The sequence below is a fragment of the Myotis daubentonii genome, chromosome 2, assembly GCF_963259705.1.
Source record: "Myotis daubentonii chromosome 2, mMyoDau2.1, whole genome shotgun sequence".
Taxonomy (NCBI): Eukaryota; Metazoa; Chordata; class Mammalia; order Chiroptera; family Vespertilionidae; genus Myotis; species Myotis daubentonii.
Window position 1 is genome coordinate 38261857 of NC_081841.1, and position 576716 is coordinate 38838572.

General features: G+C 40.7%; 3 protein-coding genes and 1 pseudogene across 5 annotated transcripts; all 4 read right to left on the bottom strand.

The window, feature by feature from the left end:
* Window positions 1-1109: 1109 nt before the first annotated feature.
* On the bottom strand, window positions 1110-40183 carry ERGIC2 (ERGIC and golgi 2). The gene is made up of 14 exons (XM_059682469.1): window positions 40034-40183; window positions 32320-32459; window positions 29855-29963; window positions 27953-27999; window positions 24357-24427; window positions 20797-20837; window positions 19202-19300; window positions 17024-17119; window positions 14021-14076; window positions 13089-13187; window positions 7962-8059; window positions 3593-3755; window positions 2488-2570; window positions 1110-2323 (listed from the first exon to the last, which is right to left on the bottom strand). Exons 2-14 carry the CDS (start codon window positions 32423-32425, stop codon window positions 2261-2263), a joined length of 1131 nt encoding a protein of 376 aa, XP_059538452.1. The 5' UTR covers window positions 32426-32459; window positions 40034-40183; the 3' UTR covers window positions 1110-2260.
* Window positions 40184-70694: 30511 nt separating this feature from the next.
* OVCH1 (ovochymase 1) lies at window positions 70695-118606 on the bottom strand. Its single transcript, XM_059681135.1, is given in 21 exon segments — window positions 70695-70758; window positions 71607-71742; window positions 73512-73567; window positions 73843-73912; window positions 80793-81052; window positions 84762-84855; window positions 85143-85196; window positions 85199-85298; window positions 88914-89068; window positions 93324-93519; window positions 93935-94007; window positions 98427-98564; window positions 102509-102623; window positions 107598-107798; window positions 108151-108163; window positions 108928-109055; window positions 109687-109778; window positions 115916-116092; window positions 117243-117340; window positions 117614-117732; window positions 118585-118606. Coding segments are annotated over 21 exon segments (2361 nt in total).
* A 7291-nt stretch (window positions 118607-125897) lies between these two features.
* TMTC1 (transmembrane O-mannosyltransferase targeting cadherins 1) lies at window positions 125898-367752 on the bottom strand. 3 transcript variants are annotated; one of them, XM_059682470.1, is made up of 20 exons: window positions 366959-367263; window positions 347155-347332; window positions 338658-338731; window positions 335981-336157; window positions 331817-332020; window positions 248941-249022; window positions 248563-248666; window positions 238085-238274; window positions 213655-213776; window positions 203886-204053; window positions 193510-193623; window positions 175452-175595; window positions 156526-156634; window positions 141117-141219; window positions 138397-138532; window positions 137303-137447; window positions 136260-136397; window positions 134258-134380; window positions 131781-131858; window positions 125898-127733 (listed from the first exon to the last, which is right to left on the bottom strand). In XM_059682470.1, exons 1-20 carry the CDS (start codon window positions 367261-367263, stop codon window positions 127593-127595), a joined length of 2835 nt encoding a protein of 944 aa, XP_059538453.1. In that variant the 3' UTR covers window positions 125898-127592. The 3 variants fall into 3 exon arrangements, with proteins under 3 accessions (XP_059538453.1, XP_059538454.1, XP_059538455.1); XM_059682471.1 differs by lacking the exon at window positions 347155-347332 and having other exon boundaries at window positions 366959-367750; XM_059682472.1 differs by lacking the exons at window positions 331817-332020; window positions 347155-347332 and having other exon boundaries at window positions 366959-367752.
* Window positions 367753-369518: 1766 nt separating this feature from the next.
* Window positions 369519-370747, bottom strand: LOC132226517 (keratin, type I cytoskeletal 18-like; annotated as a pseudogene).
* Between the last annotated feature and the right edge of the window lie 205969 nt (window positions 370748-576716).

Genomic DNA, 576716 nt, shown 5'->3' on the forward strand with positions numbered 1-576716 from the left:
ATGAGAGGATAAAAAAGCTGTGGTACATTTATAACATGAAATACTATGCAGCAGTAAAAAGGAAGATCACTTACCCTTTGAGATGGCATGGAGGGACCTGGAAAGTATTATACTAAGCAAAATAAGCCAGTCAGAGAAATACAAATATCACAATTATGTGGAATCTAATGAACAAAATAAACTGATGAACAAATAGATCCAGGTACATAGAAGCATAGAACAGACTGCAGAACCTCAGAGGGAAGGCAGGGGAAGGTGGATGGGTGGGAAGTGATCATCCAAAAACTTATATGCATATATAGATGTATAACCCATGGTCACAGACAATAGGGTGGTGAAGGCCTGGGGCAGGGGGGCAGGCTAGAAGGGGTTATTGGGGGAGAAAAGGGAACATGTGTAATACTTTCAACAATGAAGATTTAAAAATTTTAAGAGATAGTTAACTGCTATAATCCTATAAGAAAGAAAATAATTTTAAATGGTTATTGTCTTTCCTCCCATTAAAAAACAAAACCCCTGAAATTTGATGGAATTCTCTGACAAGCAGACTCATAGAACCAACAGTCTAATAAAAATAGCTAAAATTCTAATTCTCTCCAGTTAAAATTCCTTTTGAGAGATGCTCTATTAGTTTCTAGTCTTTCATTGGAAATATCTGAAGAAATAAAAAACATATTCATTATTTGGAATTTTCTGGATTCAAATGTTTCAAAGCCTGTTATGTCACCTGTATTAATCAGTTAACTTTGTGGCTTTTAATGATAAAATGCATTTTAAACATTGATGCTTGTTATTTTCTGCAAAATACCATTCAACATAAGCTTTACTGCAAAGTTTTTTCAGTATTTCTCCTCTCCATTACATTACTGTCCAAACTGTTTTCAAGAAACCATTTTACTTTTTAAAAAAATCCATTTGAAAAACTACAACTTGTGACAGCCTGTCCTCTAAAAACCATGATTTTTAAATCTAGCTTTTTAGCCTTGGCCTTGGTACTTACCAGGAATTTTTGTTTCCCTATTTCCCTAAGTGATTTACACCATGGGGACCGGTTGAAGATTCTTCTACTAACATTAAGTATTACAAAAGGAAACTGATGTTGGCACACATATTCCAAATAAGTTTTTAATGGTACCTGAATGATATCTCCCTCTCATTTTTAATCTTTTTATAGTCTGAAAATTTTAAATCAAGTCTTAAATAGTAAGAAGAACATCACAATCTAATACAGAATCAACCACATTCAGAACATTCTGAATGCAAATACCCCTTTCATCCAGTTTGATAGTTTAACGGAAATCATTTAATGATAACCTCTCAGATATGACATCTTGTTTTACTTAAATAGCTGCCTCACACTTTTATTTTATTTAAAGTTACCCTGTCGCCTACTCACCACAGCATGTATAAAATATTCTACTTTTCTTAATATTTTACAAACTGATAATTTTCATTATCAGTAGTGTATCTTTTTATTACTCACCCCCTGCTCCCACAGTATACCAACCATATGATCAGATTAGAAAATTTAGCATCTTTTAAAAACATGTGCTTTCTTTTCCCTGTATAAGTGCCCACCATCCAATTTGTGAATGATTCCTGTTACATATTATAGCACCTATGTATCTGCCCCTGTAAGAATTCACCTTAGTCTTTGAATTCACCTGCCTTCAATAGTTAAAAAAGTCAATAGCCAGAGGTTAAAGAAAAGCAGTTACCTTCAAAAGACCAAACTATGGGATAAATGGTCTTGTCATTATGGCTTAACATTAATATGGCTATGGCATGTGAACCCATCCCTGTTTACCTTTATTAACAAGGTGACCTGATCACAACTTTTTAAAGTTTAGACTAGTTTTCCATATTTTATTCTGACATCATATTTTAAAAACAAAAGGACGCAGACATTAGCACTATTAATGCCTTTTTCTTTAGATGTGGTTTGACCTCTTTCCTTCAGCCTCTTCAAGGACCGATTTCGACACTGCCCATTTGCTGTGAAAATATCAGAAGGGGTCATCTTCGAAGCAATATTCCAGTTGGACTTATTCACTGATTAGCTGCGTAATTTCTTCTAAGACATTTGTAACAGACACAACATATATAGGATTTCAGTTTGGGTTTTTTCTTTTTTTTCTAGGTATGATTCCTGCTTTCCATTCATGTTTTTTTGTTCTTTTGAATATATTGCACAATATTTTATTATTAAAAAAGGTTTGATGTCTCAGGCAAAAAGTTTTTCTCCTTCACCTAGGAGGTGCTAATGTGTACTATTTTCTAAAAGAGGTAAGTGGTTGTCTGTGTGGCCATCCGCAAAGGGAACCTAGGGAGAAAAAGACCAGAGCATCAGTTTTACTCATTACACTAGTTCCTCCAGACACAAGGCTTTATTGGGGACAATTTTTTCTGGGCATCAAAAGATACTGTTGAGATTTAACAATAGTACTACGAGTTAGAGATCAGTACCATTTATACTATACCACTTACAGAACTGACGGGTTTATAGGATCCAAGTCTGAAACGACAGCAAATTATTTCAACTATAAATTTTCCAATTCCATGTAACATGCCTGCAATAAAAAAATGTTCTAATTAAATTATGCTATAATGTAATTATTTCTTAAATAATATAAAACTGAACTATAATGGTATATATAGATTAAGGAAGGAAAGAAAACAGTCAGCTTTACTCCCACAGTTAAAAGTAATGACAGTTAAATTTTAAAACAAATGAATTTATTTTCAAAATCACAAGATCCAATGATTCCTGAACTTGACAAAGTAATCTTTTCAAGAGTGCTTAATACATCTTCCACCCACATAATTTTAAAAAATAAATACCAGCACCACAAATTTAAATGCATTTAAATGAAACAATGACAAAGACTTTTATAAGAAAAGCTAGTCATTTATCTAAAAAATATAATTCAAAGTATATAAACTACTCAATCCATGTAATACTCAATATGGGTTGGGGATAAAGAACGAACTATTTCCTTTCTCTATTTATTGTACTTAGTTAACTCTTACAATTCTGCAAGTAATTATCTTTGAGAGAACCCCATAATATCAGGGCAAAAAGGTCAAAATCATAAAAACATTGACTGTACTATCACATAGTTCCAAGTACCATTAGATATTATTTTACATATCATACAATTAAAAATACTTTAAAACAAATAGAAAATTTACATTCAAGTGTCTAATATTTCTAGGCATTTTCTCATCTAATTCTACAACACACTTGCAAGTTAGGAACCATTATTCCCTTTTTTATAGATGAGAAAACAATTTCTGAAAAGGTAGGCGATTTATACAAGGCTATCACTATGTAAATGGGAGAACTTGGATTCACTTCCAGGATCTGTCTAGCTCACTAAGTAATCTCCCTTAAATCACTGAATGCAGTGAGTTTAGGTATGCTTAATCCATTAATTTTGGAGATTTGGAATGAAGTCTTAAAAGAAAAAGTTCTTTAAATATCAAAACATGAAAAAGTGTGTATATTTTTTGCCCCTTTTAAGTACAAACATCCTAATTTCAGTGTCAGCAACAGTTTTAGAAATTAGACAAAAAAGGAATGAATCTTAACCTGTTGTTGAAAAGATTCCTCCAATGATACCACAGAGTCTTACAAAAAACTGCCAGAATGGCATATGTTCTTCAGTAACTGTCACCATAAGAGAACTGAGATCATATTTCATAAATATCCCAGAGAATCCATGGCTGCCTGCAGCATGGTTAATGACACGTTCCTAAAGGAAGGCAGAGGAAGGGGAGAGAGAGGAGGAGAAGCAAAACAGGACTTATGTCAGCTGGTTACTTACATACAGTCACTATGAAGCCCTACACCCTTACTGTGGGAGAGGGACATCCAAACCTCTGCACGAATTGCCCCACTAGTCTAGGGTCTTAAGAGACAATCAAATTGTTCTGTATTCTTTGAGTGGTTAGCTTTAGAAGCAATCTAAAGGAGAAAATTATTCTTTCTGATTTTCTCTTAAAGGTCACTTAACATACAAATTTTCTATTGAGCTCAAGAGCTTATAACTATGTGGGACATTCTTCATTGACCAAATCAATGAAAAATAAATTCTTATTTTGACATATTTTTTATATTTCTTTGCTAAGCACTTACAAAATAATCATTTACTTCCTGTTATTTAAATGATCAGATTTAAAAACAATTTCACTCTCTGCTGTTCATTTTAAACATGAGATATAATATAGGAAAAAAATAGTGCATTAACTTTAAAGATATCAATATTTGGTTTAAACTGGTTCAGTGTTTAAAAATTTGTTTTCTTGAAAGAAATGAAACTAAAATTATAAACCTACCACACTGCACACTAAGAAAATATTCTACTTCATTCCTTCTGTTTACACTTCAAAATCAAGTTTGCAAACTTTCTAAAACATTTATATTATAGCTTAAAACAACTATACTATCACAATGCTTTGTTATGACTTTTATTGTCAGGCCCTACCTATTTTGACTCAGCTACAATTGAACTGCAAGCTTTAGAATACAAATAACAAAGTAAGTTAAAACAATTTTATTTGGACATTATAAAACCCGTCCCCCTATTAACACAATAGAGCCTTATAAAGCCACTAGAGGCCCGGTGCACAAAAATTTGTGCACTCGGGGGAGGGGGGGAAGGGGGGGTCCCTCAGCCCGGCCTGTGCCCTCTCGCGGTCTGGGACCCTTTGGGAGATAACGACCTGCTGGCTTAGGCCTGCTCCCGGGTGGCAGAGGGCAGGCCCAATCCCTAGGTGCAGCCCCTGGTTGGGCTCAGAGCAGGGCCAATTGGGGAGTTGGGGCACCGCCCCCTGTCATGCACAGAGCAGGGCGGATTGGGAGGTTGTGATGCCACCCTCAGTCACGCTCAGGGTAGGGCCGATCAGGGGGTTGGGGCGCCGCCACAGTCACACTCAGGGCAGGGCCGATGGGGAGGTTATGGCTCTACCCCATCACACACAGAGCAGGGCCTGTGGGGGGAGGGGGGTTGGGGCGCCGCCCTCTATCACCCACAGAGCAGGACCGATCAGGGGGTTGGGACACCTTCACCTGTCGTGAACAGAGCAGGGCCGATAGAGAGGTTGTGGCCCTGCCCCCTGTCACACACAGAGCCACAGGGCAATCAGGGGGTTTGGGCCCTGCCCCCTGTCACACCGATCCCGGTGCCGGGAGGCCTCTCAGCTCTGCTGATCCCGGTGCTGGGAGGCATATTACCCTTTTACTATATAGAATAGAGGCCTGGTGCATGGGTGGGGGCTGGCTGGTTTGCCCTGAAGGGTGTCCTGGATCAGGGTGGGAGGCCCCACTGGGGTGCCTGGCCAGCCTGGGTGAGGGGATGATGGCTGTTTGCAGCTGGTCACACACCCTTCAGGTGGGGGTCCCCACTGGGGTGCCTCTCCAGATGGGTGAGGGGCTGAGGGCTGTTTTCAGGCTGGGACTGAAGCTCCCAACTGCTGCTTTTTTTCTTTTTCTTTTTTATTCTGGGCCAGCTTTAGCTCTGAGGCTCCAGCTCTTAGGCCTCCGCTGCTGAAAGCAGGTATCTGGTTTGTTTCGGTTCTCGAAATTCCGTATCAACTCCAGCTCTGAGATCCTAGCCGGCTGAAAGCTGGTTTCTGGGCGTCTATATTTGTTACAATGTTTGAAACTGCAGGCTCAGAGGCCTGCAGCGGCCGGCGGGGAACGTTGGAGTCCTCTGTCACTGAAGCAAGCAAGCCTCATGTTAGTTTCAAGCTGCCTGGCTGCCAGCCGCCATCTTGGCTGACAGTTAATTTGCATATTGCCCTGATTAGCCAATGGGAAGGGTAATGGTCGTACGCCAATTACCATGTTTCTCTTTTATTAGTGTAGATTGTTCAAGATTCCAATAAAGTGACTTCATCTTAAAGCCCTGATAAGTTCAGCCATGCCAAAATATGCTCTCACCACCTCTATGGATGAAAGATGTTTCAGGGATCAATCAGAATATCCATGGAACAAAAGACTAATAATGATCCCCTTTGGGTTGCAGGACCAATGAAGGCCAGTCCTCCCAATTTCTGTCCCCCTCATCTTCCACTTTACCAACTCCAGGTACTCCTTTTGTGTTTTTTGTTTCTTAAATGAAACACAACTGTTTTAGTCACCTTATTGGCACAAAATACTCTGCAATGGTCAAATGCTCTGGGATTCTATTTTTTATTTTATTTAATTCTTTAAAATAGAGGCCTGGTGCACAAAATTTCATGCACTGGAGTGTGTGGTGTGTGTGTGTGTGTGTGTGTGTGTGTGTGTGTGTGTGTGTGTCCCTCTGCCTGGCCTATGCCCGCTCGCAGTCCAAGACTCCTTGGGGGATATCTGCCTGCCGGCTTAAGTGGGCCTAAGCCGGTAGGCGGACATCCCTTTTGCACTCCAGGACACCTCACTCCTTACCGCCCGCCTGCAGCAGAGGTGGGAGAGGCTCCTGACACTGCCCTGCGCTCGCCAGCCATGAGCCCAGCTTCTGGTTGAGCGGCACTCCCCCTATGGGAACACACTGACCACCAGGGGCAGCTCCTGCATTGAGCGTCTGACCCCTGGTGGTCAGTGCATGTCATAGCGACCAGTCGTTCTGCCATTTGGTTGATTTGCATATTAGGGTTTTATTATATAGGATATATCATGAAGATAATTTCATATTGGTATATAGTTATATATTTTCTCTCTTTTTTTAAAGTTGCATGTTCCTCAATTGTGGATGTACCACTTAAGTTGTTTCTAGTATTCTATAAATAACACAAAGAATACCCTCATACACACATCACTGTGATATTTTCTCTACTTTTATCCTTGTATTCAACTCCTAGAACTGGGATTACTGAGTTATTGTATAGATACTGCTAGATTCCCTTCCTTAGAGACTATGCTGTTTTGCATTGCCATAGCAATGATGTGTGCCTGTTTTCCCCAAAGCTTGGCCACTATGTAGACCGACATCAGGTGGTGCCAATCTTAGTGAGAAATGGTGTCTCCCTACCCATACAGAAATGCAGAAAAGCACAATATATACTTATGTACACTTTACCTAGTTACACACACACACAGTTATTATACCAGTACATACTTGATTCCCCTGCTGAGCCATGTGAAAAGTTTTAAACACATGACACTTCACCCCTAAAATATTTAGTATTTAATCTAAGAATAAGGAAAATTCTATAAGCATTAAGGACAAAGCCATCACAAAGTATAAGACTATTAAAAGAAAACTCCATCTCAAGCAAATTTTTAAATACTTAAATTTGCCTTAGAATTCTTCTGAACACTATTTTTGAATATTTACCATTCTTAAACACAGTAAGAAAACATGACCCCAGAATAGATGAGAAATATTAAACTGTCCAATTCCAGCATTCTGATCCTGTCATATTTATTTATAAGGCCAATGCACCTTAAGGTTGCAGAACACTTGTCCTCTTAAGTAGACAAAGCACAAGTCAGAAGACAAACCCTCAAAATCTGTTATCTGAGCCACAATAAGCATGCATGACCAAGGCTAGATACATTAGTTAAAAAAGAAGTAACACAGCAATCAGAGAATCTGCCAGCAAATAAGAAAACTGTTTATACCAATACATGAGAAAACATTACAAAATTAAGATATTAAGACTAAAATAATTAATGCCATCAATTTAATAACTTTGAGTTAATTGAATACAAAACCTTCCAGATTAAAAAATATATATATATACTACTTCTTTCCTTTCACTAGAACATATTAACACCCATTTCTCTACTTCTTTTCTTTCACTAGAACATATTAACACCCATTTCTGGTATTTTATTGTATTAAAATATTAATGCATTTCAATTTTTCAACAAATTAAATGGGGGAGGGCACCAACTGAAAGTACAACCTTATTGTGTAGCAGGAGGAATATAAAATGCTAAAAAAAAATCATTTTATTAATTGGATTTAACTTACCCTTTCTGTCACAGAAAACTGATGGGTGTCTGCTGAAATTTTGTATGTATGCAGTTTTGTTGGCACAACTGTAATAAAATATTGGAACATCTGGTTGTCTAGAATAAAAACAAATTGTGTTTTCCATCAATCCAATAGCAACAAAACTACTGCCAAACATATCCTCCTTCTATTAAATACACTAATAGAAATGTAATGCTTGTGACTAAACATCTAACAAAAAGTAATTTTAAAAGACTAAATGAAATCAATATAATACTTGATAAAATAATTTCTCAGTAAGCATATTTCAAATAGTCACATACGTATCTTTTATAAGATATTTAAAAGGATGAACTAGTCACTTAGATATCTTTGTAATCATTACCATCCTTATATCAAATATGGAAAATAAAAGTAGCATTCCTTTACAGTACAAAAACTAGTAAGAGAAAAGTTACAATACTCTAACCATCACAGGACATATTTTCAGTTTCTACTAATATCTTAAAATATGTAAGTAAACCAACACTGAATTAGCCACCCTTTGGTTAAATGTAAGGAAATTGATACCACAGCAGAAACTAACTAAAGGAACTATTCAATGATGGCTTGGGTTATTGTGTAATCAAAAAGATCATATTTATAGTCACTAGAGGCTCAGTGCATGAATTTGTGCACGGGTGGGGTCCCTCGGCCTGGCAGGTGATCGGGCTGCGGGAGGTTGGCCAGCCAGGGGGAGTGGCCCTAGAAGGTTGGCTGTGGGAGCACAATGACCACCAGGGGGCAGCTCCTGTGTTAAGCGTCTGTGCCCTGGTGGTCAGTGTGCGTCATAGTGACAAGTCGTTCGGTTGTTCAGGCTTTTATATATAAAAATTAGGCATGTCTAGGTTTAGAACAAGTCATAAATACCATTATATTATTAATTTTTGATTCTAAACAATTAACAGTTTACATAGTACAAAACATTAATTCTCTAGGTCTATCCTATATAATAATAGCGTAATATGCTAATTAGACCAGACAGCCGAACGACCTTCCGGAAAAAGCCAGGGCTACGAGGGAAGCCCAGGTCCCGGGTTCCGGGTCCCGGGTCCCTGCCGGCAGCCAGAGGGAAGCCAGCCCGGGTACTGGGTGCCTGCTGGAGGGAAGCTCGGGTCCCAGGTGCCAGAGGGAAGCTGGTGCCGGCAGCCAAGGGAAGGAAGGCCTACTCTTGCACAAGTTTCGTGCATCAAGCCTCTAGTATTTTATGAAATTCATGGATTAGTTTTGCCTATTCTAGAATTTCATATAAATGGAAGTAAACGGTATATACTTTTGGGTGTCTAGTTGTTTCCTTTGCTTAGCATAAATGAATTTTTATTTCTACCAATCCAATGTCTGTCTCCTATCTCAGTCTAATTCTAAATAGGAGAGGGAAGGGTTTTGAATAGGGGAAGGAAGGGTGAAACTGTAGATATGAGGCAGAGAGGTATGTATAATGGTTTCTTCACACAATAGCATTAAACAAGTTTCTAACATAATAAATCAAAGCTTGTTTCAATATCATCACTTATTTCTCTTACTACTTGTACCACACTAACTTTAAAAAATAAAGTTTTTTACCAGTTCTCCCATTATTAATTTCAACTTAATATCCTAAATATTATCATAGACAATATTAGGGTGAGAGGGTGTCAACTTTGTCTACCACCAGTACATAGCATATCAATTGTGGGTGGTCTTCAGTTTCATCCCTTAGCTTGTTCTTTGATGTAAGGTGAGTTGCTCATTCTGTGCTTAGATTTAGGTGTTTTACAAATAAACTCTATCACAGTGATGGCGAACCTTTTGAGCTCGGCATGTCAGCATTTTGAAAAACCCTAACCTAACTCTGGTGCTGTGTCACATATAGAAATATTTTGATATTTGCAACCATAGTAAAACAAAGATTTATATTTTTGATATTTATTTTATATATTTAAATGCCATTTAACAAAGAAAAATCAACCAAAAAAATGAGTTCATAGGTTCGCCATCACTGCTCTATCATGTCATAGAGAGAGCAAGCTGAAAGTGATAGGAGAAAAGGTGTTTAGGCTTTAAGTATTTATGACAAAAGTTGAAACTGAGAGTGGTGAGGCAATAACCAATTATCTCACTCACATATAGGTGAGATAATTAGACTTGTGGGTAAAAATGAAGGACAAAAGGAATCTCTCCACAAGCTGGAGTGAAGTTTCAATGCAATAAATAACAAATCATGGTCAAAGAAATATGACAGGAAAAACTAGAATCCTTTTATCCTGTGGCCAGACAACTACTGAAGATCTATTTGTCTAATGTTAATTCAAGAAAGGGCTATATGTTTGTTAAATAACTTAATTGCCAGTCTGGGGGGTGGGAGGCAGGTGGGGTGCAGTTGAATGAAATGTTGCTGCAAGCTACAAATTGTTCCAAAGATTTTAGATATGTTCAAATCTGCATAGTTTTAAAGGTGTATCTGTTAAGTAATCCCCTCAAAATTTCTGGAGAACATTAAGGAGAAGGTGGTTATCTGAACACAGTAGATTTCTAATGCTAACTTTTTATCCTTTTTGTAAAGAGGCCCAAGAGAATGTATGTTAGGAGGAGAGGAGTATATCTGCTTTAAAGCTTTGAATAACTTACTGACATTCATCTAGTGGCATTTTATAACGTAACTCTAAATACCTACTAGTCTTTTGAATTTAGGAACAAGTAGACTTTTAAAAAGCCTTTTGAAAATTAATATTTATATTTAGAACCACTTCTGTGCAGAAATTAATAGTTCATTTTAGCATCATGAAACATAGTATTAGCCAACTTGTTTTCAAATGAACATTTCTAAAGTAATATTTAATGCATTTTGGTATACAATGAACATATACTTAGATTAAAAATTAGATTATAAGAGTTTATAATTTCTACTCAGACATTTCTAAATTCAGTACACTCAAGTGTCCTTAAGTGAAAACATTCTCATACAAACACAAAATACTCGGAAGGTAAGTCAGTATTTTAAGTAAAACATCTTTAATGTATCTGATTATAACACTATACTAGAGGCCCAGTGCATGAAATTTGTGCACAGGGGGAGGGGGTCCCCTCAGCCCAGACTGCATCCTCTCCAATCCGGGACATCCCTCTCACAATCTGGGACCGTTGGCTCCTAACTGCTCACCTGACTGCCTGCCTGATTGCCCTAACTACTCCCCCACAACCCCCGCTGCTGGCCTGCTCACCCCTTACTTCCTCCCCTCTGCTGGCCTGGTCACCCCTAACTGCCCCCTGATGCTGGCCTGGTTGCCCCTCACTGCCCCCCATGCCGGCCTAGTCGCCCCCAACTGCCCCTCTGCTGGCCTGGTCGCCCCCAACTGCCCCCCTGCTGACCTGGTCACCCCCAACTGCCCCCCCGCTGGCCTGGTCGCCCCCAACTGCCCCCTTGCTGATCTGGTTGCCCCCAATTGCCCCCACACCGGCCTGGTCGCCCCCAATTTCCCCCCCTGCCGGCCTGTTCACCCCATGCAGCCTGCTATTCAGTCAATTGGTCGTCCCTCACTAAACCCCCTGCTGGCCTGGTCGCCCCACGCGGCCTGCTGTTCAGTCGTTTGGTCACCCCTCACAAACACCCCTGCCAGCCTTGTCGCCCCATGCAACCTGCTGTTCAGTCGTCTGTCCAGTTGTTTTGGTCATGATGGCCCCTGGCTTTTTATATATTAGGATACTAAAAGAATAAGATACTGAAAACAATATTAATAAAGCTCTTTTATTAAAAAATGAAATCCTTAATTTCAGTTTTGTAAAGATTTGAATCCCCGCTAGTATAGGAAGCTTTAGATGTCCTTAAAAGGTCCTAAAAGTGGGACATGTCATACAATATGACTATTTAAGAAGAGGAAAGGGAACCAAAACCATCAGGAAGCTCAAGAGATTACTTGCTACAAAAGTTAAAAACATAATAATAATCCACCCATATCTAAATAAACTTAAATTTTAAGTGGAATAGAAGGGTAAAAGAGAAACAAAAGGTATCTGTGTTATAATGTACAACAAGCATGTCAAACTTGCGGCCCACATGCGGCCCAGCCTATATAACGGTATGTAAGAAATGTTTTAATAAAAATTTTGTAACTTAATTTTTACAAGATCCTGTTATACTATTAATAATGAACTGTTTGCTAATAATTACTATAAACATGTTGCATTCATTTCCCTTACGCGCCTTACGTGCAGGCACACCATTTCTCTCCACTAAAACTAGCAGCAAATATTTTAGCAGCCGATTGCCACGTCATTAGTCTTGGACTAACTTGTTTGGTGTGCTCAACAGGAAATATTTCGCTTTCAGAGAGCAAGAAAAATAGGCTTATTTGCATTACACTTATTAATTTGTGCAGTTATTCAGTGTCTGGTAAATTAATGTTCAAGAAAAAATATTTTTATTAAAACGGTCTATTATTTTATGTTAACGATTGCTCATTCATTTCAGCTCTTTGTATTCAGCATGTCTCTATTGAAATAAACCTATGTTTCTATGAAAATTGAAGTATTTGTTTTTCTGCGACCCACATAAACTTAAATCTTGTTTATTTGGCTCATATTATTAGCTTTTCAATTTGACATGCTTGATGTACAACTTCTATCTGTGTTGATAACCAAACCATTCTAGAATAACTGTAGGTTTCTGATGCTTGCAAAATTCTGCAGAGAGGTTTCCATAGTGGTAAATACGCATTTTAGAACTATGAATCTATACCAAAAAGAAAATTCTTCTTAGAATGTTGAAACTTCCTTCTGTTCTCATTCTTTTTTTAGTGACTATAGGAAAGCAGTTATGCCCTATTAACACATTAATCTTTCATACATTTAGAGAGTTTTTAAGTTCTACTCCTCCAGCCTACATTAAATTCTAATATTTTACTCTGCTCTATGGTTCATTTTTTTAACATTTTAAATATTATCCACTGGTAGGACAAAGTCTTTCCACACACATCTCCACTTAAAGTTTATTAACCACTTAAACTACTTAAAGATTTATATGCTTATCTGTTACAAGGGGGTTAAGAGGATTATTAAAAATGTATTAATATTAAAGATATAAAAAAATTGCCTACATGCAAATTCCAACAATAAGTATTAAGTACTTACAATCTATAGCAATTTTTTCCGTTCCATCTAAAGGATTAATGATTCCTGGAACAAGCTCTCCAAAAGACAAATGATCTATTCTGTGAGAAAAGTTGTATGCTAAGGCAAAAAAAAAGCAACAAAAAAAACCAATTAAGTGGAGAATTATTATTATTCAAAACACATATTACAGGTGGCTTCACATTTTTATCTACTTTCAGATGAAAACATCTAAAATCTGCAGGTGTAATAAAATAGTATTTAAAACCATATTAACTTTGAGAAAAATGAATATACATATCTGGGAATTAAATGCATAAAGGTAAGTAAATTCTGATAAAATGCTGTATGTCTGAGAAATAATATTACATCTAAGCCTGATAACCCCAAAAATAAGTCTTTCCTGGTCCAATCACCACCTAGTAATAGGATTATGTTGTTGAAACCACCAGGATGATGTCCATGAATCCAAATAATTAACTGGTCAGGTATATTTTTAATACCCTGCTATATAGGACCAAACAGATTTTATGGACTTTATTACTTTTGTTCTCTAAAGCAGACTTTAAAAACTAAGTTTTATGACAATCATTACAAGGAACTAACTTGAATACTATATATGTCCATATTTAGATATTAAAATAAACTTGAAATATGTTTCCTTCATTATCTATAGAAATTAGCAGAAATGTGCACAAAGTAATATAAAGCACACTAGGCTGTCCTCCCTAACCTGGGCAACTTCTGAGCCATGCCTAAACAGAAGACAGGCGCTTAAGGACAGGAGAATATGGATTAGAGTCAGTAAATTTAATCATTTATTTTCTCCTATAAATATGTTTTCAAAACAGTCCACTTTCAAAGCCCTATCTTGCACCTGCACTAAACAAAACAAATAAAACACTTTTCTTTCAAGGACCTCTTCATGGAAAAGTATTTCAGAAACTGCTTACAGTCATGGTTGACTAGTGCTGCCAAATGTGCATGACCTCGGGGATGTGGAATTGCCCTGAAAGGAGGAAAAAAGATTAAAGAAACTAAAATAATTAGTTAAATACATAACTAAATTAAAATCTGAAGAGGGATCTTATCTTTTCTAAGTTATATAATTTTCTTAACATTGGCCTATGATTTGTTAGTCTACTCATCTCAACAATTTAATAAACTGAGGGTTGGCAAACATTTTCTGTAAAGATTCAGATAGTAAATATTTTAAGCTTTGTGGACCAAGATACAAAATTGAAGATATTATATAGTTAGGTACATAAATAAACTTTCAACTTCAAATGAGCATGGCTAACGTTTTATAGTAAAACTTTATTTTTGGATACTGAAATTTGAATTTTATCTGTTTTTCATGTGCTATGATATATTACCATGTAAATTTCCATGAAGGAATGGTTATTGAAAATCAGAGGGCACTGGGGGGAGGCATTTTCAGTTGTCACAATCATTGGGGAGAAGCTCTATTGGCATTTAGTGGACAGAGGCCAAGGAAGCAAGGCATCCTGCAAGGCAATGACAGTCTCACACAAAATAAAATTGTCCCACATCATGCAAAACTGTCCCACATCTTGCATGACACTCTAAAAGGCATTTACATAGGTGAAAAACCTATGTATAATGACCTGAGTCTAGAACTTAACTCCATTTATCTAAAAAAAGTACTTTGTTGTAGTTTCAATATACACTAAATTTCCCAGGAAACAGATGTAATGTTATTTTTGTTTTGTTCATAGTATTACAAAAGCTGTTCACTATTTCAGAGTATCAGTTCAACAATAGAAATACCATTCATGATGCCCTAACCGGTTTGGCTCAGTGGATGGAGCGTCGGCCTGCAGACTGAAGGGTCCCAGGTTCGATTCTGGTCAAGGGCATGTACCTTGGTTGCGGGCACATCCCCAGTAGGGTGTGTGCAGGAGGTAGCTGATCAATGTTTCTCTCTCATTGATGTTTCTCACTCTCTATCCCTCTCCCTTCCTCTCTGTAAAAAATCAATAAAATATATTTAAAAAAAAAAGAAATACCATTCATGATATTTGAGTGGCCAACACATCTGTTTGCATTTGCAGCTGTTGTAATGAGACATATAAGCGGCAAACATCTGCCTACTTCACTGCCTTATCTAATGTAGTCATGCTCAACAATCTGCATATTGAAATAGTTCTCCTTTATAATACAGTTGAAAATGATACTGTGCCTGAGAGGTAATGTGAGCTCTTAAAAAAAAAAAAAAATCAATATTGAATTTGACAAACCTATTATCAAAAAATTAGGAGTGGTTTATAGGATACTTCAGAGATGATAAGGATAAGATGCAAACCAGATGCTTTTCAATTTGGCCTCTCTTATTGCTGGAATAAGTTTTCACATGAAGAGATAGGTAAAACTAGGAACGAAGACTATAATTATGGATGCTCATACAGTATTTGTTAACAGAGTTTTGCCCTTTCACAGGTAGCTCTGGAGTAGGATACTGTTTGTTAGGTTTGAAGTAGGATATTGTTTGTTTCCAAAAATATAATAAAACCTTCTATATTTCTCTGAGCCAACTAGTATTTGCCTGTATGACACCAAGAAATTCTAAGATTCCCAGCTATAGGTTGGGAATGAAGAGAATGAGTGGTGACAACAGTAATAAAACAACAAAAAATATAGCCTGGCCCGTGTGGCTCAGTAGTTGAGTGTCAACCTGTGAACCAGGAGGTCACAGTTCAATTGCAGGTCAGGGCACATGCCTGGGTTGCCCTCGGTCCCCAATAGGGGGTGTGCAGGAGGCAGCTAATCAATGATTCTCTTTCACCATAGATATTTCTATCTCTCTTCTCCCTTTGAAATCAATACATATTTTAAAAAAAGAATGTTACAAAGAATTGGACAACAAAGACAAAGTAACGTTTGATCTGATCACTATAAATACTGAAATAATTTTGCATAAAATTCTCATGCTGTCTCTCAATATATATACAATCTTCAGCTGCTCTCTTTCCTGCTTTGTTACCTTTCCCTGAGCATAGATGCCTTTCTCTCCTTTATCTATAAAACTGCTAATCATCCACTAGTTTGAACAGTTATGGTTATCCTCAATAAAGCCTCTGCTGACAAGCAAAGTAAGTCAGGTACCTTGTTATATAGTTTCTTATCAATCATACTTCTCCTTTTTAGGTTCAATGCAACTATAATTATATAGTTATTAGTTCAATTAACTGTTTAAAGTTTGGATTCTCTCAGTCAGTACCAAAAGGATAAAAACTCCCTTTTTTCACTGTTTCATTCTTAGTATCTAGCATGTTACTTTCCATATAACAAGTACTCAAAAACTGTATTTTACAATGAAGAATTGTTCAGTTCTGCAACTCAAGATGAAGAGAGGAAGGAAGGGAGAGAGGATCAGAGAATCCATTCAGAAATTTACCAACTATTCATTGCATAACAGTTTCTGTGCAGGGTGCTGCTTATGAAGGCTGATGAGCTAATATTTTTCCTTAACTGTTATCTAATTTAACTTTTCCCCAGACACTACTAATTTCTAACTATATCAAAATACCTGTCTCAAATTAGTTAGGATTTACATTTTGGTGATAATCACCAAACAGAAAAACAACAACACCATCCAACAAAATGAGCAAATTAATGAAATGTCTACGTAAGAACTTCCAGGCTACTAAAACTTGGTAAGTAGGTTTTAATTCATATTGTACCTACAGCTCATTTACTTTAACATATAAAATATGACATGACTGTTTAACTTTATTTTGAAGTAGTATTAAAGTTAGTAGTCTTCTCTATCCTGAAATTAAAGCCCGGACAAATCTCAAGTCATCAAATACAGATACAAAACATTTTAAGCTGTCTTTTAGTAGTTAATCATATATTGTTATTTTAGCAAAGAATTTATTTTTAACAAACTGACAATTTGTCTAAAGTATTTTCAGTAGGTGAAAAGAACATACTTGCCCACAGTTATGTGAAAATTCCCCGCTACTTTATTGACATATAGATGACCATGAATTCTGCAAGCATCAGGAGGCTGTGATAAATCATCTTCCCTATTATAACAAGACATGCTAGGATTACTTACAGCACATACAATATTATCACCAATACTGATCTGTAAGGATCAATTTTCAGGTAATGTTCTAAATGTCAAAAGTGGAAAAGCAGTTTTTGGAAGTCTGTACATTTATAAAAAAGCATATAGCTACGAAATAGAAAAAAATTACATAATTATTATTTACATATTACACTTACACAAATCTAAAATTCCATGGTTCTTCAAATCTAACCAAAGGAGTAAGTCCCATGATAGAAGAAAGATTAAAAGTAAAGAATCAGCCCAACAAAGACATACTTTCATCATCTATTTTTGTTACTTAAGAGCAGGGGTCCTCAAACTTTTTAAACAGGGGGCCAGTTCACTGTCCCTCAGACCATTGGAGGGCCGGACTATAGTTTTAAAAAATACTATGAACAAATTCCTATGCACACTGCACATATCTTATTTTGAAGTAAAAAAACAAAACAGGAACAAATACAGTATTTGTATTTGCATGTGGCCCACGGGCCGTAGTTTGAGGACCCCTGCTTAAGAGGGTAGGGCAGGATGGGACTATAAATGAGGTAAGAGAAAGGCATGCCATCTAAGTTCAAATAGACAATGACATTTTCTTTCTAAGCAAATGTAAAACCTCTTCAATAGTTTTAGATTTAAATGATCATTTCATGATTATAACATTTTCAACTATCAGTTATTCTAATCTAAAAAAAAGTAAGTAAAATAAAAACACAAAATTCCTAATCAAAATTCATACATCCTCATAATAGGAAATACAATTAATTTGTTCTTAAAACATAACAATTTTATATAGAGGTATACCATACACACATAAAAGAGAAAAAACTAAATAAACTAAAATACAGTGAACACTTAAAAACGCAAGTGTTAGGATTACTGAAATTCACATATAACTTTTGATTCCACCAAAACTTAATACAGTTGTCCCTTAGTATCTGTAGGGCATTGGTTCTAGGACTCGAGGGTACCAAAATTCGGGAATGCTCAAATCCCATGTATAAAATGGCAAAGCATACAGTTGGCCCTCCACACCTGTGGGGTCCCAACCACGGATGGAAAACAGTACAGATAAGTTATTGAAATAAATTTATATGTAAGTGGACCTGAGCAGTTCAAACCAATGTAGTTCAAGGATCAACTATATTTGTGATAATCCTGATCAGTATCACAGACTATAACTTTAAGAGTAAAAGGACACCTTAATCATACAGAATGATTACATTTTCTCTGAGAAATATGAAATCCAGAGAACTAAATCAATACTAAAATGATGTCAAAGTAAGTACATTAATAAATAGTTGCACATTTAAAATATACACCTCACCTTAGTGGGAGTGCTGTTGAACTATTAAAAGCATCAACAAAATGAAGACAACCCACTGAATGGAAGAACATATTCACCAATACATCTGATAAGGGCTTAATATCCAAAATGTATAAGGAACTTATAAAACTCAACAACAACAAAAAAAACACAATCCAATTGAGAAATGGGCAAAGAACCTGAATAGACACTTCTCCAAAGAGGACAGACATACAGATGACCAATAGACATATGAAAGGATGCTCAATGTCACTAATCATCAGGGAGATGCAAATTAACTACAACGAGGTACCACCTCACACCTGTCAGAATGGCTATCATCAATAAATCAACTAACGAGTGTTGGTGAGGATGTAGAGAAAAGGAAACCCTAGTGTACTGTTGGTGGGAATGCAAATTGGTGCAGGTACTGTGGAAAGCAGAAAGGAGTTACCTCAAAAAATTAAAAATGGAACTGCCTTATGACCTAGCAATTCCACTTCTGGGAATATATCTGAAAAACCCCCAAAACATTAATTCAAAAGAATATAAGCACCCCTACATAATGCAGCATTATTTACAATAGCCAACATTTGGAAGGAGCCCAAATGCCCATCAGTAGATGAGTGGATAAAAAAGCTGTGTTACATCTACCCAATTACTCAGCAGTAAAAAAAAAAAAAAAAGAAAAGAAAAAAAGAAATCTGACCTTTTGTAACATCATAGGGTGGACCTGGAGAGTATACAACTCACCTTGATGGAAGGGGAATTGGACTTTTAATAGCACTTTTAAATAGCACATCTTGAAGTGAATGTTCTTCTTGTAGTCTACTCTGAATCAGCTGCAGCATCCTAAATATAACACAAACAATAGCTTATAAATACAGTAAGGTACACAAAGGAAGCCAATCCTTTTTAAATAATCATAATAATTAGATGACTTAGCTAAGCCATACATTTATTATTATAAGACTAATATAAAGTACCAAGTTTTCTTTGATCATTTTCCTTGAAAGCAGGAAGAGTGAGGTAGGGTGGCTATAGGTCTTATAACTGGGCTCCACAATAAAACTATCTTGATTTCATCAATAATGGACATGCAGTCTCAGTCACCAATAAGTAGCTTTTGCTCATCTGAATATCTCAATTCATGCATGCATGCAATTATAACATTCTTACTTTTTGTCAGGCATTAAATAAATTGTTATAAATACAAAAGAAATTAGACAAATAAGAGGCCACACAATAGATCTGATATACTTAAAGTGGGCGTATAAAGCCAGAACACAAGTATCAATTTCTCATTTCAACCCAGGCCACTGTGCCATTTAATATCACCTGGTATCTCCTTTTCTGAAGAAACCTGAACTTTATTCTATTTCAAGACCATTCAAAGGAAAGTATTATATTCTACCTGTAACTTTTACAAAGAATATCAACATATAAGGCAGTGGATTATAAAAAACAAAGTTACATTCAAGAACCCACGAGCAGATTTTCTTTTTAAATATATCTAGCCACCAAGAATAAATTGGTTGCTTAAAGATTTTTTGAACAAAATTTGTATGTTCACACTAAGTTATGAAATTATTCCAAACAACAAAACCAAAAATAAAAATTTTCCTCTAATATTTCTACCTTTGGGCCATATTATCTCCTACCATTTTCAGCAATAACTTTGTATCTTCAAAGTTATTTTACCTTCTTTAATTTTCACTGAGCACTGTTTCAATATTAGAATCTTGCAAGCAACCTATCCATCAATAACGATCCGATTAGGTATAGTTTATTTATAAAACAGACTACTATATGTACTTAAATAGGAAGTTGTACAAAATACCACTGATGAAAAAAAGCAAGTTAATGAACACACATGAAATGATCCCGTAGGAATAACATACATATGCAAACATATAGAACATTATATATGAAGAGAAAATTTCTAGAAGGCTACACAAGAAGTCTGGTTATTACTGCTAGTCATTAGTACTAGGTTTATGGAATGCCGAGGAGGCTTTTACTTTTACTTTATATCTTTTCTGTCCAAAGTGAATGTTAAACAATGATCAAATATCGCTTTTAAAAATTTTTTAATGGTTAATAAAATTTAAAATGAAACCTACAGTATATTATGATCCAAAGTACATTAGAAATAGGATTAACATGACTTTCTTAAGATCTGGTAAAATTTTTGAAAGTGTAAAGATTACATTATATACTATATTCTGCTAATATTTCATCCAGAGAAATGCCTAGACAAATATGCCAATCTATGAAGTCACAATAAACAAAATAGACAAAATGGGATCGAGATTTCTTTGGACCACAATACTTTGTTTACTTATTACCTCTGCCACTCTTTTTGCTGTGGAGAAAGATCAAACATTACCTAAAATAAAGAAAAACATAATCACCAACATTGTCAATTTCTCTTGGCTTTTATATAATAACTAGAGGCCCGGTGCACAAAAATTTGTGCACTCGGGGGGAAGGGGGGTCCCTCAGCCCGGCCTGTGCCCTCTCGCAGTCTGGGACCCCACGGGAGATAACGACCTGCTGGCTTAGTCCTGCTCCCGGGTGGCAGAGGGCAGGCCCAATCCCTAGGTGCAGCCCCTGGTCGAGCTCAGAGCAGGGCCGATTGGGGAGTTGGGGCGCCACCCCCTGTCATGCACAGAGCAGGGCGATCGGGAGGTTGTGATGCCACCCTCAGTAACGCTCAGGGCAGGGCCGATTGGGGGGTTGGGGCACTGTCCCGTCACACTCAAGGCAGGGTCGATGGGGAGGTTGCGGCGCCACCCCGTCACGCACAGAGCAGGGCCAATCAGGGGGTTGGGGCACTGCCCCCTTTCACTCACAGAGCACGGCCCATCAGGGGGGTTGGAGCTCCGTACCCTGTCACGCACAGAGCAGGGCCCATCAGGGGGTTGGGGCGCCGCCCTCTATCACCCACAGAGCAGGGCGGATCAGGGGGTTGGGGCACCGCCACTGTCACACTCAGGGCAGGGCCGATGGGGAGGTTATGGATCTACCCCGTTACACGCAGAGCAGGGCCCGTGGGGGCGGGGGGATTGGGGCGCCACACCCTGTCACACACATAGCCGCAGGGCGATCAGGGGGTTGGGGAGCTCCCCCCTATCAGGCACAGAGCAGGGCGGATAGGGAGGTTGTGGCCCCGCCCCCTGTCACACACAGAGCCGCAGGGCGATCAGGGGGTTTGGGCGCTGCCCTCTGTCACGCTGATCCCGGTGCCAGGAGGCCTCTCAGCTCCGCTGATCCTGGTGCTGGGAGGCATATTACCCTTTTACTATATAGGGTAGAGGCCTGGTGCACGGGTGGGTGCCAGCTGGTTTGCCCTGAAGGGTGTCCTGGATCAGGGTGGGGGTCCCCATTGGGGTGCCTGGCCAGCCTGGGTGAGGGGATGATGGCTGTTTGCAGCTGGTCACACATCCTTCAGGGTAGGGGTCCCCACTGGGGTGCCTGGCCAGCCTGGATGAGGGGATGATGGCTGTTTGCAGCTGGTCACACATCCTTCAGGGTGGGGGTCCCCACTGGGGTGCCTGGCCAGCCTGGGTGAGGGGATGATGGCTGTTTGCAGCTGGTCACACACCCTTCAGGGTGGGGGTCCCCACTGGGGTGCCTCTCCAGTCTGGGTGAGGGGCTGAGGGTTGTTTTCAGGCTGGGGATGACTGAAGCTCCCAACCGCTCCTTTTTTTCTTTTTTCTTTTTTTATTCTGGGCCAGCTTTAGCTTTGAGGCTTGGCTCCAGCTCTTAGGCCTCCGCTGCTGAAAGTAGGTTTCTGGCCTTTGCTTACAATGTTGCAATCCTGCTGGCTGAAGCCCGGCAGGTTTCTGGGGTTTTGTTTAGCTTCTATGTTTATTACATAGTTGCTTAGAGTTGCAGCTCAGAGGCCTGCAGCGGCAGGCGGGGAAGGCAGGCGGGGAACGTTGTAGTCCTCCGTCACTGAAGCAAGCAAGCCTCATGTTAGTTTCACGCTGCCTGGCTGCCGGCCGCCATCTTGGCTGGCAGTTAAATTGCATATTGCCCTGATTAGCCAATGGGAAGGGTAGCAGTCGTACGCCAATTACCATGTTTCTCTTTTATTAGATAGGACTAGAAGCCAGGTGCACAAAATTCGTACATTTGGGGGGACGGGATTCCCCAGCCTGGCCTGTGCCCTCTCACAGCGCGGGAGCCCCACTATCTATCTCCCCAAAGAGGTAGGCCCCGCCCACCCATCCAGGGCTCCTTGATGGATTGCCTCCTGGTGATGGATTGTTACGGTGTGAGGGTGTGATGACCACATAGGCTTTTATTAGTATAGATTTTTTAAAATGTTCTTTGAACAGGAAACAAATTTATAGTGTTGTAAAGAAGTATTCATGTTTATATTGAATCTTCTATAAGTCAACCTAAAAAATTTAAATAATTTTCATTTAAAAATAGTGTAAAGAAATGTTATTAATCATTTAAATAATGCCAGTATAAAACTTTAAGTATTTAAAAAGGAAAAACATAAAAAAATCATACAGCTTAAGTGTAATATTCAATCTTCCAAAGCCCATATTCTTGCTGGGATAATACCATGATGAAATCAACATTTTTTTAAATGAGCTAAAAAAGAGCATTCTAATTCTTAAATGTGTTAATCATTAAAGAATAATTCAAGAAATTTTATTCAGGCATTACCTTCGTCAATTCAAAATCAGACTTGGCTACTTAAATAGAGTAAAATATGCAAGCTTCTCATGGTTTGATACAATATCCTCAATTTAATTCACAACAAAAAGTCCACTTTTGATTTTCATAAAGGTAATTGATAGTAAAGCATATTAATTCTACTTTTTAATTTATTAACATTATTAGTTATCCTCCATAATCAGGCCCTAATCTACTATTCTCTCTTTACAAATAGTTGCTTTTTAATACAAGTAGAACAATCCCTCATTCTATCGAACAGTTCTGCCTCTGTGCCTTTGGATATTTAATTATACCAACTGGAACATCCTTCTCCTGTAATTTTGACCCTATTTCTTTCTAAACTCTATAAATCATGTACGCCAAGTTAAATTGTCCCATCTTTCTGATTTCAATGAATTTATTCTGATTTCTCCTCCTGCTGAACTTGTCTGCAGTATGATTCCCAACTCTTTTCACATCATTGCACATAAGGATAATGCTAATATCTGAAAATCACCATGCGACTTCTCCCCAGTTACCTTGTGAATTAGAGTAGGGACAGAAAAAAATGGAGTGATCTGCAAAATCTTAAAGGTAGAAAATATAATCACTAAATTTTAAATCATAATGAGGGCACTGAAAAGAAGATTGGTCCTTTTGGATCAAGATAATCTCCCAGAACTCAGAGGCAAAGTTCAAAATATGTATTTAATGTGAGAATTAATAAAGATACTGCGAACCACTCCACAAAATTCAACATCATATGATCATTTGAAACAGAGGTAAAAGCATTGCTCTGAATATCATTAAAGCAAACAAGCAAAAACACTTAAAAATTAAGATCTCCAAGCAAAACAAACAAAAACTAAAGGAGATACACACTTGGATATAAAGGATAAATATTTGATTTCAAAAGTAAAAGGGAAAAAAAGCATAGAAACTCTAAGAAAAAACTATGAGAAAACATTAACAAAAATATAAAATATGAATAAAGTTATAAAACAGACATTAAAGGCTTATTAAAAATACTAACAATGGTTATCTCAAGATTTTATTATTAGATAAAACGTTCCCCCCCTAAATTTTTACAAAGAATATGGATAACTTTTTGTATTAAGAAAACATATTTTAAAAACTAGCTGAAACAAAACCAAAAGAAAATATTAAAACCATTTTTAACTGGCAATTTCTAAAAGCATATTATTTTAAAAAACATATGAATCAAACTTACTGGTTCATAAACTAGACCATCTGCAGATGCAACCATTGTTTCTGCTAAATCCAATACATCTGCTCCAATATCTGCATTTAAAAAAAATTAAAAGATTTACATTCAATGCTAAGAGTCAAACTGTATCTGATATAAAGTAAACAAATTAAGATGACTACCAGAAAACTCACTTTCCTATACTGCTTATTTAAAAGTTAAAACAGTGCATTATATAGATTTGATAGAATTTAAAAAAATAATGCTTTTTCTACTTTTTACACAGTAAAAAAAAGAAAATGACTCAGCATCTCATGGTAAAACATATAAATTTGCCCTAACCGGTTTGGCTCAGTGGATAGAGCGTTGGACTTCGGACTGAAAGGTCCCAGATTCGATTCCAGCTAAGGGCATGTACCTTGGTTGCGGGCACATCCCCAGTAGGAGGTGTGCAGGAAAAAGCTGATCAATGTTTCTCTCTCATTGATGTTTCTAACTCTCTATCCCTCTCCCTTCCTCTCTGTGAAAAATCAATAATAATAATAATAATAATAATAATATATATATATATATATATATATATATATACACACACACACACACACACACACTAGAGGCCCAGTGCACAAAAAATTGTGCACTCAGGGGGGGAGGGGGGTCCCTCAGCCCGGCCTGTGCCCTCTCGCAGTCTAGGACCCCTCTGGAGATAACGACCTGCTGGCTTAGGCCTGCTCCCAGGTGGCAGAGGGCAAGCTCAATCCCTAGGTGCAGCCCCTGGTCGGGCTCAGAGCAGGGCCGATTGGGGAGTTGGGGCGCCGCCCCCTGTCATGCACAGAGCAGGGCAGATTGGGAGGTTGCGATGCCACCCTCAGTCACGCTCAGGGTAGGGCCGACTGGGGGGTTAGGGCACCGCCCCCTGTCACACTCAAGGCAGGGTCGATGGGGAGGTTGCGGCACCACCCCGTCACGCACAGAGCAGGGCCAATCAGGGGGTTGGGGCGCTGCCCCCTGTCATGCACAGAGCAGGGCCCATCAGGGGGTTGGGGAGCTACCCCCTGTCACGCACAGAGCAGGGCCCATCAGGGGGTTGAGGAGCTCCCCCCTGTCACTCACAGAGTAGGGCCGATAGGGGAGTTGGTGCACCGCCCCATCACACACAGAGCAGGGCGGATCAGGGGGTTGGGGCGCCGCCCTCTATCACCCACAGAGCAGGGCGGATCAGGGGGTTGGGGTGCTGCCACTCTCACACTCAGGGCAGGGTCGATGGGGAGGTTATGGATCTACCCCGTCACACACAGAGCAGGGCCCGTGGGGTGGGGGGTTTGGGGCGCTGCACCCTGTCACACACAGAGCAGGGCAGATCAGGGGGTTGGGGCACTGCATCCTGTCACACACAGAGCGGCAGGGTGATCAGGGGATTGGGGAGCTCCCCCCATCAGGCACAGAGCAGGGCCGATCAGGGGGTTGGGGCGCCTTCCCCTGTTATAAACAGAGCAGGGCAGATAGGGAGGTTGTGGCCCCGCCCCGTCACACACAGAGCCACAGGGCGATCAGGGGGTTTGGGAGCTGCCCCGTCACGCTGATCCCGGTGCTGGGAGGCCTCGCAGCTCCGCTGAAACCGGTGCTGGGAGGCATATTACCCTTTTACTATAAAGGGTAGAGGCCTGGTGCATGGGTGGGGGCTGGCTGGTTTGTCCTGAAGGGTGTCCTGGATCAGGGTGGGGGTCCCCACTGGGGTGCCTGGCCAGCCTGGATGAGGGGATGATGGCTGTTTGCAGGTGGTCACACACCCTTCAGGGTGGGGGTCCCCATTGGGGTGCCTGGCCAGCCTGGGTGAGAGGCTGAGGGCTGTTTTCAGGCTGGGACTGAAGCTCCAAACTACTCCTTTTTTTCTTTTCTTTTTTTATTCTGGGCCAGCTTTAGCTCTGAGGCTTGGCTCCAGCTCTGAGGCCTCAGCTGCTGAAAGAAGGTATCTGGTTTGTTTAGGTTCTATAATCGAAACTCTGTATCAACTCCAGCTCTGAGATCCCAGCCCGCTAAAAGCTGGTTTCTGGGGTTTTGTTTAGCTTCTATATTTGTTACAAAGTTTCTTAAACTGCAAGCTCAGAGGCCGGCAAGGCAGGTGGGGAACGTTGCAGTCCTCCGTCACTGAAGCAAGCAAGCCTCATGTTCAGTTTAAGCTGCCTGGCTGCCAGCCGCGATCTTGGCTGGCAGTTATTTTGCATATTGCCCTGATTAGCCAATGGGAAGGGTAGCGGTCGTATGCCAATTACCATGTTTCTCTTTTATTAGACAGGATATGAACATATAAACTTTATTGAAGAGCTTTGCAAAAATTGGCAACCTAATTACAAGTACTAAATGGCTGCTATACAAACTATTAATTACAAGGATTATTTTTAACAATTAAAAGAAATCTTAAGGCAAAGCTACTGATGACTTTTTAAATATCAATAGAAAGTTTATCTTGAAAAGGCTAAAATTCTAATGGTATTCAAATACCTAAAATAAGGTAAAATGATATATTCAGCATTAATACTAGCTCAAAATTTGGATACAAAGTTTTTCCCTTAAAACCACAATGTAAGGAAAAATAAATGGGAAAGGAAAAGAAATTTAAGGCTGTTCTGAGATAAAATCTCCCTAAAATTAATTTCCTTAATTGGGTAATACTATTTAACACTTTAAAAAATTTTATCTGAACTACTGAATTCTTGTCTCTACTTTTCAAGTGGTACTTTAAAAGTCAACTTTCATTCAAAAGCATCCTCATTTTTTAAGAGCACTACTGATTCAAACATTATCTAAAATACATATTAACTTTTTTTTTTTAACTTCTACCAGTATAATCAAGTAAAGTCTGAAGAAAACAGAAAAGAAATCACTATTAACTTAAAGTACTTGGATCTGTATTTTAATATGCAAGAGTAAAAGTAAAGGGTGGCAAGTTAAAAGAGTAAAACAGGCCCTAACCGGTTTGGCTCAGTGGATAGAGCATTGACCTGTGGACTGAAAGGTCCCAGGTTCAATTCTGGTCAAGGGCATGTACCTTGGTTTTGGGCACATCCCCAATAGGAGGTGTGCAGGAGGCAGCTGATCGATGTTCCTCTCTCATCGATGTTTCTAACTCTCTATCCCTATCCCTTCCTCTCTGCAAAAAATCAATAAAAATATATTTTTTAAAAAAAGAGTGAAACAGGATATTCTTGAGGAACATTGGTATAAAAACTTGTAGTCCACACAAAAAATAAATAAAGGATGTACCTAAACTAAAACTCTGATTCAGATAGATCTCTCTCTCCCACTCCCTTCCTTGTTCTGAACTTAATTATAAAAACACACACACACATATTTTAAAACTTGGATTCACAAAAATTTCCATCTATTTCTTTTAATTATATGAATGTGAAAGTTAAATCTCTTCTCTTTCTGGATAATAAATTTAAAGAATATAATTTGGGGAGAAAAACAACACACATTATTAAATAGCACTACAAAAACATGTTAAGATATCATAAAAGAAAAATAAAGTTAAAACACAATGAGTGGTTTTCACTTTTTACTAGCAATTGTTTAACCCACAACTATATATGGGTTCATCAAGTTCAAGGTATACTTACACTGACACTTCATGGCAACAGTAATATCTATATTGATTCTCAATTTGCTAAAAAACAAAAAGGAAACATTAGTACCTACCAAGTAATCAACAAAACACGAGAAATATAAATCAATTTTATGAAAAACTTGGATTTCAAAAATGTCGATTAGAACCTGGATAGTATTTTTTATGGCCAAAGCAAAGTTGCTTTAAAAGTTTCTATTTTGCAATTATTCCAAAAGACTTTCTGATTTCACAGGTTTTTAATATAGTACCCTGCAATTTAATTTTACTCAATTAAATAACTCCAAGAAACTCAGAAAAATAAGTTTCAAACTTTATTTACATAAACCTTATGTAGAATATTCCTTTAAAACTTTTAAAATCAAGAGTTAGGAATTGCAAGTCTTTCTCCTCTATTTATCCAATAAATACTATACATCAGGCATTATGCCTGAATCCTTATATTATCTCCTTTATTCTTTATCATGGATATGTAAATTGGGTAGCTTCACAGTTCTGTAGGTAAGACAATGGTGTTCAGGGCAGTATAAATAAATGCCTGGCTTAAAATTACATACTCACTGAAATGGCCTATCAAAAACTAGGTCTGTGTGACTTGATAAATGCAACCAAATTGCCAGAGAAAGCCTCTCATGCTTCAAGTTTTGCATGGTCTTCCTAAAAGGTTCAACTAATGCTTTATTTCCAAATGATGAATTCAAATTGAATTAATTTTTAAATATTAGAATCAATTAAGCACCATGAATAACAGAATGAGTACCATCAATATCAATTTTCCCTGGGCTATCAAAACTTTCTTCATTCTAATAATTTACATCTGGTTTCAATAGAAATTTTTAGGGCTTCAAAAGATTTTTCAATACATTTTTAGAGCTTCACAGTCTTCAAGTTGTCTAGATTCAAGCTGTGCTCCAGTAACCCTGGGGTTTAGGCACAAGAGATACTGTAGGAACCAGAGGAGAGGACCAATTAGAAAAGCTTCTGGGCATACCCACTACACTTCTGTGGTGAGCTATATAGGACTCCACTTGGAAAAAATAAAGTGATTCATTGGTGCTAAAAACAAACAAAGAAAAATAACAAATCCCTTAAAAACCTATGTTATCAAGAATAATACACAAGACATAGATAAACTGAGGCCCAAAAGAAGTCAATTGTGTGACTTACCCAAGGTTACACAGCAATTTATAAATGTTGATTTACTTCTCACTAGTGTCATGAGGAAGGTACTATAATTATTATCCCCATTTAATAGAAAAAGAAACTGAAGCACATGCATATACAGATTTAGTAACTTCCATAGCTAGTAAATACAGAGCTGGGACTGAAATTGAAAAGTAAATGTCTCTCCTACCTAGTACAATCTTAATAATATAAATCTGTTATCTTCGATCAATTAAAATCCAAATACTACAAATAAAATAAGGTATACTTTGTCTCCTTACTAAGGTGCTATATTTTCAAAGTTTTAAGTGATGTTATTTACATTAAAGTTTAATTTAGATGTAATTTATAAAAATCAAGTTACAAGCATAAATAACGTATATTTAAACAATATATTTCCCAAATTACACAGATCAGTATCTATTTTAAATTCTAAAGAGTAAACAATTTTAAAACATTAAATAATTGCTACCAGTTCAACACATTAAAATAAAAACATATTCTCCTAATCTTTTTATACAGTGCATACTAAATCAGAGAACCTCCCTTTTACACTTTAACCAGTATTCAAATTATTCTAAAATGACTCTAAAGCATTAGTTATGAGAATTTATCAGAACTATTTCTTCAGAACTAAAATAAGCCATATATAAAAGTTAGGCATTTTTTAAAAAGGTATGTTATCTTTAAAACAGTTTGAATCTAAAGGTATTTCAAGAAAAAAAAAAGTTACCTAGAAAAATCCTTGTCTACTTCATATTCATACTTCATCCATGTATCCTGATATACTGAAAATTCCATTATGGTTAATAAAGCCATAGTGGTAAATGCTATTAGAGAAACTGAGAAATCAAACAAAAAAACGAATAAGAGAATTAAAACAGTTTTGTAAAACAATTTTGTTTTAATTTATTACAAAATTTTAATAAATGTTTTAATAAAAATTTTAATTTTATTACAAAATAATAAACAATTTTATTTTAAGTGAAATTAAATATATCACAGAATGCCTTAATGCATGTCATGTGAATTATTACAATAAAAAGTTTTTCTTACAATGTCCAGTATAGATTTTTTTCTAAAACAGCTCAAAAAATATTTAACACAAAAATTAATTCAAATATTTGTATTATTGAGAAAGCGTTTTATTGCTTCAATATTAAAAGACATCAAACTTTTACTTTCTTGTGTCATCCTAATTAATAAAAGCCAAATATGCTAAGTGTCCGACCATTCTTTCGACCATTTGACCAGTTGCTATGACGCGCACTGACACCCAGGGGGCAAATGCTCCGACTGGTAGGTAAGCTGGCTGCTGGGGTCTGGCCGATCAGGACTGGGCGAAATGGGCCAGACCCACCCTGGAGCCCTCCCACGGTACCTCCCCAGGCCCCATCATGCACCGGTGGGGTCCCTCAGCCTGACCTGTGCCCTCTCGCATTCTGGGATCCCTCAGGGGATGTCAGAGAGCCAGTTTTGGCCTTATCCCCAAAGGCCAGGCCAAGAGACCCCACCAGTGCACGAATTTGTGCACCAGGCCTCTAGTCATAGACATAATAAACAAATATTTTAGAATACAAATTTGAAAATAATCCCCTCATAATTAAAAATGGATCCATGCCTGCAGCCCAATTAAAAAAAATAACATATATCTCAAATCTCTCATAACACTCTCATGTAGTTTGGAATCTCCTAAACAAACCACTTCATTTATAAAAGCAACTCAAAGGTGAGAAAAAGGAAAGAACTATCATATACTATGACAAAACATACTTAAAATTTATTGTGCCACAAGAACTTGCACTATTTTTTGTTAACAAAAGTTAATCACAAAAGATTAAAAATAGCAAGCAACTTAGTACACATTTACCAAATGAAATGTCAATCTTATGTGAAACATATTATCTTATTAGCTCTTCAAAGGAAAAGAAATAATAGTAAATACTGTTATAGTTCCATATTTTTCTTATATATTCCATTATTTATTTATTTTACTCAACAAATACTTCTATCTGTACCAGGTACTATTCTAAGCATTTTATAAATATTAACTTATTTAATCATTACAGCAACCCTACTACGTAAATACTGATATCATCCCCATTTCATGGATGAAGAAACTAAAGCAGAGGCATTTGATTAACTTCCTCAAAGTCATTTAGTTAGGAAAGGGAAGAAGTGGGATTTAAATCTATACAATCTGGTTCTAAAGTCTAAACTCTTAACTATTACCCTACGCTGCCTCTCTCCAGTAAAGTGAAATTTAAGAATTTTTATTATCACATATAAATTGATTTATTCTTAACCAAAAAGGCACTGAGGCAGTTTCACATCATTAAATAACTTCTTTGAAGTTAAATTATATTTGTATATAATCATCCTATTAATATTATTATGCATAACTCACCAGCAATAAAGCAGTAAAATTGGATTAACTTATTCCATAATGTTTTAATGAATACTGCTAAATGCTCAGACTACACTGAGTTAGTTGCCAAAGAGAATATCTATAATAAAAGCGTAATATGCTAATTAGACAGGACAACTAAACAACCTCCCGGACATCCTTCAGGACGAAGCCGCAGTGGCGGGGTGGATGCAGAGTGGTTACGGGCGATCAGGCAGGCAGGCAGAGTGGTTAGGGGTGATCAGGCAGGCAGGCCAGTGGTTACGAGCTATCAGGCAGGCAGGCAGAGTGATTAGGGGCGATCAAGCAGGCAGGGGAGTGGTTAGGGGCAATCAGGCAGGCAGAGTGGTTATGGGTGATCAGGCAGGCAGGTCAGTGGTTAGGGGTTATCAGGCAGGCAGCAGAGTGGTTAGGGGCGATCAGGCAGGCCGGCCAGCAGTTAGGAGCCAGTGGTCCTGGATTGCGAGAGGGATGTTCCACTGCCGATTTAGGGATCCCTACAGGATCGGGCCTAAACTGGCATTCGGACATCCCCTGAGGGGTCCTGGACTGTGAGAGGGTGCAGGCCGGGCTGAGGGACCCATCCTCCATACCCCGTGCTCGAATTTCATGCACTGGGCTTCTAATATGTATAATAAAATTATAGCAAAACAGTATCACATTAAGGACAGACCAGTTACAAAGTTATATGTTGATGAGTTCTTCCTCATGACTCTATTTCTGTATGTTGTTAATTGGATCACTCAGAAATTGCATTTAGTGTAGGAGTTTTAATTTGAATTGATACTCACCTGTCCCCCCACTAGCTGAAGTCTCTACATAGCTCTCAGGAACCTTTGGAAAGGCATCCAACTCTTTCACCAAACTTAAGGTTTTTTTTCGATTCAGCCGCCTCATCTTCAGGAAAACCTTCTCCTTTCATATAGTCATGCTAAGGAATAAACAATGAATAAATGTAACCTCGAAAAAGATAAAAAGGTTTACTTTTTTTAAAAAAACTGATAAATGTCCTTGGAAGAACTTAATATTTTCAAACCTCCTTGAGAAAAACTTAACATTTATTCACATCTTTCCTTTTTTCCATTCCCACCCTGACAAAAAATACTAATGAAAGGCAATTTCTACACACAAACACATAAAGTAGGGCAAAAAAAAAAAAAAGGATAGTGAAAAGTAGTCTGAAAAGTAGTCAATCATATTTGTAATATTTAAATATATAAATCAAAATACATATTTCTATTAAATTTACAAATATAGGCTATCCCCAAAATATGTATACACACTTTAACAGCTGATAACTGACTTAATTTTCATTCCTTTTCAAGTTCAACTGATTTGAAAAAAGGGATGAAGCCAGACTAGTCTTTGAACAAAGAAAATTTATCGTAAAGTGCCACTAGACTTTTTTTTTATGGTGATACATAAAAGATAAAGTTTACGGCATAAAACTGGCAACAGTGGCCAAATTGAGGGCACACAAATACTGAAATAAATGATTCTAGATGTTTGTGATTCCATTGCTTCGAGTTATCAGCAGTGCCTGGACCAGAGCAATCATCAGCTTGAAAGCAGGCATTAATAAACAAAAAAAATTTCAATTTTGTGAATTCCTTTACATTTTGAAAATGAACTGTATGTTAATAAACACTGGCTTTATAATCATTGAAAGTGAGTATACATTTTGGGGGGACATCCTGTGTAGAAAAAATAATACATTCTCACTAGTAAATGACAATGAAGTAAAATAGGCATGCTCATACATTGCTAATGAGACTATAACTATATACCATTCCCCTTTTGACTAATTTCGTTTTTAGAAACTTATCTTAAGGCAACAATCTGAGTTATGCACAAAACTTGGGTCATAGGGATATTTCTCATATTGAAGAGAGAAACAAACTCGTGGTATCCAATATACGTATACACCAAAATGTTAAAAGTAGATCATGGGAGGATTTTAATTATTTTATTTAAAAAATGTTGGACTTACCAAATTATCTATTTTTACTATAAAAATATTTGAAAATTGATAGCTATTCTTTTTATCAGTATGCCAACTACATACAGTATGTTACAAAGCCATAAAATAACTGAATTCTCAAATATTTATGTAATTTTTATGACTGACTTATAGAAATAATATAGGTGATACTATAAAGCATTACCAGAAATCAGAGCTATATTAATACAATAAACACTTAACTGAGAATAAATCAAATGGTTGCAGAAGCCATTAAAAAGAAAAGAATGTCTCTAGAAAAAAAAAGAAGATTTGTCTAAAATCTAATGGGTGGGGTTAATATAGAAAGAATAAGCCATAGAAAGGGCATTCTTAGAGGAAAAGGAGAGTTAGAGAAATAAAAAGTGGCAGCAATCATGAATATTATCCAAAAGAGAGCAGGCGTAACTAGGGACACTACTAATTGGTCCAGGAGGGCGCTACTGCCCTAGAGTGAAGCTGGATGAATGTACTAGCATAGGTTGATTTCATTTGCCATTAGAAACATCCAACTAACTCCCCTTGCAGATTGCATGCTCACAAAGTGGCCTTCGGGTTATAATTATGATTCTCATGTATATGGTTTTTCTAAGAAAAAAAGAACATGTAGACAAAATAGATGACATTTTCTAATTCTCAGGAAAGTCTTAAAACTGGTATTTTCATTTGTAAATTAAGCTTCTGAGTGTTTGTTAGGCATTAAGCAGACTCCTGCTCCCTAAAATAGTTCAACTGAGAAAATAATCAAATTTATTTTCTGTACCTGCTTAGTAGTAACTGCACCAAGACCGATCTTCCTTCAATCTTTCAATTCCTATTCATTGTCTCCTCCTGGAGTTACATATTAAATATGTTCAATCTTCTTATCTTTAAAACTCTCCACTAAAGCTCAAGTCCAACTCCAACTACTGATCTCTGTCTGCATACCTATAGGCAAACTTAAAAGAGTAAGTTGTCACCCTAGCCGGTTTGGCTCAGTAGACAGAGTATTTGGCTCAGTGGATAGGGTATCCACCTGTGGGCGAAAGGGTCCAGGGTTCAATTATGGTCAAGGACAAGTACCTTGGTTGCAGGCTCCTCCCTGGTTTGGCGCTAGTTGGGGCGGGTGCAGGAGGCAACCAATCAATGTGTTTCTCTCACATGGATATTTCTCTCTGTCTTTCCCTCTCCCACTCTCTCTAAAAATCAATGGAAAAATATCCTGGGAGAGTATTAAAAAACAAGAGAGTAAATTGTCCCCATTCATCCACTGTGACTACTTCTCAGCACAGGTTCATTTAAGTACATTTCTCTCAGCAAGGTCACTAGCAACTTCCTTCGTACTAAATCCAGTGGGCAGGTTCAGTCTTTACCTAATTTTGCCTATGAGAAGAAAATACACAACCGTTCCTTTTTCTTCTAGAAACACTCTTCCCTTGGCATAAGTGATAGTATACTCCTGATTTTCATTCTACCTCTAAGACTTCTTTGGCTGACTTTGCAGATTCTTCTGCCTCACAATTCTACACTAGGCCTTCCTCCCAACCTCCACACTTTCCCCAAGTGATCTCCCGTCCCTTCGTTGTCCATCTACATGATTCCACTCAAATCTTTAGTCCCAGTCCAAAGCTCTCTGCAGACATGTATTATCTTGTTGCCTCTATTACATTTTCATGGGGGCATTCCAAATACATTTCAGACTCAAGAAGTCCAAAAATGAAAACTTCACTTTACCAAACTTGTTTCTCCTGTGTCCCTACCATAATTAATGATGACACCATGTACCCAAAAACACAAGGCAAAAACACAAGGTAGAAACATGAGTTACATCCTTAAACTTAAGTTCTTCCTAAATTTCTTTCAAATCTGTTTTCTCTTTTCCAGGCTCACTGAGAAGTTCCTTATTAGGACCTTGGTCCCAATGGCCACAATCTATCGCTGCATTGCTTCAAAAACGTTTACTCATCAATCTTTCAGTTCACTCTCCATACTACAACCAATAATCTTTTTAATACATAAAAGTGAGTATATGCATTTTCTTTTAAAATCTTTGTAGAGGTTCATACCTATTACATTTGAAAAGTTTGCATTCTATCCTAACAAAGTTTAAAAAGCCCTCAAAAACCAGGTCCTGCCCAGCCAGTATGGCTCAGTAGTTGAGTATTGACCCATGCAACAGGAGGTCACCAGTTTAATTCCTGGTCAGGGAACAGGCCCTGGTTGCAGGCTTGTCCCCACCAGGAGGCCTGCAGGAGGCAGCAGTTCCATCTGATGTTTCTCTCATTGATACTTAGATGTCTCTCCTCTCCCTTCCTCTTTCTAAAATCAATAAAAACATATTAAAACAAACAAAAACAACAAAAAAAAACAGGTCCTGCTTATCTCTTCAAACCCAATCCATCAATGTCTAAATTCTAGCCAAACCAAATCACTTTCTAGTCCTTTAACATGTTCTTTCTGCCAGCCATAGCCTTTCTCCCTCTACCAAACCTCTATATTTGGCTAACTCCCACTTATCTTTAAGTCTCAGTCTAGACATCTCTTTTTTGAAGGGGAAAGAAACCTATGACCTCATACAAAGTACTAGTTATAGTAAGTGCTCCAAGAGCACTGTTTCTAATTGCCTGTTTAATTTTCTGTTTTTGCCATTATAATATTACAGCAGGAATCATGTCAACCTATCTTTGTATCTCCAATACCTGGCACAGTAAGTGTTTGATAAACATTTGTTGAAGGGAAAAAATAAGGAAGGTGGGAAATTTCCCCAGAAACACCCATGATTGTACAGCTTTCCAAGAGAAACAAGTTATCATTTTTAGATAAATACACACACACACACACACACATACACACACACACACACAGTGGCCAGATTATTATGACCGGCCAGATTATTATGATCACCCCATCAGTACAATGAAGTGAATTGGTTATGCAAATAATAATAAAACCTTGAGAGTATTTGCTTAGGAAGTTTTCAATATTCAGTATTTTTGTAAGTGTCAATGAAGTACTGATGGGGTGGTCATAATAATCTGGCCACTCAGTGTATATGATCCACAAAGAGAAGGATTTTTCTGTTTTATTCACTACCGTATATCACAAGTACCTAGAACAATGATTGGCACACAGCAGGTGGCATTATTGGGCAAATAAATAAAACTGTAAATATTAGTTCCTAAATTGTCTATACTTTTACAAGCTTTAAAGATGCTTTCTTTAAATTATCTGTAATACAAAGATATGTAAAAGTTAGTTTTACAAAGCCTCTAACAATTCATATAGCCTATTCAGCTCTCCTCCCTTAAAAGTCTAGCTAGTCTATCCCACTTGGCTGCTTCTCAGTCTTTAGCTTCTTCCATTCCTATTTTCCATGATTACTATTCTAGAATGGAGTACCTTGTCACTCTACTGCTACTCCTGCCCCATTCCTGTTAACTCAGCACCAACCTACATCCAAGAAACTCACTGCATTTCCAGTACTTGTCACTATTCTACAGAGCCACTGTTCTTTTTTTTTTTTAAATTGATTTCAGAAAGGAAGGAGGAGAGAGAGAGATATCAATGATGAGAGAGAATCATCCATCGTCTCCTGCACACCCCTACTGGGAATAGACCCTGCAAAAACCGTGAGTTGACACTCAACCACAGAACCACACTGGCAGGGCACCACTCTTCTGATCTGAACAAGTTATCCGTAACTCCTAATTTTACTAAAAATAATCCTTCTACCATCTCTCAATATGAAAACCTAACCATCAACTGGTGGTAATTCCTTTAAATCCTTACTTTATTTCTGAGACTCAAAGGGTAAAATATTAGCATGTCTCATCATGATTTCTCAACCGCCTCTTCCCTTTTCAAGTCTATCTTCTAGTAATAAACTCATATACTACATAGAATTATGGCCTAATTTTCATATTATGTGCTAGATAGTATGAGGACTTTATATATTAATTTAATCCTCTAAGCGGCTCTATGAAGTAGATACTACTTTTATCTCATTTATATATAAGGATACTGAGGCACAGAAAAGTCAAGTAATTTTTGTAAGGCCACTCAACAGGTGGAATAACCTAGATTTGATCCCAAGCAGCCTGACTCCAGAGTTCACGCTCCAAAACATAGTGTACACTCTCAGTTTAATACTTATTATTGTTTTCTCCATCTGGATATATTTATAATTTTCAGGGGGGGATGCAGGTTGATAGAAGGAGACTTGACTTGGAGTAGCGAACTCATAATAAAATATACAGATGATGTATTATAGAGCTGCACACCTGAAACATATATAATGTTATTAACCAATGTCAACCAATACATTCAATATTCAAAGTAAAAAAATTTGTTTAAAAAGACAAAAATTTCCTTAATGACTTCAGCATCTGGATCTCTTGATTTGCTTCTCTTCTTCCCCATTCCATCACCATCCTTTGGAACTCACAACCTGATGACCCTCATCCTACGGCAGTCGCTCACAATTATAACCCTTTTACCATGCAAACCTAACAGGTCTTCTCCAGCGACCCCCATTTAATTCTACTCAAAGCCTCACAGAAGCAGGGCCATGTTTTGGCTCCTCTTAATTTTTAAACCGCTCCACCTCTAAAATCTAAGAGACTAACTTTCCTCTCTAAGCCTAACCAATTATCCTTCCAGCTCCTTAATGCCTGACTAGGACAGAATCTGGTCTTCATTTTCCCTGTGTTTTCAATCTCTTGGACTCCTCTGTTATCCAGTTCTATTGCTCCCCTTCCCACTCTATTTGTCTCTCCATCCAGGTAGTCCGACACATTTTATGAGTTAACTTCTATTTTAAAAATAAAATGAAGAGTGCTTCAGCAATTTAGGGGTCTGTAAGAAATTTAAGAAAAAAATTTTTTTTTAAAAAAAGGTCTTCTTCAGTCTGTATTTTGACTAAATACCAAAGCAACATTTTGTGAGTAACCACAGAAGTTAGAAAACAAAAATTTAAAAATAACAAGAGCTAATACTTTATGTTTACTGTATGCCAGGCACTGTTCTAAGTGCTTTGCATGTTTTAACTCATTTAATCCTCATCAATCACCACATGAGTTATTACTTATTCCCATTTTGCAGATAAGGAAACTAAGGCACAAAGAGTTTAATTTGCCTATCATGACATTTAAGAGACAATTAACAACACTGAAAAACTGTTAACTAGGATTAGTAGCAGGAAGAGACTGCCTAAAAGTAACTCTATTAGAAATAAAACCACTATTTCTTCCAATTAAATCACTAACCCCCAAAGAAAATAAATTCGTTTTTCCCCCTAATTCTTTTGTTGTTGTTGTTCCAGAGATGGCCTGCTTTCCTTCGAGAGATCTTTCAAGCTTGATATATTTTATGATCTGTACCCTCCAGCCATTACCAATACTCAGAGTTGACTGGTAAACTTTATTCCCTAAAAGAAACTCCTTACCCACCCCCCACCCCACCCCTAAACCCCAAATCATGGAATTTCTTTTTCTCGTATTTCCTCTAAGAGAGTTGGAATAATTGCGTCAACTTAAAGATTTCAATAAGCAAGTCCAGTAAGCCCATATATATCCTGAATTCCTCAAGAAGTGAACGAGCTTGTGATTTCTATCTTTATAATGGCTGTATAATGGCTGGAGTTCAAAGTATCAGGCTAAGCAATCACCTGGAGTAAGTACTTCAAGTACAACTTCAAACGCATGAACAAATCCTGCTTTTAATCGTATTTTAATGGTTTCTGAAAGCCAGCCTTGCAACATTTTCACAGATACGTAACTCTGCGTAGTCCCCAGGGCACTAAGTCCTACATATTTTAACTTAAAGATATTTTCTCCAATGCTGATCTTTCAACCCTATGCACCACCTTTGACCCAAGGCTCTTTATTCGCTACCACGAGCTGGCGAGTTGCTTTCCGCGGGCTTCTCGATCCGAGAAGGGTTTGAGAAAAGCAGGGACCGGGGACCTGTCTCTCCTGTGACATCTCACCTGCCCTGCCCCTTCCTCATCTCCCCCACGAGGTGCGAAAGTCCCCTTCCAGGCGAGGCCGCGACCGCAGTGGTTCTTAAAAAGAGCGAGCAACCCGCTGCCGAGCATCTGGTATTTGTCTGAACCGTGGTGGGAGCCCGACCCCCGGGGGGATCGGGGCAGGACCCGACGGTCTTCACCAGGCGGGACCCTCCGCGCCCGCGGACGGGAGGTGCCCCGGAGCACCGGGCACCGCGCGAAGCAATGGGTGCGCGTCAGCCGCGATCGGGGCAGCACCCGAACTCCTTCCCGTTGCAAGTCAGCGCAGGGAAACCGAGCCGGGGAGAGGGGAGCGCCCGGGCTAGCGCTGCCCAGGGTCCTGCCAGTAACGCCCCCGGGGGAAGTGCAGCGGCTCCCCGGTCCGGCCCGCTCTCCAGAGGAGAGCGAGGACGGCAGGAAGCCAACTCCATGGCCGCCGCTCAACCCCCTCAACTACATTCACGCCCGGAACCACTCGGGAACAACCGCGAGAACAGCACCAGGCAGGGTTTCGGCGTTTTACCTTGTATGTCGGTCCCAGCCGACCGCCATGTTTCACAGAAGCCCGGGTCGCTCGGGTTCCCGTTTGCCCGGAAATATCGCGAGAGCCAAGGCGACTCCCACCGCTGGAAACAGCGAAGGGAGACAATGTGGAGTTCTCGCGAGAAGTCCTTTGCTGACGAAGTGTGTTGTGAATCGAGAGGCGTGGTCAGGATGAGAGGGGCGTGACTAAACCGAAAGGAGGTTGCAACTTATTTTAGGTGTAAGCACGTGGCCAGAAGGAATCCGCTTCTCCAGGAAGGGTGCAGGTTTACCTTCTGACTGACCCTTGGAGGCCACAGAAAGAATCTCTCGCAGCTCCTGCTACTGTACTGCATTTCTGATGAAAGGCTTGGGCGCAGGATTTATCATTTGCAATCCTAATTAATGCATATTACTTCTCAATCTCTGCACCACGCTCCCTGTCTTTGCCTCCTCATTTCCCCTCATTGGGAATAGTTAAGCTTCCTTGTCCAGGCTTAGGTAACGCTTTTAATTATTTGCTCAGTGTTTTTGTCTTCCGGATAGTATGCTCCTTAAGAAAGCACATCTTTCTCACCCTTTTGTTGCCAATACGTATTTTGCAGTCAAATATTTCTTGAGAAAGTACTTCATCTTTTCCTAACACTTCACAGTAGAAGAGGTAATAGAAGGGACTTTGGAAAGAAAGGTTAAATGGGGACTATTTGAGAGTAAGCACATCTGTTATATTTTCCAATCAAATATTGAGGTTTTAATTTTCTGATTGATTGACCAGAAAAGTCTTACAAAGGCATATTAACAACTAATACTTAAGCATTGTTTTCCCAGTGAGATCTGCCTTGGTTGCTTTACTTGACTTATCTCATTTAACGGTGTAGGGTTATACTATTATTTACCTGTTTCATAAATCAGGAAATTGAGTCAAGTGGCCGTTAAGTGATTTACCCAAAGTCAGATAATTAGGAGAGGCAGGGACATAATGACCACAACACTAGACTACCCTTTTATTTGGTGAATTAACATTTATTGAAATACTAAATTTTACTATCCTAGAATATAAGGACAAATAGTTTCCACTGATGCCATTTCATTTCTAGACTTTCCTGTCAGGATTAGTCCAAAAATGTTAAATCAACCTTAAGTTGCTTTATTTCTACTTCCCTCACATTTTTTAAGAAGCAGCATAGTGTACTGGTTAACACCATAGACTTAGTTACTTGCTCCCTAGTTCTTGGCTACAACTTAGAGAAAGAGGTACAGGTAAATTAAATGTTTTGTAAATAATTGAAATGTCCTAAAATTTTAACTAAAAATTTAAAAATCAAGTGATAAGCCTGATAAATAATTTCTTCAATGTCCATTCCTCATTGAAATTGTGAAACTTACAGGGACCTTTCCTATCTGACTGTGCACAGGGTATTGTTCTGTGTGAATAAAATTAATAATTTTATGGGCTTAATAACATTTCCAATATTTACCAAACTAGAAAAAAATAGTAAAAGTGTATATTTTAGTATTCAACTATGGTATATACATGATCCACTAGATATGAACTTCATGATATTGCAGATACTACTAAATTCTCAGGAGGCATGAAGCAACATTAAATTTCTGCGACTGATGTTTATTACTGAATGTATGAAACACACCAAATCCAAGTTCCTCAATGTAAGGGTTGGGAGAAGTGACGGTGAGTTTTTTAGTACCGACAGGAGAGTTATTTTCCAAGTATACTGTTATAACACAGTTCCACGTCGTTGCTGTCTCAGCGATCATGCTTCTCCACCAGTGACAGATGTGATCCAGTCCCTGGAGGCAGAAATTCTGGTGAAGACCTTTGATGCAGTAGGATGGTAATTACTACTTCCCCAGGTCACAGTACCGATGAGCTTGCACTGGCCATCCTGGGCGCATTGCAGTGGTCCTCCACTCTCCCTGCAACCAGCAAAGACAGAAGTTCTCCTGGCTGCATGATCTATAGTTGAGGCTAATCCCGAATGCACAGGATGATCAGACAAGGCATAAGTCACTCTTGCATCTCTTATTTCTACCCACAACAGCGTAGAGAACCAAAGCCACTCAGGTAGTTGGCAGATGTTACAGATATCTGAATCATATCAAAATCCATATTTTCAAGGAGAGGCTAAAAGATTCAGTGAGTATGAATTAATTCAATACTGACAATAAAGTGTGCAGTGCAGAAAACTTCAAGCATCTACTAAATACAATGGCTAAATGATAGTTTTGAATTACACGAAAACCTCTTTATATCTTTAGTGCTACTTGAAGTAGGCACTTTGAGCTACCTAATTCAGCTATGAAATCAAACCATAAGAAATTATTATTTTTTTAAGGTCCAAAACAGTTGGATATTACCAACTTCACATAGTTCAACTAAGCAAATGAATAATTCCTTCTGAGAATTGAATTAACTTCAAGTATTAAATTAATAATCACAGCACATCAATTTAGCAATGTACTTATTCTTTTCACTTTTCATTTTAAAATTACCATAACTTTATACCTCTTTATTGTCAGCAAACACCCATTCATGAGATACACTGAAGAAAACTCCTACACTCATCAATGCAATCCTTGAATTACCACGCATGAAGATGATCCTGCAGCCCCACCACAGATATCGGTGTTTTTAATGTCCAGTCCCCAGTAGCTTCGATAAAATGTACTACTGATCAATGGTACCTCTGTCAGCTGCACAATTTTAGAAAATTCATCTTCTAGTACAAAAGGAATAGAAACATATATAACAACCTAGATAAATGCTTTTAAGTGATAAATAAAAACAGCCCCTATATATATATATATACTAGGGGCCGAGTGCACGAAATTCGTGCACTGGGTGTGTGTGTGTGGGGGGGGGAGTGTCCCTCAGCCCAGCCTGCCCCCTCTCACATACTGGGAGCCCTCAGGCGTTGACCCCCATCACCATCCAATCGCAGGATCGGCCCCTTGCCCAGGCCTGACGCCTCTGACAGACCCTCATTTCCCCCCATCACTGGTTCTGCCCCCAGCCCAGTCCTGATGCCTCTGGCCCAGGCATCAGGCCTGGGCAGGGGACCCCCAGACCCCTCCGATTGCTGGCTCTGCTCCTTGCCCAGGCCTGATGCCTCAGCCAGAGGCGTAGACCCCCATCACCCTCTGATCACCTGATCGGCCCCTTGCCCAGGCCTGACGCCTCCGCCAGAGGTGTCAGGCTTGGACAGGGGACCCCCATCTCCCCCGATCACTGGCTCTGGCCCCCGACAGGCCTGAGACCTCTGGCCCAGGAATCATGCCTGGGCAGGGGACCCCCATCTCCCTCTGATCGCTTGCTCCACCCCCCGCCCAAGCCTGACGCCTCTGACCCAGGCTTCAGGCCTGGGCAAAGGGACCATCATATCCCCCCAATCCCCGGCTCAGCCCCCCGCCCAGGCCTGATGCCTCGGCCAGAGGAGTTGACCCTCATCACCCTCCGATCACCAATCACCGGATCGGCCCCTTGACCAGGCCTGAGGCCTCTGGCAGAGGTGTCAGGCCTGGGCAGGGGACCCCCAGCTCCCCGCAGTTGCAGGCTCCGCCCCTGCCCAGGCCTAACGCCTCTGGCTGAGGCGTCTGACTCGGGCAGTGGGGACCCGCAGCTGCAGCGGCCCCGGGATCGTGGGCTCCGCTTTAGGCCCAGGCAAGGGACCCCTAGCTCCCGGGACTGCCAGCTTCGACCGTGCCCAGCTCCCATCGCTGGCTCCACCCCTACTTCCTGCTATCACTGGCCAGGGCGGCAAAGGCACCTGATTCTCCAATCATGGCTGGGGGGCAGGGCAAAGGCGGCCCCAGGGCCGCCTTTGCCCTGCCCCCCAGCTCTTAGCTCCCCCCTGGGTTTCTGATCACTGTCAGTGGCAGGGGGCTTCTTCCTGCTTTCCCTTTCGCCTCCCTGCATTGTGCCTACATATGCAAATTAACCGCCATCTTGTTGGCAGTTAACTGCCAATCTTAGTTGGCAGTTAACTGCCAATCATAGTTGGCAGTTAATTTGCATATAGCCCTGATTAGCCAATGAAAAGGGTATCGTCGTACGACAATTACCATTTTTCTCTTTTATTAGTGTAGATTAAGGCTATATATATATTAGGGCTATTTTATATTTCAAAGGTTAAGGACCCTTATTCTTTCCTTTCAGCAATGTAATGATACTGTTAGATAATTTGTTTAAACACACACACACACACACACACACACACACACACACACACACAGAAGCAAACTGATATTATTACTCCACAGTGGCTTTTACAACAGAAATAACAACAAAAAATTTTATGTGGGTCTTTTGCCTTTAGTACAGTCCTAAGAAGATAGGAAAACAAATATCATTTTATAAAAGGAAAAAGACAAAGTTTACACCCAAATCAGTTGTTGACAATACAAACAATACAAAATTCATATATCCAAGTTAAATCCATACTTTCTTCCATTGCTTTCAAGGTTCTCTCATTCTTTTGACCTGAATTTTGTTTAACAGATAATATGTTTAAGTGCTGACTATCTGGAAGCTGACAAGTTAAATTGCATTGTGACTTTGTCTTTAGTTCATCGAATATTTACTTGTAACTTGTTAATTCAGTTGCAGAATACAGTGGAAATGAGACCAGAGTTATGGGTTTGATCTTTACACAGGCTAGTTATTGTCACATAATCTTTATACCCATTTACCATTTTATCAGGCTATCATTTCAGAAAAATGTCTCACATCTTTGGAAATAGGCTTGTATTTTCCAAGTATGGCATTTCACTGGCGTTATGAAAACAATTTTGTGTGTGAGTGCGTGTGTTCACAGTGCAATTAGAGAGTAATTATATATAAATTAGACACACAAATATTTATTAAGTAATAAAACCACTAGAAATTCTCCACCACAAGTTTTTACAAGTATCAATGAACTACTATCAGTGAACTAACATCAATAAATATGATGGCCTAAAACCTAATCAGTCACCTTTAGATCCATTATGAAAAAGACTTTTTTCTACTACAATTTTTATTAAAAATACAGAAAAATTGAAAATGAATAGACAAAATACTCAGACTATGCATATATTTGTTTGGATTCTAATGTTGGAAGAGGTGGTGAATATACTCACAATGTGGTTCAGTTAGTCCCCATCCAGCAGTCACACATTTGGAAAGTACATTTATTTTATTGTCTTTTCCTGGCAAACAGATTGGAGAAACAAACTCTCCTAATCAAAAAGATGAGAAAGAGGCAAATATCATTTGGTCCATAGGATTGATGTTAACATTGTTTGCTTTTCAGTGATGATTCTAGAAATATCTACTCTGATCTACAGTACCCTTTTTAACTCTGTAATTTAATAAGTCTCCCAGAAGATATCTATTAATTACCTAGAAGGCATCATCCCAGTTGACATGTTGCTCCTTTGCTCCAGGTAGTTCCACATCCTCCCAGGACACTAGAAACACATGCCCCACCCTGGAATGTGGGGCTCCTGGTTTCTCATCCACAACAGTTTTTAAAAATCTGTCTGCCTTTTTGTCCACGTACTTCCAGGACATCACCTGATTGAATTTGAGATGATACTGGAGGAGAATATAATTATCTTCTCTTTTCAGCTATACAACAGGAGTGGGGGAAACCACATTTGTAGCAATTTAAACCTTTTATGCATCCTATAGCTAACTAAAGGCCTGGTGCACGGATTAATGCACCGGTGGGGTCCCTCAGCCTGGCCTGTGGGGATCGGGCCAAAACCAGCTCTCCCATATTCCTCGAGGGGTCCCAGATTACGAGTGGGTGGTTTTCCAGTGATGCACCCTGGAATCAGGCTTGACACCCGAGAACCACAGCTACCAAGTCACCGCAGCTCAGCAGCTCCTGCGTTGAGCATCTGTTCCCTGTTGGTCAGTACACGTCATAGCTACTGGTCAGACAGTTGAAGGGTCGGCCAGTCAGCTGGTCACTTAGGCTTTTATATATATAGTTAAGTAGTTATATTTAATTTTATATTTAATAAAGGCATGCTACAAACTATATTTATACATTATACGTTCAAACATTCCCTCTTTTTCTTACGAAATTTGGGTACACATAAATATTGTGCATTTATATGTGTGTCTCTGTGGTTACACACTACATACACAGAACACCAAATGCAGTGCTCCTGGTTTGTTGCCCATGTTGTGGTTTACTGTTGTTCCCTTTCTATGAATGATAAAGCCATGGTTCAGAACAATTACATCACCTGCCCAAGGCTGCCTGACTACTAGGTCATAGGGCCAGGTTAACACTTTTATGGTAGCTTTGGTTTAAATAAACATTTTAAAAGGACAAAATGTTAGTAAGTCATGAAGGGACAGAAAATTGAACATATAATGGTTCAAATTCCTCTTCTAAGTTTTTGGGTTAACCTCATAGTATACAACAGTCTCAGAAGATTAAATAGAATAAAGTAAAAATGTATAGCTTTGACATCTTCTCTAGACTTCCATTAATTAACAATGCATAAAAGAAAAAAGGTTTAGGTAGGTGTTTCAGCTTTTACAGAAAAATATATTTGAATATAAAAAAGTTCTGAAATTATTTAACTTCAACAGTACATACAGAACTTTTAAACAAGATGAAGGACATAAACTATATGGCAAACTTTAAAATATGGGAAAGAATTAATCATACTGACCTAGTTCAAGAGGCTTTTCCAGACGCAACAAGGATAGGTCATCATTAGGAGGAAATTGTGAGAAGCCAGAGTGAGTATATACAGCTTTCACTGGCACCAAATCACTATTTCCTACGTTTGAGAGGTAACTTCTTCCTAATACTAGGTTGTCCATGACAGTGCTTGTCATAAGAAAAGGAGTGGGAGAATAGATACCACTTTTAATGATGCCATAATTTTTCAAAATTACTAAAAATAAATTCTTTAACATTTCTCTTTTTTTCCTTTTTCGTGAATTTATTGGGGTGACACTGGTTAACAAAAGTATACTGGTTTCAGGTGCACAGCTGTACAACACATCATCTGTACACTCTATTGTGTGTTCACCACCACAATTCAAGTCTCTGTCCATCACCATTTATCCCTCCACACCCTCCTCCACCTGCACTCTCCCCCAGACAATTTCCAATTACATTAAAATCTTTATTATCTTGAATTCTTAGAAAGTAGGTATTTCTCATTAAATCCTTGAGAGAAAAATTTAAGTATCTACTTTCTTGCCTTTATAACATTAAATGAAATGATGTAGTATTTCTTTGACAATCAAGATTTATGATGCCTTAAGGTAATTCTACATATTATTATAATCATAATATTATGCATTATATTATATGTCTATCTAATGGTCACAGAAAGCTATTCTGAAAGCTATAGTTACTCTACTCCCTAGTACAATGTTTCTTAAAGAAATATCTGAGGACTACATGTATTCAATCTGGCATGTACATTTAATTATTAATTCATTATTTTTCTCTTTATTAGGCAAATAATTTATTAAGTTCACAGTAAGTACACAAAAATGATCTCTGGTAATGTATGCCAACACAAAATAAACAATCCTACATAATAAAAGCCTAATATGCAAATTGTTCCACTGGGAGTTCAACCAGGAGTTTGACCGCTCACTATGACATGTGCTAACACCAGGGGGCAGCGTGGAACATGGCGGGCATAAGTGACATGGCACTGGCAATGGTCAGCAATGGAGGCGCTGCTGGCACTGATGGGCCCCAACGAGAGCGGGACCACAGCAGGATGGAGGAACAAGAGAGCGGATGATGCCAGGCCAAGGCAGGTGCGAGTGGGGGCCCAATTGCCCCACTGATTGCCTTGTAGACAGTGACCAGCAGCAGCAGTGGGGGGTCGGGCCACTGCTTCGCTCCCAGGCACTGAGGGAGCCAGGTAGGGGGGGAGGGGGGCGTTCGGTCACCCCGCAGGTGGGATGGTGGAGCAGGTGAGGGGGAGGTGCCAGGCCACAGCGGAGTGCCAGGTGGGGCTGCGGGGCTGTGAGGCTGGGGGCACAAGCTGGGGCCCAATCCCTGCAGGCCACCCTGAGGGACCCCACCCATGCACGAATTTGTGCACTGGGCCTCTAGTCATATATAAATTATAGAAAGAGAACATATGGCACAGTTTTCTTTCCATAACATGTTAAAAGTTTTGAGGTATAACTCAGTTGGCTATACTGTTGAATATAAAGCTAAAAAGTGATAGGTTAAAGTCAGTTTCTTTTTATCAATAAAACTTCACAGAAGCATCAACTAAATTTTTATAAAATAAAAGTTGCTGTTATTTCCCTTACCCTTCTAAAGACATTTTCAGAATTTAGATTAGGGAACTAATAAGTTACAGAAAAGACAAGTTAATCTCTGCTCAGAAAATGCAAGTGCAGCCCATAAAACTAGGTCTGCTGGTGGGATGGTTCTCCTTGCTCCTGTGCTTTAAGTTTCATACCACCCATCCCTCCACATGCAGTCCTCAGGCCTTGAGAGTTTAGCTCCTGGTTCACTATCACCATTTCCTTCTTTACTCCTGTCATAATTCTTGGTGACTTTAATATCCACTTAGATAATCCTTTCTAGCATAGTTTCTATAGTGTCCAGATACCAATACTCCTACAAACCCTAAAGATCCTGTAAGCCTTTGCTGTTATAGATTTTCCCTGTTCTTTGACCTCATTATACCACTATCTTTACCCTCTATCCCTCAATTCCTCTTTTTAAAAATGTTTTTTTCACTTACCGTTTACATTCAATATCATTTTCTGTTAGTTTCAGGTATACAGTATACAGTGGGGCCTTGACTTATGAGCGTCCCAACTAACGAGTTTTTTGAGATACCAGCTGTCTCTCCGACGATTTTTTTGCATTGAGTTGACAGAGTAATTTGAGTTAACGAGCTCCTTAATGAGCTCCTTAACGAGCTCCGTCTCGGAACCAATTAAACTCGTAAGTCAAGGCCCCACTGTATGGTTAAATAATCATATACTATTGCAATCACCCATCTGGCACTGCATGCAGGTATTACAATATTGTTGACTATAATTTCTATGCTGTTTTTTACATCCTTGTGACTATTTTGTAACTACCAATCTGTACTTCTTAATCCCTTCAATTTTTTCACCCAACGCCCAATACCCTTCCCTCTGGCAAACCATCTGTCTCTTCTCTGTACCTGAGTCTGTTTCTATTGTCTTTGTTCATTTGTTTTGCTCTTTAGATTCCACATATAAGTGAAATCATATGATATTTGTATCTTTCTGTCTTATTACCTACCATAATGCCCTTCCATGGCATGTGCATTTAAAATGCAGAATCCCATTGCAGCCTGCATGGCTCTGTGGTTGAGAATCAACCTATGAACCAAGAAGTCATTATTCAATTCCTGGTCAAGGCACATGCCTGGGTTGTGGGCTCAATTCCCAGTGCAGGGCATGTAGGAGGCAGCCAATCAACGATTCTCTCTCATCATTGATATTCCTATCTCTTTCTCCCTCTCCTTTCCTCTCTGAAATCAATAAAAATATATTTTTAAAAAATGCAGAATCCCAGACATAACTCATGAAATAAAAATTCAGCATTAAGATTCTAAGACTCCATTTATAGCAAACTCCCCAGGTAATTTTGAGCACATGGAAGTCTGAAATCTGCCTTAATAAGGATGCCTTCTTATGACTTAAGTGCAAGAGTTGGGGGTGGTAAAGGAAATGAGTTTTTGATTTGTTGAAGGTTCCTGCTCTTCAAGTTATCTGAGCAGATACTTTTATTATAAAGCCCATTTTAGAGACACAGAAGACATTACATCTACTCACTTAGCTATAGGACACTGTGATGGTGTCAACTATCAACACTTCTGGGAGACCATATGAAAAACATCAAGCTAACACTTCTGAGGAAGAAGTCTTTAGCTATTTCCACATCACACTGAGACCAAGACTCAGATAAAAGTAAAAGGCTGTTTCTTTTAAAGGACATTCTTTAAGTAATAATGGAACTAACATTTGATCCAGCAATCCGACCCTGGGTAATTATCCACAGGAAAAAGAAAAAATTAATTCCAAAAAATATCTGCATCCCCATGTTTACTGCAGTATGCACAACAGCCAAGATAAGGAAATAACCTGAGTGTCAATAGATGAGTGAACAAAGAAAATATAGTGTATGTAAAATAGAATATTATTCAGCCATAACAAAGAATGAAATCTTGCCATTTGTGACAACATGGATAGACCTCGAGGACATTATGCTAAGTGAAATAAGTCAGACAGGGAAAAACAAATACCAAGTAATCTTTCATATATGTAGAATCTAATACACACACACACACACACACACACACACACTATAAAACAAAAACAAAAAACTTAACAGATACAGAGAACAGATCGGTGGGTGCCAGAGGCAAGGATTGAGGTTGCAAAAATAGGTAAGCCTTTTATTTATTTATTTTTTTAGTTTAAAACCTGAAAAAAAAAGAGGGCATTTAAAAAATTCTTTGAAACTTTAGATATCTATTTGGGGAGTGGGTATAATGATCAGACAGCTTAGAACAAGAGAGCTTGAAAAAAAGAAACCCACATTTGTGCAACCCTTATCCTCTCGGTATGGGCTTAAAAGACTGATGAGAAAATATTAAGACATCATTATCTCCATTTTATAGAGGCAAGAGAAGAAAGTGTTGTTAGTTGTTTATTAACTAAATTACACCTAGAAGCAGGAACCGACTTTTACAATTAAAAGCTATTAGTACTACATGTATTAAGGAAGCCCCGAAAGAGTCATCAGCCTTATGCAGTATGTCCATTCATTGGCAAGAGGGAGCTTGATGCTTAAAGTTCCTTGTGACAGGAAGAGAGCAGGTCCACCCACGGCAGGACCCCCAGAGCTCCAGCACCCCTGCACCACACAGGCACTCAGCTAAAGGCACAGTGTGCCGCTGTCAGTTGGCCTTCTTTCTGTATTGTGTTCTAGTGTCATTCCTCAGGAAAGTAACAGCAAAACATGAGCTAGAAATACTTATGAAAATCTCAGAATCAAGGTGTTTTCTTTCTTTTGTCGGCTCAAACTAGAATTCTTAAAATGAGCAAAAATCAGTAAAGTTAACGGAAGCATTGATACACACATCTTTAGACAAACTGGAGCACAAATCAATTTAAAATAAAAATTTAAATATTGCATTTAACTACGAAATTACTGGACATTGTCCTTTCTGTGGCATTATTTGTGTTATCCCAGTATAACAAACCAAAATACTTTATACTAAATGTATTCAAATACAATGTATACATAAAGGAAATGCGTAAGGAAAATGTCTACTCCATTCTCAGTTTTAAAAATAATCCACTAGGAAATTTTTAAAAGGCTTATTTAAGTATTTCCTTAAATATCAAGAAAGTTAAGCTTCTCCATAGCCATATAATTTAAGAATTATAAAATGTGCTCACTTGTTAGATTCCTTACTTGAAATTTATTTTTTATACCAGAAATCCATTTAAAACAAAAAGTTTCTAGTGGATTTATTTATTCAACACTTGTAGCAAAAACTCATTTCAACTTTCTTTTCAGATATGTATAAAAATGGATCCTTCCTCCTTTTAGATACATATTCTAAAAATTATGCAAACTTCAAAATTAAGCTATCTTAGTCTTACGGCAAAAAAAAAACCCTACAAAAGATATTTATTCAAAAATGGTTTTGTCCATTAAGGTTTTCTGTCTTACTGCATGTTTTTACTGCATTTATAAGCCACATTGTATGTGGTAATATGTAGTAAGTCTTATAACTTTGGGCTGTTTGTATACATATACCATATCAATATTTTATTAGTATTCAAATTACTTCCAAAAAAGGAATAGTTAAAAAAGGAAATGAGGCAGCCAAAATATTTTTACTGTGAGACTAAAGGTTCAGTTTAGACATGTCGAGATGGAAAGATAAAAGCAATGGAGACAGAAGCATCAATTAGGCGAGCATCTAAACAATAAAAAAGCACACCTGTGGAATAGTGAAGTTCAGTCCCCTATAGCTCAAATCAAGGACTCTTCCAAGAGCTCATTCACTTCCCTTATCATAATAAAGTCAAAGTGACATAAAAAAGAACTTCGCATTGCAAGTTGATTAGAATTCTTCCCAGAATTACACTCCAATCAAAATAATCTCTTAATAACACATTCATTAGGTTTTTAAATCTTAAGCACAACTAATGGAATTCTTGATTAAAGTAGATTGGGTCAGCCCTGATCGGTTTGGCTCAGTGGATAGCCCATCGGCCTGCGGACTCAAGGGTCCCAGGTTCGATTCTGGCTAAGGGCATGTACCTTGGTTGCGGGCACATCCCCAGTGGGGAGTGTGCAGGAGGCAGCTGATCAATGTTTCTCTCTCACTGATGTTTCTAACTCTCTATCCCTCTCCCTTCCTCTCTGTAAAAAATCAATAAAATATATATATTTTTTTAAAAAGTAGATTGGGTCAATACAAAAATCATTAAATTTGTTTCTATTTTATGCAGATAAGTTTGTATATGTTCAATTAACATATTCTCTTGGGGCCTTTATAGAAATGGGGTGCAGTTACTTAATAAAAGAGACATGGTAACAGACATGGAAACACACTGAACTCTACTTTTGTTTTAGCTTGAATAGTCCTCACTGGATCTTTTAAGTAGCAACTGACTTGTATGTTTATCATTATTTCTTAAATAAAAATCACACACACCAATTAATTTTGTTACCTGAGACCAAATTTTCATGCATTAAGAAATGGTTTGACAATCCAATCAAAAAATGGGCAAAGGACCTAAATAGACACCTTTCAAAAGAGGACATTCAGAAAGCCAAGAGACATATGAAAACATGCTCAAAGTCACTAATCATCCAAGAGATGCAAATCAAAACAGCAATGAGGTACCATCTCACACCTGTCAGACTGGCTATCATCAACAAATCAACAAACGACAAGTGCTGGAGAGGATGTGGAGAAAAAGGAACACTTGTGCACTGCTGGTGGGAATGCAGACTGGTGCAGCCACTATGGAAGACAGTAAAAAACTGAAAATGGAACTCCCATTTGACCCTGTGATCCCACTTCTAGGAATATATCCCAAGAAACCAGAAACACCAATCAGAAAGGATATATGCACCCCTATGTTCATAGCAGCACAATTCACCATAGCTAAGATCTGGAAACAGCCTAAGTGCCCATCAGTAGATGAATGGATTAGAAAACTGTGGTACATCTACACGATGGAATACTATGCTGCTGTAAAAAGGAAGGAACTCTTACCATTTGCAACGTCATGGATGGAACTGGAGAGCATTATGCTAAGTGAAATAAGCCAGTCAATAAAGGAAAAATACCACATGATCTCACTCATTCATGGACAATAGAGACCATTATAAACTTTTGAACAATAATAGATACAGAGGCAGAGCTGCCTCAAACAGATTGTCAAACTGCAGCGGGAAGGCCGGGGAGGGTTGGGGGGCAGGAGGTAGGGGGGTAAGAGATCAACTAAAGGACTTGTATGCATGCATATAAGCATAACCAATGGACATAAGACACTGGGGGATAGGGGAGGCTAGGGGACTGTCTAGGGCGGGGGGATAAAAAGGACACATATGTAATACCCTTTGTAATACTTTAAGCAATAAAAAAAATTAAAAAAAAAAGAAATGGTTTGAAACGAAAGTATCTGTAAGTGACCTTTAAACTAGCGTTCCTTCAAGACCTATGTGGTATCTGATTTAATAAACATTTTTAAAACAATTATTTACCATTGGTAGGCAATTTGGTCCCAGTATTGCTTTTCTGAATCATATCTTCCAAAATAAGTTTAAAAACCTCTTTTTCCCATAGACTCATAAGAGTTAAACTGCACCATCAGGTAAGCACCACTGGATATCAAGACACATTCTTTTTTGGAACCACATAAATGAGCTGCACTGTGAGAAATACTCAATAATTAAAAGACAATAGAGAGGAGATATTGAATTCTAAATGCTAATATTGACAAAAAAATGATTATGAACAATATAAGATCAAGATTTGTAGGATGGAATTCATGATTTGATTGCAACAATGGAAGGGTAGAGATTTTAAAAGGTCAAGGGGGAAAGGCTGGGTTAGCAATTGATATGAAATGATGTAGGATTGTGTACCAATCTGTGACTGTGAAAAATAAGAAAAGAAGCATTTTGGTGAAAGTAAGTGTACAGAGAAACAGTGTATGGGCCAAATGTTTTGTGTCTTCCCCCCACATACCCTGAAATTTGTATGTTGAAATCCTAAGCCCCAATGTGATGGTATTAGGAGATGAGATTGTCAGAGGTAATTAGGTCATGGGAGTAGAGCCCTCATGAATGGAATTAGTCTCCTTGTGAAAGAGACCCCAGAGAGCTACCTTGTCCCTTTTTTGCCATGAGAGGGTATAGCAAAAAGACAGATGCCTATGACGTAGGAAGCCAGTTCTCACTAGATACCAAATCTAGGAGTTTAGAGGCTCCAGAACTCAGAAATAAATGGTTGTTATTTAAACCACCCACACTATGGCATTTTTGTTATAGAAGCTCAAACTAAGATATACAGGTTGCCCAAATATGGTATAATGAGGATCCTTTCCTAATTCAGAAACATGAAAGTTGGCACAAAGGTGGTTCTGATAATGACAGGACATTTGATGTAATTCATCTGTACATGCTATAATTCAAATTCTCCTGAATTAAAACAATGGCACACTATTGATTTGTCTTAAAGACAATGTTATCTCAGAAATCTGAGAAAGAAATATGGGGAATAAGGGAACAGTTATACTCTACATTATTCTTAACTTCAAAGAAACTGTACGGTGAATTAGAAGTGATGGGGAACTTTGGGGATATACCATGTCAAATAAGGGGCTTCGGGGTGGAAACAACAAAAAACCCCAGACATTTTAAAATAATGGAAATGGGAAAATGTTTCTCTGTTTAAAAAGGAATTTGGGGGGTTTGGGGGTGGGTAAGAGACAGAGAAACCAGAGCTGTAGGGGATATCCAAGGTCATATATCAGTGAAGTAATGCAGCTCAGTGTTTACAGGCAGCTTCCATCTACCACCTGCCAGTCCGAACCAGTGCTGCAGTTTATTAACTATGTGGTCCTGGGTAAATTACTTAAACTCTTTCTGTGCCTCAAATTTCTCATCTGCATAATGGAGATACAAATAATACTACTCACATGGGGTTAAGTAAATTGGAATTTATAAAGTATTGTGTTTGTTAAGTAAAAATAGACCTCAGGAAAATTGTACAGCTAATTATTAGACAGATGGTTTCTGGACACTTGGAGAAGGACTCAGCGGTCACGTGAAATCAGCATGGAATCCTTAACATGTCACATTAAATTAACCTGATTTAATTTTTGAAAGAGATAATTAGATGGTGGCTCGGAGAAATGAGATAAACTTAATGAATCTTGGTTTTAGTGAAGCACTTAATAAAGTGTCTTATGATGTCCCTGTGAACAGATATGGAATATAAGTGGATAATTATGTGGCTAAGAAGTTTCACTGCTGATTAAATAACCAAACAGTGTTAACCTGGAGGGAAAGTTTTAATGGTATGGAAATGGTTCTATCCTTGGTTCTTCCAAATACAGCATTGCTACTAACGATTAGTAATACAGAAATCACAGTCTTTAGGTTTAAGATGGGTGGTAGCTAGATGAGAAGGGACTGGATTAAATATAGAACTTAGAGACCATTTAGTTTACGGTAATATGTCATCTAACATTGAGTTCCTTTTAAAATAACCCTGGACATATGATTACTAGCCTTGAAAATAGGACGTGGGACATTGTGAGCATTTCCTCCTTTTGTACAGTCCTAACTGCTAGACTGTTCTTTCTCATGTTAAATCAAAAGGCATCAAAGTAATGACTGCCATTAGCATAATGGCCAAGAATGTAGGTGTTTAAATCAGAATGCTAAATCAGAATGCTTGGGTTAAATTCTACTTTCTCTACCTATTATGTCACTGAAAACAATTTATTCAATCTTTTTTGTGACTTGGTTTCCTTTTATTTAAGATGAGACTAACATAAATACTTCTGTAGGATTTTTAAGAAGATTAAGAGAGCTATAAATTCTTAGGATTATGCCTGAATAATGGTAAATACTCAATAACTATTAGGAATTATTACACAGAACAAGTGTCATACATGGCTTCGATGATAATTCCATAAATATTTATAAAGAAGAATTATGATCCTCTGTCTTCTCTTTCCTCTAAGATAAACATATGCCCGAGTGTCCACACCCTATAACATCCTGGTCATTTTGCTCTATGCATATGTTCTAGTTTGTCAATGAGCCTTAAAACTGATGCTTGACCAAGAACAAAATAACCATTAAAACAGAAAAACAGCCCATATGATTGGAATTGGTGAATATTTGTGAGACTGAGGATGCCAGCTAGCTGGCAACACTAAATTTGACCATACAATAGAACTACCATTCCTTTTATTTTTTAATTCTTTACTAACACTGGTCTGGAAAGTTGTAATCATTTGACACCTCTGAAATTTTTATTTTGAACACCCACTTTCTAAATCACTACCTTCAATTCTATTAGTATTTCCCTGCTGTAATGACCATCTAGCCATTGATGCCATAACCTTTCTAAATCCATCAGCCCCTAAGTGGGAGAGTTCACTGTAAAATGAAGCAGGATACTGAGGCAACAGTTATATTTCTTGTTTGACTTTCTTTTAAATGATGGGCAATACTAGACCATATTTGAAACCGATGAGAATGATAGAGGAGACTGATGATGTGGGAGAGAGGATAACTAAAGGAAATGTGTGAGAAGCAACCTAATAACTCTCAAACTTATATTTTTAGCCTACACTTTTCCTGTAGCTCAGGAGTTCTACCTCTAGCTAACTATTGCCAACTCCATCTGGGTATAGCATAGGATTAAAAATTTAACATGTCCCTAACTGATTTCTTCCAACCAATGCATTTTGCTCTCTAGTACTTCCCATCTCTAGAAATACCACCTCCAATATCTCATCCTTGACTTGCGTGTTTAATTCCATATCCAAGCCATCAGGAAACCCTACCAGTTCTGTTTCTAGATCTGTCCACTTCACTTGTCCCCTATTGTTGCCATCCTCTTGTAAGGTAAGGTAATCTATTATTTAAAACTAGTAATAGAACTTTCTGCAGTGATGCAAAGTTCTATATCAGTGTGTCCAGTATGGTAGTCAATCACTACATGTAGCAACTGAGCACATTTTATTTCATTTAAACAAATTTAAATTTAAATAGCAACACTGATTGGACAATGCAGGTCTAGGCTACTACCATATCTTCATAGCTGTTGATATAATCAACCCTGTTGTCCTAAAATCTACTCCTCCACACAGCAGCCAGAACAGCCCTCAAATGTTGCTCTTGCTAAGTGTTCATGCTCAATACGCTAGAGATACATCAATGAAGCAAAGAGACCAAGTACTGTTCTCAGGAAATTTTCATTCTGGTGGAAGGAGAAAGATTTTAGCCAAATAAATATATATTTGCCAGGTCATGATAAATGCTAAGAAGAAAAAGTAGAAAGGGGCTGTTAGGATTATGGGATAGAAGAGGTCTTGGAGAGGTATTGTTAAATAGTATTATGTTTTCTTTATTATCTGTCTTCCTAAGGGAAGGTGGTAGTGATCATCTGACTTGTGTACCATTGTGTCTCCAATGTGCCTAACACATCAGGAAATGAATGAATTTAACCTGTAATTTAATATGGTGTTTAATAATTACTGCTGTCTTACTTTCTTGGAATAAATGGAAGAAGGGTGACCAGATGACCTTAATTTTGCTAATTTACTTTCATTAACATATTGTAAAAGATTTGCAATGGAAAGAATTTGGCGGCTAACTACCACTCCATTCACATTCTCATCAATAACTAAAAACTAGCTAAACACTGCTGAATTCTACTTAGGTGAACAAAAAGATTTAGCAAGAAAAAATAACTAAGACTATGTAGATTTGTAGACAGCGTGGTTCTGTATAAGGGATAGCCCTTCTAACTAGCTAAGAGAATAGTAATGGGCTCTATGTCCAATAGTTTTAAAAAAATCCTTATAGAAATTGCATGTTTCATTGAAATAAAATTATGTGAGGTATAAAATTTTCATGAAATAAAATTGTATAAACGAGTAAACAAATGCTAGTTCCCTCATTTTTACACAGAATCATACAAGCTAATTAAAGAAAAACAAGTTGTCTCATTTGTAACTATTTGACATCTCTAAATTTTAGATTAATCAGAACTTTTAAAGAAGAATAATGTTGCCAGGTTGGAGAGTACTAAAGAGTGAAAACGAGAAAAGCAGCCCCTGAAACCCGTGTGACGTGATGCTCACAGCTAGAATGTGCTGTTCTCTCGGAAATAAACAATCTCACAGAACATCAACATCAGACAGGACTCTCTGCATCTATAATAAGGTGAGATGAAAACAAGGTCACTCGAAGCCACCAAAGTACCAAACAAATCTCCTCCCCCCATTTCCCCCCCCTGGTCCCTTGCCCCTTTTTCTCAGCTAAAATGAGGGAGTGCTACTCATTTATGGTTTTATCTTTACTCAAGTCAGGCCTCCCTGTAATTGAGATACCCAATCATAAAATTGTCTCACTTCCTGACAGCAACTAATCTAGAGCCAAGTCCACTGCTTTAGACTCTCTGCAAAACTACCCAACCAAAACCCAAATCCTATAGTAGACTCTTGCTAACACCCTCTAACTGAGACCTCCTGGTTTCCCATAGTGTATGTTCTCCCTCTCTGAAGTGAGTAAAACAAATCCAAATTTTTCAACTACGGATGTGTTCCATGGGTCTTTGGCTCAAGGGCTTTAATGAGAGTTAGGAGTTGTAAGGTCTGTTGCTCTAGATACCTCTAATTAGTCTTAAGGAGAACTAATAGCTGAAAATGTTCTGTCTTCCCCTCCCCCATACTCTAATTGCCTTAGAAATCTTGATAGGTACGAAACTCACCAATAAGAAAGAGTTAGGTAATCTTGGAATTTTGAAGCAAATTGTTGAACATATTGGTGTTATAAATCCTGGAATATCACAGAAGAGGTCAAGGTCCTTGGAAAAGATACTATCAAATATTCTCCTGTTGCCCTTTGTGATAGGTGATTTGTAAGGGTGTCCTGAGTGGCAGAACTGGGAGGAGACTGGAGAGGGGTGATCTAATATTGGATTACAAAAATCTTTGGAAAAGTTTTCCTCTGTGAGTCAGTCTCAGCACAGGATATCTAAGCATGATAGACACCATGTGGTCAATAAATTTGTAAAGATTATTCAATCTTGTTAGCATTTTCCTTTTTAATTTACCCTGGGTCTAAAAAATGGCCATTTTTATGGTGAGAATGAAACCTGAATAAGCAAATTTTACAAAAAGTTACCTAAGTATTCAGTTTAGAAAATAGAATATCTTAAAATATATTACCTCTTGAGAAAAAACAAATTTGAATGCTCCCTAATGGTAAAGGGAGGTAAAAATCACTGGACTTAAATCAAGAAGAGCTGGGATTAAAGGTCAAGATCCAGTGGGCATGGTCTCATACTCAGCCCATTTGCCAAGTAATCTTGATTGCTGATCTGGTCCATCATAAATATTGAAGCAATCCCATTCACAGGTCCAAGATTCTTCTGTTTTCATCTTTAATCACTGCCTTAATTTTATTTCCTGATATGGAATAAAAAGTCCAAGTTCAGTTCAGCATGTTTGGATAAACATTAGGGTAATTGGGGGATGTAATTACAACAGAATCAATAGGAATCAAACCAATACTGGACATACTTAAGGCAAAAGAAAAAGAATATTTAGCACAGTAATAAAAAAGCTGAGTTACTAGTACTTCTTGAATCTAGCTTTAATGTCTACAAGATTTAATGTCTTTAATCTTTTACTTATAGCTTTGGCTGTTTTCAAAATATAGAGTTGAGCAAACTTCCAAGAAACACCATCCAAAGGATGTAAAGTTCCAGTATGGTGATAAACTTGTCCGTGTATTCTAAAACAGTATGGCCCATATCCTGATGGTGATGCAATATTTGCACCCATGGAAGCAAAAGCAAAAAAAAACCATTTATGGAATGAATATTTTCCATGACATTTTTACTGTCAGAATCTTCATTTGTCATTAATCTTTTTAAATATGTCGGGTAATCTGGAAAATGTATATCACTTGGACAGACTTTCCTTTTGCTACAATATCGAGTAAATTTCCCATTGGGTGGTTTTTCATCTGAGAAATTTAGTGATAGGCAAAATTCACATCGAACAGTCATTCCACCACAACTATGTTTGAGGATTGCACCCTCATGTACTCCATTTTTGCTGAGAAGGCAGTTCCTACCGGTATTAGTAGTACTTGTTGATGACTGCTCTCTAGACATATTCTGTCATTGCCACCGCCTTCTTTCAACTTCAAAGGCGCATTGGTCTTTAGACATTTTCTGTCAATAATACTGGTGTTTTTCGGCATCAGAGCGACGTTTTCTAGTAGCTGGTGTTCAGATACATCCTGTCGCCGGCGGCGCCTTCTTTCAAGATCAGACGCACGTTGCTCTGCAGACACTTTCTGTTGATAACGCCAGCATCTTTCAGCTGCAGAGCTACGTTGAATCAACAGTTGTTCTTTAAACATAGTCCCACCTCTCTACTGTCAGGGTCTGAGATGCAGGTGAATGAGAGTCCTGGCTATCAGACCGCTGAGAGCTGTCTGACCAATGGCTGATTCTGGCTGATTCTGTGGGGGTGAGACTTCCTCATCCTTGCTGTCAGTTTCCATAGCTGTGATGAGGAAGCTGGGGTGACAGAGGGAGCCACGCCCTCCAAGTCGCCCTCTCTCTCACTCTGCTCTATGTCCAGCGGTCTCCTGCTCTGCCAAGTCTTCCAAACCTCCCGCTCTCCGCCAGCAAGGCCCGGGAATCCGCGGGCATGGCTACGGCCTCACCTCCTGGGGCCGGGGAAAGTCCTGGGAGCCCACGGCCACGGCCGCCATCGCCTCCTGGGGCACTTGACACCTGTGCATGCAAATTAACTGCCATCTTTGTTGGATAATTTGCATAGTCACTCAGATTGGTTGGTGGGTGTGGCCTAAGCATAGGGGAGGGATGGCTAATTTGCATGTTTCTCTTTTATTATATAGAACTAGAGGTCCGGTGCACAAAAATTTGTGCACTGGCGGGGGGTGGGGGGGTTGTCCCTCAGCCCCACTTGTGCCCTCTCACAGTCTGGGACCCCTCGGGAAATAACGACCTGCTGGCTTAGGCCCGCTCCTGGGTGGCAGAGGGCAGGCCCAATCCCTAGGTGCCTGCCCTGCAGGGCTGATTGGGGAGTTGGGGCACCGCCCCCTGTCATGCACAGAGCAGGGCAAATCAGGAGGTTGCGATGCCACCCTCAGTCACGCTCAGGGTAGGGCCGATTGGGGAGTTGGGGTGCCACCCCCTGTCACACTCAAGGCAGGGTTGATGGGGAGGTTGCAGCACCACCCCCTGTCACGCACAGAGCAGGGCAGATCAGGGGGTTGTGGCGCCACCCCTGTCACATACAGAGCCAGCTGATCAGGGGGTTGGGGTGCTGCCCTCTGTCATGCACAGAGCAGGGCAGATCAGGGGGTTGGGGCGCCTTCCCCTTTCACACTCAAGGCAGGGCCGATGGGGAGGTTGCGGCTCCACCCTGTCACACACAGAGCAGGGCCAATCAGGGGGTTGGGGAGCTCCCCCCTATCAGGCACAGAGCAGGGCCGATCAGGGGGTTGGGGCACCTTCCCCTGTCACGAACAGAGCAGGGCGGATAGAAAGGTTGTGACCCCGCCCTCTGTCACACACAGAACCGCAGGGCCATCAGGGGGTTTGGGCGCTGCCCCCTGTCACGCTGCTCCAGGGGCAGTGAGGCCTCGCTGCTCCACTGATCCCGGTGCTGGGAGGCCTCGTGGCTCCGCTGATCCCAGGCTGGGAGGCCTCGCAGCTCCACTGATCCCGGTGCTGGGAGGCCTCGTGGCTCCTCTTGACACCGGGGCAGTGAGGCCTCGCTACTCAGCTGATCCCAGTGCTGGGGGCTTCATGCCTCTGCTGATCCCAGTGCTGGGAGGCATATTACCCTTTTACTATATAGGATAGAGGCCCGCGGGCCGTAGTTTGCCCACGGCTGCTCTGGGCCCAGTATCATTGGAAACTATCGGTGTTTCTTCCTTTCTTGCTTTACAGAATGCCTGTCACTTATATTGCCTCATAGGGTGGTTTTGAGACTTTAATAAGGCCTGTTAATTAACAGAAACCAAGCTTCTTCTGTGTTTAAATTAAAAAAATACATTCCCCTTTCTATTCTTTAAACTGTGCTGCTTGGAAGAGAAGATTAGACTGTTTTTTTCCCTACTGTCTTTCCCACGGCTGGTTTAGCTTCTATATTTGTAACAATGTTTCTTAGAGAGCAGCTGAGAGGCCGGCAGCGGCAGGCGGGGAACCTGGCTTCCTCCGTCACTGGAGCAAGCAAGCCTCCCTGTTCGCGTCAGCTGCCTGGCTGCTGGCCACCATCTTGGTTGGCAGTTAATTTGCATATCTTGCTGATTAGCCAATGGGAAGGGTAGCGAAGTTACTGCTAATTACCATGTTTCTCTTTTATTAGATAGGATGAGCTGGGGAAAAATTGGAAGATTATAAGCAGAATAACATGATCTGAATTATTTATTTTAAAATGGTCATTCTAGATGCTATGAGTAAAATAGACTGGAAAAAAAAAGACTCATGAGAATATGTTGGAATTGTTGAGAAATAGTTTGATTCTAGATCTATTTTGCAGAACGGCCCACATATGAACTATATTCAATGTGAGATGTGAGAAGAATAGTCAAGGATAACCAAGATTAATGGTTTGAGCAACTAATTAGTAAAATGGAGTTGCCATCTACTGTGATGGGAGAGATTGGTGGAAGAATAATTTGGAGGCAGGGCCATGAAATGAAGAGTTGAATTTTGGTCATGTTAAGTTTGAGATGCCTACTGTATAGTCTAGTGGAGAGGGGGGAAATTGCACACACAGTGCTAAAGTTCAGTAAAAATGTTCATCCTGGAGACAATATTTGGCAGTTACCTGTGTATGGAGGTATTTAGAGTGAGGAGTTGCACGCTCACTCACTTAAGGGTGAGTTTAGGTAAAGACAAAAAGAGAGGCAAGGACCTGGGTCCTGGAACACCTCAACCTTTCATGGTAAAGAATATGAGGAGCAACCAGTGAAGACTCTGAAGGAGAGCAGCGAGGTGAGAGGAGAGCCAAGGGAAAGTCGTGTCCTGGAGGCCATGAGATTCCAGAAGGAAGTAGAGCTCATGCATGCCCTCTGACCTCGGCGCCTTCTCACGCTGCCCCCCCCCCCCACTCCACCCTCCCCAAAGGAAACTTCCTTGAATGTACAAGTTTACTCAACAATCCGGCTATTATCAAAAACTGAGATCATTATCTCTAGGAAAAAATGCAGCAACTTTAAAATCCAAGCGGCTAGAGCCCTGGGAACAGGCTGCGCAGCCTGCTCCCTCCCTCCCCCTGCCTTTTCTCCAGCCTCATATCCAGGTCGCTGGCTTCCACTGCTCCTTCCCTTTCTCTTTTCCCTTGGATAACAGCACACTCTAACATTCCCTCCCATTTTCACTGCAATACCTACCTCTCTCAGGCTCACCAAATGTCTCCCCACCATGCCCGAAGAAGATTCAGCGGCACCATCCAGGACCTGATGACCCATTATTCTTCACAGGCTCTTACCTGGCAAGGGACCCTCTAATTTTTTACTCCGGAAGAAGCTCAGGTTTCTTTTTATATGTCTCATCTCCTCACCATAATCCTCCTACAGGCAGCTAGCAGTGAATGCACCAGTGAAGGTTTTTGGTCTTTTCAGGTGAAACAGACTTGGGATATCGAAGGAATCATCAATTCTACTATAATTGTCTTTATCAAAACCTATATTAATCCCGACCTATCCCTCCCTCACTAAAGGACATGCTCTCTCGCCCTACGAACCTGGACCTACTCCTTTGCCCACCCTCATCAACACAACTTTCCATCTACTCTTTGTCACTGGCTCGAACCCTCATCATAGCCACTCCAATCCCAACCTATTGGACCATCTAACTAAACTCTCTCTAGAAATTCGCAGCTCCTGGCCAGACCTCCTGCCCATGGCCCTGACCAAAATCCGGCTACACCAAGGAGCCCCACCTTCTTAAGCCCTTCTTGCTCAACCACCATCTCCTTACTGATCCCCCTCCCCTGGGTACTTATCTTCCATATCTTACCCAGGCAATTGCCCCGAGAACACGAGAACAGGTTTCTGCCCAAGCCAGAACCGACTGACCAGGACTCCCGAGGACCAGCCCTTCACCCTGGTGACTCGGTCCTCCTTAAGAATCTACATCCAAAAGCCTAGGTGGATGGGACCTCACACTGTAATCCTCACAACCCCCACCGCGGCCAAGCTGCTTGGCGACCCGTCATGGCACCACCTCTCCAGACTCAAGAGGACCCCAGAGCAGCATGACTTCTATACATGTGAGGTGTTGGGCCCCACTAAGGTCCGCCTTAGTCACCCTCCCCCTCCTCCTCCTCCCGGCCCTGAGCAATCTACACCCACCCCCACCCGCTTATGTGTGGAGGTTCAAGGTCTGTGATGCCTCCCGAAACTCCAGAGCTCACCCTGCCCCCACGGATATGCTACCAGACCAGTAATCTGGTAACTGGAGGATGAGTCACTTGGAACTGTACCCAAAACCACACCACAGTCAGTCTCACCAAGGCCAGCCCGGGTAGCTTCTTTTGGTGCAATGGCACCTTAAGCAACTGCATAAACTCCTCTGACCCCGGACCTTGCTTCGTGGTCACAGTTGTTCCCCAACTAACCTTGTATGAAGAGTCGGAGCTTGCCTGGCTGCTCTTCTCATGCCGACCCCGGGCCCGCCGGGCTGTCTTCCTCCCTGTCATGTTAGGGGTGAGTATCGCTACCTCGATAGGCCTCGCCGGGGGCGGGGGGGGAGGGGGCTTGGGAACTGTCTGGTCACTGCTCAGGAGTTTAATGACAAGCTCCAGTTAGCCCTGGAGTCTACTACCACCCCTTTAGCCTCCCTACAGCGACAAATAACATCAATAGCCCAGGTAGCCCTACAGAACTGGCGTGCCTTAGACCTTCTGACTGCAGAAAGAGGAGGAACCTGCATATTCCTTCAGGAAGAATGCTGCTACTACATCAAGGAGTCCGGAATAGTGGAGCAAAATGTGCAGACCCTGACTAAGCTGAATGAAGAACTACATGCAAGACACTCCCGGGACAACTCTCTTTTAGGCTGGTTCCAAAGCCCCTTAGCTACCTGGGTCCTACCCATGATAGGGCCCCTGATTCTCATCTGTGTCTTTTTTCTCCTAGCCCCCTGCCTCCTCAAGTTCATCCGCTCCCGGATCACGGAGATGTCACGGGTGACTGTGAATCAGCTCCTGCTTCATCCCTACACTCGGCTGCCCTCTGACCTGCCTCTGCCTGACCCTGGTCTTTAACCACCCCCCTCATTGTCCCTGGTCAGCTGGAAGTAGTCAAAATGAACTCGCGCCCCCTGTCACTAAAAGGCCGGGATGTTAGGTCAGAGGAAGCCCAGGATCGGATGCATGCAGATGTGTGGTGAGATAATGGACCCTCCCTGGAATTCCTAACAGGTCAGCATGCCAGACAGATGGCCACACAGATACTGACTCCTCCCTGGAATCCACAATGACCCCCACACAGATACTGACTCCTTCCTGAATACTGTGATGACCCCCATGGCGGGAACTTCCTCAAATCATGCCCCCCACCCCTCACTAAACACCCGTGTAAAAGAAGTGCTCCCCCTCCCTGTTGGCGCAAATTCACTGGCCCTGCCTTTGGGGCTCCTGGGTTTCGCCCGGGGACACAGATTAAACTTTCTCCTCTCTGACCAACTTGATTCTCTTTGTTTCTTATGCCACCTCCTGAGCCACCTTACACTTACTATGTAAAATTTTTTCTCAATTCTGTTTAACAAGGCTAAATATTTTTTCTCATATGCGTTTATTTGTCTATAAATTGCTCACATAGGTTACTTACTCATTTTTCTATTAGGGTATCATCTACAAAAATAGTGATTCTGAATTGTATTTAAAAATTAATTGGTTAAACTCTTATTTTTTGTACTTATATTTTTAAAAACTTACATTAGAGATTCTCTTTGTTAAAAAAATAAATGTGTGCTTTATACTTGTTGAGTCAAGTAGTGGTCCATTACAAAGGTCATAGTCATGGATATCAAAGGTTGATGATTTAAATTTGCTTCCTATGATAAACCATTTCAACTTTGATCAAACATGGTATTTTCTGAAACAAACATTCTAACAAAGGTGGTATGCTATAATATTCACAGTTTCAAGGTTTCAAGTCAATAAAGAACTATTACGGTGTTTTGCTATTATAGGAAAACTGTCCTTTTTGGTAAACCAATGGCCAGAGAATTAATTTCATTGTGACAAGACACAAAATAAGAAGAGATTTAATTTAGATTGTATAGTAACTGATATGCAAACATTCACTAACTCTTCTTATCTATTAAAAGAGGCTAATGGTTAATCCAGTACTTTTTGTTCTCAAAATCACTTGGGTCAATAGTTTGTCATTCTCTAGGAAAATGAACAAAAGTCAAAAGCTTTGGAGACTGGTTTTAACTTGAAATTTAATCAAGGCCGAGTCAAAGATATTGGACCTATAAATTTATTTTTACAGATTTGAGCTATTCTAATACTGATTTAAACATTCTCTATGTTAGTTACTTTAACCCTTTCCCAGAGTTGTTGAAAATCTCATTTTTTTTTTTTTTTAGACTTTGCTTTGGTTAGAGCAGAAAAGGTTTTAATTATATAGAAATTTATTGATAATTTTCCATTTTCTTTCATTGGTGGAAGGTCCTTTTCCATCTATAGCTAAAATAATTACCCATTTTTCTACTTTTAATGGCTTAAGAAAAATGTTTAACTCTTTAATCAGCTATTCTATGATATGATGCAGAATAAAATTTATTTTCCTCTCTGAATTGTAATGTCAAATTTATCATATAAATGCCTGTATTTCTGATTTCCCTTCTGGTCCACTTATATGTGTCTCTTCTTGTACTAGCTCTACTCTGTTTCAATTATCATTGTTTTAAAATATATTTTAATATCTGATAATTTGCTTCATCACCTGGTCTTTTTCCCCCCAAAGCATTTTCAGCTCATGTATTTATTTGTTTATTTATTTATTTAGTTTTATATATCTTTATTGATTTCAGAGATGAAGGGAGAGAAAGAGAGAGAGAGATACAAACATGATGAGAGAGAGAATCATTGATCGGCTGCCTCTTGCACGCCCCCCACTGGGGATCGAGCCTGCAACCTGGGCATGTGCCCTTGGCTGGAATTGAACCTCGCACCTTTCAGTCTGCAGGCTAACGCTCTATCCACTGAGCCAAACCAGTTAGGGCTCGTGTATTTATTTTAAGGAAAAACTTTAGAGTTATCAAGTTCTTCCTTACTCTCTGAAAAAAAGTCCCATTAGAATTGTATGGGAAATCCTATTTAATAAAAAAGGAAATATGCAAATTGACTGTCACGCCTCCACAAAGATGGCTGCACCACCAGCAGAGGCGGGGTTTCCATAACACAAGACGGCTGCACGCACAGCAGAGGCCAAGTTCCTGTAACGAGCCTTAACGAGCAATTAGCAGGGACCAGAGGCTGCGTGCCTCTGTGCTGGGACAGGGGACCTGAGGCTGCACCCCCTGCCCAGTGGGGCTTGACAGGAGACCTCAGGCCATGGCCCCCACCCCAGCGCTAGGCCATGCCCCCTGCCCAGCAGGGCTTGACAGGGGACTTCAGGCCATGACCCTCGCCCATTTGGGACTTGATGGGGAACCTCAGGCTGTGCCCCCACCCTGGCACTGGACCAGGGGACCTCAGGCCGCACTCCCCCACCCCATCGCTGGGGGACCTGAGGCTGTGTCCCCTGCCCGGCGGGGCTTGATGGGGGATCTCAGGCTGCATCCCCGCCTGGCAGGGCTTGATGGGGGACCTCAAGGTGCACCCCCTGCTTGGTAGGGCTTGACGGGGGACCTCAGGCTGCGCCATCCACCCTGTCACCGGGCCTAGGGACTTCAAGCCATGCCCCTCACCCAGGCTCTAGGCTGGGGGACCTGAGGATGTGCTGGAGGACCTGAGGCTGTGCTCCCTGCCTGGCATGCACCAGGAGACCTAAGGCTGCACCCCTGCCTGGCACTGGGCCAGGGGCCCTGAGGCTGCACCCCCCACCCAGTGGGGCTCAACAAGGGTGGGGCCCGCCAGGTCTGCATCTCGCCCAATGGGGGTGGGGCCAGTTGAGTCTGGGTCTCGTGTGATTTTGAGGTGCCGCAGGTGGGCGGGGACTTGACTCTGAGTCCCACGGCATGCCCTAGACTCTGACAGGAGGAATATTTTCATATACATTTTACTAATTTTCTTTCATCTCTGACATGTCTATTATAGAGAAAGGGCAAATAGCAATATTAAAATATTTCCTCTAATTAATCCCCCTTTAATGGGCATGAATTTTGTGCACCGGGCCACTAGTATACTATATTTGTAAATTAATTTGGAATGAATTAATGTTCATTCTGTCTTCCAGTATTAGAACATATTATTTTTTTCTATTCAGATCTGTTTGTGTGTGCATGCCTGTGTGTCCGTGTGTATATGTGTCTGTGTATAAAGTTTTACATTTGATGATAAGTCTCATATATCATTTTATGGTTATTCCTAGCTTCATGGTTTTTATTGTTAATCATAATGGAAATAATTTTTCCATTACATCTGTTAATTAATTTTTACTGACATGGTTTTAAAGATATAATCACTATATGATTAATTTATATCTAGATTTCTTAATATGACCTAGTTATATGATGCATAATATATTTTTCAATATTAAAAAAATATCCTTGCATTCTAGGGATAAATCATAATACTTGGTCAATCTAAATATTCATTGAATAATCTACTGACCTCAAGCATTAAGTTAGCACCTAGAGTTTGTAAACCTTACTTGCAAAATTTGAAATAGAGTCATTAAAACTTTTGGGGGTGGAGATAGGAAGTAGTACATATGTTTTAAGAACTAATTCTAAGTAAAGATGAACAGGTGTATAGTTCATTAACATTATATGTCATAACTGATATAGCTAATGTAAGTTTCTCCCTTTTTCTGTATTTCTTTGTTCTTTCAAACTGTGTACACTCAGACATCCCACCCAGGGAAAGACAGTAGGGAAAAAAAAGTCTAATCTTCTCTTCCAAACAGCAAAGTTTAAAGAATAGAAAGGGGAATGTATTTTTTTTAATTTAAACACAGAAGAAGCTTGGTTTCTGTTAATCAACAGGCCTTATTAAAGTCTCAGAACCACCCTATGAGGCAATATAAGTGACAGGCATTCTGTAAAGCAAGAAAGGAAGAAGCACAGATAGTTCCTAATGATACTGGGCCCAGAGCAGCCGTGTGCAAACTATGGCCCACGGGCCAGATCCGGCCCGTTTGAAATGCATAAAACTAAAAAAAAAAAGACCGTACCCTTTTATGTAATGATGTTTACTTTGAATTTATATTAGTTCACACACACACTCCATCCATGCTTTTGTTCCGGCCCTCCGGTCCAGTTTAAGAACCCATTGTGGCCCTCGAGTCAGAAAGTTTGCCCTCCCCTGGCCCAGAGCCTGCATTCTCCTCACAAGAAGCTATGAAGCTTTTGATGCAAAATTGGCTCAGAAACCAGGAAGCTCCGTGTTTATTGACGTTCCCTTAAGTAGAAACACAAAGCTTGTCATTGTGCCTATTTCTGGGATGGTAACATGTAAGTCCAAAGAAAAAAAGAACAGTGGTTTGACAATTGGCTGATTTATGAACTCTGGCACGACCCTGGGTTGTTTTTCCTTTTTAGGAAGTCAAAGGCCAGTGAAATGCCATATATCCTCTCCCTCTGGGCAGTCACCTTATTTCGGCAGGCATGCGTATCGTTGACTAGGTAAACTGGGAATTTATAGTGCACCTGTTACTGAACTACTGTGTGGTAGAACTGAGATTTGAACCCTGGACCATCAGATCCCATCACATCGGGTACTGTTGGTCTGCCAGCCTAAACCCTGTTTCCATTTAATGTCTTTTCCTACATTGTTTTGCCTAATTGATATTATAGGCTCAATGTACTTGTGTTACTATTGTCTAAAACTGCCTTATTCATCCTTTGTTTTTAGTGTTTCTGGGCAAATTTAATCTAACTATGACCCAAGTAAGCAGCATATGGTTGGGTTTTGTTTGCAACTTAATTTGAGAGAGTATTTGATTAATCTCAATCATAAATCTAAAAAAATATAGTAACAGTAAGGTTTTTCAACATCGTATGAGATGAATTTACATCACACACAGAATATAAAACAATACTTCATAAAAGAAAATTTTAAAAAAGCATAGTTTCTCATGGAAGATTAGTACCTATTAATTTTTTGCCTAATCCAAATCCTTCATAAACCCACAGGTGACCCTGACAGGCCAAGGGTGCTGGCTTTATCTGGAAGTTGGTAATAGGCAAATGAAGTGATTTAAAGGGGCTAATAACCTCCAGTGGCAGCTATGGCACAGATGGAAGAATATCAGAAATGATTTCCAAACAGCATATACTGTTATTTACTTTGTTCAGAATTTAATGCATCACTGTTATTGACTTAGCTTGCCTTCGTTTTTACTCCTTTGTGCTTGAGTAAGAGGAAGATTTCCACTTTAATTTACAACAATGAAAAAATATTCTTTAATCCTTAATGAGTCAAAAGGCTTAAGTAAATTCACCAATCATGGGAAATGGTTGGTGAGTCATGTAAGGTATTCAAAATTCTGACTGGCAAATCTGTAAGAGTTAAGGACTTACTCTTGCCTAAATTTTCTCCAAACTCCCCCCAAATCATATAAATTTATTTAGGATTGATATTACATAAATCTTCACTTTTCATTTATCCCTTTAAGTTTTTACTTATGTACTTTATTATTATTTTTATTATTAATTTTTTAATAGGCAAAGGGTTGGGGGGAAGAGGACTCACTTATCCTTTAAATTTATCTGTTGTTTAATTCGAGGAAAGTTCTATTGTCATCATGGCAATATTTAGAAACAATTACTGAGTACCTACTAAGTGCCAGAAGATTCTACACACATTATTTTAATCTCAAAAACTCTTTGATAGAGATTTAAATTTTCACTTTGCCTGATAAGTTATCTCTTTTGTTGAAAAAGTACAATTTATCAACAGGGGTAATCTTACAATCAGCTTTTGCATATTAAAGGCCAAGATCAGGGATTATCTGAAAGTCTATTCTTTAAGGAAACAAGGTGAAAAATAAGATTTTAGGCAAATACTAAGTGTTGCCATCTGTCAAGTAATCATTCACATACTTCTTTCATCAAAATAAATGTTCCTATCTCACCTCATAGTGGTTCTGTGAAAATATCTTGAAATCTGTATGATTCCTGCTGGTTTGGTCAGAATAACATCATTACAAGTGACCACATGCTCTTGGTTTGAACTCTGACGAAGTCTGGTTACTTTACTGACTTTTGGACCTAGAAATAAAGAAAGAAAAGGGAATGAGTATAAAAACCAATTTTAAAGAGGCTTTGCTATATGCCCTTTCAGGTCAAAGCTGCCAGCTTTCTTCTCTAATTGTTATAGAAAAAAGTTAACAGGAGGTGGTTAGTGTCACTGAGAAGTCTCTACCTGAAACATACAGAAAACCGGCACCTCTCTCAGGATGGTATTTGGTACAGCCCAGGATCTATGTGGGATAAATGCAGATAATGCTGGATCCATGCAAAGTTCCATCTGAAAGCAATCCTATATAATAAAAGAGTAATATGGAAATCGACCAAATGGCTGAACAACCCAACCAGTCACTATGATGCGCACTGACTACCAGGGGGCAGACGCTCAATGCAGGAGCTGCCCCCTGGTGGTCATTGTGCTCCCACAGGGGAAGCACCACTCAGCCAGAAGCCAGCTCATAGCTGGCGAGCTCAGCAGCAGTGGTAGGAGCCTCTCCTACCTCTGCTGCAGGCAGGAGGTAAGGAGCGAGGGGTCCTGGACTGCAAGAGCCCCAGACTACAAGAGGGATGTCTGACTGCCGGCTTAGGCCCAATCCCCGAGGGGTCCCAGACTGCAAGAGGGTGCAGGCCGGGCTAGGAACTCCTCCCCAGTGCATGAATCTCCTACACCAGGCCTCTAGTATTCTTAATATAGTTCTTGGGGGAAAATGTTTCAGATGGTATGCATGCTTTTCTTTATTACTCACCTCATTTTTCCTCAAATATATCTGCACTGCTTTTTGGTGCCAAGAAGAGAAACAAGCTTTCAGTTATCTATGTTCATAAAGAGTCGAAAATCTTTACCAATTACATGTTCTAAAAAGCAATCTGTTAACTCTGAATTGCATAGCATCTAATATTTGTGTAGTTTGTTTTCAAAACTCATTCTGACCTTTTATTATTATAACAAGAGGCCTGGTGCATGAATTTGTGCACCAGTGGGGTCCCTCGGCCTGGCCTGTGGAAGCAGGCTGAAACTGGCTCTCTGACATCCCCTGAGGGGTCCCGGATTGCGAGAGGGTGAAGGTCAAGCCAAGGGACCCCACTGGTGCACCATTGGGGTTGGGGAGGGATGCGGGAAGTTGGCCAGCCAGGGAGGGGTCACAGGAGGGCTCCAGAGTGTTTCCAACCCGGCTCGCTCAGTCCTGATCAGCCGGACCCCAGTGGCAAACTAACCTACCGATCAGAGCATCTGCCCCTGGTGGTCAGTGCATGTCATAGTGACTGGTCAACCAGTCAACTGTCTGCCCCCTGGTGCACATCATAGAGAGCAGTTGAGTGGCCTTAGCATATCATTAGCATATTATGCTTTGATTGGTTGAACAGATGACCGAATGACCAGACACTTAGCATATTAGGCTTTTATTATATAGGATATCACTATAAAGAAAACTCTGATACAATGTAACAACCTGTCCAGAGCTAATCAGCCAGCTAAGATTTTGAATACAGACCTTCTGATCCACAAGAATTACCACTGCAGAAAAGGCTCTCTGTGGTGTAGAATCATAATCACGGTCAAAAATTTTATTTTGCAACCAATGTGTTCTAGCTATGTCCAGAAATCACAATTCTGGATAATTTACAAGTCAATTAAGTTATCCACTGAGCAGTTTCTCTTTTGGACCAAACATAAACCCATTTCCCACAGAAACACAATTTTTTACAAAACAATGTATAAGTTGTGACTATTCCTAAAAAGAAAAACAATGAATTTTAACTTCATAAGTTTACAAAATGATCAAACGTACCTTGGACTCTAATGATAATATAACTTATGCTGAAAGCATCTTGTACAAGGGAGATGGTTCCCACTTCATGTCCCCCCTGGTTTGTCCACCAAATATATTATATATTTTATTTTTCTTATTATGTGTCCTCTCTCCACTAGAATATAAGCTTAATAAGTAAAGGGTTTTTTTTCTTGTCCATTTTGTTCACTACTGGATTCCCACAACCAAAAAGAGTCCAAATCTGGCTCATATTAGGTGCTCCACAAATACTATCTGAGAGGAATAGAGGGAGGAGACTATACCCAAGAAGAAAATACAACATTAGTTGGCATAACATATTTGGGTAAATTATGTCATCCTCACCAGTGGTTCAGGGCTCATAAAAATCAATGGGTAAAGCCTTCTTGCACATACTTCACCTACATTTAAAAAAAAATAAAATCTAGTGAAAAACAAGAACTCAAGTTTTTTTGTTTGTTTGTTTTTTGTAGTTTTCATATTTTAGGCACCGGAATTATTTATTTTCGTGTATTATTTATCTTTATTGAAATATATCTGACATGCAACATGGTATAAATTTAAGGTATACAACATGCTATTGGATATCCTATCTAATAAAAGAGAAACATGGTAATTGGCGTACGACCACTACCCTTCCCATTGGCTAATCAGGGCAATATGCAAATTAACTGCCAGCCAAGATGGCGGCTGGAAGTCAGGCAGCTTGAAACTAACATGAGCCTTGCTTGCTTCAGTGATGGAGGACTGCAACGTTCCCCGCCTGCCTTGCCGGCCTCTGAGCTGGCAGTTTGAAACATAGTTACAAAAATAGAAGCTAAACAAAACCCCAGAAACCAGCTTTCAGCGGACTGGGATCTCAGAGCTGGAGTTGATACAGAGTTTTGATTATAGAACTTAAACAAACCAGATACCTTCTTTCAGCAGCTGAGGTCTCAGACCTGGAGCTAAGCCTCAGAGCTAAAGCTGGCCCAGAATAAAAAAAGAAAGAAAAAAAGGAGCAGTTGGGAGCTTCAGTCAGCCTGAAAAAAACCCTCAGCCCCTCACCCAGACTGGCCAGGCACCCCAGTGGGGACCCCCACCCTGATCCAGGACACCCTTCAGGGCAAACCAGCCAGCCCCACCCATGCACCAGGCCTCTACCCTATATAGTAAAAGGGTAATATGCCTCCCAGCACCGGGATCAGTGTGACAGGGGGCAGCGCACAAACCCCCTGATCGCCCTGCATCTCTGTGTGTGACAGGGGGTGGGACCACAACCTCCCTATCAGCCCTGCTCTGTTCATGACAGGGGAAAGCGCCCCAACCTCTTGATCATCCCAGTTCTGTGTCTGATAGGGGAGAGCTCCCCAACCCCCTGATCGGCCCTGCCCTGAGTGTGAGAGTGGCGTTGCCCCAACCACCTGATCTGCCCTGCCCTGAGTGTGACAGGGGGCGGTGCCCCAACTCCCCTATAGGCCCTACTCTGTGAGTGACATGGGGGAGCTCCTCAACCCCCTGTTCGGCCCTGCTCTGTGCATGACAGGGGGGAGCTCCCCAACCCCCTGATTGGCCCTGCTCTGTGTGTGACAGGGGGGAGCTCCTCAACCTCCTGATTGGCCCTGCTCTGTGCTTGACAGGGGGTGGCGCTGCAACCTCCCCATTGACCCTGCCTTGAGTGTGACAGGGGGTGGTGCCCCAACCCCCCAATCGGCCCTACCCTAAGCGTGACTAAGGGTGGCATCGCAACCTCCCAATCTGCCCTGCTCTGTGCATGACAGGGGGTGGGGCCCCAACTCCCCAATCGGCCCTGCTCTGAGCCCGACCAGGGGCTGCACCTAGGGATTGGGCCTGCCCTCTGCCACCTGGGAGCAGGCCTAAGCCAGCAGGTCGTTATCTCCCGAGGGGTCCCAGACTGCAAGAGGGCACAGGCCGGGGTCAGGGGCCCCCCAGCCCCCCGAGTGCACAAATTTTTGTGCACCGGGCCTCTAGTATTTATATATTGTAATATTATTGCAATTGTAGCAATCGTTAGCACCGCTATCACATCACATCATTACTTCTCCTTTTGTGATAGGAATAATTAAGACCTGGTCCCTCAGTAAGTTTGCTGATTCTAATACAATGCTGTTGTCTATATTCACTGCACTGTGCATTATTAGATCTCTGGGACTTATTTGTCTGTTGTTGTAAGTGTGTACCCGTGAGGTAGCAATTCATTCCACGTTGCAACACATGAAGACTGGGTTCCAGAACTCAAGTGACTTATCCAAAGTCACAGACTGGTGGGCTGGGGAGATAGGGTCCATGAATCCAATACCCATCATAGCCCATGTCACATTGCTCCTTGAAGGACAGTAGGAAGTAAATTATTTTACCTTTAAAATTATGTTGACATGCCATTTTTTTTCTCCTAGAAAATTAACCCACTTATTAAAAATATCTCACCATGAAGATCCATAATAGAAAACTTTTTCTACCTGAAAATTTATTATTTCCTTATAGTCAGTCTTTTTTAATTGCTTTACTTTGAGAAACTGAAGTCAAAGATGGAAGGAAAAATTATGATCATAATTCTAAAATAATTTAGATGGATGATTAAGAAGACATGCAAAGAACTTGTGAGTTTCTTAGAATCAAACTTATCTGCTATTAAGAATAATGCAGCATCATTCTGCAACATTTTTTAAATGACAACTACTCAGAAAGATATTTGCTGTGTATACTACATATAACTACATGGTACCTACAATCCCAGTTACTACTTCTCTCTCTTCCCACTTCATGTCCCCCCTGGTTTGTCCACCTAATATATTATATATTTTATTTTTCTTATTATGTGTTCTCTCTCCACTAGAATATAAGCTTAATAAGTAAAAGGTGTTTTTTTTTTCTTGTCCATTTTGTTCACTACTGGATCCCCACAACCAAAAAGAGTCCAAATCTGGCTCATACTAGATGCTCCACAAATACTTACAGAGAGGAATAGAGGGAGGAGACTGTAACCAAGAAGAAAATACAACATTAGTTGGCATAACATATTTGGGTAAATTATGTTGAAATACTATTTGAAGAATGAGCAAATATTTATTTGTAGCAAGTAGAGATGAATGTAGCTCTTGAATGAATTGCTGACTCCCACAGGGAAAAAGGTAGCATTCTACCGAATAGAAAAATACTATCCAACTTGAATAAGGGGTAATGTTTCCATTATAGTCTTGTAGTTCTACTAGCTATCATCTGAAGAGACAGAACAATTCTGCAGAGGTCAAGATGTCAATTTCAAATAAAAGAAATGGTAGGTTGAAAAATTACAGTGGCTCCCCAGTTAGTCCACATCAAAGTCAAGCATGTTTTTCAATAGGTTATAGTAAAGGGGAAAGTTTTCCCAGAAAGTGTTTCTTTTGTAGGAGAACCTAGTGTATAATAAAGATATTGATATAAATTGGAAAGAAAATAACTTATTTTTAAAGAAATAGGTATAGCATCACTTTACTATATAAGATAATACATTTTAGCAGGACTAAAGAAGTACAGTTTTTAATTACAATTTTTTCTGAACTAAGAATGAATTAATTTTTAAATATAAAAACAAAGAGATAAGTCACAGATCAGAGATACATACAAATAGATTTAAACAAATAAATTATAAAATGTTTACATCAACATATAATAAAATTTAAAGGCAAGTTACAACTTTATGAATAAGCACTTGCAAATTGTGATAAATATATATGTATATATCATATATACATAATAGTTAAAAATGGATAATAATGACAAGAAATAAGAAATACAAATAGCTAAGTAATATATGAAAAATATATGTATCCCCATTAATGATTTTTAAAAAGTAAAAGAGCCCAGCTGGCGTGGCTCATTGAGCATCGACCTATGAACCAGGTGCTCGCAGTTTGATTCCTGGTCAGCGCACATGCTCGGATTGCGGGCACGATCCCCAGTGTGGGGCGTTTGATGTTTCTAACTCTCTCCCTCTCCCTTCCTCTCTGAAATCAATTAAAATATTTTTTAAAAAAAGAAGTAAAAGGGCCTACCAAATTGATATATTAGGTTGTGGGCTTGGTGGAAGAGGCTCCCATGTATTGCTAATGGCAGCAAAAGATTTGGCCTTTCTGAAAAGTAATTTAGCAGTACACATTCATGTGAAAAAAATGTTCTGAGTCTTTAGGCATTAGCCTACTTTGGAGAGATATAGAAGGGAACAAAATAGCAAAATCTCTGCTCTCATGAAGCTTTCATTTTAGTCATGAAAATGAAGATGATTTCAAATAGAGACCAAGGCTACAGTGAAATAACTAGCGCAATATGATAGAAACTCATTGTGGGGGAGGCAATAAATGATGCTACTTTAGACTGACAAGGCCTCTTTGAGGTGATTTTTCATTCATTCATTCAACGCCATCTATGTGTCAGATACTGTTCTGGGCACTGGGAATTTTCAAAGTGAAGAGACCAAAATTTCAGCCTACAGGAAGCTCCCATTCAAAGGAGAATACACAGACATGGAAAAAAATCAAAATATGTTAGAGACAAGAAGTGCTAAGGAAAGGGCACTAAGAAGTACTCAGGCAGGAGGTGATTTAATTTATATGAATCAAAGTAGGCCTCATTAAGATGGTATGACATTCTAGTCAAGACTTGAAGGAGGTGAGGGAAGAGCTGGGAGAAGTAGATGCACAGGGGCCCTCAGATGAGAATGAAAGGGCCTAGAGCATGGGAAGCTAAGAGAGAGAGAGGGGAAAGGTGTGCTAGGGGTTAGATTTTATTTCAGCTATAAGGAGAGGACCTTAAGCAATTTTAATCGAGGAGATTGGTGAATGTGATCTGATTGTAGGGGAAAAATGTGCAAAGTGAACAGGATAGTTAACAGTTTTTTTCTGAAGTCTAAATCATTTAATATTTTGAAAGAAAGGTCCCTTAAACAAGTGTGTGTGCCTTTTCAGTCAATGATTTGATCTCTTATCCCAGTGTAAACCTAAAAAAAATAATCCCACTTTCAAAGCAATTTTCCTGGTCTCCATATACTCCTGAATCAAGCATGTGCATATGTGTGTGTAGCTTACACACTCAAAACAACGTGCACAAACTTATTTTCACTCCAGCTTTCCCCATAAACCAAATTATTTCTAACACCTTCTCACTTTCCTCTTTCCTTTTTGTAATACAAAAAAAGCCTGTATTACACCTCTACAAACAGGAGGTGGCAAGTTTGTTTTGCTGAACAAAAATAGGTTTGCCTGTACATGAAATAAAATGATGGCTGGCACATTAGTAGCAATCTTTTTTTAAAATATATTTTTATTGATTAAGATATTACATATGTGTCCTTGTCCCCACGTTACCCTCTATCCCCCCATCCCCCCGCTCATGCCCTCACCCCCCCCCTGTTGTCCATGTCCATTGGTTAGGCCTATATGCTTGCATATAAGTCCTTTGGTTGATCTTTCCCCCTTACCCCTACCCTCCCCTACCTTCCCTCCAAGGCCCGACAGTCCAATCAATGCCTCTCCGTCTCTGGATCAGCCCTTGTTCATCAGTTTATGTTGTTCATTATATTCCACAAATGAGTGAGATCCTGTGGTATTTATCTGCTCTCCAGTTCCATCCATGCTGTGGCAAATGGTAAGAGTTCTTTTTTCTTCTTCCTCTTCTTAAAGAATACCTTTCAGCATTTCATATAATGCTGGTTTGGTGGTGATGAACTCCTTTAGCTTTTTCTTATCAGTGAAGCTCTTTATCTGACCTTCTATTCTGAATGATAGCTTTGCTGGATAAAGTAATCTTGGTTGGAGGGTTCTTGCTATTCATCACTTTGAATATTTCTTGCCACTCTCTTCTGGCCTGCATGGTTTCTGTTGAGAAATCAGCTGACAGTCGTATGGGTACTCCCTTGTAGGTAACTGAGTTTCTTTCTCTTGCTGCTTTTAAGATTCTCTCTTTATCTTTTGCTCTTGGCATTTTAATTATGATGTGTCTTGGTTTGGTCCTCTTTGGATTCCTTTTGTTTGGGGTTCTCTGCGCTTCCTGGACTTGTAAGTCTATTTCTTTCACCAGGTAGGGGAAGTTTTCTGTCATTATTTCTTCAAAAAGGTTTTCAATGTCTTGCTCTCTCTCTTCTTCTGGTACCCCTATAATTCTGATGTTGGTACGCTTGAAGTTGTCCCAGAGGTTCCTTACACTATCTTCATATTTTTGGAATCTCTTTTCTTTTTTCTTTTTCGGTTGGGTATTTTTTGTTTCTTTGTATTTCAAATCTTTGACTTGATTCTTGGGATCCTCTTGTCTGCTGTTGGATCTCTGTAAATTATTCTTTATTTCAGTCAGTGTATGCTTAATTTCTAGTTGGTCCTTTTTCATGTCCTCCATGGTCTCACTATACTTATTGAGGGATTCATTAAATTTATCGGCGGTTTCCATAAAATTCTTGAAAAACCTTATAAACGTGGCCTTGAACTCTATATCCAGTTGTTTGCTTTCCTCCATTTCTGCCATTTGTGACCTGTTTCTTTGTCTCCGCATTTTGGCTGCTTCCCTGTGTTGATAGAGTGGCTTTGTGTGCTAGGTGTCCTGTAGGGCCCAGTGGCTCAGCCTCCCCAGTTACCTGAGGTGGACACTCTTGATGCACTCTTGGTGCCTTGGTTGTTGTAGGATCACTGGGAGGAATTGACCTCCAGGCCAATTGGCTGTGAGAATCAGCTGTGTCTGAAGTGGGAGAACTTCTGTGCTGAAGACACCCTTCTGGGGCAAGACTTGCTTCAGTGGGGCTTTGGTGCTGAGTCTGCTCCCTGAGTGTGTCCCTTATGGATCTGAGGAGTTGCAATCTGGATGGTCCCCCTAGTAGCAATCTTTTTAAATCTGCAATTTTAAAAGCTGTTAATGTACTTTTGCTTTATTTTAAAATATAACCCGCTAGTCCCCGCCCCACCCCTCACCCCACCCCTCACCCCCATTTTAAGCATCTTATCTCCTCCTTTTTATCATGTACACATCTCTGGCATGCTGGTGTAGTTTTGGTATGTTTGTAGAAGTTCGGCCCTTTCGTCTTTTTCTTTTTCTTGAATACACTTACATACAAACACACACACTCAACCTTTGGGATACCTGTTTTGTAAGTTCAATTTTTGAAAATATTAGGTGTGTCTAGGAAAAAAGACATGCCTATTACATGAATCAACATTTCGGTGCTATTGTTACCAAGTCAAAGTCTCTCTTGATCATTAGCTGCTTCTACAGAAAAGACCCCCTCGCCCAACCCAAAGTTCAAATTCCAGGAAGGGTTACCTGACATCCTTCGCTCCCTGTGGCTTTCTTCATAAATAGTCAGGATTGAATCTTCACACAAATGAGGCTCCGGGAGTGACAGGTTCTCATCCATAAATGTTGCCATACTGCTTGGTGAAGCTCTGAGAACCCAAGAACATTCCAGTTTTCCTTTATAATCCAGTGGATATCTTGGAGTTGAAAGAAAGCCTCTGGGCTCTCCTAGCTCCATTTCAGAGTAACAGCATGCAGCGCAGAGCACACAGACACCAGGGACCAGCCTAAACAAAGCAGAATGAGGCTCTATCACAAACTTGGAAAATTTAGGTTTACAAGAAGAAAATTAAAACTTTGTCACAATCAGTTACAAGTTCTTGGATAAAAAAGGATCATCCCATTTGATGTGTCCTATTTTCTTGAAATGAGGTTGTACGAGTAGAACTTAAGTTATAATTATGTAAAATGACTTTTCACTGAAGTTTTAAATTTTCTTGGAAAATGCACAGTGAATTACATTCCTTACTCTCTGCATGTTTTTATTCCTTCTCTTCTTTCAGATTGCTACTGAAGATCTGTTCCTAAAATCTTCACTGATTTTGCTGAACATTTATCCTACTGGGACAAATGATTACATTCATGGAGTCTGTGACTGAGGTCAAGGAAAGAATTTGCTGAAAGCACTTGAATGTCTCTCATTTCTCTGACTTACCTTTAAGTTCAAGGGCACCTTTAGACCTGCAGGGATACCTGCAGAGCTTCAGATGCCAGTAGTTCTCTGGCTAACTGAGCTTCTTCTTCAGGTTACATCCCTGACTCTTCTTTCCTCCCCTATGTCTCTTTAGTCCCTACATAAAAATCTTCTTATCAATTACATGTTTAAATACTCTGTATTAAAATTAACATATTTTAATGTATGAGCATTAGTTAATTAGTATATGCATTATTATATACAGTCTATGTAGAGAAATTAATCTAACCAAGGAGATAAATACAAAAACATATTTTTATGAACAGTAGACATGAAGAGTGGTAGAAAGGAAATACAATGCTATAGGAATTCAGGATTCTATTCCATTGCCCAGGCCTCTGTTATTTCTTTGCAAATTCTCCTTTTCATTTATATGGCTACTGTGATCTAATTTATAGATTTATTAGGTCTACTTTGATTTAATAGTAGCCTAACTGGTTTCCCAGTCTCTAATCTTCCCCCACCTTGCCCTCCAATCTGGGAATTGTGTATGAAACAAAATAACTGAGTCTTTCCTTGTTCAAAGCAACTAAAGTAGTATACCTTGCAATGTCTTTTACAGGGTGGCCCAATCTTTCCAATCTTTTCAATCTCCTTTTCCTCTCCATAATAATCCTCTATGACAAATCTGCCTGGAAAAAGAGCCAAATCCTAAAAGTCATGAATTCCCAACCAGTCACTGCTTTATATAAGTGGGGAACAATGAAAAAAACCATAGCTAGGATTCATTAATTACCGAGTATAAAAAGCAAGTGGTGAGGGTGGGGGGTGTTAAATATGGCATAATTCTAACATTTATCTCATACGGTAGTTATAGAACTAAAATAAAACAATGCCCTTTCATATGTAAAACTTTCTAAGTTCTTCGGCATGTATAAGAATTTCTGAACATATGCAAATGAGAAATATCTTTACGTGTCAACAATGTTCTTTCCTAATAGCCTGAATGGGACAAGTCAAAGAATACCACCACCACTTATTCTAAGTGCTTTACATGCATTAAAGTAGTCAGTCACTTGTTGAAATTATTCATTTAACTCAACCCATTGGAATCATTAGGTTTGGGGATGTTGGACCTAAGTTTGCTCTTCATTTCAACCCCAATTCCAGATTTCCTTTTAATCTAAACATGACTCTTCCACCCTCGTTTTTTCTCTTTGACCCTTATGTTGTCAGACATGACTCTTTGACTCTTGTTTTGACTCTTTGACCCTTGTGTTGTCAAACCATATCAACCACAACTGATCTCGAGCTACCCCTAGATTTTAGCAGACATTCTCTCCAACACGATTCTTCCCTTAAATCTTGCTGATTTCAGAAGCCATATAGGTAATAATTCCAGTACTGATACTTATCAATTTCTCAACTTTCCCCCACCGGACCTCAGCCTTATCTCAATGGTCAGCCTTAGAGACCTGGTCATTAGTAGGAGCCCCAAGCCTTTCATAAGCTCGGTTTTAAGCACCACTATCTCCAGCCACAAACTTTTATCTTTTCAACTTCCTCCAACACTTCCACCTTTTGAGACTTGCAATTCATCTATCCCCGTGGTCGGCAAACTGCGGCTCTCGAACCACATGCGGCTCTTTGGCCCCTTGAATATGGTTCTCCCTAAGCCTTAGGAGTACCCTAATTAAGTTAATACCAATATACCTACCTATACAGTTTAAGTTTAAAAAATTTGGCTCTCAAAAGAAATTTCAATCGTTGTACTGTTGATATTTGGCTCTGTTGACTAATGAGTTTGCCTACCACTGACTATCCTATCACATTTTCCTTATCCCTAATTTCTCTCACATCCTTGTTTACTCTCTCTCTCTCTCTCTCTCTCTCTCTCTCTCTCTCTCTCCCTCTCTTTGTAAAATATTAATGATATTTTACAGAGTGGAAGGGAGAGGGCTAGAGAGTTGGAAACATCGATCAGCTGCCTTCTGCACAGCCCCCACGGAGGACGTGCTAGCAACCAAGGTACATGCCCTTGACTGGAATCAAACCTGGGTCCCTTCAGACTGCAGGCCGACGCTCTATCCACTGAGCCAAACCGGTCAGGGCCCTTGTTTACTCTTTTTTTAGTTTAATTCCTGTGACCCATTGTCTTAATCCCTTCTTCATACACACTCTCAATTCCCTTACACTCTTGCATACTTGGGAAAATCCACTCTAACTGAATCAATTCTCTACCTGCTCTGCATCCATGTACCACTCAGTGTCCCCAGAGGAAAACATACAAATCACCCAATAGTTGGTCTCCCTCTAAATGTATAATCATTAATCTCTGAGGCGTATGCTGCCTAATAATCCTACCACATTTTTCTAGTCCATGCCCTTTGTCGTTTTTAAGAGAGCTATTTCATACTTTCTCTTTTTTTATTTTAACACCTCGAGCCTGTTTTCACAACCCTGTTTCATCTGCTGAGAAAATAGAAGCAATTAGAAGAGAACTGCCAGAAGCTCCTATCCCTACATGTACCCACACACCTGTATCAGTGACTAAATTTTCTGCCTTCCATCTGGCAATTATGGATGAATTGTGTTTTGCTTCTTCCTAAGACCAACCCCTCCAGCTGATTACTAGAGATCACCCTTCTCTTCTACTGAAGCCACCGTTCTAACAATTCCCCACCCCCTCTCTCTTGCATCTTCTTCAATTTTCCTCCAAGTTATCTTAGTTGTCTACTGTGGTTGAGTGTATGTGAGGGTGAGTGGGCAGAAATAGATGAGAAGGGAAAGACCCTGGCCATTTGAAAACCAAGAATGATGGTATCATTGAACTTTCATCTCCCTACAAGTCAACTACAGACTTCTAGTTCTCAAGCTGTTGTTTGCTATTAACTAAAAATCAAAACCCTATTAGCAAACAGACACTAACAATTGTGGGAGAATTGAGAGAGACACTAACCCTGGTACTGGTCTTGGTCATCTCACAGCTAGAGTCTTTACCTAGCAATATACCTAAAAGTATAAGGACCTTGGTTTATGTAGGAATAAATAGTTCAGAGACCAAAATAATTTTATGCACTTCTCCAAATTTCAGGCACTTGTTCACAACCACTGAAATCACTGTATCTATGAGGTAGAAAAGATCCCCAGACAGTCACCATAACATCTCTCCTCTCTTTCAGCTTAAACTACCCAACACCGAGTTTATAGTGTTCTGAAGAAAATAAGGGGACCCAGACATACAATGCTTTTTTTAAAATTCTTACTAGCTGTGTTAATGGGATAACATGAATATCCATTACCTGACCCGGTCTGCTGGAGACATGTGTGGTGGCAATTGTTTCCTTGGTAAGCTTTTGCTTTCATTATTTATCTGAAGTGAAACAAAGCTTGTATCTGGAGAGAACCAATCAAAAATAAATACAAATGAGTGCCTGAGACAACATGCAGTCTGTACCAAAGCAGCTTTTGTTAAAAAATAATGCATATCTAGGATTTAAACAGCCTCAGGAAAGGTCAGTTTTATCCTAACTGTCCAAAGGAGAACATATTTTTACAGAACTTTAATGTGCATGTTAATGTATTTCAAAACTAAAGTACTACTTTATAGTCTTCTCTTTCATAATGCTGATAAAAATCTGAAGAAAGAGGCATTGGTTTCATAATATCTGAAACATTTTTACCTTTGATTTTGGATTGGATCCAGTCCAAGAAGACACTCACCCTGGCAAATTCACTGGCTTCCTTGGCCAGGCACAGCCAACTCCCCGGCTGATGATGGCCTAGAGGACAAAGAGACGATTCTCATGTCTACTCACTAGTGGCCCACCAGAGTCTCCCTGAAACACCAAAGAAATGTGTCCTAGAAATTTTCTTTAATCAGAGTTCCTATTTTCAATTTTGGAATAAGAATAACCCATAATTTATTCATAAGACGTTTCTTTAATTTCTAAAAGAATTATTCTTTGTCAATTTGTACACCTTAGAATACTTAGATTCAAATAAATAAAATAAAAAATGAAAGAGGAGACATTACAACTGATACCACAGAAATACAAAGAATCATAAGAGACTGCTATGAGATTATACACCCAAAATTGGACCACCTAGAAGAAATACAGTCATGCACTACATGACAACATTTTGGTGAATGACAAACCACATATACAATGGTGTTCCATAATATCAGCATGAAGCTGAAAAATCCCTATCACTTAATGATGTTTTAGCTATTCTCACATGGGAATGCAATGCATTATTTACAAGTTTGTGGTGATGCTGGTATAGACAAACCCACTGTGCCACCAGCCATATAAAAGTATAGACATACAATTCCAGTAGTAGGATACACCATCTAGGTTTGTAAAAAAGATTATATTTGAACAAAGATGAAATCACCTAATGATTCATTTCTCAGAATGTATTCTTACCATTAAGTACAGTGCATGAACTATAATCATACAACCCACCAAGACCTAATCCTAAGACTATAGAAAATCAGAACAGACCAATACCAGTAAAGGAGATTGATTCAGGAATCAAAAACATCCCAACAAAGAAAAGCCCAGATGGCTTCACTGATGAACTTACTAAACATTTAAAGAATTGACTCTACTCTTTCTAAAATTCTTCAAAAAAATTGAAGAGGAGGGAACACTCTCAAGCTGATTTGATAAGGCCAGCATTACCCTGAGACACAGGACAGATAGGGGCAAAAAAATTACAAGCCAGTATCCCTAACGAACAAAGATGTAAAAATCCTAAACAAAAAATTCAGACAGATTTTCAAAACCCCGGAGAAAAAGTATTTGTGCAGAACTGATATCTGGGTTAAGGCACTAGTTGGGCAAATATGTGGCAAGTTGGAAGGTCAGAAGGAAATCAATGTGGCTGAAATGTAAGCAAGAGGAGAGAAGTATGAAAGCAATTGGAAAAGGCAGCAGGAGTGGGAAATGCATCACTGTGATTGCACAAATCCCTTAGTAGGTTAAAGAATTTGAAATATTTTAAAAATTTAAAACCTGAAATTTGTTGTGAACAAAAAGCCATAGGATTCTACATCACATATCTAAAACTCTCATGTCTCTGCATTCCAACATTTTTATTTTCATCTTCTTGGATGAGAAATTACATCAGCAGGTTCATTACCTCTGAGCATACACAAGAGGGTAAAAAATCAATTGGCCGATAGAAATAGCAGAGTCCATTTTATCAAAGCAAATTTCTGAAGTCACCCGTTTGTGAAAGAAATCTAGCCCCCTTTACCAGTTAGAATCTCATCTCCGTATTTTCCTTCCCCTACAATGACTGTAAATTTGGTCATGCTGCAGCCAAAATGACTGCTGGGTGAAGCAGAAGAAAGAACAAGTGCCAACCGAGATCACAATATGCGGGTCACCTTTGGCATGAACCCAATTTCTTCCCCAGTTCCATTTTGCTCTCTCTCTCTCTTTTGTTTTGTTAATCTTCACCCAAGGATTTGTTTTCCATTGATTTTTTTTTTCCAGAGAGAGTGAAGGGAAGGGGAAAGACAGAGAGAAACATCTATGTGAGCAAGACACATTGATTGGTTGGCTTCCACATGAGCCTCGACTGGGGTGTGGATCGAGCCTGCAACCAAGGGGCGTACCATTGACTGGAATTGAACCCGTGACCCTTCAGTCCTGGGGCCGGCGCTCTAACCACTGTGCAACCAGCCAGGATCTTTGCTGTCTTGATGCAGAGTAAGGTCTTCCCTCAATGTTATATGCTGTCCCACATGACGGAGATAGTAGAGCCATTTGTGATATTCCTGATTCAAAGCAGAGAGAAGAAAAAAAAATCCCTCAAAAGGGGAAGAATGAACACACTAATTTAGAGTTTTATTTTTAATAATACAACTTTGTCCTCTAGCAGAACTGGGAGTGGACTTCCCATATTCCTCAGATCTTCCTGTCCACATCCTGGTTCTGTGCCTGTGAGCTCTCCCCCGACCTCCCCAGGCCTCCACACCCCCACTCTCCGGTCCCCAGAAAGCAGGCCATAATGTAGGAAGTGCTGTTCCTGCAGCCCTCCAACTATGACCTTGGGGAAGTAGTGTATAAATATCCCAGCTCCCTCACCCTTCAGAGGGAATCAATAGTCTTAGTGTGTTTTGTGTCACTGCCAGATTTTTGCTGCAGGATGAAGCTCAGTCCCTCACTGTGGTAGCGACTTAATATCACAACCCAGGCTGCCTTCCCTTCCCTATACCTCCAACCTACTCACTTTCCTACAAGTGATCTGCACTTCCTAAACAGACCATTACACTTGAGTACTTGTCACAGGGTGTGCTTCTGGAGAATGCAAATTAAGCTACTCAACATATAACAGAATGTGAGTAATGCTTGATGCTGTGAATGGGTTTAAGTACAATGCATTTATACTCAGTGTTAAGAAGGGACCTCTTCCCTTCTCTCTTCATGTTTTCATGTGAAAGGACTTCTATTCAGGTTAACGCCCAGTTTTCTCCCCATAAAAGTGACATCCATTGGTTCATGTTTCTTGATTTGAGGGCAAGGGGGAGAGACTATCAAAAGCAATAAAGACTAGAGATTCATTTTTTTCCTCCCCCTCCACTCTAGACCAGTATGAAATGATAAATCTGGGGAAGTATGTCTGCCCTGAAGACCACGGCTTTCTTTTAGGAGGGCTGCTCAGATTGAGACTAGATATTGAAGGTGGGCTACAGAGTGTTAGAAATGCTTTTTGAGTGTATCTAAACTCACATTCTTCAGTTGGCTTTGTGAAGAGTAAAGCTGGTGTTTGCAATCTATTTCCCCATATTCTGTTGTGTTTTTTTTTTTTTTTCTTAGCTGGTTCTGAACTTGCCAATAGTATGCTCGCCCCTGTGAATATATCTGTACAGCTTTGTGCCTCTACAATATCACTGAAATGAAACTATTGCTTTGTGACTTTTTTCATTGCACATGCAAACTATTTTTCAAAAGTTCTCATTCTCTTCATGATTATTTTATTTTAATCTGTGATGGAAAATCAAGTATGAGCACACTGGAGGTTAATAACAATCTTAAACAATTAAACTCTTAAGTCATAAATAGGACACACTAATTTAGAATCCTTATTTGCTTGTTCCTGTTTTCCCAAAGGCTTAAATATAACTGCAAACATCGTCCCACCTGCAGGTCAGTTTGGTGGTGCTGCCATCTCCTACCTCCTCATGCTGCTCTCTGTTCTCATCTGCTCTTCTGGCTGCAGGCTGTTTCCACCCTCTCTCTCTGCCATCTCAGCAAGTTTGGATACTGCAACTCACTCTTCCTATGGTCCTACTAGGCCTTTGAGTGAGGGGATGTGGCATGATACTATGAAGCAGGCTAAGGGAGCTGTCTGTGGTTTGAGAGTGTTCTCCTGTGTGAAGACAGTCTCCAGCAGATGACAGCTTTCTCTGTTCCCCTGCAAAATCCTACTTGTCTCACCTGACAGCAATCCTTCCCTCCAGTTGCTGCAAAGCTAGCACAGATCATCCTCTCTGTGATCCCTCCTGGGTGAGCAGAATAATAAGTGCGTCTGCAGGTCTCTCTTTCTAACACAAGCACTTGAATTTGCTGCAAGCGACTTGCCAGGCCACCATCTAATTAAGGAGCAGATTCTGAAAGAGAGCGTAATAATGAAGTGAGCAAGAAATTAAGTTAGAAAATATATTTAAGCTCAGACTCGCTTAGCACCAATGTAATTGCAATCACTCAGGCATGCCTGTGCTGATGCAGAGCGTTGAGTCAAAAACTGTGTGTCACGCAGGCTGTCTTCATTTCCAGATGTGGCATCTTTGTAAAGGGAATACATTGGCAGGAGAATGAGACCAGAAACACTTTTTCCTAGCTCATTTCCACTCTAAATGTCAGTGTTTCAAATATTGCTACATAAGATTTCAGAAAGAGGATTCAACGAAATATGAATTGTTATATGTAATTGACATTATTACATACTAGAGGCCCGGTACACAAAAATTTGTGCACTCGAGGGGAAGGGGGGGTGTCCCTCAGCCTGGCCTGTGCCTTCTCGCAGTCTGGGACCCCTCGGGAGATAACGACCTGCTGGCTTAGGCCTGCTCCCGGGTGGCAGAGGGCAGGCCCAATCGCTAGGTGCAGCCGCTGGTCGGGCTCAGAGCAGGGCCGATTTGGGTGTTGGGGCGCCGCCCCCTGTCATGCACAGAGCAGGGCGATCGGGAGGTTGTGATGCCACCCTCAGTCACGCTCAGGGTAGGGCCGATTGGGGGGTTGGGGCACCGCCCCGTCACACTCAAGGCAGGGTCGATGGGGAGGTTGTGGCGCCACCCCCTGTCACACACAGAGCAGGGCCAATCCGGGGGTTGGGGTGCTGCCCCCTGTCACACACAGAGCAGGGCCCATCAGGGGGGTTGGGGCTCCTTACCCTGTCACGCACGGAGCAGGGTCGATCAGGGGGTTGGGGAGCTACCCCCTGTCACGCACAGAGCAGGGCCCATCAGGGGGGTTGGGGAGCTCCACCCTGTCACGCACAAAGCAGGGCCCATCAGGGGGTTGAGGAGCTCCCCCCTGTCACTCTGAGAGTAGGGCCGATAGGGGAGTTGGGGCGCCGCCCCCTGTCACACACAGAGCAGGGTGGATCAGGGGGTTGGGACGCCGCCACTGTCACACTCAGGACAGGGCCGATGGGGAGGTTATGGCTCTACCCTGTCACACACAGAGCAGGGCCTGTGGGGGGGGGGAGCAGGTTGGGGCGCCGCCCCCTGTCACACACAGAGCAGGGCCGATCAGGGGGTTGGGGCGCCGTACCCTGTCACACACAGAGCTGGTCCCGGTGCTGGGAGGCATATTACCCTTTTACTATATAGGGTAGAGGCCTGGTGCATGGGTGGTGCTGGCTGGTTTGTCCTGAAGGGTGTCCTGGATCAGGGTGGGGGTCCCCACTGGGATGCCTGGCCAGCCTGGGTGAGGGGATGATGGCTGTTTGCAGCTGGTCACACACCCTTCAAGGTGGGGGTCCCCACTGGGGTGCCTCTCCAGTCTGGGTGAGGGGCTGAGGGCTGTTTTCAGGCTGGCGGGTGACAGAAGCTCCCAACCGCTCCTTTTTTTATTTTTCTTTTTTTAATTCTGGGCCAGCTTTAGGTCTGAGGCTCCAGCTCTTAGGCCTCCGCTGCTGAAAGTAGGTATCTGGTTTGTTTCAGTTCGAAACAATGTATAACTCCAGCTCTGACTCCAGCTCTGAGATCCCAGCTCACTGAAAGCTGGTTTTTGGGGTTTTTTTTTTTAGCTTCTATATTTGTTAAAATGTTTCAAACTGCAGGCTCAGAGGCCTGCAAGGCAGGCGGGGAACGTTGGTTTCCTCCGTCACTGAAGCAAGCAAGCCTCATGTTAGTTTCAAGCTGCCTGGCTGCCCACCGCCATCTTGGCTGACAGTTAATTTGCATATCTCTCTGATTAGCCAATGGGAAGGGTAGCGGTCGTACACTAATTACCATGTTTCTCTTTTATTAGATTAGATTTATACAGATAAATGTTATGTAAACATACAATATAAATATGGGATAGCAACCTGTTTTTATGATTTCCTAATATAAGCCAAAATCATATTCCTTTTTTCCCTCAATTGTCACTGTGACCAAAACTCAACTCCAATTTAAAATGATGCTAATAATGAACACTAAAAAAATTTCTTCTCATAACTGACCCTCAGTCAGACCTGGGTTAACATGTATTCTGTATGATTTGCTCTATCACTTTAGATTCATGACATTAAAAAAATAAGTTTATTATTTCATAGCCTTATACCTTTTTGGACAAAATAAGAATTACCTTACATTTATATAGTCCCTTGATATTTATGGGGCCTTTTACTCCAACCTAACAGTACAACAGCATTTGAGATGGGCTGTCCCACCGAGCTCACACATGCAGAAGCCACAGCTCTGAAAATGTGACCTCACAGCACCTATGAGACAGAACAGGGCTCCAGCCTCCGTCTGACTCTAAATCCTGTGCTATTTTTGATGCATAAATCTAACACATAAATAATTTAAAGTATTTAAACTCCTCTTTTTAGGGACCATCCATCCCATTAGTGTTAATTACCATATCTCAAAATCAAAAACTCATTTTCTCTGAGATTGAAAAAATAGATTCATCTTTTCTTAATTTAAAACACACAGACACATGCTTTTCTTTAGAGAGATGCAAGGGAGAGGGAAAGAGATAGAGGGAAGCAATGATGTGAGAGAGAAACAGCGATTGGCTACCTCCTGCATGTCTCTTATTGGGGATCAAGTCCTAAACCTAGGCATGCCCTGACCAGGAATCAAACCAGTGAACTTTTGGTGCACAGGACGGCACTCAGCCAACTGAGCCACACCGGCCAGGGCTAAGAATGGATTCATCTTTGATCAGACTGTAACTACCTCTCAGTCATCTGGTGGTCATGGAGGTGGCAATGATTGAAAGTGTTAGAGATGGATATATTTATTCAAGGGTGTCGAAGACAGTCAGTCAATAAATATTTCCTGTTTATGCTAACCTAGGTAAGCTGTCAGCCCTGGGGAGAGAGTACTACATTAAATAGAGATCTGCCTCCCAGAGGTCCCCAGTCTCAGGGATAAGATGCAGAAAATAATCACATAAAATACAGTCAAGAAGGTTTATGTGCAATGAGCTGATAAAAGCGGGTTATGCAGAAAGTAGGTGATGCAAGAGCAGTCCTGCTGCAGCAAAGGGGTCTGAGAAGGGGCGTGGCATCTGAGAATGAAGTGATAGGAGGCAGCTGGGGGACTAGACTGTCTTCTCAGTGAAGGAGAAGAAAGTCCAGAGCTCAGAACGCAGGATGAATTTGGTGTTTAAGAGAAAGGAAGAAGATCACAGTGCCTGAAGGGACACAAGGAGGAAATGAAGTTGGACAGTTAAGTGGAGGCTAAATCACATGGAGTTGAAGTCAGGCTGGGAATTCACAGATTATCAGCGGAGTCACCGCTGATTTTAGATCCTAGCTTTGATGCCTACTAGTCATAGGGTTTTAGTAAGTTACATACATCTTTGGACCATAACCTCCTCTTTTGCAAAACAGGGAAGATAAAAACCTCTTCAGATAGTGATTGCAAAGGTTTTGGGAAAATGCAATTTGGCTGCAGGACGTACAATAGCTGTGAACATGAATATTGTACACAAAGAGCGATCCCTTCTTTTTCAAATTCACAGATTCCAAATAAATGACACAAAAACAAAAAGAAAATGCTCTTGTGCAGTGAAATGAAGCAAAATGTAAACATCAACCCATTCGGATTGATCAGCATCTCATTATGGCTTTAATAACTCTACAATCTAGCCCAGCATTCAGCAAACTATAGCCAATGGGTCAATTTCATGCCAGCACCCTCCAGCCCCACCCCTGGTTCTATTTATTACAATCCAGGAACTAATAATGGTTTGTACATTTTCAAATGATTGAAAAAAAATCCAAATAAAAATAATATTTCGTGACATAAATAGCATATAAAATTTAAATGTCATGAATGAAGTTCTATTGGAACAAATCCACATCCATTGTATTACATATTGTCTGTGGCTGCTTTGTGCTACAATGGCAAAATTTAGTAGTGTGACAGGGACCATATGGCCTGCAAAGCCTAAAAAACGTTCTTGTCCCTTATGGATCTAGCTTACTTAAAATTAGGCACTCTGACGGGAACATATAAAATAGCTCACTCTCTAATTTGATCACCTATTACAACTAAATAAAACATGGTTTCTCTCCTCTGGAAGGAAGAAAGGCTAAGGCAGATACTGCCGTATATCATTTCCATGACGATTTTTCAAAATCAACAACCTGTAGTAAAATTTCTGCAAATGTAAAACGTTTACCTTCACTAATACTTCCCTATCCAGTCACAGTCCAGGTCTCAGAGGAAAACAGAGGCTCCGTGCCGTGTGGGAGACACACGGGCCTCACTATAGAGCTGAACTCCAGAGGAGAGCTCGGCTGCATGAGGGCGATGTCAGAGCCCAAGGTCCTTCCATTAAAATCTCCCTGCACCATGATGCTCTTTGCCTTTCTTACCTGCAGGAGTGGCAAGCAGGGGAATTACAAGATCAAGTCAATGAGTCAACTACCTCCTTGCATAATGGTCCAAAATTAACCTTCAATGTCTGCACGTCCAAATATCAGCAGTGGGGATGACTTTGTACTAAAAGGGTGACCTTGTTTATCATTTGTAGGAGGCCGTGACTAAGGACTGGAAGTCCTGGAGAAACTGGGCTATGTGGACTTCTGCACATGCACCTCAATTTGTATGACCTGACCAACTTCACCTAATTCTCTGACCAAAACGTGACCCCAAATGGCATCTTTAAATGTTGGTATAAATGATAAATGTAAAGGGGTACTAGGATATGAGTATATAATTACACAGTTTTGTGATAGGAAGTCCCTAGCATGTGACAACAAGGCAAAGAACTTTAAAAATATTTCTCACCTGCTTGGTCAGTTCTTTCACGGTTCTATCATGGTCCCCAGCTACAACAGTCCAGAAGAGTGGATTATTTTTCCTAAAGAAAGAAGAAGAAAAGTTTGACATGAAATGACATTTTTCACCATTTGGCTAACCCCACCTGGCCTTACCCACGTGTGCTGCTCAGTTCAGCCAGGTGCCACCCAGGCAGTTCCCTGTCGTCTGGGAAGGTGCACCAAGCCTCCTGGTCTACTTGCGAAGGAGTTCTTTGGAGCCTTTACCAAATGACACCGAAGGCTATTTTTTAAATTGAGAAGGAAAGGTGAAAAGTTAGAGCTTATTTTGATCTTACCCTGATGTTAAGAATACGTCAAAAAAGAAATTGTATTCAAAATAAGGTAGATTCAGGTCTGTGTTTTACTGTTAACAGTAGCAAAACATTATCTTACAGGAATATATCTCAAATTGCCATCTTTTAGGAAATCACATGAATTGATAAAACTGAGGTTCAAGAGAGATGATCAGTTCAAAAATAAGTAGGCTTCACTTAGGGTGTTAGAAATCAGTATTAGAAATCACTTATCATTTTAGGGAGATGATTGGAAGAAGCTGGGTGTTTGCAATATTTTGTTTCCTTGTCTGAGTGCTGGTTACAGGGGTGCTCACTTTGTGAAAATTCCTCTAAGTTTTGCACATTTTTATATACTTTGGGAAGTTAAAAAAAACTTGCATCAATATCCATTAATTTGTCACATTAAGATTTCTAGCTGAAAAAATATCTGAGAAAAGAATCCTTCAATTGCAATGACTATTTTGTCACTTCAACTTAGAGATCTTTCATTTTTCAAAAGTATTTATTCAGGAAAAGTAAAGTTATTAAAACTATTTTTCAATACACTTTATTCAAAGGATAAAATCTAAACCACCCTCTTAATACACAGAGACATCTTTTCTCAAGTTATAACCATGCTCATTTCAATTCCTTGCATGATGAGTCTGACTTGTTCATGTGTTTCCATATGCCGTTATTAAGGAAGCTAACTGAGGTAAAGAACTTGACAAGTACCTTGCATATCTCTCCAACAGGCTCATTCCACATGGCAAACTTCCCTTTGCAAAGGGTTTGAGTACTCAGCAGCCCCTTTCAATAGAGGTAGAGTCCTATGTGTCTATAAGGTTGATGAAAATGAGGCAGGGAGAACAAAGGCAGGGCTGAGTGGAGCACACCACTGTTGCTATACCAGCATATCAAACACCCTTGGTGTAAAGGTCCATAAACTTCAAGGAACAGCTTCAAAAAGATATTCCTCTGGTCCAATATTAGGCAGTTATGGAGACTTAAAAAAAAACAACCCTCACAGACATTTTTTATATAAGTATAAATATAAGGCACAGTGTTATGTGCAAAAATATTATAAAACAATATATATGATATATACAAATACTATTAAATATACATATTATGTGCATAATATTAATGGAAAATCAGATAATTACAACATTCTTAATATTGATTAATTAATATAAAGGAGGAACAGATTAGTGAAATTGAGAGGGTGGTTTAGATTTTACCTGAAAACTCTCTTTTAACTGTCTTTTTCCTCAAGCATTATTTTTTTAATAAATTTTTTAATATATTTTATTGATTTCTTACAGAGAGGAAGGGAGAGGGATAGAGAGTTAGAAACATCGATGAGAGAGAAACATCAATCAGCTGCCTCCTGCACACTCCCTATTGGGTATGTGCCCGCAACCAAGGTACATGCCCCTGACCAGAATCGAACCCGGGACCCCTGAGTCCACAGGCCGACGCTCCATCCATTGAGCCAAACAGGTCAGGCAAGCATTATTATTACAATAAAATTTTTTAAAATAAATCAAGAAGAGTCACTGGAAAAATTGCAGACAAATTTTTGTGTGCGATTGGCTTGAATGGCTTACAAATATTCACAGATGATTTTGTTTATTAATTTCAGTTGACTCGTTGAGTTGAACATCCACCTTGTGTAGAATGGCTTTGCTGTGGTCTCCATCTTGCTGCAAGTGTCATGGTCCGTCACATACATTCAAGAATAGGCTATATTATTTGACAAGGGACTCTGCCAAAGTTTCTTCTGTCCCTCTAGCATCAGTATGAACATTTGTCTTTTCTAATACATTAATTTTCACGAATTAATCACTACTACTGAGGCTTCTTTTCCATAGTACATAAAAATGCACTTTGACAGAATTCTTATACAATAGGCTTCTTTAAGGGGCTGGGAGACCCCTAGAATGAACCATGTGGCAATAGATAGAGTTGGAACTATTTGGGTAGAGTTGGAAATATCTACATGAACTCATGTTTATATATATGAGTTCTAGCTGAAACTAGAATATATATGGGCTAGTATGCATTCCTATATTTTCTACCTTTGTCAGCTGAGAGAGCCTAGAAATTTACTAAAATAAAAATAAAACCCAATGCCCACCCGGCGTGGCTCAGTGGTTGAGCATGATCTATGAACCAGGAGGTCACAGTTTGATTCCTGGTCAGGGCACATGCCTGGGTTGCTGGCTTGATCCCCAGTAGGGGGCATGCAGAAGGCAGCTGAACAACGATTCTCATCATTGATGTTTCTATCTCTCTCTCTCCTTCTTCCTACCTCTCTGAAATTAATAAAGATATATTCAATAAAATAAAATAAAACCCTAATAGCAACTATTATGCCCAGCACCCAAATCTTGATTTCTCATACCATTCTTCATTAAAATGAATCATGGTTCACTGGGGAATTGACTGATTCTAGGACTGAGCAGGGAATATCTAAGTGGAGCCTGGAGCATCTTATAGTGTCACAAAATGATGGGGGCATGTCAATAAGACAAGGAGCCACACTGAAAAAGCTCATGATGGTTAAAGCTAGAACAATGTGAGCAGCCAAATAAATATGTAGTCGTATAAAATAAATATTCCTGAGTCCATACTGATATAAAGAAATGATTTAATAAATAAATAAATGGTGAATAGACAAATCTCCCATACATAATTTTAAATATTTTATATAAATGCTCCCTGCTCAAGAAGGTGGAGCTTAACATCCAATCCCTTGTGTGGGCTACCCTTAGTGACTTGCTTGCAAAGAGAAAGTATGGAAAGGGGGAAAATGTAACTACTGTGGAGACATCCGGCAAACACTACCTTGGCCAGTGATCAAGGTTAACATCATCAGTGATAAATTATGTTGATAGCATGTCCTCTTGCTATGATGTGATAAGAATGGCACCTTGCCTCTGTGGACTTCCTTCCCTTAATTCATAATCAGAGCAAAACCATGAGGAAAAGATCAGATAAAATCAAATTGGGGACATTCTAAGATGAGTGCTCCTCAAAAAGTCAAAATCATCAAAAACAAGGAAAGGCTATGAAACTTACAGCTGAGAGGAGCCTAAGGAGGCAAGACACCTGACTGTAATGTGGTACCTGAAAGGCAGTGGGAACAGCAACTATGAAGCCTGAGACAGGAACATGCAGCATGTTTGAGGAAGGGGCCTGGCCCACTGTGAGCAAGGTGGGGAGTGGTCAAGATGGATTAGAGCAGTGGTTCTCAGCCTGTGGGTCGCGACCCTTTTGGGGGTCAAATGACCCTTTCACAGGTGTCGCCTAAGACCATTAGAAAACACATGTATAATTACATATTGTTTTTGTGATTAATCACTATGCTTTAATTATGTTCAATTTGTAACAATGAAAATACATCCTGCATATCAGATATTTACATTTCGATTCATAACAGTAGCAAAATTACAGTTATGAAGTAGCAACGAAAATAATTTTATGGTTGGGGGTCACCACAACATGAGGAACTGTATTAAAGGGTCACAGCATTAGGAAGGTTGAGAACCACTGGATTAGAGAGACTGGGAGTGGTTCTTGATCTTGACTATAAATTGGAATCATCTGGGGGGTATCTAAATATACAGTGTCCAGAACCTACCCACAAGTGATTATCTTAAGAAGTCTGGACTGAAAATGACTTAATTACATATACACATCCACACAGATTAATCTATATAACATTTTATGAGGACAAAAGTAAGTCAAAACAATATAAACTATAATTCTTTCAATTAATATCAAAACTAAGAAATACCAATATACTGGTTTTAAGGATCTATAGCTTTTAAAACCAATTTCAAAAACAATTTATTAATACAAAATTTAGCATATTGTTTACCTCTTGGGACCTTGAAAGTAAAAAGGTCCTTTCTAAGCTGGGTGTTACGGACACAAATGTATAGTAATAACTGTTCTTTAAATTATATATATTTTATATACATTTCATATCATGGCACAGTTCACAATTTAAAAGCATTATTTGAAAGTTAATCAAAATTTTAGCTCACTAATAGTCCAGTGATCAAGGTGGCAGATTATCTACTGTGTTCTCCACTGTTGTGAACCATATTTTAAGAGGAATAATACTGAACCAATCCAGGGACTAAAATATGACAAATGAAAATAAATGTAACATACTTACTAATAAGCACACTGTTGCTTGATTGCAAAGATACATAGTCATGGTCACATCCAACTTGATTTTCTATGTCTAAGCTTGTAAATCTTAACAGGATAATTTTATTTTCTGGCACCATTATTTTCCAAATACATAAGCTGGATAGAGCAAAGTGGAGAACATTAATAAACCACAAGGTTGAGGGTGACAAATAAGGTCTATTATCTGGTCTTTGCCTCATAACTCACCAACAGTAACATTTTATAGGATATTGGAAGATAAAAAGCAGTGGAAGTTCCTTATGGGAGAATGATTTGCTTATGCTTGAATTTCTGACATTGATCCAACAAACAGAAGTGTATTAATTAGAGAATGGGCAGAAACCACTTTTTAAATTTCACTTAGTTATAAAATGCTAGAATTATGAATTATAAATTGAAGAAACCTAAGAGTCATCTCTCTGTTCTAAGCCTAATTAGAAATTCATAAGATTCACCCAGAAGTTGAATTATGAATTGTCAGCCGAAGTCACAGTCCCTGTGGTTGCAATGTCGTCTCTCAAACTGCCAGTGAGGTCGGCTGTGACCTTTTCCTAACATCTTTAGAAACATGTCTAAACATTTTGTAAGTAGTCTAACATAATTTAACACATAATCCTTTACATCTTTATTTTCCTACATTAATTCATATTATTATTCAGAAAAAGAAGCCTCAGTGGACCATAAATCCTCATTGTCTTCCATGTCTCAGGCTCATCTGAGTGCAAAGCAATCTTATCTGGAATCTCATATGTCAGAATGAACTTTTTTCTTAAAACTTGGTAGTCTTTATCAACAACTTTACACCATTTAATAGCCCCACTGCCCTCTACGTGATAAATAAATGCTCAGGACTGTAGGAACTATCCAACTCTTTTATACCCAGTTTCCAAAAACCAAACACAATAATTCTTACTAAATATTTCCTCTTAACAAGAAAAAACTTGCTTTACTCTTTTTCTATTCAGGTCCATCATCCTGAACATAGATGTAAAAATAGGCTGCCTAAAATATTATTAAAATCACTTTTTAAGCACTTCAATTTAAAAAGCAAGAAGCCAGCTAAAAATATTATAAAACTCACTTTTTAAGCACTTCAATTGAAAAAGCACCCCACATCTATCATTTTCCCTGATATTCATTACACTCCCTCTGAAGCAGATGGGAGAGAAATGACTCCCCCTCTCCAAATGGGAAAACTGGCATTGATATTAAGGGACTCATCACATCTCATATAACAGGAAATGCAGTTTAGGCTTTATGATTTCAAAGGTCAGTACTTTCTCCTCTTTTGATTAAATTATTTTCTGCCTCAAAATCTCTAACTCAGAGATGGAAAACAGATTTAAAATCATTTGCCAATCTTGATTTATTGTTAGTGGTTGCTATTAAAAAGAACTCTGAGGCCCTAGCTGGTTGCTCAATGGTTAGAGTGGACTGAAGGGTCAAGGATTTGATTCCAGTCAAGGGTAAGTACCCCATTTGAAGGCTCAGTTCTGGACACTGGTTCGGGGCTCCTATGAGAGGCAACCAATTGATGTGTCTCTCTCATATCGCTGTTTCTCTCTCTCCGTCTCTTCCACTCCCTTCCACTCTCTCTAAAAATCAATGGAAAATATATACCCTCTGGGGAGGATTAACAGCAACAACAACAAAAAGGATTCTGATGTCTAGTCAAGCTAAGTGAGAGATGGGTACCAAAATTAATCATGGATTTATCCATTCAAATATCTACTGAGTGTTCATGATATGAGAGTCACAATTCTAGCCTCTAAGAAATGCAATGTCTACCATGGGCATGAAAAAAAAAAAAAGAGGAGACCACTTGAATTCTATTATCTGCCATTTCTGAGCCTAGCTACCACCTGCCAGAATAAAATTAGGCTTGGAAAGACTGTATAAACTCCCCACTTCTCATTATCTCTTTCTCCCTTACCATTAGCTAATTGACTCCATTTGGAATTTATAAAACCCTTGTACCATTCAATGCTGCTTAGCATGCTGGATAAGTCACCAGGCCTGCAAATTGGCTCCATATCTTATTACAATTCTAAAACACATGTCTTTTCACATTTGAACATTTCAAAATCAGAAAGATCTTACAATTCTGTTAGTCACAGATTGAAAGAATTTTTCCAGAAGGACTTGTATTAGCTTTGCCCAGTCACCTGGGGGAACTCTCAACTGATTACTACTTAATTTTTCTGCTTGGAATAGTTTGAACTACACTGGTGTAGAGGATTTTAGACTGTAGACTTACACAAGTATTAGCTTGTAATTCAAATTATCAGGTAAGATTTTTATTCCTCCCTACATCCAGTGCCAAGATTGAGGCATGTAACTTTCCATGTGGGTGGGTTTATGCCTTGGTTAGCCTAACACTGCAGGCCTTGGGTGTCCCAGCTTTACATGAGATTTCTCAGTCTTAGATGTTTTATTTGCTTTATTGGTGGTACATGAAATAACAATGAATTTTACAACCAGTTTGTTTTAAACTTGTTGAAATGTAACAAATTCATGCTAAAACTGAATTGTGATATTACTGAATGTCTTATTCTCTCTAGTTGACTTCTTTTCTAAATATTTTTTAACTGATTTCAGAGAGGAAGGGAAAGGGATAGAGAGAGAAACATCAATGATGAGAGAGAATCATTGGCTGCCTCCTGCACGCCCCCTACTTGGGATCGAGCCCACAACCCAGGCATGCACCCTGACCAGGAATTGAACCATGATCTACTGGCTCATAGGTCCACATTCAACCACTTAGTCATGCTGGTTGGGCTCTAGTGGACTTCTTAGTTTAGTCCCTAAACTCTGTAATATCTTCTTAGCTATTAATCTCAACTTCATCCCCTAAATCTGAAGCAATTAAAACCTTATAATTACAAGAACAGCATTTGATGTAAATTCCTTCAACTTTCCTATAAAGTACATCAAGATTTTTTGTTGCTTTCCCAGAAAAGAAATTGATTTTTCTTTCCAAAGCTAAATTTCCTTTATCTGTAGTGTTCTTATTAAACTTTCTTCACAAATAGATGTATTTCTCTTGAGTTATCACTCTTACCCTCTCTTCTGCCCATAAGACAGTTAAGCCTATACATCCAGAAAATAAGCAAAAACAAAACTATGTTTCTCTTGGTCCTACTGCCCTATTACCAAAAGCCACTGTTCCATCTTCCTCTTCACTGCTTAGCTATCTTTCTCATCTCAAACAATGGCAGCTCCATCTTTTCCCTAGATCGAAAAGTCTCAAATCAATCATAAGGTTCTCTCTCTTAAAACCCAAATTTTCTACTTGTTAGCAAATCCTGTGGTTCTGTCACTTCTCACCACTTCTACTGTTACAATCCTGGTTAAAGCCAACATCTTCCTTACCTGGGTTATTGCAGTAGTTGGTCTCTCAGCTCTTGGTCTTGCCGTCTACAGTCTATTTTCAATACAACAGCCAAAGCAATCTTTTTAAAACATTTCAGATCATGCTCCTCCTCTGCTCAAAGTCCTCCAATGGCTCCATATCTTACAGTAAAACCCCAACTTTTCCTATGTCTATAAGTTTGGCCACCACTAATCACAACCACTTCTCCCTCTCTCATTGAGCTCAAGCTCTCAGATCTTTCTGTGCCCTAAATATATCACAAGTTTTCCTGACTCACACATGCCATTCCTTTGGCCAAGAATGTCCCTTCCCAAAGATGATCATATAATTTCCTTCCTCATTTTATTCAAGTCTTTGTTCAAGTATCATCTTCGAGGCAGTCTTCCATGACCATCCTCTCTAATATTGCATAACCTATCACTCTATATACCAGTGGTTCTCAACCTTGGCTGCACATTAGAATCACCTGGGAATCTTTTTAAAATCCCGATTTCTGGGCCTCATCCTCCGGAAATTCTGTTTCTTTGTTACTAATGTTGTGGCCTCACCCCATAACAAAGAAACAGAATTTCCGGAGGATGAGGCCCAGAAATCAGGATTTTAAAAAGATTCCCAGGTGATACTAATGTGCAGCCAAGGTTGAGAACCACTGCTCAATACCCTCTTTCTTGCTTTATATAGTACTTACCACCTTCTACTATTATATGTAACATTACTTGTATTATCTCCACTCTCCATCTTCCAACTTCCCCCATAAAGGAGAACATTTTTGTCTGTTTCATTCACTGCTATATTACTAGCACCTAAATTAGCCTGACACATCTTAAGGCCTTAAATTTTTTTTGACTATTTGGTGAAGAAAAGATACCAAATCCTAAATAATCACTTAACCCATTATGAATATAGCTTCTGACAGACAATTTCTACTGAATCAGCTCCCAAATAAGCACTGTCATATCCAACAGCATTTAACCTGAACTTATTTAGACTTTTGCAATATCTGACACTACTACCAACCCCTTTTTTCTTGAAAGTCCTCCTTGTAAATATCTCTTAAGTTCTCTATTGCCTAAGTTGAATCTCAGGTTCTCTGGGTTTGAGGGTAAACTGGCTGTCATCTGCATGTCTCTTACCTAATATATAAACGCTTTTTCACATCTTACCCATAGCCATTCATGCTCTGCTCAAATAACCACTTATAAAGGAAACTCATTATCTCCTCAGGCAGTCCATTAAGTCTCAAAAATCTCTCAAATTAGAAACTACTTAACATCGAATTGAAATCTGCCTCCTCCTAACATCTACCCTCTGCTCCTCCTAACATCTACTCTCAGCTCTGTAGTTAATCAGAAAAAGTCCAATTCTGCTTCTCCAGTAGCCTTTCACAAGCCTCTCAAGTCTTCTTTGGACCACAAATATTCCCAGTTCCTCCCATCATATCTACCAAGACACTGTTTTGAATTTCTTTCCATCTTGGGCATTGTCCTTCAGATAATTTCCAGCTTATCCATGTCCTTTTCTAAAGATGGCACCTACATACCTCCTCCCTACTTCCCCTGCCTGGAACTCTAATACCAGGACTCTCATTTTTGTTCTGAATGCTATTCTTCTAAAACAGGGGTGGGGAATATCCATCTCAAGGGCCATTTATAAGACCCAAGAAATTATTTGGTCTGGCACTGCCAAGACATTAGGAGTGAGTTAATTGTTTGACCAAACATAGCAGACTAATTTTTAAGTTGCTTATTTTGGATGGCCGGCGAAGGATGCTATACGTACCCAAATGGCCCTTGGCAGAAAAAAGGTTCCCCAACCCTGTTCTAAAAGAAGAATGAGCAACAATAGCAAAGGCTTTATTGGTGTTATATTATTGCTAGGTTTACTCACAGAACTTAGACTCTTAAGCCTTTTAAATATGGGCTGCAATAAGCCACTTCATTTTCATCCTGTACTCATAAAAATATTTACATTCATTTTACTTTCATTTTATAAATTACAACCTCACCACCATTTTAGCTTTCCATTGCCTACAGCATAAAGTCTAAATTTATTCACATGAAATTCAAGGTCCTCTATGAGTAAGGCCTTAGCATTCTTTTTATCTTCATTTCCCACTGTTAACCCAGTTCCTAGTTACATTAACATTGACCTCCAGCAGCACTGGGACACACATTGTTCAAACAACTGACAATCTTCACCTCTCTGACATTGCTTATACACAATTTCCTCCGTCTAGAATGGTTTGTAGAAATCTCTTAGATATTAGGGCTACAAAAGACTTCGTGAACTATAAAATCATAACTATCCTTTAATGCCTAGTTTCAATAACAACCCCTTCACTAAAGCATTCCTACTCCAACCCCTCCCAACCACAGTACACACACCTCACAAAACCTGCAATGAGAATTAGTCTCTCCATTTTCCATAGTATCAACACACCTGGGATTATAAAGCTTATTTTGTCTTGTTTTATAGTATAGTTAATTTTGTCTAGTTCTCTCCTCCTACCAGATTATAAACTCTTAGAACTATCATCTATCTTTGAATACTTTTCAATGATAAATACAATTTTTAAAAAATGGATGTAGAACACTCAAGGAGATGAGGTACTAGCAAAACTAATTTTTTGACCTTAAAGATATTGTTAGCCATACAGAAGATGGAGTATGTAGAAAAATTTCAAAGACATCGAAGCTTATAGATCATGAACTAGTTTCCATCTTTGAGGCAACACTTAACAAAATATTATCATTATTACAGAAATAAGTGAAAAAGATTACCCACTAAATTCCCATAACAATATCACTACCAGATGCTGGCTAGAGAACCTGGCTAGAGAACCTAGGCTGTATTCCCTGAGGTCTGCAATCTTCCAAAACATAGGAAAAAAGTTGATTATTTACTCCAGCTATGGACAATATCTCAAGATATATGGTAGAGTCAGCTTGAAACTATACAATTTATAATGATTAATTTATATTTATAGGAATGGGTATGTTTTTAGGTTCTGTGACCAAGACGTTGTATTTGCAGACTTCATTAGTAAAATTTCTAAGTGATACATTCTTTTCTTTTTTAAAAATAATAGTCTTACTAATTAATCATCTGACATACTTCTACAATACTTTTCCTCCTATATTATTTTTATTCAGGTCTAATTTTCTAAACTTTAAAAAATATTTTTATTGATTTCAGAGAGGGAGGGAGAGAGAGATAGAAACATCAATGATGAGAGAGGATCATTGATCTGCTGCTTCCTGCATGCCCCACACTGGGGATCAAGCTCTTAACCTGATGCTCAACCACTGAGCCACATCTGTGAGGCATTACGGTATAATTTTAACATATAACATGATATTAGTTTGGGGTATACAATAATAATTCAATATTTGTATATATTGCAAAACAATCACAATAACTTTAATAAATATCCATCATCACACATATTTACAAATTTTTCCTTATAATGAGCATTTTAAGATCTACTCTCTTTGATCTAAATATGCAATACAGTATTATTAACTATAGTTACAATGTTTACATTACATCCCCATGACATATTTATAATTGGAAATTCATACCTTTTGACCCCCTTCACTCATTTTGCTCACCCTCCTACCCACACCTCTGGTGACCACCAATCTGTTTTCTGTATCTATAAGCTTAGTTTTTTATTTTAATTCCATATATAAGTGAGATCATATAGTACTTATATCTCTTTCTGACTTATTTCATTCAGCATAATGTCTCCAAGATCTATCTATATTGTCACAAATGTCAAGATTTCATTCTTTTTATGATTGAATAGTATTTATAATGTTCCTTATTTGAGTTCTTCAGATTTAACATTTATGCAGTTTTCTCAAATCATGTATCACACTGAAGTTCTCAAATTTATAGTAGATGAAACTAAGATGGTGTTTTCTCATTTCTAACTAGGTTGTCCTAGGTTACAACAAAACACCTTTGTTTAAAGATACTAAAGTGAAAGTATACAAATTTTAGCAAGTCACTCAGACATTTCAGATGACAGTGTCACATTTTAATTGTTAGAAGTCAGAAGAAATAGGCAACCAGAGGATCAGAAAAAAGATGGTCATAAGGAAGTGTTATTTAAATAAAGTACAAGTCACATGCCGATATTCATTTGGCTCTGGAATTAATGGTTATCGCCCGATTTCATTGCTATTTTACAGTGCTGTTATCATTAACCTTTGTTCAAGGTTTGTTAAGCTTTTTAATCTTCACATCCAGGTGATAAAAATTGAACAGGAGTGCCGCCAGGAGAGAATTTCCCCCCTGCAGTGATGGCAACAGAACACTTTTACTCTGAAGACCAAAGGAAAGTGAGCTGAGAGCCTCTCTGGTTTGAGGTCGAGCTGGTGCTCAGCTGGCCCAAAGGCAGCAGTGCTTTCCAAATCGTCATCCAAGTGGCTGATCTTGGACTATAAGGAGGGAGGGACGGAAAGAGCGCTATGTTCTGCTGCTCTGGGTCCTGGCCTTTAAAAACTATTGGTTCAGGTCGGGTGGGAACAGGGTGGAGGGGGACAATGAAGGAGAAAAGGGGGACATTTGTAACACTCTCAAAAATAAAGTTTTTTTTAAAGGAAAAAATAGTAGAGTCACACGGAATTCTAAATTTTTTTAGTAGCCACATTAAAAAAATAAAACTAAACTGGCGAAATTAATTTTAACAATACTAGTATATTTTATTGAACACAATATATCACTTCAATGTATAATCAATAAGACAAATTATTAATAAGAAAAAAAATTGGTTCTTGAGCTGGTTTGGCTCAGTGGATAGAGCGCTGCCTGCAGACTTAAGGGTTCTCGGTTTGATTCCAGTCAAGGGCATGTACCTTGGTTGCAAGCTGGATTCCTGGCCCTGGTTGGTGTGCATGCAGGAGGCAACCAATTGAAATGTCTCTCCCCCTCCCTTTTACTCTCCCTGAAAATCAATGGAAAATATCCTCAGGTGAGGATTAACAACAACAAAAAATTTTTTCTTATACTAAATGACCTGTCCTGTAAATTGTGTTTTCTCATGCCTTTTTATTCTGCAGTGGCCGCTCCTGTGCCATTTTCTTGTAAAGACGCTGCCCCTTTGCATGGAAAACCTTCTGGCCCCTCAGTACTCAGCCCCTACGCTCCTCCGCAGTGATCTGGCCACTCTCTGGGCTGACCTACAACGCATCTTTTATTGCAACTGTCCATTTGCTTCTTTGTCTCCCCAAATAGCTGGAAAGTTCCTGGAGGACAGGCTTAGCATCTCCACACCCATATTTGTTTTCCTAATCTAGATTTTAGTGCCATAGAACAAAGGTAACTGCAAAGCTTCCATATTTTCCCACTGTCTCCAGGTAAAATGAACAAGGCTGAATGAGAGAAATGGGAGAAGAGGGATTTAATTCAGTACTTTTAAGTAATCCAGAGGGGAAAGAAGTCAAATGGATAAAGAATCTTCTGAATCCTTTCTTGTATTTTTAAATCTCAGAAATATAAAAAGATATAAATTTTGTTAAAATCTACATGAACATAAATTTGAAGAACCAGCTGATGTTTAAGTTAAATGGACATATATCAGTGCTCATGAATTCAGAGACAAAAGTTTATATGCAGTGAATTACAAATTGAAAACCAGCCATAATTTTGCTTTGGTTTAAAGCTTAGTCCAGATTATATCTGCAATATATCAAAATACCCTTGAAATAATTAAGTACGATACATTTTTGACTTGCAATAAATAAAGGAAAATTCACAGAAATTACACCCACCTGTAATCATGTTCTGAGTGATAAAATCCATCAACTCAGACACATTGGGGGAAATGCCAACTGATGTCCTTCTGTAGTTATTTCTTAAAGGAGCCCGACCTCTAGCACAACCAGCTCCCCAAGGAGTTATCCCAGCAAGAATCCAGATCCCATTGTCTCTTCTACAAACAAGTGGACCTCCGGAGTCCCCCCTTGTATAGTAGAGAAAGAGAAAACTTGAAAATTCACTAGTTAAAAATGTTTTATCAAGTCCACAAATATCAGCACTCATCTCAGAGAAGTAGAAGCAAATAGATGCCCAATGGTCATTATCTATCAATATTTTTTGTCCATCTTTTTGTTTTTTTACCATTAGTTTCAAGGTACTATAGTTTTGCACAGATGTAACTTGCTTCTACCCATTGCCTACAATCCTATAAAGCTAACATAATATCTCTCTCCCTCCTCCTTTTTTGGCCACAAACATATACATACCAAAATCAATGGAAGGATGAGTTTACAGATACATGCTTCTGCAATAGCTTGCCACCTGAAATTGCTGGAAAAGATTAGGTCATACCCCAAGACTATAACACCAGTGAATGGAACCCCCAAGGTTATGCAATGATTCAAGGCTTTGAAAACAGGGACTAATTTTGTCCCAAGTACTATATGTCAAACACTTTTGGTTCCGAGGATAAGAAACCCACAATTTAGGATCCTATCTTTAATAATCCTTCAGAATAATATGCTGCTTTGAGAACATGTGCCAATTTTGTGTCAGGTTAAGCCACCTAAAACTTAAAACGCATGTCTTCAACAAACTGGTCTCCCTTTCTCCTGTGTATCTTGTAAAGATTGGTCTCCTTTGTGAAATTGTTATCTTTGGGAGGTCACTCATTCACAACATCTTTTACCCAACAGTTACTTTAAGTAATGCTCTCTTTGGCCAACCTTTGTGCAAACATTGCATTCTGCACTAAATGTTTAAAAAATTTAACAAAAGGTGGAATGAAACATAGTTCACAGCTGAACCTAATTAGTTTGCCAAAGTGGTCATCTTGTTGCTTTAATTAGGTTGGAAATGTTCAAACTACTTCCTCTGCCTCTCGCTCCCCCTGCCCACCCCATAAAAAAAAGAGATGCTGGTGGTGGTAAGATTGGGCATAGGACAAGGAAGAATTCTCTCAGCCCAGGTCGAGTAAACTTTTTCAGTAGAAGCCAGGTGGAAAGATGAAGGAAAAGGGAATTTTGAAGCAATAACTCCCTAAAACAGCTCATAGGGAAGGCAGAATTCACTATCACCCATGTGTTATAGAATAACGTGGCCTGTTTATGTTTTGAACCTGACAGGAAAACCAACACAAAACCTGGTCCTTCCCAGGGGAGGAAGGTTCATACCCTTGAGCAGAGTGCTACACATTCTGTCATCCATGATAGGAAGGTCCAGTTCTTGCAGGGCATTTGAATATCCTGATGCTGTGGAGAAGGGACTGGTAAGTTAGTCAACAACTGTCCTCGCTGAAACAAATGGTAATAAGCCTTCAAGTTTAAAACTATTTCAAATAGATGTTTAACCAAATTGTAAAAGCTCTTACTTTTTTTTTAGGGGTGAATTATATTCTTTCCTAAAATAATTATGTTATAAAGGACCCTTTTTAAAAAAATCCAGCATATTTTTAAGGTAACATAGGCAGTGGTGATTTCTTTGAATATACGCTTGAATGTTTCCCCAAGAGGAAAACATCAGTCAATAAAGCAATATTTTGTAAAGTTCTTTATTTTTTCCTTAAAAGTCATAATATTAAATACGAAGCTTAACCATTGTTACTATTTCCCAATTATCCCTTTCCTATAGTCTTCTTCATCTGTTATAGTTACCTTGGGTTTTATCTGACACACTGACCACAATGGCAGCAACGTTTACGTAGAGCCTCAAGTATAGACTTTTATACAGTGAAGAGAGCCACAGATTTTCACTGGGTCAGAACTCAGGGGAAAGGAAAACACAGGAAATAATGAATTACTCATGGCCAGCAAAATTCTTCCTTCTACTGGGCATGGCAAGGGGCCTGGAAGAAACATTATTTTATTTTTTGATGCCTCTCACTCTCTGAAATCTTGCCTCATCCACTGGTCATGCAAAGAATCCCTTCTTCAAACTTATCATCTCCATGGGGAAGACAGATTGGCTGGACAGCAATTCCTGAAAACCAACAGTAACAACAACAACAACAAAATCATAGGTTCACAGAGAAATGATGCTGAATATATTTGGAAACTGACATTGGCTGATTTCATTTCTTCTACAATTTATTCCTAAATGCTATATTGACATATATTTTCAATGTTTTCCTCTTGTAAAAAATTATTTCACATAGAAATTTAGAAAAATGCAGGAAAAGTAAAACAAGAAAAAACATAATCCATTGATCTACATACCACAATGACCCCCCCGCCCCCCGCCCAAAGCTACTAACATTTTAAGGTGTACCCTTGTTCTTAAAGAATAGTTTTTTTCTCAATAGTAAATTGAGCACTACTGTATGGTAAGCACTCTTCTAGGCCTCAGTGAATAAACCGAAAAAAATCCCTGCCTTGGCAGAATTTGTGTGTGTGTATTGGGGGTAAGGGAAAGCAGGGGAAAGAAGATAAGTCTGGGGATTAAAAAGGATGGCATGGGAGGTATACTTTTAAATAGGGCAGCCATGACAAATCTCATTGAGCCTGTGACATTTGAACAAAGTCTTAAGAAGCTGGGGGAAAGCCCCATGCAGTTAGCTTGGTGGAAAGCATTTGAAGAAGAAGAAACAGAATGGAAAATCCCCTGTAGTGGAATAATGTCATATTGTTTGAGGAACAGTAGGGAGGCCAGGGTGCCTGGGGCAGATTAAACAAAAGAATGTTCAGTGAAAAACAAAAAAGAGGTTAGATGTTGGGCTAGGAGGAGGGAGATGTCAGATAATAAGGATATTGATTTCCATCTGAGTATAATGGAGAACCACTGAAGTGTTTTGAATAGAGAGGCATAACCTGACTTACATTTCAAAAAGTATTATTCTGGCTGCTGGATTAAAATAAACATTAGTGGTGCAAAAGAGGAAGCTGATAATTTAAGAGTCAGTTGAAAATAACCTAAGCAAGAAAGACTGTAGCCTGAAACAGGATGTAAGAGTGTAGAAGGTAAGGCAGAAGCAATAGGATTTTCCTGATGGATTCGATGTAGAGTATGAGAGAAAGAAGAATGAGTACAAAGTTTTTAGCTTAAACAACTGGCAGGGTAGAGCTGTCATTAATTGGGATGAAAGGCTATGGGTAGAGCAGATTTAGGATGTAGGGGATAATTAGGATTTTTATTTAAACACTAGGGGCCTGGTGCACGAAATTCGTGCACTGGGTGTGGGGCGGGGGGGGGGGGAGTGTCCCTCAGCCCAGCCTGCCCCCTCTCACATACTGGGAGCCTTCAGGCGTTGACCCACATCACCCTCCAATCGCAGGATCGGCCCCTTGCCCAGGCCTGACGCCTCTGGCCTAGGTATCCGGCCCAGGCAGCGGGGACCTGCAGTGGCAGCGGGGGGGCGCCAAGATCGCGCGGGATCTGCCCCTGTCCCTGCAGGATGCCTCTGGCTGAGGCGTCCGGCCCGGGCAGCGGGGACCCACAGCTGCAGCGGCCCCACGATCGTGGGCTTCGCTTTAGGCCCAGGCAAGGGACCCCTAGCTCCTGGGACTGCCAGCTTCGACCGTGCCCAGCTCCCATCGCTGGCTCCACCCCTACTTCCTGCTATCACTGACCAGGGCGGAAAAGGCACCTGATTCTCCGATCATGGCTGGGGGGCAGGGCAAAGGCGGCCCCAGGGCCGCCTTTGCCCTGCCCCCCAGCTCTTAGCTCCCCCCTGGGTTTCCGATCACTGTCAGTGGCAGGGGGCTTCTTCCTGCTTTCCCTTTCACCTCCCTGCATTGTGCCTACATATGCAAATTAACTGCCATCTTGTTGGCAGTTAACTGCCAATCTTAGTTGGCAGTTAATTTGCATATAGCCCTGATTAGCCAATGAAAAGGGTATCGTCGTACGCCAATTACCATTTTTCTCTTTTATTAGTGTAGATATTAAGTTTGAGATGTCTATTAATCATCCAGGCAGATGACTATTAGGTAATTGACTGTATGACCCCTATTAATCCAAGTAGCAGTTCTGTAATAAAAGGAACCTGTACTAGATAGATAATATTGCAGTAATCTTCCAGCAGATAGTGTTTAAAGCCTAGATCTGGAATAGATCACTAGGCCTTGATCCTGGATGAGATCACTAAGGGAAAAGTGTGTAAAGGGGTAGGAGAAGAACCAAGGGACTCCTGGAATTCAAGTGAAGAAAATGTTTCCAGGAGAGTGTGCACAACTCTGTCAAAGCTCCTATCAAGTAAGCTGAAGACTGAGATTTACCTTTGAATTTAGCAACGTGAAGGTCATTGGTGACTGTGACAAGACAAATTTGATAGAGTGGTGCGATTGAAAGTCTGATTGACTTGGATGTCTAATAGACATCTCAAACCTAATACATACAATTATGAGAACTGAGGAAAGGAAATTGAAATACCTAACATAATTGGATCTTCATAGAGTGTTTCTATAATGAGGAACAGAAGAAATCAATAATTTTTTAATATACAGATCTATTTTGAGTTATTCTCTCTCAGTATTTTGATGATCTTGTACTATGGTCTTCCGACTTTCATTACTGCTGTTGAAAAATTAGCTGTCGGTCTAATTGTCATTCCTTGTTGGTAATATAGGTTTTCTTCTCAATGATTTTGAGATCCACTCCTTGTTTTTAGCATGTTATAGTTCAACATAACATATCCTATCTAATAATAGACAAACATGGTAATTAACCGTACCTCCGACATGCTTCCCATTGGCTAATCAGGGCGATATGCAAATTAACTGCCAACCAAGATGGCGGCCAGCAGCCAGGCAGCTGAAGCGAACAGGAGGCTTGCTTGCTCCAGTGAAGGAGGAAGCCAAGGTTCCCCACTTGCTGCTGCTGGGCTCTGAGCTTGCACTCTAAGCAACTATGTTGCAATTATAGAAGCTAAACAAACCCCATGCTTTCAGCCAGCCAGCTGAGCGGGAGTTGCAACAGAGTTTTGATTATAGAACCCAAACAAACCAAGATACCTGCTTTCAGCAGCCGAGGCCTCAGAGCTGGAGCCGAGCCTCAGAGCTAAAGCCGGCTCTCAGTTCCAGTGACAGCCATAGAGGATAAATAAATCCCAGAATTAAAAATAAAAATAAAAAAAAGGAGAGGTTGGGAGCTTCAGTCACCCACCAGCCTGAAAACGGCCCTCAGCCCCTCACCCAGACTGGCCAGGCACCCCAGTGGGGACCCCCACCCTGAAGGGGGTGTGACCAGCTGCAAACAGCCACCATCCCCTCATCCAGGCTGGCCAGGCACCCAAGCAGGACCCCCACCCTGATCCAGGACACCCTTCAGGGCAAACCAGCCAGACCCCACCTGTGCACCAGGCCTCTATCCTATATAGTAAAAGGGTAATATGCCTCCCAGCACTGGGATCAGTGGAGCAGTGAGGCCTCCCAAACCCGGGATCAGCGGAGCCGCAAGGCTTCCTGGCACTGGGATCAGCTGAGCAGTGAGGCCTCACTGCCCCGGTGTCAAGCAGAGCCGCGAGGCCTCCCGGCACTGGGATCAGTGGAGCCGCGAGGCCTCCTGGCCCCTGGAGCAGCATGACAGAGGGCAGTGCCAAAACCCCCTGATCGCCCTGCACCTCTGTGTGTGACAGGGGGCAGGGCCACAACCTCCCCATTGGCCCTGCCCTGAGTGTGACAGGGGGGAGTGCCCCAACCCCCTGATCCACCCTGCTCTGTATGTGACAGGGGGCAGTGCCCCAACTCCCCTATCGACCCTACTCTGTGTGTGACAGGGGGGAGCTCCCAATCCCTTGATGGGCCCTGCTCTGTGCATGACAGGGGGTGGCGCCGCAACCTCCCCATCGACCCTGCCTTGAGTGTGACAGGGGACGGTGCCCCAACCCCCCAATCGGCCCTACCCTGAGCGTGACTGGGGGTGGCATCGCAACCTCCCGATCCGCCCTGCTCTGTGCATGACAGGGGGCGGTGCCCCAACTCCCCAATCAGCCCTGCTCTGAGCCCGAGCAGGGGCTGCACCTAGGGATTGGGCCTGACCTCTGCCACCCGGGAGCAGGCCTAAGCCAGCAGGTCATTATCTCCTGAGGGGTCCCAGACTGTGAGAGGGCACAAGTGGGGCTGAGGGACACCCCGCCCCCACACCATTGCACAAATTTTTGTGCACTGGGCCTCTAGTCCTATATAATAAAAGGAGAATATGCAAATTGACTGAATGGCAGAATGACTGGTCGCTATGACACACACTGATCACCAAGGGCAGACGCTCAATGCAGGAGCTGCCCCCTGGTGGTCAGTACGTTCCCACAGGGGACCTGCTGCTCAGCCAGAAGCCGAGCTCACAGCTGGCGAGAGCAGCTGCATTGGCGGGAGCCTCTCCTGCCTCCGCAGCAGTTGGACATTCCCCAAGGGTTTCCAGACAGCGAGAAGGCGCATGCTGGGCTGAGGGACCTCCTGAGTGCATGGATTTCGTGCACCAGACTTCTAGTCTATATATAATTTTTAACATCATAGTTTGGAATTATTGAATTCTTAAATCTGAAGATTTGTGCCTCATCAGTTATGTTTATTCCTTAGCCACTTTTTTTCTTAAATTATAGCTTTTCTGTCCCATTACCTATATTTTTTTCTAAAGCTCAAACTGGATGTTTACGAAATGCTTTTAATATATCTCCTCTGTCTCTTACTTTGTCACTTTTCAATAATTATTTCAGATTTTCTAGTTCCCTGTATCTGATCTAATCTGCTAACTAATTCAGCTACTGTGTTTCCAATTCCACTTATATTTTTATGCTTTTATACCTTAGTGTTTTATTGGCTCTTTTAAAAATTTTCCTCCTAAGTTAATAGTTTCCTGTTCTTTAGTCATTTTTGATAGACCTTCATATACATAAACTTAAGTAAAATGTACTTTATATTATGTACCTTATTTTAACATCTATAATCGTAGAAAGAATAATTAGTTATTATTTCTGACTCTCTCTTTGGTGGCAACTATCTCTGCATGCTTTTGATTTAATTGTGTTCACATTCATTACAACTTTATGGGAGGATAGTAAAGCTGAGATTTAAGGTTTTTCTCTTCAGAAAGGATTGACTTTGCTTCTGCCAGAAGCCCTGATTACTCACCTGTAACAACTTTAGAGTCTTGGCTTAGAGTTTTGGATCACAGATAATGTAAATTTCAGCATGACCCTGAATGAGGGTTTGCTTACAATTATAGATTCTTTGAGAACCCTCCATCCAGTAAGCTTCCTTATTTTCTCACTTCGTGTGCTGTATTTCCCTCTCTTTCCCCCTACTTCCAAAGCATTACCTTTCAGGAAGTTCCAGGTACACAAAGGCTCCAATCAGACTTTCCCATCCCTGATCCTTAACTCCAATGCAGGCTACTTACATGGCCAATTAAAGCTCTAGGTTCTAAAATAACAATTACATGCTTCAAGCGCAGTCGCTTATTTCAGTGCCTGGCTAACTACTCTAGATCTGTGCTCTTTCATTGTTTTTAGTCACTAAACACTTTACTTTCTTGCATTTTTTAAAAAACATTTCTTATACTTTAATTCAGATTGTTTAACCTGTGCTGAGAGTGTGTCAGATATCTATTTCACAATAATGACAGAAAGGAGATGATGTTGGTAAAATTTTCAAATGTCCCAACCTCCATGGCTAGAGCTGAGTATAGGTAGATGGTTAACAGTATAGCCCAGCTAAGACACTGGAGTACTTAAAATGCTACTTAAGTTAAGCATAGAATGTGTGGCTAGGACTTATGGCCTATACCAGTGATGGCGAACCTTTTGAGCTCGGTGTGTCAGCATTTTGAAAAACCCTAACTTAACTCTGGTGCTGTGTCACATATAGAAATTTTTTGATATTTGCAACCATAGTAAAACAAAGACTTACAGTTTTGGTATTCACTTTATATATTTAAATGCCATTTAACAAAGAAAAATCAACCAAAAAATGAGTTCGCGTGTCACCTCTGACATGCTTGTCGTAGGTTCGCCATAACTGGCCTATTCAGTGCTTTCTGTACATTAAACAAAATTATTTTAAAAACAAAATGTTAGCAATTCTAATATTACTAGATATATAAATAGAAATTAAAGTTAACTGGTACAGAATTAATGAACACAGTTTTCTCCATTACATTTTTATATTCTAACTCTATGTACTTATCAAACTTGACTTTGTGTTTTAGATGCAGCGGTGCAATATCAGAATTCATATATCCAAGTCTGTTATAGTCAGGATGGATAATAATTTTTGAGACAGGAATATTCTGTTCTTGCTTATCCTTCTGAAAGAAGTTACACTCTCCAGCAATCATAACCAGACTCTTAATTAGCTCCCTAAAAACAAAGAAAAATATTTCAATAAGCAGTTGTTTCCCCCAGAAAAGACTCTTGGTTTCATGCAATTAAATGAAAAGTGATGAATGTACCTGTAAGTATTACTAAGTCTTAAAAGAAGATATACCTTTATTAGTGACTAGAGGCCTGGTGCATGAAATTCATGTGGGGGGGGGGGTTGTCCCTTCAGACCAGCCTGTACCCTCTCCAATTAGGGATCCCTCTCACAATCCTGGATCGCTGGCTCCTAATTGCTCACCTGCCTGCCTGCCTGCCTGATCGCCCCTAACTGCTCCCCCTGCTGGCCAGGTCACCCCCAACTGCCCCCTCCCTGCCAGCCTGGTCACTCCTAACTGCCCCCTCTGCCAGTCTGGTCACCCCTCATGGCCCTCCCATTGGCCTGGTTGCCCCACACAGCCTGCTTGTTCAGTTGTTTGGTCATCCCTCACTAACCACCCTGCTGGCCTGGTCGTTGGTAGCCATCTTGTGAGGGTGTGAGGGTTAATTTGCATATTACCTCTTTATTATATAGGATTACTAATTGACATAAGACCTTATCAATTATAGGAATCTATAAAAAGTCATGGTTTCTAGTCATAATGTTTACATTCTGTGAAGGTCTTTCCCCTACCTCAACTGTCTTTCTGTGTAAAGTATTTAAGTGTGGCATCTTTTCTTCTTTTGTACATAAACCAGTCTACACATGCACTTTCATTTTTTAACGAAGTATAAAAGTTGTTCCTAGAAATACCATTTTTCTCTCTTATTAGTACTTGCTTTTAATCTAGACTAGTATCTGTTATTTCCCTCCTAATGCCTAAAACTCAGATTATTCAAATTTTGGAGCATCCACTTAATATTTGACATCAATACTTTATTAGAATAGGTAATTATTTTTTCTCACCACCAATCCATAAATTATAGGTGATGTCTGGGATCTCCAGGATTTCTGGTTAGAAGGTAGGAAGCATGGGAAATCTTGAACAGACACAGTTTCTGAGGATCAGGAAGGCCAATGGGGTAGACCAAGTAGAAAAATTAAGAAAGGAACTGAAATTTGACCTTGAAAGGTATTTAGATCATCAAATCTCCAAGTTCTATTTATCAAAATTAATCAAAGTTTAACAAATGTTGAAAACTCATAACTTACTCTGTGAGGCTAGCCAGGCAGTGTGCTGCTGTAACCACCAGATCATCTTGAATCAAGCTTCCTCTACAGAAATGGTGCTCATCTAATTTCAGGGAGACCTGCCCAAGACAAAAGTTATGGATACAACTAACATACATCTCCCCATGGATGTCGACTCCAGAAATATTTGAAATCAACTCATCTAATATAACATCCTTAGATACTGATATAAGTTGATCAGTAAGCTATTACCTATGAAGTAAAATTTTTGGCATAGAGGTCGAGTGGGATCAAGACAGAAATTACTTGTTAACCTGGAGTTGTGATATTTGAAACAAAAGAAATAAGTTACCATCTTCTCATTAAGAAAGCAGTGCCTTTGTTATACTGACCTGGCATGGATGTCTACCAGCTGTTGAATTTCTCTAACTAGTAACTTCAGAGAACAACTCAGATTCCAAGGCAGTTTCTGTACTTTTCAGATCAGCTGCTTGAATCCCACACTTCAGTCCTGTGAGGGAGAGCATATGTGTGCACACACGCACACAGAACACCTTATGTAAAAGTTCACTCTATCAAGATTTCACATTCAGATTTTCCTGGCTTGGCACAGATGTTCTGACATCACTCAGCTGCATGCTGTCCCTGTTCTTTTCTCAAAACATTCTCGAGACCACCCCCCACTCAGGTTGTGTTGACAAGAACTTGCCTCAGGCCTCCCCTGCCCCTTTGCAGCCTGAACTGCCTTAACAAGAAAACACCTGGGGCAGGATGCACCAGCTCTTCCTGTGGTGACTGATTCTGGGGGAGGGTGAGCACTACATAATTTAGGTTCTATAATGATCCTGGAGAACAACATATGCCTCCCCGGAAGACAGATATTTGGCTACTAGAGACCCGGTGTCCGAAATTCATGCACAGGTAGGGTCCCTAGGCCTGGCCAGCGATCAGGGCTGATTAGGGCCTTCTGGCTGCTGGCTGGTGCCTTTCTTCGTTCCGTGTCGCCCCCTGGTGGTCAGCGCACATCATAGTAAGTGGTGGAATTCCCAGTCGGTTGAACTCCCGGTGGAACTCCCGAGGGGACAATTTGCATGTTAGCCTTTTATTAGATGGGATAAGTTACTTCCACTTGGCTCTTTTTCTTTGGAGGAGGCTGCTTAGCACGAGCAGGGGTAGCAGATGTGCCTACAAACTTGAACTCCAGAATCCAGTAATTTCAAGAAGAAACTGGGCCCAGGCGCTTCTTTGGGAACATCTTGGCCTGCACTGTCCGCACCCCCTCCTCCCTTCACCTCTTCCAGCCTGAGGATTATGCAGACTCCTGCCCCAGCATCTGCACCCTGGGCACCCAGGGCCCACTCACCTGGATTTGAGGGGAGGCCCATAGCGAGAAACGGCAGCACCCCAAGCTCAGCCAATGCCAGCCTGGTGCCCATGCGGTGACTTCGTCTGTCTTCCTCTGTTCGTGTGTCTTAGGCTGAGAAAACCAAGGGAGGAAGTTGGTCTTCGCCCCCACAGGTCCTTGCACTCCTGGAGGCGCCTGCCTGCCTACAGAGCTCTTCACTCCCGCCCACGCCCACGGGATGATGGGCGGCACCTGCCAGGCTGCCGGACCTCCCAGCATGACCTCCTCTGGTTATCCCCATGCTGCAGCCACCTGGCGGTCTCGGGTTTCACAGGCCCAGCCATTGGCCCCTGGAGACAGGCGCTAAGTGTCCACAAGGCTGGTGGGACACTAAATGTGTGCACAAGTCCCTAAGGGATAGGTGTGTGATCAAGGTGAATCCAAGCAGGTGAATTCTGTCCCACGCTGGGCAAGGAAGTTGGTCACCCATTCAAGACACAGGATAGCCGACTTCTGAGAGAAGGAAGACCCAGGAAGGCCTAATGAGTACTTTATGGTACCGCTCCTGCTTCTAAGTAGCTTGCTAAAGGCATTGACACTCAAGTTTTCAAATAGAGTAGACATAAAAGATCAGATTTATGTCATTACGTTTCTGGATGGCAATCAACTTCAGTGGAATGGACCAGAACTATATGACCCATCATTTAAGATTGTTAAAATAAATTCATTGCTAAGACTATCATGTCAGCACTTTTCCCATAAATATTATTTTGTAACAATTTAGCTTGAGATTGGGAGAGGAATAGAGCCAGAATTTGTAATGGACTTATATCTTACCAAAAAATTAGGGCAAGGCTAAGTGGACATTCTATATAAATCAACTAACTTGGCTCAGTTGTCTCAATTCTGTGTAAAAGAGAGATAAAAGCTCCTTGAGGTGGGATGGTAAACAAATCCAGGGTGGTAAGCAGGCTGTAGACAGATGAACAGAAAACCAGAATATAGTCAGGTGGAAGGGATGCAGGTATAGGACTAGGCAGGTGACAATCAGCTGGGACAATGACCCCTGTAACTACAGAAGGTGAATGGGCAGCTTTTGGTGAAGAGCTTACAAACTTGGAGCACACTTGTCAGCCTTCTTGTCTCATGACCCCAAAGAGTGTTCCTGTGATTTTTGTGTCTTATTACATTGAACTACCTAGAGCTGCCCTGTCCAATAGGGTGAACACTAGCCATGTGTGGTTATTTAACTTGAAATGAACTAAAATTAAATTTAAAAATTTAGCTAAATTTCAAGGGCTTACTAGTCATCTATGACTAGTGGCTATCATGTTGGATAGCAGAGAACATTGCCATCTTTGCTGATGGCAAATAGTGGGCTGCACTATTTTTGAGAGTAGCACCATTTTATTTCAAGTGTCACTTTAAATAAGGATGCCTTGGATGACAGTTTCACTTGGGTTTCCAGCTTGGGTGTCTGGGGGACACAGGGATGGGGTTTGGTGAGGGAAGCAGCTCTTTTGTAAAAATAAAGCACTGCACCTCCAGACTTGAGCACTGGCCAGGAAATTTCCAGATATGGTGGCAGCCTGACCAATGGCCCTCGTCATCTTCATCCCAGAGGTTTGCTTTCACTGTGGTTTTCTCACAAAGATTACCATAATCGTCCCTGGCCCCAAGGGCACAATACTCTCCAATAAAAGCTCAGACTTTTCAAATGGACCCAACTCCTCTTGTTCTTCTTGGCAAAAGGGAGTCCGATTAAAACTACTACAATATGGGAGAAGAAAAAAAATGACCATGTGCTGTGCCTATCTACAGTGTTGAAGTTCATGGCTAAGGCTCTCATGAGGCCCGCAGACCTGCCCCCCACACTCTGCGGCATGCAGTGCACACAGCTTTGCGGGATCTTCAGTAGTTTGTTTTCACCCAGAAATCCCCATGGGGTTGGATACAATCTCATTTCCTGCTACAGCACAGCTCCCTTTCCTTCCAAAGTTCTAAACTCACAGCCTCAAGTGAGACCTTGTTCTTCTATATAAAGGATTGGTCTCTTACAGGCCTAACAAAATAATGGTTTTCCATGAAATAGGGAAAGATCCATTCAGTATAAGTTGCATAATACTCAATAGTCAAGTTGTTAGACTTAGGTTTAAATGTATAAGATGATGGTTTAAGTGTAAGTTGAGATTATGGAGATGTTCAAGTGCCCAAATGGAAGTATTCTCTTATTTAGACAATAAACATTAGAATAGGAACGACATCAGGGAAGGGAAGAGTGGACTACACTACCTACCCTGGTTTGGACTTGTGATGTATGGGAAATTTGCCTTTAATTTGAACATATCTTCATTAGGGTGGAATAATAACGATTCGCTGTTGGAAGACTTCCAAGATTCTTGATGGAAGCCCCAACTCTAAGGAGTCTTGTAAAATTAGGAGCATTAGGTGACTGACCCATGAGCAATGAGCAAACTATGGACAAATAATATATTATGTAAAAAGTAAAATTTTCCACCCCAGCTAAACCACTGATCTAAACTCTAGAATCCTCCAAAGTCCCACAAGGCCTAAGATTCAGCACTAAGGGGATTATTGATGGCCTTAAAAAACAGCAATTTCATTTGAATATTAGTTGTAGGGACAGATACTACTATGATGCAGAGGGAATTTGAACGATGAAGTAGAAAGAATGAGTGAAAAAAATTCATTCAAATAGTTTGTCTGTGAATGACAGAAAGATATGTAGTAGCAGCAATAGATGAAGAGAAATAAAGGCTTCCCCCCCCCCCAAATGATTTTGATGGTGGTTACCTGTATATGTGTTAGAAGGGGGGTTAGTGGGTGGGTGAGAAGAGATTAAAGAATTTATGTGCGTATATGCATAGCCCATAGACACACACAATAGTGTGGTGAAGGCCTGGAGTGGGGGTGGGGTGTTGGGGTTGGGGTGGACAGGTGCGGGCTAGAAGGGGTCAATGGGGGAAAAGAGGATATCTGTAATATTGTCAATAATAAAGAAATTAAAAATCTCTCTATATAAAAGCCTAAGCGACCCTTATGACCAGTCACTATGACACGTACTGACAACCAGGGGGCAGATGCTCAACGCAGTAGCTGCCCCCTGGTGGCCAGTGTGCTCCCACAGCCAACCTCCTGTGGTTCTTACCCCCTGCCGGTGGGCCCAATCGGCCCTGATCAGGACTGGGTAAGATGGCTCCAATCACCAGCCAGGCTGAAGGACCCCACCCATGCACGAATTAGTGCACTGAGCCTCTAGTAAATCAATAAAATGGAAGCACAAGGACAAGAACCAGCAAACAGAACAAGTTATAGATGAAAAAGAGGTTCAGGAATAGAATGAAGTTCTACAAGAGGCAAAATAGTGCCCTTTTGTTCCATTGCAGCAACAGGAGGGAAGGAAGTAGTGGGTGCAGGCAAGTTTGTAGATGGAGTGCAGGATGCTGAGAGAGTTCCTGTTTTCTACCTTGTATTTACTCTGTGAAGGCATCTACTCAGCAAAATGAGGGAGGAGATGTATAAAGAGTAAGTACTGACATAGTCATTGTGGCGTATGGGAAAGAGAGCAGACTCACAGCACACAGAACAAAGCAATGCAATGCACTGAATGAATAAATGAGGGAAGGACGGAAGGTGGTCTTTTTCACTTTTAAAGCAGACACCGACTGGTGACATGGATTTCAATGGGTAAAATCATGAAGCACTTTAGAGATTGAAACAAGACAGTTATTTTCATCATATTTTATATAAAATAGACATTTACATAAATTTCATTTTGGAAAGACCTAGGCAAAGTGTACATAATCAGACTTACATGGGCGATATATTTCTAACTGGCACAGCAAACATAACAAAAAGTGTATATTTATATACAACTGATCAAAGTAGGAAATAAAAGCATTATGAACAAAGAACATGACGCATGTCATTTTCCCCTGAAAAAAGGAGGGATTGGTGTGAGTTACAGCAAGTCAAATGATAGCCACGTTATAAAAGCAAGCCATGGCTTCTACAGATATTTTAATTTCTGAGGAGGAAATTTTTAAACATCTTTTTTCCCCCCAGAAACATAATGAAATCACTAATTTTTATGTGTCCAGGATGTAAAATAAGAGTAGGTTTCTCTGCCATGGTAAAGCACTTGGGCAGTCCAATCACTTTCAGGGTTGTTTGTGTATGTGTTCTGTTGTGGTGATTATCTTAAGCATTTCTAAAACAAAGGGCAACACTTATCAGTTACGTCTTCAGATGTAGAGGGCTTTCAATCTGGGTCAGGAGACTCATAGAGCTTGATAGTTTCTTAGAACTAACCAGTTCTTTAATGTGTGAGAAACAATGACCGAGACACTGGTAACCTGCCCAGGGGGAGGCGGCTCCTCGGTGGCAGAGGAGGGACCAGGAACCCAGACCTCTGGACTCCTGACGTGGTGCATCCCCTTACGGACCAGCAAGACGACCTCAGGAGGACATTATGCGCATTGGAGACTTCCAAATGTGGTACACATGTTCACCACGGGCACCACTGAGAATGGGAAGAAACTTCTGGATTTCTGGGTATAGGCAGCTGTTTCCAGTTTGGGGTAAATGGTGATCTAAACTTGCAAACTAATAATGATTGTATATTGTGATAGGTGCTAATTTTATGAGTTACATACCCTAAGGTTTTAATTGCAAGGACCCTTGGTAATAATAATGGAACATTTTATACAAGACAATGGATACATAGGAATACCATCAATTCTATTGTGCCATTTTCTTGATTGATATTAAACCATACCTTTGATTGCAGTTATTTTACTTCTTCTCTTTAAGTTACATGATTACTAAAAAATAATGAAAAAGTGCTATTGTTGGAAGAAGTGTTTAACATATTGTTCTTTTACATAAAAAACGTCAAGAATAATAAAAAAGTTATAATATTTCCCTATATATTTTTTCTCTCTTTAAATGCTAAAAGATGGCACTTAGATAAGTTTTGCTATTACTGGGAAATATCAACATACAGTTTAATCCAAGTAAATGTGATATGGAAATCAGGGTAAAAATAGAAAACAAACTACCTGTAACTATATTTCCTTTGATTATTGTTATTAATACTCTATAGATTTATTAATCTAAGGTACAAATCTATCACAAATCAGAGCAAAATTGTTGTGTTTTTTTTAAATTGATTCTAATGAGTACAATTAATAAATAATTAATAAAAGCTGACGTGTGTATAATTAACCCAAAGAAAGAGAATTATAGGATCTAGGCATAAACTCTCTATCATGGACACCTTCTTTGAGTCATAAAAAAATATGAGTTTTATATGCTCAGCATCTTGTCTGGGTACATGTAAATGGCAAGGCAATTCCTGTCCATCGTAGAATTAAGAACTCTGTAAATATAGGTCAAATTATAGCTCAATTGCCACGGGTGTAAAAGCACCCCACCAACCCACCAGGTTTGTCAATCTTGGAACGGTAACCTCAACCAACCAATTGCGCCACAAATCAATCCTTCTTAAGAATTCTTTGGCTCATTTTAGCCTAGATTTAAAAGTTAAAACTGCAAAAGATTATAAACATCTCTTTTGTGAAATATTATAAACATCTCTTTTGTAAAATTCATAAACTCCCACTGACGTTGTTAACCTGTGGTCTAACTACATAATAGAATCAGGAGTTTTTAAAATAAAATTTAATTTCCTCCAAGGTATTTAAATCTTTGGTTTAGTTCAACTATGTTACATCACTGAACCATGTCTTATGAATGCCATTAACAAACTGAAAACAACTGAAGCGTTTTAAAAATCCTGAATAATTTTGTAAAGCCATTCTCATGGCTCCTATGTCAAAGGCCTGCCACCTATGGAGATTTTGAAGGCAAAGAGAATGGGTCCTGGGTAGGACTGATGGACAGGTTAGACGGATTGGCAGTAGGAGGGGGGAGATGTGTACACAAGGAACTCTAATGTAGCTAAGAAAAACAGCAAATGATGCTCAGAGTAACAGACACAAGTGAAACTCTGATCATTGGATCAAGTGTTCAGCCAGACTAAAGCAACTCCTTAGCCACTGTCTCCTACTCAGCACCTGCTACATATTTAAGGCCTTAGGACAAAATAAAATTGCAGGAATCCTTTTTAAAATTATTAAGAATTTCAATCAGGGAATTCAACCAAGCATGAGGTGCTCCTGGGCACAGGACCCTGAGGGACTGTGTAGACTGCACATCCATGAAGCAGGCTCCGCAATTCCATCGCAGAGAGGGGCTATCGACTCGCATGCCAATCACGCTTCCTGAAGGGCAACCTGGATGCACCTCCACGACTAGCCAGGGCACTCAGCTTTTATTTTGATAAGCATGGATTCCACATATTACTTCATGTTACAAGGACCAAACAAAAATAGTTAAAAATATACTTAATATCCTTGAAAATATAATGTGATTTATTTTCTTATAGGCACCATTTCAACTATGAAAATTACTTCATTGGCCACATCTCAGTGAAGGTATTTACTCAGCACAAAATACCTGACGTAACAGTGCTAAATTTTAATGTGCACACAGAATGAGAAAGAGGGTGAGGGGGAAGGGAGAGAGAGAAAAAAAACAAAAACAAAACAGACATGGAGTTGGGGGAGGGGAAGCACCCAAAAGAAGACAGAAAAAGTCTCCTGAAGGCCATGTGACCCTTCTCCCTACCCCTGTCCCCCCCCCCTCCAGAGACCTTTAGGCTATAATTGCTATTTCAATTAATCCAACAAATGTAGTCTCATAGCTTTCGCAGCAGCAAGTAAGGCATAATTGCTTTTCAAAATTTGGGGCTCAGTCTTTCCCATTAACTTTCTAGGTGTGAGTTTTGGTTACAGATCATTCTAAAAAGTTGTGATCAAAGCCCTAGATATTAGTTTTAGGTAGAGCTTCATATTATTAATTATAGGGGTAGGTATAATAATAGTATATTTTTCAAATGTACTATGGAAACTTTCTTGGCCTTAAGACTATAGAAATATATTTTTAGGAGAGGCATAAAAATACTTTAAATAATATTTTGGAAAATTTTTTGATATACAACATTAAAAGAGTATTAAAAACAGAAGATCAGAATGGTAATATAAAAATTATTGGATTACTGATGTACACAAATATATGCTGATGCAATTTCTGTAATCCTTTGCATTTAAAATATTCCTTGTACCATCACTTTCTAAAGAAGTTTTTCCCCCTTTATCTAGACCTTCCCTCTCCCTCCTGACCCCCGCCAAAAAAAAACTTACAGGGGCACTGCTCTCTGATACTGGGGTGAAAAGGAGCAGAAGAGGTTTGTTTTTTTTGTTTTGTTTTTTTTTTTACCATACCTGGCCTAAGCATGGGAAATATGTGTGCCTTCAAATTACTGTATCTCCATGGAACCTGGCTCAGCATCATGAATAGCACTGCTCAGAGGTTTTGTTTAACTTTTTATGACGATGACCAAATTAAAACCAGGTATTCCAATTTCAAAATATATACCAAATATCCTACTACCCCAAACCCTGAAGAGGCTGAGCCCCAATTTCGTTAACTTTAGCAAGTGAATAATCAATGCAACTTTTTTGAGGCGCTGTTAAAACTTAACTGCTTTGCAATTTAGATTTATAATGCTTGTATGGTCGGTTTTAAAAGCTGTTATTAAAACAACTATGTACAATGAAAAAAAACCTGTGTGTGTACATATATTAAATATTTTATAAGTTATGAAATAAATAACACTAAAAAACAAATGTCAATTGATAAGTTCAACTTTGCCTTCCTTATTTTAAAATATAAATATATATTTTTTAAATTATAAATTTAGAATTTTTTCCTAGATTTTTTTGAGCATTCTCTATGAATTCTTCAAAATTACAAATACAGAACCAAGAATTCTGGGTTTACATCACTCACATTCTAAGCACAGAATTCTCATTGAGCCTAGGAAGACAAAATAATAAAGCTCTCTTTCCATTTAGTCCATAGTCTATGAAGATTTCTGTGATATACTGTAAAGATTCCTAGGTGGTTAAATATATTTTTCAAAAAATAATGAATCTCATGATGTCTAAATGTTAAAATAATAAAGTAGAACATTTCTCTCAGTTAACATCTTTAATAATTCTCATGTAGAATATACTATTTTTTTCTTCACCAAAATAATAATATATGTGGAGGCAGGAACATTTATGATTTTAAAAGTACTTTTGAAATCTTAGAGCAGAACTACGACTCTACTTGTAATAAATTTTAAATTTTCCATAAAGAATTAGGGGGAACCAAGATTCTTGACTTTCCCCTAGGGGTAAGAATATCCATACATAATTCCAGAAGCTTCCTTTTTTATATGTTAGGCAATGGGAAAAACTTGCATCAGAGTGGAATTTAATTTACTATTCCCTAGGGCTCTAGCAATATCTTTAGGGGAATATTAGAACAAGCTCACTTAACAACAGCCTCTTTCTCCACATATTCTGGAAGGTTCTACAAAACATTATTTGATACTCCTTTCTGGTTCTGGAGAATTAAATGAGCCACCTCTTGGTAGAATTTCCCAAATGGCTTATCTCAGAGAAATTATCCTCTTTGAAATAGCCCAATAAGAAGCAAAGATCTGACTTCATGGCATTTCTAATTTCTGTATTACTGGGACATAAAAGCTTAAACTAAGAGAGAGAACCAGATCTCTGGGTTGCAAAAGCAGAGAAATAGATGGAGGGAAATTTGGAGTTAAAGCAACAACAACAACAAAAATCTGTAAAATGCTGTTGTATTCCTTCCCTCTCTGGCCTCCTTGCTCTTGCTTGCTCTTTTTTTATCTTTTTATTTCATGGAGACGCAAGTCCCACAGCACAGGGTTACCAGCGAGTGTCTCCAAATGTGCCCCCTGGACTGGGAGAGGAAAGCTCCGTTGGTTGTCCTGCTGATGTGACAGCAAGGCCTCCATCACTTCTTCCCTCTCCAGAGGCACCAGCAACCGTCCCTCCAGACGACAGCCAATGCTGCTATGGTTGATCCTTTTCTCGAACTTCTTGTAATCGTTTTTCTAGGCGATCCAATTTGGCCAGATTTTCCTGCAGCAGTTTGCTGTCTGGAACCAGCAGTAAGGCTCGCTCATAATAAGCTCTTGCAGACACATAGTTTCCCTGTTGAGAAAAAGAAAGAGAATAATCTGATCCTCCAGAACGTTCTGTAGGAGGATGGGGAGACTAGGAAACAGCCCTTCGCCCAGTTGAACATGAATGTCCCCACTGAGGCAACCTGTCTGCATGGGTAACTCTATCCTTATCTGCTGGTGCTTTTGGAGAATCCATTTGTTTTAAGTACCAATCCAGCTGGAGAATGTGAAGGATAGAACTTACACCACAGGTTAAATGGCAGAAAACAGATTTTCAATTCTAGTAATGCAGGGTATGAGGCTGGCATTTCATAGGGTTAGCACTATTCCTCTGTAATCAAATGGAGCCATGGCAGGAGAGAGAGAAAGAGAGAGAGAGAGAGAGAGAGAGAGAGAGAGAGAGAGAGAGAGAGAGAGAGAAACAACAGTGGGAGCACACTGACCACCAGGGGGCAGCTCCTGTGTTCCTGTGTTGAGCGAGAGAAGTGCATGTGTGGGGAAACGGTTTTGAAACTTTTAGAGTAATAATACAAAAGTAAATAGTTTAGAAATCTATAATGCCTCCTTAGTGGTAGGAGTTATTTTAGTCTTCAAACTAAACTAAGAAACAACAAAAAGCAACCAGTACAGCCCTTTGTTAATACAGCCTTTGATGCAAATGTAAGATTTTTATAAAATGAAAAGAACTGGTAAGTACATGGAGTCACATTTATCTAATATTCTAGGTGTGTGACAATATGTACCTGCTGGATACTTTTAAAGGAGGAGAGCAGGTCTGTCATTCCTGACCTGTTGGAGATACCTGTCTCTGTTCTCTGTTGGCCCCATCTAACTGGCAACCATGCATACCTGGTTCCAGATGGTCCCTGGTGAATTAGTCACAAGTATTAACCTTTTCCAGCCCCCTTTCTGCTACTAAATATGTACTAAGACTGTTAGAAATCTTTCCATTCCAAAAAATATGTATTTGCTCTATTTAATTCAGTTATAGCTCAGTGTGGATGAAAACCAGTCTCTCTCTAAATTTCCATCACAATTTAAAGTAGTATTCTCTTGGCGTGAAAGTATTCTCTATGTAAGCAATAGCAACTAATATTTATTGGATGCTTATCCATCTTCCAAATGAGTTAATATGTGTCAAGAGCTTCAGTGAGCAGTCAATTCTGATACCATCACTATTTTATAATTCAATGACTCTCCAGGCTCTGTGTAAACACTGTTTGTTTCTTACGGCATTCACTTGGCATATCTGTGAAAAGGAGGGTGGAAATGACTGAACAGGAAATTGTACATTGGGAATCCAGGGTCTGGCATGCACACAATGAAGATATTCCTGATTATTAACACTGATGCTGATAAGAGGCTAAAAAGAATTCCAAACAAATGAGAACCTGGACTTACTACATTAAATTATTTTTTTCAACTCAAACATTTATCTTCCAAGTGTCTTCTGCCACTTATTAAGCTTAGCACACACATGCAAACAACTGAACTTGTGGGTCTTCAAGTGGCCTCAAAGTATGTTTCTACTGCAGTTGATTTTGAAATTGTCTTCAAAGACGTTTCTCTAAATGTAGGTCTCAGCCTGGTGCCCTGGCATCACCTTCTCTGATCACCAGCTTTCTCCCTCAGCCTGGCCTGAGACCTCTTGCAATCAGACATCCCCCAAGGGGTCCTTAGCATTGCCACCACCACCACTAGGCTAGCTAGCCGTGAGCCTGGCTTCTGGCTGAGTGGTGCTCCCCCTGTGGGAGCACACTGACCACCAGGGGGCAGCTTCTTTGTTGAGCATCTGCCCCCTGGTGGTCAGTGCACTCATAGCAACCGGTTGTTCCCCTGTTCAGTTGATTTGCATATTAGCCTTTTATTATATAGGATATGACTCACTAATATTAGACCATTTTAAAGATATAAACATAGCAACTTTATGTTGTCCAACTAATACATGATGTTATCAAAAATGAAAAACAGGCCGAGGCCGGTTTGGCTCAGTGGATGGAGCGTCGGCCTGCGGACTGAGGGGTCCCAGGTTCGATTCCGGTCAGGGGCATGTACCTGGGTTGCGGGCACATCCCCAGTGGGAGATGTGCAGGAGGCAGCTGATCGATGTTTCTCTCTCATCGATGTTTCTAGCTCTCTGTCTCTCTCCCTTCCTCTCTGTAGAAAATCAATGAAAATATATTATATATAAAAAAAATGAAAAACAGGATATATTAACTTTTTAATCAACACATTTACTATATTTAAAAAACACACTCAATATATCCTTCTTTAACTTCCAGACACCTTTGCAAGGAGCAGTACTTTGAAATTTAAATAACGGGTTCACTTGTTAATTTAAGAAGGTATAATAAATGTACTATCTTCTTTGTATTTATAGACTTTTTAGATGCTCTTCAGTATATAGTTTTACTTTTTTCTAATTAATAATTAAGCCCATTGCTTTAAATGTAGGTGCACTGCATCTAAATATATAGTGAGCATATTATTTGAAAATTCAACTATTTAATATATGATTTAAATATTTAAAATTATTATGTTACTATTTTAAAAGTAAACTCATTCTATGTTTCCCAACTAGATGTTGCTATACAACCTAGAACAGTGATGGCAAACCTTTTGAGCTCGGCATGTCAGCATTTTGAAAAACCCCAACTTAACTCTGGTGCCGTGTCACATATAGAAATTTTTTGATATTTGCAACCATAGTAAAACAAAGACTTATATTTTTGATATTTATTTTATATACTTAAATGCCATTTAACAAAGAAAAATCAACCAAAAAAATGAGTTTGCGTGTCACCTCTGACACGCGTGTCATAGGTTCGCCATCACTGACCTAGAACATTATTAAGATCAAAGCTCTGGTTACGTGGCTCATGCTTGGATTCACCACCAATGTTCTTCTCTTAGATTAGTCACAGATAACTGATAGAAGTCTGAAAATAAGTTAGCTAAACTAGAGTGATCCTTAAAAACATGTCAGCCCATCGTATTTCTCTGCTCAAAGTCCCCTGAGGACCCTACCTCATTTGGCATAAAAGTTAAAGACCCTACAATCCCCTTCAAGATTCTGCATGATTAGATCTTCTGATCCCAGTTTCTACCATTTTCTCTCACTTGCCTCCTCAAGTACAGCAAGCACACTTGCCCCTCAGGACCTCGGCACATGATCATTCGTTATTTTTGCAGCATGGTTTCCTCTCTTCAGGTCTCTGCTCCAATATTGCTTTGTTAACTGAGGCCTTCCCTAACCACTATAATTCAAAATTTGAGCCCTTACCCCCTGACATTCCTATCTTTTTTCTCTCCTTTTTCTCCATAGCACTTATTACCAACTGATACCTTTTATGTGTGTAAATATGTATTTATTTACTTATTGCCTAATTCCCCCTTCTGGAATGTTCACTCTAAGAGGACAGGACTTTTGGTTTTATTTGTTCATTGTTGTATTCCTAGTGACTGGAAGAGTACTTGGCACAAAGGATACTTTATAAATGCCGCTCAAATGAATGGGCGAGTGAATGAATCTCTGATTTTATTAGTTAGAGATATAATCTCCCAAAGGGTCATTTTCAATAATTCACAAAACAAAGCAACCACAAACAAGCAACCTGGTTTTTTAGTAGAAGGTTAGAGAATAAAAGATACATTAGGTATAAGAAATAGTAATGTAATATTTAAAGTAACACTTGCTCTAGACAGCGAGTGAAACTGCAGGAAAATAAACTACACTAAAGTCCAACAAGGCTGTTATGTTAGTTCACACATGCAGATTTTACCTGTTCTATCAGGATACCTCTCAAGTGCATATGACTTTTTTTGTGATAAACAAAATCATGGAATCTAATTTATATAGATTTACTCTTTAAATGGCTTCCTGATATTGACTATCTAGGATACAAAGTGAGCATAAACTGTGCTAATTTTACTTTTAAACCATTATGTTTGGGGTATTTAAATAATTCGAGGAGTAAATTGGGAATAGTTTCTCAATCTTTTATGAGAGAAGAAAGACAGGAAGAGAAAACATCATGGAAAAGCTGGTTCACCGGGAATTGTATTCTTCTCCTACCTTGATGTGCTGGATTCCACCCATGTTCATCCAAGCCTGTGCTTGATCTGGATTTAGTTCCACAGCGGCTTTATAGCTCTAAATATATAAGAAATATCTTCAGGTTGGGAATCAAAAAGAATCCACCTTTACCAATACATAACTGTGAAAACTACTTTCTTTGTATGTGACAATCTAAATGGTTAAGAAAATGAACAACCACTTCTGGTTCACAGGGGTTCCATTTATTCCTATTAATTTCTAACGCTGATGAGTCTAAAGTAGAGGAAACGGAAATGTGTAATTTCCTTGCAGAGCTAATGTTTAGACTTACGAATGAGACGCCTGCAGGGAATCTGGGGGATTTCTATTATAGTTAATCATTTCCCCTTGGCCTTGACCTGCAAGAACTTGGTGCTTTTTGGCCTTTTTCACTATAAATGGAGTTCAAAGGATCTTAGTTTCCTAAACAGCTTAACCCTACAAGATCACTGACGTGGTTCTTTGGTCTATGCTTGAAATCTTGCAGGATGCTCCTTACTCCTTTAAGGATTTCTATTTTCCTAGGGGATAGTTTTAATCATTAGAAAACCTTTCTTTTTCTTCCATATGAAAGTTCTTCAATCTTTGAAGAGAATTACTTGACCCTCGAATACTTTTTTTGTGCCTAAATTACCTGTATCCTATTAATTTATATTTGTGAGGTATATTTTTAATATTTTGTTTGCTGTTTTGCATCAAAGGCAAGCTCACCACTGAGTCTTGATTTTAAGAGTAGTCACCTTAAATATAACTAAATGTTATGAGTGTTGCCTTTATGAAGTGTTTAATTACAAAGCTAGGTATCTGTGTGTGTCTGTCTGTGTGTGTGTGTGTGTGTGTGTGTGTGTGTGTGTGTAGTTTAATACTCCCTTGCTATTTTCATTAGCAAGAAGGCAACTGACCAGATCCATAAAGTGATGAGAATCTGTTAAGAAACTATATACTGTTAAAAATCTGCTTTAAAGACTTGAAGAATATGTCTTAATTTTTATCAACAGAGATAGGGTGTAGTATAGATGGGGTATAGATTCAAATCCTGGATCCATTTCTTATCCTCTGTGTGACCTTGAGTAAGGTCATAACCTCTGATTCTCAGTTTTTTTTCCAACTGTAAAAGGAGACAATGACCATGACTTTCTTATATGCTTGTTGTGAATATTAAATTACTAAGTACATGTGAATCATACATAAAAGTGCTATTACATTTTAGCTGTTACTAATAACTAATGGCTGTACTCTTAGTTTTCAGAAATCCAGCTACTCTATGATGAGTATTTGATCCACTGGTCAAGCAACTAGACGATACTTTTGTTTTCCATACAATATATAAGATACAGACCTCATGTAAATATTCATAATTAAATTACTAACTATTTAATCATTAAGCTGTCCTAGTAGTTACAAATAACTTAAGAACGATGGTGTAGAAAACATTCATAAAGCAAGAGAAAATGCAAGGTTCTGAAATATGCCACCATTACTGTTTGAAGGGTCTAATTTTCCCCCAATTATCTTCACAAGTGTTTTTCAATCATATTTTAAAAGCCACCCACAGTTTACTTAAAGAAAAAAATTACATCATTTGAGATTTTATTTCCCATGATATATTTAGTGTCATATTTTTACTACATTAATTCCAAATTGTGGCTTTACCAGTTACAAGGAAGATGTCTGGTATCTGTAACATTTCTACTCATATTTGTAAATGTCTTTTTTATTTCAAGTTGGGCATCGGTGGTATTCCAAAGCTGTACACAGTGAACACCGGTAAGATGCATCATACTGTATTTAGAACACAGAAGGAATCAGACCCTTTGCACACGGGTGCAGCCTAACTAGCGAGTCAAAATGCATGCACACAGCGCACACAGGGGTCAGGGAGGGGAGCAAGAAAGGACCGAATACTACAACTTAATACATGGCCTGCTCAAATGACTGGTGGAGTCATAAGTGTTTTCAGCATTCGGTGGCATCACGGTCACTAGGAGAAAGGATGGTCCAGAGAGCCTCCCGGGGAGGACGACCCAGGCTGTGCTGGTGGATGAGTGGGAATCAGCGAGGGGAGGAGCGGGGGTACAGGGACATGTGGATAGGCCCAACGCTAGTCAGGCACTAGATCAGCTGGAAGAGATGGGATTGAATACAAACAGAGAGAAAGGGAGACAGAGGACAGAGAGAGAGACAGAGAGAGAATGAGAGAGAGAAAGAGAAGCTGATATGAGGGCAAAACATAGAATGCGTCAAACAACAAGTTAAAGATGGTAATTCAGGAAATAATGCATAGTTATCACAGAATTCTGAATAATCAAAAACCAGAAGCTCAATTATAAAAAATAAACTTTTAATGTCAAGTTGATTAATCAGAAACTTCACAAACATGCCAATGATCTTAGATTCAGGAAGTATTAAATTTCAATTCATGAATTTAATAACATAATTTGACTAAGTGTATGTACCTCAAAAGCTTTGTCCAGAAGGTTCTGCTCTCTTAGTTGATTTCCTTTTGTGAAAAAAAGTTCAGAAATGACCTTTGGGTCCTTTGGTTTCAGCTGGAGAGCCTTGTCTATAGTGTCAAGTGCCTGTATGGGTTGGAAATTAAACCAGAATAAATGTAGATTAGATAAAGGAAAACAAATTTAAATGATAAAATTTATACTTTTTTGTTCTTTTAAAAAAATATTTTTCCAGGTCCTCTTTTTATTTTTTTATTAATTTTTTTTTATTGATTTCAGAGAGGAAGGGAGAGGGAGAGAGAGAGAAACATCAATGATGGGAATCATGGATCGGCTGTCTCCTGCACATCCCCACTGGGGATAGAGCCCACAACCCGGGCATGTGCCCCTAACCAGAATCAAACCTTGGACCCTTCAGTGTGCAGGCTGACACTCTATCCACTGAGCCAAACTGGCTAGGGCTACTTTTTGTTCTTATGAACTCACGGGGGTGGTGAGTGACAATCAATTCTTCATTCTCTTTAATGTTATCAATAAGAATTTAGCTCTGATGAAGTAACTTCCTTATGCTCCAGGTTTCCATTTATATCAGTGACAATGAAATGTCCCTGAATCACTTTACAGGGAGGTTATATGATCTAGTTGAAAGAAAACAAAATAATTCCCTGACTGTGTGCCCATCTGGACCCTCCCATAGCCTCTGCTTGGGTGCCTGGTGCTCCATCTGCCCTCACCATGCACTGCTCCATCTGCCCTCACCATGCACTGCTCCAGCCCACGCAGCCAGAGATCTCTTCGAAGCACACACCTGATGGTGTTGCTCTTCTGCTTAAACCCCAAGGCTTCTCCCAGGATAAGGAATAAGGCTTCTGTCCTGGTTCCAAGCCTTGAGGTCTAGTCCCCAACATACTCTGCAGCCATATGTTACACTGCACCCTGCTCCCTCACGCCCATCCCTCAGACAGGCTAATTGCTGTTGCCACAGGGCCTTTGCATGTGCTGTTTTTCCTGGAATGCTCTTCACTGCCTGCCTTTTGTCTAATAATTCCTATTCCTCACTCAGCTCTCACCTTCACATCACTCTGCAGGGAACCTGACCTCCAATACCACTCAGGTCCCCTGATTATATTCTTGTTAGGGACCATGTCATTCTTCATGACATCGCTGAGCACAGCTATAATTCTACTACATTGATTTTGTGATTACCTGTCCAATCTCTGTCTCCTGTAAACTCCTGTCTACTGTAAATTCCTTGAGGACAAGGGTGATGATTTTATTTTGGTCATACCACTTTATTCCTGGTGCCTACTACAGTGTTTGACATATAATAGGTATTCAATCAGTATTTTGTTGAATTAGTTCATGAGTTTACTGGTTATGTAACCTTTAAAATGGAGATAAACAATAACAGTTGCAACACAGGGTTAATGACCTGCCTTACAGGCTTGTTGTAAGGATTGTATAAAACATATTTAAAGAAAATGGAAAATGATAAAGTATACAAATGTTAGTCTTCATCTTTTCTAGAGTCAGCTGAAAACAAACTGAGATAATACCACATAAAAATCTTCAGACTGCAGAAGCCGGTTTGGCTCAGTGGATAGAGCGTCGGCCTGCGGACTGAGGGGTCCCGGGTTCGATTCCGGTCAGGGGCATGTACCTGGGCTGCGGGCACATTCCCGGTGGGGGATGTGCAGGAGGCAGCTGATCAATGTTTCTCTCCCATCGATGTTTCTGACTCTCTATCTCTCTCCCTTCCTCTCTGTGAAAAATCAATAAAATATATTTAAAAAAAAATCTTCAGACTAAGAGTCAGCTAAGCCCATATTACGTCAGGGGATATCTTAAGAGTTAAAGGGGTATCTGTGAAAAGCACCCATGAGATAGGATATGCCAACTGATGATATTCAAGAGAGCTCAGTCTTGTTACCGTGCAGCCTGGAGCTCATTTAGGGGCTCCCTATTTTCTACCCACGAATCCAAGAAACTCCAGTGTCCTCTGTACCTTGTCGTGCTGCTCCTGCTTGCTGTAGATTGCTGACAGCAGGCGATAGCATTCGAGGCATCCAGTGTCCTCTGATACAATGTGATTGGTCATCTTTTCAGCTTCTTTCGTCTGACCCATCATGGCCAAAACCTGAGCCTGCAAAACCACACTGACCTTGCTTTAGAGACATTTCATTATTACCTCATCAAATAAAGCATCCTTGAACGGAGGCATTGGGAAACACCCCACACAAAAGTGCTGAGCATCTGTTTGTGACACACAGAGAGGGACAAATCGCCACAGCATCGAGGCTTTAACTTTTGTTGCCTGTTATTTATGTATGTGCATGCATTTCCATGTGAATGGCGGGAACATTAAAAATATTCAATGAAATGACTTGTGCCTTTTTTAAAAGTTGACTAAATATGTCAAAAGAGAAATGATTTCCTGTGTTTGTAACAAGATAAGTTTCATGTACTGCAAATCTAAGGAAAAGAAGTATTGATCCAAGATTGAAATAAAAAACATTGTTATTGTTAATTTCCCTGACTTTGAAAACCATACTGTGGTTATGTTAGAGAATGTCCTTATTCTTAGGAACTATATGCTGATTATTTAGAAATCAAAGGAATGAGACCTATAATTCTCATGTGGCTCAGGAAGAAATGACATTTATTAATAATGTGTATATGCACATAATACTTGCATAAATATGCACATGTATACATACATGTCATACACACATGCATACATACATGAGAAGGTGGTAAACAAATGCATAAAAATGCTGAAAACTGACCAATTTGGTTGAAAGAGGATACGGGAGTTATTTAATATTCTTGCAAATTTTTGCAAGTTTAAAATTATTTCCAAACAAAAATTAAAAAGTATTTTTAACATCCAGGCCTTGTATAAATGGCTCTAACATTGGTTAAATGAATATTTATAACATGGATATATTATAGCAATTCTGGTTCCCGTTCTGAGGCCTGCTGACCACAGCTCCCTCAGCTGCATGCTCTGCGTCTGTTCCCAGCTCATGTGCTTAGCCCAGTACTCACCAGGGCCAGGCGGAGTTCCCGGTGAGAAGGCTGAAGTGCCGCCGCTTCCCGGTAAATCTGCAAGGCCTCTTCATAACGGCCCGTGTTGTAGAATAGTGCCCCCAAAGGCGACAGGGTCTCCGCTTTGCGTGCCACCTTCAGGGCGCTGAGTTTTAAGAAAGGTGGATTAACACTTTTCTTCTGGTAGGTACATTTCCGAAGGTCAAAAAATGAGGGATGGCTGTCCAGGTTTGAGATTTTGTGCCAATATGATCTTTGTTTTTATATCAAGAAGCATGTTTAGCCGAGACTGGTTTGGCTCAGTGGATAGAGCGTCGGCCTGCGGACTGAAGGGTCCCAGGTTCGATTCCAGTCAAGGGCATGTACCTGGGTTGCGAGCACATCCCCGGTGGGAGATGTGCAGGGGGCAGCTGATCGATGTTTCTCTCTCATCGGTGTTTCTAACTCTCTATCTCTCTCCCTTCCTCTCTGTAAAAAATCAATAAAATACATTAAAAAAAAAGAAGCATGTTTAAACAACATTGCAGTGCCATTCTCTGACTATATGAACATCTCTAGTGGCCTAACAGGGTGGAAACTGAGCCCCCAGGGTCTATTCCAGCAAGGGTGATAGACTTGTTGTGATGTATGCATAATATTTCATTTATATCCACTTTTGAAACTGCTATTGGTGCTTTGGGTTGCAGTCCATCGCTTCAGAAAACAGTGGGAATTAAATTCCAACCTTGGTTAGCACCATGTTCTCACCAGCGGGCAAGAAAGTCATTAACTGGGATACCCCTGACAGTGTTGCACTGTTCTCTTTGGCGATAAGAATCTGTATTGCCTGCACTGGCAAAATTTGTTAGCATTCTGATAATATACCTGTCCCAATGAATTAAAAATTTGATGCTGTGGTCAATAATATAATAACAGGACAGGGACAGGTGGTTACTAGCTTTATCGTGGTGATCACATCGTAAGGTATATAAATGGAGAATCACCTAAAACTAATATGTCAACTGTACTTAAAAAAATTAAAAACATTTTTTTAAGTTGATGGGCAATTGCAGAGGTCTTTGGGCGACTTATAAAGTGAAAGGAAAGACGTTTACCGTTTGTACCACTCTTCAGCCATGCTGTTGTCTCCCAGAGACCTGTAGAGCCTCCCCAGGTTCACCATGGCCACGTCATGACTCGGGCTAAGTTTGATGGCCTGTTGGTAATGGGCCACTGCCTTCTCGGGAGAGCCTATAACCAGAGATGCGTGAGTAAGAGCAGAACACGCCTTAATTATAAAATACACGAGGGCTTTCATTTCTCTTCTGATGTACATCATTCTTCTTACAGAGCCACACCATCAATTATTCAGCGTGTGAATTACTGTGCATTCGGGCTTCTTCTCCTTGCCACTGCCTAACTTTGAGCCATTTAACTATTCATTCCCATTTCCAGAGAAATTAACAATAAAAAAGCAATAGAAACGGTTAGGCACATTCTTGCACTCCATTGTGTTCTGCTTGGGGCTCTCGCCCCTCCCGGTGATTTTCCTGTTATTCTCATTGTAGGTTTCATGATTAACGGCCTTTGGTTTCCAGCAAACAGCCTCACCCAGTTTCTAGGGACCACCTACACCTGGCCCCCACCTGCACCTGGTCCCACCGGTTACTCTGACTGACACTTACAAGAGACATAAATATCCCCCGCCCCCCCGCCACTCTACCCTGCTGATGCAGTTTTGGCTTCAGCCCTTCTGCTAGCAGATATAACAATAAATCTATAATTCATAATTCTTTACCCCTTTTGGCCTCATGCATTCTTTCTTCGGTGACCCTAACAGAAACTAAAAGCCGTTTCTTTTAATATATATATATTATATTATTAATTTTAGTCTAAGTGTTTCTGGCCATTACCCTAGCTAATATGATGTGTTGAGATTATCAGTGGTTGTTATTTATAAAGATGTGTTGCTACTCATTATGCAAAAACATGGAATTGGCTATTATAGAAAGAAAACTGTCCTGAAGTAATTTCTAAGGGTCTGTCTCAATTACTATACTACAGCATCACACCTGAGACACTGCTTTAAATAAGCATGTATTGCAGGAAGAGATTAACCAAAAACATATGCTTATTTGCATAATCCATGGACACAGACAATAGTGCGGTGAAGGCTGGGGGAGGGGGTAGGAGTGGGTTGGAGGGGGGCAATCGGAGGAAAAAGGGGACATCTGTAATACTTTCAACAATAAAGATAAATTAAAAGTAAATAAACAAATTAGCATGTATTAGCTGTATCTAAAAATATTTTTAACCACATATTTTTAAAGGCATTAATTTAAAAAATAATGCCATCTTGCATTTGTCCAATATATTGTACACATTTTAAAACACCTTAATTAAGTGGTCTCATATGATCTTTGCAGGTATTTTTGATGCTATTTAGCTGCCTATTGATACCGCTTAGCTGTCTCTTAGGACTTAGGACCTATTTTAGGGTAAACAAAATTATTGCTTACAGATACAGACACTAAAGTGCAAAGACATTAAGAGACTTGACAGGGATCCCAGGGCAAGTGAGGGTAAAGGCCAGAACTAGAATCAAGTCTCTCTAGCCTGATAAGGTTCTCCACAGAAGCTTCCTGTGAGAGTATGTCTAAGTAATTGAGCGGTAGAAGAGCCTAACGTTTAGATGGAGTGGGACATTATGACCCGCACAGGCATCTTCTCAAGAGAAACCCACCTTTTTTGAATGCAAGTTTAAGTAGGAGTGCCAGATTACTGGTGATGGGGGGAATTGCACCAGTATAAAAACACAAATACAGAGAAAGTGGTGGGGAGGTACAGTTTATTGGGGTTCAGTGGTGTTTATTGGGGTGGGGTTTTTTGTTGAAGTAGAAGGAAGAGGACTAGATCAGGCCTAGGAGTCTCTTCTGGTGCTTACATCTTTGTGTTATGGGCTTTATTATTATGTTGCTAATGAACCAGCAGGTGGCACTACAAAACCATTTTACATGTAAAATATGGGCAGTTTCTAAGTGTATCACAATGTAAATTTATGTTCTCTAAAACAGAAGAACTTCCAACATCCTCCAAAACAAAATCCTTTAGAATATTTCACACTGACAAAATGATTAAAATTAAATTTTACTGCAGGGCCGGTAGCAGGTAGTATAATAGTTAATGGGAACAAAGTAGTGCTTTTGCATTAAATTCAAATGTCTTTTTAAAATCTTTTATAGTGTTCATAGCATGCCAACAGTATATGGAGCACAAGTCATAAAGAAAACAGAATCCCTGCTCTGTGAAGTTTTGCATTAAATAGGATGGAGTAAGTGTGTTTTACATAGCACGGTCATATAAGAATACTTTATCAATTACAATAATACAGTTTCTGTAACGTATACCACACGGGAAACAATAAAAGCAACTCTGGAGGCTTTTTAAAAAAATCAGTTGCAGAAAAGTATTTACCATCTGCCAGTAACGAGATTCAGAGCAGGTTGTGCATCATTGTAGAGGAACATTTCATTATCATAGATTTATAAACTTGTATAAACGGTACTCAAAGAAGAGCCATTAAATCATCAAGACTACTTCCTGTCTCCTGGGGCGTTTCCCTAGAGATATGATTATAAGAACTGGGCACTTTTACTGAACTGAGCCTGAAGATTTAGATAAATGACAGCTCCATGGCACACTGTGACTGTCAGTGGTGTTAGCATCCTGCCAAGCCCAGTGAGTTGTACTTCGGAGGCATTATTTGGGTGGTTGCCATTTTGCTCGAGAGCATTATCTAATCTCAACAGAACAGATTCTCTCTAATTTCACTTACCAGTATCAACTAAGAAAACTCCATAGTTGTTGTGTAAGTCTGAGCTATCTGGACAGTTCTTTATTCCAGCCTGGTACATTTCCTCAGCTTCCTTAAATCTCTCCTTTACAAGAGAATAAAGAAAAATAAATGAGAAAGTTGAAAGAATTAACAATAAACTGAATAGAAGTGAGAAAAGCAGGAAAAAATTTACTGAGCACCTATTATGCAATAGGCACTGAGATCAACACGAGGTACTCTCCTGAATTAAAGTCAATGATAACTGCATACACACCTATAATTCATACCTGTGCTTCGTTCCTTTATGGCAAACAGCTGATGTTTACTGAGAAGTGATGCCTGGAAGGATTTGCTCTATAGCTGGAAATAGCCTCAAAATGGTTGTTTGAATGGGATGCCCTCCACCCAGTAAGTTTCTGGATGAAAATAAGTGACTCATCAATACAGGAATACTTCCTAGGAGGCAATCTGACTGGGAGACAGAGAGGCCTGGGATAGTTGTCTTATAGCTGCATTTGTATAGGTAGTACTCTTTTTAGCTGCACTGTATGGTTTATTTGGAGAGGTTTTTTTTGGGGGGGGGGCAGAGAGTGGGAGGAGAGGTGGATGCAGATTATGGGAGGCTTTGTCATATCCCTTCTTTCTTGAAATATTTCTTATAGCCCACCAAACTATTTGCCACTTTCCTTTATCCAACCTGTGCTTTCCATCTCTAAGCTATTCCTTCCAACAGGAATATACGTCCTCTCAAAGGCATGCCTGCAACTCCTACCTCTGTGGCAAGGTCCAAGTCAACCACCACTTCTCCAATGGATCATTTTCTAATTGCCCTGATCTACTCTCTGAACATTCACGGAACATACTTTAATAACTCTGAATTAGCTTTAAAGCACTTCTTTTTCTCCACAACCACCTTATATTGTCATGTCACATACACCTCACAATGTAGAAGGTAACAGATAATTAATGAATCGACGTTACCCAGGTTCTAACAATTTCTCACAAGTAAACAAGTTCATAGTTCCCTAGTACTATTGTAAGGTCAGGTGAAAAGAAATGATTTGGCATCAAGCACATCACAACTTTTCCTTTAATATGCTTGGAACATGGACATTTTCTGTAATTTTATCACAAGTTACTACTAGCAAGCATTCAACCAAATGACAAGGGAAGGTATAGCATCAGTTTTCTCAGACATGACACCTTAAGCTTGTGAATGAAAATATATTGAGAGCACTCAGCATAAGCCAAGAAGCCTAACTCTGATTTGACCCAGAAAAGTAAAGACAGCTTACCTTCTGTAGAAGGACCAAGGCCATTTCTTCAAATCCACACATTGAAGTACCATTTTGGGAACAAAGTGTGGTTTGAATCTGGCAAATTTCACTTATCTGAATTATAGAATCACTAGAGGCCCGGTGCACAAAATTCGTGCATGGGGGGTGGAGGTGGGGTCCGTCAGCCTGGCCTGCACCCTCTCACAATCCAGGACCCCTCGGGGGATGTCTGATCCAGGGGGATCAGGCCTAAACTGGCAGTCAGACATCCCTCTCGCAATCCGGGACCGCTAGCTCCTAACCGCCTGCCTGCCTCATCTCCCCTAACCACTCTGCCTGCCTGCCTCATCGCCCCTAACCACTTGCCTGCCTGCCTGATCCCCCCTCACCACTTGCCTGCCTGCCTGATTGCTCCTAACTGCTCGCCTGCATGCCTGATCACCCCAACCACTCGCCTGCCTGATCGCCCCTAACTGCTCACCTGCCTGCCTGATCACCCTTAACCGCCTCTGCCTCAGCCCCTGCTGTGGTGACTTCGTCTGGAAGGATGTCCGGAATGATGTCTGGAAGGTTGTTTGGAGGTCCAGTCTAATTAGCATATTCTGCTTTTATTATTATAGATAATCAAGCAAAAATGAATATCCATATTTAAATTTTTTTTTCTAATTGCCAAGCCCAGTAAGTTACCAAACTCAAAAAAGTGAAAGATGAATGAAAATTTTAAAATATCTCCTCTCAATCTACTGAGGAGAAGAAAAACTCTAGAAAGATATCATCTACTAGAGGACTAGCAAATCTATGAGTGGGCATAGGTGTGTGTTAAATGGAGACAGGCAGAACACAAATTATATAAGACTCCAATCAAATGAAGAGAGGGAATCATTTAATATTTACTGATTTATCCATTCATTCAGCACACGTTTATTGCAATGGCTATAGAAGGTATGACACAGTGATTAAAAATTGGACTGCCAGTGTTTGGGGCCATGGATTGGAATCTCAGCCTCACCATATATTTATTGTCTGTGTGATCTTACTTCTCCCCTATGTACCCAATTGAAAATAGGGATAACGAGTACCTTTCATAGGGTTGTTGTGAGATTAAATGGATTAAAACATGTGAAGCCCTTAGAACAATGCTTAATGCATAGTCAGCACTTGGTCATGTTAACCATTTTCCTAACTACTACTACTATCAGAAGTACAACTAGTGTCAATATTACTACTTATCACACTGAGAGATAGATACCAAAGACATGAATATGAATAAAACAAAATACCTCTATTTAAGGAGCTCAAAGATGAATGAACTTACAAATAAACCCAATGTGAGCAGTGTATTAAAGAGGTAAGTACAGATGCTCTGAGCTCAGGTGGCCTAGGGCATTAGGCATCAGGACGCTGTCCCAGGGGCATTTCAGCCAACAGTTTGGAGTTCCTCTCCCATCAAACTTAAGTAACTCTATATAAGAAATAATCAAGTAACTTAAATGTCTTTTTTTCTTTTATTTTTTCTTAATCACTTTCTGATACAGAGATCAATAAGCAATATCTTGAAAATTTTGAGATTCCAGTGTTATCACCTGACCAGTGTGAATGTTTGGCACTAATGCCAAATCTTTAGTTTTATAGGATTTTTAAATATTTTATAAGGCACTTTTACATACACTAAATAGTCATGGTAAAATAAAAATAAAAAAGCAGTTATTAAAAATACAATAGACAAGAAATAAAAGGAAATAAAAGACTATTAGAGCTGGAAAGAACATTAATAGATACTAATGAACTACCATTTTTAACAAATAGAGAAACCTGGGTACAAAATGTTTGCCCAAGACCTCATAGCTACAAGAGGAGAGAGAAAAACCTAGGTTTTCATTGAACATTTAGGGAATTGATAACTCCTGAATAAAATAAGTTTTTGGAAATAAACAAGAGTGTCTGGCATCAAAAGAAACAATTACACTTTTGGATATCCATCCATCCATCCATCCATCTCCTCAACAAATATTTCATGAGCACCATCCATGAGCCAAATATACAGCTGAGACAGAAGAGTGAATGAGACAGACAATCCTGCCCTTACAGACAATAAAGTAGGATTCAAACAGGAAGGAAACTTTGCAATGTATGGTGACATTGTCACAGGAGGGGAAGCAAAAGGTACTTGGGAGGCAACAAGAAGTGACCCATAGGCTTGGGGTTGGATAGGAACTGCACACCCATTATGATCCAAATACCCAAGGATGCTGGTGACCATGAACTCTCGCAGCTGTGTAACTTAAAGATGTGCCTGAAAAAAATCAATGGCTGCTTGAGACCTTAAAAACTTCCTTGTAACTAAATTGTGGGAGAGTTGAAAGGCATTTTTCCTGAAAGAAACAAAGTTGATGTCTTCACATTCCAACTTGCTGAAGTCAAATATAACAGTTAACAACAGTTTTCAAGTGCAATTACTGTTTTACCTGATTTAATTTTACTTTTCCCCTCATTTCCTTGCTGCTCCAAAATAGACAAAGAGATCACCTTTTTCGTCTAAAACTTCTCTTATGTTTGGCTTTATGTGCTGGGTTTCCATTAGAAATTCAATTTTCAAAGTCGAAAGAAGTAATGGGATTTAAAAGACCGGGCGTGTCAGAAGCAAGTAATCATACCTCTGTACTCTTGGTAACCCCCAAGGGCAGTCTCAGGACTCTGGCTCTATGAAAAATGTCTTCAATATCTGTCTTTCTTTTCCTTTCACTTGACTGTAAATTTCAAGGAATGATTAACTCCAGTTATTGAAAAATGAAAGAAGAAAAATACCTTCTAGGTATTTATTTAAAATAAATTCAACCTTCTTTGGAAAGACAATGCATTTATTTTAAAAAGTAGTAGTATTCAATCCCTAAAGCTCAATTTCATGCACTCACTTTTATTTGACTCTTCTGGCTAGATATCCTGACCTAAGCCTGACCATTCTTAGTGTCTACTGATTTGTAAGATCTAGGAGAAATGAACATAACTATTTATAGAACAACTTTAATTAAAAATGCTTGGGACCCAGAGAATGGATCTGACAAAAAATACTGTCTGCTGTACATCCGAGTCCCCAACCAACTGCTCCCCTGCGTCAGCATGAAATCAGCCTTCAAGGGCAGTGGTTTAAAATGGGCAGCATGCAGCCATGGGCTCCTCTCCAAGGCTCTGAAGCTTTTCAGTGGGGTGGAAATAAAATGGGCCTTAGGGGAGATATAAAACATACTCCACATCTACACTTTTTACATGCTGTAATTACCCAACATGGTATGCTTTCTACTGTAAGGGGGGAGGGGAGAAGTGAAAACTAGGTCTTCTGAACAAGGAACTCTCTTGAACAAACTGATATGTTTGGAAAACATTTCTAATAGTTGAAGTGCAATAACCAGGAGAACAAGTAGATTAATGTATCAATCCTCAAACTTCTTGGTTTTAGGACCCTTTTGCACTCTGAAAACTACTGAGCTGAGGACCCAATAGAGCTTTGTTTATGTGGGCTACAAGTACTTACCACAGCAGAAATAAAGCTGAGAAATTTTAAAAATACTTAATTTATTTAAAATGATAATAAACTCAGATATAAGACATTTATGTGAAGAATAACTATATTCTCCAAAGCAAAAATAAATAAATAAATAAATAAATAAATAAATAAATAAATAAATAAATAAATAGAATAGTGACATTATTTTCTATTTTTCTGCAAATATTTTTAATGCCAAGCCTAATAGAAGATAGCTGGACACTCATATTTACTTTTATGCTCAATCTGTTTTTATACGTTTTTTAGTTGAATTACCTGACGTGTATGTTTTTTAGTTGAAAAAGGGGATAATATTTTAATAGATTTTTCATGATTGTGGATACATCATGTAGCCTCTAAAAAACTACTGTATACTCATGAGAAAATGAGAATGAAAAAGGCAAATTACTTGTTGGTACGACTTTGAAAGTTACATGGACCTTCCTGGACCTTTGCGACCAGCTGGCCTGGTGAGTGGCCTGTAACAATGTGTACTCACTGTACAGAAGTTATAGGTGTGGAATTCCAACAATGTGAAGGGCCTACAGAGATGGGGACAGGGTGTTGTCCTCATGCCCTGACATTATGGTCGTGCTGCTGAACTACTTTCGAGAAGTACTTTCACTCTAGTCAATGACATGAGCACACAGAGCAATAAGGTACCCCTCCCCCCACCAGCCCAATGACTTTATTTTGTTTATTTTTTATTTGGTGACAAAGATGCCTAAAATCCAGGTCTCCTGATAATGAGTCCCAGTGGACTTATTGCAAACCACATAGCCCCAGTTACCCAATAATATATGGAGGAAGAGCACTGGGAAGTACTTGTTGCAATTTTGCTATCCCCTCATCAGATATTAAATCTTGGACAGAGATCTGAATTCTTGAAAAAAGGATAGAAACATACCTTCAACATTAAACTTGGAGAAGATTAGAGATCCTCTCTCTTTCAGAAAAGTCATAACTTTATCATGACTAATAAATGACTTTATTTACTATGACAAACCTAGGAAGTTTTGGACCAATGGAGGTATTTAAACTTATGTGAGTGACTTCTCTGAGAAAATCTTCATGACACAGCAGCTTAAAACGCAAAGCAAAGGTGTCTGCATTCTCACCCTCTTCTTTGCTTTTCCTTTTCATAAAACATTTTCACCCATCAGTCATCAACATGAACATTTATGAGAAACATGCTGTCAATGTTTGATGTCTAATTCTCCTTCACGTTCAACTGAAATGAATCAATTAACTTGGCGAGCCTCCACACCACAGAAATGTTAGGTATTTCTCGACCTGAATTTTCTCATCATTCAGTAGACTGTGTTCATCACCACCCTGTAACAATTTCAGGTGAGAGAAATATTTTAAAGAGGAAATGCCAAGAATAATAAAAAGAACCAAAAAAAAAAAAGTATGACAAGAGTAAGTAATTACAATTATGCTAAGTGAAATAAGTCAATCAGAGAAAGATAAATATCACATGATCTCACTCATTTGTGGAATATAATGAACAACATAAATTGATGAACAAAAACAGATCCAGAGACAGAGAAGCATCAATCAGACCATCAAGCCTCAGAGGGAAGGCAGGGGACGGTGGGGGAAAGGGGGAAGTCCTTTCAACCAAAGGACTTCTTTTTGTAAAAAATATATTTTATTGATTTTTTACAGAGATAAAGAGAGAGGGATAGAGAGTTAGAAACATCAATGAGAGAGAAACATTGATTATCTGCCTCCTGCACATCTCCCACTGGGTATGTGCCTGCAACCAAGGTACATGCCCTTGACCGGAATCAAACTTGGGACCTTTCAGTCCACAGGCTGATGCTCTATCCACTGAGCCAAACCGGTCAGGGCACAACCAAAGGACTTCTATGCATACATATAAACATAACCAATGGACACAGACACTGGAGGGGTGAGGGCAATGGGGGAATAAGGACACATATATAATACCTTAATCAATAACGAAAAAAAAGAGTAAACAACGACATGGGTATAGCACTGTCAGGAGGCCTGGAAAATAGAAAAACTCACATTTCCTAGAATTACAGCTTCCTTCTTATGCCATTTCATCCTCATTCGCTGCATTTCCAGGCACATGACTTTCTTTTTATTAGAGGAAGACACCTCTACTGTTCTCCACCTCAGAGCTGCACATGGTCTATTTTCTCTGGCCAGATAGCTTGTGCTATTCATTTTTTCCTAATCTATAAATTTCCATTTTTTTACAATCCATAAATTCTTCAGGTGTCAGATTAAATGTGACTCAGATTAAATGTTAAGGGGACCTAACTAACCTCATGAGGTTAGTTAGGTCCCTTTAACATTTACACTGGTGCTTTCCCTTTGCCCACTTGTCACAATTGTGTTAGATATTGGGGAGGGGGCCAACGATATAACTCTTTGTTTAGGGGTAGCCTTATTTTCTAGCTTCTAAATTCCATAAGGATAAGGTGCATCCTTTGCTGCTTCAACAATCTCTAATGCTTGGTAATAGCTAGATGCTAAATAAAGGTGTACTAAATAATTAAATCCATGAATTCTTAAAGTGGGGTCCAGTACAAGTTGACTTGGCCACACATGCAATACTATCCATGGCTGAAAATACCCTAAAGGGGGCATTTTTAGAAGGACAGAAATTGACCCTGAACCTGTTAATGCTGATCTACACTTCCAACGTATATTTTATTGTTCCAATTTTCATTCTTATATCAGGTGAGGTCATATTCCAAAATACAAGAAAGGAAATATTTTAAGTGTTATCAAATTAATTAAATGAGTTTTTCAATAGGCTATAAACCTGGGGCTAGCCATAATTTGCAGTGAGTCAGAGTCATAAACAATGTTAATTTTATTTCCTTTACTGCTAGTGTATTGCAAGCTATCTAATGTATGGCAAGAATGAGCTGGTTAAAAATGATGGTGGGTCTGTAAATGTTTATCATCCTATCTGTGAAGCTGGAGTACAGCCAGTTCTGAATGCTAATGGAGAACCAGAGGCGAGGAGCAAGCCAGAGACCACCCTGACTTTGAATCTAAGAGTTTATTTTTTGTTCTTTGTTTTCTTATTTGCTGTAATAGACACAAGGGGATTAGCTTTCTTCTAGGTCCTTTTATGTATCTAATTGCTATGACAACTCACCCCCGTGGGTTTCCTCTATCACTTCTCATCTCCCTTCTGGCCCCTGGTATACCCAATCTCATAAACAATGAGCCTTACCACAGTCCGGTCACTGGACCCCAGCATCACACAATGAAAGCTGTGGGGGCCAGTTGAGAGATGAGGCTCTAGTCCAGGTCCTGACACTAGTTGTTTGTAGGATCTTGAACAGCACTTAATTCTGTCCACCTCACTTTTTATATGTAAAATGAAAAAGTTAAGATACTTTAAGATTTCTCCTCCCTATAATAGTCTTCATTTCCCCCTCAGAGAAATCACCCACTCATAACATGGTTTCACTTAACTGAAGTCCTAAATCTATCTTTCCATCCCTGATCTCTCTCACTGCCATCTGTCCATATGCTATTTTCATTCAAATGTTCCACTAATATTCAAGATGTGAAGAGTGTACACATGCTGGTGGCAGAGCATATTGGTACCACTCTTTTGGAAAGCAATTTAGTGATGTATCCCAAGAGCCATTTAGTAAGATATCTCGACAAAACATGCTAATCCTCTTTGACATGGGAATTCTATTTCTAGGAATCCCTCATTAGGAAACGATTCAGAATATTGTTTTTAAAAAGCCGTAAGAAACATAAAGTTCACACACACACACACACACACACACACACACACCCCAAATGACCAACAGTGAGGATATAATTATTCATATTACAATGCATCATTTTGATAAACTGGTATGTAGCCATTAAAATTATATTTATGAAGGCCATTTAGCACCATGAAAATACATACCACATTATGTATAATTTAAGAGCAAGTGAAAAGAACAGAATACAAATGATATGTTAATGTAAGTATGGAAACAAAATAAGTATATTAAAAAGACCTGCAGGATATTAAAAAAATGAAAGTATTTGTTGTTTCCAGATATTATATTATATTATATTATATTATATTATATTATATTATAGACAAAAGGTATCTTTTATTTTCTCTGATTTTTCTACACTTTCCATTATGATTTTATATTACTTGTGTGACTGAAAAAAAAATGTTGAAGTTGATCTCATTTTCTCCCTTCCTAACATCTTGCTCCTCCCTGGCGTCCCCGTAGCCACCAGTGGCCATGCATCTTCTCAGTCTTTTAGCATTCTGCCCTGGAGTTCTTACTTTTCTATTCCTCTTTCCTTTCAGCCTCCTCATGCAGATAGTCTTTAAGTACAAAGGGATTCTTTTTCCACAGAAGAGCTTAGCCATTCCCACACTTTCTTTCTGAAACAAGGCTCTCAACCACTCACACTACCTGAATGCATCAAAAGCCTCACATATATCCATCAGACCTTCTTCTTCACATTTTAAAAAACCCATTCCTCAGACATTTAACCTTTGTTTTCTATTATAGATCAATTTCAAAAGTGTGCTTCATTTTGGGCCTTAATATATCCCACCATAGAATGTCTTTTCAAGCTTATTAACCTATTTTTCAAATGTCCCCTTCTCAAATTCTCTACTCTGACAAGATTTACTAACTACCTTCAGGTTCCAACAGAGTGACAAATACAATATCAGTCACAGAAAAAACCTAGAAGGTATTATTACAGTCGTGGTTTTATTGGCAGTGAGGACAGGAAATGGTGTCAATAGACGGCAGCATGCTTACAATAACAGGAGGGCACGCCAAGGGGACCTTGTTTCCTTCCTTATTTTTTATTTATTTATTTATTTATTTATTTTATAGAATCACAACCTTAAATCAAGGGAAAGATTTTAGAATGAGTCCGACAAAGTGTCTCACAACATTCTTGTGGACAAGACTGAGAGAGGTGAGCTAGGATGATAACATAATTCAACGAATTAGCCAAAATTTGAATAACTGCACCTAAAGAGCCTTGGGTAAAATAGAGGTCAACCTGGAGAGAAAATTCTACAGACACGATGTGGGCTTTCTACCTGCTAGTGATGTAGGCAACATATGTTATTAAAAATGTAAATAAATACCTAGAAGCTAGTCTTACTCAATTTGCCAACTGAAATAGCTGGAAAAGGTAGTAAAATGAATGGCAGAAAAAGGACTAAAAAGTCTTAGAACACCTGAAATTTCAGGCTGATATAAAGAGAGATTAAAGACAGATAAAGATGAATTCATTCATGCAGGTTATGAAAAGTTGCCTGCAAAATGAGTGAGACCTGGATTAACAAACTTTCACATTTTTAGGGATTTCAGTGGAATGAATCTACAATCTGAGCCAGAGCATCATGTGGAAGATAAACAACTAGCATTATTCATTTTAGGGTGTAATAGAATAGATACACGGGAACTCAAGACAGGAAAGTAAGTATTTCTTTTCTGTTCGGGAGCCATACTGTCATGAAGAAAATAGATAATCCAGAGGCCAGACAAAGTAACATGACCAGAAGGAAAGCATTTAGAACCAGGGTAAATGAGAAACAAGTTGAAAGAAGTGGGGTTGGCTTAGAAAAGAGATAATAAATCTGGCCAGTGTGGCTAAATGGTTGAGTGTCAGCCCATGAACCAGGAGGTCACAATTTGATTCTCCATCAGTGCATATGCCAGAGCTATGGGCTCAATACCCAGTGTGGGCATGCAGGAGGCAGCCAATTGACGTTTCTCTCTCTCATTGATGTTTCTATCTCTCTATTCCTCTCTCTTCCCTTCTCTAAAAATCAATAAAAATACATTTAAGAAAAATTAAATCATTGATAAGCGAACTGAATATTTAAGGCCACTCCAGGCTTCTGCCTGTTTTGCAAAAAAGAAAACAAAATATATAATTAGAGAAGTGACAAAGTAGTTGTGCTCATAAGCTGTGGTCAAGAAGCTCTCTGTTGTCCTGGGCCCAATAAGAGCAAGTTATAGGACTGGGGATTTCAGCTCAGTGTAGGAAAGAGTTTTCTAACATTAGCCTGCCCCCACCCACCCCATCCCAACCCCACAGTAAGCATGGCCATCCATGTGCACAGGTGGCCCGGAAGATAACCTGTGAGGGGAGAGTTTCACAAGTGTGTCTTAGATTGACAAAGGTTTGTGAATGTTGCTTTCGTATAACCTGGATGTTTGAAATTGCGGAATGCTGTTAAACAAGGTCGTGACACACAAAAATGAATTCATCTTGCTGCCAAAGAATGTGAAGCTAGGTGGATTTTCTTCTAATAGTTTCGCTGTGCCTTGCTTGTGTATCCGAAGCACCTTTTTATCACTAAAGAACTCAAAACATGAAGACAAGATGTTGAAAGAGAGGGAGGCAATCCGGAGTTATACTTATCGGTTGCTCTGTCTCTTTGATGTTAAAATCAACTGCCCAAAGGAGCAGAACAGAGAACCTTCCACTCTTTCAATTGCATTCTTAGGTCTCACAGCATTTTTCATTTGAACCTAGAATAGGAAAGACTGGCAAAAGATGTGACCTTTGCATGTTAGAAAAGGTCATGGCCATAGTCACAATTTGGTTTTCGTAAAAATTCTTCATAACTTCAACTATGAGACATGCAATAACTTTACATTGACTTGCCATTGTGGTTCACAAAAATATATTTATCACATGATTGATTTTATTACTTTTATTTTTTAAAATATATTTTTATTGGTTTCAGAGAGGAAGGTAGAGGGAGAGAGAGAAACATCAATGATGAAAGAGAATCATTGATTGGCCACCTCCTGCACGTCCCCAGTAGGGGACTGAGCCCAAAACCTGGGCATGTGCCCTGACTGGGAATCAAACTGTGACCTCTTGGTTCCTAGGTCGATGCTCAACCACTGAGCCACACAAGCCTGGCAATACTGCTTTTCTTAACACATTTCGTACCGCATAGAAATCTCTAAGACATAAGCCAGGGACCGCACGTTTTTGGGCAAACTGCATGTTATTTAAATCATCATAACTACAGATCATAATGCACTTTAGGTGTTGTTTTTCAATAATTATAACATTTTTATTTACAAAAACAATTAAAAAATTAAACAATTAAAGTTCCTAGTACTTTTTTAACGTATGGTACTGCGTAAAACATTTTCCTCTATGAAGAGGGACCAAACAAAATTTACATAAGTATCTAGATTTGCTCCTTTTTCCATGGGTGGCACAAACTCTGCAGGCTCTCATAGGAAATTTTTTCTTTCCACTCGCTGGAATACACGTAGGTTCATGCTGCTTCATATCACCTGACAACCTTTTGGGTGGATCTTTACGAGGTGCTCTCCTTGCACCCCCAGGGGAAGGGCTGGACAGATTTGTCTCTGGTTCTGGAGAGCCTTCATTATTGTCATCCGTTATCCAGTCTCTCGCCACTGATAGCAGAAACTGTTTATACTTCATTTTTGCTTGTGGATTGAGGACGTTGTACACTCTAAATGAATTTAAAAGTCCTCAGTTTATAAGGTACAGCACTACTTTTTTTTTGTCCATTTCATCGTTTTCCTTAGAATGAAACAACACGAAAGGAAGTGTATCAGTTTCGTTGGTTTCCTTCCTTTTTCCGAGAGGGGGCATTTCTAAAAGCGCCAGGAACTTGAAGACGAAGACTATTCGAATGACCAAAATACAGTGTAACTGCAATGCTTTATGGGTTCGTGCAATTATATAGTTTTTCGTAGACTGACCTGCACGGTTTCCACCAATGAGATCGCTTCATTCGATGTGGACAAGACAATGTGCTGACATCTAAGGTCCATAACAGATGGCGTATGAAAAACGAGAAAACTCGTGAGCGGTCCTTAACACATTGCGCGCTAAACACGAGAAAGCTCGTAGGCGGTACCAAAGTTGTTAAAGAAACTTGCAGTTTTGCAAGGAAAATAAACCTCAAAAACTGCTTAAGTTATAGTTCAAGGTATTAATTTAAGAAATAAAATATGAGTAATTGATATGTGTTTCCTAAAAAGTTATAAGAGCTCCAAAGAAATATAACTCAATATAACTCACCATGAGATGGGAAGGTGGAAGAATGTTGAGGGAGGAAGTGGAAGTTGACTTGGATCTTGAAAAAGGGAGAGTTGAGGGGGAGAGAAAGAAAAGATGCCATTACAGAAAGATGGAACTGCGTGAATATCTGTAAAGAGCTTCCCTCAAACAAAATACTGGATTATTACTAGTATTATGTAAGCGATATTGTCATTTATCTTAAGGGCCATTTTAATCAAGAAGAGAAATTTAATGTTTATTAGCTGTCCTGGTGAGTTGTGGGAAAAAATATGAATGGGAACTATTAATGAAATGCCTTATTTATTTACTTATTTACACCTTATGATTCCACAAAGAAACTGAAGCAGTTTTCAAAAATATAGGACATACATTGGATAAAATAAATTATTAAGAAAAATGATAATAAAGCCAGGAGTAAAAGCAGCACACACAGAAAAGCAGATTGTAGAGTCCAGACTGGTTGTTAGTCAAAGGTGGAGGGCAGGGGATGGGAGAGATTTAACCTTTCTAGTATTTGCAAGATTTATCATGCATTAGATTAAAAAGAAAACAAAAATCTTGCAATTCAACAGCCTAGCCTTTCCTAATCCTGAAACATGAGAGAAATTTCTCCCTCGAGATGTCATAAAGAAGCCACTGAATGCTTTAGGAGGTGCTGGCCTCAATTCCATCCCCGACCTGATGGTTATAATTGAGCAATTTCACATGCTTTTCCTCAGTGGAGGACAAGAGCATCATTCTGAGGCACAGTTCAGCTACAAAACAGTGTGGCCCACCTGCCCAGCCTCCCTTGTAATATAAGAGTAAATTTAGAATATGTGCTAGATTGGAGGGACTCCATGTTCTTCAGTTCATATTGACTCACTTATTTACTCACAATGTATTGATTGCATGCAAGGTGACAGATGTGGGGAGATAACCATGAATAAAACCCGACAGCCATTCTCATGGAGTTAAGTATTCTGGTGGTGGGAGAAGGATCACAGACAAATAAGTATCTGTGAGGTGGTGATAAACACTATGGGGAAAAGTAAGGCAGGGTAAGGTGATAGAGAACAAGACGGGCAGTGTGAGGTTAATATTTAGAACGGTTAGTCACAGACAACATCTCTGATATGGTAATGTCTGGGCTAAAACCAGCGTGACACAGGGGAGGAAACTAAGATATGAGAGAAAAGTGTTGCATGCAAAGGGAACAGTTAGTGCAAAGGCTCTGAGTGAGAAGCATGCTTGGCATGTCTGAGCAGCTGCAAGACATCCAGTCAGGCATAGGCAGAGTAAAGGTCTTCTTATCAAAATAAAGGACCCAGGATGAAGTGAGAAAAGGGAATAATGATGGAGCCAATGATTTCCTCAGAAAATCCCTGCTGTGTCTGTTTCAGCTTAAGCCAAAGGCAGCTGAGGTTGCCAGAGTATATCATAGAATATCACCATCATCATTTTAGTTTAAATGTGCTATAGCCTGCATTAAAAATCACCCATTCTAGACATGGGCTTTTTTGCTAAAGCCCGCCTACATTATATGTAGAGTATTAGAGCAAGACAACTAGACTTATCATTTCTAATACTTAAATATTCACAGAATGTTTTAATTTTATTTCCCAGTGACACCTGCAAATTGCACCTCTATGAACCTGACATGCAGTACCAAGTCATCCATTACATTTAAGCCAACTGAGGGTGCAGGGCATCTTTCAAAGACGCTGAGTTTGATTTTAAAGACAATCTGGCAATTGCATGAAAGCAGAACCTACTGTCTATTGAGGGCACTTAAGCGTGTCAACAAAACTTATCATTTTAGAGAAGACAACTTACATTTGTTTCCCCATAGCAGAGGGCAGGCATCCAGGACACGGAGAAGTGGTACCAAATCACTTAGACACAGGTGAAAAGGAGGGGAATGAGATACCCCTCTTTGATGCCGAGAGAAATGTTGTCTCAGGAACCTGTACCGTCAGCCTCTGTGACCTTCTAACTGATATTAAGACACTGCGTCTATAAAATGAGTGGTAATTGGCTCCATATTGACTTTAGAGGTCTCAGTACATTAACAATTCCCCCAGAAAAATGTGACAAGTAAATAGTAATAAAACCAGCAAATACTGTGCATTGTTCTTGACAGATTTTGTCCCTAAGTGATAGAGAATATGTCAAAAGGCCTATAATGAACTTTTTAAAAATACCCTGACCCGAGAATATGTTTTTGTTGATTGAGAGAGAGAGAAACACTGCTTGGTCGCCTGTATATGTGCTCCTCCTGGGAATCAAACCCACAACCATCTGGTGTACGGAATGAAGTTCCAACCAACTGAACCACCAGGCCAGGGCATAACGGACCACTTTTGTCTAAGGACCACCTGCACCTCACAGACAATACTGGAGTGAGAATACTATACTTGTGATTTTTGTCAAGAAGAAAACTGACATAGAGATTAGTTGTCCAATATGAACTTATAAACTCAACCATCAGTAGCAAAACTCTGTGAAAAAAAATTAAGTGAAATGAAATGGAAACAATCACCTGCTCAGCCAGTAATGAAGCGAGGCTTGAATACGCATCTGCAAAGTCCGGGCCATATCGAATGGAATCTTTCAGTAAAGTGACAGCCTCTTCTTTTTTCTCCTGGGACCTGTAGATTACAAGAGGGAGAGGGAACATCTTTTAATAAAACTTTATTGAAACTTTCTGATTTGACTTTAAGATCTGTTTATGTTAGCAAAGATTAACTGATTCCCTCAGGGTGTCATTGCAAATGAATTGAACTAACACTGTCTCGAGTCAACAGTTTCTGTCTCTGAATTCTCTGTGGAAAGAGATGTTAAGACATAAATGAAGCTGCAGGTTATTCATTGATTTTTCTACCTTCCATATCCTGCTGTGCACTTTTGGGGAGTTGTTATTTCATATCTTACAAGTGTGTTAGCCAGAAAGGTAAACCTTCAGAGGGAATGTGGGGACCTTCCCTGGGTGCACAGGAGCCCGTAGCGAGGCTATGGAAGATGACTTGCGGCCCTGTAGTACTAGCTGCATCACTGCAGACTAGGCGCCTTATGGGGGCTGAGCCACACCACCCATCAGGGACAAGCCAGCCAAACTGCCCATGTCAGTCTTTGTTTTTCTAACTAGGAGAGATACATTTTTTACACATAGTTTATAAAATTAGGAATATTGTGACTATGGCTGGCTATGAACAATAGGCTATTGATCAACTTCGCTACTAGTACAGTTCCACAAACACCGATCCCTTGCTAAGTGACAGATATTGTAACTGGCAAAAGAAGTGGAAGGAAGACTGAAACTACAGAGTGCAAAGCCAAAGGGTCTCCCCATCTTTTCCCATTACCAATGCTGAATCGTGTGCCTATGTTCTTTCTATTTAGAATCAACAATGGTTTTCATCAGCAATGAATATCTACCATATGCTCTGGTAAATTTTCACATAACATGATTAATTTTATTCTTACAACAATTCCATGCAGCAGGTATTAGTGTCTTATTATACTCATTTTTCTCTAATGAGAACATTTGGATTCAGAAGAGTCAGGTGACTCATCATATTCACATAATCCATCTTCTGAGTCAAGAGCCAGTGCTCGTCTATCACACCACTCGCACTTATTCTCTCTACTCATAAATCTACCTCCGTGACCTTGCTGCTCAACATGTGATTCATGGAACTAGTATCATCAGCATCACTCAGGAGCTTGTTAACAATGCATAGTCTCAGGCTCCAGCCAGACCCATTGAATTAGAGCCTGCACTTAAAACAGATTCCTGGGTAATCTGTACCCATGCCGAGATTTCAGTGAATTATCAAAGGCAGTTGAGAGTAGCTCCTGCTATGAAACCCCTACAGCTTCAGTCTCTGAAAGACAAAGCTCTATAGAGGGAAAACTAATATTGACTCCTCGTGTCCGAGTTCCATGTGTTAGAAGCAGCAAGCATATCACAAGGTGATTTTACCTGGAAGATAGTCTTTTATCACAGACCTTGAGAAAAAAAAAAGTCATGTTTTCAGCATAGACCTTGCATTTAACTATTCAATTGAGCCAACATTTATCACTGTCTATGATGTGCTGGCTATTCCCCGAGGGAGGTGGCTATCCATGACATCCTCCCTTTATTGGGGTCTAGCTAACTCCTACTGGGCTCCTCTCGATGCAAAATATCAAAGTGTGACACCAGTGCCCTTAAGTAGATCGTCCTTGGGATGTGGCTTGAAAGTTGCATGGTTATAAAAAAGTTGCTTTACAGCCCTCTTGGTGCTGCTTTCTTCTTGATTAATTCATTTAGTCAACAAACACTTAACAAGTGCCCATAACACTCTATAGAAGTGCACACGTGTACTTACTCCTGCATTTCTATTCTAAAACATTTCTTGAAGTATTCTTCTAGGGGCACAACTTCTTAAATAAAAACTTATTTTTTAGCCCTGATCCTGATCGGTTTGGCTCAGTGGACAGAGCGTCAGCCTGCAGACTGAAAGGTCCCAGGTTCGATTCTGGTCAAGGGCATGTACCTTGGTTGCAGGCACATCCCCAATAGGGGGTATGCAAGAGGCAGCTGATCGATGTTTCTAACTCTCTATCCCTCTCCCATTCTCTCTGTAAAAAGTCAATAAAATATATTTAAAAAAACTTATTTTTTAATCCTGGTAATTTTACTATTGATTTCATGGCTAGCAGAACTCTTCCTCCAAGGATTTTTTAAATCTTTATTAACATTCATTTGGAAAACCTCTCCAAATCCAATGGACTTAGGAAATTAAGGCTGAAAATTAAGTCCCTCAGGACATAATTTAGCTTGGATATTCTTCAAGATCTGCAGGGAAAAAAATGCACACACACAACATTTGATAATAAAATTTAATGATTTTTCATTTGTCATGCCTCATATCAGTTAGAATGGCAATGTAAGTCTTTTATATAAGAACACAGTGCGAATAATTACCACTGAATATAGCCTACGAGCCTGTATACTTAAGGTTGTCCATTAACATTCTTGTGACCCAACAGAAAAGTTAGTATCAAGGTTACTTATAGGGAATGTGGATTCTTTATGAAAAACTGCATTTCTACGAATCTCTCAAGGGACTGACTGACACTTTCAGGAAACCTCTGTATTTCACAATTTCGTTAGTATATGAGCACTGCAAGGTGCAGCTGCGGGGGCAGACATTTTCTCTGGACTCTGCACTCTTAGGTGACTCTGCTTTTCCATGGGAGCCTTTGAGAATCCGTCATTACCTACCAATAGAGTGAGGCACATACCACCTTAACTGACATTTTACAATGCCTTTTACAAAAGCCCAAGAAATTCACATGTGGTAAAATTTTATTGCTGTTTTGTTTCTGAAAGGGAGAGGAATAGTAGGCATATTCATATGGAAAGAAATAGAAGATATATTTCTTTTATAGTCTCTCCTTTGCTCACACTTTGGTGGGAATTTATGAAATAGGTGTGGCTTTGACACAGTAACTTGCATGGCAGATAATTCATCCATATGGGACTCTCCTTGGTCTTAAAGTTACCACATGAGACCTGAACTTCATTTCAACCTGTTTCTGAATAGCATCCCTTTTCATATTTACATTATGGCCCATGTTTCTCTGATACTTATCCCATATTAAAAAATAGGGGCAAACCCAGATGGCGTGGCCCACTGGATGAGCTTTGACTTATGAACCAGGAGGTCACGGTTCGATTCTTGGCCAGGTCAGGGCACATTGCTGGCTCCATCTCCAGTAGGGGGAGTGCAGGAGGCAGCTGATGAATGATTCTCTCTCATCATTGATGTTTCTCTCTTTCCCTCTCCCTTCCTCTCTGAAAGCATTTCCCCCCAGAGCATGGCTTTCAACACATTTCCTTATATAAAAATATTCATTAATATCCTACTGCCTACAGGTAGACTTATAGTTTAAAACCCTCTATGATACAATTCTGACCAATGTTTAAACATACCCAGGTATCCACTAGTCAGTCCAGCTAAACTGGGTGGCCTTTGACATATTTTCTGTAGAACCTGAGAGATCACCTACTCCTTCTCTAGCCTGACTGTACCTTAAAACTATGCAGGGTGCTTTTCAAAAGACCTTCCTGTTCTGAGGTTGGGCCTCTTAAGAGGAAGCTCTCCACAGGAAAGTGATGGCCATCCAGATTTGAGAATTATGGATATAATCTCACCTTCTCAGTTTACAGGAATGGAAACTGAGACTCAGGGGGCCTCGGTGACCTGCCCCGGGCCCAAGCACAAAGGACGGCCTCCCCCAAGTCTGTGCCTCTCAGCCTGGACTTTTGCCTGTCACTTTGCAGGTGGCTTGCCCCTCCTCACCACCCTTCTGCTCCCCCGGGAAGCCTTCCCTGACTTAACCAGCTCACAGCATGATGGCCTCATCAGAGCCGGAAACATGTAACAAAACCAGAAACCACACATATGCTACCTTTTTTATGTTTTGCTTTTCTTTTTGTATCTCCATAACAAAACAGGTGGTAGGGGAATCACGTTAGAAGCCCTATCCTGGCCTCCAAAAGGGCAGCTGCTTTTTGTTCTTCAGCCCAACATTCTAAGGAGTAATTGGGCCCCAGATTATTTTTCTCTTCCAAGGTCCTGGCAGGCACAGCATGTGAAGGGTTCCCAACACTGCCCCCTGCGGGAGGGTACAAGCCTGTGTATCAGTGAACGTGCCAACCAGGCAAGTTTTTCAAGCTCCACGTTTTCCAACAGTTGTTTGCTGCACATGTTCTCTCTGCTAAGGACAGAGTGATTCCTTTGCATTATTTATTTTAATTCCTTTTAAACGGTACAAATGAGGCATAATTATCTTTACTGTAAATACTAGCAATCACCACCCCAACAATATAAAACTGAGATTTGGAGAGCTCAAGTGGTTTGCACACAGCTCACAGCTACTCTAACACCAGGCCCATGGGCAGTCCACGGTCCGCATTTTTGTGTCCACTTTCTCAAATGCTGTGCACTCTGTCTGTGACCAGTTTTAAATTCCTTCATAGACAGGACCCATGTCTTATTCATCTTACTTACTTCTATCCCAGTGATCTGCACATAGTAGAAATTCAATAATTGCTAAACTATTTTTTAAAAGCCATGGTTTTGCTATTTTCTTTAGTCCTAGATTTTTTTTATAAATCTCCTGAAATAAACTTCTCAATATTCTAATAAAAACTTGACAGATGAGGATTATATAATTCATTTTATAGCTCTTTCTACACCTCATTCAATATTATAGAAGTGATCCTAAGGAAGGCAGAAGCACCCAAGGCTTGGAATCATTAAAAAAAAAATTACAAGTTTAGTGTCCATTTACCAGCATTGAGCACTTCTTACTTACCAAGCACTGCTAAGTGGCTTCTCTACCTTAAGTCTACATAGTAGTTAAAAGCACAGACTCAAAATCCAGGACTGGGTTTGGACTCTCCTTCTACCATTTGCTAGCTGAGTTTCTTTAGGAAAATTATTTAACCTCCCTGTGTCTCAGGCTCACAGTAGGTACTATGTATATTTTGGCTTTTATTAACTCATTTAATGTTTCTAAAAATCACCCATTGAAACCTATATCTCCCTTCCTTACAATTAATTTTTTAAACAAGCAGAATGCGGTGTTTTTGAAATTCCCTCAAAAGTAATATGCTTTCACACTTTAAACCATTCACAAAGAATTAGGTAAGATATCGGAATGATATTAGATATCTGATATCACAATTGATTTTTAATATGATAATCATCATTAAGTACACCAACAAACAGCATTGTACGAAATGTAAAATAACACCAGTAACAGAGGCATTTCCCTGGAAACCTCATTCCAAAGGCAAACACAGAGCTGAGGAGGCCTACATGGCAGCCCACAGTTCAGAGTCCACTCAGCGGATGGTGAACCCACCCAAAGCAGTGGGTCTTCATTTTTAAGGGTGATGGCTAAGGGCAGGAAAGAATCAGGAGCAATTTTGAGACCCTTCTTCAGCCAAGCCAGGGAAGTTTCTTAGAAAAGAAAGGCTTAAGCAGTTATTTCCAATTAAAAAGGTATAACAAGAGATGCAAACAATTTCAGATAGATATAATGAGACTCCTGAATAATGGGAAATACCTATGCATTCTGACAGTACAGATCCCCCCCTGGATCAGCAGGAGACAGTGGTAAAACTTGCCAATGCATTTGCTCTGGGTCTATAAGAAGCTATTTAGGGAAATCAGTAGCCCATTGTCGATGTGAACCCCATCTACAAAGAGCTACTCTGTTATCCATTGACACTGAATCAACAGGTCCATTCGAATGGAAGCAATAGGGAAAGAACATGTGCCACTGAATTGACCACACATGTGATTTAGGTAACCAAGTCCCCAGGCTGTTTCTCTGAATTCAGTGGAAAAAGTTTGAATGAAGGAATCCATAACTGGTGAACACATTGACCAAGTGAACCTCAGTACATACCCCCGTTCACTTAGCCATGGGCACACTTTCTGTTGGATCAAAGGGGCACGGAGTCCCTTAGGAAACTCATGTCACACTAAGGATCCTGAGGACGGTCAGTACTTCTGTTAGGGGTTCCACTGGCACTGATGGAACTGTCAGGGACACCTGCACAGGTGAGGGAACTAGGTGGGAGTAAGACTGCACCAGGGTTAAGTAATGTCTCTTGCCCTCAGCATCCTGCACTTCCTTACCTCTCAAATGAGCCACCAGCTGATGACTGAATCCTCCATGACCTAAAATATTCCATCTTCACTTTCCAGTGGATCAATAGTTCTCAAATTTCAGTGCTTAAAAATAATTAAGGGTTTGGTAAAATTCAGGATCCCAGGCCTCATAAGGTCCAGTAGGTCCTGGGTAGAACCCTAGAATCAGTATTCTTTCAAATATATATATATATATATATATATATATATATATATATATATTTCAGAAAGATAGAAACATCAATGATGAGAGAGAATCATTCATCAGCTGCCTCCTGCAGCCCCCTACTGGGGATCGAACTTGCAACCCAGGCATGTGCCCTGACCAGAAATAGAACCCTGACCTCCTGGTTCACGGGTTGACACTCAACCACTGACCTACACCAGCTGGGTCAGTAATCTTAATAAACCCCTCAGGCGATTCTGTTGAAGGTGGTCTTCAGTCTTTGTTTTAAGGCACTGATTACCATGTGGGATTTGCCTGATCAATTGATCCTTGATGTAAGGCTAACTGCTATAGGATTAAGAATGCCTAAAAAGAGAGAGAGAGAAAGAAGACCTCCTGGGACGATCTGAGCCAAAGAGAAAGGTCACCATGGCCAGCTGATTGATACCTCTGGATGGCCAACGATGTGGGGAGGCTGGAGGTGGAGGGGTACGCTGGGGAATACTGCAATTGAAAGAGGCAGTTTTTCCTCTCATAGAAGCTCTGCTGTGAATGTCCTCTACTTTGCATCCAAGTCCTAGCTCCTGTGCTATCCATATAGTCATCATATATAAATAAAAAGCTCCTAGTATGCTGCAAGCAAAATTCCACTCTCTTAAGTATCCCCCGGGAACTTCCAAAAGGCTAAGATTCCTGAGAAGGGATTCCTGGAATCAATAACATCTTCATCACTGATTCCATAAGAGAAACATCAAGAAGAAATTAGATCTCGTTCATAATGTGCAAATCTTGCCATTAAACATTTGTAGTTTCACAGGGAATTTCCCCTTCAGTTCTACAGCAGTGAGACAGGTCCTCTGGTGTGTTAAGTAAAAACATTTGCACCATCTCACTTTCCTGGCTCTCTCTCAAGGACAGATATTTAGCAAAAGCAAATAAAACTTCACCACATTTTCTTTAAGTAATTAAGGACCTGTTAAGTGTCAATTTAGAAAACTTTTTGGACTCCTGTCTAAAATCTCATGACACATTCATTTAAACTGGAAGCAGATGCTTGCTTTGAAAAAGTATTGACATTTTGGGAGAATTTCGGAAATGCCAGTAACAGAAATAAATGGATTTGGCAATCCACTTGGCAGTAGTACAATTTCCCATTAACCACAGTTGTGAACTTGGAGTGCCGGGCAGCGGGCAGCTCTTTTAATTTCTATTTCTTTGTTAGGGTGTTTGTTGTTGTTGGATCCAAAATCTGATGCCTTTCACAAAGGAAAAGAGTATTTTTTTAATGTGGTGGTGGGGAGGAGGGGAGCTGGGTGATAGACTTACCAGCTCTTGCGAAAAACTGAATCATGAAAGTCAAATTGTAACTGTCCAACTGAGACGATCTTTTCAAAGCAAACATTTTTCTGAGGCTCTACTACTATCTTTCCTGTACAGTAAATTTTTAAAAATTGGATCATCCTTTCTGATGCCTCTTTTATGATCAAGTTTACTGAGCTCACCTCTGGGTGATGCAATGGAAATATTGCATCTAGGTTACTGGCGTTCACCCTAGTGTTTCTGCTTGATGTTTTATGGAAGCTGCACAGAACTGTCTGGAAGACGGATTCATATTGTGCGGTGGTGGGAAAGAACGAATCTTTTTTCTGAACTCCAAACCCACACTCAGCATTAAGTAGACCACCTGCCCTCCCCACAGGGTGGGTTTGCAGGATCAGACTCAGTCACTGTGGCAACAACGGGAGGCAGCTGGGGTGCCCGCCTGTGTGGCGTGAGTGGTCAGGCTTTGGCTGTCATGAACACCTGTGTCCCAGCTGAACACTGAGGAGATGGAACGACGGGACGTTCTGATGTTGTCTAGTCACAGGGCAGCAGAGATGGAGACACGGCTCACGTGAGGACCAGGCACAGGCAGGTTCTGAGGACGTGCTCCTCCTGAGTCCCCTCCTCCTTTGCTCCTGCGAATGGCTCTTGATGTTCTTTGTCATCAGCTCAGAGCGGCCACTGCCCTCAACCCCAGAAGCAGGATGCATGTCCCACGGTGGCCTGGCTGCTGTGTGTAGGGAGCCAGCTCTGAGCCACGAGCGCATGGAGGTGGGCTGGGAGGGGATGGGGATAATGATCCCAGGCCAGCATCTCTTCAAAGTGCAGGCAAATATTTATTTAAGTTCAGCCCTTCAGTGATTTGAAGGAAGGTATGGAAATAATGCTCTTAGGCTGGGGCCTGGAAGAGAGGGTAGCTGAGAATAGCCTGATGTGGACAGGGTTCATTTACCCTCAGGTAAAGGGCCCCTTGGAGGGTGTAGTTGAAGGCATGTCCCTGGTTTTAGGCTCAGGCTGACTGCTGCCTAAATCCCGACTCTGCCCTCACCCGCTGTGTGACTTGGGTTAGATGCTCCATCTCCATGAGCCTCAGTGGCCCAATCTATGAAATGTGCACCTGAATCTCTACCTCTCCAGGTTCCTGTGGGGGTGAAATAAATGCTCACAGGCAGTGAGCTCATCAGAGTGTCTGGCATGTGGGCTGATGCAGGAAATGCTAGGTCCACGGGCTCCTTCAACCCCTTCCACCCAGAGTCCCACCTGGAATTTCTACAGCAGCCTCAGGGATTGCTTTCTCAGCAAAAGCAGGGTGTTGCTCGAATGTAAGGATTGCCTCTGAAGACAAAAGGGACCTTCACGTTCCTTTGTATTCTTCTACTGACACTTCAGTTAAGAGATCAAAAGCTTGGAGTCATAGTTAAAACCACGGATTCTTGCAGCTCAGGAGCTTTACAGCATCACCCGGTTCCGGCCCTTATTTCACATGAGTGAACGGAGTCTCAAGGAGGTTGAATATTGCCTTAAGACCTGTTCATCTGCGGGGGAAGAAAATGTATTCCCTACTTCTCATTCATAATTAATTTTATACTAAGAAGTTCAGCTTCAAATTAGAAGTGAGAAATTATGTCCCTGGGCTAGTAATAATTAAAAATCGCTAAAACTTATTTCATCTTTACTGGGGGCTAGGTCCTATGTTAGGTACTTCCATACATTCTCTTGTCTAGTACGTACGAAGGATGCAGTTACTAGTATTATTTCCAGTGTATAAATGAGTAATGGGAGGCAATGCAAGTAAAGTTGTTTTCCTAAGGTTGCTGGCTACTACATGGGAGAGGTGAGACGCAAACGCACTGAGACCTACAGCTGATGGACCTGCGGTGAGTGTGGCAGAGTGGGCAGGTTCTTGAGCCAGGAGGAGCACTTTGTCACTCAATTGTCAGTCACTAGTGTTCTTTTCACTTGGAGAAGGAGAGGCAGCGAAAAGGTTGAGGGCAGAGAGCCCTACAATGCTGCCAGCAGGCAGGTGGCAACACGGTGGGTCTGCTCGAGGGAGGGGGCCCTGGGAGGGAGGCTGGCAGAATTGGTGAGGGGTCATGAAGAAGGGAGGGAGCCTTCGAGGCAAGCTTCACCTCCCCACAGCGCTTCCCAGACAGACCCTGCGGGCCACAGGCAGGTGGGGGGCTGAGGAAACACACACATGAGGCCTTTCCTTCCTGTCCTTCTTCTCCTCCTGGACTCTCCAGCAGTTTTAGATCGGAAAGCCTTAAATAATCTCTAACAACTTATGTTCCATATTTAGTCTCCGTGTCAGGGCAAAGCTGATTTCCTACAGGATTTAAGATCGAACGTTGAGGTGCCTGGCCCCCTAAAGTAAGATGATATGTGCAAGAAGAAATTTCCAGTGATTATCCTCATTTCTCTCTCTTTTTAAAAATACATGTTTTTATTGATTTCAGAAAGGAAGGAAAAGGGAGAGAGAGATAGAAACATTAATGATAAGAGTGAATCATTGATTGGCTGCCCCCTACATTCCCCCAACTGGGGATGAAGCCACAACCAGGCATGTGACCTAGACCAGGAATCAAACCTGGACCTCCTGGTTCATAGGTCCATGCTCACTACTGAGCCACGCCAGCAGGGAACCCTCATTTCTCTTTTAATTGATTTGTACCTTCTTTAAGCTACATTTCTAGTCAAGAGTTGTTCCAAGTCATTCCCTAGCACAGGATAAGGGGACTAGATGGCAGATGCAGCCGGGAAAGGTGATGAGGGTTAAGGAGGGAGACAAGTGCTTTTCCTGACAGAGGAGACTGCTGAAAACTCCTGTCCCTCACAACGCAGTCCAGCCTGTTCAGTTACGCTCTGTCAGAAATAGGTATGCAAGGAAAGAAAATGACGACAGTCCCATTTCTTCAAGGGAATGTAAGCAAAACCCGGGCATCCTTAAAGCATGCGCTCCCGCACAGCACGTCCTGTGCAGGGCTGTCTCCCGGCCTCCGCGGGGTTTACTGCGGCCATCAGGGCCAAGAGGAATGAGAAGAGGGACCTTTCCTTGCAAACCACACTGTGGACTTGAAGCAACTTACTCATGCCCAGTTCTTTAGCAATCACAGCGTGAATGAGCAGGGTTTTGGTAGGGGAGAGATACTTACAAAAATATTTTCACAATTAGCAATGTGTTTATATACAAATAACTCCCAAATCCTGAGGAAGTAGGTAAACATTCTCATCATTTCCCAGATAACTCCATTTTGTAAAACACTGAATATCAACACTAATAAAAGAGAAAAATGGTAATTGGCGTACGAGCTACTCTTTTCATTGGCTAATCAGGGCTATATGCAAATTAACTGCCAACTAAGATTGGCAGTTAACTGCCAACAAGATGGTGGTTAATTTGCATATGTAGGCACAATGCAGGGAGGCGAAAGGGAAAGCAGGAAGAAGCCCTCTGCCACTGACAGTGATCGGAAACCCAGGGGGGAGCTAAGAGCTGGGGGGCAGGGCAAAGGAGGCCCTGGGGCCCCCTTTGCCCTGCCCCCCAGCCGTGATCGGAGAATCAGGTGCCTTTTCCGCCCTGGCCAGTGATAGCAGGAAGTAGGGGTGGAGCCAGCGATGGGAGCTGGGCATGGTCGAAGCTGGCAGTCCCAGGAGCTAGGGGTCCCTTGCCTGGGCCTAAAGCAAAGCCCACGATCGTGGGGCCGCTGCAGCTGTGGGTCCCCGCTGCCCGGGCTGGACGCCTCAGCCAGAGGCGTCCTGCAGGGGCAGGGGTGGAGTCCGCACGATCGCGGCGCCCCCTGCTGCCACTGCAGGTCCCCGCTGCCCGGGCCGGATGCCTAGGCCAGAAGCATCAGGCCTGGGCTGGGGGCCGATCCTGCGATTGGAGGGTGATGGGGGTCAACGCCTGAGGGCTCCCAGTATGTGAGAGGGGGCAGGCTGGGCTGAGGGACACTCCCCCCCCCATACCCAGTGCACGAATTTTGTGCACCGGGCCCCTAGTAAGATTATAAAAATGAGAATAAAACATACATCAGATGAACTACAGGAGTTCTCGCTTTGAACCCTTTGTAATGTTTTTCTCAACTGTAGTTTGCGAATGTGTATTTCTTGTACACTGGCAAGTCCTCAGTTTGACCCAGCCTCTGGGTTCACACAATGTGGAAGAGGAGAAGAAAAGGAGGAAGGTGTCTGGATTGTGGAAAGTCCCGGATGCCAGGGCATTTGAACTGCATGTGTGTCTGTAATGGACAATCAATGAATTTCTCAGGTGCCCTAAATTTAAAGGGAGGGTGGAAGTAGAGTAGATATTGGAAACAGAAGAGAAAAACAATGTGTTGTAATACAGCAATGAACTAAAGAGCTGCAAAAGCAGTGGAAGATGGTCAGTGGTGTCATATTCTTCACTTCAAAGACATCAAGGGGAATGAGAGCTGAGAGAACCTTGGAAATAGCTGATGTTCAAGACCGCAGCTCTGCTGGAATACCGAATGAACAGGTGGGAGGGAGGAGGAGCACCATGTGCTAAGCACTCCTCTTGTCAATTTGATCAGAGAAAGGAAGGGGTTAGGAGAACAACTGGCGAGAGTAGCTAAACCCAGAAAGAGTCCCTAGGGTCATAAGTTTGGAATGGGAAGAATCTGAAGACTCAAGAGAGAACTCATGATAATGGATGGGAGGACAGGAAAGAAACAGAATCAATAACACATGTGGGTTTTACACTAATGACTACTGAGGGCTGAAATAAAAAACACTGACAACACCAAATGTTGGGGTGTGAAGCAAAGGGATCGCTCACCATAGTTGTACTGAAATGTGGTACAATTACTTTAAAGAACTGTTTGGCAGTTTCTTAAAACATTAAAGATACGATTCTACTCCTAGATATTTACCACAAAAAAATGAACATAAAAGACTGGGCTGTGAATATCCACAACATGGATATTCATAATAACTCAAACCTGTAAACAAACCAAGTATCTATGCGCGAAAAATTACAAAGTACTTCATGCATATACAACGTGACACTACTGAGCATTAAAAAAAATGTAACATGTAAAAACCTGGATAAGCCTCAAAAACTTATGCTAAGAAAAATATTCAAACAGCAAAAAAGTACATAGTAAATGATCGCCTGTAAATGAAGTTCTAAAACAGGCTAAACTAGTTTATGGTGAAAAAAATAATGATTGCCTCACAGGAAGGGAACATTACTCAACAGAAGCACGAGGGATGTTTCTGGGGTGATGGTAATACTCTATGTGTTTATTTGGGGGTGATTACAAGAACATGTAAAACTGTCAAAACTCATTACACTGAACACTTAAGATTTGTGCATTTTTTTACATGTTAATTATGCCTCAATTTTACAAAAACATCTAAACATAAAAGATGAAAGAGGCAGCACAATTCATCCTCCCATGAAAGAAAAAAAGAAGAAGGGAGTTTTGAGGTACGCAGAAGGAAAGCTGCAAAAATTCACCCTAAATGACTTGAATATTGTTAGTAAAAGTACAGGATGATGTTATCTTCTGGTTATGGTAAGGACACTGAGGAGGAGAACAAAGAATACATGTATCAGGAAGATAGAAAATATGTGGGAGATATTATAAGATCATAAAGGATGAATCTCTAACAACTCTACACCCCACCTCATCCTGTTGTGTTCCACAATGCTATCTTCAGAGTTCTGTAAGAGTCCCATTCAACTCAGATCTTTGTTTTAGAGTAGAGGAGGGTCTAGGGTAGGGGTGAAAATTGCTTCTTGGACGATAGGGGGTACAGTGAAAAATCATCTTAGATATTACAATGATTTGTTGTCTCCCAGTGTTCAACCCCACCTACAAATAGTATTCTTGAGTTTTAAATTGAGGTGGAGGGTAATTAGAAAAAAAAATGCTTTAAAAAGATGGGTGATAATGAAAAAAGTTGAGAAATACTGTTTTAGGGAAAGCAAAATGCAGGCAATGGGAGTACCTTAGGTCAGGGGTCTGGTCAGGCAAGTAAATGACAGTTCAGATATGAAGGAGTCTAAGTTGATGTCACCTACATTACTAAAATAGATCAGATAAATTAGAGATGGGATTATAAATTATGAACATCAGAATCAAGAGAACAGAGATTCTAACAATGGTTTATTGTCTCAATGCAGGGCCAGCAGCAATGAGGAGAATAAACTTGTCATGGAAGGCATGTCAACATTAAGGTCTTAAAAGAAGACAACTGAGCACAGAGCAAAGCTAGGAAGCAGCAGGCCATAATCATGACCCTGTCAACAGGCCAGTAGGAGTGACAGAGAGGAGGATGGGAAGGGTAAGAGGTTAAGGTCAAGGAGGAGCATTTCAGAATTCAGGTATTAAAGAATGAAAAGGTCTGAAAGGCAGAGCAGAACTGGAGGGCCCTGGAATGAAGGCAGCAGAGAAACTGGGAGGTTAATGTAATATTTGAATTTGCTAAAAAGGGCAGCATAAGTTGGGAGCAAGAAAAAGTCATTGCTCTGATGCTCAAGTCCCTGAGGACAATGGGAGACTGTACCAAAAACTGTGAGGTGGCAGTGATGAGGATGGCGATGATGTGCATGAGATGCTGGGCTGGGCTGGGCTTCTAAAGAGCTGGGGAAAGAAACCTGGAGAGAGACGGGTATGAGTTGGATAAAGATGAAGGGGAGAAACTGTAATGGGGTTGGGACTACAGGTAAGTAAAGCTGGATACTCATACATTACCCTGGGGTGAGGAGTAAGATTTCACCCCAGAGGAGACTGCAGAACTTGACATCCTAATGTGGTGGGAAGAACCTCAAAACACTTTTCTTTACACAGTAGGCTGGCATTTTGGATTCTCTGGGGCCTCAATTAAAAAGTACAGAAGGGAAATACTACTATCTTGAGTGTATTAAAGTCCTTTTTGTGTAATAAAAGGGCGAGTGGTTAGTATCAAATCCATAAGAAAATGCATTATTAACATTTAAATTTATTTCAAAGATAATGGTTACTTGCCCTTCTTTTTGTGTTGTTTTATTCTTTAGATATTCAATTTTCTAAAGGATTGGACTGAAGAAAATCAAATGTATGCTGTTATCAAATTCATCTTCTACATAGTTCAATTATTGGACATTCTATTTCTTGTCTTCTGAGTTTTAATTATAAGATTTATTGTAACACCCATGTGATATCTATAGCCAATCATATGAATGGAGGGTACTTTAGGCAATAATATGATTTTTGGAAGGGATGTATGATATGATTTTTTAAAGAGGTTCTTTTCATATTGTGTTTCAAATAGCAGCAACTATTTAACTCAAGCCCAGAATTTAAATATTCTATTATACTCTTTTGAGCCATCAGGGACTTTTACTCTTTTCATTCATAAAAAGGTTATGCTAATCTTGTCTATTTTCTTTTACATGTTCAGTTCAAAGCAAGGCCAACAATAATTAATATAAATTAAAAATGCTGGCATGGAAAGCTGATCCTTATCAATTTGTCACACTGTAAATGTGCTGCACAGACTCAGAATAGATTAACTTCAAAGTCCAGTAAAATGGTCTTGAAAGAGGCCAAATATATTTGGTTAACACTCAGTAGACTCAGTGAAGTCTACTGCTATGAACAGGTCGAAAGCTCTGTCATATAATTCCAAGAATGCAAATGAAATTTGTTCTAGTGCCATAAGATTTCTGAGATGCTGTAAAAGCATCACATCTTACTTAGAACTTCTGGCCTGGAAAAGACTCAGGTTTCTCTCCAAGCGAAGGTCATTAATTAAGGTCTGGCTGTCCAATATAGTAGCCACTAACTATATCTGGCTATCGATTCTTTGAGATATGAGTAGCCTGAGATGTCCTGTAAAATATACACTGGATTTCAAAGATTAATTATATAAAAGAAAGTATGCCATCTCATTAATATTTTTAAATGTTCAATTTTGAAATTAATATTTAAGATTAATTACATGTTAAAATGATAATAGTTTAGATATATTGGGGTTTGATAAAATATATTATTAAGATTAATTTCACCTTGTTAGGTTTTGAAATATTGCCACTTGAAAATTTTAAGTTACAGATTCTGACTCATTTTCGTTTGGCAGTGCTGCTGTGGGCTGTATCCCAATTTTGAGGTGAACCACAAGGAGGCAGTTGAGGGTGGTGATGAGGGGCAAGGATACTGGGTCAGACAGATATAGGTTCAATTGCCAGGTCTTCTATTTCCCCCCTAAGAAACAAATCTAAACTGTTCATATCTAAAGAGATAACTTGGGTTCTTAGAATGACCATTAAGTTCTATATTACAAAAAAGGGTACAAGTTTAAGTTACCTGTATGATGAGAAATAAATAAAATTGTAAAATGAATCAATCAAACCCAATTTATAATTTTCTTTTATCCTCTTTTTGCCTTTGACTCATGGCTACTTAGCAGAAAAATACTAAGGAAAGCAAAAGTAAAACTTGGAGTTATCTACATGTGGATTAACTCTGCTGTTTTCTGAGCCACCTCTCTCTGCTACTGAGGGATATAGTGTAAACAGCCTTTACTGTTTGCTTAAGAAAAACAGGAAGGACTTTTCTCTCAAGAGGCAATTGTATACCATTAAATAGCTAAATATTAAGAATTTTGGGATAGAAGAGCTATCTGAGCAGCATGAGTAACGGGATATGAACAGGATAAAATCCAAGGGCAGAAATTCAATCCTGGGTCTGCCACAGCCTAGGCCAAGGTCAGAAGAGATCTCCAAACCTTGGTTTTCTCATCTGTAAAATGGGGATGAGGATAATAATACCTCTCACAATAGACTGTATGCAGATTAAATTAAATAATGGATATAAAAACACATCTGTAAAATGGAAAGTATTATATAAATGTTAGCTATTATGATAATTTTATTCTACTGGAAACTAAGAATAATATACACATAGATGGCCACCTTGCTCTATGATATAATGTGAAAGAGCAGAAGGTAAACCAGGGTGGCTTTGCACAGACACTTAACCCCTTAGGACCCTCCTCCTCTCTTCTTCCACATCTACTTTAATCACTGAGAGGGCCCCATAAAAAGCACTTAGAAAACTACAGTTCTATACAAATGCAAAACATGTTTGTTGGTTTGGATAATCACCAAGAGTTGATTTTACTGAAAGAGAAACAATCCTGTTAGGTATCCCTCTCACTGTGAAAAGCAGTCATTACCATGCTCCAAAAAATATGTCCTTGTACTTTTAACTCACATATACTAATTCAAAATAATAGTGAGTGGCACTCCTATGGGAATTGAAAATAGAAGGTTAGAGTGTATATCTCTTGTTCAGGTCTTGACAGTATGAAATTTAAAAGAATCTCTGTCTTCTTTTTCAAGTACAGGCACATTCAACACAATATGATAATCATAACCGCAGGATATCACTCCTAACAGGGACCTCATTTCAAAGACAGGCTTTTAAAGCTGGCTTTTTGGGGAAAACACTCAACTATGTGATTTTTGAACTCAATATTATATAATCCATGTAACCCAAAAGACACTGACAGGCTTGTACCCAGACTGAAGTTATTTGGGCCCTAAGTAAAGATATATACAGATGTAACATGACATTAAAAATGAGTCCTTAGAACTTCACATAAAAATAAGAGCTCATAAAAATAGTAAAGTAAAACACCCTATCAACCTGTAACTTGTTATCTACAATAATTAGAACTCATTTCTCCCAAAACATTTGATTTGTTCTTGTTTCTGAAGGGAGCTTGTTAGTACTAATATCTATGTGTACATATAACATTGAAGGAGTAAACAGGAAAGTGAAGAAGGTGCATCATAAAAGTTACTGAGGCAATGAAAACAATCCTGTTAGGGAGAGGATAGAGGAACAAAACACACCATTAGCCTCTCTAAAGTTCAGAGGCATGGAAGCCAATTCAGAAAGGGTACAGATTGTCGGCATCCTAACAAGTACAGATAAACACAGCACTACAGTCTGATTCCAACCATTTCTACCTTTTAATTTCCGTTTCAACCTTTTTTTTTAAAGTTTAGAAGTTAAATTCCAGAACCACCACCATTTTCACTATCATTGCCAGTACCATCGCCAACATACTTAGCCTTCCTATTAATTACAATACATGAGGCAAAAGTACCCCTTAGTGTGCTAGTCTCTGGTGATACTAACTGCACGATTAACCTTTTATAGGGCAGTGAGGGAAAAGCCAACACCAGTGATTATGCCTGGGAGGCCTTCCTAGGAGCAAGAGTTACTCTAATCATTACTAATTCCAGGTATGCCTCACTGTGTTTCTTACCAAGAGTACAAAGTGGGCGCAAGTTGTAGTTGAGCCATTTAGTTACACCTTTAGGACAGACTGCTTTCCCTAGACCAGCACTTTGCCAAAAGTATATTCATTAAATATGTGGGAAACGCCTTACCAAAAAGAGTGGCTTGGAAAATGCTGTATTCCATATTCCCTGTTTGAGGATTCACAGGGCGTTTAGCATATTAGAAATTTTTGCAATAAAGGAACTGTTTTTTTTTTTTTTTTTAAAGAACATTTACTCCTTATTTTTTGTTGTTGTTTTTAATCCTCACATGAGGATATTTTTTCCATTGAGTCTTGGAGAGAGTGGAAGGTAGGGGGAGAGAGAGAAACATCAATGTGAGAGAAACACATATATTGGTTGCCTCCTGCTTGCGCCTTGCCATCCAGGACCAGGAATTGAGCCTGCAACTGAGGTATGCGCCCTTGACCAGAACTTAACTGGGACCCTTCAGTCCTTGGGCTGACACTCTATCCATTGAGCCAAACTAGTTAAGGCAAAAAAGGATCTTTCTTTCTTTCTTTCTTTCTTTCTTTCTTTCTTTCTTTCTTTCTTTCTTTCTTTCTTTCTTTCTTTCTTTCTTTCTCTCTCTCTCTCTCTCTCTCTCTCTCTCTCTCTCTCTCTCTCTCTCTCTCTCTCTCTTTCTTCTTTCAAGGAACTATATTTAACTTAACTCAGTATTTCCTAAATTCATTTGACCATGTAATCCCTTCCTAATCTCGCCTCTCTACAGACAATTTATGAGCAGCTCCCAGAACTAATACTTCCAGAAAGACACTCTGGAAAACACTCTTTTTGACTGATAAGGGATAGAATTAATTCAGATGAGTATTGCGTCTTTCCAAAGCTTCAAATCTCTAATTATTTCACTCTTGGAAGAGAAGACAATAGCATAACCAAGTGTTGAGAAGAAAAGGATTTCAGGAAATTACAAGGCCGCCTGATCAAAGGTACATTCTACTTACTTGAGGAGATTCCCAAGATTGAACAGAGCCCGGTTGTGCTGTGGATTTAGCTGGAGAGCCCTCTGATAGTACATCTTTGCCTCTGCTGTGTTCCTCGTCAGTGTTCCAAGGTTGTTCAGGGCACTTGCATGGCGTGGATACAGCCTAAAAAAATTTAAAATATTAAGCTATGAATGTTCAAAAACTTCTAAGTTGGACAGTTTGCTTGTTCTACTTTCCGCCTCCCCCACCTATGCCACAACCAAAAAGAAACACTGAATTTTTCCTTTATTTTAATGGTACATCTATGCCAAATCCTTTTTAATGCAATTTTGTTGAGATATAACTCACATGAAGCACTGTGTAAGTTTAAGGTATACAGCGTAAGAATTTGACTAATATATATTGTGAAATGACTGCCACAATAAGTTTAGCTGACATCCATCATCTATACATATATAAAAGGCTAACATGCAAATTGTCCCCATAGGAGTTCAAGCAGGAAACCGGGAGTTTAATTGCTCTCTATGATGTGTGCTGACCACCGGGTTGGTGGGGGGGGGAGGTGTGCAGAACAAAGGAAGGCCCCAGCTGGCAGCCGGCAGCCAGCAGCCTGGGAAGGGAGGCCCTGGCTGGCAGCCGGAAGGCCTCAATCAGCCCTGATTGCCAGCCAGGCCTAGGAACCCTACCCGTACACAAATTTCGTGCACCAGACCTCTAGTCTCATATAAATACACACAAAAAAAGAATGTTTTCATCCTTATGAAGAGAACTCTTAGGATCTACTCACTTAACAACTTTCATATGCACCAAACAGCGGTGTTATTAGCTATAGTCATCATGTTGTATATTATATCCCTGGATCTCATTTATGTTATAACTGGAAGCTTGTACCTTTTCACCACCTTCATCCAATTCCCCAGCTCTGGTAATCAACCATGGATTTTGTTTTCTATGGTTTTGTTTTGTTTTGTTTTGTTTTATTTCAGTTTTTAAATTTACTTTATATTTCATATATAGGTGAGCTCATACAGTACAGTAAAACTCATTTAACATTGTCAATCAGTTCTGCGACTTTATAATGAAATCTATTTTACCATAGGACAATTGTTATAAACAAGATTTAATCTCCCAAGGTATTCATTAGAATTATAACTAAACCTCATTGAATGAAATTATGTTATGGAAGATCTGCTGTATTTGTCTTTCTCTGACTCACTTCACTTAGCATAGAGCTATGTTGTCACAAGTGGCAAGATTTCCTCTCTTTTTTATGACTGAATAATATTTCACTGTGTATAAATACACAGCACAACTTCCTTACACACCTTCTGTTGCCACATCTTGGTTTTGCAAATAATGCCGCTATGAATATGAGGTTGTAGATGACTCCTGGATATAGTATTCTCATTTCCTTCAGATATATTCCAACAACTGGAATTGCTGGATCATGTGCTAGTTCGAATTTTAATTTTTTGAGGAACCTCCATTTTATTTTACATAATGGCTGCACTAATGTACATTTCCTTTTCTCTATATCTTACCAACACTTGTTATTTATTTATTTATTTATTTATTTATTTATTTATTTATTTATTTTTTAATATTAGCCATTCGAGACTTCCGATCAAGGTGGCGGCGTAGGAACATGTGGTACTTGCATCCCCCCACAATCACATCCTATCTAATAAAACAGAAACATGGTAATTGGCATACAACCTCTACCCTTTTCACTGGCTAATCAGCAAGATATGCAAATTAGTCAACAGCCAAGATGGTGGCTAATTTGCATATGTCAGCCCCAAGCCTCAGACTGAGGCTTTAGGCTGGGGCCTGGGCTGAGCCATCCAGCAATCATTGATGGCGGCAGCGGAGGGGAACCAGGCGGAGCCAGCCAGCTATGCTTGATGGCAGCAGCGGCAGGAAGCTGGGGGTGCTCAGGCCCAAGCCTAAAGCCTCCGCCAGAGGCTTTAGGCTTGGGCCGGTCCAGCCAGCCAGGGATCCTTGATGGCAGTTGCAGCGGGGAACCGGGACGGAGCCAGCCAGCAATCGGTGGCGGCGGGTTGCTGGGGGTGCCCCAGTCCAGGCCTAAAGCCTTGGCCAGAGGCTTTAGGCTTGGGCCGGGGAGGAGCCAGCCAGCGATTGTTGATGGCGGCGGCTGCAGGGAGCTGGGGGTGCCCTGGCACAGGCCTAAACCCTCAGCCTGAGGCGTTAGGCCTGGGTCAGGGAGGAGCCAGCCAGAGATCGTTGATGGTGGGGAGCATGGGGGGGTCCGGCCCAGGCCTAACGCCTCAGCCAGAGGCTTTAGGCTTGGACTGGGGCAGAGCCAGCCATCGATCATTGATGGCGGCTTTGGCGGGGAACCGGGGCGGAGCCAGCCAGCGATCGGTGGCGGCGGGGAGCTGGGGGTGCCCCAGTCCAGGCCTAAAGCCTTGGCCAGAGGCTTTAGGCTTGGGCCGGGGAGGAGCCAGCCAGCGATCATTGAGCCAGCGATCATTGATGGCGGCCCAGGCCTAACACCTCAGCCTGAGGCTTTAAGCTTGGGCCAAGGAGGAGCCAGCCAGCAATCATTGATGGTGGCAGCAGTGGGGAGCTGGGAGTGACCCGGCCCAGGGCTAATAACTCTTCAGAGGCTTTAGGCCCGGCAGGGGCCATACTGGCAATTGGTGTGAACTACAGAGGAAACACCTTTTCTGACTGCTGATTGGCTAAGCTCCCTGTGGTCACTGGTAATATTCTTAGTAACTTGGGTAATGAGAGTCCAAAAAGGTGATCTAGGGTTTTTTTACTACACTCCTGGAGAAAAAAAAGGAAGGTCTGCTGCTGGAGGGTTAAGAAATGTCATATCCTGCCCTAGCTGGTTTGGCTCAGTGGGTAATACCTCGGCCTGCCCAACACAGATTCTGGGTTCAATTCTGACCAAGGGCATGTACCTAGGTTGCAGGTTCCTCCCTGGCCCGGGCCCAGGTCAGGGCTCATGCAGGAGGCAACCAATCAAAGTGTTCCTCTCACTTTGATGTTTCTCTCTGTCTTTCCCTTTCCCCTCCACATTCTCTAAAAATCAATGGAAATATATCCTCAGGTGAGGAGAAGGAAGGAAGATGGAAGGATGGAAGGATGGATGGATGGATTTTTTCATGGTAAAGGGACTGGAGTCCGTGCTGATGAAAACATCTTGGTGGCTGCCCTGACTGGCAGTGGCTGCAACAGTGCGGTGATGGGGCTGCGGCCTTCCCCTGATCGGCCTGGTTGACTCCCACAAAGGGAGGCCAGACTGTGGCTTAGGCCCACTGCCCAAGGGGAGCAGGGAGCAGGGAGGAGGACATCCCCTAGGGCTCCCAGTATGTGATAGGGGGCAAGCTGGGCTGAGGGACCCCCCCCCCCCGCCAGTGCACAAATTTTTGTGCACCGGGCCTCTAGTAAAAATTATAACAAAACTTCAGTGATGAAATGCAAGGACCTTCAACCTCTTTCCAGCAAAGTTATTTAGAATCAAAGGACATATAAAGAGCTTCCTAAACAAGAAAAAGCTAAAGGAGTTCATCACCAAACCAGTATTACAAAAAATGTTAAAGGGTTTTCTTTTACAAAAAGATAAAAAATATGAACAATAAAATGGCAGTAAGTATATATCTATCAACAATAAAACCTAAAATACAAATAAATGAACAAATAGAGCAGAAACAGACTCATAGATACAGAGAATATTGTCACAGTTGCCAGATAGGGACTTGGGGGGATGGGTGAAAAAGGTGAAGGAATTAAAAAGTATAAATTTATAGTTACAGAATAGTGATGGGGATGTAAAGTATAGCATAGAAAATAGTTAATAGTATTGTAATGACATGTATGGTGTCAGATGGGTATGAGATTTATGAGGATAATCTTAGTAAGTTATCTAATGTATCCAAATTGTACACCTGAAACTAATATATTATATGTCAACTTTAATTGAAAAATAAAAAAAATGATTTAAAAATATTAGCCATTCTAACTGATTTAAGGTTATACCTCATTGTAGTTTTGATTTTCCTTGATGATTAATAATGTTGAGCATCTTTTCATGTACCTGTTGTCCATCTGCATGTCTTCTTTGGAAAAATGTTTATTCAGAGGCTCTGCCCAATTTTTTTGTTTGTTCTTGAGTTGTATGAGAGCTTTATATTTTTTGGATGGTAAATACTTATCAGATACATGACTTGTAAATATTTTCTCCCATTCTGAAGGTTGCCTTTTCATTTTATCGATGGTGTCCTTTGCTGTGTAGAAGCTTTTTAGTTTTGTGTAGTCCCACTTGTTCATTTTTACTAGTATTGCATCTGTTTTTGCTGTCAAATCCAAAAAAATCATTGCCAAGACTGATGTCAAGGAGCTTATGTTTTTTTCTAGGAGTTTCATGGTTTCTGGTCTTATATTCCAGTTTTCAATTCCTGTTGTTAATTTTCTGTATGGTATAAAATAATGGACCAGTTTCATTCTTTTGCATGTGCTGTCCAATTTTCCCAATACCATTCATTGAAAAGACTGTCCTTTCCACAGTGTGTATTCTTTGTTCCTTTGTAGTAAATTAATTGACCATAGATGTGTGGGTTTATTCTCTTTAATTGATCAATATATCTTATTTTAAAATAAAAACTATCATACTGTTTTGATTTGTATAACTTTCTAATATTGTTTGAAATGAGGGAGCATGATTCTCCCAGCTTTGTTTTTCTTTCTTATGCCAAATCTTAATGGTCAACTATTTTTGCAGATGTGAGCATATAAATAAGGCAGAGAAGCAAATATTAGTGGTATTAGTAAATAACTCCCAAACAATGCAAAAAAATAGTATGTGAATCTGCCAAAAATAAATAAATTTTAGTCATTTGGAGACTAAAATTACTTTCAACTTCCTTTAATAGAAAATCCTCTTTGCCTCAGGTGCTGAGTTTCTCTCCTGGTGGGACTACTGCCCAGCTGCCTCTATAGTGCCCACTATTTCCACAAGATGCTGGGAATTCCTGGGTGAGAAATCTTCATAAACACCTTTGGACTGGAGCATTAGTTAGACCATCACTTTTGAGAAAAGGATATGCATAATGTCTCCCCATAACAATAATCTTTAACCCCCAATAACCATCTATCTTGACTTTGTTTTTCCATTTTACCTGATCTCCCCCTCTTTCTGTAATGTGCTCCCATCTGGCCTGATATAGATCTCAGAATAAAAATCCTGACAAACACTAAAAAAATTAGATAATACACAATAAGGTGAAAATAACATTTCTCACGTTCAAAGCAAATGTAAGGGATTGGGTATGCACCAACAAGCCAAATTTGTGCTGATTAAAGAAGAAAGAGAATCAGTTTATTTCCTTAACATGAAACTATAAAGAAGGCAAATGAGCACAGCCACGTGACGTGGCTGCTTCTGCTGCAGCTAGTGGACAGAACTAGCCGTCTAAGAGGCTCCATCTCTGTCACCCAGAGTGCTTTGAACAAGCTGGTGGAGCTGGCTTTTAATGTAAGAAAGCCAAGGTCATGCCCAAGTAATAAAAATAGGATCTGTCCTTGTCAGTCTCTTGACAATCAAATGCCATACTTGCCCCTCCCACCCCGTTCTGTCCATTCTAAGAAGATCAGTTGCTATTAAAAGGCCAGAAAGACAAGTTGCATCCTTTTTTTCAAATCTTTGCTTTGAAGGGGTTGCTATTAAAAGGCCAAAAAGACAAGTTGCTCCACTTTCCCCCCAAAATCGTTGCTTAACCAGTGTGTCCTGAGTTTATTTGCCTATGTCATCCTCCCTTCCCTACTCCCTCACTGACCAACTATGAATATCCCTCAGAACTAGTAATGTTAAGATGACACTCTAGGTAATGCTTCTCTTGACTGACAAGGAATAGAATCAATTCAAATGAATGTTACACCCTCTTAAAGCTTAAAAGCCCTAATTATTCACAATGACTTTGAAGGCTATAGGGAAAGTTGTATTATAAGAGGAAGTTGGGGGAAAGAAAACATCTCAGGCCAGACAAGGGCTGTTGTTTGCTTCTCTTTGGTGACTTCTTAATTAGCAAAGACAACACCAGAGTCTCTGCTACAGCCCCTCACACCCAATCTCCCAGTTTCTGAGGCATGGTGTCTGGTGCTCTCTCTGAGATGACCCTACAGGGTATCAGAGCTATGATGAGAGGCAAAAATAAAATGCTCTTGTATCCCCCCCATTCACTCCATGCCCAGAAATCTCCTGGGAAGCTTGTGTCTAGCAGTTATTTTGGAAGTGGATATGGAGAGCACATTATAGCCAGGGCTCAAATTCTTCCAAAGAAACTTTTTTTTTTTTTTTTTTTTTTTTTTATGTTGAGCAAAGCTCTGTGATTGCCAGATGATTTAAGAGTTGTCCATTGAAGCCCTAACCGGTTTGGCTCAGTGGATAGAGCGTCGGCCTGCGGACTGAAAGGTCCCAGGTTCGATTCTGGTCAAGGGCATGTACCTTGGTTTCCGGCAACATCCCCAGTAGGGGGTGTGCAGGAGGCAGCTGATCAATGTTTCTCTCTCTCTCATCGATGTTTCTAACTCTCTATCCCTCTCCCTTCCTCTCTGTAAAAAAAAAAAAATCAATAAAATATATTAAAAAAAAGAGTTGTCCAGTGAACATGGTGAGAGTAATTCTCATTGTTTCCCAGATGACAAAGTGATATGTCTGTCTGTCTGTCTGTCTCTCTCTCTCTCTCTCTCTCTCTCTCTCCCTTCCTTTCTGAAATCAATAAAACAAAATATATTTTTAAAAAGCATCCCAGGATATCTGCCTCCACAGGAGAGGTAATTTCATAAAACGTGATCTTTCCCTTGTTTCTTTAGGCTTTGGAGCTACCAAAATAAATGCCTGAGGTGAAAGCACAAACTATGGAAAAGGATGGTCTACATTCAGTAAGAGCTTCCATCGTGGGCTCACTTCTGTGTCAAAGTTCTGGTCTGCGCCAAGCAGCTAGCTGGCCTCTCCAGCTGGTCCTCAGCCCTTCTTTCCTGACGTTTTATTCACTCAGGACCCCACTGCCATTTAAATGAATGGCATGCACTTTCAAAGGTCACCAACTACAAAAATGTTTTTTTTTTCTCTCTCTCCCTCTTTTTTTTTGTCAAATCAGAAACCAAATGTAAGTCTGTACTGAACTCTCAAAATGAGAACCAAGTGGTGAGAAGGAAAGTAAAAGCCTTTAGTATGGCTTGTGCTCCAAGGCTGCAGAACCATGAGGCTTAGGAAAAGAGGCTCCATGTTAATTACCAGAGTCTCAACCCTTCCAACGGAAGGACTGCTGGCACGTCTGGTGATTTACTGAAGCTATTACCATGCACAGCCCTCCACCTGGAAAATGAATAGCTGTTGTTCATTCCTGGTAATAGTAAGGGTCTTCTCGCAATACCTCGTCTCACTGGTTATCTGATTAGGTTCACCTCATCACAAAAAAGTACTGCATTATTTATGAAACAAAGCTGAATTCATTAAAAGGATTCTTTAACAGCCAGGTCAGGAAAAAAAATATCACTTTTTATTTTTATATAGTTGTAGATATTTTCTTAAAACAGAGAGTCTTCTCTTATGTACTGAAGACCTATGCAAGAACACGACTTATTTTGTGTGTTTACTTCTTAAATTAACTTGTATTTGAATTCACTTGGGTCTAATATGTCAATCCTGAGTTCTCTAGGGGGAGTTTTCTATTGAAAAGGTGAATAAATTTAAGAGATGTCTATGTAGCTACATCAATTGTCAGAATAAATTAAGCCCATCTGGACTTTGACTTCTGCCGGTATGTTTTACATAAGTTCTGTTAGTGACCATTCCCTTCTCCAACTAAAAACAACCACAACAAAAGCGCCACTGAACTGCAGCACAGTGGTCATTGTTGGGCCTGCTTAAAAAAACAAAAAAATTTTTTATGATTTTTAGAGAGAAAGGAAGACAAAGGAAGAAAGAGAAATATCTATGTGAGAGAGAAACATTAACTGACTGCCTCCCGCACACCCCTACCAGGGATCGAGCTGACAACCCAGGCATGTGCCCTGATCAAAATTGAGCCAGCAGCTTTTTGGTGCACGGGATGATGCCCAAACAACTGAGCCACACCAGCCAGGGCAGGCTTCCTTTTTAAAAATCAATGTAACTGGACTTTCTTTCTCATAACTTTATTCACCATATGCATTGTTTATGGGGACTCTCTCACTATTTCTTTACTATTTTTATTTCAATCAGTTAAAATTTTTAAAATTTATTGTACAGAAAAAATGTTATATTGTCAAATAGTTATGTGCTATAAGAAAGTTTATTTTTTCCTCTTTAAAAAAGAACTCTAGGTACAGAGATACAGTTCCATGAACTAAAGATTATTTTTCAATTATTAATTTATATTTGTAATAAACACATATCCATTTGAGCATTTAAAGCATTCTTGATTTTTATCAATTGGCAGAATTAAGGAAGTAGATAGTTAAGAACATTAGCATTCCCCTCCATTCCCAGTCCTCTTATCTGGGAAGAATGAACATCAATAGCATGTTAACAGGAACAGTAGCCTAAGTGGAAAACAGAAGAAAATGGGTCCCCAAAGACCTAGTATGTATTCATGGCACTTTTTTACATTTTAGAGGGCTTTTACATACATTATCTCACTTAACCTCCCTTGTTCTCTAAGTAAAATTATTGTATAATTTTACAGTTAAGGAAAGGGATGCTGGGAAAAATTAAGTAAATAATAGATTATTAAAACACAAAGAAGTATCTCAGAAGTCCTGTGTTCTTTATTGAAAAAAAAATTTTCTTACTGATTTCAGAGAGGACGAGAGAGAGAAATAGAAACATCAATGATAAGAGAGAATCATTGATTGGCTGCCTCTTGCATGCCACATGGGTTCATGGGTTGATGGAGCCCACATGGGTTCATGGGTTGATGCTCAACCACTGAGCCACAGGGGCCAGGCCCTTGTGTTAGTGTAAAGAAGGCAGATGGTTCCTATAGGTCTATTTTCCCAAACAATATGTGAGTCATTTCACCATCAGCAAATACATATAAATTAAAGCTTGCATTTTGAATAAGTTATCTTTTTGTTTCCTTGACCAATCCATTCAACTGTGATCTTACAGGAACTATACTGTTCAGTGACAGAAGTAAAATAAACTTGGGAGACATAGTTACAGAAATTTTATTCAATGAAAAACTGTTTCTCCTGCCATACAAAATAATCATAGTGTCTCTGAGAAGCACAGTATTATGCAAAGCAATCCACGATCAACAATACTCAGTGCATAAGACAGATACATGTACTCTCTGATCCACTATTCTCAAGCTTTAACCACTACTAAAGATATGAGACGTATAGGACTAATTTTTGGTTTTACATTTTCTTTTAGTATTTTACTTTAAATTTTGTACAATCTGCTCAAAATTTCATCATTTGACTACCTTTTAATTCATTTCATTGTTTTAAGTCATATTATATCATGTGCTCAAATTTGCAATTTCATTTCAGAATATACACACCCTGATTTATTTTTTTAAAGGACTAGCGTTTATGCGAAGATGAGGATTTTTTAAAATATATTTTATTGATTTTTTACAGAGAGGAAGGGAGAGGGATAGAGAGTCAGAAACATCGATGAGAGAGAAACATCGACCAGCTGCCTCCTGCACACCCCCAACTGGGGATGTGCCTGCAACCAAGGTACATGCCCTTGACCAGAATCGAATCTGGGACCTTTCAGTCAGCAGGCCGATGCTCTATCCACTGAGCCAAACCGGTTACGGCCACCCTGATTTATTTATCTGATTCTCGTTCCACACATTATTTTATTTTAGGTTAACTATGCTAAGGACAGATATTTATTTTCTATTTCCTTTTGAGAAGAAATAAAAAGAATCCAAAAGAAAAACCTGACTGGGAAAAAATTCAACCATGAAACCTAAATTTCACTGGACTAGAAAATATCCAAAGTAAACTTCATTTCAGGAGTCTGCAACATATTTTCAACCATAATTAGTCTCTGGCATTGCTAAGTGCCTGGTTCCTTCATGTTATAAAATCTGAATCATCATGTCAGTAATTGCACCTGGATGACATTGATTATTTATTCGTTTGCTTCTTTAATTGTGTGACATCACCATTAACACCCAGCAATTGTCTTCCCAGTTTCTTTTTACAATGCAATCCTTCTGGTCCATTGCAGACCCGCCTTGGAAAAACCCCTCAGCTGAGATTTAGGGAAATGGGATGCACTCTTCATGAGGGGCCAGCCAAATGATCTGACCTCTCACAATGGGTGACCTTCAGCAGGATTCTGAAAGACTCCGCCCAATTGATTTTCTAAGACAATTTAGAGTAAAACCATGCTCTCCGATATCCTCAGGAAATGAGTCATTTTAAATGGCTGACAATTTCCTGATTCCTGAGTATTTACTTCTAGAGGTTGGGAAATGTACTGAATTAACTACTTCTCTGCTTTTTTAAGTTGAAAATGATGAACATAATTTAGCCTTTCTCAGAGACTTGGGGTGATCATGGCGGACTTCGGTTTCTGTGCCAGATGGATGGGAAATTCCTTTGGTGGAGTGGAAAAATAACTCTGTGTGGAAGCAGAAGCCATAGGTGACTTTCTAGCTGTCTGATTTTGAATGCATGTCTGTGCTTTAGTTTTCTTTCTCTGAAACAATAAGGTTAATAACATATTGACCTTCTGTGAGAACAAATCAGCTTTTATGTGAACAATGAGCTAGTGGCTATGAAAATACCCATCATCGTACCTATGACACTGCATCCATTTAAGGTTTTGGGTCAGCTGCAGGACCTCTGGGTGGTTTCACTTGGCTCCCTCCATAGCCCTAATGAACCCATGCCAGGCTGAAGCTGCCAGCTCTCCTTCTCTCATATGGATAACTTAGCCTCCAAAAAATCATTCTCTCCATTGCTGTTCATGGCCTTTGACTTGCTCCCATCAGTCCAAATAACATCCATTATTTCTTCATCGCTAACCCAGGGAACACTCAAGTCATCTTGTATCCATCTGTTTCCCCCATACCATGGGTTCTCAGATGTGAAGGACGGGTGACCTTCTCCATTTGAAGAATGTAGGAATGTTCTTTGTCAAACACTCACTCCGAAGCCTGTCAGTCCTTCACCCTCTGAAGCAAATGGTCCCACAGGCACCAGAGCAATTTCCTCCAAGCCTTTTTGATATGCTCGACACCAAATGGAATTTCAGACACGTGCAATTTTAACAACTGCATCCAAGATTATAAAGGGGATTCAAAGTCCTCTGTGACAGATCAATGCGCTTCTGGAATCCTTACTGTCATCACAGTTCATAGCATGAATAATACTGATTATTGGATCAACTTAGAAAAAAGAGAGTGAGGTGCAGGAAAAGGGTACCATATTCCTAACCAATAACTACCAACCAAGGAGATCATGAGGAGTGGGGAGGAAAGGGGATGCATTTCCCTGATAGGCATGTTAGGAATTGGGGTCACCACTGGTATACAATGGGCAGGAACTAGGAGAATTAAACATCTTGCAATGCATAGGATTGTCCTGCATAATGAAGTTGTTTCAACTAAACTGTTGACCACCCTCCCAGTGAGAAACATGGCTTATCTTTATGGAGGTGTCCTCTGAACCTAAGGGGCCTGTGAGAGAGATTTTATGCATTATATTAATTCAGTTTTTCTTTCAACAAACATTCATTGAGTATCTACAATGTGCCAGGCCTTCTGCTAATGGCCCACATTAGAGTGTGACCAATGCAGTAGGAAAAAATGAAGCAAAGAAGGGAAATAGGGTATATTGGGGGTGGCTACACTTTTTTTTAATCCTCATGGGAAGACATGTTTAGAGAGAGGAAAAGGGAGAGAGAGACAGAAAGAGAGAGAGAGAGAGAGAGAGAGAGAGAGAGAGAGACCCTCCACACACGCCATGACCAGGATGGATCCCATAGTTCAGGCATGTGACCCAACTGGGAATCGAACCAACAACCTTTCTGTTCACAGAACTACACTTAATCAACTGAGCCACTCTGGCCTGGTGTGGCTGCACTTTTAAGAAGGGTGACCAGGAAGGCCTTATGGAAAATGACATTATGTGAGGAATCCTGAAGGAAGGGAGGGAAGCAGACATTTAGAGAAGAGAAAGTGTTGTGGGAAGAGGAAATGACAAATACAGAGTCCCTGAAATAGGAATGTAATGTGACTGGTGTGTGCCTGACTGGGGTGTGTCTGGAGCACTATGTAGCTAGAGTTGAGCGAGCAAGAATAGTAGGAGGCGCGGTCTCAGCAGGAAGGTGGCCAGGACTTGCAGGGGCTTTGAGTTTCCCGATGAATGAGATGGGAGCCAGCAATGTTCTGAGCATGGACTGCTATGAATGGAACATCCCTGTGGCTACTGTGCTGAGAACAGTCTGAAGGGAGTGGGGGCGGGGTGAAAATGCAGAGACCAGAGACTATTACAGTAATCTAGGTGAGAGGTGATGGGTACTGCATGTGGACAGAAGTGGTCAGATTTTGGATATATTAATAACATTGACTGAGTTTATTATTGCCAGGTATTTAGACATTGCTTTCAGCCTTTTGTATGAATTGTTTTGTACTATTCCAACCCAGAGGTAGGTAATACCACTATTCTAATTTTAACAGAAAATCTAAGTGATTTTCTATATTGACATATAGAAAAATCATAAATTAAGCTGGTGTGTAGTGGATGCTGTCTTGCACCACCCAGAGGCCCTATTCAAGTGTGAGGCACGTATTCCCTAGCTGCTGACAGCTCACACTTCTTCCCTGGGCATTGCTCTCAGCCTCGAGAGTTGCCTCACTCAAGACTCCCCTCTCTGCCTGGGGGCAGGGATTAGTTTTAAGGGGGTATAAAGGTTCCAGCTCCTGTCCATTCAGGAGGACTCCGAGGGGTTTTCCAGAGCTCCTGTGGGATCGACTGAAGCCTCCTAGTAATTGCACTGCACCTCAACTCTCTCTGTACCTCTTGCTTCCCTGGCTTTCTTACTTGGTGCTTCAGAGAACATTCCTGAATAAACATACTGCACGCAAATCTCTGCCTCCCATTGTTTCCTGGGGAATCACAAAAGAGACAGAGAGGGCAGTATAAATTATGGAACTTCCATTTGGAAATTTAGTCCATAGTATGTCCACAATGTGACCAAAATTCTGTCTTTTGTCTGCATGAAGTATACTTAACTTCTTCAATTAATGAATAAAACTGCGGGACTTAACATATATGTGTGTATATATGTATATATTTATACTTCTGTAAGTGAAAATACCACACCAGCAGAAGAAAGCATCTCCTTTTCTTCAACCTGGCTAGCAAAGACATTGGAATTTTAATTCTTTCCAGAGACACATGGCAGCTGGTATCCAAGGCCACCTGCCGTCAGTAGAGTTATTTCAAATGCTCACTAAAACAGGCTGTGTAAAGAAAGACTTTTTACATATACCCTGATTTTTAAAAGATGCTCAAACCCCACCAGTTTTATAGATAGCATTTTGCAAAGGATTTATAATAAAGTAATCTTATTGATATACTCAGGACATCAGTGAACAGTGGGGCACAGTTAGATTTCTCTAGACTCTAATGATATGGCATTTCTTCAATACTCATTCTTTTATGACTTCCCATTTCCACATACATTTATCGTAGTCTAATGGGATCTCCCTGCCAAGTTCCAGTTACCCACATAGGAGGAAATACAAAGGACGATACCAATGGGCACTACTCTCATGACAAGTCTTTACTTCATGCGTTAAAAAATTCCAATAAGAAGTCTATTTTTTCCCAGGCGTTAACTAGTTAAAAGCAAGTGTAGATTTCTTGTGTCCAGGGGCATTAAAAGCACATTCCTTCCCTTTTAGTTATGCCCATAGAAAAGAACCTGCTCAGGAACTTCAACCCCCTTTGAAAATAGTTTTCTCTCCCTTCAGATTTTCTGTTTAAAACATCAATAACAGATATATTAGGAGTGGGCAAGGCGGCTCTAAGGGACCCAGGGCTGGCCCAGAACAACTTGAGCACCCCCAGGGCAAGGCATTGCATCTCCCGCATGATAGGGTTATGGGGGGGGGGAGGGGTGGAATCTTAAAATGATTTATTGTGTATTTCATGTTGAAAGCATATTTGTGAAAATAAAATAGTTGTTTGAGTGACTGAGGGGATCATAGCCCTTTTATCAGGATGGAATCCTATACATATGGCTGGTATCCAAGCACCTGGAACACATCAGCAGACCTGGGTGTGGCCAGGCATTATGCTAGTAGGGTGGGAGGAAGACAGCATCTAGGTGAACAAATGTTCAGCAGAATCTGTGGAGAGACCTTCCTGACCCACCTGGACAAAGACAAACTCTACTCTCATTCCTGGCTGCAGGATTCCTGATGATCCATCCATTTTAGCCAACCAGTAATCCAGTCATGTCTGGAATTTAAATACAAGATGAAAAAAATAGATTCCATGACTCTATCACCTAGTGCAAACTCTTTTAAAACAGCCTCTAATTATGTCATCAGATTCCCAGATGTTCTCTGTAAAACATATCAGTGGATATCCACAACTTAACTTTCTCTGTAAGCCTGGGCCCTTTTGCTCCGTGGGCTGAGCTGCATGACTGCTCTATTGTGTTTATTAACAAAATTATTCCAGTTGAAGCTTTTATTGCAATTGTACAATATAATAAAATATTTTTCAAACTGATAAAATGTAAATATAAATAAGAGAGTTGCTATTTCCATTAAAACTAAGCAAATACTCTGAAAGTACTTAAAAAAGAGAAGCTGTTCAAAAAATTGCCATTGAGTTAGACATGTGAGATCATTGTAAAAGACTGGAGGAGTATAATTAGAAAATTCTCAAATAGACTTAAAATTTTTATTCCACTTTAAAGTATCGAAACTGATCATCATAGAAGTGAATTATGGGTGTGGTTTTACAGCTTCTAATCAGCAGACTCTTACTCAGAGGAAAGGACTTGGCTTGACAGTAGTAGATTGGTGAACAGATGTAGATGTGAAATTTTGGGGTACAATATAAAATTTGAGAGCATGCATAAATTGTTTTAAAACTCTTCACCTTTAACAGACCTTTTAAGCTAATCAACAATGCACTGGCCAAGTACACATTCAGTGTCTTCTACACTTCATCCAGGCAGGGCCACCATCTCTCCATTGGGATTTATGGGATGAGGCATTTCGTGGGAGAGCTGAGATATTGGGCAATCTCTAGCCTTTCTATTTCCATAAAATAACGCGTCAAGGCAGAAACCTTCCCCAGGGTAACGCAATGGTCAGAAAGCACTGGAGCTACCTGGCAGATCCACCAGGGGTCTTCTGATTCTCCAGAAAACAGAATCGCAAGCCTTACAGAACCCAGACTAGGCACAGACATGAGAGCTGCCCCTCACTCAAAGCAAAACTGATACTTGTGTTAGGAAAGGGTCCTGACATTTTTCTTTGATGATGTGGATCTTAATCTGAATCTATAAACTCAGCTGTAGCATTTTCCTGGGGAGATTTCCCTTGTACTCCAGAAATACTTCTACATGGTTAAAAAAAAATAGAATAAAGCTTAAAAGAAGCAGAATAATCATGTGATATAGAATTACTAATCTAATATAGTGCTATTTTTAGAACTGCACGCCAGCCAAAAAGATATTGGTATTGACACAACCCTAATGACTAATTTCACCATTCCCACTGGGATCTACATAGTCAGTACAACAGGAATGAGTAACTGTTGGGCCTGATTTCAGATAATATCACCTTCAACCCTGCATCTCTCCTAATCATTCTCTTTCTTGCAGTGTGCAAATATGGAAAACATCAGATACATTGAAGTTGAAACAGAGGTGGAACAGTTGGGAGGGGGAGGAATTCCTGTCTCAGCAACTCCCGCAAAGAAATAGCAATATCAAAATAAGGGCTTTCTTCTAGTAATGAACAGTCCTAGTATTTTCATTTTCTAACACACAGTGACAATTTATTTAAATTATAAAACACACACAGCTAGGTTATTGTGGCTTAGCGGTTGAGCACAGACCTAGGAACCAAGAGGCCACCGATTCCGATTCTGGTTCAGGTACATGCCTGGGTTTCAGGCTCCATCTCCATTTGGGGGTGTGCAAGAGATAGCCAATGGATGATGTTTCTCTCTCATCAGTGTTTCTATCTTTCTACTCCTCTCCCTTCCTCTGTCTCTAAACACACACACACACACACACACCAAAAAATACCCACATCTGTTGAAAATTCACCACAGAGGTATCCACACAAAAATAATGATACTTTATTTTAGATCAGAAGTATTTTTGAACCTGGTCTGAGAGAGCGAAATGTTTCACTAATTACTATGCGGTATATTTACTGCTTTCACTGTTTTTCCTCATTTCTCAAGGGACATGTTTCTTCCAGAAGCACAGTTGCTGAACATTTATTTTTATTGTTTCATGGGAGAGAAGGCGAAGTACCCAACTGGCTACTATAATTCAGTAAAATCACCTGCCAGAGAATTTACTTAACTTATACCTTTGCCCCAAGCTGTGCTTCAGGGTCTGCCATATTTTCCTGTGCGAACTTGAGAGAAAATAGTCCGTTAGAATAAAACAAATTTAAAAAGATACCGATACACTTCCCTCCAATCAATATTTTTCACACAAACTTACTGCTCTTTTCTTTCCTTCAAGAGTGCCAGCTAAAATCATGAAATGCCAATTGTTAAAGCCAAAACACACTTTATGTGTATCCTTGAAGGAATATGCCTTTTTAAAAAGGACATTTCCTCATTGCCAAAGTGATACATGTTCATTGTAAATATCTGGAGCACAAAAGAATGTTAAAAAAATTTAAACCATAATCTTACCAGCCCATGATAAGCATCGTAAACATTTGGGTAAACTGCCTTCCAGTGAAAGAATATCATTCCTTAACATTTTAAAAGCTATCTTCTACTCCTTAATAAAAACGTCTATTCCTCAATAAAAAGCTCTGTTACAAGTATTCTTCCATAACCTAACGTTTCTTGTAATCTTTGGGAAAGTATTTGACAGCGAACTTGATGCGACAGTTGAAAATGCTTGCTATACTGAATATTAAGTAACAGGTCCTAAAATCTAACAGATGTTGACTGCTGAACAACACACTTGAGCAGAACACTGTTCAAAGGGATACTTTTAAAAAATCAGGTCGGTTACTTTAAGAATGACAATTTCAATCTGAGCTTTGAGTCAATAGAGTTGGCGTTTCAGTCAAATATATTTGTTTGGTTTGCATATTTTAAGTATGTCCTAAGATGGAACAGGAACAGAAAATTCGACCAGATGTGAGTCAATCTGTGGGGGCATGGAAAACTCTTCAGGAAGCTTCGGTGAGTCCCCTGGGATTCAGTAAAAGAGAGGATGCGCCTTGCTCTATTTTGCCCACAGTTGGAGAGTCTGAGGCTGTGTTAGCTATCACATCTCCACAGGTTCCAGGATAAATATGTTCATTATCTGGGACCTTTTGGAGAAGACCGTTTTGAAAGCCAGAGTTGCAATTTTCAAGAGTACTTAAGAGCATTACAGACTGTTGCTGGTAATTTAGAACTTGAATTTTTAGTTTCTCTTAAAGTCATACATCAAGCCATATTTGGTATACTCAAATGTCTTCATATAAATCCTTTCAGACAGTCAGAAGCCTAGAGTAGGGACAATTCATCAGAGTAAATATCCTGAGAACTTACAAGTATATTTTTGACAACCAACTCCAGTTTGCCTGTGTGTGTGTGTGTGTGTGTGTGTGTGTGTGTGTGTTCAACTGAGCATCACTTCATTTTGCAATGTGTAGCAGTGAAATTTTTACAAGACAGCATTGAGATAAGAGCAAGGTAGAGTTACCACACTAATAACAGATTTGAACACTGAGCCATCAGACTCAGAATCCAAGGTCTGTACCACTTCCAAGGAGATGTTCATTGTCATGAGAAAGAAACTAACCCCCCACATGCTCAGAGGGGTGAGTGAAATACAGGACCTGAAAGGCACAACAGCTACAACCATATGGTACATGGTGCTTACTTGAGGGCCGTTCTGTAGTGGTAGATTGCTTCTCTGTTCCGACCTTGATCCTTCAGGAAATTTGCGTAGTTGTAGTGAACCTTGGCATTATGGGGCAGAGTTTGAACTCCAGACCTAGAATTAATTAAAAAAAAAAAAAGAGCAACAAAAGAGTACTGCTTAGGAATGTTGTCCTTCATATCTATCCTATCTAATAGAAGAGAAACATGGTAATTAGCTGTACCTCCGCTACGCTTCCCATTGGCTAATCAGGGTGATATGCAAATTAACTTCCAGCCAAGATGGCGGCCGGCAGACAGGCAGCTTGAAGCAAACATGAGGCTTGCTTGCTTCAGTGACAGAGGACTCCAACGTTCCCTGCCTGCCGCTGCCGGCCTCTGAGCTTGCAGTTTGAAACATTGTTACAAATATAGAAGCTAAACAAAACCCCAGAAACCTGCTTTCAGCCAGCCGGGCTTCAGCCAGCAGGACTGCAACATTGTTTCAATTATAGAACAAACGTAGATCCCTGCTTTCAGCCAGCTGGGATCTCAGAGCTGGAGTTGAAACAGTGTTTCGATTATAGAACCCAAACAAACCAGATACCTGCTTTCAGCAGCCGAGGCCTAAGAGCTGGAGCCAAGCCTCAGAGCTAAAGCTGGCCCAGAATAAAAAAGAAAGAAAAAAAGGAGCGGTTGGGAGCTTTAGTCACCCACCGGCCTGAAAACAGCCCTCAGCCCCTCACCCAGGCTGGCCAGGCACCCAAGCGGGACCCCCACCCTGATCCAGGACACCCTTCAGGGCAAACCAGCCGGCCCCCACCCGTGCACCAGGCCTCTATCCTATATAGTAAAAGGGTAATATGCCTCCCAGCACCGGGATCAGCCGCAACCTCCCCATCGACCCTGCCTTGAGTGTGACGGGGGCGGTGCCCCAAACCCCCAATAGGCCCTACCCTGAGCATGACTGAGGGTGGCATCGCAACCTCCCGATCCGCCCTGCTCTGTGCATGACGGGGGGTGGCGCCCCAACTCCCCAATGGGCTCTGCTCTGAGCCAGACCAGGGGCTGCACCAAGGGATTGGGCCTGCCCTCTGCCACCTGGGAGCAGACCTAAGCCAGCAGGTTGTTATCTCCCGAGGGGTCCCAGACTGCGAGAGGGCACAGGCCGGGCTGTGGGACCCCCCGAGTGCACAAATTTTTGTGCACCGGGCCTCTAGTCTACACTAATAAAAGAGAAAAATGGTAATTGGCGTATGACGATACCCTTTTCATTGGCTAATCAGGGCTATATGCAAATTAACTGCCAACTATGATTGGCAGTTAACTGCCAACTAAGATTGGCAGTTAACTGCCAACAAGATGGCGGTTAATTTGCATATGTAGGCACAATGCAGGGAGGCGAAAGGGAAAGCAGGAAGAAGCCCCCTGCCACTGACAGTGATCGGAAACCCAGGGGGGAGCTAAGAGCTGGGGGGCAGGGCAAAGGCGGCCCTGGGGCCGCCTTTGCCCAGCCCCCCAGCCATGATCGGAGAATCAGGTGCCTTTGCCGCCCTGGCCAGTGATAGCAGGAAGTAGGGGTGGAGCCAGCGATGGGAGCTGGGCATGGTCGAAGCTGGCAGTCCCGGGAGCTAGGGGTCCCTTGCCTGGGCCTAAAGCGGAGCCCACGATCGCGGGGCCGCTGCAGCTGTGGGTCCCCGCTGCCCGAGCCGACGCCTCAGCCAGAGGCGTTAGGCCTGGGCAGGGGCGGAGCCTGCAACCACGGGGAGCTGGGGGTCCCCTGCCCAGGCCTGACACCTCTGCCGGAGGCCTCAGGCCTGGTCAAGGGGCCGATCTGGTGATTGGTGATCGGAGGGTGATGAGGGTCAACTCCTCTGGCCGAGGCATCAGGCCTGGGCAGGAGGCTGAGCTGGGGATTGTGGGGATATGATGGTCCCCTTGCCCAGGCCTGAAGCCTGGGTCAGAGGCGTCAGGCTTGGGCGGGGGGTGGAGGAAGCGATCAGAGGGAGATGGGGGTCCCCTGTCCAGGCATGATTCCTGGGCCAGAGGCCTCAGGCCTGGGCGGGGGCCAGAGCCAGTGATCGAGGGGAGATGGGGGTCCCCTGTCCAATCCTGACACCTCTGGTGGAGGCGTCAGGCCTGGGCAAGGGGCCGATCAGGTGATCAGAGGGTGATGGGGGTCTACGCCTCTGGCTGAGGCATCAGGCCTGGGCAAGGGGCAGAGCCAGCAATCGGAGGGGTCTAGGGGTCCCCTGTCCAGGCCTGATGCCTGGGCCAGAGGCATCAGGCCTGGGCTGGGGGCAGAACCAGTGATGGGGGGAAATGAGGGTCCCCTGCCCAGGCCTGACACCTCTGTCAGAGGCGTTGGGCCTGGGCAAGGGGCCGATCCTGCGATTGGAGGGTGATGGGGGTCAATGCCTGAGGGCTCCCAGTATGTGAGAGTGGGCAGGCTGGGCTGAGGGACACCCCCCCCACACACACCCAGTGCATGAATTTCATGCACCGGGCCCCTAGTCTATATAATAAAGAGGTAATATGCTAATTTGTCCATTACGGTGTCCCAATCACGACCAGTCTGTGGGCAGGGCCAGGGGTGGGGACTTCTGCCCCCAGCGCTAATGTCACACTGCCTGCGGGTGTCCCCGTTCAGCACTGGTATGACTCTGCGGGGGAAGAGGGGCTGGGCTTGACAGGGAACTCAGGCCACGCCCCCTGCTCCAGCTCTGGGCGGGGAGACTTCAGGCTGTGCCCCTTACCCCAGTTCCAGGCAGGGAGACCTCAGACTGCACCCCCCGCCCGGCACTGGGCCGGGGGACCCCAGGCTGTGCCTCTCAGCCACAGGGCTTGAAGGGCTACCTCAGGCCGCACCCCCCGCCCAGCGGGTCTTGACAGGGGACCTCAGGCCATGCCCCCCACCCTGGAGCCAGGCTGGGAGACCTCAGACTGTGCCCCCTTCCCCGGTGCCAGGTCAGGGGATCTCAGGCTGTGCCCCCTACCCGGTGGGGCTTGACAGGGCCCTCAGACCACACCCCACACCTGGCAGGGCTTGTCAGGGACCTCAGGCCACACCCCTTGCCCCAGCGCTGGGCTGGGGGACCTGAGACTGTGTCCACCGACCTGGAGAGGCTTGACGGTGTGGGTGGGGCTGTTCGGGTCTGGGTCTCCTGTGTTTTCCAAGCACATGAAGGAAGTGGGTGGGGACTTGACCCTAGGTCCTGAGGTATACCCCAGACTCTGACAGGAGGAAGATTTTATATACATTTTACTAATTTTCTTTCATCTCTGACACTTCTATTATAGATATAGGGCAAATAGCAATATTAAAATATCTCTTCTCATTAATTCTCTTTTAATGTGCACAAATTTCATGCACTGGGCCACTAGTATGTATATATATTTGCAAGCCTAATGTGCAAATTGTCCCCTCGGGCAGGAGTTCAACCGACCAGACTGATTGTTCACTATGATGTGTGCTGCCCACTAGGGGGCGGTGCGGAATGAAAGAAGGCCCTGCTGGCAACTGGTAGCCAGGGAAGGGAGGCCCTAGCCAGCAGCTGGCAGCTGCTAGGGACCCTACCCATGCATGAATTTTGTGCACTGAGCCTCTAGTTTATATATATATATTTTAAACCCTCAGCTGAGGATATGTTTTTATTGATTTTTCGAGAGAAAAGAAGGAAGAGAGAGAGAAACATCTCATCACTGTGAGAAATGTCAATAGGCTGCCTCTAATACGAGCCCCAAATAGGGATCGAACCTACAACCCAGGTATGTGCTCTGATTGGGAATCAAACCAACAACCTTTTGGTATAAGAGATGATGATCCAAAGTACTGAGCCACATGGCCAGGGGGCAGTTTCCTTCATATTCTACTCACAGTTTCATGACCCTGCATTTGAAGTGTCCATTGCACCCTTTAAAGTCAAGTCTTCCACAATTTGTGAATTATATGAGTTAGTAAACATGCTTCGATAGAAAACAATGAAGGCAGTGCATAGTGGCCCACAACTAAACAGTAATGCTAACTGCACCTGAAGCAGTGGTGGCAGGACATGGAGATGGGTGAATGGCTGGAGAACAACCCTGCATGCTCAGGTTAATTCAATTTGTTCCTTCTTTGCTTCTTGCATCCACCTATAGACTTCCTTTAAAAAATTGAGATTATCTATATTATTCATTATAGGAGGAATGAATGTGGATTGGCCTCCCTACTAAATTTTATTGAAAATTAACATTTATCATGGACTAAGTCTGATATTTTTTAAAATAAATGCCCCACCCATGTGCCTCAGTGGTTGAGCATCTACTCATGCACCAAGAGGACACAGGTTCAATTCCCAGTCAGGGTACATGCCCAGGTGGCGGGCTTGATCCCAAGTAGCCATTGTGCAGGAGGCAGCTGATCAATAATTTTCTCATCATTGATATTTCTATCTCTCTCTTCCTCTCCCTTCCTCTCTGAAATCAATAAAATATATTTTAAATTTTTTTTAAAAAAGGTAGGTAGGATTTTTTTGGGATGAGGGGTGAGGCTGAAAATATGGACCATAAATTCACATCAGGAACAGTTGGCATCCTGATCTACTTCCCTCCCTGCACATCCAGGTGACTTTTTTCAATGATGCTCTCGCTCCCCCAGCAGAAGGCAGTTTACTCTCTGCAAAGGCTGCATCAGAGAGACCCTCACTCAGGAACAACAGGGCCAGTTGAAGTTTTGGGGGAGAACTGCTCCTCAAAGGTAGATTAAGTGAAATCTGTATTCTGAACATTGCGGATCCCCCAGTTCCTTCCCCACGGAAAGCTCTCTGAATGCTGCAGCAGGACTGGTCCCCCAGGGAGGAACTGGAGGAATCCTCTGCTCTCAGTGGAAAGATTTACAAAGGCTGACCTTCAGCGGGTGCTCCAGGGAAACCATCCGTTTCCTTCCCCCACCCCTGTGGTGAGGCCCCCCAGCTGACACACAGAGCTAGGATTTTAACATAATATTTAAAAGGAATATTACCCAAGTGAATTTAGTCACAGGGGCATGATCTGGGTTAGTGTGAGAGTAATGGCTTAAAAAAAAATCCAATTTCTTTCCAGGAAAATTTCTTATTTTTCTACCCAGAACTAAACAGTACATGGTAACAGGTTTTATCTATCTATCTATCTATCTATCTATCTATTATTTTTAATATTTTATTGATTTCAGAGAGGAAGGGAGAGGTAGAGAGAGATAGAAATATCAATGATGAGAGAGAATCATGGATTGGTTGCCTCCTGCACACCCCTTAATGGGGATGAGTCAACAACCTGGGCATGTGCCCTTGACTGAAACTGAACCCATGACCCTTCAGTCCTCAGGCCAACGCTCTATTCACTGAGCCAAACCAGCTAGGGTGGTAACAGGTAGGTTTTAAAGAGAACTTCAATTTCAGCATGAGTATTACTGGCCTATTTACTGGGACAGAGCCTTCCCTGTGTGATCAGCATAGTTGCTCTAATTTACGTTGCACCAACTGAGGAACAGACAATTAAGCCTCTGGGATCAAGTTCCTGGATGAGATCAGTGCACTGTTCAATGATGGCGAGAGGAAGTAGTAATATTCATAACAAGCAAGCAGCTGTGGGTGGAGCAACTGAATCCTAACAACACACATTTTCCCATTGTTGCTGTTGACCTTTATGTTCTCTTTGTGGTTTTGTTATTGTTGTTGTTGTGTTTTTTCAGCCTTTCATTTTGCAATGAACATTTTGTTTTTTTGTTTTTAAAAAAGGCAAATAAACAATTGGCCAAGGGAAAAACTTTCCATGTTGCTATCCCTGGCCAGGTTGCTCTTCCCTCGGGGTCAGACTCCTCAGTCTGTTTTCTTGGTGCTATGATTGAGTACTCACAACTGTTTTAAAGGAAACATACATCTTTACACATATTTACTCCACAAGGAAATGTAGTGTCCATAAATCATATGGCTGGGTCCCAAACCCTATTAATAATCACAATAATGATTATGAAAAATCTCCCTTTCAACTCAGGATCTTAATTCATGCACTTTGTATTTCTCCCTCACATCCTTCATTTGCAGAAACTTGAAAAAATAACAGAAATAACAACAAAAAAAGACCACTTCTATATAGAGTATATCTCCAAGTTTATAGAGCATCAATTTGTTTTGTTGGCATGACTGAACAATAGGTCAGGAGAACCATCCGCAAATTCCTGATTAGATAATAATCTCTCTCTTTTTTTTAAAGAGTGGTGTTCAGCCAAAGGTTAACAGGAAAGATTAAGAAGAAATCGTCATTCTCCTCAGTTTTGACCTTGCTTTAACCTGAGGCTTCGCAATGCCACGCGTAGTATGGCCAATACTTAAGGAATGCTCATTTTGAATCAAGCACCCATTTCCATGGATGATTTCATTTTATCCCTTCAACAACCTATCAGATGGGTAGTATTAATGTGCTTTCTATATCATAGATGAGAAAATTGAAGTTAAGAGGTATTAAGACCTCTTTCTAAGGTTAGAGACCTAGTAAGTAGTTGAGCAGAGATTTCAATCAAGTTTAATATATGGTCAGAATCATTCATGAATGGTACCACAAGAGACTAGTAACTTTAGACTTATATGATCACAACATTTATATCATTGGTAAGCAAACTATGGCTGTGTGGACCACAGATACGTCAATGTGCTGTCAACCTATTGTCCTTTTGGTTTCTTTCCTGAGACAAAGGCAGAGTGGAATGGATGCAAAAGAGTATACAAGGCTCACCAAGCCTAAAATATTTACTATCTGGCCCTTTACAAAAATATTTGCCAGCCCTGGTTTACATTATATGTCCTGAAAAGTCAACTGATCTCTATGGCTCAGTAATTCAGAGGGGAGGAAAGAAAAATGTGTTTCCTACATAGGGGGAGGATGATCTAGGCCAGACAATCTTAATCGGTGGTCTATGACCACGTACACAGTTCATGAATGGGGTTCAGAGGGGGAGAGACAGAAACATTAATGATGAGAGAGAGTCATTGATCGGCTGCCTCTTGCACACTCCACACTGGGGATTGAGCCTACAACTCGGACATGTGCCTTCACTGGGAATCAAACTGTGACGTCCTGGTTCATAGGTCAATGCTCAATCACTGAGCCATACTGGCTGGACTGATTCTTTATATATTGTCAAGAAAAACCACCCCACATAATTAGTGAGGCCTCAATGAGACCATATGTCTTAATGATGCTCAACGGATTTATTGTTTGGAACAGAGGAGAATACTGAAATAGGGCCTCTGCCAAGGACACCAGCTTATGTAGAACCATTGCAAGGTTTTCTTACTCAATTCAGCCACCTCTTTGTTTTCTGGCCATTATGGCTCATTTAGGTTTTTCTCATCCTTCCATACTCAGCTCAGGACTGCAAGAGAACAGTCCTTGAAGGCCTGGGGTGGTCTTGGTCATCTGCCTGCACTTACAGTGTCTTGCATCTACTTCTGTTTACGGCTTGCTACACTGTATCAAAATAGGCTCACACATCTGACACCCATGGCGACTTCTGGCTTCTCTACAGTCAATTTCTTTTTTTTTTTTTTTTTTAAATATATTTTATTGATTTTTTTACAGAGAATAAGGGAGAGGGACAGAGAGTTAGAAACATCGATGAGAGAGATCGATCAGCTGCCTCCTGCACGCCCCCCACTGGGGATGTGCCCGCAACCAAGGTACATGCCCTTGACCGGAATCGAACCCGCGACCCCTCAGTCCGCAGGCCGACGCTCTATCCACTGAGCCAAACCGGTTCGGCTCTACAGTCAATTTCTACCCCCCCCCCATCCTAGAATACACTGGATAATAAGAATCTGAAAACCTCACATGGTGTTTACCATATGCCAGACACTGTCTTATGCATATTTCACATACTTTTTTTTTCACACTTCATTCAGGAGATTAACACTATCATGATTCTCAAATTTAAAATGAAGAAATGAAGGCATGGAGTGGTTCAGTATCTTGCCCAAAATCACACAGCTATTAAATGGGGGAACTTGGAGTGGAGCCAGGAAGCTGACCTCCAGACCCCACACTCAACCACTAACCTTGTCTTAAAGTTTCTCTAAGCACATATGTGGAATAAACATACTAAAACATATGTGTTTTAGTAACCAACTATTCACTTACTACATGCTTCCATGTAAAAGAACAGAAGCTTCTGGATGTAAGGTCAATGAACATTTTGCTTTTCTTTTCTTTTTTATTTAAAACTACTGGCATTAACTGTGGAGGGCTCGAACACTAGCTTATTACTCTTGAAATAAACTGCTGCCTGCCAAAATCCATTCCCCAAGCTGCTCTGATTGAGCGGTAAAAATCATTAGGAGACACAACCACCATTAGTATCTTTATCCAAGGAAAGGATTTAACACAGGGCAGAACCATTTTTAAGTTTCTCATTAAAGCACTCACTACTGAGTGCTTTAGAAAAAAAAAGAAAGAAAAAAAAAAGAAAGAAAAAAAAAAGAAAGAAAAGCCAACAGTTATATTCCTGAACTTCAATGCCCTTGTGTTTGCAGAATGGCCTCAGCCCTGGGTAGTAAGAGGGAACAAGCCTACTGTGTGTAAGAACTGCACTGAAGGTGGAGGGTATGACAGAGACTAAAAAGAATCTGACAACTAAACATGAAAAAAAAAAATTCTTAAAAAAAAAAATCAAATCCACACAAAACACCTTACATGGCAGCAGGTCCCTACAGTATCCATTGAAAGAATGATGATGGCAATGATAATGAAGATAATGATATAGCAGTAATAAGTAAGCTAATAACACATACATTCCAGATTAATTTTTCTATTAAAAAGTTAAATTGCTAAGTTGTAAGGTCAGATCTATTATTTTAAAACAGTAGAAGAGTGCAGTGAAAATTTGTCTTGTTTGTTCACTCATTCATTTACTCATTCATTCACTCATTCTTGGCAGCCCAGAGTCTGTGCCCCTCCTACAGTACTTGGATTTCCTGTGGGGAATTCTCTCCTGTCTCCCTTTGTGAGGTCTCAGTGGAGCCCTGAGGTGCTCTGCCCACCGTAATTTGCCTCAGGGAAGTCAGAGGGGCTTCTCTGGCCAGGTCGGTCATCCCAGTGCCCTGTGAGGACGTGGGGTAGGCATGTGACTTAGGCTCAAGCTCAGCCGGAGGACTTTATTTTCCCAGGACTTGGATGTGAAACAAGAAAAAACTGGTGTAAGTTTACCCATTCATTCCCGAGGGTGCACCTGTGCTCAGGACAGGCTATCCGGATGCCCGTTCCCTGTTGGCTACATGCCAGCTTCTTCACTGCCCATCATTCTGGGCACGTTTTTTTTTTTTTTAAAATGTATTTTATTGATTTTTTTACAGAGAGGAAGGGAGAGGGACAGAGAGCTAGAAACATCGATGAGAGAGAAACATGGATCAGCTGCCTCCCGCACACCCCCCACCGGGGATGTGCCCGCAACCAAGGCACACGGCCCCGACCGGAATGGAACCTGGGACCCTTGAATCCGCAGGCCGATGCTCTATCCACTGAGCCAAACCGGTCACGGCCTGGGCACGTTTTATGCTCTTCCAATATTTACCCTTTTTTTCCCAAGTGACCCCCATTCTGTTCCAGTTATTTGCCTCAGAAGAATAAGTGGTGGCTACCAGCTGAGCAGGGAACCAAGTGAAAACCATGTTGACCGAACTGGCCAACTGTGTCCTAGGCCAGGATAGGAGACTGGAGAAACACTGTGGGAGGCCACGTGTGGCAGTGATAGGGGAGCAAAGGTGAAGGCCGCCAACACTACGGCACTAGGGAGACAGACTAAGCCCAGGAGCAGAGTGTGATGAGCTACAGCCCCAAAGAATGTTTATACTTTATGACAAGTTTAGGGCTATATGTTGACATTGTTATATCCAGAAGCAGCTTCCACATGAAAACTTACTGGGAGATAAAACAGTCTTTAATTTCCTCATTCATCATAATGTTTAAAATAAAGCAGCCAGATCACAAATCACAACGTAATATTCTTATATATTTGAAGAAAACGCATTGCATTTCTCTTCCTTCTTGTCACATGCTTATCTTTCCCATTCACTGGAAAAGATATTAGGCTCATTTCCTTGTATTTAGATCTCATTTTACAGCCCTGCTCATCATTAAGACCCAAAAACCTTCCCACGAGCCTTATTTTCATAAATTCACTTAGCACGAGCTTCTGCTAAACTTTATATACCCTTTACAAAAATCAAAGTTAAAACAAAAACAAATAACACCTTCCGTTGAAAACTTTATCAAAAAAAATTTCTGGATCAATAAATATTGCTAGACCCATGTTAGCTCATTTGTTTCGAAACAAGTCTATAAGCAAAAGAATGAATGGGAAGAGATCACTCTTATACCATCAAATCATACCTGAAGAGGGACTCTCTTGACAGCCAGATTTCATTCTGCTTTACAGTTTTCCAAGAGAAAAGCAGCAGCAGCAGCACAGTGGACACGGTCAGGGTGGTGGCTCCACATCGATTTAGCCAAGTGCAGAGCTTGCTCAGTCCATGCACAAAAAGGATGCAGTAGCCCATGCTGGAAAACAGGGTAGGGGGGAGGCAGGGTTACTTTGGGGGTGCAATGGCATCCCCCTGAGCATTCCATCCCATATAACTAATTTTCAAATGAAGCTTGTCCTGTGATAGAGAAACAACAAATATAAACACCCCTGTCTTATACAACCTCTACATGTCAGTCCTTTAACAGGCACTCAGGACACTGGCAAGTTCCTTGGCATTAGTGTGGAGATCCAAACTGCCTTGGATCTCAGCAGCCCAGGCCTCATGACAAGCCCCTCATGCATGTTCTTGGGTCCTGAATTGTTGGGATCCAGCCCCAGCAGGTCCAGGGGTTCCCAACGTTCTACAGTTCCTTGTTTCTTATCTGACCTTTGCCAAAAATCCTGTCTCTATTTAGTTCTGTTGATTTTAATCTTGTCTAGGTTAATCTTTGTGTTCCATTACAAGGGCTATTCCAAGGTCACTGCTCTACTGATAGGCTACAAGGAAGTGACTGAAGGAGATTATCCTACCCAGTAAAGGTTATGTCCTCCCAGCCTTGCTGCTTGCCTTCCCTGGGACTGCCCTGTGTTGGTGGGTCTCTAGGGGTATAGGCTTTGGTGCCTTCCCTGGTGGGCAGACCCCTGGGGATGTGGGCCCAACAAGTCCCAAATTTATTGCCAACAGTCTTAGTCCAAGTTCTTCATACATGGTATTTCTGTAACACTAGGGGGTTAACTCCAGGGAAAAATCCCTACCTGGGGAAACAACCTTTCTCAGGGAGGTGGTCCTGGTTAAAACACATAGCGCTAGGAGGGGGAAGCAAACATATGCCATATACGCCAGGTCCCTTGAAACATAAGCTATGCAGATGTTTCTTCCCTGCAGCGACTGTGTCAAGCAGCAAGGGTGGACTGGCTTCCAGCAAATTCCCCCATTTTTATTTTTTAAGTGACAGCGCGTGTAAATCAGCGGCCACCTCTCGGATTGGGTTGTTGAAGACTCGGAAGAAGACTTGTTTGTGACTTTGCCAACAGGTCAGTCCGAGGCTTAATCCTATATCGGCTCCCCACACTGAATGGACTCTTTGACCCTTGACCCCTCATGTTACTGGCACTGTGCGGCACTGCTGGCACCATGTGTCCAAATGTGGACTCTAGGCTACAGCAAGTCCCATCACAGCTTTGTGGGAGACAGTCCCAGGAGCTCCCTCTCAGGTCCTGGGAAGGATGCTGTACACCGAGGCCATTGGTCTCTCTCTCCAGGGATGCGACCCCTAGGATGTCTCCTCTCTGGCCAGTCAAGTCCTTAAGCTGAAGGAAAATCTACCCACAGGCCAACTCATGAGCCTCGTAGTTTGGAGCTTATCACAGACAAGCTGTATGGATATGATTCTCTTGCTGAGGCTGGCTTGGTTTCCAAACAGACATGAAGAGTCCCTTACGTTATGAGAGTGGAATTTCGGCATGCTGAAATCATGTCGCTAAACACCTTTGACCTGGACAGAACGTGGTTCCTAACATCATCTACGCACCCACAGGGATGCTGCTTGTGTGCTGACTGGCCTCAGAAAAACACAAGCATTGAGTTGTACACATTATTGCTGTGTGCACTTCAGTCAAAATTCACTTCATTCTAAAGATTATAACAACAGGTTATTACAGAATTTTTAAAGAACAAAGCAAGCTTGTGTAAAGAAATCCTACATTAGTCAGACTACCAATGCTACAAGAAGCCCACAAATTGGTAGAGCGCACTTACTTGTTCAATGATTTATTCATTCTCTCTCTATTATGTGACTGGCAATATGCTGAGCACTAAAAATACAACTGTGAACAAAACAGAGGCCTTTCCCTCAAAGAACTCCAGCCTATGAAGGAGGTTGGCTTCAGGAGGAAACACCTGAATATTCTCATTTCTCACACACCTCATTTAAGAGAAACACCTCTCTACTTTCCTCCTCTTTGCCTTTCTAAATGTCTGTGCTTTGGTATCAAGGGCAGATGAACAAGAGAGAAGCATTTGAAGTTCCTTACTTGGAGGGCCTGGAATCAATTCAGGTTAGAGCTCCAATTCCATACTCCAACTCCCAGACATTCATCGGTCCAGCTCCCTAAAGTCTTAGGGTCCACTTTTTGGCCAAAGGGAGTCACCACCCCACTCACCACTGGGGATGATGGTTTGAGCCAAGGAGGCCCATGGCCTGATCCCTCATCCCAGTCACTAAATTTGATTGCCACCAGTACCTTGTAGAGCCTTGTAAATGCCAGATATGATCACTAGTGCAAAACAAAACAACAAAAAATAAAAACAAAAACCCTCATCACTGCCTTGGATAGAGCGTTGGCCTGCAGACTGAAGGGTCAAGGGCAAATGCCGGAGTTGCAGGCTTGATCCCCAGCAGGGGGCATGTAGGAGGCAGCTAATCAGTGATTCTCTCTCATCATTGATGTTTCTCTCTCCCCCTCTCCCTTCCTCTCTGAGATCAATAAAAATATATGCTAAAAAAAAAAAATCCTCTTCACACTTCCACAATGCCCTATGTTTGGCCATAAAGGTATTCCGATTTTTCTAAAAACCTCCTGTTTTTGTACAAATGACCACCCTGATGCCATCATATGGAGGCTTCTGTTCATGAGGCTGCTTGCCATTTACTCCTGTGGCCCCAGCCCAATCCCAAATCCTGACCAAGCAGGCTGTTTCTCTGGCCATACGAAGGCCTTCTGGGCTCCACTCTTTCATTCATCAGGCATTTAACAGACACTAATTATGTACCTGACACTGACAGGCACCAAGAACAGACCAGTGAATAGAACAGACAATAATTTTTATTCTTGTGAAACTCACATGGGTGGGGAGGAACAGCTGATAAGCAAATAAAACAAAGAGTACGCACACAGAAAGTAATATGCTGTGTTGGGTGGAGAAAAAGTCAGCAGGAAAGAGAACAAGGGAGTCCAAGGTGGGGTGGAGGTTGGGATTTAATACGGGGGCTCAGGGAAGGCCTCGGTGAAAAGATGACCTGTGAACAAAGTTCTGAAACGAGACGGGGGAGGGACACCTGCGGACACATCAGCAAGGGCAGCTGCCTTCTCACTCTGGCTTTCACAAAGAGCAGGGAAAGGTGAACTGACCTGCAGCGTGAGGTCACAGAGCTCATACAGATTCCAGAGCCCATGCTTCCTCACACCTCACACACAGCTTCACCTACTTCCTTTCCAACTGCTCCACTCATGAAATCTTCATTGCTGCTTTCTGCCTCTGTGTAGGAAACAGAGCAGCAGGAAAGAAAAGCACTGAGATTCCAATAGCCCCAGGGCAATGCCAACAAGTGGCCGAAGACAAGGAGTAGCAAAGGTCGCACATACAAGCAAATATAATGAGCTATCTTATGTTTATATATTTGCTGGATGCTTCCTATGTGCCAGGCACTGTGCTAAGTACTTTATATGGGACCAGGACAGTACTGGCTTTACATATAGTGGGGTCTTGACTTACGAGTGTCCCGACTAACGAGTTTTTCGAGATACGAGCTGTCTCTTGGCCGATTTTTTGCTTTGAGTTGCGAGCTAAAATTCGGGTTGCGAGCCAGCTTCAGATACCCCACCGCTAGTTGGCGCAGCGAACATCACAGTGAACGCCACAACATCAGCCCAGCATCACGTGTCTCACTCGTTCACTTTTTGATTTGACATACGAGTAATTTGAGTTACGAGCTCCGTCATGGAACGAATTAAACTCGTAAGTCAAGGCCCCACTGTATTATCTAACTTCAACTTAATCCTCCGTACCTTCCATTTCATAAATGAGGAAACTGAAGGCAGGAAATGCACAGAGTTGGTATTCCAGGTAGAAACAGATGTCTCTATACCAGACTCCTCTAAATAGAGTAATGTCCTAAGGCCCCCAGGCCACTATTAGCTGCAACAGAACAAGAGTGTTCTGGTACAGGCTTTGAGTTTGGGGGTTTGCAGTGAGGAAAAGAAATTCACTAGAGAATAAAGAGTCTGGAACTACATCTTCTGTGCCACTCTCCAGTTCTGTGGCCACAGGAGACTTGCTCAAGCTCATGAGGCCTTATTTGTTTATATTACTAGGGCTTCATATTGCCTGTGTTAAAGGCAGCTTAGCCTGGCCGTTGTGGGGACAGGTTGGGTTGTGCTGATTCCCTGTTCAGTCATCTTCCTATTGGATTTGCTAAAATAAGTTGTTACAAAAAAAAAAAATTCTCCGCTGATTTTAGTATCTGGTAAAACTTCGATTCACTCTTAAGTGATCATCACTCTCCTCCAGCAACTCGGAAGAAGCAAATGCATAGATGTCTCATCAGAAAGGTCCCCAATATCAGGTAACAGAGGTAGTGTTTCTTCAGAGGTAACATTTCTCATTTTGCCAGGTGAAAACAGGTACTGCAGTATTGTTTCAGTAGCAACCTATGTAAGATTTAAAAATTCCACTTCAAATTGATAGGTATGATTTGAAGATAGTTCTCAAAATTGAAAATGAACAAGTCATCTTTTCTCTAATTTCCCATATTTAGTCTGCCCATACATTTATTATTTATTTGTTAATCCTCACCTAAGGATATTTTTCCATTGATTTTTAGAAAGAGTGGAAGGGAGGGGGGAGAGATAGAGAGAAACATCAATGTGAGAGAGACACATCGATTAGTTACCTCCCACACGTGTCCCAATCCAGGCCAGGGATCAAGCCTGGGACTGAAGTACTTGCCCTTGACCAGAATTGAACCCAGGACCCTTCAGTCCTCAGGCGGTTGCTCTATCCACTAAGCCAAACTGGCTAGGGCTGTCCATACATTTAGGTTCTATACAATTCAAATGGCATCTCTTTCTAAGAGTAGGGCAATTTATTTCTCCTTTTCCCCCTCAAATACATGTCATTTTCTGTGGTTTCAATTATTCTTGATCAGTTCTATCCACGATATTGTTGTTGCCTTAACTTACTCCTGTCTATTCTTTTCCTGTCTCCACTTATTCATGTTTTAAGTAGCTTAGGAATTTGCTCTTTGGCACCAAAGTGAATAAATCACCCTTAATCTGGCATATGAATGGATATCCAAGCACATTCTATGACTTTATTTGAATGCTCTCAATAACTATTTCTGCTTCATTGGTTCTAAATGATTTTAGGCCTTTTAAACATTCTAATGTGGTTTTTATAAAATACAAAAGAAGGTAACCAGAAAAGTGTATGCTTCTCTTGAGGTAAGAATAAGAGATCAAAATTCCTGTGAAAGAATGATTTAAGCCCCAAACTCTCCTGCCTATTAAAAAAGGACATTGACAAAAATGGCATTTATCATCAGAAGAAAGGATTATTCCTTTTTTTTTTTTGGTGGTAAAGCTTTGACCCTAAAGCCATGCAGTGCTGAACAGATAGCCTACATCTGTTCCTTTTATCCACAGCTTTGGAGTGAAAGGAAGTGCAAGTGAGAGGAAGGTGGAATTTTCCGTCTTCTCTAGCTTAGGATGGAGGGATGTGAGGTATACATGGCTTGTTCGTTATTAGACATAAAGATGGGAGATGAAAGAGCATTGCTGGTCTTACTCATTCTGGGCCTATCTTGAACATGGACAAATCGGCCCCCTGGGACTGATGGGACTCACCCAGTCTCCAGTGAGGGTGGGCGTGACTTTTGTGGTGTTCATGAATGAGATTCTAAGGCCAAGAGTGGGCTCTATAATAACTTAAAATATTTAATGAATAGGAAGGTCACCTTCTTCAGAAGGATCAGCTCTTTACTTCATTTTCCTAATGTTTGGTCAAGTCTTTGAGACAACACAGAAGATCAGCATAAATGACCTATATTTTCTGGGATGCCACTGAACACATTGTGTGTATGTTTTCCTGAAAGTTCTGGTACCGATGATGTGGAAATGGCTGTTTCTTGTCAAGGTCAATAATGGGAAGACGGTCATGCAGAGCAGATTCTTGCGTATCTAAAAGTCTTGGAACATTTTCTTCACCATCATCCAAGCCAATGTGTAGGTTCATTAAATGTAACAACCATAATCCAGAGCCCTGACACCCTCCAAGGGGTGCCAGCAGCATCTGCCAAATTCTCTGTGGCCTCCCAGGAAGATTTGGGCAACTCTTTGTCCACTTCTCTACCATTCTCCACTGAGATGGGGTGGCTGATCATTGCGGGTAAAATCTTTTCCAGAAGAAGCCCCCATTTTCACAGAAAACTGTCAATATTTACAACAGCTCTATTGGAGTCATTAGAACTCTCTAAGCTCACAGCATAGAAGTTTCCCCACCTAAGCTTTAATTTCTGACTCAGCCAGGACCATCTCAGTCGCACAATTTTAGGTAACAATGGAATCCATCCATCTGCATAAGTAAAGCAGCTCCCCTCTGGTGTTAGTTACAATGATGACTGTAAAGAATATTGGGATTCATTAGAGTGATAATGTCTCACACACACAAAAAAATATCCTGAGTTTCCTCTGATTTCAGCCTTTCAAAATCTGTATTAAACTCTCAGGTTTGGTGTGGCTGGCGTGGCTCAAAGGTTGACTGTCAATCTACGAACCAGGAGGTTACAATTCGATTCCCATTCAGGGCATATGACCAGGTTGTGGGCTCCATCCCCAATGTGGGGAGTGCAGGAGACACCTGATCAATGACTCTCTCTCTCATCACTGATGTTTCTCTCTCTCTCCCCCTCTCCCTTCCTCTCTGAAATCAATAAATATATATTTTTAAAAAACCAAAACCAAAAACAACAAAAATCCTCTCATGTTTATGCTCAGAGCTGTAGACCTGGCCCAGTTACCTGACCTGTTTACCAGCCCCCAGGACCACCTCGACAGGGCGGGAGAGCACCTCCACCTCCCTGTCACATGGAGCTCTGGAGGAGGAGTGGCCTGATTGAGCACAGTGATGAAAGGGATATGAATACAGGAGATGCTGGGCAGTAAAGGGAAACCTTTGGAAAATGATGACACATCTCCAACACTGTAATGCATAGCTGCAGGAACGTGAAGGGAAGAGGACAGCGCCTTTCTAATGAAGACTGGTTTACTGAAATTGATTTTGGATGACTCTGCACCAAGTGTGCACAATGCAGCAGAATCCAAATTGCTTTTGAGAGGCAGGCACTTGCTCTTGGTAATATTGATGTTTTCTTCATATTCCATACATTTATTTTAATCCAAGTCAGTTTATTCCTAGCACAAAAAGGGCAGAGACACCACTTTGTCTTTTTTAGAGAAAATGAAATAAAGTCAGAGAAAGGTCTATTTGAGCACGGGAAGAACAGGTGTTTGGAGGACACACTCACCTGGGTGAGAGGAACCCCTTGCTTTAAATAAGATATTCCACACATGGTTTATGACAATATTATGGACTTCCATAATGTTTACCTAAGGGTCTCTTTCAAAAAAAATAAAATCTAGCCTCCTGTTTATCACAAATTGTTCTCTTGCATCTGGGCTAGAAATGTGTGTTGCACATGCAATCTTGTCACCCAGACCCTAGAAGGTTTAGATCACGCGACTCTTGGAAGTATCAAGTCCTGATTACCAAATGGAATTGTGCTATAAGTACTTTAACTAAATCCACATTTCCTCCTTCCTTTTCAATTGAGCAGAACACTAAGAAGTCACTGTTGCAGAAGCAATGTAGTCTGGAAGGTGCGAGATATGTTGGTAGGCAAGGATCTGCTTCTCAGCTTTGCCACTCACTAGCTATGTCACCTGGTCACCCGGAGCAAGTCACTTCACTTCTCAGGCCCATGCTTTCTCTTTGTAAAATAGGAATACTGGTGTCAGCTACCCCAACCGATGCAATAATATTACTTGATATTTACTGACCATGTACAATACAAAACACTTTCTAGGTTTTATGAGCGATCATCTCATTTAATGCTCACACTCACAACATCTCACTGAGTTGGGTGCTATTACTTTCACTGCATATAGATAAGGAAACGGAGGCTTAGGAAACGCATGCTCATGGTTAAGCCAGAATTCCAACACAGGTGCTCTGGTGTCAGGGCCATGCCGTCAACCACCGCCTACAGCGTGAATTAACTGATACAATGAATACCACATGTTTAGCATAGTGCTGACATATAATAAAGATTCAATAAAAGTTTTGCTACAATGAGTGTTAAAATAGTATTAATATTTTAAAGAATACTATGACCTGTTAAATGTTTAGAGAGAAAGATGCCTTTTTATTAATAAGCAGCTATTAAATTAATGGGAAAAAACTGAGATTCACTTATTTTTGTAGCCTCAGATTCCAGAACAGTATGCCTAGCAATGGTGCTTTGTGAATATCTGTTAAATGAAAACTAAATATCGACTCCACTCGGATTAATAGGTATTTACAGAGAACACCTGACTGAAGCCACTTTCAACTGGTTTAAGTGAAAACATATCGAGAATAGACACTGATGTCCCCTTTAGCCCTTCATATTTCTTATTATTGGCAAGGCCTCATAGCCTGTTATCCTAAGGCCATAGAGAATATTTGTGTTGTATTTTTGTCTTTATCGAATAGTATTTACCAAGAAAGAACCTCCTTCTAAAATTGTGCTAAAGACACATAAAGAAACTTAAGGGATGCTCTCTCCTGAACCAAGTCAAAACCAGATGCTCCAAAGCCTTAAGAACGCTGTCAGGTACTTGGTTTGGGAAGAATTCAAAGGCTATGAAATTCATTTCTAATTTTATGTATATTTAAACTTCTAATTCAGTATCAATAAAAAAATTAAATCTTACTTATTGATGTTTAAATCAATTTAAAATTCTAACCGAATATCAATAAATAAATAATGTCCTTATAATATTTTGGTTTATGATACTTGCTTTTAGAAAAATTCATTCTTATATATCAATCGTTAAATTACTCATTTTAGGAAGTTCACTAAAATCCTTATTTTAAAAATTAGAAAACCTGGTTCTAAAAAGCATCATGTTTTATTCAAAGTCACACAACAGATAAATGGCAGAACCATTTCAGGGACACATCCAGGCACCTGAACAGAAACGTGGCCTTGGAAAGATGCCATTTGAATAAGACAAGAGAACAGACAAGCTTCAGCACAGTCCAGACATTCAGAGCTAAGTGGTGTGATGTAATCACATACGTCTGAATGCCCTTTATATTTGTAACCATTTTTTTCCCTCAAGGACAATTTTTTTTTGAGATGGTTTCTATTTTTAATGAAAAGCCAAAGAAAAAGGAGACAGAGAAAGAAAGAAGACAGAATTCAAATACAATCATGTTATTTAACATAATTAATAATTTTAAACACATAAAAATATTACTACAAAATTACTATAATAATGCTTAATAAAACATAGACATTTGGAAAAGAATGTATTGGTAAATGATTGCTGCTAAAAACCTGAATACACCCCAGTCACTCTTTCCCATTTAACTGTCAAGCTTCCAGCTGGAGGGAAGCCACTGTCAAGTAGAGTGAATGGGTGCAAAGTGAGCTCATCCAACCTGCCCTGTGGCTGGTTTTGAAGCTGAGGTAATAAGCATCTTAGCTTCACAAGGATCTATTTGTTATACCCTATAGGACAGTCTCTCTGGAGCTATTGGTGTTGGTGACAGAGGGCAGGCCCCATAAAGACGAAATCATGAGTAGTAATTACCTGGGCATGTAAAGGACTCTCTCGGCCACCACAAAACCCACCCTGAAGAAGAGATTGCTGGCTGGAATGAACGGGAAAACCAGGAACAACAAGCCCACCAAAACTTCCTTGTGCTCCAGTCTCTGAAACACAGAATAGTGAAGGACAAATTAATTTCAGGTTAATTCCACTTCATTGGGCATTTAACCATCTCTTTCACTTTCAAGTTCTCATTGAAGGAATGAATAGATTAGACCAATGAAAACCTTTTGATCAGTGTGCCGAATTCATCAGAAAAGCCCTGAGGCTAACACCATGCCGGAGGTGTTCATACATAACGAACAAACATTTGCCACCCAGAAACAGCTGCTATTTGCATAATGCAATCCATGACCATTACTTGTTCTGTGAGGCCTACAGCAACCTTGTTTCTTGGTTCTGTCCCCTTTCAGAATCTCTGCCCTCCTTCCCTGGGGAAACTCATTCCCAGGGAGCAAAACTGATATACTCCAGCTCACTGAGGTATCATGTGGAACTATTGTCCTCTCAGAAATAGAATGCATAAAAAAAAAAGCCCACATATAAATCCCACCAGGAGAAGCTAGAGCTAGCATAAGGAAAATTAAGTGCAAATGGTAATGTTTGGTATCAATGAGGGAGATCATTTGAGCTGAGGAGTTTTTAGCACCTCTCAAATAAAGCCAGTAAGCAAGTATTTAGTCCATGAAATTTTCTGGAATCAAAACCCATACCATAATAACTCATTACATTGACAAAGCACCTTTCTCTAATATTGTACATATTAATTCGTAAAGGTTTTCCTGTCACTATAGTTCACTTATAGTTTGGTTTCTAACTAATAATAAGTACACTGTAAAAAGTAGCTGTATTTCCATGAGTGTATATGGCATGAAAACATTTGAAGAGAGGCCTATTTAAAACAAATATTAATGTACTGGATTGCATTTTTTTTCCTTTTAAAAAAAGTTTAAAAAATAGAGTAGAAGTTTCCATATTACAGTTTTAAATATTCCTCACAAACATTTTAAATAGTCTATTACTTTTAATAATTGTAGAAGACTAAATAAAAGTCTCAAACATATAAATAAGAATCCATAATACAAACTACTTTAAGTATACAAAATAAAAGACTTTAAGCATCTATATATATATAGAAGCCTAAGTGACCAGATGACCAGGTGACTGTACAACTGGCTGGTAGTTATGACATGCACTGACCACCAGGGTGCAGATGCTCAATGCAGGAGCTACCTGCTGGTGGTCAGTATGCTCCCACAGCAGGAGTGCCGCTCAGCTGACAGATGGGCGCCAGACACCTGGCTGATGGCTGGCGAGCGCAGCTGCAGCGGTGCAGCCTCTCCCGGGGACACTTCCCCTGCATGCCTGAGTGGTGGAGTGGCAAGCGCAGCAGGGCCAGGATGAGTGGGAGTAGCGCAGCCCTCAGGGGATGTCGGACTGCCAGTTTCCGAGGGGTCCCGGATTGCGAGAGGGCGCAGGCCAGGCTGAGGGACCCCATTGGTGCACGAATCCATGCACCAGGCCTCTAGTCTTGAGATATTTGTCATCTGGATTTTATTAAAATCTTTGTTATTTTTACCACAACACAGAGTATTAAAATTTCTGACAGCAAGTCCATATGAACCAATGTGATTTGGACAATTTCCCTTAATAGTGGACAATCTGTAAGTAGTGATCTATTTTTTTACCTAAAGAAGCCACACTATAGAATTAATAGATGAAAGAAAAAGCTTGCATAACAAGATTTCAACTCAAATGAATGCACTAATGTTATATATTCTATGTCCCACTAAAATGAATTAAAAAAAGGGTGAGAAAAGTGGAAAGTTCATTACATTGAAAAGCTGCATGCTATCTTTATAATTTAGATTATACTTGGAGCTTACAAAATACATTTCAGTTCAAGGACTTAAAAGTTTATATAATTTTAAAAAGAATAAATACCTTCATAAAAATCCTGTGACATCATAAGCAATTATTTCTTGCTAAAATTAAAAATAAATCCCAGATAAAGAAGTACAAATTGGTAGTTACAAAATATCCATGGGGCTATAAAGTACAGCATAGGGAACATAGTCAACAATATTATAATAACTATGCATGATGCCAGGTGGGTACTGGAAATATAGGGGGAAACACTTTGTAAAATACATGATTGTTTAACTATTATGCTGTACACCTAAAACTAATACAAAATAACATTGAATTCAAACTGTAAGTAAATTAAAATATATATATATATATACTAGATAAATTTTAGAGAATTAGTGTCTTATCGAGTGTTCCGCATAAACTCTGTGTCTATTTTTAAGTAAGAGGTTGGTGTGTTCTATCAGTGTACTTTTATTTTTTAAAGACAGTTGAATACTTCTTTCAAATCTTTCAAAAACTGAGATGCTTTTTATGAAAATGTTCATCTGTCTTCCTACAGAAATTTCTAAAGAGATTTTAATATTTCCAACTTATTAATCCTATAGAATTAAGAAGAATAAGGGAGGGTATAAATAGACCTCCAACTGGGCTATTCACCATGTCGCTAGTCAGTGTTTAAACCAAGGAGGTGTCTCCCTGCCCCTCATCACAGTTATTAGAGAACAGCCTTAACTAGGGATATGAAAGAGGCATCACCTTGATCCCCACAATATCACACCTTCTTGCCTAACCACCGGCCACCTTCCTCACTATCATGGCCATATGTTTATGCCCTTCATTCAACAGAACACTGAGTGCTTCAGCAGCCAGTGGGGAGGAGGCGGGTGTCAGGTGTTAGCAGAAGCCCAGCTCCTTGCAGCCTCCCTCCTCTGTCACTGAGCCCCCGGAGTGGGCAGGATCCCCAGATGCACACTGTTGCTGGGGACATGGAGAAGGATTCTCAGACCCCAAGCACAGTTTTTACTTCCTCTGTGGCAATCATTCCAGTTGTAAGTATCTATCTATCTGTGCATTTACTGCCTTTAATATCTCCACTAGACTGCAAGCTCTATGAGGGCAGGGAGCTGGTCAGGTGTGCTCATGGGTGTATAACTTCTGTTTAGCTCAGTACCTGACACTTAGTAGGTCCTCAGAAATATCTGCTGAATAAATCAGTAAGTGAATAAATATACCAGGCAAGAGAGAAAACAGGGTGTGAGAAGAGAAGAGGGTGAAGAGGACCTCCTGGTGGAGGTGACAATCTGGGTTTGAAAAATGAATGAATGCCTACAAGACAAATTTGGTGGTGCTTTTGGGGAGGGGGTCACAGCTAATCTAATTCCAGGGAGCAGATACAGAATGTACAAAGCAGGGACTAAGACTATACATGTTGGTGGTTGGCAAATCATGAGGATCTTGTATGCCCTGTGTGGAGCTGACCTTTATTTAGAGCCAACAGGGAACTACTAAAGTGTCCAACATACAAAGAAAGAAGAGCAAGTCAGTGTCCAGGAGATGATGTCCAGATTCAAGTTGTGGTCCTGCCATCAATACACCATCAGTCAACTTGAGCGGGTACCTCATTCCCTCTCCCATGCCACAACTATCAAATGAGACAAGTGAGGCTCAGGGTTCAGTGGGGATAGATCATGACAAGGGCCCACATGACTGGCCTTGTGAGTTGTGGATTTAGAGGCCACCACTTCATACTGCTCCCGGAGGGACTGGTCTTACAGTGTTTTTCTTTGTTTTCAAAGTATTCAATTGAAGACAGTGGCACTGTGCCCAAAATCAATGAAATTGTATTTTATTTTGAAAAAAAATTATTTATTCTCAAATTAAATTGATCATTATATTCTTTGTCTTCCTCTTTAGGTCAAGAGGAATAGAAAATTTAGGAACATAATTCTTTAAGCTTTAAGCCAATCAACCAAGCATAAAGTTAGGAAAAAAATATGTCATGGACATGGCTGAATTTCCTAGGATGAGAAAGACTGGGAGGAAATCCAAGTTTATATCCTGTGGATCACAGATGTGACAAAATTGCCTAAATAATTTATAGCTTATTTCAGTCTAATAGAGTCAGATGGAATGCAAACAAAATATGAGTGAGGAAAAAGGAGAAAATCTGTGGCATTTTCCAAAGTACACAAAAGTACATTTATTTATGGGAAAAGAGGCAAATGGAAATATACTTATCCAAATTATACTGGGGGTGAAAAGACATGAGAATCGAAAGAGCTAATTATAGGGCAATTAATAATACATGTTATTTTCTGATTAACTATGCAACTTCAGACAAATTAATTTACTTCCCTGAGCTTTAATTTGATGATCAAACAAGAGCAAGGACATTGATACCTATTGTATTTATAGGGAAAATGTGTGATAGATTCACTATGATTTTCTTGCTTGGCTTAGAAAAATACAAAGAAGCAGCCTCCTGAGCTGTAAAGAGGTGGTAATCTCTTAACAGCACTCTCAAGGTGCTCAGAGAGTCACTCAGCCACTTTCGGCACAGCCACACGTATCTGAACACACAGCTCACTGTATTCTCAGAACCAGCAATTACCTCCAAAAAATCCAGCTGCAGAATCCAAGTCTAGGCTGGTAGCTTGTGGATTATCCCCTGTCCTTCTTACTCTGTTCACATTTCAAAGCACTGGTCACGGATGAGGACACACACACACACACACACACACACACACACACACACACACTCACGTGCACTGTGGCCAGCAGCATGTGGGTGTGTGCTCATGAGAAGACTTCCTCCCTGTCCCATTCAACAAAGGCAACATCCATTGCAGGCTGTTTCCTTTCACAGAGCCAGAGAAAGGCCCTATTACAGTAAATATCATCATCATCACTATTATCGTATTTTCTCTCACCTCTGAACACGTTTCAGATCAATGGTACAGTGCATTCAGGGTGTGCGCATGTTCTCAGTTCAACATAGAGCACAGCTATATTTCAATCCTAAGGGTCTATTTGGCAGTGCTGGGCCCTAGCTGTCTGCATCCTATTTATCATTCTTCAGGGAAGCTGATGACTAAAGCTCTCCACCCTGGGAGAAGGCACTTGTCTAGCTGACAGCTTGCACGGCTGAACACTTACTAGGCCCACCTTTCTGTATCTGTTTATGGTTCTACTTCCTCCAATAGACTGGATTCCTCCGTGACAGTCACCATTTCATGTGAATTTTCCTTTGAGTTATAAACTAAAATTATTTAATAAATGTTTTAATGTTCATAAATTGGAAATATAAAAAGCCTGCAGCAATATGTCAGTCCCCTAAATTTTATTTACTTAGATTACATTTATTGGGATAACTGTGGTTCACAAAATCATACAGGTTTCAAGTGTACAACTCAACAAACCATCATCTGCACACAGCATTGTGTACCATCACCTCCAAGCAAAGTTGTTTTTCATCCCTATTTATGCCCCTCCACTCACCCCCTTTTCCATCTGGCTATCACCACACTGTTGTCTGTGTCTGTCTGTGTCTGTGTGAGATGTGTGTGTGTGTGTGCGTGCGTGTGAGTGTGTGTGTGTGTGCACTTAATCCCTTCACCTTCTTTCATCCAGTCCCTGAACCCTCCTCCCTACTGACAGCTGTAAGTCTTCCCTGTATCTGTGCCTCTACCTGGCACGTAGATAATCAACATTCGACAAATAAAGATCAGTGATGAAAGTTGCATGTAAATTGGTGGGCTTGTCAAGCATCCCAACAGTCAATTCAGGGACTTGCCACTAAGGAAAGTTTTACTTTTGGTCCCCCTCGGGAACACAATATTTGCAACATTAATTTGGAGTGGAAAGCCTTTGGTCTTTGTGCATCCATGAGTCTCTTATAAGGGTCTGGCAAGTTGCCCCCAATGCAGAGGTATTTTTAATCAGGACATATGCATATTTTATGCCCTTCTCTAATTCCATTAATTGCTACTTAACTATATCTAGGTCTTTCATGATTGTTTGACTTTTGTGCTCAGGAAAACTGATATACTTCATCTTATTGAAATTCAATTTTAATATTTTGAGTATTTCAAGTCATTAAAATATTCCATAATTTATTACTGTTATTATTTGATGGAAGTTATTTTTAATTGAGAAAGACAGGTTATTTATTTAATCAACTGGAATCCCCTGTTGATTTATTTGACTGCATAGGACTGTCTCATTTCTTATGAGGGGCTTGATCTGAATTCCAGTTATTGAGCTGGGCAGTGAGTTTAGCCTCATTCTCTGGCTAAGGGACTCCCAAATTGCAACCCTGCAGTTTGTGCAAGTTTAAATGAATTCCAATTTAATCTTCACTACAACTCTGTGGAGACATTATCCCTGTTGTAAATTCTAATATGCCAGGACTTTGGGTCCTTCACAAATAGCTGTAACTGCAATCAGCAAAAATGCCAGAGGGTTATTACATTATGTCCATGAGCAATATTCTTCAAGGCTGCAGAGGCCTTGGTTTCCTTCTTGCAAAACTTGGGGACCTGAGTTCTCACTGTGCTGTTTTAAAAAATTTTAGGTGGCCCAACACCCCTATTACTGTCCATAGGAAATGCAGCTTGAGTCCCCATTTGAGCAAATCAGAGGCTCAGGTTTATTCCAACGGCATGAACTTTGAATCTGCAAAAGCCCTGATAGGCTAAGACAGACTGCATCAAGTGGATGGAGAACTGGTCTCAAAACACTAACTCAAAAGCCAAAAAACATGCTTTTAAGGCCAGAATGGGAACAGCCCAGGCTAGAAGAAGGACAGAAGGAGCTTGGCTGTTTGGTGCAATAGGCTTCTGTCTGAGCTGTGTACCAACATACCTTGAACTCATTCCCTCTGGGCTACCCTCTTATCTACTTGATCTTCACTCTTGTCTGTGTTTTCCTTTGACTTCCCATTGACTATAGGCACAGCTCCTCCTTGGGACTCTTTTCCATGGTGACAGCTCTCACCTGGTGCTGGTGACAGTCCCTTCCTTTGCCTTGTCAGGCCATTTGGTAGGTGTCACTTTGCCTATTGGCTCCACTAACCTTGCCCACATAACTGCCCATGGTTCCTTCATAAAATCTTCAACCACCCTGTTGGCTGCTCCATGTTTCCTGTCAGGACTGTGACTGATAGGTCAGCTCAAAGTGAAAGAGCCTGGGCATTGCAGCAGAGATGTGAACTCCAAAGAAGGAACAGAACTTTGGCTCTTGTGAGCTGACATGAGCTAGCTCCAGCCCACTCCTGACATGGTCCCATCCTTATTGTGTTTCCATTCTCTTTCAGCCCTTGGGTGAACCCTCCTTTTAAGGCCACTGTGGCTATAGAAAAATTTTAATGTTATATAAAACCAGTAAAAACAAATGCCAATCTGAGAGAGCTTTTTATCTGGCAAATGAGATTGAGACCAATCTCTCAATAGGTGGAGAAGAGAAAGTCTTGAACTTTTACTGCTGTTGTATATCAAAGGCAACAGACTACTTCTTATGATTCAAACAAGATCTAGAATCTGAACTCCATAATGGCAACGAGTAAGCAAGAGGAATTTGGAGGCAGTCTTAAGGGTAGAAAGAATAAGAAAAATTGGAAGCTGATTCTCTGAGCCTCGGTCACCGTTGCCAAATCCCTTGGTGATTATATATTCAACTGGGGCCCCGGGTTAGTCCCACTGAACACAATGCTGCACTACAAGAGGCTGAAGGGCAGTCCTCCCAGGACATGCTCACAATTCACATCTCACATGAAAGCATGGAAAGGTACCACCTACAACTCTTCTCTCCCTAGTCTGAAAGCAACGGGACAGGCCGAGCTGGGACAGAAAATGGCCCAAGTTCAAGATCTCAACAGCGTAGCTGCCAACCCACACTCTACTTGGCTCAAGCTGGTGATATCATTTCCTCGCTTTCATGTGCTCTAAAATTTACTTATAAATGCATGGGGAGAAGAATTTTAAAAGGGGAAATGAATGAAGAAATTATACCTCCTCAGAGACACAAGCAGATTTGTACACTCCGTGTCTTCTCTGAGCCAATCCAAACATGGCGCTCCCCCATGCCAAACTTTCTTCACCAAAAGAACTACCAGATGCACTCATGAACACAGAGCCCAAGGCAGATTAAAATCACAGCATTCCTAAATGGGCAGTCTCAATTTCTGGACTGCATTTTTTTTTTGCAGAGGGTTTTTTGTTTGACTTGCTTTTAATCAGCAGTCTGAATCTTCTTGCCAACACCAGTTCCTGAGATTGAAATTTCTTATCTCACAAGAGCACAGTTAGGTTTCAGGGTTAAATCAGGTGGCAGAGTAGAGCTCTCAGAATGCTTTACTCTAACTGAGAATAGACTAACTCCTAACTTCATTTGGAAATGTAGGTTACATTCTACTCAGGTGTGCTTCAAATGTTTAAAGAAAAATTAAAGCAAAAATCTTTTTAAAGACTCTCTGGAAGTGATATAACTGGCAAATATCAATCTACAGCAACAATGCTATATGCTTAGGTAAATCGAGCCCTAGTAAGAAGTTACGAAAATTAAATACATTTTAAAAATGTTGTTCAAGAAACATATTTCCGATTAGAAATGAAACTACTACAGGAATTTCTGAAGAAATGAGAGAAGTCAGAGAAATCAGCTTTCATTATCTCTATCTGTGATGCTGAACATAAATGGAAAAGGTACCAAAAGCTATGAATTGACCAAAAAGAGTGAGGAAGATGAGACAGATAAAGGAAAGGGGAGAGACAAGATCTCTACTAAAGCAGTGTTCACCTTATAAATTATTTTGTGTGTACCAATGGGAGGGAGGCATGCAGAGAGAACAATAAAAGCCACCTCTTAAGTGGCAATGATAGAGGGTAAGGGAAAAATAAATATCTCCTATGGTCATACCATATCCCACATATCTGACTTAAATTGTCCCAATGGAATTTCATAATAACATTACAAACTAGGTAATTATCCCCAATTTTATAGATGAGGAAATAGAGGATCTGAGGGCTTAAGATACTTACCTAAATTGATCCAATTAGTGAGAAGCAGGGGGTGCAAACTGAGATCTGAATAATTCTAAAGCCAGTCCTTTTCCCACAGTCCACGTGGCTTTGGAATTCAAAGCTAATGTCAAGTGTGTGTGTGTGTGTACTGGAGGGTGGTATTTTAGCCCTTTACTGCCTTCTGGTTTTGTCACAGAAACACACTGACAGCAGATAAGACCCAGTAATTTGGAGGTTGCCAAGCAAGGCATTTCTGTGATAGTCTAGGAAATCACCCCCTAGGCTTGTGACAGAGGTTACCATTGATTCACTTTGCCAGATAAATGTAGACTCAAATATCCTATAGTCTACAGGGATCAGCAAAGTGTGTGGCACATACTAATATATATTCCTTTTCAAGTGTTCTATTTGCACGAGTGGTTTTAGATGGTCCATGCACTCATTCTGACAACCAGCCTCTGGAAGAATGGACATATCCATGTCCACAACCCAGAACAGGGCAAGATATAGTAATTTATTTGACCAATCTTAGTTATAGCATCGTTGATCAAAATTATATTTGAGAAGTCTTGAGAGGAGGATAATGATTATTCTTGATGCAAGAAATTAAATACTGTGAAGAAACTGCCTTTTTAAAAAAGGAAAATAAAAGAACATTCACATTCTAGTTACCACAGAGGTACAATGAATAAGCTAAGTTGATAGCTAAATGGGGCAGAGATAGTTCTAAATTTTCATATAGCATGTCTAAGTTTTCATTTCTAATATTAACTGTTTATCTATGAATTGTTTTTTGTGTGTTTGGGTTTTTTTGTTAATCCTCACCCAAGGATATTTTTTCCATTGACAGATTGAAAGGGAGGGGGAGTGACACACAGAGAGAAACATCGATGTGAGAGAGACACATGGATTGGTTGCCTTCTGTACATGCCCTGATGGGGGCCAGGGATTGAGCCCACAACCGAGGTAAGTGCCCTTGACCAGAACCAAACTCAGGACCCTTTAGTCACAGGTTGACACTCCAACCACTGAGCCAAACTGGCTAGGGCTGAACTGTTGTTGTTTTTTAAATTATTTTTTCATTGTTCAATTACAGTTGACATACAATATTATATTAGAATCGGGTATACACCCCAGTAATTAGATGTTATTTAACTTACTAAGTGAGCATTCCAATACATCTCATACCCATCTGAAACCATACATAGTTACTAGAATATTATTGACTATATTCCCTATGCTATACTTTGTATGCCTATGCCTATTCTGTAACTATCAATTTGTATTTCTTAATCCTTTCAACTTTTTCACCCACCCACCTCCCATCTGGCAACCATAAAAATGTTCTCTGTATCTATGAGTCTGTTTCTATTATGCTTGTTTTTTTTAGATTCAATTGTTGATAAATATGTACTTATTGCCAATTGATTGTTCACACCCTTCTTCTTATAGAAGATCCTTGAACATTTCATGTAATACTGATTTGGTGGTGATGAACTCCTTTAGCTTTTTCTTATCTGGGAAGCTCTTTATCTATCCTTTGATTCTAAATGATAGCTTTGCTGGGTAGAATAATCTTGGTTGTAGGTCCTTGCTTTTCATCACTCTGAATGTTTCTTGCCAATCCCTAATAGCCTGCAAACTTTCTGTTGAGAAATCAGCTTACAATCCTCCCTTGTAGGAGCTCCCATAACTGCTTTTCTCTTGCTGCTTTTAGGATTCTCTCTTTTTCTTTAATCTTTGCCATTTTATTATGATGTATATTGGTGTGGGCCTCTTTGGGTTCATCTTGTTTGGGACTCTCTTTGTTTCTTGGACTTGTATGTCTACTTCCTTCACCAGGTTAGGGAAGTTTTCTGTCATTATTCAAATAGATTTTCAATTTCCTGCTCTATCTCGTCTCCTTTAAGCATTTACATGATATGAATGTTGCTACTCTTGAAGTTATCCCAGAGGCTTCTTACACTCACATCATTTCTTGGATTCATTTTTATTTTTGCTGTTCTAACTTGATTTTTTGCTTCCTTATCTTCCAAATATCTGATTTGACCCGCCCCTTCATCTGCTCCACTGTTGATTCCTTGTTATGTATTCTTCATTTCAATTAGTGTATCCTTCATTTCTAAGTGGTTCTTTTTTATAGGTTTCATGTCCTTTTTTATGCTAAAGTTCTAAGTTCATTGAGCATCCTTATAACCAGTGTTTTGAACTCTTCATCTGGTGGATTGCCTGTCTCCATTTTGTTTATTTCTTTTTCTGGAGTTTTGTTCTGTTCTTTCATTTGGGACATGTTTCTTTGTCTCCCTATTTTGGCAGCCTCCCTGTGTTTGTTTCTATGTATTAGGTAGAGCTACTATGTCTCCCAGGCTTGGTAGAGTGGCCCAATATAGTAGATGTCCTATAGAATCTATTGGCACAGACTCCCTGTTCACCTGAGCTGAGCACTTCAGGTAGCCCCCATCCCCGGGGTGGGTTGGTACACCCTCCTGTTGCAGCTAAGCCTTGATTACTGTTGGCAAGTCAATTGGAGGAATTTACCCCCCAGGTTAAGTGGCTGCAAGGATTGGCTGTGACCATTGTGGAGGATCATCTGTGCAGAGGCAGGCCACCCCATAGAGCAGGACTTACTTCAGCAAGGCTCTGGTGCCTGCTGAGTCTGTCCTTTGATTGTGTCAGTTGTGGAGGTTATTCGGTGGTGCTTTGACATGGTCTGAAGGTATCCACTATGTGAAATGGCTCTGGGGCCTCCAAGGAGGTGCAGGCCAAGGTCAGCCACTACCTGTGTTCTACCTCCTGGCATGAGCTACACAGTAATCTGCAGATAGTTGCTATATGTGCTGGGCTTGGAGGTGCCTAGGAGAAGCCAAGCTGTCAACCAAGGTTGGCTGTTGCAGGTACCTGGCCTGGGGCCACTTAGTGAGAGGTACGGGGCATGTGGAGGCCAGATGCTGCTTGTTTTAGAGATTTTAGGAAAGTCTGAAGCATGAGCCAAGACAGGTCAGTGGTATGGAAAAGCCACTGGAAACAGCATGCATAGGTCCATAAATTGGGTGGTGAGGGGCCTAAGGGAGTCAGTAGGGCTGGGCAAACAGTGTGAGCCAGGCTGATGGAGACTCAGATATAGGACTTGTCTGCCAGCTCTTCTGTGTAGGAGGAAATTGCCCCCCTCTCTGCCCTTGCCCTGATGCCAGACAATTCAGTTTCTCCCTGTGTGTCCCTCATGAGAACTATATATACATAAATCTTAGAAATGTGACACTATGATAATTTAATCTTGTAAAATATTTGTTATATTCATATATCTAATATACATTATATATACATATATTTTATACACACACACGCACACATACATATACAAGGCATTCACTCAAGAGGGTGGATTTAGAAAACCAAAATAATGGTGTTGTTTTAAGAGACATATGTTGACATCAAAGCTAGCTTGGTGGATTCAAAAGTAAGAGTGGTTAGAGGGGAGGACTCCCATGAAACACCACTGGATTCAGGGGAGTTCCTGTCCAGAGGAAGGTTAGTGGTGCATTAGACAGGATACCTGTCAGAACCAAGGAGGGAAAATGTCAGCAGAAGGGCAATCTTGTGCCTGGTACCTGTCCAGAGCTAAGGGTGGAAGAAAGAGAGAGAGAGAGCCCACTGCTTAGGGTCCCAAATCTTGCAACATGCTCTAGCTGGAGAAATGGAGATGACACAGTAATGCCATGGAATTCTAGATCAAGAGCTATAATATAATAAGGTACCCTAGTACAAGAGGGAGGCAGAAATGATTAACCAATTTTTCCCCTTTGTAAGGATTCAGTTAGAAACCAGGATGGATTTAACCATGCCAGTGAAGTTCTGAGTAAGTTCTGCTTTAACGAATAGGAAAGGGAGGCAGAGGAAAATCAGATGCATTTCGTACGTAGTTTTATTCCCATGGACATATACATGCCTGGCAGAAGAAGCATTCTACAAGGAGATGTCCCTCTGTCAAAAGCTTCCAAAGTGGAACACTATAGACTTATTTTTGGTTAAGAGAAAAGATGTTTTACTTTTTCATATAGTGAGTCCCACTCACTAAAATATATGCTTCATCGACCCACTTGGGATTGTCATTCAGGAGATAGCCCTTCCCTCTGTAATCTAAAATGAATGACGAGAAGGAAGAACAAAATCCCACAGCTCTCCATGGTAAAGATCCCAAAATTTTATAGCGGCATTTTAAAAAGACTATACTTCACCATACTTTATCAAATTATAGAGACATATTTGGACTACTTCAAGGTTATGATATATGAAAGTAATAAGAAATCTAGTAAGCTCTCTTAACAGCTAAGAAAAAAAGTAAGATTTACTTGTACACTAGAGCTTCTAGAGAAACTACTATTAATAGTGGATTTGATTCCTGTTATCTGTTAATGTGCCCATCGAAAATCAAAGTATCTTCCATAATCAAGACATGCTGCATCTTTTTAAATAAGAGCCACTTTCTTGCTTCTGAAACACATGGTATTAAAAGTTGGTTGCATCATTATGTTTCATCAGAAGTTGTTAAAACAGCTCTTTTTCCAAATAACTGACTTGATTAAATAATGCTCTTCCCTCACCTTTTAATGTGCATTCAAACAGCCTACTTACTACGGCTTAAAAGGGCAAATTTAATGGACTAATAAATGCAGCAAAGTATGGAAACAGCTATTCTTAGTGACACTCACTTCCTCACACTGTAACATCTTTTTATTGTATTTTAAAATAGTATCAAATATTTGTCATTTTTGAGTTCAGACATTCAAATACCTATTGTTTCATCAGGACTGCTGTGCATCAAATAGCAACACATATCTGTAAAATATAACTAAGAGAAGCAGTTTTCAATGATTTGTATGAGACCTGAGATAAAGATACAAGTAAAAATTTGATTATGTAATCCCTAATTGGGAGTAATTTTCCCTCGGAAAATTCTTATAAGGTAATGGGAAAAAATGCTTTAGACAGAAAAAACAAAGGATAAAAGTATTTCTCCTACAAGAATTGGCACTGAATTATTCCCAAGAGAAGGCACTGTCATCGTGAGCAGAAAGCTAGAATTCACGGCCAGTCACCCAAATCAAAAGGAACTGTGCTCGCCTGGAAAAAAGAGAATTTTCAAGGCAATGCCACGGAGGCTGACATTAAAAAATGTTCTTCCCAATTAATCACTTTTCATACCAAATGCCAGAGTTCTGGGTTGAAAAAAGACTAAGCCAATTTGGCCATTTAAAGTTGCCAGGTCAAAGGACTTGTATGGGTGCACATAAGCATAACCAATGGACACATACATTGGCGGAGGGGGAGGGAGGAGGAGGGGGAAGGACATGCGGTGGGTGGTGGGGGTGGCTGGGGAGAGGTCAATGGGGGGAAAAGGAGACATATGTAATACTATATGTAATACTTTACACAATAAAGATTTTTTTAAAAAAGGGAAAAAATAAATATAAATAAAGTTGCCAGGTCCTCTGTAAATACTGGTGGCCTCTGGCAAGTAGAGCTGGATGGGATATAAAAATAAAAGCAAGTTTTAGATGAAATTCTGCCAAAAGCATAACCACTTACTAGCAAACAGTCACACACCGACTAATCGTGAGGCTCGAGGAAGTCCTTCCGCTGTCCCCTGCTCTCCTACAGGAACATTCCATGGATGGAACAAGATTCTGAGGCAAGAAAAGCTCACCTTACTCTCAGGTCATGCACAGAGTGCTCTCTCAAGTCCTTCTTTTTAAATCGTCTGCCAAGCAGGTGAAGGTACAGTGTTTAACTTTGTCTAGTTACCAGGAAAACTGCATGGAGACAGATACATGCAATGTCACTTTGGTCTTACGTTGGAAACTGTCACTTCATATACCTATGATTCTGTTATTCTCGGTGACACTTCCTCACACTGTAACATCTTTTTATTTATTTATATATTTTTATTGATTTCAGAGAGGAAGGGAGAGGGAGAGAGATAGAAACATCAATATTAAGAAAGAATCATTGATCAGCTGCCTCCTGCATGCTCCACACTAGGAATCCAGTCTGAAACCTAGGCCTGTGCCCTGACCGGTAATTGAACCATGACCTCCTGGTTCATGGTTCATAAGTCGACGCTCAACCACTGTGCCATGCTCGTGGGGCATACTGTAACATTTTATGGATGGTCATGGAGTGACAAGAGTCTTAGAAGTCAGTCATTGTATCAAATACCCATATATGCATTTCTAACTACAGCCTCAATGTAATGGAAAATGAGAATTCCATGAATCTGTTTCAAGGTTTTTTTTGTTTTGTTTTGTTTTTTAAATATATTTTATTGATTTCCTACAGAGAGGAAGGGAGAGAGACAGAGAGCTAGAAACAACGATGAGAGAGAAACATCGATCAGCTGCCTCCTGCACACCCCCTGGGGATGTGCCCGCAACCCAGGTACATGCTCCCGACCGGAATCGAACCCGGGACCCTTCAGTCCGCAGGCCGACGCTCTATCCACTGAGCCAAACCGGCTTCGGCTGTTTCAAGGTTTTATCTTTCACTTGCTAATGACTGGTTGGAAATGCTAACTCTAAAATAAATGATTAAAAAATCATTTTACAGGGGTATCACTAAAGGGGCAATAATGTGAATTGTCGATGCTGTGGTGTTGGCTACTGTTTTTGAAGGTACAAATAAGGCAGCAAGAAAGTGTTTAAATGCTGCCCAAGAATGGACTTCAAAGTTCTTATCCACCCAACCTTATATTAGTATATCTACGCCAATACTTTCCAAAGCATGTCACAAAAACACTGATCCTGCAAGAAGCCCATAAAAAGGGTTCCAAATTCAAATACATTTCAGAAATGCCATTTACTATACACCCCATTTAGAAACTCACAAGGCTGCTTAGAGCACAGTAAAGGCTTTGTGAAATCCTCCAGTTTAAAAAACCCCACACAAAACCTTAACTAGTGCTTCTGAAATGCAGATCTTCATTTCAGGTGACCTTACTTAATGGCCTGTATGATGCTGCCATGTGTTTTGAAAAGTGCTGCTAAGGAGTTTCAATTACCTATCCCCAAAACATCATCTCACTGTCTGGAACAGAAAAATGTCCCGCATCTCAGCGACAGCCTTCATGCTACAGTTGAAATACATTTTCTGTTGTTCATCCCTGGTAGATGTGAAAGAGCTGGTCGCCATTCTCCAGGTTAAAACAAAAAATCACTGTACACTTAGAGAACTGTATTAAGCCATCCATCAGCATAGTCTTGGCTCTGGCCAAGACAAGTTGTGAGAGCAAGAAGGTTTTCTGGCAGGTCAGAGGCTTGTTTAGATCATATCTGTGTTCAGTAGGATAATGATCTTAGAGGTGGAGGGGAGAGTGGAATGGAGGTAGAGAAAACCAAGCTCTTCCAGGCAGCTACTATATTTTATTTATTTTTATTTTCCATAGTCAGTATATTGCTTGGAACCAGTGAGTGGTCAATGAATTAAATACCTAACATTTTTATCTTACTGTTTTCCTCTCCAAGTACACCATCCTGAACTTACATATTCTTTAAAAAGTTATTTTTCTTAGCTCTAAATAGTCTGCTAGCTTTTAAGACCAGTTTCCATTTCCATCACACAGCTATAGAGATGGCTGCTAACCCTGACTGGTCGTGCTACTCAGTGCCCTCTTGCCTGTGAGAGACACAAAAAGTACAGGTGCATGGAGGGCACTATGGGACACTCCCCCCATTCATCCGCCATGTCAAAGTACTCATCCTAACCAATGGTTGTCTTTGTAAAACATGGCCACTGATTATTCACTCATTCAACAAATACATCTTGTTGCCATCTCTTTATACTAGTAGTTTCTTTGGGCATTGTGCTTATAAAAATCACTTAAAAATTTAGCTATCAATTACTTCTGTCTCCTTTTTATTATCCAGACAGTATTCTACATTCTTTTTGGAATATATCAGTAAGCAAAACAGACACACAAACACACACATCTCTACCCTTTGAGAAGACAGACAGAGAAGGAAGGAGTGAGGGAGAGAGAAAAAAAGAGAGAGACCTAGTAAGGGGCATCTGCAATATAACTGTTTGGCTCAGTGGATAGAGTGCTGGCCTATGGACTGAAGGGTACTGGTTTCGATTCCAATCAAGGGCATGTACCTCAGTTGTAGGCTCAATCCCTGGCCCTGGTCAAGGTGTGTGCAGGAGGCAACCAATCGATGTGTGTCTCTCACATTGATTTTTTCTCTCCCTCTGTCTCTCCCCCTCCCTTCTAAAAAATCAATGGAGAAAATATCCTTGGGTGAGGATTAACAACAACAAATATATATATATATTTGTAGATTGCAATTGTAAATATGGTGGGGCCACATTGGGAAGGTGGTAATTAATCAAAGGAAATGAAGGAGTCAGCCACAGAACTCATTTCATAGTAGGTAATGAGTTCAGGAAGGAACAGGAGAAATAATGGAGTGGGGATGGGTTGGGGCCAGATCTTGTAAAGCTTTTAGGCCATTACAAAGGCTATGAATGACTTTTACTTTGGGAGAAATAAGGAGCCACTGGAAAATTTTTAAGTACAAGAGGGACAGGCTCTGACCTTCATTTTTAAAGACTCATTCTGGCCACTGTGTTGAGCATAGACTGGAGGACTGGCACAAAGGTAGAAACAAGGAGATTAGGTACTACCTATGGCAATAATCCAGGCTTGGACCACGTGATTGCAATGAATTTGGAGAGAAGTTGTCAGATTCTAGATACATTTTGAAAGTATAGTTGACCATATATATATTTGTAGTTGTTGTTGATCCTCACCCGAGGATATTTTCCCCATTGATTGTTTTAGAAGAGATGGGGAGAGACAGATATATTATAATTGAGTTATTGGTGGGTTGATATGATATTAGAGAGAAGGACAGAGAGGAATCAAGGAAACCCAAGAATTTTGGTTTGGGCAACTAGTAGAATACACTGAGATTTAAAAACAAATAAACAAACACAAAACCACTGTCGCAGAAACAATGAATACGTTAGGTTCAGTAGTTCAATTTCACAGAATGTTGAGTTTGAGACCTCCATGTAGAAATTCACATTTTTCTTTCAGAACAACTGCAGGCACCATATATATTATTTCATTTATTCTTATTATATTTCAGGTTGGAAACAAGTTTGAAGACCTTATGGTCAACACATTGATGTGCAACAGTGTAGACATAGAAACAGTAAAGCTCATATTGCAAACTTTCTTTCTTTCTAGTACTCTATGCTGCCTCTTTAGAGTATTTATGTGTAAAAATAAGGAATTTTAGGTTTTTTATAGGGGGGGTAATTCTATCCAGTTGTATTTATCACAATTGCCATCCCTTCATAGGGTCATTGGGCTTTGTACAAATAGCAAATCACCTAAGGAATTTGGCAATCACTTCAGTCTCCTTTGTATTTTCCAATACAATAAATAATTTCCAATGGACTTCCTATTTAGAGGGACCTGTTTAGGCTGTTTATCTTTGAAAGTCCCAATTACATATTGCATGGTTTTCTCAAAACAAGATGGAAAAAGGTGTGGCTCTTTAAACAGAAATCTACCCTCTGAATGAAAACAGTAAGGAAAGAATGGCTCCAGGAGTAACTAAAATGTCTTTTGACCTTTTTAAGAGTTTAATAACAATCAGAGGCATTATAAGGCTTAGTGGTAATAAATTGCTTTTATAAGAGTATGCATCATTAAGTTTAAAAAAATAAGTTAAAAATGATGATTGGCATGCAAAAGTGGCAATTATTTTGCGTAAAGGCAAAAAATGCTATAGACTGTAAAATCTTGCTGAGAATCATAAAGCATACCATCAAGAAAAAGAAATAAAGCTGTTACTGATGTCTGAAAACTCCTTCCCAGGATGCAACTAATTCTTCCATTAATAAATGCAGTGTGTCTTCCAACTAAGGTATAAATATCAGAAGGGTAAGCAAATCATTTTCTTATTAAAGAATGAGGCTTGTGAAAATGTAATTGCCCTGTGAAGGCAAAGAAGAAAACAAACTACTTAATGACGTGGAAAACTGCGGCCAGGCCTAGATCAAAAGCCGAGCAGAGCCCCTCAGGTACAGCCGAACTGTGTGTTACTCAGAACCTGAGGAGGAAACATGCATACAGTTCAGATCCAGCACCAGGAGAACGACTTCACAGGTGTCATACGAGTAATGAACAGAAAGGAATGCCTTGGGAAGACTGCTCAAGGGCCTCTGATTGTCAGGCAGCCACTGAATTAAAAGTTGTATTTCTAGAGTCTCTTTTGTTCCAATTTCATCACTGAGTGGAATGGAGAAATTCAGCAATGACAGTAAGTTTTCAGAACAACAAACATTCTATATAATTAAAGGCTAATATGAAAATTATCCCCTTGACCAGGAGTTCGACCAGGGAGTGGGGACGCCCAGCCAACCACCCATGGCTCCTCCTCCCAGCCGGCCCCATCCCTGATCGGCCCCCCCATCCAACTGGGGGCAGGGCCAGCCAGCCAAGCTCCTGTGTTTCCCCCCTCCCCCCAGCTGGCCCAGCCTGATTGGCCCTGATCGGCGTGGGCCAGCTGGACCCCACCCGTGCATGAATTCATGCACCAGGCCTCTAGTAAAATAAAATAATTATTTCTTATATCCCACCTATTTTTGCTAAACTTTCAAATACCTTTAAAGACATCAATGATATATTTCTATTCTTTGGTGTTTTAGGTGATGACTCCAATGTTCATTTGTAAATAAGTCAGTGATATTTGTCACTATTCCTTTCTCTTGATAAATATTCACTTTTAACTAACAGAGTAGTTTTATGTTAGGATGTTAGTAGTTTTATGTTTTTCCCTTCTGTTACATTTGAATATACCTACTTTCAAATTCCAAAATAAGCAAAAGCATTAAAAACAAAAATATTTTACTACCATTAGCTTTTGGGTAAAAATTTAACCTGTTTCTTAGGATGGGGAATACTAGTAAAAGGAGGTTGCGGGGAGGGGGCAGGAGTAATCTTCAGTAGCATTACAAATATTTTTGGTCATGTAAAGCATGAATGCATGTTGAAATATATAGAACCAAAATAGCAGTCAACTGGATTATGTTTTTTCATGTCTGGCTTTTTTTTTCCCCTTAAAAAATATAAACAGCAACCCTTATTGTGCTCCTGACATTAACCTGAGACAATTTCATGATGAGGTGATGATGGTGATGACAACAAGACTATAAAGACACCTGACAGGTTCTCAATGCTTCACACATACCAGTCACTGTGCCAAGTGGCTTATGTGGCTCACCCTGGCACAGCCTTCTGTGATCCTACGCTCTGGTGCAGGAACAAGGCTGAAGGAAGTGACTCACAGCAGGTCAGTGGCAAAGCCTGGCCTCAGCCTCAGCTCAGTGCTAATCACTCCACCCCATAGACTCCCCTCCTCCAGCCTCAGGACTCTTGATCTGGAACTTTGGGCAGTGCCCCTCCATGTGCACACGTGGGCTGCCTCCAACATTGACAGGTTTGGCTCCTACCTGAGATTTGTGGTCATGAATTTACTAGGTGTACCAGTTAATAATGGCGGATTTTGTAATCAAAGAAAACATGGTAATTTCAAGAGAAACATCAAATGTGCTTTATTCAAAGTAATGTCCATTGCTAGCTACACATTTCCTTCATCTTTCAGGTAATTTGTGGATACCGTCCCAATAGAACTTTTCTTGTTTTGAGGCAAACCATTCAGAGACCTAATTTTCTACTTCTTCGTATGTTTTGAAATGCTGTTCAGAAAGTGCATGTGCCATCGAATGGAACAAGTGGTAATCTGAAGGAGCAAGGTCTGGTGAATACAGCAGGTGGGTTAATACTTCCCAGGCAAGATCTTTTAACGTGTCTTTAACTGGTTTTGAAGTGTATGGTGGTGCGTTATCATGAAGCAAAATTACTTTGCCATGTCTTCTGGCACATTCTGGTGGTTTCACGATCAAAGCGTGGTTCAAATTGATTAATACTGGTAGCAATCAGTATTAATGGTTTCACCTGGTTTTAGAAGCTCATAATATACCACACCTTCCTGAACCCACCAAACACAGAGCATTGTCTTCTTTCAGAAGCGATCTGGCCTTGCAGTGGAGGTTGATGATTGACCTGGATCAACCCATGATTTTGTGTGTTTGGGATTCTCAAAAGAAATCCACTTTTCATTGCCAGTCACAATTCAATGCAAAAAAAGACTTTCTTTCGTGCTGTTGAAGCAACATTTTACTGAAGACTTTTCTGTTTTCCATTTGTCTTTTGTTCAATTGATGTGGCATCCATTTTCCTTCCTTTAAAATCTTTTCCATTGCTTGTAAATGATTGGAAATTATTTGCTGAGCAAAGTTTAATCTTTCTGCAAGTTGTTTTTTAGTTTGACACGCATCTTCATCCAATAATGCTTGTAATTGTCGGTCTTCAAACTTTTTCAGTTGACCTGGATGTTCTTTGTCTTTCACATCGAAATCATCACTTTTAAAGCGTTTAAACCAACGTTCACAAGTATCTTGAGATGGAGCATGTTCACCCTAAGCTTCCCGAAGTATAGGATAACTTTCAGCAGCACTTTTCTTCAAAATAAAGTAAAGAATTAAAACTTCCCGCAAATGCTCTTTTTTTTGGCATGAAATTCAACATTTTTAAGCGTAAAAATATCTGAAGTTTTGAAGCTTGCTGTCAATACAACAAAATGGCATACATATCAAATCGCATATATATCAACATATGTGTAACTCCATCTATTGAAAAATATCTGCATTACTAACTGGTACACCTAGTAAAGTACACTACCAGTGAGGTTAGGGTGAATTAACACAAGTCACAATTTGTATCACACATAGCAAAGACATAAAAGTATGTGGGAAAAGGCAGTTACAATGCACCTTTAAATATGCCCCATTTTACAGTGTGGTGTAAATTCAACTTCTCTATTTTTCAAAACTGCATCTGATGAAGCAGTAAGCTCATTCTCAAACTCTCAGCAGAAAAATGATATCAACAAAATTCTCAGCTTTGGAGCATGGCCTCTGGGCTAAAGTTGACTTCAGCTACTGAACTGGAAAACCATGGCCAAGTAGCAGGGTGTTATCACCATAGTTAAAAAGGTGGCGGGGAAAGAAGCCAGCTGAGCACAGTGATAAGAGGCTGGATCAGCTGGGCTGGCTAAACCTGAAACAGAGAGGCATCCCAGACAATGGCTACTCCCATGGCACTGGTGGTCATGAACAGATGAAACATGTCAAGATATGGTCAAGACCTCTTCCATCAGTGATTGCAATGGTCCCAAAGCAGGACAAAACTGGATGGGTTGCAAATGAGCCAGAACAACTGGACCTTTAATAGTATGAAGAGGATTTGCATGAATTGAGGACAGAAAAAGCATAGAGAACATAGAGTTTGCAGAGAACAGGAAGTTAAAGGAGAATGTAGCCCAGAAATTTAAAAGAAAAAAAATCAACATTGGCACAGAGCCATTCACCATTAAAGACAACCTTCATTCCTCAAGTTCAATTTTATTTTACCATTTGGCATATTAAAACAACATGCTGATTTTTCCAGGTTTCATAATGGCTATTCTGGAATTTAAAGTTATCCCATAGTAATCTATGTACCATAATGATAACTTAACTTATTATGTGGCTGAACAAAATGCAAAATAAATTTTAGAAATCTGAAAGCACGTTCCATCTGATTGTGTGGGTCTGTGGCAGTACACTGTTCTGTACCAGGGGTCAGCTAATTTAGGATACAATGGCAGAATTGAATAATTGTGACAGACTGTATGATCAGCAAAGCCTCAAATATTTACAATCTGATTCTTTGTAAAAAAAATGTTTTCCCATCTCCTGGTCTATTCAACTATACTGTATTTTTTTTTTTTTTTTGCCTTATGCTGCTCAAAGTCCTTTTTGGAATGAGGTAAGAATGTCAATGAGCAAATAATCATTTTCCAACAGTGGCTCCCCTCCTTTTTGTGATGTGTGGGGGCTTTAATGAAAGACAAATCTAAGGCTGACAGTCATGTGATAATGCCCCCTGCCCCCCGCCCCTGCAAAGGGGAGGCCCTGCCCACCTGCCACAGCCTGCTGGTAGGTGGCCTGGGCTTCCCTCTTTGGGGCAATTGTGGAGCCTCCATTGATTGATTGCCCCAGCGGCCGGTGGCCTGGGCCTCCCTCTGCAGGGCGATCATGGGGCGATGGCCAGGCCCTGGACCAATCGAATAGCACCCTCCTTGGCTGGCCTGGTGCCAACGGGTGTCATAGCATGGTCGTCCGGAAGGCCCTCGATTTGCATATTACGCTTTTATTATTATAGACTAGGCATGGTATGCCATACATTATAGTGACTCCTTATTCTATTTTGTTCTTCTGACATATGCTGGTTTCCCTGGTTTATTATCTGATGAACTAGCCTGGACTCAAACTGAAAAACTTGTTTTTCTGCAGAGAGCTGACTTTTTTGCTCAGGTTTTTTGTTTGTTTTCTTTTTCCTGGGTCTCCAGGGGATTTCTCTTGTGCCTGCAGAGTTTGTAATCAGCCAGTGCTTTCAACAGAGGGTATATAGAGACGACTTAAGCCAGTGAAGTGTTGTCTGCTCTCTGCTACCCAAACTATGTATGGGTTAAGAACTCATTCAAATTTGCAGCAAATAAGTCAGTCTCCCCAGGCTTTCCATTTGCATGTGCTCCTGTGGGAGTTCCATGTACACATGCTGTTCAGCAGTCAGCCATGAATGCGAAGAGTACATTATCTCAGCCCTTGCATAGCTCTTGGCTTCCAAATCTCCCCCTTAAATTTCTAGCTGCTTGGTTACTCCCCGCAAACCACATCAGCTATCTCTAACCAGTAAACCTGTTTTTAACACTGGTGTATGTGTGTTGGGGTGAGAATGGCAAGGGGAAGATGGGGAGATGAGAATACCCTCCGGCATCTTACCCAATTCAGTAGCAGTTTTTCATAAGTAAGCATTTTCAAGTTCTTTGCTGTCTCTGATTATTTTTGAAATGGTTTCAATCAATAACTCTTGTAGTTTTGTACTATTTTTTATGAAGTATCATCCAAATGAGGCAGGCAGCTATCAGTGGAAGTAGAGTCTTAACCATAATTTAAGCACTTATGATATATTATCATGATCTCATTGAACATTATATAAAATCAGATTACTTCAAAAAGTAGCCAACCACAGTAGCAGGAAACAAATTTCTTGTTGGCAAAAATTAAATTTCAGATCTAATTTCTATAGGGTTGGTAGAAACAGTAAAAGAAAAATGTAAAAGAAATACAGTATAAAGAAATATGATGTGACCACGGTCTGTTAATCCCACTAAGATCTTTAAAATACATATACCTACCAGGGAAATTTTAAATACATGAAGCTTTTTAGACAAAAGAGTCAATTTGATTTAGACCCAAACCTCCTGTTGAGGGGGGAAAAGCATTATTGAGTATAGACTATAGAGTATCTCTCTTGAAATGCAGAGTTCATTGACATTTAAGAAAATTACCTTGAAGGCGGCTAAACAATGCAGGCTCAGTAAGGCCATCACTACCGCCAGAAGGATGGTGGCTAAATTCCGAATGTCCCAGATGGTCTCTACCAGAGGAATACTGCCGACCTGCCAGTCATAGCACAGGGTAACAGGTGCAAGCAGAAGCCACACGTTGAAGGCCAAGAGGTAGGAATAGGTAAGGAATCTACGAAGAGAAGAAGAATCGCTGAAACATAACTCATGATCCATGACATTATCGAAACATTCATTCTCCCTGTTTCTATTAAATAGCATTTCTACACTGTCAACATTATCTTATAGGAAAAGGCAAGGTAAGATGGAATTCCTTTAGTCATTACATTGATAATTTTGGAAAATATCTAATAGTTTCTAGTCACTGTGATAGACGCTGGCCTTTCAGTGGTGAACAAATAAAGACCTACTTTCCACGACATACACTTCAAAATTATCATGCAAATAAATACACTATAACCTGAAATAAATGCTAGAAAGGAAAAGTTTGATGAAATCATATGACAGAAATGCTGCCCTGTTGGGTATGATTCCCTGGGTAAGAAACGTGTGAACTGTCCATCTTTAATAGTTCTCAGAAACCTATAGTAGATATGAAAAGATTTAATCATTTTAATAACAGATTATCATTTTTATAACAAGTTGATCCATATTGAATTATTTCCAAAAAATCAAATTATCTGTGGTAGAAAGACAATGTTTCTTATTCACAAGTGGAAAGACTAGCCATCCAGAGGAGGCAAGTCCCACCGTCCTTGCTAACATGGGAACAGCCAGGTGGACCTAGGGGTGGAGGTGTTACTCCCGTTTCCTGGCTGTGTCTAGGTACTACCAGACAGTGGAAAACATTCTAACTGATCCCCTTCCTTTGAGGGTAGAGAAAATGAAATTTATTTAAATTTATTCAGTCAACACAAATTCATTAAGTCATGTTCTAGACCCCTGCGAACTGCAGAACTCTCAGCACATACCAAACTCCATCCAAACCTCTGCATTAGGAGAGGACCAAACCCTAGCATTGATCCTAGCACCATAAGGCCACATGCCTAGGATGACCCCAACCTCCCACAAAAACGCTTGGCTGAGAAAGCTCACACTGCCAGAAGAATTTACTGTGTGTTCTAGCTAACACCTGAGGAGAGGCCAGCCAAATCCCTTTCACACTGACCGACCTTTGGTCGTTTTTCACCTCTCTGAGTCTGCTGAGCCCCAGCTTGGCCCCTCTCTCATTCTCCCTTTAAAGTTTCTAGTCATCTTTGCACAAATGAGACTGGTGCTCAGCTCTTCCTGATACTGTCAGGAGTTACTGAATAAAATCTATTTTCAATGCTTTAACTGATGTCCAGCTGTGTTTACCTTTGACATCCTAGATGGGATTCAACAGAATAATCAGGTAAATTCCTTGTCCTCGAGGAATGTACAACCCAATATGGAAAATAGGTGTATAGAATTAAAGAAGCCAAACAAGATGAGCACCGTAAGAGTGCAGAATGTGAAGAAAAGTCCTCGCCTGTTTCTTGGATTCTTTCGGAGGAATTCTTTGGATTGGCAAAGTCATTAGATCAGAGAATCTCTAAGTTGCCTTCCAGTGTGATGAGTCAAATCACCTTGCACTCCCCTCAACATTAGCTGCTTGTTTGGAATATCCTTCCCAGGCCTTCCCAACTCGATCTCCTTCCCTTTCTTGATGGGGATTACTAGTATTCATCAACTCAACCCTCAAATCCGAACAGACGAATGGGTTGAAGGGATAGAGATATTGCAATGGTCTTTCCCAACATTATTCTCTGCTATTTTAAATAAAATGTTAATGTACCAATAGTGTAGTATATATTGAAATCTTGAAGAAGTCCACGCTTTGTTATTTAACAAAAATGAAACAAAAAATTGCTGTCTCCCTTTTAGGCTTGATTCTGAGAAATTGTCTTATGAGAATGCCAACTTCATGGAAAGGGGATTGGGTTACTTTGCACCTCTGTTTTTCACAGAGCTTCTAAATGACCTAATTCTTAGCTCAGTAAAGTCTCTGTGACAGCTTTAAGGAAGAATGCTGAATCATCAAACTTAGCAGGCAAGTCACACAGCTTTGTCGCACAGTGACACCCCAGGTCTCAAAAATTACTTTAAAAAATAATATCTCTTTTTCTTGATATCTTACCTAATAATAGACAAACATGTAAATTAACCATCCTCTGCTCTGCTCACCAGCCAATTAGGGGAGTATGCAAATTAACCCAATAAAGATGGCGGTTAATTTGCATACATAGGGGCTAAGCGACGGAGCGAAGACTGAAGGCTCCGTCCAGAGCCGTGAAGACTGAAGGCTCTGTCTGGAGCGAAGGCCTGGGTCCCGGGTGCCAGAGGAAAACCGGTGCTGGCAGCCAGGGGAAGGGATGGCCTATTGCACAAATCTCTTCATGCAATGGGCCTCTAGTTACGGTAATAAGCAATGATTATAAATGGCTGCAAAAAATTATTAGGTGAAAAGCTGATGGAATACTTTATAATGAACGGATCAGGCTAAATCAGGTGCCTAGAACTTGCTAAATAATTTTAAAATCACAGAACAGAGACCAACAGCCAGCTGTCCACTGGATGGATATAGTTACCCCTACATATGAAGTAGTCTTGTCAAAAATATTTAACCTTGAATCTGACCAAGCCCTTTGTTACCAGTTCACATCAAATACAGAAAACACTGGAACACACTAAAGGACACTACAGGCATGCAATATGCAAGATCTAGAATGTTGCAAATTCTAAAACACAAAGAATGGCAGTTTCTTCAACAAATAATGGTGATGAGATGGGGGTAGGGTGGGTGGCAGAAAGAAGAGTAACACATAAGAGTCTTAAAAGATATATCAAACAAAGTACAGCTTTTGAGATGCTAACTCAGAGAAACAACTATTAAAAGTAACCACCTAAGAGACAGAAAAAAAATGAGACACTGATTGGATATATGATACTGGAGAATCATTGCTAATTTTTAAAGTATGATGAAGGTATTGCAGTTCTCTTTTGTAAGGGTCCTTGTCTTTTAGAAAAATATATGAAAATATATGGATATCAAAGGATCTGATATCTGGTATTTGTTTCACAGTGATGGACTGGAAGCAAGGAGAAAGAAGTGGATGGGGGTATGAATGAAAAATTGGCCATAAGTTTGGATTGCTGAAACTGGATAAGGGGTACATAGAGGTTCTTTATGCCATTTACTCTACTTTTGCACAGATCTGATATTTTCCATAACAAAGACTATATCTTTATAAGTACCGCGCGCTAACCGATTGCGCCACTGGAGCTCCAAGACTATATCTTTAAATGGGCAGAGAAGGCAACAACAGAATTGCAACAGGAATACTTCCATATATTATAGCTGCAAACACTGCAGAATTTTTTATTTGAATATTAAGTTCACATTCCCCCTTGCCCTGCAAGTTGTCCTCAGTTTCTTATGTTTGTGAGACGTGCAATACCATATTAACAAAAAAGCAAATAAAGAATATTATTTTTTAAAAGTTAGAATTTCAACTTCATTATTTAGATTTTCCAAAAATGCTCATTGAGACTGTTGACACAGATTGTAACCCAAATTGGTTAAAAAAGTAATGTAAATCACAGACTAAAAGCAACTTCCCTTCTTGTAATACTAGGTCAAGAGTATTAATATACCACAAAACTGTCAACTTACTCCTTTTAATACAAATGTATTGTTTCCAGAAACTCAGAGATATAACCTACCTTTCATTCCATATGATTTCAGATCCATGCTGATAAATAAATGGTTAAACATTATTTGAAATACTGAAACAGCATTGCAAAGTTTTTACAAATTTAAGCATAGAGAAGGTACTTGAAATCACACCAAAAGCTAACTATATTTTAGGGGGCTAGTGGAGCTAGTTGGAATCAGCAACTGAAGTATTTCTTCTTAACTCATTGACTATGGATTACATTTCAAACTAATCATCTTGTTTATTTCTGCTAAAATTTCAGAAATAAAATGATATGTTGAGTATCTCTGCCTGGCGAGGCTTGGGCTCTCTTTTTTAAAACCGGAGCAAGAACAAAATGAATTATTTACCAATTTTCTACCATGAATTCTGCTAACAGGAGGGAAGCCACTGGAATATCTTGTGAAAAAATGGAATATACAGCACAGGAAGCTAGAAATTCAGCTTAAACAATTCAGTCATGTATTTTCACCGATAAGCCACGAAATACATGAAAAGTAAAAGGAAGATGAGGCTGTGGGGAACTGCCATGCATCAACGGGAACCTAATGAAACTGTGAGGCTCTTTAATCTAAATCTTCACTTTTGTCAAGAAAAAAACTAGAGTGCTTGATGTGCAAAAATATGCATAGATTCTGTTCTTTGCCTTCAAAAAGAACCTTTCTTTTTTTTTTTGCTAAGAAATAATGTAAACCTAATGTATTTTCTTACCCTAGAAAGATGCCTATGATAGCTACATTTGAAAAATCAGGCACTGCATAAGTGTATAGCACTTGCATGTTTTAGATGAAAAATGTTACTGCCCAAAGGATCCTTCTTTTTCATTCACCCCCAAATCATCTACTGTTTCATAAATACTACAGAGCATGGCCCGACTATATCCACCTGGTGGCCTCTTGGGAAGGACAGTGGCTAACCTGTCAATGTACCAGCCTTGGTGTAAACCACCTTTACTGCCACAGTGGATGACCCCAGATTTGGCCTCTACCTACTAGTTTGAGAGATCTGCCCTTCCCTTCCCTAGGCTGTTCCCTATTTTCAACTCCTGAATTCCTATGGATGCTTCCAAGGACCTCCACAGTCTCACTGTGCCCAGCAAAAATGACAGACCTTTTCCAGGCATAACCTGCTCATATCACCATTGGCATCTCCTTCCCCTGCCTATCACCTGCCCCAGGACTAGCCAAAGATGCCCCTTCCTACACTATCCCCCTCGATAGACAGGCGAGCCTCACCAGAATTCAATAAAAGTTGAGTAATTACTTTGCACTTCTCTAAGTGCTGAAGGGTAATAAAATCTAGTCCCTTACCCTCTCTCATCGAGCCAAGGTTTAGCCTCCAATGAGCAAACATGTGCTGACTGCTTACTGCGCATCAGGCACAGGCTTTCAGATTTCCATACAAGAATCCCATTGCTATTGTAACGAACTTCATCCCACATTAAAACCCCTTAAACATGTCCAGCATTTTCCAGCTCATAATGCATTTGCATCTAAGGATTATCTAATCCCAACATGACCTTTATGCAGTGGCTATGACTCACTTTCCCAGGAAGGGGAAGAGCCTTGAGGAGCCTGAGACTTGTTCAGTGTCCCACCGCAAGCCCATAGCAGAGCCTGCACACAGCATGGGGTTTTCTGGCTCCACATACAGGTCCCCTGTTCGATTCCTGTGATGTGTAGTCTCCATTAGCACACCTTTATTAAGGTAGAGAACTGAACAGCAATATGATGGATCAAATATTGATATTTCATGGAGAAGTACCTGTTGGAGACCCTGATTTATACCTTGAACAGTGCAGCCCAGAAGACCCTTTAGCTAAAGCAAGGCTGACATAAATTTGAAACCAGAGTGTAATGTCATCTATAACACAGTAAACAGATGAGCAGCACACAACAAGAAAGAGAATCCTTACATAAAAGCTTGGGCCTCATGTTATTAATTATGAAAAGCAATGTTTGCCTTTATGTCCTAATGTTAGCAAACAATTTAAGAATTTCTTCTTTAATTTTTATCAGCTTCTCAGGGATTTAAGATTGTAATGGAAACACAATATGTAGATTTAAAGAATTATAGTTTTCTGTAAGATGCTTGCCAACAACTGATCCCCAGTCTGGAGGTAAAATTGCTACCTCCACAGGCTCCCTCTTCTAAGTCCCTCCTCTCTCTTCTTTCTTGTATTTCTCCCCCTCATGTCCAAGATCCAATACCAATTAGATACATTACTATTGCATAGTGTCATTTCAGTTGGCAAAACTAAACTCGATAACCTTTATAATATCTTTTATCCCTAAGAAGCTACTTTTCTATGAAGATAATATAGAATATACAGTGGGGACAGCAGCCCCCTTGTAGAGAGCTTTTCAGCCAAGGAGGACACAGCTTATACCTGAGCATTTCAGAAAGAGTGACACACACCACCCTCCAGACACACTTAGGCTGCTGGTCAAATAAAGATCCCTCGCCTGGCGGGCGTGTCTCAGTGGTTGATTATTAACCTATGAACCAGGGGAGGTCAGGCTTCGATTCCTGATTCTCTCTTATCACGATATTTGCCAAAATGAGAAAACGTTGTGCTTTAAAGGACACCATCAAGAAAGTGAAACAATTCACAGAAAGGTAGAGAATGTTATAAAGCATATCAACACTAATAAAAGAGAAAAATGGTAATTGGCGTACGAGCTACCCTTTTCATTGGTTAATCAGGGCTATATGCAAATGCAGTTAACTGCCAACAAGATGGCGGCTAATTTGCATATGTAGGCACAATGCAGGGAGGAGAAAGGGAAAGCAGGAAGAAGCCCCCTGCCACTGACAGTGATCGGAAACCCAGGGGGGAGCTAAGAGCTGGGGGGCAGGGCAAAGGCGGCCCTGGGGCTGCCTTTGCCCTGCCCCCCAGCCATGATCGGAGAATCAGGTGCCTTTTCCGCCCTGGCCAGTGATAGCAGGAAGAAGGGGTGGAGCCAGCGATGGGAGCTGGGCACGGTCGAAGCTGGCAGTCCCGGGAGCTAGGGGTCCCTTGCCTGGGCCTAAAGCGAAGCCCACGATCGTGGGGCCGCTGCAGCTGCGGGTCCCCACTGCCGGGCCGGATGCCTCAGCCAGAGGCGTCCTGCAGGGGCAGGGGCAGAGCCCGCCGATCGCGGCCCCCCCCCGCCCCCCCCACCCACTGCCACTGCAGGTCCCCACTTCCTGGGCCGGACGCCTAGGCCAGAGGCGTCAGGCCTGGGCAAGGGGCCGATCCTGCGATTGGAGGGTGATAGGGGTCAACGCCTGAGGGCTCCCAGTATGTGAGAGGGGGCAGGCTGGGCTGAGGGACACTCCCCCCCCCCCGCCACCCAGTGCACGAATTTCATGCACCGGGCCCCTAGTATCTAATAAGGGACATATATCTAGAACATACAAAGAACAGTTATAAGTCAATAATAAAGTAACAAATAGCCCAATTCAAAACTGGACAAGAGATCCGAATAGACAGCTCTCCAAAGATGACATAGACTTGGCCAATATGCCCATGAAGAGATGCTGAAGATCATTAGCCATTCAGGAAATGCAAATCAAAGCTACAATGAGATACCATTTCACACCCACTCATATGGCTACAATTAAGACAAACAAAAAGATTATCAAAGAGTAGTGTTGGCAAAGAAGTGCAGAACTAAAGTCATAAGAAATCATGTGAAATAAAGCAAAACTTGACCAAGCTACTCTTAAAAGTTATTAGAATTTATAAAACTATCTTAATTAGTAACTCCAGTATTAATAGAGTAGTTTACTAAACATATTTTAAAAGAAGATATAGTACGTGAAGGACGGAAGCACAGATGCTATAAAAGTTGTTTGGATTTATACATCCAATAAAAGAGATAAAGTATTAATGAGACAGAGTGACAGAGCTGAATGACAAACCTGTGGTTAGTAAAGATGGACTCACAGAGTGGCCACATCAAAGCTAAATCACAGCTGATGAGGAAGAAAGAAAAAACAACAGAACTAGGAAACAGACCAAGGTAATCCAATTTAAGAATCATCAGCTTAACAGGGGCCCAATAATTTGTGCAAGCAGAGTAGAAACCTTATTCGGGAAAGGAATTAAAGATAATTTTCTGGATGCTGTAAAGAGTGAACTATGGTGCTGCCATATTAGAGAAATGTGAAACTCCATATATAACAACTGTACTGAAATGTCCCTGGGTATCTGTGTATTTTAAGTACAAAACACAGGAATAAAAACTTTGTTTTGTTGAAAGAAAGAAGAGGAAGACTATAAAGGTGTAATAGGATATTCTATATCTTTTTATAAATTAATCCTTTATCGTTGAAAGTATTATATGTCTTCTTTTCCCCCCACTGCCTGCCCCCACCCCCCAACTGAGGCCTTCAGCACCCTATTGTCTGAGTCCATGGGTTATGCATATATGCATACAAGATCTCTGTATCTTTATATTGTTGGAATTGCCTTAGATGGATTTATAGACAGAAAATCCTGGATAAAATGTGTAGCAGACCCCTCTGAAAAATGTACATGTATCCCTTGGAAGTAAAAGGCAGAACTTGACAAATGACTGGTCCAACGTCCTAATTTTGCCAGAGGTTCCCCCACAGAATTTTATTCGCCCCATCCCCTCCCCCACAGAATTGTATTCGCCCCATCCCCTCCCCCACAGAATTGTATTCGCCCCACCCCCTTCCCCACAGAATTTTATTCGCCCCACCCCCTCCCTACAGTACAGATAGAGGGGCTCTGAGACAGAGACCAAAGGCCCTTGTCCTGACACCATGGACCTGGGGCCAGGCACGTGTTTACTGATAACAGAAGACATACACGAAATAATTGGTTGGTGAGTTGAAAGTAGTCTGTTCTTGTTCTCGCCCATCTGTTTCTCTGACTGCATCTTGGCTTTTAGAGACTGACAATGCAGGGAACAGGCTGCATCTAACTACAGAGATAAGAATACACGCTCAAATTCAGGAGACCAGAAAGCTTGGAGGAAACCCAACCCAAAGCTAAAGCAAATGGAGCCATTAAGCAAGAAGAGGATCGGGCCAAGCTGTTTTTTTCTCTTAAAAGCAGAAAGTAGCTATTTAAGGAGCTACAAAAACTGAAACAATTTATCAATGAGCTAAAAATGTCCAGACAAGGAGCCCTGGAGATTTTGAAAGTCTGTGAGAGATGCCTAAAAAGGACAAGTAGATTGCAACAGTAACAAAAATCTGAGTTAGAGATGCCAATCTTAATTAAAGGTTTAATTAAGCAGCATTTTGAAAAATATAAGCTATAAACAACAATTTATAAGACTCTAAACTGCCTCCAAGGAATAAGCCGACATTAGAGGTTGAATACCATATGATTTCTGAAGGTATATTCAAGATTTTTAAAATACGTTGTAAGCAATGAAAACAATTGTGACATAATATCTATTTAAAAAATGGTTTAATCAAATATGAATGTCTCCTTTTTGAGTGGAAAATAGTCTTTAGAAACAATAAAGAAAACTATGGAAGGCCAAGAAAGTTAGAACTTTACCAATTAAAACATATAAGGTAAATGAGTGAAATAAAACCAAGATCCCTGCCTGGCAAAAAAAACCAAAGTCCAACAATCTGTTGTCCCTAAGAGATACGAGTAAACCAAAATATAAATGTCTCTACAAATCAAGTTTTCATTTAAGATTTATATGTCATTGCAAACCTGCCAGAATGGAAGGTTACTCTTATGAAAATAATATTACTAGTAGATGTTAAGTGTACGAAACTACGCAAAGTTAAGAAGACGGCATGTTAATGTTTAAACATTATAGCAACAATATATCCTGAAGAAAGATATTAAAACTGTGAAATATAATTATATCTGAAAGCCTCAGAAGAAAATCACAGCAGACTGAAGAGATAAGGAATTAGATTCTTCTCAATGAACCAGATCCACTGATCAACATCCCCTCTTGATCCAATACCTCAAAATCTCTTAAAGACAAATAGTAAGATGTAGTTAGGTATATCTTAACAAAAGTTTGTGTTCATTTCTGTTTGCTACTTTCAACTTCTCCACTCATTTTAATCTTAAAAATAGTTATGATGTCCAATCAAGCTCTATGCCACGCTATGGATTGTTCTGCAACAGTTGCCATATGGGCCACTTAATAGATATTTATCATTGATGATTAGTAGTCAATAAAATGCTTGTTGAATAAAGACACACATGCCATTATGACAGCGGTTCTCAACCTGTGGGTCGAGACCCCTTTGGGGGTCGAACGACCCTTTCACAGGGGTCGCCTAAGACCATCGGAAAACACATACATAATTACATATTGTTTTTGTGATTAATCACTACGCTTTAATTATGTTCAATTTGTAACAATGAAAATACATCCTGCATAACAGATATTTACATTACGATTCATAACAGTAGCAAAATTACAGTTATGAAGTAGCAACAAAAATAATTTTATGGTTGGGGGTCACCACAACATGAGGAACTGTATTAAAGAGTTGCCGCATTAGGAAGGTTGAGAAACACTGCATTATGAGAACAATAGCAACAATATAACAAAATAGATCCATTTGTTGTAAAGAATTCCAAATGTATGAATAGTCGTTTCTTTTCTCCCCACAACCTGAATAGAACAAAACTCTCCTTTCTTTAAAATCCAACTTACCATTTAAGATTACAAATCAATTTAATTAATACCCAGTAAAGGTTTAAAAAAATGTATTTCTACTGACCTTGTGAGGATGTAAGGGGAGAATGAAGCTGGATTATCTTGCTCTGAAAAGAGGGGCATTGATCCTCCCATTATCCACAGGCGGAAGTACAACACAACTATCACCTTCAAGGAAAAGAAGATTTAGTAAGAAAAGCATTGCTTGTAAAATACTGTAGTTCATTCACACTGTCTGTGTCATGGAGTTGACATGTCTGTAGAATCCTTCACATGTGCCTTCTAATGCTTTGTGACATTTATGGCATGTTAACTCTTGGATCCTAAGATCAAGGTATTAGAATTTACTGCTGATTCTATTAAATAATCTGGATCATGCCTCTGAGCCATGTTACAGTGAAACATCCCTTAGCAGATAATTCAAAAGCGTATATATACTTACATAACTTATGACCAAAATGGCCCTTTTTAAGAATGGCCGCATGGTAAGCAGGAAATTTCTATTACTGCTTGCAGTCAGATACCTGAAACAGGAAAGAAAAAACATCTTAAATACATGTCAGAGTCCACCACACATTAACGTTCTCCTTTCGGTCTATACTGCAGCTCTGAAAAGGGCTGGAAAAGACCAAAGCTAGGAGTGTGGCTTCGGGGGCCAGACCACTTGGGTTTCAGTCCCCCAGGCTAGGTGCTTCCTGACGGGAAGACTTTGGGCAAGTTTCTTAACCTCTTTGCACATCTATTTTTCTCACTTATAAAAAGGGGGTGGTAATAATAGTATCTACTTCACAGAAGAGTTGTGAGGAGTGAGACAATATGTAGAACAGGGCCTAATAGTACTGTCAGCTATAAATATTACTATCCCATCTACAGTGGGGCCTTGACTTACAAGTGTCCCGACTGACGAGTTTTTTGAGATACCAGCTGTCTCTCAGCCGATTTTTTGCATTGAGTTGATAGAGTAATTTGAATTAACGAGCTTGGTCTCGGAACGAATTAAACTCGTAAATCAAGGCCCCACTGTAATCCCAATAACCCAGGCATTCTGTTGTTACACTGGTTACAGGGATGATCTAAAACGAAGTTGGAGTTTATCTGCCTACTTCACATAGTTTGAGAAGTGCAATGTCTTCTACTCACAAAATATTTCACAGATGTTTTGCCCCTGAAAACAGAGGATGCCAAGGCTCTGCGGGGTTAGGTCATTTATCCAAGGTAACAAAGTTAGTAAGCACCGGTGGTGGGATCAGGAAGCTCACCCGCAAGCAACAGATAACTATCTCACCTGCTTAAGGCCTGTGGAACCAAACTAGATTATAAGAATGTCAACTTCCAGCGGAGCAGGAACTTACTTATGTGGACCCTGCATCTGCCACAGAGCTCTCACTTGAACAAAATAAGAGCTCCATATATCCACCAATAGCACATGCGATCAGCTGGCTTTAATAAAGACAATGAAAGGAGGCAAGAGGGGTCCCCTGTTAACAACCCCAAGCAAAAACCTAACGCAAGGCATGTTCACCTACATGCACATTTCTGTATTTTAAAGTACAGGATGGGGGGGAAAAAGTCAAATTGAATAGCATCATCCAGCAAGCATGCTCCAACTCATCCTTATTTCCCCTACCCTTTTCATTTTTTCTGTGACTATTTTAAGCTCAATTTCTCCTCAAAGAATTTATCCCCAGAATCTCTTAAAATTTGCATTTGAATGAGGTCTCCTTACACAATGGGACTATTCTGTAGAACAGAGATCCTCTTATAAAACCTGAGTGGGTTAGTACCACAAAGAAATGTCCACCTTGATAATTACTATCAAAATATGTATGATTCTTCTGCTTTGATTGGACATATTAACAAAATGTGTCCACATAGCACTGTAAGAAGGTGACAGTGTCACTCAGGGGCGGGTCTCTTCCCTTTTCCTCTCCTGGTTGGTAAACAGCTGAGGATCTGACCTTTTACGTATTTAATGAGTGGAGAAAAGGTGAGCCCAAAAAAACCACCCAGAGTCAGCTTTTAGCAGGCTCTGGACTGGATCCATCCCCAAGCACTATATGTAAATCCTTTCTTCTCCCTTGGTTCTCAAAAGAGAGCTTGGCAAGGAGCAAGGCCAGGAATCCTGTCAACTCCCACCATCCAGGTGCATCAATAATGTCCCAAAATAGGCTCCGGGAGCCCACACATCCTGAACGCACTAGATTTTCGGTATGTTTGCATCTGTGTGTTTTTCTGAGGCAAATTCCTTGGCTTTGATCTTCAGTGTTAACTTGGTCTGTGATTCCAAAAACGATGCCATCACTGCTAAGCATGTCCTCTCAGCTCTGCCTTTACTCTGGCTATCATTTTCAGAAAACTCAACAAAGACCAGCCCTGGATATTTCTGCCATTTCCTCTGTGAGATAAATGGCTGCAGGAAGGGAAATGGCAGGGTGGGAAGGACAAGGTGCTGGGGAAGGCTGGAGTTGCAATACATCTGAATGAAAAAGCACTTCTTGGGTTGTTCTGCTTTGGGAAGCTTCATTTCTCCATGAAGCTGGTTTATTTTAACACAGTGTAAAACTTAGAAGTGGTTTCCTTTCTATAAAGCAACAAACCATAGGGTTTAGGATTTTTTTTTCAATGGTAAACTTTGGTAAATTCATAGTTCGTTTCACTTTGAGTTCACTATGATGGTTATTTCAGTGAGTTATATTTATAGGGTATCTTTTTGTTTAGAAATTCTTCCTCTGTGAGAAATTCCATTTCCTTGAATGTTAACCTCCTGCAGGCACCAAATAATTTACTCTTAAAATGAAGCATCCCAAAGCAATGACAGCCTAGAATGATGCAGAGAGTAGTGGTTGAAAAAAAATGACCTCTTTTCAAGTCTTCTATTTTTAGTTGCTTACCAATATTAAGTAACAAAATAAGTCAAAATGGCATGGCCCCCTTTTTTTGATAAACACAAGGTCAAGCTGAGATCCCTGAGCTCAGAGAGGGAGCACCCCAGGGCTGAACGTTCTGCATCCTTTCCTCTTCTTCCCCCAACTCCCAACAAAAACAAATAATAACAATATTATTATTAATGATAAAAATGGAAAATAATTAATATGTACCTGAGTGATTACATTGTAGCAAGTTATTTACCATTTACAACAAGTCTATGAGGCAGAACATTGTAATTCCTTTTTACAGAGGAGGAGACCAAAAAAAACCCAAAAAAAATCTAGAAGCAATACTTAACTGTTATATCAGGGTCTCTCAGCTATTCATTTCAAATACAAGTTAAAATATCTGAGGTGCCTTATAAGGCACTATGCAAATGCCATCACTGATTTACTTTCCAAGGAAGCCAGAGAAAATCCCAACAACAAAACCAAACCACTGAGGAAACCACTAGAATGGGTGGGAAACAAGGGTCCAGGGTTCTATTCTTGTGCTTCCAACTCATTTGTTATGTGACTTGGAACGAGTTCACAGGCGTTCCGTCTTTTTTTTTTTTTTCCCCCTTTATCAATGAGAATTGGACTAAATGGTTTCTCTGTCTCTTGCAGTTATACATCATTGTGAGGTTTAGGTGTTTCACCAAATGATGATATCAGAAATGACAACTGAGGAAAAATAGAGAGAAACCTACTGAAAATGAAAATAAAAGGCCAAGGGATTAGGAGAAAGCAAATATTAATTGGCCCCCATTTGAGTGGACCCTTCATAATGTACAGTAGCATATAAAAATATATTATTTATTTTGCAATTTAATTTTTTTGAGGTAATATTGGCTTATAACATTATATCAGTTTCAGGTTATGCTCACCACCACAAGTCCAGTTTCCATTCAACACCATCAATTAGCCCTTTTACCTGTTTTGACCTCCCTCTATTACTGTTCCCTTCTGCTCACCACCAATCTGTTGCCTGCCTCTATAAGCTTGTTTTTCTTTTGTTTCTTCATTTCCTTTTTAAATGTATTTTTTTATTGATTTTCAGAGAGGAAGGGAGAGGGAGAAACATAAGAACATCAATAAAGAGAGAGAATCATTGATCAGCTGCTTCCTGCATGCCCCCTTACTGGGTATCAAGCCTACACCCCGGACATGTGGCTTGACCTGGAATCAGACCGTGACCTCCTGGTTCGGTTCATAGGTCGATGCTCAACCACTGAGCCACTCTGGCCAGGCTAGTATTTGTCTTTTTCCATCTGATTTATTTCTTTAGCATAATAACCTCAAGGCCCATCCACGTTATTGCAATAAAAAATGTTTTAACATTAATTTGGGTTGTTAAAATAGAGACAACACACCCAAATTGGAGTCACTTGTTCTAAGCCCATGTCACCAAACCAAGACTTAATGCTACCTAATTGTAAGCTAATTACAATTACAACCTCCCCCAGGAGTGGAATCTTAAATCAGTCCATCTAGTCAGCACTGTGAGATAATCTGCCCGATAGACCCCTGCAGTCCTCTAAAGCAGTGGTTCTCAACCTTGGCTGCACATTAGAATCACCTGGGAAACTTTTTAAAATCCTGATTTCTGGGCCTCATCCTCTGGAAATTCTGTTTCTTTGTTATGGGGTGGGGCCACAACATTAGCAGCTGATCAATGTTTCTCTCTCATCGATGCTTCTAAATCCCTATCCCTCTCCCTTCCTCTCTGTAAAAAATCAATAAAATATATTTTAAAAAATAGAATATATATATATATATATAATCAGTAAATGCTTAAAAAACCAAATAGAATTTTAAAAATATTAATCTGCTTCCAATCTGATATAGTAGGCAGTTAGACAGACATGAGCAAAGTGGGAACAATAGGCCAGGTACAGAAGGTCACCAGGGCCAAAAACCCTGGGTGCTTAGTAACAAACAATTGTAAGGAAGGACTTCACCCGCAGGGTGACCTTTCCTTCCCTAGCATATTGCTGGTCATGTGCTTTATTTGTGTACTTTCCTTTTTATTGAATTTACTGAGGTAACACTGGTTAACAAAATTATACAGATTTCAGGTGCACAGCTTTACAACATATCATCTGTACACTGTACAGTGTCTCCACCACCTTGCTGGCCATGCAATTGAGACCTGATCTTTCTCATTCCTGTCTTGCAGTTGGAATCCTCCCCTGACCTTCCCTCTCCTGGCATGTTGCTAGTGATGTGTGGTAGACCCCATTAAAGGAGGAACAAGGGGCCAGGGAATAGCCTCATATGACTCTCATACAAGCCCTGGAGATAACATCTAGGCCTCAGTTGTGTTTCAGCTCCAGGCCCTGAAAAGCAGTAAGGCAAGGTGGGGTGACACCATGACTGACACCAGAACCAGGTGCAATGACTGATGATACCTTGCTCTGGTGCCAACCAATCAGTGGAGACCAGGACCCTGAGGTATTCCTCACCTGAAAAGCTGAAGAATACTCCATTGAGAGCCTCCCCTAAGACCTACAGATAAAAGCCCTTAAGCCAGTGGTTCTCAACCTTCTGGTCCTTTAAATACAGTTCCTTATGTTGTGACCCAACCATAAAATTATTTTCGTTGCTACTTCATAACTGTAATGTTGCTACTGTTATGAATCGTAATGTAAATATCTGATATGCAGGATGGTCTTCGGTGACCCCTGTGAAAGGGTCCTTCAATCGCCAAAGGGTTCGCAACCCACAGGTTGAGGACCGTTTCCTTAAGCCAAAGGACCAGGGCACTCATCCTCTCCCTCTAGAACAGGCCTCTGGCTTTCTCCACCCGCTTCTTTTCTAAGGCACACTCTCTCTGGAGCTCTCCAGCACCTTCCCCCATCTTCTTCCCTCAGGTGCATTTTCTTTGCCTATCTTTATCCTATGCTCTGATGCTCTTCCTTTGCCTCTGTAACTTATTTCCTGAGTCCACACAGCCCAGCTGGCTCATTTCTTCCACGGCTCACTTCTTCTACCCATGTGACTTTCTGAATAAACTTTTGCTAGTATTTGAATTTCTTGGCTCAGGATTATTTTCTTAGCCAAACTCAAGGACTAAAGTCTAACATTCTGATGCAGTTTGCCATTAACACATCAACCCCCTTTCTTTTTCTGTGTTTTCCTTACCCTCTGGTACTATACCAAGGTCCAAAATAAGAATGGTACTGTTTCCCTTACCTTAAATCCTGGTGGTTTCAATGAAGATATTATATTATTCTTTCCAGCTCTTCTCAGAATCTCTCAAAACCCAATAATTTTGCCTGAATACCAGCTCCACTAGCAAACATCTCAGACACAAAGAGTTGTTACTATTTAACATTGTACCGATCCTATATAATAAAGAGGTAATATGCAAATTGACCCTCACACCCTCATCACAAGATGGCCGCAGGGGAGGGCAGTTGGGGGTGACCAGGCTGGCAGAGAGCAGTTAGGGGGTGATCAGGCAGGCAAGCAGGTGAGTGATTAGGAGCCAGCAGTCCTGGATTGTGAGAGGGATGTCTGACTGCCAGTTTAGGCCCAATCTCACAGGAACTGGCAGTCGGACTTCCCCTGAGGGGTCCCAGATTGGAGAGGGTTCAGGCTGGGCTGAGGGACCACTCCCCTCCCCCAGTGCATGAATTTTGTGCACCGGGCCTCTAGTAAATTATAAAATGCTATATAACAAATTCCTTCCAGACATCAGTCCTACTAATTTAATTTCTCCTGCTCTGTCAAGGTAATAAAGGAGATGAATAAAGAGTCACAAATTATGAACAAAATGTTGAATCCAAAGCTTTTTAGAACAGGAATTCATAAATCTGCTTCTCTTTGAAACACAAGAAAAAGACATTTCAGTGAACCAAAGTAACAAAGATAAAGCTTACATTAGAAAAAGATTATAAGCTTAACAAAAGCAACAAAGGAAATTTAAGTGGGTTTGGGTTCTCTCTTCAATGCACTCTCCTTGAACCTATAAAGTGCTTCATCTAAATCTTAATAAGCAAAAGCATTCCACAGAGGAGCAGAACAACCTTTGATGTCTCCTTTGATATTTAAATGAAGATTCTGAAGGGAAGAGCTAACTATTCTAAGACAAGGATGCATTTCTCAGTTCAATCTACTCAGAAACCCAAATTGACTCTCAATACCGCATTCTGTGGCTGTCAGTATATCTGTTGAGAAATTTTAAACTCTTAACTCAGTATGTTACTTATAAAGAAATATTTACTTAGATTATCACACATAGAATGCTGGAAATAAAGTCAGAGAAGGCAAAGGGGAATATAATTTCAGTTTTCTTAGCTATTCTAAAAATTCAAGTTAGAATTGGAAGAACTCAAAACAGCTCAGGTAGTTTTACAGATGAGAAAAAAATACAGAAATGTTAACTGACTTGCAAAAGGTCATAGTCCTTCAGTGTCAAAGTTCAATGAGCTTAAGCTTCATTAATTTAGTCAGATGGTCTAATTTATATTCCTTCTACAATGAATTTAGAAGGAATTTTTATGCTTCCTACATGTAATAGCAAAAATTTAGTTTTGGTGACAGCACCCTTTCTGTCAGTAACAGCTCCAGGTAAGTTTATATTCATTAATAGTAGGGAATAGTCAATACATTTAGTGTGTGCTAGTCACTGTACTAAGCACATTAGCTTTTTACTTTTGTTTAATCCTCACACCAGTTCTGTGAGTCCATACTTGTGAAAGGAGTGTCTAGGGGTGAAATAGGCAGGTTTAGGAAATTTTAGGAATTAAGCGGTCCCTGGAAAAAAGCACAGGGCTACAGAGCAGCAGAAGGTACATTCCCATAGGATAAGGGAGCTGGGAGCTGCAGAAGGCACACATTCACAGAATAAAGGGAAGGAACCCCCTCATTCAGAGAGGGAAGAGGAAAGCCCAAAAGGAATAGGGAAACAACAAAGGAGAAGAGGAGAACCTCACATATCTCACGTGAGGTTTAAGCTCTGAAGTTGCCATAGTGACCAATCAGAGGGGATATCAAGGCACAAAGAACTGCAGCCTTTATAAACCTAAGGAAAGGGGACTTAGTGGGATTCTTTCCCCCTCCCCACTTGGGAGTCTGTGCTTGTTTCTCAATAAATTTCCAACTTTTACTATACCATCTTGCCCAGAGGAACACCATGTGTTCCAGGTTCCAGTCCAATTTTCCCGTTTCACTTGCCTGTCCCCATCTTGTGAAGGAGGCTTAAGGTATTTACTCAGGATCTGCAAGTGTCAGAGGTAAGACCCAAATCCAAAACCAAAGCAAGCACTACTCTATACAGCATAAAAGTAAAATGGAGCTGGTTTATTCAGCACAGTTTCAACATAGATTATTTATTAAGTGGCATTTCTGCATGTTAACAACACTGGCAGCTGCACAGGGACTGGAGTAGGCAAAGGGGCGGGACTGAGCACAGCCCACCTTGGACAATGAGGGCTCCTAACAAACACCATAGGCAGCCCCCATTCCTGTACCTGGTCCACTACTCACAGTATTTTAGTCAAGTGTCTGAAATCTAAATAAAGGAATTGACATTAAACTAGAGCTTCAAAATCCTCTAAACTTGAACAGCAGTACACTATCCCTAAATATGATTGATGCCGATTCTGTTTCCCGTTTCCTCAGCCACATATGGGCAAAGTGATCTCTCCCCAGACACATCCTTTTCCCCTAAGCCTGCCCCAGTCTTTACTGGTGTCATCCTTGACACTAGAGCCCTATAGATACTGTGGAGGAGCGGGAAATTCCCTCCTCGACTTCTCTTGAGCTCTTATGACTGGACTGATAATAAAACTGACACAAGACCAAATTAACAGGAGAAAAATCCAATTTAATATGTGCACCTGGGAAATAAAAAAAACAATGCTTGGAGAAATGATCAAAGCAGGCAGCCTTTATTCTATTTAGACAAACAACAAATTTATGAAGATTCGACAGGACAAAGAAATTTACATTTCAGTACTCTTCAGTAAGTAATCTAAGCAAAGTTAGGGTTTGGGCAGAATTTAGGAAAGAAATAACAAGGTTTGTTTATAGTATAGGCTTTTCAGCCTTGAATTCTTAACTCTGGCTCTAGGGATGTCTATCTCAGCTCCAGCTCCAGCCCCAGCCCCAGCTCCCCCAAAGGAAGGAGGGTGCCTTTCACAGGACAGATCTATTTCCTGCATTCAGGGAGATAAGGAGGGTCAGTGTACCCTTCTTTTTCTTGAATTTATTGGGATGATGTAAGTTAATAAAATTATATAGCTCTCAGCATATAATTTTATAAGACATCATCTGCATATTGTATGGTGTGTTCACTACCCCAAGTCAAGTCTCCTTCCATCACCTTGCACTGTTTGCTTTTCAAGTAACTTAAGTACAAAATAATCAATATGCCCATGTGAGGTATTGGGGAGCTTGCCCTGGACCATAATAGCCCAAAAGGTCCACCTCCAACCTGCTCTTTAGGAATTTCAAACCTTATGGTCAGTACCTAGGACATAGATTGGGCCACCACTGCTAGTGGGAGAGGTCACTTCGTGGTCCAGGGCAGCACCCTTTCCCCTCCACATGCTGCATCCATGTGGAATAAAGGCCAGCTGGCCCAGCTCAGTCTCTCTCCATCCATTTTTATGCTTGTTACTGGGTGAGTAACAGGTTGGAGTCTTATGCTACAGATCCAGGCAGCTTTAATTTAGGGCACGGAGAGGAGGAGACGCACCTAAATCTTTATAAAGCCACATGCTCCAAACCAGTTTTCTCCATTCTAGGGCCTGGATAGTCCTCATGTACATGCTCTACAGCAACTCAGACAGTCAATCCAGGAGCTCTCACACACTTACGGTTCCATGTACTGAGTTCACGCAGAGGCCGAGAAGGACATTTGGGGGCCTGGCTTCCCGCAGACCTGGGCTCCTCCCAAATCATCACCTCCCTGCAGTGCTGGCCACTAGGGTCAAAGGCCTGCAGCAGAGAAGGTGGTCTAAGAAAACGCAGCACCATTCACAGGGATACAAGCGACATCGCTGCTGACGAAGAGAAACCTTTCCTTGGCCCAGAGAGCAGCCCCTTTCCTGGGCACCCACCCCTATGCCCTTGATTTTAAGGGGAGGGGGTTTGCAATCAGAGTTGCAAAAGACCAGGAAGTGGGGAGGGGTCATTCCTGCACAATCTTGCCAAGCACCTTTAAAATTCACTTTTCCTACAAGAATCTTACTTGGGGGAGATTCAAGTCTTATTTCACTTGGAACTCCATGTTTTACATTAAAGACAAATATACTCTGTTGTTTTAAAAAGGTGAAACCTTTAAGGCCTCAAGTCTAGGCAATTTGGTTTTATTTTAAATTCCAATGCTCATAGATACTGAAAGCTCCTGAGGAGGAAACTATAACTAATATTTCCAAGTAGAAATAAGAATGACGCTTGAGACTTAGCACAGAGTATGCCTAACAGGGTGTACCAGGTATACGGTAAACAATCATCATTCAGATAGTTGTCAGAGTTTTAATGTTTGTGCAAAATGTCAATTAGTATTGTAGAAGTCAGAAATCCATAATAATTAAGTCTATATACTTTTTTTTTCAAATGATTCATTGGTTATAGTAATTCTTAAAAATTTCTCCTAATTTCCTTCTAGACCTGAGTCTTATTTCAAAACATAATATAAAAAGCCTAAAATAGTGATGTTGCCAAAGTAAGTAGAAATTCCAGGCCCAGTCATGATTAATATATATTCCTGCATCTGCCCTGAAGTAGGGCAGACTTTTCCTAATTCATCCAAAAGAGCAAAAGATGCCCTGACTCAAACATCATGCACCCACCATGCCCGATACCCACACTTGTTTCTACTTCCTATGGTAGGACAGCAACAGCCCTGATCCATTATTACCAGCCATGCACCACATAACATTGCTGTCAACCATGAACCACATTTACAACGGTGGTCCCATAAGATTATAATGGAGCCAACAAATTCCCACAGCCTACTGCATCGTAGTCATCATAATGTTGCAGCGCAATGTATCGCTCACCTATTTCTGGGGATGTTGGTGTAAACAAACCTCATTCGCTGCCAGTGGTATAAAAGTATAGCACATACAATTATGTACAGTACATAATACTTGCTAATGATAATAGACAACTATGTTACTGGTTTATGTGTTTACTATACTATACTTTTTATCATTATTTTAGAATGTACTATTTCTTTATAGCAAAAAATGTTTTCTATCAGACAATATGCCATGTTATGCTGGCAGCAGCCCCACACACCTCGTGTTTACCCAGGTTTTTGATTGCATCATTTCTCTTGTGCTTGATTGAATCTCATGTTTTGTTTGTTTTTTGTTTTGTTTTGTTTTGTTGTTTTGTTTTCAGAAAACACACTGTACAGGTTTGTAGCCTTAGAGCAGTAGGCTATGCCATATAGCCTACGTGTGTGGAGGCTAGACCATCTAGGTTTGTGTAAGTGCACTCTGTGATGTTAGTACAATGAAGAATTTGCCTAATGATGCATGTTTTGGAAACATCCCTGTTGTTAAGCAGCGTGACTGTATTTAATACTCACTAGAGCTTCATTGTCCTAATGACTTTCACAGCAACTTTTCTAATCTAACATTCCCATTTTCTTTGCAGCCCATTTCACTTTCTCACTGGCACACTAACATGGTGTTGCTGCATTTCCAGTCAGCAAACCATGTGCAAAGTAACTTAATGGTCAAGTGAAGAATAGCACTTGTTTCTGTCAAAACTCAGCTGAGTTTTCCTTGCAGACTCAGCACAATGTTTTTCACAGTAAGCATTTAATTCATCAAAGTAAATTTAAAAAATCCTAATCATATAAGTTTTAACACTACCTTTACAAACCCCACTGGCATCAAGGCCCAATTTGAGATTGTTATTTTAGAAAATGCATTTTCCTGTGCTAAACTGAACTCAAGTCCAAAAGAAAGACCTCTGAAATTTTTCCACTCTAAAGTTTCCGGACCTTAGAGATTTTCATATAAAAGACTGGATCTTCATCAAGGGTGACCAGCTAGTCCAGTGTGCCTAGTACTGAGGAGCTTGCTGGGATATGGGTCTTTCAGGGTCAAAACTGGGCAAGTCCTGGGAAAAAAGAGATGGTCACCCTGCATGCCATTTTCTACAAAGTTCAAAGTGAAAGATAGTTTCTTTTTCTTGTCCTGGACACACACACACACACACACACACACACACACACACACACACACACCCCTCCAGATCTGTGCCTTGCTATTTCTCATACATAAGAATTTAATCAAAAGCAAGTGTTTCTCTGGTGGAAGATATCTACTAATTGGTTGAGCCTGCTAATTCTGAAAACATCAGAACTAGAATTTTCTCATCCGCACATTGTATCTGTCTACTAAATCTTTTCAATTTGAATAAGCCAATATAAGGTATCCTGTATAGCATCATTTTATAAAAGTAACAAAAAAGAAAAGAGGACAGGAAGAAACAAGAGTTTAATAACTAATACTGTACAGAGTCCCCTATATGTGCTTCCGTTAGCGTAGGTAGCTAACTACTAATTAATAAGGGAAGGGAAAAAATGGGCAGCAAATGGAAGCAGATGTTAAGTGTGATTAACTAGGAAGCGGTAGCATTCAGACTCCCCAGGGGACAGTCACAAAGGACACTAATCCCCGAGGTCAGCTTTCCAATCTCCCTGTGGGACAACTGGCTCCTTAGCTGGGGTTACTGAGGGAGGGATAGAACAATGGGGGAAATTTATTTTGCTGAGCATAGAGGGTAGAGCCAAGGCCACTGTATGGACAGGTAAGTCCATGTGTGGTAAAAGCCAGATGATGAAGCAGAGCTTTTGAGGCATGTGCAGTAGAAACCAAAATGGCAACATAAAGGGGAGGAGTCTAGCCTGGAAAAACCTGGGAAAAATACTGGAAAGGTAAGGGCATGAAAACCCAGAAGATGCAGGAAAGGGTTTGGATGGTGGAGGGCACAGCACAAGCCACCGAAGAATTAGGAAGAAAATTGGTTAGTTTGAAAGAAAGCTTACCCCTTCCCAAACTCAAGGAGATATAACCAAAGATTAACAAAGGCTCAGGACTTGTTTGAGCTCTTTCTCCTCCATGAGCTGTGCAAGCCTGGGCTGAAGCATGGCACCAATTGGGCCAGAGCGCAGCTGGGAGCAGAGACGATGCTGGACTAACGGAGCCCAATGTGAGGGCATGACAGTTCTGGGTCCTGACCTGCCTGGTGGGCACTGTGTTCTCCAGGCCCAGGACTTCGTACCCAGTGAGACGAGCTGAGCCACCTGGTCGTGGAAGAGACATCGGGCTTCTGAGGGCAAGCCTTTGTTTTCACTCCAATAAACTTGCCACTGTGCCTCAAGTCCTCTTACCCAAGGGTCCCCAAATGCATTCCTTGTGACTCTGTGAAATAATCTTATTTCCATCAGCAATGCGTCTACTAACCAAAGATAAACATTTGAGTATCAATAAGAATAAAACTAGCAAATAAAGCAAAAGAATCAAGCATTTGTCCTGTGTTGTCTATATAAACTAGACCCCCAGGGTAACCAAGTATTTCATGAAGAAATGTTTCTTTTGAGATATATATAATCATATATCTATTCATTCTATCCAATAAATGAAGAGAGAATGATAGAATTAGACTAGCACAATTTTTCAATCCCCACTGAAATAATGAATCTAGGCATATGACAACTCACTTCAGAAAAAGAAAAACAATCAGAATTATTTACTTCCTCCTGGAAATACACACCATCATTGATAAAGTATTCTTGTCAAAAATCGAAAGCACAGCCCAGCCAGAGGGGCTCAGTGGTTGAGTGTCAACCTATGAACCAGGAAGTCACGGTTCAATTCCTGGTCAGGGCACATGCCCGATTGTGGGCTTGATTCCCAGTGGGGGATGTGCAGGAAGTGGCCGGTCGGTGATTCTCATCATTGTTGTTTCTATCTCTCTCTCTTTCTCTCTCTCTCCCTTTCTCTTTGAAATCAATACAATATATATATATCCAGATGCAATCAAATCTCTAGATCTAGCTATCAATTTATAAGAAATACAGCAGATAGAAGAACATATCAATTGACATCATGGAGGTGAAGTAACCAAAATACAGACTGTGGGAACTTTCAAAGGACAAAAAAAAAAAAAAAGCAAAACCCTCAGCAAAAGTGAGAGCTGCATAAACTCAGTATGAACACTGCATTCCAACTAAGAGGCGTGATCATCTTCAGCGTGGCTTCTAGCAGCCTCCAGCCTAGTTCCTGGAATGACCCAGCCCCCTGTTGAGTTCTCCTCTAGAAGAGCTCAGGGAGGGCTGTCCAGAGGATTTACTGTTTTGTTCCAGTTAACTCCTGAAGATAGGCCCTATTCCCTTTCTTAGAGGATTTACTAAAAAGGGTTCATAATTGTAAATCCTTCCTCAGTCCTTTTGAGATATATGTGTCTCCTACAAGCTTGCGGTGTCTTTCTCCAGGATCTGAAAGCCATTCCTGTGAAAGTAATTGTCAGAAGGGACAGGGCATCTGTCTTCCAGTCCATGGGAGGTCACGAGCCTCACTCAGTAATTGCCAGCTTGCAGACACACCAGCCTAATCACATCTACACTGACCAGCCCCTGCCATTTTCCACTTGAGTCTCCATTCTCTCCCCCTCCCTACCTCACTCTCCCTTTAAAACGCCCAAGCACCTCGGCACAAATTGGAATGGAGTGCCCTACCATCAGTAGTGGCTGAATAAAATCTGTTTTCACTGCTTTAAAGCATGGCTGTGTATATCTTTGGAAAAAAAAACAGTAGCACAAAAAGGGAGAACTTATGGAACAATTTTGATTTTAAAAACATATCAAACAATTGCTAAGTATAGACATTATTTGTATGCTCTCTAGAACAAAAAGGTAAAAAAAATATGAAAAACAGGAAATGGATTGATTAATTAGCTATTTGATAATATTAAGAATGTGTTCTTTTAGATATGACAGTGCTATTATCATTGTATTTAAAAGAAGAATCCTTTTATTTTAATGTTTTATTGACATATATGTACCTGAAATGCTATGATGTCTAGGATTTGCTTCCAAAGAATTTGAGGGTGCAATAGGGACTGGTATATGAGGATTCATTATACTGTTTTATCTGACTTTGTACATGTTTGGAATATATATATATATATATGGTAGTTATTTGACAAAGGACTAGTATCTATATTATATTGAAAATCTCTCCAAACTCAACAGGGAAAAAGTTAAATAAAACAAGCAGTTCAATTAGAAAATAAGCATAGTCATGAAATGACATTACACTATAGAGTATATATGGACGGTGAATAAACACATGCCAGTAGCCACAGGAGAATGAAAATAAGACTGCAATGAGATAACACTGATATCACTACATATCATTCAGAACACCAAAATAAAAAATATAAAAACACAAAAAATCATGATAATACCAAATGCTGGGTAGGATCCATAAAACCTGGATCTCTTCTCCATTACTGGAGAAAATATAAAATGATACAGCCAGTCTGTAAAGCTGTTTGGTAGTTTCTTAAAGATCTAAACATACACTTACCTTGTGACCTAGGAATCACACTCCTGGGTATTCATCATAGAGAAATGAAAATTCATGTCCGCACAAAACCTGTGCATGAATGTTCATAACAGCTTATTTATAATAATCCCCACTGCTTCCCCCCAAATCACACTTCAATAAAAAGGAACAAATGTGATACACACACTAACCTGGATGAATCTGAAAGACATTATGCTTTAAAAAAAAGCTAAACTCAAAAGGCCACAGACTGTATGATTCCATTAATATAATGTTCCCAAAGTAGCATTATAGAGGCATAAAAAATTAGTGGTTGTCAGGGTTTAGAGTTTGTAAAACAGAGTAAAGGGTAGGCACAACTATAACGAGATAGCATGAGGGACATATTTGTGTTCACAGAATAATCTGATATCTTGATTGTGATGTGCTTATATGAATCTCTAGGCATGATAAAACGACTTAGAAATATACACATACATTGTACAAATGTCAATTTCCTGGGTTTGCTATTGTAATACTAGAGGCCTGATGCATGGATTCGTGCACTGGTGGGGTCCCTCGGCCTGGCCTGCAGAGGATCGGGCCAAAATCGGCCTGGTGCACAGATTTGTCCAGGGCATGTCAGGCCCATCTTGCCCAGTCCTGATCAGGGCCGATAGGGGTCAGCTGGGGAAGGGCCAGGGACTACAGGAGGACTCTAGGGTGTGTCAGGCCTATCTCTTCCAGTCCTGATCAGCTGGACCCCAGAAGTAAGCTCACCTACCGATTGGAGCATCTGCCCCCTTGTAGTCAATGCCTGTCATAGTGACTGGCCCAACGGTCAAACGAACGGTCAGACATTTAGCATATTAGGCTTTTATTATATAGGAGGATAGCTGTATGCACAATTAAGCTTTAAGAGTAACTGGGTGAAGGTTAAGGGACCTCTCTATACTATCTTTGCATGTTCCTATGAATCTCCAAATATTTTTAAATAAGTTTTTTTTTAAAAAAATCAAGCTAATCTAATTCTTAAGCCCATGTCTTTCTCCCTGTACCATGCTGCCTCATCACTGAAGAACATTAAGCTCAAAGCATGAATGGTGTTAAAATCTCATATCTTCAGCACCTGCAGTTACCTTGTTTTGAAAGGGAGCTTAGTGTAGGCTGAATTTGGTTTCCGTTGTCAGCAACTGAATCATCATAACCCCTGGCTTACTTCCTTTAATATACCAAGTTTGTGATTCAATTGCACAGACAGTTTTAAACTGCAGAGGGTTCACAATTGAAATCAGTGGAAACTCTGACTTTTAAGAAGTGAAGTCAAACTTATTTACATCATTCTTCCAGGGGAAAAAAAACACAAAACATCCAGGAACTTAATATAAAATTCCCCCAAAATAGAAGATAGATGAGTAAAATTGAGATAAACATCATCATACTAAATCACAGAAAAGTAATTTACAGAAAAACCTCAAAGATTTGAACCTAAATAACACTCATCAAAATTCCACATAAACCTTAATGGCTAAAAATGCCTATATATTTAAAATCTGTAGTCAATTGTGTGTAACATAAATAAACACTAATTATGATCTGTCTTGCCAGATTGTTTCTGATAAGTGCTGCTAAATGTAACTGTACAAATTTTGTTTTAAACAATTCAAAAGTTCATAGAAAGTGGGAAGCCCAACAAAATAAGGGAAATAAAAAGAATTTAACATACCTAAAGGAAGCTAAGCTTGCAAAGAGCCTCTCCTAATTATTAAAGGGTTGAGATGTTTTCACTAACAGGGTAGCTTACAAGTAAGTTGAAAAGAATGTATTTCTTATAAAGTTCATAGGGAAAAAAAGAACACAGTGTTAGCAGTATTGGCAGGACAGAGTGGTTAAAAAATAAGCATCAACTTTTTACTCTTTTTGGGGTAAAACATGGAATTTCCAGAGATTTTTATTGATATTGACTAATTAGAGAAAAATAAGGGTAGAAAGAAAATTTTAATCTCAAATGTTTGTGAACTCCTAATAGTTTAAGCTAATCTACCCTAATAAAAGAGAAAAATGGTAATTGGTGTACGACGCTACCTTTTTCATTGGCTAATCAGGGCTATATGCAAATTAACTGCCAACTAAGATTGGCAGTTAACTGCCAACAAGATGGCGGTTAATTTGCATATGTAGGCACAATGCAGGGAGGTGAAAGGGAAAGCAGGAAGAAGCCCCCTGCCACTGACAGTGATCGGAAACCCAGGGGGGAGCTAAGAGCTGGGGGGCAGGGCAAAGGTGGCCCTGGGGCCGCCTTTGCCCTGCCCCCCAGCCATGATCAGAGAATCAGGTGCCTTTTCCGCCCTGGCCAGTGATAGCAGGAAGTAGGGGTGGAGCCAGTGATGGGAGCTGGGCACAGTCGAAGCTGGCAGTCCTGGGAGCTAGGGATCCCTTGCCTGGGCCTAAAGCGAAGCCCATGATCGCGGGGCCGCTGCAGCTGCGGGTCCCCGCTGCCCGGGCTGGACGCCTCAGCCAGAGGCGTTAGGCCTGGGCAGGGGCGGAGCCTGCAACCGCGGGGAGCTGGGGGTCCCCTGCCCAGGCCTAACACCTCTGCCGGAGGCCTCAGGCCTGGTCAAGGGGCCGATCCGGTGATTGGTGATCGGAGGGTAATGAGGGTCAACTCCTCTGGCCAAGGCATCAGGCCTGGGTGGGGGGCGGAGCTGGGGATTGGGGGGATATGATGGTCCCCTTGCCCAGGCCTGAAGCCTGGGTCAGAGGCATCAGGCTTGGGCGGGGGGTGGAGCAAGCGATCAGAGGGAGATGGGGGTCCCCTGCCCAGGCATGATTCCTGGGCCAGAGGCCTCAGGCCTGGGTGGGGGCCAGAGCCAGTGATCGGGGGGAAATGGGGGTCCCCTGTCCAAGCCTGACACCTCTGTCAGAGGCGTCAGGCCTGGGCAAGGGGCCGATCAGGCGATTGGAGGGTGATGGGGGTCTACGTCTCTGGCCGAGGCATCAGGCCTGGGCAAGGGGCAGAGCCAGCAATCGGAGGGGTCTGGGGGTCCCCTGCCCAGGCCTGACGCCTGGGCCAGAGGCATCAGGCCTGGGCTGGGGGCAGAACCAGTGATGGGGGGAAATGAGGGTCCCCTGCCCAGGCTGAGGGACACTCCCCACCCCCCCCCCACACACACACACACACAGTGCACGAATTTCGTGCACCGGGCCCCTAGTCATAAATAATTTCAGACAGTTTTTCTCATATCAGAGGAAATATATAAAGTTTATCTCATGTGACTCTACCATTAAATCCAAAGATGACAATTATAACAACAATGAAAAGATGGCTTTCTCTTTCTTTTTAATCCTAAATTGCTTTGAACAAATTTACATCTGATTACTTTCCTAATGTTAAGAAATATCAAAATTAAGGTCATTGAGAAATGTTGCTCTTGTTTATTTATTGTTTTGACTCTCTTTCTCAGTCAGATATACTGACCAGACATTGGTCTCTGATTCTAGAGACAGATAGACCTGGATTCAGACTGACTGCTACTTCCTAGCTGTGAGCTGTAACTAGTAGGAAGGATGAAGGAAGAAAATACAGTGTGAGTACTTAGCAAAAGGCCTGGGATACACACACACACAGTTGACTACCATCATTATTTTTTAACACTTATGTAAGTGACTGGTTATAGTGAACATACAAAATTTTTCCAACTCAATAGTTACATAGAAAATGTGTGAAAAAGTCCCTTGTTCAGATATGCCATGCTATTTTTAATAAAACTCCAAGAATTTTTCCTTTCTGTTACAAATGGTGCTTTCTATTGCCAATCTAAGAAACTGCTTTTTAAAGAGTGAGTGTAGGATGATGAGATCATATCTTCCCAATACATGTTTTTATTTTTACAACTAAAATGCATTCACAGACATTGTAAATTAAACTTAGTTCAACCAAGCAAGAAAAGATTTTCCTTACGAGATGTCAACATAAATTAATTAGTACTTTTATATTGTTGGCACAAAGATTCAGAAAACAAATTCCCAGGCGTAATACAAAATAGTCAACATTCTAGAATTTAAAACTGCCCTACTTATTTTTATGTATTTTTTCATGTCTTTCTCCATTCAAATGCAGTGGTATAGTATTCCTTATTTTCAAATTTATTTCAAAAAGAAAATAAATGACTACCCACGAAGTCATACAATTATGAATAAACTAATATTAAATGCAATACATGAAGATTTTTCTGCATAAAGATTCAATTTTTTGCTACCTAAATTAACATGTTTTTTTTTAAAGACAAAAAGTAAAGAAATAATATCCCACTCTATGTACTTATGGTTCTAACAAAAATTTCACAAACCTGACCACTAATTTTGAAAGAGCAAATTGCTGTTTTAGTTCCCATTGAAAACATAACTGTCAACCAGAAAAGACGAAGAGGCCTGGTATGCAATATTGCAAGTAGTATTACTGAGAAGCTTAATAAAACCTGAAACTTGTTTTCAATGCTATGTATAAAATCTGACAAAATGGATGGGGAGCAATACCAAGATTAAATCAAGCAAATTTCAACTTTCTAAATGGGTTCCTTCCTTTATAGGCAAAGTAGGTGAGGGCACCTACAGAAGGTGAACAAACTACTCATTGGCCTCACATTTACTGTGGTCTAAAACTGTAGACTATTATATAGTAGGATTGTTTAACAAAAAAAGTGAACCTGGGATGTTCACTTTTCTTGGCTCTAAAAGCTGCATTATTATCCATTCACCACTCAACAGTTATTAAATTTTTACTCAGCTCAATCCAGCATCTACTCAAGTCACTAAACTAAGACTTCTACTAAAGCCACCAAACAATCTAATACCCTAACACACTTTGAGTCTTTATCTGACTAGACATCTTAGCTACATGTGACATTGCTTATCAACCCTTCTTTCTTGGAAATCTCTTGGATTCTTTGAAAACCTGCATCTCTAGTTCCCTTTAAATATTTCTCAATCCTTTCTGAAGCTCTTCTGTGGCTTTTCTTCTTCCATGCACCCCTACTATGCCATTTTGTCACTGACAGATTTTATTTTCATATTAAACACTATCACTTAATGATCTCATTCACTTTTAGGAGAGAACAGTTTGTTTCATTTGCTGATATCTGTGGTATAAATCCTCCCTTCATGGCTGATTTCAAGTCATCCATATGATGGCACTGAAGATGAAGTTGGGAAGAGATGCACAAAATTGGCTCTTGACCCAGTAGGAGCCTGTCCCAGCACAAAGCTGTGCTCTAACCCATATCTCTTGTCAGACATCATCCCTGAGCTTGTTTCACACATCAAACCATCTCTCCCTAAAACAGACGTTCTGCAATTTCTTTTTGTGTGTGTGTGTGTTTTATTATTGTCAGACACCATCTTTAATGGACAAGTGGCTATTTAATTCGTGCTGTTATTTTTCTTAAAATACAAACTAAGTTTTCCAGTATTTGGTTGAAATAATGACTACATAAGCACATCTTTATTTTTGTCAGTAATTAACATATTGCCAAAAGAAGTAAGAACATTAACACATTTTGAAACAAATATATTAATAAAGACATGAATTTTATACATTTTAAGTGGCAAATTCTAAGAGGAGAATGTGTACATATCTATAGCATTAATTAACATATGGACAATTAAGTACACATAATCAACAAAAGTCAATATTGATCTAAAAAGTGGGTGTTAAACCGGTACTATTATTTAATTTTTTTTAATTTTTATTTATTAAGTTATTACATATGTGTCCTTAGCCCCACATTACCCCCCACCCTCCCACTCATGCCCTCACCCCCCCTCCCCCCCGCGGTTGTCTGTGTCCATTGGTTAGGCCTATATGATAGCATATAAGTCCTTTGGTTGATCTCTCCCCCTTACCACCTCCCTCCCCTACCTTCCCTCCAAGGTTTGATGGTCTGACGTTCTGCAATTTCAACTCAACACTTTCATCTCTAAATCCCCCCTCATATATTTTCTATTATACCCTACCTAGAAGTCAGACAGTCGTATCTGATTCTTTCTTGTTCATCAGCCAGAAAATCCATTCCAGCTATGGGAATCTCATCTCTATATAAATTAATTGAAGTGTTGTTGTGTTTTTTTTTGTCTCATTGCTATATCTCATTAAACAAATGGATATATTTTCACTAAATTTGGAGTTTATGTAGTATGACCAGAATTTAAATATGGATTATAGCATATTTTAATATTTATTAGTCTATTTTGTTACAAATAAATATATGAATAAATGGGGAAGAAGGGAAAGCTCATTCTAACTGTTGAAATAAAACAAATAAATGTACAGGGAATAGCAGAATTAGAAAATTCAGCAACCATAACAGCAGTAAGTGAATCAAGCAAGAAAACATTAGTGAATTTTAAAATTGTTGGGTGGAAGCATATTTACAGTCTCAATCTGATCCCACAAATCTATTTATTAGTTACAAAAGGGGAAAAATAGCTTCACAGTAGGGAAACCTGGTAGATACTACTCTAACTAAATGATCAAAGTTGACACCATCAATAATGTAACAAATTAACACCAGGTGTCTCTTGACATAACTCACTGAGAAGGACACAACATTAATTCTGTTATATTCCTGCCAAAAATACATAGCCTAAATCTAATCTTGGCAAAATATTAGAAAAACCCCAATTAAAGAACATTTTACAGAATAACTGGCCTTATACTTATAATAAATCTCAATGTCATAAGAAAAAGAAAGAATGATGAAATATTCTCGATTAAAAGAGGCTAAGAGACATGGCAAGTGAACGCAACACATGATCTGGGACTTCTTTTGCAATAAAAAACTTTACTAGGACAATTGATATTAGGTCCGCAGACAAAGAATATTATTGCTTTAACATTAATTTCCTGATTTTGATAACGTGGTTATGGAAAAGAATGGCTTTATGCATTAGTAAGCTATGGCTGCTATAACAAAATACCACAGACTGGGTGACTTAAACAATAGAAATTTCTTTTCTTACAGTTCTGGAGGCTAGAAATCCAAGTGAGGCCACTCTCCCTGGCTTATAGGTGCCTGTCTTCTCACTGTATCCTCTGTGCACTCAGAGAGAGAGAGAGAGAGAGTGCTCTCTGGTGACTCTTCCTCTTCTTAAGGATACCAGTTCCATCAGATTGAGGTCCCATTCTTAATGACCTTATTTAGCCTTAAATATCTCCTTAGACATTATCTCCAAATATTAAAACATTGAGGTTAGGGCTTCAACATATGGCTAGGGTGCACAATTCAGTCACAATACCTTGTTTTTAGGAAAGCAAGGGGGAAATATCTATGAGGGAAAGGGCATCACAAGTTCAATTTAGAGTCTCTAGTACAGTGGTTCTCAACCTTGGCTGCACATTAGAATCACCTGGGAATCGTTTTAAAATCCTGATTTCTGGGCCTCATCCTCCGGAAATTCTGTTTCTTTGTTATGGGGGTGGGGCGACAACATTAGTAACAAAGAAACAGAACTTCCGGAGGATGAGGCCCAGAAATCAGGATTTTAAAAAGATTCCCAGGTGATTCTTATGTGCAGCCAAGGTTGAGAACCACTGCTCTAGTATCTGAGACTAATCAAACATTACCAGACAGGGTACCCCAGACTGTAATGCTTATTTGTAACAGTGCTATTTGCCCCTTGGACAACTCCATACAATGTGCTCCAGAGTGCACAGCAGCAGGGGCTAGATTATTTAAGTACTAGAGGCCCAGTGCACGAAATTCATGCATGGGGGTGGTCCCCTCAGACTGGCCTGCACCCTCTCTCAATCTGGGACCCCTTGGGTATGTCCGACTGCCGGTTTAGGCCCAATACCTGTGGGGTTGGGCCTAAACCGGCAGTTGGACATCCCTCTCGCAATCCGGGACTGCTGGCTCCTAACCACTTACCTACCTGCCTGCCTGATTGCCCCTAACAGCCTCTGCCTTCCTGCCTGATCACCTCTAACTGCTCGCCTGCCTGCCTGAACACCCCTAAACACCTCTGCCTTGGCACCTGCTGCCGTGGCTTCATCCAGAAGGACATCCAGATTGACATCCAGAAGGTCGTACAGCTGTCCGTTCTAATTAGCATATTATGCTTTTATTATTATAAATGGTTAATAGCTCTTCTAAGCAACTCTGCATAATAATCTCAGAGACTAAGTAATGCCCTGTACTTTATTTCTCAAATTACATTAAAATACTGGTCAAAGTCCCATATCACACTCTTGAAACTCCCTCTGCCTTTCTGATTCTACCAAGTAAGTTGGATCTTAAGCAACCAAAAAAAAAAAGAAAGAGGTTGCCACAAACCTGCTCCATGCTAGGTAAGAATCCCAATATGCCAGTCCCTAGTGCTATCTATGCTACTATGAGGTCAGCCAGGTGAGGTGCAGGTCCTCTATCAGACCGGGTCTCAGATATTCATGACTCTGTCCAGGCAGTATGGTCTCTTAGAACCAGGAAGCTCCAAATCTGGGCCTTTCCAAAGCCTAATGCTCCAGTTTTGGAATACAGCTACCTATGGGGGCCTTACATGCATGATCTCTTTTATCATTTACTCATAACAGCTCTTTGAAATTAGTACTGTCCCCATTCATAGATGAGAAAAGTAAGACTCAATAACCTGACTAAACTGGTAAGTATAAATAAAGGACATTAATAGTTATATCTTATGCCAGAGTTTGTCCTTCCTTGCAGTATCCATTCTCCCCATTTTCTTAGTAACAGACACACAATTTTTAGCGGTACTCATTGCTGACCAATGAGAAAAAAGTAAAAATGTCAGGTGGGCCTACTAAGAAATCTTTTTGAAAAGCAGAGAAGAACCCCATTTGTGTCCTACTACAATCCTATCTCCGTAAACTTGGATGCAATGGCCAGAGGGCTAGCAATTATTTTAGACTATAAAGATAAGGACCATAACCTGGGAGTGGAAGAACAGAGATCTTGGACAAAAATCTGGCAAAACAAAGAAAATTAGACAAGTTTGAGGAGCCATCACACCAAACTTAGGCTATCTACCTCCACAATTCATTGAAATGGAGAAAAAGAAGCTACTATCTTACTTAATCTACTGTGTTGCTTTTTAAAATATAGTAGCTGAACTTCTATAAACTATACCTATTTTTCTAGTAAAATATATACAATGTGGCTGATTCTGGACTCTGAAATTTATCTCTATTCTCTAACTTTTATAACTTTCCCAGGGTACATAGCTGAAAGACTGAGGCACAGAGATTTCTAATACTTCCTTGAACATCCAGAACTTAAATTTTTAATGCAAGCTTGGATGTTTTGATATTAATAGGAATTACCTTCCAGGCTTGTTAGATGAATAAGTGCATAAATATGCCCCCATCTGCATTCCATAATTTTTTCTCTCTTGTCCGCTGTGGAGGATCCCTTCCCTACAGAAGCCACTCATTCACCACTGACTTGCTCAGTGGTCATGGTAAAGAAGATGACCCTGCTTGGACCTTCACCTCTCCACTGCATGGTAATGATGTTGATCATACAGAACAGATCATTGCATATTTACCCAAGTCCTTTACCTGAGCAAGACTGCATCCACCAACTGCAGTATCCACATTTACATAAGTCACTGCTGGCCCTTATTGACAACCCAATAAATAACGGGATGAATGGATATCTTTTGAAACCAATCCCTCCAATAAGACAATTTGCCGAAGTGACCTTCATCACAATGCAAACTAGGTCATCTCAAAGCCTCTTGGAGAATTTTTGTTTTGTTTTGTAATAGGTGGTAAAAGGGCTTGGTACTAAATTTTAGCAAAGACAGTAAATGAACTGCTGCAATCAGCGCCGTCTTTGTTTTGAACATATTGCTTTTCTTATGAGATGAGATGGGGGGGAAAACATGTTTGCATCTCAAAACAGGCTAACCCAAGCACTAGGCAATATATGAGATAGGAATCTCCATTTTTATATAATCTCAATTACTAAGGCATATTGCTTTTGCATTTTATATATGAGATGTGACAATAAAGTAATGAGATCAGTTTTTTATTTGGTTCATAAACTGGCACTGATGGAAATTCTAAAATACGTCTGAGGAATTGCAAAATGGATGGGGAAAGTTTATAGCCAAGATCATTCATTTCAAAATATATAACATTTTTATATATGTTAAGTTCTGGTCTATTTATTAAAACTATTGTCATAGTACTTGAACTTCATAGCTCATATATACAAACGTTTTAATTTGGTGACAAACATTAAATCACTAAAGAGTATGTGTGTTTTCCTATTCTTTGAGTTTTTCAAGACAGTCTTTCATTTTATTTTACTACATTTTGCAAAAATTTTCCTGGTCCCCCTTGAGACCAGGATTAAATAACTGCTTTAAGATGAAAACTCTACTTTGGATTCTTTACCATGACTGTTCAGTTGACTATCATCTAAAGACAAAACTAAGGAAACAATTCTCAAGCATTCAGATATTAGCATTCACAGAGGAAATATTTTAGGAGGTTTCATAAGACATGTGATTATGTGTTATGTGTGTCATGATCCCAAAAGTAAAAATAAATAAATAAACTTACTCCCCCAAAATGTTATACTTGGGTCTATGATAAAGAAGGCAGAGGCAGAAAAAGCAAAACTGTGAGTGAGCTGCAGAGATGAATGTGTGTTAGTAGAAAGAAAATACATGAAGTGGGATTATTCAGACTCAATGCCATGAGGCTCAGATGGGCACCAGTGACCACAGAAGACCTGATGCCATGCTCAGAAGGTAGAAGATCACTGAAGGAAAGGACATAACTCAAGATCTTAATAAATCAAAGAAAGAAGCTATGAATAGATGAGAATGTATTCTTTTTGTAGAGACTAGACAAGTATAATTTATTTTTAAAAATAAATAACTCGAAAGTACTCTCAGCTCATGAGAACATTTTGATCTAAATGACCTCTGTGTACACTTTATTACTCTCTTTTTTAATCCTCACCAGAAGATATTTTTCCATTGATTTTTAGAGAGAGTGTAAGGGAGGGGGAGAAACACAGAGAGAAAGACTGATGTGAGAGACATATATCGATTGGTTGCCTTCTACACGCACCCCGATCAGGGCTAGGGATTGAGCCTGCCACCAAAGTACATGCCCTTGACCAGGAATCGAACTCAGGATCCTTCAATCCATAGGCCAATGCTCTATCCACTGAGCCAAAAAGGCTAGGGCTACACAATTATTACTCTTGATAGAGAATATTAAAATTGTTCCAATGATCTTAATATACTGATATGTTTTGTATCTTTAGTGATACAAACATTTATATGCAAATATATAGAGCAGGATTATTCACAATGACCCAAAATAAAACCATTTAAATGTCCACTATCTGAATAAACAAAATACAACCGAATACTATTTGACAATAAAAGTAAATGAAATAATGACATATGCAATCACATGAATAAACCTCAAAAACTTTATGCTAAGTTCAAGAAATCTAACACAAAAGAATACTGATTTTATTACTACATTTAAAAGTAATGTCTAGAAAGAGTGAATCTACAAAGACAGAAAGCAGATGAGTGGGTGCCTGGGGATGGGATTGGGGGTGAGGGTTGATTGTAAATAAACATGGGGTTCTTTTGGGGTGAGAGATATGTTCCAAAAGTGTATTGTAGTCATGTTTGCAAAACTCTATAAAGCTATTTAAAAGCATTGCTTAAAATGGGGACATTTTATAATATGTAAATTATACCTCAATAAAGCTTTAAAAGCTCTAGGAGTATATCTTTTTATATAGTAGTGATAAATATCAGTATGACAAGAATCTATCAGTGGATTCCACTGTAAAACTAGAGATATTTTTTCATGAAAGACCAATCTGACAGCCTGGGTGGAAAAAGTGTTAAAATGCCCAGGAAGATTCATAGCATGTTATATAAAGTGGGACAAAAGTAGGTTTACAGTTGTTCATATGGAAAATAATACAATAATTAATAAATAATAGTATCAGAATAAACTTATGTTTCATGTACTCACAACTGTAAATCTACACTTGTCCCACCCTGTATGTCATACTTTAGTTTTCTTAGTATTTGCAGAACAGCCTGAAATATTGCCTTCATGTATATATTCCAGCTTAAAAATTCATCAAATTCAAGCCTTTAGGTTATTGAATGCATTATTTTTTTATATTTCAGTCATGAACCACATAATTATATTTCAGTCAACTACAGGCTGCATATATGATGGTGGTCCCTGTCATAATGATGCAGCAAAAGCTCACCTTTGAGAAATAAATTAGACAGAAGCTCTAAAAGAAATGTAATATTTACTTCCTTTCCATTTAATTTCCTTGAGGAAAAATGTCCATTGTGGGAAGATTTAAGATCATCTGCAAGTAATGACATATTATGGAATAATTGGGGGAAAAAAGAATGGAATTGGTGTTGATGAGGTTGCCTCAAATTCTTGCATACCAAAAAATTTCTTTAAAAATTTTTTCAAAGTATTTGCATGATTCAAATACTGTAACATACATTAAGATGTAAGATTTAAATAAATATAAGAATTAACAACCATCAGTGTCACAGCCTATAATTTTTAATATATGAAGAATTTTGTGCAAATTAACATTATTTAATTTTAAATATTTAATTTTTTCATTTTCTACTTTGCACCAGAATAAACTTGAAGAATTTGAACAATTTATTAATAAACTGACAGAAGAAATGTTATTCTTATTGGGAAAAAAATGAAATAAGAGGATATCAAAGGGTTTTTGACAACCACGAATGTCTACAGAAGTATAATTTTTCTTATATATCATCCTCATTCACTGTAAAACTACAACTATAAGTTGCACCAGAGCAGGAGACTGTGCTAGCTTCTTTTAACAATTTATTCCCCATACCTTGAGCAGTGCCTGGCATGTGGTAGGTTCACACCATGTATTTGTCAAATAAATGAAGGAAGGTACGAAAGGAACCAAGAACACAGTCACGTAGCCCTAAGTCAGAGCATAGGTTTCACTGCCTGCTACATACTAGCTGAGTTCCACTTCTTCCCCCAGTCACTTAGCACTTGGCATAGCATCTGCCTGGATATATCTTGTCCCTTTCTATGAGCACATGCGTCCTGATTCCCTGGGTTCTATTGCAAGAATAGATCTATTCTTATACTTCCATTCTCTCTTTATATCCCCAGTACCCATCATGGCACGCTCTCACAACTCAGAAACTTCTGAAGATGATGACAATGATGGAGACTCTCTCTGATATGTAAGGTGTGCTGTATCTAAAGCAGAGGTGGGGGACCGTTTGTCAGCCAAGGGCCATTTGGATATTTATAACATCATTCTCAGGCCATACGAAATTATCAACTTAAAAATTAGACTAATATATTTGCTCAAACATTTAATTGACTCACTCCCAATGCCTTGGCAGGGCCAGACCAAATTATGTCCCGGGCCTTATACGGCCCTTGGGCCGGATGTCCCCCACCCCCGATGTAAAATAACCACCTTTACAAATCATGTAGCATATGTGTCCCATGCATCTCCTCCTGTGTCCTCTTGGTTCTCATGTTTCTAAGTTAGAGAAGAGCTTCATAGAACACCAGGAAGAGACCTTTGTTCTTCAGCTGCTCCAGTATCTCACTTGTTTAACCACAAAAAAACAGCCATACTTTCATAGCTACACTCCTGCCTGAAACATAGACCTCTGCTCTTAAGCTTTAGCATTTCATCAAATCCAAATCAATATCTCAAGAGCCAGAGTATGAACAGAACTTTGCTCTCCTGAAAATCTGAATATCTGTTACCAGTCCTTGGAGTTTCACTCCTATCTGTCAAGTCAAGAGGGAAATGGAGGAGGAGAGGGTTAAAATCTCATCACTGGAACCAGCCCTACACTCTCCAGCTGTGAACAATTAGACTTGTCAGCAGTCTCCCTAGGAAACCCCTGCTGCTTTCTTAGGATGAATGGGGAACAGAATTTTGACTTTTTGATAGGTGGGGTTATAAATCTGCTATCAAGACTGGGAGGGGATCAGCTGGGTTCATGTGCACAAGTTGAATCTTTAATTATGGACCCCACAAGATGTTCAAATTAGGGATGCCCTATTGTGTTTAAACCAGAAGTGAGAGGATATGAAGAAACTAGGCTTGTGACTAAGGAAACTCTTTCATTTAATGGAATTATACATAAGGGTGGATAACAGCTATGCAGAGCAAGGTCTTGGAATATCCATGGTGTACCACTTGGAAGTATTCGCTCATACACCATTCTTTTTTTGTGTGGTTAGTAATAATTTTATGACTTTCTCTGAATCTAGTTTTTAAATAATCTTTGCCATAAAAACGAGTAGTCCAGCTCTGAGAAAATAGAAAAGGTAAAAAGCAAGCTAATTTGAGTTTTTCAAAGGAGAAAGATGTGGCAAGAACCAAGATACAATTATAGATTAATTAATAAGGTTTTCCAATCTCCACTGAGACAGCATTTTTCTCTTTTTCTAAGAGGAAGTATAATTTTTCTAATATGAGCAGAATAAAGGAATGCGTTGTCCACTGAACATTTACATTTATTATCTCTTTGTGTGCAGGAAACTTCTTCAAAACCAACCAGTATACAATCACTATTTATTATTATCAGTTTCTGTGGGTCCAGCACAGCTGGTGCTTGTGGCTCAAGCTGTATCACCAGGTTGCAATCCGATAGTCTGGCCAGGGCTGCCGGTCCATCTGATCGCTGGGCTGGAGGAATGGCTTTCAAGCTCATTCAGGTGGTCATTGACCAAATTCTGCTCCTCATGGGCTGTTCCTAGTAGACTGAAGCGTCACATCTCCCTGGCTGTTCGCTGGAGGCCTCCCTCATCCCCTGCCACTGGGGCTTCTCTGTAAGGCAGTTGGCATCCTTCAGAGCAAGTGAGCAAGAGTATGAGAGAGAACCCCCAAGATGGAAGTTGCAGCTTCTGTAACCTAATCTCAGAGGTGACATCCCACCTCCTTTGTCCACAAAAGTGTGTCACTAAATCCAGCCCACACTCAAGGAGGAGGGATGACACACGCGCATGTACACTAAAAAGCAAGGAGCATCAGGGCAACATTTGAGTGCGCCTCCCACACACTGTAACTCATTTAAGAGTTATTTTCCTCCAGTGCCTAAAGACTGTTTCATGGGAGTCAACACAAACACCACAAAATCCATACAAAACAACTAAGGATTGTGGCCCTTTTTAAATTAAGAAATAAACAAACTGAAGAGCCAGTCCTTTGGAATGCACAGGGATGAATATGTGGGAGGGGAAAAAAACAATGAAAAACTGCCCTTTGAAATATTAAAGAGTTATGTAAGGTGCTCAGAAAAAGTATTCTAGTCTAAGATAACCTAGAAAACCCTCTTTCTTTCTTTTTTTTTTTTGTTGTTGTTAATCCTCACCCCAGGATATTTTTTCCATTGATTTTTAGAGAGAGTGGAAGGGAGGGAAGGAGAGAGAGAGAGAGAGAGAGAGAGAGAGAGAGAGAGAGAGAGAGAAAGAGAGAGAGAGAGAGAGAGAGAGAGAGAGAGAGAGAAACATCGATGTGAGAGAGACACATTACTGGTTGCTTCCTGCACACACCCAGACCGGGGACAGGGATAAAGCCTACAACTGAGGTGCGTGCCCTTGATCAGAATCGAACCTAGGACTCTTCAGTCCACAGGCCGATACTCTATCCACTGAGCAAAACTGGCTAGTGTGAAAACCCTCTTTCAAAAGGGAAGACTTTTCTCTTAACTAAGCCCAGAAAAAGCTTGAGGTTTGTCATTATGCAGAGAACGTTTTTTATTTTTATTTTTTCAGAGTTCAGTTTTTTATTGAATGTGTTACAAAAGAGGTTCAGTCAAAAAGACCAAAGCCCATGTCATCATCAGACTCCTCAGATTCTTCTGTCTTTGCCTCTGCTTTCTTCTCCACAGCTGGGCAGCAGTGGTGGAGGGAACAGCACCTCCCGCTGGTGCACCACCAGCTGCTGGGGCAGGTCCACCAGCCCCTACATTGCAGATGAGGCTCCCAATGTTGACACTGGCCAGAGCCTTTGCAAACAAGCCTGGCCAGAAAGTTTTCTGGTTTGTTTGTATTAGAGCAACTTATTTCATTGCCAATTTCCATGATTGGCTTAAAGATTCTTATAGCATTTCATAGTTAACAGCATCTAATGTAGCCTGCAAAATATAAACTTTTCTCTTTATGGACTTGAGTTAATTTTATGGAAAACCTGATTGGTTTTTTAAAGGTGTCACTAACATGATTATATTTTGGTCAGTCCTTTGCTGCATTTTTTCCCTCCAAAAAGAACCACAATGAGGCAATGAGACATATACAATTATAAGAGTCTATTCTGCTAAGACTTACGTCGTTTTGTCCAGCCCCCTTGTTCTTTTATGCTCCTGGCTGTCAATCTTAATGGTTACCTTTAGCAGAGCTTCTCTTTAAACTTTCATGGCTCAGTGTTTCATAAATCTGCATAAACTCTTTGAAACCCTTTTAAATTTCCTGCCACTAACACCTCTTGGGAAACATTAAATTTGTAGTTGCAATTACTTTTTCCAAGAATTATGACTTTACTTAGGTTGAGTTATTAATATAATTGGTACCTGATATCAGCCAAAAATGACAATTTTATAGATTTTACTGATCTCAATTAAAGCCAATTTTATATTTATAAATTCAGTCTTAGTTTTCATAATATAATGCCATGATATTTTAATGAGAAAATATTGATATGCTTTATTAAAGTGTAACAGAAAGTTATACCAAGTTCAAGTTTATAGCATCAGAAACTAAAGTGGATGGATTTCAAACCATGCACCTAGAAGGACTAATAAATAAATTAATTGATGATTGAAAGTCAGAATGAAAAGGAATGAATCTCAGGGGCATGGGAAGATGAAGTCATTTCACAAGGAAATAGCCTACCTAGTAATTTCAACATCCCCAGCTCTTAGAGGTGGTACAAGTTTGGGAATTGGGGGAGAAGTGCAATAATAACTACTATGATGAGTGACAAAATCAACACCCAAATATATCTCCAATAGATAAGCAAAAGAGGCCAAATTTAATATAATGAAATTTAATTGGGCAGTTATTTTTTAGTAACTGAACTTAAGAGTGTATAACTTCAAAGATAGAAAGCAGAAGTGAAGGGAGAAACTAAGATGGCGGCATAGATAAACACCGGGAAATTGCTGCCTCCCACAACAATTGAAAATTACTTCAAAAACACAAAACGGACATCATCCAGAAATTCAGGAAGGCTGGCTGAGTATAAATTCTACAACTAGAAGGAAAGAAAAACACACTGAGAGCCAGAGGAGCTGCGGAGGTGGAGTGCGGAGGTACAAGCCCGCACGCGCGAAAGGGTCTGGCACCTGAGGACGCGGCTGTCTTTTTGAATCCTGAGGGAGACACAAGCTCCCAACGGCTCTTAAATCCGGTTCCGGGAAGTCTCTGGGGACCCAGAACTCATACGGGGAGAAACTGGTCTGTCTGGCAGCGGGCGAGCTTGAGGGCGGCTTTCCCTCAGAGGAGCTTGCAGCCATTGCTGGGACACTGGGACTCGCGACTCCTTCCGGCGGGGCTGAGGCTCCGCCATAGCTGTTTGCTCCACCCTTTGATTCCTTGAGACCCCGCCCCAGCCATTTGCAACCTGTAATTACCTAACTGCAGCCAGGCCAGATAGACCCAGAGCTTCCAAGAGAAGGCCCAAGGCCCCACAGCGGCTTGCATTGCTACACAGCTGAGCAGCATCAGGGCACTTCCAAATTCCAAAAAAAAGGAAGGGGAATCTGTAGTTCTCTTCGTAGGTCCTGCTGTGTAACCTCAGGCAGAGGCTAAATTAGCACCTCCTTAGATCCAAGAGCCACTGTACCCAGTGGTCAGAGGGGGACCATCCAGATTGCAACTCCTCAGATCCATAAGGGACACACTCAGGGTGCAGTCTCAGTGAGCAACAAAGCCCCACTGAAGCAAGTCTTGCCCCAGAAGGGTGTCTCCAGCACAGAAGTTCTCCCACTGCAGACACAGCTGATTCTCACTGCCAATTGGCCTGGAGGTCAATTCCTCCCAGTGATCCTACAACAACCAAGGCATAGCTACAACAAGACTGTGCACAAAGCCCACAAGGGGGTGCACCAAGAGTGGCCACCTCAGGTAACTGGGGAGGCTGAGCCACTGGGCCCTACAGGACACCTAGCACACAAAACCACTCTACCAACACAGGGAAGCATAAAACATGCAGAGACAAAGAAACAGGTCACAAATGGCAGAAACGGAGGAAAGCAAACGACTGGATATAGAGTTCAAGGCCACGTTTATAAGGTTTTTCAAGAATTTTATGGAAACCGCCGATAAATTTAATGAGTCCCTCAATAAGTATAGTGAGACCATGGAGGACATGAAAAAGGACCAACTAGAAATTAAGCATACACTGACTGAAATAAAGAATAATTTACAGAGATCCAACAGCAGACAAGAGGATCCCAAGAATCAAGTCAAAGATTTGAAATACAAAGAAACAAAAAATACCCAACCGAAAAAGAAAAAAGAAAAGAGATTCCAAAAATATGAAGATAGTGTAAGGAGCCTCTGGGACAGCTTCAAGCGTACCAACATCAGAATTATAGGGGTACCAGAAGAAGAGAGAGAGCAAGATATTGAAAACCTATTTGAAGAAATAATGACAGAAAACTTCCCCTACCTGGTCAAAGAAATAGACTTACAAGTCCAGGAAGCGCAGAGAACCCCAAACAAAAGGAATCCAAAGAGGACCAAACCAAGACACATCATAATTAAAATGCCAAGAGCAAAAGACAGAGAGAGAACCTTAAAAGCAGCAGGAGAAAGACAGTTAGTTACCTACAAGGGAGTACCCATACGACTGTCAGCTGATTTCTCAACAGAAACCATGCAGGCCAGAAGAGAGTGGCAAGAAATATTCAAAGTGATGAATAGCAAGAACCTGCAACCAAGATTACTTTATCCAGCAAAGCTATCATTCAGAATAGAAGGTCAGATAAAGAGCTTCACGGGTAAGAAAAAGCTAAAGGAGTTCATCACCACCAAACCAGCATTATATGAAATGCTGAAAGGTATTCTTTAAGAAGAGGAAGAAGAAAAAGGAACTCTTACCATTTGCCACAGCATGGATGGAACTGGAGAGCGGATAAATACCATATGATCTCACTCATTTGTGGAATATAATGAACAACATAAATTGATGAACAAGGACTGATCCAGAGACGGAGAGGCATTGATTGGTCTGTCAGGCTTTGGAGGGAGGGTAGGGGAGGGTGGGGGTAAGGGGGAAAGATCAACCAAAGGACTTACATGCAGGCATATAGGCCTAACCAATGGACATGGACAACGGGGGAGGGGGGGGTGAGGGCATGAGCGGGTGGGGGGGGGTAGAGGGTAACGTGGGGACAAGGACACATATGTAATATCTTAATCAATAAAAAATATATTAATAAAAAAATTACGTTAAAATACTTATAAGTGTATGTGAAAATGTAGTTTTATATCTGTAAAACTGTAAATAGATTTTACATAGAATATGTATGTAATCTATGTGAAAAATAGTATCAGGTATGTAAAAATTTAATTAAAAATAAAAAGGTACATCACATGAAGAGAAGTAATAAATGTAACTTCTCTATGTATTTTATTATCTTCAATTTATTTAAAGTGATAAATTCATAATTTTACAGATTACAAAGAAATGTATGTTAAACATCTTACCTTAGTGTGTACTCTTTCAGATGACATAATGGACACTAGGGAAGTAATGTATACAGAATGCTGAGCCTGCTCTCAACTGGAAAATGAACAATTACTATTTATTATCACAAATAAATAATTACAATTTATACAGAAAAAAAAAAAGAAAGCAGAAGTGAAGAAAGATAGAGTGTAACAGGAATATGAGATCTTGCAGGGGTGGGAGGGAGATGCTGACAGTGCATTTACTGTGATTTAAGAGTGATCTGTCTGCCACACGACTTCACAGTAGGCTGTGAGGAGTAGCAGAATATGCCACCCCAAAATATGCACTTTGGCATGGGATTATTTTGAGCTGAAGATCACTGGGAAGACGCAGATGGAAGAAAAGCTCCCTGATCTCCCCCTACTTGCCTAAATGCAGGGCATAAATTTTCATAGGCGTCCTTCCCTTCTCTACCAGAAAGGACAGAAGTTAATCACTGGGGAAAACTCTAAGCCCTGTCACCCTAGAGAAGGCACCAGATGAATCTATATAACAAGCTTTGGTTCAGTGGATAGAGCATTGACCCTCACTCTGAAAGGTGGTGGATTAGATCCCTGGACTCGACTGGGACATGTGCAGGAAGCAACCAATCGATATGTCTCTCTCACATCTATGTTTCTCTCTGTGTGTCTCTCCCCTTAGCTTCCATTTTCTCTAAAAATCAATGGGAAAATATCCTTGGGTGAGAATTAAAAACAAAAACAAGCTCTACTAGCTAGCCTTTATCTACTATTAATCTTCTCCCATATATTTACCTTCTCATAGTTTGCCACTCTTGAAAGCCTAAAACTGTTTTCCTTTGTCCTATAATTTCTCTATAAATGCACTGTTCTTTGTTAAAGATGCTATATAAACCAGTGTTCTAAGGAACCACTTCGAGTTACTCATTTCTCCCTCCCACGAATACATGAGGTACACATGTTAATAAACTTCCATCTGTTTTTCTCTTGTTAATCTGTCTTTTATTAATCAGGGTCTCAGCCAAGAACTCAGAGTGGTAGAGGGAAAATTATTTTTCCTCCCCTACAGCTGCATGAACAGATGCCTAGTCAGTCCATGAGGAAAAAGGTGCAAGGTGTACTCCTCTTGGAGTAGAATTCAGCACTGGTGCATCTCACTTTCTTAGAGACATTGGTTAATTATAGACCATCTAAAGAAGAGCAACCAGAATAAGTTAAAACTGGGATATATGAAGAAAAGTTAAAGAATCTACAGGTTTTTATCCCAGAAGAGAAATGCCTTAGGAAAAAATTCTGCCTGCAAATATCTGCAGGACTATCAGTGGAAAGGGGGCAGATAAGTCTTCCTTACCCAGAGGGAGGGCAGCCTCCGGAAGCAGTGAGCCCACAGTTGCTCAGAGTTCAGAGTAGAGGCCAAACACAGATGACAGTGCTATGCTGGAGAGAGTGCTGTGGCGGGGTAGCCTACTACCACCAAGGTGTCTTCAAATCCTACGACAACTGGTCCCCTGGTCAAGACTGCTAGCCTGCTCTAAAGAGACCGCAGGATGTGCAGGTAGATCTCAAAGTAACATGTGTTCAACTTCTTACATTACTGAAGTTCTGATGCACAAGATTTCTCTGCTTTGGGCCAGAAAAAAAGCATTATCTAAAGGCTATGACTCAGGGGTGGGCAAACTTTTTGACTCGAGGGCCACAATGGGTTCTTAAACTGGACCGGAGGGCTGGAACAAAAGCATGGATGGAGTGTTTGTGTGAACTAATATAAATTCAGAGTAAACATCATTACATAAAAGGGTACGGTCTTTTTTTTTTTTTTTTTTTTTTTTTTAGTTTTATTCATTTCAAACGGGCGGATCCGGCCCCCCGGGCCATAGTTTGCCCACGGCTGGCCGCTATGTGGTCATCACGCCATAACAATCCATCACCAGGAGACTGCATGCGCAGGCATGCGCAGGTGGGCGGGGACTTGACGCATTGCTCTGCACACTGATGCCAGGGGTCCTGGTGGCTCCGCGAGGAGCTGCGGGGGTGGGTCCCAGAAGCTCCCTGCGGTGATGTTGGGGGCAGGACCCCTGGCTCCATACTACCTCTTTGGGACAATCCATTGAGGATCCCCGGATCAGTGGATGATGGGGCCTACCTCTTTGGGGAGATGGATCAAGGGGCTCCCGCACTGTGAGAGGACACAGGCCAAGCTGGGGAACCCCCCTCCCCCCACTCCCCGAGCGCACAAATTTTGCGCACCGGGCCTCTAGTATAAGTTATAATATGCCACGTAAAGAAAAGCTGTAATTCTCCTTACAAGTTATCTGTTAACTCATCTTCACTGAATCCACTGAGGCCCAGGATTTTTTTTCTACAATTCCCCCTCTGCTTCCCAGAAATTAAATCAATATACTAGGAAGGTAGAGATTTTTATCACACTCCACATATGGTGCCCATATAACAATGCCACCAGCACTCAGAGAAAGATGCAATGGGGTACACAGAAGATCTTCACAGAGATGGCGAAATATGACCTGGGGCCTGCAGGAAGAGGAAGTTTAGATGTAGAAGGAGGTGAGCACTTCCCAAAGGGAAAGAGCTCAGACAGACAGAGTCATGAAAGGCAGAGGCAAGAGCAATAGTAATACAATTCTCTTCATATTCCCTGTGTATTGAGTTATAAAGTAATTGCATTTTCCTCCTGCCCAACCATTGCACACTCATTTATCTCTGCTCTAAAGTAATGAAAAATATTCCTTGACTCCTGAATGAGCCACAATAGTAATGAGGTAGCACGATCAGCACTAGGATTTAGTCTGATATAATTACTTCTAATCTACATTTTGACTTCCTCGTTGAAATGTGGGGATGTGAAGAGGTGATTCTGGAAGTGCTTTCACTGAGTTTGGAGCAGATGCTTTCATCTGGAACACTAACTCCAGCAATCATAAACCACTTGGGAACAGATGTCCATAAAAAGAATTATTTTCACAATGTATGGCTAGATTTGGTTCCCTGGAGATTACTATTAATTCTGTTGATGCCATTTCATATAGGTATTTTTGATAAACTTTAGTTTCTGCTCTGAGATTTCTTTCTACAGCACCATTTTGTTGAGGATATCACGTGTGTCTGTGTCCCCCCAAAAAGCAGCTGGTATGAGGCAGGAAACAGCAGGGAGAGAGGACTGAAAAAAAAACAGTGAAAAAGTATATTTCATTGTATGTGGAAAACAAGGGAGTTAGGGTGACACCAGAAGGCAACAGTATTGAAACCCTAAAGAGAGGTTGTTCAGCCTGGAGGCCTTGGGTCTATGGGGACAAATAGACGTGGTGGCAATAATGACGAGTCAGGAGATCAATTCCCCACAGAATCCCTGCTCCTACTTTGTGGATATTGAGAGGTGGCTTGGGAATATGCTAGGACTGTCCTGGTTTTAGCATCATGCTGCAGGACCCTCTACATCCGCAGCCCACCCAGAACCCTATATACGGTATGCCCCTTCCTAGGACATGCTTCTGACCCAGCGGTCATCGTTTTGGTCTACATGAAGTGCCTCAGTCATGGATACAGCTTGGCTATAGATTCTAAATGTATAATATATTCCACATTTCCTTTAGAAAAGGGCTTTCTTAGTTAAGTGCAATTTCTTTCCAAATCTTCCCTTGTGCGACCTTCACTACCTCTCTCCCCAACCCCTCCCTCCCCTGACCTCTCCCCTCACACACAGCATCTCTTTCCCCTCTGCTCTCCAGCCCAGGCACCCTGTGCTACAAGACCAGGGTTCAGAGAGCTCCTATTACTCCCAGCATCTCCGTTTCTCCTTCTTAAAAAGCCCTTCCCCAACACAAGTCACCAAGAGATGCTAGCCCTTCTTCACTTAAGCCCTGAGTTTTAGACAGAGGTGATGGAAGGAAGATAACATTGCAACTAGGAAAACTGCAGACTCTCACTTTATCCCTGGGTTGGTCTCTGCACTAAGTGGCCATCCCACCTTCTTGCTGACTCTTTTCTTCAGCTGCCCCTGAAGTGTTCTCTCTGCAATTCTCCTGTCCCCCAAGTCCTCCCCCCACATCCCTAACCCCCATCTCGTCTCCACTGACAGACCTGTCTGCTGCCTACTCCCTCTCCCTGCTTCCACCTCCCACGACACTTAAACACTGAAAGGGTTCGGATATACTCCTCTCTCCTTCTCTACTGCACTACACGCTTGTAGGAGGTTGGGGATAACACCCTATTTTCTGTTTCTATGCCCACGGCATCTAGAACTGAGTCAAGCGCCCAAATTCCTGGTGATTACTTATTCACAACAGATATGAAATGTAGCCCTGCTAAGATATGGGCACTCTGAAGAGACACAAAGGTGTCTGCGTTCCACAAAGTTTGCCCTTTGACCTGCCAGGCAGTACGCCCCCACACGACTTCAGAGAGGAAAACAGGCACAAGCCCCGACCTCCTGCAGCGTTCAGTCTCCTGAGGAAGACATCACACAAATACATAATCGCAAACCATGATAGCAGTTAAAGTGCACAGGACTGCATGACTGTAATGAGGCAACATGACTTATTCTGAGTGGACATGGCCTTTGCTTTTGTACGGTGCGTACACATTAAGGATCTCCTACATGAGTGAATTATTAAATACAGCTAAGGAATGAGAAATTCAAGTGAAGACAGGTACCCAAAACTATACGTAATTTATTTACCAAATAAATGAATATGAAAAGCACAGAGAAAATCCAATTATAATAGATGCTAAAAAAAAAAAAAAAATCACAGAAACAAACAGTTTGAATGGAAGTCACTTCCAAATGGTTCCTAACCACTGAGCACCTCTAAAATCTGAAAACAAGCCAATACTGCATATGGTGGCAATGGGATCCTCTAAAGCCCATGGGCCCAGGTTAAGAAATAATTTAAAGAAATTTTACCCATAATGCCCACTTCAGGACTGAACCACCTTGCACGTTCCCAGAGCTCCAGTACACCCACTGTCGGGGCCTTTGGAAAACTTGTATTCATATCATACATTCTGAAAAGGAGATATTTTCCATGTTGGACACACATACAACACAAGCCAAAAGTCTAGAATCCACGTAAAAGAACAGTAGTACAACACCTGGCATGTGAAAAAATAAAATAACATAGGCAAGAGAGTGAAAAGGAAAAAAGGGAGAAAATGTTTACACATTAGATACAGATAAGAAGGAACAGACCAAACGTTTCCGTGTTCTCCTTTTTTAAAATACAAGTGCATTCAAAAGAAAAACTTGTGAATGAAATGTCACAGATTTTCAAAAGAAAGTGTTAAGACTAGGAAAGAAATAAGAGAAAACCCCCACTTTCCTGAACCTGCCTATTCATTCTCTGCCCTCCTTCCCTTTGAAGGAACTAATTGCCAGATGGTGAGAGAACCAATCACACGGGACAACATTTTGCCAGATATACCTCGGCCTTCAAAAGTGCATTTAAAATGTTTACAATGCCTTCATATTCTAAAAATGCTTCTAGAATTTAAGTCTTATTCTTTGCTAGCTACTAACCTGTGAGATGGGTTTGCAGAGGCTGCTGCAGTAAACTAATGAGAGAGTGGAAATGAATCAGTGAAGAGCCTGAAGTGCTCTCCAGGGCAGCATATCAGTCTCCCTGTCCTCGCAGAGAACAGCCGACTTACAGCAGGAGAGCACAACACCTAAACCATTGCTACAAGAGCTGACAATGGGAGATGATCAGCCAAAGACAGGCAGCACCCCGGCACACTCACTGGTGTAACCTGTCTCTCCAGCTCTGCTCAAAGAACAGTGAGAGTCCGCTTCTGCTTTCTCATTGGTTTCCCTCAGTTCTACTGAACAATGTTCATTCTTGAATCAAGCAGCTGCCATGCTGCAAACTGGCTTCCAGACTGAGCTACTCCAAACACAGCCGCACCACCTTCCTGGGTCTGCAGAAAAGTGTTAGACCTGTTAGGACACAGTGGGTCCCTGGGTGTCACGTGGCTACTCCGGCTGCTCTTGCTCTGCAGCCATGGGGGCCCACTCTTGTTTCGGGGACGTCTCAGGAGCATGTGACTGAGACACCCAATGACGCTGATGTCCAGTGTTTGCCATCAACCTGGACTTCAGATGTCCTTGGCAAAACCTACCTGAATCCTCCACCATTTTTAGAGAAGCAAGCATGAGAGGTGAAGTTTTTACACGGTAGGAAGGGAAAGTGTTTAGACAGGAACTAGTTTTACCTGGTGATTGGAAAGGAGGACACAGAGCCATGAAAATGAAATGGTTTCCATGAGTCCAGCATGTGCGTGAGCACGGTGGTCGCCTTTCCCTTAAGCATGTTGACACTGTCTACACTGTTCTCTAGTGACCCAAGCATGTCAAAGTTGTTATTTAAACGAGGCATGCAGCCCGCTGGCCGTGAGTGTGACATGCTTGCAGTAGTCTAGGCTCCAACACAAAACGCTATGGACACTGACTAGGATCCTAGTGTCACTGGTTTAACTCAAGCTGTCAAGGGCAGGTGGCACATATCTCTAACATTGCTGAGATGAGTGAGGAGGATGAGGAGTTGGGACCTTCTGGGATAGTCAGGGACTTGGGGCTGAGGCATAACTTAAAGAGCTGCTGGAGTTCTGCGTGCCCACAGCCCAGAGTCATGTACAGGGCAGCCTCTTTCAGCCACTTGTGTCTGCGAGGCTACTTCTCTCCAACAGAGCAGGGGTTCCCCTCCGACAAAGCCTACATGGAAGAGAATCCCCCAATTCACCAGCCTGCTCACGGCAACCCTTCCTCTTACATCAGGTAGGACCCCCACCAACACCGCTGTGGGGGGTGTGCATCACTTTTAGATAAAGACACATACCTATGTGTGCTATCTTAATAACCATTATTTTTACCTATTATCACCTTTTTTTATTAAAAGTAGCAATCATCAAAGAATTTTCTTGTGTAAGGACCCCTTTCATTCACAATTTCTAAAGAAACCCAAGAAGTGTTATGAGTCTTAAATCTAAAAAAAAGAAAACAAATTTTAATTTATTAATCTGCTAGAAGTAACAATCAACCCATTTGCCTATAACATAATTCATTTTTAAATCTATATTTTCTAAAACAAACAAAAGAAAACTAGAAGTAAATTTTAAAAACTATTTTTGCAAATATCTTTAAATATCTGTCTCAACAAAAGAGAATAGAAACGATAATCCCATATTTCCTTCTACATTTAATCTATCGCTATGTGTTGATTTGGTGGAAGTATAGGAGAGAAATCTGCCCTTTTCAGTTGTAGGTGGGAAAAAGAAAAGTATTTTACTAGTAATAGTTTTTCAGAGAATTGTGGATATCCTTCTTGGATAATACATCACTCAAAAAGTGGTAGTTTCAGCATGGAACAGACTGTCAACTACAGGGGGAAGGCTGGGGAGGGTTGGGAGGGAAGGGGGGGTAAGTGATCAACTTAAGGACTTGTATGCATGCATATAAGCATAACCAATGGACATAAGACACTGAGGGAGAAGGGAGGCCGGGGGAATGTCAAGGTGAGAAAAAAAAGGAGACCTATCTAATACTCTTTGTAATACTTTAAGCAATAAAAAAAAGTGGTAGTTTCTTAAAGCTTAGTTGTGATGTAGAATCCATAGATCTATCTTAAACTTTGAATACATCTTTCACTCATTTTGATGGTTATTTTTATATGTCAACTTGGCTAGGCCACAATTTCCAGTTATTTGGTCAAACTCCTGTTAACTGTTGCTGTAAAAGTATTTTTTTAGGTGTGATTAATATTTAAATCAGTAGGTGTTAAGCAAAACAGATTATTCTCCATACAATGGGTGGGCCTCACTCAATCAGGTGAGGGACTTAAGTCACTGAATTATACAAATTTTCAAAACATCCACACATTTCATTACACAATGTTTTGAAAATTATATTTGCTAACATCACCACAGATCTCATCAAAGGTCTTCTGGTATTGGGAAGTTGTCAAGCTCACAATGGCAATTAGAAGTTTCCCAAAATTCGAATTTCTGCTAGGAAATCTGAATTTTAACACTAGCAATAAATACTGTCAGTTAGATTCCTTGGAATTCCAAGCTCATTGCTCATTCTGAAGAAAACACCAATTAAAAACCCCAGTCCGAATAAATCATTGTCAGTAAACCTTTCTATTAAAAACAATGTTTCATTAAAAAAAGAGGTGGCTACTAGGACTTGCCACTCAAGCAATCATATGAACACTTTTCCTCCATACATTGTTCTTTGGTGTGCAGAAGAAAGTGCTTTGTGCACCTGCCAACTTCATCACATGGAATATACTCAACTGTTGAGGTTCAGTACAAAAATAATTTTTACTGATTTATGAAGGGCATTCATAACTGAAAATGAAAATTCTTAAATTTGTAAGTATGTGGCAGTATATACAGTGACTAACTAGTACAGTGAGGTGACACTGCCTTGATTTGTGATAATGGGCCATCTGATTTATGCACTCCTTCCTCTGTATTGTCAGTGCAAATATAAACACAGTGAAAGAGGCAAATAATGTTTTTGGATTATTATGAGAATAGTTTTGACCTCAAAGACCCCTTAAAATGTCCTGGGGCCTCCCAGGGATCTGTGGAGCACAGTTTAAAAACCATAGAGCTGACCTGCTCTCTCCCGCGCTCACTTCCAACAAGGGCCAGGAGAGAAAATTCAAGCTGACAGATGCTGGGCATGAAGTGTCCCTGGTTCATACTGTCCAGTGTTAAAGGATGGCTCCAAGAGGCATGACCTTTAAACTGGGGCACATGTACCAGGTTACACAAAGACTTCCCAAAATTGATTTGTTTCACAAGTGCATCCAGATACCAGTTCTGATTCTGTTTGTGCCTTCCCTTTCACATTAGTCCTCTCTCTTTATAAAAGAAATAACATTTCTACCCACCCCATTTACAATAGTGCACTGTCTGAATGGTATATCCTCCCAGGGCACCCAACAAAAATATAACTGGAAATGTTGGTATTGGTGGTGCAAAAATAATAACTGTGAAGACTGGAGAAAAAGCATTTTGCAAGTGAGGGAGTTTCCAACTGAATGCTTTCAATAAAATTGAAGCAGGGCCTAATTCACTGAAAGATCATTTCAAATGATATTTGATGGAAGATCAGTAAGTGATAGTGATTTTTTGGCACATACAGCAGGAGTTGTTCAAAGAATTGAGAAACTTTGTTATAACATGACTACGTGTATTTCCACCTGTGAATCTATGTAAAAAGTTTTCTCATTCTTAGCATATAAGTGAAAAATTGGGATAGCCATGATGGTGAACCCAGATTCACTCCAGCAGTAAATCATATTAATCATTTAATATATGAACTAATTGTTAAAAAATTGAAAAGATATCCCCATCTCATTAAGAGATATATGAACAATAACACTTGACTTTTAATTTTTAATAATTATTAACAGAATAATCAAGCATTTATTATATGGTATTTATTATGGGCTAGAAACTGTACAAGACACTTAACTATTCTAGCTTACTTAACTCTCATAACATCCATATTACATTAATATTATTCTTAACCTCAAATTTACATATAAAGCAACCAAAGCTACAAAGCAACAAGAGTTCAAGCTAGGATTTGAACCCACGTGTTCAGGCTCCAGAGTCTGTGCTGCTTCAATACATTATTTAAAATATTACTATTTTGATAAGTTTCACAGTAATAATTATAATCATAACTAATCCAGAGAAATTTTAATACTTAGAGCCTAAGGAAATTAAAAAAACATATTATTTTATTTGCAGTTTTATTGTAAGGAAATGATAGTGATTAATAAAAACACAAAACTATATTAAGACAGGCTGAGATTCTACAAGCCAAATGGAAGGGAAATAGGAGTTCAAAATAGAGAACAATCATGTACAACTCCAAGTGATAGGAGACAAGTTTAAAGATGTGTTTTAAAAATGTATGACGGTAGGTAACAAATCACTTTTAGTATTTATATTCCATTGGACATATGCAAAACAAGGATATCAGAGTTTTGTTTTAAGCTGTCAATATTATATTGACAATTATGGCCTTTGTAACTACTGAAAACTTATGAAGAAAATGTTAACTGCTAACCTAAATATAGAGGGTCCATGGTTTTCTAAAGTTAATGTAGAGGATATGTTGATTAAAATGTTTAAAGAGTACTGTCCTTGGCTTAAAGAATTTTCAGAGAATGGCTTGAAATCACCGGGTCTGAAACAAATGGGGCCTATGGAACTCACTGGGATGCCATCCTTATCTCTGTTTGTTTACCAATGGTCATTCCATTGATAATGTATCTTTTCTCCATACTCACTCAGAGGAACAGCTTTATTTATGTCTAAGTTTAACACTCCTATGATTTTGAATAAAAATTAAGTAAATTTGCAATTTCTAAGGGTTTGAAGAGAACTAGTAATTATGTTCTTTACTTTAAATGTTTCATATTAGATATGAAATAGTAATATCCTGCAATACTCCCAACTTCACAGCACCATAATCAGTTAGTAATTATTATGGGATTCTTAAAGTTTGTCATGTTGGGATTTATAATTCCTTCCACAAATAGAAAGGTGTGCACTTTATTATAACTAATGGTCCAATAATTACCCTTCTGTTAGGCAACTTGTATATTCAACTTGCTAGTGATTTATGATTAAGTAATTGCAGGCACTTACCAAAAAGAAATACCTTATAATACAATGCAGATCACTTGCAATAAATTAAACCACTTAAAATAAGCACAGTTTTCCTAGTTATTATGCATGCTATAAGTTAAAATGTCAAAACAAGTGCAGGAAGGTTCTGTTCTAGTAATGGTGGAGTATCTTATATTGGACCAACCTTCCCACACAAAAACACAAAAACACACTTTGTATAAAAATATCAAAAATATCGACCTGAAGGAACTAGAGAGAAGTCAAAAGCAGGCAGAAACCAGAGCGGGAATCGATACTCTGAAGAAGCTTAGAGCACTGTTTTTTATGTTTCTGTTTTCCTGTCTAATTTTGTCACTTCAGCTGAGTGGAGGGCAAAGTCAGCTCCACCCTGGAGGGTAGCTAAACTTGATAGAAACTCCTAGTCCCACGAGACTGAGGACCTGAATGATAGCATCCAGAGCACGAGAGTTAGCTGGAAAATGAGACCCCCAGAAGACTGTCCCAAATTCTGCATTTATACTCTCCCCAAATCTCTGGTTGACTTCAATATCCATGTGCAAAGCAGAACTCCTAACAGGCCTGCTGAAGCTCTAAGACCTGAACAGAGATTTCAGCTGCCATCCTATTACAGAATAGACAGACACTTTGGAAGTTTAAATTCAGCCAAGTTACCTAAATAAAAAGACCAATGCTCTTCAGAAAAATATAAAAGAACCAATATTTTCTACAACATATTGTTAACAATGTCCAAGATACCATCCAAAATCACTAGACATATGAACAGAAAAATGTGATCTCAGACAAAAGGCAATATATGGATACCTAGATGTTATTAGGAGATGAGAATTTTAAAGGAATTATTATAACTATGCTAGAAAAATATGCTCATAATAAATAAATAAATCTCAGTATAAAACAGAAATCACATGAAAAAGTACTAAATAAAATCTCTACAAGTAAAAATATATCTAAAATAAAAATTCACTGGATGGGCTTAACAGTCTATTGGAGAGAGTTGGTAAACTTGAAGATAGGTCAAAATAAGTGATCTAATCTGAATAAATAAAAATAATATTTAAAAATGAGTAATATCTCAATGATAATATGGAAAACATTAAACATTCTAGCATATATATATATATATATATATATATATATATATATATATATACATATATACACACAGTGGGGCCTTGACTTACGAGTGTCACGACTAATGAGTTTTTCAAGATACGAGCTGTCTCTCGGCCGATTTTTTGCTTTGAGTTGCGAGCTAAAATTCGGGTTACGAGCCAGCTTCAGATACCCCACCGCTAGTTGGTGCAGCGAACGTCACAGTGAACACCACAACATCATCCCAGCATCACGTGTCTCACTCGTTCACTTTAATGATTTGACATATGAGTAATTTGAGTTACGAGCTCCGTCACGGAATGAATTAAACTCGTAAGTCAAGGCCCCAGGGTATATAATTGAAATCATAGAGGAAGAAGTGAGTAGAACTGAAAAAATATTAAAAAAAAAAAATAACCAGGCAGTGCCCTCGGCAGTCCTGCATCTGTCTCTTACTTCAATAGTGTTTGGACAGAACAGACCCAGGGATGGATGCCCCTTCTCCCAGACTCTGGCCACTCTTCTGCATCTTATCCAGTCACCACCTCAGAACCACCTCCAGGACCAGCCAATGCACCGGGTTTTTTTTCTACCTTAACTCCTTATTGCCAAACAACCATGAGCTCCCAAATTCGTCAGAATTATTCCACCGAGGTGGAGGCTGCAGTCACCCGCCTGGCCAGCCTGCATCTGCGGGCCTCCCTCACCTACCTCTCTCAGGGCTTCTATTTCCACCCTGACAATGTGGCTCTCGAGGGCCTGGGCCACTTCTTCGAGTTGGCGGAGAAGAAGGGAAGGCACTGAGCATCTCTTAAAATTGCAAAACAAGCACGGTGGCCGCATCCTCTTCCAGGACGTGCTGAGGCCTCCCAGGATGAGTGGGCAAAACTCAGGGCCATGGAAGCCGCCCTGGCCTTGGAGAGGAGCCTGAACCAGGCCCTTTTGGAGCTGCAGGTCCTGGGTTTTACCCATGCAGACCCTCATCCTGTGACTCCTGCAGAACCACTTCCTGAGTGAAGAGGTGAAACTCATCAAGAAGATGGGCAACACCTAACTAACATCCGCAGGCTGGCCAGCCCCCAGGTGGGCTGGGCGAGTATCTCTTCGAAAGACTCACCCTCAAGCAGGACTAGAAGCCTTTGGAGCCCAGGCCTTTGAGAGGCCCCTCTGCATTTCCCTGGTGTCTGGCTTTTACCTGAGCCTCTTCCCCAAACTACTAGCCATTCTTTTAACCACCCTGAAACCCTCTCCCATGCATCGGACCAAATGAAAAAATAAAGCTTTTTGCAGAAAAAAAGAAAAAAGAAAGAATAACCAAAATATTATTAATTTTGTAAAAGGCATACATTTAGGATGAAATAAATTTAGCAAACCCAATGCAGTACAAAAGCAAAGAAAAATCACACCTGGAAGAAAATAACACATTAAATACAGGGTAAAAATAATACAATATTTGATGACCAGATATTGAATACAAAGGACAACATATGGTAGAGGGCTATTACCATTAAAATGCTGAAACAAAACAAGTAGGAAGCAAACATTAAAAGCAAGTAAGTCTAATAAATTGATTATGACAAAATGATTTCATGAAGATATAAATCTCTCTCCCACAACCCAATAACATAGTTACAGTGGTCACTCCTATCAAAGGAAATGGGTAGAATAGAAAAAACAGGGAGACTATTTTTCACTGAATGCCCTGTTGTACCTTTAGAATACCATTTAGCTTTTTAAAAACCCTAAATACTTTAAAAGTCTAATAGTGAAAAAAATATATCTTCTATCTGTTATAACTCTTATGTTCCTTATTAATCTACTACTTCATTCTTAATGATATGGCCTAAACTTATTAAAATGCACATTAATAAACCTAGAAGAAATGAAAATGAGCACACAGGAGAGAAATAACTAAAATCAGAAAAATAATTTGAGAAAAAAATAAGACAGCTCCAACATAGGGAGAAAACTGTTTCCATCTGCTTTAAAAACTATGTTCTTGATGAATTGGCTTTTTCCTTCTTAATGAAATGGTCCAAAATTAATATATGCCTTAATAAATCTAGAAATCATGAGAAAAACTACCCCATGGATAAGTAGTCAGAAAATTTTAAGGAAAAATAATATGAATAAAAACCAAGGCTAAGGTTCATGATAGTATAAAGTGGTCTGGAATTTGGGAGAAAAGCTGAATTTTTATTTAATCTTTATAACAACTTCCATTTACAAGGTGGATGACAGACAGACTTAGAAAAAAAATGATGCTTTCATATTTAAAAGCCACAATTTAATTCCCTATTACTTTATAAGAGAAGCAGCTTAGCATAATGGTTGACAGCAGTCTTAACCTGGTCTTAATTGCTTCAAAACATGCTTACATCACTTATTAGTTATGCAATCCTATCTAATAATAGACAAACATGATAATTAACTGTACCTCCGTTACGCTTCCCATTGGCTAACAAGGGCAATATGCAAATTAACTGTCAACCAAGATGGCGGCCAGCAGCCAGGCAGCTGAAGTGAACAGGAGGCTTGCTTGCTCCAGTGATGGAGGAAGCCAAGGTTCCCCGCCTGCTGCGGCCCGGCTCTGAGCTGCACTCTAAGCAACAATGTTGCAATTATAGAAGCTAAACAAACCCAGAAACCTGCTTTCAGCCAGCCAGCCACGGAGCTGGAGCCGCAACAAAGTTTCAATTACAGAAGGTAAATAAATCCCAGAATAAAAAAAAGAAAAAAGAAAAAGAGGAAAGACTGGGAGCTTCAGTTGCAGGCTTGGCCCGCCTGAAAACAGCCCTCAGCCCCTCATCCAGGCTGGCCAGGCAACCAATGGGGTCCCCCGCCCTTAAGGGGGTGCGGGCAGACTGAAAACAGCCAACAGCCCCTCATCCAGCCTGGCCAGGCACCCAAGCAGGACCCCACCCTGATCCGGGACACCATTCAGGGCAAACCAGCCAGCCCCCACCCGTGCACCAGGCCTCTATCCTATATAGTAAAAGGGTAATATGCAAACTGACACTAACAGCAGAAAGACTGGGAATGACTGGTCACTATGACACACACTGACCACCAGGGGGCAGATGCTCAATGAAGGAGCTGCCCTCTGGTGGTCAGTGAGCTCCCACATGGAGGAGCTCTGCTCAGCCAAAAGCCAGGCTGACGGCTGCCAGTACAGCGGTGGTGGTGGGAGCCTCTCCTGCCTCCTCAGCAGTACTAAGGATGTCTGACTGCAGCTTAGGTCTGCTCCCGGCTGGCAAGTGGACACCCCCCGAGAGCTGCCGGGCTGCCAGAGGGATGTCTGATTGCCAGCTTAGGCCCGATCCCCTGGGGAGCAGGCCTCACCCAGCAGATGGTCATCCCCCAAGGGGTCCCAGACTGTGAGAGGTCACAGGCTGGGCTGAGGGACCCCCCGCCCCCGCCGAGTGCACAAATTTTTGTGCACCTGGTCTCTAGTCCTATATAATAAAAGCCTAATACGCAAATCGACTTAACACCAATCACTATGATGCGCATTGACCACCAGGGGGCAGATGCTCAACACAGGAGCTTCCCCCAGCCCACAAGCCCCAGGCCAGCCAAGGCAGCTGCCAGTGGGGCCCCCCAATCGTCCTGCTGGTTGCCCCACATATCAGCCCTTATTGCCAGCCAGGCTTAGGGACCCTACCCATGCATGAATTTCATTCATCGGGAATCTTGAATAAGTACCTCAGTTTCCTCATCCAGAAAATGGAAATATTAAATCCGACCTACATATTGATGTTGTAAGGATCAAATGAGGTAGCACAGTATTAAATTGCTTAGAACAGTATCTTATACATTAAATAATATTTATTTATGTTTATAAATGTTACATAGTATTTCAATTAAGCATTATCAGTGTTCATATAAACTCCGTTGCTTAAAAACCAATCTGTCTTTGTGTAGAATATCTTCAATGACTTTTATTATTCATTTGCATTTGATTAAACATGATACGTATAAGCTATTGAAGTAAGGTTACAAAAGTTTTGAGTTTTATAATGGCTCTGATCTGCTGTTCTTAGAAAAGGAAGCTACCCTGCCACCCAGTGCCATGTACACACTCTGCCAGGACCTTTCTCAAACATAAGAACACAAAGTGTTTAAAGAAAGGAAAATTTTAAATTAAAAGTGGAATTGTATAATATGTGAATGGCAGTATCTATAATAATAAAAGTATAATATGCAAATTGACTGAACAGCCAAACAACAGAACAACCATCTGGAAGAACACACTATGACACGCAGTGGCACCAGGCCAACCAAGGCAGGTGCGATGCAATTGGTCAGGGGGCCTGTCATGCCATCACCCCACAATAGCCCCACTGAGGGAGGCCCAGGCCACCGGCAGGGGGGGATCAATTGGGGACCTCCGTGATTGCCCCAAAGAGGGAGGCCCAGGCCACCCTATCAGGGGTGATCGATCGGGGGAGCTCTGGGGAACTGGGGTACCAGGGTGTGTGTCAGTGGACGTGGGCAGTGCCAGGCCAAGGCAGGTGCGGGTAGTGGGCAGGGCCACAAGGCAGTTGGGGCCACAAGGCAGCCAGGGCTGCAAGGGCTCTGGCAGCCGGGGCTGTAAAGGCCTACCCTTGCACAAATTTCATGCATCGGGCCTCTAGTATCTCAATAAAGCTGTTTAAAAAGTACCCAAACTCTTCTTTAACAGTTGGAAATTTTGCAACTCATTCTTTTATACTCATGTTTGTTCTACTTTTCCCACAGAATTATCTTGATATTGCCTACTTTATTGGTGAAGCGCTCATTCTTATTTAAACAAAAGTATGTATGTAGCCTAAAATTATTTTTTAATAATATTTCTTGGAGGTGGTATGTGATGGGGATGATGACTTGGACAAGTTACCTTGTTCCAAAACTAAAAAGTTTCACTGACAAAGAGATATTTCCTCTGTGTGGCCTAGACATCTTCACGTCACCATGGTCACTGAACACCTTGCAAGGAGGTGTGTACAGAAATAAGGAATGTGTTAAATGACAACAGGACAGACATGACCCAGAAATTCCTGTGACCAAGCAGAGCATGTGGTGCAGATTCACTTCTAGATTGCAGATGGGATTTCCAAGATGAGATTGTTCCTTAAGACACGCAACTGTGGTTCAAAAACCACTAAGCTGTCAAATGAAGTGGAACAGGGCTCAGTCCACACCATACCTGCAGTTAGGAGTAGATGGAGGTGAATTTCTTGTTCTGTAGCGTCGCAGCTAGAGCCTCCCATAGAAAAATAAACCACTAGAAAGAATATTTTTTAAAATTAGTTTGCAAATATATTGATGAACTAATTGAAAACTTCTCAGAGACCAAAGCTCAGGTGAAAGTGGGACACCATAGAGGTAAGCGGAATACAAAAGCATTTGCTAAGCAAGCTTGCAGTAGAGCTTTCTAGTCCTTGGCCTTGCAGACACTAGAGACTAAAAGAAAGAAGTTCAGTGACCACCCAAGATGGGGGGGCGGTCAGTAAGAGACTCTTGCCCTGCATAAAACTCGGATTCTAAAGGGTTATGCTTCACTGTGACAGCATTGCAAGGAAATTTAACCAACCTAAACTTTGGCGTTGGATAAGGTTGGAAAAATCTCCCTTGATAATTTGCAATCACAAACTGGCCAACATAAGGTTTTATAGCTTGAATTCATACCACCAAGTCCACCAAAAAAACTTCCAGCTGAAATTTAAAGTGCTCTTGGGGTTTACAACACTGTCCCCCAAGCAAACAAAGCAAATGCAGATTATGCCACCCAGGCATCCAAGTATTCACACAGAAAAAGGTCCAATAAGTATGACCTCAGAGGTAATCATCAAAAAATAGATGAGTAAACAAAGCACCATGAGAGAGCCTGCATAGAAAAAAGTTAAGATACCAAATCAGACCTACAAAGACTTCATAAAGAGGAATTACCTGAAACAGAATATAAACTCCTGTATTTCTTCAAATATAAAAACCTATCAAATTTTAAATGCACCCTTGTTTTATTTAACACAGAAAAAAGAAAAAACAACACTGACAACTAGAATTTTAAGCTGCATCCCAATTTCAGAGATGTCAATGTGGGGGGAAGTGTTTATCTTAGGAAGAATGATCCTCAGTTAGTATGTTAAAATGATTGAATAACAGGAATCATCTTGTCCAGGACTGACTGCCTGAAGGCTGGCTTCCTGGGATGCTCCATGGAATCCGTCTGCTGCTGAGTGCTTTTCATACTCAGTCCTGGTAGAGGAATGAGGCAACAAATCAAGTCAATGGTCTGCTATTGAGCTGCAACCACAAGGCGTGGACATCAGAATCCTGATCATGCTCCCCTGACCATGAATACTGAGGTGGGAGAACAGAGATGGGGCCAGGGTTTTATTATATCATCATGCTATAACCCAAAGTTTGAATACCATTCATTTATCATGTTAGAGGAGGAACGGTATTAGCTTATCTTGCAGCTTAAACATTCCACAGCCCTAGATCCATATTCTTCCTCCCTCTGTCTTACAAACCTCTATGCTTGATCCCTGAGCTTATCTCATAATACAATGACTTCAAACAGTAAAGTGAAATAAAGATATTTAAACATATAAAACTAAAGGGGTATGCCACCATCATAGACTTACTTCAGAAAATTCTAAGGAATTTTGTTCAGGTGAGGAAATGATTTCAGATAGGAGGACTGAGGTCAATAAGAAATGAAGAACTGACATTAAATACTGAAGAGGGGTGTGTGTGTGTGTGTGTGTGTGTGTGTGTGTGCGCGCGCGCGCGCAGAGATTTAATACATGATAATAACAGATATGTCATGAGAAGGTGACTGTATTTTTTGACATATTCAATAACTTTTAATTTGTTTACAATACTTATTTCTGAGACATAAGAACAAAATTTTAGAAAGAGAAAAATTATACCAAGCAAACACCAACCCCCCCAAAAGCTAGTGTAGCTATAACAATTTCAGACATAATACATTTTAAGACAAAAACCGCTGCTACATAATAAAAGATTCATATCCCTTAGATATTACATTTCTAAACTTGTTTATTCCCAATAGCACAGCTTGAAAATATATAGAGCAAAACTGACAGAACGCCAAGGAGAAACAAACAAATCCACATTAATGGGAGAAATTCTAACACACTTCTTTCAGTAATTGATAAATCAAAAAGACCAAAAGAAAAATCAATCATAACATAAAATATTTGAATAATACAGTAAGAAGTTTGATCCCATAAACCAGTGCTTCTCAAAAATTTTTATCTCAGGCCTCCTTTACATTCTGTATAATTATTGAGTATCCTAGAAAGCTTTTATTTACATAGGTTATTTCTGTTGGTATTTACTGTTAAGTAAGACTGAGAATTTAAAAAATAATTTATTGACTGATAATTTTAAAATTACAATAAACCCATTACATGTTATAAATAACATAACTTTTATGAGAAATAACTCTATTTGCTTAAATCAAAAATAAATGAATGAGCCCTGGCTGGTTTGGCTCAGTGGTTAAAGTCTAAGCGCTCGGACTGAAGGGTTGCAGGTTCAATTCCCAGTCAAGGGCACATACCTCAGTTGCAGGTTCCCCTGCTCTGGTAGGGGCACGTGAGGGAGGCAACTAATCTATGTGTCTCTCTTAGGTTGATGTTTCTCTCTCTCCCTCTATTTATCTCTCTCTACCCCATCCTACTCTCTCTATAAAAAGTCAATGGTAAAAAAATATATCCTCCAGTAAGGATAAAAATAAATTTTAAAAAGGAATGAATGATAAAGGGACTTTGTTTTTTTCATTTTTGCAAATCTCTTAAACATCTCACTTACTAGTTGACTGTTGTATTCTCCTATCTGCTTCAAAATTCATTTGACAATATCACATCATATAACCTCTGGAAAATGCCACTGTACACTCATGAGAGAATGAAAGATAAGAAGGCAAATAATGTCTTATAATAATACTAAAAATAGTTTTGACCCCATGAATCTCTGGACAGGGTGATAGGGAACTCCTCAGAGTCCCTAGACAATACTTTAACAATTTGCAGAATATAATATGCAGTAGTTTGCACCCACAATGAAGAAAATACATAAATGTGTTTTTTTTTTTTATAAATGTTGATTATATACTAGGCTATAAAATAAGTCTAAATAAATTTTAAAGGATTTGTATGTTAAAGACCGTATTCTATGATCACAATACAATTAAGTGGATAATCAATAGCACAATCTCTTAAAGATCAGGAAATGCATCAGACATATGAAGAATGCTCACAAAAGCACTATCTAATAGAAAAAAATGTAAAACCAAATTTCTTTCTATTATCTTCTAGATAAGTAGTGATAGAGCCATTACACAGCTTATAGGGTATTTACAAAATATTACACAGCTGTAGAAGTGAATATAATATAGCTACTAGCAACAAGAAATATAAATCTCAGGAATATAATGTTGAGTATAAAGCAAGTTGCCAAATAATATCCATTTTGTGATTCAATTCACACAAATTTATTGTTTATGGATTCTAACATATTTTGTGGTAAAACCATAAAGAAAATAAAGGGAAACATAGACACAAAATTCGGATGTTACCTCTGAGGAGGCTGGGAGGGAATGGGCTGAAGGAAAGATACCCAATTCACAGAAATTACTGTATTATTAATTCTCTAAACTTTATGTAAATGTAATAAATTCTTTATCTAGTTAGCATTTAACTTTTGAAGTAAAACAAACAAAAAGATTATATAAAAGTGAATCAATCAACAGAAGCTAACGTGCCATATAGTTCACACTTTTTATCACAAATGAAACCTAAAATCCATCATAAAACTTGGCTGTATCTCTGCCAAGTTCTTAGCGTAGTAATTTCTCATTTTGAATTATTAGATCATCATGTAATAAAGGCAGAATTGAAAGACTACCAGTGAATAATTGTGTTTATAAAACACAGAACCCAGATAAATGGAAAAAGTACTATCAAATATATTATTTATGCCTGGTTCATAATTAATTATATGCCCTAAAGAGAAAAGATGTTCCAGTAATAAAGTCTTCGTCATTTCTGGAGACACATTTATTTGATCTGCTATTTCACGATAGTCTATCATTTGCTACAGTGTTCAATCTTTCGTAAATAAGCATTTCAAAGACATCACTGGAGCTGACTTCCGGCCCTGGGGGTGGGGGATGACATTAGGGCTTCCAATTGTTTAAAATCCAATCTTCAAATCCAAAACTTTATTTTTTTCCTCCTGCCAATGATATTTTAAAGAAGTGCATCTGAATCCAAACAACAGGCTGCGTGCTGGAAGAATTCCATTCTGGCCCCTGAGCTTTTTTAAGACCTAAGTATTTATAAACAGACCCACCTAGGCCCAAGATTCCACAGTCGACTGAGTTGGTTGCCAAGTATTTGGCCTGAGCAGAATTAAAAAACATACACCATGTTCTAGTTTGCCTAACACTGCTCTGGGAAACAACACTGCTGTCCCAGAGAACACCACCCCACCCCACAACCCTGGGAGAACTCCAGCCTACACTGTGGCTGGCTGAGCCAAGAGGCAGAGTTAAGGAGCAGGGACAGGAAGCAGCCTGTCTCAAGGAAACATCCCAGATGTGCTTCCTCATTTCTGCCTGCTCAACATCTCAAACCAGCTCACTGGCAGTAGTTCATATCTTCCCTGTAAGATACAAGCAATTTACATGAAAACTGTTCTGTATAGATAGGAGGGACATGCAAAGACAGTATTTACTCTCTTAGTAACAGAGAATCCATGCCATCTCCCAATTTGAATATAACCCCAGAAAAGCTCTCTCTGGCTTTTTAATAAAGCCCTCTTTCACTTACATCTGATTCTGAGAGTTCAAAGTGGAAATAAGGCATGTGGCCAACAAGCATATAAACAGAGGTACAGACCAAGTGTTCTTGGAAGCCTACTTTTTGTCTCCACACTCATCCAGGCTTTATTTCAATGTCTGACACCACCATGCCATTATCCTTTACCAAGCCAGAAAATCCCATCCCTGGTAAGTCCTGGTCACACCAACATGATCCTATCAAAGCACCATAGGAATCATCACTGGGTATCTGCAGCACATGTTGCAAACATTCCTGAGAACACACCAGAAAAAAGTCAGAAAGCCAGGTAAGGTGACCCCGTCAACATAGAGATTAGAATAACAGTTACACGGGTTTGTTTATATTGAGAAATAAAATGGACACATAAAAGATGATCCCTTCTGAATACCTACATGACGTACAGGTAGCACTTGACCCACTTAAGTGATCATGAATTCTGAGAACATGGTAACAGGACAGCAAAGACCCTTCTCCACCACCTTTCCAAAGGCACTGCTGAGCACGGTGTGGGGATAACACTGCTGCTCCGGCCGGATTAGGCTGAGAGCACCATCAAAGGCAATCAAATCTCCCCGGATGTCAAAACATGGCAAGGACACCATATACATAATATTGTAGGGGCGCCGCATCTGGAAAAATTTGATGCGTGATTTATGAAGCATGTGCTATAACACTGCATGATCAAAGAAAAAGGAACTAAAGGAAAAAGAAAGACTCAGGTTTATGGTCCCAGACTAATTTTCTGAAACATGAAGTCCGGGATTTTGCATACGGTGTATACAGCTGTGGATTAGAATGAAACAGAAGACCACCCTTCCTTTCCCCCCAACCCCCTCCCAAAAAAGACCCAAATCAAGGCAGAAAGCTTGGGAACCTAGGGGACTGTTTGGTAGTCAGAGCGTTTATCACTTTTCATTTTCAGGTGCTCCTGGAAGCAATGTCATTCTCCGGTTATTGCAAAAGGAAAGTGAATTTGAACATTAAGAGTTCTAAGCAGAGCTCTAATCCTGCTGAAAACTTATGGCGCACAGTGTTAGACACCTTCTGCGTGTCTAAGAGCAGGAAACTTGTTCAGAGAAGGATCCTGAAGATGCTAGCGCAGTGATGGCGAACCTATGACATGCGTGTCAGAGGTGACACGCGAACTCATTTTTTTGGTTGATTTTTCTTTGTGAAATAGCATTTAAATATATAAAATAAATATCAAAAATATAAGTCTTTGTTTTACTATGGTTGCAAATATCAAAAAATTTCCATATGTGACACGGCACTAAAGTTAGAGTTTTTCAAAATGCTGACACGCCGAGCTCAAAAGGATCGCCATCACTGTGCTAGAGGCTTCTTCACAGGAATATTACAGTTTGGGACTGAAACTACAGGGCGCAACCAAAATGACACCATGTGGTACCTTGAGTATCGGGCTGTTTTTAGATCCAGCCACTCATCAGCTGTGAGAGGGGATGAGACTCCAGGAGGCAACAGGAAGCAACCCCAGATAGTGGGAGACCTCTCAGATGTGGAAGGACAGAGCCGACAACAGAGCAGCCCCTGTCCTTCCAGAAGCTCAGGCCTTGACCTCTGAACTCAGCCCCTGGGAGGAGGAAGCTGCCCACACCAGTGCCCTCTCCAGAGCACCCCTCTCCAGAGCACCCCTCTCCCCGCCCCCAGACAGTCTTAACCAGGAAAACAGCACCAATGAGCTGAAAGGAGCCCCTGAAGTCTGAAGTCAGGGGGGTGCACCGTGTTCCAAGCTCCGCTGGGCCTTAGGAACCACCCAGCCTGCCCACGTCACACATCGGGAAAAGGAGCAGCAGAGACTGGCTGAGCTCCCAGAGCCCTGTCCTGGGACTTGGCCTCCACTTTTCTAACTGCAGGTCGTCCCTCGATCCCACGCTACACAAAGAAGACCAATAGCGTTGGGTAGAAATACAGATTCTTGGGCCCCGTCTTAGGCCATCTAAACCAGGAACTTTTTAATTTAATTTTATTTATTGATTTTTTTTTAAAAGAGGAAAGGAGAGAGAGGAAGAGAGAAACATCATTTTGTTGTTCTACCCATTTATGCATTTGTTGGTTGACTCCTGTATATGCCCTACCCTGGGGATCAAACCCACAATCTTTGGTGTATCAGGATGATGCTCTAAAAACTAAGCTTCTCGGCCAGGGCCCAGGAACTATCCATAAATATAAAACCCTAATATGCAAAAAGACCGAACAGCAGAACAACCAAACAACTGGTCACTACGATGTGCACTGACCACCAGGGGGCACGCATGGAACATGGCAGGCGTTGCAGCAGGTGGCAGAGTGTGGAACATGGTGGGTGTCGGCTGCAGTGGGATGGTGGAGCAGGTGAGTGGAAGTACCAGACCTAGGCAGGGTGCCAGTTGCTGTCATCGGGGCGAGACTCTGGTGGTTACTGAAAATTCTTTGCTCCTGTGTGCCGCAGTCCTGCCCGGCACTCGCACCTGCTGCTGGTGCCTGGCGCTGGTCATGACCACTTGGCACTGTCAGTGGATGCAAGAGGTGACTGGCGGCCCCGATCACCTCTGAGGGCTTCTCCATCTCCCCCTGCTCCTGAGGGGCAATTGGGGCAGCAGCTGTCACTTGCACCAGCTGCTGGCGTCAGCCCCAATTGCTCTGCGCCGTCAGGGGAGGGAGTGGGGCCAGCACCTCAGTGCGTGGTAGTGGTGGAGGCAGGAGTGGGGCTTCAGGCAGAGAGGGGACCAGGGGCTACAGCAGGAAGGGCCAGGTGGGGGCACAGAGTATGGGCCAAGACCGCAGCCTTGCACCCCACAGTTCCTTGTTTTTAAAAGTTGATTTTTTAAAATATATTTTATTGATATTTTACAGAGAGGAAGGGAGAGGGATAGAGAGTTAGAAACATTGATGAGAGAGAAGCATCGATCAGCTGCCTCCGGCACACACCCTACTGGTCATGTGCCCGCAACCAAGGTACATGCCCTTGACCAGAATCAAACCTGGGACCCTTCAGTCCTCAGGCCAACGCTCTATCCACTGAGCCAAACTGGCTAGGGCACACAGTTCCTTTCCAGGTGCAAGAATTTGTGCACTGGGCCCCTAGTTTTTAAATAAGATCCCCAAATGATTCCCAAGCACATCAAGGTTTGAAAAGCACTGTTTAACTCTCCCAACCCAGCAACGCAGAGTTACACACAAACTTTCTGGGTTCCAATCTCGACTCTTTCACTTCCTAGCTATGTGACCCAAGGTAAATTCCTTTAACTCTCTCTGTTTTCATCTGTAAAAATCATCACAATACCTATCTCACAGGGTTCTTACAAGAGTACTCAATCATTTTTCATTATTCTTCTAACTATGCTGAAATGTCACTCCAGTGGCAGGGAGTTTCATCTGTATATTCCAGATCTCCCCTACTTGTCCTATTTGTTCTGCTAAGAAGGCTGGACCAATGAGCTGCCTTAGCCTCTAGTTCACAATGGAGTGCCTGATACTAAGAGGCAAAGAAGATCAGGGAATTTATTACCCAGACTTCCTCTTGGCTGAGTCATCTCAGGCAGGCTGGCGCCTCCACCACAGGCCCCCATGAAGGTGACTTTTCCTGCATTATTCTTCCTTCCAAGGTTCTGGGTGAGAACAGCTCCTCTGAGGTTACTGCCATCAACTTGTGTAAACAGTGCCTTTGCAAATAATACTCATCCTATTGTCCTACATCAAATGTGCCATCTCTTTGCTTTGTGATACTGACCAATACACCAGGCCTCCCTCCATTCACCCAATAAATATCCCTGCCTGTCAGTGATGCCAGGGGTTGAGGGTACAGAAGTACTAGTACTGGTAAAAGAAAAAGGACAAAATGCCTGCCCTTGTGAAACTGCTATTCTGGACCTGACACTGTGTCTGGCACAGAGCAGACACCCTTCTAAATGGATAAGTATAACTTCCTCTTTTCATTAAAACTTTTCCTCAATCCTGTTTCAAAAGTGCACACTAAGCCTTGAATAGTACTCAGTGGTTAGAATACCATTGCCCCCCCCCCTCCGACCCAACACATACACCAAAGGGTTGCAGGTTTGATCCCCAGCCCAACTGGGGTGCATGTGGGAGGCAACCAATTGCTATGTCTCTCACACATCGATGTTTCTTTCTCTCATTTTTTCTCTCTCTCCCCTCTCCCCTCCTCCCTTCCACTCTTTCTAAAAATCAATGGGAAAAAATAGCCTTTGGTGAGGATTAATAAAAGAAGTGCACACCAAGAGCCTGCTGGTTAGCAGAACAGAGGTGCCAACGGGACTCTGAGAGGGTGGGGAACAAGCCACAAGAGTGAACTGGCGCCTCGTGGACGGGCACAGCTGAAACCAAGCGTGTCCGCTCTGTGCCAGACACAGGTCCAGGTCCAGAATCGCAGTCCCCCAAGGGAAGATTTGAACCCAAATCTACTTGTTTCCATTTAATAAAATCAAAGACTTTGAAAAGATTTCACCTGAGAAAGTGAGACTTTTAAAATAAGCACAGAAGGTGAATTGTGCGGTTTTTCCACCAGATGAAACCACGGCATGCAACATCTATAACTCCATCGTCTGTGAAAGAACGGTCCCACACAAATATCCTGGCTGGTGCTTTCTTAATAAAACACACGGATTTTTGTGGAAAACAGCTACATTTCTTAGGAGGCAGATGGATTAAGCTAAATGTCTAATTAGTAATATGTGTCATTTAACATTCTGAGCTCGAAGCTTCACAAATTCATCTTTCCACATCTGCTTGAAAGTTTCATCAAATTAATACCCCTGCCTTAGAGACTGGAGATGCCCTTGATTCTTTTCTCCCAGCCTCCCTTCCCCCAAGTGTCAGACTCACTGCAAGCCCACAGAGACGCTCCCTTTGGAACCATCTCTGGGAAGGAGCACCAGGGGATGACAGCATTGCCATCTGCCCTGTAGGGTGGTGGGCATCAGCACTAAGATGGCACAATGACCTCCTGATGCTAACCAAGGTCCCCTGCTCTTCCTTCAGCCGTCCCCAGTTTGAATAGACTGGGACATCAGTGATCATGGTTCTTAGATTCCGAATTCTTAAAGGTCAACTTAGAAGTGGATTCATTTGGCATATAGAAAAGAAGAGGATCACCATGAGACATTCCACTGAGTACTTGTTCAAAATAAGCGGAAGGATCTCACTTTGTTGATACCCATGAGGATTTTGTTGTTGTTGTTTTGTTAATCCTCACCTGAGAATACTTTTTCCATTGATTTTTAGAGAGAATGAAACGGGGGGTGGGGGGGGAGGAGGAGGGAGGGAAGGAGGAAGGGAGGGGAGGAGGAAGGGAAGAAGGAAGAGAGAAAGCGATGTGAGACACGTTGACACATTGACTGGCTGCCTCCCACACGCACCCCTACCAAGGCAGGGATCAAACCTGCAGGAGATTCATGCAGTAAGAACAGGTCCTCCTGCAAGGACCATCTCTATTTGACACTCAAGGAAACAGTAGAGGGTTCTACAGATTCTTGAGGAAGGTCATAGATGAGAATTTGGAGACAGAAGAAACTAGTGAGCAATTGAAGAGTCAAGTTAAGGAAAATCCATTTTCTGCCATTTTCTGACAAGGAACTTGAATTCTTACTAAAATAATTTAATCCATCAAAGAAATGGGATGAATAATAATCTAAAAGTCTAACAAGGTAGATTTTTTTAACAACATAATAGCAACCTGGTGGAGAGTAAAGTTTTTGTTCTGGGAACAAAAATAATAAGGAAAAGAAAAGAAAAAACTACTTAGAAACCATCTAATCCTTTTAAAGCAAGTTCTATAAGAAAATAGAGAAAACTTCTGAATCTAATATTAATTTTATTTTCTCCTCTCATTTACTTGAAAGATAACCAAATAATAGCAATATAAAAATGTTTATGCTTTGAATCCATTAAAATACAAAAAATGGAATGCTGCTATATGGCTATACAAATGTACACATTTCCTCACTCACTTTGGTTACTGTTTTTCTCTGACACATTTAAAGGTTCTTGGCACACAGTTGACCTAATTCTTCTAAACCGAATATCAATTCCCATGTGGTTCCAGTATAGTCTTCCCACTACTATACAGTTTTTCTTGGCTACTATTTCCTTTTGCTCATTCCTTTTTCCAGAATGTTCTTTTCCTGGAATTAGCCAATTGAAGGCTATGTGTGAGATGTGGTATTAAACACTGTTGGGATTTTTTTTAAAAACTCACACCACAGAGGCTTTAAACTCTTTTTGAAAAGGGCACACAGGAACGGTTACAAATACATGGCAGCGAGTGATAATTGCAAAATTAGTAAAGCAATATCAAGGGCAGTGGGCCTGGGATAAGAGACAACCAGACGGGCTGCTCAGGAAAGTGTATCAAGGCAGGAAGAAATTATTAAGTGAGTGAGGAAAAAAGGTTATAAAGGTGAATGACAAGAAAGAAAAAAAAAGGAAACCAGAAACATAAGGTATATTTCAGTGGAAGTGGGAGAGCCATTTGACGGGCGTAAATCCGTCCAGTAGGAAAGCATTGGGAGATGAAGATAAACAGATGGGCTTGAAGCCAAGGAAGCTATGAATGCCAAGAGCAAGGCCCTATGGAAGGGTCAGAGATTGCCTATGCAGCCAGACAAATCCTGTCCTCTCAGCTCAGCTCTGCTACCTACCACCTGGGTTCCACAGCCGTAAAATGTTGATAATAATAGCCTCTATCTCGAAGAGATTCCCTAAGCAATAAATAATAAAATTCTAGCATATATAAGGGATTTAAAATTTTTTTAAGTCTGTTCCTGAGGAGTCTGGGTTTTGTTGTGTCACTGTTAAAGGGGTCTTGGTGTAGAGTGATGTGATGAATCATTCATCTGGCAAACGAGGCCCATCTTCCTGACCAGAGGGGGTGGCCACTCTTCCCACAGGCCCTTTACTCAGCTTTCCCATTGCATTTTATTTTATTTCCCCCCGTTGCATTTTAAAGCCAATCCAACAACATGAATTTGAACTGGCTTCTTACCCAGCCACCTCATTCCATCATACCCAAGGGCCTCTAGCACCAAGCTCCTGCCTCTGTACTCTGCTGCCGTTTACCAATAAAGCTCTGGTGTCTGCTCTTATGGATGCTAAGCTTCACAGTACAGAAGACATGGATGTTGTCAAGAAAGACCTAAATTCAACTGCTGATCCCATGTGTTGCTCTCAACAACCTATTTTCTCTGAGCTCAATTTTCTCACATGTAAAACATGGAAATAATAAAACTAACCTGGGCATGTTCTTATGATGCTTAAATGAGATACGTAAATGCAGTGAACATGTCATTAAAAACAGAATGTTAAGCACCAATTATTACCCAGTTAACCCTGAAAACAACTCTGTGAGGGACGTGCTTGTTATTTATCCACTAGAGGCCCAGTGCATGACATTAGTGCACTGGGGGTGTTTCAGCCCAGCCTGCACCCTCTCACAGTCCAGGAACCCTCAGGGGATGTCCGACTGCCTAGGGGATGTCCGCTGCTGCTCTCGCCAACTGTGAGCCTGGCTTCTGGGTGAGTGGCGCTTCCCTGTGGGAGTGCACTGACCAACAGGGGGCAGCTCCTGCATTGAGAGTCTGTCCCCTGGTGGTCAGTGTGCATCATAGCAACCAGTAGTTCTGCCATTCAGTAGATTTGCATATTAGGGTGTTACTATATAGGATGTGTTACAGATGAAAATGAGGCTTCCAAGTCACAGACAACATGGGTAGCAGAGCCCCATCAGAGTCAGGCAGTTCGACTCAAGCACTTCCTCGCTCTCCCAGAACTACCTCGAGCTTCCAGCACTACCTCTCTCTCTCCTTCACTTTCTCAGAACTCCGAGAATATAACTATGTGGACTAGTGTCAGCTTCCCCAATCCCAGGGCCGATCTGACCTCACTGAGTCACTTGCGAGAATGTCTTTGGTTGACATAAAAGCCATCGTCACAGGGAAGTCCTTAGTATTCTTTAGGAATTGGTTTACTTATTATCATATTTTTTCTATTCCTAATGCCAAAAACCAACAGGCATTTTGATGGCATACAGAAGTGGAAGTTTCAAGAGTGAAGTTAAGGTCCCAGCTATTACCATACTCATGTCTCTTTTTCTTCCAGAATTAACACATTTTGGTAAAAAAAAATTTCATCTTCTGAACACAATCTTCCTGCCCTCTCTCCTAGCTGCAACCTGACAAAATTTGCAATCAGGTTGGCTTTCTGCCTTCGTGTGAGCTTGGATTGCTTATGAGCTACTCCTTTCCTCACTCCCTGTCAGTCTCTTCCCTCAGCTTCTGTGCCTTCACTAGTTTTTCATTACTCAACACATCGTGTTCTTTTCTTCACCTGTTTCAATATTGCTCTGCTCACTCTATTGTTTTTCTTGGGAGGCTTCCCATTTCTCTGTTTTGACAATCCCAGGCCAATTTTTATTGCAGTTTCCACAGAATATTAATGCACGTGAAGCTGCTTACTTATTTTTCTTTGAAGACGTATATCCAACACTTTTTTCTGGGCAGCGGGGGGGGGGGGGAGTTGCTTCAGATATTATTGCTGGAGTCTTTTTACCTTTTCATAATGCAATGATCCCCTGTTCTCTTTCACTCAACCCAGAAACTTAATGTGCATGTTGGTGCATCTGCTTTCTCACTGAACAGACAAAAGATAGCTATTTTGCCCAGCAGGGTGTGGCTCTGTGGTTGAGCATCGACCCAGGAACCAAGAGGTCACCAGTTCAATTCCCGGTCAGGGCACATGCCCTAGTTGTGGGCTCAATCCACAGTAGAGGGTATGCAGGAGGCAGCCAACTGATGATTCTCTCTCACCATTGATGTTTCTCTCTCTCTCTCTCTCCCTCTCCCTTCTCTCTGAAATCATATATATATATATTCTGATTGTTTTTACATTTTTGGATGAAAAAAATAGTAGTTGAAGAAAAGATACCTGTTCAAATGATGATTCATTCTTTCTTAATCCCACACTGCCTTTTGTCTTCTTAGACTTTTACATGTTTCTTGAACTTCAGAAAAGTTCAAGTGTGACATCCACCGGGTGATTTATTTCTTCTGAGACCCCTGCTGAGTTTGAATGAATATAATAAGGCCACACGCCTTCTCTCATCTGAAGAATAACTGACATGCTCTGATTTTGTCAAGCGGGTTCTAAGAGAGACAAGGCTGTTTCTTCTGGACGGAGCCCTGACCCCTTCCTGGAATACCAGTACCGTTCTGTGCGTTTTCTCCCACTTGACACGCCCTTCCTTTTGGCTGCCTCAGTAAGAGACAGGTGCCCAAGCCAATAAGCCAAAGGATTGTAAGTTATCTTGACAGTTCTACAAACCAAATGGAAAATATATAATCACATTATGGAAATATCTGAGCAGAAGATTTTAAGCATATACAATATTTCCCGTGCTTTTCATATCAAACTGCCACTAGCAATTTTTCCACAAAGCTCACTTTTCAATACTATAACATAATTTTACTTTAATTTCAGGAATTCGTTATTTGGAGTTTTTATTTTCTTCTTTTGCTTTTTACGACAAGCACCATTATGACAGATTCTTTGTAGGAGGGACAGATCCTTCTGCCTTAAGACATCTAGTGCCACTTTAAGTTGTATTATGATTCCAGGGATGACCTGGGACCCCCCAGGCCTATTCCCACCCTGTGTGAGCACAGTGAAAACGTAATTTGGTAGATCTGTCTGTCTCTGCTCTGCTTCATGACAATATTTCACCTCTGTCATAAGAATTAGCCTACCCCAGTTGAGTTAAAAATACTTATAAGTGAAACAACTAATCATACCCCCATTGTGTTCTCACTGACGCCCAGAACTCCGCTGAGACTGGGTTAGATGAGCTGAGGGAAAGGCCATGGCAGGAGAAACTCCAAGACCCCATTCAGGAGGCTGGGCTGTCGTGAAGGCATATAACCCTCATAGCTCTACAAGGCGGAGCCATCCTTATACTGACAACATGATTACGTTTTGAACTTAGATTTCTCACGAAAACCAGCTTTCTCTCTGTAGAAGAAATATATAGTGCCCTAACCAGTTTGGCTAAGTGGATAGCACATTGGCCTTCGGACTGAAGGGTCCCAGGTTTGATTTGGGTGGAGGGAATGTCCCTCAGTTGCAGACTCAGGCTTGATCCCCGACTCTGGTTCAGGTGTGTGCAGGAGGCAACCAATCGATGTGTCTCTTCCACATTGATGCTTCTCTCTCTCTCTCTCTCTCTCTCTCTCTCTCTCTCTCTCTCTCTCTCCCTTCCACTCTCTCTAAAGATCAATTGAGAAAATATCCTCAGGTGAGGATTAACCAAAAAAGAAAAAAAAGAGAGAGAGAAAGAGAAATATATAGTGAGCTGGCTTTAAGAGCCAGGCTGTTGGGTGTGACTGCCAGGTTCTCTACTTGCTAGCTGCCTTGCGTAGAGCAAGTTACTTGTTCTCCCTGGGTCTCTATTACCACATTGGTAAAATGTGGATGGTAATGGCATCTAACTGCAGAGGTCTTATGAGGATTAAGTGAGTTAATATATGTAAAGATCTTAAAACTGTGTTTCAAATACTCAATAAACATTAGCTGTTGTTAGTAATCATAGTCAATATACTCTGGAGGATCAGCTATTGGGATCACTATTATATCCAATAAGAAAATGATTACCTCATCATTTGACAGGAGTTTAATAAATATTTGTGAAATTACACTCATTGAAGTGATCACATTTCATAAACACTCTAGCATACAAGTCGATGGGCATGGGAGAAAGGTGAGTGCGCTTGTGACTCAGGTGCAAGGCCTGAGAAGGTGAGGCAAGTATTTCCTAAAAGTCACTGTGGGTTCAGATGGGCCAAGGGATTGGAAGGGTCTTGGGGTCAGGGGAGCAGAAGAGCCGTGTCCACTGCTGCTGACTGAGCATCAACTGTACAACAGATGTTCCAGGTGACAAGGAAGGAGGAGTAAAGGAGACAGATCCCGAGTCAGCTTCACATAACTCAGAGCTTTCCCAGATTACATCTCTCTGGTTTATTCCAGATCCAAAGATACTCCCCAGGTCTGTTGTGGACTTGAGGTTAAGGAGACCAAATAAGGTGAAACCTGAAGCTTCCTATGGGAACATTTTCTTCCACATAGATCTTCCAAGCTATTTTAGACAAGGAATGACTAGTTTAACCAGAAGTTGGAGCATAATAAGGTATATATATATAGCATACATATACATATACTAATACATATACATGTGCATATACATGTACATATACATATACATCCTAGGACAGTCATACTGAGGAGACAGTAAAGAAAATGATGCCAATGGCAATGTTCAAGTAGAATTCAGCTATACCAATACTGCTTCACTCCTTAGGGAAAGTGAAAATAAAAAGACTGAAAATAAATATGACCTAATGTAATATGAGTAGTTGTTTTATTCTTTTTACACTGAATACTTAAAATTTCTCAGTCCTAAAAACAAAAACAAAAAAATTAAAGAAAAGCAGACTTTTTCTTACTAAAATTTTCTCCCCCCCCCCCAAATTAAAAATTAATGAGAGGAACCCTGGCTGGTGTGGTTCAGTTGGTTGGTGATTCAAACCAGATACAGAAAGTTTGCAAGTTCAATATCGGGTCAGGGCACATTCCTAGGTTGCAGGTTTGATCCCCACTTGGGGGTGTATTGGAGGCAACCAATTGATGTTTCTCTCTCACACTGATGTTTCTCTCTCTATCTTTCTCTAAGCATGTCTTCAGGAGAGGATTAAAAAAAATTAATGTCATGAAAAATAAATGACATGATTGCCTACATCAAAAATCCAAAGTAATCAACAATAATCTAAAAAGGCTACATACTGTATGATTCCAACTGCATGAGATTCTATGTGAATACAAAAAAAAAAAACTATATGAAAAGCCAAAACTATGACGAAAATAAAAAGATGATTAATTGACAAGGGTTAGAGAAGGGGTAGTGACAAATAGGTTGAGCACAGAGGATTTTTAGGGTAGTGAAAATACCCTGTATTATGTTACAACTAGAGGCCCAGTGCACAAAAATTTGTGCACTCGGGGGGGTCCCTCAGCCCGGCCTGTGCCCTCTTGCAGTCTAGGACCCCTCGGGGGATGTCCACCTGCTGGCTTAGGCCCGCTCTGCGGGGGATAGGGTCTAAGCTGGCAGTCACACATCCCTCTGGCAGCCTGGGATCCCTCGGGGGATGTCCACTTGCCAGCCGGGAGCAGACCTAAGCTGCAGTCAGACATCCTTAGCGCTGCTGAGGAGGTGGGAGAGGCTCCCACCACCACCGCTGTACTGGCAGCCATCAGCCTGGCTTGTGGCTGAGCAGAGCTCCCCCTGTGGGAGCACACTGACCACCAGGGGGTAGCTCCTGCATTGAGCGTCTGGCCCCTGGTGGTCAGTGTGTGTTATAGTGACCAGTCATTCCCAGTCGTTCTGCTGTTAGGGTCAATTTGCATATTACCCTTTTATTATATAGGATAGAGGCCTGGTGCATGGGTGGGGGCTGGCAGGTTTGCCCTGAAGGGTGTCCCGGATAAGGATGGGGGTCCCTCTGGGGTGCCTGGCTAGCCTGGGTGAGGGGCTGAGGGCCTTTTTCAGACTGGCCACACCCCCTTCAGGGTGGGGGTCCCCGCTGGAGTGCCTGGCCAGCCTGGGTGAGGGGCTGATGGCTGTTTGCAGGCTGGCCACAGCCCACAGCCACCCAAGCTCCCAGTGGAGGCTGGCTGGAAGCAGGTATCTGGGATTTATTTATCTTCTATAATTGAAACTTTGTTGCCTTTAGAGGAGGCCACAGCAGGCCAGGGAAGGCAGGAAGCTTGGCTTCCTCCATCACCGGGGCAACCAAGCCTCCTGCTTGCTCCAGCTCCGTGGCTGCCAGCTGCCATCTTGGTTGGGTTAATTTGTATATAGTTGCTCTGATTGGCTGGTGGGCATGGCGTGGGCGTAGCGAAGGTACAGTCAATTAGCATCTTTGTATTTTATTAGTGTAGATGATGAGTATATGTCATTATACATTGGTCCAAACCCTTAGAATGTACAACACCAAGCATGAACCTGATGTAAACTATGAACTGTAGAAGATATGATGTGTCAATGTAGGCTCATCCTTAAGTGTCAAATGTACCATTCTGGTGAGTGATGTTGATAATGAGGGAAGCTATGCATGTGCTGGGGAAATGGGTATATGGGAAATCTCTGTACCTTCCTCTCATCTTTGCCATGAACCTAAAATTTCTCTAAAAAATACATTTAAAAACACAACAACTAATGACTTACTACTGTACTACCATGTCACAATGAAACACTGGTTTGACACACCCACCGAATTCTTTCCCAGATATGTATTAACTTTAAAAAGTCACAATCAAAAGTCCACAAAGCAGTATCTCAACACACACACACACACACACACACACACACACACACACACACTCCATCTTTGAGAAATATCACATAAATAATTTCACTGCGGAGCAACACAGTCACCCAACATAAAATTCAGCAGACACAATAATCTAGGAACACATCTATCACTGAACAGCTACCTCACTGTTGCTTTAGGAAACTTTCAAAAAATGGTATTTAATGACTGCTTACAGATGAAGTGTGACACATCCCAGCCAGCATTTCACTTTAAGGTAAAGGACGTCCTTCTAAAAAGTGCTGAGCCAGGTTCTCTAAACAAAGAAATCCTCATTTGCGTGATGATGCCATGGTCAAGAGCCAAGCAGAGCATCAGCACTGTAAATAAGCAGCCACCCAAGCTCCATGAGGTACAGAGAAGAGACGAACAGATTAATGCTCTCAGGATCCTTCTGCTTTTACCACAATAGTCCTTTCTGGAAGTTTCTTGTCATTGTTTCCAGGAAACATTATAAAGGGCTTAACCTGGAGAAGCCTATATAGGAAAGTCAAATGGATGTGGGTTCAAATCCTAGATCTTCTGTTTTCTAGCTGTGTAATGCTGTGCAAATGGTGCAACCTCCCGGAGCCTTGCCTTTCACATATGTAAATGTGGGAAGACTTACTTCCCAAGAACATGGTGACAGTTAAGTGAGCTGATCCATGTTTATCTCCTGGCTTGTAATAGGTATTTCATATCAGCTCCCTTTTATCTCCCAATGGGAAAGAGGTAATAGATAATTAAGCCAAAACTCCCAAGACATTGAAAAGAACCAGCACAGATGTAATAGGCAGATAGCTTATTTCCCCCATGGCCAGCTGTAGAAAGACTGGACATCTTCAGATTAGTGCATAATATGTGCAGTTGGGTGCTTGTGTTGTTCGGGACCTGATGCTAAACTCTCCATACATCCTGCCGTTTATAATGGTGATTACTAATTTTTCCTATTGTATAAATGTGGTAATCACTTAATCCAAGTTTACACTGCTACTAAATGAGAAATCTGGGACATCTCGTTTTGTGTGACGCCAGTACCCATGCACCAACCACTGGGTATGCCTTTGCTCTCTCATTTTAGAAGTTAAACAACAAAAATTTTCTAAAATCACTTTTGGGGGAAATTGCATCAGTAGAGGTCTTAAGTCAACATACTATTTTCTTTCTGTGAAAACTAAATGCTCTTTCTTATATTCAAGCTCTAAAAGATTATGAGTCTGATATATTAGCTGGGTCAGAATTTATCTTGGCCCAAGTGAATTTTTGGCTGAAAAGATTATGAGTCTGATATACAGGGTTGGTCAGAATTTATCTTGGCCCAAGTGAATTTTTGGCCATTAATAGCTTCAGCTTGACATTGGACAGCACTTACTACATCACTTATAAAATCTCAGGTTGCAGATCTCTGAATCGATCATTCCAGAAAAGGATATTTATTTTACATCTGCTCATTTTCTTTGCCAAGTAGAAAAGCAATTATCTGCACCAATACAAAATATAACAGCTGCTTGGACACAATACACATAAGAACACACATATTATGCCTTAGCATACTGAATGCATAATAGGAAGGGATTATCACTTCCATGAAGTTTCCATTAATTTCTCTTATTTGGCAGAAAATCATAAATTGAAAAGTCTTAAATCCATTAACAGGTGTAGATAAACAGCATTGTTTTTTTCCTATCATGGGGAAATGAATTCTAAAGGCTCCTGTTAATGTTTTTAAATTTGAAAATTCTCCTAAAATGACCAAAAAAAGTGTAAATAAAATCGTATATAAGACGTGATCTTAAAAACAAAGAGAAAATACTGATTACTCATACATATGCAGGATTAATTATGGTAACAATCTCGGAACTACTGCCTTTTCATTCTCAAAAATATAATAATTAATATCAAATGGTTTGAATTTCTTAGTCTTCACATTTAAATAATGTGTCCCATCTGGGTTTATGCTCAGATTCTCCTCAACCCAAGATGAGCATGACACCACACTGGTTGCTCTTTATCTATAGGAATCAAAGTCCCTTGGTATTGCTCCCAAGTTCCCTCATGACAGGGCTCCTACCTACCTTCCCGGACTTGTCTCCCTGGTCCCAGGACTCATTTCCTGAGTCGCCTGTAGTTACACACACACACACACACACACACACACACACACACACACACACACACACGCTTTGCAGGTACATTCCTCTGTGTCCTCCCTTATGCTGTGCTTTCTGCCTAGGAAGACAGCCCTACCTTTCTTCCGCTCATCGTCTCATCTACTAAGACTCAGCTTGAACCAAAAAACAAACTTCCCAGGCTGGCCAAAAGCCCCTACCCTGGGTATCCCACAGTTCAGCGTACATCTATTCATCACTGTTTGACTTCCCCACCGGGAGGTGAGCGAATCCACGTTGGGTCAATCAGAGTCTCTCTTTGTGAGATTCTGGAGTCAGTTCATAGTCCTTCTCCTATGGAGATTCGAAATGAGAGTGCAGGCAGCCCTGTACCCACCAAATTAAGAAAAGACACATTTTTAAAAGAGACTAAATGGAAAATACATGGGTTTTAAATAGAAAAAGAGACCATGAAGCACCAAAGAGGCAAAAAAAGTGTTTTGATGCTGCCAGTTTCTGTGTCCAGAAATCAGGCTCAATACCCACAATAGAGTGCTGTTAGTCTAGTGCAGGGGTGGGTAACCTTTTTGTGAGTGCATGCCAAAACCAGCAAAATCTCTGACTCAAAATTCTTCTGCGTTCCAAAACTAATTTTTTGAGAACATATTATGCCTACTTGATATCTCTTAAGGTGTACATATGTGAAGAAACTTGAAGAAATAATAAAATTCATTCGAGCGACAAAAACATAGTATATGATGATGAAAAATACATTTATTTTTTAATGTATACATGTTATGTAAAATTATTTATTTATCTAAGATGCACTTACACTGAATTTATCTGAAAAATAAAAAGTTGATATTAAGAAAAAAATTGTAAATGGAAGATTATAAGAGAGGGTTTCACGTGCCAGCAAAAGTTATTGGCGTGCCATGTTTGGCTCATGTGCCAGGGGTTGCCCACCCCTGGTCTAGTGTATCCTTTAAATAAGTACCCCAAATTGTTTAAACAACTTTTTAAAATGTTTTGTTCTTTGCAAGAAATGATCCCTAAGATATTTGTATGTAGCAAGTGTTTAATAAATATTTATTAATCAAATGAAATAACAAACTAACTGAAGAGTCAACAAAAGTCAGTTTGCAAATGCACAGTGTTACTTACATCTACAACGGTTGAAGGCAAAACATGTATAAGGCAAAATTTAATCTTTTTAAAATATTGACATTTTCCATCAATACATTTGACTTAAATATCAAGGACCCAGGTTGGAAAAGGAAAAGGAGAAAAGAACAAAATGCACATTAGCAAAGTTTCCTGTGCAGTCTATTTAGTCACTAGGAGAGCCTCTCATTTGCTATCCCATTTTAGGGTCAACCTCCAACTCCCACATAACTTCCAACAATGTACCTGCCAACGGAATACAGTAATCAAAAGACAAGAGGGAAAGTGACAGCACAGTTTCAAAAGAATCTGACCCAATAGACCTTAGAAAAAGTATCCAATAACAGGAGACCATCCCACCTGTTCTCCCTTAAGCAAAACAGAAATCTAGGGAAGTAAAGTAACTGGCTCAAGGGCCAGAGCAAATCAGAATCAAAGCAGAATCCAGTTTTACCACCAGCCAGGCCATGGATCCTTTCAGTTCACAGGCTGACGCTCTATCCACTGAGCAAAACTGGCCAGGGCTAGGCCATGGATCCTTATACAACGCCGTGCTGCCTCCGTTTCTTTATATCCAGCACAACCGGGAAACAGCTCTTCCCTTTCAGAATGATGAGCAACACTACATGGCCCAGATTTTTCATAAACAGCAACAAGGGGCAATGATGAGAGTTGTAATTTTCAAGACATCATGTTCATTGGTCATTAACTGTTATCACAGGTGTATTTTCTGTTTAAAAATATCTGGAGATTGACAGCCAATCTCGACCTAATATGAAAGATTCACCTGACCATTGTAGCTGTAAATTATGTGCTGTAAAGAGGAAGAACACAAGCTTTATGTAGGATATACGTGGTCTCTCATTGAACACATGAGAATCAAAAGTGCAGTTTTATAATTAAGTAGACAACCTTTTATAATCAAAACTTTTTTTTGTTCTCAATGCAGGATGGATCATACATCCTTTCACCCAGTCACACTCCTTTCACGGTAGCCAAGGAAAACTACTGAAGGCAGCCAAATACAAAGCACAAAAATATCCAAGATAAAGACTTAACTGTCAGGAACTAAAAGCTCTACCACTTGAAACTCAAATGTATTGGTTATTCATTAGGTACTGAGGGCATGTCTAGCTCTCAACATAAGACACAAACATTATTCCTTCCAAACAACTCTGGATGGTTGCTTGGGTTTAGTTGTTTTATATTTTTTCCAAATTATGATATATTAATTGCCTTCATCCCCTAAAAACCACACGTATATTCCTTTCAAATATTTTACCAATACTTTTATAAGTTAAATCATTAAGAGCAAATCTTTAATGGCAGACTTCTCATAGAGACTGCTGCCTAGGGTGATTTCAAAATCAATATGCATTTTCTAGATTATATATAAAGTAATAAAGATCATGGTTTGAATAATATGAATAGCATTAAAAATTCATAAATCTACAACATGAAACGTATCTTCCTATATTGGTACAAGGTCATTTATCTACAGAACTAGTAAGTTAAGTTTTTATTTGATTTCCAACCTAATGATTTGTTTATTAAAGTGATGTTTTATTCAATGGTAATTCTAAATATATCAAAAAAATTTAATTAAAAAGTCAACTGTTATTCTCAGAAACTAAGCATATCTTCTGCAGCAACTTATAATGAGGATGGCATTCATCACTTAAGAATAAGTGTTAACACAGGCATTCTATTACCCTCTAAACCCCGCTGAACTTTCCAGCATTGCTACAGGAATGTTTTTCTCTCACAATCATTTCCCTCCAAAATATTGTAAGCTTGTGAAAAAAGAGAAAATAATTAAATCATTACAAGTCAAATCCAGGCCATATCACTTTCTTTCATAAACACAGCAAAGAAAAGGCGAATGCTATAAAAGTATTTCTAAACAATAATTCTTCCACAGTGACTTTGCCATAAAATAAGTATGGTAGTGGGGAACCTAAATCATAGCACTACCATTTATAAAGGCCAAGATTAAAATCCATATGAAGCTCTTCCCATGTATTAACTCATTTGTTCCTCAGAATACCTCATGGAATAGGTACTAATATTACTGCCATCTACACGTGAGGAAACGGAGACACAGAAAGTTGAAGTAATTTGCCAAAGAGCATATATACCTGGCAAGCAGTAGAGTAGAATTAGAAGCCACGTAATCTGTATGTGTGTACGTAACTGCTCTGTAAACGTCTACTTCATAGCTTTTTGTAAGAATTAAAATTGCAAGCTGGACATAAAACCTGCAGCATGATTCCTGGCCATTGGTAAGTGCCCACTCCCCTGAAGCTATAGAAGTACCCACAATGTTGATAACTGGTGAGAATCAAGGCCATGGTGCTTGTTTCTGAATTATAAGAGAATTGTCAAATCATTTCTATTTCTACAATTCATTTTTCCTTCTGCTGAACAAAAGTTCCCTCCATACTCTTCTTGAATTTTTAAAAAATATTTTTTTCAAGCATATAGATTTTAAGAGTCAATCTTCAGAACATAGTACCAGACCAAAACTTTTATCAGACAATTTCCAGAGCAACAAACTGGAAATTCCACCAATATATCTGAAACCACCATGATCTAATGTCTGGCATAAAATAATGTTCTTGTGAAAGAATTATTTACATATACCTGAGTGATTATAATGTTAAGATGAGCTAATACTGGTGTTATTAAACAATCACTCCACAACCTCTCAGCAGGCTACATTAAAAAAAAAAGAAAGAGAAAAAATATTAATCTGGATGACTGTAGCATTAAGTAAAAGAGCAAAGATATCAACAGCAAACTGCCTACAACACCCTAAGAGCCTAGCTGTATTCTGCAAAAGCAGAGAGAAATGCTTGGCGGCCTACAGGTCCCCCAGCCCCTTAACCACACAGGACAGAGGTGAAGTATTCCAGAAGGTGACTGTTGAGCTGACACAGAAATATAGGCCTGGGATCTTCTTCTAAGGAGCTACCGTAGCAGTGACAAAATCGCATGCCAACCAGAAATGCCTACATTCTGATAGTTTTCTCTTTCAACATATGTGCATCCGGTTGCAAAGCAGATGCCTAAGCCTGATTGCTCTACACTGAGAAAGGAAAGAACTTATCATCCACTGACTGAGATTCACAAGGGATAGAGGATTGCCAAGAACGGGTACCCAATCAAGATTAAGCAGAATGAACCAAAGGCTGTCAGCAGTTAGGAGCTCTACCAACTGCTATCCATAAATTAAAAGAAATGTTGCCTACTTAGCATGTGATTTATTTGGAAGCATGTAGTGCTACATTTTGCAAGAAGCCAGGGAACCCTTTATTGAAATGATCCACTTTAGTGCTGAGTTCAGTTCAAGAGCCAAAGCACATTTCAATAAGCTTTCAGGTGACGTCATCAAGGTGACTCCTGCTTAACCACATCCTCTGGTCAGTGAAGGTCAAACTACTTACATGCCTAAGTCCCCTGACTTTCATTACACCAGTTTCACTTCAGGGCCAAACCTGGTTCAGGAGGAATAACATTACTCTCAGTTAATGTTTAGCAGATAGTAAAAGAGGGGGAAAAAATAACCTCTTCAAATTCTCCATCCGCAAAAGGGAATACTTTTCTGGTAAGCTCTGTATTTGAGAGAAGCTACTATAAAGGCAGTTGGGAGCCCAGTTTGGGCAAATCAACCCACTAAAGACCTTTTACCGCACATTAATGACACTATCCCAATAAACACAGTTCCTAATTGAGAAGCCTGGTAACTAACTGACAGTGTTTCTTTTCGAAAATAACTTTTTAATTTAATCTGAGGTGGTTTGTGTTCTCGATGTGGAATCATTGAGGTTTATACTTGCATTAACTTTTAAGTAGGGTAGGAGATTTATTAATATGAACGCACAAACTTCACCTTTAATTGTTGGACACGTTTTCCTTATAGACTTACGTTATCTCTACACCTCCGAAAGCAGCAGCTAAGTGAGATCGAAAATGGTACGTCTGAGATCAGTCCATGGAAAAGGTGTGTGAAATGGTGGTGGGGAGGGCAAGAGAACCTAATTATTCATCAGCAATACAGGCTTTCAACACAGGTTTTTTTCTGTCATCTATAAATCTCACTTCACTAGTTTGCTAAGTTTCTCTCAATGCTGATATGAGATTATTAATAGGGATCTGAAATACATTTGCCCTACTCACAGCATCATACGTGTGGAATAAAAGTTCAAAATCCCACCTCATAAGTTTAATCCGCACAGCATCGCTTACTTTGGGGAAAAGGAGTGTAATGCAAGGTCTATAGAAATAAAGCATTAAAACGACACTTAAGAGATCAGTTACCCATTCCACCAGTGAAGGTCAAAATATTTAAATGCCTCTCTAAGTCCCCAGACTTTAATTACCTCACAAGTTCACTTTCGTGCCAAATTGTTCTCAAGTCCTAAACCTGTCTTGGTTTCTTGATTTGCATTCCTACTTACAAGGCATTTATAAGATAAATGATTAAGACCCACTAAAGTGAAAAATCTAACCACTACCTCACCCACAAAAAATGAGCCTATTTTTCAATTAAAATAACATCATCATCATCCAGATAAGTTCCATGAGGGCAGGACTTTGTCTACTTCACTGACAAAAATGGTGTCTGGAACATAGTAGGTGCTCAGTAAATTTTGCTGAATGAATGATTCACGACAGACCCTACAGGGTAGCAGAAAAAAAGAGGAAATGAGCCAGAATTTGAGGCAAGAATGGTCTGCAATACCTACAGTGATCACTGTTATTTAAATATTAAATCAAGTAAGAATACATGAAAAAATGACTCTATAGATATATAGGCATATCCATATACAGGGTGTCCCAAAAATGTATATGCATTTTGAATGATTATAAAGTCAGTGTTTATTAACATACAGTTTATTTTCAAAATTTAAAAGAATCTACAGAAATGAATAATTTTCTTTGTCAATGCCTGTTTTCAAACTGATGAGCGTGCTGGTCCAGGCATTGTTGATAATGTGAAGCAATGGAATCACAAACATCAAGAATCATTTCTTTCGGTATTTGTGTGCCCTCAATTCATTGACTGTTGCTGGTTTTGAACCATAAACTTTATCTTTTATGTGTCCCCATAAAAAAAAGTCTAGTGGCACCTTAGGATAAATTTTTTTTGTTCAAAGGTTAATCTGGCTTCACCCATTATTTCAAATCAGTTAAACAAACCTGAAAAGGAGTGAAAATTAAGTGAGTTATCAGCTGTTAAAGTGTGTATACATTTTTGGGGACACCGTATATATGAGTCTTGAAGATAATATTTCATGTAGAACTCACTGAGCTTCCTAATGTAAAAGGGAAGGTGTGTCCACATGTAAACAAATTTGATGTCCTAGGTTTTTCATTGCACTTTCTACCTATATGCCAATTACTAAGTCACACCAAAAAAAAGGCAACTAATTGAAAATGACTTGCAGTGGGATTTTTCCTTGGGTTGGGATTTTTCCCTGTGTGTAGAAACTTCTGAAAAACATTTTACCTGATTGTATTTAGCCAACATTTTGTCAATCTAATGCCATACATACAATGCAAATAAATACTAGCCAACAGTCTTGAAGTTCAAAAACAACAACAAATCCCACACAATCCCACTCCCTGCCTGCAAACTGCAGATTTACCATTTTCACCATGCATCCTGGTGTCCAGAAACCCACACAGTGATAACACTAAACTACTAATAATGACACTGCTGGCTGCCACGCACTGAATGGCCACCCTGTGCCAGGCACCTATTTATAAGCTTATATATGTGCTACTGCTTGCAGTCCTGACAGCCCGGCAGGGAGTAAGGTTCTACTATTACCTCCCCCTTCTGGAGGTGAGAAAACAGAGGCCCGCAGAGATAAAACAACTTGTCCAGATCAAGTAAGCGAAGGAGCCATGATTTAACTGCTGTCTGCAGAGCTCTCTTTTGTTTTTTTGTTTTTTTTTAAATCCTCACCAAGGATATGTTCTTATTGATTTTAGAGAGAGGAGAAGGAAGAGGGGGAGTGAGGAAAGAAAGGGAGAGAGAGAGAGAGGGAGGGAGGGAGAGAGAGAGAGAGAGAGAGACAACAATCTGTTGCCTCCTGTATGTGCCCCAACCAGGGATCAAAGTTGCAACCAGGGTATGTGCCCTGACCCATAATCAAACCCATAACCCTCCCGTGCATGGGACAACACTCCAACCAACTGAGCCACACAGGCCAGGGCTGCAGAGATCTTAAGAATTAAGATAAGATTGCCTCTTTGAACTTTTGTTTGCTTAACCTGATCACCTTCTGACATAAGCATAGTTTTCAAAAATAATTTTAATACTAATTAAATATATACTCCAGTATATGACACGTTTACTTTCCAAAAAGGGAAACTATTGACAATTTTCCTTCCCAAGGAGGGATAATGGTCCTTCCCGCCCACAAACAGGTTAACATAGTGAGACTCTGACCCAGTTCCAGCTGAGCTGTGTATTATTCTCCGAGCTTCATTCTCTCTAAAACAGCCTGGTGCTCAGGGTGAAAAAAGAACAGGACAGAACCTACAAAAGCATGCTGTCTAATTAAATGTATTAGCACCAATACCATAGATCAAAGCAAGTCAAGAGGTGCCTTATGTGTGATCCAAGGATGGCAGCAAGAATCCGTCCACCCCTGAGAGTTCAGCAGGGAGGCCAGCTCCACAGAGAATGAAACCAGAGTCCTGCCTCATCCCCAGGGCTAAGCCCTTGCCTAGGATACGGACTTTAGAGCCCAGCAAATGGGCAAAGCATACGTTTAGCTGTCACATAGCTTGAGTTCCAATCCTGACCTTCCCCCTTACTATGTAAATGTGAACCAGGTGTCTTAACTTCTAAGATCTTCCATTTCCTCCAGTGAGGGGAACGATGATATCTACCTAAAATGCATCAGTGTGATGGCTGTATGGGACCTGCTCGTTCACGTCCTGGAACATAGTAGATGAATAACAGATATGAAACTGTCTTCCTTCCCCTGAAGGACCCTCTTCACTGGTGGGTGGCAGCTGACTCACAGAGGTGTGCAAGAAATGACTATTTAATTTTTGGGTATTTTTCAAGCCAGTTATTAAATACAGCCATCATTCAAAATTAAATTATATTAACTTAAAATTAATCTTATTAGAAACAAAGGTGATACATGCTGAAATCTCTTATTTCCTGATTCATTTACTTCGCTTCACTGTTATCTATGCTCTTCAGGTTATTTATGTCTATTGTCTATTAGGCAGTGGAAATATTGCATCATGGTGAGCTACAGCACTTCTCCCCCAACTCACTTTCAGTGCCGTCACATTTATAGCTTGAAATAAGCCCTGGTAGGAGTTATTTACATGGAAATTGGCAAACACTATAAGTCAGGATTTCCTTGCTTTGGCAGCCAGTTATTAAACATTTACCAGCACACCCTAGTATTCATATTTCATCGTATCCCTTTCTGCTCCAGCATCTTTCATCTCTAGTCTCTACACGTCATCTAAATACAGACACATATCCATCAAATTTAAAATGAAAATGAAAACAAAAATCTAACCCCCCTCCAGTTACCATCCTTTTTCCCCACTGCTTCATTGCCAAATTTTCTGAATAAGTATGCTTAATTCCAACACTTTTTACCAGCCTCTCATTAATTTATTCATTTAACAAATACTTGTGCCACTACCATTAGCCAGACACTATGAGATGAATTGGAGATACAGATATGAGCAAAACACAGCATAGCCCCTGCCCTCAGGGAACTCAGTCACATTACAATCTGACTTCTGTCCTGCCTTGGAAATCTACAAATCCCTATTTACTACTTTGTTTTCTTCTCCTTTGCCTCCTTAAAAACAACTTCCCCAAATGTTTTATCTCCTTTGCCCCCATGGCCCTTCACATAAAGGTCAAGATTTCCTCAATGTTTTGATTGTTTGTCTCTCTTTCTCTCTCAGGAATTTCTCCCCCCAACCCTCAGGAAACTTATTTCTCCCCTTGACTTTCCATCTCAGTAACTGACACCACAGTCCACCCAACTGTTTAAGCCAACTCCCCCAAATCCGTGTTTCCTTCCTTTCCTTTCCCCCACCCCACACATCAGCAAGTCCTGTGGGATCTGAATCCAAAAGGTATCCCAAACCCACCACACCTGTTTACCCCAAGTCTCCATCTCCCTCAGTCTGTGTAAAACTTAACTCTTTTCCGTGCTTTACTCATGTCCCCAACCTCATGTACCAAGATGAAGCCAGAATATTTAATGTAACCATTTCTTATCAACTTAAGATAAAACAAAATATAACAACAGCAAAAACAACATCACCTCCAAAGTCTCTCCATTCCACTCAGAATAAAATTGAAACTTGTTTCCTTGGCTAACATGGCCCTTCATCATCTGGGACCTGCCCACCTCCTGACCTTGCCTCTCCAATCCCCAAATGTTCATTAACCCAAGTCTGGGACCCTGTGCCCAGATCCTTGCAGGGCTAGCTCCTCCTCTCATTCAGGAGGCTGCAGGAGGCCTGCTCTGACCAGCCAATGCAAATGTGTCCCTCTCCATCACTTCATTCATTGTCATTTATCCAGTGCCTGTCTTCTTCTACTAGAAAGGAAGCAAAATAACAGCAAAGACCTTGTCTTTCTTACTCACCAGGATGTTCCTGGTACTGAGAAAAGTGTCTGGCTTGTGGTAGACACTCAGTGGGTATTTTATTTAAAACAGATATTTAATAAATGAATGAATAAAGCAAGAGGCAAAAAAAAAAATAAGAAACAGGGAGAGGTGGAAATATGGGAAACATAAACCCTGAAACCAAAGGATTTTTCTAGAAATGAACAGAAAAATAAGAACAGCAATCTGAAGTAGTAAAGTGCTAACAGTATGAATTGAATTTCCATCTTTATTAAGTTCTGGCTTGCTCACGGCTTCAGCAAGATTAGAGGCAACCTAATTTAGTGAGCACCTGCTCCGATAAATGGATGTTAAGTGTTATGGCTAGGTGAAATTATTTTTAAAGAGGAAGTCCCATGCTGTAAAGATTTTCCTGCATCCCCACAAACATTTCTGAGAGGCAGAATCCCCTGGGCTTCCTCCCATACTTGTGCTGTAATAAATTCTTACCACACACAAGAGCCAGGTGAGACAGCAAGTGGAAGGTAGAGCGCTCTCCTCCCCAGAAAACCAAGGGCTGGGGTCTCCACACAAGGTTTTTTCTTTTTTAATTTTTTATTGATTAAGTTATTACATATGTGTACTTATTCCCACATTACCCCCCATTCCCCCCTCATGCCCTCACCCCCCTGTTGTCTGTGTCCATTGGTTAGGCCTATATGCTTGCATATAAGTCCTTCGGTCGATCTCTCCCCATTACCCCCACCCTCCCCTACCTTCCCTCTGAGGTTTGACGGTCTTATCGATGCTTTTCTGTCTCTGGATCTGTTTTTGTTCATCAGTTTATGTTGTTCATTATATTCCATAAGTGAGTGAGATCATGTGGTATTTATCTTTCTAAGCCAGTCACACAAGGTTCTTCCACCAGGAAAACAAGAAAACATTTGCTCTCCTTAATTGAGTGTTCACAGACCCACACCTCACCCCCTGCTTCTAAATAACAGCAGAGAGCAGGGCTTTTTCCAGTTACTCCTTTCTTATCTGATCTAATACAGGGAAGGAAGGGAAGGAACGAGAAAGGCAGAGAAACAAGGAGAGAGGGGGAGGTCACAAAACCCGACTCAAGGCTTCCGTTCTCCTATCAGCCCACATAGGTGATGCTGGATGGTGAAAACACACACAGTCCAAGAGCCCAGCACAGTACCTCATCATGGACCACACAGCTCGAGGAGACACCGGGAATCCACTGCTCTTGGGTTCTGGTGGCAATGGGGAGTGGCAGCCACTCCAGGCTCCTTTGTGAGGGAACCGCTGCTGCTTCCCATTCTGCCGGAGGGGGTGCGCTGGCAGTGAGGGCTGGGGGCTCCCCGGCTGCTGGGGGCTGCGCTGAGGGATGACCCCATTGCTCCTAAATAAAGTCAAACAGAACAACAAGGCTGGCAACAGGAAATAGCAGTCCCTGTCCCCCCCGCAAAGTCCTGCTCCTAGAAGCAACCATTCTCAAGTGTTTTAGCTCTTTTGTTTCTGGTATGGACTACAGTATTTTAAAATTAACATAAGTATAATATTATTTCTTTTTTTGATTTTAGAAATTATTTTATTGACTTCCTAATATAGAAAATTAGGACTCAGTCCTTCATATATGGACACACACACACGCTCTTTTTCACCCCTGATTCTCCAAATATATTTTTCTCATAATATTTGATGGAAGTGGTATTCAGGATTTGCATAATTATGAACTTGGAAAATCCCATTCATTGCTGTTCCATCCAAAGTACTGTGATTAAATTTTTCTTTCATGAATCCTCAGAGACATAACACATGATAATTGGATGGACAAATCTGAAAAAGTCTGATTCTACCAAGTGATGGTGAACAAAGGGATCCCTAGACACTGCTACAATCATTTCAAGGGCTTATCTCAGCATGTGACACAGTGAACAGGCACCGGTCTGTGGTCCCAGCAACCCCATTCCTATGGTATTTGCACAAGAAAATACACTGCAGCATAGTTTAGAATAGCAAACACTGTGAAAATAACCTTAATTCCAAATCCAGAAAACTGGATAAATAAATTGGGATGGTTAAATACCATACAACAGTTAAGGTGAATGAACTATAGCTACTTGTATCAGCAATGATGTATCCTAAAGCCTAATGGTAAATGAAAAGAAAAGCAAGTGACTTATATAAAGTTTGAAAATATGTTAAGTAATACTGTTTGGTATTCACTGGTATATACATAGGAAATAATGGCATAGAAATAATCATAGAAATGAAAAGTGCCAAACACACTTGTGGTTACTTCTAGAGAGAAGTGTTAGGGACTGGGGTCAGGGAATGTTATTGTCTGTATGTTGGAAATTTTATCCTAAATTTAAAAAAATAAAAACAGAAATTTAACTCTAAAGGGCTCATTTTTCACTAAAAATATTTTTTCCTATAGGTGATGTCAAATAAAAGAAATCCCACTCCATTGGTGTGGTTCCCTTAAAATTTAGGAGTAAATTGCTCTTCGTGTAGGAAAGTGCTTCCAACCTTTGTTTCTGTTACTGTTTCTTTCCTGCTGCCTGAATCATACAAGGAAAGACCTCAAAAACAACCTAGTGCCAAGATATTTATTTTAAGTTAGCAAATAAACAGGTGTAGATCCCTAAGAGTTTTGTGCAAAACTATGTACATTATTCTGGGGGAAGGGGACACAACTTTGTGAAATTCTCACAGGGGTCATGACCCCCAAGAAATACACTCAGAACCTCAGAGCTGGTGTCCTGCTACAAGTATGCACCCCATTCCTGAGCAGAGGTGCTCTGGGAGGTCTCCAGGTCTCTGCCTCGCATTCCTTCATGGAGCCATAAAGACAAGGGACCTAATTCTGGCTCCACTCAGGGATAGGTGACTCTACAGAGGTTACTTTCTGTGCCTCTGTTTTCTCCTCTGCAAAATGAGGGCAACGGTTGTGAGCACCCTGTGACTTCATGCCTGTAAATGGCCTGGCACACACAATGCCTGGCACATGGCCAGAACTTTGGAGGCATTAACCATCATGGGCCAGGTCTCCCTGTCACGTGCTCTGGTTCCTTCTCACCATGCTCACAGCTGCAGTCAGTTACTCATGTAATTGCTCATGCAATGTCTGTCTCCCCCAATACTGGATATGCTCTCTGAGGGAAGGAATCTTATCTCTTATTCTTGGCCAGGTACAGAATGAGTATATGTTGAATGGGTGGAGGGAAAAAATGAATGTCTCCACTTATGCAGAGCTGCTGGTTTTGAGAGTTCAAAGTTACTTTTTAAAAAAATCACAGATGATGAGCCGTGCAACATCTAAGTTATATATCGGCATATTATTCCTTCCATAGACCTTCTAGCGGTTTACAATGGAGGTCAGGAAAGATTATTAAAAGAATAAAAGAGACAATTATCCCCTTTGAAAAAAGCCTGGCTCCACAGTAACTGGATAAAGAAGAAAATATAGGCAACACTGGGCTGCAGAGTCCCGAGGCCAGAGGAGACAGAGACAGGACTTCAGTGATGAGGTTCAAATAGCTCTGGACAGGACCAAAGGGGAGGATCTGCAGTCAGTTGTCACACCCTGCTGCTGTCAGTGAGGCAAAGCAGAAAGAACTAGGAGGAGGAGACAAAAAGAATGCAAGAAAGTAAGTGAAGAAAGTGGGAAGCAAGAGAGGTCAACAGGTTGTTTTCTAAAAAAAAACACAAACAAACAAAAACAAAACAAAAGGTGATCAATGCAATTGCTTCCATCGGTTAAGAGGATATAGAGCAGTGATGGCGAACCTATGACACGCGTGTCAGAGGTGACATGTGAACTCATTTTTTTTGGTTGATTTTTCTTTGTTAAATGGCATTTAAATATATAAAATAAATATCAAAAATATAAGTCTTTGTTTTACTATGGTTGCAAATATCAAAAGATTTCTATATGTGACAACGCACCAGAGTTAAGTTAGGGTTTTTCAAAATGCTGACACGCCAAGCTCAAAAGGTTCGCCATCACTGATATAGAGGAAAGACGCTCTCACATAAGCCAAGGGGAGGGCCTGTGGCTCGTGGCTTTCTTGACATGAGCTTGGGTCAAAATGATAATGGGTTTTCCTTCCTCGGAGATTCACAGGGAGTCAACAGAACACTAAACTCCACTTAAATGATGTCTAAGTACAAATAGGCAGGAAGGTGATCAGAATGTGATGGTTAATCTCAGCTTGTTGCCACTCAACAACCCTGCTCTTATCTTTATGTCAGGAAGTATAAAGAAGTAGGAAATAGAATAAAAAGGCAGGATTTTTTTCAAAGATAAAATTCTTCACTGGACAAGGCAGGAAAATAAATCAACCACATTTTTTAAAGTTCAAAAGTAAGAACCTTATAATTACTGAAAAATGGGGTCTGCACGTCAAATTGCTAGTAATTATGGAATTAATAGAGGAAGAAAATTATGGTATGTGTCAAAACTATTAATATGCCTTAGTCATTTTTATTGGCTACAGTACACAGGATAAAATGAGTATGCCTTAAATTTGTAAAATAAAAACGGGCTACTAAATAAAACGTGTTCTTTGATTTGCATATGATGTGTGAGTATTCCTGTGTGGTTTAGATTAGCCATTTGTGAAGTTTCAAAACAAAACTCTTAGGTAACAACTCAACTCTAGAGCAGACTCCAGCGCAGCAGTGCCCTTTGATGGATAACACTAATTTGGATGCACAGGTTCAAGGCAAGCTGTTAACAAACTGTTTCCACTTGCAACCACTTCTCTGTGTGAATCAAAATTTCTCAGTGGTTTACAACCAGAAAATATTGCTAATATAAACTTGTAAAGTATAGATACTTCTCAATTCCTAATTTGGGGCTCACAAAAATTTTATAGTGCCCACTGATTTTTCATAAAAGTGTGAAGAGTTTGAACATTTATCTTAATAAAACAAGGCTCACTTGTTATATTATGGTCTAAGGTGGAGTTGCGTTTAACAAAAATATTTTTATATTTTTAATGAAGTTTTAAAATTACTGATTTAAGTACTTTCTTGTGACTTGGCTCTGGAATCTTTATTTCTTTCTTTAATTGATAACTTTTTATTACAAATTTGTAATTATTAATTTAAAAATTAATAATTTTTAAATTATTGCAGGTGTCCCTTTTTTCCCCTCCCTTGGCCCGCCTCCCCCTCCCCCTTGGCCTTCACCACCTAGTGTCCATGTCCATGGCATATACATATGTGTTCTTTAGCTAATCCCTTCCCCTTCCTTATCCAGTCACCTCCTACCCTTCTCCCCTTGGGCATCGACCAGTCTGTTCCATGTAGCCACGCACTGCTTAACATCAAAACATTCAAATGGACTTACGATTTCTCTTGCTTGTGGGATAGGGAAAAGAGATCATAAACCAAGCACACTCCAAACACTGTGATGCCCGTCTCTTTCACCAGCATTGCGCAGGTCCCCAGAAACAAACCGAGCAGCAAGAAGAAAGGAGAGGCCGTGGAAGGGAAACACTCCCCAACACAGCACTGGTCCACACTCCTGAAAAGCAAGGTTGAGATTCTTCTAATATAAGAAGAATGTGGATTGCTAAGAAATACCACTTTTTAACACTAAGATCTAGCATCAATTTCATTTTATTCTAAATAAGTAGATGAGCAAATATTTCTTTAATAATAGAATCATGTAAAATTGCAAAGATGAAAAAAAGTAAATGCCTAGTACCGATTTTGATACTTAAATTAAGGTATGTGAAAATTATGACAAAACCTGGCATATAATAAATGAACACTAAAAATAAAAAGCCATTTAAAATGCTACCATAGAGACATAGTTAGTGACATGGAAAGATGGTTAGGTGAATATATTTTAAGTGAATAATACAGGTTACTAAACCACATGCATGAACTCCGGAGCCAGGTTTCCTGGGTTCCAATCATAGCTCTAGAGTTAAGTAACAGGGTCATAGGAGGCAGGTTACTTTGCCTCTCTGCCTCAGTTTCTTTCCCTGTGAAATGGGACCACGGTGTTGGAGGGAGAATTCATTAAGTGACCAAATATATATTAAGTGTTCATCATCATTATTATTTAGTGAAGGTGTTTTATATGCTTCTGTACACAAAACAAAAAAATCAGTGGAGATATATATACGCACACAAGTACACACAACACACACACACACGCACACACACATAACATAATCATCATTTCTCTGTGTGATGAAAATACAGATGATTTAGCTTTTTTCTTTTCTTCTGCCTAATCTGCATATTTAAATCTATTTCCCATAAGGCCATATTAGATAAAGGTGTTTTTTTTTCCTCAGTATAATTTCCAGCAGGGATTTTCAAGAGCCCTCCAGCTGTAAAGTCTTTTTTTCATCTCACAAAAGGGAACCAGCCCCACACGAAGAAACACCGCAGTTCCTCCAGCAGGCACCACGCCCATCAGCTCCCACTCCTTTGAAGAAAAGGCCAATATTTCTGTAGTTGTGATGTCTTACCCTTACTCTTATGTCTAAAAGCAGTTGCATAAAAGTATATGCCAGTAGATATGCATTCTTCTCCAATGCTGGGCTATAGCTTAAATTGCTAAAAGTGAGAATGGCAGGCACAACAGAAACCTATGATGCTATAGCTCATTATCACATAAACATGGCTATGCTGCAGGCCCAATCGTGTTCCTAAACACACAGAGAAAGCTCAAAAGAACAAGTTGAAACTAAACTAAAAGCAATTATTAATCTTGTTCTGACACCAGAGTAAACAGGAAACAATTGTTGCACTTGGATTTATAGTTTTAAGATTTTCACATCTTTATGCATGACTAGCAATGCAATGGGAGGTCACAAAGCCAGGACTTAGAAGACTGGTACTATACTAAAGGCTCTGCTCTTTACCAGAACTTCCTAAGACTTAATTCATTCCATTCCGGATCCAAAGTCTAAATCGGTTTACAACAGGGTTTCTCAATTTCAGTGCTATTGGCGTTTTGAGGAAGATGATTCTTTACTGTAAAGGCTGCCCCTGTACATTGTAGGATCCTCAGTCTAGAAAAAAAAAAGACCGTACCCTTTTATGTAATGATGTTTACTTTGAATTTATATTAGTTCACACAAACACTCCATCCATGCTTTTGTTCCGGCCCTCCGGTTCAGTTTAAGAACCCATTGTGGCTCTCGAGTCAAAAAGTTTGCCCACCCCTGGTATAGATCGATGAAATGATCCAAAGATCAAGGTTCACAAATCCTTAGTCAGGCCAGGCCATCCTCCGCGAAGGAGGGCAACATGGTTCACTGACCCCTTTTTTCTGGGCCATCCTCTGAGTCATCTGCCCTTATTTACATTCTCTTTTCAATCTGCTCCTTTCCCTTTGGGGATATTTCACAACACAGGTGAGAACCTGATCACACGTGGGGGGGGGGGGACAGGCAATATAATGGAAAATTATTTTATTGCTTTTTAATCTCCCAAAAGCAAGTAGCTTCTGTATATTTTGAAAGGATATGCAAATTGGAAAACCACAGTTGAGAACCATGACTTTCAATTCAGAATGGTTTTAAGCTCTGAGCTACTTTAATGAGGATAAGAAGGGGTGGGGTGGGGGGAAGAGTACCAAAAATGAAAAGGAAAAATTGAACAAATCATAGGCAAATAAGAGAAAGGACTACACCCAATTTATTTTTGCTCAGAGCTATGATTCCAAATTCTATTCTCAGTCAGAAACTGTAAGTAAAAGGAAAACAAGAAGTAAGAGCTTGTCTTCCTAGTCCTGGGAGTGCAGTTGCTACAAAAGGCTATGACATGGTTCAGAATGTGGCTGGAAGAGAGAACACCTGGCACTTGGAAAGGAGAGGATGTCCTATGCCAGTTCTCGGGGGAGCTCTCTGAGCATTTCAACACCAAGAAGCCTCCTTCCTCTCTCAGGCAGATGCTGAGAACACGAACACACACACACACACACACACACACACACACAGCAGAAATTCCCAAAGGAGACCTTGACTGTAATCACAGAGAAGGACACCCTTAGCTATTCATACCTGTTGTAGGAGAGAAAGGCCAACAGAAACAGCAGGCACGCTAATACGTCAGCTCTGCCAACAATTCCAGCTACCTAGGATGTTGGAAAAAAATTAAAAATTAAAACTTCAGAAAATTACTTTCAGTAAAGGATTACAAAAATGTGTTTGGATTTAGATGACTGCAAAGTGTAATAAAATGGGAAACACGTTGTTATTCAAATACTAACCATCTCTGGTTATCATATATATATATATATACATATATAATACATTTATAGAAGGAGAAAAGAAGAAGGGGCAAGATTTCCATGCTTCTTTTCATTTTTAACCTTTCTCCCATAGAAGGTTAATTCACAGCATCAAAGTTTCTTCATTTGTTGTTTTACTCAAAATATCTTTTTAAATATGTTTTTTATTGATTTTTTTTTAGAGAGAGGGAGAGAGAGAGAGAGAAACAGTTGAGAGAGAAACATAGATCGGCTGTCTCCCACATGCCCCCTACTAGGTGTCAAGCCCACAACCCGGGCATGTGCCCTGACTGGGAATCAAACCAGAGACCTTTTGGTACATGGGAAGACACTTAACCAACTGAGCCACATCAGCCAGGACTTTTCAAAAAACTTTTTTTGAGCAATGACTGAGTGCCAGACAGTGTGCTAGTCTTTGGGCCTGGAATGCTAGTGGAGCAGAACACATCTACACAGCACTAGTAAAAATAAGTTGAGGAATCAATAATTCTAACAAGAATGGGAATGAGTCTGAACTCACCGTTGTTATATGTGGGGATATGTACATGTGTGTATTTCTTAGCTCTGTCACTGAAAGAGCTTAAAAGCAAACACCTCAGGAGCGAAGGGCCATCCCGGCACTAACTGCAAGCCATTCCTCCACTAAGGAGAGCATGGGCTGCAGGGCTGAGGCTGGGGAGCTGCAAGAGAAGCTTGGATGGATCATCTTCTCATGTTAGAAAGTAAGAAAGTACACAAAAAATGACAGGTTCATGTGTCAAAAGGACACAGAAGCCAGTGACAAGCCACTGACCAAATATGAGACAATTTGAACATCAAAATAAAGAAAGACTTTAAAAATTATTAATCATTGAAAAGACATTCATGAATGCATAATGATAATAAAGATATGGATGGATGGATGGCTAGATGGACCAATGCATGTGTAAGTACCTACATATATACAGTATGCAAGTGAAAGAAAAAGGATGGAGAGCTCTTCCTTACATTAAAAATCCAGTTAATGAATATAGAGGGAGTAGTGCAGTTGGAAAATAGCCATTTTGCTTCTCCATATGAGTAAAGATTGACTTGCTCAAGAAACATCACAAACTATCAATGCATGCTAAATCTAAGGTATGAAAGTTTAATGAGGCACAAGATATTTGCAGGGCTTCAAACCATTTCCTCACCAATTACGTATTAGCTGAATAAATAAAAAGAATAATTCTACTATGGAGAAAATGTGCTACATTGCACTATGCCTTGACTGGGGAATAGAATTTAACCTCATCAATAAAGGGCAAATCGACATGGCATGCCTAAGCATGTGGTATCCTGAAGGACACATCCCTTGTGTAGTATGACAGCCAGGAGCACATAACCTGAATATAATCATGAAAAGTTATAGGACAAACCCAAAATAAGAACATTCTAATAAAATACATAAATTAACATATACTTAAATTAATAAAGTCTAAAATATAATAATTCTATATTATAATTTTATAATATTAAATATATCTTCTCATTTATATTATATCTTGATTTACTAATTATATCACAACTCACTATAATCTATCATAATATGATATTGCACATAATATATTATATATTATAGGCATATGTTGTACTTACATAATATTTATTATGTATTTACATTTTATATATTTTATTTTTATATATTTCTATATTATGTATTTACATAGAATATATTGATATTATTTTTATATTATACAATTTTAATACACTACATTTAAATATTGCATTAAATACTAAAAACATAATATGTAGTATGAATTACATATTTTTATTTTAAGTGTGTAATATAGCATATGATATATAACATTATGGATTTCAAAGTTATAAAGATCATATTAATAAAATTTTGTTATATACATTCTAACATAAGTTTTAAATTACATTTAAAGCTATATATTATATTACAGAAAGATATGTAACTGTTCCAAACTTAAGGAGACTAAAGTGAAATGTTGACTAATGGCCTTAGTTTAGAATATACATCTAAATTAAGATGTAAAGGGGCATGAAATGCAACCTGCTCTCAAATGCTTCAGAAAACAATGATTTTATATATTAAGGGAGAAAGATAAAAAGAATGGTAAAACAAATGTGGCAATATTTGAAAAATTGGTGAGTCTGGACAAAGAATATATGTTCATTATATTTGTTTAAGTTTTATATTATTTTTTTTAAAAAAATTTTATTCAGAAAGGAGCTGAAATGGAGTAGAGGTGGGAGACAGAGGGCTATTTATAAATCTTTGTATTATTACACAGCTTAAAATGTGTGTGAATTTCTCTTAATTTTTTTAAATCCAAGGAAGAAAACTGTAAAGGAAAAAAAAATGGCATATGGTTCAAAGAATGCTGCAAAGACAAGGTCACGGATGAGCTGGACCTTAAAGATGAGGAGTTCACCAGGGAAATGGAATGGGTTAACATTTCAGGCACAGAATATAGCACCACCCAAATCATACAAGACCTGAAGTCCACAGTGTATTTGAGACTCAGTCAATAATTAATGGCGGCAAATAGTTTTCTGGGAAATATACCTATAAATCTCCTCATACAATGAGCACACTTTGCAGTGATAAAGGAGAGGCCATGCCGCACCAGGGAGCTAGACCATCCCAGGCTTGAACATAGACACCTTTGCCATTTGAGTAAGAGTGAGACTCACTTTTGTTATCTTTAATTTCTGAAATTTGGTTTTCTTATCTTTAAAATGAGTACAATACCCCCTACCTCATGGTCCTGCTGTAAGTAATGAGATGATACATATAAAGTGCCCGCTCAACACTGGCGCCCTTCTTTCTTCCTGCTCCCGGCAGAGAAAGGGGCCAGCGCTTAGCCCGGGGACAGGATGTTCTGCGTGGCTTATGGAAGTCATCTTTCTACTTTAAGGATTGCCTCTATGATATTTTAACTTTATTGAATAATCTATCTATTAGTTAAACTAGGAATAAAAGTAATTCAATTATATGCCTGCATATAGATTGATGGCAAGTCACATATTGAGAAAAATTCTAGTTCAATTGATAGCAAGAGAAACCTGGACATGATCAAACAATTTCATTGTCAGTACAGAGTTACCTAATGTGGCTGCCTGGACCACACACTGTTCATCGATCCATTAATCTAGGAAGAACTTGAGTTCCCAAAAGGAAGACTGTATGACTCAAGGGAGGCGGGCAGTGACAATGTGGTGTCACGTTGGTGTCAAGGCCAAGCGCAAACTCACCATCTGTAAAGCAACAATTAATTGCACATGGTTCACCCGCGAAGCCCAAATCTGCTCAGTATACACCTCTGCCTCCATGAGCACTGAGCTCAGCATCAGCTGTAGGGCCTCCTGAGGGTTAAACAGAGAGTCCAGCTGGCCAGCAACAAAGTCTTGGAATAAGGCCAGGCATTTGGGCCCAGAGGGACATCCATCATAGCACAACTGATGTGGCCAACTTGGACAACAGCAAGACTTGCAAGCTGATAGTGGGTGTAGCAAGCTGGCATGAGGCAATAATAAGCAAGGCAAGCATAACTAATGCATTAAAGGCGCCTGAAGCCCTGCTTCTCGAATTGCAGCCAGTTAGTGCTGCTGGGAAACAGCAGTGGCAGAATATGCCAGCTGTGTGTGCCCAGATATAAAAAATGCAGTGTCCCTTGGAGCAGAAGGTCAGCATGAGTGTTAAAATGTTAGTGTTAATACTGGTAGACTCTGTTGCCAATTTCAAACCACCAAGCCTTCACTGAACACCTATTCTAAATTCGTGTTCAGTTAAGATCTCTGGGGCTAGGGGTTAGATGTCTAAAATAAAGATGCTTGTCAGCAATGACTATATGCCTAGACCAGCCACTCACTGTGATTCAATTAGCCAATAGCATCATGTTCAGTAACTGCCTGTTTTATTCCAGTCAACAAACATTTTCCAAGTGCCTCCGGTTTGCCAGGTATTATGCCAGCTGGAGGGATACAGCCTGCCACAAGGAGTTTAACATCTGGTGAGGAGTCAAAAAGAGTGTATTAATATGCCACAGGGAAACTGCGTGTCTCGTAAAGAGGAGAAATCATTGCCATGGGAAGACTAAAGGGATTAATTTTGACTGTAGGATCTGGGAAGGCTTCGTGGAAAGGCTGGCCTTATACACTAAGACACAGGAAAGCTGAGAAAGACTTCAGGGAGCTCAGGATGGGAGAATGTGAATCCTGGGCCAGAGCAGGGACTCAGAAGCATTCCAGGTCGAGGAAAGAGAGGCCTGAGCACATACGGAGGCAAGGCATAAGGGAATGAGAGCATGGAGTAAATGAAAAGGAGGCAGACATGGACAATGGGAAGCAGAGCTGGAATGTTAAGTTGGAGCCCCTGGGCTTGAATCTGTGACAAAGTCGGCTGAAGTGGAGGGTACTGGAAGCGAAAAAAGACTTGCTCAATAATACATGCAGATGGACAGCATGTATTTCTGCCTGATGTTGCAGGTTTCCATCTCCAAGGGGGAAGTTATAACCTGAAACCTGTATCCTTTAAATATTCAAAGAGTGGAAAAACATCAGAGAATTGGGTAGAATTTAAATAATGTAACATTCAGATCTCTGGACAAGCTTAAGAGAATGTGGAAATTGCCGATTATGGATTTAATTTGCTCCCAAAACTTATTACTTCTTGGAATACCACTCATAGGATTTGTATCAAGTTATTCATCATTTTACCTGCAAGGATGAGTTCCATTAGCGTCAGACAGAGCCAGGAACACACACTTAATGCCTGGCAACAGCTAAAGGCTGGACTGACTGATTTGATCATGACAATTCTCTCCTCTGTTATCTTGTCCGAATTCTAGGAACATTGACATTAACTTTCAACTCCAGATGCCAGCATTTCCTGCTCATACTTTTGACTAAAGTGCATTCCTTCTTGTCTCCATCATGAGTAAATTTTAATTCTCATAAGAGAATTACAATGATTTTCCCAATTACTGATTTTTCTCATAATTTTCCAAGAAATAAACCATCAAGAAACCCTTCCAGGAATCACAAGACCTTAAATGAAGAAAGGTCTGCGTTTATCTTATTCATTGTTATTTCCCTGCATGAGGACTACATTACAGTCTCTCAAATATTTGTTGAAAAATTGAGTAAATAAGTGACTTGTGCCTGTCTACTTAAATTGGAAATAATTTTTCCCTCTGCTGGGATTCTGGTTTTAGTAACCACTCACCTGCCTGCCTGCCTAATGCCCCCAACTGCCCTCCCCTCTCAGCCTGGTCACCCCCAACGGATCTCCCCTGCTGGACTGGTCACTCACAACTGCCCTCCTCTGCAGACCTGATCGCCCCCAACTGCCCTCCCCTGACAGCCTGGTCGCCCCCAACTGCCCTCCCCTGCAGGCCTGGTCACCCCAAACTGCCCTCCCGTTGGTCTGATTGCCCCCAACTGCCCTACCCTGCTGGTCTGGTCACGCCTAACCCACTGACAGCCTGATCTCGCCCGTAACTGCTCTCCCCTGCTGGCTTGATCACCCCTAACTGCTTCTGCCTCAGCCCCCACCACGATGGCTTTGTCCAGAAGGAAGTCAGATGTCTGTAAGATGACCAGTCAACCCAGTCTAATTAGCATATTACCCTTTTATTAGTATAGACTAGAGGCCCGGTGCACAAAATTCATGCATGGGTGGGGGGGTCCCCTCAGCCCAGCCTATACCCTCTCTAATCTGGGACATCCCTCTCACAATCCTGGCTCCTAACCACTCACCTGCCTACCTGCCTGGTCACCCCTAACCACCTCTGCCTGCTGGCCTGGTTGCCCCTAACTGCCCCCCGCCCTTGCTGGCCAGGTTGCCCCTCACTGCCCTGCCCTTCCAGCCTGGTCACCCCTAACTGCCCTCCCTGCCAGCCTGGTTGCCAGTAACTGCCCCCCCTGCTTGCCTGGTCACCCCCAACTGCCCCCCCTGCCAGCCTGGTCACCCCCAACTGCCCCCCCTGCCAGCCTGGTCGCCCCATGAAGCCTGCTGTTCAGTGGTTGGTCATCCCTCACTAACCCCTTGCCGGACTGGTCACCCCATGCAGCCTGCTGTTTGGTCATCCGTCTGATTGTTTCTGTTGTGATGGCCCCTGGCTTTTTATATATTAGGATATTGCTGGGTCTTCTATGTATTTATGGGTATGTGCTTTAGCCTTTCTAGTGAGGATAATTTTTCCTTTGATTTTTAGAGAAAATGGAAGGGAAGGGGAAAGGGAGAAAGAGGGAGACAGAGAGAGACAGAAACATCGATGTGAGAGATACAAATTGATTGGTTGTCTCCCACATGCACCCCAACCGCAGGCAGGGATCAAACCTGCAAGCCCTGTTACTGTCCTTAACGGAATCAAACCCATGACCCTCTGATGTATGGGCTGACGTTCTAACCATTAAGCAATGCCAGCCAGTCCTCAAAGCCAATTTTTTTAAATTATAGACCATATTACGTTTCTGACATAATTTTTAAAGTACAGTTGAAAATCTGTGTTTAGAATATTAGGGTGAAATTTTCTTCAGGAAAGAACAATGCATAGGATGATAACAGTCCTAATTCTATTCTTTCAGAGTAGGAGAACATAAAACTTAGGTAGCCTTTGGCAGTGTGATCATGAGCTGATAAAGTTAGGTTGAATTCTAAATTAAAAAAAAGAAAAATCCTGTTAGCAAATTGACCTTTAACAAAGGGTTTTAACAGGCTTTTGTTGTAATCGGGGAAAAAAATCCATGGTAACACAATTAAAAGGGGAAAAGAGTCTAAGAGTTAGACATTTATTTAGGAAAAAGTGTTAGAAAAACTATTTGCATCCACAAGGAGATGAAGGAGGCAGAGAAATTTGACCTACATAACAATCTATACTAGGAAGTAAAATCAAGAGACTATTACTTAATTATAGATAATAGTTCAGGTTCCTAAGGAGGAAGACAGAGACTAGACAAAAGAGATGTGCTTTTTAGAAGACATAGTAATACATTATTTTTAAAAAGAAAAATAGAATGTAGTGGGTGGGAGGGGGGGTTAGTAGGACATATAGCTCTCCTTTGTTAAACAAAAGCAAAACCAAGACTATAAATTTTCTCAGGAAGGACTGAAAATTTAAATTTTGGGGGGAGGAGGTTTAGTTTAAACATGTTGTGGTTACATTTAAACATGTTGCCATGGTTAAGGATTTGTTTTATTAATTACATAATCAACAAATAATTCATGAGTACTTGGCTTGATGCAGGCACTCTGTTGAGTGACAAGGAAAAATATGGGAGGATAACAGGTTCCCTGCCCTCAACCTAGGTATGTACCCTAACGGGAAATAGAACCCTCAACCTTCTGGTGTATGGTCAATGTCCAACCAACTGAGCTGCCTGGCCAGGGCTAAGTCACATTTTAAAGGGGACCAGAGATCTAAACTATCTAACTTTATAAGTAAATTAGAGGCCTGGTGCACGACATTTGTGCACTGGGGGAGGGGAGTCCCTCAGCCTGGCCTGTGCCCTCTCACAGTCCAGGACCCCTGGGGGGATGCCCGCCTGCTGGCTTAGGCAGAGACTCCCGCCACCATCACCACACTCGCCAGCCATGAGCCCAGCTCAGGGCTTCTGGCCCTCCCCTGTGGGAGTGCACTGACCACCAGGGGGCAGCTCCTGTGTTAAGCATCTGCACCCTGGTGGTCAGTGCATGTCATAGCAATCAGTCATTCTGCTGTGCAGTCGATTTGCATATTAGGGTTTTATTATATAGGATACTCATCTTTCACAAAATAACAACACTTCATATTAGATAATTTGAAAAACGATGTGTTAGTTTCCTAATTCTGTCTTTCTAACGTGAATGTCAATTTCACTTTTTATAGCCCTCCTCCCAGTACTTACAGTTCTGCATTGTAAATATTTTAAATATAAAGCAGAGTGAGAAAAGGTAAAATATAAATGCAGAGTGGGAACAATGAGCCAGCATGATAAGTATCTCAGAATTCCCCTTGTTGTTAAAAATGCATTAGGACTTACATTTCCTGCAAATAAAGAACGGTGGCCATTTATTACTACCTGTAATAATAACAGTGGTTATTCAGAAAAGCAATTAAATCCTGGAGGTACAATAAAGACCATTTGAACATTCAAAAAGAGAAGTTGCCAAGCAGTATGATTTATATATAAACACTTTAGTAGAGCTTTAAATTAACAGGGTTTTGAAATGGAAAAAAAAGATCAGTTTAGTGGGTTTTTTGGTTCTTATTTCATTGAGTTCCAATTACACTCACCGCCTCTGTGTGAATAGGATGCACAGCAAAGAGCAATGCCGTAACAAAAGCGAGTCCACGATTCTTGAAGACAGTTTTATCACAGGTGTACATCAGCACAAGAGTCACCAGGCAGTGCAAAATTACATTCACTGCATGAAAGTAAAATGGGTTCATGCCAGTCAAAAATATGTTTAGCCTGGAACAAAGAAGACAAAAACAAAAATGATTAACTACCAACGGAACATAAGCACAGGAAATCAGAGGGAATCCATCATTTAAAAAACTAAGCTGTTCAAGTGATTATTTTTAAACTAAAGGCCTGGTACACTGGTGGGGTCCAGCCACCCGCCCCAATTGGGGCCGATCAGGCCAGCCCAGGGGGATTCCAGGGGGTGGGGGGGAGGCCATGGGCAGTTGGCCGGCCAGCCCTGCCCCCTAGTTGACCTCTCAGTTGAACTCCGGGTCAAACTTCCAGTCAAGGGGACAATTTGCATATTAGCTTTTTATTATATAGGATGACTCCCAACACCAGGCCACTCTACATATTAGTATCACTTTTTCCTATCTCGGATTTTTCCTCTCTGCAGAAATCACTGCAAATGCAATACAATATTATTTCAGAAAACTATGTGGTCTCACTGAGAAGGTAGACAGATAGGTGCTGAACCTTTCCCTCTCTTCATGGCTAATGCAAACACCCCAACAACACTCTTGCTTCACTCCTGATTCTTCCAGGGTGAGTAAGTGTTCAAAGGCAAGTCCACAGGGCTGTGGGTCAAAGCCACAGCTGATGGAGATGAGAAAGAAACCACAGGACTGTGACTGTGGTCACAGTTGGGACAAAAAAGGCATAAAGGTATTCTCTCACCCAGAGAGAATTTCCATGGTGCCACCAGGAAATTTCCAGATTATGCACCAGAAATCATTGTTAATTACCAGCCCACAAGCAAGCTTCAGGGCACCTACATCCTGGTACCAGCTGCAGTTGAGTTTAAAAGGACGAGCAAAAGCATAGCATTTCAGAATTTGTATTAAATGTTTCCTAACATAAATTCCCACAGATCTCTGAATGCTAAGATCATTACGAAAAAAAACTAAAAAGAGAACCACAAAGAAAAAGGAAATGTATTGTTCAACATCTTAAAAAATACTTTCCTGAGATAGAAATGCAGGACAGAGAGACTTCAAAAGGTTGCCTTAAATTTAATAATAGGACATAATGTTCCCAATTGAGTTTATGGGGTTATAGATAAAGTTCAGTCACATGAAGTATGGTTGTTTTGGGGGAACCTATATACCCTAAGTGGTATTACCCATAATTGTCTATACTCCAGCCAACTTATCCAAAATAGTAACCCCACATCTTTATTCTCATGTCTTTTATCTGCTTCTTATAGAAACATCTCCTCTTTGCCAAAACAATCGAGAATGTAAAAGTCAACTTTAGTGATGACATATACATATTCTCAGTATCTGACTTTGATTCATGCACAGCTTTAACCTACAGAATTTTAAACATCTCAAGCTTTATTTGGACACATGAATCTAAACGTCATAGTTACTAATTGCCTCCACTTTCATTCCCATTGAAGTCATCATGGTCCTAACTAAGCTTAGAAAAATGAATTGCTGTGTGGGATCCAACTCCAGGGCTCTGACACCAGCTGTGTTGGCAGACCCATGAGTCTGTGAACACCTAAGCATCCTCAAGACGAGAGCCTGGTGTGAAATAACTCATCCAAAGGGAAGGAGGAACCACAAGGAACTAGGGGACTGGCAGGTCCAACTAAAGGGAGAACGGTGTCCCATTCCAGGGTGATAGATCCCACATATGGTGAGAGCTACTGGAAATCAGAAAGCTGTGGATGGTGAAGCTGTGAGAAGGGCAAGGCCAAGTCCCCATCCTCGAACTACTCAGGTGCAATTCCCTAAGGGCCTATCCCCTGGGGTTGATTTTACACTGTTTTCCGCATCATCAGGCTGAGCTTGGCAAATCAACTAACTACTAAGCCATTAATTTAAATTTCAACCAGACCTGGGATTTTAAGAGAAATAGGCAATTTCAAATCCGGTTAGGGGATGTCCAAATTGGAAAGTCTTGAGGCTGTCACTATGTATCAAAGGCTTTAAAAAATACATACCTATGACCAAAAATTCCACTTCTAAAAACTTTCCATAAGGAAATAACCACAAAAGTATTTAAATAAACATACATATATGTGATATGATAAGAAATACATATTTTAGTCTTCACCCTGACTCCTGGTCAGAGATTCTATAAAACCTTCATCATTTCCTTAGCAATGAAGGTGCTAGGAGCATCTATTGTTCTAATATTTGGTCTCTGTCCCTGGTTCCTAAATCCCTTGGAATTCCTTGGGTGATAGAGGTGTCTTTTGTCCTAATGAAGTGACTTTTGGTGGGCTGGCTTCAAGGTAGAAGCTTGTCCCCAGAAAGACCAAGCCTTGATTAGAAGAATGGAAATTTCAGCTCCACCCCCAACCTCCAGGGTTGAAAGAGGGGTTGGAGATTGAGTTAATAATAAATCATGTCTACATGATGAAGCCTCCATAAAAATCCCTAAACTATAGGGTTCAGAGAGCTTCCAGGTTGGTGAACCCATCCAAGTGACAAGAGGGCTGAGTACCCCAACTTGAAGCGGACAGAAGCACTTGTGCTCGGAACCCTCCAGTCTCTTTTTACCTTTATTATATAATTAACACTAAACATATGTGTTTCCCTGAGTTCTGCAAGCCACTATCATGAATTATTTATTGAACCTGAGGCATGGCCTTGGGAACTCCTAATTTGTAGTCAAGTTGGACAAAATGTAGGTAACATAGGGATCCACTACTTATGATTGACTGACATCTGAAGTGGGAGCAGTCTTATGAGACTGAGCTGTTAACCTGGGGGATCGGATGCTAACTCCAGGCAGACAGTGCCAGAATTAAATTGAAATGTCGGACATCCAGCTGGTGTCAGAGAATTGGTCAGTTGTTTGGAGTAAACCCACATATCTGGTGTCAGAGGTATTGTAAGTGTGTGTAGAGGAGAATACATAGGAGTATTCTTTTCAATGTACAAGGATGCATCTTACTCTGTTAGTTATAAAAATGGCAATAAAGAGAAAGCATCTAGTAAACCCAATCGTTGATGTATTTGACTATTCCCACAGATATGATGCTGTAGAGAATAATTTGGGATTACAAATAACAGCATTGGTTTTAACAGGTGGACAATATCAGACAATATTTTTCTAATGTATCCAATTATTCAACTATTTGAAAAGTACAAAAGCATAATTAAAGATAGTGTTATTATTACTCACTAGAGGCCCGATGCACAAAATTCGTGTAGGAGTAGGCCTTCCTTACCCCAGCTGCTGGCACGGGCTTCCCTCTGGCACCCAGGACCCAGGTTTCCCTCACAACCCCAGGTTTATCTGGAAGGTCATCTGGAAGGACGTCCGGAAGGGTATCTGGTCTAATTAGCATATTTCACTTTTATTATTATAGATCACCACACTTTTATGAGGCACATATATTCCTCTGTCCTTCTAAAAATGATGTAAAATGGTAGACATAAGTCACCTTTGTGGTCCATATGTATCATATCTGAAAATGTGCAGGTAACAACTGTATATACTGTTATTTCTGGAAATGGGTTAGGACCGAGTGCCTCATATTTTAAGTGAATTCAATTAGATTCCAAAATATAAAAATAAATTGCTGAATGGGGAATCACTGCATTAATAAGGTAAAAGTATGAGCCTCTCACATGGCACCTAACATTGGTGAATCTCAGCTTTGAGAAATCACCTAGAATCTAGAGTTTGTAGAGCTCCTCAAATGTCTAAAAAGATGGGGAGTGAACTCTCCAAACTATAGACAAGGGACCATGAAACAAAATGAGAAACAAAATTTTAGAACTTATCCTATTTGTGAGCACTGGGGGGAAGGGGGGAATCTCTGATTTGGGGAGCCAATGTGGGATTACAAAAAGGAGCTTTAACTGATCAAACTCATATTTTAATAGGACAGGGGATGTGGAAGACACAGCTTGTCTTTATTTTAACGAAGGCATGTACAAAATCTCTCAGAATCTCCTTGCTTACAAGATGGAGCAAGATAGATTTGTAGCTCACATGAAGAGTGGTGAATAATAAATCAATGTCTCCATGGATGAAGACCTCTAGTGTATGTCACAGGATTCTGATATAATCTCTGGTCTGTCCAATATTTTTATCAAAGACTTAAATGAATCTATGGTGTATGCTGACTAAGCTCGCAGGAGCTCTGTAACTGGGCAGGAGAACTGCTGTCCTGGGAAACTGACTGACGGAGATTCACAAGGAATTTAAATGCCTGAAATTGTTCATTAATTCTAACTCAGAATATGGGCAAGAGTAAAGACCCACATTTAGACATAAAAGAGAACAAAATACGTGTGATCACATTAAAACTGTACACATGGTATTGTCCGAGGGCTGTTAGTTTGCCCTAAACTCAAAGAGTTTTGTGTCTTGGATACCCAGAAAGACCAATCCACCAACAGACAGACAGGGAACTATGTAAGTCAAACTATTTTTCATTTCAATTCACTCCAACAGATGTTTATTGAGCACCTACTACATGTCAGGTATGATGTAGGGCCCGGAGATACAAAGAGAAGACATGGCATTTGCTACCAACGAGGTAACAGCATAGTAAAAGAAAGAGAGGCACTTAAACAGATAATTAATGGCTAGTTTAAAAAATTCTAGCAATGGAAGAACCTACCAGGAACAGAGATAGGGAAGAGGGAGGTATTCTAACTGCAGGCAGGTGTGGGAAAGTGGGCGGTATCCAATGTGAGACAGCAGTCCCTTGGAGTGCTATTTAAATATGAAGGCACTTTTACAAGAGAGTTCCATGATGTAGGGGGATGGGAGGATCTCAAGGTGATATCTCAGGAAAGTAGATTTGAGGAAATTGGGATGCTCAGACTAGAGAAAGATGACAGAAATTATACCAAGTTCTTCAGAGGAAAGGATCTTTGCCATATTTATGGTTGTATGCCCAGTGTAGCACAATGTGTGGTACATAGTGGTCACACAATAAATGAATGAATGGATGGAAGCATGAGTGAATGAATGAATGAATGAATGAGTGAAATACTGAAGCAATGCACTTATCCTAAGTAGCTCCCAAAGGGGAAACTATGATCCAATTACAATGTTCCAAACACACTACCCAAGAGCTAGGTTTAGCCTGCAAATTGTTTTGTTTCACCTGTATACACTTAAAAAAAAAAAAAAAACAAGCAACATTTTTAAAACAGGTGCTTTTCATATAAAAATTTCCAGTTTCTCTTTCGTTTATGCTAAACAAAATAAGTCAGTCAGAGAAAGTTAAATATCACATGATCTCACTCATTTGTGGATTATAATGAACAACATAAACTGATGAACAAAAACAGATTCAGAGAGAGAGAAGCATCGATCCGATGCTAAAACCTCAGAGGGAAGGTAGGGGAGGGTGGGGTAGCGGAGAGAGATCAACCAAAGGACTTACATGCATATAAGCATAACCAATGGACTTAGACACCAGGGGGGGTGAGGGCATGAATGGTTTGGGGGGGGGGGCTATCGGGGGATAGCACACATATGTAATACCTTAATAAGGAAAAAAAAGTTAAAAAAAATTCCAGCTTCTCTTCAAATATTAGAAGACCTGGCAACTCTGGGTCTACTTGGCTGCAGGGAAATATTTGAGTGCCCATTGAGATGGCATGGAAATATTTGAGTGCCCATTTGGATGGCACAAGTACTCACAATTTGCCATAGTGCCTGCCAACTACTAGGAGGCAGACTTCAGCTCAAAGAAAGAATATTTAAAACTAGAATAGGTCCACACAGAAGCATGACAACAGTCCACCTTAAATACCATCTAAAAAGCACAGTCTCTCCTATTCCACATCACCCTGAATGTATTCCTTTACAGTATGTACTCAATTTTCTTAAATTCTTTTATTATATTATTCAAATATTATAAGCATTTTTCAGATATTGCGAGAAATTGATTTCTTTTCATCATTGTATCCATTGAACTTAGCACACAGTAGAGTCTAAATAAAAGTTTACTAAATGAACAAATAAAACTTACCATAACTGGGAAGTTGGAAAAGATCACCTTTCCCTTCCAATGCTACAATATCTAATTTTATTTGATTTAGCCTTCACTTCTCATTTAAAGCTAGGCAAGCAATGGGAAATAAAATATTTTTCTGAAATAATCTTAATAATCATGTTTGAGTGGTTGAAAGCCTTCCAGATTTTGGCAAATATGAATGCACAGCATCCCTTCTTCGTCTGAACTCCTCTGCCTCCTTGTACAGCTGCCCAGAAAGATTGGGCCATAATGAGCACACAACAATCAGAGGGTACCAGTCCTCAGGAAAGGTCACAGGTTCACACAGTTTGGCACCAAGAAGTCTCAGGAAGAGGGATAGGGAGAGGAGAAGAAAAATTTTTGGCTGCCCCACCCCATCTCCTCACACTATTACAGCCCAGAGCTCTCTTTCAGATAAAGCCCATGCCTCTCTTTCAATTTTCTTTTTTGAAAAAATAGCTCTGGTTTAGAAAAACAAAAACAAGCTGTATCTCGGGAACAGACTTCTACTAGGGCAGCAGTTCTCAACCTGTGGGTGGTGACTCCTGGGGGTCGAACGACCCTTTCACAGGGGTCGCCTAAGACCATCAGAAAACACATATATAATTACATATTGTTTTTGTGATTAATCACTATGATTTAATTATGTTCAATTTGTAACAATGATAATACATCCTGCATATCAGATATTTACATTACGATTCATAACAGTAGCAAAATTACAGTTATAAAGTAGCAACGAAAATAATTTTATGGTTGGGGGTCACCACAACATGAGGAACTGTATTAAAGGGTCGCGGCATTAGGAAGGTTGAGAACCACTGTACTAGGGCCTGCGCTAGGGTCCTTCCTCAGTCAGACAGGTCTACCCTCAGAAACTGTCAGAAGTCTGGAAAAGGCACAGAGGCCATGACTCTCCATTGCAGTGACTCAAGTCTGCTTTTTGGCCCTGAACCTGAAGTTTTTCTGGTCTACAGATCCAGCAACACTTAGGAGGACCATCTACTTCATTCCCTGGGACAACATAATTAATAAGCCACCACCAATGATGCCTGTGGGTCAAAACATTCTGATTTCCACTTGCCCCTGCTGCCTTCACAGTAAATGCAGCTAAGCTCTTGCCTTCTGGAACTCCAGGGTTCCATCACTCCCACCAAAACCAGAAAGCCCACCTCAATGGCAGCATCTCCCACATTACACTTCCTTCGCCTTCAGAAAAGAGCCAACATGGAGCTTCTCAAAGCTGCAGGTGCTCCCTCATCAATGCATTTCCCAGTGTCCTGGTGAAGGGAAATCGCCTGGCCCTTTCAGAGGATAATGTAGAGAAATGGGTGGGAGGTGTTTGAAGGCATCCTAATATTCCTATGTTAAAGAGGTTGGATTTCTTTGTCTACATTATGCTAGGGAGACTTTGGCATCTCAACCTATTTGAATATAGGTTCCCATTGAGTCTCAGTGGTTCCGAGGATTCTGAACCACCTGGTATGGTAGCTATTATTGCTGATTCCCTGATCACATCCCAAGATATTCTTAGTCAGGAGATCTAAAATGGGGCCCAGAAATCTGCCCCAAGCAACCCAGCGATTCAAGACAGGTGATACTCAGAACAGAGATAGAGTTCTCAAAGCTTAAGGGAAGACTACAGATGGTTACCATGCTTACCAGAAAAATCCAGTTTTCTCAGGAATAACACAACATACATTCTTTTCCAATAAGAACTATAAATCAGGGAAAAGAAAAAAATTTAATGTACCCCTTATCATCTGTTTCTGCTGTCTTAAATGATGGGTTCTCCAACACTTCCCTGGTGAGTTTCCACAGCTCAGTATTAAACACACAGTATATTCTCCTGTCTTCCTCTATCACCATTTTTATTCTTCCCATCTCTTGCTATCATCACTGCTCTCAAATGCTTGCAAGTGGTTTCTATAGTCCTCTTAGATCATTCAACCAATAAATAACAACATCTGGTTCTTCTCATTTTTCCTCTAAGGCAATCCCTTTGGCCCTTAATCATTTTGGTTGCTCTTCTCTGCATTTCCCTCAGTACCAGGAACAAATCAGTAAATCATCATCAGTTAATATATCTAAAGAACCAAAGGATGTTACTGGAAGGTACCAATACAAACAGCAGGACAGAGGAGAGATTGGTGCTCTGAGGCAAAAGCAAAATTCATGATGTTTGTTTGAGCTCAAGACATCACATCTTCACCTCGCTGTGAGGAAGTTATAGGGAGAGAACAGAGGAAGGGGAGCTGGTCAGGAGGAGACCATACCCCAATGGGCAGTTATTGTCACTATCTATATATATATAAACCCTAATATGCAAATAGACCAAACGGTGGAACAACTGAACAACTGGTCACTATGACATGTGCTGACCACCAGGGGGCACTCGGAACATGGTAGGCATCGGCCATGGCAGGATGGTGGAGCAGGTGAGCGGGGACGCCAGACCAAGGCAGGGTGCTGTCATCAGGGCAAGCCTCTGGTGGTTACTGAAAATTATTTGCTCCCATGCATGGCGGTCCTGCCGGGCACTTGCACCTACTGCCAGCACTGGCCCTGATTGCTCGGCGCCATCAGCGGGTGTGAGGGGCGGCTGGCAGCCCTGATTACCCTGAAGGCTTCTCCATCTCCTCCTGCTCCTGAGGGGCAATTGGAGAAGCAGCCGCTGCCAGCGGGTGCATGTGGGGCCAGCGCATGGGAGCAAGGGGACGGAGGAGGTGGCGGGAGGGCCAGGCAGGGGCACAGATTTGGGCTGGGAACCACCCCTGTGCCCACTGCAGCCTCACAGTCCACAGTTCCTTTCAAGGTGCATGAATTTGTGCATTGAGCCTCTAGTTATCTCATAAGTACTCAGTGCATCAAAGAAAGAGTAAGAAAACTGAGGATAGGAAGAGCAGTAACCATATCTAGACAAGTTCCCGAAGAAAATCTTCAAAAAGAGAGGCAGCAAATAATGAAAATTGACAGATCAACACTAAGTATGATATAGTTAGTTATAACTCTGAGTTGTCAATTTTGAGCAAATTTTTTTAAAGGTTCGTGTTTACAGGAGTTCCTGGGTGTCATGAAATTCTGACACTCACTACCCAGAGTATATGCAGATTTCACAGTTGATGACAAAATCCTGCACAAGAGTCCTCTCACTTCAGACACCAGATGCAACTTCAATGGTCCCCAAGCCACTGGCATGTCTAACAAACTGGCCACAAATTTGGGGATTCCCACAACTCCCTCAGATTCAATAATTTGCAAGCACAACTCACAGAATTAAGGAAAACACTATATTTAGGATTATATAGTGTTAATATAAAAAACACAAATAAAAAAATCAGTCTCAAGAAAAGACTCATAGGGTGAGATCTGAGAGAGTCCTAGAAAAAAAACCTTCCATGTCTTCAGACATATCACCCTCTCTGCATACAGATATAAGATTACCCACCAGGGAAGCTCAACCAAGTTTCAATGTTGAGTTTTAAACTGAGATTTCATTACATATCAGGTAGGCTGATGGACCCATTGGCCACATGAGTAAACTCAGTCTCCAGCACCCTTTTCCCCTCCAGAAGATTAGAAGGTAGGGATGACATCATGTGATTCTAAGTCCCAACTCTCTAATAACATGATTGGTCTTTCCAGCATGGCCAGCCCCCATTCTGAAACTCTCTGGAGGCCCACCATGAGTTACCTCCTCTTTAGCATAAACTCAGTTGTAGCCCCAGGGGCCCACCATGAACAATAAATGCTCACCTATCACTCCGGAAATTCCAAGGTTTAGAATCTCCTTCCCAGGAACCTGGGTCAAAGACCAGAGAAATTCTTTATTGTACACTCAGTGAGAGGAAGTCATAGTCGTCATAATTCCTTTGAGAAAGTACTTTTGGGTCTTTAGACTCCATTTGATAAAATCAGAAATGATAATTCATGTCAACCTCATTGACTAGGGGCAAAATGACCATTCTTTCTAGACAATGGACACTGGCATGGATGACCGTTAGTCCCCTGAGAGCAGGGCATGGAAAGCAGAGCATGGAAAGAACTCAGTGTAATTCTGGGGTTTGCCTCAAAAGGGATAACTGCTGTGTCCAGGCTTAAGCTTCCGGGTAAACATCCAACTACCATCACACTGCAGTACACCAGGCTAGACGAGTTTGATCCCAAAGTGCTAAAGACCCTTATTCTCAAATGTCACAGTCCCAGCAGATTACAATAGAGCCACACTTCCCTGTTCATAATCAAAGCTGCCTCTTCACCATCCAGTAAGCAGACCCCACTGGAACCACTCGTGGTTCCTTGCCTGCCTCCACCTTTCCCCTTGAAAGAGGAAGATAAATAAAGTAAATAAGCCAAGAAATAAGTCAGGCAGACTTTTCCCTCTACATTATAAAGGTTTAGTCCTACCTAAATATTTACCTGAAGAAGTCAAGAATTCACGAAAATGATGAATTCATTCTATTAACAGTAATTTATTGAGCCCCTACTTTGCATGCCAGAAACCGTTCTGGGTGCTAATGATACAGCTGTTGGAGCTCGCAGGGTCGTGAGAGGAGATTAAAACTAACAATAAATATAGGATGCCAGGTAGCAGTGAGGGCTACTAAGTAAGGCAAAGAGGGTAAGAGAGTAAGGCTGAAACTTGGAGGAATGAATGTCTGCTATTTTAGATCGGTAGCCAGAGAAGGGCTCTGTGATGAAGTGACATTGGAGAAGAAGCTGAAGGTGAGAAGAAGCTGAGAGCAAAACTGCAGAGATCTAGGGAAGGCATTCCAGGAAGAAGACACAAGTGCAAAAAGCCTGGTAGCAGCAGGTTGGGCCCATATAAGGAAAAGTAATGCTCTTCATAGAATGTTGATGTAAACAGAACGAGGTTGATAGACTAGAGGTCTGAGAAGTGACCAGGAATCAGATCCAACAGGGTCTTATAGAACAGAAACCATTGTTATCATTTGGAAAAGGAACACTGCCATCATTTTGGCTTGATCAAACATTCCTCACCTCTTTTTTTAAGTGGAATGACCACATATTCAAAGTTAGGAAAAATATGAATGTAGCTACAAAGGAAGATAGAAAAGACAGTTGTTGAATGGAAGGGGTGGAAAAAAACTACTTCAGAAGATGTTCTCCAAACCTTCATTCAGAAATTCACGTGTAAAAACCCTCAGGAATCGCCCTAGCTGGTTTGGCTCAGTGGATAGAGCATCAAGCTGCGGACTGAAGGGTCCCAGGTTTGATTCCGGTCAAGGGCACATGCCGGGTTGCAGGCTCGATCCCCGGTGAGGAGTGTGCAGGAGGCAGCTGATCAATGATTCTCTCTCATCATTGATGTTTCTATCTCTCTCTCTCCTCCCTTCCTCTCTGAAATCAATAAAAATATATTTTAGAAAAAGAAAAAGAAAGGGTTGTCAGACAACCGAGCCATAAAAAATAAAGAATTAGCCTTTAAAAAAAAAACAACAAAAACCCTCGGGAATCAAAAATATATTCCTCTCACCCTAGCCAGTTTTTCTCAGTGGATAGAGCTCCATCCCTGGACTGAAGGATCCTGGGTTCCATTCCAGTCAAGGGCACGTAACTCGGTTGCAGGCTCAATCCCCCAGCTCTGGTAGGGGCACGTGTGGGAGGCAACTAATCGATATCTCTCTCTCACGTAGATGTTTCTGTCTCTCTCATATCCATATTTCTTTCTCTCTGTCTCTCCCTCTCACTTCCACTCTCTCTAAAAAATAATCAATAGAAAAATATCCTCAGGTGGGTGAGGATTAACAAAATATAGATATTCCTCTCATTTTCCACCCCTCCTATACTGCTAGACTGTAGTGTAAAGCCTATCTTACATATAAAGCATGTGCTCAGAGGCAATGATCAACTTCCTCCCACCCCTGAAATTTCTGCAATAAACTTAGTTCAGCATGGAATTTTCAGAAGCCATTTTTAAAAATTTCTCTACAAAATCTTTTTTGCCTCCAATCATATTTCCTTGGCTACATCCACCACTGAACATCTTAGACAATCTAATCAAACATCCTGGATAATCTTTACTTATCTCCTATCACAGACTTAGAAAGCAAACTTATCAGTCTTTTTTTTTTTAAAAAAAATATATTTTATTGAGTTTTTTTACAGAGAGGAAGGGAGAGAGATAGAGAGTTAGAAACATCGATGAGAAAGAAACATCGATCATCTGCCTCCTGCACATCTCCTACTGGGGATGTGCCTGCAACCCAGGTACATGCCCTTGGCCAGAATCGAACCCGGGACCCTTCAGTCCGCAGGCTGATGCTCTATCCACTGAGCCAAACCAGCTTCGGCAAACTTATCAGTCTTATAGCAGTAACCTATCTCACAATGGATTCCCATACAAGTCAAATCAAAAGGAACAGGGCCAAAGGGAACATGCCACCATTTCCTTTTGGTTTTGAGCATAGAGGATAAAGCTGACTTTCATGGTTGCCATATCATTTGTGACTAAAAGATGCAAACTGATGCAAAAAACAACTCTCCAGATGCAAACATTAAAGTGCTGCAAATCCTTACAGCTGCACATATTAAGATATTCTATTTTTTAACTCTGACATTTTAAACCACCCACTTTCACTCTTATGGCTTACATTTCCATCTGAAGCCTTCAATAAAATAAAACTTTATAGCAAACTAGTAGAACACTAGGATCTAATAGCCTAAACACAGAGAGAGAATGAGTTTAAGGTCCTTTAATTTGCCTTCATTTCCCCATCTTTAAAACAGAAAAACCATTGGTTCCTTCATGTTGAGGAAGTTTTGGTTGCTTCCTGATATTGAATGGCACTGCCAACCAGCCAGCAGGAGCTTCTTTTCAAGAGCAAGGGGCTAGGGAGGAAATAAAAGTAACAAGCTAAGCACCTTTTAAATCAATCAATGCCATTTTCCAAGGGAGGTGGGGTAGGGAGGGGTGTTGTCTCAATTCAGTGTCTGGCCCTGCCAAGGCATTAGGAGTGAGTTAATTAAATGTTGGACCAAATATAGCAGGCTAATTTTTAAGCTGATAATTTTTTGTATGGCCCGTGGATGATGTTATAAATATCCAAATGGCCCTTGGCAGAAAAAAGTTTCCCCACGCCTGATATACAGTGACATAACGCGTTTCTCCCGATTTCAGAGTTAAAACCAGGTCATGGCCAGTGAAGGATAAAGAAGAAAAATAAAAAAAGGTTACTGCTGCAGATTAAGTTTTCACAGATGTTTTGACTTTGCACTACAATGGTCCAAAAATATTCCTATGTGCCCTTGGAAATGATCTTATCAAAAGACTGAATGGAAAATTTGACCAGAAATTCATTAGAATTCTAAATTCACTTCAAGGAGCACAAAAAGATGACCATTTGTATCAGTTAAGGTTTGACCAGGGAAGTGGAACCACCAGAAATGATAGAGCAGAAGGGATTTACTATAGAGACTTGACCTTTTATAATGTGGAAGCTGGTTTGATGGCCTCTGGAAGGCGGCTGCTCTGTGTCTCTAAGACAAATGGAAAGCCAGCAGGCATTTGGGAAGGGAAGATGGATGCACTTGAAGTAAGGGAAAGGGAGGGTGAGGGGAACCCATGAACATGAGCTGGAATATACTTCCACTTCTCACAACCTCTGAGGCTCTAACTTTAATGATGCAAATGGCTTGCAAACAGATTAATACCCTTCCCCCCAGAGCTGCACACTCACCTGCACCAGGTTTCCCAGTAAAGGACACCTGGAGCATTCTGGAGGAGCTGTGGACCCAGCTTTAACCGCTCACAACAGCGGCAGAGAATCCAGAGCTTCTATGGCTGCAGTAGCACTGAAACCTACACCAACCTTCTGAATGGAAACATGGCCATTTCACTTTCACTTTCTAAATCTCTAACCCAGTACAGTACAGGAAAGGAATTTAGTTCCAGTGTAGCTAAAACAAAGCCACCACATCTTGATAAGCTGCCTTCATTTTCCATTGTGCCCTGCCCTGCAAACTGGTAAAAAATAGACACTCTGATAAACCCATTTCTTCATTTCAAATTCAGCCCATTTCTTATTTGAGAAAAAAACTGTGAATAGTATCTTTGTATACAAGCAAGCACCTTTGTAATTACAAGCATTATGCCTCTTTATTTATTGTTTATTCTTATGGGAATTTCCAGCTCTCCATATGTGTAACATTGATTTATTGAATCAAAGGTAATATAGTACTTTTAATTTAAAAAAAAGATTTGAGTTTTGCACTAGGAAAGACCCTGTGAAGAGGATGAAAAGACAATCTAGAGAGTGGGAGAAATTATTTGCCAAGATCTTAACTACCAAAGGACTTACACTATATTAAGAACATGTGAATCATGTCACTAGTCCGCAAAGATGGTTCACCATACACAAATCAATTAAGGTGATACACCACACTAACAAACAATAAAAATCACATGCTCATCATATATAGATGCAGAATAAAAGATAAAATTCAACACCCTTTAATGAAAAAAAAAACTTTCAACAACTAGGTTTTGAGAGAATTTACTGCAACATAAAGAACATTTATGAAAAGCTCACAGTTTATTGTAATCATTAGTGAAAAACTGAAAGCTTTTCGTCTAAGACCAAGAACAAGTTAAGAATTCCCACTTGTGTCACTTCTATTCGTCCTAAACAGAGCAATGGGCAAGAAAAAGAAATAAAAGCACCTAAATCAGAAGGAAGAAATAAAATTATGTCTGTTGACAGATGGTATAATCTTATATTTAGAAAATTCTAAAGCCTCCACCAAAAAGTAATTAGAAATAATACATGAATTCAGTTGCAGGATATGAATTCAAATTCAAAAAATCAGCTTCACCCTGGGTGGTGTGGTTCATTTGGTTGGGCACTGTCCTGGGCACTGAAAAACTGCTGGTTTGATTCCTGGTCAGGGTATATGCCCGGGTTGAAGATTCTATTATCCGATATCTGGTAGGGGACTTGCAGGAGGCAACCAATCACTGTTCAACTTTCACATAGATGTTTTTCTCTTTGTCTCTCCCTCTTCCTTCCTCTCTCTCTAAAGTCAATAAAAACATATTTAAAAAAAACACAATTCCATTTACTATAGTATCAAAAAGAATAACATATACATAAAAATAAACTTAGCCAAAGAGGTGAAAAACTTGTACACTTAAAACCACAAATCATTAATGAAAAAAATTAAAGAATACATAAATAAATGGAAAAACATCACATGTTCATGGATGAGAAGACTTAATATTGCTAAAACGCCCATACTACCCAAAGTCATCTATAGTTTCAATGTAATCCTTATCAAAATCCTAATAGTTTTTTTTTTTACAAAAATTGTAAAAAAAATCATGAATTTCATACTGAACCACAAATATACTGAATATACAAAGAAGAAAAATGCTGGAAGCATCACACTTCCTGATTTCAAAATATATTTCCAAGCTACAATAATTAAAACAGTATGGTACTTGCATAAAAACAGACATATAGACCAAAGGAAAAGAACAGAGAGCCCAGAAATCAACCCAGGCCTATAGGGTCAAATGATCTTCAACAAGGGTGCCAAGAATACACAATGGAGAAAGAATAGTCTTTAAAAAATGGAACTGGTAAAATTGAATGTCCATATGGAAAAGAATAAAATTGGACCCATATCTTACACCACACACAAAAATCAACTCAAAATGTATTAAAAATTTAAATGTAAGCCCTGGAACTGTGAAACTTCTGAAAGAAAAACATAGGGGAAAACTTCATGATATTAGGCTTGGCAATGGTTTTTTAGATATGCCATCAAAAAACACAAGCAATAAAAGCAAAATTAGACAAATGAGACTACACTAAACAAAAAAGCTCTGCCTCTGCATAGCACAAAAAAACAACTCACAGAATAAAAAGGCAACCTATGGGATAGGAGAAAAAATATTTGTAAGCCATATATCTGTCATGTTATTAATATGTAAGAAAGTCTTATAATTCAAAGAACAAAAAACAAATAATCTGATTTAAAAATGGGTGGACATAGATATTTCTCCAAAGAACACAGACAAATGGCCAACAGATATATGAAAACATGCTAAACATCACTAATTATCAAAACTTAATCATGCAAATCAGAACCACAATGCGATATCACCTCACACCTGTTAGGATGGAGGGGATAAGTGTTGGCAAAGATGTGGAGAAATTGGAACCCTGTACACCAAGCATGTTAAACTCAAAGGCTAACACGGGCCAAATAAATGAGGCATGCAGCCCGTGAGCTTGACATGCTTGCTGTACATTATTGGTAGGTATGTAAAATGGTACAACCACTATAGAAAACAGGATAGAAGTTCCAATTATGGTATGACCCAGCAATCCTACTTCTGAGTATATATCCAAAGGTACTGAAGTTAGGGTCTTAAAGAGATATATGCACTTCCATGTTCATTGCAGCATTATTCACAATAATCAAGATATGGAAACAACTGAAGTGTCCAATGTCAAATGAATGGATAAAGAAAAGTGGTGTGTGCATACAATGGGTTGTTCAGCCTTTAAAAAGCAGAAGGAAATCCTGCCATCTGTCACAACATAAATGAACCTGGAGGACATTATGCTAAGTAAAATCTGCCATTTGCAGACATCCACTTATGAGGTATCTAAAACAGTCTAACGTATAGGAACAGCTTGGGAAATGGTAGTTGCCAACAGTAGGGTTGGGAGAGACAGCAGTTGCTGCTGTCCAACAGGTGCATAGTTTCAATTACTCGAGAGAAATGTGTAGCGTCTATTGCACAGCATTGCGTCTATAGTTAACAATGCTGTGCTGCACCCTTAAAAACTTATGGTGGTAGATTTCATATTAAGTGTTCTTACCACAATAAAAATAAATACATACATACATACATCAAATTCGTACAGTGGTTTTAAATTCTCTAAGATTTTTGTTCACACAGGCCTAACTTAGATATAGTTATAGTAGTTTGAACATACGTAAAAGGCCACTTGGTGTTTTTACCAACTCCCTAAAATAAAAATCATAAAGGCCAATGCTTGGTTCACACTGAATAGCTTAATAAGTGTGATTTTCTGTGCCCTTCCTTGCAACAATCTTTAGAGCTGTGTGGGTCTAGGATGGTTTATGTCATCCTTTATACATGCCTGGCTTTAGGCTATTGCATCAGTTTCACCTCAGATGACTGTGTAAAGGAAACGTCCCGGTCTTATTTATTTATTTATTTATTTATTTATTTATTCTTGTTATTTATTTATTTATTTATTCTTATTATTTATTTATTTATTTAAGTGTGTTATTATTGATTTTAGAAAGAGAGGAAGGGAGAAGAATAGAAACATCCATGAGAGGGAATCGTTGATCTGCTGCCTGCTGCACACCCCCTACTAGGGATCATGTCCACAATCTGGGCCCCAGGTCTTATTTAAATCAACACCTATGAGTACAGAAAGTTTATTCCACTTCTGTTTCTGAAGAGGCACCCATCCCTTTCTAATTAGTGCTCAGTTGCATCCCAGATTTGCAACTCAATCTTCTCAAAATAATTGTTTTTAAAAGTATACATTACATAGCCAGTAAGATGCACTATTCAAAGAGCAATGCACCTTAGACACCAAGCTGCTTCTTATAACCAGTGATTCCAAGAGATGCTCTCTGTCCATCCCACCCCCAACTCTCCTTCTCCTTTGCCTCTGTTCTGCCATATCCCTACTAACTTTCCTCTTCATCAAAGGCCTTGCTTCATGGTCTACTCAATTCCTACACTCCTCTCTTCTGCCCCTGCCATCTCTTGCATGAATTAAAAAAGAAAGGAAGAAAGAAAGAAAGAAAGAAAGAAAGAAAGAAAGAAAGAAAGAAAGAAAGAAAGAAAGAAAGAAAGAAAGGAAGGAAGGAAGGAAGGAAGGAAGGAAGGAAGGAAGGAAGGAAGGAAGGAAGGAAGGAAGAAAGAAAGAAAGAAAGAAAGAAAGAAAGAAAGAAAGAAAGAAAGAAAGAAAGAAAGAAAGAAAGAAAAAGAATAAAAACTTTTTACAAAGTCAAGAAGTGAAAACCCACTTCCTCACCCTCCACCAACTGGGCAGAAGCATTTGGCACTGACCTTTTCTAAATGGAAAATGCTCAGACCTGGGACTAGATGGTCTCCGTGGCAGTTGTAAGTCCCGCACACCTCATGCTGTGAGCTTCCACACCTTAAATTAACCACCAGCCCTCAGAGTAACAGATTAAAAATCAGGTCAGTCTGGAAGTTAAACATTTATATTTGTGCCATCTTAGCAGATTTTAAAGAAACACTCGGAAAACTGAAAGTACTGAGCAACTCTAGCTGGAGGCCAGGGTGAGGTCTCTTGACAGGTGTCTGATGACTGAGAAAAGGAAACCATAGCAATTGGCAACAATTCATGGGCTTTTGACTTTCAGCTGAAAACCAAAACCACTTTCCAAGGGAACAAATGTTTATGAAATATTCTCTTCAGAGTCAAATGTGCAATTTCCTCACCCCCCTTAAAACATTAAACTTGCAGTGGAAATAATTAAGTCAAAAGCCCATGGGTTGTTGCCAATTGCTATGGTTTCCTTTTCTAAGTCTTCAGAGACACCTGTCAAGGGACCCTCGCCGCCAGGCCCGGGCAGGCTTTTCAAACTGCGGATCCCGTCTCAAATAATCGTTACCATAAAGAAGGGTTCAGATTACACCCGTTGGAAAAGGCTCAGAACGCTGATGATACAGAACCAACCTGATTTCAACAGTTTTATCGGACACATTACCAGCTCCGATGCTGAGTCAAATTAGAAGCGGCCGAGTCAAGCTCATGATGTATGAAATAGCACTTCCCTCACAGCAGCCCTTCGCCCCTTCCATCTGAAGCTAGCTCTCTTTGAAATTCAAGAAAATCTCCACCCTACAAAACACTGGCGTTCCCTCGGGTCCCCTTTTACACGTTATTCACACCAGAAATGCTGAATCATGACTCCGAGGTTGTAAAAGAAAAACTATTTCGACTGGGACGCCAGGATCCCCAGAGGCTCCCACGCTTCTGCATTCCTTTGCTTTGCACCTTTTAAAGTCTACATAGGGGTTCTTTCCGCAGACTGGAGCGGTTCCGGGAGCAGCCCAGGCTGGGGGCCGGGAAAGATCCTCTGCGCGCTCCCCTGCTCCTCCCCAAAACTCAGGCAGCCCTAGCAACTCGGGGGTCCTGCCTCATCTCCTCGGAACGCGACCCCTCAGGCACTGACAGTCCCCATCTGCAAAGCTGCCTAAACGCCTCGGAGAAATTCCCAACTCGGAAGCATCGACCATCACAGCCACCCATTCGGAACTCCTGGGGCCCCGCACTGGTCTCCCCTGACCCCGTTCCAGCAGGGGTGGGGGGTGCGGAGGCAGCTCCCCCAGCCCCCCTCCCAGTCTTGTTCCAACAGACGAACCCGCCCGGAGCGCAGACTCTTGAGAAACTCGATCCCAACTCCCCAGCCCGCGTCTCCAGAACCGCCCGGGAGCCCAGAGAAGCGGGACCGAGGTCCATGGAACAGAGCGGCGTGGAGAGTCTGGAGAGGAGCGAGGCGTGGAGGGGAAGGGGCGGCAAGAATAGAAACGCCCCCCAACCCAGTCCCGCAACTTCGCCCAGCCCGCGTGGGGGGAGTGAAGAGATTGGAACCGCGGCGAGCGCGAGGTGGGGACTCACTTGAAGGTGAGGACGCAGAGCGGCCGGTAGGACTTGTGGCTGGTGTTCTCGGCCATGCCCTTGCCCCAGAAGTCGTTCGTGAAGATGCTCCAGCGGAGCGGGGTGCCGGGCCGCAGGTCGGGGTTGTTCACGATCGCCCACACGTCGTCGTGCACGAACTCGCCCTGCAGGGAGCGGCCGTAGCACAGGCAGCTCGCCCCGGCCAGCAGCGCCGCCGCACCGGCCGGCGCGAGTCCGCAGTCCCGCCGCCGGGAGGGCGCGCGGTCCCCGCCGCCGCCGCCTCGGGCAGAGCTGGTCACCACCATCGCGCCGCCACCGCTGCCCTGGCCTCTCCCGGGCGTCTGGCATCCTCCCCGGCCGGGGCCCCGGCGGCGCGCGGCGGCTGCCTGGAGGTGGGCTCGGGCATGATGCGGCGGGCACTGGACCGGCCGCCGGCGCCCCGCGCTCCGCCGCCGCCTGCGCCTCCGAGTTGGCCCAGCTGCAAATAAACAGCAGTCCCCCCGCCTCCCTCGGCCATCGCCACCTCCTCCGCACCACTGCGCATGCCCCGCTCGCTCTGGCCGCCACCACCCCCCCATCCCGGGACTGGAGCCGCTCACCCACACACACCCCGGCGCCCGGCGCCCGCGCCAGGCTCGCCGCCGCGGTCTGTCCCCGGGCGCGGCGTCCCCGGCGGCGAGAGTTCGCGCGCAGGTGGAGCGGGGCTCGCGGCTCTGAGCCGCCCGGAGAGGCGGGTTCCCGCCTGCCCTGCCCGGCTCTGCTCACTCCAGCCCCTTTCTCTCCTTCCCCTAACGGGCTGGGGAGGACCTCATCTGGTGGCACCTCGGGCCAGGGCGGGCTTAGCTGGGGCCCGAAATTCCCGCGCCCTCCCTCCTCCCAGCCCCCCACCTCACTCCCCACCCCCCGACGGAAAAGTGGCCGCTGCCTCCCGGGAAGTCCCCGGGTTTCAGCACCCCGGACAACAGCAGCGCCAGAGTCGGGGACGCGGGACACGCTCTCCCGCCCGCACCGCGCTAGCGTCCCGTCGCCCTGTCCGCACCCCTCTGTCCCCCACCCGGCGCTGCAGCCGTGGGTGGAGGGGACCCCGGGGAAATGAGTGTCCCAAGCCCCTTTCCGAAAAGCAGGAGAAAGCGTCTCCCTGGCCGGCCGTGGGCTGCCTGCCCGCCCTGCCCGGGCTGTCCAGAGGCGCCACCGGCTGTTTTCCTTTACCCTCCGTCGGTCTGCTCGCACTTATAAAAGTCCCAGGTTCGATTTTCGGTGTGGGTCTGGACGCTGAATTGGCTTTTGAAACATTTTTCCTCGTAGTTTGTTGTTTTTTTTAACTGAAACTCTTGAGGTAATACGGTAGGTACTGAGCAAGTTACCGTTTCCTCCCATCTAGGCTTATCACTTGGGTCTGATTATTATATCCTGGGCTGTGGGGCGTGTTTGTTCTGTTCCTGCTAAATCAATAGATTTAAAACAAAACAAACCCCTGTGTTAAGGCCTCTGGCTTTGGCTCCCAATCTTCCTGTTTAATGAACGGTTTTCTTCTTAAAAATTACTAATTTTAATATGTAAATAAGTTAGGTGATGAGTACTAGAAGTTCACCAGGTTTGAAAAACCTGTTAACTCTTTCAGGCTCCTTGTGAATTTTTATTGCTGTGGTTAATGAGATTACCTGGGATTTTATAATTCAAATAAAATATAACTTAAAATACAAAACGTGCCATTTTATTCCCATCTTTCCAAACTTTTTAAAAGTTTCCCTGGACCTAAAAAAAAAAAAGGTAAAATAAAAGATACTGTTCTTATACTGACTCAGCATTTGTGTGACTCTTTACTTCACTAATTTTTTTTTAACTTAAAGGTCTATCTGAATAGTTGAAAACTCAATGAATTAAGACAAATATCCCAAGGCAGGGTGCATTTCATCCATTACACTTCGTTTTTTGGTGACTTGAAAATTAGTGACTGAGTAATGTTTTCATCCTTGCATCAAAGCATTTTGACCCTTGGTGGCTTTAATATCCAGACTCCACACACACCTGAACACACTACAGCCTTTCCACTTTGCCTGCCATTAATTTAATAAAAATATATGAAGGGTAGGTAGCCCCGCAGGAGTGGCTCAGTTGGTTGAGTGTAATCCTGAGCACCAAAAGGTTGCCAGTTCTTCGCCCATCAAAGCACATACCTGGGTGGTGGGTTTGATCCCCAGTTGGGGAACTTAGGGAAGGTTCTTTCTCACATCAATGTTCCTCTCTCTCTCTCTCTCTCTCTCTCTCTCTCTCTCTCTCTCTCTCTCTCTCTCACACACACACACACACACACACACACACATGCTGAGAGAGAAAAAGAGAGAGGGGAGGGGAGAGGGAGAGACCTTATGCTATAATGTGCTAAGCATTGGGCTGGATGACCAAAGCTGCTCAAATTGTGTTTGTGTGTGTGTTTGTGTGTGTGTGTGTGTGTGTGTAAGGTTAATACCATAAAAGTCTAACTTCTTTTTTTAATGCTCAATGATCTCTGAACTTCTTTTTGGCCTCCTGCCCAAGGGGTGCCACACTTCTGCTGCCTTTACCACCTCAGGACTTTGGTGTCCACAATCTTGCGGGTGATGGTCTTTTGGATGGGTTGCAGGCAGTGCTGCTGTCCAGGGCATCATTATGATTAAAGTTCACACCTCCTTCTTGCAGGCAGCGGTAGGTGGCACTCTCAGCCTCCAGTGTGACCTTGATGTTCATCAGGGCCTCCTACTCCTGGGCCAGCTCTGACTCCAGGTGCATTAGGACCCCGTTGAGCTGCTCCTTCTGCATGGCATAGCGGGTCTCTACCTCCACAGGCTGTTTTCTAAGCTGGCCTTCAGATTTCTCATTGAGTTCAGGTCAATCTCCAAGGACTGGACTGTATGTCTCAGGTCCATATTATCTCAGCTGCTCCTATCTCAGCTGCTCCTATCTCAGCAGTCTGCGAGGTAACCACTGTGGTGCTCTCCTCAATCTGTTGGGACCAGTACTTCTCTAGCTCCTCTCAACTCTTCCAAACCAGTTCATCATATTGGGCCTGGATGACCACCATGTTCTTGCTGAGGTCCTGAGATTTGAGGGCAGCCAACTCCACAGTCAACCCAGAGTTGGCAATCTGGTTTTGTAGACCGTTTACTTCCTCCTCGTGGGTCTTCATGAAGATCAGCTCCTCCTTGAGAGCCTTGATCTGTCTGAAGCTGCAGCCGAGTGATATTGATGTCATCAGTGACCTTTCGGAGCCCATTGATGTCACTCTCCACAGATTGGTGCATGGCTAATTCTGTCTCATACTTGACCCTGAAGTCATCAGCAGCAAGGCAGGCGTTGTCAGTCTGTAGAACGATGCAGGCATTGTCCACAGAACTTGCAAAGATCTGAGCCTTTGATGGTCTTGAAATAATGCCCCCAGTCTCTAACCTGGGGTCCCTTCTTGTCCAGGTGTTCCCGATTTTGATCTCCAGTTTCCAATTATCAGCCTCCAGCCTTCTCACCCTCTCTAGAAAGGAGGCCAGGCCGTCATTCGGGCATTGTATAGTCTCCTTCTAGCTCTGGGTGTCCCCCTATATCCGACAGACCCCCAGCCATCCCCACAGCCAGGCCCCTGTATCCTCAACCACTCCGCACATTGGTGGAGTGGGACACAGATCTGGGAGCCCAAGCCCCAGGTATCTGCATAGATGCTGGCCACGCTGCTGGCTGGCCTGGCCCAGTAGCTGAGTGACTGCAGGAGCCCAATGTCTAGTAGTTTGAGGAGAAACTGGAGCAGATACTGAAGCTCATGTTGTTCAGAGAGGAAGGCAAGAAGCCAAGACTCAAGTTCAAGCGGCAAAGTCTAACATTCTAAGTTAACAGCTGAGTTGGATAGGGAAGCTGTCCTTGCTGAAATGATAGCAGTCACAATAGGCCAATGTATCAATCCTTACCTATAATTAATAAGGCCTTTCTAGAGACAATGTCTTACTCTCAAAGAGTAACTCTAATCATTTATTTTTATAGACAGCAGAACTTTTCTCCCTGAAATCATCCTCAACTCACCTTTGTAAGAGGCACCGCTCTGCCCACCTACTTCTTATCTGAGCTATGTTGTTTGTTTGCTTGTTTGTTTGTTTGTTTAAGATGAAATGGTATCAGAGTTCTCTATGACAATGGGAAGAAGAGAATGAGGATCACAGCTGGAACTCCAAAATGAAATAGAAAGGGGAAAGAAGACATAAGGGAAACCTCTAAGAGGGATTCCATATTTCTGAGCACAGAGAGTTCATTAAGCTTCCCTCTAAGTTCAGTGGCATCTCAGTTCTAGTTAGTACAGATGATGAAGTTTGGATTAATTTACTTAAAAACAGTGAGGTACTTCAAAGTCCCTTTAAGGACAAACCAATAAGTAAATACTTTTTGAAATTTGACATATCCTTTGCAGCTCCATCATTTCTGACTCAATACTGTAAAAGTGTTTACATTGCTGTTGGCCCATTATCCCTTCTGCTTCTCTCATAAGGTGTAAAGCACTCATCTTGACTAATGAAGGGGCCCAACAGGAAATTAGATTGAATTCTTGTTATTCAGTCTCTGATTATTTTTAAAGGGTTTATAATTAGAGCAGTATTACTTTCTAAGACACCTTTTGTCCACTCAGAGCAATTTAACACAAATTATCACCAAAGTGCCTCTCTGAGGCTCATACAGATTAAGTCACTTGTACAGATTAAAATGGACCAGATTCCTGAAAGAAATGAGGACACAACTAAAAATAAATCAAGGGCAAATAGCTATTTTAATAAAACCAATTTCAAATTACTACACTATGCCTTTTTAGTCTTATATACTTGTTCAGATACACCCTATATAAAGGAACAAATGCAATGTTACAAAGGCAGAAATTCAGGAAAAAGAGCTGATAACATAATTTATATTAACAATATTTTTTGTTGTTTAGTTATTTAACTATTACCAAATGTTAAATAAAATACAGAAAACTAGAAAAACGAGAAAATTAAAATACCTTATCCCCACCACCCATGGGATCTATTGTAGGGCAGTCAACCTGCACTTTAAGAATCTGGCCCAACTTGGCTGGCATGGCTCAGTGGCTGAGCATCAACCTATGAACCAGAAGATCACGGTTTGATCCCCAGTGGGGGGGTGTGCAGGACGCAGCTGATCAATGATTCTATCTCATCATTGATGTTTCTCTCTCTCTCTCTCCCTTCCTCTCTGACATCAATAAAAATATTGTAAAAATAAATAAATAAAATATATTTTGAAAAAAAGAAGAAGCTGGCCCAGCACCTACTGCAGAAGTAAGGGACAGTCTGGGGTGCCATGTGGTCTGAGGGATGGCTGTGCCCAGCCGTGGACCCAGTCTGGTTGCAGCAGCCACAGGAAAGAAGAGGGGCCCCTCATGGAGGCAAACTGTCTTCCCCTTCCATCCTCAGAGCCCATGTCTGTGGCATCCGCACAGAATTAAATAAAAGGCTAGCAAAAACTCACTGTGATCTGATAATTTCTGACTCACAGGCAATAGATTTGGTCAGCAAATTACTATAAGATAAAAGCATACACATGTGCATTGTAAAAAGCAAATCAAATCAAATACTTACTAGATTTCTTCAAAGAGTTTAAAGTCTCCGGTTTGGAAAACTGCAGCTGCATTGCAAAGCAAATGTCTACAGTCTTAGAAACAGAAATTAAAATTTAAGATTATTGTATACAACGGGAAAAAAAAACAGTGTTTTCATAGAAATGAAATTTTAATTATATACATCTTTGTTTTACATTTTAGTTATATACAAATAAAAATTCCACTTCTGGTGTTAATACAGCCTCCACAACTTATAGAAAATGTCAGAGGAAACACTAAAATTCCAATTGTATAAATTAAAATTAAATGCAGACTTACACTAAACTGATTTGAATAAAGTTAATTTTTTTAAGAAAAAATTTTCCATCAGAATCATCAGCTCTAGAAGTACTATGATTTATATTTTTAAATAACTTAACAGAAATTTACCCCAGGGTTGTCACAGTCTACTCTTAACAGCTTCAGGATCAGATCAGCAGAAAGATGCTGATTAAAGAGTAGCAACATAAGCCCTGATTAATAGCATTTCCTGAATTTCATTGTGTAAATATTCTTACCATGGTCAATTTCATGCTACTGTGGTAGGCAGTTAGACAGACAAGAGTGAAAGGATGCACCTGGAAAGCTGCTGAATATTCTATTAAGACCTTCCCCTGGGACCTCCCCTAGAATCTCTCCCAGTGCCTTTCCCTACCCCCCGCCCCCAGGTGCATTACCATTAGCTTCCTCACTCCCAAGCTCCAAGTGCCCTTCCTTTACTTCTATAACTTATTTCCTAAACCCATTTCTTCCAGGAATTACTTTTTCTACCTCTGTGATTTACCAAATAAATGTTCTCTTATAGTTTGGGTCTTGGCTCTGAATTCTTTCCTAGCCAGAACTCAAGTACCTAGGTTACTGCGCTCAGGTCCAGTCTGACCCCACCAATCTAACGCCTGGTGCGTTCCTGCCTCCTACAACGCTACCACGCTAATGTCGCCTAACACAGAGGGGAAGAGATGCACAGTAGCATCATTCTATAATATTTCATCATACAGACATACTAGCTGTAAATTAGATTAAGAGCATATTAATGGTAAAATATAATACATAATTAGAAAATAATGAGTTTTGAGCATTTATTATCTTTGTTTAATCTAATTTATATAATTATAAGTTTGTATAACTTATTTTTAATAATGGCTGTGTTTAACACAAGCTTACAAAATTCCTAAATATTTAACAATCAGCTTTTGTGAACTCGTTATGAGTGGACTCTAGCACACTATCAGATGAAATAAGATTGGCCATTATTGGTATTACTAAAGGCTCAGTGCATGAAATTCATGCACAGAGAGGGGCGGGGTATCCCTTAGCCCGGCCAGCACCCTCTCACAATCTGGGATCTTTCGTGGGATGTCTGACTGCCAGTTTAGGCCATATCCTGCAGGGTTCCCTGCGGATCGGGCCTAAACTGGCAGTTGGACATCCCTCTCACAATACAGAACTGCTGGCTCCTAACTGCTCACCTGCCTGCCTGATCGCCCCTAACCACTCGCCTGCCTGCCTCATCACCCCTAACCACTCCCTGAGGGGCAGGGCTAGTGGGGATAAGGGGCCGTGGTCATTCTGGTCTCTGGTTGTTCTGGTCGTTCCACCATTTTGGTCTCTGGGCTTTTATTATATAGGATAATTTTGAATTTGAGTAATAAGTAAGGGGTAAGAAGGGTAAGGGAGGGGGCGTCATTATACTTGTGTAGTGAACAATTAACCTTATCTTAAGAGAGCTCTGGTCATTGCCCTTGGCTACCAAGAGATAATATCTAAGCCTCTGGAATGTACTGCCTGACAGAAGTGTCTTTGTTCCCTAGGGGCTCTGGCCACTGGACAGTCTAACAGTGTGGTTTATGTTGACATCTCAGTTCTGACCTCCAGGAGAACTAGAGACTGCAGTTATTAGCCTGACCTGTGGGAGGGGCTAATGACTAAAGGTCAGACATAAAGGAAGTATGTGATGAGCCCCAGTAAAACCTCTGGACACCAAAGGCTCGTGTGCCCTTCCCTGGTTGGCAATATTCTGTGCATATTGTCACACATAAATGCCAGGAAGGTGATACGTGCTGACTTCATGAGGTCTGTGTTTGGTACGTCTTCTGGACTCTGCCCGGTGTGCTTCTTTCCTTGGCTGTTTCTCATCTGTATGTATCCTTCCCTGTAACCATCCTATAATAACAGCTTTCAGTGAGTCTGTGACTCCTTCTAGCAGATTATCTAAATTGAGGGTGGTTTTGGGAACCCCCCAAATTTGCATTTGGTGTCAAAAGTGAGGACTCTTTTGTGGAAATTGTGCTCAAATGATTTCCTACTTTTAAAATAAAACACACACACACACACACACACACACAAACAAACAAAACAAAACAAAACAAAACAAGACAAAATAAAACAACAACAACAACAAAAAACTGGATAGCTGCCTCCTCCAAGAAGAATGGAAGAAATAATCCCCCAAAATTATAATATTAAATTCTCTTCATTTTTCCCATTGAAAATCTTTGGGGAAGACTAAAAAATAGATGATGAAGCTCAAAACTAATGACTGTTTTAGAAAAGAGAGAACAAATAATGAGAAAAGCTGAAAAGTTTGATCAGCCTATATAAAATATTTATTACAATCACCAATATTGTTTTAATGTTCTATGCCATACAGAAACATTTTGTTTGTTTGTTTTTTAATATATTTTATTGATTTTTTACAGAGAGGAAGGGAGAGGGATAGAGAGTTAGAAACATCAATGAGAGAGAAACATCAATCAGCTGCCTCCTGCACACCTCCTGCTGGGGATGTGCCTGCAACCAAGGTACATGCCCTTGACCGGAATTGAACCTGGGACCTTTCAGTCCGCAGGCTGACACTCTATCCACTGAGCCAAACAGGTTAGGGCAGAAACATTTTGTTTTAATGTATTTAATTTAATGTGTCACATTTATTTTTGTTTAGTGAAATTATAAAAATTATTTTGTTAAGGAATTCATCAACCTTGCAGGTGGACCTGAGGTCCACTTCCCCTCCCCCTCTCTTTAGAAGGCCAGCTACACAATTTGGAGGGCCCAATGTAAAATGAAAAATGTAAAATGAAGAGGCCTCTTGTTAAAGAATTGTGTTCAAGACAGTGACTGTGGAGAATTTAACTAGGAGTGGAGTCCTTCTAAGAGCAGGGCCTTGTGTGACTGTGCAGGTTGCACATCCATGAAATAAGACCTGCTTCTGAGAGTAGTCCTGTTCGTATAATTCTTCCAAGCTAGTTTAAGTACTTGTTGCAAACAATGGTCTGAAGAAAGCCAAAATTACTGGGCTTAGGGCACAAGAGACCTAATGAAACACTTGCCATAAGCCAATGACATCACTGGCATCCTATGTTATAAAAAGCTGGAGAACCTACTGTTGCTGGAGGCTAAAACCAACATTAATTAGTATATTAATGCAAAAAGACCCATTGGAAGGCCAATGGACTTTGATATTCAGCAGGGATGAAAATCAGCATAATATTGCACTGCTGTGGGCTCAATGGTTGAAGACAATTCCTTAACCTAATAATCCTTTTACTCTTTACCAAACTTTACCTTTGATATGCCTGTATGCATTCCTAAAGGGCAAATGTGTATTCAAGTGAATAAAAAGTAGACTGACCCTAACTGGTTTGGCTCAGTGGATAGAGCATGGGCTTGTGGACTGAAGGGTTCCGGGTTCAATTCCAGTAAAGGGCATGTACCTTGGTTGCGGGCACATCCCCAATAGGGGGTGTGTAGGAGGCAGCTGATCAATGTTTTTCTCTCTCATAGATGTTTCTAACTCTCTATCCCTCTCCCTTCCTCTCTGTAAAAAATCAATAAAATATATTAATAAAAAAAAACCCACAAAAAACAGCAGATTGACCTGAAGTCGGTGAGCTTCTCCTCTAGAGAGAGGTTTCCACCTGGCCCCTCATGCCTTTTAAATTCTTATTTCTTGTCTAGTATTTTCATTTGTGCATGGCCCCTTCTTCAGATCCTGAACCCTAGCCATGCTGGATGTGGCATGCCATGCCAGTTTTTCTTTTCCAAGTAAAGATTACATCTGGAAATAAATAATTACCCTTAAGAAATAACTATTGCTCATCTTTTCTCACTGTGCTGGCTGCTAAGTCTTATTTCTTGGCCTGTTTTTCCATATGTGAGGGATACATGTGAAACTTTTCAGGCCCTACTCTGACTTAGCAACAAAATGAAAGCTGTCTTTTGGATTTTATTTTTGGCCCTGTTTCTGTGAATGAGACAGCCAGGGTTTTCTGTTGTGGTGGTGGTAGTGTTGTTTATAAATAATTGTAAGTCTTCTTTGCACATCTTGGATAAGTGCTGAATACTGTGGCCTTTCCAGTTGTACAGAAGACAAAGTAGAACCAGACTCTTGCTTCACAGTCTGTTTCACCTACTCTGTCTCTTTCATTTCCCATGCATTCAGTGATTTCATTCTTTCCTTCTTATACAGTGTGAGGGATTAGGACAGCATTTTATCTACCTGGCAACCTTTTTAAAGAGAATGAGCATTATACCTACCTTCTAAGAAAGAGTGTCCTATAATACATCATTGTTGACCTATTTGTATTTATAGACATGTTCAAATTTTTTTCCTTCATACTTGGCCTAAAATTCATAGAACAGTTATAAAGAGGTGTTATCATAGTTTTCCATAAGTATTCTATTCTGCAAATATATGATAAGACACATGAAAATCACCATCTCAGGATTATTGCCATATTAGAGTATTTACATGAATATATGCCTAGAAAATATTAAAAAAAAATCCATTTAAGATGCTAAAGGAGCCATTTATAAAGACAGTCAATAAGACAGTCAATAATGTAGGCACAAATAAGTGCCCTGATGACTAATACAGTTTTAGCTGTAACTCATCATCACTAAATCTAATCCTGAGTTTTTGATCTTCTCCAAAATTGAAAATTACTTGTTGATGAATAAAGGAAGATTCTATTTCATCTGTGTTCCTTAAAAGTAGCAGAATTTTGACACTCCAGCTACTCATTAGTTCCTGAACTGATGCCTCTATTTTGCTTCAAATGGTTTATAGTCCAGATGTTCACAGAGGATGGGGCCTTTCTCTGCCAAGTCACCACTAGACTGGGTTCCAGTTCCCTCAACTGTGAAAGTATCTCAGAAAGGAACTGTGGATATTAAATGAGCCAAGTCAAGAGCTTTGAAGAGTGCCTGACACACGTAAATGTGCTCAGTAAAAGTAGCTATGATAAAGGTGATGATGATGATCTTTCTTTCTTTGCTCTCAATAATTTTTTGCTACTCCTATTTCTCTCCGTTATTGAAAAATAGAAAAGATGTTATCAAACAACTATTAGATATCTATTTCCCAATTCTTGATTGATTATTCATTTATAATGAGAATTGTGGCTATCAGCCTACCCTGGATTTACTCTGGACAACCATAGTCCATTTTGCTTACTGTTGCCTCCCTGCAGTTATGGCACCAAGATTATAAACCTTCCCCATTCCTGGCTCCAGAGAACATCTCCATTGCCCACGAGTCACCAGCTGCTCTCTTGTGTCTAATTTGACTGCAGAATCAAATCGCTTCTCAAAGAAAGTTTAATAATTTTTCTTTCCAAAACTTTAACCTTTAATATTACATGACAAGTTTTTAACAATCACTTCATAGGAAAACGCTCATATTTCCCCATGGTTGTGAAAGAAATTACAAGCAAAGTTATTCGGCTATTTTATCACTAATGTTAATCCCTTTCCTCACTCTGCATTAAAAACTTTTATGTTTTCTTGTGAAGCAGAGTCTATGGTGGAAATTAAGAAAAATATAGAAAGGTGATTAAAAGATATTTTTCTAAAGATTTCTTTTCCCAGGATTTTCAAGGAAATCTGGGGTTTGTTTCTTTCCTTTAAAGGTGCAGGTCTGGAGCTTAGGCTCCTAAGCTCTACTTGTAACTCTAAGGTAGAAGATAGCGAACTAATATCCTTGTAATGTTAACTAACCCTGGGGAAAATAGGAACGTCATGGTATGAAAAAATGAGAGGGACTTTCTCACCCTATAATGGGGCACTAGGTGATTCCAATCAACTCTAACTCTCTCTCTCTCTCTCTCTCTCTCTTTTTCTCTCTCTCTCTCCATGCATAGAAATCCAGGTTAAACAACATTTGCCTCATGTTGATTAACAGTAGAAAAGTACCAGGGCAGAAAAAGATAAAGACTTAGCACAGCATTTGGAGGCCTTTGTGCCCTCAGAATGAGTGAGAGGCTGAGCTGAGCATTGACTCGATCCAGGGAAGAAGAAGGTTAAAACACTTGCAATCCAGGGTACCCTGGTAACCCACCCTGTGCATGGCGAGTGGACCCCATAGAAGACATCCTAGAAATACAGAGGAACTGGAAGTCAGCCAGTGCTTCTGACTCCAACCCAGTTTCCAGGGAGCTTCATCTCAGTAAAGCTGAAGACTTACAAACAAAAATGAAAAGAGCTTATCACCAGAAGACCGTTACAAGGAAATGCTAATGGGGGGTCTTCCAACAGAATGAGAGGATTTCAGATGAAAGCACAGAGATAGAGGAAGAAAAGAGGATGCAATTTAAGTGGCAAATATGTTCATATGTGATTACATCTAGTTGAAAACTACCTGCTTTCTAATATATAGAGACAGAAAGTAGAGAATGCTTGCCAAGGCCTGGGGAAAGGGGTAATGGCGAGTGACTGCTAATGAATACAGGATTTCTTTTTAGAGTCACTTAAATAAACGTTCTACAATTAGATTGTGGCTGTGGTTGCATAACTCTGAGAGCACACTAAAATCCATTGAATTGTAGACTTTAAAAGGGCGATTTTTATGGTATGTAAGTAACCTCTCAATGAAGCCTTTTTTTAAAAAAATAAAAGAGAGAAGAGAAAAATATATGATCTCAATAGCATGTAAATGAAGAAAGGTTCCATGGATTGGAAGTGTTCTGGATCATGAAATTGTCTGGGAAGAGCACAAATTAGGAATTAGTCATTAGGCTTTACAATGATGTCTGATGCACATTCTATAGGTGTGTCATGTTGTCACTCACCCACACGCTTTCACACACACATTTTAAAAAGAAAAGTAACTAAGCCAAAGGGGTAATACTAACACACTCCATTTTTCCAGCCAGTTTCTTTTTTTTTCTTTAGTAACACATTTTTTAAAAACATATCTTTATTGATTTCAGAGAGGAAGGGAGAGAGAGAGAGAGAAATAGAAACATCAATGATGAGAGAGAATCATTGGTTGGCTGCCTCCTGTACACTCCCTACTGGGGATCAAGCCCACAACCCTGGCATGTGACCTGACTGGGAATTGAACCATGTTCTCCTGGTTGATCCTCAACCTTTGAGCCACGCCAGCCGGACCAGCCAGTTCCTTCTTAAGGAACCCCTAACAATACAGCGGTGTGGTTTCCAAGTAGACAGAGTAGAAAGATAAAACTTAGCTCTTGTTTTCTTCCAAAAATGGTACGTGTAAGGCAACAGTGGAATAAAGAATATGGATAAACTTAGTGGACACAATAGATACAAATCACCTCAGACAATGAAAATAGAAAGTTTTAAGTAATACCTCTGACCTACAATAGGAAGGCTACAGCTTTTATAATATTTTTCTGTAGGCCATGTTCACTGGGCTTTAAATTACCAAAAACAGGCCCAGCACTGATCTGTCTGTCCCCAGAGCTTAGCTGATTGCCTGCTCACAGCAACAAATCAGATATTGATTAATTGATGGAATGAATAAATGTTTGAATGCATTCATAAATGGAAAGAAGACAGGATTTCTAAAAGCTGTATGTAAAGATGTCCTGGAGGCAAATTTATTCTTTTCCTTTGCCTATGACAATGTGTATTACAAGTATGCTCAAAGCTTCAAAATAGAAAGTAACACATTTACAGCATTTTGTAAACCTCTGAAATTGAACACATTCACACTCTGGAGGCAGGCAACAGTTATCCTAGAAACAGGATTTGCTTTCTACATCGTTACTTCTACTGAGTGATGCTAATCCTGATTTCTGATTCAGAGCCATTTTCCAGCTGCTTTCCTTCTGGAAGCAGAAGGTCAGAGCTCTTCCTCCAGACAGCTTGGTCTAAAACTACTGCAGATCCTGCAGAACCTCCGAGGAGGAAAGTCCACAGTTTCTTACTCTATAGTTTCCTCTCCCTGAGTTTCTCCTCTATCTCACATTATTCAATAGCTACAATTTGAGATCATTTCTCTTCACTCTTACAGTGTGAATAGACAACCAATTTTTTAATATATTTTTATTGATTAAGATATTACATATGTGTCCTTGTCCCCACGTTACCCTCTACCCCCTCCCCCCGCTCATGCGCTCACCCCCCCCCCCCGTTGTCCATGTCCATTGGTTAGGCCTATATGCCTGCATGTAAGTCCTTTGGTTGATCTTTCCCCCTTACCCCCACCCTCCCCTACCCTCCCTCCAAAGCCCGACAGTCCAATCAATGCCTCTCCGTCTCTGGATCAGTCCTTGTTCATCAGTTTATGTTGTTCATTATATTCCACAAATGAGTGAGAGCATGTGGTATTTATCCGCTCTCCAGTTCCATCCATCCTGTGGCAAATGGTAAGAGTTCCTTTTTCTTCTTCCTCTTCTTAAAGAATACCTTTCAGCATTTCATATAATGCTGGTTTGGTGGTGATGAACTCCTTTAGCTTTTTCTTACCCGTGAAGCTCTTTATCTGACCTTCTATTCTGAATGATAGCTTTGCTGGATAAAGTAATCTTGGTTGCAGGTTCTTGCTATTCATCACTTTGAATATTTCTTGCCACTCTCTTCTGGCCTGCATGGTTTCTGTTGAGAAATCAGCTGACAGTCGTATGGGTACTCCCTTGTAGGTAACTGACTGTCTTTCTCTTGCTGCTTTTAAGATTCTCTCTTTGTCTTTTGCTCTTGGCATTTTAATTATGATGTGTCTTGGTGTGGTCCTCTTTGGATTCCTTTTGTTTGGGGTTCTCTGCGCTTCCTGGACTTGTAAGTCTATTTCTTTCACCAGGTAGGGGAAGTTTTCTGTCATTATTTCTTCAAATAGGTTTTCAATATCTTGCCCTCTCTCTTCTTCTGGTACCCCTATAATTCTGATGTTGGTACGCTTGAAGTTGTCCCAGAGGCTCCTTACACTATCTTCATATTTTTGGAATCTCTTTTCTTTTTTCTTTTTCAGTTGGGTATTTTTTGTTTCTTTGTATTTCAAATCTTTGACTTGATTCTTGGGATCCTCTTGTCTGCTGTTGGATCTCTGTAAATTATTCTTTATTTCAGTCAGTGTATGCTTAATTTCTAGTTGGTCCTTTTTCATGTCCTCCATGGTCTCACTATACTGATTGAGGGACTCATTAAATTTATCGGCGGTTTCCATAAAATTCTTGAAAAACCTTATAAACGTGGCCTTGAACTCTATATCCAGTCGTTTGCTTTCCTCCGTTTCTGCCATTTGTGACCTGTTTCTTTGTCTTCGCATTTTGGGCTGCTTCCCTGTGTTGATAGAGTGGCTTTGTGTGCTAGGTGTCCTGTAGGGCCCAGTGGCTCAGCCTCCCCAGTTACCTGAGGTGAACACTCTTGGTGCACCCCCTTGTGGGCTTTGTGCACAGTCTTGTTGTAGCTATGCCTTGGTTGTTGTAGGATCACTGGGAGGAATTGACCTCCAGGCCAATTGGCAGTGAGAATCAGCTGTGTCTGCAGTGGGAGAACTTCTGTGCTGAAGACACCCTTCTGGGGCAAGACTTGCTTCAGTGGGGCTTTGGTGCTCACTGAGACTGCACCCTGAGTGTGTCCCTTATGGATCTGAGGAGTTGTGATCTGGACGGTCCCCCTCTGACCACTGGGTACAGTGGCTCTTGGATCTAAGGAGGTGCTAATTTAGCCTCTGCCTGAGGTTACACAGCAGGAACTACGAAGAGAACTGCAGATTCCCCTTCCTTTTTTTGGAGTTTGGAAGTGCTCTGATGCTGCTCAGCTGTGTAGCAATGCAAGCCGCTGCGGGGCCGTGGGCCTTCTCTTGGAAGCTCTGGGTCTATCTGGCCCGGCTGCGGTTAGGTAATTACAGGTTGCAAATGGCCGGGGCATTCATATGCAAAAGCTTCTGCTGCAGCCTGGGCGGGGCGGGGTCTCAAGGAATCAAAGGGCGGAGCAAGCAGCTCTGGGGGAGCCTCAACCCCGCCCTAAGGAGTCGCGAGTCCCAGTGTCCCGGCAATGGCTGCAAGCACCTCTGAGGGAAAGCCACCCTCAAGCTCGCCCGCTGCCAGACAGTCCAGTGTCTCCCCGTATGAGTCCTGGGTCCCCAGAGACTTCCCGGAACCGGATTTCAGAGCCGTCGGGAGCTTGTGTCTCCCTCGGGATTCAAAAAGACAGCCGTGTCCTCAGGTGCCAGACCCTTTCCGCGCGCGCGAGCCCCCGTACCTCTGCACTCCACCTCCGCAGCTCCTCTGGCTCTCAGTGTGCTTTTCTTTCCTTCTAGTTGTAGAATTTACACTCAGCCAGCCCTCCTGTAGTTCTGGATGATGTCCGCCTTGTGTTTTTGATGCATTTATCAATTGTTGTGGGAAGCAGCAATTTCCCGGTGTTTATCTATGCCGCCATCTTAGTTTTCTCCCTAGACAACCAATTTTAAAACAAATGTTTTGTTGTTTTCCTAACTACTGTTAAGTGGTTCTCTTTATATAAATGCTTGAATGTCATCATGAACTTAGTCTTTTTCATATTCAATTCACCACACTGTTGGCCCTGCTTCCGTTGAGGAGTTTGAACTCAGTGGAAACTTTACAGGGTTTCATTTACATCTCAGAAGAAACTAGCTCAGAACATGCCAGGTCTGCCCCATGGGGCTTGGCAAAAATGGAGCTCAGGCCTGGTTGGGTCAGTGATGGCAGCCATCAGGAGGCGGGGTCTGCAGCAGAAAGAGGAATGGAGGAACTAAGGCAGAGAATGGATCAGCAGCCAGAGTCCTAAGAGGAAATGCCAGGGGTTATTCAAATACAAGAGCCAGAAAATCCGAGTCCTGGAATGAAACAGAGTTTTGGAGTATAAGGGGAGTTGGGTGTTTGTGCAGAAAGATAAGAGCAGAGGGGGCTCCAGCACCCACACCCTGGACAAGCCTCACCTTCCCTGGGCTGTGGTGGGACCAGCCTTCGCTGACTGCCTGCTCTGTGCGGGGTCTCTGGTTCTGGGGTATCTCAAAGATACCCAGCAGCTTCTGATAATAAGACAGCTCAGGGATGGACTGGGAAATTAATCCAAACAGAAAAGTGTGAACCAGAAACTAGAGGTATAAAAGTGAAATTTCATTCCACTGAGAAATTTAGAATCAGATAGTTAATATTAAAAAAAAAGATAGAAAAATGCCCAATTTTAGTATTCTTGAAAAGGGATTAAATAAGCAACATTAGCATGATATTATCAATGGAAAATTAGCTTTGGCTAGTGATGAGAAAGGGGTTTAGAAAAATATGAGTTCACTAGAAAAGAGTAATGTTGTCAAGTGTTTACTTTTTAAAAATATTTTTCTATATTTTGATACAGTTTTATTATAGTACAAAGTGTGAATTAAAGTTATTTAAAACTAGAGGCCCGATGCACAAAAATTTGTGCAAGAGTAGGCCTTCCTTCCCCTGGCTGCTGGCACTGGCTTCCCTCTGGCACCCAGAACCTGGGCTTCCCTCCTTCAGCCACCAGCAGGCACCCGGACCCGGTCTGCCTTCCCCCAAGCTGCCCACAAGCACCCAGGACCCAGCTGGCTTTCCTCCGGCCTTGGCTTCATCAGGAAGGAAGTCTGGAATGAGGTCTGGAAGATGTCCGGTCTAATTAGCATATTACCCTTTTAGTTATAGGTAACATGTTATGTAAATAATATTGATAGTGAATATTCATAGAGCCAAGATCAAAAAGGGTCACATCCCGAGATGATATTTAAAGTTCCACATTTAATGACTTGTGAGGCCTGGGCATTGGCCAACACTGACTAGAACAGAGCCCGCTTTGCTGCTGGAAACTCTCCTCTGTGTTGGGCATGAACTCTTTATTCTTAGGGAGTTAGGAAAGGTGGTCCCCAGGGAGAGGCCAGGTTAAGGCACAGAGGGACCCAACTTTACCAGTACCTTACAAAGTATTTCAGCATTTCAACAACCTGCTCTGGTTACAGCTCATGTGCTAACTATGACCAGAGGCCTGAAAGCACAGTGATGAAACCCAGGGCTTTGTAGCCAGACTGCTGTGAGTCCTTGAGCAATGATAGAGGACTACAGGACTTAATTTCTATAAAGTATTGAAAAAAGTGTATGGCACATAGTAAATGCTCAGAAACCAGTATTATCTATTGATAGTGCTTATCTGGAATACAGCATAAAAATAGATCTCAAAAATGATGATGATTGATTATAAACACATTCCATAGGCTAGGGAAAGGTTAGTGGCAATGCTAAGTGCCATGGGTTTGCCAACTCTGCTCTAGTCCCACCCTAAAACCCCACCTTACACAGGTGTTCTGGCAATATTTCTTATCACCAGCATCAGTACATCAGTGATTTAAACAAAGGAGTGGGGGAAGACTCTTATAAACCCCTTTAGTTAAGTCCAATCTAAAAATCACCTATGCAAACACCAGTCACTGTATTTAAATACTGGTCCTAACCACTGACAATTATAGAGCCTTATCAGGACAACATCCCTCAAAAAAAACATGTATTTTGGATCACCACTTGGAAAACTCACACATTCTATTTTTTCCTCTGTCCCATCTTTGTGTTCTTGAGGGTTGATCTGGGAGGTGAAATTTCCAAAATCTCCATCTGCTGGAGGCAGACAGGCCAGAAGTCAGAGATGGTTAAATTCTGAGTGGAGGCCTGAGAAAAGAGGTATAAAAACAACACCTGTGACTTACTTGACAACTCTAATGGGACTATCTCATACCATATTAACACCTCCCTGCCAACTACCTTCATCTGATGTTCTCAGTATAAGCTAAATTCTTCTGCATATCTAACAAAATGATATGATTTCATTAAAGTTTATTTGGAATGTATATGGCCAGTTTGATAAAGTTTTAATATGATTAAAATTATTCACCTTAGAGATAGCTTAGAGCAAAAGGGCAAAAACAATTTCTAATATTCAATGCTTTGCCTTTTATTAGTGTGAAGAAGCATTTAACAAAAATTCTGACTCCTAAAAAGGTTCACTAAAGGTTGTTGTGGTGTGTGTGTGTGTGTGTGTGTGTGTGTGTGTGTGTGTGTGTGTGTCTCCAAAGCTAATGAAAAATGTGAAAAAACTTAAGACCTTTTGGTTCCACTAAAATCTTGTCATTTCCTACATCACGCCCCTCTTCCTTTGCCTCCAGCTGCCAACTCCTTCTATTCCTCACTCTCTTTAGGATCCTTTCCCCCAAAGTCCCCTATCCTGACACATCCTTCTGCTCTGCTCCCAACACTAAATATAACTTCTTCTAAAAATAAGTCCACCAAAATAGGATGAGGAGCAGATAAATTTTAAGCAAAAGGATATTCCTAAATCCCCAGAGGAAAAAAAAAAAACACACAAAAATTTACCAAGAAGTCAAAATACTAGTAGGAGCTAGGAATCCCAGCTTTTCTGAACAAAATCAGCTTGAACATAGTAGGTTCTTTAGAAGCTAACATCTGGCTCTAAAATGATGAGTGGAGGGTTCATAAAAGGATCTACTATTCATGAATCCTTCAAACAGAAAAGGGACAATAGAAGACTTTGGAGGCGGGGGCAAGACTTATTCACTGGGGTCATCTCTGCTGCATTTTCAGTAATGACTAAGTTGATATTAATCGAATTTATAAGCAAAGAAAAGGTATATCCACAGGAGATTTGGAAAATCATCTGTTCAATTCCTCCTGACAACATTCTGTGTAGATCCACAGGCAGTTGCTACTGCGCATTACCCTCATTTTTGTGCATGGCCTTAAGCTGGGAACAGAGGGTTGGCTTTACAAGCAAGGGCGAGAATTGGAAATGGCTTCCTTAATACACCACTGGATTGGTCCAAACATTCTGTGATATTCTTAGAACAAAAGAGAAATGAGGTAATGGTTTTGTAAGTTAAGTAAAGTAGCACCTGACTTTTTTTTTTCTCTTAAACTTACAAGAATTATTATTAACTGTTAAAGGAAAATTCAGTTTTCTTATAGCAATGAGTACTACAAAGTTGATAATAAATTCTACTGCTTGTGTTTATTTGTCTCTCTCAAAATCAACCAAAGACCCAAATGGTAGGTAACTTTAATGCCCTCAGACACCCTACTCTTTCATATTTTTACCCCTTCCCTCCAGTCATATAAACACTGGACCCTTACCCCAAACAGAAAAATACTGCAAAAATAATTACAGTGCCTTCCCTATAGCTAGTGATAACACAGAAGTAGGAATAAATATTGGGACTCTCTTTTCGGCACTTGTTATCCTCAGAGAATTTCTCAACTTCACTGTGAATTCTGCCCAATTCTGCCAGGAAAAGACAACTGGCATTCTCTGGTCATGTTAAACAGCCCTGTATCCCTAACAGTGTCTATACCCTTCTTGAGTACTATTTCACATGTGGACATTAGTCTTTACTTGTTTACCACCACAAACCTGATTTATGACCATTGGGTAATTTTTGGAGACTTTCATATATTTCAGAACCTTCTACAATCTATGGGCCATATTTCATTGAAATGTGTGTCCAGAAACTTACAAAATGAAGGATGAACTATACTCTGGAGATTTATCCACATTTTATACTCACCACCCTATAGTGGAGATTATAAAATTTGGAAAATTGTTGGAAATATATTATTTAACTTGGCCAAAGTTATAAAAGATACTTCCAACCTGGCCAGCGTTTCTCAGTGGTTGAGCATCAACCTATGAACCTGGAGGTCACAGTTTGATTCCTGGTCAGGGCACATGCCCAAGTTGTGGGCTCAATCTCCAGTAGGGGGTATGCAAGAGGCAGCCGATCAATGATTCTCTTTCATCATTGATGTTTCTATCTCTCTCCCTCTTTCTTCCTCTCTGAAATCAATAAAAATATATTAAAAGATACTTCTGCTGCAAAACAGATGGTATTAGACAATGTAATTCTTTCAATTTCTTCAGAGTTAACCTAGGTAGTGCCTGTGCCATTGTTAACAACTTGTGATGCATGGGACAGGTAGACCAATCCATCTCCAACCTAAAGGAGGTGACGTCTGGATCTCCAAGGTGATACCCAAATGGATGCTGGGAGAATTGTTCTTGGATTAGGTTCACTAGTTTAGGATTATATCCTCAAAGCATTCTACAAAGGCTAACCATTCTCCTGCCCTTCTTCTTCACGTGTATTGCAATTGTATAATGTGGATTCCCACAATTTCAAGTACTACCATGCAGCCACTGACATTTGATTAAAGAAGCAACAAAGCCAGATTCTGTTCTATCTCCAAATTCTCATTTTGAGATAACAGAATCATCTAGAGATTATAGATCTCTAGCCATATAGATCTGAAGCAAGATTGCTTTCATGGCCAAATCGAGACTGGTCAGAGGATGGCTAAAACGGAGGCTTCCAGGACTGTAATGTTATCCGTATTAGTTATGCAATTGCAATCTCAGGTTGTCTGTGACTGACATCACACTTCCTTCTTCACTCAAAACCTCATCTTGCCTGCATGAATTCTTGCCACAAAAAGATGTTTAAAATAATGGTAATTTAAAAAGCACATTTTTATATTCTTACATTTTTCATAGTAGAAAACTAGAAATACTAATTTCTGGGGATGAAGACAATCATCAGAAAACTTCTTACCAAGAATTAATGAAAAGCATTTAAATATCAAATTCAAGATACCCCTTTGATACTAAATGTCTCTTGCCTAATTTAGAAATCATATTTTTTATTGACACTAAATCATATTGACACTAAAAGGGGGACAGATGTCCCCCTTTTCTCCCAGAAATATTTTTTTAAAAATTTCAGACACAATTATAACAATTTCAAATATCAGCATGAATTTTTTTTTTCTTACACTGTTTGACCTATATACATGCTCATGTTTATCCTTCAGAGTAATTAAGAAATTTACTGTGGTCCAGAAGTCTTTCTGAGAAAACAAAACACCTGTCAATTTTCATTATTTTAGAAATAGATAAAGAATAAAGAGCAGCAAATTGAGTGTGACAACCTGAAGATGCAATGACAACATAGTGAGGCTTCACTGTTCTTCGGTTCCTCCTTAATATTTTCTTTGCTGACATCTAAGCGGTTAGATCAAGGAGTGGTTAGATTCTAAAGGGCAAGCCAGGGTGTTCGATACATACTGATGTGAAACATACTCCAGAAGCATTTTGGGTAAAATTTATCTCTTGGTAGAATTTCCAGATAAAATACAGCATAGCCATTTAAATTTTTATTTTAGATAAAATACAATATGGCCATTTACATTTGTATTTCAGATAAAAAAATTTACTGTATGCCCCATGTAACATTGCTGATTATACTAGAAATTATTTATTTTCTGAAAATCCAAATTAACTGGGTATCCTGAATTTTTATTTGTTTAATCTGTCTATCCTGTTCTTGCTCTTGTAATGATTAATACAACTCAGTGAAATAATAGTTCATAACTCATTAGGGACTTTGCAAAATAAATGTAATAAATACCTAAACTAAAAGGGCATTGAACAAACTAACAGGGTTTCTTTCTTATCTTTCAGTTAAGTTGTAGATAACAAATGTTATTGGGTTGTTGTATGGATAAAAAGAAAGTAATTAAGTAATAAAAAATATATTTGCATGTGGAGAAATATCGAATACCTCATCACTTCAGTAAAGACTGCAATGATTCTGAATTGTATATAGTTGGAAAAATATTTCCAGAGATGAAATAATGGCTTCTCTGAGAAAGGTTGACAGGAACTATATTTTAATTTCCTTTGGAAAATTCCCCGTGCATTTGGCTCTGACACTATCCTGTGTGTGTATGCACACACGCACACACACACACACACACACTGTTTGTTTCTGTTGCAGTTGAGTTCTATGTTACTTTTAAGTGAAATGAGAAATTGGAAGGTAACATCTAGGCATGAAGATGTGGTGTTTACATGGACTATGTCATTATCGTTTCCAACCAGTTGAGTGGTTTCCATGATTCTCAGAGGTCTTCACCCCATAAAAGCTGATGGATGGGCTGACAGAGCCTTCCAGGTTTCAGTTGGTATAATATGAGCTCAGCGCCTGGAAACAATAAAACAGCAATTTTCTAAGAGATTTGCCTGTAGGAAAAGCCAGAAACATAAAAGCCTTTTTTACTTTCCCACCCTAAGCCTCTTCTTCCCTCTCGGTCCCAGGAGGGGTTGGGAGGACTGTATCCTGTCAGGTTAATTGAGGGTGACAGTCAATGTACTCTCAGCAGCAGCGGCTGTATGGGCTCCAAGGGAAGGACCACTGGAGCAGGAGTCAGAAGAGCTGGGCTCTGGTCCGGCCTCAATGGAGTCTTCCTGTCAGGAAAGCAGAAGCCAAGGCTGCAGGGGTTCGGAAGTGTCAGGTCTCTTCTCATGACAACTTGATCGGAGGCATCTAGTCATGATTTGGCAAGCAAATGGTTCTGGCCCCTTCCCAGTGAAGTCCATGAGACTGTGTAAAATTCATCTTGGGCATCATTCACACACACACACACACACACACACACACACACACACACACACACACACACTGCATTCTCAGAGGGCTGTGCCTTCAAATAGGGTCTTTTAATATGACAAGAAAAGAAGGGATGTATGTCCTGGACCCAGTGCCCTAAAGAGACATTCAGCATAAGGAGGTCTGGACACAAGAGATGGGTGGTGCTATCCGTGGGGTCTTTGCCCCATAAGTCAGTTTTGTAAAAGTAATCAATTAAACTTCACCCTGAAGAAGTCCATATTCTGGGTCCCCCATCCCAATCCACAGTCCATTGAATAGTTTCTGATCTAAAATGGATTGAATTATGACCATGGCTGTTTCTTATATGGCAATTTAACAATCATGCAATAGTTTACTTCCTGGTTTACCCAGCAACCCAAAACTATTCCAAATGTCCAAGAACTATAAACTTAAAATAAGGTCTCTGGATGGCCTACAAAATAATGTTGGAAAATTCTCTTTTAATGGACTTTTTGGCTCTCACTTGAAAACAACCTATATTTTCACGATTTAAAATCCTAATGTGATGTTAAGTTACACGATGTGTTAAGATAGAGAAGCTGGCTGTACCTTACTGCCCGGCAGGGGATGGGACCAACATAAAGAGAGAAAAGGTTATTAATCGAGGAGGACTGAGCTCCCTTGACCTCAGGGCAAAGGTAGGAACCTATTAAGCTGGAGAAGGGGGAAGGGATAAGAGGGAGAAGTGCAGCCAGACCTTGAGGAAAGAGTTGGGCTCTTTTGAGACAAAGGATCAGATGATTGAAACCAGGCCTTTCAAACCATGGGTTTTCACTGGTGGATACTCATTCTTCAAGCCTGCAGGGTACCTCAGGGGGTCACAGGGCAGTGACTGGTCCACATGGATGCCAGGAACGTGAACTCACGGCGCTGCAACCTTGGAAGCCCCAGCAGATCCTGTGGCCAGGTCACAAGGTGACAGAAGCAGCAGGTGCCACAGGCAGCAGGACTGTGACTGGAACACACACCCACCTTATAATGCAGGTATGGGCCAGAGATGAAGACAATATTTCATGATTCAAACTGGAACACTACCCAATTTCCATGCTGATCCTGGACCCACACCTCTGGCCTTGGCTCAGTCGTTGCCCTCAAAGGAGCAAAGTGTTGAAAGCTGTCACCTTCTCATTGTGCAGAGTGATAATGGGAAGCCCTGCTGGCACAATCTTTTTCAGCCAGAGCTAGAAGTCAGAGGGCAGGCTGGGCACCAGGCAGAAGCAGAGTGGACGTCAGAGGCTCTGGCTTGGGGTCAGGACCTGTGAGAGGCATGTGAGTGAACACTGGCCACCGATCATGAGGTCTTTCCAAAGAGAAGCTCAGATTGTACTCTCTCGGCCTCCCGGCTCCTGTCTAACCTTCACCTCCAGGCCACTACTGTCAGCCTGCTTTTCAGACTGATCGGTCCCATTAAATGAGTCAGATGGTGCTTTTCTGTTTAAAGAATGAGTGGGCATTTCCCTAAGATGCATCTCATTTTACTAACATCACTAATTTCTCTGCTTTCTTGCATCCAATCAATCATCCCACTTCATCTGTGGATTTCATTAATGAGCCATTGACTCCCTCTTCCAGATCATTAGTGAAGATGTCAAATTCTGACTGGACCTAATACCAATTCCCATGACTCAATGCTGGCTTCCCTGAGAGTTCCCCGGGGAGGCATTCATCACTCTCGTATATGCGCCTTCATTATCCCAAACCAATTGTAATCTATTTTGCAAGAAACACTTAGGATGTTATAAAAATTAATGCTTTCCCAAGGAACTCTTAATTTTCATAGAATCCGACAGATGGCCACATGCTGCACTCATGAAACATCAGCACCCCACTAAGCACACAGTGTAGGCTCATTTATCCATTGATTTTTGTCTCTGGAAAAATAGAAGGTTTACATTTGTTGCTATCTATTTCTTAATCCTTTCCACCATCACACTTTGTCTATCAATTTGCCTTTTCTGTTTGACAGAAGCTTCTGATTTCAGTTCATCTTTGTGGTTACTTGGTTACTCTTAGGGTGTTTTATGCAAATTAGCATGTTTTTGGAGGGCTTGGAGCTTACATAGGTGGCTAAAATTTAAGTTTATAGAAGATGTTGTGCTCAAAAGCTTGAAAGCAGGTATTGCTTCCTGGGCATTTCTATAAATTGGGTTCAAATATGTGAACTAATTTTTCTTTTTAAATCTAGTAGAAGAGATTAATTTGCTTTTATTTTTATTCCTAGGTGCTTGGTTATGCAGATCATTCAAGTTTCAACACCAAATTTTTTTTCTTGAAATTTCCTTCTGAACTTAAAAAAGAGCATTTTTCTTTCTATTAAAATACTCTTTTGATGAAAGGATATAAAATTCTATCTCTACTATCATTACAAGTTGCAAAAATGCTTATGGAGGTACACTGAAAACTATAAAATGAAATGTTTGTTGGAGTGGCCAAATTAAAGATAATTTTGTCATTATTTTATTATAATTTTGGTTAGTATAATATAATGTGAAATATACTCTTAAACAGTCAGATAATAAGTGGTTTTTTTTTCAAAGCTGTAAAGAGGAGCAATGCTTAAAACCTTTGGGTAAATAGTTTCCTTGTGCTTAGAGTCCAAGCTGAAAATGGAGCTCCCATTAGCCATGTGATGTCGCATTTCCTGAGTAACAACACTGAACATTTTCCAGGAAACAGGATATCGGATATTACTCTTTAATCACTTTATGCCAAATCACATGTAGGTTGTATCCTGTAACTCAAAAATTATTCTGTAAGGTGCAATGTCATTGCATCTTTGGATGCACTTCCAAGTTTTAATGAGGATTATTTGATAATGGACAGTAATATAGCATAACATAACATTTTAAAACAAATATACAGCATAATATTAGAGCATTGACTTTAGAAATAGCATAAGTTCAAATTCTGGTCCTGCTACATATTAACTATATGATCTCTTTGAGCCCTACTTTCACCATATGAAAATGTGGTAATTATACATTCCAATTATGATGACTGAGTGAGTGTGTATATTAGGATTCTCCAAAGAAACAGAATTTACTGTACGTAGATATAGATTATACAGATACAGGTATAGGTAAGGGAGAGGGAGAGAGATTTAGTTGAAGGGACCGGCTCACATGATTGTGGAGGCTTGCAGCATCCCAAATCTGATAGGGCAGGCTTGCAGTTTAGATACTCAGGGAAGAGATGCAATTTGAACCAAAAGACAGCCTAGGAGAGGTCAATCATTGTTCTATTAAAGCTTCCAATGGATTGGATGAAGCTCACCTACATTATGGAGGGTAATTTGCTTTATTCAAAGTCTAAAGATGTAAATGTTAGTTTCATCCAAAAAAAAAAAAAAAAAAAAAAAAACACCATCATAGGAACATCCAGAAGACTGAAGAAATATCTAGGCACTGTGGCTTAGACAAGCTGACATATTAAAATGAAACTGCGCCGAAACAGGTTTGGCTCAGTGGATAGAGCGTCGGCCTGCGTACTGAAAGGTCCCAGGTTCGATTCTGGTCAAGGGCATGTACCTGGGTTGTGGGCATATCCCCAGTAGGAGATGTGCAGGAGGCAGCTGATCGATGTTTCTCTCTCATCGATGTTTCTAACTCTCTATCTCTCTCCCTTCCTCTCTGTAAAAAATCAATAAAATATATTAAAAAAATGAAACTGCATGCCCTAATCGGTTTGATTCAGTGGATAGAGCATCGGCCTGCGGACTGAAGGGTCCCAGGTTCGATTCTGGTCAAGGGCATGTACCTTGATTGCAGGCACATCCCCAGTAGGGAGTGTGCAGAAGGCAGTTGAATCAATATGTTTCTCTCATTGATGTTACTAACTCTCTATCCCTCTCCCTTACTCTCTGTAAAAAAAAAAATCAATAAAATATATTTAAAAAATGAAATTGCACAGTAGGGTAAGGTTTGTGAAGAGGGAGAAACAAACAGCAAGCATTCAATAAAACTTATGTATCCCAGTGACCTAAGATAAGCATGAAGTTGTTGGTTTTAAGAGAAGGTCTTTGCTGAAAGTTTCTGATAAGGATCAGCTGATATATGGCTGAGAGGTAGAGTGATTGCCAGTTCACTGTTTAGGACTAGAGTTGTTTGTGACCCTGCATATTGGCTACTGTATTTCTCACAAAAAGAGGAAGATACTGAAAGGATGTGGAACTACAAACTCTCACACCACTAATGTAAAACACAAGAGAAGATCTTTATGATGATTCAATGATAAATAGCTGTACTCTCCTAGTTCTGGGGTAATGCAAGGCCAACACTATAGTGAAAAATAAGTGCTTACTTTTCATTTTGTATTTTTATCTTTCAAACCATACACAAAGTGAAGAACCAGATGTTCTAACCAATATAGTGTAAGTAGAGAATAGATAGTGCTAGAATAAAAATGTAAATGCACTGACTAATACTGTGGGGAATACACTTTTAAGCCACTAAAGTTTTATACTAGTAAATTCAACACAAATTTTGTTCTGATTTGACTACTTGTTGGGGAGCACAAGAGACTTGATTGGAAAGTTGTAAGGAGGACATTCTGAGAAAAGGGAAGTGTGTGCCCTATTTATCAGAGTTCTGACTTAGGGGAGACTTAGGGGAGTATCGAAGCTGGTGCCCCTAATTATTCCTTGATCTTTCCAAACAAGTCTATGCACGTGCAAACCCCCGGGTGTTTACTGGAATCCTTATGCTTAATCTTTTGGGTGTCCTTGCTTAAAAGACACTACAAACACATGTGTCCTCCCAAGATTACTTCTCCTACTGATTGTATCTTAAAGATAAACTTTATTTCAAACTGCTGTTACAATAAAAGGCTAACGAGGCAGGCAATCGAGGCTGCTTGGACCTTTGAGCCAGGCAACCCCTTAGCCCTCTCTTTCACAGTGAATCTGTGTGGGAGTAATCTGTTCATCCATCGTTCAGGGGCTGCTGGTCAGCCCTGGCAAGGTGATGCTCCGTGTGAGAAGTCTCAGCAACTACTGATATTGACCTTGCTTGGATCTGATATGTGTCAGACTTAGAAGAACTTAGCAAAGATATTTGCATACTACACATGACCCCACCACCACCACCAGTAAATAAAACCATCCATAAAAGTACAAACAATGGTGAGTAGTACACAGCAGTGGAAGTCAAAGAGACTCCAGTTGTTATCAACGGAGTATTAATTTTTTAAAAAATTATAATTGAGCTTTAATGAAATGGAGAGAGAAACAATAACTGCTTGGATGTTGCCTTTTAAAAACATTTTCTGTTGGGAAATTTATTAAGCTGAGTTTTCTCTTTTATAACATAGAGAAAATAATATGACCTGTCCTACTTTCCAAAGGAGTTGTGGTCGCCACAGACAGCAATTATGTGAACTCACATTGAAAAACAAAAGGCTGTAAGTGGAGTTATTATTTTTAGTATTAAAAAGAAGAGAAATGGGGAAATGGAGAGGGTAGGAGCTTTAGGATCAGCCAATCTGGAGGCTGAATATCAGTTCTGCTTCTCTCTACTTGTGTGACTGTGAGAATTCCTCTTAACCTCTTTGAGCAGAAAAATGTCAGGCTTTCTGTGTTGAAGCTTGAGGTGTGTGTATACTTGGGAGTATGTGTGTGAATCTGTATTCATGGATGTGTAAGAAGAAAGAGATGAAATTGCTGCACTAATAATATATTGAATGGAAGCATACTGTTTAACACAGGAAACACAAGAGGTTATCAGGGATGAGAATAAAATACTTTTGTGGAAGAGAGTTACAATGAGAAAGTGGGAAAAGGAATAAAGGAGATAAGCTGGGATGGGCTCAGTTTAGACTAGAAGTGAACCTGAAAAGAGGTTTCAGGTAGGCAGTTCAAATCCACAGCCTTGAACTCCCAGAATCCCAGAGGGAGAAAGACCTCAGTGCAGAATGAAACTCCCTTAGACAGAAGCATAATAGTCATTTTAAACAAATCTAAAAATTAGGAAAACAAAATAAAACAGAGGTAAAGTTCTAATGACTCTTGGGACTCACTCTGGGATTGCAGAGAAGACATGCTTGAGTCTAAACAATCACAGGTACTTCCTGAGTGCTGTTACTAAGCTATTGCCTCTTGGCTCCAAACCCACCAGCCTATAGGGTCTATAGTCAGCCTTGTGATGTTGGATCTCCCACTCTGCAATCCACATCTGTTTTGCCAACTGATTCTATGTTAGGCTCTTTTTGCCAATAGGGGGCACTGGACAGAGACTGGAAAGTTAAGGAGGAAGAGTTGCTCCTTTCTTTTTGTTGCCTGTGGGCTTCCTGCCTATTTTTCTGTTCCTATATCACCTTTGCAGGAAGTCTCTTCTTGTAATACCTATAACAATTTCAGATCCAGACTCATGATACCCCCTCAGAGACGCCACAACTCAACAGTGTAGAGTGTACCCTCCGCAAAGGATGCATATTCTCACCGCTGCTCTTCAACATCATACTGGAGGTCTCACCATTGCATTAAGGCAAAAAGAAGAAAAAAGAAATAAAAGTAATACAAAAGAAAAATGATCAGAAAGAGAAAAGTAAAACTCTCTTTCTCTTTGTAGATTATAGGATTATTTCTATAGAAATTGCTAAGGACCTATAAAACAACTGTTAGAACTAATAAATGAATTTGTCAAAGTCACAGGACCAAGGTTGCTATACTAAAATCAGTTGTATTTTATATACAACAGCAAACAACATGTAAATTAAATTTTAAAACTTCCATATACAATAGCATCAAAACCTACAAAATCCTGAGAAGATATGATTCTGTCATCCAGGATTTGGTAGATACTTTTGGTCAGGTAATAATAGATGACAATGCCTGTCCTATAGCTAGAATACATGGTTTGTCTAGGAATCAGTGGGTCTAAGTGGGGATGACTCCTCTTACTATTATACCAAATAACCCACCTGCAGAGTTTTTACAACCATATCTACAACTTTAAGTTCTGCTATTTGGAGGTCTTGGTTTCTAAGAGAGAAATCCTTAGAACAATGGTTACATGGAACTGGAGTTCGAGACCACGGTTGGATCATTTTGAGTTCTTCATACCACCACATCAACAAGTGAAGAAAAGGATTGCTCTCCTAGGTGGTTGATCCTAATTACCAAGAGGAAATTGAATCAATGCCAGAAAATGTGAATAAGAAGGCCTATTCCTGGAACCTAGGGGATTATCTGTGATGTCTCTTATTACTTAGCATCATTTGCAATAGTAAAAATGAGCTGAAAACCACATACAACAATTAAAAATAAAGAGCCAGTGAAGATCCAGATTTTTAGGAAGAACCCCAACTGGTTGAGGTCCTGGCTATTGGAAAAAGAAACATGAAATATGCAGTGGAAGAAGGCAGTGTAGCTACAGCCGCAGCCCTGTGCTGAGTAATAGAATGCGTATGGCAGCAGCTTCCCATAGTTTCTTCTCTGCTTGGGCTGTGTATGCAAATATTAACTGTTTCATTCTTCTCTTTTCCCTTTACTTGTTATTTAACATGTTTTATTGAAGGTTAAATCTATGGTTTTAATATTCAGGAAATGATATGTGGCTGAGACTGGAATTGAAATTGAAGTATAATTAATGTACTACAGAGATGACTAGAAATTATTTACACTATGGGTTTTACCCACCCCATGTGTGCAGGAAGAAACCATTAGATGCCTATAATTATGTTATCCTTGCACATTTTTATGTTAACATATTATGTATTAGTGAAACAATACACATATAACATAAATATATCTACTTTTACATCAGGGGTACATGCTAAAAAGCATGATAAGGGTACATGATTCAAAAAAGTTTAGAGTCAGAAAGTTAGAGCACAATGGTTTAGAAATCAGGAATATAGCTTTGTTCCCTATGTGTGGGCTACTTAGTTTTGCAAATAAAGACACTCTTTTCCAAAGTCACAGGCCCTACTCACTCTCCATTCAGTACCATCCTACCCATGGCACCAGGTTAGATATTGAAGATGCCTTATTTAAACATACCTTTCCTGCTTAAACAATGAGTCCACATCATTGGCACATGATCTGAGGGCCAATGCTTATATATCCTGAATAAATGGGTCTATTGAGGTTACCAACTTAGTTGGTAAGCTCCTAGAGGGCAGGGATATAGTTTGTTGATATTAACTCTTACCCCACCAGTAAGAGTTAATATCTAGCAGATGTGTCTACAGATGATGCTTCAGAGCTCCACCAGTACAGTGATGCCTGGTGTTCACAAAGGTCTGGAAGGATTATACACATATTCTGCCTCTCAATCAAACCAGGAGGCTTCAAAGCATTTACATTGCTCAGTCTTGTGTATTCTTGGAACCCTGTAGCACTCGCTTAGAATCATTAACTTCAGTACTTCCTCTAGCCAAGCCTGACAAGTTTTCTGTATTTCTTTTGTTCCATTATCCATTCAGTTTCTCCATCCATGTCCTCACTCACTGCAACTATATTTACTGAACAGACAAAGCTTATAGATGAAGAAAATGTCAAATTTCTCACTTATATTATCTATAAAATGAGGAATCTGAACTAGAGTTAACCTCTAAAATTCTCTAACAGGGTAGAGATCTGCATCAGATATTCATCCTAGGCCTCCTAAGTTGCCTTCAGATTGATCAGGTTAGCTAAACTCCAAAATAAAATAAAAATCTAAATTCACTTTCACTCAACCTATTCTCTTTTCCTGCCTAAATCTCCTTTTAAAAATGTTACTGGATCCAGCCCTGACTGGTGTGGCTCAGTTGATTGGAGCATTGTCCTGTGCACCAAAAGGAGCAGGTTCGAGTCCCAGTCAGGGCACATACCCAGGTTGCGGGTTTGATCAGTGGTTAGTAATCGGAGGCAACTGATTGATGTTTCTCTCTTACCTCTTACTTCTTCCTCCTTCCCTCCTTCCCTTCCTCCCTCCCTCCCTCTCTCTTTCTCTTCGCAGCTCTCTCAGATCAATAAAGACATATCCTTAGTTGAGGATTAAAATGTTACTGGATCCAAATCCTGAAATCTTCTAATGATCATTACCTACTAACCACCAAGACAAGACAATGAGAAGCTGCTCTGTCTCCATAACTGGCCAGCAGCTGCCTGGCACAGCATGTATGAAGATGAAGGGCCCCTTTTGTTTCTATAGACAACATTTTCCCCTCTTAAAAATAATTGATATTGCTGAGAGATTGCCACTTGTAAAGACACTGCTCAATAGGAAAGCTGTTGGGGGGGGGGGGCAGGGAGGGGAGAAGCATTTCATTTATAGATTGTTTAGATAATAGAGACCAGACATTTTTAGATGCACCAAAAACTGTTTCAGATGACCCTAAGTGATAAAGGAGCTTTTCTTGTTGATAAGAAGAGGCACATTCACTTAGGTGGTTGCCAGGACACAAACACATCCACACATTTATCTCACTAATTAGGCTGCAATCTTACATCCAAGAAGCTACTCAGAAGTGGGACACGTCCCAAGTCTTTTCAATAAATCTCACTTGCAAAAACTCCTGTTTCACATTTCTGAAATAAAGAATGCTACTATGTGTTTGTTTGTCACAGATCCATTACTTGAATTAGTTTTTAGTCTCCTGGTCCACCAGTTTAATAGGCTTCCTGATCTCCAAGCCAGGTATAAAACCTCTTAAATCTATTCATCTAATGTCAACACTGATACTGGTGATCACTTATTTCAATGTACTCATGGGTTGACTAGTCCTTCCTTAATCCTTTACTCATTGAAACAGTGTAATTGCCCATGTGAAGTTCTTTTTTTAAAAAAATAAATCTTTATTGTTCAGATTATTACAGACATTTCTCTTTTTCCCCCCATAGCTACCCTCAACCCGGTTCCCGCCCCACCCCATGCCCTTATCCCTGGACTGTCCTCATCCATAGGTGTAAGATTTTTGTCCAATCTCTGCCTGCACCCCCCACACCCCCTTCCCCCCAAGGATTGTCATTCCACTACCTTTCTATGTCCCTGATTCTATTATATTCACCAGTTTATTCTGTTCATCAGATTTTTTTAATTCACTTGATTTTTAGATTCACCTATTGATAGATATGTATTTGTTGTCACTTTGTTGTTCATAATTTTTATCTTTACCTTTTTCTTCTTATTCCTCTTCTTAAAGAATATCCTTCAGCATTTCATATAATCCTGGATTGGTGATGATGAACTCCTTTAGTTTTTCTTGTCGTGAAGCTCTTTATCTGATCTATAATTCTAAATGATAGCTTTGCTGGGTAGAGTTGCCGGGGTCCAACCCCAGCGGGTTCAGGGGTTCCCAAAGGTGTGGACAGAGTGGCGAAGAAGGAATGACACGGAGATAGCGTTCAGTTGATCAGCAGCCTAGCCAGGATCTCTAGCCAGGATCTCCTGCCAAGTTCTGGTCTGGATCAAGAGCGAAGTTCTGATTAGGATCTCCAGCCAGGTTCTGTAGCCATGTTCCCTCGCTAGGTTGTCCAGCCAGGTTCTGTACTAGGTTCTCCAGCCAGGTTCAGTCACCAGGTTCTAGTCAGGTTCTCTTGCCAATTTCTGTAGTCAGGTTCAGTCCAGGATCTTTTGCCATGCTCTCTCCAGCGAAGTTCTTCTGTCTCTAGAGAACGTTCTGTGTAGGTTCTGTGCCTAGGTTCTGTCTCCTAAGTTCTGTGTCCTTAGTTCTGTCTCTTGCTGTTTTGTTACAACTGTATTTATACCAGTTGATTCAATCCTATCAATCTCTATTACAAAGGTTAGGGCGTTTCTTATCTCCATTCCAGGGAGTAAAGATTATGTAGCTTAAGCATGATTGTTCGTAGTTAAAGTGATTAATTACCTGCCTGGCACTTAGTTGAGGGGTTTTATTCCCTCCCTAACTTCAGGGGAAAATCCCTACCTGGGGAAACCACCTTTCTCAGAGACCTTGGTTAAAACACATAGTGCCAAGAAGGTGAGAAAACATATTAAGAACAGTATGCTATATATGCCAGGTCCCTTGAAACAGCAAGCATGGACCGGCTCCTGGCATAGAGTAATCTTGGTTGTTGGTTTTTGCTATTGAATATTTCTTGCCACTCCCTTCTGGCCTGCATAGTTTCTGTTGAGAAATCAGCTGACCGTTGTATGGGTACTCTCTTGTAGGTAATTAACTGTTTTTCTCTTGGTGCTTTTAAGATTCTCTTTTTGTCTTTTGCCCTTGGCATTTTAATCATGATTTTTCTTGGTGTGGTCCTCTTTGGATTCCCCTTGTTTGGGGTTCTCTGTGCTTTCTGGACTTGTAAGTCTAATTCTTTCCCCAGGTAAGGGAAGTTTTCTGTCATTATTTCTTCAAATAGGTTTTCAATATCTTGCTCTCTCTCTTCTTCTGGCACCCCCATAATTTGGATGTTGGTACGTTTGAAGTTGTCCCAGAGGCTCCTTGCACTATCTTCATATTTTTGGATTCTTTTTTTTTTTTATCTTCCAGTTGGGTGTTTTATGCTTCCTCATATTTCAAATCTTTGATTTGATTCTTGGGATCCTCTAGTCTACTGTTGAATTTCTGTATATTCTTTATTTCAGACAGTGTATGTTTAATTTCTGACTGGTCCTTTTCCACTTTTTTGGCATTCTCACTAAGATCCTTGAAGGTCTCACTAAGTTCCTCGGAGGTCTCACTAAGTTCCTCAGAGGTTTGTAGAAGATTCTTGAGTAAGCTTATAACTGTGGTTTTGAACTCTGTATCCAGTAGTTTGCTTTCCTCCATTTCTTTTATTTGTGAGATGTTTCTTTGTCTCTGCATTTTGGCTGCTTCCCTGTGTTGATAGAGTGGCTTTCTGTGCTAGTGTCCTATAGGTTCCAGTGGCTCAGCCTCCCCAATCACCTGAGGTGGACACACTTGGTGCACCCCTTTGTGGGCTTTGTGCACAGTCTTGTTTTAGTTAAGCCTTGATTGCTGTTGGTATCACTGAGAGGAATTGACCTCCAGGCCTGCTGTGTCTACAATGGAAGTACTGTTGTGCTGGAGACACCCTTATGGCGCAGGACTTGCTTCAGTGGGGCTTTGGTGCTCACTCAGTCTGTCTCTTGAGTGTGTCGCTTATGGATGTGAGGAGTTGAAATCTGGTATTATCTCACATTGACCACTGGGTACAGATCTCCAAGGCTCTTGGATCTCCAAGGAGGTGCAAAGTCAGCCACTGCCTGAAGCTACCTAGCAGGAGCTACAGCGAAATCTGCAGATTTATTCTCTTTGTTTGGGGTTTGGAAGTTTTTGGAGCTCTCTGACCCAGTTTTAGTTTGTTAGGTTAGGCTGAGAAAAGACAGGCCATTCATATGCAAAAGTCACTGCGCAAACTTTGGTGGGGTTGTAAATTGGGTGGGGCGGGGTCTCAGGGAATCACCAGGGTAGAACAAACAGTGATGGCTGCCAGTCAGCCATCTCTGTGTCTCCACATCTCCGTGTCTCCGTACCTCTGCGTCCCGCGCTCCGACACAGTAACAATGATCCCTGCGAGCACTTCTGCAAGAAAGCCACCCTCGCTTTCCGACCAGATGCCAGAGTGTCCAGTTTCTCCCCGTAGGAGTCTGGGTCCCCAGAGTCTCGCTGGGAACTGGAGTTCAGAGCTGTTGGGAGCTAGTATCTCCCTTCCAATTAAAACAACAACAACAGTGCACACAGTTGCCAGCCTGTTTTGTGCGACTTCGTACCTCTGCTCTTCTGCACCTCTGCACCTCCTACCCAGTCTCAATGCACTTATTTCTTTCCTTCTAGTTGTAGAACTTCCACTCAGCCAGCTTTCCCATGGTTATGGATGATAGCTGTTTTGTCTTTTAGTTGTAGTTTTGATGTGGTTGTGAGAGGCAGCACGTACAGGTGTTTACATTATGCCGCTATCTTGGTTCCTCATTCCATGTGAAGTTCTTTTGTGAATATCTGTAGAAAAGATATGGAGTTTCTTCACCTGATCTAAGAACCAGGGAAGAAAGATTGAGGAGAAAAGGCCAGGAATTATAGCTCAAAGCCATTTCAACTGCTGTAATTACAGTGGATTAGCTTTCACAGTGATTTTTTTTCTCTCTTGAAAAATAAAAGAGAGAGAATGGGTGGGATAAGATTTTAATGGGTGTTTATGTTTTATAGTTACAATGGATTATGTCGTATTGAGACCCCGCATCACCTATAAACCTGCAGTGGGAGCACATTCTTTTAAACATGATGGAAAATAAACAGTTATGTGAGCATTGCCATCTGGGTAGGCTTTGGTGATAACTTTCAAACTCCTCTTAGCATCCTCTAAAAGATACTTTAAATGCATTCAGATGGTTCTGACTAAATGCTGTTGGAGTTTAAAGAATTTCACCAGTTCTTCCTCTTTCAGTCAGCAAGAATTTTCTGCTAAAGATCTCCAGTTAATTTGGTACTTTGCAAACACTGGTGAATGAAAGCTCATCAGCACTACCCACAAGCAAGCTGCTTTCGGCAAACTTCCTCAGCTAGCACTGAGCTATTTAAAGGGCTCCTTATGAGCACAGCCTTGAAGGGTCGGAGATGACCCTGATGGAGGTTCTGGGAGTTGGGCAGGAAAACTGGAACAGAGGGATTCTGGATTCAGTCACTGACCCTAAGAGGTCAAAGATTAGAGATTCCACCTCAACAGGAGAGCAGCCAATTGGCTTACTAGAAAGTTTTGGTGATTAGACATCTCTAAAAGCAACAGTAAATCCAGTTCAGTTCACAAAACAAACTAGTTAAACCCACTGGTTTAAATCAGAATGCCCTGATTTAAAATACCAAGGAATTTCTAAAGAAATAGGTCATTCCATACACAGTTGGTAGGAGGATAAATTGGAACAACCATTCTAATAAAATAAAAAATTTAATTGTGCATATCATTGGACTAAATAATCACTCTCCTGGGACTTTATTTTAAGAGTGTAATGAGAAAAGCATGTGAATATTTATGTGGAGAATTTATTGCAGTATTGTCATTGGAAGCAACTTGAATACTCACATGATGTCTCTTATTAAATAAATTATGATACATATTTACAAGGATTATCTAACCATTAAAAATGGATGAGGGACATAGAACATGATGTTCATAATACATTTTAGGTGATAAAAGTAGATTATATAATCGTATGTCTAGCTTGAGTCCATTGTTTAGTAGATGGATAAATAATTGAATAAGCACTTCTTAACTTCCCTGCTCCTAGTACCAAATTCTGCATGAGTCACAGTTCAACAAGAGAAATAGAATCAGTAGGATATATCTATACCAGTATTGATATCTACCTGTCTATCTATTATCCATTTGTCTATCTATCTATCTAGCTATAAATATAGGGATTTATTGCAGAGGTTTGGTCTTTGCGATTCTGGGGGCTGTGTAAGCAGTCTCTGGTAAGTCTGTACCCATGTCTGCTGCTGGAGATGAGTGCAGGATAGACACTCAGGAAGAGAAACCCACAAAACAGCCAGAGTTCCACAAGGATAAACTGCAACCTGTGTCTGTTCTTGTTGCTTCTGTCCTTGGTGACAAGGCTCTCCTGCAGAAGCTAGAGTCTTTTGTCATGAAACTGAACACACACACACACCTTCAGAAAAACTAGAGGGGGATTCAGGGGAAGACAGAACCTCTACAGGCCTAGCAGCTGCCTTGCTCGAATGAGGGGAGTCAGTCAATCAGCAGCAATGTGTCAACTACGTGCTCCCTCTGCCTGTAACAATCCTGCAAGAATCTCACTTGTGACCTTCCCTATTCAGAATTTGTAAGAACAATCCTTGGCTATGCAGTTCAGACTAGCCAAGTTGACACACTGCAAAACCACTGCAGAGGCCAAGATGGAATGTAGCTCAGAGTGGGAACCCGAGTGCTGCCTGCTCACTGAACCTCTGATTCAGGCACACTGGGTAGGGAAGAGTTGTCCACATAGTTTAAATGGTTTCTCTCTTCCCATAGCAGGATTGAGCCTTCAGAAGCTAGAAATATCTGTGATGCTCCATAAGATTTTACTGTGCTTGAGAACAACTTAAGGCAAATCACAATAAGAGTGTGGGATTGCCCTAACCGGTTTGGCTCACTGGATAGAGCGTCAACCTGCGGACTGAAGGGTCCCAGGTTTGATTCCAGTCAAGGGCATGTACCTTGGTTGCCAGCATATCCTCAGTAGGGGGTGTGCAGGAGCCAGTTGATCGATGTTTCTCATTGATGTTTCTAACTCTCTATCCCTCTCCCTTCCTCTCTGAAAAAAAAACACAAAACAAAAACAAAACATAAACTGATGAATAAAAACAGATCCAGAGACAGAGAAGCATCAATCAGACCATCAAACCTCAGAGGGAAGGTAGGGGAGGGTGGGGGTAAGGGGGAGAGATCAACCAAAGGACTTACATGTCTACTGGACAAAACTCATTTGTATCACTATGAACAGGGATCTTTTGCTATGGACAAGAATTATTTGTATTATCATCAGTTTTCTACATGAATAAAACTATCACTACAGATTTGTGAATAGGCTTGTCAAAGACAACCAAATTTCCACACCTTGGAAATTCTGCCAGACCGTCCCATACTCACTTCATGAGGTTCAAGTGGAAAACAAATACCACTTGAACCTCATATCTGACTTGGTAATCTCTCTTGCCCATTTCCAAGACTCGGGTAACTGTTCCTGACAAAGGAAATAAACACATTGTTTGCGGGTAGTTTTTATTGCGCACTAACAGGTGGCGTGGGCCATTTTTGCTAATTTTTTGCACAAATGGCAACGTTCAGTAAAATTATGATAACTTTAGTTTATGTATTTATACGTTACCCTCATTCTACCGCTAGTCTATAAAAAACGTATTAATACATGTCCCGTGCTCTACTACCAGTCAACACTACCAGTCAACGTAAAACGTATAAATACGTTTCCCACATACAATGTGTAAAACTTCTTTACTGAATTAAAATGAGCAATTCATAAAACATTCTAGTTACTCCCATTGTACTTTTACTTTGTCAAATTTTCTAAGGCCCCTTTCTATTATAAAATCGTATGATTTTAATAGAATGGATATTCCCTGAGTTCCATTATTATAGATGACAGTACTTTTATTTTCCTATTTTCATTGGCATTATAACTTAAGGGGTTGTGGGAAATATTTTAACAACCAAGTTTTATCAGGGAAAATTACTTAAAAATAGGTGAGAAAAAACGTAAAAGAAGAATTAAGTTAAAAACTGAATACAAGAAAGACAGATGGGTCAAGGGGTAAAACAGACAGATGGATAATACAAAGAAAAGCATGTGGTGAACTGTGTTCCAAGAAAATACTGTGATTATATTTATTTTCTCACTGAGAGTCTCAAACCATCAATTCAATGTTGCTGAGTCCTAAGTAACTGAGCCAGTGAAGTTCACCTCCTCCTCTAGGGTCAGTGGGAAAGTAAACATTCTAAGATTCCAATTAGGCCACTTAAGAGGGATGCTTAGTTTTGTGCGATAAAAAAAAAAGCAAAGAATAACACAGTATGTTGTGTGTGTTTTTAAAGTTCCAGAGGAGAGAATCCCTCCACCAGGTTCCCTCTGAAATGACACGCCTCCCAGGTTGGGAGAAGATGAACTGTGAAATGCTTTGGCAGCAGCCTCTCCAGTGTGATGTGCTTTTGGTGGTGCTGGTTTCACAGGGGGCTGTGCCAAGTAAGGAGACCAGAAACCTGATTCTCCCTTGGAGCCCCTGTGAGCTGGAAGAGCCCACTTATACGTGTTTATCTGCGTGCACTCAGTGGTACCCTAACCATAGTATCGTGGTCTTAGATTCGCCCAAGGAAGAGTTCGATATTGAGACTGTTAGATGATTCCTTTAAAAAGACTTTGAACTGTAGGCCAGATGGTCATTAGATAAACTATTAATTGTTTAGATTGCAGAATTTCTGTCTCATTATATGGTGAGCAAGAACTGAAAATGATTTAGCCCCATGGTTGGCAAACTGCGGCTCGCGAGCCACATGTGGCTCTTTGGCCCCTTGAGTGTGGCTCTTCCTAAGCTTTAGGAGTACCCTAATTAAGTTAATAACAATGTACCTACCTATATAGTTTAAGTTTAAAAAATTTGGCTCTCAAAAGAAATTTCAATCGTTGTACTGTTGATATTTGGCTCTGTTGACTAATGAGTTTGCCGACCACTGGTTTAGCCTATAAATCTGTTTAATCTAATTTGCAGCAAAAAGCATCAGAGTTTATTTCTAGCTTACCATGTGGCATTAGATAGGTGCAAGGCTTCTGGCTGAGCACTGGGCCAACCACCAGAAGAGGGGACACATCCTCAAGTTGCTTAAATTTCAGTTAAACAGATACAACAAAAGGCCTGTCACTCAGGGAGTTGGGCATCAGGATCTGGCTTTGAACTTAGTAGTGAACTCTGTGAGCCTGAACAAGTTCCTCCCCACGTGGTACCCACACTTCCAAATCTGTAAGTAAAGGGATTAGACAAGATGGTTCCTGAAATTTCTTCCAGTTCTCAAAACTTAATTCTTTTTTTATGCATATGAATCAAAGTGTTCAGGATGTTGTGGATTAATCAAGAAAGACTCGGTTGTAGATTTAGTTGTAGAAGCAATAGTGACTAACAGGGATTATGGTCTTACTCTGGGCCAAGCACTGAGCTTTACCCTTTAAAGCATCTCTCAGGTAAGCCTTAAAACAACTCTGTGGAGATTATGTTGGTAGGCTTTCTTTACAGATAAATGGAGACATGGAGGGTTAAAGTCCCCTCATAGACACAGAGTGATGGGTAATATATCTAGTAATGATTTTATAAAGTGCAACTTAGAGGTAAAAGTTTTGGGAGATAATTACTGACTGTCTGGAAAGTCACATTCAATTAGAATAGGGAATATACAACTGTTGAACAGATCGCAAAACCTATTATTTCACTCCATCTCCACTGCTGAGACCTTCATCATCTCCTGCCAGGGCTACTTCACTAGCTCCCAGCAGACAACCCCAGTGGGATCTCTGGTCACACCCACCCCTGGGCAATTTCACACTGTAGCCAGAGTGTTTTCCCAAAAGTTGAGTCTGATGTTGTCAGTTCTTTGATAAATATTTGCTAAATGAATATGTGAAAAGTACAGTGGAGTCCATCCGTGTCTGAGAACTGATTGTTGGTGAAGGGGCAGTGGGGGGTGAGAGAGAGAGAAAGAGAATGAGATTGAACAGTGGAGGCTGAGCCAGGAATGGCAGGATAAAACTGCTGTGGATGAAGTAGTTCTAGAAGTTGTGTGTAGAATGAGAACAGAGGGATGGTGCTTCTTCCCAGGTGGGCTGATGAGCACAGCCAGGGTTGAGCTCTGCAGTTTGACAGAGGAACTCAGGCTGGAAACGTTCTCAGGAAAAAAATCCATGGACATGGGGAAGGTCTGAATGAAAGGAACGAGAAATAGAAAGATTAAGGATGGTTTTGTAAGTCATAGAGACAATCATCAGTGGGGGAACAAATAGTTCTTGGTGTATTACTTCTTTAGCACCTGAACTATTTGAAATTTCAAAGGAAATCTACTTGTGGCAAGCCCCGATTTTATCAGCTCTTCTACATTTACAATGTTTCTGCTGTAACTCAAACTTTTACCTAGAGATTCTCTCTAGCAAACAAAAGAAATTTTAAGGGTAAAATTTCTAGAGCTAATTAATAATGAGAAGCTTTAAGTAATCTATCACATGTTTAATTGTTTTGGTAACCTCAGGTTAGATCCATTATTTTACATTTATATTACAGATATCCTAAGGGAACAATTTTTGCTTTTATTCATTTCTCATAATATATTTAACTATGCCAATAAGAGTCCTCACAATTTTACCATAACTTTAAACTGCTGAATTATATGAGTTTTTGGAGAAGTACTTCTAATATATGAAGCATATTCTTTTAGTTCCCAAGTTACTGGTCCCAGAAAGGAAACCTATAATGTTTTTTTTTTTCTCAACATGGCTATCTATTTTAGAGCAGGGGCAGCTCAGAAAAACATCACTTGAACCTCATATCTAACTAGGCAAATCTACATTTTCCAATAAGGATTGTTTTCGGTCCAGTGAGCTTTGTTTCAATTCTTTTTCTGCTATGTCTATTTTCACAATATGATTAATGACTGCATGTTCCTTGTCTTCCCACTGTTGCCTTGAGAATTTACAGTATTGGTTTATTAATTTACTGTAAGGGCAAAATAATAAAATCTTCAATGCAAATGTTGCTGCTAAATGCACAGATATTCATCATTAACTGCTTTAATCATTTTATTGATAATACATAGAACACTTCTATATGGCACACACACTTTTCACCTGTACCGTTGAGATAAAAATATTGCTGTGAAGAGCATCATATTTACATCATAGACTAAACCCTCTGTCTAGATTAAAGGCACTACAGTGGCAGAATATGACCCTCTTTCTGACATGTAATTTCAGTTCTCAGAGAGGTCACTCTATAAATAAGAATGATTTTCACAGAGAAAAAAAATATAGACTAGAATTTAAATCTTAAAACAGTCATCTGTACAGTGAATATTGACAGCAAACTGCTTCAAATTTCCAATCTGAGGAGACACCAGACATTTCTCCTCTGAATTCTCTCACAATCCACTGGAATTTCCTCTGATCTTAAAGCATAGATGCTGGTGGAAAGTCCTGACTTAACAGAGTTAGGATTATTAAAAAACCCATTCTTGACATTCAGAACTAGAGGCCTGTGCAATGGGACTACACTGTCACCCTGAAATGAGAAATCCACTTTTTTTCTGGCTTTGGGACATCTGAAAATGACACTTTAATCCAGATGCTTTACAAGCTTCAACAGGCTTTGAAGAGAGGAGTCAAGAGCAGGTCTTGCAGTACAACAGACCTAAATTCTAATCCTGGCTTAGTAACTTGTTGTCTCAGGTGGGCCCTCTTTCTCCCTCCAATACTATGATCAATTACACAGAACTTTTTTTATTTCCTTCAATAAGCCAGGTCCTCTCTCACTTCCAGCTTGCAGACATGTTTTTCAATGTATTTACTTCCAGCTTGCAGACATGTTTTTCAATGTATTTGCCTGGAATACTCTTTCTGTCCCCTTTCAGCTGAACTAATACCACTTGTCCTTTGAGTCTCAGCTTAAAGGTCACTATTTTTTAAATATATTTTTTATTGATTTCAGAGAGGAAAGAAGAGGGGGAGAGAGACAGAAACATCAATAATGAAAGAGAATCATTCATTGGCTGCCTCCTGCACTGGGGATCAAGCCCACAACCCAGGCATGTGCCCTGACTAGAAATCGAACCGTGACGTCCTGATTCATAGGTTGACACTCAACCGCTGAGCCAAGCCTGCTGGGCAAAGGTCATTAGTTCTTCAGCAAGGCTTTCTCTGCCTACTGGCCTAAATTTCAAATTTCCATATATATATATATATATATATATATATATATATATATATATATATATATATATATATATAATCAGAGGCCTGGTGCACAAAATTTGTGCAGGGAGGGGGTCCCTCAACCCGCCTCTCTAATCTGGGACCCCTCAGGAGATTTCCGACTCGCAATCTGGGACTGCTGGCTCCTAATTGCTCACCTGCCTGCTGGCCTGATCGCCCCTAACCCCTCTGCCTGCCAGCCTGATGGCCCCTAACTGCCTTTACCATGACTTTGTCTGGAAAGAGGACTGGGCGACCAGAAGATGTTCGGTTGACCCAGTCTAATTAGCATATTACCCTTTTATTAGTATATATATATATATATATATATATATATATATATATCCATAGCTCCTTGGAACATATATCTTTCCAGTATAATATTGTAACTCATTTCTTTAATGTTTTCTTTCCCCTAGAGATTGTAAACACTACAAGGGTAGGGACTGTAGGGCCTGGGTGGGAGTATGTGCTGAATAATTACCTTTTGAGTGAATGGATGAATGAAAGGTTGTGCAATCTAAATCTAGTTATGCATCACTTTGAGACTTTATGTGAATGACTCCAATAATTAAAAGAGTAACGTACATAGAGTGCATAACTCCAAAAGGTAAAAGCTTAATAAATGGGAGCTGTCTTTATCAGAGTAGTTTACCCCTTGGGCCATGGTATGAGAGATAATAGCAAGTCTTAGAAACTGTGTAGCCAAATAGTGGCCACCTCAGAATGCCCTAGCTCAGAGTCTTGAGGACACATTTTTTCCAGGAAATGCCAATCTCTATTGCCATGGCAACCAATGAAAACAAATGTTGCGTCATTTTTACTTTTTAATTTTTACATTATTTTTTAAAATATTTTTTATTGATTTTATAGAGAGAGGAAGGGAGAGGGACAGTAAGATAGAAACATCAATGATGAGAGAGAACATTGATTGGCTGCCTCCTACTGGGGTTGAGCCCACAACCATGTGTCCTGACCAGGAATCAAACAGTGACATCCTAGTTCATGGGTCAACACAACCACTGAGCCACGCGAGCCAGGCACATCATCATTTTTAGAAATACTTTTTAATTTTGTCTTTAATGTAGAATCCCACTTTTCAATTTAAAAAAATGTGAAGAAACACAAGCCTAAGCTTAAAGTCATACACTTATTAACATTGTGGTGGTGCATTTTCTTGTCACCTCTCCCAGTTGAAGGCAAGTGACTAAAAGGCAGAGATTGTATTCTTCTTGTATTGACAGAACACCTAGCCCAGACCTTTGATTTAGTAAAGACTCAACACATATTTGTTAAATAAAATAATCAACATGATTTGGGGTTTCTGAAATAACCCTTCAGATTTTACTTGAATTTCAGGATGGTATTTCTAGCTGTCTACTGACCCAGATGTTCTGTCATCCCCTGGAATTCAGCATGTCAAAAACAAAGTTTGTTATTTCCATCAACCCAAACTAGGCTGGCTCTCTTCCCTACATTCCAATATATTACAGTGGTATCACTATTTTTATAGACATCTTGAAATTATTTTTGAATTTCCCTTTAGTGAAATAATAGAGTTTCTATATAAAACCTGACACAAATTTAGTAATTTTTATCTATTGTTTCAGGGCCTCAGCTCAAGGCCCCATTGCTAACTTCCCAAGAAAGCATTTCCATGACCAATTTCCTCACCATTGCAATTCTCAATGTTCCTGAATTCATTTTTGTATCCTTCCCTTAATCAAGAAGCTATTCTCCACTAATACATTCAGAACAGACTCCTCTGCCTGTTTCTTGGGCTACCCATAGTGTCTGCCTCCAATAACTTCCTCATCTTCACCCACTATTTCATCACTCATCCAGTAAGGCCCATCAGCACCCTGATTGCCTTCCCCTACCGCTCACATAAACACATAAGCTCTGCTCATTTCTCTAATACCTTCTCCCTTCCTACTCACTTAATCAACTCTTAAATCATTTATGAGGGCCCAATTAAAGTTCTATCCCTTCCATAATCTCTCTAAATTCCACACAGTTGTTTCTTTCTCTGAATTTGCATTGCAGTTATAGCCATAGCCCCATAATTCAGCAATTAAATATTCTCTGGATTTTCTATATTCTTCCATTGCACCTACACTTGCAAGTACACATATACATGTGCCACTGGGCTGGGCACTGGTTGAATGCAGATGAGTAAGACCAGTAAGACAATGATCTCACTCTTAAGAAATACTAACTTAGACAGACACTATGTTGCCTGCTTAAAATAATATCCTCTTTCTTCTGGGAAATTCCCCAGTACCTATTGATTAAATCAAATGGAGGCACTATTTTCCAATGGAATTTGCTTTTTCATAGCCACCACTGATTGTCATTAGGGTACATTATAGATACAAGTTGGGACAGTCACAGTAAAGAATCTTAAATCTTTGCCACAGATCATTGGAACCAGGTGGAAACCTTACTCAAGTTTGGTCAATTGGAGTCCTTTTTGGAAGTTTTGAATCTCACCATAAAGAACAAGTTTTAGTCTATTCTGACTCTGATGTATCACATAATGCCATGTGTCACAAGCCATTAGCGGCCATGTATCCCAATGATGGAGAATCCAGGCTGATTGAAGGCTGCCATTTTCTTGGTTGTGTCCCCAGAACCAATAGCAGTTCTTAGCAACAATGTTCAATAAATGTTGAATGAATGATGCTTGATATTTATTTGTATGCAGACATTGTGATAAGGAAAGAGAATAAATGGGATGGAGATTAATAAACATTAACATATTTGATAATCAGATTGTAACTATTTTCTCCATTTTCTGATAAAGAAATGGAGATCCGATGGCTAGGTAACTTAGACATACAGGGGGTAAGTGGCCGAGCATGGAGGATGGACTCACACTCAGGTCTGTCTGCCTCCCAAGTGTATGCTTTTTCCACTATACCATGGTTTCTGTCTTCTCAACGCTTACACATTTGTAGGGAAGATAAACCATGCAAACATTAATTAACTTGGGAATTGGGTTTGTCCTCCAGATGTTTACTGATTAAACAGATGCTATTTAAGTTTAGGGTAACTTGGATGGAAAATCAGCATGTCCCAGGACCTACCGAAATTGCAGACTGTAACTTGATCAGATTTGGGGTAGATGATTGGTTTTGTCAGAAAATGTAATTGTAAGCAGAAACAACGTCTGACTATAATACAAAAAGAAAGTAATGTAATCTATCCCAGCATTCACTGAGTTTGGTTGTTTCTGTGATGGCCAGAAAAGTGATAATAAAGAGTTGTGCATTATACCTGAGGTTTCTGGCAAAACTGTTAGCACATTCCTCTCTGGAACACATTATATTATTTTTGTCTCATGTGTTCAATTCTTATTGCATTGCCAACCTTTGTAGGTAGCCTGTGCGTTATGTCTAACTTTGTCTCATTTATACATTTAGTTCAATTTATATTCAAATGATTTTTAGGCTTTCCCTTTTCTGCTGTGGCTTAGGCCACAACACATGGGAAAAGAGGGTGAGTAGTGGCTTGAAGAGCATCCGTGTGAGAGGAGAAGCAATTGCTTTACTATTAATATCAGAGGAAAAAGGAGGGTATGCTCAGGCTTCTGTAAAGAAAGTATGGGTTGGGGAGGATGAAAAAGGAGCTGGTCCACTTCTTACCACGGTACAGTCAGGGTTCTTTGGTTGCAAGCAACAGAACCAACTCTGACTATCATGCAGGAAATATAGTAGGATAGTGGTGAGCTCTTGGATAGTCAGAGTGGGTAAAAAGGGAACTTTGTGAAGGGGCAGCAGCCAGGACAATCCCAGGAGTCTAGCACAGCAATGATTGAACATGAACTGGTTTTCTTTTTTTCTACCTTACTTGTAGAGCTGTAGTTCCTAGAAGCATCTCCCAGAGAGCAGAGCTTATCATGGTACTCCTGCTCTACCTTTTCCTCTGTGCATAGATCTGAAAAGTACTGAGGACCATGCATATCTCTCAGAACCCCATGACTGTGCTAGTTCTGTGGAATAAGAGTAAGTCTGAATTTTTTCTGTCTCCTGTAAGCAATGGAATGTACTCATCCTATCGGTTGTAGGTAGTCAGTACAAATAGTAATTTTTAGTTTTATATTCCACTCTCCTGCTATAGAAAACCTGCATGTGGTGGCTTAGGATGGGGCAATGTTGCTGTGAACCAAGGACAGATCCACACAATCTGACAAAGATGACAGCTTTGAATTGTACTCAAGATGTGCAATGATTGTGCCGTAATAGACTGAAGACAGGTATCAAAAGCTTATCTTTGCAGATATCAGAGACACTCTACCAAGCACAGTTGTGTTTTCTTGGTGCTAAAATTCTTTGATCTCTCTGCAACATTTGGCATTGCTGACAATTTTCTCTTCGAAACTGTTTTCTCTCCATCCTATTCTATCTTTATCCTACCTTTCTGACTGGGTCTTTTCCACTTATTCATGCACTTAGCATGCTCTAAGTAAAAGAGAAAATAATTTCTAATTATGGCTGGAATATGGTTATCAGTGAGTATTTCAATAGGAAAGCAGATCTTGTTGTGGAAACAGGATTTGGCTAATGTTCAGAGGTCAGCATCTTATATCCTACCATTGGGTATTAGGTCTCCTTTCACCCAAAGGATGGTCAGCAGAAAGGTGCCAATCTAAACATATAAAAGGCTAAGCCACTGGCCTACCAGCTGGCCGGCCGACTGGCCATTAGGTATGATGCACACTGACCACCAAGGAGCAGACGCTCACTGCAGGAGCTGCCAAGCGACAGCAACTTTGCAGAGTTCCCTCTGGCACTCCGGGATCCCTTGGGGGGATGTCAGACTGTCCGTTTCGGCCCAATCCCTGCAGGTCGGGCTGAGGGACCCCACCTGCCAGAGGGACCCCACTCACTCCACAGACATCCTTGGGGCCCTGGCACCACCCCAGGTGTGGCTATCTGGGGAGGGATTGCAAGAGGTTGGATCCAGAGCGTGTCTGGCCTGTCTTACCCAGTCCCGCCCCACCAGCCACCTTCTAATTAATTTCCTTTCAATGTGCATGAATCTGTGCATGGGGCCTCTTAGTATCCCAGAAAGATCATAGCAAGGCACAGAGACCGGGGAAAACTGAGGCTCTATCTAGGCAAATTCTTGGAACAGGAAATAGAGCCCAGGCAGGAAAACAAGTCTCTTCCGGTGCATGGAGGACACTGGGCATTGGATATGAGATGGGAGCCCAGGACAGGAAAGAGCGACTTGTCCTCCAGCTCCAGAGTGTGAGGTTGGAACAGCTTAGGTGCCTCTGCCTCAGACCCATCAGGTGAAAGAAAAGTGAACAGAAGAAAGAAGATGGAGAGATTTGGATGAAGAAAACACAGAATTCTATAAAACATGAAGCCTACAGAAAGCCACAAAGGACAGAGACTGATATAAGGCTCAAGCACCTGGGTGCAGGCAACTTTGGTTCCAAAGTATCAGTTGTCCAGTTATGTAATGTAGTGTTGCTTAACAACAGCCGTGTGATACAGACTTTGGAGTTTAATTCGTGGTAAACTCAATGTAAATCATTGTTATGTTTTGACTTTCCAAAAATGCTAATTTAAACATAAATTGCATTAATGAAAGTAGAATATCATAAAGATAATGTGAGCATCTTAAGTGTAAGGTGATAATTCTGCTGTACTCTATACTGGTCAAATCGCACTCAGAGTATTGCATTTAATCTGATTCAAAGAAACATTAAAAAAAAAAAACCACCTGAGACATTCAAAGAGAGCTAACAAAGAAAATGAGATTTCTTAAAACAAAAATGTAAGAGAAACAGTTGAAGAAATTGAGAGTTTTTAATAAAAAATGAGAAGATATAAAGGTAATTATAGCTGCTTCAAATATTTGAGGGGTGATATGGTAAAAAAAATTAAATGTCTTTTGTGTTGCATAATCTGTATGTAAGAAATGTGTGGAATTTTCAGGGAGATAGATTTCATTACAATACTAGAAAGAATTTTTAAAGAAGCATAAATATCCAAACATAAAATGAGTTGTTCAGGACAGCAGCTATTTATGTCCCTAGTGCTGTTCTACATAAATATTTGAGCATTTCATGGGTATATTAGGACTTTTATGGTTGTGATAGAAAACCAATTCAGGCTAGTTCATGCAAAAAAGAAAACTTATAAACATAATTGTTGTAGAATACATCTCTTGAACTCCTACCACATGTGAGGCACTGTTCTCAATATTGAGGATACAGTAGTTAACAACACACACACACACACACACACACACACACACAAATGATCTCATAAAGTGTACATTCTAGTGGGGGAACATACAGTAAAGATATGGGCTGCCATATATATACAGTGTGCAGTTTATTCAATGCCCAATAGCACCCAGGTGAGAGGGCAAGTAGAGTTCAAATCAGATCAGAACTCTAAGCCTTGAATCTCAGTGGGCTGCACTGTTAGCCTGGAGGAAAGGCCACTGTTTTGTAGTTTGTAGCAAGGCATCAAATGTGTCTTTTAAGACAAAAGAACAAAATATGGTGCTGTGAAAAAAGCTAAAGCATGAGGCACCAAGGATAAATCTGAGTAGAGATCTGAAGAATGTGAAGTTGGAAAGATAAGAGGCAGGGGAGAGCCAATGAAATAGGGTCCTGTAGACCAGTGCAAGAACTGTGACTTTTACTCTGAGTAAAATGGGGAGACAGGGATGGGATCCAAGTTACATTTCAAGGGTATCGCCCTGGCTGCTGGGCTGAGAATGGAGTAAATAGAGGCAATGGTGGAAGCAGGAAATCCAGGTCATTGGCCACTACAGTAAGATGACTGTAGTGGGACTACAATAGCAGCACAGTGATGACGATTCTGGATATATTTTGAAAATAAGCTAAAAGGATGTGTTGATGGATTAAATATGGAACCCATTTAATTAGAAACACCAGGAATAAGGCAGAGCTCAGGTAGAGCTCAGTCCAGGAGCTGAAATAATAAAGTCAGGGTACCATCTCTCTTTGTTTTCAGTTGGCTCATTACACATAGAAGACATGATGCTCACATAAAGCCCTACACTCATCTGCCATCAGTGGATATTATGTTTATGTTCTGTAATTAACCCTGCATCAACAATGATGGCCAAGTCTTTGACATATGTCCACTCCCTGAAAAAGTAGGAGGATGGGTGGGATGGGCAGTGTCAGTCCCAATCACACTTCAAGTGATACCCAAGTTTCCTGACTAGCCAAGAGCCAAGCCAACAGTGAGAGTAGATTATGGAAAAGTCTGTGTATAGAGTTATTCCCAACAGAGCTATTGTATCCAAGAGGGAGAAAAAGTCAAACCAATCAGGTCCTGTCCTTTAGGGTGTTTCAACTGCAGAGATACAAAGACAATGTCTTATTAATAGAGTGATGAAGATGCAGAGATACAAGGAGTGAAGGCAGTAAAGAGAAGTCATGACTTGCGGAGAAGTTGGAGTGCCAAATATGAGTAGTCCAGGAGAAAGCAAAAGCAAGAGAGGGAGAGCTAGACACCCAGGAACTCATCAGAGACACCGTGGGTTCTACTCCCCGAGTTAGCTCCTCTCTACCCAACCCCTGCCCCAAAGTGACTGTTAGACCATTAGCTCTACCATTGCAAATCCTATCTAATAAAAGAGAAAAATGGTAATGGGCGTACGATGATACCCTTTTCATTGGCTAATCAGGGCTATATGCAAATTAACTGCCAACTAAGATCAGCAGTTAACTGCCAACAAGATGGCAGTTAATTTGCATATGTAGGCACAATGCAGGGAGGTGAAAGGGAAAGCAGGAAGAAGCCCCCTGCCAAGGAGAATCAGGCGACTTTGCTGCCCTGGCCAGTGATAGCAGGAAGTAGGGGTGGAGCCAGCGATGGGAGCTGGGCACGGTCGAAGCTGGCAGTCCCGGGAGCTAGGGGTCCCTTGCCTGGGCCTAAAGCGGAGCCCACAATCGCGGGGCCACTGCAGCTGCGGGTCCCTGCTGCCTGGGCCGGACGCCTAGGCCAGAGGTGTTAGGCCTGGGCAGGGGCGGAGCCTGCAACCACGGGGAGCTGGGGGTCCCCTGCCCAGGCCTGACACCTCTGCCGGAGGCCTCAGGCCTGGTCAAGGGGCCGATCCGGTGATTGGTGATCGGAGGGTGATGAGGGTCAACTCCTCTGGCCGAGGCATCAGGCCTGGGTGGGGGGCGGAGCCGGGGATTGGAGGGGTATGATGGTCCCCTTGCCCAGGCCTGAAGCCTGGGTCAGAGGCGTCAGGCTTGGGCGGGGGGTGGAGCAAGCGATCAGAGGGAGATGGGGGTCCCCTGCCCAGGCATGATTCCTGGGCCAGTGGCCTCAGGCCTGGGCGGGCGCCAGAGCCAGTGATAAGGGGAGATGGGGGTCCCCTGTCCAAGCCTGACACCTCTGGCGGAGGTGTCAGGCCTGGGCAAGGGGCCGATCAGGCGATTGGAGGGTGATGGGGGTCAACGCCTGAGGGCTCCCAGTATGTGAGAGGGGGCAGGCTGGGCTGAGGGACACTCCCCCCCCACACACACACACCCAGTACACGAATTTCGTGCACCGGGCCCCTAGTAAATAAATAAACAATTACAAATTGTACCCTTAAGCATTCAGCCACTTAGATTTTTATCCTTGTTCTTTCCATCAATTCCCACAATAAACCCCATAACTGAGCTTGACCATGTCTCTCTTCCTGGCAATCTGGAAGAACCTGACATGAGAGTGAGACATGAAATGGACCCAGGTAAGACATTAATGAGAGGCATTGTATCAGACCAAAAACAGTACAGATCACCTTAAAAGTTTACTATTACTGTCCCCAAAACTCCCTCTCCTGACTCTGTTACCTAAAGAGAATTCTTATATGACCACATAGTAGTCCCAAACCTGCTTACAATACTTGGGTTTTGTTTTTTTAGGGTAAACACTGCCATGCTGTGAACAGAATAAGAGCAGAGGGGAAACTGATGAAATAAGAAAAGGTAGGGGATGTGTATGTGAAGGAAAAAAAAAAAGGAAAGGAGCATTTAGGACCAAAGGAACATCTACTTTGTGTGGGCATGTGTGTCCTTATGTGGATCTTTTTAAAGATAGAATCTAAAGTCTCTGTGATCCCATGTGGCCATGGAAGAAAAATGATGGGTCTGGAGTGAGGCCAGCAGAATTTGTAATCCCACCCTCTTAAGCCAAAACAACACTGACAGGCATGAAATTGCTATTTATGAGGTTATGTGTCCTAAAAGCATATATTGTATATACAAAGAAAAATACCACCCACAGAGCTAATGCTTTTTCATGTTTGAATTTAGGCTGAGAATCTCTGGGGTAAGAAAGTCAATCTTTTTGGCTTTCAAGTTGTATTTAAAATTTGGCAAGTGTTCAATAACCACCCATTTCATACAGTGCTTATAAACTTTTTTGAGTCATGGACCCTTCTGAATATTGTATTGAAACTACTGACCTTCTCCTCTGAAAAATGAAGATACACACACCATTTTTTGCATAAAAGTTCAAGGAGTTTAAACATTTACCTGAACCACCATGGACTCAAATGAACAAAACACAACAAATACTAATACTCTAGGACATGAAAGGTTATGATGTATGCTGTGGAGTATTCAACAGGTCACTGATCCCACAGGCACCACTTTCTCTGACCCTTTAATTTTCTTTTTATTTCCTAAAGTTGCACATATGTAATTATGGATCTTTGTGTAATCTGTGAATTTTAAAAAGGTTTTCTAAAAAGATAGGACTGGAAGTCCCTGGCTATGAATGATTTAAAGAATGCCTCACCCTCCCCCAGTTTTCTTTTTTTCTCTCTCTTTTTTAAAATCAAAAGTATATTTATTTTTTTATGGTCAACTAGAGGCCCAGCACATGAAATCATGCGCGGGAAGGGTCCCTAGGCCTAGCCTGTGATCAGGGCCATCTTCCGATCACTCGCCAGTCCCTAGTTCTGCCCAGTTCCTAGTTCCGCCCAGCTGCCACCCACCTGGTTCCCCATGGTTCCCTGTTCGCCATGCTGCAATTGGAGCCTGCGGGACATGGGGGAGGGACCGGGAGGTGGTCAATGCACCTCATGGAGACTGGTTCTGGACCATAAAAGCCCTTATGGTCCTGGGCTTTTATTATATAGGACAGGGGTCCTCAAACTACAGCCCACAGGCCACATGCAAATACAAATATTGTATTTGTTCCCATTTTGTTTTTTTACTTCAAAATAAGATATGTGCAGTGTGCATAGGAATTTGTTCATAGTTTTGTTTTTTTTTTAAACTATAGTCCGGCCCTCCAACGGTCTGAGGGACAGTGAACTGGTCCCCTGTTTAAAAAGTTTGAGGACCCCTGATATAGGATATTATATTGTGTTAGTTCCAGGTGCACAGCATCATGGTTAAATAGTCACACGCTTTCCAGAATGCTTCTTGAGAGGGAGGGCAGAGAGAAGCTAGATGAGGATTGAGTTGACAGAGCCTTTCGCATTTTTCTCTTTGCCATTCAAACATGGAGGCTACCTCAGTCTAGTTCCTTGTCTTTGCTCCATTTTAATGAAAACATCAGAGCTTAGATACTTTCAAATTTCTCTCAGTGTTGTGCATCATAATCACATGGAAGGCTTGCTTAAAACCAATTTTTAAAGCTCTCTGATCATAACTTGTGATTCAGTAAGGATGGAGTGTGGCCCAAGAGTTTGTATTTTACAAGCTCTCAGGTGATCCTGGTGCTGTAAGTCCAAGGACTACAGTAGATAGGCACTGTTTTCATCTTTTTTAAAGACAAGGGACTGAGACCTGCTCAGATTTCCTCTTCCTTTCTTTATTTCTACCCTGAAGAGGGAGGGACAGGTCCACTGATCCTTTTGTGCCTACTTCCCAAAGCCATTAGCAGCAGCGAAGGAGATCAGGTTGGCAAACACATCAAGTTCATTCCTGCCTCGGGAACTTGTACTTGCTGCTCCTTTAGCCAAAACATGTTCTCCCCATCTTGTCAAAGGACTTTATGCCTCACTTTGTTAAGATCCCTGCTCACATTCTCTCCGTACCCGCTTTCCTGCCCAGCCTGTGTAAGTAGATCCCGTCACTCTCTGTCTTCTCATACTCCATTAATTTTATTCCCAGCGTCACATGAACCTGAATCATGTGCTTATTGGTGCATTGTCTGTGCACAAAGCCCAGGAGGCCGGCTTGTTATGCTCACCTTCATGACCCCAGCTCCCAGAACTGGGCCTGGGACATGATGGGCTCTCAGTAAATATATATATATATATTTATTTTTAACCCCCCAGTAGATATATTTTTTTAAAATATATTTTATTGATTTTTTACAGAGAAGACGGGAGAGGGATAGAAAGCCAGAAACATTGATGAGAGAGATCGATCAGCTGCCTCCTGCACGCCCCCCCAGTGGGGATGTGCCCGCAACCAAGATACATGCCCTTGACCGGAATCGAACCTGGGACCCCTGAGTCCGCAGGCCGACACTCTACCCACTGAGCCAAACTGGTTCGGCAGATATTTTTTAATTAATAAATAAAAGTGGCTTTTTAACATTTATAATTATTTTTAATTGAATTTATAGGGGTGCCATTGGTTAATAAAATCAAATAGGCTTCAGGTATACAATTCTATAGTAGAAAACCTGAGTCCAGAAACTTTTAAAAACACCTAATTACTTCAAATTTCTCTGTAAGTTCTGCCAAAATACAGTCTTTATTAAAAATATTTATTGATCATCTACTAAAAGCCAAGCATTGTGGGTAACTATTTTTTAATGTAGAGGAGAAAGAAGCACAAACCACTATTTATCAAGGGCCTTTGTGTGCCTGCCAGGTGGGGTGCCAGGCACTTTACCTCTGCTATCTCTGTGCTCTTATTCCCTCCTTTGGTTGGCAGGGAATATAAGCAACATGCATCAATAACAGCAGGACTCTATAAAAGGACCCCCCAGCATACAGGTAAAGTACCACTGGCTTCATGAAACAGAAGAGGTCACTTCTGATAGGAGCTCCCAACACTGAGCAAACACTCCAAGTGGTGAGTCCCGCTACCAGCAGGGAGTAACCGGTGGTCAGGAAGAGCACAGAGGCAAATGTGGGGGCACAGGGAGGAGGCAGGGACAACAGGAGGCCAGGGGAGTTGCCTGGATGCAGATGCTGACTGATGGTGTCTTATGACTAGGGATGGGCAGGAGGAGCCACTGAAGAAGTCCAAGAAGGGCTAGCTCCCCAAAGCCACAAATGCCTGCAAGGGTTGGGAGTGCGGGGTGTGGGGGGCAGGGAGGGAAGCTCCTGGTTGGCGAAAGCAGAAGGAGAAGAAAGGCTGAGGATGCTGTCTATGGGGAACTGTTGTCTGAAATGAACTTGTATTAGAGCAAAGCGTTTCAGGCTAAATTCTAAGCATGGGCTTACTTTTAAGTTTCATGTGCCCCAAGTGGGATTTTTACATTGGCATGAAGGCTGTGATTAGGGGAAAATTCCTCAGGGCAGACAATTACATCAGCATATTTTCCTGATTTATATTTGAAATAGTACAAGTGTTCCCAGAGGCCTGGTGACAGAGACGACTTCTATAAATATATGAAAGTCAAACAATCCACACACACTGCCAGCCGGCTGAAGACTCCCACCCCTTCCCAGATTTATCCAATTTTCAAAGGCAATTACGTTTGGAAACCTTAAACTTGCAGCTAATCAGTCTAAGGAGAAAGAGTTTTTTCCTCATAACATTGCCAAGGAGCATTCCCACACCCCTCGTTCCTTCAGCATTTGAGTCTGGGAGACCTGTTCACAGCACCAGGGATGTGCGAGAAAGCACAAAGCAGGGCAGGCACAGGCCGACAGGGTGGTGCCAGGTGATGGAGGGAGTGTGGGGCCTGCAGTCAGAGAGACTCAGGTACAAATCCCAGACCAAGCCTGTCCCTTCCCAGCGGTGTACACACACACACACACACACACACACACACACACACACACCCCTGCATACATGTATTTATTCCTATGTCTATCTACGGCAGCAGTTCTCAACCTGTGGGTCGCAAACAATAAAAATACATCCTGCATATCAGATATTTACATTACGATTCATAACAGTAGCAAAATTACAGCTATGAAGTAGCAACAAAAATAATTTTATGGTTGGGGGTCACCACAACATGAGGAACTGTATTAAAGGGTCACAGCATTAGGAAGGTTGAGAACCACTGAATGGGTATTAAAAAGCATGACCTCAACAGATATCTTCCTAATCCTACTCCACAGGGTCACTTTTTTTAAAATTTGTAACTTCTTTCTCTGACAGTGAAAAACTTGGCTCTTATTATCCACAATATATTTACTTATTCTTTCAGTTCTCATACACGCATAAGTAGCTCTTAATTGCTAACCCACACTCCTTTGGGAAACCAATTTACCAACTCAAGTCCAATATTTGTGTATAATTCTGGTTCTTTTTGCTTTTAGTTTTATGGTAAACAGTCAAAATACTGTTTTCCAAAGTTGCTTAAGTCAGTATTTTTCCCATTCCCTTCAGACTAGTTATGTTACTCATTTGTAATACAGTTAAGTTTGATTCCATTTTGAGTCCCTTTTATCCTTGAGTTTTGATTACTTTTGTATTCATTGACTATATGAAACTTTGTCATGGTTCTAAGAGTCAGAGCTATGGAGAAAGTTATAATCAGAAAGTTGTCTCTTCACCCTCCGCCCCCAGTCCTCGCCCAATACCTACTGCCTTGTACCTTGCTCCATTCTCCCAGTCTTCCCACCACATTCTTTCTTCTTCTCTGTAGGTAATCTCATTCTTTTTAGATTTATCCTTCCTGAATGTCTGTTGTATAAGTGAGCAATTACATGGATAAATTTCTCATATCCACCCTTTTCCTTACTTCTTACCTAAAGGGGAGCATACTAGATTACTATTTGTACCAAAGTACAATCAATTTTTGACAAGTTACTGGGGGTAATTCAATAGGAAATTACTAGTCTTTAACAAATGGTATTAGAACAACTAGATACCCATTTTGAAAATAAAAATGAGCCTTGTCCTTTACCACACCACACCATTACCTCATACCATCTTAAAATGGATCATGGATCTAAATATAAAAGTGAAAACTATAAAATTTCCAGAAGAAAATATATGTGAAAATATTTATAACTTCAGAGTAGACAAAAAATTCCTAGGTAGGCCACAAAGTTTTGTTATTTTAAGCTGCCAAGGTTGAATTAATTTGTAAAGGCAGCATTAGAAAACTAAGACAGAGGGCATAGCAAACAAACAAGTAAAAAATCATCCTAAAAATCCTAATGAAGCTATGGTTATGTTCATGTTTTATTTGCGTTGGGATTTGAAAGAAGCCAATAAATAATAATCCTTTCCTCACTGGAGTTCAAAACCAATTGGAAGTTAAATACAGAAGTCAGGCAGATGGAAGCTATAAAGAGATGAAAATATTGCTGTAACATATTACTTGTAAAGTTGATATTGGGGAACAGGGCTTGGATCTGCTAATACTCCCTGTTCTCATTTTGAAACTTTGGAACAGCCCACCCAATGAAATTGTCTGCTCTTCAAGGGAGAGAAGAGTCTCATGCTAGAAAAAGAGGAAGTCAGAAAAGATGGACAGGAAGGGAAGTCAGAGAGATGGAAAGCATGAGAAAGATCCAGTATGCTGGCTCTGAACTGTACGGACCACATGCAAGGCCCAGAGAGAAGTCCCCAGAAACTGAGGGTAGCCCCAGCTCTGCTGTCCTGAGGATAAATGCATTGGCCAGTGGAAAACTCAGTTAAACCTCCAGGGAGAGATCACTGCTTAGACGTTTATGTGGCTAAAATCCGATGCAATAAAATCAAACCCAACTTGGAAAGGATTTTTTTTAAGACTCATTTAAGTGAAGGTTATTAGTGAATATAAATAAAGTAATGAAAAATACTATATTGTGTGAAAATAGAAGTGGCTTCAGGGTGAAAAATACTGGATGCTCTTTCCAACTTTGCTACTTGATCTGGCTGTGAGAACAGGAGGAGTTCCTCTCTCCGAGTCTGCATCTTAAAAGAGGAATTACATGTTATGCCTAAACACAAGATTGCTGCAATGATCTGATGCAATAATACATGTGAAGTTGCTTGAAAAAATGGAGAATGCTACTTAAAGTTATCATTTTCATTAGCATTATTAGAGATATTACCCTATCATTATTAAGCTCCTGTAGCATGCTGTTTTTAGATATATTTCAGTTTTTTGTTGATTCTTGGGTACCATTTATCATATCTAGAGAGCAATTTTTCTAAACAAGACATACTTTCTCTTTTCTCTGGTCACTGACCATGGCATTTCCACAGAGAACTTGATTTCAAATAATAGCTGATGTGAATACAGTGGGGCCTTGACTTACGAGTGTCCCGACTAACGAGTTTTTTGAGATACCAGCTGTCTCTCGGCCGATTTTTTGCATTGAGTTGATAAGTTAACAAGCTCCTTAAGGAGCTTGGTCTCGAAACGAATTAAACCCGTAAGTCAAGGCCCCATTGTAGTGCCTAAAAATACGAATGTATCCTAAGGAGAAAATACTGTCACATTCAAGGCCAAAATGAAAATGCAGCCCATTTTAGATCTAAGGAATCTGAGAAGGCTTGCCCATGGCAGTAAGTAGCAGTGTTAGAAATAGCCCCCATGTTGGGGAACAGCAAACCTCATCCCTTTTCTGCTTCCTCACACTCTCTCTGGTTTGGAGGGAAAATGGAACACTAGACAGAACCCCTGATGCAGAGATGGAATTTCTGATGTATAAGGTGAGTTTTTTAAGATTATGAGAAAGGGAGGTGCTCAGGTTACCTTTGAGATAAGGGTTGTGACATAGAGGCGCATTAGCCACACTATTATCACCTCCTTCTCAGCTGTCTGGCTGCTCTTGGTCCCACATACCTCAGCACCTAACTAGAGGGCAGACCTCATGGAGGAAGAGCAACATCACTACCAGCTTTGGGATGTACTTGGCATCCCTGTGCACTCTGGGAATTTCAACTTTATAAGAAAGAAGAACTCAGCCTTAGTTGGTTTGGCTCAGTGGCTAGGGCATTGGCCTGTAGACTCTATCCCCAGTGCAGGAGACAGCTGGTCAATGATTCTCTGTCACCATTGGTGTTTCTATCTCTCCCTCTCTCTTTCTCTCTGAAACCAATAAAACTATATTTTTTTGAAAGGAAAGAAGACCTCATGGGTCAATTTGTCACTACTCCACATGGAGAGCTCTGTGGGGCAGAGTTTGGCCAAAGGCTGGCAGAGATTCTTGACCTTCCTCATGGGTGACTCTAGTTAGGGCAACCGTCCCTGGTCCATCAGTGGTAACCAGGTTAGCAGGGTTGGTTTCCCTCCCCTAACTGGGCTCAAGCTGTAGTAACTTTGTGCACAAAGAACTCCTGGGGATGTTTCCTTCAGAAGAAAGCTTGGGGTGAGCCATGCAGATGGCGGAATGGATCTTCCTCTGGGGCAGTGGTTCTCAACCTTCCTAATGCCTCGACCCTTTAGTACAGTTCCTCATGTTGTGGTGACCCCCAATTTCATTGTTACAAATTGAACATAATTAAAGCATAGTGATTAATCACAAAAACAATGTGTAATTATATATGTGTTTTCTGATGGTCTTAGGCGACCCTTGTGAAGGGGTCGTTTGACTCCCAAAGGGGTCGCAACCCACAGGTTGAGAACTGCTTGCTGCTCTAGGGGCTGCACCAGTGAGGTGCGGAGAAGGGAAAACTAACTCAGAGGCTGATGGGCACCCAGGAGCCCTGCCACAGCGCGTTACTTTGTGAAAAAGTAAATGTGTTATCCTTAGTGCTTGCCTAAGCACAGTAGAGACTCACTACCTCTTCTGTTCTCTTACATTGTTGCCTTCTAAGCAACACTGCTTTTAGTCTTTATCTCCATTTGTCTGCCCCTATGTTTTGTGACATACAATGTGTTGATGCAGATTCCATCTCATAAGGAAGAGAGATATTTATGTTATTAAATTTTCAGTGCTTATAGTTGCAATTGAAAAGCAGCACATATCACTCATGTATCATTTATCATTAAGGAATGACAAATGTCCCTGAAAAAAAAAAGTTTAGTAACTTCCCCCATTTGCCTCACAGTGTGTTATTTTAGTTACTACATTTTAGGGTTACATGAGAGACAAGGAAGCAATCTGGTCTGTACCTCAAAGTTTGATTGCTTTCAAATACTTTTAAAAAATTAATATGGTACAAACAAATGAACAGTCATTAGTACATTCAGGGTAATTTAATATAATTTGGTTCAATTAAATATCATTGCAGTAACGAGGGATTAAAGGCTCGACAGCTGCACTCTAAGTAGAGCAATTTATGTGGGTGAAATTCAGGAATCAAAAAGCTACTCCCTTACATTTCACTAAATCAAAGGATCTAAAGAGCAGTTGTTGAATCATTATTGGATTAACAGAGGACTGTTGATGTTACATAACTGAAATCATAGGTCTTAATCCCTGTAATAAAGTCAAGCATTACAGCATTTGAAGAGCAGAACAAGATCCCAGGGCTGGGAGATGCATTCAGGCTCACTTTCCTGCTGTCATATATATTTATTTTAAATATATTTTATTGATTTTTACAGAGAGGAAGGGAGAAGGATAGAGAGTTATAAACATTGATGAGAGAGAAACATCAATCAGCTGCCTCGGACTGGGAATCGAGCCTGTAACCAAGATACATGCCCTTGACTGGACCTGGGACCCTTCAGTCTGCAAGCCGATGCTCTATCCACTGAACCAAACCGGTTAGGGCCCTGCTGTCATATTGATGCCCACTCACAGCAGTCTGAGGAATGTGTTGATAATGCATTTTGCCAGGGATGTCAGAGTTATTAGAGGCCAGACCTAGAGGCAGAAAGTGAGTGAACAACCACCTAACTGTGATTTGAGGGATTCTGGAAAGAGTTTCTTGACCAAAATAATATCCTCTGCTCTCTGTCAAGATGTCTGAAATCCAGCCACAGGGATTATAGTGTTTATTTTTTTGTTTGTTTGTGTTTTGGTTTCTCTCATTTCTATTGCTAAAGAGACTGCTTAGTTCTTTCTTCAAGGCATAAATGAGACTCGCAGTTCTGATGGTTATCTCTCACTAAATAGATGGTGATTAGCTAAACATAGTATTTCTTTCATTTTTTTAAAATCCTCACCCAAGGCCCTAGCCAGTTTGGCTCAATGGATAGAGTGTTGGCCTACTGACTGAGGGGTCCCAGGTTTGATTCCGGCCAAGGGCACATGCCTGGGTTGCCAGCTCAATCCCCAGGAGGGGGCGTACAGGAGGCAGCCAATCAATGATTCTCTCTCATCATTGATGTTTCTCTCTCGCCCTCTCCCTTCCTCTCTAAAATCAATAAAAATATATTAAATAAATAAATCCTCACCCAAGGATATTTTTCCATTCCTTTTAAAAATATATATTTAAACATATTTTTAATTGATTTTAAGAGAGGAGGAAGGGAGAGAGATGGAGAGATAAAAACATCTGTGAAGAGAAACATTGATCAGCTGCCTCCTGCATGTTCCTTAGTGGGGATCAAGCTCACAACCTGGGCATGTGCCCTTACTGGGAATCAAACCATCAAACTGATGACCTCCTGGTTCATGAGTGAACAAGCAACCACTGAGCAACACCAGTTAGAATCCATTATTTTTATATAGTGAATGGAAGGGAGGATGGAAGGGGAAGGGGAAGAGAAAGAGAGAGAGAAACATTGATGTGAGAGAGACACTTCGATTGGTTGTATCCCCAACAAACCCCAACTGGAGCTGGGGATTGAACCTGCAACCCACATACATGCTCTTGATTGGGAATTGGACCAGGAAGACAACGTGCGGGCTGACACTCTACCCACTGATAACACCATCCAAGGCTAAATGTAGTAGTTCAATCATTTCAGTGTGGATAACTGAGAGGTGTGATGAGGTTAACAATCCAGGTAGGTACACTTTCCCCACATTCACATGACAATGAAAAAAGACACACTAGCTAAATGTAAGAGCTACTTCATTCAGCAAGATTGAAATGAATAACATGATACTACTTTACCTTAAAATGTCTTATCAATTGCAATCTGATTTATTGTCGGCTTCCAAAATTAAGGTGAGATTTTTCTTAAGATTGCAAAGCTCTGAAACTACATTTCTGAACCAGCTTTTAGTTAAATACTTTTTTTGTCTAAGGGAGATTCTCTTTTCTGGCTGCCCTGAGGCTCAGATCCCAGTCTCCTTTGGCACCTTCTCTCCTTGGCACAGGCTTCGTGGCAGAGTTCCAGCGTGCTCTCTCTCCCTCTGCTCCTTTGATGTCTCTCGCCATGGTTCATCAAAGGAAATCACCAAGAAATCATGATATCCGTGCACCCAATTTGGTCTTGTGAAAGCATTTGCCCACTCATTCTCAATATTCAATTAGCCACACCACTCAACTCCTGCCACACCAGTCTGCTCCCAAGCCCTAGAAAACAGTTGACTGAGATTAACACAGTCAGTCAAAATATTTGCCTCAAACCTTAAGCCACGTTCATTTTTCACCTCTTTCTTTGAAAGATTGAAAAGAGATTTCCAAGAGAATTCAATAGCAGTGTTTTTAAAATGCAGTAGTAGAAAGTTTAGTAAGGTCGAGGTGCCAGCTAAATTCTAAATCTTGCCTCAACTCCTCTTGAAGACTACACAGAGAAAAACAGAGTTTTGTGGGGGGGGGGGGGGGCAGTTTAAGTCACAAAATTTGTTTACAGTGAAGCCAGGAGATGGAGAAAACCTGCTAACTGTATTTTCATTTGCTGAGGCCAGCAAATTCTACAGGAAGCCCCGGGGGAGGCGCCAGGCAAAAATGGGGAGCATAGAGGGGTTAGCAGTGGTGCATATCAGTAATCTCCAGAGGTTTAGGGGAATGACCCACCCCACAAGGGAACTGCTGCAGGCAGGGATTAGATCAAAGAGGTTAGAAGTTCTGGAAAAGGATGAGGAGCAAGGTGTGGAAGCTGTCCAGGCATATCTCAGAAAGCACCCACAAAACACACACTCAGAAAGTATGCACCCCGATCGCCCATGGCCCCTCCCCCTAGCCGTCCCGGCCTTGATCGGGCCCTGATCAGGGTGGGCCTGCCAGCCAACCTCCCACCATCTCCTTCTCCGGACAGGCCCAGCCCCGATCTGCCCCAACTGGGGCTGGGCCAGCTGGGCCCCACCCATGCATGAATTCATGCACTGGGCCTCTAGTATTATATACTAACCGAGGAGGGAGAGCTCTTGAGTTTCTAAGCCAGGGAAGCTACGCTGGCCGTTACTCCTCCTCATCTATCCCTCTGCCTCTAATTTCCTGCGAAAGCTGGTTTAGGACAATATAATATTTGTAAAGATGTGTGTAGTAGTCATCCAAAAATACTCTAAGGAAATATGTGGGAAAGAACAGCAAGACATGTCTACAAAGAAAGTTTCCAGTGAAAGTTGCCACAGAGCAGACAAAACTTATAACTAAACAATTTATCCTTAATGCGAAAAAAATTTAAATGAATCCCAAATATGAAAGCCAAGATAGACTCAGGGAAGAGAAGAACAGACAACAGAAGGTGATGGTAGAACTCGGGGGGGAAAGCAAGACAAAAAGTTACAAAAATTAAAAAGGAAATTAGAAACGACACAAAAGAGATTTGACAAAAGTGAGACCAGAGTAAAGGGGATTGAGGGGAGAAATGGGGAAGACAAACAAAACAAAAGAGCAATAAAGAGATAGGATTAGCAAGTCACACTGCAGGAGTGAAGGACTGAAGCAAAGCATAGCCCTGGTATGCTTGATTGGAACTTCAAAGGAGAAACCTTAAAGACAGCCATGATCAAATATTTTAACAAATAATTACAGAAAATTCAGGGCACAGAACCATCAACACTGGGTGAAGTTTTTGTCTTCAAAGTTAGAGAACAAATCTTTTTTGGAATCCTTTAAAGACATAGAAAGAATCCTTGCCATTTGAGAAGCCAGGCAATGGGATAAACTCACTTTTAAGCAAGATAAAAGCAGGCTGGCATCAGACTTCTGTACAGAAACATTCTGTACCAAAAGACAGTGAAGAAACATCTACAGTTCACTAAAGGAAAGAAAGGGAGTCTAGACTCTCCTATTCAGCCAAACCTTACTTTAAGTAAAAATGGAAATAATTTCATTTTACTTTGATGTTATCTTTAGAGAATCGGATTAATTAGTTTTTTTTATAATCTCATTAATGTTCAACACACTGTCTTATTTTATGTATGTATGAATACATGCATGCATATATGTGTATATGGGTTATGAATGTATTATGCATGTATGTATCTCTGAAGGTAGGTAGGTTAGTTATGTAACAAAATATAAACTCAAGAAATCAACGACAAGAACTATAATGCTATAGTAACTTACACCTACTTACGGATTCCTCCACCATGCCATATATCTGCTTCCCTATACTAGAGTTAAGAACTATCCTATATCATGTGTGCGCATGCGTGTGTGTGTCTATTCCTAAAATATATCATTTTCTTTGTTTTTAACTTTGTGCAGAAGGTATTTTGCTGAATATGATCTTTTGAGACTTCAAATCGAATATCCCATGGATTATAAAGAATACAATTATTTCATGTAGCATTGCACTAGTCAGGCTGAAACCACACCAGTCATTTGACCAGAGGGATTTGAAAAAAAAAAAAAAAAAAGCACCAGTATCAGGTATAAAGCTGTTTTCAACTGAAAGGGTACAAAGAGAACTCTTAGGTATCGTGGAGGTAGGAACTGTGGAAAGAACCTACCATCTCCTATGCCTGAGGAAACAAAGGAAACAAAGAACACAACCTAGAAAAGGAGCCCTATGACCCTGGAACTTAGATCTATAAGGAGGAAACACTGCTCAGTTAATGACATTGTGATCCAGACCTCGGAGGAGAGGGTGGCTGCCTCTGCTGAGGTGGTATTACCCAACTGGTTCTGCAAGTGATGGAAAAACTATACCCTGGGTTCAGCTGTTGCTATAGGAATGAATTTCCAGTGCTGCTGTGAAGAAAGGTTGCTGGGGTCGGGAAGGAGGTCACAGGGACAGAAGACAGGAAGCCAACAGGAGGAGGAAGTCCCTTCTTCCTCCTCTAACACCAAAGTCTCCTCTAGTGCCCCCTAGTAACATAGCTCGCTGGCAAAGCACAAGTGTGAGTTGCCCTATACCACAAAGCAGATTACAGAAAAGTAAATTTTGAGCTAAGGGGCAATATCTTAATAGCTGGCACAATCATTAATAAAATAGTCATGCCAAGTAAGCTAAGATTTCTAAAATGTTCTAAGAAAAATTACATGTTAGAACAGATGAAATATGGTACATTGCTGATGGGTTCATACGGTTAGATTTGGCTGTAGATCATTCGTTTTGATGGCTATATAACATTGAGTTGTGGAAATACACCACAATTTATTCTTATGTTGAAATGCTTTGGGATCATTTCCAGCTTTTGCTACTGCATATACCATTGTGAATATTTTTGTGCATATCCTCTGATATATTTGTTAAGAATTTCTCTTGGATATAATAGAGTTTGTAAATGTTCAACTTTAAAATATGTTACTAAACTATTTTTTTTACAGTAATTGACCTGGGATTGATAGAGCCTGTTTTTAGACATTCTCTCCAGGACTTGGCATTATCAGATAGGTTTGAACATGGGAATATTGTTTATGTGAACATGTAACCCAATAGAAAAATTACTCTTTTCAAGGAAACTACAAGAGAACACACCCCAGCCAATGACTAGAAGACTGGGGAAATGTTGATAAAGGACTGTTGGTAAAATCCAGTTTTATATATCTGATTGTCTACATGACATCTTCCTTTGGATGTCCAATAGACATCTCAAACTTAATATGTTCAAAAATGAATGGCCAGCCCCACCAAATTTGTTCCTCTGGTTGTCTTCCCCATCTTAGTTAATGCCAGCTTCATCTTTATAATTGCTAAGACATAAAAACCTTGGGATCCTTTGAATATTTTTTCACATTTCTTATTCAAATGATCAGCAACACCTTTTGGATCTACATTCAAAACTGGTCACAAATCCAACCACTCCTCACAATCCCTGCTACCCTACCACACGAGTCCAAGCCACCATCACCTTCTACTTGATTTATGGTGATAACCTAACCATTCTCTCTGATTCTACCTTTATCTTCCTGAAGCCTTTTTCTCCATTTAGCAATTTCAATGATCCTTGAAATATGTAAGCCAGATCCTATTTACTCCTCTGCACCAAATCCTGTGATAGATCGCTATCTGAGAGTAACATGAAAATCCTTATAATGTCAAAGTAAACTTTTACAGTCTCCTACAGGGCCCTCTGTGAGCTGGTCCCTCATTAACTTTCAAGTTCATTGACTCCTTTTGCTCTAGTTCATTCCACTCCAGCCACATGGCCTCCCTGCTGCTTCTCAAATAATGTGAGTGTGCTCCTGCTTCGGGCCTTTGCACTGGTTGTTCACTCTGCCTGGCACATGCTTCTCTCAGCTGTCTGAATAACTTGGTTTCTCTTCAGTCTTAATTAAATATCACTTTCTTGATGGACTTCCATGCCTACCCTGATTAAAACTGCAAACTTACCAACTCAATGGCATTTCTTATTCACCTTTATATGTTTTAGAGTTCTCTAAAGCACGTGTTACCATCTACTATACAAATATTTTTCCTCACATATAAGAAAACAAATTACAAGGAAGTATAATTTTTTGTACTACTAAGAAATTAATTCAATGAAAATTTGTTGTCAATAGTATTGACTCATTGCTTTTTTACGACCTTAAAAGTAGTAAGGAAAAAGCCATTTTATCTAGACATTGGTTTTTATATCACTATTGTGTAAACCTAAGAGAAAATTACTAGCAAAATAAATTAAGATAGTCCTAAAACTTCATCGTACTCAGGGTTCATTTGTTCTGGGTCATGTGACAAGAACACATGACATCATACACATGGTCTTCTCCACTCACCTTATTTTGTGCCATCAGGAACTTTGGGGATTCAGCATTTTTCAAGAGTGCTCTGCAGTCTCCAGGATTTGTCCCAAACTGCTGACTTCACAAGTTTTGGTGCATAAACAGGCAATAACAGCCACATCTTGACTGACACCAGACCAACAGCAACTGTAAGACACAAACAAATCTCTGAGGTTTTAAAATGTGCATCTTCAAAATAAATTATGGCATTTTGGTTACTTGTTTATTGCCTGTCTCCTTGCAAGTGAAGGTAAGCTTGAAAAAGGCAGATGTTTGTCTGTTTTGTTCCTATTGTAGCTCCAGGGCCTACTACAATCTCTGGCACATAGCTGTTGATTTATTCTGCTCTCCAAGAAACATTAAATTAGAATAATGGATCACATGTTTTAGGCTCTCCATGACTTCTGTGAGATTTATGTTGAATGAATGAATGAATTCTCCCTGCTGTGAGTTACTTTTTCTTTTTAAAATTGTCATCAAGTTAGAACTCTTTCTTTAGACCACTGTGGGGTTCTGATTCTGAATGAGATGTTTCCCATTCATGCACTTAATAGTTTTTAACAAGAATAGGAGATGTTGTAATAAAGCTAACAGGTGGATAAATGTACTGCACTGTAAAATTGTACACCTTTGGTAACATGCTATCTGAAAATACACCATTGCTTCAAAGAGAGGGTCAAATGCATTTATAAACAGAAATTGTCATTTATCAGATCAGGGGAAAAGGAGAATATTGCTCAGATGAATCACTGGAAATTTTCTTATATCAGAATGAACCAAACCAAACTGGTAGATGTGATATCTCCTGATTTTATTTTATTGCCATACTAGCACCTACCCTAATGACACCTATTCTACAAAGAAGATAGGAAGATAATTTCTCCCCTAATTCCATCCCTTGCTGCCTTTAACAACTTAATACATTCAATCAACATTTATTGAGAACCCGCAGGTACATGACATAAAGGAAACACAGCACAGATAAAATCAGCATACCTAAGTGAAGATCATTCCAAATACAATATTTAAGAGCCATGTACTGAGACCAGCTCTTTCTGCAAATGGTACATGGGACCTAACCTAATACATTTAAAAAGCTTAACTTTTAACTTAAAATGCAAAAACCTTCACAGTCCAGTAAAGAGGGGATATGCTAATTGACCCTCACTCCATCACAGAGGGTGGTGCCCACTGCCAAAAAGGAGGGAATATGCTAATTGACTGTCATGCCCTCAAAGATGGTGGTGCCCACAGCCACAAGATAGGCAACAGGGGATGGCAGTTGTGGGCAACAAGGCCAGCATGGGAGGGCAATTGGGGGAGACCAAGCTGGCAGGGGAGGGCAGTTGGGGGCAACCGGGCTGGCAGGGGAGGGCAGTGGGGTTGACTGGGCTGGCAGGAGAGGGCAGTGGGGGGAAACTGGGATGGCAGGGGAGGGCAGTTGTGGGTGACTAGGCTGGCAGAGGAGGGAAGTTGTGGGTGATCGGGCCAGTAGGGGAACAGTTAGGCATTGATCAGGCTGGCAGGGGAGCGGTTAGGGGGTGATCAGGCTGGCAGGCAGAAGTAAGGGCAATCAGGCAGGCAGGCAGGTGAGCGGTTGGGAGGCAGCAGTCCCAGATTGTGAGAGGGATGTCCAACTGTTGGTTTAGGCCTGACCCCACAGAATAGTCAGACATCCCCCAAGGGGTCCTAGATTGGAGAGGGTGTAGGCTGGGCTGAGGGACACACACCCCCAGTGCACAAATTTCATGCACCAGGCCTCTAGTTACACAAAAATTATGGTAACTTTATTTTAACTTTTAACTAAATTAAGGTTAAAAGGATTTATTTTTTGGCAATTTTATCATTGCTTAAGAATTGATTTGCAGAATGCACCTGACATTTAAACCATAAACATTCTGTTGATTTCTTTTTTATCAGCAAGCACAGTTAGGAGGAGAGTGAGCTTCCAAAGGAATAAAAGCAAATGGTTTTTATTCCTAAAATGTTACCCTCAACACTTCTTAATAAGCCAGGAACCCTGTGGCAGCTCCAGCATGCTCATCATGTACAAAACCCTTTTCTACTTTACCCCCCAGTTTCTTTTCATCTTCAAAAAGACTGAGGTAGCCCTAACCAGTTTTGCTCAGTGGATAGAGTGTCGGCCTGCAGACTGAAGGGTCCCAGGTTTGATTCCAGCCAAGGGCATGTACCTTGGTTGCGGGCACATCCCCAGTAGGGGGTGTGAAGAAGGCAGCTGATCGATGCTTCTCTCTCATCAATTTTTCTAGCTCTCTATCCCTCTCCCTTCCTCTCTGTAAAAAATCAATAAAATATATTTTTAAAAAAAGACTGAGGTACATAAGGAATGGATGATGAAGTCAATTACATGTTTATGACCTTCAGAGAAATATAAATGAGCACTTTCTTGAATGTATTCTATAGTTACTGAGAAAAGTAAACGGAGAATTGAGGACTCAAAAATCAGTAAGTAAAGACTAACTTAGAGTGTATTCCCAGCTTAATGCCAAATATTGGGGTAGAGGGTGAAGTGGGAGAGAGAAGAAGGATCTATCTATCTATCTATCTACCTATCAAATCTATCTATCTATCATCTATCTATCTATCTATCTATCTATCTATCTATCATATATCATCATCTACCAATCTATCATCTCTCTCTATCTATTGAATATATCTATCTATCTATCTATCTATCTATGTATCTATCTATCTATCTATCTATCTAGTCAGTCTATCTACATCTTAAAGATATATAAAAATCTGTCTTTGTGTATACTTCAGTACTTTGCCATTGAATCACTAGCATCAGTTCCGTTTTCCAATCCCTACATATCCAATGTGATAAGTGATTATATAGCATAGCATATACAATCACATATATTATGACTGATTTTAAAGCCCAAACATACAGAACTTTGGAAGCTTTTAAAAAAATATTTTGTCATTTTTCCTGGTGATATATTTATAATTTTCACCATGACATCTTTGTTCTGCACTTACATTTTTTTCATGATCTTTTCCTTACTTTACATCAAAATTTCAAATATTCAGAATTCATTAGATTACAAAACTTCCCACCTTCAAAAGTCTAAGTAAATGTCTAATAAGTTTGATACAGATAGGTGCTCTGTTAATAATATAAACTAGGTTTTCAAATAGTCGGGTAAGTTGACAAAAAGAAGTACCAAAGATATAAAGATATTTTAGAAATAAAATGGGGAGTAGATGATGATGAACTTTGAAATATTACCAAAAATAGTATTAATAGCTTTTATAATGACATGATGTCTCATAGATACACTTCCTTTTATAGACAAGAGTGAACATAACATAAATTTCAGGTAAAGTTTTACAGAGTAACAAGAAATTTAGAGTGGGGCAAAAGTAGGTTTACAGTTGTTTGCATGGAAAATAATATAATCTACACTAATAAAAGAGAAATATGCAAATTGACCGTACCTTCACAATGCCTATCAGCCAATCAGGAGTGAGTATGCAAATTAGCCCAACAAAGATGGTGGGTTAATTTGCATTCGCAGGTGCCAAGCGGCTGGGGATGGAGCAGGATGCTTGTGTTATTGCAATGGTGACAACACAGGTGTTTTGCACCACCCCAGCCGCTCTGGTCCTCTGGGCAGCATGGGAAGGTGGAAAGGTGGCTCCAGCTGGAACGAAGGTGGTGCTGGCAGCCAGGGGAAGGAAGGCCCATTCTTGCATGAATCTTTATGCATCAGGCCTCCAGTATACACTAATAATAGACAAATATGTAAATTGACCATACCTCCATGATGCCCCACAGCCAATCAGGAGGGAATATGCAAATTAGCAGGGCAAAGATGGTGGAGGCCATGGAGCCAGCTGGAGCTGGCAGGAGGCTTGGGTTGCCTCTGGCAATGGAGGAAGCCAAGATTCCCTCCTGCCTGGGCTGTCTACTGAAGGAGGGGCCTGTGGGCAGTGGCCACGGAGCAGGCCAGAGCCAGAGGGAAGCTTGGGTCGCCCCCGGCAATGGAGGAAGCCAAGCTTCCTGGCCAGCTGCCAAGGGAGGGGCCTGCAAATGGCCCTCAGCCCCTCACCCAGGCTGGCCACGTTCCCCACAGTGGGGACCCCCACCCCAATGGGGGCATGGCCAGCCTGAAAATTACCACAGGCCCCTCTCCCAGGCCACCCCACCCCCAAAGGGAACCCCCATCCTGATCTGGGACACTCTTTATGACAAACAAGCCAACCCCCACCCATGCACCAGGACTCTATAGATATTAATAAAAGGGTAATATGCTAATTAGACAGGGAGACCTTCCAGGAGACTTTCTGGATGTTCTTCTGGACAAAGCCATGGTGGCGGGGCCAAGATAGAGGCAGTTAGGGGCCAAGAGGTGAGGGCAGTTGTGGGTGATCAGGCCACTGGGGGGGTGCATTGGGGGTGAGTGAGCCAGTGGGGTGCACCAGTGGGGGCAATCAGGCCAGTGGGGGGAAGTTGGGGGTGAGCAGGCCAGCAGGGGCACAGTTGGGGGTGAGCAGGCTGGCGGGGAGAGTAGTTAGGGGGCAATCAGGCAGGCAGGTGAGTGGCTAGGAGCCAGCAGTCCCAGATTGTGAGAGGGATGTCCAACTGCTGGTGGGATCGGGCTTAAACCGGCAGTCGGACATCTCCAGATTGGAGAGAGTGCAGGCCAGGCTGAGGAACACCCTCCTCCTGTGCATGAATTTCGTGCACTGGGCCACTAGTAATTAATAAATAACAATACAAGAATAAACTGTATTTTGTGTATTCACAACTATAAACCTAATTTTGCCCCACCCTATATGTGCGAGTAAAAATATTAAGATTCTGGAAACAGGAAAGCTGCCTTCCTTACCTGGGTTGGTAACAGAATCTGAAGGTAGTCCCTTTGCTACTCACCCACAGTGTGCACAGGCACAGGGTAGAATCCGCCAATGGCTAAGCTCACTACCATATCCTTGTTTAATAACTTCTGCACATTCTTCCTTAATAATGAAGCTCTAAGTCTGGTGATGTTTTATCATTTTTATACATTTTAAGAGAAAGTTAAGCAAAAGCACATAACTCTAACGTTTTCCCTCACAATTTCATTTTTTATTGTTGTTAGTAAGCAAATATTTTAAAACCTAACATGTAAAATTGGCTGGAAGAGTGTCATGGAGTTATATACTTTTCCTTGGGATCACAATTACAACACTATGAAGATGTGCAGTGGGAAAATAGAGCCCTTATAAAGAATTGCCCTTTAAAGCATTTTGCATCTATTCAGTTATTAAGGTATACAAGGCTGTATGGAGTCTAATCGAAAGCACAATCCATTATTCTAATTTATTGGTTCTCTGCATGGCAGAATATAATTAATGATGTCACCACATAACTATCACAAAGTGACAGCTCAATAAAAGACTTTAGGAGTCAAAAGCCTGGTTATTATTTTACAGGAACAGCCCTGTCCTTATATTTAAACCCACAGCCTATTTTAAACCCAGACATTTATGAAAATTGGATTTCAAGTTGAACATAAACATGAGATTTTGAAAATAGAACCCAAGGGCAGAAAGGCATGTCCAGACTTACAAATACTCTCGAGTGATTTTGAGGATCAGTTTTGCAGCAACGTAAGTGCATATTAAAGCCCTGTTGAGGCACTGTCTTTGCTCTGCCTTTATAAACATTTGCAGTTATCAAATCCATCACCTGTGGTGGTAGAGCTGACTCACTTAGCATAGAACAAACATATCTACTACTACAGATGAGCGCATTAACAAGTATCAACTCAAGCTAATGTCTACATATGTTTTTTAAATCACCACAGTTCCAAACAGGACTTTAAGGCCATATAAATGTAGTCTATAAATTCAATCATGTCTTCTCACTTGCAGAAAGTGTTATATGTTGAAAATGGAGGCAACATAAAGAAAAAGTGGCAGGGATGGGGCAGAAGGACAGTCCCTGAGACCTAACGCCCAACAGATATAAACCTGAGTCTAAGTTATTGAGTTCACGTCACAGCCATTTTTAAGTATAACAGTTTGAAAATATATAAGTTACACCATTCTAGGAAAATTCAGTTATCATTTACTCTTCATGGTCAACCTCTCACAGAGTCTCAGGAAGAGGAGGGACCTTGAAGATGATCTATTTCTTCCTCAAATCTGATGCTGACTTTTCATTTCCTAATCTCCTGTATAGGCAATGCCTATCCCTTTATTAACAGCTCAAGGTCTGTGTATCTATTTATGTTTCAAAGCATACGGCACATTGTGTGACCCTAATGAAGAAGGACACAACTTCAAGCAATGTCAGCTATCATTCTGCAATTCTCAAATAAGTACAATGAAAGATAACACTCCTATCTTACTTATCAAAATGAAAATCACACCAGTCATCCATAGAACGTATAACTATCTGTTTTCTGTTCAATTCCTTTTCTAATGATCTATGTCACACGTCCTTCTTCCCAAAGAAAATAATCTGACCTATTATATTTCTAATATTGATGCCTCTGTATTTCTCACAGATGTTCACATTTCCACAAATTACTGAAGAAAATGTTGAAACTTTCAGAATTTCATAAGCTGTCCTAAACAATACAACAGCTCATTACCACTGAATAGGAGACCTTGAAGTGATTTCTAAAAGAAAATAGACTTTTGCTTACTACAGACTTACATCCCAGGAAATGGAGGACTCAGAATAACGTGGTTTTCCTAAAATTCGATTCTAGGAAGCAGAGTCTCCAAGATTGACTGCAGCCCCAGCTCTGGGGATGATTCCTGCACCTTGGGGACTGTGATCTTTGCAGATTGTGGGAACTGTCTCCTCAGTCCCCACCCCCACCTCTCCTTCCCTGAGGTCATGGCTCTGGGACAGATGGAACATTAACCTTGGAGCACCAGCTCCCGTGGACCAGACCAGATCCATCCCGAACTCTGCGGACCTGGTTTCCTGTAAGTCCATTGATACGTAGGGAAGGAGAATGAACTACGGATTCATTCTTCACCACACACTAGTTACATGGTTTTGTGTAAATACCATAACTTCTCTGAGCTTCTCTAAAATGGGAATAAAAGTGCTTAGTTTACAAATGGATGTAAGAGATTAAGTAGGTATGAGACAACATCTATCACAGTGCTTGTTTTATGGTTGGACTTCAATAAATTCCAGGTGCCCTTAAGTTGTCAGATAGACCCATCTCTGCAGTCCATCATCTATCCCAACCAAAAGAGAATGGTTCCGCCCTGTTCTTTAAGCTTGACATGCATAAAAAATTGCTCCTCTGAACCATGAAAAGGAGAAAATGCTCTTTCCTTGTCTCACTTGGGTTTAGGAACAGAGCGTAATAATTCATCTGGGTCCACTCATCTGGGAGCAATGTGCCAGTTTGCTTCCTGTATCAGTTAGCATTGTTGATTGTAAGTAAAAGAAATCATCCCCGGCTAATTTAAGTAGAAAAGGAATTTACTAGAAAGACTTGAGATTTGCTCAGGAATTGAAAGGCAGGTGGGAAACTAGGCTTGGGAAATGTCAGGAAGTAAGAGAGCCCTCAGCAGGCACCAGCATTGATATTGCACCAATTGTGCCCCTGGTGGCACCCCTGCCCCTCCTGCCATCCTATCGAACATCATTGCCACAGGGCACTCGATGCTGCCCAGCACTCTATATGCCCTTCTCTAGGTTCTGCTACTTGATCCTTGATGCTGCTGCCAAGAATAATTTCTAATGAGTCTTGAATTTTGGATACATTCCCTTGAGACTCCAATGTCTTGGTTGTCAAAATGGCAAATGTCAACTACATCCCTTAAGTGGCTTTCAAAGTGAAAATCAGCCAAGTTTTTTTTGTTGTTTTAGAAATATTTTATGTGTGTTCTATTAATCTTAAAAAGAGAAAAGGAGAGGGAGAGATAGAAACATCATTGATGAGAGAGGATCATTGATTGGCTGCCTCCTGTGGGATTCCTGCCCCCTTTTGAGGATTGAGCCCAGCAACCCTGGCATATGCCCTGACCAGGAATCGAACCATGATCTTCTGGTTCATAGGTCTACACTCAACCTCTGAGCCACACCAGCTGGGCCAGCCAAGTTTTGAAATACCTCCTAAAAAGGAGGTCTCTTTGGAGAAGGAGAAAACTGCGGTCACTGCCATCTCCTCTAGAGAGGAAAGTCATCTAGTTAAATAATCAGCTCTATCAGATTTCTCCAACTACCACTTCTACGCCCATGCACGATCAAGTTCAGATAGGCTGGACTTGAGAAGAGTCACCAGTTTACCTGAATAAAGTGCTTCTCAAGTTTGGTTAGGTGGCAGAGCACTTGAATGTCAAATCTCTGAATAGTTAAAATGCTTCAGGGTAGGCAAAATATATGTTTGGTTCAAAACATACCTTCAGTATCTAGATAGTGCTTAGTGAAGAGCAGAGTCTCAATAAGTATTTGTTGAATAACATGCTAAATTTGAAATACAACATGACATTTTGCATGAGGGACTATAGTACAGTCACGCACCACATAACGACATTTCTGTCAATGATGGACCATGTATAAAATAGTGATGCCATAAGATTATAATGGAGCTGAAAAAATTCCTTTTGCCTAATGACCTTACAGCCACCATAATGTTGTTACTCACATGTTTGTGGTGATGCTGGTGTAAACAAAGCTACTGCATTGCCAGCCATATAAAAGTATAGCATATACAATTATGTACAGTACATAATACCTGACAATGATAATGACTATGTTACTGACTTATGTATTTCCTATACTATATTTTTATCATTATCTTAGACTAGAGGCCCGGTGCACAAAAATTTGTGCACTCGGGGGCGAAGGGGGGGGGGGGCGGCCTCAGCCCGGCCTGTGCCCTGTCGCAGTCTGGGACCCCTCGGGAGATAACGACCTGCTGGCTTAGGCCTGCTCCCGGGTGGCAGAGGGCAGGCCCAATCCCTAGATGCAGCCCCTGGTCGGGCTCAGAGCAGGGCCGATTGGGGAGTTGGGGCACCACCCCCTGTCATGCACAGAGCAGGGCGGATCGGGAGGTTGCAATGCCACCCTCAGTCACACTCAGGGTAGGGCCGATTGGGGGTTGGGCCACCGCCCCCTGTCACACTCAAGGCAGGGTTGATGGCAAGGTTGCAGCGCCACCCCCTGTCATGCACAGAGCAGGGCCCATCAGGGGGTTGAGGAGCTCCCCCCTGTCACTCACAGAGCAGGGCTGATAGGGGAGTTGGGGCACCGCCCCCTGTCACACACAGAGCAGGGCGGATCAGGGGGTTGGGGTGCCTCCACTGTCATACTCAGGGCAGAGTCGATGGGGGCGGGGGGGTTGGAGTGCCACACCCTGTCACACACAGAGCCGCAGGGCGATCGGGGGTTTGGGGAGCTCCCCCCTGTCACGCACAGAGCAGGGCTGATCAGGGGGTTGAGGAGCTCCCCACTGTCACGAACAGAGCAGGGCCGATCAGGGGGTTGGGGTGCCGCACCCTGTCACACACAGAGCTGCAGGGTGATCAGGGGGTTTGGTCGCTGCCCCCTGTCACACTGATCCCAGTGCTGGGAGGCATATTACCCTTTTACTATATAGGATAGAAGCCTGGTGCATGGGTGGGGGCTGGCTGGTTTGCCCTGAAGGGTGTCCTGGATCAGGGTGGGGGTCTTGCTTAGGTGCCTGGCCAGCCTGGGTGAGGGGATGATGGCTGTTGGCATCTGGTCACACCCCCTTTAGGGTGGGCGTCCCCACTGGGGTGCCTGGCCAGCCTGGGTGAGGGGCTGAGGGCCGTTTTCAGGCTGGCGGGTGACTGAAGCTCCCAACCTGTCCTTTTTTCCTTTTATTTTTTATTCTGGGCCAGCTTTAGCTCTGAGGCTCCAGCTATGAGACCTCTGCTGCTGAAAGCAGGTTTCTGGCCTTTGTTTACCTTCTGTATTTGAAACAATGTTGCGGTCCTGCTGGCTGAAACCCGGTGTTTTGTTTAGCTTCTATATTTATTACAATGTTGCTTAGAGTGCACCTGAGAGGCCAGCAAGGCAGGTGGGGATGCTTGGCTTCCTCCGTCAATGAAGCAAGCAAGCCTCCCTGCTCGTGTCAGCTGCCTGGCAGCTGGCCGCCATCTTGGTTGGCAGTTAATTTACATATCTCACTGATTAGCCAATGGGAAGGATAGCGGCCGTATGGCTAATTACCATGTTTCTCTTTTATTAGATAGGATTGCACTCTTTCTACTTATAAAAAAAGTTTGCTGTGAAACAGTGTGTCACTTTATGTTGGCAGCAGCCTCGCATTTCCCATGTTTACTGTGTCTCTTGATTGCGCCATTTTCTTTTGTGCTTGATTCAATCTCGTGTTGTTTATCCAGTACAGTAACAATGTACAGACTTGTAGCCTAGGAGCCATAGGCTAAATACTATATAGCCTAAGAGTGTAGTAGGCTAGACCATCCAAGTTTGTGTAAGTGCACTATGTGATGTTCGCACAATGATTAAATCACATAACAATGCATTTCTCATAATGTATCTCTGTTGTTAGGTAGTGTGTGACTTTACACAGTTGTAAAAAGTACATTAAACAAGTACAACTCATGGTAGATATTAAAAATGAAATTTTAATCTTTTCCTTCAATGTCTTTTTAGACATGTATCTATCCCTTTCCATTGGATAAAATCTCTGGCAGACTTGTTGACTATCCTTGTCACTCTTAAGTAGCAGTAAATCACTTTAAGCTTTTAAAAAATATTTTATTGTTTCAAGTATTACATATAGTATTACATATGTCTCCTTTTTTCCCCATTGACCTCTCCCCAGCCACTTCCACTCCCCTGCACATGCCCTCAACCCCCTAGTGTCTGTGTCCATTGGTAATGCTTATATGTATGCATACAAGTCCTTTGGTTGATCTCTTACCACTGCCCTCCCCCTCCCCTGCCTTCTCTCTGAAGTTTGATGGTCTGTTCAATGCTTCACCATCTCTGGATCTATTTATGCTCATCAGTTTATGTTGTTTATTATATTCCACAAATGAGTGAGATCACTTTAAATTTTAAGATGCAAAACATGATCTTGATTCAGAAATTAGAACTTCTGACCCAAAATATTAGTCAGTACTTCAGACTTTATTTCAAGGCAAGACATCACATCTCACCATGGCCTGTAATACAGCAGCCAAACAAAGGATACCCACTGGTGAGGCGAAACATGTGGATGAATCATGAAAGAGCAGCAGGGAAAGAGTGTCACCTTCGTTGTGCCTGGGTGAGGATATGCCGTATGCTGGGTAGAAAGCATGGGTAGAAAAATGAGGCTCATACCCTTTTCAGATATGGGCACACCTGAAAATGCATAAGTGCTCTCTTCAGTGAATTGTTTCTGCTTTCAGAAATGATGAACTGCCTCTTAATGATGACAGGCTTTATGGTCAACCACAGCCCAATTTAAAGGCTGACCAACTAGGGAGTGTCCTGGAGTACCAACCAATAAGCAGTCAGTCTGAAACTGTTTTTTCTTCACTTTGAAAATGTGATGCCAGTTAACTCTGATTTTCAAATACAACTCCTTATTTAACTGTTGCAATAAAAGTTGTCCCTGCTCCTACAGAAACAGACCATTCCCTCAAGTAGAAATAAGCACATCTTGCTGGCATATGTCAGTATTAAAAATATGGGAAAATTGTTTTAAAATGAACAAAAGGAAAACCACTTTCTAAGTCATTCTGATCTCTATTGCAGAGTCTTGAATTTCTCATATGGTTCCAGAAAGATTGGTACAAAAACCCCAGAAATATCTAAATCTATGGGAATAACAGAGGAACCTTAATACTGAATTAGATGCCTATTCTATCATGTTTCCTGAAAATATATTTTTTGTAAATATAAAATATTTTCCATTGATCTATTAACTGTAATCATTGATAATCCCTACAGAAAAAGAACTTCTCTAGTTCAAGGACTAACAGCCAACAATAAGAATCACTACCATATAACATCCAACAAAGAAAAATGGAGAGTATTTTCTCCTGTACTTCTAGGAATACAAGCCCCTTGCAAGACTGTAAAGTGCCTTGGGCCATGTGTGGCTCAAATGCTTAGGTGGGTGATCCAGCTGATCAATCTCCCTCAGCAAGACTCATCCTGACTCTTATTTTTTTTTTTTACCTTTGCTTCCAAAATAGAATAATGATGTGAATAAGAATATTGTCCATAAGCATGTGAAAGATGTACAGATGGTATAAAGTTAATATAACATAAACAATTAAAATGATGAACAATTAAAAGAATGCCAATTCCTTATTTGTTGATAGGTTGACACCTAAAGGTTAGCATTTAAGCACTAGCCAGTTTGTAAACTCAGCCACACTACTTGCAAATCTGACACATGCATTCCAATCTCCACGTTACTCTGGCTGACCAGCCACTGTACTTCTGTGACAGTCAACATGTAAACCTCACTCAGTGACAGCAATGAGCTTTCCAATTCTGCACAACTGTCCCATTCTGGGGTGTCACAAGGAGAGGAGGAAAATACAGAACGGCAAGTGACAATCCTTACATCAGAAAACAACCAGTGATGTGGTAAAATTCCAGTAAAAAAATATCTTGGGCAGTAAGATACAAAAATAAATAACTACTACAAACACCAGGCCATAATGCTCATTTAAGCAAAAACATATTTTTGTGTGCTGTCTAAATACTTAACTCTGAAGAATAACAGAGGAAATTTAAGACATCACAAGTCTCTGGTTTGTATAGCTCTTTGATTTTTGTGTCCTTCGCTGTCTCCTTTTCTTTCCACCATTTCATTAACTATGGGAGCTTCCTAAAATCCAGGTATCGGGAAGCACTTTGTTTCTTTATCCCCCTTCCTCTCTGAAAGTCTCACACTACCTGCAGCTTCAGCATCACTCCTACACCAAGAACTTTCAAAATCAGTACCTTAAGGTCAAACCTTCATCTAAGCCAACTGAACTCTTCCATTTGGATAATTTACCTCAAACTCAGCAGATCTAAACCCAGGTTTAACATTTTACTATAAAATCTGAAAATACTGGTCAAGATGAAGGGTTGGTAAATGTGGTACTCGCCTTCTCCTGAATCAAAATTATAACTACTGAACAACCATCATTCAGAACCGCCTGAAATCTGGCTGAATAGAAGTTCTACAACTACAAAATTAAAAAGAAGAAGCCACATCGAGACTGGTAGATGGGGCAGAGACGCAGAATAGGCTGGTCCCACACCCATGATTAACAGATAAAAATTGTGAGGGATGTCTCCGCTGAGAAGATTGCCCCTGAGGAGTGAGGGGTCCCCACAGTCCAAGGTTCAAGTGCCAGGAAGAGAAGTCTCCATAACTTCTGCTGTAAAAGCCATCAGGGATTGTGACTGAGGGAACTGCCTACTATCCCAGGCAGTTCCTCTTAAAGGACCCACAGCACTGATTTATTCTGACTCACTCCCTCTGAGCTCTAGCACTGGAGCAGCAGCTTGGAAAGCACCAGAGACATACATGGAGAAACTGAATTATCCAGCAAAAAGGCAAGAGCTGTGGGGGAAGCTTTCTCCCCGGCAGAAGTACTCGCAGAGGTCATTATTCCACACAGAGATGGCAGATGAGTGCCATATCGGAGATTCCATCAACTTGGCTCACACTGTTTGCCCTGTCCTGGTAATTCCTCGAGGCCTTGCCCCAACTTTCTGGTCCACCCACGTACTTGTTGGCTTTTCCATACAAATGGCTTGTCTTGGCTCATGCTTCAGATTTTCCTAAAAATCTCTCAAACAAGCAGCATCTGGCCTCAGTGCACCCCCTATTTATTGCTAAGTAGCTCCAGGTCCATGTTCATGGATCAGAAGAGTTGATATTGCTCAGATGTCCATACTACTCAATGCCATCTATAGGTTCAGAGCAGTCCCTATCAAAATTCCAATGGCATTTTTCACACAATTAGGAAGCATAATCTTAAAATACATATAAAGCCATAAAAACCCTGAATGGTGAAAACAATCTTGAGGAAGAACAAAGCCTGAGGCATCCTATGTCCTGATTTTAATATAAAGCTACAGTAATCAAATCAGCATAATGGTAGCATTGAAAGCAGACACATAAACCAATGAAAAGAATCAAGAGCCCATGCATAAACTCACACATATATGGTAAACTAGTATTTGACAAGGGAGCTAAGAATACGCAATAGGAAAATGATAGTTTCTTTAGTCAGTGCTATTGGGAAAATTGAATGCAGACATGCAACAGTATGAAACTGGACCCCTATCATATACCACTCACAAAAATGAATTAATGATGTAAATGCAAGACCTGAAGTTGTAAAACTTCTAGAATAAAACATAAGGAGAACACTCCTTTACACTGGTGTTCAAATTGTTCCATATTTAGTCATTAAAAATCCCTTCAAAATGGACTTATGATATTTTCCATCAATTTATTGAATATTTATTTATTGAAATTTTCTGATATAACAAAATGTTCCAAGCCTATCTTATATCAACCCTTCTCCAGTCTGAAATCAGCCACTTCTACAAGGAGTCCTAAGAGCAAATGGTGTTAGAGATTAAGATCTGAGAAAAGATGAATATAAAGAAAACAGTTCTAATAGAGGATTTGAGTGAGAGTAAAATTTCATAGGAATAAAAAAATAAGCATGTGATTTTCCCCAAGGCACTAATAAATGCAATAAGAGCTATCAGTTCCAAAGAGAAAACTTTATTAGGAATGGGTTCTCTAAGAAAGCTTATAGAGAAGAAATTTAGTGATGCCTACATAATTGGAAGAAGTTAGATCAGTGCCTCATAAGCAGTGTAGATTATTTTTGGGGTGTCACTGTTCCTAGCCCTCACAGGGTTCATTCTAGTTCTCCCCATTTCTGTATTTGTAACTCCCCCAACAGTGAGCAATGTATATTCTCTGTTGACAAAGCGTAGTGGTTTGATATAAATCCAAAAGATTTGTCCTATTAAGTAGCTTTTGGGTCTTTCACATCTACATTTATTTTTCTACCTACCTGACAAATGTGTTTTGTTTTTTTTTCGTGTCCTATTATTAGGGCATGCATACTGCATCTTTTTCTGAACTTCCAGTCAACATCTGCAGCATTACTACAATTTAGCCCAGCAGTGAGTACATTCATACAGTTCAACCAACTTTATGTGAAGCATTTGTCTCACATATTCTTAGCTAAAGAAATCATAGCTTTGCTTGCTTTGCAAGTTTACCTTGCCAACCCAAAGGAAGAAGGTCAAAATAAACAAAGTCCATTTATCTTCTCTATCCACTCTAATCCCATATTAATGAACAACAATGAATCACTTCTCTGTCTTTGTCCTAATGAAGTAGTAGATTAGATCAACTAATTGCCCAAATAACTAACATTTCTCTTGGAGGCAAAAGTTCTCCAGACATTTTTGAAAATTATTCATCTAAAGTTAATTTTAAAAATGATATAAAACTAAATTAATATGTTCAAACAATAAAGTAATCATTTAATTTTTCTGATTTTTCAACTACTTGTCTATATGTATATATTTTCATACAGGTAAATATATTTAATATTCTCTGCTTTTCAATGAAAAACATTTACCCACTTTCCCATTTGGGCTTTCTGATCATTTTAGGCTGAATAATATTGTAGTATGCAAATACCAAATAGTCTAAGCAATTTCCTTATCATTAGGTCTTGTCACTTCTGTAAACAATTAGCAATGAACATCTTCATACATAAAATTTTGGGGAAAAATTATCACCTTAAACTAAAGCACCCAGAATATATTAGAGTTTAATTGTATTAGAAATTAAGAAAGGCTACAAAGGTAATGAGCTAAAATGCCAACTCAGGAAGTTATAAGAGCAATAGAATTAACTTAAAGAAATGAAAAGTGAAGATGCAATAGAAGTTATTAAAATAGAAAAAGTTATACAATAGAATCAAGTTTAAAGCTAGTTTTTTAAAATCAAAATTTATAAAGACTAATGTCCTCTGCACAAATGACTTTAAAATGCAATGAAATCCCAAAGAAACATTATCAGGAATGAAATCAGAGACATAACTAGGTATAGTAAATAGTATACTATTTTTGTTGTAGAATTATATTATTTTCCCTCCAAATAACCACATACTTGAGGAGCAAAATATATTATTTAAAAACACATTGAAACCTAAGAGGAGAAACAATATTTTAGTAAAACTTGTCATATACCTAAAATAAGTTTAAACACTTCTATAAAGAATTAGTAGTGCCAACCTGTTTGATATTTCTTGGGGGCAAAGATATCCACTGCTGACTTTGGGGATTCATTTTGATATGTCAGATAATGGAAAAGCTTTTGTTAGAGTGGAATTTAGTTTACTTCTTAACAGGGCTCTATCAATATATGCCTGGATCAGTAAATGTTATCCCTTTCCCTCACATCATGCTGAATGTTCTACAAAGACTATTCTGGAGAATTGCACACACCTCCTCTTGCTAGCATTCCCCAAATCGCTTACCCCTGGAGCATTTGCCATTTTTGAAATAATCTTACTCCATAAAGAGCAGGGGCTCTGCCACATCGCCCTCTAAGCTTTTGAACTTTTTGGACATAAATGACGCAGAAATGGAATTACATCTCCCACAAGTGCAGAGCAACTTGTGATGGTAAACAAGGAGCTAAATCAAGCATAAGGCTGACTAAAAGATCCCCCCACCTTCCTTTATCTTTGCTTGCATTTGATATATTCTGCCATGAAAATGTAAACCTCTCAGCACCAGGGTCACGGGCACAAGTTCCAAAATATACCACCCTGAACTCAGAATGGTCTTGCCCCCACCAATGGCAGAATGTGGCTTTCCATCCCTTTGTTCCCCCCTAGAGGGACCAGCTTTGTCTCATGGGACTGGGTACATGTGCTGCTCTATCTGACCCTTTTCTTGAATTTCCTGCAATTGTTTTTTTCCTCGGCATTCCAGTTTGGCAAGAATTTTCCTTTACTAATTTGCTTTCTGAAACCAGCAGTAAGATTTTCTCATAACAATCCTTTGCAGATACCCAGGCCCCTTGTGAAAGAAAAAAAAGAGGTCATTGATTCATTGCATGGTTGTCATGATGGAATAGGGAAACTATGAAAACCCTGCCTGGGTGAGTGATGTGATCCTGGCCAGTGCATGCCTTGAAGAACTCACTGTCAGTGCTAAGGACCCGAGCAGCCAGAGAGTGTGAAAGAAAAGAGTTATTCCACAAGGTTAAATAGCAGAAGAGCAGATTTGTCAATTCTGCTCAGGAAAGGTCTGAGGACATCAGCTGAACCTTCTGGAAGTAACAGCTGGGCTATCATTTTATAGTGTTCTCATTAACAACAGTTTTGGCTAGAGGTTCATATGATTGGAAGGAGAGAAGGAAAGGGGAGAGAGTTTTGAAACTTCAAGAGTGGCCTGGCCTGTGTGACTCAGTGGTTCAGTGTTGAACTGTACACCAGAAGGTCATGATTTGATTCCTGGTCTGGGTACATGCCGGGTTTCGAGCTTGATCCCCAGTGGGGGTTGTGCAGGAGGCGGCCAATCAGTGATTCTCATCATTGATGTTTCTATCTCTCGCTCCCTCTCCCTTTCTCTCTGAAATCAATAAAAGCTATATTTTTAAATTACCTTTAAAAATAATAGAAATTTTAAGAGTGATCATGAAAGTTTAAGTATATCATAGCTACTGAGCAGAGTTATACTAATCTTCAACTTTAAGTGTGTATATATACATACATTTTACATAGAATAATTTAAGTGAAAATGTCAGGTTTTTATTTTAAATAAAAAGAACAGACAAGAATAATAGTATTAGATTTGCCCAGTCCCCAAGGTATGTGGCAGTACATACCTACTGGATACATGCTGGAGGGCAGGTACAAAGCTGTAGCCCCACCTGTCCATCTCCTGAGCTGCTAAACACACTGTCCCCATGCTCTGTTACCCCCACCCATTTTGGTTAAAACCTCCCAACCAGCATTGTCAGGTCTGCCTCGTCCTCGGTCATTGCCAATCAGTCCCAACTACTCATTTTCTCCAGCCTCTTTCCAGCTGTAAATCCATTTTCTCCTTTATCTGACTCATCCTCTTTTCAGATCCATGTCCTGCAAAGTCTCAGGGCTAACATCTTTTCGTTTCCCCTATGCCTTCCAACAGGAGTTCTCTCCACTGTATTCTCTGTTTAAAGCTCACATGTGGATGAGAAATGTTTACTCCCTATATTTCAATCGCAGATTAAAACAGAACCTCTTGGAGCGAAAGTGTTTTGTGTCCCAGGGGAGGGGCCCCATGTAAAGGGCCAGAAAGAGCCTGCCTCACAGTGAGCGCTCGATGTCCTGCTGCCAATGTTGGCACTATGACTGCCACCCAGGCACTGCGTGAAAGTGTCTGTTTCTACAGCATCACTTGTCAAGAAGGGAAAAGGAAAGTGGGGGTGAACGAACAAAGAACTGCCCCTTCTGGGTGAGTGGATCCTCGGGCTCTCTGTGTGTTCAAGCACATTTTTAAATGTTTTTATTATGAATTTTTCCTCTGAGGAGGAGGATTAACAAAATCCCAAGTCAGTGAGAATTTGGGACTGCTACATTTCATTATTTTTTTTTTCAACCCAAACATTTGTCTTACAAGTACTTCTGATATGTATTAAGGTTGACACGTATGTGCAGTTAACTGAGAGTTTTCAAAACGTGTTTCTATGGCAGCTGGTTATCAAATCATGTTTCCAAGAATTTCCCTGAATTAAAGGCTGTAGTCGGAGGCCTCAGAATCTCCTCCTCTGGTCACCCCCAGGATTCTCTCCTCTGACTCTTCACTAAAATCCAAGCAGAATGTGGCAACACTTACCATACTTTTCCATGTATAAGACGCTATTTTTTTTTTCTAAAATCGTTAGACTGAAAATCGAGGGGCATCTTATACATGGAAGTCAGCCAAGGAGGGAGCTGCATGGGTGCATAGCTGACCATACCTTGTCAAACAGGCTTCCGCCAATCATGAGCCTTATTGTTGCTGATGTCAGCTGATGCTATAATTGGAGGTGGAGGTAGAGAGTGTGCAGGTGCAACAGGGACCAGAGCGTTCTGAGTCCGTAAAGATGTCAAAAAATAAAAAGATAAACACTGGTAGGTGAATTGTCTTACTCTGCAAAATTCAAACTGAATGTGATCAGCTATGCAAAAGAGCAAGGAAATAGAGCTGCAGAGAGACAATTTGGACCTCCTCCCACTGAGTGTGTGATCAGACAGAGGAGGAAACAGGAACAATTCCTTAAGATGCCAAAAAAAGAAGAAGGCCTTAGGAGGAAAACCAGCAAAATGTTTAAAATATTGATTTCTTAATTTGGGCTGGAAAAATGGAGGGCATCTTATACACAGAAAAATACAGTAGTTCCCCAATTTTTCCTTTAATTTTTCTCTCTAAAAATGCCCTAAAAGAAACCATTAAAAATCAATTCAGAACCTTTGATTTAGTATCTTAATTCCCTATACCCTAAGGAATTAAATATTGTCCTTTATAGGTAATATTATTACTGTCAGAGGACATTTTTGTAAAGAGAATACAGTTTATTCTATGGCCGGATTGATGCTACCGTTTGTTCATGGAGAATCCTAGAGTTGCTTTTTTGACCTAGTATTTAACAACCCCATTGCAAACTGGAAAATCACTCCCTTTTATTAGCAAATATTTCGAACCAGAGACATCTATGTTTCCCAGCACCCTCACCTCACCTCTCAGCCTCACCTCCTCTCAGAGGGCTTTATGTCTGGCACCCTTACCTTCTTCCCACAACCTGTAGCTCATCCTATGGCTTATCCAGTCTCAGGGAAGGAGCGAGACTGAGGACTGGGGCAAGGCAGCCTGTTGTACAATGTACCCAGCAGTATATGTAAGAATAAGCCCCACCCACCAGTGGCATCAGCAGAGCCACATAAGATGCAGTGTCCCTGGCCTGCAGGTTTACTATCATTAAGACCATAGCTGTCAGTTAGATCAAGGCCTGCTAGCCACCGGGTGACACCACATCACCCCTACCCACCCCAGCACCACAGACTACCTTTCTTTTCTGGGTGTTTTATTGTGTTGTATTCTTTAGCATGGTCCAGGTTTTGCACAACAATAAGCCCTGTTAGCCCTCTGTTGATCACAGCTACAGGAGGAGGCTGACATTTAATCTGCTTACATTTTCTGGACATAAACTGAAGAGCACAGAGGCTGATAGGGCTGAAGCTGAGAGTAGCTCAGTTGAACCGGAGTGGATCTGCCTGAAGTCCTCTGAAGGTTCTCCTATCATCCAGTGTAAAGGTCCAAGTCTGTGCAGTCGCCTTCAGGGCCCTACATGACCTGGCCCCTGAGACCTGACTCACTTGCTACCATTTCCTGTCACTTGCTCTGTCTCAGCCCCTTAGCCCTTTCCTGAAATGCAGGCCTTTGCCTGAAAGCTGTCCTCCTGGATTGCTGCATGGCTTGCTCCCTCACAGCCTTTCGGTCTTCACTCAAATGTCCTTTTCACCGAGGTCTTCCCTGACCACCCAACTTTCTAACTATAACCTCGCCTCCAGCAGTCCCTATCCCTTCGCTGCTTTATGTTTCTCTGCAGCGTTCATCTTTGTATCTCTGTCTGTCTGTATACACTGAGTGGCCAGATTATTATGACCGCCTAATGTTTGTAGGCAAATTAGCTATAATTTTGCACTGAAGTTGCTAGAGGGCCAGACAATTATAAATAGGGAAGCAGGTTGTTTACCACAACAGTAGAGGTGATTTTGTTCCTGAAGATATGGGTAAACAACGCGATTTAACAGCCTTTGAATGTGGGAGATATATATATAATGAGTGGCCAGATTATTATGACCACCTGACGTTTGTAGGCAAATTAGCTATAATTTCCCACTGAAGTTGCTAGAGGGCCAGATCATTATAAACGTCTGAATAGCACAACATACCTAAGTATCATTGCTGATCAAGTTCATCCTATCATGTTGATGGTGTATCCCAATGGAGGTGGCTTCTTCCAACAAGACAATGCGCCATGCCATGGTATTGTGCAGGAGTGGTTTCAAGAACATGAGGGAGACTTTACCTTGCTTAGGTGGCCCCCACAATCACCAGATCTCAATCCAATTGAGCATTTGTGAGACAAAGTTAAAAGAGCCATCAGGCAGCTGGTTCCACAACCATCAAATCTCATAGAACTTGACAGTGCTATTCATCAGGCATGGTGTCAGATTCCTCGCATCACCTTTCAACACCTCGTGGAGTCAAGGCCAAGAAGAATCGCCACAGTATTGAAGGCAAAAGGTGGCCCAACGAAGTATTGATGGGGTGGTCATAATATATATCCCACATTCAAAGGATGTTAAATCGCATTGTTTACCCATATCTTCAGAAAAAAAATCACTTCTACTGTCATGGTAAACAACCTGCTTCCTATTTATAATGGTCTGGCCCTCTAGCAACTTCAGAGGGAAATTATAGCTAATTAGCCTACAAACGTCAGGTGCTCATAATAATCTGGCCACTCAGTGTGTATGCATTGATTGCTGGGTACTCCTCTAGCAAATAGAAGCCCATGAAGTCAGGATTTTGTTCATTGCTATATTCTCAGACAGGTACTTCAAAAGTACCTGACACCTAGTAGTGTATGTTTCATAAATATTAGTTAGATAAATAGATGAAAAAATGAATTATGGTGAATTCGGCATTCACTAGGTTTCAGCAATATGGTCTCCCTAGAAAGGAGATTAATCAAGGGTAGCTTTGACTATTAAACAAAACAAGCTTGTTTACCAGTAGAACAAGTGTTCTATACATAAGAAATAGGAAAATAATATTTAAAGTAACACTTTAGAAAACACTTTAGTTAGGCTATGAAGAAATGGAGCCACGCTAAGCTCTAACACATGGTTTCTCAACTTCTGCCACTGGTGGGCTGAACAAGTCGTTGTTGTCCTGTGTGATTTAGGATGTTTCGCAGCATCCCTGACCTCTACACATTAGACTGTAGTAGCACTCCCAAGTTGTGACAACCAAAAATGTCCCCAAACATCGCCTGGGGAACAAACTCCCCTTAATTGAGAGACACTGCTCTAACAGGATTTTGGTTCAATAAAACAGATCTTAACTACTATTAAATGATACCTCCCATAAGTACATACAATTCTGTTTACGACCATTAAAATCATGGTACCCAATTTACAGCACATTGAAAATGCAACAAGACAAGGGAGTCATGATATTCAGTAGCTAGTTAACACATACTGCACTAACTTCACTTTTTAGAAAAATCTCTTTTTGTTTAAAATAATTCTAAGGGAAAATAGCCTATTGCTTTCAATTACTTGAGGGAAGAAGACATAAAAAAAAAAAAAAGGAAAGCTCACTCCATATAAAAAGTATTTCTTTTGCACTAATATGCTGGAGGCCACCCACGTTCTTGATCTTGATTTATTTCCACAACTTGTTTTTTGGTTCTAAATAAATTTTTGGGGGGTAATCTGCACCCGAGGATATTTTTTCCATTGATTTTTAGAGAGAGTGGAAAAGAGAGGAGGGAGGGGAAGAGAGATACAGAGGAAGAGAGAGAGAGAAAGAGAGAGAGAGAGAGAGAGAGAGAGAAAGAGAGAGAGAGAGAGAGAGAGAGAGAGAGAGAGAGAGAGAGAGAGAGGTGAGAGACACACATTGATTGGTTGCCTCCCACACTCACCTGACTGGGGCTGGGGATTGAACCTGCAACCCAGGTACACACTCTTGACCAGGAATCGAACCCTCCACAATTTGGTGCATGGGCTGACACTATCCACTGAGCAACACTGGCCAGGACTCTAAATAAATTTCTTTTCATATATTCTCTTTTTTAACATTTAAATTCTTTATTGTTTAAAGTATTATATAAGTCTCCTTCCCCCCCCGCATTGACCTCTCCCCGACTGCACCACCCCCCAGCACATGCCCTTCTGCCTCACCCCCCAACATCTGTGTCCATTGGTTATACTCATATGCATGCATACAAGGCCTTTGGTTGTATCTTCATGTCACAAAACCAGATGCTTACAGATTTGTGGAAAGCACTCTCTTCACACTCAAGAACTTAAATGATGAATGCAATAATCATCATCATGGAACCAGCCACTACTAGCTCACAAAATGACCCATTTTCTTTCCTATTATTTTCTGAAGTCCAGGCACAGCCCAAGTTGCTGATTCCAAAGTGGAGAAAACTGAAATGTGTAATTTCCCTGCAGAGTTAACCTTGTGGAAGAAAAGAGGTTGGCGATGCCTGCAGGGATTCCAGGCGATGCCTATTACAGAGCGTCATGTCATTTCTCACTGGCTTTGCCTGGTAAGAAAACTGAGGTTTTTGGTGCTCGCTTTTCACGATACATGAAGTTTGCAATAAAAATTTCTTATTACCATAGGCTCTTAGAGCATTTGCCTAACCCATCTCAGCCCTCAAGGCATCATGCCTTTACAACATCACTGCCATGGATATCTAGTCTGTGCACAGATACCTCCATGTCCAGAGGCTCACGTCTCCTTAGGAAGCCTGTCTCACCGGCAGAGAGTTTTAATTACTAGACTACCTTTAAGCCAAAATTAGCTGCTTAGTTGAGAGTAATGCACAATGAATTTCTCCTGCCTTGTGAAAGGTGTTCAAATGCTTGAAATGCATTATCACTTCCTCTTACACTTTTCTTTTCATCTAAAAAACAAATATATTGATTGTAATATCTGTGAGTACTTTCTTTAAATATTTTGATTCTCAATAAAGAATTTCTCCCTGGCAATTTCCAATTTCAATAGCAGGATCACTATAAACATGTTAACTCAGAATAAAGGTGAAAGTTAATGGATGTTGCCCATTGAAATATGGATTCTATTTACAAATTAGTGATATACAGTAATGGTCTTTATTATTTTAATTATCAAAAATAAAACTGAGCAGATGCATTAAGTAAACAAATCAAGTCCGTCCATTTCCACTTTAGTTTCATAATAAACAAGCAAATGAGAAAACATTCTCTTGAAAGTAACTAACTGTTCAAATAGATTTTGGATAGTGTAATCTTTGGATTAACTATTATTGAACAGTGGTAGGAGTAGTGCATAGGAGGTTATGCCACTTACTGTGTGCCCTTGGACAAGTTACCTATCTTTAAGTTGATTCATCTCTAAAATGGGGATAACAGCAGTACCTATCTTATAAGATTGTTGTAAAGATTAAATTAATTAATACATGTAAAAGTGTCAGAATAGTGCCTGATACACCTAAGTGCTCAACATACTTTCTTACTATAGCCTAATATTCTAATCTTTATATATCTGTAATTCTTATAATGACCATTAATACTTTTGTTTCAATGCATTTAGCAATATATTTATATTTATATTATTTTTATATTTACATTTATATGGAAATGATGCTGTTAGTTATAGAAGGTAACTTAAGAAGGTTGGAGTTAGAAAGATTTTTCAGGTAATTTTTGTCTCAAGCCTGTTATATTTTCCTGTGTTGAGGGTTCAAGTTCAAATCCATTTCTCCAAATGTATTTGTACTTGCTTTTTAATAATGGTTTTTTAAGTAGCTCAGCACTTAATTTTATGATACAGTTTTGTCATTTGGAATTGTACCTTCCAATAATATAATTGTGTGTTCTTGTGACTTCAATAACTCCACTAGTTGCTTTACCAGAAAAATAGAAAAAGGCATGATGTTTTATATAATCTATATTTATTTGAAAATATCATATTAATGTGCAAGCTGTGTATTAATTTTATTTCAATGACATATATATGTTGAATGCTGAGTTATAAGTTGAAAAACACAATGATGTAAACGTAGGAAAAAGTAGTCACACTCTTCTAGAAACTTAACTGCTCTGTTTAGGGATTTGAGACAGAAAGAGCAGTTCTGTCTAGATTATATATACGTATTAGGAGATTATGTATCGATTTACAATTGTTCTATTTTATTATTGTTATGTTAATCCCTTACCTAATTTATAAATTAAACTTTATATAGATACAAATATATAGGGGAAATATTGTGTATATAGGATTCAGTGCTGTCTGAGGTTTTCAGGCATCCACCAGAGTCTTGGAAGGACACCCCGCAAATGAGGGGAGACTATATAATTCATGCTTTTTAATTTAAAAAAATTGGTTAAGTGTGCCAATCCCGACCCTGCACCATAATGCTGAATGTTTTCATATGCCAGAGAAGAGCATGCTTGTGCGGCAGGCGGGGGAGGGGGGGCGGTTTGTCACTGACTGCATATTTAATGAGAATGAAGTGTATAGAACTGAGAATTGAAATTCCTCACCATACTTATTTTCCTATTTTTAGTCTCTGCAGTCTCCCATTCACCAGTGCTAAACAACCTGTGTGCGGCAACTTCCTAGTGAATCTGCAGTGTCTTCATACTGCCGTTGTGGTAACAACATTACCAAGGAAATGTCACTCTTTCACCTCCCCGCTGCAGTGCACTCAGTTTTAAGAATCAATAGTTTTCTTTCGCAAATGGTAAGAATTCCTTCTTTTTTTACAGCAGCATAGTATTCCTTTGTGTAGGTGTACCACAGTTTTCTTACCATTTGCAACAGCATGGATGGAACTGGAGAGCATTATGCTAAGTGAAATAAGCCAGTCAATGAAAGAAAAATACCACATGATCTCACTCATTTATGGATAATAAAGACCATTATAAACTGATGAGCAAAAATAGATACAGAGGCAGAGCAGCATTGAACAGACTGTCAAACTACAGCAAGAAGCCCAGGGAGGGTTGGGTGGGGGGCGGGGGGGGGGTGGTGGTTGGGGTAAGAGATCAACGAAGGACTTGTATGCATGCATATAAGCATAACCAATGGACACAAGACACTGGGGGGTAGGGGAGGTGGGGGAATGTCAAGGGGGGAAAAAAAGGAGACATATGTAATACTCTTTGTAATACTTTAAGCAATAAAACAAAATTTTTTAAAAAAATAGTTTTCTTTCAAAAACTGCATTTCTAAATGCTGTCAGAATTTTGGGGAGGACTATCTTCAGGTTGAAATGATGCTTTAACATGATGTTTGAATTTATATCAAGAAAAGAGAAAAAGTGATAGTCACATCACTATCCTCTGGATATAAGAATGCTTCCCTCTCCGGAGTTACTAATACGGAACCATGGGTCATTCCCATTAGCAGTAATAAAATTGTCTGATAATGCATAGTTTTTTATCTATTCCCATTTTAAAAGTGGATAGTTTCTTAACATATTTTTATTGATTTTAGAGAGGAAGGGAGGGGAATAGAGAGAAATAGAAACATCAATGATGAGAGATAATCATTGATCAGCTGCCTCCTGCACGCCCCCTACTGGGGATCGAGCCCGCAACCCAGGCATGTGCCCTTTGCTGGAATCGAACCTGGCACACTTTAGTCCGCAGGCTCTATCCACTGAGCCAAACTGGCCAGGGCAAAAATGGATGGTTTTTGTTATGGATGTTGAATAATGGCTTTATGTGAGATATAGAAAAATGGGTTCCAATTTGAGCTTCACTGATAATCAGCAAGCTGGTCAGTCATTAATTAGAAAAATATTTATAGGGTTTTATTATTCTTTTTGAGGAAGAGAGTTAATGCTACTAAACTTTTGAAATTTTCTAATACTTAAAGAGCCAGTCTCTTCCAACAAGCTAAAAAGTTAATGGGCATCAGATACATTCGCAGAAGTTACCATTTGTGACAGCATGGATGGACCTGGAGAATATTATGCTATGTGAAATAGGTCAGTCACAGAAAGACAAGTACCAATGATTTCACTTATATGTGGAATATAAAGAACAGAACAAACAAACAAACTGAAACACACTCCAGGATACAGATAAGAGATGGATGGCTGCCAGAGGTTACACAAACTGGGGGACTGGGTGAAAAAGGTAAAGGCATTAAGAAATATAAATGGGTAGTTGGTTAATAGACTTGGGGTGTAAAGTACAGCACGGGAAATATAGTCAATGATATTGTGGTGACTATGCATGATGGCAGGCAGGTGCTTGCAGTAACAGGGGAGTATTCTGTTGGCTCTATGATCGTTTGGCTACTAAGCTGTGCACCTGAAACTGATACAAAATAATATTGAATGAAAACTGTAATTGAAAAGAAAGTTAATGGGCAATGGTAATCTTTTCAAGCATGCCATTTTAGAATGCAAGTTTGACTGACAGATGACAAGAAACAAATCTATATACACGAATATACAGCCGGTGGCAGGGGAAGGATTGAGGGTACGTCATAAGTATAGAAACACAAAGAGAAAGAAAGAATATCATTGGCAAGATAAATAGAGCAGTGAGTGGACTGCTTTGGGGTTTCCTTGTGTGCTTGCTGTTGAACAAAAGAGGGCAAACGCAGTCATCCTCTTGAATTCTCTTCTAGTTTTTGTTAATGTGTTAATTTTGTTAGTTTATTAATGTGTCTAACTCCTAATTTGCATTATGTAACAGGTCAGCAAAGAGGAATATACAACAATTTTAAATGCAAATTAAACAAACTTCTTAGGCAGGTCGATATTAAATCCAAAATATACATTTATATTCTTGAAAACAAGAGAGCTTCAAATTTACCAGAAAATAAAAACCCTTGTGTGTATTTCAAGTTGGAAAAATAATTCAATTAGAATTTTACTTCAGGGCATGCAGTCGACTGGGTAATGAGAATGATGTTATGTTTTTGCATTAAACCTAAAATTTTTCTTTTTATTATTTATAAGTATTCATTATATGCCAAGAGTATATGTGGTTCTGCACAGACCATAAAAAAATAGGTTCCTTTCCCAAATAGTGTTGCTTTAAATAAACTGCAATAAGAGTTTTTGATAGAGTGCCTGCTATATAAGGGCATTCTATCAATTATAAGGTAGGCTATGCAATGCATATTGAGTGAGGAAAGAAACATCTGTAAATGTCATCTGTAGAAAGCTAGTGTCTACCCTGAGCCCATGTCTAGATTTAGATAAAGTTTCTGGATCACTGCAGAGGAAAATTTCCTTACCATGGATTTGTAAAAGCTTGTATAAATGATGTGAAAAGAAGCCCACTACTCCATAAATCATCAACATTGCTTCCTGCAGCCTGGGAAGTTTTCCTTAGAGATATGATCATAAGAATTGGACAAATTTTACTGAGCTGAACTTGGAGAGCTGGAGAAATCATGCTCCCAAGGTACAATGTGGCTGTCAACATTTTGAACTTCCTGCCAAGCTCAGTGAATTTTATTTCTGGTGCATTATTTGGGTTCCTGCCATTTGTTTGATAGATAGACATGATCAGCATTATCTAATCTCAACAGAACAGGTTCTCCTTATCTCCCTGGCCGGTGTCAGCTAAGAAACCCAGTTGCTGTGTAAGTCTGAGCTCTCCCCACAATTCTTTATTTCAGCCTAATTCATTTTTTCATCGTCCTTAAATTGATTCTTTAAAAGAGAATAACAACAAAAAAATACATGAGATTTAAAAAACAAAAAATTAACACTATAATCTCCACTGATGGAGAGAGACAGAAGGAAAAGAACTAACATTTACAGAGCATCTACTATGTGCCAGGCACCATGGTTCATTCTTTAAATATTTGGATGCATTAATGTCAATATTAAGCATGTGAAAATACCTACAATTTATATCTGCATTTATTTACTTCAGATTTAGTTAGTAAAAGCCTTGGGTAACTTCTGGTGTCAGCTGGAAGATGTAGAGAGTTGGAAAGAACATTGCTCCCATTCTTACAGTGGGGAAAAAACTGGACAAATTCTAAATTAATGACTTTTTTAGAACTTACCAGATAACTGAGGTCACAGAGCAAACAGCCAACCTGAGACAGGTGTTTGCCAGGAGAACCGGGACCTGAGCATTCACTTATCTGGGGCAGGCACTACCAAATGCCATCTAAGCCAGTAGGAAGATTAAACTGGAAATGTTAAACTGTTAAAGGTCACGTGCGGGGAGGCTAGCTGGGAGCGTGTGAAGCCCCGGGGAACCACTGACATGGGGGAAGGGGGATGTCCCTTCCCCCATGTCCTTGCTGGACTTCCCTCCAGGAGCTCCACTAAGCTCTAGTGACCAAATGTCCTGCCCTGGTGCACCTGGAACTGAAGGGGACCCTTGGATGTAGGCTTTTTAGTTTTATTACTAGGACAAGTGGCAACCTTATAGGATTTCACAGGAAAGATGGTGGAGAAACCTGAGAACACTTCTGTATGCTGCTGCCTGGTGAGAGCAGCAGCCGTGCCCCATATGAACCTTATCAACTAGGAGAGGGGAATGGTGGTACCACAAATTGATTTTAATCCTGAAAAGATTAAAATCAATTTCCTCCCAAGGTGACTTCCTAAAAAAGAATACAACAGTAAACAATTGTGCAATTGCTATCTTACCCAAATGAATTTTACACTTCTCAAACAATCCAAGAGCACAGTTTTTTCATCTGAAACTTCTCTTTCCTATACTGGGCTACTCAGGTAGATTTCAAGTAGAAATGCAAATTCTGAAGTCCAAACTAGAGTCAAGGGAATTCAAATCATATCAAGATCAAAGGATGACACCTCTAACTTCCTTAGCCCCAAAGAGCAGTCTTACCACTCTGCTTCAATAGCAAATGTCCTCAATATTCATCTTTCCGTTCACTCATGACTCTGAATTTCAAGAAGGAATTAAGATTCCACTCTTAAAATATGAGGAGGAATCACTATCAGAGAAAAATACATGGCATGTAATATATTTAAAATCAATGTATTGTTTTGTTCTGTGTACACACAGTGCATTTATCCCAAATAATAATGTTATCTATGTATTGAAACTTAATTTTAAGCTTAATTTATCAACTTAGAAGTTCCTGAACTAAGCCTAGCTATTCTTGGTCTCTACAGACATTGAAAGTTGAGAAGGAAAAGATAAAATATTTAGAAGTCACCTGTAATTAAAAATGCATGTGCCACAGAGAATGGTTCTGACAGTGACACTGCCTGTCTACTGATAGTGGTGTCCTGGATCCCACTGGGCACACCTCTCTCACCTTTGTGTTCAGTGACATCACACTGGGAGCTTGGAGTCCTCACACTATGAAAATTGTCAAATGCTACACCCAGAAATATTAACATGTAAATATTGCTTAATGGATAATCTCTAATAACACATGCTTCCTGCTTAGAAGGGTAGGGGTGGCATTTCAATGGCAAGAAGGAGCTATAGAAAGGGCAATGAAGGTGGTTCTAGTGTTGAACCACTTTCTAGAAGAATCTTTCACCCTAGTTAATGATGCCTCATACATTATCTCCCATAAACCCTTTTCCCCCAAATTAGAATACCTCTAATAAATTAAGGAGAGTAGTGGTTTAACTGTAGCTCTCAAAAGATATATCCACATCTGAACCCCTACAATTTCTAAATGTGTCCTCATAGAAAAAGGGGTCTTTGCAGGTCTAATTGGTTAAGGAATTTGGGGAAAATAACCCTGGATTACCTGGTGAACTCTAAATCCAATGACTAGTATCTTCATAAGAGATAGAAGAGAAGAAGACAAAGGGGAAGTTCATGTGACAATGGAGGCAAAGATTGAAGCCACGTGCCCTCAAGCCAAGGAAGTCAAGAAGAAGACAGAAGACACAGGAAGGCTTTCCCCTGAGTCTCCAGGGGGAGCATGGCCCTGCTAACTCTTCATTTCAAACTCTGGCCTCCAGACCTATGAGAGAATACATTTCAGTTGTTTCAAGCCACCTGTCTGTAGTGATTTGTTGTAGCAGCCACAGGAAACTAGGACAAAGCCCCATGGGAATTAAAATTTATGCTAATTACTTGTTTAAGATACATAATATCAAAACCCACTAATTCAAAAGGTACAACAGACACACACCCTTTTCCATCCTCTGCTTTTACACTTATGTTCTCTACAAAATAGCTCTGACACTCCTCTGTTCCCAGTATGGCATTTCGTAAGCAACTCACTTTCCGAATCTGTACTGTGGTTCATCTTTTACATACAGCTGAAATGAGTCATTTAATGACTCAGCAAATGGTAGTTCTTTTCTAATCTGGGGTTTTCTCAGCAGCTAACAGGGTATGATCCATATCAAAGTGTGACAATATAAGCAGGAGATAAATAGCACTTTAAAGAGGAAATGCCAAACATGCATGTATTCTATATGAAAAAAACACTAAAATAATAAATTTTATGTATGTATGTTATAGTTGGTAAAAGGGTTACTTATTTATTTGCTTTCTTTTTTCAAAAATTTCATTACATTTTAATACTTCTTGTGTAAATAAAATACTGATCTGACTTTATTTCATCACTTCCTAAAACCTTGCCTCCTCCCAGTATCCCCATCGATGACATCAGTGGCTAAGCTTCTTCTTGGTCCTCTGAGTACTATACCTTAGGGTCCTTAATTTTCTATTTCTCTTACTCCTTTTTTCTCACATTAAAGCAGTCCTCAGTGCAAGTAAATCTTCTTCAAGATGGATTCTATCCTTCCAGCACTCTCTGCCCAACTCCAGGCTCTCAGCCTCTCTCATCAGATTCTATTTACTGGTAACAGATTCCCACATACTCTCAATATCTCCACAAGGATCTTTCTTCTCACATGTTGCTTCAAAATTCCCTCCTCAGAGCAACCTCTGCTTTTATTTTTTATTAATTTAAATTTGGGTTCCAGTGTGTGTCTTACTAATCCCTTTATACAATCTTTCTTCAACTTTTTAATGTATTTTTACAATTTCCCCATTTCAAGTTCTCTGCTTTGACCAAGCAAGTTTTCCTGGGTTCACCCCTTTGCTCTGTACCCACCCATCTAACTTATCCTTTCTTGTTCAATGCTATTAGTTTGATGACACCTTACTTCTGGTCTTTTTAGTACTTATTTCTGTGGAATTTCCAACATATTAGTAAGGATCAATGAGAGAAGGTATTTGAAGAAATGCAGCTAGTATGTAAGATATTGTTATAAGATAGCATAATCATTAAAAATATTACAGTTGATGGAAAAGGTCCCCAGAATACTTAAAACTAATATTTTTTTAATTTTTAAAAGTTGGAAACTCATGTTCAGAAAATAGATTAGTAAACATAATACCAGTCAGAGGCAAAATACTAGAAGAGATTATGACACTCATGGGTTTTTTTGTCACTAAAGATGGGAAATATGATCAGTAGAAGCAAAAAGAATGTCATTCTAAACTAACAATATTTTTTCAGTTTTATTAGGTCCAATTGAGAGAATTAAACATATTTTTGATAGATATAATTATCCTTGATTAAGGGAATGCTTTCAGTAAGGTATCAGATAAAGAAGCTTATGATATCATTGTAGATGAGGCTGAGAACTATGAGCTGGATGATAATGAAGCAGATAAATTCATAGCTTTTGGAATAACTGCATTCACAAGTTATGAATACAATTTGAAAAGAAGGTCCTACAGACATGCCACGGGCTTAACATCAGTTTTGCATTCACTTAACACGCTTATTAATGATTTAACTTTAGAAGGCATTTTTACCAAATTTGTCAATTAAACCAGCTGGAAAAATTCATTACGACAATTAGTAGAAGAAAAAAAAAGTTCCAGGAAACTAATATTTCAGGTGATATCAAGAAGATGAAATCAAATAGAGACAAATATGAATCCTTTCACTCAGGTTTACTTCATCATGGGCGAGACATAACTAATGTTCACATTAAAAAACAACAACATGACAGAGGTTTATGTTGACTGCATCTCCAATCTGAGGCACAAGTCATCTGAATATAAAAAATATATATTATTTCAGGGTAGTTTATAGACAATGCCAGGTGAGTAAATATTGTCCCTCACCGGAACTTGCTGAACTACAGTTCAAAACCCATTTCAGATTCTGGGTGCTACATTTTAATGGTGGAAACAAATCATCTGAAGACTAGGCAAGACAATGTTATCAGAAGATAACTATGAAAAACCTACTAAACGAGGGACACATTAAAAACAATAGGGCGTTTGGCTTAGAAAAGAGATGATTCGAGAAGGAACACCCTAGCCATGGTCATACACTTTTAACAGGCTCTCAGGTGGAAGGAAGGTCAGGGTCATGAGGTCCAAATTTCAGGAATGTTGATTTCAGGTCAGTGTAGGAAAGATTTTTGTAAACATTTGATTTTCCTCAAAATAAAATCTGTCTTCTTGTATAAGAGCAAGATGCCTTTTCTTAGAACTTTTCAGGGAGGTGCTGTAAATTCCCTGGGGAGTATGTATTACATATGGGGATCCCTGCATCTTATAAGACTTTGGATTGAGAAAAGGGAAATAACAGCTAATATGTGCTGCTGCTCATAGAATCCTCTTTTGTCCCAGAACCCAGAATTCCCAGTTCACATCCAATGGTCTTTATATCACACAGCAGAATAAATGAAACACAAAGTAAAGTAACAGATACTGTAAAGAGCTCCTGGTTTATACAGTGAACTGCACTAAGTCCTTTGAGAGAAGTGGCTATGCCAGAAATCTTACCACTTTCCTTAAAGAAATTGAGAGTCTTAGTTCAGGAGATAAGTCTGAAGACTTGCAAATCGACACAAGGCTTACATCATGGTTCAAGTTAGTAGTACAGGAAATAAAAGTGCATGACTACTGTGCTTGTTGATGTGTCTACAGCGTGTTACAGGAACACTGAGGCAAGACGGGGAGTTATAAACATATCCATGGGAGGAAGCAGAAGTCGAATTAGATCTTGGAGAATGGATGGATTTAAAGAGAGAAAACAAGAAGATGATATTGAAGGAAGATGAAAGTTATGAGTAAGTATAAATCACATTCATATCTGTAAAGTACTCCCCAAAAACAATGAATGTGCTATCATTTGTTTTAGATGAGAGATACTGTCGTAAGAGTGATTTTCAGTTAGGAACGACATTTACATGTTTAATATCCATCCTGGCTGAGTTCAAGGGAATAAACTAGGAACTATTAACTCAAAGCTTTTACTTATTTGTTTGTGTACCCTATGTACTTTTGTTTCACAAAGTAATTGAAGAAACATGTGAAATATATACAAAGTTCATATAAAATAAATTACTGAGGAAAAAATAATTAAGCCAAGAGGAAGACTAGCCAACCGAGAAGCAAAGGATCCAAGGCTGAATGGCTGTTCTCCAGGAACACAGATTTAATGAGCAAAGATATGTATCCATCAGTTAAAGACAAATCTGTAATTCCAGAAAGGAACTGTGCTCTTGTGTTGCATAACAAACCACCTGATGATGTACAGGTGATGGTCTTGACTCCATCTCTAAACCACTAGTTATAACAAACGTGAATGCTCTTGTAATTCCCCTTAGTGTAGGGCAAGAACATTAAGCAGGTTAACAATTGCTAAAAGCAATTCTATGAGAGGCCTCCAATTATGTGCTCTGCCTGCCCCAGATCTCTGATAATCTGAATACCTGATACAAGACCTAAATTTCTAATACATATAGGAATGATAGACTACATGTTTTTCAGTTTGTACTCATTGAGGCGTTGCACAAATTTCATTGAGCACTCACTATGTGACAGTCACTAGGCAGATAGCAATGAGTAATAGCCTTTGAGGAAATGCAGGTAACAACAAATAAATGAACAAATGGGATAATGTCTATATCATGAGTGCTTTGAAAAATCTGAACCAGAAGGAGGTGATAGAGAACATGATGGGGGTGGGCACTGATACTCTAGAAAGAGTCCATATGAAAGGTTTTTCTAATATGATAGAGACATGATTGAGCTGAAGAAGGAAGCTATAGGAATATCTGGGAGAAAAGTGGCCACAAGAAATAGTGAAAAATCCCTATAATGATAGTCTTGTAATAAGAGCAGGGAGACCTCTTTATAAACATCATTTATCAGAACTGGACTTTGATGGGAATTTGGTAGAAGAAAGTTCCCAGGTTATAGTTTCTGATGGGAACTTGCAGTGGAAACATGCTCAGTTTCAGGTTGAAGAACACCTCATATCTATAATAATAAAAGCACAATATGCTAATTAGACTGGACATCTTTCTGGACATCCTTCCTTCCAGACAAAGCTGCAGCAGGCAGGGGCTGAGGCAGATACAGCAGAGGCCCCCGGCCACAGCAGCAGCAGGTGGGGGCCAGAGCCAAGGCCCTTGCATGAATTTCGTGCATCGGGCCTCTAGTATTTAATAATCAGTCAGGTGGAGGCAGACAGGGTCCTTTTTTAGAAAATGCAAGAGTGAGGGTTAGGTGGGCCTAGAACACTGATGGACAGAGCTACTACCTTCTTAAGAAATAAGTTCTGTGTCTACTTCAATACATGAACAAGTTCAGGGGGTGGGGGTTGGGGATAAGGGTAGGGGGTGACGCCTGATGACATATACCATAGAGGAAGGCCAACACAGTTTTAGTTAAAATATTAAAAAAAAAATTCCTCATGCTTTAAAATCACACATACACAACCATAAACAAATCTCCTAAAATATCCAAAGACTGTCTCAGTTTTGCTTCCATGAAACTTCCAGAATTAACTGAACATAAGTTGCAGGCCCAGGTAACTGATCTGCAGGATAGAGACATTTACTGGATATAAGCCTATTGATTAAATACTGTGGACCTCTGTCAAAAATTTTGTTTGATTTTAAAGATATTCTATCTGGCCAAAAATAAAATAACAGAGGATGTTCTGTCTGTTTTGGACACTTCAAGGTATTACACAACTATGTAATCTATATAATAAAAGCCTAAGCAACCATTACAATGGAACAACCAGAACGACCAGTTGCTATGATGCGCACTGACCATCAGGGGGCAGACGCTCATGCAGGAGCTGTCCCCTGGTAGTCAGTGAGCTTCCACAGGGGGAACCCCACTCAGCCAGAAGCCAAGCTCACAGCTGGCAAGAGCAGCATCAGTGGTGGGAGCCTTTACTGCCTCCGCAGCAGCACTAAGAAGCAGTGAGCAGGTGGATGGTAAGGAGTGAGGGCTCCCAGACTGTGATAGGGGGCAGGCTGGGCTGAGGGACACCCTCCCTCCCCCAGTGCATGAATTTCATGCACCGGGCCTCTAGTTACATTGTAAAAGCTCATTTATAATTTTAATTTCAATAGCAAGGAGCACATATCCAGTACATTGAAAAACAGAATCTAGTCACTTAAAGTAAACACACACACACACAAACACAAACACAGGAGGGACAAATAACATCCGTATTTTATAACATTAGGAATAGTTTATCTAAGAAAGCCATCATCACAACTGTTCTTGATCTTCTAAAAGGTATTAAAATGCAGATTCTGTAAGATTATCAGTAATTGACTCCATTTCAATTGTGGATATAACCAATTCCTAAGCAAAGCCTGAATAAAGAGTAATAAAAATTGCAAATAATCTTGTATTTTTCATGAAATACTTTCTCCAAAGTGATAGAGAATATATCAATATAATGGATACCTTAGCCTAAAACCTACTTATTCTGGAGTAGTAAATCTGTGTGTAAGAAACTAGGTTTGTAATTTGTAACAAAAATAAATAGTCATGATGAGACGATATCAGTTGTGAGCTTACAAATTAGAACCACTCTATGAAAATTTGTCCAATCTGCCCTAACCAGTTTGGCTCAGTGGATAGAGCGTCAGCCTGCGGACTGAAGGGTCCCAGGTTCGATTCCAGTCAAGGGCATGTACCTTGGCTGTGGGCACATCTCCAGTAGGAGGTGTGCAGGAGGCAGCTGATTGATGTTTCTCTCTCATCACTATTTCTAACTCTCTATCCGTCTCCCTTCCTCTGTGTAAAAAAATCAATAGTACACACACACACTACACACACACACACATACACACACACACACACACACATATATTTACACTAATAAAAGAGAAAAATGGTAATTGGCGTACGACGATACCCTTTTCATTGGCTAATCAGGGCTATATGCAAATTAACTGCCAACTATGATTGGCAGTTAACTGCCAACTATGATTGGCAGTTAACTGCCAACTAAGATTGGCAGTTAACTGCCAACAAGATGGCGGTTAATTTGCATATGTAGGCACAATGCAGGGAGGCGAAAGGGAAAGCAGGAAGAAGCCCCCTGCCACTGACAGTGATCAGAAACCCAGGGGGGAACTAAGAGCTGGGGGGCAGGGCAAAGGCGGCCCTGGGGCCGCCTTTGCCCTGCCCCCCAGCCATGATCAGAGAATCAGGCGCCTTTGCCGCCCTGGCCAGTGATAGCAGGAAGTAGGGGTGGAGCCAGCGATGGGAGCTGGACACAGTCGAAGCTGGCAGTCCCGGGAGCTAGGGGTCCCTTGCCTGGGCCTAAAGTGGAGCCCATGATCGCAGGGCCGCTGCAGCTGCAGGTCCCTGCTGCCCAAGCCGGACGCCTCAGCCAGAGGCGTTAGGCCTGGGCAGGGACAGAGCCTGCAACCGCGGGGAGCTGGGGGTCCCCTGCCCAGGCCTGACACCTCTGCCGGAGGCCTCAGGCCTGGTCAAGGGGCCGATCCGGTGATTGGTGATCGGAGGGTGATGAGGGTCAACTCCTCTGGCTGAGGCATCAGGCCTGGGCGGGGGGCTGAGCCAGGGATTGGGGGGATATGATGGTCCCCTTGCCCAGGCCTGAAGCCTGGGTCAGAGGCGTCAGGCTTGGGCGGGGGGTGGAGCAAGCGATCAGAGGGAGATGGGGGTCCCCTGCCCAGGCATTATTCCTGGGCCAGAGGCCTCAGGCCTGGGCGGGGGCAGAGCCGGTGATCAGGGGGAGATGGGGGTCCCCTGTCCAAGCCTGACACCTCTGGCGGAGGCGTCAGGCCTGGGCAAGGGGCCGATCAGGCGATCGGAGGGTGATCAGGGTCTACGCCTCTGGCCGAGGCATCAGGCCTGGGCTGGGGGCAGAACCAATGATGGGGGGAAATGAGGGTCCCCTGCCCAGGCCTGACACCTCTGTCAGAGGCGTCAGGCCTGAGCAAGGGGCCGATCCTGCGATTGGAGGGTGATGGGGGTCAATGCCTGAGGGCTCCCAGTATGTGAGAGGGGGCAGGCTGGGCTGAGGGACACTCCCCCCCACACACACACACACCCAGTGCACGAATTTCGTGCACCGGGCCCCTAGTATATATATAAAAGAAAATTTGTGCAATCTTAACTTATATATTTGACAATGAATTTAATATAAATAGTGTGTGGAATTAAGCAGAAACAATCGCTCGCTCAGCCAATAAAGAAGCAAAGTTTGAATACCCATCTGCCAACTCTGGACAATGGTTAGTGGACCTTTTCAGTAATATGATAGCATCTTCTTTGTTCTGGGATCTATAGATTATGTCAGGGAGAGAAAAATACCTTTTAAAAACACTTTATCAAAATACTTTGATTAGATTTCAATATCTAATTTCTTTTAGCAAAAATTAAGTGATTTACTCTAGATTTTTAATGAAACTTGATTAAACCAGACCTTCTCAAGGTGCCAAGAGATTCTATATCTCTGAATCCTCATGGAAAAGCTGTTACGATTCAAGTGGAGCTGGGGGTAATTCTCTGTTGTTGTTGTTTTTTATCTGTATTCCAGCTACACAGTTTGGGAGTTTTGTTCAGTACCTTACAAGTTATTTACAGGACCAAATTGTTTTCAGTAATTTACAAGTCATCCAGCAGTTTACAAGATGTTTACAAGTTGTCTACAGATTATTCACTTGACTTTCAGCAGAGCAGCACCCAGAACAACACTAGTGGCTGAGAGCCAGGCTCACAGTGATCTGGAGGATGACTTGGGCCTCTAAGGTACTAATCACACCACTGCAGGCTGAGCCACCTGTCCTGGACAGGCCTGGCCATATATCAAAGGGAGGTAATTTTATACACAATTTATGTTGGAGGATGTGAAATATCATCAAAAAAGATCAGCTATCCTACATTGTTTTATTTTTTATTTTTTTAAAATATATTTTTATTAATTTTAGAGAGGAAGGGAGAGAGAGAGAGAAACATCAATGATGAGAGGGAATCATTGATTGGCTGCCTCTTGCACGCCCCCTACTAGGGATAGAGCCCACCACCTGGGCATGTGCCCTTGACCAGAATTGAATCCAGGACCCTTTAGTCCACAGGCCAACAATCTATCCATTGAGCCAAACCAGCCAGGGCATAACACTGTATTTTTAATGGAAGGAGCTGGTTCTGTCTCCCACCACTAGCTCAGAGAAGCCAAGGAGTTACCCAGGGCTTAAAGTTACCACTTTCTCAGTGAAGATTCTCTCTTGTTGGGGCCACAGAACCCATCATGTCCTTCCGGGCATCAGTTGCTCTTCTAACTGAATTAAGCAAACCCTATCTGAGCATCTGTTTGAAGCCTGGCACTGTCCTTGGCACATAGGGGTGTGAGGAGTGGAGCCCACTGAACCACAGAGAGCACGTGACCTGTGCTGGCCATTCAGGCAGCAAGCATTTACTGAGCAATGGCTAATATACAGCACAGTCCTACATTATAGTAAGTTCTTCATCAGTTCTCGCAAGGATCCCATCAGGTAGTTATTATTGTTATTATTATAGCCATTTTCCTCATGAGACAATTCGGATTCAGAGAATTTATTCCAAATTGGAGGGCATTTTTTTGGATGAGATTAGCATTAAGTAATTCATCTGTGGTCATATAACCAGCTTTCAGAGGCCAGATTCAGTGTCTTCCATCACCCCCATATCTGCTTATTCTGCACAGCTACTAAGAAATCCCCCTCTTCTTCTATGAACTTGATGCCTCAAGTGTAGCCCATGGACTCCATCTGGCCATCACTTGGGCTTGTCAGAAATGCAGTCTCTGGCCCACTCAGACCTGCTGGATCAGACCCTACATTTTAACACCCTCCACCCCTGCCCAGACTGCCTGCCTGCTGAGATCTCAGCCAAATGCCTCCATGAATCATCAAAGGCAGATGAGAGCAGCGCCTGCTACAGGACCCCTCTGGCTCCAGCCTGCAGGGTCAAGCTCTGAAAAGGGGAAACTAATTTGACTCTGTAAGTTGTGATTTGTAAGCACCACAGAAGCTTATCACAGGGCAATATCACCTAGAAGGCAGTTTCCTATCACAGACATTGAAAAAAAAACTTATTTCCCCACAGACCTTATATTCAATGATTCAGTTTAGCAAACACTTACCATTGTCTGTTATTTGCCAGGCGGTGAGGGAGGTGCAGGTCTTAGTGATTTCCCATGGGAGGTGGCTGTCCATGCTACTTTTGCCATATCATGATTAAGATAATTCCTGGTTTTAAAGTTGCATATTTATAATAAAACTAGAGGCCCGTTGCACAAAGAGATCCATGCAATAGGCCTTCCTTCCTCTGGCTGCCAGCACCAGTTTTCCTCCAGCACCTGGGACCCTGGCCTTCGCTCTGGCCGCAGTGGAGAAGCCAAGCCTGGAGGCTTCTCTGCTCTGGCTGCAGCGGAGAAACCAAGCCTCTTCAGTCTTCAGTCGTCTTCAGTCTTCAGTCATCTTCAGTCTTCCGTCTTCACTTGGGCTTGAGCCTTCAGTCTTTGCTCTATGCCTACATATGCAAATTAACCGCCATCTTTGTTGGGTTAATTTGCATACTCATCCTGATTGGCTGGTGGGCATAGCAGAGTGACCCCAATTTGCATGTTTCTCTTTTATTAGTGTAGATTGCTTCTGCACCTCTCTTAATGCTGCTTTCTTGTTGTTTCACCCATTAAGTCGACAAGTATTTCAAGAGCCCATGCAATGCACTGTAAAAGCCCACTATGTTTACACATACTCAGCTTTTACACAAAAGTATCCTCTGAAGTAACTCTTCCACAAGCATGTGTTTTTTACATATATTTTTGTTATTGTTTTTAAAGCACTGGTAAATTTATCATGAATTTCATGGCTAATACAGTTCTACCCCATTTGAGGACTTGAAAACTTTTTTCCAATTTTTTTCCTTAGAAACGTGATCCAAGGAGTGTAGATTTAGGAAACAAATAGTAAAAATTCATGGGATTTATTGTTTCCATAATAATAGAACTTGTATGCTTTTCAAAACCAACAGAAAAAAAAAGACAGCAACTGATAGTAAAGATTTAATAATGTTTAACTTATTTGATTTTATCCCCAAACTGAACTTTTGTATAATGATTCTATTAGAGCAGGGGTCCTCAAACTACGGCCCGCAGGCCACATGCAAATACAAATATTGTATTTGTTCCCATTTTGTTTTTCACTTCAAAATAAGATATGTGCAGTGTGCATAGAAATTTGTTCATAATTTTTTTTAAACTATAGTCCGGCCCTCCAATGGTCTGAGAGACAGTGAACTGGCCCCCTGTCTAAAAAGTTTGAGGACCCCTGTATTAGAGTATCTGGCACTAAACACAAATGATGAATTTTATTTTTTAATTTATCTTTATTGTTGAAAGTATTACAGATGTACCCCCTTTTTTCCCCATTGACCCCCTCCACCCTGCACATGCATATAAGTTTCCTGGTTAATCTCTCCACACCCACACCCACCCCCGAATTCCCTCTAAATTCATTAGTCTGTTTCATGCTTCTATGTCTTTGGATCTATTTTGCTCATCAATTTATTTTGCTCATTAGATTCCACATATGAGTGATATCATGTGATACTTGTCTTTCTTTGACTGGCTCATTTCGCTTATCATAATACTCTCCAAGTCCATCCATGCTGTTGCAAATGGTAAGAGTTCCTTCTTTTTTACAGCAGCATAGTATTCCATTGTGTAAATGTACCACAGTTGTTGTTGTTTTTTATCCACTCATCTGCTGATGGGCATTTGGGCTGTTTCCACATATTAGCTACTAGAGGCCCGGTGCATGAAATGCATGCACCCGGGGGGGGGGGTGTCCCTCAGCCCGGCCTGCACCCTCTTGCAATCTGGGACCTTTCGGGGGATGACCAACTGCTGGTTTAGGCCCGATCCCTGCAGTCAGACATCCCGCAGTCGGACATCCCTCTCGCAATCCAGGACCGCTTGCTTCTAACCACTCGCCTGCCTGCTCATTCTTAACCACTCACCTGCCTGCCTGCCTGCTCTCTCCTAACCACTCGCCTGTCTGCCTGCTCCGTGCGTGTCATAGCAACCAGTTATTCCAGTCATTTCACCTTAAAGGTCGCTAAGGATTTTATATATAGAGATTATAAATTGCACTGCTATGAACATAGGAGTGCGTATATTCTTTCTGATTGGTGTTTCAGGTTTCTTAGGATATATTCCTAGAAGTGGGATCACTGGGTCAAATGGGAGTTTAATTTATAATTTTTTGAGGAAACTCCATACTGTTTTCCATAGTGGCTGCACCAGTCTGCATTCCCACCAGCAGTGCACGAGGGTTCCTTTTTCTCCATGTCCTCGCCAGCACTTGTCATTTGTTGACTTGTTGATGATAGCCATTCTGACAGGTGTGAAGTGACTCCTCATTGCCATTTTCAGATAATGAATTTTAATATTTCAGGTTCACCTATGCATTCATTTGCCAAATTAAAAAATGTCATTATAGTCATTCTCTGTAAACTCTGCTCCTTGATGGGAAGCTATACCCTTAAGCTATACCCCATTTAGAGTGGGGTATAAATAAAAGGATCTGATCACATAATTTAATTGAGTATATGTATTGTCAGTGTTTTCCAGATAAACAAACCAATAGGCTGTGAATACATAAAGAAAGAGATTTATAAGGAGGAATCAGCTCATGTAATTATGAAGCTGAAAAGTCCAAAACCAGCAGCTGGAGACCCAAGAGTGCTGATGTTCTAGTTCAAGTCTGAAGGTAGTCTACTGAGACAATTCTCTCTTGCTAGAGAGAGCGTGGTATTTTTGTTCTGTTCAGGTCTTACACCAACTGGATGAGACCCACTGACATTACCAAAGGCAATTTGCTTTACTCAGAGTTCACCAATAAAAACGTTAATCTCATCCAAAAAATGCCCTCCAAGTTGGCATATAAATTAACTGGCACAATAGGGAGTATTACCAGGTGCAAAGCCTTGGGGCATAGAAAATGTTTCCTCTTAGCTCTGCACTATACCTTTGCTTGGAAGCTTTTAGAAAGTCATTAGGTGCTGAAGACTTAGGCTAACAAATTTGGCTCATGCCACTTTGAAAGAGGTTTAAAATAACCTTTCTTCTAATTTTATTGAATTTATTGGGGTGACACTGCCTAATAAAATCATACAGGTTTCAAGTGCACAACTGCATACTTCAGCAGTATACTGATTTATCGTGTGTTGACCACCCAAAGTCTTTCTGTCACCATTTATCCCTCCTTTACCCTCATCTACCCCCCCCAACCTCTAAAATAACTTTTTTTAAGAGATCATCAAGCCCAAGAAGTTTGTAAGAGGTATTTATTTTTAAAATAAAATTTATTGAGGTAATTTACATACAATTAAGTGCAATTATGTGTATAGTTCAAAGAGTTTTGATAAATGTATACACCCATATTACCATCACCTCAATCACTTCCATCACTCCAGAAAGTTCCCTACTTATTAACCAATTTCTTTCTGCCACATATCATGCTTAGTGATGCATAATATGTTTTTTTAAAGCTCATTCAACATTTTGAAGCAGGCAATACAGGGCATGGCAAACAGGTTTGTAGTTGTTTGTATGGAAAATTATACAATAATTAATAAATAATACAAGAATAAGCTGTGTTCTGCATACTCACAACTATAAACCTACTTTTGCCCTATCCTGTATTATTCCCATTCTAAAATAAAATAGGAAATGTTTCTGAGGTCACAGCATTTTCCCAGTCACTCAACTCAGTGAGAACATTGGGATTCGAACCTGGGCATGCCTGAGTCCAGTTCCTTAATCATTGCAGAGGTCTAATTCCCAAATACTTCCACACTACAATTTCAAATCCAGGTATGGTAGTTCCACAGGCAGGTCATATTTAGCATCACTCCTTCCTCCAATTAATTTCTTATGTAATTATGCACTGGTCTGTGATCTTTACCAGGTTATAAGCTCTGACAAGGGTAAGATAATTTCTTCTATCTCCTTGACCCTAGAGCAGTGATGACGAACCTTTTGAGCTCGGCGTGTCAGCGTTTTGAAAAACCCTAACTTAACTGTGGTGCCGTGTCACATATAGAAATTTTTTGATATTTGCAACCATAGTAAAACAAAGACGTATATTTTTTATATTTATTTTATATATTTAAATGCCATTTAATGAAGAAAAATCAACCAAAAAAATGAGTTCGCGTGTCACCTCTGACACGCGTGTCATAGGTTCGCCATCACTGCCCTGGAGACTACTCCAGTAATATGCACAGTGGTAATTTGATAAATATTTGCTAAATATATAAAATACTATTACAATTTTGTATATTTCAAGCTTTTAAAAAATCTAAGTTTTACTGTTGTCAAATAATATGAGAAACAGTTTAATTGCTCTTATACAGCATTGCAAAGCATAGACATGCTCCTAAAGAAAACAGAATAATCCCACTTGGAATAATAAGAAAATGACAATTAGAACCTCCAATTATTGAACATTTACTACCAAACAGGTTCTGCTAGAGAAATTTATTTGCCTATTCCCATTTAGAAGTCAAAACACATTCTCTAAAGTCAAACATCTTGGGTTTACTAGTAAATTCTACCTCTACTTCTTATTAGCTGTGTTTCCTGGGGAAATTATTTTATATCCACATGTTTCAGTGTCTTCATCTTCACAAAGGGGTAATAATAGTACCTATATAATTCATGAGAATTAAACTAATTAAAATGCTTAGAAAAGTGCCTGGCACAGATAAGGCAATTTTTTGTTCTTATTATCTTATTTAAATTTTATAAATAATGAATTAAAATCTAGACCTCTCCTTTCTTAATTCATTTATAAAGTCAAGGAAAATGTAGTAGTTCATAACCCACAGGAAATTTAAGTAATACTTCAATATAATTTTTCCCTGAACAAACTTTTGACAGGATCACAGTATCATACCCAGGTATAAAATATATCTCCAAACCACAGAAGTGCACTAAATTTAAAGTAATTCTGCTAACAGAGTCATAAACCTGAGTCAAAATGCTAACAGAAGCATCTATAATACTAAAAGCATTATATGCAAATCGACCGAATGACCGAACAGCAGAACGACCATCCGGACTACCTTCTGGATGACCACACTATGATATGCACTGGCGCCAGGCCAGCCAAGGCAGGTGTGATGCGATTGGTCGGGGGAGCCCTGCCGTTGCCCCATGATCACCCCACAGAGGGAGGCCCAGGCCACCCTCTGCGCAGTGGTTGATTGTGGAGCCCTGGGTGGGCTGGGCCTCCCTCTGTGTGATGATCAATTGCAGAGCCCTGGCCAGGTGGGCAGGGCCTCCCTCTGTTGGGCAATCTGTCACAGAGCCCCACAATAGATCCTCCCAAAGAGGGAGGCCCAGGCCACCAGGCTGGCAGTGCTGAGGCGGGTGGGCGGGGCCGGCCAGCGATTGCCCCACAGAGGGAAGACCAGGCCAGCCAAGAGGTCTCATCCCACACCTATTGCCTGCAGATGGAAGCAACTGGTGGCAGGGGAGGAGGGTACAGGACAGCACAGATGGCAAGCAGTGGCAGTGGTGGAGGCAGGGCCAGCTGCCAGCAGCCAGGGGAAAGAAAGCTCCCACAGGCCCTGATCACTGGCCAGGCCTACGGACCCTACCCAAGGGGTCCCAGATTGTGAGAGTGCACAGGCCAGGCTGAGGGACACCCCCCCACACACACAAATTTTGTGCACCAGGCCTCTAGTTATTCATAATAGCCAAAGATGGAAACAACCATATCTGGTATACTCATATAGAGGAATATAATATGGCAAAAAAAGAAAAATAGAGTATCAGAATACACACCACATAGATGAACACTGAAAGCATAATCCTAAATGAAAGAAGGCAGGAACAAAGAACCACATATTGTAAGATTACATTCATATGAGGTGTCCAGTATAGGCAAGTCTATAAAAGCAGAAAGTGGGTGAGTGGTTGCCTAGGACTAGGAAGAATGGGGGTTGATGGAGGCCGATAGCCAAAGGGAATGGGGTTTCATTCTGGGATAATAAAAATATTCTAAAATAGATTGTGGTTATTGTGGAACATTGTGAATACACTAAAATCATTAACTTTCATACTTCAAATGGGTGAATTGCATGATATGTAAATTATCCGATATAATAAAAGCCTAATATGCTAAGTGTCTGGTCGTCCGGTCAGCCCTTCAACCAATCAAAACATAATATGCTAATGATATGCTAAGGCCACTCAACCACTCGCTATGATGTTCACCGACCACCAGGAGGCAGACAGTCGACCAGTCGCTATGACAGACACTGACCACAGGGGGAAGATGCTCTGAGCAGTAGGTTAGCTTGCTGCTGGGGTCCAGCCAATCAAGAAATCAAGACTGAGCGAGATGGGCCAGACATGCCCTAGAGACCTCCTGCGGCCCCTCCCTGGCTGGCCAATCTCCCACATCCCTCCCTGGCCCCTATTGTGCACCGGTGGGGGTCTCTTGACCTTGCCTGCGCCCTCACACAATCCAGGACCCCTCAAGTGATGTGAGAGAGCTGGTTTCAGCCCGATCCCATAGGCCAGGCTGAGGGACGCCACTGGTGCACGAATTCGTGCACCGGGCCTCTAGTATCTCAATAAACAGTTATCTCAAAACTCCAAAAAATAAAGACAGAAAATTTGAAAGTAAAATAATAGAAAAATATATATCTTGTAAGCATAAAGTAAAAGCAAGGTGGTATAACTATACCAAAATCAGACAAAGTACACTTTTCAAACAAGAAGTGTTACTAGAGATAAAGAGGGACTTTTAAGGTATGATAAAGGTATCAACCTACCAGATGATACCACAATTTTACTCTGTATACAACCAGTGATACAGCTTCAAAATATATAAAGAATAAACTGATAAAAGTAAAAGGAGAATTAGATACTCCACATCCAGGTGAGAGTTTAACATACTTCTCTCAAAATCTGGTAGAACAACCCTACATACACAATCAGGAAGAATATAAGTTATCAGAATAACCATTAACAAATTTACCAAACTAACATTATGGAACCCTGCGACCAATGTTGGTGGAAAATATTTAGACCATAGAAACCAGAATTCCGTGGTCCCTCCAGTACCAACTGCACACCTTTAACAGAAGTTCAGAGAGTGATTAGTGTGTCACCCTTGATATCACATGATTTTCAAAAACTATTCAGACATTCTTTTCTCTGACTTCACCGGAATAGACCTGTTACCTATTGGACAGAATAGGTACTGAATTGTTATTTACTTCTATAGTTGAGCCAATCATGTTTATTTTATCCATTTGTTCAAATCATATAAATTAGAGTTTGTCATTATGAAGAAAAAAAAACAACTTGTAGAGTTTGTTCCATAAGACAAGTGTATGGCCAATTCAGAGGCAATTTTAGTTTACTAATTATTTTTCCATTCTGAATACACCTGTCAAGTGGTTAAAATGATACTCCTTTATAGATGAACCTAAATCAATAGTTGGCTTCTGGTTTCCCTAAATTATGTAGCACACAGACAGAATAAATGCATTAGAAAGATTTAATGTTGTCTGGTGCCATCTCAAGGGTGATCTGTGCTGTCAGAGTAAATAGGTCATTCATATTGTTAAGAAAATGCATAGCTATCTGAAATTTCCTGTAAGTCTTGTTAGTATCCCCTCTCATTTTTACATTTAAGTAACTCCTGAAAAAATTAATCATCTTAGGAAGCTTGCTTGTCTCCCCAGAATAGCAGTTTCAAATGGCATTTTTTTCTTTCTTCCTTTTAATCAGTGTGTGTGTGTGTGTGTGTGTGTGTGTGTGTGTGTGTGTGTGTGGTGAGATCATTTAAGACTTACACTCTTAGCAAATTTCAAGTATACAATCCTGTATTGTTAACTATAGTCACCATGCCATACCTTAGATTCCCCCAAACTTAATTATCTTATGACTGAAAGTTTGCACCCTTTGATTGACATCTCCCCATTTCTCCCACCACCAATATACTCTGTTTCTATGAGTGCAACTTTTTTAATTACGTGTATAAATGAGATCATACAGTATTTATATTTTTCCATCTGACTTATTTCACTTAGCATAATGCACTCAAAGCATTTTTTTAAAGAAATCTCTATACTGTTTTCTATAGTGGAAGTTTTTACATCTATGTGGTATTGTCCTATATTTTTCTTGTAGTGTCCTTATCTGGTTTTTGTATCAGAGTAAGAGTACAGCCTCATACAGTAAGTGTGGGAGTGAAACTTTCCCTTCAAATTTTGGGAAGAGCTTGAGAACTGATTTTCATTTTTCCTTGAGTATTTAGTAAAACTCACCTGAGGAGCCATCTGGTCTAGGGCTTTTCTTTGTTGGCAGATTTTTTATTATTGCTTCAAGCTTCTCAGTTGTTATTGGTATGTTCAGATTTTTTTCTTCATTATTTAGTCTTGGTAGGTTGTATGTTTCTAGGAATTTTCTCATTTCTTCCAGGCTATCTAGTTTGTTGGCATGCAATTGCTGATAGTAGTCTCTTGATTTTTCATATTTCTGAGGTATCAGTTGGTTCTTTCTATGCTTTCTATTTCTTTATTAAATGTCTCATGGAATTACCTCAAATTGCAATCATGTTGGGTTAGAGCTGGATTAGGAAGCTGTTGCTCCATCTGCATGTTGTTGACAGGAATTCAGTTGGTGGGATGTCACCAAGGGCTCAGGTGGGTGTGGATCCTGTGTGGTCCTGGGTGGAGGGGACTGCCTCTAGTATCTCGTTCAGTAGGATTTGTTATGGCCAAAGGTGATCCTGAGTGGGGGTGGGGAGAAAGGATTGAGCAAAGACAAGAGAATGAAAGTTGGGTTTTGGTGGGATGCTGCTCCCTGATGAGGAGACAGCGCCAGCGCCCACAAGCCGCGTATTTATTTTATAGCTGATGCCACGAGGCAAAGTAGGGGCGTGATCAAGTTGCTTACAGCATTCTTGTGAGTTCCAACCCTACTCAACTACATGCACCTGAACTCTAGCACAAGGCACGTGGGGCCACTGTTTGGACCATAGGTTCAAGCTTACAACTACAGCTGTTCGCTATAATTGTGGAACTTGCACATGGCAATGAGAGAACCCTGTCCTTTCATTAGTCCGAGGCTTGAACCTGGCCAAAATGCTGTAGCCGCGCCCCACAAGGATTGCACTGGGACAAGGGTCCACTTGAGGGTCCACAGTTGGTTCCCCTGGCAGTAGGCCTCTCACCAGGTTTGCAACAGGTGTATTCTCACCAGGTCCCTGGGATAGCTCCTGCTGAGTCACGAGGTAGTTCCCGGGTGGGCAGGACTTCCCTGGACCATGGCTGAGAGGTTCTGGAACTGAATCCCAGGGCACTTCCAGGATCTACTGCCAAGACCAATGCCTATAGACCTCATTCTGGAGGCATGAATGGGTGTCTCTCACCCAGCCCCTGGGTGGGCTGGACAGCTCCCCTTAAGGTACAAGCCATGTACGGGGTCTTTTCAGGATCTCCTGACACAGACAGGAGATTCTGCCGTGCTGGTAGGACTGCTTGCAGACTGCAGCTGGGAGGGGCTATAGGGAATTTTCAGGATCTCCTGCGGCACAACCAGGACTTTTGCAGCCTGCAGCTGGGAGGGGCTGGAGCTAATTATAGGGAACTTTCAGGATCTCCAGGGGCATAGGTAGGAGTGTCTCCTGCTGGATCTGCATCCAGCAGGCCCACACAGGGACTATGGCTTGGGAGGGGCCTAAAGTTTAGGGCCCTTTCAGGATGCCCAGGGGTGCAGATGGGAATGTCTTCTGCTGAGTCCCCCTGTCAGCAGGTCTTCTCATGGGCTATGCTGGGAGGGGCTGGAGCCCAGTTTCAGGGAGTTTTCAGAATCCACAGTCAGATCTAATTTGGCAGGCTTACCTTAAGGGACTCCCAGACCACAGCCAAGGGGGCTTGAGCTGAGCATGGGCCACTTAAGGATCCAGAGCCAGACTATGGTCTCTGCCCAGCACCTGAGGCACAGGTGAGTGTGACCCCTTCTGGGTGTGTGGTGTTGCTGACAGGACCAAGTCGAACTGGACTATAGCCAAGTCCTCAGGGATACGAAGCTACTTCTGTTTCCTTAACTGAGACCACAGTTAACGAGTGAATCAGCTACCTGGGTGTGGTCCTGTCTCCTCAAAACAGCTTGGTCTTGGGCCCCACCTGGGTTTCAGTGTCCTACCTGGGTTCCAAAGCTCCCACAAAGGCACTTTTGTTTGAGGCTGGCACGAGACTATTGTTGCTGAAGAGGAATAGGAGTGAAAGACCTCAGAGCGAAGTGACCCAGGTTCTGTTCCAGGTCTTCTCCTGGAACCTCCATGTTTAGTTTCCTCATTCATAAAACAAGAAGAAGGACAGCCTACCTCACAGAGGCGCCCAAATGTAATCCAAGTTGCTCACATCCACAGACCTAACTTTGGTTCTTAAAATAAACATTAAATTTCAATTTAAAAAAAATAATAAAAAGCATAATAACTGTAAAGGGCATGGTTTAAAGAAAAATATACCATGCCATTGTAAGACAGAGAGACAAAATACATCTAAAACAAGTAAAGTAAAAATCAAGTACAAAGTATTGTTTTCTGTTTCCAGACTTTGACCCACTGCTATTTAGAAGTATAAATCTCTTCAGGAAAATTAAAATAGAGCTCAGAGTTAGCTACATGTGGATTAGTCCGCTGTTTTCTGGGTCACCACTCTGTGCTCAGAGATGCTGGCTCAGGGGCTGTAGACTATCTACTAATAATAGACAAACAGGGTAATTGACCGTACCTTTGCTACACCTCCCATTGGCTAATCAGTGTGATATGCAAATTAACCACCAACAAAGATGGTGGTTAATTTGCATACGTAGGCTCCAAGCGACAGAGCGAAGACTGAAAGTGAGCTGGAGCCGTGAAGGTGAAAGACAGAAGGCGGCTCCGGCCGGGGTCGTGAAGATGGAGGGCGGAAGGCAGCTCCAGCCGGAGCGAAGGCCTGGGTCCCGGGTGCCGGAGGAAAACCAGTGCCGGCAGCCAGGAGAAGGGAAGGCCTACTGCAAGAATCTCTTCGTGCAACAGGCCTCTAGTCCTATATAATAAAAGGCTAATATGCAAATCAACCAAATGGCAGAACAACCAGTTGATATGATGCATACTGACCACCAGGGGGAAGTTGCTTAATGCAGGAGCTGCCCCCTGGTGGTCAATGTGTTCCCACGGGGGAGTGCTGCTCAACCAGAAGCTGGACTCATGGCTGGAGAGGGCAGGAGCGGTTGCAGGAGCCTCACCCACCTCTACAGCAGCACTAAGGATATCTGACTGATGGCTTAGGCCGACAGTCAGGCATCTCCCAAGAGCTTCTGGACTATAAGAGGGTGCAGGCCAGGCTGAGTGACTTCCTCCCGACCCCCCAAGTGCACAAATTTCATGCACCAGGCCTCTAGTATTTAATATCTCCTTCAGAAATACACAGTTTGGAGGGTGCTTTTCCCCAATGAGAAAAACAGAAATCATGACATTGAACACAAACTAGTTTTAGATTGAAGAGCCAGAGAGGCAGTATGGCTAAGGTAAGTGAGCAGAGCAGTAGTCCAAGGGCAGGAACTCAATCCTGGGTCTGCCGCAGCTGAGACCAAGGTCACCTGCGATCTCTGAACCTTGGTTTCCTCAGATGTAAAATGGGGGTAATGATAAAAATATTTGTGGATAAGTTCACCTAAAACCTAAGTAAGATAAAGGACCTGAAATAACTCTGCAAAATAGAAGGTATTATACTGATATTAACTATTATAATTTTTCTTAACTAGCCATTCTGCTTGTACAAAAATCAACAACACAAAACAGACTGTAAACCAGGGTGGCCATCCAGGTCCTGTCACCAGTTAGTTGTGTGACCTTCTACAAGTCCCTTCATCTCTCAGAGCTTCAGTTTCTCTTTGCCCTGATCTACTTTGCACACTCACTGTGAGCTTCTCATGAAATAAAGCAAAGACCACGCTTTGAAAACTACAAACTACAAAACAAATGTAAGGCATTGTCATTAGCTGGGTTAGTCATCAAGAACTGACTTTACTGGAGTGGAATTAGAGAAAAGAATTCCTATGTTGGTTTTTCTTGAATGGTTTTTATTGTGAAAAGGAGCCATTTCCATCCTTCAGAATAAATTTGTTTTCCCTAAATTGAACTCATCTGTACTCATTCAAGAAAAGAGTACTGGCAATGTATGCGAATTGAAAAGGGAAGATTATAGTATCGATCTCTTGCTTAGGTCTTGGCAAAATGAAATTTAAAAGGAACCTCGCCATCCTTTTTCCATGGAGTCACATTTACACAATGTTACAGCATAAGAACAAAATGTCATTTTGCAGCCAGACCATTAAAGCTGGCTTCCTTGAAAGGAATTAGCCAAGAAAAAAAATCACATCTGTATGATATTTAAAATAGTTTTTTCATTATATTGTATAAACCAGGGATCTAACAGAGTATAAGAAGGAATGTTTTCAGCCTTTCTGCTATTTGGGCTTTAAATAGAACATATTGAGAAACAGCAATAACTTTTTAAGAGTTATTAGAAGTACACATCAAAAAATAGTGGGCATAAAATCTAGATGTAGTAGAATACGAGGGTTCCTTTTTCTCCACATCCTCACCAGCATTTGTTATTTGTTGATTTATTGATGGTAGCCATTCTTGCAGGTATGAGGTGGTACCTAATTGTCATTTAATTTGCATCTCTCTGATAATTAGTGATGTTGAGCATTTTTTCATAGGTCTCTTGGCCTCTTGTTTGTTCACTTTGGAGAAGTATCTATTTAGGCCCTCTGCCCATTTTTAATTGGGTGGTTTGTCTTCCTTTTCTTGAGCTGTATGAGTACTTTATATATTTTGGAGATTAACCCCTTATCAGATGTATCGTTGGCAAAAATGTTCTCCCATAATAAGGTTTCCCTTTTCAATTGATGCTGGTTTCTTTTGTTTGGATTGCCAACCTGGTTTACAATCTGTTTTATTTGTGCAGAAGGTTTTTAGGAACCCTAGGACACTGTTGGTAGGAATGCAGATTGATATAACCACTATGGAAAACAGTGTGGAGTTTCCTCAGAAAGTTAAAAATGGAACTACCATTTGACCCAGTGATCCCACTTCTAGAAATATATTCTAAGAAGACCAAAACACCAATCTGAATAAACACCCCTATGTTCATTACAGTGTTATTTACAATAGCTAAGATCTGGAAACTGTAATACTATAATAATGGCATTTATTTTTTGTGCTGTGTGGCCCCTTTATTTTATTTTCCATCCTGAGATCTAAGACCATTTTTAAACATACAACTTCCTTCACACCCAAGATGAATGTTATCACTTTACACTCATAAAATTATTCCATAATTGTCCAACACCAATTCTTCCACTTAATGGGACTAAAGAAAAACTAACTAACTCTCTCTCTCTCTCTCTCTCTCTCTCCCCCTCTCTTTCTCACACACACACACACACACACACACACACACACACACACGCATGCATGCAAAAGCACAAGTATCTCTGTGAATATCACCCCAAGATTCAGGAGGTTAACAGGCAGGTACATTATACTGCAATTCAATTCCATCAGTTCTGTTATGGAGAGGCTAGAAGAACACAAGCAGCCTGTGAACTTAACAGCCATCTGAATAGAGTCCTTGACAAAGCATTAATGAAAGACAGACCTGAAGGCAACCATGTCAGTCATTGTATGTTCAGCTGTGCAACCATGGCTTTACAAGAAAAAATAAGGTAATGTTATGTCTGCTTAGAATAACCAGATTTTTTAAAATAAATTTTATTCTGATGATACAAAAACATTTATAAACAAAAAAACCTTGTCATCAATATTAAAGTAAGTTTAGTAAATTTCAAATTAAAAAACAAAACTCTTCAAAATATATTAATTTCAGAAGCTTTAAATTCAAAATATTCTTAGGGAAAAGTTTATTGTTAATTTTAATTTTTCTTCTTTGTAGATAAAACAGGACATTCCAATAGCATGATTTATGATGACTGAATTTCTGATGAGTTATTTTAATTCAGTTGAAAACATTATCAATTACTTAGCAATACAAGGGACCAGGGCAAGTTCTGTAGGATGGACAAATATGAATATCCATAGTCTTTGCCCCACAGAAGTTTAAATACAACAACTATTTCATCATTTGTGTAACTTCTCAGCCTCTCAAAAGACATATACAAATATTTCATTTTTTTTATTCCAAGCATTTAAAAAATATTTCAATTTTTTTTGTTTGTTTTCATTCTAGTTTGGAAGTAAAACAGCATCACCACTACTACCATGGCCAACAACATCACCCATATGCCTACAGTTTATACTAATAAATATACAAGATTCACCCAACTCTAATCCGGTCTTCAATGACCTAATTGCATTATCAACCCATAACCTAGCAGTAAGCAAAAACCAAAGACTATTCATAAAAGCAAAAGTCACCACTACCAATCCCAGCTCACTTTGTTTCTTAGATATAGCATAAACCGGTCATTATAACTGAGTTATAACACCATATGTTTTTCCCCAAATTACATTTCTTGGAATGCTGGACTTGAGAAATGCTTTTCCCTGAACGCCATTACTTAGGTAATGCTCCATTCATATTTCCATCTTAAAGTTTCACAGGATGCGCTAGCATATTAAAGACTCCTGCAATTTAGAAATCTATCTTTGCTCAACTCAGCATTTCCTAAGTTTATTTGACCAGGGACCTCCGTGCTCCTGCCTCACTCACTTAAGAACAGCAATGGATATCCTTCAGAAGTAGTATTTCTGGGAAGATATTTGGAAAAATATTATTGTTGACTGACAAGGGAAAAAATTAATTCAGAGGAATATCACATCCTCTGAAAGCTTGAAAACCCTAATTACTCTGCCCTAGGTAGAGACTTTGACATGGTACCAAAAGCAGTGTTAAATGACAATGCCCTTGACCTTCCACTCCTCAAAGCTATGCCCGAGATTTAAAATGGCCCAGTTGTTCTGTGGATCTAACCGGAGAGCCCTCTGAGAAGTACATCTTTTTTTTCTGCTGAGCCCATGGTTGTTCAGGGCACTCACATGATGGAGACATAGCTGAAAAGGTGACAATGGTAAGTCATTTGATTGTGCAAAAAGCTCTAAATTAGGCAGAGTTTGCTTGTTCTTTTGTCCCCAGATAGTCCACTATCAAAATCAAACACTGGCAAATTTTCCCCCATAATAAAACCACTGCTGCAGAGTATTAAAATAAAGAGCCACCTAATAATGCATAATTTGGAGCTTCTAGGCAAAAGCTGCTGGCATTAAATAAATTTTAGCTCACTCGGGGCTAAAATCACTTTCAAGTTCTTTCATTTAAAAAATCCCCCTTGCTTCAGGTGCTGAGTTTCTGGCCCAGTGGGGCTGCTGCCCACCGGTTCTTACAGTGCTCTCTGTTTGCACCCCATGGTGGAAATTCATTGGATAAAGGATCTACATTACAGAAGAAGGAAAGTGTATAAAATGCCTGCCCAAATGGTTCTTTCTCTTGATTTCCTTGTCTGTTTTGTTTCATTTCCTCTTCTGCCACTAGACTCTGCCTGGCATAATATGTTTTTTAGCATTGAAATACTGGCAAAATACTATTAAAAATATTCAAGCACTGCACAATTATCAGGAAATAAAACAAAACAGAAACCAGGCGAACATTCCCAATGTTCAGAAGCAGGGGCCAAGGAGGATTGTCTGCATGTATGTAGATCCGAAAGCCCATTTTGCATCAGTTAAGGAAGCAAGAGAGTTAGCATTCTTACCTCCTTAACTCAAAACTACAAGGAGGCCAAGTCAGCAGCGCTGCATGACGTAGCTATTTTTGCCACATTTATAGTAGACACAGTCAGCATCATACATTCTCTTCTTCTCTGTCACCCAAGGTATTAGAAATAAGCCTATGGGGCTTGCTTTTAATGTAGAAAAGCCAAGATAAGGCCCCAGTAATAAAAACAGGATCAGTGCTTGTCCAAGTCTCTGGACAATTAAATGCCAAGCTTGCACCCCTGGACCTCCCCATCTAAGATCAGTTTACATGAGGCAGAAGTAGTTTCTACTGAAAGGCCAGGGAGACAACTTGCATTAGCTTAAAAAGCCCACACAGGAGCTCAGGAAGCTATTATGAGAGATGCATGAGAGATGGCTGGACAAAGAAAACACATTGAGCCTCAGAATGCCCCACTGCTTCTCTGGGCATGTCTTTAATTGGCTCTAAAGACAGTTCAAGGGCCTTTTCCCCCCAACCACACTATAGTCAGTAACTAGGGGAGAGCAAACCCCAGGTTCTGTCTCTGAGAGGCAGCTGGTAGATTTCAGTTATGGCTGCAGCATAAAATACCCTTGTGCTCACTCACTCAGGCCTTGTCCTGGAAACTTCCCTGGACAGTTGTGTCTAAGAATGACGTTGCTGCATCTGGGAGGTGGTTATAAGAGCACATGCAGCCAGGAAAGTAGTTCAAATGTTTCTTTTGTCTGTCATTCTATCTGTCTTAATCTCCCCCCCCCCACCCCCTCCCACCACCGCCAAGTTCTCTGACCACCGACAGCTTTAAGGAATGTCCACTGGGACAATTCCCCTGCTGCTGGTTTCCTGGATGACATGCAGTCATAGAGAGCCTACCTGGGACCTTTTCCTCCCTTCATCACAGAAGAAGTAATTTTTAAAGCCCAGCCATTTCCTTAGGAGAGAGAAACAAATATAAAGTCTGTGAGCAGAGAAGACCTTTCATATGTCCTATGTGCAGTCTGTCTGCGGCTGTAGAACCATGACGTTTGTGGGGAGAGGACTTCGGGATGACCACAATCAGAGCAGAGACTTCGTTTAAACAAAAGCTTCACACTGTCAGAGCTTAGGATTGCTAGTGTTTATAGCAACTTACTGATTCTATTACCAAGCATAGCCCCCCATATGAATCCTGTGCAGAGATTTTGTTGTTGTTCCTGGTGATGGTAAATGTCTGGAAGCAATAGCCTCTCTTACCAGGTAGGTGATTAGGTGAAAAATCCTTTGGGGTTCACCTAATCATGTGCAAGCATTGCACTAGTTATGAAACGAAGCTCCATTTTATTAAACGGATTTTTTTATCAACCAGGTCAGGAAACTATCACATTTTATTCTGACTTTCTAAATCAAATGCTTCCTTAAAATATCTACACATACATTTTATTTACCATAGACTCATGCAGAAACAATGCACATTTTGTGTATGTCCCCTTTAAATATGTGTTTGAACTAGATTGGGGCTTGAGGTCCCCACTAGGTCAAGTAGGGAATTTTCTTTGGGAAAGATGAATAAGTCAAGAGATGTCTGTCTGAATACATTTAAGCACATCTTGATTTTTATTTCTATAGGTGTGTCATACAAAAATCCTGTTGGTAATTATTCCTCTCATCTCAGAAAACAGAGTCCCATTGATATAAGTCAATAAAACTTCAGTGAACTGGATCAGAATGGTGATTTTCACGCCCTCTTCTGAAAACCAGTATAAACAGTTGCTGGGTTCTCCTTCTCACAGTCTCACTCAACATTTGTATTGTTTATAGGGACTCTCTTACTATTGCTTTTTCGTTTTTTTCTGTGAATTGAATTTTTAAAATTTATTATGAGGTATTGTGTTTGATGTTTTAATCTGAACTGGAAAAGGTGTTTCTTTAAAAGACAAAATAAATACAGAAATATGGTTTAATGCGCTGAAGGGAAAAAAGATTGGTTGTCATGGAAATAATCTCTAATCCACTGAAAATACTAAGTAAAACAGAAAACTTAAATGCTTAATAATTGTTGCATGCATGCACAATTTCTGCTCTCTATCTCCTTTTTTGGCTTTCTGGTCAATGAAAAACAAACAACAATTTGATCATTTAAGGGGCTCTTAATTTCTATTTAACAGCATTTCCTTAAACACAACATCGTTAACTTCTTTTCAGCTAAGGCAGTGTATCTGTGGCTTGTGAATAGGACAGTTTTGGGGAAGGAGAATGTGCCTGAGGGAAAAATGGAAGGCTGGAACAAAAGGAAGAAAAAAAAAAGATCCGAATAACTATGTTAGTAAAGCTGATACTTTTATTATATTTTAGAGTTTATAAAATGTTTTCCATTCATTAGATTATGTAATCTTCCTGGTTCTTTATGGTAAAATTAGTATTGTCCCTACTTTACAATTAAGGAAGCCACATTTGGAAAAAAATGGATTATTAAAATATGTATAAATCATTATTACTTCAATTACATGATGAAACACTGATATTTTTAAAAGAAAATGCAAGGAGACCAATGTCTCCTGTCAATCTGAGTTTTAGAGACAATTCAGTTAAACTTTCAGGAAGTATAGCCCTCTAAGGAAATGGTAAATATGTAACTACTAATGAAATTTTCCATTGGAATAATTACTTCATGTTGTTTCATTAGCCAATCTAGTCTGCTTATAAAGACCAGTTTTCAAAGATAGACAACAAATAAACTTGAATTTCAGGAAACTTAGCAACCAAAATTTTTTTAATAAAATATTTGTTTCTGATCATACAAAATGAACATTACATTCCTAAAAGTATGGCTTTATGGAGAGCCAATTTAGAAAAGATGACATTCATAAAGTATGTAAAACTTAGCTTTCTGAGTTTTATAGAAAAACATAAATTAAAATGTAACATGTACTCAGCTCTATTATTCTTAACTTCAACTAACAGTCTACAGGCTGAAGTCTAGAAAGCCATCAAATAGGACTCTAATCCAGATAATAAGCAAAGATTATTTATTGATGAAATCTGTATGATTAAATTTTAGTTTTTTTTAATTTTAATAATTTCCTTTAGTTTTCTTAATACTCTGTTTAAAATTCAATGATTTTTAATTGTTTCAGTCATTTTCTTACTGTAGCTTGTACACGTGTCTGCAATTTCCTTTCTGAATGTGTATTACTTGTCTGATTGCCATTTTCACACGTTAATTTATTGAAGTTAACTATGCGTAAGATATTTATTTTCAATTTCATGTTTAAAAATAATCAAAAAGAAAATATGACTGGAAATTCATAAACCTGACCTTTACCACACATAAAAATACCCAAAGAAACTCTAGCTCACCCATGATAGTCTCTGCCATTCATTAAGTGCCTAGATCCTTCCTTGTCCCTGGGAAGCATTTGTCTGTGATCTTAACCGGAACTTAATTCCTGTCATAACATTTGTATTACCCTGTCAATAAAATGCCACTGATAAAGGAGCTATCCCTATGGGCCTGCTTCTTTCGCTATTTGGAAGTGTTTTAAACAATTCCGATAGTCACTCTCTGCTCTAACTGTACTGCTTCTGGCCCATAATGGACCAGCCTGAAAAAAGACTTTAAGGTGATTTAGAAAAATGTGACTTTTTTTTTACATAAGTCGTCTACTAAATAACCCGATCTTCCACAGCGCGGGCAGATAACTTCTAGGAATGACCTAGAAGGACTCGGCCCTTCTTGTTTCCCAAGACAATTTACAGTGAGACCATTGCTGTCCATTTCCTCAGGAAATGAGTCTTGGTAAATAACTAAATTGGCTGATAGCTGAGGGGTTAAAAGTACCAGTGAAAATGGGTTTTATTGAATGAAATTCTTTCTAAATTGCACTGTTATGTTGCTCTTTTAAAAAGATGATGGTGACCACTAATCCTCGGGGAAATGCAAATTAAAATCACAATGAGACAGCACCTCGTACCTGTCAGAAAGGGTATCATCAGTAAAACAACAGAGTGTTGGAGAGGATGTGGAGAAAAGGGAACCCTCCTGCACTATTGGTGGGAATGCAGACTGATGCAGCCCCTGTGGAAAACAGTATGGAGTTTCCTCAAAAAATTAAAAAAAATGTAACTGCCTTCCGACCCAGCTATTCCACTTCTGGCAAAACATCTGAAGAAACTCAAAACACTACTTCTAAGGAATATATGCACTTCTATGTTCATTACAGCATTATTTACAATAACCAAACTATGGAAACAACCCAAGTGCCCATCAATAGAAAACTGGGTAAAAAAGTAGTGGTACATATATACAATGGAATATTACTCAGCCATAAAAAGGACAAATCTTACCATATTTGCAACAGCATAGATGGACTATAAGGTATTATGCTCTGTGAAATAAGCCAGTCTGAGAAAGACAAATACCATATGCTTTCACTTATATGTGGAATCTAAAGAACAATATAAATGAATAAATAAAACAAACAGACTCATGGATACAGAGAATAGACTGATGGTTGCCAGCGGGGAGAAGGGGTGGAGGGACTGGGTGAAAAGTTGAAGGGATTGATAAGTAGAGATTGATAATTACAAAATAGTCACAGGAATGTAAAGCACAGCACATGGAATACAGTCAATAATGTTGTAATAACTATGTATTGTGCCATTGGGTACTGAAAACTTTAGGGGAATCTCTTTGTAGTATATAATTATCTCATCTAACTGCTATTCTGTACACCTGAAACTAATAGAAAATAATATTGAATGCAAATTATAATTGACAAACATAATAAAAGCCTAATATGCTGTGTCCGGTCATCCTGTCAGCCATTCAACCAATCGAAGTGTAATATGCTAATGATATGCTAATGCTGCTCAACTGCTGGCTATGATGTGGACTGACCACCAGGGGGCAGTTGGGCGGTCAATCAGGCGCTATGACATGCACTGACCACCAGGGGGAAGGTGCTCTGACCAGTAGGTTAGCTTGCTGCTGGGGTTTGGCCGATTGGAACTGAGCGAGATACACCGGACACGCCCTAAAGCCTTCCCGCGGTCCCTTCCAGGCTGGCCGACCTCCTGCATCCCTCCCCAGCCCCAATAGTGCATGGTAGGGGTCCCTTGACCTGGCCTGTGCCCTCTCACAATCCAGGACCCCTTGAGGGATGTCGGAGAGCTGGTTTCAACCTGACGGCCGAACAACTGATGGCTATGATATGCACTGACCACCAGGGGGCAGACATTCAACACAGGAGCTGCCCCCTGGTGGTCAGTGTGCTCCCACAGGGGGAGCGGCGCTCAACCAGAAGCCGGGCTCACACTGGCAAGCGCAGCAGCGGTGGCCGGAGTCTCTCCTGCCTCTGCGACAGTGCAAGGATGTCCAACTATCGGACATCCCAGGGGGCTCCTGGACTGCGAGAGGGTGCAGGCTAGGCTGAGGGACACCCCCTCCCCCACCAGCAAGTGCATGAATTTTGTGCACTGGGCCTCTAGTTTTAAATAAAAATTAAAAAGAGATTAAAGAGATAATGGTGACTATAAATTAACCTTTTCTTGGTGGCTTGGCGTGAAGAAAATGAACTGCAGTATTTGTAACAGGATGATTGGAAACTGCTCTGGTGAAATGGAACAAGAACTGAATTTGGACTCAGAAGCCCTAAGCGACTTTTCTGACTAGGACACTTTCTAGCTGTGTGATGTTGGGTTGATGTCTGTGTTGCAGTCTCTTTCCCGGTCTTCTTGTATTGCAATGTGAACAAATGGAACTATTTGTGTAAAGCCAGCCACTACTGCACATTTACAATATGTGGTTGTACTTAAATATTTAAATGTGGTTGTCTCCATTCTGGACTTACCCTGTGGGGGAGGACCCGTGGCTTTGTTCCCTAGAGATGCAGGGGACCTCCAGCCAGTGGCGCTCAGCTGGCGCCACAGCCGATGAACCCAGGCCAGGCGGAGACACGCAGCTCTGCTTCTCTCCTATCCTTTCTCATCTTCCCCCAAACCATTTCCTTCCCTGCTGTCAACAGCCTTCTGCTTGCTCCCATCAGTCAAGATAGCATCCATTATTTCTCCATCACTAACTCCGTGACGCTCGAGACAACTTTCTCTTACAAAGAATGCTTTTAGGAGTGAAGGATGAGTGACTGTCTCTCTCTAGTTCAAGGCTGTGAGAAAATGGATGTCAAGAGCTCCCTCCAAAGTTTGTGAAGCCTTCATTATCCAGAGCAGATGATCTTATGGACACCTGAGCATTTTTTCTTCAAGCCCCTCTGAAATGCCAAAATCAAGTGGAATTCCAGGCGTGCTCCATTTAAAAGTTCTATACTGCAAGGATATATGCACACCTATGTTCATTGCAGCATTATTCACAGTGGCCAAGACATAGAAACAATCAAAGTGCCTTTCAGTAGAAGACTGGATAAAGAAGATGCAGTACATATGCACAATGGAATACTGCTCAGTCATAAGAAAAGATGAACTACTGTCATTTGCAACAACGAGGATGGACCTTGAGAATATTATACTAAGTGAAATAAGTCAGCCAGAAAAAGCTAAGAAGTATATGATTTTACTCATATGTGGGATGTAAAACTGAAACTCATGAACACAAACAGCAATGTGGTGGTTGCCAGAGGGAAGGAGGTTAGGGGAGTAGGGAGTCCTATATATGGTACTTGATACTGTGACCTGTGCTGGGACATAAAAGTATCTGCTCTTCTAGTGGAGGGAGACAGGCAGTGAACAAAACAGCAATTAAAACTGTCAGAGGGTGTGAGCACTTGAGAGGGAGAGGAAATGCTGAGGGTGGGGTGTCCTGATTTAAGTAGGGTGGTCAGGGAAGGCTTCACGGAGGAGGTGGCAGAAGTACTGAGGGAAGCATGGAGGTGAGCCATGCAGATGTGAGGGGGAAAGCACTCTCTCGGGGCAGGGGGACCTGCAAGTGCAAACGCCCAGAGGCAGGGCTGTGCCTGGGGAGCTCCAGGAGCAGCAAAGAGCCCACTGAGGCTGGAACTGAGGGGATGAGAAGCAAGCAGTGGGCGATGGGGACAGGAGGGATGGGCCAGACTAGGGGGTGTGCAGACTGATGTGAGGACTTTGACTTTGACTCTGGATGAGGTGGGCCAGTGCCAGGCTCTGAGCAGAAGAGTGACTTGGACCAAGGATCCTGAATCCTGAGGCTGCCAGGTGAGAATTGATGGGGCAGAGACAGACAAGGAGGCAGGGAGACCAGTAAGAGTTAGGCAGTAATCCAAGTAGGTGTGAATGGTGACATCGTTGGGAATGTGTCGAGGACAGTGGAGTGCAGAGATGGGGTTAGATTCTGGATATAGTAATAGCTAGCACTATACAAACCTCATCAATGCCAGTAATACTTCTAAAAACTAACATGAATTAACTCATTTAATTCTCAGAATAATGCTATGAGATATATACCACTAACCCCATTTTAACTACCTAAAGAATACCCGCTCCAAAATGGCATATTGACATGTAACAGAATATCAATTAAACTATTTTTGAAGGGCAAGAGATGTGTGATGCCAAAACCAAAAGAAAACCCTTTTTTAAATAAAAAATATTATACTTCATTTTTGAAATTTTGCTTACAAATATGACCACTATGAACAGAAATGCTAGTATATTTTTAAAATAAATATTTCTTTGATTTTTATGAACATCCATTTATTTTGCCAGACTTAATTAACACAGCACATATAGTGAGAATATAATTATATTAACAAGGAAAAAGAAATAATTTCAAGTTTCTATTTGTGATATAAAAAATATATTTTTCCTATATTCTATAGGAAAGTTCCAAAACAGTAAGACCATTCCAGCAGAAAACCCTCTCTCCAATTGTTAAACCCGGGTAACAAATGTTGCTGGTATTTTTAATTCTTCCAGAAATACATGGCAGCTGATGTGTAAGGCCACCTATAGCATGAGAGAGCTCTTTTAAATGTTCTCACTAGTACACAATATAAATGAAAAATATGTTTGTTTTGTAATATTCAGTGAATTCTACTTTTTAATTTTATTAGTTAATAAAATTTCATTTGGAATAATAAAACTAGAGGCCTGGTGCATGAAAATTTATGCACTGGAGGGGGCGCCCCTCAGCCTGGCCTGCCCTCTCCCACAGTCCAGGAGCCCACAGGGGTAGGAGGTGACCCGGCGATCAGGGGAAGGCAACACCCCATCACACCTCTGCTGCTGGCACAAGCCTTGGCCGGCCAGCCCTGATTACCTGAGCCTCGGGCGGCTCTGGGCAGCTGGGCAGCCACCATCTGAGGCTTACCTGTGCCTCAGGCCAGCCCTGGGAAGCTGGGGGGCTGAGGGGACTGGGGATCTCCAGAGGCAGGTGCGCAGCAAGGCCGGGCCCGCCTGGGTGCTTACATCTTGTGGCTGTCGGCGCCGCCATCTTTGAGGGCGTGGCAGTCAATTAGCATATTCCCTCTTAATTGGCTGCGGGTGCTGCCATCTTTGGGGGTGGGGCCATCAATTAGCATATTCCCTCCTTATTGGCTGTGGGCGCCACCATCGTTGTGACAGTGTGAGGGTCAATTAGCATATTCCCTCTTTATTAGATAGGATGATCTTATTAAATGATATAATAAGTTATCATTAATAGTAGATTAATTTATAACTGAAATTAGATTTTTTGAATTTCATTACGATGCAAACAATATGGTGTTTCTTCAATATCCATTCATTGGTTACTTTATTTACTGAATCTACACTAATTAGGATCAAATGGAATTTAAACAGAGGAGGGATGACAGCAGTATATTAGTGGACACCATTCTCATGACAAGACTCTACCTAATGTATTAAAAGAATTTTAATCAAACCCATTCCCTTTCCCGTGTGTTAGCAAATTAAAAATTGAGTGAGGATTCTTTTCAGACAGAAGCATTAAAAGCAAATTCTTTCCATTTAGCTTACCAATAGAAAGTCAAGGATTTTAAACTCTGTGAGCACAGTTTTCTTTCAGCTTGTATTTTCTATTCAAACAGTCAGTAACAGGTACATTGGAAATTGACCAGACACTTCCAAAAGTTCTCTGATCGTTTAAGTACATTTGAGTTTCCTTCAGTACAATGCAACCTCTCTCTTGTTGGTCCACATCAGCAGGGAGAAAATAAATATTCTTCGACTTACACATTTTTATAGTGAACCCAATACTTTGGAGACAAAAATGGCCTTCAAGTTTAACTGAGGATCACAGCATTTGGTCAGGTTGGAATCCAGTGCACAGCTCGCAACCAAATACCAGGGCACATCAGCAAATCTTGACCACTGGGTACAGCAGGGTCTTGTGGGAGTGGAGTCTGAGAAAGAGCATCTTGGTGAACAATGTTCAATGGAACATGGGTGAGATTCTGATGACAACACTGAGACCTTCCAAATGAGAAGGCAATAAGGAATTTTATTTTACATTCTTAGATGCAGAGTTTTGATGACCAGCCCACATGAATCAACCAATCATTAAGTCATGCAGGGAGTTTGAATAATAGCAATATTCTGAGTTGGTACTAATTTACCTATCATAGATATATTTCACCTATAGTAGAAACTCTTTTAAACAATCTCCACTTCATCATGTCACCAGATTAATAGACATCCCCCATTTCCTCTGGAGAACATATTGGTGGATACTCATAACCTAAAAAACATGCTACAGTCAGCCTGTGCACTTCTCTCCCATTGTACTGAACTGCACAGTTGCTAAGAGCCAGCCCTGTTGATTCCCCAATTTACCCCAGTTGTACTTTTTAATCGAAATTGCATAAATTAACATATCGATAAATTGATCCAGAATAGGTATAAAAAGGACTAGTTGCTATTTTTATGAAAACTATGTAAATAATGTGGAAAGGTAATATCATGATTAGGAAGTTGCTCAAATAACTGGTAGTGAATAAGGTATGGGCGAGACACCTAGAAGAAAATGGAAGAATATGTAAAAATTTCAAATTCACCCAGCCTATGTGGCTCAGTGGACTGAGTGTCATCCTAGGCACCAAGAGGTCACTGGTTGGATTCCCAGTCAGGGCACATGTCCAGGTTGGGGGCTTGATCCCCAGTACGGGGTATATAGGATGCAGCCAATTAATGTTTCTCTCTCTACCTCTTCTCTCTTTAAAATAAATAAAAATGTAACTATAAAGAAATTTCAGGTTCTCTAAACAGATTGATATGCAACTTTTTGAGCTTTTATCTCACTTCAAAGCTATCAAGATTGATAATCAATGGTTATCAATGTTGGTGGGTTCATACAAGGGAAGTGAAGCACTATTCTAGTCCATGAACTCTTACTCAAACAAAAGCCTTGGCCTGACATTAAAATATCAGTGAATGAATTAACATCTGCTCATTTCATGTTAAAATGAAATATTTAATTTACATAAAATTTGTGTTTGATTCCCATTTTTTACTAACTTTTAAAATTAATCCACCAACAAAGTACCCATTAACTTAGAGGAATTCTGTATTTCATTCAGGTGGGTTTGCTGTACTTCTGTGGTTTCATTGAATGACTACTTTGAGGTTCTTTTGTAGGAAAAATGAGCTGATTTTGGATGGTCACTGAAGGAGGAAAGTATGTATAACTTATCTTTCGTATCCAATGTAAGGAATGATAGAAACATTCCTTCAGATAACTGGGGTTCATTGTTACATAATGTCTCCCATGAGTCACTCCTCCCTGATTTCATATCATTGGGTACAACCTACCAATATTAGTTTCTTAATTATTATACACTAGAAGCCTGGTGCACGAATTCATGCACCAGCGGGTTCCCTTGGCCTGGCCTGTGGGATCAGGCCGAAACTTGCTCTCTGACATCCCCCAAGGGGTCCCGGATTGCGAGAGGGCAAAGGCTAGGCCAAGAGACCCCACTGGTGCATAATTGGGGCCAGGGAGGGACGTGAGAGTTTGGCCAGCTGGGGAGGGACTGTGGGAGGGCTCTAAAGTGCATCCGGTCCATCTTGATCAGCCCCAATCAGCTGGACCCCAGCAGCAAGCTAACCTATCGGTTGGAGCTCTGCCCCCTGGTGGTCAGTACACATGATAGCAAGTAGTTGAGCAGCCTTAGCATATCATTAGCATATTTTGCTTTGATTGGTTGAATGGCTGACAAGTCAACTGGACACTTAGCATATTAGGCTTTTATTATATAGGATAGGGAGTAAGGAAAAAATGATGCTACACAATAACTTGGCCTGGGCTTTAAGAAGTCTCAGACCTTTTGCTTTTGTTTTCTTGCCTCCATGAGGTGCCCAAGCCAGGAAGCCCAAGCCAGCCTCCTAATAGAATAGAACAGTGATGGTGAACCTTTGACATGCCTGTCAGAGGTGACACGCGAACTTATTTTTTTGGTTGATTTTTCTTAGTTAAATGGCATTTAAATATATAAAATAAATATCAAAAATATAAGTATTTGTTTTACTATGGTTGCAAATATCAAAAAATTTCTATATGTGACATGGCACCAGAGTTAAGTTAGGGTTTTTCAAAATGCTGACATGCCGAGCTCAAAAGGTTCGCCATCACTGGATATAAGCCACACAAAGAGACCCTGGGAGATGGAAGACAGCTTTGAAGAGAGGCCAAACCAGCACCCTTTTGATCTGACCATCATAGATGAGATGCACAATACAATGAATAAACCCATCTTGGATGCCCCAGATCTGGTCAGGACACCAGCTGACTACAAACACAGGAGTTTACCCAGCTGATACCACATGGAGCAGAGGCAAGCTGCCCAGCTGAGCCCAGCCTGTTGGCAGAATTTTAAGCAATGAATTATTATTTTAGGCCACTGGTTTTTTAGAGGTAGTTTGTTATACAATAATAACTACCTGTCACAAAACTAAATGGAAGCCTATGTTAAATAATCCAGTGGTTGTCTGATGCCTGAAAAAAAATCTATAATAATAAAAACGTTTATGCAAATCGACTGAACAACTGAACAGCAGAAATACCGTCCCGACGGCCTTCCAGACGACCACGCCATGACACCCACTGGCGCCAGGCCAGCCAAGGTGGATGTGATGTGATTGGTTGGGGGGCCTGCCATCGCCCCACAATCACCCCACAGAGGGAGGTCCAGGCCACTGGCCAGTGGGGTGATTGGTCAGGGTGGTATGGGGAGGATTCTGCGATTGCCCCAAAGAGGGAGGCCCAGGCTACCAGGCTGGCAGCGCTGCGGTGAGTGGGTGGGGCCATCCAGTGATCATTCGCAGAGGGAGGCCCAGGCCAGCCAAGCAATTGTATCCCATGCCTGTTGCCTGTAGAGGGAGGCTACTGGTGGCAGGGGAGGGGGGCAGCGCCTCACAGATGGCAAGCAGTGGCAGCAATGGGGGTGGGGCCAGCTGCCAGCAGCTAGGGGGAGGAAAGCCCCAATTGGCCCTGAACACCGGCCAGGCCTAGGGACCCTACCCGAGGGGTCTTGGATTACAAAAGGGCGCAGGCCGGGCTGAGGGACACCACCTCCCCTGCACCTTTCATATACTGAGCCTCTAATATATATATATATAGTGTGTGTGTGTGTATATATACACTTTAATGTAATAGCAATTGTAAAAGTAAGAAAGCTGCCTTGCACAAGAAAAGGAAAGCTAGCACTCATGTTTGTTGAAATTTTAAGAAGAGGATTCTAATAATTCCTTTTACGATTCAGGTTTTAAGCTAAATTTACAACCTTAGAAGCAACATTTTTCAGGGGCAATTTTGTTCATACTGCAGAAATAAAATATGTGAGGCTAAAAAGAGAAAGTACAGGGGTAATTTCACAATATTTTAAAACGAACTAGAAAGTTGAAACAGCAGAACAGTAATATAGTCTATGAATACCAACTTAATACTGTGCTAATTTGAAAAATGCAAGCCAGACAAAACAGATTGGTTGTTATAGAGAAATATAACCTTGGTGACAAATGTAACTATTGTCCTTGGATCAATGGGCTCATTGCAGCAGTAGCAGACCATTGTTAGAACTGATTTCTGATACTATCCCCTTATCTATGCATTTTCTTGATTTTCTTTCTCCCTTCTGGGTGCAAATATGGAGACCACTGGAAACACAGAACTTAGCATGGGAAGGGACAAAAGCAAGGGGAAGGACCCCTCCCTCCAGAACTTCTGCAAAATCAAAGTAAAAGCCATCTTCCAATCATTAGTGTAAATAATCATTAAAATGATGAATCCTCCTTGCCTTTTCTCCGTTCTCTCCAGAGCACATTAAAAAAATGACGATTTATTTCAAAAATGACCAACATCATTTGCATATTTGCAACAGGGGGCTCCACACAAACATGATCACATTTTTCAAGCAGAATGTTTTCAGCCTGGCATGAGAAGATAACATATTTCAGAAATCACTATGCAGTATATTTGTAGGGTTTTTTTTTTTTTTTCATTTCTCAAGAGACATGTTCCTTCCAGAAGCACAGTTGATAAAACATGAGTTATTTTTATAATTTTGTCAGAAGAAGCTAAAAGTACCTAACCAGCTTCAATAATTCTGTGAAATTAACTGCCAATGATTTTTGCTCATTTTATATCCTTACTCTGAGCTTTGCTTTAAGAACTGCCTCCTTCTTTTTTTGTTGTTGTTGTTGAACCTGACAGAAAAAGAGACTTTTAGAATAAAAAGAAATTACTAAAACATTTCTTTCTATTCCATAATTTTTAGACAAACCTAGTGCTCTTTTTCTTCACTCTAGAATGTCATCTAAAATTACTAAATGTTAATTAATTGCTAAGGTTAACATCACCTGATCTGTGTCCTTTCAGTTTAAATGGACATTTTCTTATAGCTAACGTAATAAGACATTCATTCATTAGAGATTTGGGGCTTTATTTATGAGTAGTAGAGCGTAACTAGAGGGTGTTAAATGGATGAATGAGACCAAGTGTGTAGTATTTTAACTGCAGAGTGAAAATAGATAAGAAGGAGGTAAGACTGGAAGTCATATCAGGGCATGTTTCAGCAACCTAGGAAAGAGAATGGCAGGAACCACAACTGCGCTGCTATAAAGAATTACCACAACCTTAGTGGCTTAGACCAATACACATTTATTATCTTACAATTCTGGGCTATCATTAAGGAGTCAGCAGGACTGTGAGCCTTTCTGTTTCCCTTCCTTTTCTAGCTTTTAGAGACTTACACAGTCCCTGTCTCATGGAGTCCTTCCCCATCTTCAAAGCCAGCAATGGCTGGTCAACTTTCTCATACTATCATATCTCTGGTTTGGAATCCTCTGTCTCCCTCCTCCCCGTTTAAGGGCCCTTGTGATCTACTTGGATAATTCAGCTGATTAGCAACCTTAATCTCATCTGAATCGCCTCTTGCCATGTAACATAACATATTCACAGATTGGGAATTAGAGTGTTGATATCTTTGGGGGTCACTGTCCTGCCTCCCACAGTTGGTGCTGAGACAAGTGGAAGGATTCAGAAGATATTCAAGAAGCAGAAGTAACTACACTTGGTGATACATGATTCCTTGGAGAACAACCCTGTGTGCTCAGTCAATTCAGTTGTTCCTCTCTTCTGTCCATCACTCACTGATAGCCTTGCATTATTTGGGGGGAGGGAGCAGAAATATCTAGTTAATCAAATCATTAAAATCGGGGAAATATAGAAAAAGAGGTCAGAGCTGAAGTGGCTCAAGGGAAATATCAGAGTAAATGGCCAAGGATTACCTTTAGAAATGGTTCTGAGATCTGCAACACACCAACAGAGGAGTGATTTTTATGCATTTCTCATAGCCATGATGATTTTACTCACCTTGGATAGCTCTTTAGGAAAATCTTAGTAATTACCCATTACACATGTAGTTTTAAACTATGAAATTTCCTGGTGATATTACCAAGATGAATTATCACATTTCCTCAATTCTAAAATGCACATTTCCTTACATTATGTTCCTGAAATCGGGATAGATATGGATGGACATATAATGAAGTGCTTATTGTTTTCCCCATTTCAAAAGCTTTTTGCAGCTAAGGACGTCATCTAAGTAAGGGTATATGGTGATTGTGTAACATCCTTTGACATAATTGTGTAACAAGTGGTTTTTCTCTACTGGGTTACTGGTTATACAAGGGTTTCTACCAACACTAAATAAAATTATTTTAGAATACAGTAGTCCCCCCTTACCTGTAGGGGATACTTCCCAAGACCCCCAGTGGATGCCTGAAACCCAGAGAATACTGAACCCTATTATAAAGGTTATCTTCCTATAAATACATACCTATGATAAAGTTTAATTTATAAATTAGGAATACTAAGAAATTAACTAATTAACAATAACTAATAGTAAAATAGAATAATTACAACAGCATCCTATCTAATAATAGACAAACACGGTAATTAACCATACCTCCGCTACACTTCCCATGGGCTAATCAGGGTGATATGCAAATTAACTGCCAACAAAGATGGTGGTTAATTTGCATATACCAGCTCTGAGTGAAGACTGAAGACAACATGGAAGCCAAGTGCTACAGAAGGGAGCAAATAGAGGCTGCGGACACAGTAAAGGAGCCAAGGCTGCGGAGGCAGGAGGCGGGAGGGGAAACCCAGCCAGAGTGGCTGGGGGTGGGTTGAGCAAACCCAGCAGCAGTGGCTGGGGGCGGGTTGGGCAAGCCCACCAAGCCAGAGCGGCTGGGGGCAGGTTGGGCAAACCCACCCATCCGCAGCGGCTGAGGGTGGGCTGGGAAAACCCACCCAGCCACAGCGGCTGGGGGCAGGAGCGAAGCCCACCTCAGCTTCTCTGCTTTGCTCCAGCCGCAGGAAGCCCTATTCTTGCAGGAATCTTCTGCAATGGGCCTGTGGTACTATAATAAAAGTTATGTGAAGGGCAATGAGGCCATTATTAAGTAAAATAAGGGTTATTTGAACATAGGCACTGTGATACTGTGACAGTTGATCTGATAACTCAGAGGACTAATAAGTTACTAACAGGCAGGTAACACAGTGTGTACATGCTGAACAAATGGATGATTCACGACCTGGGCAGGACCAACTGCCACGGCAAGAGATTTCATCATACTACTCAGAGCAGTGCGCAATTTAAAAATATGAATTATTTATCCCTGGGATTTTCTATTTACTATTTTCAGACCATGGTTGACCATGGGTACCTAAAACCCTGGAAAACAAAACCACTGAAAAATAAGTACTGAAATTGATCTAAAGACAGTTACAATAGGCTGAACAATGGCTCACAAAGATATCAGTTCCCATCCCTAGATCCTGTGACTATTACTTTAGGGGGCAAAAAATTTTTGCAGGTGTGATTAACTTAAAGGTTTTGAGATAGCGTGATTATCCTGGATGATCAGGGTGGGCCTTAAATGCAATCCCATGGAACCTTATAAGAGGGACATTTGACATACACAGAGGAGGCGATATGAATGAAGACAGAGCAGAGAGTATTGAAGGTGCTAACGTTGAAGATTGGAGTGATACAGCCACTAGCCAAGGAATGCCAGCAGCCACCAGAAGTTGAAAGAGGCAAAAACAAAACAAAACAACAACAAAAAAAAACCTTAACCAATAAAGAAATTAAAGACAAAAAAAGAGAAAGAAATTAATTTAAACACACACACACACACACACACACACACACACACACACACACACAAATTCTTCCCTTGAGCCTCCAGAAGGAGTGTGGCCCTGCTAACACCTTGATTCAGCCTGTCGATACTGATTTCAAGCTTCTAGTCTACAGAACTGTGAGGGAATACATTTCTGTTGTTTTAAGCCACCAAGTTTGGGGGTAATTTGTTACAGCAGCCATAGGAAACTAATACAACCGTTTTTCTGACAATAATTATGCAGCAGGACCAGTGGTTTATTCAGGAAAATCATATCTCTCTTATGACAGTAAAACAATTCTATGGGGACCTAGGAGAATGATTTCCTGTTCAATCTTAATTAAGCAAACTATACTTATTTTTGAATATTTCAGTGACTACAGTGAAAATTCTGGTTGTCAGTCTAGCAAATATCTTACTGCTGCCGATGGTATAATAGGCATGTAATCTGGGCAGGAAAATGGACCCCAGGTCCACCTCTAGGGTGAGCGCTGCTTTATCTCACCAGGTCGAAAACCCACATTATACAGCTGTATCCGGGGTAGGTATGAAGAGTACATAGCACCACCTAAAACCACCCAATCCTGAAATCAGGCACTGAAGCATGAGCAGAAAACTGCCTGACTTTCTACAGCACCAGCCTGACCAGTCCACAACTCTGAGTCAGCCCAACCTCCTGCTTTCTCCTGGGTTGTCAAACTGCATAAATGAATAGTGTAACACCCCATGGTTTCCCACTTCATTTTAGACATCAGTGCTGCTCACATATTCCTTCACTAGCTATTCATAAGCTGTCTTTTGAATTATCCAATGCAATAATTCCAAATGTGTATCGTTTTCTTTTTGGGTCTTAATCCATCTTATTTTCCTGTTCTCGGATGAAGAACATGTTTAATTAGGCCTTGAGAGGAGGGACGTCACTTGTGAGTGTCCTCAACTACTCTGCCTACCTTCCTTTCCCACTCTGTCATGGGTTCCAGGTGGAGTCAATGCCACCAAGCCCTCCAGCTCCAGATTAATTCTCATGGTTGTCTATTAGTCCAACCTCCAGATATCCTGCTGGGACTGTACACTAAACCAGGGAAAATCAATTTATTAATACCCTCTTTTTCTCATCAAAATCTTCCTTTCCTCACTGCATTCCCTATTACTGTGGCAATTAGAACATAATGAAGAAAATGGAATTGGGAGTGGATGGAGATGGAACATAAAGCATCAACAACAGAATTTCCTGTCTTGCAAACCTCACAAAGATATGGCAATTGTTCTGATATCTCCAACTGCATTAGGAAGGTGGACAAGGACACTGACAGAACAAAGACAGCTCCATTACTGACATCTCACACAATGGGAAGCTATTCTTGGTGGCTATAACTTTGTACATGCATAGAAACACTGCTGAGCACAATACAGAAAACCCCTTTAGCTGTGCTGAGATAAGTAAATAATAACAGGTTAGCAACAGCTTTGTATTGAGAGTGTCAAGAAAAAAAAAAAAAGCAAGCATCACATATTTTTTAGAGTCCCTTAACTTGGGAATCTCCTTTATATTCTTCTGTCTCCCTATCCCTATCTATAGGTAACTTCCCCAGAATCATCACCCAGCCACTGCTCCTCCTCTGAACGCTGTGTCAGTTGGTAGTACCCCCCTCATCTCCATTGGTGGAATCCTGCTCATCTTTCAAAGCTCAATGAAGACATTATTTCCTCTGTGCATACTCAATGACCTCTCTTTTCCACTTGTCCTATCACAGATGATTACTCACATGATCTCTGGCCCAGTGTTCATATTCCCACTATATCTTTGCATAAATAGTCAGGCATTGGTAGATAACCCTTTTTCAACTTTGTGCTCTGTGGGGAGGGGGAGGAGAGGAGAACAGAGACATGATATCTTCTTCATCTTTATATTTATACAAATTCGTGCATGGGTGGGGTCCGGCAGGCCTGGCCCCAATTTGGGAGGATCAGGGCTGGGCCAGTCAGGAGGAGGAGACGGCCGGAGGTTGGCCAGCTGGCCCACCCCAATCAGGGCCCTATCAGGGCCAGGCCAGCTGGAGGGAGGGGCCACTGGTGATTGGTGGTGGGCCCTGCCCCTGAATGGGGTGAATGGGGTGTGGGGGCCTCTCGGGGGTTAGCAACCAGGGGAGAGACTGTGGGAGGTTGGCCGGCCAGCCCCTCCTCCGATTGGTGTGGGGGCACTGATTGGGAACAGGGCCAGCTGGGGGGAGGGGCCATGGGCTGACCTGGGTGATGGGGGCCCACCAGGGGTGGAGCCAGCCACGGGGGAGGGGCCACAGGCGGTTGGCTGGCCAGCCAGCCCTACCCCTGATCGGAGTGGTTGGGGCCATCAGGGGTGGGGCCGGCCAGGGGGAGGGGCTGGGGGGGGTTGGCCAGCAGGCCCCACCCCTGATCTGGCTGGTTTTCTGGCTGCAGTGGGTGTCATAGGGACCAGTCATTCTGGTCATTACAGCATTCTGGTCACTGGCTTTTTATATAGATAGATAAATACTCTGCTCCCAACACTACTGTTGATACTATATTTGGTTAAGGTGAATTTCCTGAATATAAAAATACATGTATAGCAGGTCCTATTATAAAGTCATTTCATTCAATGTTGTTTTATTATAACATTGATGAGGTGCCGTAGGAATTTAACTATTGCTTATATCAATTAGCCTGCAGTAAAATTGGTTTTATTATACATTGTTATGCTAAAGGTCACAGAACCTATCACCAACGTTAAGCAAGGACTTACACTACAGGTGTATTGCTACAAAGGCATAATTCCCAGGTAACACAGCATGTGTAAGCTCTGGGAATTGTTGTGTAATTCCACAATGCAATGCACTTTAGGGTGGGATGAACTTATTAATGGGGAAGGACAGAGGCGTCACACATTCCTGCTTAAAGAAACTGCACGAGTCTGCAACAGCCTTTCTGAGATCCCTTTGAGTCTGCCCTCTAATGACCTTGGAGTAAAACACCAGACAGAGTTGTAAATTGGCTCATCTCTGCTGCGGACCAGGAGTGCACTGACTGCGCTGAGGCACACACATGAAAAGGACATAGAAATGATTACTTTTCAAAGGGATATAAAACACCTGAATGGTGTAATACATGAATATTTCAGTATTACTAAACTCCTTACTGCATTAGTGACTGTCATCCAAACAGAAATAGATAGCTTTGAACTTATCACCTTCATATTTCCAAACTAGCAAATGTAAAAATAGTTGCATGATTGTTTGGACACAATTTTGTAAGCCACAGCACAGATTGGATTGTGTGTAGACTGTTGGTAAGTTTTACTTGGAAGGTTGAGCATTGCTTCCTTTTATTATCCCTTCCCATGTGCCAGGCTTTTCTGAGAGAGGGTTAATGACTTATTCAAGGTCACTGTCTAGCAAACAAGACACCAGGTTTTGAGCCTTATGGACTTCTGATGGACTTCTGATGGACTTCGAAAGCCCAGGCATACAACTCCTAGGAAGAGCAGCGTGCTCTCTAACCAGGCATAGAAGTACAGCCACGCACATGCCGCCAGAGCTGCTGCTAGCAGAAAAGGTTTTTGAAGCCCTCCACAAGTGAAGGAACCACTTTTTCCAGGCCTTTCTCATGTCATGCAGAAGAAAGGGTCCCATTTTTGCTTTGTTTCCTTAGAATTTTTCATCAGGAAAAACACCAAGAGGTGTGAACAAATATAGCTGGCTAAAGAATTTTCTCTCTGCTTCTCCATGCCCATCTGCCTAGGGATCATAATACTTTGAAGGCAAAACAGGGGAGTCTGTTGGTCATTACAGTTTCTTCAATTAGAGGACCTGTTGGCCTTTTTCTGGAGAGTAAGCCTTAGAATTTATACTTCCCAGGATGCTCTCCCCCACATCCATCTCATTGTCTTCAGGTCTGCAGTGCCATCTCCATGAAGCTGTTCTCTCACTGCCATAGCTTCCTGTCCTTACCCTAGTCAGAGTTCCTATAAACTGTACCCAAATCTGTGGTTTATTTGTCTTCCTCAATAGACTGAGAATTCTGTCTTCTTCCTGCTTCTACCTCTGACACCAGCAAAGCACCTGGAGCTTTAGTAGGAGCTCAACAAATAATATTTGCTCAATAAATAAATGATTCTTTCATGCTATTATTAGCTATTAAGTATCTGAGGAACTATGGATCATAACTGGTAGGTCTAATTTTATTAGGTAGGGTGAGCATGGTGATGAAGGAAGACTCAGGACACAAATTTCTATTAAAGTGAGGACTGAGGATCATGGAAGGGCATCAGCTGGGGTTGGAGTAGAGGTGGGGCTGGGTTGGAGCAGGAAATGTGATGTTCTCCATCATCATCATCAGATGCTCGGCACCAGCTGTGATGGGGAGAAGGCAGCAGGGAAAGAGGTGGAGTAACAGAAAGGGAGAAGAATATGCTAGAAACAAAGTTGATAAGTTCTCAGTATTAATATAAGACAATCTTGGGGCCTTTCTTTGGGTTTTAGAAAACGATGAGTGAAGGAAAGGTTTTTTTGTTTTGTTTTGTTTTTTTTCTTTTTAATCAGGGACTCTCATTTGGACTAGTTATGTCGTTTGGGAACTTTGCACATTTCAAGGATTTTATTTAATTCAGTGACTAATGAATGTACCAGTAAGATGTCAACCCTATTTCAAAGGAGAAGTCAATGAACACAAGCACACATGTGCACAAACACACACACACACCACACACACACTCAGAAATGATTAAATATATTTGCTAATAGATGTAAAAGTGGCTGATACCATATTGTGCAGAAAAATGCAATGTTTTGAAGTTATATTTTCCACAGAGTGGAAATCAATTGTGTCTCCACAAGACAAAATTCTTCTGTATTTTTTAATGTCAACGATCATTTGCATTACTATCAGCTTTCCACTAACTCTATGCATGCAAAGTTGTAAAATAACCTAATCAATGCAAAAACAATCACAGGTAACCACAGTTATAGAATCTGATAATCCTGGAGGGTCCACTGGAGAGGGCAGACACTCCATCAAAAAGATGGCCAGCAATTTCTTTTTCCCCCACATCCAAGTATTTGATAATTTTCCTGACAAAATGAGTTTAAAATGAAAATGATTATGAGGAGGTAGGTAGCTTAAAAGACTGTAGATCTTAGACCTTTAACCATAAGCATCTGATACATGCAGTGCATTATTCTAAGTATTTTTATATATTACACTAGAGGCCTGGTGCACAAAATTCATGTACTTGGGGTGGGGGGAGGAGTCCCTCAGTCCAGCCTGCACCCTCTCATAGTCTGGGAGCCCTCAGGGGATGTACGAGCCCCGGGGAAAGCGGGCCTAAGCTGCCAGTTGGACATCCTTAGTGCTGCCGCGGAGGCAGGAGAGGCTCCCGCCACCACCGCTGCACTTTCCAGCCATGAGCCTGGCTTCTGGCTGAGCAGCGGACCACCAGAGGGCAGCTCCTGCATTGAGGGTCTGCCCCTGGTGGTCATTGCACGTCATAGTGACTGGTCGACCAGTTGACTGCCTGCCCCTTGGCGGTTAGTGCATACATAGTGCGTGGTTGAGTGGCCTTAGCATATCATTAGCATATTACACTTTGATTGGTTGAACGGATGACTGGATACTTAGCATATTAGGCTTTTATTATATAGGATAGCTTCTTTGATCTCTATAACCTTGTGAATTATGCCCTATACTTCCCAAATTACAGACTGAAAACTGAGCACAGAGAGGTTCAGTTATTTGACTGAGGTCACCTAGCTGGAAGGCAGCCGAGCTGAAACTCCAGCCCAAGGAGTTTGGTTCTACAGTCTGTTCCCTGGCCTGGACCAAGGTAATGACAGTTGGAAAATATAACAGTAGATGATTTTGAAATTCACTTGGGAGGAAACAGCTTGGAACTTCTGTTGATTAGATTTGTGGAGAGGGTCTGCGGAGGGAGGCAAGGTAATGAGGGCAGCCAGGAAGGAAAGATAGATGATAAAATATAGGAAAGAACTGAGGATGATATTATTCCATATTTATCTGATATTTTGAAAATTGGAGAAAAGGGCTATTAAATTATATTGTTATGGTGTTACTTTACTCCAGATAGGGGTAAGGTAGTATAAATTATAACTGTCCCTGGCTGGAGATGGCAGCCATCATTGTTTCCAGGAGATGACACTGTTGTTAGTAGAAATTAGAGTTCACACCGACAGGGAGGTTTCTACTTCAGGTGGATTGATGAAGAAAAGAAGCCTGCAAAGGCCCTGCCAGTGGACGTAGGAACATCTGGGCAGGGATCTAGAGGTCCTGGTACCCAGAACTTGTTTGAGAAGGGAGGCAGGCCAGGGGTGGGAGTGGGAGAGTGAACATTTCATTGCCATCCCTCCACTTTTCCGATTTGATTCCTTGCTTTGTAGGAAAGAACACTGCCATAGGGAGGCCAGAGTGGAGTCCTCAGAAGTCCAGGGCTCAGGGAGGGAATCCCACGTCAGGGTATGAGGTATGCAGGCTTTACATGCATCATCTAAGCCAAAATTTTCACTGCTGAAATCCCATGGAGTCACTGCTCTTACCATCCTCTTTGACAGGTGAGGAAACTGAGACTCAGAGGGTTCAGTCCCTGGCCCACTCTTGATAGAATGCCATCTGGGCAGTCCTGCTCCAGAGGCTGCCCCTCCCCACCCCAACACAATGTGATAGCCAAAAGATACCCAAGAAAACAAAACTCAGATATTTTGTTCCAAACCACTAAAATGAAATGTGGTTTAAAGAAGTCATACCTCATCTAAAATAATCTCTATTCAGACTGGAAAATATCTTGACAAGTGTCACATTGCTTAAAATCCTAATAAAAATATTACAGAGATTAAGATGCTCCTTTCATACAAGAGATTTTTTCAACGTCTGATCTAATCCAGACCTCATCAATCCAAGGCATTGAAAGGAGCCCTCTCTCTCTCCATCTCTAGGTCCAGAGCAAGGCCTCTTTTTGTAAATGAAAATTCAAGTGAAAAAGAAATAATTTGCTTTTCTGGCCTCCTGGGAGATGAAATCAGAGTCCAGCTGGTCCTTGCTGTCAGAAAAAGTCTGGTTTGAGACCAGAGATCTCTATATGAAGAACAGAGGAGCCACTGCTAGCCACTGAAATGTGAGGACCAACACATAACCACTGGGTGCCAAATGTTTGGTTTTGCTCCATACTAAGAATAGGTTTTACGATGCATTTTCAAAGCATGGTTGAGAAACCACACTGCAGCCTCAGGGACTGGAGCTTCTCCTGGCACATAAAGGTGGTCGCACATTTTGAAATTAATGGTACCGCCAATTTTCAACATGATTTTACCAGGGGGTGTTCAGAATTCAGCATTTAATTAAAGATACTGTGTTTCTCTCACTTAGACCTTTATGATGCATGTCTGAAGGGGATAAATCAGGCAGATTAGCGATATTTGACTGTTCAAGTTAGAATTAAACAAATTTTCTAGCTAAGCTTTAAAACTTGTAATTTTAGAACTTTGTTCACATTTAATTTCTGTGTAAATTATACAAATGCACTTTCATTAATCACCACCAGAAGAATGTAAGAACAATACTTTATATTCAAACTTACATAAACAACTTTCTATTTAGGGTTGAGAATTTTTTGGTTTTTATGATTTTGCTGTGCCTTCACTTTTTTATTTAATTACCAACTGCTAAAATATCCTCTTTCCTACTACAGGCTACTAAAATTTTACCTTTTTGCATGTTAATAAATTTACAATTTGCTGAGAGTAACTATAAATAGCATTAATGATATAAGATAGATACAGTTCTACTATTTTATTGTTTTAAAGAATACATTACAAACTATCCCAGATTAAAGGAAACTAAGCGCAGGTACGTGCACACACACACACACACACACACAGTCTACACACACTTGCAATAATTGATGCCATACCGGGTCCTGTACTAGAGCGGGAAATGCTATAAAGGACATTATTGGTCAACTGACAAAGTCAGAGTGCATGTTTATTTAGTGTGTGTGTATGCATGTATGAAGACAGAGAGAAGAGAGAGAGAGAGAGAGAGAGAGAGAGAGAGAGAGAGAGAGAGAGAGAGAGAGAGAGAGGAGCACTGATGATAAAGAAAAGTTTTACAAATTAGCAAGAGGTGAATCTGGGATATATGAGTCTTCTTTTTACTATTCCAATTTTTGCAACTTTTTAGTAAGTTAGGAGATTACTACCTAATAAAAAAAAATTAAAATGGCATGTTACAAAAAATTAATTAAAAAGCCCCCTTAGAACATTTTTCCCTGGAAAATTCTTTCATGCTTTATTTATAAACTTAGTTATGTAACTATAAACAAATATTGAATACTTCCTTTCCTTGCCCTAGTATAATCCTATTGATTCCAGCTAAGCCTAGCTAAGAGTCGGAGTGGCAGCAGGCAACAGATCTACAGACATCAAGGAGAAGCTGTGCTTGGTGAGAAAGAGGCCAGGCCATGCCTCCCCTTCTTCTTGGAGCCACTTTTTCCAGCAGGAAACAGTGGAAGTCCTGAGTCTTCCTGCACTGAGAGGTGCCAAGTACCTGGCACTCAGTCAGTGCTCCTACGTGAATGAGGGAGTGAGTAAATACATGAACTCTGCAAGATGAAGGATGGATCTTTTAAATAATTTTGTGTCAAATGCAGGCAATTGACTTCCACTTCTGGTAAAATTGAATGAATATACCTACTTTTCCCTATTCTGCCTGCTAAGTACAACTACAAACTCTAGATATTGTAAACAAAACAAACGCACAGAGACTCTACATAGTGGTGAGAAGAAGGCAGACTGGTTAGGGACTTTGGGATCCAAGGAATGGCATGGTGGTAGGTTCCTGGCTCTCCTCTTTGCTGTTATATATCCCAGATTTGGAACTGGGGAAGCCAGCAACTCAGAAATGTCAACAGGTGCAGACTAAAAGACAAATGGCCTTGCTCTTTAGCCAAAGGGCCAGCAAAGGGGCAGCCTAGCAAGACAGTAAACTATGAGACAATAATTGCTTGACCCCAGCCAGAAATCACAGGCATAAACTGTGGCTGCATTTTCATCCACACAGCAAATGCCAAGTACAGAACCAAACTTCCACCCTTGCTCACCTGTAACAAGTGCCTCAATTCTCCCCTTCTCCAAAGCGGGTAATGTCAATGAAGCCAACTAGGGAGTTGGGGCTTGTATTTCCACTGGGCGATAGTAAACCCTCCACCTCCCAGTGTCAATGGAGAGCCTGGACTTCCACCCCATGCAGCAGTAATGAGGCATCCCTCTCTCTCCCCTCTGGGTGGTGTCAGAAGAGGCCTAGTAGGAAGTCAGGACTATCACTATCACCCAGTAGTCATGAGGCATACCCCACCCACTTGGTGTCAGAGGAGGGCAAAGGGAAGCAGTAACCAGGCCCTCCTATCCTCCCCAGGGAAGTTTTAGCAGAGATCTAGAGGGAGCTAAAAGTCCCACCCCTGCCCAGCAGTAGGGAGGTGCCTTCTCCTCCACCAGCATCTTAGTGTCAACAGAAGCCCATTGATGAATGTGAAATTCTAATCCCCTGACAGTAGCAAGATGGACCCACTTCCCTTGCCAGAAAGGTGTCAAAGGAAGACAGCTAAATCTGAAGATTTAATTAAGGTCCAGAGTCTTACATCATAACACCTCAAATATCTAGATTGCAGCTGAAAATCACACATCATACCAAAAACTGGGAACATGTCAAAATGAATGAGAAATGACGATTAATAGATGCAAAAACTAGATAATGGAGATGCTAGAAATAACTGACAAAGATTTTAAAGCAGATGTCATTAAAATGTTTCAATGAAAACTTATGAACGTAGTCAAAACAAGTGAAAAACTAGAAATTCTCCACAAAGAAGCAGAAAGATTCAGTAAAGAAATCAAAATATGCAAAGAAGAATCAAATGGAAATTTTAGAGCTGAGAAATACAATGAAACACTCCCTGAACAAGCTCAGTGGTAGAACAGAGAGAAAACAGAGGAAAGAGTCAGTGAATTAGAGGTAGAACAATAGAAGTGATCAAATTTGAACAACAGAGAGAAAAGAGACTAACAATAGAGGAACATAACCTCAGCAATCTGGAATATAGTAAAACATCTAACCGTTATGCCATTGGAGGGCCAGGAGGAGAGGAGACAGAGGACATAGCTGAAAAAGTATTAGAAGAAATTATGGTTGAGTACTTTCCAAATTTGGCAAAAGGCATAAACCTATAGATTCAAAAGCTGAGCAAATGCCAAACAGGATAATTCACCAAAAGATCCATGCCAAATACATCATAAACTTCAGAAAACTAAAGATAAAGAAAAAACATTTAAAGTAGCCAGAGAGAAATGATGCATTACCTATAAGGGAAAACAATTTGAATGACAGTGGATTTTTCATTAGAAACCAGAAGGAAGTGGCAAAATATTTTGCCAATAAAAAAATCTTAAAAGAAAGAACTGCCAACCCAGAATTCTATATTCAATGAAAATATCTTTCAGGAATAAAAAGGAAATCAAGACATTCTTAGATGAAGAAAAGTAATGAAAATTTCTCAGTAGCAGACCCACCCTAAAAGAATGACTAAGGGAAATTCCCTAAACAGATAGAAAATGATAGAAGAAAGAAACTTGGAACATTGAGAAGAAAACCTTATTAGCAAAAATATGGATAAATAAATAGATTTTCCTTTTTCCTCTTGAGTTTTATAAATTGACAGTTGAAGCAAAAATTATAACTCTAACTTAATTTTAAATATATGCAGCCCAGCGGGAAGGCCGGGGAGGGTTGGGGGGCAGGAGGTAGGGGGGTAAGAGATCAACTAAAGGACTTGTATGCATGCATATAAGCATAACCAATGGACATAAGACACTGGGTGATAGGGGAGGCTAGGGGACTGTCTAGGGCGGGGGGATAAAATGGATACATATGTAATATCCTTTGTAATACTTTAAGCAATAAAAAAAAAAAAAAAAAAAAAAGTTATCAACATAGAAAAAAAAAAAATAAATAAATAAATAAATAAATATATGCAGCCTTTAGACCTATGGCTTATATGCATCTGCACAGAAGTAGAGGGAAGCATTGAAGAGTCTGACAAACTTGAAAACAGAAATAAAATTTTAAAATAATTTCAGACATGAAGACTAACTAAAAGGAATGTATAGCAAATGGACTCAGCACCCAGAAATAATGACTAAAGGATTTTTATAACTCAGCCACACACGCATATATATAGGCATATACAGATACAGAAGGTGAGATAGTTGACCCCAGAACCATGAAAAATGCATGTGCAGTTATTTACTGGTGTTCCCAATAGAATGGCTTTTGACAAGCCCAGTTTCCTTTTCCTATCCCTTTAATAAACAGCACTGTGAGATGTCGAACAAAGCGTCAAGCTAAAGGCATCTTCCTCATTCATGGGCTCTCTACTATTCTTGTGGCCTGGCCTCTTTTAAATCTGGACCTACTTGAGTCAAATTGGCAGTCTCAGCCTTCTCCAGTCCCCACCAAGTATGCCTTAGACTGAGGCATACGCTATCTAACTCCCAACAACTCTGAATGTCACCAGTCATCTTTGTGGGCAGTCTTGCTCTCACCTTGAACTTCCGCTTAGATGTTAGACTTCAGCTCAGTTCCTGAGTCCCCCCCAAGACTTCATATGGCCAAGCAAACATCTGCCCTGCCTTCATGGACTGTAACCTTTCTTGGTAAGCCACCTGTACTATGGCTCCTTGAAGAGCAGGGTCTGGTATTACTCTTGTCTCAACCCCCACCCCCTGCCCCCTCAAGTGGCCAGGCTCCCCTTTTCTCAGGACACACAATCCTTGTTGCTGCTGGCCCCCGTGAACTTCTAAGCACCACCAGTTCCTGCTGCTCATGAGGACACCCCACTTCCTTACAGTGGAGGCCCCACACAAACGCTTCCTGAACACTTCCTCATGCCACTGCCAAGCCCTTCAGAGAGCCTGTCAGGGATGCACTTCCTTTCTGCCTCACTCCAGGAGATGCATCCGATGCAGCTAGATCCATGCCTCCCCCTTCAGTGTCCCTCCTGCTGATCTAACAAGACATAGGCAGACATGCCCCAACATATGAGGGGGGAGGGAGGGGGAAAGAAACATTGTATAAAATTTTAAGAGGGAAACCTCACACACTTTGGATCACAAACACGTAAAATCCAACTTTGGAGAGAGATAGAGGCTATGTAGAATAGTGCTTCTGGATTTTCCAATTTCCCAAGTGACTATAATATAGAAGAAAAGGGGGATAGGAGGGAGAATTTGTTTTACCCTAAAAGGGACATCTGCTTTCACCATTATTTAATAAGAGAAAGGGCATTTTAACAACAATAATATAGGATAAGCAATCACAGAGTTTAAAAATTACATAGATTGGCTTTGTTAAAAGTTTATATTGTCTTTTTTATTTGTTTATTTACTTGGTTTCATACTCACTTAAACTATTTCATAGGCCAACACTGTCACTGACCAGTATTTAGTTATTTCATCATTTAGTAGTGGCCCAGTCACTGAGACAGAACGCCCCTCTGGTTTTACAGATAAGAAAACGATACATTTACCCTGTTAGTTACTAATACCAACGGCACATGCTGATTTCCAGTGCAGTGTTCTTTTTTTCTGCATTTGCTAAATTAATTTCAAAATTACAATTTAAAGAAATATAATCTTAAATTAAGCCAGGACAGGGATTATGTTAAATGATTTCTCCGTGTTTGCTAATATTGGCAACAAATATACTTATCATCAATTAACCATCCCTTTCTTCCAATGACTCAAGAATCAGAGTTTTATGTTCATAGATGTCTCACCCAAACGGGTCTCAGATATCAGGTAAAAAAAGTAATGTAACTTCAGTGGTAACATCCTTGCTTTTTTATTCCAAGAAATAAGTACTGCAGCATTGTTTTCATAGAGATTCTTATTTGGCAAAGTTTTGCTTTTTAAATTGGTTGCCAAGATTTCAAGATTTTGCTCAAAACTTAAAATAACACTCTTTTCAAATTTTTCCATGTCTCTTAGGTGCTTACTAAGTAAGCTCAGGGACTGAGCAGTCAACAGCATCTCTTTGTAAGCTTAAAGTTATTTTTTCTCCTTCACTAACAACATTATCCAATTTCTATTTCCATATACTGTGTTATTTTTTATGCCTTCTATCTGAAGATATTAATTCCATTTTTCTCATTCCAGTCTATTTTTCCACACTCTTCTCATTCATGTTTTGCTAAAGTAGTTTAGGAATTTGCTTTTTGGCACTAAAGTGAATAAATCACCCTTAATCTGGCATGTGAATGGATGTCTGATTGAATTCTACCACTTTATTTTGAGAGCTCTCATCAACTATTTCTGCTTCATTAATCTTAGGAAATTTTAGACATTTGGCCCATTCTAATGTGGGTATATAAAAGACAAAAAAAGCATAAATGTATAAGTTTCTCTTAGAATAAGAATAAAAGTTCAAAAGTTTTAGAAAGAATCGTCCAAACCACAAAGATTTCTGCCTATTCAAAAGGGCACCCATAATTCCTGCTTGTTTTTCTGGCTTTTTTTTCCTTCATAAACTATTTCCCAGTTCCAGAAACTCTAGATGAGAAAACTGAGTTTGTTCACTTGCAAATCTTTGCCACACAAAACCAGAAACTTGAGATTTTGATCATCAAATTCTTCAAGTACGAGTATCAAGTTTTAATCCCTTAATAGAATTAATGTACTAAAATATTTTACTAAGTTCTTGATAGTTCATTTTAACTATTAAGCAGAATTAAAATTTAGAAGTTACAAAATTTGGCATTAGCACTCTTGGGTAGCTCAGCTTATCCCAATACACCAAGGTTATGGATTTGATCCCTGATCAGGGCACATACAAAAATCAACCAGTGAATGTATAAATAAGTAGAGCAACAAATCAATGTTTCTCTCTCTCTCTCTCTCTCTCTCTCTCTCTCTCTCTCTCTCTCTCTCAAATCAATAAAAAAAGAAATTTGGAATTAAACAGCAATTAACATTATAATTCTGCTGTTCAAGAGCTTTGTGACTGGGCAAGTTACCTTCCTATTCAAAGCCACACTTTTCTCTATTACCTACCCAGTAGAGCTGATAGTGAAAATAATAATTACAGAGAGTTAACATTTATTGAAGATTTATTATTCCAGACACTGCATTAGGTATTTTATATGATTATCTCATTTAATCCCCAACAGTCAATGCAATGAGGCGTGAGTCATCATAACTGTTGGGTAATCTGGAATTCAAATCCAGAACCTCTGACTGTGGGCACATGCTCAAAAGACCCCTTCAAATGGGTATTGTATGAGGCAACAGATATAAAGTGCAAAGCAATATATTGGACATAGGGGCTCCATAAAAGTTTGCTATTCTTTTGTTAATATCAAAATGGTATTTCAATTAATACAATGAGAATTAATATAATAACCTTTTAAGGGATTTCTGTGCTTGTTCCGGGTAAGCACTGACACTTGACAGCCATAGATTCCCTGAAGACACGCACTGAGTACCGTTTATTTTTGTTCCTGAGGTTCTAATTCTAAGCATCTACCTTGGAGTCAGTGGTCTATAAATGCCAGTTGAATTACAAGGTGTTCAGAATGGTCATGAATATTTAAACTATCGCAATAATCAAAACTCCCAAAGAATAAAGACCTTGGCATTAGCAACTGGCCTAGAATAAAGGCCACTGCTTCCTTTTGCCTGTCTTATTATGGGTATGGCTCTCATAATTGGTAAGGCTTCATAAGATTGTAACAGATTTTTCATTGATACATCTTCTAGGGTAAGGGAAATAAAGCAAAAAATAAACAACTGGGACAACATCAAATAAAAAGCTTCTGCACAGCAAAAGAAACCATCATCAAAATGAAAAGGGAAGCCACTGTATGGGAGAAAACATTTGGCAATGGTACATCTGAAAAGGGGTTGACTTCCAAAATATATGAAGAACTCATGCAACTCAACAAAAGGAAAACAAATAATTCAATTTAAAAAATGGGCAAAGGACCTGAATACACACTTCTCCAAAGAGGACATACAGATGGTCAATAGACATATGCAAAAATGTCCAACATCATTAATCACCAGAGAGATGCAAATTAAAATGACAATGAAGTATCACCTCATATCTGCCTGAATAGCTTCCATCAATAAATCAACAAATAACCAGTCCTAGGGAAAGGGAACCCTCGTGCACTGTTGGTGGGAATGCAGATTGGTGCGGCCACTGTGGAAAACAGTATGGAGTTTCCTCAAACAATTAAAAGTGTAACTGCCATTTGACCCAGTGATTCCACTTCTAGAAATATATCTAAGAATCCAAAAACAGCAATCAGTAAGAATATATGCACCCCTGTGCTCATAGTAGCATTATTTACCAACGCTAAGATCTGGAAACAGCCCTAGTGCACATGAGTTGATGAGTGGATAAAAAAGCTGTGGTATATTGACACCATGGAATACTATGCATCAGTAAAAAAGAAGGATCTCTTAGCCTTTGAGACAGTATGGAGGGACCTGGAGAGTATTATGCTAAGCAAAATAAGCCAGTCAGAGAAAGACAAGTATCTCACTTATATGTGGAATCTAATGAACAAAATAAGCTGATGAACAAAATAGGTCCAGAAGCATGGATGTATGGAACAGATTGGCAAAGCTCAGAGGGGAGGGATATTAGGGGAGAGATTAACCAAAAAATGTATATACATATATTCATAACCCATAGACACAGACAATAGTGTGGTGAAGGCCTATGGCGGGTTAGGGGCTGTATGGAGAGGGAGTGAAGGAGGGACAAATGGGGACATCTATAATATTGTCAACAGTGAAAATATTTTTAAAGATCTACATAAATAAATAAAAGGGGTTCAGATTGGTTATGAATATTTAATGTCACAATAATCAAAAATCCCAAAGAATAAAAACCCTGGCATTAGCAATTGGCCTAGAATACAGGGCCCTGCTATCATTTTGGCTATCATAATTGGCAAGGTTTTGTAAGACTGTATTTTAAGACCTATTCAAGATGTAAATAACTTTGTCCTATTTTTGTCCTTAACAAATAGTATTTATTAAGCAACCATCTGCTTCTCAAATTGTAATAAAGTCATATAAGCAACCTAAGGGCTCATGCTCCCTTAATCAAGTCCAAACAAGACCCTGAAATGTCTCAAGAGAGATTGAATAATTGGTTGTTGGAAAATAAAAGGTTTTAAAGTGCATATCTAGGTAAAATATATGGTTTTCATCATTTCTAACTACTAGTTGAACATTGGAATAAAAATTATTATTTCTTCATATTATTTTGTTTTATTATACTCCCAGTAAATGCCATTTCTTATACATCATTCAAGAAGTAAATAATTTTAGAGATTGTTTAGTCAAATGCCTCCATCCTACAAGTGAGGTCATCAAACTGATTAATAGCAGAACCAGGATTCTATTTCCTGATTTAGGGATTTTCCAGGCATCTGAAAAGAAACACGGCCTCAGAAAGATGCAGGTTGAATAAGGCAAAAAATGAGCTTCAGAACAGTTCAAACATCCAAAATCTAAGTGGCACATGTAATCAGAATATTTCAATACTGTTAAAATGTTTAAACCTCATATTATTTTTCTCAAGGCAAATTCTTATGAGATTTTCCTTATCTTTAATTTTTTTGAACAATAGGTTTATTAAAACTAAGCTAATTAAACATTTTTAAAAAACTAAGCTAATTACTCTAACAATTAATTAATGGTTTTATGCAAATCAACACTTTTCTAGAGAACAGCAGTTGAACCTTGAACAACATGGGTTTGAACTATGTGGGTCCACTTATATGTGGATTATGTCAAACAAATATGTACAACACTGTAAATTTATTTTCTCTTCCTTATGATTTTCTTTTTTAAAGTATTCTTTAATATTGTTTTTATTGATTCAGAGAGGGAGAGGGAGAGAGACAGAGAAACACCAATGATAAGAGAGAATCATTAGCCGGCTGCTTCCTGCATGCCTGCTACTGGGGATCGAGCCCGAAACCTGGGCATGTGCCCTGACCGAGAATTAAACTGTGATCTCCTGGTTCATAGGTCAATGTTCATCCATTGAGCAACATTGGATGGGCCCTTAGGATTTTCTTTAAAACATTTTCTTTCATGTAGCTTACTTTATTATAAGAATACCATATATAATGCATATAACATATAAAGCATGACTATTTATATCATCTGTAAAACTTCTGGTCAATAGTAGGGTATTAGTAGTTAAGTTTTGGAAGAAGTCAAAAGCTATACATGGATTATATGTGGGTTAGCACCCACATTGTTCAAGGGCCAACTATACTTTAATGACATTCTAGAAAACTCAGATATTTGGTCAAAGCTTTGTGCTAACCTGTTGTGGCTAAGAACCTATATGCATTCAAATCAACATTTCAAATTTCCCGTAAATCTTTCCACTGTATACATTAAAGTATAAAATCGAACGTGGACAAGCCTGAATTTAATCTTGTACACTCGTGTGTGAGAGGTTGTTTTTAAAGCTGTTGTAATAAAACCTTAGATCCACATGGATCTAATTGCTATATGTATAATTTTTTTTCTCTCTGGACAAATAGATGGTGATGAAGGGCAGGCCTCATTTAAAAAGAAGCCAAATACAATAATTACTTAGGCATGTAAAGGACTTAACTTGGCCATCACAAAACCCACCCTGAAGAAGAGTTTGCTGGCTGAATGAATGGGAAAACCATGCCAACAAGTCAATTAAAATTTCTTTATGCTCCATTGTAGCATGTTGAGTTTTCTAAAAATGGCCATAGCAATATTTCCGGTCCCACGTGTCCCTCCTAGAGTCTGAGCGGGGCTTTGTGGCTGCAGGGATGAATGGAATGTGACAGAAGCGAGTCTGCATCATTTCTTAGGCTAGGTAATAAAGGAGAGAGGGCTTTTCAACTCGCTTCCTCAGGACACTCACCTTGGAACCCAGCCACAGGTCACAAGGATGCTGGCCGCAGGAAGAAGCCACCCATGGGTAATTAGCTGGCAACGCCAGCTGGGATCTCAAGGACAGCTGTCCTCATCTGTCTGACCTGTGAGGGAGGGAGCCTCTGGATAATTTAATCCCAGCCTTTGAGCTGCCCCAGCCGATGCCAAGTGGAGCAGAGAGGAGCTAGTCCCACAGAGTCCAGCCCACACTGGAGATTTCTGAACAAAGTAAGTGTCATTGTAAGCCACTGCTTTTGTGGTCTGCTACCCAGCAATAGACGAGAACATGCAGAACATCCAGTTTTGGAAAGATGCAATCATGAAGGACAAATGAATTTCCATTTACTTCTATTCTATTGGCTTTTAACCATTTCTCTCATTTTCAAATTCTCACTTAAGAAATGAATAGATTAGGCCAATGTCAACATTTTGATCAGGTGTTGAATTTAACAGCGAAAGCCCATGGGCGAGAAGCTGGCACATCAAAACCTTCACAGGCTGCACCTCTGACAGGCCACTGCTGTGCAGAAACGTCTGCTATTCGCATGGTGCAGCCACTGGGCTGGGCCTGAGCAAAACCCTAATCAGAGGAGACTGCCTTTAGCTGCCCCTGGTCCTTGCTTCCTGCCCCTTTCGGCGATCCTGTCGCCCAGGCATCCAGTCCTCCCAGCATCAAAGCCCCTGAAAAACTCAGTCACACTAAAGTACCAATGAAAATTTTAAGTTGTAGTCTTTTTAGAAACAAAATGATTATAGGGGAGAGGGGGGAAATACCAAGGGAAGCAATGCTGAATATTAAGGGAATGAATGGTGGGGTTTTCGGTGCCCTTGTGAGAGACTGGTTGAGCTGGACAGTTCTCTGCACCTCTCAAATGACACCAGTAGCTGGGAGCATTCGAGGCAGAAGGTATAGGAAGTTCCGGGATATGTAAAATGCCACAATGGATGTAAGAGCCATTCTAGATTTCTTGAGTGTAAAGTGACAAGGGAGGAGTGACAGGGAATCAATCTAGACTTGCGGGCAGGAGGCAGAGGTGTGGTCTCACATGCTCTGTGGTGAAGTGGACCCTTGCCTGAGTGGTGGGAAGGCGCTGAAGAGTCCCATGTGCACAGGAGGAAAATGCCTGGATCGGGAGTCAGCAGCCCTGGAACCACGTCCTGGCTCTTCGTGTCCTTAGGGGTCCAATAGGCTCAGGGCTCAATGGGGTTGAGATTGCAAAGATTCCCCAGGTCTGAAAATCCACCCTGTCTGAATTATGTGATCCCAAGACATGAGGTCATCATGGGGCAAGGAAGGTGGGGATCGCACGGGGTGAGCTGTGAGCTGGGGAGGCAGCCGCTCTATTTCTTCCAGGGCACTGGCCTGAAAATCAAGGAGAGGTCTGTGCTTTTGTGCTTTTTCTTTATTTTTAAAAATGTTCTATGAAAGACCTTGACAACGTACCCACACTCCACAAGGTTAGAGTAAACACCAGTATTCACCAATGCTTCTTTATCCTCAAATTCTATTGTTCTTAACATCCGTTTCCCACCCTAGTCTTTAAGATGATGTGTCTTTAAATTGCATGTGCATTTGCCAAGCAGAAAGTTGGAAAACTGGGCAAAAATATGTCACTGAGATATGTCTGTTTCCAAGGACAGAAAAAGACTGGGAGAGGAGCCCAATTTTGAAACTGGGGATCAAAGATTGGCTAAACATTTTTAGAGTCTATTTGACAAAATGTCTTATAAAATTACAGCTTATTTCAGCCAAATAAATTTAGATGAAACTCAAACACAATGTGAGAAATCAGAAAGAAGGAATTTCCGGCATTTTCCAAAGGAAACACAGTACAGTTTTTTCTAGGAAAAGAGGTGCACGGTCCTAATTACACAAGGAACAGAAGAGACGTGAGAATTAAAATAGCTAATGATACAGCCGCCGATGACACACAGTATCTCCGCCTCTGATTAACTATGTGACCTTAGACTTTTCTATAACTTTAATCTGTCACATACATGCACAAAAATGTGATTATTGCAGACCTATCCCACCTCGTGCAAATCTGTGAAAAGAATTGGTGGGATATTAATAGATTTCCTACAGCAGATATTACTGAACTTGAACTTCATTTTCAGGCTTGGGCAGGTCTCTCTGAGCTGCAAGGGGGTAACTATCTTTTCTCAGCACTCCGGTTCGAGTCTCCGAGGTGACTAAGTGTAAGCCCAGATTGCCACTAAGCTGGCACGGCACAGCAACACTTCTGGCTGAGCAGCTAACGAACAGCAGGGGCCTTTCTCAGGGCTACCAATTACTACCAAGGAAATCCAGCCTCAGGCTCAAGTATAAGCTAGAAGCACAATAGGGAAAACATAGACAGCTACACACAGTCATACACCCAGACACATACATATGTCCACACATGTGTATGTACACAAAAACACACACACAGATATACTCACACAATCCTCCACATATATACACAGACAAGACAGACACACACACAGAGATACACCCACCCACACATGTATATGAAGGCAGGTACTCAGATACATGCACATACCCACAAATGTATCTAAGTACAGAGATACATAAGCCTCCCACATACATAGATGAAACAGACATGGACAGTCAGACAGACACATTCATATATACATACACACACACGGAAGCACACAGACACACACACCCATGCACATTTTTAGAAGGAGACCGACACAAACAATCCCATGCACACTTTGCAGACATGGCATGTGGCCAGCAGTGTGGGGTGAGTATGTGTGAGAGGTAGAGGCCGCCCTGCCCATTAGACATAGACTCCACCCATGGCAGGCTGTTGCCTTCTCACGGAGGCAGAAAATAGGCCTCATAATATTAATGACTATTATCATTTCTAATATAACAAGTTATGATCCTGATGCACTGGTGGTGTATGCGTGTTTCTCGGAGTGCTGCATATAGCAGTATATTTCAACCCTAAAGATCTGTTTGGCAGCCCTAGGCCCACCCTAGCCGTCTGTGTCCAATTGATCAGTCTTCGGGGAAGCTGATGACAGTCTAGCTTCCCCCTTCAGCCCTGGATTAAGACACTTGCCAATCCGAGAACTGACACAGCTGCATCTCTGCTGACTCAGATTCCCCTGTTGCATTCACATCAAAGGCCACATATTCTGAAAATTCATAACTTTCCCACCGGCAAGTCTAAGACACAGCTGACCCAGGAAATAGCTGCTCAACAGGCATGGGCAAACCCCAGGAAATAACCAATTCTGCAATTAGAAATCCCAGCCTTTCCCTTGGGGGTTTCCTCTCCTTCCTGCCTTTCCTCCCTAAGTAAAGATCCTGCTTTTCTCCTCTGCGCTTCCAATGACAATCCAGAGAGCGAAACGGGAGATGCAGATCGAAATGTACAGCCATTTCTATCTGTGTGTTTGTGTTTTTATACCGTAGCAAGACAATTGGTGATTTTGAGCAAACAGATCATGGACATTTCAGATCTCCTAGTCATCCTTAAAACTCAATATCTCTTCTCCAGGAAATGTGCCTTGACTACTCTACACACATCCCTCCCTATCACCCAGGTTAGACACTCTTCTCCTGGGTACTTCCAATACCCTGTATAGACTTCTATCATTGCCCTTAACTCATTGTTTTGTATCTGTTTATGTGTCCATTTCTCTATTACATTGCAGATTCCTTAGGAGGTCACACAATATATTCAAATTTATTGTCTCAGGACCAGCCACATACAAAATAGGTACTCAAAAAAAAAAATGTGATGTTTTAGGAAAAACATATAATTAGGGCTGCACCTTTATTTCTGGTATTTTCAGGTACCTTTGTGGCTTTATGGAACCTCCCTCTAAGTTCATCAGTCTCTGATAACCCACCGACACACAGCACATGTGACACGAAGGTGAGATGGCAGTTCTCAGGTTTAGCACACAAGAGTTTCATAATGGTCGACAGAATTGCCACTAGCAGAAGACATCTTTCATTGGGATACAATATTTGCTGTCTGAACTTTAAAAATAGTATTTATTGCTCTTGGTATCGTCTTTTACTCTAATGACCATAACAGCTTTCTTGCTTGAGAGAATCAATATGTTTCAGAGGCACGGATTGTTTTCATTATGAAATAACGTTGAAATGGAGAAAACTACGTTTTTTTAATCAACTGAAACCCACCATATATCATCTGATTGCACAGTTCTTCTTTGACTTTCCTGAGAAGTATGTTCAGAATCCCTTTTACATGAGATGGGTGGGATAGGGGTAGAGTGGTGGGGAGTGGGTGGAAGGCTGGGCTTAACAAATATTAAGCCAGAATGTGTGAAGACTATATAGTCTGACAATGACAAAATTCAGGAGCTGTTGTACACTTTAAGAATTTTCAATAGCTCAATGCCTTTGCTGTTGAGCACAGAATATGAAAGTGGGAGTTTTTGATGGAGTAAACCATAGGTTTAGTTAAAACATCACAGAACTTTGAATCCAAGAAAATCCTTGTACTTGTTAATATGACCAATGGGGAAGCTAATTAGGATTAAATTTCACCTTTACAATTTTACACATTTTACAATTTACAAATTTTACAATTTGGTCTTTTCAAAGGCCAAATTTCTTCTTCAGGAAACACTGCCACCTGCAATAATGGTTCAGGAGCTGAAGACAGAGGAAAATTTAGTGTTCATGCACTGAGATTTTTACATTTCTGGTCTCTGAGATCTGATCATGATCTTCTGTATTGCCTTTTTGGTTTGGTTCAGTTTGGTGTGGTTTTTAATAAGTAGTCTTAAACTCCTCACAAATGAGGTCATGAGTTAAAAACGTCTTATCCTATCTAATAAAAGAGAAAAATGGTAATTAGCGTACGACCGCTACCCTTCCCATTGGCTAATCAGGGCAATATGCAAATTAACTGCCAGCCAAGATGGCAGCTGGCAGCCAGGCAGCTTAAAGCGAACATGAGGCTTGCTTGCTTCAGTGACGGAGGACTCCCACGTTCTCCGCCTGCCGCTGCAGGCCTCTGAGCAGCAATTCTAAGCAACTATGTGACAAATATAGAAGCTAAACAAAACCCCAGAAACCTGCTTTGGTCCGCCAGGCTTTAGCCAGCAGTATCGCAGCATTGTTTAAATACAGTAGGTAAACAAAGGCCAGAAACCTGCTTTCAGGAGCAGAGGCCTAAGAGCTGGAGCCAAGCCTCAAAGCTAAAGCTGGCCCAGAATAAAAACAAAAGAAAAAAAGGAGCAGTTGGGAGCTTGTCACCGCCAGCCTGAAAACAGCCCTCAGCCCCTCACCCAGACTGGCCAGACACCCCAGTGGGGACCCCCACCCTGATCCAGGACACCCTTCAGGGCAAACCAGCCGGCTCCACCCGTGCACCAGGCCTCTATCCTGTATAGTAAAAGGGTAATATGCCTCCCAGCACCGGGATCAGCGGAGCCGAGAGGCCTCCCGGCACTGGGATCAGTGTGACAGGGGGCAGCGTCCCAACCCCCTGATTGGCCCTGCTCTGTGGGTGATAGAGGGCGGCGCCCCAACCCCCCCGCCCCCCCCCACGGGCCCTGCTCTGTGTGTGATGGGGTAGAGCCATAACCTCCCCATTGGCCCTGCCCTGAGTGTGACAGTGGCGGCGCCCCAACCCCCTGATCCGCCCTGCTCTGTGTGTGACAGGGGGCGGTGCCCCAACTCCCCTATCGGCCCTATTCTGTGAGTGACAGGGGGGAGCTCCTCAACCCCCTGATGGGCCCTGCTCTGTGTATGACAAGGGGGAGCTCCCCAACCCCCTGGTCGGCCCTGCTCTGTGCATGACAGGGTATGGAGCCCCAACCCCCCTGATGGGCCCTTCTCTGTGTGTGACAGGGGGCGGTGCCCCAACTCCCCAATCGGCCCTGCTCTGAGCCCGACCAGGGGCTGCACCTAGGGATTGGGCCTGCCCTCTGCCACCCGGGAGCAGGCCTAAGCCAGCAGGTCATTATCTCCCGAGGGGTCCCAGACTGTGAGAGGGCACAGGCCGGGCTGAGGGACCCCCCCTCCCCGAGTGCACAAATTTTTGTGCACTGGGCCTCTAGTTTCTTCATAAAGTTATGATCAGTTTATTTTATTGTGTATGAATTACATTTCAACTAAAAACAGAATTCCTTTTTTTACAAAAACAAAAGAAAATACTTTTTGAGTTAAGTGGGATATGATACTGCAGTTCTAAAATGTTATTGTACAACAAACATGAGTGAACAAATTCATAGCTCTATTTGGAAATGAGATGCATTCTACCTAAATGTTTTCAAATGTTCAAAGAGAAATATGTCAAAGGCCTTTTAAGAATCACTTCTCTAGAAGGGGCAAGATAGGAGGAGGAAAAGGTGCAGCATGGGAGATCCATTTATGGGTTGAGTTAAACAATTGATAGAGAGGAGGTAGGTTTTAGCAAAATACAAGCATTAATAAACATTTTTACAATTGGAAAGAAACCATTATAGGGTTTTATGGAGATCTGGAGAGTGTCCAATGGCATGAATCTTCTTTATAATATAGGGTTATGACCAGAAATGGGAAAGGGAGTAGAAAACTCGTGTGTGTGTGTGTGTGTGTGTGTGTGTGTGTGTGTGTGTGTGTGTTTTAAGAGTAAAGTGGAAAAAAGGAGATGGAAGGAAGTGGTTGGCCTAGACAACCTATAACATCATTTCCAAATCATAAATTCTATGTGTGCTCTGAGAGGTAGACATCTCAAAGGAAAAATAAATAGATAGAAACAAAACAACTAATAAGCTTCAAATGGTGGAGAGTAGGAGAAAAATTATCATCACTCAAGTGTTTACTGTGTGCCAGATGGGACCTCATAGTAACCCTACCAGGTAAGGACAATTATTCCTATGTTAAAGACAAAGAATTTATGGCTCAAAGAGGTTTAATCACTTAGCCAAGTTCATCCAAACAGCGAGAGGCAAGGCCAGGTTTCAATCTGACATTTGGCTGACTCCAAAGCCTGTTCTCTTCCCACAGCTGATCTAGCTTTGGACCCCAAAGCCATTCTCAAATATGGGAAGCTTGTCTCTTACTCAGCCAAAATGCACTCTGACAGCACGTGAGATGCAGCGATCTGAGGTGAATCCCTGCTTTGCTTCCCCAGGTGAATGTAGATACAGCTAATGTATATCCTAGGGAGATGCAACTCCAGCATCTGAGATTCTCACCAATTAGTCTCACCCAGCATCTGAAAGGATGGACACATCGTGTGCACTAGCCACAATATTTTACCTTAGGAATAAAAAATTATACACTCATATCCTTCTCTCCCTGTTTGTTTTCACATAAGCATTCACAAGCTCTGTGGAAATCGCCCTTCTCAGTAAGAAAATCCAGAGAAGGCTGGAGATCAGCCACATTCCGAGGACCACAGAGGGGCCATGAACAAACAGCACAGTGGAAATCAGCCAGGAGGGACTAGGTTCTTTTTAACTCTATTCCCGACATCCTCCATTCCTTGTCATCACAACCACAATGTTTCTCTTTAATACACAATTCTTTACTTCATAAAAATTTCTATTAACATCCCAGTAATATAATCTTATTGTGACCTCTTATCCTTGTAAAATATTAGCTACAGTAAATTGCATTTTTCACTAAACTAATATATGTGCTATATAGTGGTAAGTAAGCTATTTAGGTGAAATTCTCATCCCCAAATTATACCCTCTTATGAATGAATGGCCTTGTACTTTTCTCTTATTTTATTACATGTCTATAGAGTATCACTTATCACAATAGCAAAAACTAGCATGTACATCAATAATTATAGGCCCCTGCCTCTACTGTGCCTATCACAACTGATGTGTTTGAAAACCAGAATGAGGATTAAGATTCCATGAATCTGTTTCTGGTTCTTAGCACTCATTGTTGTCACTCCATTGAGTCTCACTGGAAAATGTCCAAAACTGTAAAATATTTCCCAAGGAATCTGTGTTTAGGTGGGTTTTTTTTTAATGGCGATCTCTGTGGGGATTGTTGTTGTTTTTAATAGTAGGAATTATGCAATTTTTACATTGTACAAAAGTCCATTTAACTTATCTGCCACCTTCAAAGAAACACAGTATTAACAAAAGCCTGTAAAAATAGGTTATATGACGGAATAACTTTTAGGTATCCATTGTACTGTGCATGCCCCTACCTCCTTCAGAGCCTACAAAGCTCAGAGCAAAGGCCCATGAGGCCCTTCAGTGGAAGGGTCTGTTTAACTCTGTTAAACCTAGTGTTTTGAAATGCATTTGATAACAGAATCTTTATTTTGAGCAACTTCCCTTAACAATCCATAAAATGCTGGGCATACTTTGAAAAATGCTGACATAAACTATTTCAGACAGAATGAGGTTAAAGAGAAGAGTTTCCACATTAGATTTTCATAACATCTCTCAAATAGTCATCTCAGTGTCTGGCAAACAAAAAATCTTTCTGTAGCTGAGATAAATCCTTCATGCCACATTTTAAACATGTCCTGCTGTCGCGTACCCGTGGAGAAGACCAACTGGTCACCACTTTCCAGATAAGAAATCATTATTTGTTTAGAGACTTTTATTAGGACACCCATCTACTTTCTTTGCCACAACAGGAATAAGTACAGTGAATAGTATTTCTTAAATATACCAGTGTTAGCCATCTTTATGGCTCTACTTGAAATCATCCACTTTTTCCATTACCTTTTTAAGTGAGAAGGATCATAAATTTAATTGCTCTAGATTTTGAAGGACCCTGAATGCTCTGCTAAGGAATATTAACTTAATGGGGAACAAAGGAACCATGACAATTTCTTGGCGGGGGAGTGGTATGTTTAGATCATATTCGTAGTAGAGTGAATGGAGCGAAAGTAGGGCAAGCCAGTATTCTCAAAGTAACTATTAGGTCTTATTCTCTAGCTTTATGCCACACTCAGTATGTCTAGTATTTTGTCTTATACTTCACGTTTTTTTCTTGCAAAGAAATTGCCCTGTATATATGCCTCCCTCTCGCTCCCATAAAACTATTCTGCTTTACTTGATTACATTGCCATATTTATAGTAATTTTTTCATTTCCATCAAGTTTTCCAAGGGAGAATCCCATATGGTTCAGTACATGCAATTATATATGTAGCTGTTGATTGCAACTAGTCATGCTACTCAGACAGCTGGCCTCTGCCTGTGAGGAGTACAGAAACACACGGGGCAGATGGATGGTGGAGGGAACTCATAGAGATAGACAAGACCCTTCCACTTCATTTCTTTTGTGTGAATCTTCTTGAAAACATTCCCACTCTCAGCAATGGTGCTCCTAATAATAAAGGACTAGTTATCATTCATTCTTCCAACCAATATGCATCCAATATCAATGGGCAAAACAATGAAAAAAAACATGAAAAAATTCCATGCCAACATTCTAGTTTGTCAAGGAAACAGATAATAATCAATAAATATAATAAAGTATGTATCATGTTAGAAGATGATAAATACTATGAAAAAGATCAAACAAATAAAGATTATCTGGAGTGCAGCATGGGCAAGGAAGAGTTGCAAATAAACATGATGGTCAACTTGCTCAGCATATATGCCTAAGCGACTATTAAGACTGAACCGGAACAACTGGAACAACCGGTCGACAAGTCGCTATGGCACGCACTGACCACCAGGGGGCAGATGCTCAATGCAGGAGCCCTGGTGGTCAGTGCATTCCCACAGCCAACCTCCCTTGGCACCCCCCCCCGGCTCCCCCCGCCCCAATAAGACTCGATCACCGGCCAGGCCGAGGAACCCCACCCATGCATGAATTCATGCACCAGGCCTCTAGTAAATAATAATGGCAATTAAAATCACAATGAGATATCATTTCATACTGGTTAGATTGGCTAAAATAAAAATAACTGATAAGCACATCGGTTATGAAACTAGAACTCTCATACTTTGCTGTGGATATGTAAAAAGGATCAGCCATTTCTGAAAACTGTTTCAGACATGCATGTGTGTTCATGCATGTGTGTGGTAAGAGAGATGTTTGACAATTTCTGTGTGTCTGTCAGATGTCTACTCTTTTGGGGAGAAAACTGTTGGAAGGATGCGACATGGATGAGCATGCAGACTAATCAAGAGTAAGGATGAAAACAGATATGAAGGGAGACCCCTGAGATAAGTACAACCACCTCCCTAGAGGATATATATTAGCCCACTCCCATCTATTTCCATTAGGTTGTCACTAATGATAGCCTCCATTGGTTAAGCCGCAGGTTCATTCCAAAACAGACCTAAAAATGTGGCCTGTTCCCAGGTCTCAGAGCTGTAACCTATGATTTGTGTTTGTTACAAGGGAAATAATATGAAATAATTTGAATGAATGGAGATGGATGGGTGGATGGATGAATGGATGGATAGATAGATGGATTAGGGCAGCTGGTCACCTCTACTGGGATAAAAATCTTTCAAATCAATCTTCCAAAGGGGCTCCACTGCCCCATACTATGAGCAAAGGACATTTGTTTTGGTCATTATTCAGCAAGACCCCTTTTCTCATACCCCTAAGCCCACCCAAGGTTCTCCACCTACAAGTAGGCCATCTGATTGTAAAATACATAATAAAATAATCTCTCACCTCAAGACACCCTGTGAGAATGTAATGAAAAACAAATACCAAATAAATTACTCAAAATCAAAATTCAATGATGTTTCTTCTTTTTATACAGGGAAACCACATTAGAAGACCTAGGAAACAGAAAACTACCAAAAAATAAATAAATAGATTCAATGACTAATTCTGCCAATCAAAATAAGACTGGTTGTTTTCCTGACTTATGTCACTATTTATTACAAACCAACGTGCATAGTTCAGCTTAAATCTGCAGGAGTCATAAAGGAAACCTGATTGCATTTTTAGACTATGGTCCTCCTGGGGTGTAACATTAACTATTCACAGAGGAAAATGGAATAATCAGCCTCCATAATTTTAATTCTCTGTATCTCTACTGTACATACATTCCAATGGGTTGATTATTCTAATCATAATGGCTAACAACAAATTAGTTTATTTAAAAATCTATTGCTATCAGAGGACTCAATCCAACTCTAAATTTTTAACCATTGCTTGCATGATGTACTATATGTTCAATTTCAGTCATAGGGCTTGCAGAATGGGAATAGGAGAAGGATACTGATGAAAAGGCGCAGCACGACCCAAGTTCTAAACACAAAATTTTACTGTGATTCCCTTCAAGGGACACAGTCCTTAGAGATGCAACCTGAGCTCTTTTGTGATAAATAAGAAGCTAACCTGAACTCTTACAATTCTAGTGCTATGAAAAATAAAAACCAAACACATACACACAAGTTTGAAACAATCCCTGTATTCAACCTGCAATTATTCTAGAGCAACAATTTTCAACTTTTTTCATCTCATGGCACACATAAACTAATTACTAAAATTTTGTGGCACACCAAAAAATATATTTTTTGCCAATCTGACAAAAAAATAGGTATAAGTTTGATTCATTCACATTGGACAGCTATTGTTGTGTTGGCTGCTGTTGTCATTTTTTATTTGACAATCTAAGGCAAAAGAGGTCAGTGCCCCTGACTAAATAGTCAGGTGTTTCATATTTTAAAAATTCTTGCGGCACACTGGTTAAAAATCACTATTCTAGAGAAAAGCTAACGTATCTTAATTATTTTACCTAATTCCAGACAATGCTAACCCTCCAAATAGTTTATAGGAAGTTAAAAAAAATGAGGAGATTTCATCTGTATCTCTGTATATTCCTGAATCTCCCTGACTTCGCATAGTGCCACTGCACTCTTGACTCACTCTACTGCAGCCCTTCGCCTCCCTGTTGCTCCTGAGAATGTCAGCCATGCTCCTACCTGAGGGCACTGGCTCCTAGTTTCTCTCTGCCTGGAATGCTCTTCCCTCAAATATCTAGATTCTGGATTTCTTCTGGATTTCTGCCACGTGTCATCTTACTTTAGAGCTCTGCCTTGATGTCTTACACAGCATTTATCAATGCTTAATTCCGATATACACATACAGTTTTGTTTATTAATTATCCCCTTCTGCAATCATCTAAGTCCACAAGGTCAGAACCTTTGTTTTGTTCATTGCTCTAAACCCAGCAACTAGTCTAGTACTTAGCCTGTACTAGGCATTCCACAAATACTCAGTGAGTAAATGAAGAAAAACAAGTAAGAGCAGCTGTGCTCCCTTTACTGCTCAAGCTGGATTTGGCATACTTGATAAAAGATATATTTCCTGATCCTCTGGACTCCATGTATCCTTTCTCATCCAATAAAGATGTTGTTTCTGAGAATATTTTTCTACCCTCTCAAAATTTAAGAACATAGGAATTATAAGATAAATTGAACCTGATGTTACTGAATACAGTGAGCATGTTACTGAAAATATTTCTAGGTCAACATAGTTGTGCTTATTTTGCTGAAAATTTTGCATACGGCTTACTTATTATTCTTTTTCTACGTAGAAGAAGGTCCATAAAAGCAAAACCTCTGTTTCCCTATTAACTTCACCTCCTATTGGATGATAAACAGAATCAGAGTTCTTAAGATTATTGCCTTAATAACTAATCATTGCACATAAAAAAAACAGGATTCTAAAATAACAATTGAGGCAGGAACTAACCTGCCTCAGGAGGTTACTAAATAGTAGGAGAATCTGACTTTTAATACCTGATTTCCATTTCCCTCCCAGTGCATAAACAAACCAAAAAGGAGAGAAACAAGACCACAGAAACATGTGATAGAAGCCAAACCTGTCTCCAACCTCAAAAAGAACAAAATGTAGAGAGTGTAAGTTGCCTCCAAGGTTTGCCTGAGGCATTAGTTAATGTTTGCAAAGCATTTTCAGGATGAAAGCCACATTAGAATGGCTAAATCTTACCACTATCTCAATAACTGAAATGCTATGTGTGTTTTTTCATGTTGAATTAGAAAAAAAAAGTTAAGATTCTACAAAAAGAAAAGCCTTAACAGCCTTGCAAAGGGGAAGTTTCCATTCATCACGTTAACAGCAATGCTCTGGAGAGGACTAGAATTTGCCTTATGTGATTCTACTGCCAGCTTCAGAGTCCATATGTAACACATCTAAATGATGGCAGCCTGTGGGGGCTCAGCACTCTCCTTAATTTATTGGGAGGGAGTCAAGAAAACCACTTATTGACGTACCAATCCTGTGCTCCACTACATTTGCTCCTGCAGGTTAATTACAGTATAGCAGGTGTACTACGGCATGAGCTAAGGCCAGAAGCTAATAATTCATTTCCATTCCCAACATTTCATGATGCTATTTTTTGGTTTCTGTAAATCAGTGTTTTTCAAATGTGTTTTTTCTATGTCACCAGCATCAGCGTAATCTGGGAACTTGTTAGAAATGCAAGTTCTCAGGCCTCATTCCAGATCTATAGAATCCAAAGTTTAGGGGTGGGGTTCAATAATCTGTGCTGTAACAAGCGTTTCGGATAATTCTGATGCATTCCTTTATAAGTTATATTTAGTTTACATTTTAAAAAGATCTGGCTGTCAAAATCTAATTGGACAGAATACTTGACTTGTTACAGATTTTTTAATTTATTTAGCCAATAGATATTAACTGCTGGGCATGTGATAAGCACTGCTCTGGGGGCTGGAGATAGAGCAGTGAACAAAATGGACACAAACCCTGACCTCGGGGAGCTTATGTCTAGTTCAGTGGTCGGCAAACTCATTAGTCAACAGAGCTAAATATCAGCAGTACAACGATTGAAATTTCTTTTGAGCCAAATGTTTTAAACTTAAACTATATAGGTGGGTACATTGTTATTAACTTAATTAGGGTACTCCTAAGGCTTAGGAAGAGCCACACTCAAGGGGCCAAAGAGCCGCATGTGGCTCGCGAGCCACAGTTTGCGAGCATGGGTAGTTGAAGGAGGCAGACAAACAAAATAAGTAAATTATATGGCATTTCTAAAAATGATACTTACCTTGGAAGAAATAAAGCAATGAAGGGAAGAGTTGATGAGAGGGGCATTAACACATTTTAAATAAGGTGGTCAGAGTCTGCATTACTGAGAAGCTAAAATTGAACTTCGGATCATGTACCTAATTGGTTTGTCTGAGTTTGTTAGAGGATGTTTTTTATATCATTTTTAAAGGCCCATTTATAAATTGATCTACAGAGGTGTTTATGTCAGGGTTACTTTTAAATAAGTATATTTTAAGTACATTACAAAAATTTTCAGAAACACACATTATGTTTTGTATTCAAATCTTCGTTCTAACTTTATCCCTGCTTTGACTGTTTGCAAGTTTTGACTTTATTTTTAGTACTTAAAATTATGTCATTTAACCATTATATTCAAACATTTAATTTAAATATTATACAACTTCAGAAGAATAATTTATACATTCTAATTCCAGACTGTTGAACCAATGGTAGACATTAATAAAATAATGCTGTAGTTAAGGTGGTCATAATCTTTTAACTCCTGATAAAACCTTTTAAAATTAGTCACATAGCAGTAGGAATTTAAAAAGAAGAAAGGTTTAATAATGAGGAGACTTGGTTCAGTTTAGACCCAGAGCCCTGTGGAATGCATTACTGAGGTGTTGTGGGCTGAATGGTTTCCCTTCCTATGCTGAAGCCCTAACCTCCAATGTGACTGTATTTGAATTAAAGTTAAATGAGGTCATAAGGGTGGGGCTCTAATCCAATAGGACTGGTGTCCTTATGAGGAGAAGAAGAAACACCAGAGAGCTCTCCACAGGTCCACAGAGGAAAGGCCATTTTAAGACATGGTGAGAAGGCGGATATCTACAAGCGAGGGAGAGATGTCTTTCCAGACACCAACCTTCCCAGCACACTGATCTTGAACTTCCAGCATCCAGACTGTGAGAAAATAAATTTCTGTTGTTTAAGTTGCCCTGTCTATAAGCAGACTAATACATGAGGATAAGCATAGTCTTTTAAATAAAGAGAGTTTATTTGCATTTTGAGAAAAATCTCCCTTAAGGCTGCTAAAAAATGCAGACTCTTAAATATATATATTGATAAATATATATATAGATTTCAGAGAGGAAAAGAGAGGGAGGGAGAGATAGAAACATCAATGATGAGAAACATTGATTAGCTGCCTCCTGCACACCCCACACTGGGGATTGAGCCCACAGCCCTGGCTTGTGCCCTGACCAGGAATCAAACCATGACCTCCTGGTTCATAGGTCAATGCTCAACCACTGTGCCACACTGACTGGGCACAATGCAGACTCTTAAGCCCATCAAGACCACTAGAAGGAAGGTGACTAAATTTCATGTTTCTATTCTGATCTCTCCCTGGGGAATATTCACCCCCGTCTATAGTTTCACTGGATAGTGGGCTTGAGAAGTAGCCACAGTAGAATGCCAGGAGGTAGGAATAAGGTCACGCATAACTAAAGCACAACTTGCAATCACCTCATTTTTATGAAATAATATTTAGCAAAATAAGGGAGGGTAGAATTCATTAAGTTGATTCACTAAGTTAATCATTAAGTTCATCATTTTTGGCACATCACTGATTACATTTTAGTACATTTGTATGGACTAGTTGCTAAGTTAGGTGCAACTATTCAGTGGTATGCAAAAAGAAGACACATGTTTTAAAAATTTTAATAATATTAATAAAGTCATACAAACAAATATGTTACAAAGGTAATTGCTATGAAGAAAAAAGTAGGTTTCTGCTTCAGTCAGAGAGAGATATCCCAAGAAAGAGACATTTGAGCTGAGCAGTCAAAGACCATTTTAAGTAGAGGAGAGGGAATTCTAGGGCAGGTAGTGCAGAAAGCCCTGCGTGAAGTGATCTTGCAGGGTCAGGCAAGGGCAGATCATGCAATGACCAGATTATTCAAAAAATATAATAGAGGAAGAAAGTATACAAAAACATGGGACTATAATCAGCAAAATCCAGAGTTGTGAAAAATCTATAGGAATAAATGACCAGTTTCTCTAACAAATGTATTGTAAGAAAAAAAGGGGAGGGGGAGACCTACAATTAAAATGGATTTAAGTGACATTTTGACCAACTGTAGTGTGTGGGCCTTGTTTAGATTTGAATAAATCTATATATATAAAAGCCTAAGCAACCGTAACAACTGGTCGACCAAACAACTGGTCGACCAGTTGCTATGATGACTCACTGACCACTAGGGCAGGTGCTCAACGCAGATCATCGGTCAGGCCGAGGGACCCTGCATTCAGGCACCAGGCCTCTAGTATACTATAAAAACCATATGAGACAAAACAGGAAATCTGACTTGGATATTTGATGAAGGAAATCCACAGTCTCAATTTTTTTTAGATGTGGTAATGATATTAAAGTTACTTTTTGAAGGAATCATAATTCAGAGATCATGCTAAAATATTTGCATGTTGAATGACTTGAACATATGGAATTTCCTTCACAATAATTCAGTGTCGGGGAAAAGAGAAAGAAAGTAGGAGTGGAGATGAAGCAAGACTGGCCATAAGTTGATGATTCTTGAAATTGAGTAGTGGCCACTCTGAGGTTCACTATGCTGCTTTCTCTTCCTTTTCATATCTTTGAAATTATTCATGGATAAAAAATAAGTTTTAAAAATGAAAAAAGAAAAATATTTTGGGAAAAAAGAGTAAGAGAGCTGCAAGTGCATGTAGGAGTATCAAGAGACTAACCTGGTCTCCTTTCAATACATGTATATTGTGCTCAGAAAATTCAAAATTCCACCTATATTCAGGGCATTTGAAGTCAGATCAATGCTGCTAGTACACATTTGCAATACTATTTGAAATATTGACAAAGCATTGGGAATTTTTGCAAATTTAAGCAGAAAGAATCCATTTGGAAGCACTCCAAAAGGGAATTACATTTTAGGGGGTCTATTTGAGCTAGCTGTAATCAGCAACTCAAGTGTGTGTGTTTTAAACTCATTGACTATGATTACATTTCAAACCAATCATCTTGTTTATTTCTGCTAAAATTTCAGAAACTAATTGATGAATTTAAAATATCTGCCCTGCCGGGTCTCTCTCTTTTTTTAAAAGCAATTTTCTATCATAAATTCTGCTAATGGGAAAGAAACACTAAAGTAACTTGCCAAGAAAATAGAATGTACAGCAAAAATAAGCCAAGAATTAAGCTTAAACAATTTAGTCATGCATTTTAGTGGGTTAATCAGGAAAAGTAAAGGAATTCATAACAAGAATATATGAACAGGAAAGGGAAGATGAGACTGTGGGACAATTGGCATCCATAAACTGGCATTTAATTAAATTGTGTGGCTTTTCAAATTCAAATTATAATTGTAATCAAGAAAATTTTTGAAAAATTTTCAGAATGCTTTAAGTTCAAAATGATAATCAGAGCTCTGTTCTTTTGTCTTTGAGAACTATTTTCAGCAAAGAACTAACAGGATTCCAAAATATTTCCTCAGCCTGTGATAGGTACATATAAAAATTTAAGAAAAACCACACAAACAGCAATTGTTTGCCTTATATCAGAATGTTACTGCTCAGAGCCAACGGATCTTGCTGATTCTTTCACTTAACCTCCCCCCCCCCTTTTTTTTTCTATAAAGACACAGTATGTTGGTCTGTTTCATAGAACTTGGCTCCTTCTTGAGGAAGAACAATGTCTGACTTTGTCAAGGATACTAGTCTCAATATCAAACACTTTTAAGACTAGCCTGTGGCACATCACCCTACCCCAACTCATTCTGTTCTATTTACCAGGTGTTAGTGATCTCACCTACCTGCCAAGGATGCCCCCCAAATTCTCCTCAACATTCCCAAGTTAGCAGGGATACTTCAAAGGGCCTCTAGGTCTCACTTAGGACCTTCTACAATAGGTCTATACAGCTACCACCTACTCTCTGTTCTTGAACATCCCTAGTATGTCATTTCCTTGTCAATTACCTTCTCCAGAACCAACCAAAGAAAGTTACTATCAGCACTTCTCTTCCTAAGTAGAACCAGGGCTCTTACTTAAATTTAAGTGATGTGCGGATCCTGCCCTTCACCTGCTTATGTTATGTTCCAATGCTAATAATCACACACGTGCACAATCACATTACACAGTTGAGGGGTTTATGTTCACCAACACCAGGTATCAACAGAGTTCAACAAATGAGAGCTAAATGAAGAAAGGAGGGATATGGGAAGATCTATCTATCTATCTATCTATCTATCTATCTATCTATCTATTTTCTAGGCAGAATTTAGATAGCTGGAATGGTGAGACAGGGTCAGATCCTGCAGGAGCCACTGAATAAAAAAGGCTTCATATTATTAAAGGAATTAAGAAGTACAAATTGGCAGTTACAAAATAGTCACAGCGATGCAAAGTCCAGGGAATATAGTCAATAATGTTGTAATAACAATATGTTGTGTCAGGTGAGTGCAAGACTTATCAGGGGATCACTTTTTAAGTTGTATAAATGTCTAACCACTATGCTGTATACCTGAAACGAATATAATAATGAATGTCAACTACAATTAAAAATTACTTAATTAAAATTAATGAATACAAAGGCTTAATATTATGAAGAAATGTGTCTTTTCTGATAAAAGTAAAAAACAGAGTTCAGGCTGTGTACTATATAGTAGTAATAATTATGAAATTAGGTTGAAGAGGTTGCCATTTGCAGCAAACTGTGGAGAGCCTTAAATTCCAGGTGGTAATAAAACTCACTTTTACAGTTTTCCCTGGAGAAGATTTTGAACAGAAGAAGCGAGATCTAACAAAAATCGATGACATAGAAAGATCGATCTGGTGTGAAACTTATTAATGGAGCACAAAATAATGAAGGTCTTGACAGGGGTAGACAGTAGTAACAAAAAGAAGAAGAGGAAAGCTGCTTCAGAGAAGCAAAACAAAACAAAGCATGGTCAAAGATGGCTCCTGGCTTGGATGACTGGTCATGGGCAGTGCATGTCAGAATACAGTATGGCAAGGGAATTCAAACTGTGAAGGAAGAAAAAAATTTATGTATTCGCAACCTGAGTTTGGGATTATGGGGGGGGGGAAAAGCTTGCTGCTCAAGAATGTTACAGTGAGAATATTTGCTTCAGACAGTATGCTGGAGTAGGCGAGATGAGACCCAGGGTCCTGCCTGACTCATGTTTCTAGCCTAGTAGTTGGAGTGTGTGTAGAGTTAGAGAAGTTGTTTTCCTGATTATCTCAGGAATTTGAGTCACTTCAAGAGCCAGAAGACATGGAGTCTAGTATTGACCAAAATTTTATTACCATCAGGCTCTAAAATCTGTCAAATGTGGATAATCAATTCACAGTTTCAGTTGGGGAGGTGTTCCCCCTTCTTGCAAACAATGAGATTCTATTTCAATTCTGTTCTCACCAGGAGTTTCCCATTAGCTTCACTATGGTTATCTTCATACTGGCTGGCATCACCTCTACCCATCTACCCATTCCTCACTCACTGACATGATCATGCATCATGCAGCGACCAATAACCGTTACCTTTTTTGCTCAATTCTACTTTTAGAGAGAAAAAAAAGGTAGCACTTCATATATCTGTGGATCATTATTTTAATAACTTCAACAACTGACATTCAAAAGTTAAACTTGGTACTCAGCTTTTAATTTCCTGGTGACTTTATAAGGGCCATATGGCAATATTGCTGCAACACTGTCACCTTGAGAGGGGTTGACAATCACAGCTCAAGTTTAAGTGGACTCGTAGCAGATTCCAGTAACTACTAAGAAGGCATGAAGACCAAGGGGGTATAGACCACAGTGCTTAAAAAGCACTGGGAGCAAATTATGAGAATGTACAACAAAGGAGGCTCATTCAAGAAAAATGCAGAACCAAGGTTGGACTCCTTTGAAACAAGGCTGAAGCCCTTGATCACTGGCCTTGCAGTAAGAAACTACAGGCAAATTCCCAGTCAGTTAAAATAGAGGGTGGTATTTCTTAGTAACTCGTTCCCCCAGGAGGGCACAGAAGAGTTTCTGGGACCCCTGGGAGCAAAGTAGAAGGTCCAGACAAGAGGCGTGGTTCTCCCAGGAGGGTACTGCAGGGTTTTGACTACCAGGACCCTGAAACACCTTACTTCAGCACCGGGGAATAAAGAAAGCAAGACCGTTTCAAAAGAGATACCCGTAGACTTTCCACTGGGCCTCATTGAGTTCAAGATCTGGCTCATGGCCTGGTTGGTGTGGCTCAGTGGTTGACTATTGACCCATGAACCAGGAAGACACAGTTAGAATCCCTGGGCTGGGCACATGCCCAGGTTGCTTCTCATCCCCAACCTGGGCATGTGCCCAGCCCAGGGAATCTAACCATGTAGGGGGCGTGCAGGAGGTAGCTGATCAATGCTTCTCTCTCATCATTCGTATTTCTCTCTTTCTCCCTCTCCCTTCTCTCTGAAATCAATAATTTTTTTTTAAAGATCTGGCTTATAAATCACAAAGACCAACTTAAATTAGCTCAAATAAAGATGAGGCTGCTTTGAGAAGAGAAGAATCTCACAGAAGCCAAGGATAGGAAATAATAGTATCTCCAGGCATCATGGAAATTGGACTGGCAGCCATTGGAAACAAGACCATACCCACTCTCTGGGCCATGGGTCCCCTTTGTGGCCACCCTGCTTTGTTCCGTGCACTTGATCCACCTCCTCTCTCTGTCCATGGGCTTCTCATGCTTGTTCTTGAGACTGAAACATGGCCAACTAGGCTTCCCCAGCCTCTCCTTTTCTCATCTTCACACACTGTCACTACAGTCTTCACAGCTCCGTCTCAGGTTTCAAATTCTCAAGAGCAGCACCTAATTGGCTCGGCTCGTCTTATGGAATCAATCCTCACAGGTCACTGAACCCTAACTCCTCCTGGTCCTTCAAGTCCCAGTGTGGATGTCACTTCCTCTGACAAACCTTTACTGTTACAGCCCCCTGGCCAGGCTGGGGTCCCTCCTGTGAGCTCCCACTGCCTCAGGACTTACTGCCCTGTAACTGCCCTTGAACATCTGACTTTCCACTAAAATAGAAACTCCTCGGGGATGGGACAACTTCTTGTGTATAGTGATTTTCCTAGCACCCACGTCTTCAAATAAATGCACCTGCATTTCATGGGTTTTAATAAACCAACTCTATGCTTAAATGATGCCTACAAACCTGGCTATACTTTAAGTCTGTACTTTTTGCTCTTGCTGAAGTCACCTTATACACTGCTATGTCTCTAAAAGAGCACCTGCTATCCTGCTAGTTGTTCAGGCATCCAGATGAAGATCTGCTTCTTCTGTATAACCCAGCAATTGCGGTGTGCTGCAAGAATTTTTAAAACATGCAATGCCTGATTATTTAGTCAGTGGCACTGGCCTCTTTTCTCTTATGTTGTCAAATTAAAAAAAGTTGACAACAGCCAATACAACAATAGCAGGCTAGTATGAATGAATTAAAATTAGACCAATTTTTTGTCAGATTGGCAAAAAATATGCTTTTGGAGTGCCGCAGACTTTTAGTGATTAGTTTATGTGTGCCATGAGATGAAAATTGCTGGTGAAAAACCCTTAGGACCTAGTGAAATTGACAAGTGAGAAATGAATGAAAATTCAGCCCTTTTTACCAGCTACAGCAATGCCAATAAATAAACTTACACTGGATTCGTTTTTATTTGCATTGCACAATACAGTATATAAATGAGGACTACTCTTACTCTGGATAAATCTAAAGTGGACTCAAAATGCCATTAAGACGCTCTCAATTGTCTAATATGCTATTAATGCACTTATATTATTAACAGAGACAGATTCATAGGGGATTTAAAAAAGTAAGTTTCTACACCTACAACTGCCAGCAACAAATTCTTTTTTTTTTTTTTTTTTTTTTAAATATATTTTATTGATTTTCCACAGAGAGGAAGGGAGAGAGATAGAGAGTCAGAAACATCGATGAGAGAGAAACATCGATCAGCTGCCTCCTGCACATCCCCCACTGGGGACGTGCCCACAACCCGGGTACATGCCCTTGACCGGAATCGAACCTGGGACCCCTCAGTCCACAGGCCAACGCTCTATCCACTGAGCCAAACCGGTTTCGGCAGCAACAAATTCTAACCACATACCTGCAGAAAAGAAAATGAGCCCTTCTCTAAAACATATGCTTGGTTCATCTCTTACCTATAGTCAAGTTCTGCTCTATAAATAAAGCACTGAATATATTTACTTTAAACCAATATATTTTCTCTCGTTTTTTTTCTCTGTTTCATTTAACAAACAAGTACAGATTGCATACTCTGCACCAGGCACACGTTTGCAGACTTCCAGACAGGAATCTTGCTTCCCGGTTAGTGACTAGGTTAGCAATCACATGAACAATGCCATAAGTGAGTGCAGTGCTCTCTGGCTTACGAAACACTTTTGTGTAAGAATCATCTGACACCAACAAAACCCCTTCAGTCTTACAGTCAAAGAAACAGCCTAACAAAGTTATTGTGACTCTCTCAAGGTCACTCCAAGCACCCAGCTGAGTGCCACGCCATGCGACATAGTTTGATTGGCTCCAAATCCAATTCTCTGCTGCAAACATGTCAGACTCAAAGGCTAACACGGGCCAAATAAGCAAGGTTTACATTTATGTGGGCTGCAAAAAAACAACAAAAAATTCCAATTTTCATGGAAATGTAGGTTTATTTTGATAGAGACGTACTCAATACAAAGGGCTGAAATAAATGAGTAATCGTTAACATAAGCTAATAGAACATTTTAATAAAAATTAATATTTTTCTTGAACATGAACTTACCAGACACTGAATAACTGCACAAATTAATAAGCATAACACAAATAAACCTATTTTTCTTGTTCTCCGAAAGCGAAATATTTCCTGTTGTGCACACCAAACAAGTCAGCACAAGACTAATGATGTGGCAATCAGCTGCTAAAACATTCAGAGTATTAGTGGAGAGAAATGATGTGGCTGCGAGTAAGGCGTGTATGGGAAATGAATGCAACACAGTTATAGTAATCAGTCATTAGCGAACGTTGTAGTTCGTTATTAATAATTATGTACAACAGGATATTGTAAAAATTAAGTTATGAAATTTTTATTAAAACATTTCTTACATACCATTGTATTGGCTGGGCCGCAAAAATAGTCATTGTGGGCTGCATGCGGCCCGCGGGCCTCGAGTTTGACATGCTAGCTCTACTGCATCATATAGCCTCTTCTTTTTATTCATGTGGAGAATGGACAAGGGAATATGTTGTGTTCTATCTTGCTGCTAAACATTGCTTCTGTGGAAGCACCTGCCTGAGACCCAGGCTGTTCAGCAGTGCAACCCAGGTGAACTTGAACTTCCATGTGACTACACCAGGCCTGATGACAATGAGTGCAGAATCTCTTCTAACAGCACAGCCAATAGAAGATTACACTGCTGAAATTTTTGTTAGAGCATCACACAGCCAGAATGAAATTGTTAATTATAAGCTTTACACAGCCTTCACTAGAGCCTGGCATTTTTGTCATAATGAAAACTATTTTTGCCATTATATCCCCTTTTTTCTTTTCTTTCTTTCTTTCTTTTTTTTTTTTTTTTTTAGAAAAAGGGCTATTCCCTCAACTTTTATCAGTTTTTCAGTAACAGAAGATTTTAATGGAAACATAATATGTAGGATCATGCCGTTTCCTCCAAGAAGTGAAAAACCAATTGCTAGACTAGAGCATTATTTTTCCAACTGCTGATCCTTTATCCAGAATCCATTTTTGTCACCTCCCACAGTGCCCTCCTCTGATGTTCTCCCCAGAGACAACACAGGTTGCTCCGCTCTCCTCTCCACCTGACCACATGCTATTCATTTCATGCCTAGGGTTCAAGGTATTTTTAAATTAAATAATTCAGTCAACCATTGTGTCATGGAAACCCATGAATCTATTATTTTATGAATATGGCACTAATTGCATGAATATAGAGCAGCACTCACAGCTCAGAGGATGTGTTATACACATGGATCCCCAAAGAAGTGACCTCCCCACCCCCGAAATCCCAGAAACACCTGGATGACTTGGTAAATATACAGATTCCCACTGAATCAGAATTTCTGGCCATGAAACCTAGAAATCTGTGTCTTTAAGGCTCCTCCTCGGTGGATTCTGATGCCCACCCTGGCTTAGAAAGCATTATTTAACCAGCGTGTCTCAGAGGGTGGTCCCTGGGCCCAAAGCATCAGCATCTCCTGGGAACATTGTAGAAATGAAAAGTCTCAGGTCCTGCCCCAGACCTACTGAATCAGAGACTCTCAGGGTGGGGCCCAGAATTCTGTGTCTTATCAAATCTTCTAGGTGGTTTTGATGATCACTGAAGTTTGAGAATCAATGATTTAAACAAGGGGATAGTTACATTTCAATTAAAAAAAAACACAAAAGACAAAAAAACCTACAAATACTAAGACCCTCCTGAACCAAATGCCTGGGTTCATTGTTGCATAAAAAAAGGATTAGTGCATTTGTACTATATAATTTTTAAAATGTATGTTTCTTCAAACATTTATTGAGAATTTACTATGTGCTAAGCACTCTGTTAGAGTCTTATTAGAATACAGGCATTCAGAAGATACAGTTCCTGGATTCAAGGAGCTTCCAATTTAGGAAGACAAATTTGTTCTACAAAGGGCCAGAGAGAAAGTGTTTTAGGCTGCGCGGGCACCATGGCCTCTGTGTGACTACTCAGTTCTGCCATTTAAAAAGCAGCCAGAACCCTGGCAGGTATAGCTCAGTTGGATGGGTGCCGTCCCATGCCAGATTGATCCCTAGCCAGGGCACATGCCAGGGTTGCAGGCTCTATCCCAGGTAGGGGGCGTGCAGGAGGCAGCCGATAGATGTTGATGTTTCTCTCATCGATGTTTCTCCCCCTCCCTCCCCTCTCTTTCCCTCTTTCTTCCTCTTTCTCTAAAAAAATCAATAAAAATATTTATTTAAAAAGCAGCCAGAGATTATACGTAAATGAATGGGCTTGGCTGTGTGTTCCAACCAAAGTTCATTTATAGAGACTAACATTTGGATTTCATCTAGTTTTCACCTGTCATGAAATATTATTCATCCCTAGAGTTTTTTCTAACCATTTATAAAACATATACAAAAAAAATGAGTTGGGGGGGTGCCTCATAGCAACAGATGGAGGCCATATTTGTCCTGTGGGTAGTGGCTCATTCTAAAAGCCAGTAAGGCCATGACCTACAAAATCTGAGCATTTGAGAGTCTGTGAAGTTGTCAACAGAAATCAAGAAGTCAGGAGAAAGAGCTCTTTTTGGAAAGAAAAATGTTGAATTCTGTCTTAAATAAATAACCTTTTCTGTTGTGTCTTATCCTATTGTTTTATGAAGTTGCACATGTCTTTTCTTTCACATTTCTCCATAGCAGAAACAGACCTGTCCACTTACATAAATCCATATCATCTTTGATCTTGTACCACATCTCATGAAATAAACAATGCTAATGGGGCAGTCTTAATGTTCTTTATCCATGGGTCCAATTTTATCCATTGTGTACATAAGAAAGCCAAGATTTTCAATATTATTAAGGCAGACGTTGCATTACTTCTCTCCTTCAAGTTCTAGGAGGTAGAGATTGGCGAGAGTTTGGACAACATTTAGCCTGCCTTGAAAACGGTCAGCTTGTGTTGTCGATCACAGGCTCCAACCCTTTGGAGAATCATAATTAACTCATGCTTTTTGTTTATATGTTTGTTTTTAATCTCAGATTTCCACAGTTGAGTGCTAGTGAATATGAACAGAAATATAAATGACATTAATCTGACAGATTAATAAACTACATGTCTCTATGATGTCAGTTCCCAAATTCAAGTCCACTGAGTGTATTGAACCAGAATCTCTGGCCGCAGAGCCCAGAATTGGAATGTTTAACATGCTCTGCTGTGTCCTTGATGCCCAGGAACTGCGCTCTGCACTACAGCAGCTAGAAAGTGAGCCAGAGGCCCTAGCAGGCTAGCTCAGTGGGTTAGAACCTTGTTCCCATATACCAAAGTCGCAAGTTTGATCCCTGGTCAGCACACTTACAATAAACAATAAATGAGTGCATAAATAAGTGGAACAACAAATCTCTCTCTCTCTCTCTCAAATCAGTAAATTAAAAAAATAATAATTTAAAGAAAGAAAGTGAGCCAGATAGCCCTGCATGGCACTGGCCAGGGCAAGCTCAGGGACGGGCATCCTCAGGGCGTCATTGCACCGTGCTGTGGGTCATGCAGGAAACATTTCAGATGGAACTCAGACCTAAGTTATTCATTATGGCAAAAACAGAAATGAAATCCAAATCTACCCCTGCTCGGATGAGAGGAGATAGAACCAGAGGCTGACAGAGGCTGCACCGGGCACTGTGTCTGTCCCATCTGGCCTTTCACCTGGCAATCCACCCAACCCTTCCAGCTCATAATGGCTAATCAAGAGCCCAGAGCTTTTCCTAGACAATAACCGCATCCCTCATACCCTTTGGCACCTTTGTTTGTTCTCATACACCCTTGTTTGTACCTTTTTAGTTCAGGATTACTGAGCCTATACTCACCCTCCATGACTGGCTTTCACTCTCAGGAGTTCCCAAATAGACACCCGGGATTTTTGTCTCCCAGGCTTGCCGCATTGCTTTTGCCTTGACTTACATCCTTTGTTTTTCCTGAAAATATCTGTTCTAACATTTGTTGGGGTAGGAGAGATACAGGACCTTGGACACAAGCAAGCTACACTTTCTAAATTAGGGGCATTGGCTAAGTAGCGAACTATGGAAGAACTACATGCAAAATATAGAGTGCCGGGGTCCAACCCCAGCGGGTCCAGGGGTCCCCAAAGGTGTGGACGGAGTCGGCGAAGAAGGAATGACACGGGGACAGTGTTCAGTTGATCAGCAACCTAGCCAGGATCTCTAGCCCGGATCTCCAGAGAGGTTCTGCTTCGGATCTCCAGCGAGGTTCTGTAGCCATGTTCCCTCGCTAGGTTCTCCAGCCAGGTTCTGTCCAGGCTCTCCAGTCAGGTTCAGTGTCCAAGTTCCAGTCAGGTTCTCCTGCCAATCTCTGTAGTCAGGTTCAGTCCAGGATCCCTTGCCATGTTCTCCCGCTAGGCTCTGTCTCTAGGCTCCGAGGCCAGTCCCGGTCCAGGATCCTCTGGCATGCTCTCGCCAGCGAAGTTCTTCTGTCTCTAGGCTCCGTGTAGGTTCTGTCTTCTGAATTCTGTCTCCTGAGTTCTGAGTCTTTCTGTCTTGTTACAACTGTATTTATACCAGTTGATTCAATCCTATCAATCTCTATTACAAAGGTTAGGGCGTTTCTTATCTCCATTCCAGGGAGAAAAGATTATGTAGTTTAAGCATGATTGTTCGTAGTTAAAGGGATTAATTACCCGCCTGGCACTTAGTTGAGGGGTTTTATTCCCTCCCTAACTTCAGGGGAAAATCCCTACCTGGGGATTCAACCTTTCTCGGAGAGGTGACTTTGGTTAAAACACAGCGCCAAGAAGGTGAGCAAACATATTAAGAACCGTATGCCATATATGCCAGGTCCCTTGAAACAGCAAGGATGGACCGGCTCCCGGCAATAGAGAAATCTCTGAGAGTAACATAACACACTCTGACCCAAAAGAAGCCTCAGCTCTTGGGCTTTGCTGGAAGGAGAGCCATGGAGAATGCATCGGTGAGTATCAGAGAACCTGGTCAACAAAAGCGGAAGCCAAGACAGGTTGGGCCACTGGAGGGCATTCATGTTAAATTAACTAGAAAGTCACGTTTCTCATTTCACTGCATACATGTAGGAATTCTCAAGGAAACCAGTGAGTGTACAGACATCTGTAGGTACTATATTTTAAAATTTTTAAAAACTAGACAACGGATGGAACACGACATTTTAAATGATTATCAAATTCAGATGCAGGATGGAACATCAGGTGAGTGGCACTCCTTCAGAAGGTACCTCAACGAGTCCCACTCCTGTCTCAGTGCTAAGTGCATTACAGGCATCATCCTTCCTTCATTTCATAATGCTTAGAGGATTCAGTTGGAGACATATTATTTTCATTGACCAAAGCCAATAATTACATTAAGAAATTTTAGGTGCCATCAATGCTGCTGCCAATCCCAGGAATATAAGAAAAGCTAGGCGAAATATAGGTTTATCATTCTCATACCCTCTGACCTAAATTACTTATATCATTTCTGTGAATGAGTGGCTGCTCCTCTTGTCTCTCAGAGCATATACCTGTCCCAGACCTCTGACCACTTCACCTATGCCTGGACCTGCTGTCCCAGAGAGGGCTCCTGCTACAAAATCACCAGGCAGAACACCCACTCTCTCAGGGACCAGGACTTGCCTTATATGAGGTAGGAGGCTATTTGCAGTAACTCAGGTGAGATAAGAGCCTTAACCAAGGTGGTGGCAGTGGGGGTGGAGATAAATGATCAAATTCTGGAGAAATTAAATGATCAAAAGCACAGGTCCTGGTGACTGCTTTTCTGGGACAGGTGAAGGAGAAGCAGTAGACAAAATGATTGACAGGTGTTTGGACTTGGACAGCTAGTAAGATGATTGAGCTCTGAGGGGCTCCTTAGGCAGGAGGAAGTTGTCTCACTCTTCATAGGTTGCTAGTGCATAAGCCCCCGTTCACTTTCCTTCCAGCCAAAATACAATGACTCCTTTACCCTCCAACCTTTAATTACAGTTTCCTACACAACATAAAAGTAGACACATTTATGATTCAATGTCGTGTCATTCAGTGGATCAGCACACTTTTTCACTGAATTGAAAACATTATTTATCAAACACACAGAAGTGCTAATGCCCTGCAAAAGGCCACTTGAAATAAAAGAGAAATGTGAAGGATTAAAGGGACTTGTCACTAGCATATCTTGAATAATGATCCTTGATTAGTAATGATTCTCGGTGTGATTTGCCAGACCAACTGATCAAAATTAAGAAGTCAAGTTCAAAAAGATATCCAAACTTTGGGAAACATAAACTATTTACCAGTCGTGCTGTTAGCTCTTTTTAGGAAGAGCTTATGCTGGGGAACTTCAGAGTAGCCCATTCATAAACAGCCTGAGAAGTTAACCAGCTCAGCGTGACTTCAGTGGGTCAGAAAGACCCTGCTAGACCAACATTATCTCTTACTGGCCTAAGACTATTTTTCCTTAGTTGAAAGTTCTAGCATTAGTTTAGAAATTAGAATGTTAGAGTAGATAGGAGTTCAAGCTTTATAGTCAGAATACATTAGTTAAAGGTCCAACCATGCTGGGTGACCAATAGCAAATCCCTGAACCTCTATGAGACTCAGTTTCCTCCTTTGTAAATTTGGAAACCACTTAACCAGCCTACTTACCACACAAGGGCTTTGTAAGATTGCAAACAGATAATGGGTGAGAAGGTACTCTATGGTTCAATAATATTAATTATTGATAAGTTTTCATAAGTATGATTGTCACCATTATTCTCTCAACCCTTTGACCCTTTCAGTTAAGTAATATTATTCTAGAATCTGCTATATGAATGCATCTGAGATAAATAGGAAGGAAAGATTAATTGGAGAGGGGCATTCTCTGCCTTCTCACATAAACATACCACTGTGTGTTTTCCCCCTCGGTTTAGTTACGCTGAGAAAGACGGAAAACAAGTGCCAGAAGACTTCCTCTTATCTGGATAAAGAAAAAAGGTAAGTCTAAAGAGAAGGAAACTCAGAGAGAAACTCACAAGAAGATACTATTTAAAACAGAGAAGTCATACACAGAACACAAATAAGGTGTTTGAAAGGCCAGGTTTTAGTAGTCAGGCAACTAGTGATGGGACAGAAAGGTAGGAAAAGCATCCATCATCTGCAAACTGCTTTACATGATATAGAGCAGTTTATTCTCACTACTTTAAAAGAAGGGATAATTATTGCCAAAACAAGGCGCAAAGATACTATTAAAATTGTGTGAAATTTATAAGTCCTATAAAAGAAGTCAAGCATCAAAGGAGACCATTAGAAGCAGAACTGACATCCAGAAGGAAGGACTTGTGATAAGAAAAACAGCCTAATAAAACAAATAAAACCACAGCTAAATTATACTAGTACAGACAATGATAAAGAAAGAGAAATCTACAGAACCACAGAACCAACCAAGCATATTCAATATGAGAATAATCAGTGTACCAAAGGACATAAAAATGCAGGAAAAGCATAAACCTCATCTAGGGAATAAATTAGAGATAATTTATGGGCTGTCAAGATATCTAATTTTAATAAAGATAACTTTAAGGAATATGAAATATCGATTGGGAACAATCTTCATTGAAATATACCTGGGCACCTACTTGTCACATTTTAAAAGTTTGAAACACATGAACAAAAGAGTATGAGGTCTAGAGAAGAAAGAAGTGAAAGAAGATGAAGATGGGATATAGAGGATATTTTGATTGCACACTATGAAGTTATAGCCTGAATACAGACACTTGGATAGACTCATATAGAGAAGTTGTGGGTCAAATTTTCACCAGAGGCCTCTGCTAAGGAATATTATTACTTTTATGTGTATATGTCTGGATTCTTGGGAGTGAAGGCAATGCCCAGTATATTAATTTTTTCATGAGATCCACTGAAGAAAGGGAAGAATTTTTTTCCAGGCCACCATATGGGAAGAAGCCATTACACAACCTCTTTTACAGCTAAAGTGGCACAGACTGGAGAGCTCTATGTCAGAGATCAAAGGAGCACAGGGCAGACACTTCCTTATTGAGGACAGATCATGTGATAGAAATCATTGTTTGATAAGCGGAGAACAATTGGTGTGGCAGCTTACACGTTTTCATCCATCTGTCTCTTTGGACTATGCACCTTAGTTGTCTGGAAACTGGTAGCCTTAAGGAACAGGATATATATGGATATATACATATATAGCAACCGTTTGACTGTTTGACCATTTGACTATTAGCTATGATGCACACTGACCACCAGGGGACAGATGCTCAACGCACAGGCATGGAAACATGGAACAGTCTGATGAATCTCAGAGGGAAGGGGGGAGGGAAGAGGGCAGGAAGAGATTAACCAAAGATCTTATATGCATACTAGAGGCCCGGTGCACGGATCGTGCACCAGTGGGGTCCCTCAGCCTGGCCTGTAGGGATCGGGCTGAAACCAGCAGTCCAACATCCCCTGAGGGGCCCCAGATTGTGAGAGGGTGCAGGCCAGGCCAAGGGACCCCACCAGTGCACAAATCCGTGAACCAAGCCTCTAGTCTTACTATAAAGGTAAGAATGCCCTGATGTTTGGATTAGAGGTATAAGGCAGGCTCAAAAAAATAAATAAATAAAAATAAACCCAAATTTAAGGGAAAATGAGGCATTATAAGAGAACAGAATCCAGCAAAAATAATTTTTTTTCTCTTTGAAGATAAAAGGTAGTTTTTAAAAATTTTTATCTTTATTGTTGAAAATATTACAGATGTCTCCTTTTTTCCCCCCATTGACCCCTTCTAGACCACACCTACTGCTGCCCCAGGCCTTTACCACATTATTTTCTGGGTCCATGAGTTATGTATCTATGCATATAAGTTCTTTGGTTAATCTCTTCCCACCCACACACTGACCCCTGCCTTCCCTCTGAGATTCAACAGTCTGTTCCAAGCTTTTATGTTTCTGGATCTATTTTGTTGATCAGTTTATTTTGTTCTTTGAATTCTACATATGAGTGAGATCATGTGATAATGTTTTTCTCTCTCTGGCTTATGAGTGAGATCATATACATGACATGTGATACATAGCTTTCTCTAACTGGCTTATTTTGCTTAGCATAAGACTTTCTAGCAACAAAATGAAAAGGGAGCCCACTGTATGGTAGAACATATTTGGCAATAATACATCTGATAAAGGATTAATATTCAAAATATATAAGGAACTCATACAAATTAACAAAAGAAAGATAATCCAATTAAAAAATAGGCAAAGGACCTCAATAGACACTTCTCCAAAGTGGACATACAGATTGCCAAGAAATATATGAAAAAAATGCTCAAAGTCACTAATCATCAGAGGGATTCAAATTAAAATGACCATGAGGTATCACCTCACACCTGTCAGAATGGCGACCATTAACAAATCAATACAGGACAAGTGCTGGCGAGGATATGGAGAAAAGGGAGCCCTGGTACACTGCTAGTGGAATGCACATTGGTGCAGCCACTGTGGAAGACAGTATAGAGTTTCATACAAAAAATTAAATATAGAACTGCCATTTGACCAAGTGATCCCACTTCTAGGAATATATCCTAAGAAACCCAAAACACCAATCAGAAAGAATGTATGCACCCCTATGTTCATAGCAGCACAATTTACAATACCTAAGATCTGGAAACAGCCCAAGGGCCTATCAACAGATAAGTGGATAAAAAAGCTGTGGCTACATTTATAACATGAAATACTATGCAGCAGTAAAAGAAGAGACAGCATGGAGGGAAAAGGTAGCTTTTTAAAGTGATAGAAAACCTCAAAAAATGAAGAAAATTATCAATGAAGTTGTACAGATAAAAATATTTCAACAAGGAGAAACAAAGAATTAAAAACAATGAAAAATAACTATAAGATCTGGTAAATTGCAAGATTTTTAAAAGTAATGGTTAGAAATACCACATAAAAGAGTTAATTAGACCACATTTTGAAAAGCATAACATAGAAATAGTACTTTATAAAGTATACCAGACTATGATCACATATCACACATGAAAGGGTACTCAAGATTAACTTATTTAATTAAATATATATTAAAAGTAATGGTAACAACTGTATCAAAACATGTTGTTAAAATATATAATTGAATTGGTAGATAATATTTTCAATGGGAAATGAAAAGTTTAAAATCAGCTATAGAAATGTCATAATGAAATGGAATAAAAGGAGGCAACAATAAAGAAAAGCTTACAGAGTAAAGAAAGTAATAGGAAGTTATTCATTATTCATTATAATGTATAGGGCAAATAAACTAAACTCCAATATAAAGCACAGGTCATTGACTGGTATAAAAACAAAATCCTACAATCTGAAGCTCACAAAGAGACAGACTTAAAATTAAAATATGTGGCCAAAAGCTAAGGGATCATTTAAAGACTGTCATGCCTGTGCTGATATAAAAATAAAAAATGGAGGTTTCTACTATGGCAAAAATTTAGAAGATATTAACAAGATTACTATTATATTAAACAAATAAGTTTATAAAGTTATCTTAAGAGAATGTCTAATAATATTGCAGGTATATGTCCTAAGCAAGATACTTACAATATATTCTGAAGAAAAATGGATTAAAAATGTCAAATATCATTGTACCCGAAAGCCTTATCAGCTTACAATGTCAAGTTTAGACAGAAAATTAAAATTAAAATGCAATTTTAAACTGTATCAAATAATAAATGGAATTAACATATCTCTGGAATACTGAAACCTAATATCAAGACAAAATAACTATTTTTATTAAGTCATGTAAATTATATTTTAGGCTTGCTTAGATAAGAAAAACATAATTGATAAATATCATCTATCTATATATATATAAAACCCTAATATGCAAATAGACTGAACGGCGGAACTACTGAATAACCAAACAACTGGTCGCTATGACCACAAGGGGGCACGTGCAGAACATGGCGGACATCGGCCACGGTGGGATGGTGGAGCAGGTGACAGGGGTGCCAGACCAAGGCAGGGTCTGCCAGTCGTTGTCATCAGGGCAAGCTTCTGGTAGTTACTGAAAATTCTTTGCTCCCGCATGCCATGGTCCTGCCTGACTCTCGCACCTGCTGCCAGTGCTGGCCCCACTCGCACCCACTGTTGACGACAGAGCCACCACTTGCACCCGCTACCAGTGCTGGGCACTGGCCTCGATCTCTCAGTCCCATCAGCGGGTGCAAGCAGCGGCTGCTGGCCCCAATTGTCCCTCAGGGCTTCTCCACCTCCCTCCGCTCACAGTGCTGGCCCCCTCGCACCCATGCTGGCACCGGCCCCAATTGCTCCATGCCATCAGCGGGTGCAAGCAGGGCGAGGGCCATCAGTTCATGGGAGCATTGATGGTGGGAGCGGTGCTGCTGGCAGACAGGGGACCGGGAGTTGTGGTGGAAGGGGCCAAGTGGGGGCACAGAGGATGGGCCAAGACCTGCCCTTGTGCCCACCGAAGCCTCGTGGCCCACAGTTCCTTTCAAGGTGCGTGAATTCTTGCACTGGGCCCCTTAGTAAATGTATAATATCTATTATCCTATATTTTTACCTTGTAATGTGATAAATAAGAAAAGACTTTAAAACTGCTCAACTATGTGATTTTAAAATTGTCCCCTTAATGACTACGTCATGGATAAAATTCAGATTACAATAATGTATTATTTAAAGGATATATAAATTATTTTTAAAATTATTTATATAGAGAATAATAAACATTATCAAAGTATGTAAACACTGAAGAGATATAAATAGAGTCTAATGCTCATTGAGTTATTTTTTTCAATAGAACTGCTCAAGTTTATTAAAAATTAGAGAGTATAGCCCTATAAAGCAAGATCTAGGTAAGGCAAATTTCTTTGTTTGAGTGTGTGTGTGTGTGTGTGTGTGTGTGTGTGTGTGTGTGTGTCATAAGGAAGAGATTTATCAAGATCTTGGAGACAAAAAATATTATTGATATAATAATAAGTAACACTAAAAATCTCCTACAAATGGAACACTTACTCTAGACCACTTACAGTGCTCAGCACTTTTCATTTTTATCCCATTAACCTCCAACTCTCCATCATCTATCCTGCTCATTACGTTCAGCTTCCACCAAGTCACATGCGATAAAAACTGGCCTATCAAATAGAGTAAGGGTTGGCATAACTGCTGGAGGCTTTCATTAAAGACCTAATTTATAAGTAATTTTGATGACAGAGTAGAACACATTTAAATCATTCTAAAGCAGCTAAAACAGAAATAAAATTAAAAAAAGCTATTACTTACTGGCTGGTAGTTTCAAGATAAAAGGGAAAGAATTTGAAGTGTTAGCATTTTATTAAACATGACATTTTATTATTTATATTAGAAACTGTTTTTATAAACAGTTTCAAGGCCACAGAAATTAAGATGTTGATATTCATTAATATTTCACTTTCTCAAATGAAATCCAACTCTGCTTTAGTCTCACTTCCAAATAACTGCCTCTAGCTCTCCATATGCTGTTCAGAATTGATTTTAGAGGTTTTGAAAGAACATGAAAGAGAATTTATTGAATGCCTCTATGTTTTCATGATTATTCTTATAATCATCACTGATACTTGGTGACAATCAATAAATATCCTCCAAAAACCTTCCTTGCAAATAAAACACTTGAGTTCCTATTTTTCAAAGGTAGACTTCAAAGTGAAGTTAAATATAAAGGAAGAAAAAGCACCCCATCATAAACTAATTTAGCCTTATTTATACAACTTCCCATATAATACCATATGGTATATATACTAGATAGAAAAATGTTTAAATAGCCCTTTAACCAAACTAACAATGCCACCCATTTCTATTAAAGCCTATCAAATCAGACTCATTGATCAACATCTCTCCTGGTTCTAATATTTCTAGAACTATTATGGGCAAATGGTGACATAATGCAATTAGACATTTCCAGACATCTCTATACTCTGTTATAACACTGGGATATTTCATTAACCTGTGTTATTTTTTTTCCTAAATATACTGACACAAATGAAAATAAATTGACAAGCAAGAAAAAAAATCGCTTTGCAAAAATAGCTACTCATTTCTATTTGTCATTCGAACTTCTCTATGCCTTGAATAGAATGTGACTGTTCTTTCCTCAAAGTACAACACCAAAATAGAACATTGTGGGATTATTAAAAACCTGTCCAACATATACCTAGATGAGGTTTCAAAAATGTCATTCCCACTGACCTTGCAGACATGTACGGCAGGAATGAAACTGTATGCTCTTGATCTGTACAGTAGTGTGAACCCTTCCATCACCCACAGGCAGAAATGCAGCAGCACAAGCACAGTCACTCCAGAGAACCACCACCAAACAAAGGTGAGTAAATAGCCACTCGGTAGAGTGACACAGCTTTCTGGACATCTCAAGACACTTTACAAACAATTCTTACGATGAGCATTTCATTCTAATAATGAACTAACTAGGAAAAGTGGGAGGCCTAGGGTGAAAGAAGAACAAGGAAGAAGGTGATGAGGGAAGGGCACAGCTGAGTTACTGTGCCCCTCTTGTCATTGGGCTAAATGCCTCACAGTTTATTTTATCCTCATCACACTCCAGGATGGAGATATCATTGTTCTCCTCCCCCTTTACTGGCAGGATGAGGCTGAGAGAAGTTAAGTAATCTGTTCCGGGCATGCAGCTAGTAAATTATGAGAGCCAGGCTTTAAAAACACAAAGCCCAGGCTCTTAACATTTCTGCTCACGCAGCCCTTCTGAGAGTTATTGTTAATGTGATTCATAATATGGTTGTTTCTTCCATGAAAACAGTTGGAACAATGCCAATTCTTTAATGTCCTGAGACAAAACACCAGCAAAGGTTTATTTCAACAGACCCCAGAGAAAGATGATTTTTCTTTTTCCTTTTTTCACTTCATTGACTAGTGAGACCCCATGGCTACCTTGGACAAGAAGACTGCAGAGGCCAAGGTGACAATGCTGCCATGATGAACTTTGTTCATAATCTGGGCACTCTCTCATTTCAGTTGGGACCCATTGCATTGTCCCTGTTGAAATCACTGAGCGTCCTTTGCTTGAATAAACAATAAGGAATTATGTTTTGAAGTAGTCCTGGCTGGATTTTAAAAATGAAAATTATGGACTTGTTTGTATAAGTGGCCCAAATCTAAAATCTGGAATAAGCATATAGCATCAGTATATTGTATCTCACCTGTATGATAGTAATTATGCATAACATTTTCTCAGTTTTGCATTTATAAAATGTCCTCTATTAGGGTAGATAAAAGTAACTGGCAAATTTTCTGACTAAATTTAAAATCTTAAAGATATTTTAGTGGCAATGCCAACTACAAAACTTGTAAGGAATGTACCTTCAAATAATATAATTTCACTGAAAATAATATGCAAAGAAATTTGATAATAGAAACAAAAATAATGAATTGAAGAAAGTAAAATGGGCTTTTGAGATGTAAATTATTCAAAGAACAGATGGGTTGAAATTTGAAGATTTTCATCACAGTAACACACATGCAATTCCCAGGTAACACACAAACACAAATACTTCGAAGGCAGGCAGTGGCATCTTAATTCCATGCAAGATGCTATAGTGTATTTCCTAAACACATGTCCCTGCCTCTTTAAACACACACACACACACACACACACACACACACACACAATCTTCATTTCATTCCATTTTTAGGATAATATTCTTCTCCCAAAAGTACGTTTTAATGATGGGCAAATGATCACATTATATTAGAGGCTGATATTACAAACAAGCAGAAAGGCATTTTATATATAACTGTTGATATAAAATTTATAAGAAAGAGCAACATCACACAAGGAGACTTCATCAACAAAAGAGAATGGGTAGATTTGTGGCACCATTTTCTGATTCAGGAACTTGAATTGCTGAATTCAACTTCAGCAATATGTGCCATATCCATTGCTGTTAGAATGTGTCACTAGACCCTGGTGTTAGACTCCAAAGCAGAGTTTATTAAATAGCCAGGCCATGTCTCTGAGCCCAATTAAAATAAAGCATTCGTTTTCAAAAACATAATGTACTTACATACCATCATCAAGAGAGTCCTTTTTTAAAAAAAATGATCTAATGGCAACAGAAGTGTCTATTGCTGCTTTTAGCCATATACCTGAAACAGGAAGGAAAAATTCCCTTCCAAACAATGTTAAGAATCTACCACATGCATAATGTTTTCTTTCAAAAGCAAGCTCTAGTCTTCAAAAAAGGTTTCATGCAAACTGCATTAATTGCAGATAGATGGAAAGAGCTACTGGAAGAAGTCACCAACTGCTGGTTGATTGCCGGGAGCCGGTCCATGCTTGCTGTTTCAAGGGACCTGGCATATATGGCATACTGTTCTTAATATGTTTGCTCACCTTCTTGGTGCTGTGTTTTAACCAAGGTCACCTCTCCGAGAAAGGTTGAATCCCCAGGTAGGGATTTTCCCCTGAAGTTAGGGAGGGAATAAAATCCCTCAACTAAGTGCCAGGCGGGTAATTAATCCCTTTAACTACGAACAATCATGCTTAAACTACATAATCTTTTCTCCCTGGAATGGAGATAAGAAACGCCCTAACCTTTGTAATAGAGATTGATAGGATTGAATCAACTGGTATAAATACAGTTGTAACAAGACAGAAACACACAGAACTCAGAACACAGAACTAAGGACACAGAACTCAGAAGACAGGACCAAGAGAGACAGAGCCTAGGCACAGAACCTACAGGGAGCATTCTCTGGAGACGGAGGAGCTTCGCTGGAGAGAGCATGGCAGGGGATCCTGGACAGAGGCTGGCCTCAGAGCCTGGAGACGGAGCCTAGCGAGAGAACATGGCAAAAGATCCTGGACTGAACCTGACTACAGAAATTGGCAAGAGAACCTGACTAGAACCTGGTGACTGAACCTGACTTGAGTACCTGGCCACAGAACCTGGCTGGAGATCCGAAGCAGAGCCTCTCTGGAGATCAAGACCAGAACTTGGCTGGAGATCCTGGCTAGGCTGCTGATCAACTGAACGCTGTCTCCGTGTCATTCCTTCTTCGCCGACTCCGTCCACACCTTTGGGGACCCCTGGACCTGCTGGGGTTGGACCCCGGCATCTGGCGCCCGAACACGGGAGCCGGTCCATGCTTGCTGTTTCAAGGGACCTGGCATATATGGCATACTGTTCTTAATATGTTTGCTCACCTTCTTGGTGCTGTGTTTTAACCAAGGTCACCTCTCCGAGAAAGGTTGAATCCCCAGGTAGGGATTTTCCCCTGAAGTTAGGGAGGGAATAAAATCCCTCAACTAAGTGCCAGGCGGGTAATTAATCCCTTTAACTACGAACAATCATGCTTAAACTACATAATCTTTTCTCCCTGGAATGGAGATAAGAAACGCCCTAACCTTTGTAATAGAGATTGATAGGATTGAATCAACTGGTATAAATACAGTTGTAACAAGACAGAAACACACAGAACTCAGAACACAGAACTAAGGACTCAGAACTCAGGAGACAGAATTCAGAAGACAGAACCTACACGGAGCCTAGAGACAGAAGAACTTCGCTGGCGAGAGCATGCCAGAGGATCCTGGACCGGGACTGGCCTCGGAGCCTAGAGACAGAGCCTAGCGGGAGAACATGGCAAGGGATCCTGGACTGAACCTGACTACAGAGATTGGCAGGAGAACCTGACTGGAACCTGGACACTGAACCTGACTGGAGAGCCTGGACAGAACCTGGCTGGAGAACCTAGCGAGGGAACATGGCTACAGAACCTCGCTGGAAATCCGAAGCAGAACCTCTCTGGAGATCCGGGCTAGAGATCCTGGCTAGGCTACTGATCAACTGAACACTGTCTCCGTGTCATTCCTTCTTCGCCGACTCCGTCCACGCCTTTGGGGACCCCTGGACCCGCTGGGGTTGGACCCCGGCATCTGGCGCCCGAACAGGGACCCCTAGGTAAGCGCCCCACACTCGGGACGGATCGGACTCCACCGTAGGAAGAGGGTGGATAGTCTTCGCCGACTCCGTCCACACCTTTGGGAACCCCTGGAACAGGATTCCCTTAGGTAAGCCGCCCCACTGAGAACCTCCGCACTCGGGACGGATAGGACTCCACCATAGGAAAAGGGTGGATAGTCTTCGCCGACTCCGTCCACACCTTTGGGAACACCTGGAAAAGGATTCCCCTAGGTAAGCCCCCCCCCCCCCATTGAGAACCCCCACACTCGGGACGGATAGGACTCCACCATAGGAAAAGGGTGGATAGTCTTCGCCGACTCCGTCCACACCTTTGGGAACCCCTGGAACAGGATTCCCCTAGGTAAGCCCCCCCATTGAGAACCCCCACATTTGGGACGGATAGGACTCCACCAGGGTGCTGCAAACCCCCCTATAGAGGATAAGTAGGGTAAGAAGGTGGATAGTACAGAACTCAGATTGAGAAGATGTGCCATACTGAGTCCAAAGAAAGAAGACTCTGTATTGATCTTTAGATTAAGAAGATGTGCCATACTGAGTCTAAAGAAAAAAGACTCTGTATTGATCTTTTAACATATATGCTTGCTAGCAGAGGAATTAAGGTTACTCCCAGTCAGACAGAACATTTTATACAAGAAATATGTCCATGCTTTTCTGAGGAAGGAAAGGTAAATGTAATGGCATGGGAGACGGTAGGCCCAAGGAGCCTTATCCTTAACCCCACTGCAGCCTTTCCACCCTGGGAAAGTGCAGGATTGGCAAGCTCTCCCTGGGGTGATAGATCAGGACTCAGGTAATAGCGGAAAGCGCCAATCCTACTCTTAAAATGGATACAAGAGAGCATTTGAGGTTTTTCTTTTTAATGCCTGCTTTTAAAAAATAAAAAAGGGGGAATTTGCCGGGAGCCGGTCCATGCTTGCTGTTTCAAGGGACCTGGCATATATGGCATACTGTTCTTAATATGTTTGCTCACCTTCTTGGTGCTGTGTTTTAACCAAGGTCACCTCTCCGAGAAAGGTTGAATCCCCAGGTAGGGATTTTCCCCTGAAGTTAGGGAGGGAATAAAATCCCTCAACTAAGTGCCAGGCGGGTAATTAATCCCTTTAACTACGAACAATCATGCTTAAACTACATAATCTTTTCTCCCTGGAATGGAGATAAGAAACGCCCTAACCTTTGTAATAGAGATTGATAGGATTGAATCAACTGGTATAAATACAGTTGTAACAAGACAGAAACACACAGAACTCAGAACACAGAACTAAGGACTCAGAACTCAGGAGACAGAATTCAGAAGACAGAACCTACACGGAGCCTAGAGACAGAAGAACTTCGCTGGCGAGAGCATGCCAGAGGATCCTGGACCGGGACTGGCCTCGGAGCCTAGAGACAGAGCCTAGCGGGAGAACATGGCAAGGGATCCTGGACTGAACCTGACTACAGAGATTGGCAGGAGAACCTGACTGGAACCTGGACACTGAACCTGACTGGAGAGCCTGGACAGAACCTGGCTGGAGAACCTAGCGAGGGAACATGGCTACAGAACCTCGCTGGAAATCCGAAGCAGAACCTCTCTGGAGATCCGGGCTAGAGATCCTGGCTAGGCTACTGATCAACTGAACACTGTCTCCGTGTCATTCCTTCTTCGCCGACTCCGTCCACGCCTTTGGGGACCCCTGGACCCGCTGGGGTTGGACCCCGGCATCTGGCGCCCGAACAGGGACCCCTAGGTAAGCGCCCCACACTCGGGACGGATCGGACTCCACCGTAGGAAGAGGGTGGATAGTCTTCGCCGACTCCGTCCACACCTTTGGGAACCCCTGGAACAGGATTCCCTTAGGTAAGCCGCCCCACTGAGAACCTCCGCACTCGGGACGGATAGGACTCCACCATAGGAAAAGGGTGGATAGTCTTCGCCGACTCCGTCCACACCTTTGGGAACACCTGGAAAAGGATTCCCCTAGGTAAGCCCCCCCCCCCCATTGAGAACCCCCACACTCGGGACGGATAGGACTCCACCATAGGAAAAGGGTGGATAGTCTTCGCCGACTCCGTCCACACCTTTGGGAACCCCTGGAACAGGATTCCCCTAGGTAAGCCCCCCCATTGAGAACCCCCACATTTGGGACGGATAGGACTCCACCAGGGTGCTGCAAACCCCCCTATAGAGGATAAGTAGGGTAAGAAGGTGGATAGTACAGAACTCAGATTGAGAAGATGTGCCATACTGAGTCCAAAGAAAGAAGACTCTGTATTGATCTTTAGATTAAGAAGATGTGCCATACTGAGTCTAAAGAAAAAAGACTCTGTATTGATCTTTTAACATATATGCTTGCTAGCAGAGGAATTAAGGTTACTCCCAGTCAGACAGAACATTTTATACAAGAAATATGTCCATGCTTTTCTGAGGAAGGAAAGGTAAATGTAATGGCATGGGAGACGGTAGGCCCAAGGAGCCTTATCCTTAACCCCACTGCAGCCTTTCCACCCTGGGAAAGTGCAGGATTGGCAAGCTCTCCCTGGGGTGATAGATCAGGACTCAGGTAATAGCGGAAAGCGCCAATCCTACTCTTAAAATGGATACAAGAGAGCATTTGAGGTTTTTCTTTTTAATGCCTGCTTTTAAAAAATAAAAAAGGGGGAATTTGCCGGGAGCCGGTCCATGCTTGCTGTTTCAAGGGACCTGGCATATATGGCATACTGTTCTTAATATGTTTGCTCACCTTCTTGGTGCTGTGTTTTAACCAAGGTCACCTCTCCGAGAAAGGTTGAATCCCCAGGTAGGGATTTTCCCCTGAAGTTAGGGAGGGAATAAAATCCCTCAACTAAGTGCCAGGCGGGTAATTAATCCCTTTAACTACGAACAATCATGCTTAAACTACATAATCTTTTCTCCCTGGAATGGAGATAAGAAACGCCCTAACCTTTGTAATAGAGATTGATAGGATTGAATCAACTGGTATAAATACAGTTGTAACAAGACAGAAACACACAGAACTCAGAACACAGAACTAAGGACACAGAACTCAGAAGACAGGACCAAGAGAGACAGAGCCTAGGCACAGAACCTACAGGGAGCATTCTCTGGAGACGGAGGAGCTTCGCTGGAGAGAGCATGGCAGGGGATCCTGGACAGAGGCTGGCCTCAGAGCCTGGAGACGGAGCCTAGCGAGAGAACATGGCAAAAGATCCTGGACTGAACCTGACTACAGAAATTGGCAAGAGAACCTGACTAGAACCTGGTGACTGAACCTGACTTGAGTACCTGGCCACAGAACCTGGCTGGAGATCCGAAGCAGAGCCTCTCTGGAGATCAAGACCAGAACTTGGCTGGAGATCCTGGCTAGGCTGCTGATCAACTGAACGCTGTCTCCGTGTCATTCCTTCTTCGCCGACTCCGTCCACACCTTTGGGGACCCCTGGACCTGCTGGGGTTGGACCCCGGCAGTTGATCCTTCAGCTGGATGGACCCCAGTCATCAGAGGCTCCTCAGCCCTTCCACTGCCCTTGAAATGTACACTCTGCCCACCATTCACACAGTGGGAGCTGTGCCACGGACATGGCCTTCAGAGAGTAAGGTGTTGAGACCATCTGCACTGAATATGTAACCAACCCCAATTAAAGCCTCTGTATAATCTTTTAAGATTCTTAAGGGCAAGTATAGAGATTTATTCATTTGCAGTCACCCAAGACAAGCCTGTGTTAAGTTCTCTTGCTGATTAAACCTACCACCTACCAACCTGGAGTGGTGTGGCTCTTTCTTCAGTCTCTTCCTGATATTTGTGCACGAGGCCCACTTGTGAACCGACAAAAACCAAAGCTAAGGGCATGGCCTCCAGAGCCAGACTACCTTCATTTCAATTCACCAGCTCTGCTGCTTCCTGTGTGGGTAGCCTTGAGCAAGTGCCTTAACCTGTCTACATCTCTGTATTTTTCTCAATTATAAAATGGAGACAATAATAGTATCTCCTTCCTGGTTCTATTCTGAAGAATAAATAAGCTATTTTGTGTTACTGAATATCTCCCAAACAGACCTGTTTCTTATGTTAAAAAAGGGGGGTGAATCATGATTTGGTGAGCTTATGTAATGTCCCCAAAGTCACAAAGTTAATAAGCATCAAAGGTGGGCTCAGTGGCCACCTGCTTTGTATCATGTTATCATTTTCTCTATGTTCTTCAGAAAAACAATTTTAAATTATGTGATTGCTTACTTTCTTTTCAAGGTCAAATTATGCACAAATTAGTTGGCTGTCTCCAGAGGTAATTACTACTGCTTGGCTACCAGGATATGATCTTCCCAGAATGGGCAGAAAGCATATACGGGCCTTGAGTCAGCTATAGTGCACCTACTCTTCAAGAGAGGGATTTCAGTCCATCTTCAATACATGGGCTGGCTGGCTGAGTAAGGGCAAGTAAAGGGAGACTATGAGCTTCACAAGTTTAAATTATGTGATTGTTTACTTCCTATTCAATGTCAAATTTTGCATAAATTCTTTGGTTCTATCCAGAGGTAATTACTTTGTGCAAACTACATGTAAATTAAGTACATATTAAAGGTCAGAGAGGAGACAAAAATGAGTTGTATCTAATCATAAAATTCTGAAATCACGTCCCTTATCTTCGCTCTTCACACACTTTGACTTTCTCCCTGCTCATTTACTCATTTTTTATCCAATTTTCCTCTCAGAAAACATCTTCCCAAATCCCTTAAAATTTTGCACTAGAATGAGATTGTCTCTTGGTAAATCCTTCTGTAAGGCCTGACTACCAGAGTGAAGTAGTAATTCAAAATTAAATATCTATTTTGATGCAATGAAAATATGTGGTCTCATATATTTTATAACAGTTAAATGTACTCAAATGGAACAGAGAGAGAGGAAATGACCAACTCACTCAGATCATGCGTCTTCTTTCTCCATCCTTCCTCCATCTCTCCTAATATCAGGTCACCTGTTACCAGAACTACAATCCTTAGAAAACTGACTGTCTAAGAATTTAGGGAATGGAGAAAATAAGAAGAATCTGGAAAGCACTAAAACTGAATCACTTGCAGTAAGCCCTGGACTGAATTCACTCCCAAGTACCATATTTATCATTTTTCTCCCTCTTTTCTCTGTTAGCTCCAAACAGTGGGCTTGGTAAGAAGGAAACCCAGAGAAACTGTCAACTTTCCCCAAACAGGTGCAATTCCTGTTCCAAGATGGGCTTAAGGGAGTCCACAAGTCTTGCAATTATATGTAACATTTTGCATGTATTTGCATTAGTACATTTTCCTGAAGTAAAAGTTTATCTTTGACTTTCGATCTCCACAAGATCTGTGATCCCAAATTGCCAAAGCCCTGCTCAGTGTCCTCCTCCTCTCTGCCTGCCACCCTAATGGGTATTGTTTTCAGCTCAACACCACAAAGAACAAACTGGACACTCCTGCAACTTCTTTATGAGAACAAAATAAGCAGTGGTGGGAAGGGAAAGAGAATAATGGTGTGGGGAAAGGCGCTCAGGTGGGCTGGAGGTGAGTGGAAAATATTCCTGAAAGCTCATTTTCTAAGCTTCTTGTGGTGATGTATATTAACATAGAGAATGAAATTAGCAGTGGTTCCCCTTTTATGCACCAACAAACTTCATGTTTGGGGATTTTTTTTTAATGTTATATTGAGGTAAATTACTCATATTCTGGTTCCCTGAAAATATGTTTGGGTTATTACTTTGAGGAGTTTTATTTATAGGGCTCTCCCTCCTCTGGCAATGTTTCCTTCATGAAAATTTCCATGTCCTCAAGAAATTATTCTAAAGGGACCAAATAATTTACTCTTAATTAAAAGTCAGCTTCCCATAGAAATGATGGACTAGAGCAGTGGTCGGCAAACGGCGGCTCGCGAGCCACATGCAGCTCTTTGGCCCCTTGAGTGTGGCTCTTCCTAAGCCTTAGGAGTACCCTAATTAAGTTAATGACAGTGTACCTACCTATATAGTTTAAGTTTAAAAAATTTTGCTCTCAAAAGAAATTTCAATCGTTGTACTGTTGATATTTGGCTCTGTTGACTAATGAGTTTGCAGACCACTGGAGCGTGATCAGTGGTTGAAGAAAGGACTTCTATTTCAAGGTTTCTATTCCTCTCTGTCAACCCATAATAAAAGAGAAAATAAGCCAAAAATGATCTGGCCTTTCCCCTCTCTAGATCAGAGGCTGAAATTCATAAATTTGTCCAGAGAACACTCTAGGGGTTGAGTTCTCTAATCTCTTCCCTCACCCCCTCTCCATGAGAAAATTGGGCTGGGGATTTTGCTCATCAGCCCATTATATGGGGTCTTCATAACTACAACTTAATAACAACAAAACCATAAATAATAATGGGAAACAACTTATATGTGTCAGACACTGTGATTTAAATATCTCATTTGCTATAAATCCAAGGGCAAATCTCCACTTTATAGATGAGACGAACAAAGAATTAGAAATAATACTGAAGCATTATATCAAATATTCTCAGCTACTTAATTCAATCACAAGATAAAGATCTGGAATGTGCTATGTAAACATAAGGCGCTACCCAAATGTCATTACTTTGCAAGCTCAGGCAAATTCTCCAAGGTTTGCTGCTACAAAGACAGCCAACAATAAAAAACACCTCTGAGCATTGACATCCACCTTCTCAGCTGATCAGGTTCAAAACCTCAGAGCCACAAATTATGTCTTCTTCAAGTTGACACCTCATAGTTAATCAGTCCTCCCATCCTTGATTCTACCTTCACAAAGGGCTCTTCAGTCTGAACTCCCTTTCCTACTTGCCCCGGAAGTTCCTTAATTCAGGTCCCTGTGTTCTCTCCCCTTGATTACCTCAAAGAGCCCCTCACTGCTGTTCCCAACTCTCATCCTCCAATATTTGACCATGAGCTGCAAATCTAGACAATCTCTCACTACAGACACACCCAAATCCCCCTGCATGCTCTCAGGGTCCTCCTCTGCACTTGAAATCTCTGAAATATACAGCTGCTTCTGCCCAGAATGGCTTTCCTTTCCCTGATCCCTATCAGAAGCCTGTTCATTCTTTAAGATCAAAATCAAATCTCAGCTTCTCTAAGAGGTTGTCCTCCTGGTAGGACTCAATCCTTCCCTTCTGTGGACATTCATATAACTTAATCGCCATTTTTGTGAACTCTTGCAATATGTCTGACATTGTGTCAATACACATAAATATCTATGCTTTTAATCCTCTATGCCTACCTCCTCATAGTGACCCTTATAGGTAGATGTTACTATCTCTATTTATAAATGAAGAAGCTGGGTCTTCAGAATGGTCAATACCTTGGCCAAAGTTAACAAAATGTTAAAAGCAGAGTCTATCTTCTCTGGGAGCCTCTTCTCTTAACTCTGTGTATACTCATTCTTGGTGTCTATATACTAGTCCTTACCAGAATCAACCTGATAGCAGTCAAAAATGCACTTAACCCATCTCTCACATGTTTGTGAACTCCTGGATAATGAATACCCTCTCTTTCTTATTCATTTGTACCACCAAATGACTACCATATACCTTACATATAGCAAGACTATCAACAAATATCTACTGAGCTGACATGAACTTAACAAAATCTGTATCACTCCTCTAATTAGAAGTTTGTCTCCCCACCCCTGCTATATCTCCCACTCTTTCTTTCTTGCTTGCTCTTCCTTTTTCCCTTATTATCATCCAGGGCTAAACTAGGGTGAAATGTGAGAATGCTCACAGTTTGGGATATGGATAGGAGGATAGAAGAGAAGAACCATTCGGAAAGTATTGTTTTTCCATCTTAATTTCTGTTATTTTAATTGAAAATATTCTATTAGAGCCTCCAGCCCTTCACAGAATATATAAACACTTAACAACTTTTGCCTAAATATTGGCTCTGGGACCAGCATCTCATGGCAAAAAAAGTTGTAACTATTTTATACTTTGTTCACAAATTGCAGAGATTATATAAAATTTCTTCTAAAACATTAGCTATAATCATATATTTTTCCTGTTCTTTAAGGCGATAAAAAAAGAAGAAAGACTCACATCTTCAAAAAAGAATTTGAATTCAAAGTTTTTAGAGGAAAAATTGAAAAATCCTATTTCCTTTTGAACAGTAGGGAAAAGATTTCTCCGCTAACCAAAGTAGGGATGACACAGCTCATATTAGGAAAGACTGCAGTTTAACAAAAACAACAAAGAGAATTTTGGTGTCTGTGGACTATCTCTGGAATGCACTCCCTTGAACAAATGAAGTGCTTCATCTATACCTTAATAACTAAAGGCATTCTACAGAGGCCAGGGCAACCTTTGATGTCTCCTTTGATATTCGATGTCAGATGCTGAAGGAAAGAAGCTGTCCAATGAGTCAAAGGCACTCATAAATGTCTCCACTGCACTGAAGCTGAAATTAAACTTCAATATCCTGTTCCACAACTACAATATATTTTCCCCCTCAAACATTAAACTCTTATCTCAACATACTACTTACAAAGAAAGAATTGTGTACAAGAAAATGTTTCCTGTTATTATCCTAGAACAGTAGAAATAGGGAATAAAAGAGGCATGTGGGCATATAATTTCAGTTCTTTAAACCAATTTGAAAAGTATTCAAGAGATGACAGTCAAAGTTGTAGTACAGAAATTTCTAGTATTATTAGAAGGGACCATATGAACTCCTGTAGTTTTACAGATAAGAACATAAAGTCAGAACTATCAAATGATTTACATCAAGTCATAGTCATTTAATGTCAAAGTGTCAAAAGTCAATTGGGTTTCACGTTCTTTATGCTTATTTCAGTGTTTGTCTCAATATAACATACCATTAATTTAGTCAAAGATCCCAGAGTAACAATTTCTATTCCCTCTGCCATTAACAACTTTAATCATTTTTTTTATTCTATTGGCCACTTCTATTGTTAATAGTCTCAGGAACATTTCAATTTAATTTTTAAAATCTGATATTTAATGTATTTAGTATATTGGTCCCAGTGTAAAGCACATCAAGTACTTTGTCTTAGCTATACTAATAAAAGGGTTGAAGCAGGGGGTCCCTCGCTTGTGGCGCTCGCTGAAGGGGGTAGGTTTCCCATTTTACTGTAGAGGGTCGCTCACCCATCCAGCCATTCCGGGGGCCCTACGTTGGGCGCCAGATGAAGCAGAGGGTCCCTCGGGGGTGAGGACGATGGAGCCCCAACACACTAGGGCGTCTGCATGCACGAATCCCGAGACCAGGTTCAGTGACGCAGATCCATTTTATTGTGGAACTACAGGGGTATATATAGCATGAGGGGACCAATCAGAGGGAGACATGTTGCTACAGGCGACCAATGGCTGAAAGGCTGGAGTACTGTGCACGTGGCTCTAGGAGCTCATTCAAGCGGGTGTTGCTACTTCCTGGTGTGCCAAGGAAGCATGTCATGGTGGAGTGTGCTCACACCATTGCATCAGCCGCAGCACTGAGACATACTTCCCGAGCTCTATGTACAAAGGATAATATGCTAATTAGACTAGATAGACCAGATGTGTTCCGGACATCCTTCTGGACAAAGCCATGGTGGTGGGGGCTGAGGCAGAGGCAGTTAGGGGCTATCGGGCTGACAGGAGAGAACAGTTAGGGGTGAACAGAGGGGTTAGCGGTGATCAGGCAGGCAGGCAGGTGAGCAGTTAGGAGCCAGCAGTCCCAAATTGTGAGAGGGATGTCTGACTGTCAGACATCCCCTGAGGAGTCTCAGATTGGAGAGGTGCAGGCCGGGCTGAAGACCTCCCCTACCCCCCATGCATGAATTTCGTGCACCGGGCCTCTAGTCTAATCATAATAGCCATCTGAGTCAGAAGTCTTCCCTGCCTTGCAGATGAGTCTGAGAGAGGTTCTTATCCAGGAGCCCAGAGTCAGTGAGTGGTGGAGGTAGGATCCAAACCCAAATCCAAAGCCATCAACTCATCTATACCTTATAGAAAATAAAAGTCCATTCATCCAGTGTGTTCTCATCATATCTTTTTTTTATGATTATACTAGCTACCACTTATTGAAGCACTGTTTATTTCATCTTCACAACTGTTATATATGGCAGATCTATGACCTTTATTTTACCTGGAGGAAACTGAAGTTCAGAGAGTTATGTACCTTCCCCAAAGTAACACAGCTAGTAAAGGGAAAAGCTGGAATTTGATCTCAGACATGTCTCAATCCAAAGCCCACACTCCCACCTCTATCCACAGCCCTAGCAGGTCCTGGCAGGGCCCGTGTTTACCAAACACAAACACAGATTCCCTCCCCAGTGTGAAAGGCAGAGAGAAAAGAGGAAAGGGAATGTTTGTGGTGGTAACATCCTTATAGTCTGCCCAGCCTCCTGGCTTCTCGTTGGTTTTGTTTGTTTTCTGATAAAGGTTTCTCTCACACACATACAGCATTTTAGGAAATCCCCCCCCCCCCCCGCCCTCCATTGGGACATTGCAATGATCTGCATACGGGACAGTGGTCCCACTAGATTACAAAGGAGCTGAGAAACTCCTGTTGCCTGGTAACGCTGTAGCTCTTGTAACATCGCAATGTATTACTCAGGTGTTTGTGGTGATGCTGGCGTACCCAGACCTACAGCACTGCCACTGCCATGAAAGTACACCTGAGAATTACAGCAGCACCATCTAGGTTTCTGTAAGCACACTCTGTGATGTACACAAAACGACCAAGGCCACATTTCTCAGAACGTATCCCCTGGCATGATTCTAGTTCTGATGGAATCACCAATCACAGCCCTCTCCACAGGGGTGTCATGTGTGGGTAGGGTATGTGGCTCATGGCTCTGCCACTTAATATAGTATGCCATAGGCTGGCCACAGCTATTGGTGATTGGTCCAAGAGTGGACATATGACCAAAGAGAGCCAATCAGAGCCCTCCCTTGGTCAGAAGTCCACAAAGAGAAGCTTTCTAGAGCTGCTGAGATGATAGAAGCATAATCTCCCATGACCTTGCCCCACTGTCACCCCAGGCATGTAAGCCTGCTGCCCTCCTTCCTCCTTCATCCAGGCTGCCCCCTGTGCCTTCCTGCCCATCCCCTGGATGCCCCTCTCTTACTCATGGGAAAGCATAGATGTGACCTCTTCAGGCTGCTTCCTTGACCCCCCCTCCCCCAATGGTGTTACGCCCCGAAAATGATATCATTGCTCTGTCAGTCTCATAGCTCGTTTCCTCTTTTCTGGTATCAGGAAATCCTTCCTCCTTGGAAGAACACATTCCATGGAGTTCATGTGGGGCTACCCTGAGCCTCTCCCTACCCCACCCCCACCATGGGTGACCCCAGACACAGGTGACCCCAGCCTGGCTGTCACTGAGGTGAGCATCACCGAGACCCTACTAGTTTCTAAGAGCCACAGGCCTGTTTGCTTCATGGATCTGACCTCAGTACCTGACACAGGTAGATAACCTATGGGCTATCAATACATACATTCTGAATAGATAAAAACAGAGAACTTAAAAACTGCTTACAAATTTTGACCAAACAAAAAATAGTGAAATTCCTGTCACCCAGCATTCTTATTTTGGTCACAGAGGGCCAAATTTCAACGCAGAGTGACCGGGGTCACAATCCTAGCTTTGCCAGCTAAGAACTCAGTGGTCTTGGGAAAGCAGCTTACCCTCTCCTCATCATATCTTTTATGGATGAGTATCTGTAATACAATGATTATTTGTTTTTATTTAAAAAAACAACAACCTTATTCATCTATCTTTGATGTCGCCTTAAGTTATAACAGTCTCAGCACATAGTACAAAAAACACATCAGAAATGAATGAACCCTGTCTGTATGCGATCTTAAAGGGCCTTCTAAAAACATTTTAAAAGATAAATGTACATATTGAATACT

Coding starts and splice junctions, on each gene's coding strand:
- ERGIC2 (XM_059682469.1), bottom strand. CDS start 32,425: ATGAGGCGGCTGAATCGAAAAAAAACCTTAAGTTTGGTGAAAGAGTTG. Junction 3,756..7,961: donor AGTTTTCTGTGACAGAAAGG/GTAAGTTAAATC, acceptor GCCTTCCTTTAG/GAACGTGTCATTAACCATGC. Junction 2,571..3,592: donor AGGAATCTTTTCAACAACAG/GTTAAGATTCAT, acceptor TTTTTATTGCAG/GCATGTTACATGGAATTGGA.
- TMTC1 (XM_059682470.1), bottom strand. CDS start 367,263: ATGGTGGTGACCAGCTCTGCCCGAGGCGGCGGCGGCGGGGACCGCGCG. Junction 134,381..136,259: donor AGCAGGAGCAGCACGACAAG/GTACAGAGGACA, acceptor CAACCCATACAG/GCACTTGACACTATAGACAA. Junction 127,734..131,780: donor GTGGAATCCAGCACATCAAG/GTAGGAGAAGAA, acceptor TTTTCTCAACAG/GGAAACTATGTGTCTGCAAG.